General features: G+C 49.8%; 5 protein-coding genes and 1 non-coding gene across 10 annotated transcripts; 3 read left to right on the forward strand and 3 right to left on the reverse strand.

Moving 5' to 3' along the window:
- Positions 1–24,679: 24,679 nt before the first annotated feature.
- Positions 24,680–191,904, reverse strand: OCA2 (OCA2 melanosomal transmembrane protein). Its single transcript, XM_045824982.1, has 24 exons — positions 191,778–191,904; positions 175,048–175,298; positions 164,183–164,281; positions 160,317–160,505; positions 157,937–157,994; positions 157,503–157,575; positions 151,922–152,079; positions 150,957–151,039; positions 149,645–149,798; positions 133,017–133,088; positions 130,868–130,933; positions 128,855–128,911; positions 127,161–127,285; positions 124,762–124,900; positions 119,036–119,168; positions 116,432–116,579; positions 115,058–115,115; positions 111,399–111,507; positions 105,694–105,821; positions 84,922–84,981; positions 84,249–84,353; positions 79,508–79,601; positions 70,020–70,113; positions 24,680–25,227 (listed from the first exon to the last, which is right to left on the reverse strand). The coding sequence occupies exons 2-24, from the start codon at positions 175,275–175,277 to the stop codon at positions 25,143–25,145; spliced, it is 2,517 nt and encodes an 838-aa protein (XP_045680938.1). The 5' UTR covers positions 175,278–175,298; positions 191,778–191,904; the 3' UTR covers positions 24,680–25,142.
- Positions 191,905–198,093: 6,189 nt separating this feature from the next.
- HERC2 (HECT and RLD domain containing E3 ubiquitin protein ligase 2) lies at positions 198,094–396,942 on the reverse strand. Of its 4 annotated transcripts, none has more exons than XM_045824954.1 (93): positions 396,832–396,942; positions 391,040–391,142; positions 374,681–374,795; positions 354,610–354,747; positions 346,554–346,773; positions 344,403–344,503; positions 343,639–343,795; positions 341,586–341,696; positions 338,060–338,231; positions 336,425–336,598; positions 335,209–335,397; positions 334,473–334,624; positions 332,409–332,566; positions 332,212–332,325; positions 329,565–329,816; positions 323,515–323,708; positions 320,712–320,912; positions 316,219–316,447; positions 315,996–316,114; positions 312,231–312,409; positions 308,171–308,355; positions 306,888–307,043; positions 303,844–304,029; positions 300,502–300,672; positions 297,778–297,881; positions 296,368–296,518; positions 294,470–294,684; positions 294,070–294,202; positions 293,845–293,972; positions 293,563–293,758; positions 290,999–291,132; positions 290,272–290,445; positions 290,056–290,192; positions 289,203–289,354; positions 288,336–288,527; positions 285,204–285,391; positions 283,932–284,124; positions 282,364–282,546; positions 280,580–280,761; positions 279,620–279,767; positions 279,339–279,535; positions 278,872–279,102; positions 277,641–277,779; positions 276,298–276,441; positions 273,902–274,044; positions 271,286–271,553; positions 271,009–271,145; positions 269,885–269,983; positions 267,959–268,127; positions 267,733–267,858; positions 266,190–266,298; positions 265,935–266,074; positions 261,602–261,792; positions 260,474–260,579; positions 260,295–260,386; positions 256,799–256,974; positions 253,873–253,984; positions 252,465–252,546; positions 252,218–252,361; positions 250,921–251,011; positions 250,457–250,634; positions 250,207–250,288; positions 249,921–250,092; positions 249,102–249,246; positions 247,025–247,250; positions 245,739–245,910; positions 244,809–244,998; positions 243,628–243,768; positions 240,680–240,871; positions 237,748–237,901; positions 231,220–231,327; positions 229,771–229,902; positions 229,227–229,385; positions 229,026–229,144; positions 228,195–228,320; positions 227,645–227,800; positions 227,157–227,272; positions 226,847–227,045; positions 223,081–223,295; positions 218,155–218,332; positions 217,518–217,679; positions 215,226–215,317; positions 214,914–215,053; positions 209,584–209,771; positions 208,715–208,912; positions 206,602–206,685; positions 202,816–202,957; positions 202,533–202,727; positions 201,899–202,011; positions 201,225–201,415; positions 200,308–200,413; positions 199,767–199,979; positions 198,094–198,643 (listed from the first exon to the last, which is right to left on the reverse strand). In XM_045824954.1, exons 2-93 carry the CDS (start codon positions 391,109–391,111, stop codon positions 198,371–198,373), a joined length of 14,508 nt encoding a protein of 4,835 aa, XP_045680910.1. In that variant the 5' UTR covers positions 391,112–391,142; positions 396,832–396,942; the 3' UTR covers positions 198,094–198,370. The 4 variants fall into 4 exon arrangements, with proteins under 4 accessions (XP_045680910.1, XP_045680911.1, XP_045680908.1 ...); XM_045824955.1 differs by lacking the exon at positions 396,832–396,942 and adding an exon at positions 392,129–392,726; XM_045824952.1 differs by lacking the exon at positions 396,832–396,942 and adding an exon at positions 391,781–391,908.
- Positions 396,943–409,225: 12,283 nt separating this feature from the next.
- On the forward strand, positions 409,226–442,248 carry NIPA1 (NIPA magnesium transporter 1). Its single transcript, XM_045824943.1, has 5 exons — positions 409,226–409,422; positions 428,910–428,957; positions 429,906–429,996; positions 434,646–434,806; positions 436,424–442,248. The coding sequence occupies exons 1-5, from the start codon at positions 409,260–409,262 to the stop codon at positions 436,933–436,935; spliced, it is 975 nt and encodes a 324-aa protein (XP_045680899.1). The 5' UTR covers positions 409,226–409,259; the 3' UTR covers positions 436,936–442,248.
- A 10,029-nt stretch (positions 442,249–452,277) lies between these two features.
- Positions 452,278–472,882, forward strand: NIPA2 (NIPA magnesium transporter 2). Its single transcript, XM_045825079.1, has 6 exons — positions 452,278–452,513; positions 460,673–460,905; positions 462,353–462,409; positions 465,952–466,042; positions 467,806–467,966; positions 471,456–472,882. The coding sequence occupies exons 2-6, from the start codon at positions 460,767–460,769 to the stop codon at positions 472,088–472,090; spliced, it is 1,083 nt and encodes a 360-aa protein (XP_045681035.1). The 5' UTR covers positions 452,278–452,513; positions 460,673–460,766; the 3' UTR covers positions 472,091–472,882.
- A 3,856-nt stretch (positions 472,883–476,738) lies between these two features.
- On the reverse strand, positions 476,739–568,775 carry CYFIP1 (cytoplasmic FMR1 interacting protein 1). 2 transcript variants are annotated; one of them, XM_045824945.1, is made up of 31 exons: positions 567,779–568,775; positions 540,835–540,957; positions 540,668–540,757; positions 539,006–539,083; positions 538,401–538,502; positions 536,856–537,037; positions 533,756–533,852; positions 533,520–533,648; positions 532,015–532,119; positions 530,399–530,490; positions 528,470–528,587; positions 524,024–524,146; positions 521,744–521,869; positions 520,070–520,236; positions 517,887–518,034; positions 516,950–517,097; positions 515,132–515,288; positions 513,927–514,023; positions 512,820–512,896; positions 512,602–512,710; positions 510,901–511,020; positions 501,907–502,106; positions 495,587–495,674; positions 490,034–490,177; positions 486,925–487,015; positions 484,836–484,966; positions 482,573–482,645; positions 481,857–481,951; positions 480,948–481,186; positions 480,301–480,448; positions 476,739–477,528 (listed from the first exon to the last, which is right to left on the reverse strand). In XM_045824945.1, the coding sequence occupies exons 2-31, from the start codon at positions 540,949–540,951 to the stop codon at positions 477,364–477,366; spliced, it is 3,756 nt and encodes a 1,251-aa protein (XP_045680901.1). In that variant the 5' UTR covers positions 540,952–540,957; positions 567,779–568,775; the 3' UTR covers positions 476,739–477,363. The 2 variants fall into 2 exon arrangements, with proteins under 2 accessions (XP_045680901.1, XP_045680900.1); XM_045824944.1 differs by lacking the exon at positions 516,950–517,097 and adding an exon at positions 516,548–516,701 and having other exon boundaries at positions 567,779–568,774.
- On the forward strand, positions 560,247–560,353 carry LOC123809855. Its single transcript, XR_006784141.1, has one exon. It is a non-coding gene; the product is annotated as a U6 spliceosomal RNA (small nuclear RNA).
- Positions 568,776–576,716: the final 7,941 nt, after the last annotated feature.

Below are 576,716 nucleotides of genomic sequence, written 5' to 3' on the forward strand. Positions count from 1 at the left end.
CTCTCTCTTTCTCTTTCCCCCTCCCCCTTCCTCTCTCTCTAAAATCAGTGGACATGTCCTTGAGTGAGGATTATAAAAAAGGGCCTCTGGGAGGGCTTCATTCAGACTATAGACTCCTCTAGATAGTTTACAAAAAAAAGAAATGTGTAAAGAAATGTGTTAGGAGAATCACACACTGGAGACAGCAGCCAATGAGGCCCCAGAGCAGCAGGCACACAGTGACACACGGTAGCTGGGACCTGTCCCTGGCTGACTGCCACCTGCTCCTCTGCCTGGCTCACCTCTACTTGAGAGCTTCCAGTGACACGTTAGAGGGGAACTCACCAATAAAGGACAGAGGCGAACCTGTGTGTGTGGGGGGGGGGCAGGAAGCAGCCACACAAGCCCAGGGGGTTGTGCACCCCCGGGGGTGCACAGACAGGAACCACAGGTGACAGGCCCCGTGACAGGACAGGACAGGGAGGCAGGGCAGCTCCTGGGAATGTCCATGCAGAGTGGCTGGAGAGCCACAGGACCAGCCTGCCTGGCTCCCTCTCAGGGACCTTGGGTTTCAAGAGACGTTTGAAGTTTGAAGGAGGAGATGAGGTGTGTGGGGGAGGGCCATGAGTTGCCCGAACTCTGAGAACAGGGCGTGCAATCCACGCTGTGGGTGGGGGATGGGAGGGCTTGGGGGCACAGTTAGGGGGCAGTATCCGCCGCAAGGCCAGCCTTGAGGGTGGGACCATCCATTCAATTTCTCCATGAGTCCCCAAGGGCCTGCAGGAGTGGCCAGCACATGGCCGACTTTCCCCGACATCTGGGCATGAAGAGCGTCTTTGGAAAGCTTGGTGAGGGCACAGGCTGGGCTGTGGGGTCCCTGGAGGTGACAGTCTGGAAGGGACAGGGTGGTTAGGAAGAGAATGGAGCCAGGGCTTGACTGAGGCTGTATTCTCAGAACTGGGGGACATACACACTGCCTGTCCTCAAGCCCAGATAAAGTGGGATTCAGCTCAGTGAACTCTAAATGTGGGGGTGAAGCCCTCCAACAGTAAACTGTGTCTAGACATGGGCCCTTCCCATAAACATACGTGATCTGTATTGTCACGTATGGATTGTGAGCGTTTGCTTCTGTGCTAGTGAGGCCAAGCATGCAAGCGCCCTCCCATATCTCGCCAGGTGGGGCCCTCCCCCAGATCCACACACCCCACTGTGGACGGCGCTGCCCCCCGGGTGCCCCGCCCAAGCCAATGCTGTTCAGATGGATGGGAGGGGCGTGGCCTGCGTGGGATGCCCGGGAGGTGCACACGTCGGAACCTGTCTCTGAGACTCCTGCGCTGGTGGAGCAAAGAAGGAAGGAAAACCAGATGGTCAGTGGCGGCCGGAGAGCAGAGCGCACGGGATGCGGGTGGGGGTGGGGACCCTCTCCTGGCCTCGCGGGAATATCGCCGGGGCTAGGTGTGTGCCGAGGGGAAGACCGGCAGGTGGGCGGCAAGACGCCTCCCCCACGTCTTCCCAGCTGAACGCCTCCGTGCTGGCTGTCTGCGTTTGGTTTTGTTGGAGGAGAAGGATCCCTGGCTGAACCCTGGGGAAACCCCGCCACCTCCCAGCCCTGTGCCCGCGGCCTAGTCTCTCCCATCTTTGCAACTCACTCACAGCTCACAGATTATTTTGAGAGCGAGAGAGAGAGAGACAGAGAGAAACATCGATGTGAGAGAGAAACATCAACTGGTTGCCTCCTGCACACATCCAGACTGCAAATGGAACTGCAACCTAGTTACGTGCCCTGACCCGGACTCGAACCTGCAACGTTTTCGTGTACAGGGTGACGTTGTAACCAGCTGAGCCTCACCACTTACTGATTCGGAGCCCAAAACCTGAGGCATGGTCTTCCAATCTTGAATGGGAGAGCTGAACAGAAGCCCAGCATCGTCCAGCCCTGGCACTCCCTCAGGGAGTCCAGGGCTCCGATGATGAGTCTGAGGTCCCCCCGCCCCCTGCCTCTCACAGAGCAGCTGCCCCAAGTCCTGGAAATCCATCTGAGACAACACCCTGGCTGTGCTCCTAAATGACTCGTTTGCATTTCACAGTTTGCAGCTGGCTAAGTCCAGCACCTGCAAACACTTTGGATATATATGCATGAGGGCCCGGATGTGCTGAGAGTGGACACCCCGCTGGGTGGCCGTCTCAGGGTCCCTGCAGGAAGGCATGAGACACTCAGAGCCCCGAGGCCCGATTCCAGCTACCTTTCCCCACCAGTGAAGGATTTCTGACAGAGAGCGGGCACACAAGCGCATCTGTCCAATTTGACAGCTGGGTAATTTCACATTGGAATTTCAGATGGGGTCGTGCTTGTTCTTTCCTTTGAAATCCCTGCTGAATTTCCCAGACAGTTATTGAGTCCACTTGTCAGCCTGGGGTAAAAATAGCGCATCAACTTCACTTTCCGAGCCTCTGGCTCCGCCAAGGCTGGATGCTGCAAATGGCAGATTAGCCGACAAGGCCGAGGCGGGAGCAGCTGGCTGGCGGCCAGCGAAGTGAACCCCGGTGTGAATCAGCCCGCCCGAGTCCCACCGTTGTGTACACACTGGCGGGAGACCAGAGCGGGTCAGATGGATGCCTACTCAGCATTTGAATGGCCTTCTATAAATGCTGCTGTCTGTCCCTTCACTCTCTCCGCCAACACCTGTAGCTCCCGTTTCTCTTTCCAGCCTCCAGGATATTGCTTTTCCCCTTTCTGACGAGCAGGGGCCCAAAGGATCGTGTAGTTTGGTGTCGCTAAAGCCTGGGTGTCGCTAATGCCTTTGGAGCAAATGCTAAGCATGACAGGAGCACATGTCAATGCAAAGAATCAAAAACATAGTTGGGCCCTCCCTGGTGTGGCGCAGTGATTGGAGAGCCAGCCCGCAAACTGAAAGGTTGCTGGTTCGATTCCCAGTCAGGGCTCATGCCGTGGGTTGCAGGTTGGGTCCCCAGCTGGGGGGCGTGCGAGGGCCAACTGATGGATGTTTCTCTCTTGCATCAATGTTTCTCTCCCTCTCTTTCCCCTCTCTAAAATAAAATAAATAAGTAAACTCTTAGGAAAGAAAACATATTTAGGAGAAGCGTGCTGTCGAAGCTTAGATAGCATTGACAGGTAGGGACCTAATGTTGCCTGTTGGTAATGAAATGAAGCTTCCCAGATGGGATTTAATAGAGCGTATGTTCAGAAAAATGTGCTCCGACCCCACACTGTTCTTGTGATTGGCCATTATTTGTCACATCTCATTCGACAACATGTTCTTCTGCAGTAAGAGGCTTGGGGCTGGCCTGAATGTGACCAGCAGCAGGCACGGGGTGGGGGGATGGGAGTGGGCGTGGTATGGGAGACCCACTGGGGCAAAGAGCGTGAGAAGTGGGGGACAACAGGATGGAACTAGACACCAATAAAAAGACCAGCAGGGAGCGCTTTGCAAATGAACCTTAAGCCAGGGGGGGCGCTGGTGAGCTTCCTGCTGTGGCATTTCACAGCATCACAGCAGGCAGGTGAGGACGCAGGTGGGCAAGGTGGCTTTTCATCTGAATCTGATTTTCCTGTAAGTTACTTTGTTAACAGATAGGACAAGGGTCTCAAGGTCTGGGCCATTCTTACTAAATGCTATGCTTGCTCAGTGTGAAAATAGAGCACAGCGTTTTGCAGACGCAGCTGTACCCAGGGTGACGTTGACAAGAACCCGATGGGATATGAGTAGCCAACTACAAAGAGAAATCAATGTGTAATTGACCCAATAGTGTGTTACAGGGACTGGCAGAAGTAAGGCTGCTTGAGTGTGGTTGGTAGGGCAATAACATCGGTGTAATAATTTATAGTTTTAACTTGAACATTTAACTTACAATATCATATGGTGTGCTTAAGTGTAGTATTGTTATGTTACAGAATTCCATGCTTATGGTTTTGTAATAAAAGATTTTGGAATAAGATTTTGTGCCAGACCCTGTATAAGCGGAAGCTAAGCCTCCCTTCCCAGAGACAGAGCTTCGCACGTGAATCCGGGTCTCCTTTACTCGTCTGCTTGCCAAGTGCATTAAACTACCTGCGACAACCACAGCTTGGGGAGTCAAGCACCCCAAGATGCGGACCCCTCGAGTTAGATAACAGCTCAGCTCCGTGAATATGCAGCATTCAACTTCGAGTCTAAAATGCGGATACAAAACAGGATCGCATTCTCAGAAAGCTTCCACCGCGAGCGTTTCTTCTCTCTTCTCCCCTGGGTCCCCCTGCTGTCATTTGCCAAAGCACGTTAAAGCATCAAAATGACAGCGCCGCATCGTTTGGAGGTGGTTTTGCACATTTTTAACCTTCTTGGTTTCCAGGCGTCTGCACTTCTCTCTGGGGCCTCCCTGTCACCCAGGCAAACAAGCTGGCTTATTACTTGGAAAGTAACCTCGTGGTTTCTTTGAAATTCAGGAAGCAGCGAGGTCAGGTTACAAAAGAAAGACCACACCCCGGCTGGCTGGCCGCGCCATTGATTCAGATTCTCGTATTCTCCCTGGTAGTTACACGTTCTGTGACGTCACCTGGAACACTGCCTTCGTGGGTCCCAAATCGGCCTCTCTCCAAGAAATAACAGAATAATAAGGTCCCTGCGACCCTCTGGTCACGTGTTCATCAGCCAGGCAGTGCGTAACCTTGTTCGATGTGCGCTCCCGTGTGAAGGCACCTTAGTTCGTGGGTAGGTTGGTTCATTAACATAGGACTTCCAGCCTACAGCACTGTCACTCACGCCTGAGCGCAGCTTAGGCGAGGCGAGTGCGCTCTGCAAGGCGCATGCATCACTGCCTTCCAGCTCTGGGGGTCACCAGACAGCACTGCTCTGCGCGTGGGGGCCGTTCTGACACAGGGAGCTCACCAACAAGCACAAAAACGCGAGGAACATGCCCTGCGTGAGCCGTGAACACCTGTTCACCGTGGGAAGCTGGAGGCCGAGCTCCAGTCTCACTCTCGCTAGCTGGGGACGCACATGCGCGCCAAGGCCACCGGGCGTCTCCGCCCAGGTGTGAAGGACGAGGAGAATGACTTATTGCTTCCAGGGTTACTGAGAAATGTTACCAAGCAGGTGAATTCGCAAGTAAGGGACCGTGAATGGTGAGCATCGACTGTGTCATGTTCATTATTACTGACAACTTGGAACAAAGAATTCCAAGAAAATTAATTCTGTACGTGAACTCAAGGGCATACTTCGCTCCGGGGTGGGGCGGCGGGCGGCGGAGAGGCTATTTTCATCTCTTTTTCAGATAACCAAATTCATTGTAATTATCATAATTGTCACCCAGCCGTCATTAAAAAGATCCTAACCTTTCTCAATATCTAAGCTATGTGACAATCTATGCTTGGAACTTAAAAGGATGCCCTACCGCACAGACCAGGGTGCAAAACCCAAGATAGGGGTGGGACCTAGTGTGCAAAGGGTACCGTGTGCAAAGGGGAGGGGAGGCATGCACAAAGAGGCCCATGCGCAAAGGGAGTCGTGCGCAAAGAGGCCCATGCGCAAAGGGAGTCATGCGCAACAGGGCGGAGTGCAAAAGGTCCAACAAAGGAATAACTACGCAAGCCTAGACGGTCCGTCCATTCACAGCCTATAAATACAGAAGCTCCGCGTAGGCAGCCAGAAGGTGCTCATAGAGCCCCACTTGATCCTTTATCATAAAGTTTCTGCTCTGCTTTACGAACTCAGCCTCAGGGTGAACAGCGCTGGACAGAGGCACCTCTGTCCCGGTCCTTGACCCGGAAGTGTTGATAACAATACTTTGAAAAGCCTCATTTGATTTCTCCTGATGTCTCATGTTTTGGCCTGCACTCCCGTTGCGGGGGAAGCAGCACAGACTGAAACGTTTGCCTCGGACTGATGATGGAAAGGCCGGATGCAACGCGCACACCTGGAGCGCGCAGCTGTTCAGCCCGGGGCTCTGGCGCTGGCTGCGCACCCTGGCGTGGAAGTCGTGGATCTCAACATGCCCTGCGTCTTCCCGGTGCATCAGTTCTTTCACCTTTAAGTGGGAAGCAATATCCCCGTCAGATACCAGAGCCTGGACTGAAGAAAAAAGACATTTTATCCTAAAGGATGATTCCGTTTAGGGAAGGAGGCTATTTGCAATACGGGAGGCACTCTATGAGATCTGCTGGCATCTCAACCTTCCCGCGCTGCCCTACCTACCTTGGAGGGCTCAGGGGAGCCCAGAAAGGAATCCACTGTGTGGCCAGCAGCTTAAATGGTGCTCTAACATGTGGGTTTTGAAGCCCCAAGGACCTGCTCCCAAGTGCAGAGTAGCCTTCCCTAAGCCTCAGCTTCCCTGGGCCATCACTCAGGGCCTGGGGTCTTGCCAGGTGGCGAAGGGCCCAAGGAGTGAGCAGATGGACCAGCCTGGGGCAGTGCTGCAATATGCTGAGAACTCATTCATGGTAATATGAAAAACGATGCCCTAGGGACAGACTGTGCTAGAGAAGCGTTGCCTATTAGAATATCGCCACATCCATTGCAATTTGCAGACTGCCGTCTCCTTATTATTTTTCTCAAACTGCCCGTCCCCTCCTGTTCAGTGGGCCTGCGTAAGACACGTGGGGGAAGCAGGTAACAGGTAGCAGTTTCGTGTGGGTAGCTTCACATCATTTTTATTATTAAAGCTCACTTAAAGGATTTATTGTGTGAGTCAAGAATATATTTCAGGCTCAAATTGGAGGAGAGAGGACTGAAAACCCACTATGCATTTTTCTCGAATGGTTCATTTTGACGGATAATGGACTGAGTGCCTAGAATTTCCAATCAGCCTCCAAGAACAGACCACGAAAATGCTGTGTTCAGAGCAGACGTGATTTTGGTTGGGGTTGGACTAGCCTATTGGAGTTCTTGAGCTCTGAACTGAAAAAAGAAAAAGCTGTTTTATCCGTTTAGTTCTACAAAAGCTTTAGTGTAATCTGTTCAATTCCTAGAGGGTAGACATGTGGAGGCCCAATTGCTATAAATACCCACTTCTTCCACAGTTACTTGTTGAATATCTGGTGGCCAAAGAATCTTCCCTGTTCCCTGTTCCCTGTTCCGCTCCTTCTGGTGCTGTGTTCAAGTGCTGAACTGTCCACACTCTCGACAGCTTCATCCTGACGGAGACCTCCTGGTTCCTTACACAGGCGAAGCTTTGGGCATGCGCACACCCCGCTAACAGTGTTCCTCGGAAAATCATGAGGATACTTCTTAGCATGAAAAAAAAAAATTGGTGTGGTTTTTGCATAGGTAACTGTCTTCCTGAGCCAAAGATCATTTGCAGACATACTGTTAAGGGGAAGTTTTGGGAAACAGACGTAGCTAAAACCCCGCAGCTTCCGAGTCCTTGAATCTTTGGTGACCCAATGACCCGGCGCTTCAGCAATTTGCAGGTCGGGGTTTTGACCGCCGCAGGGCCTGCTGGTCCCGCCCTTGCCCTGATTTTGCAAGGGCGGAGCGGCTGGATGGCCATGGGGTTGGCTCCGTGACATCTGCCCTGTTATTGTGCTTTTAAAAAAGATTTTATTTATTATTTATTTTAGACAGAGGGGAAGGGAGGGAGAAAGAGAGGGAGAGAAACATCAGTGGGTGCTTGCCTCTTGCGCGCCCCCTACCGGGGACCTTCCCCGGCCCGCAACCCAGGCATGTGCTCCGACTGGGAATGTAACCCATGACCCCCTGGCTTGTAGGACGGCGCTCAATCCATGGAGCCACACCAGCCAGGGCTGTTAGTGTGCTTTGATAAATACTTAGCGAATACGATGCCCACCAGGCCCGAGTCTCCACAGTGAGAAAAATCCGGGGGACCCCAGGGGCTGCCTCAACCCCAGGTAGTAGAAGGCAGCTCTGAGGGGGCTTCAGGGCTTGGACCTTTCACCAAGCCATCTGCAGCGGAGGCAAGCAGATGCTTAGAAATGAGGAAGTTCCGAAGGCATCTGTGGCACAGGCAGAATCTGCCAAAGAAAGCTAAGCCTGACATCCTGACTTCCTGAAATAGTTACCTCACTCCCCAGGAGTACCTGGACTTGAGGCAGGAGACTTGGAGACAGTAGAAGAAATAAAAATGAAGTCCCAGAAGGCTGCCATCAAAGGAAGTAACTGACATGACACTAACCAACATCCTGGATTCTGAAAATAGGCTTGTAAGAGCAGAGTGATACTCACAACCACAGCTGTGCCTGGGCACTCTGATACTGATCAACCCAGAGTCCACCTCAGCATTATTATAATCTGATTGTAACAAATTAGCATTGGGGTTTCCACCCCCAAGTGGGCAATCCAGGATTACTATGGGTAATCACATGCATTGTAGCAGAAAAATTATGTAATTCCTGACACCAGCGCAGTAGAAAGTAAATTAAGCATAGGGAAGTAAAAAGTGTTGTAAAGTCATAGCCCCTTAGACAATAGGGGACCTTTCTCCATTCAGGGGGTTGGCCCGCTCTCATAGTCTGTGGAGTGTACTGTCCTTAATAAAAGTGGCTTGCTTCACTTCACCTTGTCCGTGTGATTCGTTCAATTCTGTGTTTGTGATCGCCAAGAACCTGGTTACCCGGTCACCTGTGACACCTTGAGGGTTAGTGCTCACCTCCTTCCAGTGGGGTGCTGGCCACCTTTCCCGTTGGGGACGTCCAAGTACCACCCCAGAAGCACTCATGGTGCCTGTTGCCCACAACCAGCTCCCCTGGGAAGGGGCCTAGCCACAGAGGGACAGTAGAGGCCCCGGACTCTGTTCTGGATGTCCAGGGAATTCCGCTGCAGTCCAGCAGGGGTCCTGTCAACACCGGAGGGCAAAAGGACCGAACTACCTGCAGCGTCTGCTTCCAAAGATGTTGGAGGAGTGGGAGCTGAGAGCTCTGGAGTGGTTTGACTGACTGCCCCACTTCCTGGTTTAGGAGCTTATGCAGAAATCACGTGTGTTCCTTTATTTTGTTCTTGAGAGTCTACATATAAGTGAAATCATAGGCTACTTGTCTTTCTCTGACTGACTTACTTCACTTAGCATAATACCCTCTAGGTCCATCCATGCTGTCACAAATGCTACAATTTCCCTTTTCATGGCTGAGTAATATTCCATTGTGTCTATGTACCGCATCGTTATCCACTGGTCTACTGGTGGGCACTTAGGTGGCTTCCATATTTTGGCCTTTGGAAATAGCACTGCTATGCACACAGCTGAAACCCATACAAAATAATATTGAAAGTAAACCATGATTGAAATATTTTTTAAAATCTAGCCCTGGCTGGTGTAGCTCAGTGGATTGAGCACGGGCTGCGAACCAAAGCATCACAGGTTCGATTCCCAGTCAGGGCATATGCCTGGGTTGCAGGCCACGGCCCCCAGCAACCCCACATTGATGTTTCTCTCTCTCTCTTTCTCCCTCCCTACCCTCTCTAAAAATAAATAAATAAAATATTTTTTAAAAAAGAAATATTTTTTAAAATCATGTTTGGAACAGCTTTCGTCAATGCCTAGGATGTGGGAGAATAATTAAAATGAAGAAATCAGGCTAAAGGAAAATAAAGAAGAAAACCCAAGAAGACTCCAGGGAATGTTGCTGCGCCTGGCCCACGTCAGGGGCGCCCCACCTGGGCTACGGCACATGCGTGCAGGTGCCTCCCAGCTCACTGAGCCCATTAAGCAGAAGCCCATGGGGACATCAGTGGGCATGCGGTTAGGCGATGCTGAGCGGCACAGGCCCAACACAGACCCCACCCCATTTAATTAGAAGGTGGGAGTAGTGGGAGGAGCCGAGTCCCCTCCAGCCCATCAGCAGCTGGCGTCCGCCCAGGCGTAGTTGCTTAACCGGTGTCTTCACGCATCTCTGTGAGCCGCCCCATAAATGCACAGGGCTTCTCAGAGCAGAGCGCCGTCCAGGTCCCGGACATCACAGGGGTGGTGGAACCTGGAGTGAGAGTGGCCCTGGACCACAGTTGCTGGAAGACCCCGCTCAGGGACTTTGGAACACCACAGGAGGGTAACCCAAGTCACAAAGAGCCCACAGGTGTCCTTGAATGTACCGAATTCCAGAAGACAAAAGGGCTATTCTATAATTCTGCGAGGCCATCAAGTCACAGGGATAACCCTATTTAGCTTCCCTGGTCCCTGGGAGCATGGCCGGCTTAGCCACCAGGGCACTGGGAACAGCTGGGCGTCCACACTCGGTCTCTGCCCATCATTACGTCTCACTGCCCTGTGGGAGGGACGAGAGGAGGTGGCTGAGATTGGTGTGAGGTCCCGTGTACTGAGCACTGATAATATAGCCCAGCTCAGGCGTGGAGCACGGCAAGCGAGCACTCCTGGGTGTGTGTGAAGGTCCTTCCGGTTAAGACTGACATTTGAGTCAGAGGACTGAGTAAAGCAGATTGCTCTCCTCAGTGTGGGTGGGCCGTGCCCAATCAGGTGAAGGCCTGCATAGCACTTAAAGACCGCCCTGACTGCGATGAGGTAGGCATCTGTCTTTTCCTGTCTTTGAACTTGAACTCAGACAGTGGCTCTTTGGGAAGCTTCCCGGCTGTCAAGCTAGAACGTACACCCTCAGCACTCTGGGTTCTTGGGTCTTCGGATCAGGGCTGAGACTAAACCGGCAGCTCTCCTGGGTCTCCAGCTCGCTGGCCTACCCTGCAGATCTTGGGAGGTGTTCGGCCTCCATAACCAAATGAGCCAAGTGCTTGCCATAGATCTTTTTTTATCTACGTATGCGTCACATTGGTTCTGACTCTCTGGACAGTGCCAGCTAATATCTTCTGGCCTCACCGACTCTCTAAGGAGGGTGTCCAACCCGTGGCCTGTGGTCGAGGGTTCGATCCCCAGTCAGGGTATCGGGTATCAGTGCAGGTGGCAGCTGATCAATATTTCTCTCTCACATCGATGTTTCTCTTTCTCCCTTCCTCACTCTCTAAAAGCAATTTTTAAATGCTCTTGAATGAGGACTTAAAAAAAATGAAGTATTCTCCCTTTTAGGCTTGGTTGGTAAGGTCCACGCCCTTCCTCTCAAAACTCAGATCACACCTCCGGCTCTGTGAGTGATGCACCGGCACTCCTGGGAACCTTTGCTCAGATGTCTGTGACCAGCTGCAGCCATGCCCTTGGCAAAGACCTGAGGGCTGCCACTGCCTGCCCAGTGGGAATGCACAGACTCAGCAGCCCTGCTCCTCGCGGCTGAGCCAGGAGAGCAGCACTGGCTCTGGGCAAGCCTCCTGACCTGTACTGGAAGGACAGTGACAAAGAATGAAAGGGAAGGTGTCCTTGAACAGATTGAAGAGGAAAGCTGATGGGGTGACAGGTGAGGCAGGGTTCCCCGGGGGCCCCTTCTCAGAGACCCCTGACCCCTTTCTGGCCCACGGAGAACTGAGGACGCAGAAGCCGTCCTTGCGTAGAGCGCATGTACCTGCCCTGCCCCCACGTCCGTCTGTGACAGAGGCGCGCATGCGGGTCTTGCCGATGAGGCCTGTATTTCCAGGGTGACACAGAGGCTGGTTTTCTCCACGGCCATCGAGAGAGGCGGGGCCATGCCACGTGTGACCCCCCAATTACCAACCCAGCAGCATATAGGAGGGAGGCCTCAGATCTAAGGAGCACTGGGGTACCGTGCACAGGGCCGACTCTGAGGCTTCTAAGCAGACCAGCACGTGCAGGCTGTGGGCTCACAGGGTACAGACCTTTGAGGTACCAAGAAAAGTCATGCGGACACTGCAACATCAAAGGAACCAGAAAATCAAAGCTGCTCTCTGTGTTTCTTATGCAATTATGCAAGGAGATTTTCTTGCAAACGGTGCGGTGCAGCTGCTCTCCCCCAGGAAATACCGGCTGCCCACACTGCCTGGTGGCCTGTGGCGTCACCGTGGCAACGAAGATTGCCGCGTCAGGGGAGGAGGGACCTCCAGGGCCTGTCAGGGCTCCCCAAGCTCACCCTAGGGGTGCCCTCACGGAGCTTCTGTTCCCCCGAAGAGCAGTCAAGGAAGCCACCCAAGAGAAACTGTGAAGGAGCCTCTTGGGGTGAAAAAACAGCAGGAACAAAGGGGTTGAAAACAACCACAGTTCCAGTTGTTTACAATTTCCAAAGAACTTGCACTCCTTTTGCTGTGCCTGAAGTTTGAATTTCTTTTCTTTCTTTTTCGTTTTCTTTTTTTTTTTTTTAAAGATTTTATTTACCTACTTTTAGAGAGTGGGGAAGGAAGGGAGAAAGAGAGGGAGAGAAACAACAATGTGTGATTGCCTCTTGCACGCCCCCTCCTGGGGACCTGGCCCACAACTCAGACATGTGCCCTGACTGAGAATCGAACTGGTGACCCTTTGGTTTGCAGCCAGCACTCAATCCACTGAGACACACCAGCCAGGGCAGGGCCCAGAAATGTTTAGTGGGGGGTGGGAAAGCATTATGTTGCCTGCCACATGGCAAATGTAAAAATTCATTAAGCTGTGAGCTAAAGAGTGTGGTGCTTTGCTCTTTGGTGATTCAGCCCCCAATAAAAATGCATTTTAAGCCCTGGCTGGCATAGCTCAGTGGATTGAGAACGGGCTGTGAACCAAAGGGTTGCAGGTTCGATTCCCAGTCAGGGCACATGCCTGCATGGCGAGAGGTAACCACACATTGATGTTTCTCCCTCCCTTCCCCTCTCTAAAAATAACTAAATAAAATCTTCAATAAAATAAAATAAAAATGCATTTTAAGAATAGGCGGCACAGGGGCTTTCCGAACTGAATGGATGGGCAACAAGAGAGACAACCCACACTGAAAATGCACGCAGCAGAGACCAGTGCAGGGGATGGAGCACAGAGTGAGTCCCCTGGTTCAGCCAGCTAAAAAGCCCACCTGGTCCCGCATCTTCCCTAACATGAGTTAAGGAACTCCCTTGTTTTTGTTTTTTTAATTTTATTTTTTAGAGAGGGAAGGGAGGGAGAAAGAGAGAGAGAGAAACATCAATGTGCAGTTGCTGGGAGCCGTGGCCTGCAACCCAGGCATGTGCCCTGACTGGGAATCGAACCTGTGATGCCTTGGTTCACAGCCCACGCTCAGTCCACTGAGCTACACCAGCCAGGGCAGGAACTCCCTTGTTTTTGAAACCAGTTGAAGTCATATTTTCTATTTTTGCCGGCCAAAGTCATTCTAAGTGAATCCACTTACAAAGTAGAACGTCCATCCCGGCTCCAATGATTTGACCCTGAGTCGCAAGACTGAGCTGCTGGTGATAAGGTCATTTTAAACACCTTGAATCTCCGTGAATATTTTTAATTGACTTTGAGAGAGAGAGAGATTCATTGTTCCATTCATTTATGTATTCATTGGTGGATTCTTGCATGTGCTCTGACTGGGGATCGAACTCTCAACCTTGATGTACTGGGACAATGCTATAACCAACTGAGCTACCTGGCCAGGCCTGAAATTTCAACTGACTTGGCATTTGATTATAACATTGACCTGCAAATTCAAAAAGCAAATGATGGCTTTGTATGCAATATCTTCAAAAATAGTCTCATAAAACTCATACACTTTGCCATAAAATTATATTGGGTCTCTAAATTTATAGCACCTATTCGTTCATTGCGATGAGGAAAATACTCATGCAAAATACTATTGAGCAAAAAGAGTTATTTCATCTCTGACATGTATATCACTTTCAATTACATTTCTTTTTTGGGAGAAGAAAATGGTGCTGGTATTTTACCTTGTGGCAGGTGAAGAGATTCCTCCTATGTGGGATTGAGCTTCAGCCTTCACGTAAAAAAGAAAAAGAACTCAAAGGAAATTAATATAGTCGCATTGTTGTATTAACGTTAAGCTCTCTCTGGTCTAGGACTGGGCAACTTTCAGCTCTGCACCCCTGCTTGCCACATACCGCGTGGATGGAGCTTTCTCCTTTTCTAACTATGTCCTCTCTCACACGTTTCAGTAAACCAGAGCTCACTGATGACTTGTAGACATAATAACTTGCAAAAATAGGATATAAGAAAATTGTCAGCCCTGGCTGGCATAGCTCAGTGGATTGAGCGTGGGCTGGGAACCAAAGCATCGCAGGTTTGATTCCCAGTCAGGGCACATGCCTGGGTTGCAGGCCACGGCCCCCAGCAACTGCACATTGACTTTTCTCTCTCTCTCTTTCTCCCCCCCTTCCCTCTCTAAAAATAAATAAATAAAATCTTAAAAAAATAATAAATAAATAAATGAAGATCCTACTTAAAAAAAAAAAAGAAAATTGTCATGTATTGCTTTGGTTTTGTGCAATGGGAAGAAATAAATGCAATTGGCATTTACATATAGTCTCCAATTGACCATACACAGCGTTTTTTCTGTCCATCAGAAAATCGGGGCAAAGGATAATTACAACTATGTATTAAAAAGCAGCAAATGGACAGAAAAGTCACTGTCAGCGGCAGAACCCTGGTCACCCTGGGCTCATTACTGCTTGTCTCTGATGGGTGACCAGTTGCTTCTTGTCTGCTGGTCACGTCCTGAACCTCATCCTGAGGGTCGGGCCTGCAGACTGAGGGTTGGGCCTACATCCCACAATGCACCTGTTCATATAGGAACCTGTTACCTAACGGCCTTTAAATGCCCCCGGGGGCATCTCCCACTTAGCAAATCCTATCAATATACTTTTGAGGAAATCTGATTGGAATAAAGAAATTATGGGTTCAAGTGAACCCACGAAGACAGGGAGCATGCTCCCACCTGCGGTAAGACCCTCCCCGACCCCAGCAAATGTCCTTATCTGGTAAAGACACAGAAATTCACAGCCAGCATCATATTTAACCTTGAAATATTGAAAGCTTCCTCTCTGGATTCCAGAACGAGATAGAGGTGCCTGGTTTGGGCCAATGTGATGGTGCAAGAAACGGAATAAACAAATAAGGATTGGAAAGGAGGAAATGCAAAATGCCATTATTTGTCAGTGGCATAGTTATTGTGTAGGAAATACAAGAGCTCATTGAGATACATTATTGGAAGTATGAAGTGCTGTTAGCAAGGTTGCTGGGTAAAGGCACAACACACAGAAATCAGTTACTTCTCTTTCTATCAGCAATAGTTCATTAGAAAAGGAAATTTTAAATGAATGCTATTTCCAGTGGCCTCAGAGAACACCAAATTAGTTAGAAATAAATGGAGTGAAAGACAGGCAAGACCTCTCTACGAAAATGCTACAGATCGTCCTGGCCAGGTAGTTCAGTTAGATGGAGCATCACCCTGTACACCAAAAAGTTGAGAGTTCAATTCCCAGTCAGTCCACATACCTAGGTTGTGGGTTCAATTCCCAGTCTGGGTGCGTATGGGAGAGAACCGATCAATGTTGCTCTCTCACATTGATGTCTCTCTTTCTCTAAAATCAATTTAAGGTCTGGCTGCTGTAGCTCAGTGGGTTGAGCATGGGCTGCAAACCAAAGGGTTGCTGGTTTGATTCTCTGTCAGGCCACATACCTGGGTTGCAGGCCAGGTCCCCAGTGGGGGCCATGAAAGAGGCAACCACACATTGATGTTTCTTTCCCTCTTTTTCTCCCTCCCTTCCCCTCTCTCTAAAAATAAATAAATAAAATATTTAAAAATAGAAAAATAAAGATCAGATCAATTTTTAAGAAATGTCCTTGGGTGAGGATTAAAAAACAAATACTGCAGGTCACGCCTTAGAGAAACTAAAGAAAGTCCAAATAAATGGAGGGATTTACATAATGCACATGAGTTTGAGTCTTCCCAAATGTATCTCTAGATTTAGGACAATGCCAATCAAAATCACAGCAGGTGTTTTTGTGGAAATTGAAGAGCAACACATAAAATTTATATGAAAATGAAGAAAGTGCCCTGGCTGGTGTGGCTCAGTGGATTGAGTGCAGGCTGCGAACCAAAGGGTCACGGGTTCGATTCCCAGTCAGGGCACATGCCTGCATTGTGGTCCAGGTCCCCAGTAGGGGGTGCACAAGAGACAACCACATATTGATGTTTCTTTCCTTTCTCCGTCCCTTCCCCTCTATCTAAAAATAAAATAAATAGACTCTTTTTTAAAAAAAAATTAATGAAGAAGGCAAATAGTCAAGACAAAATTGAGAAAGGACGAATTGGGGGACTTTGGCTTCAGCATACCTACGCTCATCTAGTTACAGTCCTTACAATAGGAAGTGATGATTCAGGGACAGCAAATTCTATCATCAGAATAGAATATTCCAGAAACAGAGAGACACAAGACAGCCTGCCCATAAAAAGAGCTTTGTCAGCTGAATACCCAGGCCGAAAATAAATGTCTCAACTGGTGCTCACACCATGCATGACAGCTCAACCCCAGATGGATCGGAGAGCTAAATCCCAAAGGGAAAAGACTCACATTTCTAGAAGACACCATGAGAAAACATGTTTTGGGAGTTGGCAAGCATGACTTGGGTCTGTCACGGAAGGCACTAACAATAAGGGCAAAGGCTCATAAATCGGACTGCATTAAAATGAGGAACTTGTGTTGCATTTCAATCCACCATTAAACAAAGGGGCAGGTCCGGCGAGGGAGACAGGGTAACCTCAAGCCGCGTATCCACACGGGCCTCCCATCCAGAAAGCATAAAGAATTCCTACAAATCCACACACGCACACAAGACAACCTCATAGGAAGGAGACAAAAGGAAGGCAAACTCAACATCGTTGAGTCATCAGAAAATGCAAATTAAAACCACAGAGAAGCACCAGCACACACGTACCGGAATGTCAGAAGGTCTGATAACAAAACCCTGACAATAACCCATCCTGCTGAGGAGGGGGAGCAAGCGGAACAGAATATTCTGCTGGTGGGCGTGTAAAGGAACATAACTGTCCTGGCAGGGTGGCTTGATTGGAGCATCCTCTTGTACACCAAAAGGTTGAGGGTTCGATTCCTGGTCAGGGCACATACCTGGGTTGCGGGTTCCATCCCAGGTCAGGGCACATACAGAAGGCAACTGATCAATGGTTCTCTCTCACATCGATGTTTCTGTCCCTCTCTCCCCCCTGCCCACCCCTTTCCCCCTTCCTCTCTCTCTTAAATCAATAATTGTATCCTTGGATGAGGACTTTAAAAAGGAACATAAAAAAGTAATATAATCACTGTAAAGCACTGTCTACTAATGTAATGTTGAATGGACTGAGAAACATCACTCCTAGATGTGTGCAAACCACAAATATGTACATAGATATGCCAGAAACAAAGCAGAACATGATGTACAAGGATGCTCCTGGCGTTGTTACTAATAACAGCTGAAAACAGGAAGCAATCCAAACAGCCACCAGTTGGTGGAACAGGACGTAATCTACGGCCTGAACACAGAACACGGAATCTGCCATTCCTCGAGACTCCGTGGACAGGTGACACAAAATTCAGATAGTGTGTTTCCCCCTAGGAAAAGTTTACAGGCAGACAAACTAAGCTATGGTATTAAAAGTGGCTTCCATGGCCCTGGCCAAGTATCGCTTGTTTAGAGCATCGTCCTGAGGCGCCAAGGTTGCAGGTTCAATCCCCCATCAGGGCATGTCAATAGGTGGAACAACAAATGCATCATAGGTGATGCATTTATGAATGCATCAATAGGTGGAACAACAAATCAATGTTTCTCTTTCTCCCCCTCTCCTCCCTCCCTTCCTCTTTCTCTCTAAAAAACAAATCAGTAGATTTAAAAACAAACAAACAAAAACACCTCACTGGCTTCCAGAGGTCATGGGGTTGGGGTTGGGGGTGGGGGTGGTGTCTTGAAGGTCAGACTTCTGGGTAGAGAAGTTTTTAAAAAATGCATCAGCCTGTGTATTTCTGATTTCCTGCATGTGTGTTACAAGTCTATGCAAATGTTTGTTTAAAGACGTGAGGTAGCCAGGGTTAAATATGTTGTAATATTTAGGGTCTGGAAGAAAAGCCAAGAAGTGTCATACTGAATGGCTCTGCTCTATGGGTCAGATGCTGAGACGCAGTTACCCGCCCTGTCATGTATGGAAATGCCTGGACGAGAATCCTCCCCATTCACTCAGCCCCCACCCACGGCGTGGCCATCTGATGTGTGTTCATCCACCCGAGGGGGCGGGGAAGATGGATGAGTCACTTCTGGTTGAAATAGTTCTCTTTGGAAGCAGTGAGGGTGTGGCCGTCACCAACATAACACTGATCATTTGTAAGTGTTACTGTGGAGAGGCAAGCCAGGGGACTCCCCCTCCTTGGTTCTTGCCTTGCTCACAAGGGATGAATTCAGGCAAGAGACACATACAGTGGGAATGAGATAGTAAGTTATTTGTGAAATACAGCCAAGCCTGAAGCAGCAAGCTGGCACCCAGCTGGTCTGAGTGCCCCAACTATCAAGGTTTTAGGGGTTTTATGCCTCCAGCCACCTTCTAGGTTCCCCCTTCCTCTTCTCCCCAGACTTTGGGATGAATATTCACTCTCACAGGCTTTCTTTCCTGGGTAGTGGGAACTATACACACGGGATTCCAAGGGCTCTCCTCCTGCCCTATCATGGTCTCTCTCATGATCTTCGGAACGCCTGGCAATCCTATCCGACCAGGCTGGGGACTACTGAGTTAGTGGGTGAGACACAGCTCACTCCCTGTCTTGGTTTGCTCTCTATCCTACCCAACAGTTTCCAATTGCTCTTATTCAACACAAACTGAGCAGCATAGTTCTCATTATTGCTACATGATAAGCCTTTCTCTTCACATGTAACAGCTCGGAGTAGCTGAGTTGCATTTTCCCAGCGACTGGACATTTTGACCAAGATGTGGATGTCCCCTTCCTGATGAATTCTTTTGCTAAAAATGATGATTTTTCATAAACTCACATCGAAGCTGCCCTCTCTAGGCTGTTGGAGATACACTTTTTCTTGTAGGCAGCTGATGCTGAATTTCACCTGCGCCGACCGTGCTCAGAGCTCAGCTTGGTGAAGACAGGAGGACAGAACGCATCTCCTGCTGCCCCGTGGAGCTCAGGTGGGTGGAGGTGGGAGCCGGCCCTTGCAGCAGCCGAGAAGGGACAGAGAAGGAAGGGTGTCCTCCTTTCTGGCCGCAGATTGTTACTTCGATGGCATTGTCAGCTGTCCTCTTGCACGATGTGACGAATGTGCAGGGCAGCTGTGATGCCGCAAGACAAAGGACACACCCAGGGAAGGGTCAGCCTTCGAGATGTTTGTCCCAGAGCAGAACCAGGCGACCTGACTGTGCTTGCAGAGGCAGGGCTATGCAGGAGGGGACAGGAGCTGGTCTCTTCTCACCCAGAGGGGTCTGGATGACACTTTCAAAGGCCAGGCCCTGAGAGGAGGAGGGGAGTGTGATGAGGTGGCTGAGAAAACTTCCATGCCGTGGATGTCGCAGAGCTGGGCCAACTTAAGGTTCCCCGCACACGGTCTGCTAAAGAGCTGGGCAGAGACACCCCGCAGGACCGGCTGTAGAACGCAGGGCAGGGAGCATTTTATCACCAAGAATCCTTTCGGGCATCCAGCCTCTCCTCTGTACAATGGCCTCTGCAATGATGGGTGAATCCACAAACGCCGTTACTAAGGTCAGGCCACGCGCAAACCCTCTGAGGAGTCTGTCCTCGTGAATGAGCATGTGGATCGGTGGGTGCGGACCAGGCAGAGATTGTGCGGGGAAGGCAGAGGAGGAAATGTGGAACGTTTTGCGACGGGGCCTGGGGGCAGAGCGGCTGGATCGTGTTCCTGGGGGCTGTGGATTAGATTAATCAAAAAGTGTGTTTTGAATGCATCCGCTGTGTAGTAAACTGTCCTGAAAACGGACATTCCAAAAGAGAGAAGCTGATATTCTGCCCAGCTTCCAGGCAAAGGGCGGGGACAGTTTTGATGGCTCTGCCTGCAGGCCGAAGCGAGGAACGTAGGCTATAATCCCACAAAATAACATGCTTATTAACCATCGTCCCTGCGCCCCGCTCACGGAGCGCAGGGCGGAGCGCCCCCTGGCGGCTGAGCTCGGGGCTTCAGCTCTCGCCCGGTGTTTCCACGAAGCTCATTCCAGCGCAGCAGCAACAGGTCTGGGCTCCCGCACGTGGTCTGCGCCGGTCGGCGCGGGTGGTCCGCACAACGCCCCCCCCACCACCACCACTACCACCACCACCACGGGAGTAGGAATCAGCGAGCTCGGCAGCTCAAACTAGTGTCCGTCCGCGGAGGAGACCCGTCACCGTAGGCAAGTGCCTCCCAGTCACAAACCCTTGATCGTGAGACGCAGGTTGGGTCCCGGCAGCGCCCGGTGAGGAACCGCAGCGACCCCTGCAGGCGAGCAGGCTGCACGCGCGCCCAGCCTCTGCTATATCTTTGACCCGCAGCCTCGCTCTGCACAAACGCTGCCCCGACGTTCATCCTCCTGTGCTGTGGAGCATCGCTTTCCTCCCGCGGCGGGATCCGGGAAAGTGCGAGAAGGGCAGGGAAAGGCCAGTCGCCGGCCCTTGGCTGAGCCGGTCTGTGCTTTTTCCGGAACGGGGACAAGAATGAAACACACGGAGAACCGGGCGTCCTAACCCTGTCCCCACCTCACCCCGAGCATCCGAGGCTGTTGGCAGCTCAGAGAGAGGGGGCGCGGGAGGGACCAGGGGGCGAAGGAAGCAGAGGCGGGGTTGCGGTGAAAACAAAGACGTGGGACGGGCGGGGCTGAGTGCGGGCGGCCTGGCGCGGAGAGCGCGCGGGCCAGGCCGGCGCCCGGAGAAGTACGGAGAGAAAAGCGACCCATTTTCGCACAAGCTCTGCTGTGGGCATGGCGCTGGCTCCTTTTGGTTTTCTCCTAAGATGTCTTTTGGGGAAGCAGCCCTAGCTAGCGCCCAGTCCCCTGGAAGAGCCCGCGCCCCGGCCCCCGCAGGGCCTAGGCCCAGAATGTTCCATCCTACGGAGCAGAGTGGGAAGCTGTCGCCGTCCCCAGTTTCTTGTTCCTCAGTCAGAGAAATCGTTCCCTCTTCTGGGGTGAACTTCATATGGGGGAAATTCGCAGTGAACGCCCTGGTTCTGTTCGAGGCGTGTCCTTGGGACGCTGCCCTGACCGATGGGAACCGGGGTCTTTGCCGGCAGCGGGACAGGGGCGCGTTCAGACGTCGTGGCCACGCGGAGGGACCCACGGGTCCCGGGACAAGCGCACACACGGCAGGCGCGGATCTCGCCTCTGTGCCCGGGAGTAAGGACGGTTCCAGCTGGCGCCTGCTGCGCGCGTTCTGTTCTCCATGGAGACTCCGAACCGCAGGTGATGACGCCAGAGGCGCGGGGAGCGGGGGGGGAGCAGTGACCACCCTCTGCGCACAGCGACCGTCACCAGGGTTTGGTAGCCGGAGCCTCCCGCTCCACGACGCGGCTAAAGGTTCCCATTGCGTCTTCACTTATTCGCAGTCGCAGGGTGAGTTTTGCCCGTTGGAAGCAGGACGTGGGTCCCCAAGGTCACACAGCGGTAGCTGCTGGGGCCAAACAAGACCCTCCAGCCCCTTGTTCTTCGCCTCCCAGTGAATTCGCAAAGGCTCAAACTCCTTCTCCGAGGGACTGGCCGAGATGAGAACCGTCCCTGAAACGAGCTGACGACGGAGGAGAGCCTTCTCTGTTCAGGAAACTGGCTCCCAGGTTCCCTTTCGCAGAACAGCGCGGACTGGAACTCGCCCCGCGCCCCCGCGTGCGCGCCCCTCCGTGAAAAAGCCACGCCCGCTCCCTGAGACGCGGATCTTCGGGCCCTGCGTCTCCTCCCGGTTGCAGTAACATTGCTCTCCTCACCTGGCCAACCTCTGTCCTTGACACGACCGCGGATGGGACCCCTCCTGTCAGCGGTCTCCGTTCATTCATGGAGCGTGTCTCCCAACGAACAAAAATATCTAAGATACCAAAAATAACTGGGTCTGACCCGGTTCCTCTCCGCGCAGCTCACGCTCCGTGAGTCACGAGGACACCCCACAGGCTGCAGCCCGCCTGCCTGCCTGCCAGGCCCGCTTTCTTGTCCGGTCCGTCCATTATTGGTCTCCCGGCCAGGGGCTGGCTCAGACCCTCCCCGCCTCGCCCACCTGAAATTGCCATCCGTGTTTTCTCCCCGAACTCACCGCTGCAGGTCGACAAACTGATTTAATTCGCTGTCTCCTCCACCTGAAGACAGACACTGTCAGGGCAGGTGCCTAGAAAACTGGCACAAAGACCAGATTCAGCTCTGGCAGGGTGGCTCCATGAGCTGGAGGGCCGTCCTGTACACCAAAAGGTTGCAGGTTCGATCCCTGGCCAGGGCACATACCTGGGTTGTGGGTTCAATCCCCACTTGGGGTGTATACTGGAGGCAACCCATGAATGTTTCTCTCTCACATCAATGTCTCTCTTTCTCTCTCCCTCTCCCCTTTTCTCTCTTTAAAATAAACATATACTCGGGGGATCATTTACAAAAGAAACAAGAAAAAAATGACAGATTCAGCAGGCACCCCTCGGGAGGCCCCATGCACCCCCACAAGTAAGGTGACAGTGACACAGGGCCCAGGACCCCAGGACCCCAGGACCCCTGCTGGGGAGCGAGGACATGGGAGACTTTTATGTAGAAAGTAGAACAAAAATTTCAGGTCTACGTTGGTAGTTCCCTCTGGTGGAGGAGGGCGGGAAGGTGTTTGGGGAGGATCTGTATTTTCCCCAAGACCGGCCCGTACCAGTCTTGCATTACAGTTCGTCTTTTTTTCAGGTTGGCTGGGCAGTGCTGTGTGTGTGTGTGTGTGTGTGTGTGTGTGTACGCGCCTGAATTAGTTAGAGTGATAAAAAGACAGTACATTGGGGGAAGAGAAAGTGGAAAGGGTGAAGAAGAAAACTAAAAGTTTTAGAAGTGAGGTGGTAGCTGGAGATAAATGATGATTCTATAGATGGGACTTAATGTATGTTACATGAAATTAGAGGTTTTTATTTACCTTTTTTTTTTTAATGTCCACCACCAGCATCTGGAAAAATTGGAGATGGGCATGCTGGGCCATTCAGGTGGATTCACCTTTTGTTTTCTACCCATCACCCAAGCATGTGTTTGTTATTGATCTTAGAGAGAAAGAAACATCAATGTGCAAGAGAAACATGGATAGGTCACCTTCTGTATGTGCCCCAACCGGGGATCGAACCCACAGCTTTTTGGTGTACGGGATGATGCTCCAACCAATGGGGCCACCCGGCCAGGGCTGGATTTGCCTTTCTGAAGTGGGAACCATGAACCCAAGATCTGCAAGGAGCACCTGGGAAGGACTCATTCAGTGGGCGGGCTGGGAATGAATTCTTACAGCGTTGTTTCCTCCCAGACAAAAAGCTTCCAGGCTGCCTTCCTGAGCTGGGAGATCACTCCCCTGTCACTGTCCCCCCACCTTTCAGGAAGGACACAGGTGGCCATTGGACAAATACCAATTCTAAACTAGAAAGAACACGCCCACCCTGAGGGCGCCAGAGACAGAACTGGGACAAGAAAAGGTCTCCCACTTTCCAGTTGTCGGGGTTCCCTGGGGCTCCTAAACCTTTTGAAATCAGATGCTTTTTATAGCCACCCCTTCCAGCAGAGTTCCTGGGAAATGTCTACCTCTCTGGGGACCTTGCATGTAGACTGAAAACGGAGGAAGAGGCCCAGCGTCCAGGCAGAGCTGTGGTCCTGACTACGCAGGCGCAGGACCTCAGAGGACACTCAGCGCGCCCTCCTGCCCTTGCTGTTTCTGGCCACACCTCAAACGCTCCACAAACAGCAGCATTTTTTACTTGATTAGAGAGAGAGAAACATGGACTTGTTCCACTTCTTGACACATTCATTGGTTAATTTTTGTGTATGCTCTGACTAGGGATCAAACTGACAACCTTGGTGTATCGGGACGATGCTCTGACCAACTGAGCTACCAAGCCAGGGCCAAAAGCAACAGCATTTAATAAATGTTTGCCAAAAAATAAAATTAAAAAAAAGCCCTGGCCGAGTAGTTCAGTTGGTTAGGGCAGTATCCCAATACACCAAGGTTGCAAGTTCAATCCCCGGTCAGGACACATACCTAGGTTTGGGGTTCGATCTCTGGTCAAGGCGCCTTCGAGAGGCAACTGACTGATGGTTCTCTCTCACATCAGTGTCTCTCTCTCTCTTTCTCTCTCTTGTCTCTGTAAAAGCAATAAAAAATATTTCTTTGGGTGAAGGTTAAAAAAATAAATGAGACAACAAATTGATGTCTCTCGCTCTCTCTTTCTAAAATCAATCAATAATATTTTTAATGTCTTAGAGAATGTTTACCAGAGTCTGTGGGCTGCACAGACCTGAGTACTGACCACACATGTGTGTGCCTGACAGACATCGCTGGCACCACCTTCAGAACTGAAGATTATTTCTCTAGGCTGTGAACCATGTAAAATATTTTTTAAGTACTGATGACTTTCTTGAAGTCAAATTTCTATACTTGTAGTTGATGACTTGAAAACTCCCAGGAAAAACCCTCGCTAGTATGGCTCAGTGGATTGAGTGCCAGCCTGTAAACTGAAAGGTTGCCGGTTCGATTCCCAGTCAGGGCACATGCTTGGGTTGTGGGCCAGGTCCCCAGTAGGGGGCGCACGTGAGAGGCAACCTATTCATATATTTATCACACATAGATGTTTCTCTCCCTCTCTTTCTCCCTCCCTTCCTCTCTCTAGAAATAAATAAATAAAACCTTTTTTAAAACTCCAGAGAAAAAATACATGCATAAAATGCAATTTTACATACTGTAAACTACTCAAACAAATGAAGAGGCTAACAAATTCTAAGGCCTTTTGCCAAAGGAAACTTTATTTTTTTTTTATACATAAAATGTTCCCTCACAAACTCTCTGCCTGTCCCAGGCAGAGAATTTCTGCAGAGGGTGCACAATTTGAACGCTGATTATTTTAATATGAAAAGTGATTACAAGAAGCAAAACTAGCTAGCTCAGGAGAAATGCCAACGGAACGAAAAAAGCCATTTGGGTTGGGTTAGAGCGTTCGCGTCTTTTTTTACACAGCCTGACGAGAAGCATCATGAAATATACATACTTCCTGTAGGGGAACCTTGGGTGAGTTACCTTATATTTGCCACGATTGGCCAGCACTTCTCTGAATAAGAATGCGGGTGCCAAAGCTCTGCAGCCCAGGGCACCCTGGGTAAGCACCTTGCGCCCCCCACGAGTGGCCGTGGGGGGTGTTCTCCTGGTGTGGGTGTTGGACCCAGCTTCCCTCGGTCTTCCCGTGCTGCGTGTCCGTCAGTTCCATCCCATCGCCACGTGAACCAGAAGCAGGTAGCACATGCCCACTGTGCAGGAGACGACCATCACGGGGAAGCCCAGCCTGAAACACAGAGCGCAGGGGATTGTGGGATCTGCTGGCCGATGATGAGACCAAATCTGATTATTTAACTGTTGTTGTGAAAGAATACGGCCCCGGGAGCCTTCTCCCCCTACAAGGCCAAGGGCCCTCATTATCAGAAATCAAAATGGTGGTTTTAGCTTCAATGATATGGATTCCTACCTCAACTGACGCTCCCCACCATGTGCCATTTTATTGGGGACGGGCTTAACACTTTTGCAAATTTCTAAGTGGCTTTGCAGAGCCTCAGTCTGTTCCAGCATGAGAGGGTTCGCCTTGAGGATGATGCACTGTCAGTGTGTGTTACTGGGACATTACTTAAATTCTGGGATGTGCCCTGTGACTGCGTCAGCTTCCAATGGTCCTTCCAAGAAAGCTGGTTTTCCAGGAAGGTCAGATTCCCACAGAGCCCTGAAGTCCCTCACACTTCGAGCTGGGGGAGCTGGAGAAGTGGGGCTGGGAATAAGCTCTTGACTGAGGAAGGTAGGGTGGAAGAACAGGATTTTCTTCTGTACTCGGTGATGTGTAAGTTGTACAGACAGGCATGCACTAACACAAAAGACGTCATGAGAACATGAAAGCTTCCTTCACCCTGCGCATCCCACAATGCACTTGTGTTCCCACAAATTCCTCCTGGGTGCTTGGGACCCATGCTTTGAAGTCACTGGTTGATGCTATATTGTCACTGAGGGAAGTCACTGAAAAGGCCATGTTTTTGGTTCCAAGAAGTATTTGATAAAATTCAACATTAATTCGTGGTAAAAACTTTCAACAAAATAGAGATAGAAGGAACATAATAAAGGCCCATCTGTGACAAGTTCACACTACACTCCATTTTGAAACACAGGAAGCTTTTTTTTTAAGATCAGGAGCAATACAAGGATGCCGACACCCCTTTTATCTAACATAGTACTAGAAGTCCTAGCCACAGCAATCAGACAAGAAAAAATAAAATAAAATAAAAGGCACCCAAATTGGAAAGGAAGAGGTAACACTGTCACTATTGGAGGGTGATATGATATTATATAGAGAAAAGACTCCACCAAAAACAATTGTTAGAACTAATCAATAAATTCACTAAACTTACAGGGTTCAAAATCAGTGTGCAAAAGTCAGTTGCATTTCTATACACTAGTGAAAAACAGAAAGAGAAATTAAGAAAATAATCCAGCCCTGACTGGTGTGGCTTAGTTGGTTGGAGTGTCGTCCTGTAAACCAAAAAGTCATGGTTTTAGTTCCCGGTCAGGCCACATGCCTGGGTTGAAAAGGCTTCAATCCCTGGTTGGGGTGCATACAAAAGGCAACCAATGGATGTTTCTCTCTCACATTGATGTTTTCCTCCCTCTCCCTCTCCCTCCCTTCCCCTCTCTCTAATATCGATAAGTATATCCTTGGTGAGAATTTTTAAAAATTGATATACATTGCATCAAAAAGAATAAATACTAAGGAATAAATTTGACTAAGGAGGTGAGAGACTTGTACACTGAAAACTGTAAGACACTGATGAAAAAAATTTAAAAGATACAGACAAATAGAAAGATATTCCATGCTCATGGATGGAAAAATTAATACTGTGAAAACATCCATAATACTCAAAAGCAATCTGCAGATTCCATGTGATCCCTATGAAAATGCCAATGGCATTTTTCACAGAAATAGAACAAACAATCTCTAAAATCTGTGTGGATCCGCAAACGATCCTAAAGAACCCAAGCAATTTTGAGAATGAAGACCCAAGCTGGACAAATCACACTTCCTGATCGAAACAGTTCACAAAGTTATTCAAAGCAGTGTGGCATTGGCATGAAAACACACACCTTGAATAATGAAAGAGAGTAAAGAGCCCAGAAATAAACTCACTCATATGTAGCCAGTTAATGTCTGACGAAGGAGCCAGGAATGCACAATAAGAAACAGACAGTCTTGGATGGTGTAGTTCAGTGGATTGAGTGCAGGCTGTGAACCAAAGCATCGCAGGTTCGATTCCCAGTCAGGGCACATGCCTGGGTTGCAGGCCACGGCCCCCAGCAACCGCACATTGATGTTTCTCTCTCTCTCTTTCTCCCTCCGTCCCTCTCTAAAAATAAATAAATAAAATCTTTAAAAAAAAAAAGTAACGGACAGTGTCCTTGATAAATGATGTTGGGCAAACTGGACAGGTACACGCAAAAGAATGAGGTTAGACCTCCTGGTTTACATCACACACAACAAATAACTTCAAGTGCATCGCCTAGTTGAATGGAACAGCTGACACCATAAAACTCCTAGAAGAAAACATAGGCAATGAGCTCCTTGACATCAGTCTCGATGATGACTTTTTGGATTTGACAACAAAAGCAAAAATGAACAAGTAGGACCATATCAAACTAAAAAGCTTCTGCAAGGCAAAAAAAAAAAAAAACCATCAACAAAATGAAAAGGCAACCTAGCCCTGGCTGGCGTAGCTCAGTGGATTGAGCGTGGGCTGTGAACCAAAGCATCGCAGGTTTGATCCCCAGTCAGGGTACATGCCTGGGTTGCAGGCCATGGCCCCCAGCAACCACACATTGATGTTTCTTTCTCTCTCTCTCTTTCTCCCTTCCCTCTCTAAAAATAAATAAATAAAATCTTATTAAAAAATTAAAAGGCAACCTTGTGAATGGAAAAAATATTTGTAAATCATATATCTGACCAGGGGTTAATATCCAAAATATATAAAGAACTCATACAACGAGCTGATGAAAATTTTGAGCAGATCATCTGAATATTTCCCCTGCGACAACACACAGATGGCCAACAGACACGTGAAAAGATGCTCAGCATCGCTGATCATCCTGGAAATGCAGATCAAAACCACAATGAGATGCCACCTCACACCTGCTACAATGGCTGTTAACAAAAAGGCAGGAGACGACAAGCATGGGCAAGGATGTGAAGAAAGGGGAACCCCTTGGGCACTGTTGGTGGGAATGTAAATTGCTACAGTCACTATGGAAATCAGTCTGGAGGTTTCTCAAAAAATTAAAAATAGAACTATCGTAGGAGCCAGCCATTCTACTTCTGGGAGTTTATCCAAAGGAAATGAAAACAGTAACTCAAACAGATATAGGTGCCCTCAAGTTCACTGCAGGATCATGTACAGCAGCCAACATGCGGAGGCCACCCAGGTGCCCACCGATGGATGCACGGAGAAAGACGGTGTGGTACGAAACAGACAGTGGAATAGTATTCGGCCATAAAAAATTAAATCCTGCTATTTGCAAAAACATTGAGGACCTAGAAGATATTGTGCTAAGTGAAACGAGTCAGACAGAGAGGAATAAATACTATATGATCTCACTTACATGTAGAATCTAAAAAACCTCACAGATGCAGAGGACAGATCAGTGTCACCAGAGGCAGGGGGTTGGGCGGGCAACATCGTGAAGGGGGTGGGAAGGTACTAACCTCTAGCTATGAAGTAAATAAATCATGGGATACAACATGGAACATAATAATTATAGCTACTAATACTGTGTTGTATATTGGAAAGTTGCTAAGAGAATACATTTGGAGTTCTCACAAGAAAAACATTTTGTAACAGTGTGGGGGTCGATATAAACTTTGGTAGACGTGTTGTGTTATCATTCTGCAATGTATACAAATAACGAGTCATTATGTTGTATATCTGAAATTAACATGGTGTGATATGTCCCTTATATCCCAGTCTTAAAAAATTGTTTTTTAAAAAGTGGCCTTTCCAGGGGTTGCCAGGTGGGAGGGGGATTACGGGTAAAAAGGAGGAGGTGACTAAGAAGTACCAATGGGCAGTTATAAAAACAGTCAAGTAAAGTCACGTAAAGTCACAGGGACGTAAAGTACAGCACAGGGAATGCAGTCAGTAATACTGTAATAACTGTACGGCGTCAGGGGTACTAGACTCACTAGGGTGACCACTTCATAAGTTATACAAATGTCTAATCACTGCCTTGTACACCTGAAGCTAACATAAGGTTGTATGTCAACCATGATTGAAAAATACAATCATTTTCCCTGGCTGGTATGGTTCAGTAGATTGAGCACTGGCCCTCCAACCAAAGGGTCGCCAGTTCGAGTCCCAGTCAGGGTACATGCCTGGGTTGCAGGCCAGGTCCCCAGTGCGGGGTGCTCGAGAGGCAACCACACATTGATGTTTCTCCCTCCCTTCCCCTCTCTCTAAAAATAAACAAAATCTTTTTAGAAAAAAAAGGAAAAAAATAATTTTAAAATAAATAAATAAATAAATAGTGACCTTCTGATGTAGAATAGCACAGGTGAGTCAGACTTGAGCATAATTAATCCTTATTAAGCTGACCCCATTTTAGGAATTCAGATCTCTCTTTTTCTGTTTTGTTTTGTTTTGTTTTGTTTTAATTCAAACCTACCCTGGTAATAAGTACATTGGGAATGCAAGATTTCAGCAGCCGACTTTAGTGCTCAGCATCAATCTTTTGCTGCATCTGAAACTGGTCGAGTCTACCGAGAGCTGTAAAACCCAATGGCTTGTCCTTCGGGTTCCAGCGCTGTTCAGAACACATCTCGCCGGGCAGTACATGCTTGTCTGTGTCCCAGGTAACACATCCACACCAGGAGAACCCCCACAGAAAGGACGGGTGGGAAGCTTTGTGTCTGACGGGCACCCCAAGAGGAGGTTGGGCTGATTTGATATTACATCCGTCACCTAAGCCACCCTTCACAAATAGAGAGCCCTAGTGTACCAGTCTTTAATTAAAACATTCTGCCGTGGCCGGGTGGCTCAGTTGGTCAGAGCGATGTCCTCATATGCCAAGGCTGCAGGTTCGATCCCCAGTCAGGACACATACAAAAAGCAACCAACAAATACATAAACACATAAAACAAATTAATGTTTCTCTCTCTCAAAAAAAAATCAATAAATAAAATTTCTAACCCACAACATTGTGCTTAAACACTTTAAAAATTATGTATCATGGAGGAAAGAAATGTGGTCTCATCAGAAATCATGGTGTGGCAGGGGGGGGAGAGAACCTGCTAGAACTTTCCCTGGGCTCTCACGACAGCCTCCGGTGCTCCCGAGAGCATCCATGGGCAGAGGGAAGCCAGGACGAGTCCTGAGGGGAAGCTCCCGCCACCTGGGAAAGGCCAGTTATGAGACCAGCCTCCATGCAAGAAAAGGGATTCGGGAGTTCCTATGTGAGCATAAAGCTGCACATCAGGCTCCTTGCAGGAGAAGAAGGAAAAGATGCAGGAACTTCACTTCATGATTATTACGTCCCAAACAGGGTGCTATGAGCTGCGTATGTGTCTTTCAATGAATTTTTACAGCAGGCTGGACGCGGTTAGCAGCTGCCTTGCCACATTACGGGGGGGCGGGGGGAGACGGGGCTGAAGGGATTGCTCTGGAGACAGAGATCAACTAGAGCTGGTGGGTGCTAACGTTCTGGGGGTTTCTTAAAGCTGTCTGCAAAAGAAACCCTTATGTTAGAATTGGGGAAAGTGTAGCTGAAAGCACAGTCTTACTCTTTTTTAAAAATTCTCACCTGAGAATGTTTATTAATTAGAGAGAGAGAGAAAGGGGGAGAAAGAGACAGAGAAACATCCATTGGCTGCCTCCTGTACGCACCACAACTGGGGATCAAACCTGCAACCTTGGTGTTATGTGCCCTGACCTGGAATTGAACCTGTAGCCTCTAGTGGCGTGGACGACACTCCAACCCAGCGAGCCAGCCAACAGAGTCAGAGCCTTTATCTTCAAGGGGTTTCCTCTAATGTGCCTGGCCACGCCCCCCAGTAGTTTCAAGGAAGCGTCCTATCAAAGCAGCCAGGCCATCTGACCCCTGGAAACCTGGGGAGAAGCTGGACTGTGGGCTCTGCTGTACCCCCGCCCCCCCCCACAGCTTCCTGGTGCCCCAGCCCAGGACCCCAGCTGCGCCCGGAGGCCGACTCTGTTCCCCCCGACACCTGCCCCCAGCCACTCACAGCCACTAAGCGTCCTCCTCCGGCAGGGGGCGCTCTGGCTTCCTCCCACACAGAGCAGTGTCCCCCACCGGGATGCTGCAGGGGGAGGGGACAGACCTGTAAGTGACACCGAACCCAGGTCCAGCTGCCTGCCGCTTTGAAAGCCAGTGCTTGAGAGGCAGGCGCTGGTAAAAGGAAAAATTTTTTTTATTCAATAGCCAGCACCCTGAGAAGACGGGGAACTCGGGTCCCAAAGCCCATCTCCACCTCTGAGTGCACGCAGGGGTTTCTGGGAGGGCGGGAAGGGAAAGCAGAATAAAGGGATCCAGGGAGGGATCAGAAGTTCTCCGAGTGCAGACAAGCACAGTCTATTCCGATAAACACATCAGAACTGGTCCACTGGCGGCCTGGTTGAAGGGCAGAAATCTCCCGGAGGTCGGATGCCTGAGAGTGGGCTTCTTACACAAACAAGCAGTTTATCTACAAGCCACGTGTTAGGGTCAGCACTTCCAGAAACAACCTTAAAGGGATGGCGGAGTGGGTTACACACAGGCTACCTTCTTCCCCTACGTGGGGTCCTTGGTACGTCTCTCAGTGTCCTTCAAAACGAACTTCCAAGGTCAAATACACTGGAGAAACCCTGGCTACAGAACGACACAGGTTACTCTGGAAATCAACCACGGGATCCTCGGAATCTGATAGTTCACGTGCCCTGGGGTCCCCCGAGGGTGGGCTGTACCACGCAGTGTCTCCCAATGGGTCTGTCCTGGGTGCCCTCTCTCCTCGCTCCCGAGTCACGTCAAGAGAGCCATGTCCTGCGGGATACGCTTTAAAGATATGGATGAGGCCCTGGCTGGTGTAGCTCAGTGGATTGAGCTTGGGCTGCGAACCAAAGCATTCCAGGTTCAATTCCTAGTCAGGGCACATGCCTGGGTTGCAGGCCATGACCCCCAGCAACCGCACATTGATGTTTCTTTCTCTCTCTCTCTCTTTCTCCCTCCCTTCCCTCTCTAAAAATAAATAAATGAAATCTTTTAAAAAAAGATATGAATGGGCAGAAATAACGTCGCAGGACCAAGAGTCAGGGACAAAGCAGGAGCCACAGCCTCTTTTAGCTACTTAGGTACAAAGAAAAGGAAGACGGAAAGGTCAGGGCCCATGTTTTTTGTCTCTGTACGAAAGTACAAGGGGGAACTACTCGAGCTCTGATCTAATTCAGAATTACTGTGACCTTATGTAAAATGATCTTCTCCGTCTCCTCCTGAGGCGAGTGTCTCCTTTCATAAATGTCACTCCGCGGTGGCCACCTAATGCGTCACCATCCTCTGTCCACGCTCTCGTCTCAAACTGGACATCTCCAGGATTACAGGGTAAAGAGCATCAACGATATGGAGACAGAAGGTGTGATTTTGGATGGTGGGCATGCAACGTGATACACAGACATGTATGATACATGTATGATGTCATACATGTATGGTAGAATTATATACTTGAAACCTGTGCCACTTTCTTTATCAACCAATGTCACCTCAGTAAATTTAATTTTAAAAAAAAAGTGAAACCAAGTGCAAAAAGAAAAAAGAGTTAGCCGCCTCACAAAGCATCCCATCATGGGTTCTGACCAATAAAGGTCTCCTTTTCAGTGCGTCAAATGTCACCGGTCCTCATTCCTGTTCCCTGCAGCGCCGAGGAAATGCCATCTCGCCCGGCGGTTCCTGGGCCCCACAATCTGCAGTCTTCTCTCTCCCAGGTTCCGCTCCCCCGGTGCCTTCCGCTCTTTGTCGGAACAAAGGGATGTTAAGTCTTTGACCAGCCTTATCTCTGCCTGCGAGCTCACTCCTGTGTCCCTCCTCCTTAGATATGAAAGCAAAATGCCTGGACCCCACGCACTGAGTGACCCCTCAGAGGGTTTGCGCCACTGTCCCTTCGTCATTCAAAGAGGACGATGGTTTTCTGACTTTTACTGTGTCGTCAACTGATACTGACTTCCTGAGATCTTCAAATTGCAGGACATTTAAACAGTGATCCTAAAATCTATTTTTTGTGTGTATGTGATTTATCATCTTTTTTTATCTTCAGCTGAAGCCATGCTTACTGGTTTTAGAGAGAAGGGCAGGGAGGGAGAGAGAGAAACATCAGTCGGCTGCCTCTCATATGTCTCCCGACAGGGGATCGAACCCACAACCTTTCCGTTTACAGGACGACGCTCCAACCGACTGAGCCACACCAGCCAGGGCTGTGTAATGTATCATCTTTCATAACTGCATCATAGACCATATTAGAGAGTAGGACACTTCTAAGAGCCGTAAAAATAACTTCCATATTGGATGTTAACATTACAGAATTATAAAACTAAAAACAGCACGATTGCTTTGGGGGCAACTGCGTCTAAAGCATCATTTGCATGGGAAGAAAGTTAAGCCTGAGCAGTAAAGTGATTTGCTGCAGGTGGTTCCTTCACGACATTTTGCAGCCTCCACCACCTGCCAGACGACATTCCCCGTGCTGGAGACATGCCCACGGGGAAGCACCTCAAACATCCTCTGCACTTTTGTGACTTACATTTTATTTCAAAGAAGAAATTAAAATTGAACCCACTTTTCTTCTTGCTCAGTCTCTCCCACCCTCTCTGTTTCTCTGTCTCTTTCTTCTCTTTTTAATACCATGATAACCCTTTAAATACACACACACACACACACACACACACACACATTCCAAAAATGATAAGAAACCATTTATATTTACATAAAAGCTTGATTAGGCCCTGGCAGGGTAGCTCACTTGTTTAGAGTGTCATCCTGATACGCCCAGGTTGCGGGTTTGATCCCCAGTCAGGGCGCATGCAAGAATTAACCAATGGATGCATCAATATGTAGAACAAGAAATTGATCTCTCTCTCTTCCCCCCTTCCTCTCTCTCTGAAAGTCAATAAGCAAAAAAATAATAATAATAATTAAACTTATGGATAAAAGCTAAATAATCTCCAAGTCCAACTCCTATGTTTACTACTCGGGTCTCCCCAGCCCTCCAAGTCAGCCGTTTCCCACCTGTGACTCTCACTTCCCTGTGCGTCAAGAACTCGGATCTACGCCAGAACGTTAGTGGCAGAATCCACCCAACTGTGAAATGCTATCCCTGCGAAGGAGCAAAGAGAAATATCTGGGCAGAGCAAATAGGTGCCAGAGATACAGAAGAGAATACCACCGTAACCTATGAAAACTTGGAAAATTCCCGAAAACATGGAAAGAGGAAAAAGGATGAACTCGATTGATAGTGAAGACAAAGAAACAATTGACAAGCAACTCTGAAAGTGACATGAGAAGACATCCCTTGAGAATGTGACTACATTCTTGGCGGGAATAAATGACCGTTATATCAGGAGGAAAAAAAGAATTTAGATCCAATCAGGAGCTGTCGCTGGTCTGCAGGGATGCGTTGCCCCACAGACGGCAGGTGAGGCTGCGGCTCGCTAGGGGCCGGCTCAGCACAGGTGAGACCGTTCTGCATGAGAGAGCAAGTTCGAACCCCATTGGCATGTATCCTTCCGCGAGAACCTGGGTCCCCACGGAGCAACCTTGACAAGGTGCAAGAGAGGAAGAAAAGACAGTTTGAGCTTCCAATGTTGTGCTTCCTGACAGAATACAGCTGTCTGAAGAAGAAAAAGGGGAGACTGTCCCATTGAATATCATGGAGAGTAATACAAGTCACATTATCACACATTTCCTTATCAGGGATGTACTAGAAATTTGTATCTTGTTGGCAAACCTGAAAACCACAGCAGAAATATCAATTCCCATAAAAATGACTATGGGGTCCCGGCTGGTGTGGCTCAGTGGACTGAGTGCTGGCCTGCAAACCAAAGGGTCGTTGGTTCAATTCCCAGTCACGGCACAAGCCTGGGTTTCAGGCCAGGTCCCCAGTAGGGGGCGTGCGAGAGGCAACCACACATGGCTGTTTCTCTCCTCTCTTTCTCTCTCCCTAAAGATAAAGTCTTTTTTTTAAAAGTGACCATTGCTAAGAAGAATCCATCCCTTGCACATTTGTTGCTTGTTCTGCTGCGACTCACTTATTCCATGTACTTTACTAAGAAGCCTCTGACACATTGTTTTTGTAGACATAGTGTTGGGTGATTCTAGAAGGCTCATGCCTCAGAGAATGGGGCCTGGAAACAGGTGACCCTGGGCTCCTCCTGGACCCAATTCAGCATCTTCCCCCATTCCCCTGATTCCTCATTTCCTTCTCCCCCTGCTCCCCCTAAAAGTGCTACTGGGGGCCCCATCATTGAAGACCTCTGATTTCTTTGCTCATTTACTGTCATTTACTATCACACTTTTGGGAAGCCCATAAGCCCCAGAGCGACTGTAAACCAAATAAGTTGATTCTTGCCTTTAGTAGCTCATAAGTCTGCAGAGGAGGTAGACCCGTGCACAACTATCATAACACAATGGGATGCATGGGATTGTCCTTAACTGGCTCTGACTGGGCCTTGTCCATCAGCTCATTTGTGTGGCTCTATGGTGCTGGGCTTGGGGCTAGGTCCACGGGATTACAGGAAAACTCAGGAGGTGTTCTCAGTAGGGGGAGGTTATTGAGTCCTACCTGAGACCAGTCAGACTGCCGGCCCACCCACCGTGATCTATAAATATTTCATTAAGAAGGTGTTGCTCCCACTTGCCCTGGCTGGGTGGCTCGCTTGGTTGGAGCATCTTCCCGTACACCAAAAGGTCATGGATTCGATCCCCAGTCCGGGTACTGATTGATGTTTCTCTCTCACATTGATGCCTCTCTCCCTCTCTCTCTCCCCCTTCCTTTCTCTCTAAAATCAATAAGCACATCTTCAGGTGAAGATTTTTTTTAAAACTTCCCCCCTGCAGGGAGGCTGCACAGTTCTTTCTGGGCCCCCTGCCCGCCCCCTAGCCCCGCACAAGCCCCACGTCCCCAGCCCTTCCTCTGTGTGGTCCACACCTTCCCCAGACCTGCAGCCGCAGCCACTGAGTTAGGGGCTTTGGTTTTCACCATGCTGACCCCCTGCTCCCTGGACTGTGTCACATGGTGTCTCGCCATCAGATGGCCAAGAAAAAGGCCGAGTCTATCCCTGAGTCCCCAGTGTCCCTAAAGCCCTGCTCGGGTCCCCCTGGACCCAGACAGCGAGGACCGGAGTCTAGAAAGGAGGGCAGAGAGGAAGAAAGGCGCCCTGCGTGGACCCAGAGGCCTCTGCAAGTCTGACAGCCCGCAGGCGTTTACAAAACTGGAGCTCTCCTTTTCACGGTCACCCACAACGTGGATTCATGTCGTTTATCCCGCCAGCTCCAAAGGAGGCGGAGGGGCAACAGGACTAATGAACTCACTCGGGTAACCTCGGTCCACCAGGGCCCAGCCGCTCAGAGCCTCAGGCATCTTATTTGTGAGACAGCTTCTGACTCGGACCTGAAATTCATCACCTGCGACACTCAGCCAGGCTTTTCCAATACAAGGCTTAGAGCAAATTAGCTCCGTGACATCTTAGGTGTGTCTGGCGAGCCGCAGCCGAGATCTGACAACGATGGCACTATCTTTTCTCTTCAGGGATGTTGCCGACGCACAGCCAGCCTCCGGGCAGCCAAAAACCTTGCGAAAACAGCCGTCCGCCATTTAAAAAATAATTGCAGATGAATCTTAGCAGGAGATTTTCTCCCGTCAAGATGTCCAGGATTCAGTTTAAAAAAAAAAAAAAAAAGCAATTCTTCCTTCAGTTGCTGCATGTATTACTGAAATAAGTTTTATGGGATTTTTTTTTTTTTTTTTTTAGCTATGAAGACTTATCCGGAGCTCTTGTTTTAATCTTGCTGGGTGTAGACTCCTAGGGTTTGAGAGCAGGAAGTCACCTCAATGCCATGGTCACGTCGTTCGTTGGTTCGTTCATTCATTCATTCATTCATTCATTCGCTCAGTGGGCGTCCGCCGTTTACCCCGACCCATAATTCCTCCAGATAACAGCAAAGGAAAACGAGCTACAGATTGCAAGCCCGGGACACGGCCCACTGGCGGGTTGGGCCGGACGCAGGCGGGTCTCCTCCGCAAACATGCTCCTCCCTGCACTCTCAGCACACACACCCCTCGGCCCCTCCCGTGCCGGTGATCTCTGACCCCAGCCCTCCGCAGCAAACGCCTGGGCTCCCCGCACCAACACACGGAGCTTCATGCCCATGAAAGGCAGGTCCGAGGCCACGCCTGAGCACACGGGAGTTTCCCCAAACAAGGCCGCCCGAGGTAAAGGAAGTAGGAGCAGAGATGTCAGAATCTGCCCGCTTCCAGATCTTTCTACAGGGTATCGGGGCTGCCCGCGAGGACACCTAGTGAGGGGCATGCTGGCTCCTCCGTATCCGCTTTCCGTGGACTCTGCTGCTGCTGTTGTGGGGGGCGGGGCTGGCGAGAGGACGTGCCCACCTACGGACCGGAGACCTTCTGCGGCCCTCTGTGCGTAGGATGCATTGCCACACTGAGCGCACACCACACACGGCCCTGCACACAGTAGGGCTACAGAACACCCTCGGTGCACAGAGGGGGCCTGGCAGGGACGCAGCCCCATCACTGAGCTGTGATGTACCCTCTCTCCCGTATCAACAGGGCTTCCAGCGGAAGCCTGGAGGAGGCCGCCAGGAGTGGGGTGCACGAGGCCCCCATTTCTGCCTCCACCCTTGTGGGATCCAGTGCAGATTAGCTTGAACTCTCAGAGCCCAGCTCAGGGAAAGAAATGCACGATTCTTGCATCGCAGCTACCATATGCCAGGCTCGCCTTTGAGAGTTCCTATCATCCTCCACCCTGCTGGGCCAACGTGGTGATGAAAAAAAGGTGTCAAGGGCGGGCCAGGCCAGGGTCAGGGTCCCTCGTGGGGCTGCACCAACGAGCTCAGCCCATTACAGAAAAGGCAACAGAATGTCTCAGCCCAAGCTCCAGGAGTACAGGGCCCGGCACAAATAACGCCCCTCTATATCACAAAATTTTATTACAAAATCCTAAGCATGTAATTCTCTAACCAACCACATCAGATTCATGTGCACCATATGAGATTTTAGGTGAAATGTTCAAATTAAAACCATACATTATCACACCCGCATGATTACCCTACCAACCACGCTCAGGTAGGCATTCTTTCTGCCGGACCCTGTATCTATGACATGTAAACACACCCGTCCCCAGAGTCCTCCTAAGTATGAAGAGGGCACATAAAAGTGTCATCCGGGGTTCGCTTATTATTTGTCCAAGCACAGGGTTTGCCAGGGCAGGTAGCACTGCTTTGGGGAGGTGGCACAGTCCTGGGAAAGAACTCAGAAGCGACCACAGAGGTTGGTCAGTCAGACATGGCTACTGGGTGGAGCTGGCGATGCGGCAGGAGGCAAGTAGAGGGAGGGGACCTAGGGGTTCGGAACCCTCCTGGCCTCCTAGAGAAAAGCCCTGCCCAGGGAAGAAAGGCTTCCACTTAGTAATTGGGATGCTCAAAGATGTTGCATGGAGCTCAGGCCGGGTGGCTCAGTGGGCTGGAGTGTCATCTGTACACCACAAGGTTGCAGGTTCAAATCCCGGTCAGGGTATATGCCTGGGTTGGGGATCTGATCCCCAGTCAGGGTGCATACTAGAGGGAACTGATTGATCTTTCTTTCTTTCTTTCTTTCTTTCTTTCTTTTTTTTGTGTGTCCCCTCCTGGGGACCTGGCCCACAGCCCAGGCATGTGCCCTGACTGGGAATCGAACTGGGGACCCTTTGGTTCGAAGGCCCATGCTCAACCTACTGAGCCAGGGCCTAACTGATGCTTCTCTCCATCTCTCTCTCTCTCTCTCTCTCTCTCTCTCTCTCTCTCTCTCTCTCTCTCTCTCTCTCTCTCCTCCTCCTCCTCCTCCTCCTCCTCCTCCTCCTCTCCCTCCCTCTCTCAAATAAATAAACATGTCCTCAAGTGCGGATTAAAAACAAAGAGGCTGTATCCAGGATGAGGAAGGAAAGCTGTGTGTGCATAAAACACCAGGCCCTGTGCCCCCCGAGACAGCAGCCCTGCATCAGCCCCTCTAGAAAGTGGAGAAACCCGGGGCCGGCAGCCATCCCGGGGCCCAGGGTGAAGTGCAGGCGTTGTGGGTGGGTGGGACCGCCAAGGTGACAGCCCACTGTGCACAGACAGGGTGCTGGGGTCACCAGTGCAGGGGCCTGTCCTCCCTGTTCTACTCCCCACTTACTACTTGAAATCCCCCCAGAAGCCTACGCAGGACCCCCGACAGCACTGGAGGTGCCATGACCCCAGAGACCCGTGGGCGTGAGAGGGGCCACAGGTGGCTGTCAGCTCAGCAGCCCCACAGTGAAGAGCCGTTCGTCATGCTCAGGGCGCACGGACAGCATGTCCCTTGCTGCAGGTTAAGAAAAGACTTCGAATTCCCTACACTTCCTCTGTGTCTGTGTGGCCTCGAGGGGGAGGCTGCGGCTGCTGTGTGAGCGGCCCTTTGTCAGGGGCAGCGACTCGGCAGCTACTGTTCCGAACCCAAGCGGGGTCAGTGTCAACCTCAGCAAACAGCAAGGACACACACTGGGGCCTCTCCTGCCCTCCCCGCGCACTTCTAAACTGTTCTCTGTAAGGTCCCTCCGCTGTCCCCAGAATGTCCCCCTGTGGGAAGTACAGCAGGAATCCTGAGGCCACTACCATTTCCAGTCCCTTCGTCTTGCTGCATCTCAATATACAGATTAGGGGCTAAAACGGAAACAGAGCAAAAAAGTTTTATAAGAAGTAAATGGATAGAAGGATCTTTAATTTGTTATTGATTTTATTTTCTTTTTCTAAGGTTTTTTATTTATTTATTTTTGGAGACAAGGGAAGGAGGGGGAAGAGGAGGAGAGAAGCATCCAGTGTGGTTGCCTCTTGTGCGCCTCCTACTGGGGACCTGGCCCGCAACCCAGGCTTGTGCCCTGACTGGAAATCGAACCGGTGACTCTTTGGTTCACAGGGTGGTACTCAATCCACTGAGCCACACCAGCCAGGGCTAAAATCTTTTTAAAAAATAAATAAGATAAATAAAAATAAGTCGACATGTTATTTACAGTAGCCAAGATCTGGAAGCAGCCCAGTACCTATCAGCAGATGAATGTTTAAAAAAAAAGCTGTGGCAAATTTACACAGTGGAATACTACGCAGCAGAAAGAGAAAAATCTTACCGTTTTCGACAGCATGGATGGACGTGCAGAGCATTATGCTAAGTGCAATAAGCCAGTCAGTGAAAGACAAATACCATATGCTCTCGCTCATGTGTGAAATCTAATGAACAAAACAAACTAACACAATAGAAGCAGACTCGCAGATACAGAGCACAGACTGACAGCTGTCAGAAGGGAGAGGTTTAGGGGAGTTGGGTGAGAAAGGGGAAGGGATTGAGTCAAAAGAAAAAGCCTCACAGACACAGACAACAGGATGGTGGTGACCAGAGGGAGGGGGTGGGGGGAGGAAGAAGAGGGTGAAGGGGGGACAAATGGTGACGGAAGGAGGCGGGACTTGGGGTGGTGAACACACAATACAAAACACAGATGACGTATTGCAGACTTGTGCACCCAAAACCTACACAGTTTCATTTGCCAATGTCACTCCAGTAAGTTCAATAACTATTTTCAAAAAAACAAGGCTGCGGATTTAAGGAATTCCCTCTCCACCACGGTTTCCTGCGGAAGGAGCCAGATGGGCTCTTCGACTGGCACCAGCTGCGCGGGGCGCCAGAACCGCATTCCAGCTGGACGTGAAGACACCCAAGAAGGTTTTCATTAACGGAGAGCGCTCCTAATGAACAGCTTTTAAAAACATGATTATTTCTCCGCGTCGCACCACGTGGAAGCCGCTGCGCCCTCTGCCGTTGTCAGGGAAGCTCTCGGAGAAAAGCGCCCTGGAGGCGGAGGAGCAGGACCAGGCTGATCCGAGTCTGGAGCAGCCCCTGGGGCTCATTCGCTCCATATAAGTTGAAGACCTACTGTGTGCAGACACCGTGCCCGTCCTGGGGACCTGTCCTGTCCTTACGGGACTTTTGCTCCGGTCCGGAGACAGAGAGAGCAGACGGCTGGTGAACGCATGCGCACTCCAGGAGGAGGAGGCACTGAGGGACAAAGACCCCAGGGAAGGGGTGGGGCCGCGAGGGGCGGGGCCGTGAGGAGCTGGGAAAATTCCTTGGCGAGTGGAATAAGGAAACTGAGGCAGGCAGCTGAATGCCATGGCCCAGCAGCTGACAGGTAAGATTCCAAAGGTCACCTCCCGGGAGACGACCTCTAGGCCTCAGTTGTGTTTCAGCCCCAGGCCCAGAAAAGCAGCAAAAACCAGGTGGGCGGGGCCAGGACCAGCTGCAGGGACTGAGGACTCCCTTGCTCTGTCCCTGACCAGCCAGTGGAGACCACGACCCTGAAGGGACACACCTGGGGACTGATGGATATTCCGCTGAACCCTCCCTCCCCTGACACCACCCTTAAGATTCCCACCTGCCCCGACTTGCAACCAGGCCAGCGGTGGACAGCGGCAGCTCATCCCAGGCTGACCCCCTGAACCTGCCCCCAAGGCCCCCTCTTCTCTGGCTCCCCAGGGAGTGAAGGCAGCCCAGCTTCTTCCACGCTAAGCCCCTCCCTGTTTCACTGTCCCCGGCTTTAATAAACAAACCATCACAGTCACCTACACTCACGTTGTAAAATCTTTCCTGCAGGAAGTCAAGAACCCACTCACTAGCATGGGCCCCTGTCCCGTAACAAGGCGCCATGTGCCTGAACGGTGAACAAGAGTCCCATCAAGAGGTAACAGCCAGGATAAAACGCGTGGGACAGCCCAGGGCTCAGAATGTTCAGAAGTCAGTGAAAGGCAGCAGTGGGGCGGGGAGGACGGATGGGGGGAGATGTGGTCAGACAGGAGGGCCAGGGCACAAGGCCTCCAAAATTGGCGCATGGATTCAGTACACAAAGGGTATTACCTGACCACATGGGATTGAATTAAATAGCACTTAAAGGAAAACCTTGGGTGTTGGCTGGTGTGGCTCGGTGAATTGAGCGTTGGCCTGTGAACCAAAGGGTCGCCGGTTCTATTCCCAGTCAGGGCACATGTCTGGGTTGCAGGCCAGGTACCCAGTAGGGGGCGCTTGAGAGACAACCACACATTGATGTTTCTCTCAGTCTCTTTCTCCCTCCCTTCCCCTCTCTAAAAATAAATAAATAAAATCTTTTTTTAAAGAAAGAAAGAAAAATCTTGGAAAATGCCCAAGGAGTTGGAAACTAAACAACAGATTTTGAAATAACCTATGACTCAAAGGAGGAATCCAGAGAGAAATAGAAAGCCCTGTGATTTGCATGAAAATGAAAACACAGATGATCAGAACATGCAGGATGGCAGTAAGCTGCCTGCAGAGAGATCTTTGGCACTAAACACTGTATTCCAGAAGGACCCCATCATTGACCTCACCTTCCCCTTAAGAGCCTAAAAAAAATTAAACAAAGTGAGCAGAAGAAAATAACAAAGATCCAATCCGAAATCAATGAGCTAGAAAACAGAATAGCAATGAAGTCAAAAGTAAGTGCTTGCAGAATATCAATAAAATCGGTAAACTTCTAGCCCAGTTGGTCAGCAGAAAAAGAGAGAGAAGACATTAAGTATCAATGTTGACTGAATGCGAGCGGTAACAGCACAACAGATTCTATGGATATTGAAAGTGTATTAAGAAAATAATATGGGCCCTGGCTGGCGTAGCTCAGTGGACTGAGCGCAGGCTGCGAACCAGGCATCGCAGGTTCGATTCCCAGTCAGGGCACATACCTGGGTTGCAGGCCACAGCCCCCAGCAACCGCACACTGATGTCTCTCTCTCTCTCTCTCTCTCTTTCTCCCTCCCTTCCCTCTCTAAAACTAAATAAATAAAATCTTTAAAAAAAAGAAAAAGAAAATAATATGGACTATTTTATATGATAAGAGCCACTCAAGAAGTGAAAGATAATACAAAGAGCTCTGTATCCATTAAAGACATTGAAATTGTGATAAAAAAAAAAACCATTCTCATAACGACAGTCCACAACCCAGGTGGCTTTACCGGTGAACTGTACCGAACATATGTGGCTGAAATTATCATAATTCCATATAACCTCTTCCAAAAATTAAATAAAGTAGAATACTCCCCAACTTGTTCATTGAGGCCAGAATTACCCTGATACAAAAACAGTAAGAGAAAACTACAGAACATTACCTTTTATAAACAAAGAAGTAACATTTCTTAAAATGTTTATAAATCCAATCCAACAATATATTCGAAGGATAATATGTCACAACTGAGCGGTGTTTATCCAGGAATGAAAGGAGGGTTTAACATCCAAAGATTAAGTGGCACTACATTAATAAACTAAAAAAAAGGCATGACCATCTCAACACAGAAAAAGATCTGAAAAATCTGACATCCGTTCATAATAAAAACTCAGCAAACCGGGAATAGGAGGAAAATTCCTCAAACTGTCAAAAGGCATCTAAAGACACATATATGCACACACTTACATATACGCACGTGTGCAACCATCCACATGCATGCACATACTCACACATGCACACAATCACACATACAGCCAACATCAGAAACATGACAATCTTCTCTTCAGCATTTTACTGGTGATCATAGCCAATGCAATCAGACAAGAACAAGAAAGAAAAGGTTCACAAACTGGAATGAAAGAAGTAAATTGTGTTCACTTGTATAAATATAACATTATCGCTTGTGTAGTAATTTGATGGACTCTACAAAAATCCTATTAGAACTAATCAAAAATGTCTAGCAAGGCTGTAGGATCTAAGGTCAATATGCATAAATCTATTGAATTTCTATGTAATAACCATGAGAACTTCCAATTTTAAAAAACAGCACTTGTAACTGCATCAAGAACATGAAATATTTTGAGATAAATCTGACAAAAGACATGAGAGACCTGTACCCTGGACACTACACAGCACTGCTGAGGAAAAAAGGACTACCTTGTTCATGGCTGGAAGAAACAATAGCGTTAAGAAGTCAAGTCTTTCTAAATTGTTCTATAGAGTCAAAGCAATCCCAGTAGGAATTTTGGAAGACTTTTTGTAGAGTTGACAAATGAATTCTAAAATTTGTATGAAAATGCAAAGAAACTAAATTAGCCAAAACAAGAAGAAAGAAGAAGAACCAAGAGGAAAAAAATAACACTGCCTCCAAAAGAAGGAGGAAGAGGAAGAAGAAAAGAAAGAGGAAGGAAAAGAAGGAGAAGGGGGCAGTAGGAGGAGGAGGGGGAAAGAGGGGGAAGGAGGGGGAGGAGGACAGGGAGGGAGGGGGAGGGGGAGGAAGAAGGAGGGGGAGGAGGAGGTAGGGAGGGGGGAGGAGGAGGGAGAGGAAGGAGGAGGAAGAGGGAGGAGGAGGATGAGGAAGGAGGAGGGGGAAGGAGGAGGGGGAAGGAGGAGGAGGAAGGAGGAGGAGGGGGAGGAAGAGGGAGGGAGAGGGAGAGGAGGAAGAGGGAGGAGGAGGAGGGGAAGGAGGAAGGGGAAGAGGAGGGAGGAGGAGGAAGAGGGAGGAGGAAGAAGAGGGAGGAGGAGGAGGACCGGGAGGGATAAGGAGAAGGACAATGACAAAAACAACAGCTTGGGTCCATACCTCACAGCATAGGCAAAAATTAACTCAAAATGGACCAAAGATCTAAATGTGAAACAAAAAAAGTTAAAACACATAGAAGAAAACATAGGGAAAAAAACCTTTGTGACCCTAAGTTAACCAAAGATGTCTTACACACAGCACCAGAAGCTTAATCTAAAAGAAAATTGATTAATTGGACATCTTTGAAATTTAAAATTTCTCCTTAAAAGACACTTCAAAGAATCCATAGACAAGCCACAGACTGGGAGAAAATATTTGCAAAGCATAGATCTCATAAAGAACCTGTCCCTAGAATATATAAGAGCTCTTAACATTCAACCATAGGGCCCTAAGTCAAGCAATTCCACTTCTGGGGATAGACCCAAAAGAATGAAAGTCAGAACCAGAACAGACATGTGTGCACGCGTGTTCCTGACGGCATAGTTCACGAAGGCGGAAGCAGCCCAAGTGTCCACAGGTGGATGAATGGACGAGCAAAACAGGGTCCGCACATACAGGGCACACCATTCAGTCTTCAAAAAGAGGGAAATTCTCATGTGCACGACAACGTGGGTGCACCTCGAGGGCGTGATGCTGAATGAAGTCAGTCACGAAAGGACACATGCTACGTGACTCCACTCATCAGGGGCCCCTGGTCACAAACTCACAGAGGCAGAGAGCAGCGCTCTGGCCGGTGTGGCTCTGTGGACTGAGTGCCGCCCTGGGAACCAAAGGGTCCCAGTCAGGGCACGTGCCTGGGTTGCAGGCCAGGTCCCCAGTAGGGGGTGCATGAGAGGCAACAACACATTGAGGTCTCTCTGCCTCCCTTTCTCCCTCCCTTCTCCTCTCTCTAAAAATAAATAATATAAAATCTTTAAAAAAGAGAGAGGAAAAGTAAGCAGCATGGTGATCGCCAGGGGCAGGGAGTGGGGAATTGCTTCGTGTTGAATGGAGCTGGAGAGTTTCAGTTTGGGAAGACGAGAAAGTCCTGAAGAGGGTTTGGATGGTGGCGCTGGTTAAACAACCAGCTGAATTGTACTTAATGCCACTGAATTGCACACTTATAAATGGTAAAGACGGCCCTGGCTGGCGTAGCTCAGTGGATTGAGCGTGGGCTGCAAACCTAAGCATTGCAAGTTCGATTCCTAAGCATTGCAGGTTCAATTCCCAGTCAGGGCACATGCCTGTGTTGCAGGCCATGGCCCCCAGCAACCGCACATTGATGTTTCTGTCTCTTTCTCCCTCCCTTCCCTCTCTAAAAATAAATAAATAAAATATTTTAAAAATATATTTTATAAATAAATAAATAAATGGTAAAGACGGTGAATTGTAGATATTTGGGGTATTTTATCACCACCACAACACAAACAATGGTCGAGCACCGCACACTTACCACGGCGACTGCGGTAAGCCCGTGACACCTCTTAGCAAGAGTGCGGAAAAATGCAGATTCGCATGCACTGCTGGCGGAAATGCAATGATTAATTATATGGGAAAATCGTTAGGCGGTTTCTTGGAAATTTAAACACATGCCTACCAAATGCCCCAATCATTCCACTCCTAGGTCCCAACCCCAAAGAACAACTATCCCCACACAAAGACTCTCGCCTGAATATTCACAGCAGCTGTATTTGTAAAAGCCAACTGCTACACGCAGCCCAAACGTTCTCCCAGGGGTGGCAAAATACTACAGTGTATATTACTATATTACTGTAGAATACTACTCGGCAGCAAACTGGGGTGAGCCATTAGTACACGCAGCATATGCGAACTTCAAAATAATTGTGCTTAGTCAGAAACAACACAAAACAAGCAACCGTGCCGCATAAGTCCATTGACATAAAATTCGACAGTGCAACCTAATTTATAGGCACAGGAAGCTGATCTGCAGTAGTTTGGGTGGGGGAGGGGCAGGAGGAAATGCCTGGGGAAAAGGTCCGGAGTGTGTTTACTGCTGATTGTGGGGAGGGTGCACAGGTGTATAGATTTAAAAACGCCAAATTTCACATCGAAACATTTGCAGTTGATTCGATAATGCTCTGTGAATGAGAATACTTGATTACTCAAAAATATCCCATTTCTTGGATAATGGTTCCTATACTATTGAAAGTATAAACCAGAGAATGTTGTGGAACATAGCTATTATAACAAAGTCATATCAACAATTTGGTTTCTGATGAATTGGATAAATCAATGGAAAAAAATCTGCAGTTTATTGCATGTCAACGATACCTCCATAAAGCTGCTTAAAACAAAGAGACTATGGCAGAATATAGCAAAATGTTAAAAACAACTACTGAAATCTGTATTCATGCCATCTTTTTTTAAGGCTTTATTTATTTTATTTTTAGACAGAGGGTAAGAGAAGGAGAAGGAGAGGGAGAGAAACATCGATGTGTGGTTGCCTATCACATGCCCCCTACTGGGGACCTGGACCACAGCCCAGGCAAGTGCCCTGACTGGGAATCAAACTGGCGACCCTTTGGTTCACAGTTCAGCACTCTATCCACTGAGCCACACCAGGCAGGGCTCATTCAGTCTTAAAAAAAGAGGGGGGGGAGAGGGAGGGAGAGAGAGAGAGAGAGAGAAAGAAAAAGGAAAAGAAAGAGAAAGAGAGAGAAAGAAAGAAAGAAAGAAAGAAAGAAGAAAGGAAGGAAGGAAGGAAGGAAGGAAGGAAGGAAGGAAGGAAGGAAGGAAGGAAGGAAAGGGAAAGAAAGAAAGAAAGAAAGAAAGAAAGAAAGAAAGAAAGAAAGAAAGAAAGAAAGAAAGAAAGAAAGAAAGAAAGAAAGAAAGAAAGACCTCATTAACAAACCTACAGGCGCTTCTCATCCAGAAATTTTTCAAAGACAGGTAAATTTGCACCCTTACTTTTGTCTACCATACAGGATTTGGTAAACTCAACATTAATATTTTGCTCCCCGGTTGTGGGTTTTGACCCAAGGCACATAAAACATTTGCACACAGGAAGGAAAAATTAACCTATATTCTTTGTACTTAAATTGTCATCTTGAAACTTAAAGAAAAAAAAGGTGCCCGCAGTGAGTTGGTGAAGCAAGAATGGCCCATTTTCATGTGGATGGAAATAGCATCATTTCTTAGGAGTTGATATTAAAAAGAGAATTGCCCACAGCATTTTCACACAGGATGTTCTTTTTGCTTTCCATAATTCACCCTGTGTTCTTTCCTGAGGGCCTTCGACAAAAATAGAACCATACAATGCGAGCACCACAAAGCACTTCAGTGACCATCTGGTGCAACCTCTTCTTTTTGGGGGGTAAGGAAACCAAAGCCCAGAAAAGGGCAGGTGCCTGGGGAATCAGAGGAGAGGAGGCTGGAGATTGTCCCGGAGTGCTCTGAGAAAGACAACCAAGCTGCCAGAGCCCTTGGGGTGACCGTGGCCCAGAGCTGAACACCCCAGTTATCTGTGCCAGAGTGAAGCCAGTTCCTTGCTTCCTTCCTTCCTTCCTTCCTTCCATCCTTCCTTCCCTTGTTCATTCAATTCATCAATTTTACCTGGGACCCCCGGGAAACACAAAGAGCTTGTTAGGCTCTGTTCTCACCACTACTACGACCTAGACCATCCCTGAGCTTTCATTCTAGCAAGATGTATGGATATTGGGCCTGGTGGGGTAGCTCAGTTGGTTAGAGCATCATCCCCATATGCCAAGGTTGCGGGTTCGATCCCAGATCAGGGCATATACAAAGAGTCAACCAATGAATGCATCGATAAGTGGAACAACTAGGCAATGTTTCCCTCTCTCTCTCTCTCTCTCAAAATCAATTTTAAAAATCACTGTTCAGCCCTGGCTGGCATAGCTCAGTGGATTGAGCATGGGCTGTGAACCAAAGTGTTGCAGGTTCGATTCCCAGTCAGGCCACATACCTGGGATGAAGGCCACGGCCCCCAGCAACTGCACATTGATGATTGATGTTTCTCTCTCTTTCTCCCTCCCTTCCCTCTCTAAAAATAAATTGATAAAATCTAAAAAAAAAATATATATATATTTATATTTATATATATATAATATATAAATATATTTATAATATATTTATATATATATATAAAATCACTGTTCAAAATGCTTCCACTGCAGTGATGGCCCCAACTTTGGAGAGGACTTTACTTCTGGCCGGGGTAGTAAAAACTAACAGGCAGCAAACGCACTGATGAAAAGTGTATGCAATGTGGGGACTCACTACCTGTCCACCCGCCACTTCCCTCTCTGGCTCCACTCTGTGCCCGGACCAGTCGTGGAAACCACCCCTCACACCACACACCGGACACGTCAGCACACCCCTTCACCCCCAGCCCACCCCTCCCCCAGGGCAAACCGCCAGCGTCTCGGCCTGGACAATTGCTGTCACCCTACATGTCCCCAGCTGCCCTGTGCTCATCGACAGAGCAGCTAGCATGACATGGGTGAGCCAGGACCCAGTGACACCGCGGCCCTGCTCACACCTTCCCGGTGGCTCCCCGTAAGCATCCAGGCTCCAGCAGGGTCCCTGAGGCCCTGCCTGGCCTGCCCCACCCCACCCTGCCCCCGCTGCAGGGCCTCCACCTGGGTCGTTTGCCCAGCGCTTCCTCCCAAACACCTGCTGACTTGTCCTCACTCTCTCAGAACCAAGGGCACCTCGGGGGAGTCTGGGCTGCCCCCTGCTCACAAGGAGCCCCACCCGACCCCACCAGGCGTTGGGCGACTTATTTTCCTCAACAGCACTCACACCACCTGGAAATGTGGGTGAGCGTGCACACACAGTCACACGTGTGCGCACAGGCGCACATCTGCGGAGCTCAAGGACCAGCCTGGGGACGGCGGACACCGCCCTCTGCAGGCAGAGCCTGGCTCTGCACCCCCAGCCCCCAGGTGTCGAAAGCAGACCAGTGGGGCCCTTTGAAAATCTCTGCTCAGTCAGTGGGATGACCGAGAGTGGTTTTCTTCCCTGAGAACTACTTCTTTTAAGAGAGAGAAGATTGTTGTTAAAGCCCATTTTCCCCAAGGGAGTGAAAAGGCTGAGCAATGAATCCACAGCCTGGCCAGTTAACGCGGCGTGAGCCGCCCCTCCATAACCTGCCAGCAGCCCTTCGGGGGCGGGAGGAAGGCGCCCCCTGGCACCCCCACGCAGGTGGGAACAAGGCAAGTGTGAACCCGCTTCGGGAGCTGCTTCACACCTGTCTTCACTCTACTCTGAAGTGACCGGGGAAGCAGGGGACACGCAGGGCACAGGGGACGGAAGCCACCCGCTCTCCGGATCATTTGCACCGAGGGACGTGCCACTGTCCCCACTCCACGTGGGGGTGCACGCGGGCGAGGGCGCGTCAGCAGAGGAAGAGAGTGCCCACAGGGGGGCGCTGTTTCCATCCCGCTGCGGCAAATCCGCGCTTCCCTGGAGGAAGTGGCGGGGTTCGTAGTGGCCTAGGCGGGTGAACAAGGAGGCGACTGTCATCCAGGAACTTCCGTGGGAGGGGGAGAGCTCAGAGTGGACAACCATCTGCTGTAGACGGACATCTGTGTCCTCCCAAAACCCACAGGCCGAGGTCTAAGCCGCAACGTGATGGCCTTGAGCGGTGGGGCCTTGGGCGGGCCGCTGGGTCGGGAGGGCAGGACCTCACCGGTGTGACGAGTCCCCTTAGGGAAGGGACCCCCGAGGGCCCCACCGTTTCTCTGCACAGCGTGAGCACATAGAGCCAGCAGCCTGAGGCTCGGAAGGGAAGCTGACCGCGCCGGCACACTGATCTCAGACTTCCCGCCTCCAGAACCGAGAGAAGCGCGGTATTTTTGTTCCAGCGGCCTGGGCTGACCGAGACACTGTCCAGTTGTCACTGTGTCTTTTTGGGCTTAGAGAACTGCTCTGGGACCTGAGGGCTGGGGGGTGGACAGCGCGGAGGAATGGGGGGGGGGGGGGGCCAGGGCACGGGGCATGCAGAATTCAGCTCTTGATGAGGAGAAGCTGTCCAGTCTGCAGAACTGCGCGCACACAAAGTGGGCTTCCTCGGGGGCTGAAGCCGCGTGGAAGACCCTGGGAAACCACGCGTGGGGAGCGATCTGTGCGTTTCAACACAGCGCTGCCCTTCTCTTTTCAGGTTTCGGGCCTGAATGTTTAGGACAAGGTACCAGATTGAGAGAGAAAGGCAGGACATCCTGGAGCTGGGCGAGGTGAGCTGTGTTTTCAGGGCAACCGGGTGTTGGGGAAGGCGTCTTAGAAAACTGGGTGTGGGCACCGGAGGAGCAGAGCAATCGCGGGATTGGCGGGAAACTGGGGCGGAGGCGGCCACAGGAGTGTTATTCCCAACCCAGCGAGGGACATCCAGCTCACGCCCAGTCTCCTCCAGACCTTGTCCCTCCTCTTTTCCATCTGTCATCTCTCCATCCGGCTCCCACTGTCCCCTCTGGGGACCCCCAGGTGTCCTCCATGCCTCCTCCAGGCTGCCCAGCCTCGCAGCCCCTCCCCTCAGCCCTCTTTCGGCCTCAAATGAACCTCCCCACATGGGTCCCTCTTTCTACCTTCCCACCTCCCACTGCAGATAAAGCTGAACCTCACTGTTCTGGGGCATTTCAGCGGCTTTGGGAACAATGGCTTTTCCCCACCCCGTCTTCTGTGGCTTCCCATTCCAGCAGAACTATTCTCATTCAAAAAAATTGTCCACTTTTGAAGTTTAGGAAACTCAGATCTATTGGGTGTTTTTTTTTTTTTTTCAATGTAAAAGTCAATCAAGGAGAAAAAAATGGAGCTGGCCAGGTTCCAACCAGTTGGTTGGAGCGCAGTCTCACACCCAGGGGCGTCCAACCTGCAGCCCGTGGGCCACATGCAGCGCACGGTGGCCGTGAATGCAGCCCAACACAAAATCATAAATTTACTTAAAACATGATGAGACATTTTTGTGACTACGTGTCTCAATGTATTTAATGGGTGGCCCCAGACAGCTCTTCCTCTGGTGTGGCCCAGAGACGCCAAAAGGTTGGACACCCCTGCCATATACCAAAAGGTTGCGGGTTTGATGCCCAGTCTGGGCGTGTGCGAGACGCAATCGGCTGATGTTTCTCTCTCATATTGGTGTTTCTCTCTCCCTTTCTCTAAAATCAATAGACATATCTCAGGTGAGGGATAGATAGATAGATAGATAGATAGATATGGTGTAATGCTGTTTCAGAGTCTTAGCAATACAGTGATGGAGACTCATCTTTCTCCCTCTACAGGGTCGCAGGATGACAGCGTCTGGGGTCAACAGGCCCACGTCACTTGAGTGAGAGGACAGCATTGCTTTGTCATAATGACCCAGTCCTGGAAGTCACGTGGGCCTCAGCTCCCTTGCCCGTAAGTGAAGCCGGCAGGACCTGGCCTCCAGGCGACCTCAGCGTCCCAACACGGCAGGACACCAAACGCCAGGTCCTGGGCCAGGCCGTCGTGAGCCCGCCCCACACTGACCTCCTGGGCGAGACTCTGACGGGGCTTCCGGCCCAGAATCATGCACTTTTATTTCAACCCGCTTCCTAAAAATAATCTCCCGTCGAATTGGGGCATTCTCTGAATAACTCCATAAATAAGCTGAGCATTGTCATCGCATGTTGCATGGACAATGAGGTGGGTGACTCAACCCGGAGACCCGTGTGGGCGTGGACACCCGCCGTCGTGCGCCAGGCACGTTCCTGGAAGAACGTCTTCATTTATCAAAACCCACCACGGCCTTCTGCCCGCTGGAATGCCTCGCAGCGTTTCAGCAGTGCAGAGCACTCCGCATCTTTAAGTATTCAATTATAAAAGGGCAAGTGCTGTCCAAAAGAAAAATGCTCCGGGGGAAATATTTTGTCACGTTGAGTTACTAGCGAAACAAGGAGAATCATACCCATTGTGTAGGCAAAGGGGACGGATGTGCGTGCTTCTCTCATTAATCACACACCGATCGCCACATAACCTAAGAGGATGGTGGCATTTTGCCTGGACACAAAAAATGAATAAAACTTTGTAAGATATACACTTTATTTTCAAAAGATTCATTAAAGCCAATTATATGATAAACAGAATGTTTTCCCTGGCACTGCATTTTAGTGAAATCACTATTTGTTCCAAGTTCTATAGGCTTGCTTTTCTTTATGTAAAGTATCTGAATCTTTCTTTCCCATGGGAACAAAACAATAAATGCTCCTTTGCTGAGAGGAGGAGGCTTGTGATATAAAGGATTCTTGAGGTGCACACCACCCTCAGCACAAGGCATCTGTGTCCCCAATGGCGACCTTCCTGCTGGGACTCCTGGTCACCTAGAGGTAGGACACATGAGGCCACCCCTTCTGTACCTGGTCACTGCCGTAGGAGGTGTGGTCTGGGTGCTCTTTGCAAGGATGGGTGCATGACAAGTAGCCTTGAAATGCAGAGATGTCTCTGGCTGGGGCACAGCGCAGGGAGGCTCAGGGTCCCAGGTCGGAGACTTGACATCCCTAAGCCCAGATGCCTCTCCTGACAGGACTGCTGCACGTGCAGCTGGTGCCTGGCGCTCCCAGTCGCCATGTGGGAACTGAGGCCCCAGATGGTCTCTAGCTCCTCCTCCCACTCCAGCTCCGGCTCCTGATCTTGTTCCTGCCTCTGCTCCTGCGCTGACTCCAGCTCCAGCTCCAGCTCCAGCTCCTGCTCCAGCTCCTGCCTCTGCTCCAGCTCCTGCTCCAGCTCCTGCCTCTGCTCCAGCTCCTGCTCCTGCTCCTGCTTCAGCTCCTGCTCCAGCCCCAGCTCCTGCTCCAGCCCCAGCTCCAGCTCTGGCTCCTGATCCTGCTCCTGCTCCAGCTCCTGCCCTTGCTTCAGCTCCAGCTCCTCCTCCTGCTACAGCTACAGCTCTTGCTCTAGCTCCTGACTCTGTTCCTGCTCTGACTCCTGCTCTAGCTCCTGCTCCAGCTTCTGCTCCATGCTTCTGCTCCTGATCCTGACCCTGCCTCTGCTCCTACTCTGGCTCCTGCTCTACCCCCTGATCCTGCTCCTGCTCCAGCTCCCACTCCACCTCCAGCTCAGGCTGTGCCTCGAGGACCACATCCTTTGTGTGTGACCCCAGAGTCTCGTGTCTTCTGCCTGCACCCATGACTCTGTCCCAGGCTAACATGTTAACTTACAGTTAGAGTAAGTTTCTGACAGAATTGACTGCAATATCCTTACAAGAGGAAATGAGAGTCATTCGGTCCCCTCTGCTGTACAGTATGATTGATGACATGACAGGGCAGAGGAACACACACAAAACATCCCTCCACGAGGGGCCGCCTGACCCTCCATCCCCCAGCCGTCCATTCAGCACCAACTCGAAGTGGTAGGGCCGGAAACAGAGGGAAGGGGGCAGAATGCAGAGACTCCCTGACAGATGTAGCTACCAGCTAGGCACACCCGGGAGAACGGAGGCATAATCTTCAGAGTCACAGAAGACGGGGCAGCTTCTAAGTTCCCCTAATGCCTCCTCCATCTGTAAAATGTGATGGAAGATGTGAAGAAAAGAAGGCACAGGCAATCGTCTCGGATGCAGGGATTTTGAGATTAAGTTGCTAGTGAGACATCCAGAATTATTATTTTTAATTTAGGGAGAAGCAAAAAGGGAGTTCATCTATTTTCAGGGAATATAAATCTCCCTAGAATGTTGTTTAGGAATCTACAAATTATAACCAAAGCCCCCCCCAAAAAAAAACCCTGAAAACATCAAGAAAAAGTAAGTGAAAGTTTAATGAATTAAAAATGAAAAAGAGCCCTGACTAATGTAGCTCAGTGGGTTGGGCATCCTCCCACAAAAGCCAAAGGTCACCGGTTCAATTCCCAGTCAGGGCACGTGCCTGGGTTGCAGGTTTGGTCCCTGGTCAGGGCACCTATGGAAGGCAACAGCTCAATGTTTCTCTCTCACATTGATGTTTCTCTCCCTCCCTTCCCCTGTCTCTTAATAAATACACATTAAAAATATCAAAAAGAGAACCATTTTCCTGAAATGTGAGGAACAAAGGACATTAAAATCTATATTATTAGCACATTGCTTCCCATCTGCTGCGAGTGCTTAAATTATGATACAGTCCATTAATGCTACTGAGTGACTTGTGTCCCCTCAAAATTCCTACGTTGAAGTCCTAACCCCAAGCATGACTGTATTTGGAGAGAGCCTTGAGGAGGTAGTTATGGTTCAATGAGATCCTAAGGGTGGGGCCCTACTCACCTGGGGCTGGTGCCTTGTAAGAGGGAGAGACACCAGAGCACTCGCTCTGCCCCGTGAGGACACAGCAGGAAGGAAGGTGGCTGTCTGCGAGTCAGGGAGACAGCCCTCACCCGGAAGTGAACCAGTCCCCACCTTGGTCTCGACTTCCAGCCCCGAGAACTTGGGGAGGTAAATGTCTGTTTATTTAAGCTACCCAGTCTGTGGTATTGTTGTGGCAGCCCAAGCTGACTAATATAATGAAGAATATGTCTGCCCTGGCTAGTATGGCTCAGTGGATTGAGCACCAGACTGCGAACCAACAGGTCACCAGTTCAATTCCCAGTCAGGGCACATGCCTGGTTTATGGACCTGGTCCCCAGTAGGGGGCGTGAGAAAGGCAACCACACATTGATTTTTCTCTCTCTCTCTCTTTCTTCCTCCCTTCCCCCTCTCTAAAAATAAATAAATAAAATATTTTAAAAATAAGAATATTTCCAACGGCTTTTGGTATTTAGACTATTTAGTCCTGAAATGGTTTAAATATGTAATGGAAAATTTCTAAATCATAGTAACATCACTATTCCTGACCATATATAAAAATTAATAGGTGAAACTGGGATCCTTTAATTTGATTACTCTCCCTAACATCAGGGTCTTAAAAATAACAAAATGTCCCATTTATAACATTAATGTTACTAGCATACCTAAAATTCACAGCCAAGAATGGTAAGCTCATTATTGGATCCTGCTTTTCCTTATTAAATTCTAAAGTCTCAGCATTTTGTCTAAACAAGGTATGCTTTATGCCTTAATCCCACAAAACTGCGATTCCTACTGGATACATTTTTTTTTAAGTTAAACATATTTTTTAATCAACACTTGCAAAACTGGGACAGCCACTGTGGAAGGCACTTTGGCAAGTTTTACAAAGCTAAATTCAGTCTCCTGAGACAGTTCAGCAACCAGGCTTCTAGGTATTTACCCAACGGATTCGAAAACTCTTCAGCCCACGCAAAGAGCTGAGTGCTGTGAACCTGTGTGTTTATCACACCTTTATCATCATTTACACACCACTGCCAGTAGCGGAAGCCAACAAAACCCCTTCGCTGCGTGAACCATTACACAAACCGTAGTGTATCCACACAATGAGATACTGTTCATCGATTGAAAGCGACCAAATTAGCTATCAGACCAAAAAAAGACATTCATAAAAAAAAAAGTCTTTTCTCAATGAAAAGACATTCATTTTAAATGCATACAATTAAGCAGCGGGAGAGAGCGGGGGAGACTGTCTTAAAAGGCCAACACACTATGTTTCCATTCTAAGTAGGCAAAACTGTGAAGATAATAAAAAAGACAGTCACAGACTGGGGCTGGGGGAGGAGGAAAGAAGTTAAACAGGAGCACCACAGGGATTTTTCACATTGCAGACACTATTCTGGTCAGCACTGTCCTTGTGGACATGGGGAACTAGGCATTTGTCAAAAACCACTGCAACTCACAGCACAAAGAGTGAACCTTCTTGTACGCAACTTTTTTAAAAACAATCATTTAGGAGGTCGGGGCCCCTGGGGTGGAACACAGACTGGGCAAAATAACATCCTGCATTATATACTTAAATATATGAAGCGGTGTCTTTCAAGGCCACCAGGGGGTGCTGGTCTGAAGGGCTGGAGTGGAAATGGGAAGACTAGAGAGAGAAGGAACTGTGCAAAAGCCCTGTGGCCTAGCGGAGGGAGCTGGTTCTCCCGGGAGACAGGCTAAGCATTCTGACTTTGCTATAAATGAGCCTGGGGCTGAACAGCTGAGCAATGCATGGTGGGAGGCAGGAGCTATGCTCATGGATGGAGTGGGAGGTTTCAGATCTGCAAGAGGAGGATGCGGGATTTAACCCTACGTTAAAGGACTAGAGTGGGGGACATCCTTTACAGCTTCATACAAAGCCAGGTGACTGCATTAGAAATACCTATTAATCTGTGTATGTAGATACAGGCTAGAACACATGTGTTTCCATGTTCCAGCAGGTGAGAGCACCCAGATGCAATGACACCCCAGTAAGACTGAGCACACCCACAGCCCAGATTGTGGTTTCTAACGCCATTCCCCCTTAAAAGGAGCCAGGGCTCCTTGGAGAAACAGCTGCTTCTAGGGCTGGAGCAGACACAAAGAAGATGACCTGGGGCACACTGCAACACCAGAAAGTAAGGAAGACCTCAGAGAGACCCATGAAAATCCGCAGCACTGGGCTACGTCAATGGGGCGCGGGAGCCAATGGGAAGAGCTCCCCGCGGCTCAACCTGGAATAAATTGAGTAAAAAATAAGTAAAGTAATATGGATTGTCACTCACAGCATAAAACAAACTCCCATGGGTCCATACTGATATAAATAAATGCCTAAGTACATAACAGGGGAATAATAAACAAATCTCCGCAGAAGAACTCCTCTGTGGACACCCCACTCCCACACTTCCTCACAGTCCGAAGGTAGGGCTGGGAGCAACGGTGTAGTGCAGAAACTTGACAAATACTACTGGGGCCCAGGGGTCAAGTTCACCTGGACAGTGACATATCTTGTTGATAGTGTGTGCCTTTGACAGCATGTGATACAATGACTCTTTATTTTTTAAAAGATTTTATTTATTTATTTTTAGAGAGGGAAGGGAGGGAGAAAGAGAGAGAGAGAGAAACATCAATGTGCGGTTACTGGGGGTCATGGCCTGCAACCCAGGCATGTACCCTGACTGGGAATCGAACCTGTGATGCTTTGGTTCACAGCCCGAGCTCAATCCACTGAGCTACACCAGCCAGGGCTAGCATGTGATACAATGACTCTTTAAAGCTCTGACCTTCCTCCCCCACATCCAAAGTTCCCATCTAATCGTGAGAACAGCACCAGACAAATCCCAGCTGAGTGCTGTCCTCCAAAACATCTGCCCAATATGCAAATATCAACTGCCAAGGGCATCAGAAATGAGAAACGGCCCTGGCTGGCGTAGCTCAGTGGATTGAGCTCGGGCTGTGAACCAAAGCATCGCAGGTTCGATTCCCAGTCAGGGCACATGCTTGGGTTGCAGGCCACAGCCCCCAGCAACCGCACATTGATGTTTCTCTCTCTCCCCACACCCTTCCCTCTCTAAAAAATAAAAAGTAAAAATAAAATCCTTTAAAAAAAGAAAGAAAGAAAGAAATGAGAAACATCTCAGAAACTGTCACAGCTAGGAAGAGAGATCTGGGGACTGTCTGCAATGTGTTACCCGGGAGGGATCCTGCAACAGAGTGAGGAATTGGGTAGGTGGAGGGGGATAAGAAAATCTAAATACAGTACGGACTGTAGTTAATCCACACTTTATTTTTATTTCAAAACAACCTCGAGCAAGGTGCACGAACTGAAAAATAAATAAATAGCTTAGCTCTACAAACTGTACACAGAAGAATAATTTTTCAGTCTTCAGGTTATTCTTCTCTGCCACCAACTTTAAGGAGCAACGTGCCTTTGGGATTAACTCGCTGCTAAAATAGTTCCAGAGGCTCAACACAAGTAATAAAGGGTTTGTGTGAGTTTTCTCCTGGGCTCCTGGGCCAGGCGGTACAGAGAGAAATGCGGGCTGCACTGGAGGGAGAAGCAGGCTTCCTCTCTCTGCCAGGCAAGGTCTCAAACGATCTTTGATATTCCATAAATTATTGGTTGGGAAATGCAAAATTCCTTTCAAGTGCCTGCCTTCCAAAGCCCACTGCAATGTGGGGAAAGCACGGGTTTGAACGTATTTGTTTAGGATTTATGTGCATGTTTGAGATGGAGATGTATTTCATCCGAGGTGAGCGAGATTAACTAGCTCATTTTCCGGGACTGCTGCTTCCTTCCCTGAAACATCAATTCAGAGTCACACAGACAAGAGAGAAATTTAACGACGATGTGCAGTCGGAGCCTCTCTCTCTCTTATGTAAACACACAGAGGCACACGGGGGCATGTGTGCATGCATGATCACATGTGTGTGCAAACACACAGGTGCATACACGTGGGGCATGTTGTGTGCAATCACACGCAGGTGTACGTGTGTGCACACCAGATCATCCTATAGTTTGCACATGTGTCTGAGCACTCTCGTGCATGTGCAAACACACATGTGGGCCACTTGTGTGTGTTGGTAGTCACACACGTGTGTGTGCACACACATGTGCAGAGATGTGTGCGAGGCTCCCATGTATGCAGCTGCCCACATGTGTGCGCACATGGCACTCATACAAGCACACGGGTGCACACATGTAAGCTCACGTGCATGCATGCACAAGTACATATGCACGCTCATGCACCCACGTGCACGCACACACACATGCACAGAACCCCAGACACATGCATGCCCAGCACATGCTCCCTTACCACACACCCACACCCCATCTGCAGTTCGATCTCTCCTTGTCTGTATTTTAGTAAAACATGTTTGCTTGTTTTGGAGCACTAGGGATCTGGCAACGCAACTCTGTTACACGGTGTTCCAAAAAAGCTTTAGTCACAAAACCAGCTGAGCACCCCATGGGCAGTCGATCCCTGGAGAGAGTATAAATACAAAGATGGTGTGTGTAGCATACTCCTGCATTACTAAACTACAGTGTAACTTGTCCTAAATCAGAAAACTGTATCAATTTAGGTCTGTTTCTGGGCTCTCCATTCCCTTCCATTGCTAAGTTTTTCTGTCTTCACACAAATACCACCCTGTTCTAATTATTAGAGCTTTGTGATGGTTCTTAGACTCTGCTAGCATTTTCCCTCAAGCATTGTTTTCCTTATGCACTAACAGAAAAAGGAGGGAGGAAGAAAGAAAGGAAGGAAGGAAAGAAGTAGGTTGTGGACTTATTTGATAAATCATATACTGATAATAGTGATTATTTTCTTTGCTATCGTAAAGACAGATTTACTTCACCCCAAAATAATAAATGTATCATAGATAAAAATGTACTTAAGGCCACGCTACCTAATGTTAAAACAACCAGTCAACCCAGGGAAATCTAACAACATTATCCAAGATGAGGAAACACTTTTAAGTGAATTTTTTTCATTTTTTAATTAGTTATCTTTGTATCTGCTAGATAACATCTCTACCATGAGCCCAGTTAATTTTTAATTAACTAATAAGTGGTATTGAAAACTAGCCCTGGCTGGCGTAGCTCAGTGGATTGAGCGCGGGCTGGGAACCAAAGTGTCCCAGGTTCGATTCCCAGCCAGGGTACATTCCTGGGTTGCAGGCCATAACCCCCAGCAACCGCACATTGATGTTTCTCTCTCTCTCTCTCTCTCTCTCCCTCCCTTCCCTCCCTAAAAATAAATAAATAAAATCTTAAAAAAAAAGAAAACTGAAAAACACCTTTATTCGATTACAAAATTAGCAATTTGTCCACACACAAAAATTATTTCTAAATTCTGTATTAATTCAGAGTACTGCCAGTTATGTTTGAAATTTTTAATTCATTAGTTCCATAGCTACAACAATGAAAATAATGTAACGCTGACTTATATCCTAATCAAGATGCTCACTTAAAAAGCAACCTGGCCCTGGCCATGTAGCTCCATTGGTTACAGCATCATCCTGATATGCCAAGGTTCAGGGTTCGATCCCCCATCAGGGCACATACAAGAATCAACCAATGAATGCATCAGTAAGTGGGACAACAAATTGATCTCTCTCTCTCTCTCTCTCTCTCTCTCTCTCTGTCTCAAATCAATAAATTTAAAAAATTTAAAGCATTTGGAAAGAACAAATCAATATACACTGACACATTAGGGAGCCAAAAGTGCCTATGAACTTGAATTAGAAAGAATAATGAAGCTCCTCAATAGCTTTGGACTATAAATAAGAGTCTAGGTGACTTCTTCAACTCCACAAGCTCAAAGCATAATGTGTATCAAAGTACATCTTGAAACCATTTTACATGTGGTTTTATTTTTTTATCTTGAAGGTGTGTGAAGTATTGTGATGTACAAAGGAAGAGCAAATGATCACAGCCTTGAATTTAGGGCAGCAAATGAAGACACGCTGATGTGAAGGAAGGAAATAATTAAAGGAGAATGACATGCACTTATGTGAAATTGAATTGCCGAAACCCAAGTTTTTCTTATTAAATATAAGTTCAATATAAAAAATCAGGTCAAAAGATAAGCAGCCTTTCTAGTGGGCAATTCTCCGTCTAAAAATTGGAACAATGGACTATTGACAATTGAGCCAACCCTCTCCTTCTGAGTTCAAATCATTTCCACTTGAAATGCTGTAATGTTCCAAGCAAAGATGTTAGATTTAATGATCCACATAATTCCTCCTTTATAATTGCCTGTACAACCAAATCTCATTAAAAACACCACTTAGAGCCCTGGCCAGGTGGCTCAGTTGGTTAGAACATCATCCTGTGCACAGAAAAGATTGCGGGTTTGATCCCTGGTCAGGGTACATACCAAGATTGCAGGTTCGAGTCCCAATCAGGACTTATATGGGAGGCAACTAATGCACGCTTCTCTCTCTTTCTCCCTTCCTCTCTCTCTAAAAATCAATGAGCACATCCTCAGGTGAGGATTAAAAAAAACACATAACCACAATGAGATACCACTTCATAACCTTTAGGATGCTGCTATCAAAAACACAGAAAATAACAAGTGTTAGTGAGCATGTGCAGATACTGAAGGATGTAAAACAGTATGGCCACCATGAAGAACAGTATGGCAATTCCTCAAAAATTAAACATATAGAATTATCACATAATACAGCTGTTCTACTTTGGGGTATACACCAAAAAAAAAAAAAGGGAAAGCAGGGATCTGATCAGTTATTTGCACAGCCACATTCACAGAAGCATAATTCACAACAGCCAAAAGGTAGAAAGAACCCAAGAGTTCAGTGATGGATGAATGGATAAGACGAATGTGGTGTATCCATGCACGGGAGTATTTTTTTTTAAGATTTTATTTATTTGTAGAGAGAGGGGAAGTGAGGGAGAAAGACAAGGAGAGAAACATCCATGTGTGGTTGTTTCTCAAGCACCCCCTACTGGAGACCTGGCCCACAACCCAGGCACGTGACCTGACTGGGAATCGATGGGAATCGAACCAGGGACCCTTTGGTTCAGGGGCCAGCACTCAATCCATTGAGCCACACCAACCAGGGCCATACACTGGGTTAGTATCACTCTGTCTGAAAAAGGATGATAACCAAAAGGTTCTAGGTTTGATCCCCGGTCAGACCAGAAACCTAGGTTGCAGGTTTGATCCCCAGTTCCCAGCTGGGGCATGTACAGGAGGCAACCAATTGATGTTTCTGACACACGCTACAACGTGGATGAACTACGAGGACATGACGCTGCGTGAAATAAGGCAGACACAAAGAAAAACGCCTGTACAATTCCATTTACATGAGACGCCTAGAGAAGTTAAATCTACAGAGACAGAGAGCAGGGTGGTGGTTGCCAGACTCACAGGATAGGGGAGAGAGTGGAGTTATTATTTAATGGGGGCAGAGGTTCCAGTTGAGGATGAAAAGGTTTCTAAAGATGACGGCGGTGATGGTTGCACAACAATGAGAATGTACTTAATGCCACGGAACAGCACACTTAAAAATGGTTAAGGCCCTGGCCGGCTGGCTCAGCTGGTTGGAGCATCCTCCCATGCACTGAAAGGTTGCAGGTTCGATCCCCGGTCAGGCCACACACCTAGGTTGCAGGTTTGATCCCCGGTTCCCAGTTGGGGCATGTACAGGAGGGCAACCAACTGATGTTTCTTTCTCACACCAGTGTTTCTCTCTCTCTCTCTGTCTCTCTCTAAAATCAATGGGCTTATGCTTGAGTGAGGATTTTTTTTTAAACAAAAGGATAAGATGATAAATTCGATGTTATGTATATTTTACCACAATAAAAAAGAAAACAACGTCCATTAGAGGTAATCGTCTCTGCATCTCTGAAAATATTATTACTAATTCAAATATTTGAGACTCGATGTGTCTCAAGTCATGTGTGTCAGGGTCCCCAAGGCCACTGCAGGTTCGATGACAGACTAGGAAGGGTCCCAGGACCCCGCATACGGTCACACTCAGAGCCGCGATTCCTTCACCAAGGGGACACGGGGCACACTCAGCCGAGGGAAAGGGCGCTGGGCGGGGTCTGGGGGGCACCAGACGCCAGCCTGTCCCAGTGGGGCCTCGGGGGACACACCAGCTGGGACAGCACGTGCAGGTGCCAGCTGCCCGGAAAGCTCCACAGGGCCTGGCGCCCAGGGCATCCACGGGGCTGGTCACCGGGGCCCCTCTGCCTGGATGGGCCCTGGCTGCAGACACCAAAGCAGGGCAGGTCTTAGCTGAGACCACGTCCTTGGTGCCAACAGTTCAGCACAGCGAGGCTTCCTGTCATTTAGGAGGTGGGGGGCACCCTCCTGAAATCCAGGTCCCCAGAGGCCGGCCAAGGCACGCAGGACTTTCTGTTTTAAAATACTTTTTAAAAAATCCTCACTCAAGGATATACTTATATTTACTGATTTTAGAGAGAGAGGAAGGAAGAGAGAGAAACATCGATCCGTTGCCTCCTGTACACATCCCGACCAGAGATCGAACCCACAACCCAGGTATGTGCCCTGACTGGGGATCGAACCTGCAACCTTCTGGTGTATAGAACAGCGCTCCCACCAAGTGAGCCACCCAGCCAGCTCTGCATTCTTGAGTGGCCCTGTTGGAGTGCAATTAGGAATTTAAGTTTTCGTTAACACCTGCTCCTGGGACTTGAGTAACCTGCAATCATCACACTGTCGTGAGGTGACACAGTCACACATTGGACAAAACTGAAAACCGACTCCAGGTGGTTCCCCGAGAAGTGACCGCTGGGGACTGGGTGGGTGCCCTGAGGAAGGCGGGCGTCCCTGCTGTCTGGCCGGCTGGGAGGCAGCCCCACGCGGGGCTGTGGGCCCCTCCCTCCTCCCGCACCTGCCTCGGCCCAGCACACAGGCACTGCTCGTCACCGTGGTTTCCGTACTGAAGGGCTCATTCCACTCGGTGAGGGAGAGACCACAGGGAGCTGCCCTGCCCAAGCCACCGAGGAGCCACCAGCCACCAGGGCCTCCTGGGGGAAGAGCCTGGGCTCTCAGAGGCTGAGCAGCAGGGAGGGGAGGGGAGGGGCCAGGGCTGGGAGTGCACAGACAGACAGACGGGTGCCTGCAGGCCACAGCCATCCCCACGGGGAGTTCGGGCTGAGTGACAGCACTATGACACAGCCCAGAGGACCCATGGGAGACCGGGCGGAGGAGGGAGGCCACCCGGTCACCCAGGAGCTCCAGAGGGATGCCCGGCCTCCTCAGGGGTCTTCTTGGAGCAGGCCCTGCTGCCTGAGGGACTTCCTGCCACCCTTGACCTCAGCGTGCTGTCCTGGGACGGCTCCCTGCCCCTCCCCCAACCACGACACCTCAGCCAGGCAGCAGGAGGTGACAGGCCGTTTCCACTCGAACCTCACAATGCACCTCGGTGGCGGCGGTGGTCTGTGTGACAGACACACCCTCTGTTCAGTGACACTGAGAGAAATAACATGGTTTTCTGCTTCTCGATTCTGCGCTGCCAACCAGACGTGACGGCCAAGGGGACAGAAGGGAAAGCCAGTCTGGACTGGGCGTCAATACACGGAACCTGCAGAAGCGTCTCCAGGAGGAGGCTTCCTCTGGGACAGCTCCCCAGCTGTGGGATTGTGAGAATCTGGGCCAGTGTCGCCCAGAACTGGCTCCCTCCCTTTACACAGCTGTCCCCAACAGGGAGGTGGCTGCGGACGAGGAAGAAAAAACGATACGTAGATGTTATATGTTTTGAAAGTAGAAATAATTCAATTAGTAAACAGGTGAAGAAATTAGAAGGAAAAGGGAAAGTAAGATAAACTTGTCAACTGTTAGAGAAGCAAGAGGAGAAGGCCAAGGGTACCCTTAAAGAGAGGCAAACCAGCCTGGGTGGTGGCTCAGTTGGCTGGAACATTGTCCTGTACACTGAAAAGTTGCAGGTTCAAGTCCCGGTGAGGTCACTTGGGAGGCAACTGATTGATGTCTCTCTTACTCCCTTCCTCTCCCTCTAAAAATGAATAAATACATCCTCTGGTGAGGATTTTTTTAAAGATTTTATTTATTTATTTTTTATTTTTAGAGAGGGAAGGGAGGGAGAAAGAGAGAGAAATATCAATGTGCGGTTGCTGGGGGCCATGGCCTGCAGCCTAGGGATGTGCCCTGACTGGGAATCGAACCTGCGATGCCTGGTTTGCAGTCAGTGCTCAATCCACTGAGTTATGCCATCCAGGGCTGGTGAGGATTTAAAGAAAAGGGAGAGAACCAGATATTCAGGATTAAATAAGAAAACAGAGGACAAAAGTCATTTGATAAGTATGAGAAGCAAAGGTAGTCACCAGAACAAAAAATAGAACATTTCTAATTACCAAGAGAAATTTTATGAAATAAAAAAGCAAAAACATAATACAGAGAAATTGGCAAGTAAAAACAATGTGTGTAGCAATATGATTAAATCATGACATACATATGTCATATTGATAAATGTAAATGGGCTAAACTCACATATTAAAAGAAAAAAAACATTTTAATTTTGATTCACAAAACACGCCCTGATGGTAAAAGACGCACCTAAAAGGGGCAGACAGTCATTTCCCTGAAAAAGAGCTACAGATGGCAGCGAGGGTGAGAGAAGACACGCAACATCACCAGCCATTTGGAAAATTCAGATTAAAACCACGGTGAGATACCACTACACAGCACTGGGGAAATTCAGATTAAAACCACGGTGAGATACCACTACGCCGCTCCAAAATGGCTGGAAATGCAACTCAGAACCACCCTGCAGGATGGAAAAGGGTGGAGAAATCGGATCTCCCACACACTGCTTGTGGGAATGTAAAATGGTACTGCCACCCTGGAAAATAATGTGATTTGACAATTCTGTAAAAACTAACTATCCAGCCCTGGCCAGGTGGTTCAGTGGGTTGGGGCATCATCCCGTGCACCAAAAAGTTGCAGGTTCAATTCCCAGTCAGGGCACATGCCTGGGTTATGGGTCTGATTTCTGGTTGGGGCATGGACGGGAGGCAACCAATCCATGTTTCTCTCTCTTTCTTTCTCTCTCTCAAATCAATGAGCATATCCTTGGGTAAGGATTAAAAAAATGTAAAAACTAACTTCACGCTACCTTATGACTCAGTAATTTCACCCCTAGGAGAATTGAAAGCTATGTTCAACACTTGTCCGGGAATATCATAGCAACTACTCACAATACCACAACGGCCCCAAACAGCGAATAACCCCAATGTCCGTCAGAGGGCGAGGCACTGAACGGAGGCCGTGTGTCCACAAGTCACGTGGTGCAGACTGTGGAACGCACCCGAAATAACTTGATGGATATAAGTAGGCAGCCCTGGTGAGTGCAGACAGCCGACCCCAAAAAATCACGCCTATCGTATGATTCTGCCGACACGATACTTTCATAATGACGGAGTTTCAGATGGATGAGGATTGGTGGTTGAGGGGTTCAGGATGGAAGGGAGGGGGTGTGAACGGGCATGGACGTGGCATGAATGGGCAGCAAGAGGGACCCCAGTGGGCCTGGGTCCCCAGTGCCATATCCTGGTGGTGATGTGGTGCCACAGGTTTTTCTAGAACTTACTATTGGGAGTATCTGGGTAAAGGATACGGGAGATCCATCTGTATCATTTTGTACGTGAATCTACAATTATCTTGAAGGAAGTTGAATTTAAAACCTGTAAGTGAGCCCTGGCTGGTGTAGCTCAGTGGATTGAGCACGGGCTGTGAACCAAAGTGTCTAAGGTTCGATTCCCAGTCAGGCCACATACCTGGATTGCAGGCCACGGCCCCCAGCAACCGCACACTGATGTTTCTCTCTCTCTCTCTTTCTCCCTCCCTTCCCTCTCTAAAAAATAAATAAAAAATAAATAAATATAAAATCCTTTAAAAAATATTTTTAAAAAAGTTGTAACTGAAAACCAGAAAACTATCTAGAAAAGAACCAAAGTGAAGTTAACCTGCTTGGGAAATAGAAAGGACATTCCTGAAGATTCCTAATTTTGACTATGGAACATCTGAAAGCCCTTTGCCAAATTTAAACTAGTTTAAAAATAAACTAAAAACACAGTCACAGCATATACATCTGAACTGATTCTTTTAAATGTAAAGAGAGTTCCCCAAAATAGGAAAAGTTCACATCTCTCAATAGAATGACATAGGGAAAGGATATGAATAGCAAGTGTACGAAGTAAGAAATTTGAATCTCCGGTACTTACAGAGGAGAGTTTAATCTCCGTGGCATTAGCGGAGCAAACCACACACCTATTGTTAGCCTCACAGAGTGAGCGGTGGTGGGGACAATGTCAGCAGATGTCCTTGAGGTTCAGGGACTTGGGGGGACAGTGTGTCTGGATGCTTGATCCGTATCAAGGTTCTTTTTTTTTAAGATTTTATTTATTTATTTTTAGAGAAAGAGGAAGGGAGGGAGAAAGAGAGAGGGAGGAAAACATCAATGTGTGGTTGCCTCTTGTGCGCCCCCTACTGGGGACCTGGCCTGCCACCCAGGCATGTGCTCTGACTGGGAATTGAACCTGCGACCCTTTGGTTCATAGGGCGGCACTCAATCCACTGAGCCACACCAGCCAGGGCCATGTTGGGGCTCTTACAACATCATTCCCACTGCCAGCAATTCTATGTCAGGAAATGTACCTTCAGTTGTAAAGTGAAACAACCACTTGGCAAGTACATGACTGTCTAACCACTTCTCTGTATATCTGAAACTGATACAAAATAATACTGAATTTCAATTGTAACTGAAAAACTGAAAGAATTTTAAAAAGTGAAAAGACTTTCATCTGTACAGATATTCAACCCAACATTGGTTATGATAACAATGAATACGAAGCAACCTAAATAAATGCTCAACAAAGCTAAAATAGTAATATTTCCACATGTCAGAGTTATAAATGTACTCTATTTTGGAGGCACGTGTAAGACACAACCCATCAATGTTTCTCTCTCCCTCTCTCCCCCCTTCCCCTCTCTCTAAAAATAAATAAGCGAGCCCTGGCTGGTGTGGCTCAGTGGATTGAGCACCAGTCTGTGAACCAAGGGGTTGCCGGTTCAATTCCCAGTCAGGGCACATGCCTGGGTTGCAGGCCAGGTCCCCAGTAAAGGGTGCATGAGAGACAACCACACATGGATGTTTGTCTCCCTCTCTTTCTCCATCCTTCCCCTCTCTAAAACTAAATAAATAAAATATTTTTAAAAATAAAACTAAATAAACGAAATCTTAAAACAAGAACAACTATGTGATTCCTTAGGCCTGATGAAGAAGCCCCCTGGTAGTCCAGCCCCAAGCTTTCTGAGGCCACCAAGTCACTGAGAGCCACCCTGTCTCTGACACCACCTCTGGTCACACTGCCTGGAATGTGGCACAAAAACACCAAGTCTGCCAGAGAAGTTAACAGCGCATGTGCACCACCCGCTGGGCGCACATTCACAGCCCATGCGCACCAAACACTGGCCTTGCACCCTGCACCTGGCGCACGTCCCGCATGGTGAGGACACTGGCCTTTCCCCCCAAGCAGACGTCCTGGCACTTATTCACAGAGACCAGCTACTGCTGCTCAGTGGCCACGAGGGTCTCATGTCTGGAGTCCAGCCCGTGGCTGCCGGCAGTTGGGGGGAGGGGGGCCACTATGTTGTAGAGGACACCAGGGTCACTGGGGTGTCCCAGCTGTGACAGACTCCCAGCTGTGCAGAAAGTGGGCCCCTGGACATGGGGGAGTCTGTAAATTACTGGGCCAAAGGCCGTCTCTGCAGGTCTCCAAACCCCCATTCTCTGCGGTGCTCTGGGACTGGACCCTCCCCGAGTCCGGGGCAGAGACCAGGTGACTGCAGGGTGCGGGCCCATCCTGGTTTCTCGACATTCGCCGCAGGAAGGCTGTGCTTAGGAGAGACTTCTCCTAATGTGACACCATCGTTGCTTTTGTACTCGGCAGAGGCCCAGAGTGTAAACAGGAAGTTGGCTGAGTGTTAAGCTCTGGACCCTGTCCCTTAACATCAGCCCAACAATGAGCCCCAAGTCCCACTGAGAGAGGCACAGTCATTGTCCCCACACCCAAGTCCCCCGGGAGTGTCATTCAAGCCAACATCCCAGCAAAACTACCTCTCGTTGCTCAGGATCAGACAGGGAGGCACAGTAAGTCTGCAGAAGGCAGGGTTCGAGTATAGGCAGGGACTGAACCCGGTCCTCACAGGGCGTGGCAGCCAGGGTTCTGTCCCCAAACCCAGGCCTGGCAAGCAGAGCCCTGCAGAGCCCCTCAGGGGCAGCAGGATGTCCCCCTCAGGCAGCACTGGCGTCACAAATCTTTAGCAGACCCTGGTCCCTGCGAGCCCCCACCGGGGCCACAGCTCCGAGCTGCCCTCCTGACAGGTGCCCGGGCAGACCGTGGGCTCTTACCAGTGGGGGACTTTGCACTGGACAGTCCAGGATGAGGGTGTCAGACTCACATGAGGCACCCTTGTCATCAAAGCACAAGTCCTCACTGGGATTTTCAAGAAAAACAGCAATATGAGATGGCCCAGCACGCCCGGCGCTTTGGACTCACCCTGAGTCCATCAGAATGCCTGAGTCAGCCTCTGTGTTGGGAAGCAAATCCCAGCCATACATTTTTAATGTGTTTTTCTCTGCGCTAACTGCAGCTACACCAAAGACTCTGTAATCGCTGCAAACACTCCCATCCTAGCACTTAGAAGATGCATTGCTCTTTTTTTTGAATTTAGTAAGCTTAGAGACTTTTTAAATAGAAACAGAAATTTAAAATAAGCTTTGAGCCCAGCCTGTTGGCTCAGTTAGTTGGAGAGTCATCCTGTGCACCAAAACGCTGCGCGTTCAGTCGTGGTCAGGGCACATGCCCGGGTTGCGGGTTCGGTCCCCAGTTGGGGCGCGTACAAGAGGCAAACGATCAGTGTTTCTCACATCAGTACTTCTCTCTCAGGGCACCCCACCTCTAAAATCAATATGCATATCCACAGGTGAGAAAAAAAAAGGCTTGAGAATACCTGAAAAACTCCATGAACGAGAAGCCGTAGCCGTGCTGCTCCGCGATTCCTGCACAAACAACGTTGGCCGATGCCCCCATCAGAGTCCCGTTACCTGAAACCGAAATTCAAAAGTAAAGTCAGCCCTGGCTGGTGCGGCTCTGTGGATTGAGCACCGGCCTGTGAACCAGAGTCACCAGTTCGAATCCCAGTCAGGGCACATGCCTGCATTGTGGGCCAGGTCCCCAGTAGGGGGCATGCAAAAGGCAAACCACACATTGACGCTTCTCTCCCTCTCTTTCTCCCTCCCTTCCCCTCTCATAAATAAATAAATAAAGTCTTTTTAAGAAAATAAAAAAATAAAATAAAATCAAGCCCTGGCTTACTGTGGTGGAAAGCTCTCGTTCCCTTTTGTTCTAGAATATTCGGATCACCACGCAAGCTTTTGACTTGATGACTATTTCACAGGCATGATCAAAGTGTTTGCTTTGCAAATACTAAGAAACACTAGTGACCCCCAAAACCTATTCACTGTTTATACACACCGCGGTTCATTCATGCATAGGACTATGGCTATTGTCAAGGTGGTGGAAAAGATCATAGGAGAATGAGCCAGTGGCGGTGGGGTGCGGTGACCTTGACCTTCTAGAAGGAAACGGAATAGAGCTGTGTATGGACGTGGCCAAGAGGGGACATGTATTGGGAACCGGGGACGGGGTCTCAGCTGAGCAGCACGTGCCTCCGACCCCACGGGGGGAAACCCTCTCTGTGGATGGAGGGCGGGGGCCGACAGCCGGGTGAATCACATGACCCCCGGGGGGGCCCATTTTGACAGCACACGTGATCTGCAGCGGGAGACACACGTGCACACACGGGCGTACGCATGGTGTGGGAGGGGAGAGTCGGCAGGGGGGACCGAGGCCGGCCCTAGTCACAGCGGCGGGGGCAGGGAAGGGTGGGTTTGCTTGGTCAAGGTTAGCAGCATCTTCTATCACCCCGTCCCAGAGGCCAAGGTCCAGGGATGGACAGACCACCCAGACTTGACCAGCTTACACAGCTCTGACGTGTGTGTGTGACCGCCGAGTGTGTGAGGACCGGCGACCGTGAGACGCGCGTCTGCAGTTGCACGTAGCCCAGAGAGAGGGGCCTAGCAGAGACTGGACCCCAGTAACGCACAGCAGGCGGGGAGAGCCCTGGACAAGGTCACCGCACCCTCTGTCTCCCAGAGCAAGGACGGCGTGTGGAATCCGCAACCTCAGAGCAGCGCCACCTGCCGGGCTTGTCCATGACGGCGACGCCATGGAAGAAGCCAGGTGCTAGGCAGGGCTGTGAGGACAGGACGCTGGTGACGTCCCTCATTCGCAGCGTCACCAGGCACTAAGCGCAGGCCCTGGGATGGGGGAGGCCCCTGAGTTACCGGGGTTACCTGCATGGGCCCAACCAAATCACACGAACGCGTAGAAGCAGAGAGCTTTCTCTACCTAGAAGCACAAGAGAACCTCAGAGGGAGGGGGCAGACCCCAGGGTGGGGTGGAGCTAGGTGGGAGGCACCCCAGGGAATGGGAGACATCCAGGGAAGGGTCGGACAGTCGAAGGGAGTCCCGAGCAAGTGGCGATGCACGGAGTTTGTGGCCACAGTGGCCCCAAGCAGCCTCCTCCTTTGCTGTCACATAAATGCACCCCCCTGTCACCCGCCCTGGGCACTGAGACCTCACTGTCTGGCCCATCTATAGATGGGAGAACCTTGGGGACAGAACCTTGGGAACCTTGGGCCCAGCCTTCCTGTCACAGATGGTTTTGCAGCCACAGCTAAGGCAGGAAGCGTGGGGGGCAACAGCTACGTCAGGAGGCCCCCGAGCAGGTCTCTCGGGCCATCAGTCATCCAGACAAGCCAGCAGATGAGCCCCTACACACACTGGGAACAGAGCACGTCCCCTGGTGCAGAAGGAAGAACAATGAGCGGCTTCAGGTCCAGGAAACATGGAGCCGTCTCCAATCTGCTGAGCCGTGAGCAAATCACTGAGCACTTCTGTTACATTAAGATGTTCTTTCCTTTTAATCCTCACCCGAGGATATGTTTACTCATTTGAGAGAAAGAAACGTCGATCGGATGCCTCCTGGCCGTGCCCCTGACCAGAAATCAAACTCACAACAGAACGACACTCCAACCACTGACCTACCCGGCCCTGGGCGAGAGGTGTTTGGTTGCAAGAAGATGCAGAATGAGACGCTGTCAGCAGCAGGGAGGGTTCATCTCCTGTGACAGGTGGGCAGTGCTGTTGGCCGAGGCCTGGGTAGGGAGGGTGTCGCCCAGGACCGCTGCCTCCACTGCGCCACGCTCTGCCCCCTGAGTGACACTCAGCGTAAGAACTGGCTCCAGGCACCTGGTTGCCAGGTGACCGTGACCCCTGTGGGGAGACAGCAGCCAGTCCCTGCCCGTCCTGGGCCCCACCCCCAGGAGACACCCACCGAGTCTCCCTCCGAATGGCTGTGACCTGCCCGTCCCCACGTGGGTCCCTGAAAGCGGCAGGTGTCCGCCTGCCTGTCCCTGTGCCGTCGTCAGCAGGGAGATGTCAACCATATCCGTGTGACGTGACAGCAGTCGCCACCCTTCTGCTGGGCGCATGAAAGACAAAGAACGTGAGAGTCCATTCAGAATGTCCACGGTGGTGTCCGCAGTTCAATAAGATGCTAACAGGCTTTGCTGGCATCTTATGAATTAAAGATGCATGGGTTGGCCCTGGCCGGTGTGGCTCAGCTGGTTGGAGCATTGTCCTGTAACCAAAAGCTTACAGGTTCGATCCCCAGTCCAGGCACGTAGAGGAGGCAACCAACGGATGTTTCTCTGTCTTACTTCCTCTCTCTAAAACCAAAGGAAAAATGTCTTTGGGTGAAAGTTAAAAATAAAAAGCGATGCATGAATTTCATCAATCGGCTCCATGTGGTGGGGACAGAGAGATCCTAGGTGGCCACGCTCTGGCTGAAGCCTCCTTTCCACCTTCCGTCCACAGAAAGCACGTGGGGTTGGGGGTGCACGTGGGTGGCTGCTGCCAGCTGGGCGTGCCTGGTGGCCCTTCCTGGAGAGGCAACATGTGTGCCTACAGGCCTGACCTATCATTCTCCCAGACTCCGCCCTGCCTTGCGTTCAGTGGCCCTTTTCTAAGTCTGCGGAGCCTCCCCAATGGAACGCCACGCTTGCACCAGTGAAGACTGTCCACTGGCCAGAAAACAAAAAATTAATTCTCCACGCTGGCATTCCCCTTGGCACGTGGGAGGGCCACCTGCCACACAAGCTGTGAACGTGACCGAAGGGAGACGACAGTGTTCACGAAGCCAGGGGACGCCCCTCGCTCTCCAGGTAACGGGCCAGGACGCCACGCCCACCGAGGCCTCAAGCAGTCTTAATTTTTATTCATTCTCTGTGTCTTGCCGGTAAATATTTAAATTAGTTTTGGCTTGTTTTTAGTCAATTAATACATAGATATGGGAAGAAATAAAATAAAAGTGTTTGATGGTCAAGGGCACCCACAACCACATTGGGTCCTGTGAATCACCGAGGTTCCAGGGTTGGACGTAGGCTCGCCCTCTGGGGGAAGTGGTCAGCACCGGGCGGGATATACCAACGACCCCGGGCCCTGCCAACGCCATGCCTGTGGGGCCAAGACGCGCACCAGGGCCAACGTCCAGTCACGTCCCGTTTCTCACATCCCATCACCTGCTTAAGATCCCGTCACATTTTCATTTCCTTCAGATTTGAACCATGACGAGTTTGTGGCCTGTCTTGCTAAACCTCGGACTTCTAATTCCCCCGTTTTCCAAATAAAGAGAGCTCGGGAGAAGACAGGCTGGGCTGGGCTGCTGGAGTTCGATTCCCAGGTCCGGGGTTCACTAGATCTACAACACGGGGCAAGTTTCTAAGGCTCCTCAAAGCCGACGAGACCCCAGGAGACGTACACCCACCCATTCATTGCTTCTGCTCTGGGAAACTGGCTTCTATCATTTCTTGGATCAATTCCTCCCTTGCATTTCATTCTGTCCTGTCTGAGATGTCTCTAGTAGCTGAATACTGGGTCTCCCATACTGGACTTTTGCGCATATTATTTTTTCCCCTGAATGTTCTTCTCTGACTGTGGCCTTGGGAGTCAGAGACGCTTCCTTGACTTGATTTTCCAGGACGCCTGCTTGTCTGCAGGCATTGACTGAGTTTGGGAATTATGAGTGTACTCAATGGGAAAGAGGTTCCCCCTGATTTTTCCGTTTTTATTACTTTAATTAAGCCCTCATTTTGAGATGACTGACATTCACACACAGTCATAAGGAATAATACAAACAGAGCCAAGGTACCATTTACCCAGCATCCCTTGGTGCAGCATCCCAGCCATGATGCTGACCTGGAGGCAGATAAGATGCACAACAGTCTCCTCCCCCACATCCTCCCAACGCCATCATGCACTGACCCCTGGTAGTTATTACCCTTTTCTACATTTCTATCTCTTTGTCATTTCAAGAATATTATATAAATGGAATTATTCACTGTGTGACCTTTGTATATGCCTTTATTTACTTCACATAATTTTCTGGAGACCCAACAAGCCGGTCACACGGGTCAACAGTTCACCGGTTTCAATGGCTGAGTAGCATTTCCTGGTATGAACGTTCCGTAGTCTCTTTCAACATTTACCGTCAAGGGACATCATGTTTGTTTATAGTTCTTGGCTACTATAAATAAAGCTTCCAGAAACATCGTGTACAGGTTTTGGGGTGTATGGAAGTTTTTTTTTCTCAAGAACAAATGCTGAGGAGCGTAGCCTTAGTTTTTAAGACAGTTCTAAACCGGCTTCCAGCGTGACACCAACTACAACCCCACCAACGACGTCTCGGTGACCCAGTCTCTCCACATTGTCACTGGCATTCGGTGCTGTCACTATTTTTTTTTTAATTTGAGCCATTGTTATAGGTGTGTGATGACATCGTACTGTGGCTTTATTTTTTTTTTAAGATTTTATTTATTCACTTTTAGAGAGGGGGGAAGAGAAGGAGAGAAGTATCAATGTGTGGTTTCCTCTCACACGCCCCCTACTAGGGACTTGGCCCACAACCCAGGCATGTGCCCTGACTGGGAATCGAACTGGCAACCCTTTGATTTGCAGCCCTTGCTCAATCCACTGAGCCACACCAGCCAGGGCAGTACTGTGGCTTTAATGTGCAATGCCTGGATGGTGAAGCATGTTGGACATCTCATTACTTACTTGCCATTTATGTACCATCCTGTGCACATAGGTTTTAGAATACTCGTGTACATATGTACAAAAGACTTGCTGAGGTTTTGGTAGGAATGGCATTAAACCTAAATATTAATTTGGAGACAACTGATACTTTTACTATGGTAAGCCTTTCAACCCATGAACATGGTATGTCTTGCCATTTGTTTGGGGTCTTCATTGATTTCTTTTATCAGCATTTTGTAATTCCAGCTTCAGTTTTTAATTTGTGGAGAAATCATAAATAGCATTGTATAGTTAATTGTAGCATCTGTGTGCTCATCACTAAAACTGACTGTTGTGTATTTACCCTGTAACCATGACCTTTCTGAACTCACATATTAGTTATATGGTTTCCCATTTCTTTGTTTTATTTTTTTTAATAGATTGCTTGGAATCTACAGAAACAATCATGTCATCTGCAGTAGGAACAGTTTTATTTCCTCCTTTCTAAGCTATATACCTTTTATTTCCTTTTCTTGTCTTATTGCACTGGCTAGACCTTCCAGCACTATATTGAATAAGAGAAGTAACAGCAGACATCCTTGCCTTGTTTCTGATCTTAAGGAGCAAACATTCAGTCCTTCAACCAGTAAGTATGATATTTGCAGTAGGTTCTCTTGTAGATGCTCTTTATTAACATATTGGCATTCTGGACGTCTTTTTGTAAACAACTGTAGAGACCAGTGCTAATATTTACACATACACACTCAAACTGAATAGGGCATCCCCCTTCTGGGTGAGTCTGTCTGTTCACAGCATGGACCCAATCTAATCTGTGGCTAACCTAGACCTGGCTTCACTGCATCTTGAGTTTAGTGTAATTTGTCTCTAGCTGCAGATGTTTTGAGAATGGGATCAGGAGTTTCTCCAAATCAGAGACAATAGCAAAGGGGCATGCTGGGGTCCCTGGGTTATATAGCCAAGCCCTGCATATTCTGAACCATGAGAGCCTCCTGTTTTTACAGCCAGTGGATGGCTGAAGATTCTCTGTGTGGGCGGGGCTTTCTGCCCTTCAAGGGGTGCTCTCTGCCCCACCCCCACTGCAGTGCAGTCTGTGAAGACTCAGCCCAGGCTCCCTCTTCATTGCTTCTGCAGCATCCCGAGCTTCGCCACACACTCAGCAAGGGCACTGGGAGGCTACACTCTCGTCTGTCCCACCTCACCTGAGACAGAGAGGACAATGCCCGTGTTCCCCTCTCCCCACGCAGGAGCTTGTCACTTTCTGCGCTTCACGTCACGTGGGTCTCTGTGCATCTTCACAATTCTGATGGTTTTTTAAGCTGTGATTTTTGTAGTTCCTGTTGCTTATTTTGTTTGTTCTCTGTGATGTTGAGAACAACACACTCTTGAAATCTTATCCTTCCCAAATGGGGTAGGAAGCACCTTGCAGCAAACGTGACCAATGAGAGACAGGAGACAGCATGGAATGAATAGAAGACAGATAATTCCCTGTCCTCCTCCGTCTGCTTCCAGACACGGCGCTGTGACAGAACCCACCTAAAAAGGCCCCACCCGATGAACCTGGCACCTTGCACAGTCACGCCTCGGTACTCGTCAGCTTCAGAACTCGTCAAACCCTGCACTCATCACATTTCGATGAGAAAAAAATGTTTCAGCGCTCGGCGCTTGCTCCGGACTCGTCACTCTTGCTAGAATGTGTATGAGTCATGTCGCCACGCCAAAAGAGAGAGGGCTTCGTCACTCATGGCTTGCTTGGTACTGGTCAGTGTTGGCACTGCTTACAAGCTCCAGAACGAATGAACCACGAGTCCCGAGGCAACTCGGCGTCTGTTTCCTCTCTTTCTCCATCTCACCTCACTCCCGCCCTCTGTCTTCCACCCCCACCGCTGTGTCTCCCAAAAAAGCGTCCTCAGGCAAACTTGACTCCACCTCCTTTTTCTAGGAAACCCAGAGGAGGCAGCATTTTCTCAAGACTCATTTGAATTGTTCTTAGCTCTTAGGAAAAAGAACAACCAAAAGGTATTGGCATTGGCTTCAGCTTCGGACAAGGAAAGATTTTTGTGTGCTGTTGCAAACTGTCTGGTGTCTCCCACATAATTTACACAGCAAATGACACTTCTCCAGCCAACTGAAAAGTTTCATTTAAAACAGTCATTAAAATGTCAAACCCTGGGGGGAAGAAGGAGTTATGGTGTGATGAGGAGAGTTTCAGCTTGGGATGATGGAAACTTCTGGAGATGGATGGCGGTGATGGTTGCACAACAGTATGAATGCACTTACGGCCACTGAACTGTACACTTAAAATTGGTTAAAACTGCCTGGCCGGGTGACTCAGTTGGTTGGACCGTTATCTCATGTACCAAAAGGTTGTGGGTTCGATTCCCAGTCAGGGCACATGCCTAGGTTGCTAGTTCCTTCCCCAGATGGAGAGTATATATGAGGCAACCAATCGATGTTTCTCTCTCTCTCTCTCTCTCCCACCTTCCTCTCTCTAAAAGCAATAATAATAATAATAGTAATACCCTTAAGTGAGGATTAAGAAAATCAGTTAAAACCATAAACTCTATGCTATGTATATTTTACCAATTTTTTTTTAAATGTCAAACTCAGAGTCAGTGAGAGAGGCCCCTTGACGGAAGTGTAGAATTAACATCCAGTATGGCTGGGCATCTACCAGGAACAAGCACCATTCAACAACCTGTAGGGTTAAAATATCCCAAGTCTCTTCCCAGCTGGTGTGGCTCAGTGGACTGAGCACCAGTCTGCAAACCAAAGGGTCACCGGTTCGATTCCCAGTTGGGGCTCAGGCCTGGGTTGCAGGCCAGGTCCCCAGTAGGGAGTGCATGAGAGGCAACCACACATGGATGTTTCTCTCCCTCTCTTTCTCCCTCCTTTCCCCCTCTGTCTAAAAATAAAACAAATAAAATCTTTTAAAAAATAAAATATCCCAAGTCTTGAAACCTTCACCGTTGGCTACGGCTGTGTCCCTACTTCCAAAAGGGGCTTCCGGTGAAGGAGTGTTCAGTTATATTTTAGGTTATTGGCTATGTAAATGGACCCTCTTAGCATTTCTCCTTGGTCACCCCTTCGCAGTCACTCTACAAGGTCGGGAAAATCAGGACCAGCCTGGGGGCTCCTCACCCTTCGACGCCCAGCTGCCCCCGCCCCTCACCGGGGTGGCATCTGACTCCCCTCCAGGCTCCTCCTGGTTCCCCTGAGCACTCTGCACGGCCGAGCAAATAACCCTTTGCTGCCATCTTTGCTTCAGTGACTGTCCCCACTCATGAGCCCAGTGTCAGGTCACAGCGGAGGCTCCGTCAGGCTGAAGAAACAAGATCCCACACAGGGGACACATTTCCACATGCCCCTGCATTCCATTCCTCCCGGGGATGTTAGCTGTGGCTCTGAGCCCACCCACCACCTCCCCTGGGCTGGTTCTTAGAGGGGGGTCCCAGGTCTGGCCCCTCACAAGCACTGCGCTGCCTCCAGAAACCACAGTGACTGCCCTGAAGGACAGAGTCCCCCATTACAAACGAGGAGACGAACTCAACAGGAAGCTGTGGATTTCACAGTCAGACATGAACCACAGAACAGAGAAGGCGGGACGACCCCAGCATGCCTGCGTGGGAGAATAAAAACTTCAAATGTACCTGTTGTGTTCATCTGAGATCGTCCGCAGCCCTTTCCCGCTCTCCCTCCCAGGTGACCAGTCCCCAGGTTTGGGAAGGACGCCAGCGCGGGCCTCCAAGGACAATCACAGGCCGACCCCCGTGTCTCCCACCCAAGCCCAGTCCCTCCCGACTCTCTCTAAGTCACTCTCCAGTCCCTCCGAAGGCCAGCACCCTCCCCGGCAAAGAACACCTTTCCTCCCTATTCCTAGGTCCGCATCCCCACCTCGGCCGTCAGCATCACCACGCAGCTGCTTCAGGGGAGGTAAGAGCCTGAGACCCAGATGCCATCTGATTCACGGTCTGTTTCTAAATATCAACTACGTGGGCTCAGAGTTGGCGTGGGAGCCACGTGGGCCCAGGTGCGCGGTGGAAAAACACCAACTTGGAGACATAAGTAAGGACTGTCCTCAGGCCACAGGCTTAGGGTGTCCGGGCAGCCCCGCGAGGGGGCGGGAGGAGACAGGACAGAGCTGCCCCGCTCAGAGCTGGAGATGGGCCTGTGCTCAGGCAGCGGCCCGACACGACCACCCTCGCCACCCTGGCGTGGGCACGCCCTGGGCGTCACTGAGCCTCGCAGCGCAGCGCGCCCCACCCCTGCACCGGCGCCCCTTACCTCCCAGGCAGGTGCCGAAGGCCAACGCGTACATGAGCGGTGGCGTGGGCAGGCTGACTTCGGGGTCCCGACCCAGGTTCAGGAGCACCGGGATCTGCAGAGGGAAAGGACAGTGACGTCACACCCAGGGGAGCGGCCGTGAGGCAACGGAGCGTCAAAATCTTAAGCGCTTTTCCAGCCGTCAAACAGCAAAGAGCACAAGACGCTCGACCGAAAGCCAAATGAGCTCTGGAGCCCACATGGCCTGGGGGCGCAGCCATCGGTGCATCTTTGCTTCTGGCCTCAGGGGACCGACCGGCCCTCCTTCTCCTCCGCGGCCCCCGCTGCTGCTGTGCGATCAGGTCATGGAGAGCCTCGCAGGGCGCGGGGGACTGTAACCACGGAGCCAACTGCCCACGCTAGCTCCACGCACAGCCAGTTCCGAGGCCCCTGCTTCCGCCTGCGCTGCCTCCCCGGTGCTCAAGCGCAAGCTTAATAAAATCTGCCTGGAAATTTTCATGGGATTCCTCCCAATTTCCATGTTGAGGAAGCCAAGAAGCCCAAGACTGGTAACCAAGAGACGCATCCAACCAGTGCCTGAGCCTGTGGATCAGCAGTGACAGCTAGGACCCAGGGAAGGGACAAGGTAGAGGACAGACCAGGTCTCAGGACAGGGAAGGACACCGTGGGAGGGGGCTGGCTGTTCTCAGCAGCAAAGGAGGTCACAGGCAAAGGGCCCTGGCTGGTGTGGCTCAGTGGATCGAGTGTCAGCATGCAAGCCAAAACATCGCTGGTTCGATTCCCAGTCAGGGCACATGCCTGGGCTGTGGGCCAGATCCCCAGCAGGCGGCGTGCTACAGGCAAGCACACGTCGATGTTTCTCTCCCTCTCTGTCTCCCTCCCTTCCACTCTCTCTAAAAATAAATTTAAAAAATATTTTTAAAAAATAAATTAAAAAAAAAGATAGAGCATAGGCAAAGGCCCAAGAGAGACAGATGCCCAGCCCCATGCTAAGGAGGGTCACCCCAAGTCCAACTCACAAAACACCTTCTAGTGCCAGGCCCAGTGCTTGTGAGTACAAGGATGCAGCTGCAGGCAGGCCTTGACAATGACTTTGATGACGCCGCAGTGGGGCTGTGCAGAGTGCGATGGGAACCCATAAGATAAGCAAGGCTGTGGTGGGGGCTTTAGGGGGTACATTGCAAAGGGGCCTTTAAGGAACTCCTGCGTTTGAGGAACTCTAGTCCATGAGCTCTGGTTTCCCGAGGTAGAGCCCGAACCTTACCTTTCCCGCCTCCTTTGCAGCTAGAACAGCCCGTGACATGGGCTCCCGCTGTCAGACACTCCTGAGCGAGGGGCAGCTTGGAGGGTCTGGAGAAGCGTGACCTGGCACCCACAGGGTGGAGTGACAGAGGTCCCAGCACTCAGAGGCCAGCGTCGGGGGGCAGGCCCAAGCACTCACGCAAAGCAGCCGGCATTGGGGCTCCAGGGGGTGAATGCCCACCCAGGGTGTCCTTCAGAAATCCCACGAACCATGCACTGTCTTTACATAAATTCCTGTTCTCTTTTACCTAAAGAGGGCTCTGGGAGGGCAAGCATTGACTGCAATGTGGATGCAGCCACGTGCATTCCACACAGAACGACCCCCGCTAACCTCTTATGAACAAAATCAGCACCAGTCAAACCAGTTGGGGCGTGAGATTTTTTTTTAGCTCTCAGCAAAGGATATGCTTATTGATTTTAGGGAGACAAGAAGGGGGAGAGAGATCGAGAGAGAGAGAGAAAGAAAGAGAAAAACATCGATGTTGGAAACGTAGATGGGTTGCCTCCCGTATGTGCCCCAACCAAGGATCAAACCCACAACCTTGCTATGTGGACCTTCCTTCCTGACCAGGAATCAAATCCACGACCTTTTGGTGCCTGGGACAATGCTCCAACCAACTGAGCTGCCTGGCCAGGGCAGAGGACGGATGAGATTTATCAGACTAGGAAAAGTCAGGAGATGACAGAGAAAAAAATAATCAGCAAAGAAAAGGCATAATTAACGCAAAACCCATTTAAAAAAACAGTAAAAATAAACACTAGTGCATTAGTTAACACAAACTTCAACATATAAAACTATTCTCTTAGAAACGGATTACCTGCTTGGAGTTTGAAAAATTGACTTGCATGCTGCTTAAAAATACATAGAAGGATTCCAGAAGAAAACAATTTTCTCAGAAGGCTAAAAATCAAGCTCTGGAAGAAGATGGACCGGACAGGGGCTCAGGGCAGGGATGGAGAGGGACCCTATGCAATGTGCAAGAGACCAGCCGCCCGCAGAGATGCGAATCATGGGCCTCCGGGCCGAGTGGAAACGCGTCAGTCACTACGGAGATGCATCACATCAGAACGGTCGGTCGGAGAGGCCACGGTGAGTCTGGGCAACATCCAACAACACAAATCGATCCGCTTGCATGTCTAGCCATGGAGAAACTCTGCTCCTTACACATGGAGCTCACTGGCCAGGTCCGAGGACACTTCCGGGGGTGTCTAAGTACACAGTCTGCGGACTGGACCCAACCACCGCAGTTGAAGGGGAAAGAAGCAGCACAAAGACACCCATGTGGAAAGGAGGGGGAGGGATCAGGGAAAGGGGCACAGACCTGGGCACCCGCCCGGGGTCGCCCTGCCACCCACGCCCCAGAGCCCATGCCTGGGCGGTGCCACGTGTCTGCTGCCTGCCCAAGGTCACCCAGTGCCACTTCCAGGCTGTCCCCTGATGCAGCCACACGAGCGCCACATGCCGACCTGGGGAAGCCAGACCACTGACCTGTGGGGGGTTCAGCTGGCAACCCCCTCATATGAGGCTGCAGCTTTGGACTCAGAGTTCAATTTCCATCCATGGCGACACATCAGCCAAGACCCCTCCCTTCCTCCCTCCCCCTGTGTGCCATCAAATGAATGAGTGTGCCCCAAATTTGTGAGGGCAGCTCCCTCAGGACAGGGAGGGACCCTGAGGGTGGGGGAGGAACAGGAAAATGTTATGCACAATACTTTGTCACAAAAATAAAACAGACGAGACAACCTCAGGTAGAGGGGACAGATGTTGCCTCACCCCCATCTGGGGTGGTCAGCATACAGGCATGTTATTGTAGCTGTGATTTCCTAGATTGTTGTTTTAATTTTAAATTTTAAGTTGCTATTCAAATTCAAGGAACGAAAATATCAAAAGGGTCCTTCTCACCCCGGCCGGGTGGGTCAGTGGATTGGAGCATCGTCCATACACCAAAAGGCTGTGGGCTCGATTCCCGGTCAGGGTGCAGGCCTGGGTTGCAGGTTCGATCCCCGGTGGAGGCGCATACGGGAGGCAAGCGATCCACACTTCTCTCTCATATAGATGTGTCTCTCTCTCTCTGTGTCTCTCTCTCCCCCCACCTCCCAACCTCCCTCCCTTCCCCTCTCTCTAAAATCAATAAACATGTCTTCAGGTGAGGATTTTTTTTTAATTTATAAAGGTGCCATTTTTTAAGAAAATGGAGGAATCTAAACTGTCACAATAGCGGCGTGTCTTTCAGGCCCACAGAGGACCTCGCTCCTGAGACCTGGAAGCCCCACGCCCCAGCACATCAGGGGTCCTCTGAGCACCTGGGACCACGAAGAAGAACAGGTAACAACTGGCAACAAAGTCCTCAGGCTGTGACCACCCGTTGGGGCGTCACTGAATTCAGATGCACAGCGGGGCAGGGCAGGTTGGAGGGACCCCGTAGACTCCATTTCAACCGAGACCCAGACCAGCACACAGTCCCCTCAGCAGGAGGCCCCAGCCGCCGCCTGAGAGGAGCCGCTGCCCGCCCCCTAGCCCTGCGGACCACAGTCCCGACGGCCTGCTGAGCCGGGCAGGACACTGGACACCAGCCACACGCCTTCTTCCCTCGCTGGGGACTTTGTGGAAACACACTGACAGCCACGGCAGCTCATAACTGCTGGGCCCAGACCGAGTAGCTAGGTGGCTGGAGGGCCAACCAGGAGACACTCTCATTCCAGGCACCGTGCAGGTGACACAGAGTCCCAGGTGACCCTGAGGTCCTGTGACACAGAGAAGCGCAGCCTCGGAGGCTGGCCCGCCCTTGGCTCAGCGCCAGCGTCTGTGCTCTGTGCCTTTGGGCCCCGTGGTTCTGACTGTGACGTGGGGTGATGGAATGTCGTGGGAGCCCCTGCTAGGTGTCTGTCCTGCAGGGGGCGGGGTGGGGCACACGGGGCCCCCCAGGTTCCTGCTCCCGTCTTTACTTTGTCACATCGGGGCTCACAGTGCTGCTGTGAGCCGAGCGATCGACCACTGAGCCACAGGGCCCAGTGGGGACGGGGCTGTCCACCCGGTGAAGGCCTCTCGTGCGCACCCCACCATCAGCCGGAGCACGCGGACAAGTGGGTCCCGTCCCTGCCCGCACCCGGAGCCGGGCGGGCCGCAGCGCACCGCTGACACATCCGCGAGGAATAAAGGACAAATGCCTCCAGCCAGGCTCTGTCTCGGGGCGTGGTCTTCAAGGACAAAACGAAAAGTTGCCTTTTCTATCCCTGAGCGGTGGCGGCTGTCAGTGGGGTGGACCCACCACGCACGGCCCACCCGGTCACTGCCTGGCCATGTCCTCTGCCCTCTGAGCCTGCGGGCGAGCACAGCCGGCGGCCAGGGCCCCGCCTCTGCCTCCTGGGCGGGAAAGCCGAGCCCGGAGGTTTCCAGGCTGCAAGCTGGGCCCCTGCCCCCATGGGACGTGCGACTCACCATTGTGGCCGTGAACGGGATGTTGTCCATCAGCGAAGACGCGAGCGCGGAGACCCACACCACCAGCACGATGGCGGCTGCGAGACGCCGGTCCTCCGGGACCATCTGGAAGGGGCAGGTGCAGCGTTAATCACACGCACTCGGGACACGTGGTCTTCGTGTCCTGGCATGCACGGCTGTCTGTCCTGCGTCGGGCACACAGGAGGCCCAGGAGGCCCGGGTGTGTGCACAGGAGCAGCCTGCACTGCCCCGACCCTGCCAGGAGCCCAGCCAGGTTCCACAGGTCACACACAGCGAGTCCCAGGCACGCCCAAGTCAGCCAGCCATGCACAAGGAGCCAGTGGCCCTGGACCCGGTGGCGGCACACTGGTCGCACCAGTCACTCCCACCTGCTGTCCCCGCAGGGCGCTGCGGCTGGGACCTCTCACAGTCCCTTACTGAGACTGCTCTCTGCCTGTCTGAGGTGCTAACCAAAGGCTAATAGCAAAATTACAGGATCCGTCATTATATCTATTTTGTAAAAGGCTCCCTTCATCTCCAGGCTACTCAGGATAAAGCAGGGCCCTGACTGTGCTTTTTACGTAATTAATGTGGCCTATCTTGCCAGATTTTTTTTTAAACAAAATCAAAGGCCCAGTGGCCGGAGCACATTGTACCGCTGCACGCAACCTACCTTGATCAGCAGAGTGGTCTGCTCGCCAACATACTCCACTAAGTGCAGGTGGGCCAGCGCCTGGAAGACATGGATGGGAGATGAGAATCGCTTTAAAGCTGGGAACACACGCAAACATTAAAGAGCCCGTCTTTGAGATGGAAATGAGGGAACAGACGGTGAGCCCAGGCTCCCTTGCTTATAAAAGACCATTTCTCTGGTACGAGAAATTGTTCACTATCGCACAGGCTCACTGAGGAATCACCGAGAAGCAAGTACAAGGACGTGATTTGTGCCCTGGCTGGTGTGGCTCAGTGGACTGAGTGCTGGCCTGTGAACCAAAAGGTCACCTGTTCGATTCCCAGTCAGGGCACATGCCTGGGTTGTGGGTCAGGTCCCCCAGTAGGGGGCGTGTGAGAGGCAACTGATCTATGTTTCTCTTGCACATTGATCTTTCTCTCCCTCTATTTCTCCCTCCCTTCCCCTCTCTCAAAAAGTAAATAAATAAAATCTCAGGGAAAAAACACACAGGTTATTTGTGTTCATGGCTACATTCAATTTAACTTCCAGTGGAAGACTGCCTTGCCTCTCACACCTCCACACCAATCTTCCACGGAAAGCGCACTGCACATTTCTTTCAAAGTTAAGCATCGAACAGTTTTAGAAGAATAAAAATAAAAAGAGGACACAGGGTTTATATAAGCGTCAAAGAGAGGAGGGACAGGTCTATTTAACCAAAACACTAGACAGAACCAGGGAACTGTGTCCAGAGAGAGGTGGGGTGCAGGTGCCGTCTGCTCCGGCTGCAGCCTCGTCCCAGCCCTGGGGTGAAGGGGGTGGCTCTGTTGCCCACAACAGGTCCTGGGCAGGGAATAGCACCAGGAGGCCACCAGAAGTGGGTGACAGCTGCCCCACACCCCTCAAACGTGGCCTTTGCACAGTGCTGTCACTATGCTGAATCTGACTATAAAAACTAAAACCATCAGTGTGCCCACATTTAAATATAAATTTGAAACACCCCCATCTTTTGTAGAGTTGCTTGTTAACCTTCATTTAAAAGCTATACAACCCAGGCCTGGCCTGTGTGGCTCAGTGGGTTGGGCGTCATCCTGCAAACCAAAAGGTCACAGGTTCCATTCCCGGTGAGGGTGCGTGGCCTGGCTTGCAGGTTCAGGGGAGAGTAGGAGGGGCAACCAGTTGATGTTTCTCTCTCACTTTCTCCCTCCCTTTTCCCCCTCTCTCTCAAAAAAGAAAGAAAGAAAGGAAAAAGAAAAAGAAAAGCTATGGAGCCCAGCATCAGGAAAACTGTCAACAATATCCCAGTAACTCTGTGTAACAGAGGTCACCAGACTTACATGGTGGTCACACTGTAAGGAATATAAATGTCAAATCACTATGTGTGCACCTGAAACTAAGGTCATCTGGTACGTCAACCTTACTTTAATAAATAGTACTTTTTATTTCTTTTTTTATATGTTTATTGATTTTAATGAAGGAGGAAGGGTGAGGGAGAAAGAGACAGAGAGAAACATTGACTAGTTGCCTCCCGTATGAGCCCCAACCAGGGATCGAACTCACAACCTAGGTACCTGCCCTGACTGGGGATCGAACCCCCAACCTTCCGGTGTAAGGGACAATGCTCCACCCAACTGAGCCACACCAGCCAGGGCAAAACAGTATTTTAAAACAGGGAAATAATTTAAATAAATGAGTAGGTAAAGAAAGCTCAAGTGTGGCTCTTGGATCAGAATTCTGCTATTACAGCAACTAACTCCTCGGAAAAATCTACGCAGAGCAGAGCTCCTCGGTCTCCGCACTGCCGACATGAGGAGCCCGATCATTTAAAAAATTGTTTAATTATTTTCATTTTTCACTGACAGTTAGCATTCAATGTTCTATGAGTTTCAGGCACACAGAAGAGCAGTTAGACATTTATATACCTTACAACTGACGCCCCCAATAAGTACAGCATCCACCAACCTCCTGGGGCCATTCTTTGCTGTGGGTCTGTCCTGCACATTGCCCGGTGTTGAGCAGCATCTAAGGGACATGCCACCAGCAGTGTGATGGCCAAAAATGTCCCCAGATGGTGCTAATGTCACCAGGGGCACAAAATCACCCCCTGTGAAGAATCACTGGTTTAGTGTAACCCAAATTTGACTAAAATGCAATTCTTAATTTGTGAAAACATTAAGTGCAGCCACATCTTTCATGGTGATATATACTACTCACTGAAAACAAAGTCCAGTCTACAGCCATACCACCTTGAACACGCCCTACCTCGTCTGAAAAAAAAGTCCAAGGTGTTGCCCTGACTGGTGTGGCGCAGTGGATTGAGTACAGGTTGAAGAACCAAAGGGTCACCGGTTCGAGTCCCAGTCAGGGCACATGCCTGGGTTGCAGGCCAGGTCCCCAGTAGGGGGTGATTAAGAGTCAACCACACATTGATGTTTCTCTCCCTCCCTTTCTTCCTCCCTTCCCCTCTGTCTAAAAATACATAAATAAAATCATTATAAAGAGAAGTCCAAGGTCTAAACTCGATGAAAATTCTCTGCTAGATATCAAATCGAGTTCTGTCCCGACATGCAGCTTCAGACAACGATGTGACTGCAGGTGTAGGTCCTGTGATTATCCCAAATACCATGGTGCATGGCATGCAGTGTGAGTCAGAATAAAAGGAAATCTTCAAAACACTTGAACATTACATCTAACCACTCAGTTCAAAGTAATTGATCTCTTTATTAGGAGAAAAGCCAAAATAAGAGGAAAACGCAACCTCTATAGGAGACTGTTCTATGTGGCATGGGCCCAGACAGGACCCACACCCACAGATAGGTTCTCCCATGGGGAATCAGGCCTGTAATGTACCTGGGATGCTTTGAGACTTGCTTTTTGCTAAAACCCCCTCACCCTGAATTGAGGCGGCAAACATTCACTGCATAGCTTTAAAGCAACTTCCTAAAATCCATGCTAAACCTTCCAAAGATGAGTGTAACCAGTTCAATCACTTTTCCCCTTCGCATTTGCAAATATCCTTCTTCTGTGATGTGATTAACAGCATCCTCTCCTTTGTTTTCTGCAAAAGGTAACCCCCTAAAGCGAACCTGTGCATAGTAAATGAGGACTCCTCATGTAATGTGCCCAGAAAAGCAATAAAAGCTTGTCGAGGCAAGGGTCGGGGTGCTCTCCCCTTGAGAGAGTGGCCATCGCATCCCTTTTCCTCCACAGGGCTCGGTAGTCCGTGTGAATTTGTCTCGTATCTCATCCATAACGCCGGGGACCCCACGAGCCAGGGTTCTTGTCAGCCTCCACCGAAGTACTCATTTATAAAATGGCAAATGAAATAACCATGAGACACCTCACCCTCCCCGGCCTACAGGTGTCAGTACGCAATGTATATTGTACATGTCGGCAAGCTCAAGTTTAAGTGTGGTTGAAGGTTATGCACATCGCCATCTCCTCCATTGATGTATATAGTGAAAGATGATCGCCTAACCATGTGAAACCTCCTCATTCTTCTGTGGGAGAAACAGGTCGCAAAAGGCTGACGCCGCCACGGTCTGACATCCTGGTTCCATTGAAATGAGGCAAATACATCAACGCTACTACTTTTTTCAAAAAAATATACTAGGAGGACTAAGGGTCCCTTTTACAAACCAAATAAATAGATCCTGGATAAAGCACACTCGGCCACTGGCCAGGTGGCCCAGTTGGTTGGAGCATCGTCCCTGTATACCAAAAAAGATTGTGGGTTCGATTCCCGGTCAGGGCACATACCTACGATTCCAGTTCAGTCCCCGGTTGGGACACGTACGGGAGGCAACCAATCGATGACAGTCTGTCTGTCTCTTTCTCTCCCTTCCTCCCTTCCTCTCTCCCTTCCTCTCTCTCTAAAAATCAATAAACATATCCTCAGTCGAGGGTTTAAAAAAACCACATTTGTAGCATTAGTGAATTAGTAAGACAAAGCAATGTTTCCCAAAGAATCCTCTCCTCATGAATATGTTTCTCTCTGCTGCCTGGGAGCTGCAGGTGTGGGCGGCACAGAACCGCCTTGAACTTGATGCTGAAGCAGAGCCCTGAGGCTGAGCAGCAGTGGGGTTGTAGGCTGAACCGGGGATTCTCACACTCAACCGAGATCCTTGCCACAAGCTGCGTCCCCCAGCGGACTCAGACGCAAGCCCCAAAAGTAGGCACTCAGGAGTCCCGCTGACTAATATCAACTCACAGAATGATCATCTGGGATTGTCAAGGACACAGGAAGACTGACAACAGGAACGAGAAACCGAAACAGGTTTCCACAGAGCCCAAATCTGCATACAGGAGAATTCAGTTACAGAACATGGAAGAAGGATTCTGTTCGAAGAAAGTGGAGGGTGGAGATTGTAAAAGCACCACTCACCACCAGCCCTGGGGGAGCTAAGGGTAAAGGTCGTGACCTCAAAAGAATCCCAGAAAAGGTATAGAACTGCCAAAAACGGGGAACAGAATTTCAAATAATCTCCAGTGAATGCTAAGGCCAACAAGGGGGATTGAAAATAAAAATATGAAAGAGAAGACTAAGAAAGAGATGGCAGGTTTAAACCCCAATGGATACAGAATGAATATATATTACTTAAAAGGTGAAAACTGTCAGAGCAAATTAAAACTTTGAGTTTTATGCCCAACTCCGGGCTATTTGCCTAAGACACTTCTAAACCATAAAGGTGCAGAAAAGTTGAAAGTTGAAGGATAGAAATATATATACATCTTGCAAATTTTAGTAAGTGAAAGTTTTGTAACTGTTTTTTGGTTCACCACGAAGAGTTAACGATTCTAAATTCATACGCCCTCAAAATATATGAAACATAAATAGAACTACAAGGACAAAATAGACAAATCCACAATCGTTTTGGGAATTTGCCCAAGAAAAAAAGAAACACGAGTCGAAAAATCAAAATGGGAATTGAAAATGTTTGAATGAAGAAAAATGTAAACACAATAAAAATACACAGCGCAACTTGGAGGACGCAGCTAAATCTATGCTAACGGGAAATGTGGGGTCTTAAATATCACACTGGAAAATAGGAGGCAGGAAAAGGCAAAACCTAAGCACTATCTTCAAAGGTTAGGGGGGAAAAAAACAGAACTGAAAGGAAGAAAAAAATAAAATAGAAAGAAAATAGAAAATATTCCATTGAGTGTTAAGCCTAAAAATGTATTCACTCAGTCACGGGCAACTGATGAATAGAAAGGCAGAGGAAGGAGGAGGGGGAGGAGAGGGGAAGGTGAGGAGGGGGAGGGGGAAGAAGGAGGAGGAGGAGGGGGACAAGGAAGCAGAGGGGGAGAGAGAACAGGTCACAAGTCATTGATACCAGCAATGAAAAGAGGGGCCTCCTGCCCTGGCTGGCGTAGCTCAGTGGATTGAGCTCGCGCTGCGAACCAAAGCATCACAGGTTTGATTCCCAGTCAGGGCACATGCCTAGGCTGCAGGCCACGGCCCCCAGCAACTGCACATTAAGGTTTCTCTCTCTCTCTTTCTCCATCCTTCCCCTCTCTAAAAAGAAAGAGGGGCCTCACTGAGAACCCCACTAAACAGATAAAGCAGTGAGCAAAACTCCACCCCAGCGCTTCATCCTTCATACCTACATCCACCTGATTCAGCACCGTTTGCCGAAAAGATGTCCCTTTCCCCGTTGACTTGCTTTGGCACTTGCGTTGAAAATCTTTGGACCACATCTGTAGGGTCCATTTCGGGATTCTGTATTCCGTTGCCTTGATCTGCTTCTTACCAGTACCACCACGCTGGCTTCGTTGCTGCGGCGTTCGAGTTGAATTGTGAAATGAGGGAGGGAGCTTCAGCTCCAATGTTGTTCTAAAAATGCTTTGGCTGTGGCCTGGCTGGTGTATCTCAATTGGTTGGAGCATCAGCCCATGGGTGGAAGGGTCAAGTGTTCGATTCCCAATCAAGGCATGACCAAGGTTGCGGGTTTGATCCCTAATTGGGACAAGTACAAGAGGCAACAAATCTATTTCCCCCTCTCTCTCTTCCTCCCTCCCTTCCTCTCTCTCTGAAAGCAATGCTTTACATTTTTCAACAATCTCTCAGTATGTATATTTTTGATGTAGAGATCTTGGGTCTATGTTGTTAGTTTCACTTCCGGTTTTCTTTTTATTGTTTTTGTAAGCACTGTAAATGCCATCGTTTCTTCAATGTTTTCCACTGGTTTGTTGCCAGTAGAGGGGAAAACAATTTACTTTTCTATACTGATCTTGCAGTTGTGATTTGGTTGAATTTATTTATTAATTCTAGTAATACTGGGGGGAATTGTATGTTGTATGGGGTTTTCTACATGAACAATATCATCAACAACTAGAGACAGTTTCAGTTTTTCTATTTGCATTTCTGTGCCCTTTATTTCTTGGGAACTGTGGCCTGTAGGACATGATGGTGGACATGCCATGTTCTCCATCTCCACAAAGAAAAAAAAAAGAACAATTAAGTCTCTCAATATCAACTCTGAAGCAGCCTCCAGGTTTTTCAAAAATACCCTTAATCAATTTGGAGATTCCTAGCTTTCTGACAGGTTTTTTTTTAAAGATTTTATTTATTTGTTTTTAGAGAGAGGGGAAGGGAGGGAAAAAGAGAGGGAGAGAAACATCAATGTGTGGTTGACTCTCGAGCGCCCCCTACTGGGCACCTGGCCCACAACCCAGGCTTGTGGCCTGACTGGGAATCGAACCAGCAACCCTTTGGTTCACAGGCCCATGCTCAATCCACTGAGCTACACCAGCCAGGGCTCTGAGAGTTCTTATGGTGAATCTCAATGCTGTCAAATGCTTTTTTTATGTATCTGTTAGAATGACTGTAGACTTTTTCTCCTGAATTCTGTTAATATGGAACATTGTGTTGATTTTTAAATGTTCAATTCACCTTCTGTCCCTGGGATAAACCCTTCTTGGTTATGAGATGTGATCCTTTTGCATTGGATTAGACATTGTCACATTAGATTAGATATTTTGTTAAAGATTCCAAGTCTCTGTTCATGAGAAATGTTGGTCTGCAGTTTTCCCATAATGCCTTTGTCTTTAGAATGAGAGTAACACTGGCCTTGGAAAATGAGTTGGGGAGTGTTCCCTCCCTGTTATTTTCTGAAAGCATTTGTACAGAACTGATGTTGCTTCTTACTGAATGTTTGAGAGATTCAACATTGAAGTCACCTGACTGGTGTAGCTCAGTGGATTGAGCACGCACTGCGAACCAAAGGGTCTCCGGTTCGATTCCCAGTCGGGGCACATGCCTGGGTTGTGGGCCAGGTCCCCCGTGAGGACCATGTGAGAGGCAACCACACATTGATGTTTCTCTCCCTTTTTCTCCCTCCCTTCCCCTCTCTTAAAAAAACACACACACACACATTGAAGTCACCTGCAGCTTTCCTATGGGAAGAGTTTTTATTAATTCAATTTCTTTACTTGGTATAATTCTGTTCAGATTTTTCTATTTCTCCTTGAGTCAGTTTTGGTAAGTTATGCTTTTCAAGAAAACAGTCCATTTTACACAGGTTATTGAGTAGGTTTGCATGAAGTTATTAAGGGTGTTCTTGCTGTTCCATTCATGCCTGTAGGGTCTGTGCTAATGACCCCTTCTCACTGCTGATTTGGCTGGTCTGTGCTCTTCAGCAGCTAGAGGTTTGTCTATTCTTTTGATCCTTGTAGATCTTTCTTCTTTTCTAAGTATTTAATCAGGAAGTTTCCCCTTTCAGCCTTCAGCTGCATCCAACACTTTTGGCGTTTTATTTTGCCAACATTTCTTTTACAACACTTTTCGCATCTCCACTGCGTGACTTCATTAGAATCCTGCTGCTGAATTTTAAGACATGGACTTTTCCGAGAGACCTGACTGTTCCTGGGTCCTGGTTTAAATTTGCTGTGTTCAGAGTCCCTCATCAGTCCCACAACCCTCATCAGCAATGACATCGCCTTGGAGGGCTCACACGTGCACAGTGAGGGGTCGGGTGGCGCGTTCTGTAAACATCGCCGACGTCTTAATGGTTGACACTGCTGTGCACGTCCTCTGGGGTTTTCATGTCCTTCCGTCCAGATGGTCTAGCAAGTTCTGAGAGAAAACAGAACCTTCTGTGGCTGTGGAGTCGTCCACTCTGTTTTAATTTAGCAAATCAATTGCTTTTCTGAGGCTTTATTAGGCAACTTTATCATCATCCTGTCTTCCCAATAAGCTGCCCCTTTGTCATGATTAAATGGCGCTCATTACCTCTAATAACACGATCTGTCTACTTGATGCCACTTCAGCCTCCGTGCAGGCTGTTGGCAAACTATATTGGTCCATTCGCTCTTGTTCAACCTAACTGTATCTTCATATTAAAATTGTGTCTCCTGTGGGCAACGCATGTTAGTCTGGCACTTACACCCACTCCCTCGGTGTCTTCGAATTGGAAGGTTGCCTTTAGCATAACTGTGGATATTGCTGCACTCAGCAAACGTGGGTATGATTGGCTCATTCCCCCTGTTTTTATTCATCTCTGTGCCCATTTTCCTGGTTGGTTTGGGGTTACTTCAATATTATGTGGCTTTTATTCTTTAGCTTTTTACCCAAATATTTTCATTGTATTTTTAGTACTTACTCCAGGGATTACAAGATACATACCTGGCTTTTCTGCTCAAAGTTAGTATCTTATGGCGTCAAGTCAAATGGAGAAGCCTCGAAAGGACCCAAGTCCCCTCCCTCTCGTATGCATGTCACCTATGGATGTCACAAGAACGCTCACCAGACAATATTGTAACTGATGCTTTCAACAGTTAGTAAAGAACTTAGGGGAGGAAAAGGATTTTTTATACATTTGCCTAACAGTTACCACTTCCATTGCTCTTCCTTTGTTCTTGTTCAATTTTTAATTTATTGATTTTTCAAGAGACGGAGAAAGAAACGTGATGTGAGAGAGGAACATCAGCCAGTCGCCTCTCCCACATGCCCCGACCGGGGATCGAACCCACAGCTTTTTGGTGCACGGGATGACACCCCAACTAATGGGCCACCCGGCCGGGACCTGGCCAGGATTTTTAGAGATATTTGAAGTATTATATTTCTAGTTTCTGACCTTTGCATCTGGTTCTGTTTGGTCATTCTGGTTTCTTTCCTAGGAAGTCCTATGTTTTCATTTATTTCGAATGTGTTCTCTTTGCCTCATTGAGCATAGCTGCAATAGCTACTTTCCACATCTGGGTCATTCCGGGGTTGAGATCTCTTGATTGCCTTTTTCTCTTGAGAATTGACTACGTGTCCCTCACTCTCTGGAGACTGAGTCCTTCAGGACTGTCCCCTAGATATTGTCCATAGTGTGATATGTTGATTCCAGGTCCTGTTAGAATCTTCTGGGGAACATTGATTTTTTTGTTTCTTTCGTTTGTTTGGTTTGGTTTAGAAGTTAGGGTGAGACCACAGCCACTGTTGCTCCGGCTCACACATCCCAGGAGAGTCTGGGGCTGCCTCCCACGGGCCTGGGGCCACCGTCTGAGATTTGTGCAGAGGCTCCGGCTTCTACCGCCTTCGCTAAGCCTTGCTCTGTCTGTGCCTGTCCAGCGCCCACCTCATCCGGGAGGTGGTCAGAGGCCTGTGTGGACAGCTCTCCTCTCAGACAGGCCTGGGGGCCTTGGCTAAGCGGATGCAGGTTTGCCCCACACAAGAGCTGATCAAAATTAGGTTGGTGCTTGTGTAAATTCCTGCCCAGAAATGGGGTGGGACCCCTCTGGCTCTCTTCTGAGGCCCCCCAACTGTCTGGCCCACAGGTGCTGCTTGTCTTGGCTGCTCTGGATGGAAAGGCAGAGACCCTGGGTGTGTATAAGCCACCTCCGTCAGCACACCACAGTGCCGCTGAAGCCAGCCCTGAGGGGAAACCCGGGGGAGAGAACCAGGGACACCACCCCCAAGGGGTCCCTTCCCTGAGTATCAATGCCCCTGCACAATCCACCTGGTTTTGTTTATTTTTTAGAATCTAGGGGTAGTTGATTTTTTTATTTTGTCTGGCATTTTGGTTGTAATCAGAGGGAGGATCGGATTTTCATAGGTTCACAGTTTCCCCACACTGGCAAAATAGAAGCTCAACCTTCTTTCTTATTATGAAAACCAGTAAAATTGCCCTCTTTGGCCCTGGCTGGCGTGGCTCAGTGGATTGAGTGCCAGCCTGCAAACCAAGGGGTCGACGGTTCGATTCCTGGTCCAGGCACATGCCTAAGGTTATGGGTTTGATCCCCCAGTTGGGGATATGTGAGAGGCAACCAGTCGATGTTTCTCTCACACATTGATGTTTCTCTCCCTCTCTTTCTCCCTCCCTTTCCCCCTCTCTAAAGAGATAAATCAACAAAATATTTTTGAGAAAAGAAAATGGTGGATGGCCCAGGAGGATTTGGACGGCTTCCATGAAACCTGTTTGGAATTTGGCATGAATGATTACCCATGAACATGAAGTTATTTCATGCAGCCTACAAATTAGAGCCTTTATCCTGTTATTACCACTGTGATTACCTTCGGTGACAGAGCCCGGGCACAGCTAAAGATGCCCCTCTGGCAGAGACTCGGTGAAATCCCGTCACATGGGAAGCCTTTCCAAACCTCCTGGACCCCCAAGGAGGGAAAGAGCTACAGCATCAGCATGCCTGCCTGGGAAACCCGTTGTTTAGGAAACAAGAAATTACTAAAGCTTTGGGAAACACAATTATTCAATTTTCTTTTCCTTTCTGTTGAAGATTCTGATAACAATAGTCTCGCAAGGAGCCTTCCTCAAGGGGTCCTTCTGAGAGCCACTCTGTACCTGTGATGGTTGTGATGACTGCTGGGCCCCTGGACATGTGCTGTGATTTACAGGCATAAGTATTTAATAAACATGAAGTCCTGGTAAACTGATAGTTTATACAGTTCAGTCTCATTCATTTTTTTAATCCTCACCCAAGGGTAGGGTTACTGATTTTAGAGAGAGAGGAAGGGACAGGGAGAGAGAGAGAGAGAGGGAGGGAGAAGAGAGAGAGAAACATTGATCAGTTGCCTCCACACATACCCCTGAGCAGGGATCAACCCTGTAACCTTTCGGGATATGAGACCATACTCCAACCCACCGAGCCACCTGGCCAGGGCCCATATTTTTTCATTGATCTGACCAATGTCTGTTGAGCACCTACTATGTGCAAGCACTGTTACGCACACTGGGGATCCAACAGTGACCATGAAGGACACATTTGCTGATTCCCAGGGGCTTTATGATCTGGTGACGGGAGACACACAAAAACACAATTTACAGGCATGTGTAACACACATATACACACAGTCACACACAGAATATAGCCACAGCTTTATGGCAACACAAAACAGACACTAATCTGTTGCAAGAGAAGGAAAGCAGAATAAAGAGCGAGCCAAGTGACAGGAGGGCTCTCTGCACTGAGCCACAAGGGGCCTCTGAGGGGGATGCCTGAGCAGACCCGGGCAGGGTTGCGCCAGCCACCAGTATGCTCATTAGGAGCCCCAGGTGGAGGGGACACGTCGAACACACATCCATCAGCCAGGTGGCCCCCGGGGCTGGGCTTGGTGAGCAAAGGTTCATGGTGAAAACCAAGGTGTGAGGCAAGGCAACCGGGCCCTTCATGGCCTGGAAGCCTCGGCTGAAGCTCTGCATTCTGTTCCAGGAGTGGCGTCAATGCCACGCTGCCGTCAAAACCCCCAGAGCCACTGTTCTGGCCAAGGTTCCGAGGGAACGCACAGTGTTTGCAGCACACAGACGTCATCTGCAGTTCAACATTTTCCCAAAAAGATCCAAGGGCGAGCTTTTCAATGTCATAAGGCAAAGTGGACACAGTGTCTCATTCAAGATTCTCAAACCATGAGCCCTCCTGGGAAGTCACTAAATCTACTACTTGCTTCTAGGAACTCTAAACAGCCAACAACACTTGTTCTATTCTTAAGATGATAGATAAAGATGGATTTAAATGTGTGCTTTTTAATATTCAAGCTACTAACAAGGGGGATAGTAATATTACTACTTCCAAACACCGGGTCAACAGATGCAAAGAAAAGTGAACAATATACTACACTAAGGATTTCCGGTAAAGATGGCGGAGTAGGTATACACCACACTCACAGCCTCCCATGATTGCATCGGAATAACAACTAAATGATGGAACAACCCACCTGGAGAACCACCTGAAGTCTGGATGAGCAGAAGTCCTATAGGTAAGGGTAGAAGGAAGAAGCCACGTCGAGACAGGAGGAGGGGCAGAGACTCTAAACAAGCTGGCCCCACACCCACATGTGGGGGCTCAAAATCAGGAGGGATATCTCAGCTGCAGAGGTTCCCCCCAAGAAATAAAGGGTCCCAGTCCCAAAGCAGCTCCCCAGCCCAGGGTTCCAGTGCCAGGAATAGACATTGTATAACTTCTGGCTGTGAAAAGCAGCAGGGGTCATGGCTGAGTGAGACAGAGCCTTCTGGAGTCACAGGTGTTCCTCTTCAAGGGCCAGCACACGGACTTACGTGAACTCACTTGCTCCGAGCTCCAGCGTTGAAAGGCACCAGGGACACACGGGGAGAAACTGTGTTGTCTGGCTTCAGGGTGAGGGTGGAAGGGGCAGCTTTCTCCCAGACAGAAGTGACGGCAGAGGCCATTGTTCCTTGGCTGTCCCTGCCCCCACCTAGCCCCCAGGTGCAGGGGGTCACCAAATCTAAGCCTCCTTCAAACTCATCCTGGTGATTCCCTGAGACCCCACCCCACCCACCTCTCACACAGGCGAGAACCTCTTTCAGTGGCTGAGACAGACAAACAGCCTTCCTTGGCCCATGCTGTGGACTTCTCGAAAATCTCTCAAACCTTCGCAACCCCCCAAGCAAGCAGCATCCAGCCTTGGCACGCTCTGCACCTTTTGCTAAGCAGCCCCAGGCCCAGCACTAGGGGCCGTCTGCCACTGGTCAGGTCACAGCTTGGCCGCTGCCAGACACCTCCGAGCCCAGCACAGGTGACAACCTTATGCAGATTACTTTGTAGCAGCTTACACCGAGTGGCCCGGCACAGGGCACAGGCAGTGGCTGACCTTCACCTCCACTTCCCAAGAGGCCCCAGAACCGACACACCCAGTGGCCACCTTCAGAGCGCACCAGAGCTCCGCCCAACCACCTCCACAAATAGCACACCCACAGGGCAGCCTCAGCAGGCAGTGGAGTCCCGATAAAGCAAATCCTGCTCTGTAGGGTCAGCCCCTACACAGCAGTTTGTCTGCTATAATCAGAGACAGTCCTCCAAGCCAGTTGGCCTGAGTCAGTCTCTCCCACGGTGGTGCCAGCAGCGATCAGGGCTCTGCTACAGCAGGAAGGTGCACACACCCACACCAGGGACACCCCCAGAGCATCCCGCTCAGGAGCCCAGGGAGACTGCCCCGCTGGGCCCCACAGGACACCCGCTATGTAAGGCTACTCTCTACCAAGCCTGCAAGAATGAGCAGCTCTACCTAATACCTAGAAACAAACACAGGGAGGCTGACAACACAGGGAGAGAAAAAAACATGCCCCAGCTGAAAGAACAGAACAAAACTCCAGAAAAAAAAATGAAACGAAATGGAGACAATCTACCAGATGCAAAGTTCAAAACGCTGGTTTGAAAGATGCTCAGTGAAGCCCTGGCTGGTGTGGCTCAGTGGATTGAGCGCCAACCTGCAAACCAAAGGGTCGCCGGTTTAATTCCCAGTCAGGGCACATGCCTGGGTTACGGACCAGGTCCCCAGTAGGAGGCATGCGAGAGGCAACCATACATTGATGTTTCTGTCCTTCTCTCTCCTTCCCTTCCCCTCTCTAACAATAAATAATATCTTTTAAAAAAGAAAGAAAGATGCTCAGTGATCTCAGTGAGAACTTCAACAAAAAGACAGAAAAGCATAAACTAGAACCAGGCATAAACGAAAAATACAGTAACTGAAATGAAGGAAATAGCCACAGCAGAGTAGATGATACAGGACTGAATCAGCGATTCGAAGACGGGGTAGCTGAAGACACCCAATCAGAGCAGAGCGAGGAGAGGATGGTGTGAGAAAAGGAATCAGCTGTGGAAGCCGAGCTCAGAAGCCATGCGTCACACACTTCATTGCATCTTCCCCACCCTGGCCCCCCGGTCTCCATCGCCATGTGCAAAACAGCTAACACCTAGGTTTTAGGGGTAACCAAATCAACACCACCCCATGCTGCACAGTACCTGATGGATACTGTGTGATTCAAGCTGGGGACAAGTGACTTCATTGGGACAAGTGATTTTGTTGGGGACAAGGATAAAAGCAGACCCTAACAGGCGCAAGGGGAGGACCAGGCTGGCAGAGCCCGCGCTGGGCCCCTCGCTGGCCCTCGGGCTCTCCCTGGGAGCTGGGCCTCCTGCCCTCACCCACCCAGCTCTCCCGTCTTCCGGTTTTGTGGGTCCAGCCAGTGAAAGACCCGGGCAGGCCCTGAGAGGCGGGAAGAATAAGGCCCGGGGTGTTAACCCACTGGGCTGGGCTTCTCCACCGCATCTTGGGGACAAGCCAGCCTGGAAATCTAGCCAAGCAGAGCTCAAGTGCTGGGGGGGTAGGGGGTGAGGGGGGAGTGCCCCCGACCCAACAGCACCCTGTGACTCCAAGACCCACATGTCCCTGCAGGCAGTGTCCACCGGACTTTCCACAAATCTCTGCCATTTGTCGCCAGCTGGGTCTCCTTGCAGGGACAATGAGTCACTGCTGCCTCTTCGTGAGACTGTATTTCATCGGGGTCGTTTTCTAACGCCATCAGCAACCCGCCCTGGCTGTTTCATCCCAGCTTCCTTCCTTCCTTCCTCCTTCCTCCCAGAACACAGCAGGAGCGGCTCGAATGGCCACGTGCAAATATGGCAGCGTGTCTCTTCTTCCAGCTGCAGCAAAGACCGCGCAGAATGGATGGGGACAGTCCTGGAGACGCAGTGGCCGGGCACAACACCCCTCCAGCGCCCAGTGGAGCCTGAGGCCCTGAACCCCGGAAAGGGCCGTGCAGTGGCGGACGACCACCATCGGTGGCCGAGGGGAAAGAGAAAGCCCTCCCCGGCCGGGGTCCGGCCTTGATTTGGGAGCTCGTGGCCAGCTCCCCACGTGGGTTCCTGGGCAGGACCTGCCCTCCCTTCTCCCCAGTTGGAATGAACATCCGGTGGCCGGCCCTGGCCCCAGAGCCCACACAGGCACCTGGCCGGGGCACCTGGTCACCCGCTGGTGGCCTGCAGAACTGGCATCCTCCACCCCCAGCAGTAAGTAAGGCCCTGCGACAGGGACAGTGGGGACAGCAAGGAGGGAAGACAAAAGGGGCGCCGGCCCTGAGAGCCTGTGTGAGGGTCTGGCGCCCCCTGGTGGCTGCCGCGGGCGTGGAGCGGGTCGGCGCGGGAAGGCCCGCAGCACCGCCCGCCCGGCTGCGGCTGCGGCTGTCACGTTAACCACAAAGCAGACTTTCCCCGTGAATCCCGGCCTTCAGCAATCGCCCCGCGTGTCACCGCTGCTCCAAAGGACCACAGGGCGGCCGTCCTGGGCGCTGAACACCCAGGGCGATGGCCTGCACCGCCCACGGCTCCCTTCCTGGGCCCTAAACCGGGCTCTCGCTTCTTGGTTAAATCCTGCAGGGCTCAGGGCTTCCCCCGCACACACCTCTGCACAGCCCCGGTAACGCTCAAAACCTGAGTGCAAAAGAGCTCAGAACGTGTCCTCTGGAAGATGGAAGGAGGATTGAAATAGTTTCCAACCCCCACCCACTCGCTAGAATGGCCCGCTATTACGGAAAGAGAACCCCTGGGAAATCCCTGTGCCCCAAGGGCCGCCCCGCCTGTCTCCGCCCCCGCCCCACCCCCACCTGCCCCTGCAGCCCAGCCGGGGCTCAGGGCCCGTCTTAAGTCCTTTGGGAGGGTCCAGAGGCAGGGAAGCCCCGTCCTGATAGACAACTCGGGGGCGGGGGGACACTGTTGGCACGTGCGTTATTACCGTGGCCCACTTTCTGAAGCTAAGCAATTGATTTTGAGTATTCGCAGAACACTATACATAAGAAGGTGTCTTTTCGTTCCAGAGGAAAGTTAACATTTCACCCCCACGGTGTCTGGAAACCACTCTTCCCGTCGTCCCCTCGGAATAACGGGAAGCACGGGTGTCCTCGCCCTAGGAGGGGGCGTTTCCAAAGACAGGTGTCCTCACACTGTGGGCGCCGGCTCCACGGCTGGAGAACGCTCCGTTCAACGTGACGCCCTCGGAGAGGCTTAAACTCTGTCTCGCCCTTTATTCCGCTTCCGCGCGAGTCCAAGCCCCAGCTCCGTCCGATTTCCTGCGGACGTGGAGCCTCCGCGGAGACTCGCTCCTCCCGAGGACCCCAGCTGGTGGACGCCGGGCAGGACCCGGGTCGCCCCTTCCATTCCTCGGATCCTGAGCCGGTGACCAGCCAGGCAAAGACCCTGCGCTCCGTGTAGGGAGGTCTTTTGGGGAACAGCCCGGAGGGGGCCCTCGCCATCGTGGGCGCAACACCTTGGGGAACGAGCCTTTCCGGAGGAGACGCTTCGACTGCCCTTGAAAGACGAGGGACCGCAGGGCGCTGAGCGCGGATTCACCGCGACCCAGACCCCGGGCGACTCAAGGCCCTGCGCTGCGGGGTCCGGTGTGGCAGCGCGCCCGGGTGCCCAAGCTGCGTATCCTGCCCCGCCCGCAGGCCGGCGCGCCGGCTCCAGGTCGAGAGACCTGGAGGGAAAGTGCTCCCTGGTCACCCGAGCACAGGACACACGAGTGTCGAGTCCCTTCTGCTGCCAAGGGCCCGTCCCCAAGCACGAGGGGAACATGGAGTTGCAGAGTCACAGGGAAACGCCGGGCCTCGGGCCTCGGGGCGCCGGCCCGCAGCCACCACCGCCCCGCGCGGGTGGTGGGACACTGCGACCTGGCTCAGGCCTCCGCTCAGCGTTAGGAGATTGAGGGACACTGGTTCGCTTCTAGACACGGGTGACGGGAGTAGCTGGGGACACATGGCACTGATAGAGCTGCCTGACTTCCAAATTCCCTCCCCAACGGGTCAGGGAAGAAACAAGAAGGGAAAACGAGCTACACAAAACCAGGCCGCCCACATACCTGAACACAGAGAGAACACCCAACCAGCAAAGCGTCTGTAAATTGGAAAAGAGCCCGGCGCCAAGGCCAGGCCCGGGATCTCCTCTCGCTTCCCCACAGGCTTTACCGGGACAAACCCGAGTGAGCACAGAGAAGGGCCGGCAGACCGTGAGGTGCAGAGCGAGAGACGCTCTTCTTGTTGGCTACCAAGTGGTCCTAGGGGGGTCAACTCCAAAGCACCCACACTTCGCACAGCGAACAGAAGAGGGTGCCATGCGATAGCAATTGTTAAGAAAAACAAAAACAGACACGAAATAAACAGGCAAACCCAATAGCAGTACATTTACAAGAGAAAAATGAAGTCGTGTATACAGAGCTAGCAAGACGAGGTAAGGATTTGAAAGTGAACACATATCGACCGAGGAAAACCCCCTTCCAAAACTGTCCACGAAGCAGAAGACAACTTCAAGTCCACGCTTCAACGCGAGTGAGACGTGCTCCAGCAGGCGTTTGGAAATACAATCACTCACCGTCAGAAACCACGCATCAACACACAACAGGGAGGAATAAAGAGTCGATCGCACTTTGGAACAACACATTTAAAAGTCCAAAGATTTCTCAGAAATGAGGGGGAAATTACGAGGTGCCCAAGGGAGTGGAGACAGAAATGAAAATGAGGAAAGACATCAAAACAAGCAAGAGAATAAAATGAAGAAAGAAAGATCACAGCAACCGGAACGGAAAAGGAAGACAGGAAGGAAAGGAATAGGATTTGCTTCCTAGAGCCTCCAAATAAGAAAAGCAATCGTACAATCAAGTCAAATCTCTGCTGCTTAGCCAGACCTTCAAGTTTCTCCTAGGGACTGGTACTTTGAACGCAATACTGGATAAAAGAGAAAAAGGAATAAATTTAAAAAGTGGAAAGTGGGGACTCATCAAATTATCTCTTTTTTAAAGATTGTGTTTATTTATTTTTAGAAAGAGAGGAAAGGAGAAAGAGAGGGAGAAAAACATTGATTGGCTGCCATGCACACCCCGACCTGGAACAGAATCTTAACCCTGACTGAGAATTGAACCAGTGACCTTTTGCTCTGCAGGACGACGCTCAACCAGCTGAGCCACGCAAGTCAGGGCTCATCAAATGCTCTTAAAATGTGTATTGGTGGGCACTTCCATGCCTGAGAGAGCCTCCTAGTGGTACCCAAACAGTGGGTAAGAGTCCCACGGCATTTTCAAGAAATAGTCTATAATGGTCTCTCCGTGGAAAAAATATTTTGTAAGAAAACATGACCTCTGGGTGGTGTGGCTCAGTGGCGTGACTCCTGGCCTGCAAAGCAAAGAGTTACCAGTTCAATTCCCAGTCAGGGAACATGCCAGGGTTACAGGCCAGGTTCCCAGTAGGGGGCGCGCGAGAGGCAACCACACCTTGATGTTTCTCTCCCTCTCTTTCTCCCTCCCTTCTCCTCTTTCTAAAAATAAATGAATAAATAAGAAAACATGAGATAGAGGGAAACATGCAACTCTGAAACATAATTATGCAAAAAGAGCTCTGAGAACCTTATGAGAACTAGAGAGAAATACGAAGCAAAGCTAAAAGCAGCTGACACTCCCCGGATCTCGGGTTCCCTGTGCTCACAAAAATCAATGCCCAAATTGATTGCCTCGCAATTCTCCGTTCACTCATCTGCAGTTTAAAAGGCCGGTACATCCGAAAGCAGGTCAACACACTGTTAACTGTGAGTTATTCTAGGAAAGCAAGCTTATGCATGGAAAACCTTTGTTAGAACAGGAAAAACACAAATGGGCCATAAATATTGTGAAAATAATTGCTGGTTGCTTTCTGAAAAAAAAAATCCACTCCCAAGAAATGCTCTAAATGTTAAAAGAAACTAGAAGCATAAACAAAAACATGTGGAGAAAAACACATAAAAACAACAACAAAAAAGAAATGTCAGCACAGGACTGCTGTGATGTGACTAATGTGTAGTGGTTATTGTTTCATTTAAATTTAACATTACTTTTGCCATATAGTACATTTCTACAGTTAAAAAAAAAACTGAATACAGCCCCGACCAGTGTGGCTCAGTGGGTTGGGCATTGTCCTGCAGAGCAAAAAGTCACCGGTTCGGTTCCCTGTCAGGGCACATGCCTGGGTTGTAAGTTCGATCCTTGGTCAAGGTGCGTACAGGAAGCAAACAATTGATGCTTCCTTCTCACATCAATGTTTCTCTCTCTCTCTTTTTCTCTCCCTTCCCCTCTTTCTTAAATAAGTAAATAAACATTCCAGTTTCTACCCAGTCAACACAAGGTATAAAATTGAGAAAAATATGCCAAAACCCCAATGAAATAGCAATGGACACCTGGAGCAAACATGTCATTTCGGCAGAGACTTCCAAAGTCATGAAACCAGTAACCAGGACGCTCCCCTCCACACTCAATGGACCAGGTGTGGACAGGACACTTGGAAGAGAAAAGGTGACATTTCTGAGGAGGGAACAAAGGATGTGGAGTATAACTCGCATCTTTCTGGGAGATGGGGGGGGCCCACAGGAGTCACACGGCTACATCTACACTGTCCGCCATGGGCCAAGTCACAAAGGTCTCACAGTCACAGGACCTGACTCACAAATAGCAAGAAAGGATGAGCGGAAGGTTTTCACCCGGAGAGGATTACAAACGAGTGGGTTTATCATCTGCAAGTTCAGGGGACCAATGTGAGACATTTGGAGAATGTGAGGGAACTTTGACATCACTAAACCTGTGCATCTGAGGAGGGCCCAGGTTTATAAATCAAGTCTCAAGATTGAGACACACCCTGGCTGGCATAGCTCAGTGGATTGAGCGCAGGCTGTGAACCAGGCATCCCAGGTTCAATTCCCAGTCAGGGTACATGCCTGGGCTGCAGGCCATGGCCCTCAGCAACCACACATTGATGTTTCTCTCTCTCTCTCTCTCTCCCTCCCCTGTCTAAAAATAAATAAAATCTTTAAAAAAAAAAAAAGACTGAGACACTTTGGGGATGATTTTGTAACAACTACAACTGGAACAGTACATGTTATTCACTCTTTTCTCTAAGGCAGCCTTTTCCACAATGATATAGAATATGTAATAAATGTTACACAAAATGCAGTAGATGACCAAGCTGTTACCCCATAAACTAGCTGTAAGAAGTCACTTGGCCCCAAACCCCACTTAGAGCAAATTCTACTTTGTGGGAAATGAATGGAGAACAATTTGACAAAACCCAAAGATGATTCAAGGTCACGGGGATCCACTGACAATCAAGCCTTTTTTTTATCAGAAATATTCAGGTGGCTGAGATAAAAAAACAAAACAAAACAGGGTTAACTTAAAATAGTCTAATTAGCCCTGGCTGGTGTGACTCAGTGGATTGGGTGCCAGCCTGCACACCAAAGGGTCGCTGGTTCTATTCCCAGTCAGGGCACATGCCTGGGTCGTGGGCCAGGTCCCCAGTAGGGGGCGTATGAGAGGCAACCACACACTGATGTTTTTCTCCCTCTCTTTCTCCCTTCCTTCCCCTTTCTCTAAAAGTAAATAAATAAAATCTTTTTAAAAAATAGTCTAATTACAACCTTCATCATTTTCCACGTAGTGAAAGATTTCGACTTCCTTCATTCACTGAATGAAATATAAAATATAAAAACTAGGCCAAAGGTCATTCTGCATAAGTCCTGAAGTCTCACCTCCATCAGAACAAAGAGCGCCGCAAAGAACAGAAGCGTTGCCCACTCCACTCGGTGCAGAATGATCTCGAAATCGTGGATATCAGCTAAAATCAGCAACCAGAGGGCACCCAGAATGGCAATCCACCCTGAAAGACAAATAAATGGACATAGAGCTGTAGTGTGTTTAAAAAAAAAAATGCAGGAACACCAAGAGAGAGTGAGCTGATGTGGTGACTGTGACCCGGTCTCACCAGAAGGTGATATTTGGCAGGGACTTTAAGGGTGAATCCAACGTCGCGGGTGAGGAACGAAAGGGTGTTCAAGACAAAGGCACATGAGCAGAGAGCGAGCGCCAAGGCCAAGTCAGAGTGACAGCAGCGAAACAGTGGGCGGCAGGCCCACCCAACACCTGAATCCGGTCATGACACCAAGATCCAAACACTGCCCCCTGCGGAGTGACAACTCTTTTTTTTTTTTTTAAGATTTTAATTATTTCTTTTTTTAGAGAGGGAAGGGAGAAAGTAAGAGAGAGAGAAACATCAATGTATCAATGTGTGGTTGCTGGGGGCCATGGCCTGCAACCCAGGCATGTGCCCTGACTGGGAATCGATCCTGCGATGCTTTGGTTCGCAGCCCGCGCTCAATCCACTGAGCTACGGCCAGCCAGGGCTGGAGTGACAACTCTTGTTGTAGATTACAACACTGTAGTCCCTGCGGCAACTTAACGTTTTCCCGTTACCAGTCTACATTCAAGGTCAGACGACCTGCCATAGGAGACGACAAGGTCAAGGGCTCTGAGTTGTAGACCCATCCTGTGGGCTGCTGAGTATCTGAGCGCAGTGGGACAGCAATGATGCAAGGCTGCTGCTGGCCCACCCCCCAGGGCACCACGGTCCCATCTCAGGCTCGCACTGTGGGCCGCCGTGGGCCTGGGTTGCCGCGTTTTCACAGCAAGTGAGTGCCACAGGCTTCGCTTGCTTCCTTGTAGTGGCTCGACTTGCACCTTGTGGTTGAAGCCTTTCACTCCGGCAGCCACTTCTGAACGACCACGCTTGTGTCCAAGCCACGTCACGTGCTGCCTTCTGTGAGAGGCGTTTCCTCATCCATTCAACTGGACGTAATCTCTTTAGCCTGCTCTTACTCCTCTTCCTCTTCCTCTTCCTCCTCCTTTTCCTTCCCCCTCGTCCACTTCCTCCTCCTCTCTCCTCCCTGCTCCTCCACTTCCTCTCCCTCCTCCTCTTCTTTCTCATCTTCCTCCCCATCTTCCTCCTCTCCTCTCCCCCCTCCTGCACTTCCTCTCCTTCCACCTCCTTTTCCTCCACCCTCCTGCGTTTCCTCCTTCCCCTCCTTCTTCTCCACTTCCTCCTCCTCTTCCTCCCCCTCCTCCTCCCCCTTCTTTTCCTCCTCCTCCACCTCCATTTCCTTCTCCCTCCTAACCTACCTCTCTTTTACCTGAACACCTGTCCCAGTTCATCTCCACCCCGCTTCTGGAAGTCACGCACCAGGCTGTACCACTCGGTACCCTCACCGGCCTGTACGTCAGGCTGTGAGTGCTCTGAAGCTCAGCATCTTACTTAGCTGAACAGTCCTCACTGCATTCGTCATGAGTCCGCACAGACCCAGCCCCCCTCGGAGGGAGGACTGATGAGGGCAGGGGTCTCTGGACCAGCCTGCAAGGGTGGTTCGTAAACGAACAGCTGGATAAATAAATGAATGAGTTAATTGAAGTTATTTACTTACTAGAAGTTAGTAGGTCTAGGAAACACATTAGGGAGTTTGGGGGACGTCTGTCCAGCTTGCAATGACCTCCTTTCTCTAAGCACTACACCTCCAGCCACTCTAAGTCTCGTTGGACCTGGTGGCCTCTGTCCTGCTGGTCACAATTTCTGGTTAGGAAAGGAAGCTAACCCAACTTGGGCCAATCAGACTCCACACCAAGGAATTGGGAATTCAAAATAGCCTTTTCTCACCCTGGCTGGTGTGGCTCAGTGGACTGAGCGCCAGCCTGTGAACCAAAGGGTCGCCAGTTCAATTCCCAGTCAGGACACTTGCCTGAGTTGTGGGCAGGTCCCCAGTTGGGGGCGCAAGAGAGACAACTGATTGATGTTTCTCTCACACACCAATGTTTCCTCTCCCTCTATTTCTCCTTCCCTTCCCCTCTCTCTAAAAATAAACAAAATAACCTCTCCTCTCTGTGTGGCTGAAATTGAGACCCTATAAATCAGGAAAAAAATGAGACTACAAATGAGACTATTATGGTTCTGCCATGAACGACAAAAAAAAAAAAAACAAAAAAAGAACCAAAGCAGGAGGCTAGGAAAAGAGAACAGAGTGTTTGGGGAGGAACCTCTCCCTTAAAGAGACAGCCTTTCGGCTTCTGAGTCTGCCAGCCCAGGGCCCCAGGGCCCCAGGGCCCAACATCTGCCACTTAGCGAGGTATCATCCCGACAATCCGATTTTGATTGAAGCTGATCAGGTAGCTGAAAATACCTTCACAGAGACCACAGGGAAATTACTGGACAGCGGGACACCAAGGGACACCCGCAATTTCGAAACCATAATCAGGGAAATATAATCACAGAAAGACCTCCAGAACCGAAATCTAATCAAACACATTGTGAGAGAAGCTAGGGGGAGGCTCTGAATTAATTATCAAACCAAGGAGGCCCGGGAAATCGCTAATCAAGGGGATAAATTTTAAGGCCAAAGTCCACGTGTTGAAGCCAGCTCACGGATACTTTTTACAGTCTCATAATCAGCTACCTGCGATTCTAGAATCAGGTCAGAAGAGCACCTTTTCTATGAGCTTCTGTCAAAATTCAGTAAAACCTGACTTGAATCGAAATGAGGTCATGTGTGGTCTTCGCTCCCCCACCTCATACACACGGTCAGGTTTCGCTGTGGAAATACGAATGCCGGAATCACGGGGAGTGGGTGCTGGGCCTCTCAGGGCGGGTGCTGTTGCGTTTCCTACCATTCAATATGAGCAGTGAACTGTGTTTGTAGAATACAAACAAAATATCTGAATTTTGAAACATATCTGGCACCAAGAGTTTCAGGGAGGGACTGGGGGCCTGTGTGTAACAACTGACCTTCCTGGGTACCTGGTGAGGTGCAAACCCCTAAGTATCACTCTGGCTAGGTGGCTCCAGTGGGTTGCAGCACGGTGTTTGGTGTATGGGTCGTCCCATACACCAAAAGGTTGCGGGTTCGATCCCCAGTCAGGACGTTTACAGGAGGCAACTGACCTCTGTCTCTCTCTCAATCAATCAATAAAAGTAAAAGATTTTTTAAATATTGCTATTTAGCCCCTGGCTGGCGTCGGTCAGTGGATTGAGCACGAACTGCTACCAAAGTGTCGCAGGTTTGATTTCCAGTCAGGGCACATGCCTGGGTTGCAGGCCACGACCCCCAGCAACCACACATTGATGTTTCTCTCTCTCCCTCTCTTTCTCCCTCCCTTCCCTCTCTAAAAATAAATAAATAAAATCTTTTTTAAAAATATTGCTATTTATATAAAGACCACTGCCAAAAGCTAACAAAATTCATGCAAACTCCCAAACTTCTTTTAGTTTTTCTAATGCAGGCTATTGTTCTTAAAAGTGGAACCTCAAATAAAATTAGAAACAAAATAATCTGCAGACACTGAATGGAAGGATCTGTTCAGAATCCCACTGCCCACCAATGCCAGTTTTATTATATTTGCTTAACTACCACCTAATATTCCTATAGTGACTAAAGGTTTATAATATTAAACTATGTCTGAAGTGAAATTAAAAATAATTAGACCACACACATAATTTATAGATTTCATCCACCCAGTACAAATACAATCCATGACATTTTTAATACTCCAGCTTTGCATTCTTTCTTCTTACCCCAGGATCCTGTGGATCAGCTCCCAGGTGGGGACAGAGAACACCTGTCACCTGACAGCCAAGGGCAGGCCACCTGGCAAACTGGACGTGAGATTCCTTAAGGCGATACATCCTGAGAGGCTGTGGCAGCGAAGTAGAAAGCCGGGCATGCAGGCAAAAGACTGTGCGTCATGGGCTACACACAAGACCAGAAAAGAAGCTTTCTGCGCATGACAGCAAAGGGAAACTGAGTCCCACTCTAACAATTCCAGTGGGAGCCAAGGACCCAAAAGGCCGTGCTGTGCCGTGGATAACTAAGGCCCAGCCACGTTCTCCATCCAGTGGACAAAGGGAAGGGGTTTTGCTTTCTACAGAAGTTATATCCCGTCAAATGTTTCAGCAAAGCAAGTTGTGATAAAAAGATTTTTAACTAGCAGAGCCCACTTTTGAAAGCACGCCATGCGCAAAGCTTTGGTTAAAGCAGAAATGCCCTGCTGCCACCTGAAATTCATCTTCCTCATAAATCTACCCTTCACAGCGGGCGGATTTTGGAAGCAGTTGTGTTTCAAGTTAATTAAACAATGACCTCCCAAGAGCCCTGGCTGGCGTGGCTCTGGGGATTGGAGCATCATCCCATACACCAGAAGGTCAAGGGTTTCATTCCCAGTCAGAGCACGTGCCTGGGTTGTGCGTTTGGTCCCTGGTCGGGGCGTGTGCAAGAGGCAACCAATCGATGTTTCTCTCCCTCCTTCTTCCTCCCTTCCCCTCTCTCTAAAATCAATAAACATGTCCTTGTGTGAGGGTAAAATTTTTTAATTAAAAATATTAATAATGAACGCCCTGGCTGGTGTAGCTCAGTGGATTGAGCTCGGGCTGCAAATCAACACATCACAGGTTCAATTCCCAGCCAGGGCACATGCCTGGGTCGCAGGCCACGGCCCCCAGCAACCGCACATTGATGTTTCTCTCTCTCTCTCTTTCTCCCTCCCTTCCCTCTGTAAATATAAATAAATAAAATCTTTTTAAAAAGTGTATACATCATCTATCCATTGTTTAAAAATATTAATAATGACACTCATGGAGATACCTGTCAAGTCAATCAGAAAAAACTCAGGAAAATGCAACGTGTTCCCACAACCTGAGAGGGTGGCAGGTTCACACGGTATCACAGCACCACCTGCTGGCAACTGCATCTCAGGTGAGGACCGACCCTGGACCCTGACAGAGGGCTCAGACCGTGGGAAGTGACAGCGTCACAGTGAAAGCGAGAGAAGAGAAACCTCTGGGGGCAGGTGGCTCTGAGGACAGGAACAGAGGCACGATCTGAGATGGACAGGGGGCTGGGGAAACTCTGGCCCTGCCACCGTGACTTCCTGTGTTGTGGGGGCAGGAGGGTCCTTCTCTGGGAACAGTATAAAGATGTGTTACCCCCCAGGCTGTGGCTCTGTGGATTGAGCACCTGCCTGAGAACCAAGGGTTCACCAGTTTGATTCCCAGTCAGGGCACATGCCTGGGTTGTGGGCCAGGTCCCCAGTAGGGGGCGTGTGAGAGGCAACCACTCGTTGATGTTCCTCTCCCTCTCTTTCTCCCTCCCTTCCCCTCTCTCTAAAAAAATAAATAAATAAAATATTTCTTTTTTAAAGTTTTTTTTATTTCTAAACAGAGGGCAAGGGAGGGAGAAAGAGAGGAAGAGAAAAACTGTCCCCATCCCCTGGAAGGCCAGCCACCCTCCACACCCTCCACCTCTGCCCTCACTGGCCCTGCCGCATCACCAGGGTCTGAGAACAAGCTGGAAACCTCCCTTTCCGGCTGTGAGATCAAGTGCAAAACATAGCAACAAAACCCACCGACAGCAACGAGACTCACCTAGGTCAAGATGGACCCCGGGGACGAAGGAGTTGAGGAAGAACATGAGGATGACGACGCCCAGCACCGCCAGGCACTTGGCCAGCAGGATCCTGTCCGATATCCTGTGCTGAGAGAGAGGACAAGGCTGCTCCGACTCCTGCCACGTGGCCACCGTCCCACACGGCCGGAGTCGCTGCCAAGTTCTCCTTAGGGTGAGAACGGAAAGGTCTTGAACTTGAAAGCAGAGGGGGAGGAAATGTGTTCTGAGGAGAACTGTGCAGATTTGGGATTAGAGCATTCAAAATCCGTATGGAAAATATTCGATTCCCAGCCAGGGTACATGCCTGGTTTGCAGGCCATGACCCCCAGCAACCGCACATTGATGTTTCTCTCTCTCTCTCTCTCTCTCTCCCTCCCCTTTCTAAAAAAAAATAAATAAATAAAATTTTAAAAAAAAGAAAAGAAACACGGCAACTTTCAAACGCAGCGCGATCCTTTTGTGGACACCTGGCTAAAGGGCTTTTCACTAGGACACCAAGCGCATCACGCTGGTCCCAGCCCCAGTGTGGGAGGCAGGAGAGGCATCAGCAAGGCCACTGAGGAGACACCACGTGAGGCCCAGGGACCCGGCCCCTCGAAACACACGTGCATGTCCACAGGTTCCATGTGCTCATCGCCCTCCAGGGCGAACCTCCCTCCCTCCCTGCATGTCACGGCAGTGCTGAGGGTCGCCTGTTCCTTCAACGGCATGATTCCTGCTGAAGTTCCCTGTCGGGTCCTTTCGTGCAACATCACAGGGGGCCTGGTAGGCATTCAAGTCTCTTCTACTTGGTAGGATGACACCCATGGGAGCCTGCCCCAGTTGTGTGGGGAGGAAAGAGCCAGAAGGCGCTCTCTGCTCTGTGGCAGCTTCACTAACCTAGGAGGGGCAGACCTGTGGCTGGCGGGCCTGGGCCACGGAGTGAAACAGGGCCAGGTCCCCCACGGGGGCTGCGCTGCGAGGCCACAGCTATGTGAGGCTGTGGCAGAGAGTGAGGTCCCCCGAGCCACGTGGGTGAGAATCGTGCTCCACGGCGTCGACTGATGATCGGGCTGTGTCCTTTCTGAGGTTAGTCCCAGGGCACATCCGTCTGCCTGTCTGTCTCAGGCACACACGGACATCTAGCCTGGGCATGGGCACATGGACAAGTACGTAGATACAGGTGTGAGTACAGACATGGAGACGGAGGCAGGTGTTCAGGTTGTCTCTCGGCTTCTCTGCTCACGCAGGTCACGCTGCTGCATAAACATCACAAGCAGGCCTGGCCAGGTGACTCAGATGGTTGGAGCATTGTGCTGTGCACCAGAAGGTTACAGGTTCGACTCCCGGGCAGGGCACATATCTACACTGGAGGTTCAATCTCCAGTTGGGGGGCGTACAGGAGGCCACTGATTGATGTTTCTTCCTCTTTCTATCTGTCTCTCTCTGTGTCTCTGTCTGTCTCTCTCATATCCTCGAGTGAGGATTTAAAACGAAAATAGCCTTGGCTGGCGTGGCTCAGGGGATTGAGCTCTGGCCTGCAAACCAAAGGGTCACAGGTTCGATTCCCAGTCAGGACATATGCCTGGGTTGTGGGCCAGGTCCCCAGTAGGGGGTGTGTAAGAGGCAACCACACATGGATATTTCTCTCCTTCTCTCTCTCCCTCCCTTCCTGTTCTCTCTAAAAATAAATAAATAAAATCTTTTTTAAAAATAAATGAAATTAAAAGAAAACAACACAAGCATATCCAGCCACGTGACAGAGGCTCTGGCTGCGGCCCTGCCCTCTGCTCAAAGGCGGTGGGGTCACCACCTGGGCCTCCGTCCCCCTCCCCTGGCCTCTGACTCCACTCGTGGTCCAGCCACCGCCCCACCCCACCCCCCATCCCACGTCCATCCGAGGAAGACCGGCTTTGCTGTCTGAGTCCTCTGTGGCAGTGACCCAGGAGGCAAGGGGAAGGCCCCTGGCCAGGCGCAAGGGGAGTCGTGGCCTGAGGGAGGGAGGGCCTGAGCCCCGTGCTCTGGGACAGGACTTGAAGGGATGCGGGCGGAGCAGAGACGGCCCGCACAGCCGGAGCTGGGCTGTTATGTCAGAGGTCTGTCCAGTCCTTCCTCGGGTTGTTATCTGGGAGGTCAGGGCCCAGCGCCTCGTTCTCCCTCCCCCCGTCCCTGGCCCTCGGCCCCCAGTCTCCAAGAGGACCCGTCTCCTTCCCAACGCGCGGGCTCAGCCACTCGGGCTGGCGGGGTGGGCAGGGCCTGGGTAAACCTGGAGCCACGAAAAGGGTCCCAGCCGCTCCTTCTTCCCTAACCCTGACCATCTAAACAGGACAGAGCTGGGAGGAGGGACCGCAAGCCTCAAAACCCCCAAGAACGCACCACCCACCAGGACCCCAACACCCGCAACACGTTCGGCCAAGGACAAAACGTTCCCATCATCTTTAACGAGCGGGCGTTCAATCTCTCCCCAGGAAAGAAACTGCATGGATTTAAAATGTCCTAAAACGACCCGTGAGCCCCAGCAGATGCTGAGTGGATCTCGGCCGGCTGGGATGGGGCACCGTGTGTCCTCGGGTGGGCTGGGAAAGTGCACCGAGGCTGGAAGTGGAGCAAAAACGCCCACATGAGCTTTGCCTCCAGCGCCCGGAGCCACAGGATGGAACGCACACACGTCCCTCTTCTCCCTAATGCCTTTCTCAGCCCTCGCCTCCTCACTCACACGCGGGGAGCCCCCCGCCTGTGAGTCCCAGAGAGCCAGACTTCCCCAAAGCCACCTCAGCCACAGGAAGGGCAGCACCACCTCCAAGGGAAGATAAATGGTTTCCCCTTTGGCTTGGGGGGAAAAATACACATGCCGAATTCAGAAAATGTCTTTCCCATTAACCCCTGGAAATAGCTTATGTCTTGTGTACAATTACCAGAGTAAAAAGAGAGATGATTTTCTGTTATAATTTCATGTGCAACAAAGAGAGGACCTGACCCTCTTCACGCGGTGAGTCACATAATGGGAGAGGACTCGGCTGTAACAGATGGAACGCTTACCCTTCATGACAGCGTGGGTGGGCCTGGACAGTATTGTGCTAAGTGAAATAAGCCAGTCAGAGAAACACAAATACCACCTGATCTCACTCACATGGAATGTAATGAACAAAATGAACTGATGAATGAAATAGACACAGAGGCATGGACACAGGAAACAGACTGACAGCTGTCAGAGGGAAGGGGGAGGGGGCTGGATGAAAGAAGGGGAAGGGTTAGCCAAAGAATATATATGCAATAATGTGGTAAGGGCAGGGGGGAAGGGGGAACGGGGGCTGGAAGGAGGGGAGCAAAGGAGAAAAGGGGGACATCTGCAATAGTGTTAATAATGGAAAATAAAGAAAAAAGGAAATAAAAAGAAATAAATTGCCCTGACTGGTATGGCTCAGTGGATTGAGCGCCACCCTGCAAACCAAAGGGTTGGCATTTCGATTCCCAGTCAGAGCACATGTCTGGGTTGGGGGTCAGGTCCCCAGTAGGGGGCGCTCCAGAAGCCACCACACATTGACATTTCTCTTTCTCTCTCTTTCTCCCTCCCTTCCTCTCTGTCTAAAAATAAACAAATAAAATCTTTCTTAAAAAAGGGAAAGAAAAAAATCCCCAAGAAAAGAAACCACGGTACCTTTTTCTGCAGTTCCTGGATATTGGTCTCCCAATTCTTATCTTCCTGTGAGATTTGTCTGAAACAGAACAAGGAAACCCATTATCTTCCTGGTGATATTGATTAGTGACATCAGCAGGGCGTGGCCAGCAGCTCCTGGTGGGCTGGATGCTGCCCACTGGCACGTGGAAAGCGGCCCGTGGAGCTGGGTTTATGGGCTGGGCAAGATGCTCACTCTGTATTTCCAAGGAAAAACAACACACGGAAGTGATGGGACCATTGGATGGAACGTGTGTGAGTACGAGCCCAGGGCACATAGGAACACCAGCCAAAATGTGGAAAAGAAGTGACGGACACTAAGCCGCCCTTGCTTTCCTCGGTTTACTCTCTACTTTTCTGAAGTAAAGGAAATGCCACTTTCACCCCAGCGGGTGTAGCGCAGTTGGCTGGAGCATTTTCCTATATGCCAAGAAGTTGCGGGTTTGATTCCAGGTCAGGGCACATGCCTAGGTTGTGGGTTCGATCCCCGGTCAGTGAGCATGTGAGAAGCAACCAATCAATGTTTCTCTTATATCGCTGCTTCTTTCTCTCTCTTTCTCCTCTCCCCACTTTCCTCTCTCTAAAATCAATAAAAAAATATAACCGCACAGGTGAGGATTTAAAAAATAAACTGAGGTCCTGCCTGGTGTGGCCCAGTCGATTGAGTGCAGGCCTGCAAATCAAAGGGTTGCTGGTTGGATTCCCAGTCAGGGCACATGCTTGGGTTGCAGGCCAAGTCCCCAGTAGGGGGCGTGCAAGAGGCAACTACACACTGATGTTTCTCTCCCTTCCCATCTCTAAAAATAAATAAATAAAATCTTTAAAAAAAATTTTTTTAAAAAATGAACTTCATATGGTCAGACATTCTTTGAGCTCCCTGAAAATCAACTACAGGAATTATATTTTGTTACATTAGTTTGTTACTTTCATTCTTTTCAATTCTTGCTATACAACGAGTGTGACGTGTGGCAGTGAGACAGGCATGGCCGAGAGCGTGGCTTCATCCCCAGTGTGTGCTTTCCTCATTGTGTCGCCCTGGGCAAATCGCTCGACCTCTCTGAGCCTCGATTTTCTTGTCCTTAACCAGAGCTCTGCAGAGCTCAGAGAGGGTTATATGCACTAACACACAACAGGAGGCTAGCACAGCGCATGGCGCCCTAAATTTACTCATTACCACGCAGCTGTGCTACTCGTTGGTGGTTCCACGCAGTCAGCTTGTAACTCACTTGATTTGTATATTGTGTGGCTCTTGGGCATGAGTAGGGTGGTGGCAGACAGGTGACTGATGCCATCCTGTCATTGGGGACAACCAGCATGCGAACCAAGGGCTGCCTGAGCAGAGCCCCAGCCTGGTACCTGTGGAAGTTGTGCAACCTCCGGGCCAGCAGCTGCTCCAGCACCAGCACCTTCCTCAAAAGCAGGCCCTGCACGGCCGTCTCCTCGCGGCTGGCCGGGCTGATGCGCTGTGCGGTCAGGCGCCACACATGGATTTCATGCTTCAGCTCTGCAGCAAACAAAAGCCAGGCTGAGTCTCCTGCAGCCTCAGAGGTCAGCAGACACCCAGCTTCACTCACTGTCCTCCGAGAACAAGAAACACACCCCCTGAGGAGGCACCAATAACTGGCCAACCAAAGCAGTAAATTCTTTGCATGCGAGCTATTGTAATGGAACCAGGAGATGAAGCTGACTTTTAAAACTACAATAGACACAGCCCTGGCTAGTGTGGCTCAGTGGATTGAGCACAAGGTTGCAAACCAAAGGGTTGCTAGTTCAATTCCCAGTCACAGCACATGCCTGGGTTGCGCGCCTGGTCCCCACTAGGGGGCACGTGAGAGGCAACCACACATTGATGCTTGTCTCCTTTTCTTTCTCCCTGCATTCCCTTCGCTCTAAAAATAAACAAATAAAACCTTTAAAAAAATAAAATCTTTTTAAAAAATCCCTATGAAACCACAAAAGAAATAAAACGAAAATTTCTTAAATCTGTATGGAACCACAAAAGACCCCAAATAGCCAAAGCAATCCTGAGAAGAAAAAGCAAAGCAAAAGTATCTCACACCACAACTTCAAACTATAGGACAAAGCTATAGTAATCAAAACAGTATGGTCTTGGAAGCAAACAGACCCATAGATCAATGGAACAGAAGTGAAAGCCCAGAAATAAACCCACTCATCCATGGGCAACTATTTTCAACAAAGGAGCCAAGAATATACAACAGAGAAAGAAAAGTCTCTTCTGTAAAAGGCAGTGGGAAAACTGGACTGCCACATGAAAACAATAGGAAACGACACTATATCTTACACCACACACGAAAATTAACTCAAAATGAATTGAAGTCTTTGGTGTCAAACCTGAAACAACACAATAATAGAAGAAAACATGGACTCTAAGCTTATGGATGTTGGTCTCAGAGGTGTCATGTGAACTTAACTCCAAAGGCAAGGGAAACAAAGCAAAAATAAATGAATGGAACTATGTCAACTAAAAGGCTTCTGCACAGCAAAAGAAACCATCAGCAAAACAATAAGGCAACCAAGCAAATGGGAGAAGATATTTGCAAATGATACTTCCAATAAGGGGTTGATATCCACAATATATAAAGAACTCATACAATTCAACAACAACAAACAAAGAATCCAATTTAAAATGGGTAAAGGACCTGAACACTTTTCCAAGAAAGATGTACAGATAGCCAACAGATATATGAAAAGATGCTCAGCATTGCTAATCAAGGAAATGAAAATGAAAACCACAATGAGAAACCACCTCCCACCTGTTAGAATGGCCATCATCAACAAGACAAGTAATAACAAGTGCTGCTGAGGATGCAGAAAAGGGGGCAGCCTTGTGCACTGTTGGTGGGATTGTAAATTGCCACATCCACTATGGAAAACAGTATATCCTGAAACAATTCAGAATACAGCTACCAGCCCTGGCTGGCGTAGCTCAGTGGATTGAGCACAGGCTGCGAACCAAAGCATCGCAGGTTCGATTCCCAGTCAGGGCACATGCCTGGGTTGCAGGCCACGGCCCCCAGCAACTGCACATTGATGTTTCTCTCTCTCTCTCTCTCTCTCTCTCTCTCTCTCTCTCTCTCTCTCTCTCTCTCTCTCTCTCTCCCTCCCTTCCCTCTCTAAAAATAAATAAATAAAATCTTAAAAAAAAATAGAGCTACCATAAAATATACCAATTCCATCTCTGGGTACTTAAATGAAGAATAAAAATATATGCACCCTTATGCTCACTGCAGCATTATTTACAATAAGCAAGATGTGGAAACAACCTCAGTGTCCACTGCAGAGGACTGAGTAAAGACGATACAACACACACACACATCACAACAGAATCCCACTGAGCCATAAAATAAAGGAACTTCTGCCATTTGTGACAATATGGATGGATCTTGAGAGTATGATGCTATTTGAAGTCTGTCAGTGAGGAAAAAACAAAACCCATATGATTTCACTCACATGTTGGATAGGAAACAAAAAGTAGCAAGTGAGCAACACAAACAAAAACAAGCTCAAGATACAGACGGCAGTATGGTGCTTCCCAGAGGGGCAGGGGGTGAGCAGGGCATAGTGGGAAAAGGGAGTCAAACATACAGTAACAGAAAGAACCTAGATTCAGGTGCTTCATGTGCCACAGAGTACACAACTGTCAAATGATAATGTTGGGCACCTTAAAATTATATAACATTCACCAGTGTTACCTGAGCAAGTTTAATTTTTAAAAAACGAAAGAGGCAGAGCTCCTGGATTGAAAGCCCCTGAGAGCACACTGGGGACCAGGAGGCAGATGCGGACCTACTGAGTGCACAGCACCCCAGCCACCGACACTTCCCTGATGTCCCACACAGGATGAACCTCCTGCCTTTCTCTGGAAATGTCTCCCGGAAAAAAAAAAATAACATTATGGAGGCATCCTCTGGATCTACAGGGCGAGGCACTTCCACTCACCAACGATCTCACTGGGTTCCTTGTTGTACAGCTTTTTCTTCCAGAACAGGAGCCTGAGGAGTGGGAAGGCGAACAAGAGAACAAAGCAGATCCCAACGAACATGTGTGCGGTGAATCCCGCGAAGTCCACACCCTGGAAACAGGAAAGGGGACATTAAATGATGGTCCTCCCACAGGTACAACCCCTGCGCCACCCCCACTACCAACAAAGTTGCGTCAAAGATTAGTCTCGCCTGTGTATAATAATCTGAAACCTTAGTCTCTAGCACATCCCTGCATATCCAGGGGCTTCCCCTGACAAACAGCATTGCAACGACAGGTGGTGCTATATGAGCTCATCTGGTACTGATGGCAGAAGGGCCTACGGAGAGCTGGGATGAGTGGGATATTTTTTAAATATTTTTAAAAGATTTATTTATTTATTTATTTATTTATTTATTTATTTATTTTTAGAGAGGGAAGGGAGGGAGAAAGAGAGAGAAACATCACTGTGTGGTGGCCTCTCATGTGGCCCACACTGGAAATATGGCCTGCAACCCAGGCATGTGCCCTGACTGGGAATCGAACCAGCGACACTTTGGTTCACAGCCCACGTTCAACTCACTGAGCTACGCCAGCCAGGGCTGGGATATTTTTAATGGTCATAAAAGAATTCACCACTTTTCTGGTAGTTCTTTTTTAATCTTTAAAATGTTTATTGATTTTAGAGAGAGGAGAAGGGAGAGATAGAGAAACATCAACATGAGAGAGAGAAACTGATTGCTGGCTTCCCACACACAACCCAACCAGGGACTGAACCCCCAGCCTCATGATGTATAGGACGATGCTCCAACCAACTGAGCCACCTAGCCAGGGCACTGAGGATTAGGATATCACCTCACACTTTGTTTTTCTGTAGAAATCATGCTCCAAATATCTGCTTTTTAAAAAGGCCCATGATACTTTTAGGGGCCACTGAAAATATTTTAATTTATTTTAAAAACAAAAACAAGCCCTGGCTGGCATAGCTCAGTGGATTGAGTGCGGGCTTCGAACTAAAGCATCGTAGGTTCGATTCCCAGTCAGGGCACATGCCTGGTTTGCAGGCCACAGCCCCCAGCAACCATACATTGATGTTTCTCTCTCTCTCTTTCTCCCTCCCTTCCCTCTCTAAAAATAAATAAATAAAATCTTTTTAAAAAATAAAATAAAAACAAAAACAGAAACAACAACAAAAAAAGACCTTCTAAGTCCAAAAGTGGCCTAAAATATACTCTTAATGTATTTGCCTCTATACCAATTTATTCATGAAATCTAATTAATATTTGGGGGAGAAAGGATCCTACCAAGGCAGTGGTGCTTGTATCCTGAGTATTCTGGATATCTTTGGAATGTAAGAACTATAAATTTTGTCCCCTTAGAAATGATGGAACAATTGAAGAAGTGAGGAGTAGATTAAAGAAAGGAAAGGACTGCCCTGGCCAGGTAGCTCAGTTGGTTGAAGCATCATCCTGTGCACCAAAAGGCTGTGGGTTCGATCCCAGTCAGGGGATGTGTGGGAGGCAACTGATCCACGTTTCTCTCTCACACTGATATCTCTCTCTCTCTCCCTCTCTCTCTCTCCCTCTCTCTCTCTCCCCCTTTGTTTCTCTCTAAAATCAATAAGCATATCCTTGGAAGATGAGGGAGGGAGGGAGGGAGGGAGGGAGGGAGGGAGGGAGGGAAGGAGGGAAGGGAGAGGAAAGAAGGAAAAAAATGACTAATGGTGTCCCAGCCTTTAGTAGAAATATTTGGTTGCTACTAGAGTTATAATGGGTGGATTTATCAAGTAAGAACTATGCAGAAAGAAAAATATCCAACCTGAAAAATTTTTTTTAATTTTATTTATTTGTTTATAGAGGGGAAGGGAAGGAAAAAGAGAAGGAAAGAAACATCAATGCATGGTCGCCTCTTGCACGCCCCCTACTGGGGACCTGCCCCACAACCCAGCATGTGCCCTGACTGGGAATCCAAGGAGTGACCCTTTGGCTCAAAGCCTTGGCACTCAATCCACTGAGCTACACCAGCCAGGGCCCAACCTGAAAATTTTAAGAAGTAATTCAGGCAGATGCAAGGTACAATGAAATGCAAAGGCTTTCACTGGACTTAGTAGGTGCATCTCTGCCTCCCTGTTACTTTCATGAGCCTCTGTAATTCCCTAGACTCCCCTCCTTAATGTTCTCAGGGACAAAACCACTCACTATTACACCTACATCAGCATGGTGCTTACACGCAGCCCCCTTCTGCAAGGGGCTGGTTCTATGTTAACCCCCTCTAAGCCTTTGTTTTGTACTGTTTGGGTCTGGGTGCCACTGAGCTGCTTCCTTCTTAATTTTCCAGAATGTCCTCTTTGGTAGTGTACGTGCTCAAATGCTGAGGCAGTAAAACAGCCTAACACAATCCCCAGAATCAGATTAGAACACCCACAGCCTCATTTAAAGACAATTAAATATATAATTTTATATATATATACATATGCCAGCTGGGGAACCCCTGACCCACTGATATCATTTTCTAGGGAGACGGCATTCAGACCAGCTTTATGACAAACCAACCGGGTTGCAGCCGTGTGGTTCCAGCCAAAATTGTCTCCTGAATTCCTCTGACTGAGAAACGCAAAGAAATTCTTAGGAACGTAGTGCTTAGCGGAACCTCCTGCATGTGGATTGCGGTGCAATCAGAGGACAGATTCCTGTCTGGAGACCCAGCAAGGAGAGGACCCCAGCCCTGCAGCAGTGGGTGTGACATCAGCCAGGAGGGAGCCAGTGTGGGACACCCTGGGACCCGCTGAGTATGTGGGGGAGCGATCTGGGTATGTGGGCCTGCGGGCACTACGAGCCTCTGGCAGAGACACAGGTGCATAATCCCAGCAGGCTGGCCATTGCAGCATTCGAGCTCCATTAGAAAATGCTGCCCTGGCTGGCATAGCTCAGTGGATTGAGCGCAGGCTGGGAACCAAAGTGTCCCAGGTTCGATTCCCAGCTAGGGTACATCATGGGTTGCAGGCCATAATCCCCAGCAACTACACATTGATGTTCCTCTCTCTCTCTCTCTCTCTCTCTCTCCCCCCTCCCTTCCCTCCCTAAAAATAAATAAATAAAATCTTTAAAAAAAAAAGAACTTTAAAAAAAAAAGAAAATGCTGACCCAGAGGAAAAAGGTCGAAAAAGCAGAATCCCAAGGCCCAGGGATATTGGGGAGGGGCCTGGAAGAAAAAAAAAAAAACCCACAAAGGAGACTGACAGGACGTGACCAGAGAGACAGAGCAGAAAACAGCAAGAGAGAGACACCGCCAAAATACTGGCAGATACAGCGGAGGAAACTGTAGCCGAGGAGTGGCAGAAGAACGTCCCGGCATGCACAGCGCGCAGGCTGTGGTGGGAAACCCACGTGGAACATCCCATCATCATGCACAGCGCACAGGGCACCATGGGAAAGCCGTGAGAAAATGTCCCATCATGCACAGCACACAGGGTGTGATGGGAAAGCCACAAGAAATTCCCAGGGTGCACAAGACGTGGTGGGGAAGCCGTGATAAACATCCCATCATGCACAGCGCACCAGGCCTGGTGGAGGAGCCACAAGAAATGCCCCAGCATGCCCAACGAATGAGGCCTGAATGGAAAGACCAGAAGAACGTCCCTGGGCACGCACCTCCAGGGCTCTCTGGAGGAAGCCTTCCTCTGATTTGGGAAATGCTTCTCAAAAGCACAGGGGGCACGGCTCCTCTAAAAAAGCCTTTTGGATGTGTTAAATAGTGGTGTGGCCGCTGGGTCACCCTGGAACAGGCACAAAAGAGCAAAGAATAGGATTACAGCCCCAGCAGGCTGTCTCTGGGGGGAACGGGGGTAGGGAGCGGAGCCCTGCGCTGTTGCCTTGTTGCCCTGGGATATGACAGCTCTGCAGATGCAAGGGTGAGGGTGGAGGTGGGGGTTGGGATGGGGTGGGGTGGGGGGTGTGAGGAGGAGTTCAGAATAGGTCACGTGGTGGGCCCCAGAGATCTCCCCCTGCCTACCTGTTCAGTACTGGAAATTCCGCCAACAGAGACCAGGGCAGACTAAGCAGGGTGTGAGTTACAAGAATTCTCCTGACACCATCCTATAACTTCTCTGTGGAGCAGAGAAGCCGCGTGGAGCCCACCAGAGTGAACCACATCGGATCGGAGCAGAGCAGGGCGGACTGGGAAGGGGGCCTGGCCCCAGACTGCCTCACAGCCCTGCTGTGGCCCGTTGGGCTGTTTTGCTCTGCATAAAGGACTGCGCCCCAAATCGGAGCCAGCGACCGTCAGGTGACACTATTAATTTTCTTAGTGAATAGTTTAAACATTAATTTTAAAATTGATTTTATTTTAGAATCCTTTTCCATTTCAGTGCATTGATGAACAAAATAATGAGAGTGAGTGTGCCCATCACGTGGTACACATGTGTGGTGCACTGTCATCATTGACAATGAGATATTACAAATTAATCTCTGCTGAGGACACTACCACGGGAACTACAAGTTCATTTGTGTCCCCGGACCAGTAAGCCCTCCTTGACCTCTGACCTACGATAAAATGAATTAAAACCACTCTTGATTCTCTACAGGAGATACCTTTCCTGTGAGGTATGTTTAATCCGAAACTCCGGGAAACTCATTAACTGGAAGACAAGGAATGCTGTCTTCAGTAAATCAAGGCCACATCCATAGAGGAAGTCACTTTGTCACAAATCTGTTTGAAGAGGCTAAGCTGAGCCTCAGTGTGCCTTCAGTGGGTGAACCCGTCCAGGGCCCTCGGTGTATTTTTTTTTTTTTTTTTCAAAAACCTCACCTTTTTTCCCCCTCACGACCAGATCTAAAGGCTGGGTATTTGCTACAACATGTCGGCATGCCATGGAAGGGTGTGGGAATAGTCGGGCAGGCTGTTCAGCTTCCTAGGTGACTTGGTAGGAACCCAGGACCCAGGACCCATCATGGGTCGCATCCCACTGTTTAGTTCAGAACGCCCAGGCCTACAACTTGAAGGGTGGGCTTTAAATGATGCTGAACTAACTCAACTTTGTCCAAGAAAGACATCACGCCTGGGATTTTTACATGAACACTCATGGGATGCCACCAGGGGCGGGTCACCTGTTGTAGCATTCATTAATATGTTGTCATAAAAAGATTAAAAAAAAAACAGAGACAACAGAAATTGAAAGCTAAGCTCTAGAAACAGTCTAATGAGATTTCACTGGTCACACTCTCACTTGAACTACTTGTATACCTGTTTCACTGCAACTTATGTTTCCTATTAAAAATGTTAAAGTTTTCCTGGCTGGTGTGGCTCACTGGATTGAGCATGGGGCCTGTGAACCAAAGGGTTGCCGGTTGGATTCCCAGTCAGGGCACATGCCTGGGTTGCGGACCAGGTCCCCACTAGGGGGCGCGTGAGAGGCAACCACACATGGATGTTTCTCTCCCTCTCTTTCTCCTTCCCTTCTCCTCTCTCTAAAAATAAATGAATAAAATCTTTTGAAATTTTTATCAGAAAGAGAAGGAAGTTCAGACCACTTTACGTTGGAAAATCAGCCGGCCAACCTCCTCCTCTCGGGATAACCAGCAGCACCTCGTGGGAAGAGGCGACACAGGACAATTTCCAACAAAGCCATCCACGCTGAGGAGGAAGCTAAGCGGGCAGGAAGCTGGGCCTGTAGTCCCTGGAAGTGACCCTGTCACACCAGTACGCACCATCTTCCTCAGCTCCTGGTTAGAAACGATGATGACATTTGGCGGGTCCCCGATGGCGGTGGCAGCTCCTCCAATGTTCGTGAAGATCACCTCTGCAATCAGGACTTGTCTTGGGTCAAGGTTGAGCACCTCACATAATCTGTCACAAACAGAGAAAACCAAAGCAGGCCTACTGTTCACATTGTAAAAGGTCCGTGGGCAACGTAACTTATCGTTACAGCACTTGCTTGCACAAGGGAAGCTTATGCACGTGTGCGTGCACAACTATAAGAAGGGCGGAGCTAGTGTTGAACAATGAGGAGGCTCCAGAACTACGGGCAACAGCAGCTCTCAGAATCACGTTTCTCCGAAAGTAAGCCCATCACCCCTCTGGGCCATCAGTGTGAGAATATATACTGCTCCCTACAGGCCTGGAGGAAACATGGTCCCCTGTGGTAGATCCCAGCGGAAGGCCGGTCCTGGGGCAGCAGAATGAGCGCTGGCCACCAGACCCCTCCGGTCCGGGGTGGGGCAGGGGCAGAAAAGCCCGGTGGCTCAGGCCAATTCTGCCCACCTAGCTCCTTAGCCAGGTGGTTTCCCAAGGAAGCCACAGCGTGTTAAAATGCAGCCAAAACATCTCAAGTTAAACAACGAATCTCTGGAATGTGGTGGGCCCACAAAACGGCCTTTCTCAGATGCCGAGGCCCTACTGTGCCTTTGCTTTCATAAGGACCTGGGACGGCTTCCTCAGAGAAGGGGCTCACGCTCTGCAGCGGTGGGTGTCCACCTCGGCTGCACCCAAGACTTGTCTGGGAACCTCGGAAAGCCCCTAGGCCCCTTGGCCCAGTCCACAACAGGCCTCTCCCTGGGGGTGGGCCTGTGGGGCGGCCCCATACAGCTCCCCACATGGTCCGGGAGCACGCAGCAGAGACACGTGACTCCAAAGAAAGTTGGGGAAACCTGTCATATCACGCTCCATGCCTGCGCCTGTGCATTGCCCAGTTTCACACAGAAGCAGGGTCTCCAGGCTCAGAGCGCAGCCAGCACTATCCGAGGGGGCGGAGCCCTGGAGCTGAGCAGAAGCTGGGCGGGGAGTGGTGTCTTGAGCGGGCCAAGGGGACAAGGGGGAGGGCTCAACTGTGCACCCCACCCCAGCGGGCAGCAGCTCCCGGCTGAGGGAGCTCCCAGGATCTACTTCCAGAAGGAAACAACTAGCGTGCGCTCATCAGCGACACCAGATTCCCGTCCACGGGGGCTGTTTCACGCAACTCGGTCCAGACGAGGTCAGAGGAATGGGGCTAAGCTTATAAAGCCATAAAAACGTGGTGATGTAAACAGTGAACCTGAGCACACTGACTGACGCTTGGATCTTGAAAGTTGCGTTTTTAGAGGAGGTCACTGGAACCGCTACTTTCATATAAAATGACAAGCCCGTTCCGGGAGGAGGGCTTTTAAGACAAACCCTGGCGAGGCGGAGATGTCTCGGGTGTCCCGGCTGCACAGGGACGCCGTGAACACAGTGGCTCCTGGAGCCTGTCTCTGGCCGACATCAGAGAGCGCGACCACAGGCTGGGATGGGGCTCGTGGGGGCGGGGTACCATGGCCGTCAAACCTCTGTCACAGCCGAGTGGGGGTGTGGCCGGGGGACAGGGTGGTGCCTGCCTTTAGAAGCACGCGTTTGCACTTACAGCACCCTCAAAACGTGCTCACTCCATCCATCGTTTGCCCTCAGAAAGGCCCGGGCGCTGGGGGGTGCTGGTCCCCTGCCCAGCAAGGTCAGGGCTGCAAGGCTCCCCACCAGACCTCTGCCTTCCAGCAGGGGGGACAATGCAGCCAAGCCCGCACAACCTCGAGCAAGAAACTGGACGCTACAAACCGTGTCCACGAGGGGGCGCTGCCTGCCCTGGCTCCTCCCCCGCCCTCCCTCCCCCTCTCCCTGCCCCACAGCCCACTCTCTCCTGCTCTCCCCATCACCACACATCAAACGCCAAAGGCATCCTGGCCCAGAATCAGGCCAGAGCCCCAGTAGTATTCCCAGGTGGTGACTTTGAACTTGCTGCCTCATGCCTTGTGTCCAGGAGAGTCCCCTGTCTGGCAGAAGCCTCACACCCCTAGCCTGGGTTAGTGCCTTTGATGGCACAATGCAGACCAGGCAGAATGAAACAACTCGTCCGAAAACCCCTTGCTGCCTGGCTTGTCCCCTGCGTCCTAGGGGGGTACCCGTTTCCCCTGTGTCTCCCCAGGACCAGCCCGGGTGGGATGGGGCTCTGCCAGTGCTCCGCCACACCTGTGACTGGTGCTGGAGATGCGGGGATGACCCCAGGCAGTGTGTCCCCACAGGGGAGCAAGGTGTGGGTCTCCAGACTTTCACAGGTGGCACCTCCAGCCCACCCCACGCCCTCGGGGGCCGCTCCACCTACCTTATGGTCACAGGAGTGAAGAGGAGCATGGTGGTGACGTTGTCCAGGAAGGCGGACAGGATGGCGGCAATGAGGCAGAGCATGAAGATCATGGCCCACACTCGTCCCCGGGACAGTCGGTAGGCCTGGGGCACACGGCACACGTCACACGTGGGAAAGTCAGACAGGACCGTCATTGGGCTTTCTGAGAACGAGGAGCTCAAGGGCACACTGCGAGGTGGGTCAAAACTTAGACTCACAGATTCTCAGATCTGCCTGGGCTGTGATCTCAGGGACCACTGGACTCTTGGAGACCTAAAGATACTGTTCGTATGCCCTGGCTGGTGTAGCTCAGTGGATTGAGTGCAGGCTGCGAACCAAAGCATCACAGGTTCGATTCCCAGTCAGGGCACATGCGTGGGTTGCAGGCCATAGCCCCCAGTAACCGCACATTGATGTTTCTCTCTCTCTCTTTCTCCCTCCCTTCCCTCTCTGAAAATAAATAAAATCTTTAAAAAAAAAAAAGATACTGTTAGTACCAAGGTATTGGGAGGAAGAGGCCAGATATCTCTGCAGAAGGTACGAGATGATGAAAAAAAGCTGTCAAAACTCATAGCACATGCCCTGGCCGGTGTGGGTCAGCGAGTTGGGTGTCATCCTGCAAACCAAAAGGTCGCCAGTTCAATTCCCCATCTGGCCACAGGCCTGGGTTGAGGGCTTGGTCCCTGATCAAGGCACATGCGAGAGGCAACCAATTGATGTTTCTCTCTCACATCGGTATTTATCTCCCTCGCTTTCTCCCTCCCTTCCCCCCCTTTAAAAAATAAACAAAATCTTTTTTAAAAAATCACAGCACGGTCTGTCATTCAGAACTTGCCAAGGGCTTTGTTGAGTAAATTTTTTAAAGACATTTTCAGTTCTAAAGAATACAACCAGGCATTAGCCTTTGTTTCAGCAGGGCTGGGCGAGATTTTCTCCACCCCCGTGAGGGACAGGACCCATACAGATTCTAGGGGCCTGAACTTCGGGCTGGATCCCCTGGGGTTCCAGTTATAAATGGGAATGTGGATATATTCAAGTGTTCAGAAAGTGGTCACTGAAATTATTTTACCCAAAAAACAAAGGAACCAGAAGTGGATGACTTGAACTGGTTAGATGCTTGTAAATGCAAAACAGATTTTGATGGGCAGCTCTCAACCTGCGCCTTTAAATAATTTATACAAACAGCCGACTCAAGTACTCTTCATCTGGGCACGTCCTTCAGCTGTTCAGGGAGAAGCTGCAAGTGTTGCTGGGAGCCACCTAACTCAGCACAGCGGCCACACTCAGCCTGGCAGAAGTGCGTGATTTCTAAAGGAGGGCGGAATTTTAAACTATTTGCTTTAGCCCTGGCTGGTGTGGCTCAGTGGACTGAGTGCCGGGCTGGGAACGGAAAGGTTGCTGGTTCGATTCCTAGTCAGGGCACATGCCTGGGTCGCAGGCCAGGCCCCCAGTGGTAAGAGGCAACTGATATCTCTCACACATTCATGTTTCCTTCCTTTTCTTTCTCCCTCCCTTCCCCTCTCTCTAAAAGTAAACAAATAAAATCTCTTAAAAATATGAAAAGAAAATAGTTGCTCTAAATAGTAGTTTTTCCTCGCTAAATCACGTAGCAGTAGAAAAATAAATGAATGGATTAATTTCTCTAGAACTATGAAATGCCACATCAAACCTACCTTTACAGCACAGTAATCAAAAAAGCCCGTTTCGGAAAACACGGCCACTAGGATCATCTGCGGGGAGAAGAGAGAAAGGAGACAGAAAGAATGCTTCCGCGCCATCCTACAGCGAGGTCAGCGTGGCAGTCACACACCCCTGAGCTCGGCCTCGGTGAGGACGCACAACTCATCCAGCCCTGCTCTGTGCTGGGTGGGCTCCACTCCCGGACCCCTGCAGGGAGCCCCCTGCTGGAGGGCATGCCCCTCGTCTGTCCGAGGTGTGTATTGTTCCGCTAAGCTTCGCAGCAAACCTCACATGTTATTATCTTCTCTGTTCTACAGCCTAGGAACCTGGGGGGCAGAGACGCTAGGCAGGGGGTGACTTCTAGTCACCAAACGAGCAGCTGGGAAGAAAGTGGGCCAGAAGGTGGCCTTCCGCACCTCAATGTCCACATGTGACTATTAAACGTCCTAAGATTTTTAAACTGGGTTAAATTGTGTTTGCTGAAATAATTAATTAAACAGATTTTCTGTCTCCAGTTTTATCAAGATGTACAAGTAAGAGCAGCAGCATTGATGGATTATCCTGCGTTCTGTATGAATCTCCATGCAATGGTGCTTCTTTCTGTGGGTGACACTGAGTTGGTGAGAATGACCATCCTAGATAATGACAGAAAGTACTGTCCCATTTATCCTAAACTGAATCAACTGGACATTTGGACTGAACCTTCTGGAAAATTATTCCACTTCCTCAGTTGGCAATGCTATAACCCTGATTCTAACCTAATTTATCCTAAGTCCTGATTCAAAACTAACTCTAACCCTAATCCTAACCCAAGACCTAACTGTAAACTCAACATTAACTTGAACCTTTACCCTAACACCCAATCTAATCCATCTAGGCCTTACCCTAAACCTAAGTCTAACCCTGACCCTAAACCCAAACCTTGACCTCAAAGCTAACTCTGCCCCAACCCTAACCCTACCTTAATCGTAAACTCAATCCTAACTAACCCTAACCCTAAATCTAATCCTAAAGCTAACCTTAACACTAAACCTAATTTTAACCCTAGCCCTGGCCGGTGTGGCTCAGTTGGTTGGAGCGTCATCCAGTAACCAAAAGGTTGCAGGTTGGATTCCCAGTCAGGGCACATGCCTGGGCTGCAAGTTTGGTCCCCGGTCAGGGCACATGCAGGAATCAAGCAATCGATGTCTCTCTCTCCTTCCCTCCCTCCCTGCTTCCCCTCTCTCTAAAATCAATAATCATGCCATCAGGCGAGGATTAAAAAATCCCATTTAGCCCTGGCTGGTGTAGCTCAGTGGACTGAGCATGGGCTGAAAACTAAAGGGTCGCTGGTTTGATTCCCAGTCAGGGCACATGCCTGGGTTGCAGGCCAGGTCCCCAGTAGGGGGCGCACAAGAGGCAACCACACATTGATGTTTCTTTCCCTCTCTTTCTACCTACTTTCCCCTCTCTCTAAAATAAATAATAAAATCTTTCTTAAAAATCCCATTTATTCTAGTAAATCAGTTTATAAGCCCTGTTCGTGTCCCACACAAGCCCACCTGTGCACCTCAAAGTTCCTTTCCTACCAGTCGACTCGGTGATGCTTTATGGAGCTCACCACACGGTGCCTGATAAACCAGCAAACACACAAATGACTACTGAGGGGCATTTCTCCCTATCACCAAAAAATGACAGGCATTTTTCCAATCATCAGACCTTACATGGTTTATTCATTTGGGATATTCCATTTTTATATCTTAAGGGCAGGAGCTCAAAGAATTTGCTGAATTTGCTAAATGGCAACATTACTTCACTATCAGACTAGTCAGGACACCGAACATTCCAAGCCTCCCCACAAGAAATTAGCTAGACCTGCGCAAACACTCTTCAATCAAGCCCAACTGCCCGGTAGCTTGGTGCCTTTAATATAACGAAGGATTAGCAACAGCAGCAGCAGTGGGAAAAGCAAAGGCTCTGGATCACGGCCACCGTGAAGCCATGCCCGCCAGGAGAGCTGTAATTACCATGCCAAAGAGCAGCGCCAGGGTCTCGAAATCAATCCACTCCACCACGCGGGTCAGGCTGGGTCTCTGCAATCAAAGCAGAAATTCACCGGTCAACCCCGGTGACACGCTCTTGGTGATTATGTGTAAAAATGGGCCGCCCGTTAAAATGGACCCATGCCTGGGCCCGTCCGAAATCACACCACTCGCCTGCCTCTCTGAAGTCGGATTACAGCACCACAGAAAAACACTCGTGACCAAAAGCTCCCCAATGTCAAGCCTGTGCTTTTAGTAATAAGCAAAGCAAAGCTCTTTTAGATATTGACTTGAGAGAGAGATTGATTTGTTGTTCCACGTACTCATGTGTTCATTGGTTGATCCTTGTGTGTGCCGTGACTGGGGATCGAACCCGCAACCTTGGCGTATCAGGATGATGCTCTAACCAATGGAGCTACCCAGCCAGGGCCAGAGGGGTAAACCTCTTAAGCCCCACCCCTGACAACTCTGTGAAGAACTGTAGCCTCCATTGGAGAATCGGCCCTTGAGGTGAGTGGATTCCACGGAGCCCTTCCTACGGGTGGTGGCCTGCAGCCAAGATGCTGATGACTGAAAGATACGCTTCTCCTACCCTGTGTTTCTGCCCATCTCATGTCCTCCTCGAAACAACCCTAGAGTACAGGGAAGGCCAAGGTCACAGCGAAGCGGGAGCAGAGAGTGTGACGTGAGGGCACTTCCAGAGCCCGAGAGTCAGGAAAGGACCCCACGATGGCTCAGAGGGCTGCCCCCAGCATGCGCCTTCCATGGGTCACATTAATGATTTTTAAAACAAAAGAACTGCCCTGGCTGGCGTAGCTCAGTGGTTTGAGCACGGGCTGTGAACCAAAGCATCGCAGGTTCGATTCCCAGTCAGGGCACATGCCTGGGTTGCAGGCCATGGCCCCCAGCAACCGCACATTGATGTTTCTCTCTCTCTCTCTCTCTCTCTCCCTCCCTTCCCTCTCTAAAAATAAATAAATAAAATCTTTAAAAAAAAACTGCCCTGGCCGGGTGCTTCAGTGGGTTGCAGCATCGCCCTGCGCACCAAAAGGTTTCAGGTTCAATCCCGAGTCAGGTTGCATATGGGGGACAACCAATCCATGTTTCTCTCTCGCATCGATGTTTCTCTCTCTCTTTCCCTTTCCCTCTCTGTAAAATCAATAAACATGTCCTCAGGGGAAGATTAAAAAATGATAAAAACTACCACTATCCTCCTCCTTGACAATTAATAAACATAACTGGTTTATGTATGAGTTTTGGGATTCTGGGACCTTTTACCTTTGTTTATACCAACTCTACCCCAGAAAAAGGAGGCACACATAATAACTCCTGGCCCAACATAGTTTTCTAAACCAGTTATTATTCTTTGGTTTACTGAATGGCCTTTAGTAGCAGTTTTCAGGCAAGTTTTTGGAGTCTACAGAGTTGTTTTCAAATCCACTTCTGTGTGGGGCCCCACTGCTGGTTGCCAGCGTTCCCGCTCCCACAGCCTCAGCCCTGCCCCCAACGGGCACTCAGTCCCGCCCGCACCCCCACGTCCCTGCCACATGGGCGGTGCTCAGACCCCAGCAGGGCACCATCACCCCAACATGTGTCTCCAGGGGCTCACTGACACCTGCAGGACAGAACCCACCGCACCTCTCAGGGTCCAGGTCTGACACCCCACAGTACATGACCTGGTGCAAATGCGTGACCCTGTGACCTTTGCTCAGCTAAGACAGACACGACGCTGCTGCAGTGCCTGTGTGTGTGTGTGCATGTTAAAGTCATTGACAAATACCCATCAGTGCCATAAACTGCTATTTCCGGGAGGGACATGTGGAAATAGTGCATGAAAAAGTGAAAACAGCCCTGGCTGGTGTGGCTCAGTGAATTGAGCATGGGCTTGCAAACCAAAGGGTCGCCAGTTTGATTCCCAGTCAGGGCACATGCCTGGGTTTCGGGCAAGGTCCCCAGTAGGGGGCACACGAGAGGCAACCACACATTGATGGTTCCCTCTCTGTCTCCTTCCCTTCCCGTCTCTCTAAAAATAAATAAATACAATCTTTATTAAAAAAAAAAGGTGTTCCTGAACTGTCTTTGATCTGACATTCTGTCTGTGGCTGAGGCCCCAACTAGAAATGTCACTACTTACTTCACCGGTCACGGCCAGGGCCGCCAAGGCAGCCAGGGATCCCAGCATGGCTGCCAGAGTCCTGTGAACAATCTGGAAAGAAACGTAAAAAATTACTGTCTTCCCATCCCCAGGGGATTTAAAACAACAAGAGCCTGTGTCTGTATAAGTACCAGTCAGCACGGCCATGCTACGCCATCTCTATGAAGGGAATGTATAAATTGTGGGTCTTTCCACTTCAGCATTTGGGCACCCCAAAACACACCCAGCCTCCACCCTTCACCCTTCTGAAGAAAGGTGCTTTTATTTCCTGAGTAATTGGATGATCCTCAAGCAGAAGCAGGAGGCTGGGTGAAGCATGTTCTGCAAGGAAGCCTGCAGTAAATTGTCCTTAATTGTTTCCCATGTAATCCCTAGGCAACGGGACCATTAGTTCCACAGCGTAAATCAATGCTGCCCAGCCGCCGAGGCCGTTGTTAAAGCAAAGGTACACAGCCAAACACTTCATCTAGTTGACATTTCAGTGTCACCCCTGAATCACAGCAGCATCTTTTCCCTCTAAGTATAATTTCAAATGGACGTGTAATCGTCAAGACAATATTCGAGGAAAGTCAAGGATGTGGAGAAATTGAAACTCTCGAGCCTTGCTGGTGGGCATGTAAAATGGCGCAGCGATTATGGAAAATCGTTTGGCAGTTTCTTAGAAAGTTAGATAAATGTACCATAGGAGCCAGCAATTTCACTCCTAGAAATCTACCCAAGAGAAATGAAACTATGTGTTCCGTTAAAATTTTTATATTCTCACCCAAGGACATGTTTATTGATTTTAGAGAGAGGGGAAGGAAGGGAGAGAGAAGGGGAGAAAAACATCGATGTGAGAGAGAAACGTTGATCAGCTGCCTCCAGGACACACCCCAACCAGGGATTGAACCCGCAGCCTAGGTAAGTGCCCTGCCTGGGAATCGAACCACAATCTTTTGATTTACGGGACAACACTCTAACCAACCGAGCCACACCCACCAGGGCATGTCCTGTTAAATTAATTAAACAAGAAGGCCATTAAACGAGGTGGCTCTAATGCCTTAGCAGCACATGTAAGCAAGCCAAAATCTAAGCCTCTAATAGCTCATGGTTAAGAAATCAAACTCAGGGGGGTAGGGTCTGGGTGGAGGTGGGCCAAGGTGGGATGAATGGGGGCAGCTATAATAATGTCAACAGTAAAAAAAAAGAGAGAGAGAGAGAAATCAAACCCTGAGGACAGCCAATCACAAACAGCCAACTAGGTTTTCCCAGAGCAGGCAAATGCTAAGCTACAGCCAATCAAATCATATCCCTGCTTTGCTTCCTCCTTTTCCCTAGAAAAGCCTTTCCCTGCGCTCCTGTCCACAGAACACCACTTCCAGTTTGGTGCTGTCAAAGTCAAACCAATTTTTGCTCAAGAAAATTCTTACAACTGTACTATGCCTCAGGGACACCCTGGGTCGCACACACCACTGCCTCACGTGATACCCTGGGAGACTCTCCAGAGATCCCAAGTGGGGAGAAAAGCCAGTTCCAAAATGTCACCTGCGGCATGATTCCCATTTGGATACCATTGTTTTTTTATATATATTTTATTTATTTATTTTTAGAGACGGGAAGAGGGAGAAAGAGAGAGAGAGAAACATCAGTGTGGTTGCCTCTCATGTGGCTCTCAATTGGCCCACAACCCAGGCACACGCCCTGACTGGGAACTGAACCTCCGATGCTTTGGTTCGCAGCCCACGCTCAATCCACTGAGCTGCGCCAGCCAGGGTTGGATACCATTCTTGAAATGACCAAGTGATCGAACAGCTGGGACCAATCAGTGCCTGTCTGTGGGGAGGGGGATTTTGAGGAAGGAAAGGGAGGGGTGTTGTCCTAAAAGCACTGCACGAGGGGCCCTGGGGGTGGGGGCGGGGAGGGACGGGACTGCTCCACCCCGTGGCTGTGGCTCTAAGAGTCGACTGCAGCTTTACCACTGGGTGGGGGGAGCTGGGAAAAGCCTGTGGGGCATGTCTGTGTGTCTCCCAGCTCCGTGTGTGTGGGCTGGTATCTCCAAATAAAAACTTAAATTAAAAAAAGCATTGCTGTTCCCCTCCTGGAAATCACTAAACTTAAATCGGGACAGAACTCAGGATCCCATTCAGCATATCATTCACAGTTTAAAAAAAGAACAATTAAAAAGAAACCAATTTTTTAAAGACAATATGTGAGCCCCAGCCAGGTGGCTCCATTGGTTGAAGTGTCATCCTTGTCAGGGCACACGCTTAGGTTGTGGGTTCGATCCCCGGTCCAGGGGCTTATGGGAGGCAATTGATCAATGTTTCTCACATTGATATCTCTATCTCTCTCCCTTTCTCTCAAAAATCAATAAACATATCCCCAGGGGAGGATTAAAATAATAATAAAATTAAAATTTTAAAATGAAACATAAAAAGAATATGTGGGGGTCGAGTCACATGACCTCAGGGATCCTTCTTGTTTTAAAATCCCAAGCAGGGAGCGTTCTGAGTTTGGAAAGTTGAGATTAACTCCGTTTAAATATAAGGAGCTTTCAGCACAACACCCTTATTTTCATTGAAAAACAGCGCAGCGGCCACTGCGCACTGAGGGGGCTTCAGCGGTGAGCAACTGGCCACAGTACATGGATTCCGTCCATCCCTCCTGGCGTTTCCCAGGCAAACAGCCCTCTGCAGCCAAAGGAGATGGCCAGTCGCAGAGCAGGGAATTCGGGCTTGGAGGAGACGTGGGAACAGTGGCAGGTGCTGGGAATTCCTTCCAGTACGTGAGGCCCCACAGCAGCCCGCACCTCCTGAGGCAGGGCCCAGCTGGCTAAGACACCATGTTCCCTCCAGCTCTGAGGGCCCTGACACAGTGGGGGAGGGGGGCCTCCTGACCCATGGTGCAGCCACACCCATGTGACCAGCGGGCCTCTGCTCACCCACAAGCCACCACTGAGGAGAGGAGGGGGAGTGGCTTGGCCCATGTCCCTGCAGCCAGGGCACAGAACACAGCCACACCTGACTCTCTGGGGGCAAGGGGGTGGGGGCATGGGAAGGGGACCCACCTGGCCGGCAGTGCAACAACTAGTAACATCAGAGCAAACACACAGTCGTGAGCCTGGCCCAACCCCATGGGACACAGCACACCCAGTGAGTACATGGGACACAGTCCAGGAAGGTAGCCACAGGCCCAGGTCCCACACCAGGACATCAGTAGCCAGGTGGCACCTCCAGAAACAGCCGCATCCAGTCTGCCACAGTAAACCAATGCGTTCTCCCCGTTTTGTGGGAGACAGAAACAGAATGCAAAGGGTAATACCACGGACGGACGACGACAGATGCTGTGTCTCCCTGCCATACCAGGGCAGAGACGAAGACCTAGAAAACCAGATTTTCAACTTGAAGTGACACGGGGCGGGGCGGGGTGGTGTGGAGGGCCTGTAACGCGAGCTGGGGATGTGAGTTCAAGACCCAACATTGGCCACGTGTACACTCTCCTGGGGTTTTGGGAACATAGGACCTCAGCGCTGGGGAATGTCTATGACAGGGGTGTCAAACTCACTCTCACCAGGGGCCCCATCAGCCTCTGGGTGCCTTCCAGGGGCCACATGTCATGTTAGGACTGTATACATGTAACTACCCCTTAACAAGGGGCAAGGAGCTCAGTGCTGCCACTGGGTAGAAACCAGGTGCCAGGCCAGATAAAACAAGGTGGAGGGCCAGATTCGGCCTGATAGTCTTGTGTTTGCCGCCTGTGCTCTATGAGACCCACCTCTCAGCCACCCCGTCGGGTGCGGTCAGGTCACCCACCCCAGCATCCTTTTCACCCCACTTCTGTCAGTGCTGACTCTAGTATGCAGCTTGTAGATAAACAGCATGTTTGTATACGAGTCCTTAGGACTAACTTCCAAAGATATGGACTTTGACCTTCAGGCATCCCAGCTCTGGGAGCTTTGCTGACCTTCAACCAGGACGACGCACACCAGACCACAGTCTGACCAGTTTTTCTGTCTTTATCAGAATGGACTGCGTTGGCTTGTGGAGAACTTCTCACCCCCTCCCCCATCCCTTTGTTCTGCTTTCCCTCCCGCCCTCCCAGGAGCCCCTGCATGCCCTGAGAAGGGGAGATGGGCTTTGGGACACGAGTTCCCGTCCCCGCTGGCTGCTGGCTGTTGAATGAACTGCTTCTCCTTATACCAGCTCCTGCCTCTCTAGTTTAGGCTTTCGAAGCAGCAGGAGGTTCAGGCACAGACGCGTGCACAGGGTGGTGCTCTGCCCCATCCGCAGCCTCCCCGTCCTGGCGCCTGGTGCTAGCTGCAAGGGAACGGGCTCAGCAAGCACGGGGCACTGCCCCCGGAGGGCAGCCGTTCCCGCCAGAGGCGTCCCGAAATGACACAGCAAAGGCTCTCGGACATTCTTCCCTCCTTCCACCCCGTCCACAGAGCCCACGGCGCACAGTGGTGGCGCGCTCCTTCTCGGGATGGCATCAGCTGCCACTGCACCACACTGGGCAGGCATGGGAGCCCTGGGGAGCGGAAGCCCGGGCCACAGGAGTCTTGTGGGCCTGTAAATATTCTGTGCTTCCTTCTTTCTCCTCGTGTGTCCCCAGCGCTTCATGGGTCCTCCTGTTAGCCAAGCCGCCTCAGGAGGAACATTCGTCAGGCAGCTCATGTGTCCCTCTTTTTGTCCTTCTTTGTGACAGCTAACGAGGCCCCCTCTGCAGGAGAGGGGCCCAGCACACTGCCCCGTGGCCCAGGAGGGGTCGCACCCACCTGTGCATCAGTAACGAGCACACAGACCTCAGTGCAGGCCACAGAACCAGCGGGAGCGAGCACACCTGCCCCGCTTGCCCCGCCGAGGTCTGGGAAAACCTGGACAGCCCCGACTTCATGGATGACCATAGACCAGAAGGAAATATGGAAGCCCAGCCTTCCCAAGATGAGGTTCCAGCATGCCACTGGCGCAAATATGCATTTGAGTTTGGACACATCAGAGACAGTAAGAGAATCGTTGCCAAGGCTGCCCCACTCCCCAGGGACACTGCCTGGGGCTGAACTGCGCATGACCACGGGCACGCGAGAGTGACAGGGATGAGGGGTCAGCTTCCCCAGCTGTGCAGCAACTGCTGGAGAAAACTGTTCTCTCCCACAGCATCCGGGTACTGAGCGGGGACCTCTGTGACAGGGAGGGAGGCGGTCAGGAAAAAGACACCTAGAACATCAAAGAACATTGAAGGGCTGCCCTGAGCAGTGTGGCTCAGTGGGTTGGAGCATTGTCCCATAACCAAGAGGTCATGGTTCCATTCCTGGTCTGGGTGCATGCCTGGGTTGGAGGTTCGAACCCCATGTCAGGTGCATATGATCCTTGGTACAGATGTGTGGGAGGCAGCCAGTGGAGACATTTCTCTCACATCAATGTTTCTCACCATTCCTCTCTCTAAAAAACAACAACAACAACAACAAAACACCTGGCTAGTGTGACTCAGTGGATTGAGTATCAGCCTGCAAATCAAAGGGTCACCGGTTCAATTCCTAGTCAGGGCACATGCCTGGGTTGCAGGCCAGGTCCCCAGTAGGGGGCGCGCCAGAGGCAATCACACCTTGATGTTTCTGTCCCTCTCTTTCTCCCTCCCTTCCCCTCTCTCTAAAAAAAAACTAATTAAAGTAATTAATTAAAAAGAATAAGATAGCCCTGGCTGGCGTAGCTCAGTGGATTGAGCGCGGGCTGCGAACCAAAGCATCACAGGTTCAATTCCCAGTCAGGGCACATGCCTGGGTTGCAGGCCACAGCCCCCAGCAACCGCACATTGATGTTTCTCTCTCTCTCCTTCTCCCTCCTTTCCTTCTCTAAAAATAAATAAATAAAATATTTTTTAAAAAAGAATAAGATAATGAGAATTGCTGAATTTTTTAAAAGACATCAAAAGATTGTTAGCAAGAGCTCTGACCACGAACCTCTAGCAGAAACCCACCCAAGGATGCCCCCACCAGGCCCGCAGCACCCCCTACACTCCTGGTGCTAAACCCAACCCTCCCTGACTCTGTCTCTAGCTCCTCTCACCTGCCAGCACCAGGAAATGGAGCTATCAGAAAAACAGACCAGGGTTGTGGGCAGTGAGGAAGCTCACCATGTGAGCTGTAGTGCCACCTTCTGGAAAACAAGAGAGGCTCCCAGCAGCCTGCCTGGTGAGTCTCCTGAACCAGAGGAGACACAAAGTTTGAAGATTCTGCCACAAAAGGGAGCAAGAGGTGTAGAGCAGGAGTGTCCACACAGGTGAGGAAGAGCCTCAGGTACAGCGGGACCTTCAAACAGTATATCCCACCTGAATACAACCAGTAAAACTCGGAGGAGGGGTCGGCTGCTTCAAATGCAAAAGCAGCAGCTCAAAATTATGAGGACCATGAAGAATCAAGGGAACATGTCATCACTAAAAGATAGCAAGTCCCCAGTAACCACAGTCACAGAATTTCCAATCTAGCTGATAAAGAATTCAGAATAGCCCTGCCCAGTGGGGTTCAGTGGGTTAGGCGTTGTCCAGCAAAGTAAAAGGTTGCTGGTTGGATTCACAGTCAGGGCACGGGCCTGGGTTGCGGGTTTGGTTCCCAGTCAGGGAATGTACAAGAAGGAACCGATTGATGTGTCTCTCCCTCTCCCTCCCTCCCTCCCCACTCTCCAAAAATAAAGAAATTCTTTTTTAAAAAGAATTCAAAATAGCTCTATGGAGGAAACTCCATGAACTACAAGATAACACAAGAAAGATATTCCCAGGAAAATGGCACGTGAACAAAATAAATAAACAAATGGAGAGAAATCATTAAAAAGAACCAAACGGAAATTCTGGAACTGAAGAGTTTAGTACATGAAGGATGCACCAAAAAGCATCAACAACAGAGTAGACCAGATGGAAGATAAAATATGGGACCCGGAAGACGGAACTTTGAAATGGCCCAATGAGAGAAGAAAGAAGATGAAATCATGAAAAAGAGCGAAAAGTCTAAGTGACTTATGGAATGTCCATCAGACATTCAAATATTAGAATATTGGGATTCCAAAAGAGCAAGAGAAAGGGAAAGACAGTTTATTTCAAGAAATAATAGCAGAGCCCTGGCTGGTGTGACTCAGTGGATTGAGCCCCGGCCTGTGAACCAAAGAGTCTCGGGTTCGATTCCCAGTCAGGGCACATGCCTGGGGTGCAGGCCAGGTCCCCAGTAGGGGGTGCATGAGAGGCAACCACACATTGATGTTTCTCTCCATCTTTTTCTCCCTTTTCCCCCCTCTCTCTAGAAATATATAAATAAATAAAATGGTTTTTTTTAAAATGTCATCCTTGTGCCCTGGCTGGTGTAGCTCAGTGGATTGAGTGTGGGCTATGAATCAAAGGGTCACTGGTTTGGTTCCCAGTCAGGGCACATGCCTGGGTTTGGGGGCAGGTGCCCAGTGGGGGCCATATGAGAGGCAACCACACATTGATGTTTCCCTCTCTTTATCCTTCTCTTCCCTTCTAAAAATAAACAAATATTTTAAGAAAGAAAGAAAGAAAGAAAGAAAGAAAGAAAGGAAGGAAGGAAGGAAGAAAGAAAGAAAGAAAGAAAGAAAGAAAGAAAGAAAGAAAGAAAGAAAGAAAGAAAGAAAGAAAGAAAGAAAGGTCATCCTTGCAAAAGACAATGATGGATCGGGAAGACCAAACTTGGAGGTTTGCAGGGAAAAGCAGCAGAGGGGTGCGGGCATCGTGTCCTGAGATACAGCATCTCCCCTCTTCGCAAACGCACTTCTGGTTCCCGTAAATTAAGGCGAGTTCCCTTGGGAGACTCCAGGTATTTTCCATTATCACTCTTGAATTTCATTTCACAGTTAATTTTGAAACCGAACGCTAGGAGCTCCTCAATTGCATGTGGAAGAACCCGGAGCAAAGGGACCTGGCCTCAGACAAAGCCTGTCTCATTTTTCTTCTGTGAGATAACGTGAACAAAGGAATAAAAATAAAAGCCTTGTGTTTCCGGCTGAAAGGAGTCCACTGTGGCAATCCTTAAACCATAATTCTGGGGGTTCACTGAAGGGCACGTGGTGGGGGATGTATTATTTCCTTTACGTTGTGAAACTTTCTCATTAACACTGGGTCAGAGCGTTTAAATGTAATTTATTACGGCATAAGGGCATAGAAGCTTCCGCTATAATAATGGAATTATGAGAAGGCCGCATTGGGAAATCCCCTGACGCCCCCATTAGACATGGAAAGTTCAAGAATTAGGGAGATCAGCCCCGTCTTGTTCTGTGGGGATTTTAACGAGAGCTACTGAGACAGACCAGTAAGCCAGGACAAGTGGAACAGGGAAACTGGCCGAGCAATTTACAGCCAGATACGGAAGGTCGCCTCCCTGGAGATGACATCGAGGCTTCAGCTGTGTTTCAGCTCCAGGCCCAGAAAAGCAGCAAAACCAAGCGGGCAACCCCAGGACCAGCTTCAGTGATGGAGGACCCCCTGCCCTGGCACCAGCCAACCAGTGGAGACCACCCTGAAGGAACACACCTGAAAACTGATGACTATTTTACTCAAGACACCCCTAAGACTCCCACCTGCAAGACAGAGAGGACAGCCTTAAGACAAAGGACACATCCCCAGAACTCCCCTCTGGGGAGCATGCCCATCCCTTTCTCTCCCCCTCTTCTTGCCCCACAGGAGGGCGCATCTCCTAACCCCTGAAGGTCCCCACGGAACAGCAACCAGGGCAGCGGTGGGCAGTGACAGCTCGTCCCAGGCTGACCCCTGAACCTGTCCCCAAGGCCCCTCTTCTCTGACTTCCCAGTGAGCAAAAGCAGCCCAGCTTCTTCCACGCTGAGCCCCTCCCTGTTTCACTGTCCCCAGCTTCAATAAACAGGCCCTCGCAGTCACCTGGACTCGTGTTGTGAAATCTTTCCCGCATGAAGTCAAGAACCCACACCCTACAGCTGGCCCCAGGCAGCCCCGCTCAGGGCCTGGTCCCATTTTGGTGACACTACTTTACAAGGATGAGAAATCTGACCCAAATCCTCAGGTAAGAAAATGGCAATCAGGATTATCTGTACAACCAGGAATTGAAATAAGCAAGGAATTTCCTGAATGACCTCATTCCATCGAGCTATTATTCACAGGCTGAAGGGAACATTGGCTGCTGCCCGTCCCACTCGGTTGGGTCAGAGGCAGACAGGGTCCCCACTCCCGAGAGCCAGGTCAGACCAGACCCAGCTGTGGACCTCGGCACCTCCTCAGTCTCTGGAGATGCTCTGGAAACGTTTTGGTGGGGTGATATTTCCTGAGCCTTCATTCTGTGCCAGGAGCTGGCTGAGGCACCAGGACTCAACACTGCCCACAGGGGGCAGAAGGGAGAGAATGAGGTGGCGTTCCGGAAGGTGGCCAGTGTGACACGCCTACGGCAGAGCAGGACAAGATGGGCTGGGCTGTCTGTCGCGTCTGGAAGCAGCAGCAGGGAGGGAGGGCAGGTAGAAGTTTCTGCAGGCTGCCCAAGACTCACTCCCCCGAGGGAGGTGAGGTGCCGATGGAGGGTGCAGGCCCGCGGAGTCCAGAGACCGCCGGCTCTGAGAAAATAGCTCTGACACAAAAGGTAGTGTTAGCATAGATAGGGAACTAGTTATTAATAAACAGGAGGAGCAAAGGGAATTAGATATTAGACATTGAGCTTAATAAACGAGGGGGCAGGGAATCAAATATTAAGCCTAATACACTGGCAGCTTAACCAGATATTAGGACAGTATTCTATTAAGCTGAACAGAAAGCTGTAGCGTTTACAGACTCATTCACGCACTGCAGGGGCCCGCCGCAGAGGAGACAAAATCCTCCAAGCAGGCAGGGAAGCCTCCCCCAGGCGCTGCCAGGCCAGGTCGGATCATCAGGAAGGAGGAGGGGGAAATGCCTCTGCTGGGCAGGTGAGCAGCAGAAACCAGACGCGGTGACAGAATTTTTGGACTCGCGCAGTAGGAGACAAGCTAGCCTAGGAAGACGTGCTTCCACTTTTGGACATGCGCAGAGAGCCAGGGTGACGACATAGAGGGGAAGAGCCCGGCCTGGAAAAAGGATCCGATTGGATAGGGGGCGTGGAACCCTGGCAGGTCCAGAAAAGGGATTGGTTAAGGGGAGGGCCCAACTCGGGTTAGACGGCCTGAATGACACCTTGCCGGTTACAAAGACCCAAGAACCCAGAAAATACGTTGAGGATTATCAGGAGTCCCGGGACAGCTGGTGCTAGAGCCTGCCCATCCTCTACGCCCTAAAGGTGTATTCATTCCTTCAAACCCAATAAAATCTTGCCACCACGTTTAAATTCTCCACATGTGTGTCGTTTGAAATTCTTTTTGCTCAACACTGCAAAAGAGCCCACTTTTACCGGCTACAGTAGGACAATTTGCAAGTCTTTCCCTAAGGCAAGTCTGCCCCTGAAATAGATGCTGGCGATGTTGCCATGGTGACCCATCTCTGGAAATCCCACAGGGCTGTCCCTCCGTAACATGGGCCTTCCTGGGTCACGGCATCTGGAGGGAATTCTGGAAGCATCAGAAGTTACAGAAACACAGGCTGAATATACCATCCTCCTCACACCCCTGCAACACCCTCCCCCTCCTGTATCAAATCACAGACACTACAAAGGTGGTCTTGGGTCTCACAGGTGGTTGACTGGTCTAATTACATATGATTTCTATTTGCAAGTTATGCTAGGGTTATAAGCAGAAGGAAAACATGTAATAGTTGGAGTGCTGGAATTTTCACCAAGATAAACCATAAATCTGGGGCATGAACATTTCAACAAATTTAAGGAATTAAAGCCATAAAGAGTAAGTTCTCTGATCATAATTAAATCAAACTACAGATACTCCTCAACTTACAAAGAGCTTATGTCCATTATATTCCAAATATGACCAAATACTGGTTGACAATGCATTTAATCTACTGCACATCACAGTTTCACTTTCACACCATCATAAACTCAAAATATATATAAATCATAAGTTGAACTATCGTAAGCCAGGGACCATCTGTATAATTCGGTAACAGAAAGACAACAGGAAAATCTCTAAACATTTGGAAATTAAAACACACACACACACCCCTAGATAACATGTGAGTCAGAGAGGAAGTCTCAAAGATATTTTAAAAATAGAGAGAACTAAATAAAACTCAACACACAGCATATCAAAACCTGCAGGATGCACCTGAAGAAGTGCCAAGAGAGAAAATTATAGTAATAAACACATCAGAAAAGAGAGGTTTGTCCCAGGTGTGTAAAGGCGGTCCAACATTCTAAAATAAATCGATGTAATCCACCATGTAAAACAGCTCAGGAGGAAAATCAACTGACACAAAAAGTCACTGACAGAATTCAACACCCACTTGAGGTAAAAACTCTCAGTACCCAAGGAAAAGAAAGGAATTTCCTCCATCCCAAAACCTACAGCTGACATCACACCTAGTAGTGCAAGACTGAATGTTTTCCCTTTAAGATCAAGAATAAGCCCTGGCTGGTATAGCTCAGTGGATTGAGTGCAAGCCGTGAACCAAAGAGTCCCTGGTTCAATTTCTGGTCAGGGCACATGCCTGAGTTGGGAGTCAGGTCCCCAGTGGGGCTCACATGAGAGGCAACCACACATTGATGTTTCTCTCCCTCTCTTTCTCCCTCCCTTCACCTCTCTCTAAAAATGAATAAGTAAAGTCTTAAAAAAAAAAAAAGAAGAAGCAAGGATGCCCACTCTCACCACTCTTACATTAGCCATTGCAATAAAGCAGGAAAAGAAAATTAAAGCCATACAAATTTGAAAAGAAGGAACAAAACCTATTGCGAGTGACATGATTATAAACATAGAAAATCCCACAGAATCTACGAAAAAAATAAACTTCAAGAAGTAAAAAGTAAAAATATTATTATTGATAGCATTGTTACTTACAGTAAAGTAATACAATCTTACATGAATTTTACATGCGCATTGACAATGAAAACAGGGAAACCAAAACAAAAACACAACACCAGGTGCAGTTGCTCCAAATTAAAGGAAATACTTAGGCACAAAAACAAAACATGTACATAATCTGTGTGATGAAAAGTAAGAAAAGGAATCAAAGAAGACCTGGATAATGGACAGACATACCATGTCCATGGACTGGAGGGCCATTCGAGAATCTATATGGAAAGAGAAAGGCCACAGACTAGCCAAAACAATGATGAAAACATTTTGGGGAGAAATCACTCTTCCCAATATCAAGACTTCTATATATCTGCAGTAATAAAGAAAGGAGAATGGACACATAGATCAATGGAACAGGACAGAGAACTCAGAAACATATCCACACAAATATGCCCAATTAATTTTTAAGAAAGGAGTGGAAGTGCCCTGGCTGGTGTGGCTCAGTGAATTGAGTGCCAACCTGATAACCAAAGGGTCACGGTTGGATTCCCAATCAGGGCCCATGCCTGGATTGCAGGTCACATCCCCAGTAGGGGGCGCTCCAGAGGCAACCACACATTGATGTTTCTTTCTTCTTTCTCTCTCCCTTCCCATCTCTCTAAAAATAAATAAATTGAATCCTTTTTTATAAAAAGGAGTGAAAGCAATTCAAAAGGGACACACTTTTTGATAAATGGTGCTGGAAGAATTAGACATTCACGGGTTTAAAAAAAATGAATCTATTCCTAAACTCCACACCTTAAACATAAACTAACTCAAAGCGGGTCAGGGACTTAAGTGTAAACAGTAAAACAATAAAAACTTTAGGAAAGAATATAGGAAAAATCTTTAGGCTCTAGGTATAAGAAAAGAGTCTTTAAACTTGACACCAAAAGAAAACCTATAAGGGGCAAGTTTATAAACTGAAGTGAGAGACAATATTTGCAAATTATATATCCAACAAGCCCTTATATCTGGAATATATAAAGAACATTTAAAACAACATTAAATAAATCATTACAAATGTTTAAATGTTCAAAAACAGGTTTTTTTGCAATAGCTGAACACTTAAAAAAAGAAAATATTTGTTAACACTTCAAAGGATGAATGCTGCCCTGGCTGGCATAGCTCAGTGGATTGAGCATGGGCTGTGAACCAAAGTGTCATAGGTTCGATTCCCAGTCAGGGCACATGCTTGGGTTGCAGGCCATGGCCCCCAGCAACCGCACATTGATGTCTCTCTCTCTCTCTTTCTCCCTCCCTTCCCTCTCTAAAAAATAAATAAATAAAATCTTTTAAATAAAAGGATGAATGCCTAAAAAAAATTCCATCTTACCATAGAATGTCATTCAATTGTAAATATATATGTATATGTGTATATTTATTTATATGTAAATATATGAAAATTTATATAAATATAAATATATATATATATTTACATTCAAAAATTTCACAGAACCCTAGCTGTGTGGCTCAGTTGGTTGGAGTGTTGTCCCAAACACCAAAAGGATGTGGGTTCGATTCCTGATCAGGCACATACCTGGCTTGTGGGTTTGGTCCCCATTCTGGGAGTATGTGGGAGGCAACCAATCTGTTTCTTTCTCTCCCTCTCCCTCTCCCTCTCCCTCTCCCTCTCTCTCTCTCTCTCCCTGCCCTTCTCTCTCTCTCTAAAATCAATAAACATATCCTCAGGTGAGAATTAAAAATAATTAAATAAATACTTGCATAGAGCCGTGCCCCCTCACACACAAACTACTGATATAGGCCACGCTTTGGATGAACCTCAAGGAAATCATGCTGAGTGAGAAGGAAAAAAAAGCCAGTTTCAAAGGATACACGCCACATTATTGCCTTACAAAGCTGCGGTGAAACATCACGATCACAGAAAAGGAGAACAGATCAGCAGTTGCCAGGCCTTGGGGGCAGAGGGAGGGGAGGGCATGGCTGCCCCGGGCTGTCACAGGGGTCAGCGAGGACAAGGCAGGTGAGTATCCGCCCCCTGGCGGTGGCGGCGGCTATACGGGCTACATGCACACAATCGCGCAGAGCCACCCCGCCCCACAGAAGATCTCTCCAATGAGCATGTGAATAACCACTCACATCTCACGAAGCCCCGTGCGCGGCAAATTAGTTCCGTGATACCCAACCACGGCTGTGTAACCTTAACCCTGAGGGAGGCTGGCGAAGGTGCAGGGACCTCCCTGTACATTTCTGGGCAACCTCCTGTGAATCTGTGATTATATCAAAACAAACGTTTTTTTAAAAAAATAGCTAATGCAGCCAGTGCGCTATTAAATGGAGCAGCGTTGGGGGTACCCGACCCCCAGGGGCTCTCAATGAGCCAACATCGATGATGACACAATGCTTCTGGGTCCTTCCAACCTTGTCTGCTTGGTTCCTGCCAAAATAGAAGCCACGTTGAACTGACTTCCTTACAGGACTTTTATAACCTCGTGATGGTTATTGGAAGTAATGGAAGGGTTTTGTTTTGTTTTGTTTTGTTTTGTTTTGTTTCTAAATGGCTATTAATAACAACCATGAGTTAATGAAAGACGAATAAATATTTACAAATTATATAATTTTCAAAGGAAATTATAATTATAATTTTGGTAAAATTATACCAAAAAAAAGATGAGCAAATCCTCAAACAGCAGCAAAGTCTTTCAAAATGGGCATTGAAGCATATATTTTTTTAATTACTAGTGACTGTAAGTGATTAAAGCACACTGAATTTATTAAATGCTCCCATTCAAAATGATACTCAGAAAATCAGGAGAGAGACACGGAATAAACTCAATGGACACGCCTGGAAGTTGCTAAGGCACTTGTTCATTACCATAAAATCAATCATTAAAGAACACTAATTTATCTTGTGTTTCCCGCATCCACTGTGCTTCACATAAGCAGAATAAGGCAGGAGAAAGTTCTCTGATACAGAATGACTGATTCGTAGGTGCAGGTGCAATTAGAAATTAGAAAGGTTATGGAAACGTGAATGAAGTAACTGAGTCAGGCCATGATCCCTGGTGGGTAGCGAGACGACGTCGAGCAAAGGTGACGGGAGCTTCGCCCGAGACGCACAAAGGGCTGCGCAGCCTCCCGTCACTGAGAAATCTCAGCATCCCTGACTGGGGACTTCAGACACCACACTCTTCCTCCTGACCCAGCGCGAACTCCCAGCACACTGGTGAAGTAAGTGGACCCCAAAATTGTACCTAAAGGCTTCAGAGCTAAATTGCAGTCTGTAAGAAAAAGAGGGAATAACGGAGTAACAAATCCGTTGCGCGAGGAACATCAGCCCAACCCTGGGTGCAGAATCTCCTAAGAACAATGAAATGGGGTGTCCACCAGGTGGCGCCGTGGCGCTGCCCAGCCCGTGGGACACAGGTGGCCTCAGCAGGTGGCCTAGGCAGGTGGGCCTGGGAAGGGGCCTACTGCAGGGCTGGCCCTTGCCTGGAGGCGGGATGCTCGGATTCTGGAATGTTCTCCATGCTACCAAGCAATAAGCTGGCCTGTGGGCCGGGTGCACAGTTCTCTGCTGTACCGGGGAGCCTGGGCTGCTCTGTGATTCAGAGTGAACTGCTTCCCTTCCGAAAGTCGGGGCTTTGGTGGGGTGAGGGAGTGTGGGTGACGAGTCCCCGGCTAAAATCCCAGGCTGCGCGTCAGGCAGGCGGCCCCTTCCGCAAGAGGAGACCTTTCCAAGTCTGCTCCTGATTCTCCCAGGCTCAGCCTAACGAACCTTTTCCCATCACTGGTACGGGTAATAAAGCACAGTTCCCAGCACTGCTTCTGAGTCAGAGTCCTTCTAGAACGTCACAGAGCACGGGGTGGCCATGGGAACCCCGAAACAAAAATGAAACAGGGCCGACGAGAGCAGACCTCCCCCAGAATAACAGAGACACACAGACGTAACAACTAACCCAGCCAGCGGACCTCCTTGGACACTTGGGGGCTCAACTCTCTGGAGCCCACATTCCTCTCCAGGCAGACTTCTGGAACCTTCCTGCCCACGTTCTAGAACACTCCTCCCACAGGCTGTCTCCCTGGCAGCACCCTTTGTGGTCTGATCCCACGCTCACCTAAGAAACACCTTTCGGAGTCACCGCAATGGACTCTCAGGCCTGACTTTCGGGTGACAACGTGCAGTGTGTCACCGTGAATCTGGTTTCATGATGACGCCAGCGATGTCCCCACCCCCGGCTCAGGCACTGTCCGAGCTTCCCCTGGTGCTGTGGGAGGGAGAGCCACGCGGTTTCCCAGAAACACCAGGTTTACAGGAGATGGCCTCTGCTGAGTGATAGGTTACCCTCAGCAAGCACAGCCACGGGCCTCCGAGTCCCCGTTGGGGGGGAAGCAGTGGATCGCAACGTGCCACCTTACAGATGAAGACCCTGCGCCCCAGAAAGGCTCGGCACGTGTCCCCTCAAGGTCGCACATCGTGTGAGCGGCAGAGCAGAGGTTGAGAAAATTACATGCAAGCGCATGCTCTCGGGTCAGGGTTTGCTGGTTCCTGACAAACGCCTAGCTGAAGCTCATCAGAAATTCCAGTTTTCTACCTAAAAGGCCGGAAATGTCACTTTTTGGGAAGACACTCTCGCCATCTGATGCACCAACAGGATGAGGTCGCCCGGCGCATCTAGCAAGGCAAAGACACCAACTTGCAGGCGCAGACAGGGCTTTGACAGGCACGGAGCTTACCTCGAATATAATGAGCACGTAGACGCCGGCGAGGATGACGGCGGCGATGGTCACTTGGGCCTCCACGCTGGCGCGGAGGTGCTGGTGCGCCACCAGCAGCGGGACCACCGGGGTCCCCTGGAGCTCAGCGCGGATGCTGATGGAAACGCCCCCTCTGCAGAGTGAAGCAAAAACCTTAGCGCTGGTGCAGCAAACAGACCTTCCGGCAACCATTCGAGCTTCCTCCTCGGTGTCCTTCCAACCAGGGCACCCGCGGCCATGGCCAGAGTCCCACCGACCCCAGTCCCAGCAGCGTGGAGCCCTGCACACAGGTGAATGGGTTGACGCACGCGGGACGCAGCCTCCCATGGCCACTGCAGGCGCCACTCCTAGAACTTACAGGGCGCAGGACACGCACATACTGTCTGTCCTCCTCGCCCGCCACCACCTGACTTCTTTACCGGCTCACAAATAGAAAAGGGCCACGTGCAACCTGAGAACGCACACAGGTTGTCACTGGCAGCTGGATAAGCCCCAGAGGACACGAGGCATCACAGCACCAGGCATGCCGGACCTGAAGCCTGCTTCTAAAGGGCAGAACTCCTACGTCCATTTCCAAACCCTCCGCAGGGCAGCATGCAACTGTATTTGGAGATGGGGTCTTTACAGAGGGGAGTAAAATGAGGCCCCTTGGTGGCCCTAATCCAAGATGGCTGGCGTCCTTCTAAGAGATCAGGACACAGACACACAGATGTACATGCAGGGGTCGTGGGCCAGGTCCCCAGTAGGAGGCGCAAGGGAGGCAACTACACATTGATGTTTCTCTCCCTCTCTGTTTCCTTCTTTCCCCTCTCTCTAAAAATAAATAAATAAAATCTTTTTTTTTAATTTCCCTTGAGTAAGTCACCCAGCCTGTGGCATTTGTTGCGGCAGCCCTAGGGAACGCTTACAGCAGCCAAGAGCACAGGTTAATTAATGCAGAGAGGCCCTCATGAGAGAAAAAGAGGAAGAACCCTAACATTTCCCGGACTTCCCCATAGGAGAGCTTTATGATATTAATGAAATTAATGCAGAAGCTGTAAAAGACCATGTGCTTCAACATGGGCCTGGGATGAACACCGCCATTTCCCACCACTGTGGCCCTGGCACCCTGCCGCATGCCTCCTTTGAGTGCACTGTCCCCCCAGAAAGGGCATCTCATTCATAGCACATAACTGATCTGGTGTCATTTGTCCTCAAAATCAGAGCCATGCAGGCCAAACTTCCTAACGTGAGCGTGTCCCAGAGGACAACCCATCCACCCCGGCCCAGACCTCCATCACGGGAGACCTACCTGCTCGGAACCTCAAAGGTCCTGCTGACCACCAGGCGCTCGCTCCGCCGGGGGCTCAAAAATACTGTCCAGTTATGAGTGACCTGTAAAGGTCAAAGAGGAAAACTGCAGTCAGACCTTGAACTTGAACGTCACCAGCGACCCAGGGCTCTGCAATGTAGGTGCTTGTTTGGAATCAAGAGAAAGAGAAGACGGGGTGGGGGGGGTCTCTTCACGACGCCCACCTCCCTGCCAGGCAAAGTCCAGGCCTTGGGGAGCTGGTAATTTCCATGCTGCGGAGGCCTTTGTTTTAGAAAAAGCGTCTTCTGAGCCCTCTGGGGCAGCGCAGAAGAAACGCTGGCTTAACACTGCTACTGGCTTACAAACTTAGAGCAGATGGGGGGGGCCCAAGTGTAGCCACCACCCGCCCTGGTCCCCTCCTGAGCAGGGCAGGAAAGTTGGGGGGAGACGTGAGCAGAGAGGGATGGGGAGGGGCAAGGGAAATTCCCTGGGAGGGCAGCAGTCTTGCTGCCCACCGTCATAAAGGACATTGAAAATAGGAACCAGATTACTCATAGCATGAATGAGAGCCCCAGCCCCATGGCTCAGCTAGTTGGAGCATCGTCCCAATGTGCCAAAGGTTGTGGGTTCGATCCCCAGTCAGGGTATGCACAATCAGTGTTTCTCTCTCACGTCTATGTTGCTCCCTCTCTTTCTCTCTCCACTCCTATCTCTGTAAAATCAATAAGTACACCCTCAGATAAAGATTAAAAAAAAAACAAGTTTGATTGTGCATAAATGGTGAGAATTTTGTCATTGACTTAGAGAAGAAGGGGAAAAAATTTCAAAGACAGAGCAAACGATGAGGGCTTTCCTGAAAATGGGCTCACTGCCTCTTGGCACCCCATCCGTTCCAGAGGAAACTCAGTTTATAAAGAGATGAAATGAGTTTTTACAATTCCATTCCAATAACACAGAAGTATGACCTGCTGTGGCCGCCACCGGGAGCCTGGAGCATCGGCCTGGGTCACCTCCACCACGACATGCTCTTCTCTCCCTGGACGACTCGGGCCACCGGCCACCAGGGCCCCTGCCAGGTCCACCTGGAGCAGCGTGGAGTCAGCTCGGCCACTGAGGTTCACAGCTGGGGACACGTCAAGGAGAACCACAGAGCAAGCAGAGACCTGGAGTCCCCCCACCATCCGCCCCATGCACACCCTCCTTGGAAGATGCATGGAGAAATGCATAGCCAGCCCTTTCCTCCAAGGTCACGGCCAGCAGCCCTGAGCGACCACGCCCCATCTTTCTAGCCCCTCCCTCCAGCATGCACGAGTGGTTTTGCTTCGTTAGACCTTGTGCGTTCGGAATACTCTGCTTTAACATCTAATAAGTGGTGTTTATCTGTCCTGCTATCCCCCCCGCTTCCATGTTCGCAGCCCACCTCCAACTCCTGCCAGGAGCACCGGGGAGGGGTGGGCTGGAGGCTGCGTGAGTGAACAAATGAACCCGATCCACACCCACAACCAATCTTAGGGCGCCAGGTGTCCACTGGGCAGGTGAGGAGTCACAAAGACAATTGGAATTAAGAATTCTGACAGCAGCCCTGGCTGGTGTGGCTCAGTGGATTGGGTGCTGGCCTGTGGACCAGAGGGTCCCTGGTTCGATTCCCAGTCAGGGCATATGCCTGAGTTGCAGGTCAGGTCCCCAGTAGGGGGTGCATGAGAGGCAACCACACAGTGAGGTTTCTCTCCCTTTTCTTTCTCCCTCCCTTCCCCTCTCTCTAGAAATAAATAAAATCTTTTTTGAAAAAAAGAATTCTGACAGCAGCTAAGAGGAGAGAAATTCCATGCTGAAGAGAGGAATTATTGAGAGGCTGCTCCCTCAACCTGTAACTCCCTGCCCACGGCCCTGCTGCAGCCGGGACCCTGAGCTCCTGCATCCCGCACCTGGGTGTGCACCAATGCAGCAGCCTGCACTACCAAGCTCTTCTCTCCCTGCTCCAGGCTGACTCTCACCTCTGCTGCGGGGGCCCGGGGGCACAACGTGGGTCCCACACTGCCACCAGCCCAGCCACTGCGCCTCCAGAACAGAACAACAGTGACAGTGGAAGATGCATCTCAAAAGGATCCATGTTCTATGTGGGGTCTCAGAAGCCCCACCGCAGCCCTCACTGGGGTGGCTCAGTTGGTTGGAGCATCAGCCCAGAAAGTGGAAGGCCACCAGTTCAATTCCCACTCAGAGCACATACCTGGATTGAGGGTTTAGTCCCCGGCTGGGGTGCATTCTAGAGGCAACCAATTGACCAATTTTTCTATTCTTCTTTAAAACCGTCACAGAAACTGGTAGTTTGCAGAGCAGACGGAGGGAGGGGGCAGAACCACTGCCAGGGTGTCTGCAGGGTCTGCATGGAGTTTTGGGAGCAACAGGGAAAGACTGATCTTTTCTCATTGCCTACTTCATGCTGCAAAATGTGCTGTTGTTAGGGGTTTTTTTTTTTAAGATTTATTTATTTATTTTTAGAGAGCGAACGAGGGAGGGAAACAGAGAGGGAGAGAAACATCAATGTGTGGTTGCCTCTCAGGTGCTCCCTACTGGGGACCTGGCCTGCAACCCAGGCATATGTCCTGAGAGGGAATCGAACCTGCAATGCTTTGGTTCACAGGCTGGCACTCAATCCACTGAGCCACACAAGCCAAGGCTGTACTATTTTTTTAATAAATGTTCAAAAACACGCAGGAAAGAAAGCATTGTATCAATACCGGCACCGTTGTCCAGCTGAGTGCCCGGCTGGAGGGCCTCTCCACGCACCCCGGCAGCTACTTGGGGTCCAAAATGGACAAATGGAAACCGGAAGTCACATAGGGGCCAGAACGTAGTGGGAGAAGTCCCGAAAAGACACTGTTGCTTCTGCCACCCCCAAGTTACTCCTGCCCTGGCCTTTCCGCTCGGCAAACGCGGGGTTAACGGGTGGGGAAATGTTCCACCCAGGGAGCTGGAGACCTGGAGGAAACCACGGAGGTGGAACAGCACCACCTGCAGGCTAGCGGTGGGAAGAGCAGCGGCTCCTCCCCGTGATTGAACGAATGTGGAGCGTCTACTGCGGACCAAGAGGGCAGGAGCAGGCACAGGTGAAAGCACCCTAAACGGAGCGTGCACACAATGCACAGCGCACGGGACCGCACGCACGGCAGCCTTCCTTTTCTCTGTCTCTTCAGCCGCCCACCGCGTGCTGAGGATGCAAAGCCCACCGGGTTGGAATGGCGTCAGTAGTGACCTGGAGACCCCAGCAAACAGCAGCTTCAGTCAAGCCCCGCCCCTGCCTTCCAGCCCCGCTGAACCTCTGCCTCGCCACCTAACACGCGGTACCCCCGCCTCCCCAAACCTGGAGAACCCCTATCCTTTCAGAGCTCACTCAAGCTCTCCCCTCCTGAAATCCATCGTTGGCATGCTGAATGCTGCTGCTTAGTGAACTGGGCATCGTCTCGCAAAGCAACAGGTTTCAGGTTCGATTCCCAGTCAGGGCACATGCCTGGATTGCCGGCCACATCCCAGCAGGGGGCGTGCAAAAAGGCAAGCAATTGATGTTTCTCTCTCACATGGATGTTTCTCTCCCTCTCTCCCTCCCTTCCCATGTCTCTAAATAAACAAAAACGTTTAAAAATCCATCCTTGGCACCCACAACTCCTTTCTTCAATGACCCCTAGACCCGGCTGACCCTGATAAAGTGTTCATTCACACCATAGTGCTGTTTGGTTGACATTTTTCTCCCCAGCTGGTTTGCGAAACACCTTAGAAAAAGGCGGACGCGCCGCAGTTGCGCAGTTGAGAACTAAACTATTCTCTCTGGGACCCTTCTTTGCTGTGATCTGATTTCGGCGCCCCGCACTGGCCGGGTTCCCTGGGATTCCCACTGAATAGCGAGGGGCTACCGGCAGGGGGAGGCTTAGACGTTTCAGAGGTTCCGCGCCTCGGGGTTCACTGAGGCCGCTCCAGATCGGGCGCTGAAGGCAGGCTCTTCCGAATACCTCGGCTCCCGGACTGGGCCTCCCTGAAGACCCTCTGAGTCCCCGGTTGGGGGCGGGGTGGAGGGGGCGGGGCCGGTTGGGGGCGTGGCCGAGGTGGGGCCGGGGGGTGCAGGTTGAGACCAGCTGCAGTGAAGTCAGAGGAAGGGCGGGCTGCGCCAGTCCCCAGAAAGGGCCGGGCAGCGGGGCTCCATGCTTGTTTGGGGGGGCCCCGGGGGAGCTTGAGATAGAGGGAAAGCCTCTGGAGTGAGAAACGCAGTTTATTTATCCAAGTCCCAGAGCTCCTCCGTTCTCCCCCAGCACATGCTTCTCCCGCTAACACTGCACGTGATTTTAAAGGGGCGCCTCTGCCCTGGCTGGGAGCTGGGTGGGTTAGAGCAGCATCCCCATGCGCCACGGTCGCGGGTTCGATCCCGGGCCAGGGTGCATACAAGCAGCAACCAATGAGTGCATCAATAAATGGAAGAACAAGTCAATGGTTCTCTTCCTCTCTCTCTAAAATCTACATAACAATTTTTTTTAAGTGGTGAAACTAACATACAGACGTGAGCGAGTGCCCAGGTGAAGAGAACCGCTTTGCTGTGCGCTTAGGGGCGGGGCTTCCTCAGGGAACGCGGTTAGGCCCTGAGCATCGGGTCTGTCTGGGGTGCTGCTGGCACCCCGCGTGTGGACAGTCGCTCATCCGAGGGAGAGGGGCGTCCTGGGAAGACAGGAGGGGCTCCCCAGAAGGACCCGGAAAACAATGCGCAGCCAACTGCTGGCGATGGCAACAAAAACTACCCGACTTCCTAAAATTTCAGGCCACCCAGATTATCCACGAAAGATACTAAAGAAAAGAATGGCTCACTTATGTTCTCTGAATGATTTGATTCCTGTTTAAAAGATAATCGCACGGAAGCAGGCAAGTGGAATCAGAACATTTAAAAATTGCTGGTGGTCAAGTGGAGGCTCTCGCGAGAGTGGAGAGCCCCCGGGGGCGCAGAATGGGGGTGTTCACACCTTCACACGGGCTTTTCCTTGGGGCTCCCAAGGGAGAGGGGGAGGCTGGGGAGACTCCTGAGAAAGCCTTAATTTGAGAGGGAACTCATCAAATCTGGCACCCTGAGGGCGCAGCTAGGGGCGGGTAAGGTGGGCGAGGGGAGACAGCCAGACAGTGGAGAGGGGTTACCGTGGCAACCACAAACAGCAAAGCTGCCAGCGTCTGACCAAATTTACACCAACTCCTCCACAAGTGCTCACCGAATTTAAGATACGCTCACCTCTAGGCTTTACCTCAGGGCTACAGGCTGAGTGTTCGTGTCCCTCCAAAATCCACAGTCAAGGCCTGCGCCCCCCACGTGGCTGTATTTGGAGATGGGACCTCTAAGGAAGCAACTGAGCTTAAATGAGTTCATCAGTGAGACACAGATCTGACAGGTTTAGTGTCCTCAGAACAGCAGGCACTGGCCCTGGCTGGGTAGCTCATTGGGTGAGAGCATCATCCCAACTCACCAAGGTTGCAGGTTCGATCCCGGGTCAGGGCACACAGAAGAAGCAACCAGTGAATGCATCAAAAGTGGTACAACAGGCCCTGGCTGGCGTAGCTCAGTGGATTGAGCACGGGCTGCAAACCAAAGCATCGCAGGTTCGATTCCCAGTCAGGGCACATGCCTGGGTTGCAGACCATGGCCCCCAGCAACCGTCACACATTGATGTTTCTCTCTTTCTCTCTTTCTCCCTCCCTTCCCTCTCTAAAAATAAATAAATAAATAAAATCTGTTCTTAAATCTTTTAAAAATAATTTTATAAATTCCAATTTAAAAAAAAAGTGGGACAACAGATCAATGTTTCTCTCTCTCAAATCCATAAATTATAAAAAGAGAGAGTGAGAGAGACCAGAGAGCTTTCTGTCAGTGTCGCCACACACCAAGGAAAGACCTATGAGGACGCAGCAGACAGGTGGCCGTCTGCAAGCCAGGGAACGAGACCTCACCAAACATGGAACCAGCCACACCTTGATCTTGAGCTACAGGCCTCCAGAACTGAGAAATAAACCCTCTCGTTGAAGCCACACGATCTGCAGTGATTTGCTGTGGCAGCCAGAAGTAACTAACACACTCGGAGTGTCTGTCCCACATAACACATCTGCCTCCTCACAAGGAACTATGAAGCCTGGAAAAGCGACACGAAAAAGCACAACATGAAGAAACCAAGCCATCAGCAGAGCAGCAGACAGAGCCAGGAAAAGAACCAATACACTTGAAAATGGGCCAGCAGAAATCTGCAGAGCAGTGTGTCCCAAAGCCATGGGCACAACAGGCCCTAACAAGGCATGGCGCCCGGCCACCAGCAGCCCTGCGTGGGGAACCTCACAGCCGGCAGGCCCCATATCCAGGGCTCCCTGATGCTCTTTCCACCTGTCCTGAGGCCTCGTCTTTCATCAGCATCCTGCTGGCTGTGCTGTGACCTTGGGCAGCACTTGGGACAGTTCTCGGGTGTCTCTTGGTTTTGTGACTCTCAGCCACCCGCCACCGGACACCTCCAGTCCAGCACGTGGTTCAGATACAGTAGCTTTCCTGCGGTGACACGGCCAGCAGCTGCCAGAACTTCCCTTGATCTGGATACAGGCTAAATGCAACCTGTAACGATCAGAAACATTTCGTGAGGAATGCACGTTGAGAGGGCCGTGGGGTTTGCACCATGTTCACCCCCACACAAATAAAGGGTTCACTGCAGGGGGCTGGAGGAGGATTTGGTAGGCTCCGAGGTGGGAAGACCCAGGGGGGCCAGCTCGATGCCTTCTGCAGAGCAAAGCCAGGTCACCAGGGCTCCGGCCACGTGACTTGGGACAAGCGCAGAGAAGCGCGCCCAAGGCCTCCATCGCTACCCACGGGCTGCCACCCCCACGCCCTCAGCTCCTCCCCCAGGGGAACTGTGGTCCCACCACGCAGGCGCCCAGCCTGGGGCAGGGCCCACTGTCGATCTGGGCATGGTACTCACGGAGCACATCACCACGAAGGCAAACAGGCCCGTGACCTTCAGCCACCGCGCACAGCGCCTGCAGAGAAAGGCAAGCCCGGGTCAGAGCCGCACGGTGCGCTCCTGTGTGCGCATGCGCAGACCTGCCAGACCTCTGCCACCTTTCTGAGGCCCCCAGAAATCTGCCCCTCAGAGCCCGCCTTTGGGATTCTCTCCTTAGCAGGGCAGGAAGAAACATGCCGCAGGCTGTGGACCCGCCTTCTGCCTGGTGGCAAGGGACTCGGTTGGGGAAAACGAGAGGGACAAAGTTAACCCCAAGCGCTTGCACACAGTTTCTTGCAGGAGACGTTAAAGATCAAGATTGGAAGCCCCAGATTCCTGGCAACAAGCCTTATCTGGTCTCTCAGAGTCACACTCGCCAGTCACTTTCCTCTGAGTTTTCTGAAAGGCGGGGCTGTAGATTTGGCCATCAAATATACAAATACGGAGATGCAACTGTTGATTTCAGAAAGAAAGTGCAACGTTGTCATTGGTTGTGCCAGCAGAGTCTTTCAAGAATTGCCTAGGGACCCTGGACGGATTAGAGCGTTGTCCCCAATATGCCAAGGTTGTGGGTTCGATCCCAGGTCAGGGCACACCAATTGCAAGAAGCAACCAATGAATGCATCAATAAGTGAAACACCAAATCTATGTCTCTCTCTCTAATTCTTAGAAGGTAATTTAATAGACAAACAGGCCATGTGCTTGGCCCCTTCTCAGGACTCCTTGTGGTGTCCTGGCCCAGCCACCATTTCACACTTGACCATGGCCCTCAGGCCTGAGATGGACCTAGGCCTGGCCGCCCCTTTATAGCCCCTCCAGCTGCACCTCTGGTCCCATGACCTCCCCAACCCAATGGGGCCCACCTCCCACTGACACATCACCGCCCCGCCCCACGGTGTGCCCCGCCCCCACCAGACCCTCCTCCAGGGCGGGGCCAGACTGTCTTTACTCTCTCCCTGAACTTGGAGGGCCGCTGAACTTGGCCTGTGCTTGACACACGTTTGCAGAATGAATGAAGTGTCTGTTGGGACATCTTTTTCAAAACCACTCTGGTCCTTTCAAAACAGTAACAACTTGCTTTTCATTCTCTTAGACATAATGGGTTTGATGAATATTGGTTCACATCTCCGAAAGATGATTCCACAGCTTCTATTTAAATGGGCACCACAATGACCCTCTTTTGAAAGTACGAAGTATCCATGGACTATTCTAAATACAAATCACTTTCTGACCATCCAAAATATTTTTGACAAGTTTCTTCAACGACCACTCGTGGGACTTTCTAGACCCGTGAGAAAGGATGGCCCTGCGTCTTTCAGTTCAAGGCAATTGTTTCCCGGGTCAGAGAAGACAAACCAACCACTGAAGGTCAAGTCTGAAATGTACTTGATTCTATTTTGCCGCCGTGTGGGACAGAGGAGGAAGCTGTCACCCTCTGCAGCTGTGAGCCAGCCAGCTGGGGACAGGGGTTACCATCCCTGTGACCCCCAGGGCCAGACCCCTGTTCACACAATTTCCCATGATTCACAGAACCTCAAAGCAGATTCACCAGCCAAATATTTGCCACACGCCTGTGAGGGCGGCTGAGGAACCCTTGTGAGGAGGTTACACATGGCTGGGAGGCTGGTGGGCCAAAGCATGTCCATGGTCCTGCACCAGCAGGGGACCTGGCATCACCTCCTGCCCCCAGCTGGGCTCACAGGCTGCAAGACCTCAGGCAAAATCGTCACCCTCCTGAGGTCCCTCTGTCATCTTCCTTGGCTGGGACGATCACAGGACACCAGAGAAAGGGCAGCTTTGGGTGCAGACACGTGCCCTCTGGCATTCAGGGAGCCCATCAAACAGCTTCAGCGAAGGCTGGTCCTCCGATGGTGGGAAACAGTGACATTCATGACTGACAGCAGCGGAGGGTCCCCTCGCCTGTCTGTGGGCCAGACCACCCTCCTGGAAGCCCACGGAAGGCTGTGGAGTGAAGGGGACACCAGGCGATGAGGAGAGAGTCACAGGACATGGCTGGTCCTCTGGTCCCCCAGCTACCACACAGCTGGAATGTGGACCCTGTGGTCCTGGTCCCCAAGCCTCAATCTGTCCCTGCAGATGCTGCCTTCAAAGATGTTGTTCTCGATAGGACCCTTCCTTCAAATAAATGTGTATACGGGAGCCCCGTAGGCACAGCCACGGCCCTGGGCCAGCCCCACCTAGCATGTCTTCCAGGAAACGTGGGCAAACCTGTCCCTCACCTCCACCGCACCTTTCGGAAGGGTGTTGTGATAGCGAGACCCCCAGGCTCACCCCAGGCCGGTGGGCTGCCCTGTGACACCGCCACCCTGGGCCACACGGGCGCTCCCGAGCCTCATACCTCAGCTTTGAAAGGCGGAGCCTGGTGTGAGCGCCCTCCAGAAGGTCCCCCTTGTCCGAGGAGGCAGATCGGGAGGAACCAGCCGCCTCGCTGCCCAGCAGCGACCGTCCCTCCCACTCAGCCGAGCTGTTGTCCCAAGACTCCTCAGCGGTGATGAACTCCGGGTGGTAAATGCGCAGGCTCCGCACCCTGGAAAGCAACATCTGGGGTTATTTTCATGGAAAACAAACAAGGTTGTGTCTCAGCGGTGACATGTGAAACATGGAGTCCCTCCTGGCTTTGGGGAGGACCGCAGACTCCGTGCGGCTGGGCCTGGTCCCTCTGCACGTCACAGAACGCTTGGCTCAAGGGACATCCAGAGTCACCCGAATCTTCAGAATGAGTTGTGGGCCTTCAGGAAACATCAGCTTGGCCCTGGCCGGGTAGCTCAGTTGGTTGGAGCATTGTCCTGATAGGCCGAGGTTACGGGTTTGATACTCAGTCAGGGCACGTACAAGCATCAACCAATGAGTGCATCAATAAGTGGAACAACAAACTGATGTTTCTCTCTCTCTCTCTCCCTCTCCCTCTCTCTGAAAGTCAATTTTAAAAAAAAGAAAGGAAAAAGGAAGCCTCAGCTTGTCCTGAGCTTGGAACTTTCCAATAGAGCCAGCTCAGCCCAGCTGCCGCTCCTATGCTGGGGTCCCACCGTCCTGCTCTATGTAGACACCTTCCTGCAATGGAGCAGCAGGGAGAAGAGTCTCCGGGCTCTCCCACCTCACATCCACACGAGCAGGAGCGGGAGCGGGGGTGTGCCAGTGCTGGACGACACGGGCCCAAGAACCAGAGCCAAATCTAGAGGGATGACTCGGGGGGGAGCCCCACATTGATCAGAATTCCACGTGCACCTGCATGTGCACCATCCACTTCCTGTCGGTGGTATCCCCAGGCTACTGAGCATTTCACTCAGTATGAATGCACTTGACTCTGGGGAGGGATTTGTGCCACATGGAATACTCCTGGGGACACAAGGCTGACAAAGCAACAGCCGTGACTTGTAGGAACACGAGACACCGCTCCAAGGCAGCTAGCTCTACGGGGCTCTGAGATTCTCCTCAACAGTTAGCCTGCTCTGGGGCTCAGTCACAGCAGGACAAGAACTCTCGCCCTGGCTGGTGCGGCTCAGGGGGTTGAGCACCAGTTTGCAAACCAAAGGGTCGCTGGTTCGATTCCCAGTCAGAGCACATGCCTGGGTGGCAGGCCGGGTCCCCAGCAGGGGATGTGGGAGAGGCAACCACACATGGATGTTTCTCTCCCTTTCTGTCTCCCTCCTTTCCTCTCTCTATAATAAATAAAAAAAATATTTTTTTAAAATTTGTTTAAAGCCCTGGCTGGCGTAGCTCAGTGGATTGAGCATGGACTGCGAACCAAAGCATCACAGGTTCGATTCTCAATCAGGGTACATGCCTGGGTTGCAGGCCATGACCCCCAGCAACCACACATTGATGTTTCTCTCTCTCTCTCTCTTTCTCCCTCCCTTTCCTCTCTAGAAATAAATAAATAAAATCTTTTTAAAAATGTGTTTAAACTGCAGCAAGGCACCTCTGTGCATCCTTATGTTCATTATAGTGTTATTTACAATCACCAAAATATGGAAGCAACCCGAGTGCCCGTCAATAGATGAGTAGATCAAGAAGATATGGTACACTTACACAATGGAATATTACTTGGCCAGTAAAAAGGATGGAGTCTTACCATTTGCAACAGCATGGATGGGCCTAGATGGTATTATGCTAAGTGACATAAGTCAGAGAAAGACAAATATGATGTGACTTCACATATATGTGGACTCTCAAGAAAATATAAATGAACAAGCAACACAGAAACAGATTCATAGACGCAGAGAACAGACTGATGGCTGTCGGAGGGGAGAGGGTGGTTGGAAGACTGGGTGGAAAAGGAGAAGGGATTGAGGATAGATTGACAGTTGCAGAATAGTCCCAGGAACATAAAGTACAGCACAGGGAATATAGTCGATAATATTGTAATAAATATGTATGGGGCCAGGTAGGTGCTGGGAATATCTAGAGAATCACTTTGTAAGCGGTCCATAGTGGTCTAACCACTATGCTGTACACCTGAAACGAATACAAAATAATATTGACCTGGCTGGTATAGCTCAGTGGATTGAGCATGAGCTGTGAACCAAAGCATCGCAGGTTCGATTCCCAGTCAGGGCACATGCCTGGGTTGCAGGCCACGGCCCCCAGCAACCGCACATTGATGTTTCTCTCTCTCTCTTTCTCCCTCCCTTCCCTCTCTAAAAATGAGTAAATAAAAATGTTTGAAAAAAGAAAATAGAAATTGCTTAAAAATATATTGAAAGTCAACTGTAGTTGGAAAAAGAAATAAAGCTAAAAAAATGCAACAAAATTAAATTCCCCCAAAAGAAAAGCATTTAAAAATCCTGTCCATAGCCCTAACTGCTGTGGCTCAGTGGGTTGGACGTCTTCTCACAAACCAAAAAGTCGCCAGTTCGATTCCCGGTCCAGGCACATGCCCGGATTGTGGGCCATGACCCTGGGGAGGGATGTGTGAGAGAAATGATTGACATTTCTCTCGTACTTCGATGTTTCCCTCTGTTTCTCCCTTCCTTCTCCTCTCTCTAAGATAAGTCAAAATAAAACCTTCCTTAAAAAAAAAAAATCCTGCCCACCACCCACCCTTCAATCAGCTTCTTGCGATAAAAAGATAAAGGAAAACCTTTGGTAAGCAAGCCTGACCCGCGCTCTCCTGCAGTGGTTTCTGGGAGCGAGGCGAGGCTCCGCCCCCTGGGGCATCAGCACAGCACCTGCTGAGACGCATGCTCACACATCACTGGATCCTCAATGAACCGTGAGTTTCAAAATGCTGGCCTTAACGGTTCACCAAGTGATTCCAAGGAAACCCTTAGGGGGCTGGATGTGTGAGGTGTTTGTTTACAGAGCTATTGATCAGGAGAGATGTCCAGGTGGCAGGGGCCTGCTGGACACTGGGACCGTGCACGGAGAGGACGCAGGCCAGCAGATGACACAATCGTGGGTGACTCAGGGTAAATTCCGAACAAGCGCAGACTGTGGTGTCTTGAGAGCGCAGGAGAAGAGCTGGCTCTTGGGGGAGCTGGGGGCAAATGAAGGCTTCACAGAGGAGGTGACAGGTGAGCCCCCTTGAACTTGAAGGGGCGGCCCTGGAGCGCCAGGGAGGGGAGGAGGTTCCCTGGGTCAAAGGGCTGGGGGGGGAGGGAGCTTTTGCAGAGAGATGCAATTTGTCATCAACAGTCTCCTCACAGCCAGGTGGCCCAGTGGGTTGGAGCATCATCCTGTGCCTTAAAAGGTTCGGAGGTTCAATGCCCAGTCGGAGTTCATACCTGGCTTGTGGGGCTTATGTGTTCATCCCTCGTCAGGGCGCGTACAGGAGCAAATGATCAATGTTTCTCTCTCACATGGATGTTTCTCTCCCTCTCTCTCTCTCCCCCATCCCTTTCTTTCTCTCTCAAATTGATGTACATATCCTTGGATAAGGATTTAAAAAAAAAAAAAAGAATCCCCAGATAGAGCCAGAGTCCCCGCCGGCAGCCCCTGCCCCACCTGTTGAGAAGCCCTGGCCTGGTGAGTCAGCTGGGTGCACCCCCACTGCCTCGTCACTGCAGGGTCATGCCTAAGCTCACTTAGAAATCCAGAAGCCACAGGATCCAGGCGCTAGAGTCATGACCAGCTGTGACCTTGAATGGACAAGGAACTGGCAGGGACTCAACAGGTCGAGGCCAAGTTCACGCCTCACGGAGAAATTCTCTGGCCCAGGACAGTACCCAGAGATTCCTTTACTCTGGCAGAAGGGGACACACTCACCCTTTTTCCTGTGAGGCATTCCTCAGCAGGGGAGTATTTTCCGTCACGCAGGGTTCCTGGCACCTGGAGCTGAAGAGCCGGGGTAAAGGCGCGTGAGACCTGGAAGACACGGGGAGGGAGGACAGTCACTGGTGGCTGAGGCTGCACCCGGCAGCAGGAGCAGGAGCCAATGGCGAGCCTTCTGGGAGACCAGGAGGTGAACCTGCGTTGGGAAAATCTGGAATTTCAGGAGAACCCCCTTCCCAGTACACACCGGGCTGGAAATGCACAGCGGGAACATGCCGCAGACCCGATGCTGGGGGAGGGGGGAGCGGACTGTGCTGCTGGACCCCCATCAGCTCCGCATCGGGTTCCAGCCAGATGTGTTACTCCAGGCAGAGCTTCCCATTAACAAGCCCGTTCATTGTCTGATGGGCTCTGTCCTACTCAGGAAGTTCTATTTCCTAAGATCATCGTATTTTAAATATCACATATCGAAAGTATCTGAATGGCATCCCTCAGGACACCAGGCAGCAGAAGTTGGGTTGATGGAGTCATAATGAAATGAATGAGGGCCCTGGTTGGTTAGAGCATCATCTGGATATACCAAGGTCACAGGTTCGATTCCTAGTCAGGGCACATACAAGAATCAACCAATGAATGCATTGATAAGTGGGTACAACAACAAATCAATGATTCTCTCTTTCTTCTCTTTCTCTCTTTAAAATCAATACATTTTGAAAAAATTTTAAAAATAGAAATGGAAGGGGCTGAGAGGTTCTCCAGGAGACAGATGCCACAGCTTAAGCAAAATGATTAACCACAGCCAGGTTCGGCCCTGGCTGATGTGGCTCAGTGCTACTGAGCACTGAGCCTGCAAACCAAAGGAGCACTGGTTCAATTCCCAGTCAGGGCACATGCCTGGGTTGTGGGCCAGGTCCCCAGTAGGGGGTGCACAAGAGGCAACCACACATTGATGTTTCTCTCCTCTTTCTCCCTCCCTTCCCCATTCTCTAAAAATAAATGACTAAAATATTTTTTAAAGGTTCTGGCCCTTTGGGGTACCCCTCTGAGGTGCTGGCCTGTCCCCGGGAGGAGGGGCCACCACACACCATCCAGAGCATGAGCTATTCCAGAGGGACGTAACTGCCCTCACAGCAGAGCCCACCAGCACGAATGGTCACCCTATCAAAGGACAGCTTTGTTATTGTAGACACTGTCCCGGATGTCCCCTGTCCCCTCCCCCCGCCCCTGCCCCACCCCTCGCCCTTCACCACATTGTTGTCTGAAGGACATATGACATTTAAAAGCAACTGGTTTTTCATGAAAAGAATCATTTCATTTCATGAAAAAATCATTTTCATTCCTAATTATTGGGCATATGTCATTTTACTTTTTTTTTCTTTTATTGATTTAAGAGAAAGAGATTGGTTTGTTGTTACACTTATTGACACATTCACTGGTTGCTTGTTGCACATGCCCTGACTCGGGATTTGAGCCCGAAACGTTGGCGTATCAGGATGACGCTCTAACCAACTGAGGCGCCTGGCCAGGGCTGGGACCCCCCAAAACTGGAACTTATTTATAAAAAATTATGTATTTATTCTTCTATGCTTAAACTTCAGTCACCTTGAAAGTCCTCTCCAGTTGATGCAACACACCTATCGAGACTTTTTTCCACTGCTCAGAACAAGTTTTGAACTCATCAATTCTGATGCCTTTTAGTGCTTCTGCCATTTTTTTTGGTTTCACTTCTTCCACATCAGCAAAATGTTTCCCTTTGAGGACTTTTTCATCCCAGGAAATAAAAATAAATCACTCGGGGTGAGGGCACGGGGGAAATGCTGTTTTGGTAAAAAACTGCTAAACACTCAGTGCGGGGTGGGCAGGTGCACTCATAAATCACCCATCATGAAATTGGCAAATGTGTAGAAAGGCTTAAAAAAAATGCACTGAAGCCGAATACAGCCTCTCACAACAATGCCAGCTGGTGCACTGATACAGATGGGTTCCTGGAACACTCACCTTAGTGAGGGTAGCTTGTACTACAAGGGGCCCAGCCTTCAGAAGATAATTCCAGTTTTTGGGGTTCCCCTTCACAGGTCATTTTATAAGCTAGTACATTGCCTTTTCTGACAGAGCCCAGTCCACACACAGCACTGCAGATGCTGTAAAACACACGCCCGGGGAAACAACAGCGACTCACACCATAAAAGCAAAGCAAAGTGGAAATTTGAAGAAAAAAAAAACTTTTAATTTTTGAGATAAGAGAGAGGAAAAGGGAGGGAGAAAGAAACGCTAATTTCTTGTTCCACTTATTCATCCATTCACTCACTGATTTTTGTATGTGCCCTGACTGGGAATCGAACCGCAACTTTGGTGTATCAGGAGGATGTTCTAGCCAACTGAGCTACCCAGCCAGGGATAAAGAAAAGTATTTCTTTACTTTCTTTTCCACATTGAACTTGTGACACAGACCACAAGACTCTGCTCTCACGGATGAATGACACCAGGGCCTCCTGCTGTGTCCGTCCCAGGCCAGCAAGCGTCCTCTGGCCATAACTTCTGGGCTGCCTGGGGCACTCCCTATGGGAGCACAGATAATAGAGGACCCTGCCTCCTGGGCTTTAACAGAGTGCACCGATGCCCCAACCGGCAGAGATGAGAGCAGAGGGGTTTCATACCAAATGCACTTCTAGCTGGTCAGACCAGCTTAGAGATTTAGCTGGGCTTTTTTTTTTTTAAATCCTGAGGATGTTTTTATTGATTTTATTTTTTTAAGATTTTATTTACATACTTTTTTAGAGAGAAGTAGGGAGGGAGAAAGAGAGGGAGAGAAACATCAATGTGTGATTGCCTCTCGCACGCCCCCTACTGGGGACCTGGCCCACAACCCAAACATGTGCCCTGACTGGGAATTGAACTGGAGACCCATTGGTTTGCAGGCTGGTGCTCAATATGCTGAACCACACCAGCCAGGGTTGATTTTAGAGAGGGAGGTGGGTGAGGAGAGAGAGTGGGAGGGAGAGAAAGAGAAACAGTGATGTGAGAGACAAATATCGATTGGCTGCCACCCGTTTGATTTCCAGACCGGACCGGAAATCAAACCCACAACCTAGGTATATGCCTTGAGCAGGGATCAAACCCACAACTCTCTGGTACATCGGGGCGACACTCCAAGCAACCAACCCACCCGGCCAGGGTTTTAGCTGGGCCTCTTAAAATCTTCATCTCTCATAAATGCAGATTCAAAGGACCTCAGGCACATTTAGAAAAATGTCTCAATGAATCAACTGGTATCCAGGTGTTCCTGGGGTTACACTGCATTTCTGGGAGAGCTGACTATAACCTGACCTCACTCCCATTCTTTAACCACTCTGAGCTTCCATTTTCTCAGCTATATGATGTGTATATATATATATATATATATATATATGATTTTATTTATTTATTTTTAGAGAGGGAAGGGAGGGAAAAAGAGAGAGAGAGAGAAACATCAATGTGTGGTTGCTGGGGGCCATGGCCTGCAACCCAGGTATGCACCCTGACTGGGAATCGAACCTGCAATGCCTGGTTCGCAGCCCAAGCTCAATCCACTGAGCTACACCAGCCAGGGCTATATGATGTATATTAAAGGGGGAACAAAGCCCATTTTGTTGCATTAGCTAAGAAGTACATCTTCTTAGCTAATACATCTTCTTAGCTGTACATCTTCCGTTTACAAATGGAAAAGATACAGATAGAGTTTGGCTACTGAGTCCATGATTTCCATTGGACTGAGCACCCCGCTGAATGGTTGCTGTATTGTTTCCACCGAGTTTCACCTGGTGCCTTCAGTGGTGCCCCGTTCACAGTAGGTTCCTAATGAATATTTCATAATGAACGAGTTACACCCCAGTAGTCACAGCTTATTTGAATGAGATTGGCTTTTTGACTCAAATAAAACAGTTTTCTAAACCGTTAAATTGATGATGGGCATACAAGGACACTCGGCTAACACGCTGGCGATGCAAACAACCCTGAGCAGGTACCACCTGTGGGCTCGCTCTGAGGGGCAGCCCAGTTCTCACGGCTGAGACTTCACCTCGTGGCCATGAAAGAGGAAAACTCTGAATTCGGAAAAGTCAAACGAACCTTTTATTTTCTCAGCGGGGGCCACCACTGGCTGACTTCATTATTTCACACTTCCGCTGCATTGTGTGGACACCAAGTACTTTATAACTATAGCTACGTGCACAGGGAGTGGTTTCTAAGCTTCTGTTATATTCAGTTATGTTTCTAAAGAGCCGAAACTATAAATGAGTCTCTCGAGGAAACTTCCCAAAGAGACTTCAGGACATTCCAAATTTAAACTTAAAGCAGCACTGTCCAGATATTATTTTCCATTGTTTCTTCACTATCCCTGACCTTCGGTCCTACAGGGAAGAGAACTCCAAACTACAGGTAGAGAAGATACGGCATTGCCCAAGACACACTTGGGAATAAGAAGAGCAGTCCTTGGGCCTGGCCAGGTAGCTCAGTTGGTCAGAGTATCATCCCCATATGCCAAGGTTATGAGTTTGATCCCCAGTCAGAGCACATGCAAGACTCAACCAATGAATGCATAAATGAGTGGAATGACAAATCTCTCTCTCCCTCTCTCTCTCTCTCTCCCTCATCAATCAATAAATAAATGGCATGACATTTCCTCCAAAAACTAAAGATAGAACTGTCTTTTGATCCAGTGATCCCACTGCTGGGATTATACCCTAAGAATCCTGAATCACCAGTTCAAAAGAACCTATGCACCTGATTGTTCATAGCAGCACAATTTACAATAGCCAAGTGCTGGAAGCAACCCAAGGGCCCATCAGTCAATGAATGGATCAAAACACTAGGGCACATTTACACAATGGAATTCTATGCAGCAGAAAGAAAGAAGGAGCTCCTACCCTTTGCGACAGCATGGGTGAAACTGGAGAGCATTATGATAAGTGAAATAAGCCAGACAGTGAAAAACAAATACCATATGATCTCACCTTTAAGTGGAACCTAATCAACAAAACAAATGAGCAAAACAGAACCAGAGACATGGAAATAAAGAACAAACTGACAGTGACCAGAGGGGATGGGGGAGGGGGATAACACAGGGGGCAGAGGAGGGGAAGGGGCAAGTCAACAGACATGAATAGAGGACTCATGGGCATGGACAGTGAGGAGAGGAGATTGATGGCTGGAGCGGGGAGGGCAGGACAGGGGAGAGTCATGGGGGAAAAACGGTGGGACAACTGTAACTGAACAACAATTTAAAAAAAAAAAACATGCCCTGGCTGGCATAGCTCAGTGGGTTGTGCACGGGCTGTGAGCCAAAGCATCGCAGGTTCGATTCCCAGTCAGGGAACATGCCTGGATTGCAGGCCACGGCCCCCAGCAACCGCACATTGATGTTTCTCTTTCTCTCTCTTTCTCCCTCCCTTCCCTCTCTGAAAATAAATAAATAAAATCTTTTAAAAAAAAACATAAAGGATCTTCTATAGTCAGAGAGGCCAAAAATAAACTGTAAACATATTAAATAAGTCATTGACCTTAAAAATAAAATAAAATAAACTTGAATAAAATAGAATAATGGCTGGCCTCAGAACTGAAAGCTTACATTTTCCTTTGTGACTTAGTTAAGGTAGAAAATACTGATGAACTCTCTATTTTTCCTGACCTTTTCTTTTTCCAAAAGGAAGAAATTACACTGACATTTCTGACTTCACCTCTAAGCCTGGGTGCTTTCAAAACACACAAAGTTCAATAGTATCTATTTTACCCTGTGAACCTGGTGAGAAATCTATCTGCCAGGAAGGACTCCTTGTGGTCAGCAGGGCCCAAATTCACAGCCAGAGTCCAGTAGTCTTGCTGACGAAGGCCTCTCCCTCTCTCTGTCTCTCTCTCTCTCTGTCTCTCTGTCTCTCTGTCTCTCTCTCTCTCATACACACACACACACACACACACACACGCTGCATTTCAGGGAAAAGCCACAGACTGAGCTTCCACCTCCTGCGTTGGGCTCCTGCCCACTGAGTCAACTCCTATGAGGGAGCTCTTGGTTTCCTCTTCAACCAGTGGACAGAGACACCACCCCCTATCCAATCAGAACTGCAAAGTTCTATCCTCATTTGCCCCTAAACCAACCCATCAGAGCTCAACTAAAGTAACCACTCAGAATGCATGGTACCAACCAATCAGAATGGCATGAGTTGGACCAATCAGAACTGTGTGAATTTGGAAACCCTTTTTGCATAAAATTTGCATAATAAAGTTAAAGGCAGCCTCGTATATCATTTCAAGGGGCCTCATTGTTTATTCCCACTGGAGGCTTCATTTCCCCTTGTGAACTGTTTGCCTGGTAAAGTTCCTCTTTCAGAATTCTTGTAGATGCCCCCAGGCCTCAATAACTCTGTGTACAGATTTGCAAGATTCATATGTGCTTGTAAGTGCATAAGTGAGCAATATTTATTTGTAATAACTTGAAAACTACAAAAGAGGATAACTAATAGAACAATTATGTATACTTCTATAATTTAGAGATACCAGCTGTTAACCTCCTTCCGGTCCTTCTGTCTACATATAAATAAATTTTTTAAGTCAAGTTCAAGGAGGAAATCAAAATATACCTTGAGACAAATTAAAATGAAAACACAGCAAATCTGAATGCATGGAATACAGCCACAGCAGCTCTAACAGGAAAATTCATAGCAGTACAAGCCTACTTCAAGAAATAAAAAATACATAAAACAAATAATCCAACAATACACCTGAAGGAACTAGAAAAAAAAATAAACAAAGCCCCAAGTGAGTAGAGGAAAGGAAATAGTAAAAATGAGAGCAAAACTACACTTCTGGCCAAGATGGAGGTGTAGGTAGACACACTGTGCCTCCTCGCACAACCAAAAGAAGGACAACAACAATTTAAAAACAAAAAATAACCAGAGCTGACAGAAAATTGAACTGTATGGAAGTGAGACAACCAAGGGGTTAAAGAAGACACATTCATCCAGACTTTTAGGAGGGGCACAGTCGGCAGCTGGCTGGGCAGCGGGCAGTGGACCCAGTGAGGCAGCAGATTGTGGAGCGGGCGGTCCCACATTCAAGCGCAGATAAACCAGGCTAAACAAAGGGGGAGCAGGATGGACTGCACAACCCGGGCCTCCAGTGCGGGGAAGTAAAGCCTCAAACCACTGACTGAAAACACTTGTGGGGGTTGATGCAGCAGCGGGAGAGACTCCCAGACTCACAGGAGAGTTCGTTGGAGACACCCACAGGGTCCTAGAATGCACACAAACCCACCCACCCAGGAATCAGCACCAGAAGGGCCCAGTTTGCCTGGGGGAAGTGGGGAAGGGACTGAAATCTGGCAGAGAGTGGAGCAAGTGCCATTGTTCCCTCTCAGACCCTCCCCCATGCACAGTGTCACAATGCAGTGACATAAGTTGCCACACCCTGGTGAACACCTATGACTCCACCCCTCACTACATAACTGGTGCATCAAGACAAAAAAAAATGACCCAAATGAAAGAACAGATCAAAGCTCCAGAAAAAAATACAGCTAAGCAACCAAGAGATAGCCAATCTATCAGACACACAGTTCAAAGCACTGGTGATCAAGATGCTCACAGAATTGGCTGAATTTGGTTGCAAATTAGATGAAAAAATGAAGGCTACTAAGTGAAATAAAGGAAAATGTACAGGGAATCAGTAGTGATGGGAAGGAAACTTGGACTCTCATCAATGGTGTGGACCAGACAGAAGAAAGAAACATCCAATCAGAAAAGAATGAAGAAACAAGAATTCCAAAAAAAATGAGGAGTGGCTTAGGAACCTCCAGGACATCTTTAAATGCCCCAACATCTGGACTATAGGGGTACCAGAAGGAGAAGAGGAAGAGCAACAAGTGGAAAAGTTATCTGAACAAATAATAAAGGAGAACTTCCTCAATCTGGCAAAGGAAACAGACTTCCAAGAAGTCCAGGAAGCTCAGAGAGTCCCAAAGAAGTTGGACCCAAGGAGGAAGGCACATCCAAGGCACACACCAAGGCACATCGTAATTACATTATCCAAGATTAAAATGAAGGAGAGAATCCTAGAAGCAGCAAAAGAAAAGGAGGCAGTTACCTACAAAGGAGTTCCCATCAGACTGTCAGCTGATTTCTTAAAAGAGACCTTATAGGCAAGAAGTGGCTGGAAAGAAGTATTCCAAGTCATGAAAGGCAAGGACCTACATCCAAGACTGCTCTATCCAGCAAAGCTTTCATTTAGAATGGAAGGGCAGATAAAGTACTTCCCAGATAAGGTCAAGTTAGAGGAGTTCATCATCACCAAGCCCTTATTATATGAAATGTTAAAGGGATTCATCTAAGAAAAAGAAGATAAAAAACATGTATAGTAAAATGACAGCAAACTTACAATTATTAAGAACAACACCTAAAACAAAAAGAAACTAAGCAAACAACTAGAACAGGAACAGAACCACAGAAATGGAGATCACATGGAGGGTTAGCAACAGGGGAGTGGAGGGGGAGAGAGAGGGAAAAGGTACGTAGAAAATAGATGGGGGGGTAACAATAGTATGGGAAAAGTAGAAGCCAAGAATTTATGACCCATGGACATGAACTAAAGGGGGGGAATGTGGGTGGGAGAGGGTGTGCAGGGTGGAGGGGAGTGAAGGGGGGGAAATGGGACAATTGTAATAGCATAATCAATAAAATATATTTTAAAAAATGAGATCAAAACTAAATGAAATAGAGCCTTAAAAAAGTTTAAAAGACAAATTAATCCAAAAACTGGTTCTTTGAAAAGATAAACAAAATTAACAAACCTTTAGTCAGACACAAGAAGAAAAAAGATAGAGTGCTGAAATCTATAAAATCAGAAACAAAAAAAGCTAAAGTGACAACCAACACCACAGAGATAAAAAGGATCATTTTAAAAAATACTACAATTACCCCTGGCTGCTGTGTCTCAGTGGACTGAGCACAGGCCTGAGAACCAAAAAGGGTCGCTGGTTCAATTCCCAGTCAGGGCACATGCCTAGGTTGTGGGCCAGGTCTCCAGTAGGGGGTGCTCGAGAGGCAACCACGCATTGATGTTTCCCTTCCTCTCTTCTCCCTCCCTTCCCCTCTGTCTAAAAATAAATAAATAAAATCTTTAAACAAATAAGTAAAAATACTACAATTACATGCCAACAAATTGGACAACATTCTAACCCAAATTGGAACAAAAAATGAATAAATTCTTAGAATAATACAATTCTACAAGACTGAATCAGGAAGAAAGAGAAAATCTGAACAGATAGCTACTAACAAAATCAAATCAGATGACCAGCAGACATATGAAAAGATGCTCAACGTTACTTAGCAGAGAAATTCGAATTACAGCCACAATGAGATCTTATCTCCTCACACCTGTCAGAACCGACAAATCAATAAGCAGCAAGTGTTGATGAGGATGTGGAGAAAAGCAAACCCTTGTACCCTGTGTGTGGGATTACAACTCTGCGCAGCCACCATGGAAAACAATAGCCAAGGTATGAACGCCATGTGTGAGCCCATTGATGGGCGACTAAATAAAGAAGATTCATGCACTTATATCATGGAATACTACTCAGTCAGAAAAAGAATGAAATCTTACATGTGCAACAGCCTGGATGGGCCTGGAGGGTATTGTGCTAAATAAAATAAGGCAGAGAAAGACAAACACCGTATGATTTCAATCACGTGGAATCTAAGAAACAAAATAAACAAACAAAGCAGAAACAGACTCATAGAAACAGGGAACAAATGTGTAGTTTCCAGATTGGGGAGAGCTGGGGGGTGGGTGAGAAAGATGAAGAGACTAGGCGTTACAAGCTAGCAGTCACAGAGTAGTCACGGCGATGTAAAATACAGCACTATTGTTATAGTCAATAATATTGTAACTATGTGGTGCTAGGTGGCACTAGACTTATGGGGTAACACTATATATAAATATAAATATAAATGTAAATTAAAAGATATATAAATGTATAACCACTTTGTTGTTAACCAGAAACTAATATAATATTGAATGCCAACTGTAACTGAAACATTACAATTTAAAGAAAAAAACTAGAGCTATAGGCATCAACATGGCTAAATCTCAAAAACATGTTGAAGAAAAAGAGCAAGTCACAGTTTCACTGTTTGCAAAACAAGAGCATCAGCATTTAGTGATTCATAAACACGCAGTGACAGTGTGAACATGCATACGCATTGTTGAGATGGGACTTAGGTCGAGATCGGCCTAACTCTGGAGAACGGAGTGGATAGGACCAGGGCAGGGGGCGGGGCCAGGACCAAGGCAGAGGGCAGGGCCATGCATGCACTTTGTGCACTTGTGGGAGGCTCTGCGTGTGGCAATGACAGACTGTCGGTCTATGGACCAGGATTCTGGTTCAACAACGAACAGCGCAGAGCAGGGGACAAGGCCACCCAGATCTGCAGGGTAACGAAGACACAGGACGATACTTTTATTTCTCTTTATTGTTTTTGAATGGGTTTATGAAAAGTTTTTCTTATGTAAATCCAGATATTTCTAACATAAAAAAACAATATTCAATTGATTAATTGATATAGTTATAGGAATAAAACATGTTCTAACATATAAAATTCTTTTAAGTTCATGTAATACTTTTAATGCCTTAAATAATATGGTAATGCTAAATCTTTATGCTAAAACTCTTCTATTTTTATTATCTTTTGGATATATATCAGCCATATTTTAGAGATAGCATTCGTTCACGACAGGCCAGGGAATAATATGTGGAAATCTTTCCCACGAAAGATGTGAGGGAATCCAGTACCTGTGGATTCCAATTTTACGAGATCAAACCATTTTAAACTCACCTCCGCTCCGTGAGGAAGGAACCCAAATCCCGGTCCGCAGGCGCCCAGCAGCTCTGCGCAGCTGCCCCACTGGGGCAGGGGCTCGCCGGGTCTGACCCGGGGCCTCCGGGCTGCAGCCCACGGGCGCTGGCGGTGAGTCCCGGGCCGGCGGGCGGGGGCGCGGACGTCTGCAGGAGCTCCACTTCCAGCGCGCGCACGGGCAGCCTGCTGCCTTCTTTCTCTAGATGCATGGTCCAGTGTCCCGCTTCCCTCTAGGGTCCGCCAGAGAGAAGCCACTATTAATTACTGAGCATAATGAGCATATTGTTTGCACCTTGGGAACTGATACTTCTGAATGAAACAAAAAGGCCTGTTTTGTTTTGTTTTGTTTTAGAGAAACATCGATTTGTTTTTCCACTCACTGATTGGTTGATTCTTTTATGTGCCCTGACCAGGAATCGGACCCACAACCTTGTCTTGGCATATCCAGATGACACTCTACAGAAAACTGTGTGTTCCTCAACATTTGAACATTTTTGGACACATAACTTGTAATGATGATGTGATGTGTATATATTGATATTGGGAAACGGGGCGGGGGGAGAGTATTAGAGAGAAAAAAAGGGAAGAAAAAAGAGAGGGAAATATCAATGTGTGGTTGCCTCTCATGCACCCCGAGGGGACCTGGCCCACAACCCAGACTGGGAATCGAACCAACAACCCTTTGAATCACAGGCCAGGCTCAATCCACGGAACCACAGCAGCCAGGGGAATACTGGGGTATTTCTCTTGAAATGTGTAGGTTGTACGCATAGAACAGAAACCAGAAAGACCCGGCCTCCAAGACGCGGCTCCCTCTGGTGGAGCAGATTCAGGTGACTGGGGCCCTCTGGTTTGCTGTCCCGGGGTGCTGAGCGGTCAGGAACCCCCCTGAGCTTTGCCTGAGCGGGCGCTGCAGCCATGAGAAGTAATGCGCATGCGCATGGCTGGACTAAGTACAACTCCATAGTCCACCCCTCCTTGTCTCCCCGTTCCCGCAGGGGCTCTGAATGCCCCGTGGTCACACATTTGGGAGCATCTGGGATGAGGAGACATTCACAGCAGGTACGGGTGGCTCATGTTTGCCAGAGTATGTGGGGGCGCTGCCAGCCGGGGAAGCCACCCTTTCCAGTGGAGCCAGAATTTTCTGAAGACACAGAAAGGCAACAGTGTCTGAAGAAACCCTAAGGATGAGGAAGTCTCACCACTTCCTTGCTCCAAGATCTCCCTGCTTTAAGCCACTGCTCAGGTTAAACAGGACTTAATTCTTCCGTAGGCAGGAGGCAGGAGGTTGGTCGAGCGTGATTGTGTTAAAAGGAGAAATGAAAACATTCGAGTTAGTTCGATGCTGTTTTTCAAACACAACGTGAGCTGCAAAAGCAAAGCATGCAAGTTCTGTGATTCCACACACGAGTCACTACTCGCATTTGCATTTTATTGAACTGACCTTGCACAATATAAAATGAACAGTAAAATTCATGCTAATAATTTTAATTCTTTTCTTTTAATTTTTTTTGAGATTTTTATTTACTTGTTTTTAGAGACAGGGAAGGGAGAGAGAAAGAGAGGGAGAATCATTGATGTGTGAGAGATACATCTATCAGTTGCCTCCCGCACATCCCCAACTGGGGACCCGGGCATGTGCCCTGACCGGGAATCGAACCTGTGACTCTTCAGTTCACAGGCCAGTAATTAGTCCACTGAGCCACAGCAGCCAGAGAATTCAATTCTTTTTAAATGTTCACCTGAGGATATATCCACTGATGAGAACGAGAGAGCAACATCGATTTGAGAAAGATACATTGATTGGTTGCCTCCCTTACACGCCCTGACCGGGGATCAAACCCACAACCTTTTGGCATACGGGATGACACTCCAACCAACTGAGCCTCACCAACCAGGACAATAATTTAAGTGTTTCACTTTTCTTTCCTTAGAATAATGACATGAAATAGCCATTTTAAAACATGATAATAAGTGGACAGAGAGACTGGAAGAAAGAGAACAGCTTCATAGCTTAGTGCCGTTAAGAACCCCTTTTCCTGCTTTCTGAACAAGAGGCCAACCGTGTGCGCTTTGCACTGGGTCCCACAAATCATGGCACCACTCCTACTGGGAGTCTGGGAAGGCGCCTCCTTTCTCCACTGCCCTCTTTAGGAGTCCCCACAGACTCCAGTCGCCTGGGGACAGGCCATCGGAAGGCACCTCCCACCCCGACAATGACAGACAAACAGCCGCATGCTTCCTGGCTTGGTTCCTCCCTTCTTTCAAGCTCTCAGTCCTAGCTCCCCATCTCTGTCTCTGTGTCTCTCCGCTGGTCGTTATTTTTTGGCTGCGACACCTGTAGAGATGACGCCCTCACACCCTGGGTCCCCATGTCACCCAAACGCCCCCGTGTGTCCCCGGCCCCTTTCCCAGCTGGGATTCCCAGGTCCAACAAACGCGCCCCTGTTACCGCCCGTTACGTTCCATCAGGCTCTCCTGGTGTCTAACAACAACTCATCACAGACTTGCAGCTGAAAACAGCGCACTGATGATCTCAGAGTTCCTGTGGGCCAGGGGACACAGGACAGTCCTCCCTGGGTCCTCTGCCCATGAGACCTTGAGGTGGTGCCAGGTTCTGCTCTCACCTGGAGGCTCAGCCAGGGAGGACTCCACTTGGAGGGTCGCTCAGCATCAGCAGAACCACAGCCTTGTGGCTGCGGGACTGGGGACCCAGCTTCTTGGTGGCTGCCGGACTGGGGCCGCACTGAGCTCTCCGAAGCCATCTTCACCTCCGACAGGCCTCCGTGCCAGGGGGTCTCCCCTGCCCACATCCCCAGAGGACAAGGACAGTCTCCAGAGAGTCGACTGGCAGGGTTTTATACCATGTAACATGGTCCTGAACGGACATCTCATCCGCCATGCTTGCCGTATTCTGTTCGATCAAAGGTGGGTCCACCCTCAGGGCTCAAGGGCAGGGGATCACACGGGAGCACGAACACCAGGTGGGGGGATCCTGGGGCCACCCGTGGCAAAACCACAGGCCTGTGGAGCCCGCTCGGTGCCACTGTGGCAGCAGCTAACGCGAGTGGGGGAGCCTGGGGCTGGCCTGGCCTCTGCGTCCTGCGCTGCCCAGCATCCTCGGCACCTCCCAGGACTGCCTCCACTCAGCTCTCCTCCACGTCCCTACTCAGCACCCCATACCCCCTCCCTCCTTTTCACTGCAGACGTCTCCTCCTCCATTTTCCTGATGAAACCAGTCAGGGCCTGAGAAGGTACTAGAAACGGCTCTGAGTGTTTCAGCGCAGAAGCTCCTTCCACAGGAGACGGATGTGCTGGGAATCAACCAGAATGTCAGGGATTAACAGCGGTAGGAAAATTCCAACCCCCGAGGCTGAGGGGCAAAGGGAGAAGGTGAGTGTAGAAACCACAATGGGCCTTTCTGGAAGGTGCTGGAGCCCCAGAAGAGATGCCCTCTAAAGCAGGGTGAGGTGGGTGGAAGGACTGGCCTCTCCCTTCCTCCCTCCCCAAAGTTCCCCAAAGCCCCTCACTGGTCCACCATGGCGAGATCAGGGCTTCCAAGCTGGAGCCAGACATGGAGATTCGAGCAGAGTACAGTGAAGAGCAAAGAGTCCTAGCACTGGCCCTGGCTGGTGTGGCTCAGTGGACTGAGCACAGGCCTGCCAACCAAAGGGCCACAGGTTCGATTCCCAGTCAGGGAACATGCCTGGGTTGCAGGCCACGTCCCCAGCAGGGGGTGCACAAGAGACAACTACACATGGATGTTCCTCCCCCTCTCTTTTTCCCTCCCTTCCCCTTGCTCTAAAAATAAATAAATAAAATCTTTTAAAAAGAAGAAGTTTTCCCAGGACTGGCACAGCGACAAAACTAGAAGCAATGAGGAAAAAAAACAGCCAGCCTCCAAAGACACGCCTGCTTGCAGCCCTACTGGGTGCACTGGAGGCCGCCCACTCTCGCCTGCTCCCACTGCATTGCTGTGATTCCCCCCCCTTTTCTCCTGAATCATCCCGCAAGCTCGTAAACATACTGTGGAATCTGCCAAGACTAAAAGATGCATCTCAGGACTCGTGCTCCCAGGAACAAAGAATAGGCCTCCTTTTCCCACTTCCTCCTGCTAAATACAGTGAAAAACCTGACATTTTATCTAAAACACTTGAAAAAAGACCCTGAAAGGGGAGAGAAGAAGGCCAACCGATTAGGGACCCAAGAAATGACACCACAGCAAGGCCACTGGGTTCTGGCTGTGTCTCATGTGCCCCAGACAGGGTGCTGGAGCAGTCAGCAATCTGGAAACTCCAACAGATGCAGACCAAAACCCCCCAAGAAAAGCCTGCCCTCTAGAGCCAAAACAGCGGGAAAGGGGCAGCCTAGCCAATTGGGAAACTTTTAGACAATCAACCACTCCGCTGCAGACAAGCACTGAAGACCCACATCCACCCAGGACAGCAAAGGCCACATGGAGAATCCAAACCTCACCCCTGCCAGGCTGTGACAGGCAGTGGTGTTGGGGAAGGCAGACAGAGAGCTGAGACGTTCACCTCTGCTGTGTGCTGAGTCCCACCCCTCCCTGTACATACCCTACCCTTTCCCCAACAGGTGCAGACCGCAGGTATGGAGTCTGAACTCCACCTCCAGCCTGCAGTTGCTGAGGTGGCTGGCAGAGGAGGCCAAGTGGAGAGCCTGGGCTTTCCACGGTGAGGCCACCCCCCCCCCACGTGAGTCACTGGAGCAGTGCCGAGTGAGGCCACCCCCCACACAAGGAGCAGTACCGAGGTGCCTCTCTCCCTCCCTCCCTCCCAGTAGGATGGTAGCAGCATAGGCCCCTGGGGAGCCAGAGCTCCCACCCCCATGCAGCAGTAACAGGAAATCCTTCCCCATTGTGATATCGACTGAGGCCCAGTGGAGAACATGGACGTCCAACCTCACTGGTGGCAATGAGGCGATACCAGGCCCTCGTGCTGCAGTGGCATCAGAAGAATCTAGCTAAACAGAAAGTCTAAGTAGGAATTAGAGCCTCCTAATGTTCAAACTGTGCAGGTTTTAATAAAAAATCGCCTGTCATAGTAAAAAAAAAAATGAACATTTCAACTTGAAAGAAAATAGCTGATGATACCAAGATGAGATATGTTAAAATGATCTGAGAAAGATTTTAAGGCAGCCAAAATTAAAATGCTTCAACAAGCAATAACAAACACATAAAGGACAAATGAGAAAATAGAAAACTTCTGCAAAGAGCCAAATGAGACTGGAAAATGCAATAGCAAAATTAGAAACTCAATAGATGAGATGAACAACAAAATGGAGGAAATGGAGAAAAGAATCACTGACCTGGAAGACAGAACAATGAAAATTACCTAATATGAGAAAAAAATCAACAGACCCTCAGAAACTTGTGGCACTATATAACAGAAGATCTAACATTCATGTAATCAGAATCACTTAAGGAGGGGGGGAGGAAGGAAGGAAGGAAGGAAGGAAGGAAGGAAGGAAGGAAGGAAGAAGGGAGGGAGGAAGGGAGAGGATGTAGCTGGGAAAGTATTTGAAGAAATAATGGCTTAAAACTCCCCAAATTTAGCAAAACACATAACATACAGATCTAAGAAACTGATTATCCCAAAGGGGATAAATCCAAAGAAACCTACACCAAGACATGATCTTAGTCAAACTCCTGAAAATGAAAATAAAACAAACAAACCAAAAAATCTTGTAACCAGCAAGAGAGAAATGACAATGCCCCTGTAGGGAGAAAAAAATCCAAGTGACAGAAACCATAGAGGCCCAAGGAAGTGGCTCGATATTTTTCAAGTAAAGAAAGGGAAGAACGGCCAACTGAGAATTCTATACCTGGTGAAAATATCCTTTAGGAAGGAAGGGGAAATCAAGACATTCTTAGATGAAAGAAAGCTAGGAGGATTTGTTGCCAGCAGATCTATCCTCAAAGAACGGCTAGAGGAAGTTCTCTAAACAGAAAAAGACAAAAGAAGGCATTTTGAAGCACAGGGAAATAAAAAGAACAACAGAAACAGGAAAAAATATGGATAAATACATTTTCCCTCTCCTGTTGAATTTTCTAAATTATGTTTGATACTTGAAGCAAAATGTATAGCACTGTCTAATGTGGTTATCAATATATGTACAGGAAATACTTCAGACAATTTTTTTCACCAATGGGGAAGGAAAAAGGTATAGAGGAAGGTAATTTCTAGATTTTACTCAAACTTATAAAATGATGACAACAGAAGTATGATGAGTAATGTATGTATAATTTAATACCTAGAGCAACTACTTTTTAAAAACTATAAAAGAGATACACTCAAAAAATACTATAGATAGCCCCGGCTGGTGTGGCTCAGTGGATTGAGTGCCAGCCTATGAATCAAAGTGTCGCTGGTTTGATTCCCAGTCAGGGCACATGCCTGGGTTGTAGGCCAGGTCCACAGTAGGGGGCATGCAAGAGGCAACCACACATTGATGCTTCTCTCCTTCTCTTTCTCCCTCCCTTCCCCCTCTCTAAAAATAAATAAATAAAGTCATTTTAAAATACTATAGATAAACCAAAATGGAGTTGTAAAATATCTTCACATAATCCATAGCCCTAAAATATAAGTGGTCTGACAATTAAATGCAGACATTGACAGAGTATATTAAAAACATTGATCAAGTACATGCAGTCTGTAAGAAATTTACTATAAAAATATACCATATTTTTCCATGTGTAACGCATACCCACATTTTGTGTGCATTGTACACAGAATTACTATACCCATGGTATGTACTGGTAATCATTATGCCCATTTATAACATACATCCTCATTTTTCCCTCAAATATTTGGGGAAGAAAGTGTGTATTATACACTTTTAGAGGTAGGTAGAGCAAAAGTAAAGGGATAGAAAGTCTGAGTGGCTGTCCTGATAGAAGATACAGTAAACCTCAGAGCAAAGGAAATTACTAGGGACAGAAAGAGACATTATATAAAGACAAAAGAATCAACACACCAAAAAGAAGACATCGATGTCTTAAAAACATGTGCATCACACAACAGAGCTGCAAAATATGTGATGCCAAACTAGTAGAACAGAACCAAGAAGGAGACATGTAGGGTGGTGTAGTTGGAGATTTCATTTCTCTCTTAGCAGCTGACAGGACAGCTAGACAGAGAAACAGCGAGGATACACAAGTGAACACCACCAACCAACAGGATCTAACTGATATTTATTGAACATTCCACCTGGCAAGATCCGAACATTATTTTTAAGTTCTCACAGAAGATAGACCAAGATAGATCACACCTTGGGCCAGAAAACAAACCTCAACAAATTTAAAAGGTCCTGGTGGCTCAGTGGTTGAAGCGTCATCCTGTACATGAAAAAGTTGCAGGTTTGATTCCTGGTCAGGGTACATACCTAGATTGTGGGTTCGATCCCCATTTTCAGTGCATATGGGAGGCAACCAATCAATGTTTCTCTCTTACCTCTCTCTCTCTCTCTCTTCCTCCCTCTCTCACTCTTTAAAATCAATAAAACATATCCTCTGGTGAGGATTTTAAAAGGAATTGAAATAATAGAGTGTTTTCTATAGCCACAGTGTGATTATGTTAGAGAATAGTAGTAACAGAAAGACACACACTTGGAAATTAAACAGCAATATGTGGGGGAACCAAAAAAATGGAATTATCTTCTGGAGGGCAGGCCCCATGTTGTACAGGCTTCCCCCATCCCTAGGTGAGTGTTCTAGGAAGCCATCTGTATCAATGCACCAGCTGGCCTTGCTGTGAGAGGCTGAGTTCGGCTTCAGTGATTTTTTTTTTGAAGACTCTTTCAACACATTTGCCCTTTTCATGATGGCTGATTTATGAGCGCACCTGCCCACACTGCACTGAGTGTTCATCAGTTTTTGATAAAAAAGAGCATGACCCCCATGCCCCACCCTCCCTATTCACCTGATCTCACCACAAACAACTCTTTTCTGTTTCCTTGGATGAAAAAAGTCTTCAAAGGGAAATGTTTTCCCATTGTGGAAGAGGTGAAACAAAAAACAGCAGAAGCATTAAAAGCCATCAAAATCAACGAGTTCAAAACCTGTTCTGAGCAGTGCAAAAACATCTCAATAGGTGTGTTACGTCAAATGGACAGTACTTTGAAGGTGACTTAAGCTTAAACATGTAAGAATAAATACACAGTTTTTATAAATAAATTCCAGGTTTTGGGGGGGTCTCCCCTCATACCCCACTCAATAATCCAGAAGTCAAAAAGGAAATCTCAGTGTAAATCAAAATTATACTTGAACTTGATTAAAATAAAAGTGTATCACAATTTGTGGCGCCCAGCTGAAGCAGTGATCAGAAGGGAAATTATAGTGCTAAATGTTCATGTTAGAAAGGAGAAAAGGACTCAAATCAAAAATCTAAGCTTTCACCTGGCTGGCGTAGCTCAGTGGATTGAGCACGGGCTGGGAACCAAAGTGTCCCAGGTTCGATTCCCAGCCAGGGTACATTCCTGGGTTGCAGGCCATAACCCCCAGCAACCGCACATTGATGTTTCTCTCTCTCTCTCTCTCTCTCTCTCCCTCCCTAAAAATAAATAAATAAAAAATCTTAAAAAAAAACTAAGCTTTCATCTCAATAACCTAGAAAAAAGGACAGCAAAATAAGACCAAAGCAAGCAAAAATAGGAAAATAATACACATAAGGGCAAGTCAATGAACCATAAAAACAACCGAGAAAATCAATGAAGCAAAGATCTCCTTCCTTGGAAACATCAGTGGGACTCTCCAACCTCTAACGCAACTAACAAAGAAAAAAGAGAATAAGAACCAGCAAAACCTAAAATAAAACGTAGTGTCTGCCCTGGCTGGTGTGGCTCAGTGGATTGAGTGCCAGCCTGCAAACCAAAGGGTCACCAGTTTGATTCCCAGTCAGGGCACATGCCTGAGTTGCAGGCCAGGCATGTGCCTGGTCCCCAGTAGGGGGCATGCAAGAGACAACCACACATCGATGTTCTCTCCCTCTCTTCCCCCTCTCTAAAAATAAATAAAATCTTAAAAAAAAACCAGAATGTCACTCAATGTCACCATAGACCCTGCAGACATTGGAAGGATAATAACAGTACACTGCACACAACTCTACTCACACACATCTGACAAGTTAGATAAAAAACAATTCTTCAAAAAGCAAAAATCAGCCCAACTCACTCAATATAACCTAAATGATTTGAATAACCCTAAAACTATTAAGTAAATTGTATTTGAATTTTTTAAAGATTTTATTTTTATTTATTTTTAGAGAGGGGAAGAGAGGGAGAGAAACATCAGTGCGTGGTTGCCTCTCATGTGCCCCCTACTGGGGACCCAGCCCACAACCCAGTCATGTGCCCTGACTGGGAATCGAACAGGTGACTCCTTGGTTTGCAGGCCGGCACTCAATCCACTGAGCCACACCAGCCAGGACTGTATTTGAATTTTTAAGTTCCCAAAAAAGAAATCTCCAGGCCCAGAGGAAAAATTCAACCAAACCATTAAAGAAGAATTAACACCCAATATTTCCCAGGAAAATAAAAGGTGAAGAACACTTCCCAATTATTTTTACGAGGCCAGTATTACCTGGTCCAAAATTAGAAACAATAATAAAAACCCTACAGACCAATATCATACACAAATATGGTACAAAAATCTTTAGCAAAAATCAGCAAAAGAAATTCAGCAATACATAAAAAGAATTATACACTATAACCAAGTAGGGTTGACTCCAGGGATGCATGGCTGGTTTCAAATCCACAAATGGATCATAGTTAAATACTTACAGTACCATATGGAGCAGTAATACCACTCCTAGGGGTACGCCCATGAGAAATAAAAACCTATGTTCACACAGAAACTTGTACATTAATAGTCATAGAAGCATCCATCATTCGTAATACTCAAAGAGTGGAAATAACTCACATGTCCACCACTGATTAATGGATAAATAAAATCTGGGAGAGAATATTATTCTGTAATAGAAAGGAACAGCATACTGATGCATGCCAGAACCTGGATGAACACTGAATACTTAAGGGAAAGAAGCCAGTCACAGAGGAGCACATAATGCCTGATTCTACTTTCATATAAAGTCTGCTGATGAGACAAGTCTGTGTAGACAGAAAGCAGATGTGTGGTTGACCCTACCCTAGGGTCAGGGCAGCGGGGCGGGGTTGGGGGGTAATGAAGAACAGCTAGCAGGGGTGTCCAACCTTTTGGAATCTCTGGGCCACACAGGAAGAAGAGGAGTTTCCTTAGGCCACACATTGAATACGCTGCGACACGTAATCACAAAAACATCTCCTCATGTCTTAAGTAAATTTACAATTTTGTGTCGGGCTGCATCCACAGCCAGCGTGGGCTGCATGTGGCCTGGGGACCACAGGTTGGATGCCCCAGTGGGATTTCATTTTGAGTTGCTGAAAATGTTCTGGAATCGATGGTACTGATGGTCACATAATACAGTGAATATACTAAAAAGCATTGAATTGTACCATTTAAATGAACAGATTGTATGTTAAGTATATCTCAGTAAAGCTCATACAAACATCAATCTCTTGGCTGGTGTGGCTCAGTGGATTGAGTGATGGCCTGTGAACCAAATGGTTGCTAGTTCAATTCCCAGTCAGGGCACATGCTTGGGTTGTGGGCCAGGTCCCCAATTGGGAGTGTGCAAGAAGCAACTGATTGATATTTCTCTCCTTCTCTTTCTCCTCCCCTTCCACTCTCTCTAAAACGTCATAAATAAAATCTTTAAAATATACATATATATTTTAAAACATCAATCAATATATGCTACCATACTAACAGGCTAGGAAGAAAAATCATATGATCATATTAACTGATGCAGAAAAAGCATTTGACAAAATTCAGCACCCATGACAAAAGTTCTAACAAAAATAAGGGAACTTCGTCAGCTTGATAAAGAATGTCTACAAAAATCCTGTAGCTAACATGACAATTAATGGTGAGAAATGTGAAGCTTCCTGCCAAGATCAGGGACAAGACAGGGATGTCTGCTCTTAACACTTATTTATCATAGTACTAGAAATTCTAGCCACTGTGATAGGGCAAGAAAAGGAAATAAAGGCATAGAGAACAGAAAGAAAGGAAGAAAGCTATCCCATTTTGCAGATGGTATGATTGTCTGCATAAAAAAATCCCATGGAAGCCCTGGCTGGTGCAGCTCAGTTGTTGGAGCATCCTCCTATAAACTAAAAGGTCACAGGTCCAATTCTGGGTCAGAGCACACACCTAGGTTGTGGGTTTGGTCCCCAGTCAAGGCATGTTCAGGAGGCAACTGATTGATCGCTCTCTCTCTCTCTCTCGCTCTCTCTCTCTCTCTCCCCCACTGTCTAAAATCAGTGAGCATGTCCTTGGGTGAGGATTAAAAAACAAAATCCCAAGGAATCTATGAAAAAAAAACCCTCATAGTAGGGTTTTTTTACTCACTAGTAAGTGAGTTCAGTAAGGTCATAGAATATAAGACAAATATTTTTAAAGCTACAATATATCCCTATACTCTCAATAAACACTTTGACATCAAAATTAAAAATGTAACATCCTTTACAATTGCTAAAAATAATTAGATATTTAGATATACATTTCCAGCATATGAGACAGTATAAATATATACTGGAAACTACACGATGATAAAAAAAATCAAAGATCTAAACAAATGAAGACATAAATCGTGTTCATGAATTGAAAGACTCGATATAATCAAGATGTTAATTCTCCCCAATATGATATACAGACATAATGCAATGTTTATCAAAAGTCCAGCAAGAATTTTTGTAAATATAAACAGGATTATTCTAAAATGTATATGGAAGAGCAAATGGTTTAGAATAGCTAAAACAACCTGGAAAAAGAAGAGTAAAGTGGGAGTAACCAATCTACACCATTGCCAGATTCACTTCACAGCTGCAATGCCCAGGAGTGAGAGGTGTGGGCAGTGATACACGTGGACACGGTGGGTCACTGCAACAGACAGAGAACCCAGAAATAGGGCCACATAGATACACGCGGTCGATTTTTTCAACTTATTGATTTGAGAGAGAGAGATCAATTTGTTGTTCCACTTATTGATGCATTCACTGGTTGAGTCTTGTATGTGCCCTGAGCAGGAATCGAACCTGCGACCTTGGTGTATCCCTCGAGAAGGGCAGTTTGGCAGCTTCTCTGAAGCTAACCTTACCCAACGCCCAGGCGCGCACAGCAGACCTGGGCAGTTACCGCAGAGAGATGAAACCTACACTCACACAGAAACCCACACGCTCATGTCAGCGTGGCTCTGTCCGTGGCCGTTCCGCACCGGGCGAGGCCCAGCTGCCTGTGTGCGGCTGGGCGCTTGAAGGAACCGCGGCGCCCCGGAGCCACGGAACCCCACGCGGCAGTGAAGAGGCACAAACTGCGGATACACCCAACGACGCACAAGAACCTAGAGTCCAAGTACTTACTGAAAAAGAAAAAAACCTAATCCCCAAAGTTATACCCTATGAATCCGCGTGCGTAGCGTTCTCGAAATGACAAAATCATGGAGATGGGTAGGGATGGGAGGCTGCCAGGGGTTAAGCGGGGCGTGGGGCAGGAGAGCTTGGGGTGGGCGATAAAAGGGCATGGGGTGGGGGGGTCCTTGTGGAGCTGGTGGCCTCGCCGTGGCGCATACCCGGGCGGGAACCCCGTGCCGTAGTTTTACAGACGGCACCACGGGGGAGACTGGGCGAGGCGCGCACAGGCTCCGTCCGTAGCATTTCTCAAGCCTGCGTGTAAATCCACAGCTACCGTGACATGAAAACCGCAACCTCCCCGCCTACCTGGGTCTCCCTGCCGCTGCCTCTCAACCTTCACGGCGCAACCTCTCAGGACTGGCCGTTCACGTGTTCCCCGAGCACACTTCCATCAAGCGTGCGTCCGGTGCTGGGAACCACCTCCTCAGGGTCCCCAGCAATCCGGCTCCGACCCTCCCCGGGCTCCCTGCCCCGTCCCCTTCGCTGCCCGCGCCGCCCCCTGGGACCTCCATCCGGACCCAGCTCGCCCCGAACCCGAGCGGGCCTCCCACCCGCAGCCTCCTCGGCGCGGGGCTCCGCACTGCCCCGCACCCCGGCCGCCGCAGGGCGCGTTCACCCACGGAATCCCCGCTCCTGCTCCTGCCTTCCCCATCCTCTTCTTCAGACACATCCCAGACGCTTCGCCTCACCAGTTCACCACCGCTCCCAGCAGGGACGCTGCACCCCGGGACTGCCGCCTGTCCTCCGGGGGGCGCCAACATCCCGGCCCGCGGCCGGGCCTCTGGAAACGACGCCCCCAACAAGCCGGCCTGCGAGGGTCCTGAGCGGTGACAAACGGGCTGAGCCCCTTCACCCAGCTACGCCCAAGCCGCAGCTGCGCCCAGGCCCCACTTTCTAACCGAAACGACCAAGTTGCCACCAACTAGATGATGGTGGCCGGTGCTTCAGACCCAACTGAACGTTCCAGTCCTCACGCCTGGCCCTAAATGCATCCACGCGGGCGCCGCAGGGTCCGTCCTCGGGCTCGGCTTCCTTCCCCATCGGTCTGCAGCAGCACGGCCCCGCTCCGGGTCCTGCAAGGGCCACCCCACCGGGCTTCTCCGGGGACCCCCCTGCTCTATTCCCAGCCCGGCCCGCCCCCGCGGGGTCTGGGAGAGCCGCTGGCCCGCCCCCACGCCAGCCCGGCGGGGCTCCTCCACCTCGGGCTCCTCCCACACAGGAGCCCAGAGCTCCGTGGGGGGCTCAGGCGGCGACAGCGCTGGGTGCAGGGCTGACCAGAGGCGCTGGGGACAGCGCACAGAGGCTGCCCCTGGCTTTTTCTTTGCGTGTGGGGGGTGGGGGGATTCTGCCTCAGGACCCCTGTCCACTTGGCCCAGCAGCCTTTGCTCCCGGCTTGCGGAATGACCCAACAAGCGAGGTGTCGCAACGCGGACCACGGAGCTGTCCGGACCCCGGCCCTTCCTGACCGCCCTGGGAGCAGAGCGGATCTGGGATTCGGAGGGCTTGAGGGGGTTGTTGCATTTATGCGGCCGAGCCCAGGCTCGGTGCGAATGAGCCGGCGGCGACGGGAGGGCGACAGAGGCCCGGGGAAGCTGCCCGCGGTGCCTTCAGTCCGGCCAGGCGGCCCCTGAGCTAGACCCGGGGACAAGGCGCAGGAAGGTGGCGACCCGCGCACAGCGGGTGGGAAGGTCTCGGGTTCTTTAGTCACTCGACTTGATACAGTCACGAAAAGTACACCGGCCGCTGTGAAGACCTTGTTAAAAACAAATTACTCCACAGTCGATCCTCCTCTCTGTGCACAGTGTCTGAAGTCCTGAGAAAACACTCCGCTCGTGGAATGTTCTTCACAGAAAACTGTTCCCGCCAGAAGTCTCGCTCTCAGCGGGCAACGATCCTGACGGCGTAGTCCCCGGGGGTGGGGCTGCGCGGTCGTGCCTGGGGGTGTGGCTGTGCCCGCGGGGGCGTGGTCACGTCTTCGGAGGCGTGGTCATGGCTGGACCTCGGGGGCGTGGTCGTGCCCGTGGGCGTGGGCGTGCCTGTGCCGGCGGGCGGTCCGCTGTGCGAGCAGGGCGGGGCCATCTGTGCGGGGGCGTGGCCGAGCCCCTGTGAGTGTGGTTGTGTCCTTCGAGTCTGAAGCACACTTTCTAGTTGAGCAGCACAGGGAAGGGGCAGGCGTGGCGCCGAGGGCGGAGGAGGTCAGGCCCGGCGTCAGCTTCCCCCTCTGCCCCCTGCGGGCCAGGACACAGACCGTGGAGTCTCACCGGTTTGCAAAAGTGTCAACTGGTTAACGACTTCTAGAACATTCGACCACATAGCATTGTTTATGATCCCTGATGTTCTAGTGTTAAAGAGGCGTCTCCCTCCGAGCCTGTGACAAGGGCGGTGGTCGCCAGGACTTGCCCCCAGCGCCCTGACCTCACCCTCCCTGGGCACCCACCCAACCCGCGGCCACACACGGCGGCCCCGAGGCCCTCGCCTCAGGCCGTTTCGCTATTTCTGTGCCCGGTGTTGTTGGCTTTTGCCCATCCTTTAACCCACTTTGGAAACTGTGTCCTTTGCTCCGCATGTACTCTGGGACCCGAGTCCTCCCGTCCAACTTCTCCTAGTGGGGCGCAGTGCGCAGAGGGTGGCCTCCCAGAGGCCACAGGTGCGCCGGGGATCACCGGCCTCACCTCTGAGCCCGGCCCACCGCGCCAGGACCGGCCAGAGGAACAGCCTTCCCAAGGGTGCCAGAGATGGCAGCAATGACAAAATCCAGAAGCCAGACCCACCCGTGGGCAGGCGACTTCCAAGTTCCCCTCTGCAGGCCAGGCCACTGTGTCTGGCTAATTTCTTATCCCCTTTGATGTCTCCAAGGTGCCCTAAGTCCTGAGATGGCTCCTGGCCCTGCCCCAGGGCCCCTTGATGGGTTTCATCATCCATCCATATCACCCATCCCAAACAGGGAGCCCCCTGATGACCCACCCTCACCTTGCAGACCCCTCACCTGACAACTGTCCCCTGCCCTGGCTGTACAGACGCAGGACTAGAGAGTAACTTTCTCCCCCCAGCAAGCCGCTTCCTACCACCCAGCTTCAGGAATCTTTCCAAAACTCCCTTTTGAACAGGTTGTTCTCAAGCTTAAAACCCGTCCTGGGAGTCTCAGGTGTGGGCGCCATTGGGTCTCCAGGGACAGCCAGGGCAGCCCTCTCCCCCATAATTCCTGATGTTCTCAGACACCTGCCAGGCCTAGGGGCTTGTGACCTTCTCAAAGAACAGGGTCCGCATGTGTGTTTCCTCAGGATAAATGCAACTTCAGAAACTGCTTTTCCTAATTCACCCCCACCGTACACCCATTGTGAACAACTGCCTTCAAATTTGTAAACTAAATTTGCTATAACAAGCAGATTTTGTGTGTCCTGAGAGTTTACCTAGAGCTCCGGCCTCCGTCATTCCCACTGAGATTTACTCCTCATGAGCAATTATGAGTTGGTATCCCGGATGCATGCAAGCTCCCAGACCCCAGAGCCCCACGCAGGCCTGGACGTCCAGGCCTGGACAGCAGACCCCCTGCCCACCCTAACAGGCAACCCCCAGGGATGGCCTTCTCTAGGTGGTTCAGGTGACGATGGACTACCTTGTATTCAGGACAGAGCTGCTGCCCACAGTACTGACGGCCCCTGTTTTCTCTTCCACGAAATCGCTGCCCTTTTCCTAAGTCAGAGCTCAGACAGTCCCCTGGGGAGCCCTGTGCAGTGGGGGCCCCTGGCCCAGGCCTGGGTCTGGAAGCCCAAGGATGTTAACCCCCATGTCCTTGGGAAAAGCTGGCGACATTAAACCCATGTGATCCCACTGTGTGTGGCCAAGTGAGGAGAAGCAGCGTTAAGGGATTTGAAGGGCGCATTCCGTTCCCCAGAAACGCCTGACCTGCGCTCACGTGCGAGGCCGGCGCTGGGAGCCGAGCCGCGGGGCAGGCCCAGCAGAACGCTGCCTTCGGAGCACTTCACAGCCTCCGCCTCAGCGCCCGCAGCCGGGGGACCCTCCCCAGGGAGCCGCGCCCGCCCATCAGAAGATGCGTGCGGTGCTCACGCGCGCTCCGTCTCCCCCGGCTTTACCCCGACTTCCCCAGCTCCGGAAAGCCACGACCCAACGCAGGTTTGTTAAAACCCCGCCTGCTGCCCTCCTCCTGGCTCCCAGCTAACCTGAGACTTGATCTTTCTCCAAGGGTGAAGTTTAAGGTCTAAACTTCTAGCTCGGAACCGTGAGGGGAGCGCAGTCCTGGAGGAGAGCTCTGGGCTCGCACAGGGCGCGCAGAGTGCGGGGCGCTGCCCGCCTGGCCTGGCCACGCCCACAAGCGGCACCGCGGCCACGCCCCCCGAGCGCCTCAGGACTGGGAGGCGGGGTCCCCTCACCGCCGGGCTGCGGGAGAGCCATCGGGAAATGCAGAGGGGCTCCAGACCCCTCTGTGAAAGGCAATGACAGTGTGCACGCGCCGTGCGCATCTCGGGCTCTGCTTCTAGAAGTCAGCAGAGTCCTGGAACAGTGCTCTCCCGCGGAACAAGAATGGGGAGCTCCGCTGAAAGCACATCCTGCCTCCTTTCTCCTGTTGTGCCTTTTAGGGGTCGCTAGTGCTGGTGAGCCTGACCAGCGTTCCTCTCATTTTCTCATTGCCTGTCCCCGTCCAGCCGAGGGCTGTTGCCAAGGTTACACTTGGGCAGGCTCTCCCTCTGGCTCCCTCCCACAACACACACACACAGACACACAGACACACAAACTACAAACGGATGCACTCATACAGACATTCATGGACACAAACTACACAACCACTCACAGACAAGTACACACTTAGAGACCCGCATGTCACAGACACCACACACACACAGATACACACACACACAAGGAAACACAGGCACATATATAACAAACACGTGCACAGACACGGAAGCTACACACACGAACGTACAGAGAGACACACACACCACACGTGGACACATCAGCGACACTCAGAAATACGGACACAGAGAAATACAAACAGGCACACGGACATGTAGTTACACACATCCAACACACATGCACAGATGCACGAGACACACTGAGACACAGACCCCGGGCGGGCAGTGGGGGACGGCTCACGGGGGCCCTGGCCCGGGCACCGCTCCGGGATGGGCAGGAAGTCACAGACTGGGCTGGTCCACGATGCAACGTGCCGCGCCCGGAAAGGTGCCTCTGAAAACTGCCCCGGAGAGCCGCTTATTCCTGGACCCTGAGCGCGCTAGGTATTGGAGAGGCACAGACTTTATAACAAGCACGTTGCCCAGGACAGGGCAGCAGGGACTAGGACATAGAGAGCCCCCAGGCCTCCCGGAGCACAGCGTGCGCGCACACGGAGACCCTGAGCTGGCCGCAACCACAGCGCGGCCCAGCGCGGAGACAGGTCGGGTGCCGCGCTGGTGGACGCCCCGGCTCAGATCGCGGTACGCGTTCAGTGTGTACGAGGGTGCCGTGGGCCGTGCCGGTGACCGCATGGGGCTGGGGCACCACGGAGCCTGCAACCAGCTGAAATGCTGGTGCAGCCGCACTCATCCCTGAATTTCAAATGCCTCTGTCACCCGTGGAAGGTGAATGTGCAGACACCCTGAGCGGGTGGAAGGTTCTGGGCTGCCACCGCCCGTTTGGAAAGGCATCCGCGCCTCTGCGAGCCTGGAGGTGCAGGCCCGTACATCCAAGGAGAGTCGTGGAGCCCCGGCAGGCTGACCGTGGCCCAGCGCGTGGCCCCCAATGCCTGCCTCACTCATGTCCACAGGCTGACCTCACACCTGCCCAGTGGGGCTGCATCTGTCTTTGCTTCCTCCTCACATGCTCCCGATGACCCTTGTGCAACTGGGAAATATTTGCAGTGGATCAACTCCACCCCTGCTGCAGGGACGGGTGTGAGCCGAGAGCCCACCGCACCAGGGACTGGCATGCCTGGGTCCCACCCACAAAACCCCCACAAAACAGGTGGCTGCTGGTCTGAGCCTCACGGCCCACCGCCCCGGCCCCGAGTCTGGCTCCATAGTCATTGCCCACCCACCCCTGGGTGTTGTTGAGCTGAGGCCTGGCAGGAATGAGGACAATGTCCCAGATCCCACCGCTGTGCAAGGAGGGGTCCCGGTTTCCTTAGTCACAGGCGACTGGGGCCTGGCAGGAACCCTGCAGATTCCTACATGGGGGAGGGCATTTCACCAAGTGTCCCCCAGATGACTCGAGAAATTCCAAATTAGAGGCGCCCAGATGCCGTGAGCTGAGGGCAGCATCGTTGTGGTGGAACATAAAGGCACAAGGTAGCTATTTTGAAGTCCCCAGGACTTGAACGCATCCATTCTGGCCAACCTGCAATAAAACCCCTTTGCTCACATGGTAAGTGGTGGGTTTTGCGTGCATGCATGTGTGCATTTTATGTGTTTGTGGGCTATCCAGCCAAGGTCCTCCAGCCTCTCACCGTCCACACAGAGGTGTGACCCACCCAGCACGACCCTGTCCCCCAGCCCTCCAGCCCCCAGTTCCCATGGAAACCTGTCTGTGTCCCCCCTTTAGGAATGCCACTCTGTCCCAGGGGCCCAAGGTCCCTAGCCTTTGTCTACTCGGACCATGTGACCCACAGTGGCCCGCAGACAGCGCGGCAGCCTTGCACTATCCCTTAGGAGACTCGGGACAGAGGGGACCTGGGCAGACAGCCAGGGCAGCTTCCTCCTGCCTCTCTGCCCAGGTCAGAGAGGGACCTGAAAGAGAAAAACTCAAATGAGGACTCACTCGGGTGCCCTTTATCCCCTGCTGTGACAAACCAGTGACTGTGTTCCCATGCTCCTGGACGCTGGGGGTCTGGGACTAAGAAGGCACAGGGGAGGCAGTGCGTCTGCACTCAAGGACAGTCAAGGTGGCACATGCGGGAGGCGACCTGTGTCCAGGGGCTGGAAGCATCTGGAGGTGCCTGCACTCACCCTGGGGACAGTCCCCCCATGTGGCCTCTGCCCGGCCAAGCCCTGCACACAGGACTGGCAGGTGTCACTTCCGCCACACCCCTGGCTGAGCCGGCACAGAAGCCAGGCTCGAGGTGACGGACGCAGCCCCTGGTGCTCAACCGTGGACACATCGGAGCTGCAGTGGGGATGAGGGATGATAGCTGGGGACCAGCCTGCATCTGGGGTGTCCACCCTGGGGTGTCCTTCTGACCAGTGTCCACCCTGCCCATGGGCCAGGCCAGGTGGCCGCAGGTGCAAGGGTCTCAAAGGGACCACGGTGTGAGTCCCACAGTTGTGGACCCCCTTCCTCACTGGCCAGGAAGGGACATTTGCTGTTGGAAGGACCTAGAGCTAATGAGGGCAGGTGGGGTGACCCCTCTGTGTCCTTTCTGGGGGTCCTGAGCTCCCACCCTGCTGCAAGCCCCCTCACGCCTGGTGCCTGGGATTCCCACCCCAGAATTCCCTACAGACGTACTGGCTCATCAGGCTTGTCAGGACCACAGCGGGCCAAGCAGAAGATGGGCTGGGAAGAAGGATCGAGACCCCTGCTCCCAGGCTGAGGAGACCTAACGGTTCCCACACTCCGCTGCTCCTGCAGGGTGACCTCCTTGAGCACCCAACCCGTGTGCGGTGCCCAGGCCACCCGAGACCAGGGCAGGTGACAGCAGCTGCTGGTTTAATTCAGAGCAACTCAAAGCTGATTTCCTGATGAACTCCAGCATTTCAAGAGGAATGTCAACCTCAGATAGGTCCCTTCTCTTCAGCGGCCCCCAGCTTAAAGACCGTTGCCTGGTTTTGCACGTTAAGATGGCTCCCACGTGCACGCACTTAGCGAGCCTTCTGGCATTCCTAGTTAACCCATTCGTTGCTCTGCCCTGGTCGGTGGGCCACACTGATGGAAATGACAGCCCCCTGGGGTTGTTCTCAGTTGGACCCTGTCAGCCCTCACTGCTAGCGCTCACCCAGCGGCTGGGCCAGGCGCCCCTGTCTGCGTGTGACGCAATGCTGCTGCGAGATGTGAGCCCACCGGACCTGAGCCTGGGGCCAGCGACAACAGAGCCAGAAGAACAAATAAGATACGTCACGCCTCCTCATGGCCTCAGAAGGGATTCATCCACCACTTAAAATTCCACGGGACCTGCTGATAAAATCAGGAGGCCCTTAGTGTAACTGGTGTTTCATTCCTCAGTTTCCCTCCCGTAGGTTCTGCCGCACAAATTTCAGTCTGCCAAAGTGAACGTAATTAGGCTTCATTCATCAGAAAAAGAGTGAAAACTTCAATGAGATGACAAATAACTGTCCTGAAAGCTGTCCTGAAATGAAGAAAGTGTTATTTATTATGAATGTCAAAGTCCTTTTTTTTCTTTTTGGCGAGTGGTAGTGGGAGGAAATAGATAAACCTCCAGTATTCCTGGAGTTTCAAAAAAGAGATGAAGGACCCTGCCCAGGTGGCTCAGTTGGCTAGAGCTTCGTTCTGTACACCAAAAGGTTGAGGGTTCGATCCCTGGTCAGGGCACATATAGGAAGCAACTGATCCGTGTTTCTCTCTCACATGGATGTTCCTCTCTGTGTGTCTCTGAAATCAATCAGCCTATCCTGGCTGAGGGTTAAAAGGGGGTTGGGGGAGAAGAGCCCAGGACCGAGTGTTAGGAAGTCGCTTCCAGCAGTGGAGACAGAGCCAGAGTGGCTGTGGAGAGCGAGGGGGTGCCTGGCTGTCCGGTCCCCGGGGACGGCACCCCCTTGGGGACTTCCAGGTCCTCACGCTGCAGCGGTGCTTTTGGTTTCAAGACCTTTTCCACTCAAAAACTCTTTGGGATCCTCGATTTCTATCTGGGTTACCTCCATCGTATAATACTGGAGTCAAATCAGAAAAACACTTGTTTGAAAATAAAAGCAAACCTACTGTTGATGAACACGAACACTCTTTTGAAAACTTCCTTTCTCAAACAAGAAAATCAGTGCACCCGGCCTTTCCTGCTTCACGGGAAGACGACTGGAGACTCATTTCTGCTTCTTCGGCCCATGTATTGCAACGTGTTGTTTGGGCTGAAAGCTGGGAAGAAAAGGGCTTTACACGGATTTATACAGCTGGAAAAAGGAAGGACCTCATGGCCACCATAAAAGGGATTCAGGAACCCCAGGCCTCGCACGGGCCTCTGAGAACTGCCGTCCTAGAGGCAGAAGATGAGCACCAGCCCCCTGACCTGGGGCTGGCCCAGGACTGGGGGGCAGGGGAAGATGGTGCAGTTTCAGCGTAAGCCGCCTGTCTGCACCTGGTCTCCAGGGTCCAGGGTCATCAGAGAGCTCGGGGGTGACTGCCCCACTCAACCAGGACCAGCTCACCCAGATCCCTGGAGATCAATTCTGCCTCTCATATGCCGCTGACTCCGGGGAGAGTTTGTAATGCAGCAAAGGCAGGCTGGCAACACAATGGTGGGTGATTGAAAGACCCCACAGCCCTGGCAGGTGTGGCTCAGCGGGTCGAACATTGTACCACAAACCAAAAGGTCACCGGCTGATTACTGGGCAGGGCATATGCCTGGGTTGCAGGTTCAGTCCCCAGCCAGGGTGCGTGTGGGAGGCAACTGATCCATGCTTTTCTCGCACATCGATGTTTCTCTTCTCCTGTCTCCCTCCCTTCCCCTCTCTCTAAAAATCAATGAAATCTTGAAGAAAAACAAAATCCAGAAAGCTGCAGAACATTTTGAACTCATTTGGTTGCGCATAAGTTCCCAGAAAAACACTTCCTCCTCTCTTTGGATCTTCTGATGTAAACCATTGGGTCTCTGAATTAATAAATGGCCCCCCAGCACAAAACACCCACTGTGGCCCCATGTGGTACCACTGGCCCCAGGTCTAGCTCTCCAGGCCTATCCGCGCGCAGTCTGCCGCACACGGCTGAGGGGACCCCGGACCGGAGGGACACCCGCACAACTGCTCAGGCAGACGGGGGGGAAGACAGGGTGGGCCCTGAGTGCCCCCACTCCCGACACCAGCTGCCCCCCTGGCCCTCTTCACTCCACGAATGACACTCCTTTGTCACCGAGCAAGTGTGGGTTTTGTGACCAAAACAACCCCGCTGCACTGGAGTGGCTCTGACTGACGCCCCATTGCAGAAGAACTTGTTGTGTGGCGGCGGCACGCCACCTGTGCGAGTCTGACCAGGCAAGACACTGGGCGCGCAGTTTTGTGACGTGTTTTATTTACAGGGAACAAAGACCGAGGCAGACACACGGCACCAGCATCACATACACTGCACTTTGTATGACGGGAGTGTGACGGCGCTCAGGGGCCCGACCGGGTCACGTGCCATGGACACAGAGACCCTGCCGGCCTCTGGGCTGTGGCTGAAATCACCTCTGGGTACATTCAAGTAATGCTGGTCAATTCATGTTCAGAAACGGTCCGTGAATTCGGAGTGAAGTGAATTACTTACAATCAGGCTGAACGGTCACTCGGTATTTCCAGTGCTCGGCTGGGGCGAGGCACCGCACTGGAAGGAAGAGCACGCACTCTATTGCACCCGCAAGTAAAAAGGCTTTTTATTCATTTCTAGGAGGCTGCAGGTCAGTATTTATATAAACATTTACACTCTTCAGTAAACACGAGAGTCCGACACGTGATGCAGCATTGCGGGTGAGGACACCCGTTGCGTCTCTGAGACGCTGGTGTCCACCCAGGGCCGAGAGCCAGGCAGATGTCCAGCGGCGCTCGGCCGGAGCGGCAGGCCCCTGCCCGCCTGTCTGGGAAGGGACGCCGTCCCCACACGCGCCCCTGCGGCCCTCCGCGCCCGCTCAGTGTCCTGTCAGGTAGTCCTGCGTAGAGTCTGAGGCGAACGACTCCGCGTCCTCGTTCTCCGAGTCGTCGCTGCTGTCCTCGGCGGCCGGCTCCCCCGTGAGGGCGATGCGGGCATAGTCGTCAGTGTCTATGGACTTGCAGAAGTGGATGGCGTACTTCAGCTTCTCCTCCAGCACCTGCTTACAGGAGTACCGGGGCAGCTTCAGCAGGAAGAAGCAGGTGTAGGACTCGGGCAGGAAATGGTCAGGAGGGTTGTACTTGTCCAGCACCTGTTGGTGAGAAACGGAAAGTAGCCAGAGATGCAATCAAGAGCAGGCTCCAGCCCTGGCCAGTGTGGCTCAGTGGATTGAGCACCGGCCTGTGAACCAAAGAATCACTGGTTCGATTCCCAGGACATATGCCTGGATTGAGGGCCAGGTCCCCAGTAGGGGGCACGGGAGAGGCAACCACACATTGATGTTGCTTTCCCTTCCCCTAAAAAATAATATCTTAAAAAAAAAAAAAGACTCCACAAAACCCTGCACGTTTCTAAGCAGAACAAGTATCATTAATGATCTAATCCAGCTAATTTTAGAGATAAAAAGGAATGACGCATTAGCTCCTAGACTTGTTGGAAAAAATAGTGATTGGTTGCTACGATGATTACTTTTGCTCCAATCAGCGCTCGAAGAGGGCGGGAGGGGGCGGGGCGGTGGGCATGGCCTGTCACTCATTAATGGCTCTTCTTGCCCCTACAGAGAGAAGAAGGTGCTGGGAAGCCATCAAGAACTGTGAGCAAAACCCAGAACCACCTACGTTTTGAGAGAATACCTAGCTGTGCTCTCTCGGACATCTCCCTCAGAGACGGTCAGGCTGCCTTCAGGAGTACCTATCCCTGAATCCTCGCAAATATACCGGGCGGGTGGACCCTCCATCCCGCCCCGCCCCTCTGAGTAGCCCCCTACCCCCACAGTACTGCTATCGGAAAAGTCTGGGGTCAGGGAGGGGTGGTCACGTCACCCCGGTGATGGGCCGGTAAACACAATCTGTTTCCGACCATTGCACCACGGAGTTAGGACGCAAAGCAGAACTGTTCCGCTGGGCGCTCTGGTTTTGGTAGGAGGCCCCGTCAGGTGGTGATTCACCCCACGCACTCAGAGAACCAGGCAAACGCTCCACGCGGTAATTGCGCGCACACCCAGAACGCGCTGACACGACCGCAGTAGGTTCTGGTGGCGTCCACACAAGTCTTTTAAAATAGGTTGTGCCACGCAACATCTGCATCCACAAAATTCTAAGCTCCTAAATCAAAGGAGGGGGTGTTTTGCCTCCCCCCCCCCCCAAAAAGGCAAGCAGGTCGAGACCGGTTACCGACCTGCTGCGGGGCGGGGGCGTGGCCGCGCAGGAGCGCACCTGGATGACGAAGTCTCGGCCCCGGAAGTCGGCGATGGTCCTGGGCAGCCGGGTGCGGCCCCACACGAAGCGGAGGAACAGGGAGCGCTCGGTGTTGGAGAAGGACTCCATCACCTCCCAGAACCACTGGGTCAAGGACGCAGACGGCTCCACCCCTTTGTACGTGGCCACCGACTTGAGAAGGTGCAGGGGGATATCCGGGCTGCCGCACACCTGCGGAGGGACACACGGTCAGGGTGGCGACACTTCCCATCCTCCGCTTTGGCAGGGAATGGACCGCGCTTGCTTTCTACCCAGGTCCATTGGGGGAGGGGCGGGGACAGGTCGCACGCATCCAAGTGGACATGCATTCCGCTTATGACCCCGTGGCCCGCGGTGGGAAGGGGTGGCAGGGGGCCCTCATTTCCTAGGCACATCTGGGACTTCCGAGTGCGCAATGTAACTGAGACAATCGAGGGGCAAGGATTCGGGGCGGGGGTGGGGGGCGGATCACTACGCAAAAGGCAGTTCCCAGGGTGGCAGTTCCCAGAGGCCGACGTACCATCGTCTCCAACTCGTACCCGGTGAACAGAGAAAGGAGGGGGACAGGCACGACTCGGGCCATCCCCTCCCGGACGGCAGCCACCTGCTCATCAAACTCATGGAGTCTGAAAGAAAGAACTCGCTCTGTTTTTCTACCTTAGGTGACGCATGTCTTCTTGTCCCCCTCGCACCCAGCGTCACCCCACAGAGCACCCGGGTGTGTGCTTTAGAAGCGAGGCCTCGGCGGTCTCTGTCCTGAGGTCGCCCAGGCTGGCACGCGGAGGACGCCCCGGAGACTGCAGTCCAGCCGCACGCCGTCCCTGTCCACCTCCCTCCTCCCTTCCCCTCGGACAGCCGGCCCCGCAGCCTGCACAGGAAGAGCCCTCTGGGAACACGCTGCCTTCGGGGTCCCTCAGGACTGGCGAGTTAGGGCACCAGGCAGAATGGGACACCTACCAGGACCACCGCCCACCACGGCCCAGCAAGCCAAGTCCGCGTCTTCGCGCCCCTGGGGGACAAGGCCTGAGGGCCGTGCGGTGTGGACCTAGGCGTCGGGGGGCAGCGGTGAGCAGGGAAGGGTGGGTGCTGGTGTGGACCAGCCACGTAGCAGCCACGCCTGAACACTGGGGTGAGGGCCACACGCGGGCAGAGACGGCCCCGACTCGGTCCTGCCCCAAATGAGGCTACCGAGGACGGGGGACACACAGGTACTGCGTCCGCACAATGCGGGAGAGCCAGCAGCCTCGGGCGAGCACAGCCAGGAGTCTGACCCTGACCTCAGAGTCAGATCCAGGGCCCGCAGGCCAATAGCACTCGGAGCAGAGTGCGTCAGCGCGTCTGCGCCTCACGCAGGGGACCTTCTGAAGACGCAGCCACGCAACCACGCACGCAGGCCCCGCTCACTGTTTTTGCAGGGGGGGCGGCGAGGCCTCGCACCTGTAGTTGATGGCCAGCCGGACGTACTCCGCGCGGTTGTCCAGGGTGATGTGAGTGTATTTGGAGCTCAGCTGGATGTCCTGGCCACTGGCGCTCGGCACAGTGAAGGGCAGGCTCATGGCCTCGAACTCCTCCGACGTGGCTTCATTGTCACGGATGTACATGAGCCCCGGGATGAAGTCTTTGTCCACCTTTCAGGGGCCAACGGGAGTCTGTGTTGGGCGGGGGCCGTTCTCACACCCCAGGCCTTGGCTAGCAGCCCGGCACTTAGGCCTCTGGGGCCTCAGGCGGCCTGTGGCGCATTGCCAGGCAACCGTGCATTCCACAGGCCAGGAAGTGAGCGGGCAGCAATGAAAAAATTGGAGTTCAAGGACGTCCTTAGATAAACCGCTGAGAGCACTGGCCACTGCAGCTGGTGGCTCCACCCCTGCCCCCCCCACCACTTGTGGCCTCAGCTCCCCCACAGCGGAACTCGGGAGCCACGTCTACCCAGACGGTCTAGCGAGGTCTCCGAGCTGCCCAGCCTGTGTCCACGCCCCTCGGCTGCTCTGCGGGACGGCGGTCTGCGGTCAGCACCCCAACCACCACGACAGGGTCAGGGCCTTGGGACAGACTGCACCTCTTAAGTGACCCCGGGACCCCACTTTTCCCGCGGCCTCCCTCCTGGAGGTTACCTCACTGAGGTCTGCAATGGTGAGGCTCATGCCTGCCAGCTGCTTCCAGACGGGCTCAGCCAGGCTGAGGCTCAGGGGGCTCCCAGTGCGGATGGCGATGCCCAGCAGCACGCCTGTGCGTTCAGGGCACAGAGACAGGAGGGGTTGGAAAGCCAGGCGGGACAACCCAGCCACTCGACCCCACAGGGACCGCCTCTCCCCTGGGGCCATGGCACCTTGAGACCCGCACCACCCCAAGTCAAGAGGCCTGTCGTTAAACAGCTACCCTGTTTCAAATTCCTTGTGGCTTTGTTACCCAAGGGCCAGTTTCTGACCCTCCCCCTCTGTCCAGCATCAGCCATGGGCTGCCCCGAGGCCCACCCCCCTGGTCCTGATGGCAAACCCCTGAGTGGAAGAGGCATGAGGGGTGGAGCAGCCACCCAGAGTCCTCAGCTCCAGACACAGGCAGGACACAGACCCGTGTCGCCCCTCTGCATGCCCAAGGCCCTCTTGGGCCCTGGCAGGTCCCAGCCGCTGCACCCTGGAAAGCTCACAGTGACACTCAGCAAGCTATGGCCCCTCCCAGACACAGGGAACACCAGACTGAGGGAGGGCACAGGGCCGCCCCCCACACTGTAACCATGAGGGAGCGCACCCAGGAAGCGGAACATGTTGGTGTGCACAGGCGCCCTGGCCGCGGGGCTGAACAGGTAGCAGTCGCGGTTGGCCCCCGACTCGTCCCTCCCGTTGGGCGTCACGATGAGCAGGGGGGTGAGCCCGTTCTGCAGCTCCTCACAGATCTCGGCAATGGACTCACTGTAGCCACCGCCACAGTCGTCCACAGACTCACCTGGGGGGGGGACAACAGTCAGCCATGGGGTCCCCCAGCAGAGCCCACCCTGGGGACCACCCACCCTGCCTGCGCACGCAGCTCTCACCCACAAACTTGACTTTCCAGACGCGGTGGGGCAGCAGCAGGCTGTCGGCGCTGAACGAGCTCATCTTGGCGCACATCTGCCCGAAGACGGACTTGGTGCCGTCGGGGCCCGCCAGGCCACCTTTGCTTCGAGAACGCTTGACCTACAGGACAGAAGTGAAAGGGACAGCAGTTGCGGAGGGGGCACACAGTGCACAGGCCTGGGGACACCGGTAGCCAAGACCGAGCCCTGTGGCCACACACCTGTGTCACTACCCTGCACTCCCCGTCCTGGTCACCAGCTGCAGTGGGGACCACAGACAAGTGAGCTGCACTCAGGTGGTGCCCCCCAACAAGTCAAAGTGAGGCCTGCCGAACTCCCGGGCAAGGCAAAGGACTTCCAGACTAGCCGCACCTCACCGCCCCCCGCCTGGGTAGCTCCTGTCCCTCACCGCATGCACCCCAGCGCCCCAGGCCCTCCGAGGGCCTCAAAGACCAACCAGGAACTCCTTTCCCCACTCGATACCACATGCTTCCTCCTTCCCTCGGCCTCACACGCAGGAGGCCCACTGGATGCACGAGGCTCACCCCTCGGGGTGGCACCTAAGCAAACACTCCTGAACGTGCCCAGACCACAGTGCTGTGAGATGAACCCCTGTGCTCGATGACCTGGATTACCCCGTGGCATCAGTGGCCCTCCCAGGCAGAGTCTGGGCACTCAGAGTCACGGTGCACAGCTCTGCCAGGACCTGCCTCGGCTCCTTCCGGTACGGTCCTAATCAGCCTGCGAGGTCACCTGTCTCCAAGTACGATCCCTCTTCCCACCCAAACGTCCCATCCCAGTCTAACACCTCTTGCCAGCTCGAACAACGGCCTGCAGACCTCGCTTGGTGGGGACTCAGTGAGCCTGCAGCCCGCGCCACGGCCGCGCTCAGAACCACCTGGATGCTCCGCCAGAAACAAGGCCATGTGGCAAGTTAGGGACAAAACCACTATCAGAAATGTGTTTCTTGCTGATTGTTCCGGCTAAACACCTACCACCCATAACTTGACAGCAAAGACAGTAAGACACACCCGTGGGATGAGCTCGGGCAGTTGGCTGTGTCCACGGGTGTTACTCAGTAACCCCTCAGCAGCCCTTCGAGCCACCCAACCCCACAGGGATCTGAGCTGCAGACAGGAAGGCAGGGCAGGGGGTGGTGCATGCACACGAGGGATGAGGCCCGGACCCACTTCCTGCCCTGGGCGTCACACGGCCTCAGTGTCCAACGGCCGGTGACAGAGACGACACTCTCAGCTGCTACAAAGGAGCAGGCTCTGTGGTCCCGGCGGCGCCAGGAGGACAGGGGCCAATGAGCTGAAGGGGCGGGGTGGGGGCTGGTGGGGGTGGCTCTGCACAGCAGGACCCCTGAGGGCAGTCACGGGCTCTGGTCACAGCACTCTGAGTCTGCGGAAGGGAGCGTGCACGCGTTCCATACTAACTGTGAAGCCTTATTGATGTGCACTGATTCTCAGCTCCTGTTACATGGCTACATCAAATGCAGATGTAGAAGTCTTCCCAGAACACGGCCTACATGCAGTGCCTCTAGGCCACTTCCCACAGGGTGTCCCCATGGGGAGAGGGCTGGTGCCCTCAAGTCCTGTAGCCACGCTCAGGGCAGGAAGGGGCCGATGGTTTGCTGGGATTCCCCACCCCAGCCCAGGTTCTATTTTTGGTGAGAAGAGTAATTCCATTTCTATCTCTGGGCAGGGCTTCCCAGCTGGGCGCAGCCAAGCAGCCAGTCCAGCCACCCATGCACGTGGCATGGGTGCTGGAGGTTCTCTGCCTCAGAAGGACGCCCAGTGCAAAGCTGGGTGCCCTCCCCTGCCTGCTCCCTCACCACACACTGAACAGCACCCAACCCAGACCCCTGCGCTGGGATGCAAGGACGAGAGGGGAAGAAGCACTCAGCACACCACTGACACATTCAGACAAGACACAGCGACATCTAGGGGTGTGGCCCTGGGTCATCACCACGCACTGATGCCCAGGGCCCCGCCCACAGCCCGTCCCAGGCTGAGGCGGGCGCATGATCCAGGAACGCCGTGATCTGTGCCCATCAGCTCCAACTTCAGTGTCTAAAACCTACTACCGCAGAGCCGACCAAAACGTTCCTCCAAGGTGTGGAAATAAAAGCTTTTTCATGAGCCTCACTCAATAGCCCATTTGTCCGAGGAGCGGGCTGCCTGGCCTCCAGCGCAGCGTTACGCACGCTGACGTCCGTGAAGGGACCACTTCCATCAGCGCGGCCGCACGTGTCCTTCAGCAAACCACGAGAGTTTGCATTTGATTCCAAATGCCCCAGGTCTGGGAAAGCTTCCAGTCAGGAACCCACAGCAGGGCAGCAGTCATGTGTCAACACAAAGGCGCCGGAACAAACTATCTGTTCTTTGTGGCTCTGCTTCCACTCGGAAGGCAGGGCTGGCGCCGTGCGGACTCGAAATGCCAGGGGCTGCCAGGCTCCCTGTCAGGGCTGGTGATGGACTGACGGGCACTCGCCACACAGGCAGCAGCAGGAAGACAGAGCTGGTCCACGCTTCAGTTCTCAGTTAGGGCCGGGAGACACATCAGGGACCGGCATGTGAACTGCAAAGTATGAGGGGGGACCCCCCTCAAAATCCTCCCGGAATTATCTTCTGGAAGACGGGCCCATGCAGTCCAGGCTTCCCCCACTAGTTGAGTGTTTCAGGAACCCATCTGTATCAGTGCACCAGCTGGTGTTGTTGTGAGAGGCTATGTTTGGCTTTAGTGCATTTTTTTTTAACACTATTCAATGTGCTTGCCCATGTCATGATGGGCGATTGACGAGATACCTGCCCACCCCGTGCTGAGTGTTCAGCAGTTTTTGACCAAAGACGGCATGACCCTGTGCCCCACCCTCCCTATTCACCTGATCTCACCCAGGCAACTTTCTGTTTCCCTGCACGGAAAGTCCTCAAAGGGAAACATTTTGCCAACATGGAAGGGTAGAAAAGGTGAAGCACTAAAAGGCATCAACATCACCAAGTTCAAAACCCGTTTTGAGCAGTGGAAAAAAGGTCTTGACAGGTGTATTGTATCAAATGGAGAGAACTTGAAGGTGACTGATGTTTAAACACACCAGGATAAACACACAACTGTTTATAAACAAATGCCAGGGTTTTTACGCCACCCCGCTCCCCGTAAGTCCTGAGAGCCGGGGAGCGTGTGAGGCCGGCGGTGCAGGGACAGGGTCGGCCACCGCCTGCACTCGGGGCCTCTGACCGGCCCTGCTTCTCGGCTTCTCAGAGCTGCACCCCAGGGGCCGAGGGAAGCGGCACCCAGTAGGGGCTGCCGGTGGCCCTGCTGTACCCAGAGCAGGAGCTCAGCCTGCCTGTCCTGGGGAAGGGCTCGGACCAGGAAACCCGGAGACCACAGGCAGCTGTCAGCACAGCCAATGCCACAGCAGGCCATAGGGGACAGAGAGGCTCCGCAAGGACAAAGAGGCCCAGGGGGCACAGCACGGTACAGTGGAGTGACCCCCTGCCCCCGCCTGTCAGTGGCTGTTACCACCCCAGGGTGGACAGCGGCCACAGCTACTTTTCCCTCTTTGCTGATCTGCCCTTGTGCTTCTGGGTTCTGGCTTCTTGCTTCTGTTGTAAGGAAAACACTTCACACCTCCACCCTTGGCCCCGGGGCACAGAACGGCAGCACCTCAGTCTCTAGGATGAGGGCATGGCTGAGGCCTGCCCACCCCCGCTGCCCAGGACACCATCACCTCTGTGGGCACAGAACCCCCACCCTGGTCACCTGGATCCGGTTCAGCTCCACCACGGGGCCATGCTGGCGGTCTCGCACCATCGTGGCCTGAACCACCTTTCGGAACGCCACCTCCTAAAACGTGACAGACGGACGTTAGAATGTGACGCAGAATGTACGACCCACAGACAGACAAATAGTGACACAGTTGTAAAATCTTCTAGTCCCTGAAGTCCTATTTCCTCAGCAACAGGCAATGACAAACACTCTTCTCCGGGTGGTGAGGTGGCTCAGGGAGCAGCTGGCCTCCACGACTACGCAGAGCGCTCAGGCCCCAGCAGGAGGATGCAGGACGGAGGGCAGAGGTGCTGAGGACCCGCTCTGACTCGGGTCTCGGGCCGGCCTCTGAGGAACAACTAGGAAGCCAAGGCTTACCGGGCAAACCTGAAGTGCCCCAGACTGACTCCCCAAAGCCTAACCACGCCTCAGTGTCACTGCGCCAACCACACAGCGGCAGTGGGGCTGGGAGCCCTGGGGAACAGGCAAGCTCGGGGTGGGGACGGGACAGTGATGAGGGAGGGACACGCAGGCACCGGGTGCTGAAGGGAAACCCACGTGACCAGGCTGAGATGGCGAGGAGGGGGGGTGTGGTACAGTGTCACCCAGGGGCCAGGCTGGCTGGCTGTGCAGTGTCGGCCTGGCTGCAGGGACATGAGGCTGCTGCGCACATGTGAGGATGGGAGGGCAGGGGACCCAAGTGACCCTCAGAGGAGGTAGAATCAGAGGGAGTCCCATGTCTCTGCCAAGTAGACAGCACCTTCATCCAGAGACAGGGCAGGAGGGGGGCACAGGGACCCATGGCTGGGCCTGGTCAGGGCCCGAGAACTCTGACCCCTGAAGGCAGGACAGCCAGGGCCCAGGCAGCCCAGGGCGCAGCCTCGGAGGGGAAGGTCAGGAGGGCATCCTGGAGGGACCTGGCCAGCGGGGGCATACCCCTGGCCCTGCACCGTTGTCCACCCCCACGGGCTAATTCTGCCCCCTAAGCTGGACATCTGCTTTCCGCACTCCCGGCCCGCAGCCAGGCAGTCTTTCCGAGCTCTGAGCGCATCCTGGTCATTACACTCCAGTCACCCCTCAACCGCCCTGGCAGAGGGGCCCCCCACAGGGGCCTGGGGCTAAGGGTGCCTCTGTGGCCCCCACACCACCATCCCTCACACACAGCCTCTGTGGACATGACCTGCTGCCCACTGTCCTCCCCCAACAGGGAAAGGCGGCCCCTTGCTGCCCAGTGGCCCCCACTTGGAGGGACAAAAAGTGGTTGAAGTCAGGTTTCCCGTCCCTGTTCCCTGCTCCCCGTCATCGGCCAGGCCCCGCGGTGGCCACGGCCTCACCACTGTGCGCGTGCCTCTAAATCACACACAACGATGACCCGTCCGCGCAGTGGGAACAGAGCCAGTCCTGAACAAAACCTGTCTGCACAGGACTCCCAGCACCTGGACTTCGTTTCAGTAGGAAGAGACCGTCGTGCCGGAGAACCATACACGGTGCAGAGCCCCAGGCTCTCGGGAGCCGGGCTGCCCTCCCAACCACCCCGCCTTCCCTGCACAAGCATCACCCCCCTCACCACACACAGCACCTCAGAGCCTCTGCTAGACGGTCCCGCCCACCTGCCCGCTGGAAACTGAGTGACTTCCTGTCACGGGGAACACCGACTCCTGAGCCGGGCACCCCATTTCTGGAACACTCAGATGACTGCAAGCGTTGACAGGCCAAACTGCATCTAGTGCCTTTCAGATGCTCCCTCTCCATCTACCCACAGGCTGCCCAACCAGCCTCTGACCCCGCCACCCACACAGCAGGGTGTGGGGCTTCTGTGAGAGGCCCCGGGACAACCGCACTCACAAAGCCTGGGGCCAGGGGAGCAGAGAGCAAGGCAAGGATGGAGGCTCAGTCCCACGCACCCACACAACCCGTGTGGGGAGGGGAGAAGCAGAGACCACAAGGGGGAAACGCAGGCTCCAAAGCAGGAGAGCTGTCCGTCTGTCTATCTGTCAGGGGTGCGCTCTGACCCCCAGAGCAGAGCTGGGCAGGCAGCAGGTGCCCGGGCAGCGCCCGCGGAACAAGCTGCGCCCAGGTGTCCCGGTGTGCGTTTCCGCCGGGTTACCTTCCCCTGGGAGATCAGGATTCCCCGCAGGGTGTCGAAGCCCACGCACGGCCCGAGCCCGGCCTCGCCGAGGGCGCCCTCCAGGTCGAACATGGGGATGCAGGGGCAGAAGAGCTCGGACAGGTGGTGCAGCAGCAGCAGCCGGTTGCGCAGGGCAACGATGGGGATCTCCTGCAGGTGGTTGTACTCCATGGGGACCTGCAACATCGGCACCCGTTAGCGTACCTCGGTGTCCAGCATGCAGAAGAGCATTGCTCTCCAGATGGATTTTGTCTTTTAAGGCATTTATTTATTTATTTATTTATTTATTTATTTATTTATAGACAGAAGGGAAGGAAAGGAGAAAGGAAGAGAAACATCAATGTGCTGTTGCCTCATGTATGCTCCTACTGGGAAACTGGTCGAAACCCAGGCATGTGCCCTGACTGGGAATCGAACTGATGACCCTTTGGTTCGCAGACCCGTGCTCAATCCACTGAGCCACACCAGCCAGATGAAACATCGTTTGAAAAGCAGAGATACACTTGACGTCTGCATCTGCTTTGAAAACATTGGTTGCATCCAAGTAACGTAAACCAAGGAGAAGGCTAATAACATTGGTCTGTACACACAGAGTTCACTACAGGACGGGGGTGGCCCGTACTACCAGAATGGTTTTCCGTGGTTCCAAAGATTCTGAACGAAGACGACACATTTCATCGACACATAGCCTGCTGGATGATGTGAATGTGGAAGTTCTCAAAGCGCTCATTTCAACAGAGTGAGCCTGAGTGGTTTCCAGTGGGGCGCCTGGCTGCACCCAGTTCTGCACGTAAACAGGAGCGCTGCCCCACCACGCAAGCCCCGCCCACCCGCCCACCAGCACTGACCTGTGCGGGCAGCTTCCCCGCGCTGGCAGGCTTGCTGGTCGACCAGGCCAGAGTGTGCGCCGAGCCGCAGGCCACACGGTTCACCTTCTTACCCTGAAGAGCAGCGACCAGCCGAGGCCTCTGGATGGCATTTGTTGTTCCGTCCCCCAGCTGCCCCTCATCGTTGTCGCCCCACGTGTACACCTCGCCTGCAGCAGGGAACGCAGGAGGGAAACTGAGTGTGAGGACCGATGTGTGAGCAGCTTCTCCGTGTTCCCGCCACAGAGGCTGTCACTGTCATCATCAGGAGCAACCTCCAGGTGAGACTCTCTGGGGGCTCTGACCATAGTGCCAGAGGGTTACCCCTCTGGGACTCTCAGCAGCCCTGCGGCCAACAAGCCCTGTCTGGTCTTAGACATCCAGTGGGGTCCACAGGGTGAAGGCATGGCGGGCAGCTGCTCTGAATCGGAACAACACAGTAAAACAGACGGTAATAGTGGCTCACTTCCGGTCTAGATGGCGGCACAGGCAGACACGGCTCACCTCTTCACACAAACACATCAAACTTACAACTAAAATAGAGAACAACCATCACGGAGGACTCTCAGAAACCAAGTTGAATGGCAGTCTGACAGCTATGGGACTAAAGAAACCACATCCATCCAGACAGGAAGGGGAGGCACAGATGTGGAACAGGCCAGTCCTACACCCATGTGGGGTGGATAAAAATTCAGGAGGGACATCTCGGGAGCAAGGAGTCCCGGCCCCACACCAGGCCTGCCAGCCCAGGGTTCCAGTGCCAGGAAGATGAGTCCCCACAACTTCTGGCTGCAAAAATCATTAGGGATTGAGTCGGTGGCAGAATATGCTGGAGCCCCAAGCAGTTCCTATTCAAGACCCCACACATGGACTCACCTACTCAGACTCACTCTGTCTGGGCCCCAGCACCGGGGTGGCGGCTGGGAAGGCACCAATGGCATACAGGGAGAAACGGAAGTGTCAGGGGCGAGCAGAGGCTGTTGTTCCCTTTCTAAACCCTCCACCCACAGGTCAGCAAGCTGGTGACATATCTGAGACTCTGCCAACCTGGCTAACTGTTTGACCCAACTTGGAGATCCTGAGACTCTGCCCCAGCCAACTATGGTCCCACCCAAGATGCTTTTCCATACGAATGGCTGATCTTGGCTCCTAAACCCTATCAAACAAGCAGCAGCTGGCCTCAGTGAGCCCCAGGCCCGGCACTAGCAGCAGCCAGCCTAGGTTCACAGCTGGGCTTCCCCTGGGAATCTCCCAGCCCAGCACAAGGAGCAGCCATCTCAGATTGCTTTATAGCTCAGACAGTGGGCCCCAGGTGAAACACAACTGGGGGCTGACCTTGGCCTGCACTACCCAGGAAACCCCAGGGCCAGTGCACCAATTGGACAGCTACAGACCACGTCGGAGGACCACCACCCTGGCCCCACACAGTGACCCTCCACGGAGGGCGGAGGTTGGAGGTCAGTGGTCACAGCCAGTCCTTGCAGCTGACTGGTTCAGTCAACTACTCCCATTGATCTGCCAAGAGCAACCAAGGCTCAACTACAAGAAGAGGGTGTACCCAGCCCTCACGAATGGTTCACCCTGAGTACCCAGCTTGGGTGATAGGGGAGGCTGTGCCACTGGGCCCTACAGGACACCTACTACATGAGGCCACATTACCAAGACACAGAGTCAAAGCAGCTCTACCTAATACACAGAAACAAACACAGAGAGGCTGCCAAAATGAGGAGACAAAGAAACATGGCTCAAATGAAAGAACAGATGAAAACTTCACAAAGAGCTAAACTAAATGGAGATAAGCAATCTGTCTGATGCAGAGTTCAAAACACTGGTTATCAGGATTCCCAAGGAACTTAGTGAGGACCTCAGCAGCACAAAAAAGATCCAGTCAGAAACAAAGAATACACTAACTGAAATAAAGAACAATTTACAGAGAAACAACAGTAGAGTGGATGAAGCCAAGATTCAAATCAATGATTTGGAATGTAAGGAAGTAAAAAACAACTGATCAGAAAAATGAGGAGAAAAAATAATAAAAAAAAAATGAGGATAGTATAAGCTGCTTCTGGGACAACTTCATGAGGTCCAATATTAGCATAATACGGGAGCCAGAAGAAGAAGAGAAAGAGCAAGACACTGGAAATCTAGAATGAAGGAAAACTTCCCCCATTTGGGGAAGAAAACAGACATGCAAGTTCAGGAAGCACAGAGAGTCCCAAACAAGATGGAGGCAGAGGCCCACACCCACACACATCATAAAGAAAGTGCCAAAGGTTAAAATTAAAGAGAGAAATCTTAAAAGCAGCAAGAGAAAAGAAGGTAGTTACCTACAGGGGAATTCTCATAAGATTGTCAGCTGATTTCTCAAAAGCAACTTTGCAAGCTAGAAGGGACTGGCAAGAAATACTGAAAGTCATGAAAAGCAAGGACCTCCAGCCAACATTGCTCTCCCCAGCAAACCTATCATTTACAATCGAAGGGCAGAGAAAGTGCTTCCCAAACAAGAAAAAACTAAAGGAGTTCATCATCACCCCCAAACCATTATCATATGAAATGTTCAAGGGACTTACTCAAGAAAAAGAAAACCCAAACCATGAACAATAAAATGCAATATCAACTACTGAATCTGAAAAACAAACCACACAAACAAGAACAGAGACAGAATCATGGATACAGAGAGCACTGTGATGGCTGCCAGACGGGAGGGGTGAAGAGGTGAAGGGGTTAAGAAGCACAAACAGGTAGTTACAGCGCAGCCTCGGGGATGTAAAGCACAGTACAAGACATGGAGCAGCCAAAGAACTTACACACACGACTCATGGACACAAAGGTGTGGGGACAGCCTGAGTGGGTGGGGGGGTTCTGGGTGGAGGAGGAAAGAGGGAAAAATCAGGACAACTGTAACAGCATAATCAATAAAATAATAATTAAAAAATAAATAAAACCGATGGTAATGGTCTAAGCAGCCCAGACGGGTTCTAGAAGTGAACAGAACACAAAAAGTCATTTTCTAACTAAGTAGGGCCCGTGTGTCCAAAGGAACATGAGCCCACCCCACGGTTCATCAGCGATGAGAGTCCCCGTCCAGTCCCCTGCGCCAGGTCCCCACCGTGAGCCCCCACTGCTCTAACGGGGGGGTCGCTCCTGACTGCATGGGGGGTCAGTTCTCTGCAGATTCCTCGGACCACGCAGCCAGGCACCACCCTGTGCAACTCGGCCTGCAGGCATGCAGGCGCCCTGCACCTTCCAGCTCTCCACAGGTCAGCCCTAAAGCCACGGGGTGGCAGTCAGCGCACAGGCAAGGACAGGACATGCTCTCTGTGGAGACGCAGCTGGAAGCAGGGAGTCAGCATTCACCAGTGACAAGAGCTTCCCCACAGTGGGGCGCTGTGGGCAGAAGCCGCCCGAGGGGGAAGGGTCCACACAGGGTATAGTGCAAAGTTGGTGGCGGCACACTGGCCCCCCAGAGGACCGCCACCAGATCCCTCCATCTGGGAGGAGGGTGTCTGGGTCTGCCATCAAAGAGAGAGAGGAGGTACCCGCATGGACAGAGAAGACACGGCAACGGGCCCCAAGGAACGGAGCTAGAGCCTGGGGGCCTGGTGTGGGCGAGTGCCATGGACACGCACACACGGGTACCAGGCCCCCCCAGTGGCCAGCTTGTACGCCATCCACATACCCCCCGGCTCTGTCCCCAGAGAGGGCCTGGGGGCCGTGGCCCCCAGTGGCACTGAGCACACCCAGCAGAGCCTGTTGCCTGAACGCTGCCCTCCTGTGAAGGCACCAGGCTCCTGGGGGGACAGTCGAGCCCACACTTGGGGCCTGGAGAGTCCGCAGGGCCGAGCGTCTGCTGTGCGGGAGTGCAGGGAAGTACCGGTGAACAAGAGGGACGCTCCGCAGACCCAGCTGCCCAGAGAGAACATAAGAGCATCCGAGAACGGCGCCGAGGGACGGGCGAGGGCCGTCCTGGAGTGGAGACAGGATGTGGCAGCTCGGTGCACCGTGTCGTAACGTGAACAGGCGTGACGACCAGGCAGAGCAGCAACCGGTGCGGCCTCTCTTCCCCGGGCGCAGTGCCAGGGCGTGGGGCAGGGCCGCTCGCAGGACACGAACAGCACCCAGGGGACGGGCACCGGGGCTGCGCCTGGCTCCCCACGGATCAAACCATGTTCTTGGTACCAGCTTCCAGCTGTTCTGTGAATGTGGCTGTCTTTCAGGTTTAAGAATTAAAATAAAGCAAATAAAAGGCACGCCTTCTCCTTCGGCTCCGCAGGTCAGATCCACCTGCAGGCCCTCTGGGCCGGCGCCATGGTGTGGACAGGCCGCCCCTGTCTTGAGGCCATGGGGGAACCCGCTCCTTCGCTCATGCAGCTCTCTCTGGGACCTCGCCCCGCCTCCTGGCTGGCTGGCAGCTGGCGGCTGGTGGCTTCCGGGGGCCACCACATCCCCCACCCCCCCCACCGGAAATGGCAGCACAAGCCCCCCTCACACTTGGTACATCTCCCCTTCCCGGTCTCTAGCCCCATCTGTCCCTGGTCTCCTGTCCCCTTTCCACTCTGAGGGGCCGCTGTGATTTCACCGGGCTCACCCGAAAATCCAGCACAGCCCCTGTACCACAGGGTCAGCTGGGCAGCGATGCCAATTCCACCTGTGAAGTCCCTCTGGTGGGCTGCCCAAGACCACCCCGGGTTCGATGAACGAGGGCTCCCAGGACCCCGCACACAGTCGCACTCACAACCACAGTTCCTTCAGCGAAGGGACCCAGGGCACACTCAGCCGAGGGAAAGGGCGCCGGGCGGGGTCTGGGGTCACCAGACACCGGCCTGTCCCAGCGGAGCCCCACGTGTGAGCTAGGACAGCACATGGGAGGTGCCGACTACCCGGGGCAGTCCTCAGGACCTGGTGCCAAGGGCGTCCACGGGGCTGGTCACCTGGGCACCCCTGCCTGGACGGACCCCAGCTCCAGACCCCAGAGAGGGAGGCAGGTCTTGGCTGAGGCCACGTCCTTGGTGCCAACAGTTCAGCGCAGCGAGGCTTCCTGTCACTCAGGGAGGGGGTGGGGGGGCACCTTCCCAAAGTCCAGGGTCCCAGCGGCTGGCCGAGGGCCCACCAAGCACATGGGACTGTCAGGCTGGCGGTTTCGGCCTGGCCATGTGCACTCTCCTCCGCACAGCCATTCAGTGTAACTTACTCACGGGGGCTGCCCCCAGGGGCTGGACCCACCCTCTCAGGACACAGATGACCACCCCCACCCCGGCCACAGCCGCGTAGGCCCCCACGCAGACCTGGAGAGCCAGGGCCCTCCCACCTACCATCCTCTGTGCAGCACACGCAGTGCAGGGAGCCCGTGGCGATGGCAATGACCTTCTTCCCCTGCAGCCCCTGCACCTGCCGCGGCCTTCTGACGTGGTCGTCGGATCCGTGGCCCAGCCGGTGGTAGTCGCCCTTGCCCCTGCACATGAGGAAACCTGGGGCTCAGCGGGGCGCCCCCTCCTGGCACAGGCCCTGAGCTTCAGGTACCGTCTCTCAGCCCGCCCTGGAGGTCACCGACCACCCACCACGGGCAGCGAACGTGACCTCGAGCGAGCAGCCCGGTCCCGGTGGGGTCACGCAGTCTTGCCTACCAAGTGTACACGGTGCCGGACTTGGTCAGGGCCACGGAGAACTGGGACCCGCACTCCACCTTGACCACTCCGAGGCCCGTGAGGGAGTCGATCTGCAGGGAAGAGGTTCAGTTAGTCAGACTCCAGGAAGTGCCTGCCAGTGGCCGCCCCACTGAGACCGAACCCCATCCAAAGGGGAAGCGTGAAAGCCTTTTCCATGTCTCGTTTTTTAACCCTAATCTGAGGACACGTTCACTGGTTTTAAAAGAGGGGGCGGGGAGAGAACAATCAATGAGAGAGAGAAGCAGCAATTGGTTGCCTGTTGGTACGTGCCCCAACCAGGGATTGAACTCACAACCTTCTGGAGTACAGGACGACGCTCCAATCCGCTGAGCCACCCAGCTGCAGCCCATGTCAAATACTCACCACGACTGAACACCCGCCTCCACCCAGCAAGGCAAGGATCTCAAGAGGAACAGGGGGCCCGGCCCTGCAGACACATGTGCTCACAGGCAGCCGAGAGCCCGGGCCGCCGCAGACACACGAGTCACAGTGGGAACTCTGGGACCCTTCCCCCCAGAACTCACTCTCCCCACTCAGTTTCTCTCTGGAGCGCAGCGGCCCCTCCTCCAGCCAGCCCTGCACCTGTCTGCCCATGGCCAAGAACGCCAGGGCTCTGCCCGCACCTGCACCCTTGCGTCTTCCTGGGCCGACCCCCTCAGAGACAAGCTCGGTCAGATCAGGGCTGCAGCCCACCTCGGCCCCTCACAGCCAGCACCCGGGGACCCACCAGGGCCCGTGACCTGGTCGTCGTCTCTCCTTACTACCTGTGGCCGCTCTCAGACGTCAGTGCCCACGTTTAACTTTTAACTAATGAAAGCCTCACTGTCTTCATTAGTGTTCTCCCGGCCCCACGCCCACTGCCTCCACCCCTCACCCGTCCCACATCCCGGTCCCCGGAGGCGCAGGGCCTTCGTCAAAGCCTTCTCACCTTGAGAAAGCCCACAGCAGTTTTCACAGAAATATGGAAGCCCAAGTGGCTGCCTCGCCCCAGGCTCGTGCAGAAAGAGAGCAAGAGGCGACAGTGACAAGGGGCAGCCCCGAGCCCCTGGGTTCCCAGCAGCGCTTTCCGAGGCCGCTGGAGAGGAGGGTGTCTCCTCGCAGCCCCAGGCGCAGTGCGGCCCGCAGGCTGGGCCTCCCGCACCCTCTGTGTGAGGTGCTGTGTCCACGCCCCTTGGTTGAAGCCACGAGCCGCTCAGCTCCTGAGCCCGCGACGAGGCCAGCGCCACCGATGGAGTGAATTTTCTTTTCAGTCTTCACGTATTTAAGTGGAAACTGGAGCAGCCACACGTGGCCAGCGGCTGCTGCCCTGGGCAGCCCTGCTCCGGGAAGAGCAGCTGCGCAGCTCGGGCGGGGCTCCTGGGGTCACGTGGGGCTCTGGTGTCGGGCGGCCCCCGGGGCTCCGTTCCACCCGCACCAGCCCACAGCCCCAGGGGGAGGCCCCCACGCAGACGGCTCCTCGTGCCCTGGCACCGCTCCCACACCCCCAGACCCACAGCAAATCCCGACACCACGGCAGCCCCGACCATTGCGCACTAAAGGCCGTTCCTCAGTCAGCATGTGACTGGAACACATCAGTGAACGTCACCTCTGCCAACTACCCATTCGCAGGGCAAAGGAGTCCCACAGGTCAGGGAGCAGCCCAGGCACTCAGCCAGGGTGGGGCAAATCCATCTGACCCCGACCTGTCCCCGACCTGACCCGGGCTGCGGCCTCTCGGCTTCTCCGGGGATGTCCGCGTCTCAGCCAAACACAACAGCTCCAGCACCACGACTGTCCACTGTCCACCGCGCAGACGAGCTGGCGGGTGTGAGCAAGTGCTCCCCTTTCTCTTTCCGCAGGTCCACCCTGCGGCCCTGGCCGGGTGGCTCAGCTGGCTGGAGCGTCATCTGCACCCCCAAAGGTGTGGTTCCATCCCCAGTCAGTGCACGTAGGAGACACAACCAATTGACGGTTCTCTCTCTCCCCCCCGCCCATGCTACATGGAAGCACAGGCTCTGTGGCACCCGCTAGATCATAGAAACTTCCCGCCAGAGCATGAGCAGCATTTGGTCCACGGAGCCCTGCACTTCTCTGTGCGCAGGGACCCGTCAGGCTGTCTGCACGAGGGTAAAGGCGGGTGGACTGCGGCCGGGAGGCGCAGAAACTGGGAAGGGGCGGCACGCCCAGCCCCAGGGGCGCCTGTGAGGGGCCGGGGCTCCGGGTCAGCTCGGCGCAGGGGGACCCGGGGGCGCTGGGCACCGTGGTTGGTACCTTCATGGGCACTTTGCAGCCGTCACTGCCCCCTCTGCCGAGCTTGCCGTAGTCGCCGTCGCCCCAGGACCATACGGTGTCGTCGTCCGTGAGGCACAGGGTCTGGGCGTCTCCGCTGCCACAGGCCACGTCCACCACACGGTGGCCCTGCAGGGCCTCCACCTGCAGAGGAAAGCGACATGGAGGACGCCCGCCCACGGCAGGCGAGGGGAGGGGGTGCATCCAGGGGAGGGTTTTTGCGTGGGGGGGCACCCACTGAAGTCCTCACAAGGGCCGGGACATTTTAACAACCCTGTGAGACAATACAGAAGGCTCCTTCTTCCGGCCAAGCTCACAGCATCTCGGCTGCAGGAGGCGGTGTCCCCCCTCCCCCCACAGGGCCGTCCCCACCTCACGGCCTGACCACATGGGTCTTCCAGAGCACATGGCGTCTCCTGAGATGCCGAGTGACACTGACCAGTAGAAATAAAAACACGTTCCGGGCACTATCCTGTTCACATGACCCACGGAACACAGACCAAGACGCTTTTCATTTCCACCAAAGATAAAGCCCGCCCGGACATGCTGAGGCTGTGACCCGCCCCCCAACTCGGAGACAACGGAGCCTGCGTCCCCAGCCCCAGCGCTGCCGCCTCACCAGCTTGGGTTTCAGCTGGTCCTCGCTGTCGCTGTGGCCCAGGCGGCCGTACCGCCCCTTGCCCCACGTGTACAGGTCCCCCGCAGCGGTGACGCAGGCGCTGTGGGCGCCGCCGGCCGCGATGTCCACCACCTCGATGCCTCGCAGGGACTCGATGACGCGCGGGCGGTCGCACGGACTGCAAGACAGGTCAGCAGATGTAACGGAGAGCTTACCTCGCACACGCCCTTGCACATCAGGCTCACGGACGTGTCTGCCGTTCACTTGCTCAAGGCAGACCTCTCACTCAGTCTGCATCCTTCGACTCAGCTTTTTCTGGCTTTTCTATTTTTAGTTTGACTTTTGCTTTTTCGAAATTATTTTTTGTTCTTCAATTACAGACGCCATAGAGTATTAAATTAGTTTCACACGTACACCCTGAAATATTAGACATTATACAACTGACTGAAGATCATCCTGGAAAGTCCAGTGCCCACCCGGCACGGCGCGCAGTTGTCACAGCACCACCGACTGTGTCCCCCGTGTCACATCCACGTCACCGCCCTCTGACCGCCGGTCTGTGCCTCTCAACCCTCCACCCCTCCCACCTGGGACTGTGGAAACCTTCTCTGCGTAAGTGTTCCTGTTCTGCTTGCTCATTCATTTTGCTTAGATTCCATTGTTGATAGATATATATGTATTGCCATTTTATTGTATTTTTATCCGCCTCCTCCCCCTCCCTCCTCCTCGCCTGTCCCTCCTTCTCCTCCTCCTCCTCATCTTCTTCTTCTTCAAGAAAACCCTTTAACATTCTTGTAATACTAGTTTGGTGGTGATGAACTCCTTTAGCTTTTTCCTGTCTGGGAAGCACTTATCTGCCCTTCCATTCTTTTTCTTTTTCCTTAAAGATTTCATTTATTTATTTTTAGAGAGAGGGGAAGGGAGGGAGAAAGACAAGGAGAAAAACATCAGTGTGTGGTTGCCTCTCATACGCCCCCCAGTGGAGACCTGGCCAACAACCCAGGCATGTGCCCTGACTGGGAATCAAACCAGTGACCCTTTGGTTTGCAACCTTCACTCAGTCCACCGAGCTGAACCAGCCAGGGCTGCCCTTCCATTCTAAATGCTAGTTTTGCTGGGTAATCTTGGCTATAGGTCCTTGCTTTCCATCACTTTGAACATTTCTTGCCAGTCCCTTCTAGCCTGCAAAGTTTCTGTTCAGACAGTCTTATGGGAACTGCCAGTTTTTCCCTTGCTGCTTTTAAGAGTCTTTCTCTTTAACCTTTTACATTATTATGATGTGTCTTAGAGTGGGCCTCTTTGGGTTCACTTTGTTTGGGACTCCCTGAGCTTCCTGGGCTTGTATGTCTATTTCCTTCACCAGGTTATGGGAGTTTTCTGTCATTATTTTTTCACATAGGTTTTCAATTCCTTGTGCTCTCTCTTCTCCTCCTGGCACCTCCATGATGCAGATGTTGGTACACTTGAAGTTGTCCCAGAGGTTCCTCACACTATCCTCATTTTGGGGGAATGTTTTCTCTTTGCTGTTCTGATTGTTTTCCGTTTCCTTTTCTTCCAAATCTCTGACTGGATCCTCTGCTTCATCTACTCTGCTGTTGATTCCCTGTAATGTATCTCTTCACTGGCACCCTGGGCTGGGGGTCTGGTGCGGGGCTGGGACCCCTCACTACTCTGGAGCGACCTCCACAGCTGAGAAATCCCTCTTGAATTTTATCCATCACACGTGGGTGTGGGATGAGCTCATTTTGTGTCTCCGACCCTCTGACCAGTCTCGATGTGGCTTCTTCTTCGTGTCCCTAGTTGTTGGACCTCTGTCCTGCTAGGTTTCAAGAGCTTCTGACGACAGCTCCTCTGCGATTCAGCTGTAATTCTGACGTGGATGTTGGAGGATGCGAGCGCTGAGTTTACCTGTGCCGCCATCTTGACCAGAAGCCAAGTCGATTTCTACATCAATCAGGCAGAAGCATTCAGACCCGAACTCTAATTCTCATCATTTGCCACCCGTCTTTTCATCTGAGCTGCCCTAAGGCCAGAGCAAGGGGACTTGCAGACCCAGTCACGAGCTGGATGGCGAACACTCACTTACGGGCCAAGTCTAGCTAGTGGCCTCTTTCTGAAGGCCAGTGAGCCGAAAATGGGTTTTGCTTTTTTAAAAAGTTGTTTAAAGAAAGAACACTTGAGAAAAAGCATATATAACAAAGATTATATGGCTGGCCTGAAATATTTCCTACTATCTGGTCCCTTTGAGACACAGCTTGCTACGAACCCACACTTCATTTAGGGAGTTGTATTGAATGAACACCAACCAGCCCGCAACGTGGCAAGCGTCGATAATGAACTTGTGTTCTTATTAGTAAGTGCTGAAACTCTAATAATTCTAGATACAGAAGATCCTAGATACAGAATCACAAATATGCTTCCCCAGTCCGCGGAATGTCTTTCCAATTGCTTCACGGTGTCTTTCAAAGAGTAGAAGTGAAGAATTGTTATTAGGAAGTCCATGTTATCCTGTTTTTTAAATTGGATTGTGCTTTCTAAGCTCTACCTAAAACCCTTTGCTTGATCTATGGCCACAAGGGTTTTCTCTCATGTTTCCTTCTAGTTTTTAGTTCATTTGTTTGTTTTAAACATTCTACTTATTTATTTTTAGAGGGGGGGAGGGAAGGAGGAAGAGAAAGAAAGAAACAGCAAGGTGCGGTTGCCTCTAAAGTGTCCCCTACTGGGGACCTGGCCTGCAACCCAGGCATGTGCCCTGACTGGGAATCAAACCAGCAACCCTTTGGTTCTCAGGCCAGCACTCAATCCACTGAGCCACACCAGCCAGGGCTCGTTTTCCATTAATGGCTATGAACTGTTTGAGTTCCTTTTGGTTATGGTACAAGATAAGCATTTAAGTTCACTGCTTGCCCTGTGGTTATCCAATCATTCAAAACCATGTAATAAGTTGTCTTTGCACGTTAATGATTTTGTGTTGGAAACCGAGAGGGAGAATCCCAGTTCCACTTTCCCGTGGCGGGGGGGGGGGGTTGTGAGGGCAAACCAACTTCCTGCTCGGAGCAGCTCTGTTGCTCCCGTCAGTGTTTTTTATCTGTGACAACACTCACCCACCCATGGCTATAGTCACCCATTCACGCCCACACCCACGTTCCTGATAACTGTCGCTTTCCAACGAGGCTTAAAGTCGGGAAGGGCCAGTCCTCCAACTTAGCTCCTGATTTTCAAAGTTGTTCGGACTCCACTACTGCTTCCCACGTCCACATGAATCTTACAATCGCTTGTCGGTTTCTGCAGGAATTTTGAGTGTGAAGGGCTGGAACTGCAGGGCAACTCAGAGAAAACCAACCCGTCGACAAGATTGAGTCTTTCCACCCGTGTGACCTCTGGGCACCACGCAGCACCTCAGATCCCCAGAAAATCACTCATCTTCTACCTGGGGGTCTGTACACTTCGACCACCTCCTCCCCAGTTCCCGGCAACCACCCATCTGCTGGTGATGAGTTCAGCTTTTCTAGATTCCACATATTAGTGAGACGCATGCCTGATACTTTGTAATTAGACAAAGAACATCGTGAAGTTTATCTTGCTGGGTATTTGATATGTTTGTTTTCATAAAAATATTCTTGAACTCTGCCTTGGCTGGTGCGGCTCGGCTGGTTGGAGCATCCTCCTGTAGACTGAAAGGTTATGGGTTCGATTCCCAGTTGGGACACATACCCAGGTTGTGGGTTTGATCCCCAGTGAGGGTGCGTATGAGAAGGCAGCCAATTGATGTCTCTTTCTCCCCCCCATTCCCTTCCTCCCTCTCAAAGCAATGAAACAAAATGTCCTCAAATAAGGATAAAAATATAATATATATATTCTTGACCTTTGATTTCTATAATACAGTTAAGTTACTTAGAAACAGTTTAATCCTTCCAGACCTTGCTTTTAAGCTTTGTTCGACATTCAGAGCCATGGTGAGTCCGTGGCGCGTTTTCTGCCCTTCCGCACCAGTGCCCTGTGAGTCACGAGGCGCGGGCAGCAGGCTCTGCCTCCGGGAGCTCCAGGGACTGTTCCTGCAAATCCTTTGGGGGGCTTGCTCCTCGGCCTCAGGAATGCTCCCCCCACACACGTGACTGTCAGCATTCACCTCTGCAGACCAGTGCGCGCACTTTAATGCACTTTACAGCATGTCAGCCAATGTCTTAGAGCTGCTGTTTCATGTGCTTTAGTTATTTGAGATACAAAGGCACCTGTTGCTCCAACTCGGCAAGTAGTTCACGTTAATTTTTTAAAATAATGAGCTTGGGCCCTGGCTGGTGTGGCTCAGTGGATTGAGCACAGGCTGCGAACCAAAGGGTCACCAGTTCAATTCCCAGTCAGGGCACATGCCTGGGTTGCGGGCCAGGTCCCCAGTAGGGGGCGCACGAGAGGCATCCCACATTGATGTTTCTCTCCCTCTCTTTCTCCTTCCCTTCCCCTCTCTCTAAAAATAAATAAATAAAACCTTTAAAAAAACATGAAAATAATGAGTTCGGGTGCTTTTTGGTTTTATTTTTAAACTGGCATGTGTACGTTACTTCACCCTGACTCCTTCCCCTGCATCCACAGTTTTGGCACCACACATGTGACCAAGTTGCCGCTGTGATTCAATGGACAGCTCGAGATCAGGGGGAGGAGGCTTGGGGGAGGAGGACGACAAGAAGCTCATCACACTTAGTACCTAGAAATCGAAGCCGCAGCCCGGACTCGCCCCTGCCGGGGTGTCGAGCAGACGAGACCACACCTACTGTCCCACGAACTTACGTCTGCCCGAGAGTCCTCACCGTGTAAGCAGGTTACCATCAGTGCTGCTCTGAAAAGCAGGCGCCAACACCCCACGCAAGCACACACACACACTAGAGAAGGAACACGCAGTGCCGAGAGAACCCTACTCGCGCGCCGTACCTGCGGTTGCCGTGCCCCAGCTTCCCATCCTCCGCCTCGCCCCAGGAGTACACCTCGCCCTCCGATGACAGGGCCAGGCAGTGCTTCCCCCCGGAGTTCACCGCCACCTTCTTGATGAGCACGTGCTGGATGGACTCGAGCAGCGTCGGCGTGGACACGGACTCCGTCCCTCCCACGCCCAGGCGGCCACCGGCGCCGTACCCGGTGGCGTACAGCTGAGGGAAGAAAGAGCGACAGAGGCGTCAGGCGTGTCCGAAGAGCCCGGCGCCTTAGTGGCTGGAACCCAACCGAGGCACTAGACGTTTCTACCACAGAGAAGTGAGGGTGAAAACGAAAAATCACAGGAATGTTAAGACTTTATTTGGGCTTTCTCAGAGCACTAACAATGAGAAAAAAACATTATGACTATTAGAAATACCAAATTTGCAAATGTATTTTGCAAATGTATTTTGCAAATAAGGTCTTTTTCCTGTAAGCATTTCAATTTTTGTGTAGAATGCGAACTATAATTAATACCAGGAAAAAACAAAAAAAGACTGAGTTATCTATCATATGCAAATCCGTGATAATAGCACCCAGAGAACACCCATAGAAAAATGATAAATAATATTTCAGAGAGGCAGCATATAAATCACAGAACAGAATACACTATTTTTCTTTCACTCTAAGTGGGTAATTGTTTTGAGACACAAAACATCTCTATCACTAATTTTTTAAAAAACCAAACTGCCATTTCCAAATGCAAGCCAAACATCCCTCCTGTAACAATTAAATGCTGCTGCGTATCGTTCCAAATGCCTTGCTGTGCAGAAAGGAAACAAGGAGAAAACGGGAAGTGGAACCAAGAACACAGGTAGATGTAAGAGCTGTGGCCACCCCAGGAATGCAGAAGAGCTGTGGCTGTCCCAGGAATGCAGGGGTAGCAGAGGAGGGGGGCAGTGGGGGAGGAGGGAGTATTCAGAGATTCGTAGAAAGCGGGGGCTCCCGGGGGCTCAGACTGTGAATGAGAATGGAGCCGAGAACAGAGAGAGCTGCCTTCTCAGCATCGGCTCTGAGTGCGTCAGGGAAATCACTCCTGAGAATTCACAACCACAAACCCTGGCCACTAAAAGCTGGTTTTCAGGCTGACTTGTATAGTCTCCATTTCTGAGGCAGAGAACTTAATTTACAGTGTCTTTAAAGTGTGATACTACCCGAGGATTACAAGTTCTCTTTTGATGAGTGATTTTGATGCCTAGACCTCAAAGAAGTTCCACGCAAACTTTTCCAGGGAAAATGGTCAGCTCACAGGTTTAAAAACTCATCACATGAAAGGAAAGGCACCACGAGTGAGTGTCATCAGAACAACAGTTGGCTCTTACGTTTAAAGAAATAAAAGCTTGAGAGTATCCCTAAGGAATAAGAGACTATGAAATACCCCAAAGCAGAACTTCTAGAAGTTAAAAAGATGCTACATGAAATTCCAAACCCAGGTGTACGAAACAGCAGGCGATGAACTGGTGAAGGGAGATTACCGACCCGGAGGACAGAGCATAAGGAGCTACGTCACAGAGAAAAGGGCAGAGTCAGGACAGAAGGGCCGGAGCAGTGAAGCGCAGACCCCCAGGACCCCAGTCAGGACTCGGAGGCGCAGGCAGAGTCGTACAGAGAACAGGGGGGAGAGTGGGGAGCAGTGTTGGAAAAACATCGAGTCTAGTCTACGGCTGTACCACCCTGGATGCACCCAATCTCGTCTGAAGACGTCACGTCTAGGAATTTACCAGAGTGGTCCAAAGACCACTTCTCAGGGCCAGGAAGCCCACCCCCACCCCTTACCACCTGGCAAACACAGAAAAGGGCAACGTAAATTTAAAAAGCTGACGTGTAAACACATCACAGTGAAACTGTAGATCACTAAAGAACCTAACAACAGTCACAGAAGATGTATTATCTTCATCTGGATAAAAATTATTGAGTGCTGACATTCCACTGGCAACAACGAAGGTCAAAACTCAGAATAAAACTCCTAACAGGCAGACTGAAAATAACCATCAACAGAAAACTTTCTGCTCTAGAAACGGGGCTGGCAGGTTACGGCCCGTGGGCCGGACCAGGCCCCCCACCCGCTCCTGGAGCAGTCTCTCATGGGAGCTCAGCTGTGCAGGCTGCACGCGCTGTGGCCCACCTGCGACTTCAACGGTGGCGACAGGGACCCACAAGCGCGTAGCCCGAAAACACCGCTGTGCCCCAGACAGAAAAGGTTTGCAGCCCTTATGCTGGGAAAGAACAAGATAAAGACACTTTCAAAGAAACAAACAAGAACAATCAGGATTCACCAACAAAATACCCCATGGGAGGAAATTGAAAAATCTATGCTTCAAGCAGAAGAAAGACGGTCAGACCCCCGAGGCGAGAAAAGATGGTGAGCAGAGACGTGTGCCACACTCGGGCGAGCCCGGAAGAACCGCGGTCTGTGTGAAGAAACAACCCGCCTCTCACCAGGGGCTCAGGGTCGTGCCAAACCCCAGCACAGCAAGGGGTCAGTGTCGGCGTTACTTGGGTGGAGGACAGAAACACTAATTAACTTTGGATTCTAAACACTAGGATGCCTGTTAAAGTAACCGTGAAACAACTAAAAGACAGAGTTCTCCAGAAAACAGAAAAAAGAGGGTGTACTCGAGCCCTTTTGATGAGGCCTGCATACCCCCGATTCTCTTCGTGGTGGCCTCGGACGTGGGTGCTTAGGGTCCCTGCTTGTGGCCCCCCCCGCCCATGTGGGCGGGACCTACTGCGTGGCTTCCAATGGAGGGAAATGGCAACAGGTCCCCCAAGACTGTGACCTCCGTCTAGCTGTGACTCCCTCTTGCCCCCTCCTCCCCGCTCAGTGTGACAGAGCCAGCTGCCCTGCTGTGAGACGGGCAAGGACAGCGCCCAGGGACCCCTCCTCCTACAGCCTCCCGGCCGCTCCGGGAGCAGGCCCAGCTGAGCCAACGCCCACGCCCTGACCCAGGGGAGGGGGAGACAGTCACCCCAACTCACCACCACGTTTATCCACTGAAGGAGAAAACCTCCAGAACAGTATTTTTAATGCAGAAAGACTGTTTGGGAAAAGTCAACCTCCACTCATGAAGACGAACAGACGGGAACTCCCCTAATCGGACAGAAGCTATCTTCGCAGACCCCACAGGGCGTGTGGGAGGCACCCTCACCTTGAGGCCTGGACCCAGCCAGGGAGGGCCAGCGCGGACACTCCTCCGTGTTCCACCACAGCCCCACCCCCAGCACTGAGAGCCCCCTCCCCCCCCCACAGAGATGGGGGGAACCAGAAAGGAAGGAACAAGATTCATGGGCAGATCACGGCTCTGCATAAAGAAGGTACAGAAAACCTCGAAACACATGAGAAAGAAAGGGGCAGGATAAAGCAACTAGACATGGGGTCAATGCATACACATCAGCTGTTTCTGCACAGCACCGGCAATGTTTTAAAGGACAGCATAACGATATCGAAGAAGAAAAGGAGTGCATCCGACAAATTACTGAATTGGAAACAGCTCTAACCTACTCATATGTATGCTATGTTTCAGGGTAAAAAATCGTGAAGCTCAGAAGACAGGAAAGCTCACGCGGGACTCTCGTGGGCTCACTGCTGCCCGCACACTGAGGCCGCCAACCCCGGCAGAGGGTCTCGGGAGGGACCCTCCCACGCACTGTGGGCCACGCATGCCCCGCGCTGCAGCCACCGCGCTTCTCGGGGCCCGCATCCACGGCGCAGAAAACGCCCCCTCACCTTCCCATCGGCCGTGACCGCGAACAGAGTCTGTTCTCCGCCGATTAGCTGCACGGGTCGGAGGGTCGCCAGGGCTTCACAGGGAGTGGGCACCTTAACCTTGGCCCCTTCGATGCCTCCGAGCTGGCCCCTGTGATTGTGTCCCCAGCCGTAAATGGTGCCACTGCCGCCGGCCGACAGGGTCCAGTCGTCTGGTCGCCTGGAACGGACAGGGAGCGAATCGCTGGCGTGGGCGAGGCCCACACGGCAACGCGCAGTCTCGCGCGCAGTGGGTCTCGCGCGCAACGGGTCTCACGTCCCACGCACTGACCTGTTCATCCACTGCACCAGCTGCTCGTCCTGCTCCCTCCTGAAGACGTCGTGGCTCTCGTGCAGCACGTCCATGCTCTCGCTGTCGGCCATCAGCTCTCGGACTTTCTTCGCCACCTAGACGATGCCACAGGGGACCGTGAGTACAACAGTCGTGTCTGGACTGCAGTCAGGAGACGGGGGAGCCTTACGCGAGAACACGCGGGAACGCCAACACCACCATGAGTTCACGGTTACTGAGCAAAACCAACGACTGTATCAAGTCTGAGATGTGAGAAACATCTATCCGTTTATTTTGATTTACTAAAACCTCCACTGAAAATCACAATGTCAGTTTGTGAACTTTCACCGACGTGCTTTTTTGTCTCTCTAACACTCCTGGTCTGGGCACCAGAAACGCTGCCATGTCTGGTAATGTCAGCACCGCTCTCCCCTCTAGGTGCACGCAAAGCTAGTGTTCTTGCGTTCCACGCGAGACTCTGCACGTACCTCGTCGAGAAACAGCCGGGGCAGCGGCGCCCTCTTGTCCAGGGCCACGGCCACGCGGGAGGCCATGCAGTACCTGCGGAACCACGCCCACTTGTGCGTCTCGGCACAGCAGGGAAGCGTGTCCAGCTCCAGGTCACAAGCCAGCGCCACCAGCACCTGCAGCCGACATGGGGACGCTCAGAACGGCAGCCAGCGCCCCCGTCACCGACACCGCATGCCACGGAGGGCTGCCCTCACGGGGTTCCGTGGGGCCTCCTTCAGGAGCTCCTCCCTCCAGACCTCCTGCCACGTGCCCAGGGAGTGTGTCCCCGTCCCTGCCCGACACACAGGACCTCAGAGCTGACAGCCCCCGCGGCCCTCCCGCCGCAGCGGGTGTGTGGCGGAGCACGCTAACCCCCGAAGTGGAAGGGCTCAGGCTGCAGTCACTTCTGGAGCATTTTCAGGTCATACCCCATCAGCATCTGCCCCTGTGCTCAGGAGGCCCGACAGGCGACTCGCCCCACAGGACAGCTCGCGGGCTCTGCCACCGGTTACACCGAGGCCAGGTTACCTTGAAGAACGGGCTGTGGAGCAGCTGCTTGCCGCCCCTCACGATGGGGTCCTCGTACTCAAACTGCCGCTCCAGGGCTTCCGGGAGGCCTTTCACCAGAGCGGCCAGGGCGCTGCCTGTAAGACTCTAAGCAAACAGCCCGCTTACAGCCTCGCCCGCGCATCCACAATGCAGGGACAGGGAGGGATGGGTACCTAAGAGTCACATGTTTTATCACACTGGTACCATGCACCCTAAAACACGAGCATTGATATTTTCAAATAGGAAAGGAAAAACCTAAAAGGACATGACAAACGCTAAATAAAAGGGGAGTTCAACATTCACCAAAGACTCTGGTGTGGCTCAGTGGATTGAGCGTGGGCTGCGAACCAAAAGGTCACCGGTTCGATCCCCAGTCAGGGCACACACCTGGGTTGCGGGCCAGGTCCCCGGTAGGGGGCCCATGAGAGGCAACCACACATGGGTGTTGTTCTCCCTCTCTTTTTCCTTCCCTTCCCTGCTGTCTAAAAAAATTTTTTTTAATTTACCAAGGGATCCTCGATTTCATTCAGTACAGCAGCTCCCATGAAGCCCGTCCTTCCCTGGCCCACACACCCATCTCCCAGCATGGTTAGGGTCGGGCATCCCCCCAACACGACTACCTAGCCCAGCAAAACAAAGACTCGCTGTGAAGTCCAGCAATCCAGTCATCCAGATGCCGCTGTTTTTAAAACCAAGGCCCTGACAAGGGCCGACTAATTCTCATGTGGGAGTTCCCAGTTTAAGTGACTAAACCAACGTCTTATTCCCAGAGGGTCAAGCGTCTGGGGACCGGGCAGTCCTGCTCCATACCAAAGCTCTCGCCTCGCCGTCACTGTCCCCCAGCAGCCGGTGGATGTTGATGGATTGTCCGAATTCAGTCGTCAGCAGCTTCCGCAGCCTCTGCAGGGCCCACATTCTGTGACTGGCGGCTGCAGAGAGGGGACAGAACGCGTCAGGAGCTCGGCCTCGGCCGCTTTCCCGTGGAGTGCAACAGGCGTGGCAGCCGTTTACCTAAGGCGCTCAGCTGCGCGCACGCCGCTAGCGACGCGGCCAGGCGCGGGACGATGCTTCTGTTGGAGGCCAGATTGAGCCGGAAGTCAAGCAGACACGTCACCAAGTCCATGGACGGGCAGGAGAGCACGCAGCGGTCGGAAAGGAGGTCTTTAGGGCCTGAGCAGTGAACACCACGCAGGTCCCCGTGTCAGACAGGCCGAGGGCACAGGGACCCTTGCGACCTCCGACCGACGGGGAGCGGGCCTCATCCGCCGAAGGCTGTGGTCAGAGGGCCGCCCATGGATGGACCTGCCACCGTCCACGTCGCATAGCTGATCTTTACTCTGACATTTTGTCTGAAAACCAAATGACTAAACAGCCACTCCAGCAACAGCTACTCTCCCGCTGGTGAGGATGGGGTGCCACCAGGGGGCAGCTGGGGGTCCTCCAAGGTTCAGACCCGGCGCAGTGGGGCCTGGGCACAGCGGGGCCCCCCCGAGCGGCAAGAGAAGGCAGACCCCAGGCACTGGGTGACACGGTGGGCGCCGGAAGCCCCCCTTACCTGCCGCCGGCATGATGGGGTAGACGGTGAAGCGCCAGCCCCACCCGTTCACAGACCCGTCGCTGATGAACTTCCACTTCAGCTCGTCTCCCGGGATCCGCAGCTCGCTGGACCAGTCGGACCACTCTCGGCCTGGGGGTGGGGGCACACGCCGGCATAAGGCCCAGCCCACCGTGGGAGCCGCACAGGCTGCCTTACATGCAAAGCAGAGCCCTGCGTGCACTGCCTGAAGAACGTGGTGTGTTCCGACCCAAGGTCCCCCAGTGCGGCGTTCCCACCACTCCAGGGAGTCTCACTTTCACACGTAAAGCGACCCTTCCGCCACGCGGTACCGAGTCCTGGGCCCACTGAGGCAGGTGAGCACGGCGCTGACGGAAATGCGCACATTCAGCTACCGTGTGGTGTGAGAGGCCTGCCCAGCCCACGCCTAGGTCAGGGCCACAGGGGGCCCTGGGGGAGGGTGTGACAGGATGGCTATTGACCAGGGAACGGGAGAAAGAGCCCTGGCTTCCCCACAGAAGTCGCTGGTGGGCCGCCACCCACCAGCTTTCCGCCTGGAAGGGCCCTCTGCGGCGCTGTGGGGTGGCCTGGTGGGGATTCCTGCCGAAAGCAGAGGTGACAGGCACGGCAGTGACACTACCAAAGACCAGTTGGCTTTTGTCACACTACCAGGAAAACATCCGTGCTTGTGCCTGGCTACCCTGCTTTGCCCGATGGTTTAAACCGGGGTTTAGCTAAGGAGCATCGTGTAAGATACAGGAAAGCTCTGCTGGGACTCGGCCAGGCCTGTGACGCACACTCAGGCTGTGGCTGTTCTCACTGGAAGGGCAGAAGGCAGAGGTGATGGCAGGAAAAGGCCACGGACCCGGCTCAAGAGGGAGGACAGAGGGTTCCCGAGAGGCTCGCACGCAGACCCCCCTGCACGGACGGAGAGGCCAGCGAAAGGGCACCGAGCGAGCCGCCCAGACAGAGGGGTCTGGCGCCTGTCTGCTGAGCACATCCACTCCAGCGCTCTGTCCACACGTGCCGGGCACCCACTCTGTGCGCAGCCCTCGACCGCGCTCAGTTAAGAAACCCGTCCCTTAAAGAAGCGTGTGGCCTGTCCACCATTACCTGGCAGGGCCCAGCTCTCCCACAGGCCTTACAGCACTGCCTCTCGCTTACTGGGGGCAGCTGGGCCTCCCAGGCGGCCCGAGTCCCCAGCCCCAACCACTCTCTGGCCTGTCACCCAGGAATCCCGCCCATCCAGGCTGACACGCGCAGCCACTCGGATAACTGGAAGCACTTGGATAAACTCGCTGAAAGCACTGGGAAAAGGCAGATAACATCTACCATCCTCCCAGGCTAAAAAGCTCACAGCCCCTCCCCAACCCTCCATGACCAGAAGGGTGCTGTGCTGTCAGCGACATTACATTAGAGCAGGCCTGCCCGCCCCACCTGCCCCCCCACCTGAGCGCACGGAGACGATCCTGTTGACGCCGTCCATGACGGTGAGCGGGTCGTGGCGCCTCTCCGTGGAGCACTGCCGGTCAAACTCCACCCGGAGTCCTTCTGCGCCTGGAGGGCAGGGGCGCACAGAGCAGAGTGACCACTCCCGCCCGACCCGGCGCAGGACAGGCCACCAGCCACCACGCACCGCGGGGAAACCGTGAGACCAGAGCAGCGGCTAACAGCGTGGGAAAAGCAGGACGTCGGGCAGGACGGAACTCCGAGACAGAGCCCGGGACCGACTGCCCTGCCCCCACAGGAGCCCAGGCCTGCGAGGGGGCCGCCAGAGGGCGCGAGAGCCCGGTCAGCTCTCTCGAAGCTAGCGCCTCTGGGTCGGTTTTCAGGCTAGGGCTACGACCCAGTCACCAGACCAAGCTTTATTATCCCGCCCAGCATTTAAAACCACCTCCGTCGAGCATGTAGGATTAGATCCAGAGTCTTCTGTGGGCCAAATCAGCTCACAGAGTTCACGAGGGGGAAGGACCTGGGGATGGTGACGAAAGGGGGATGACGAACCTTCTCCCAAAACAACTACAAAACCACACAAAACAGTAAAAAATGAGGCTTCCACGTCTCGGCAAATTAGTTAAAGGCAAACTAGAAAGTGAGAAGTGTTTATTCATGAACAAACTGCCGGACTGAGAGTCGTAGCATTCCCGATGGGGGCAGCTCCACCCTGACCTGGGGCGGGGCTCTGCAGGGGCGGGGCCTACCAGGGCGGGGCTCTGCTGGGGTGGGCGGGGCTCTGCTGGGGCAGGGCTCTGCCAGGGCGGGGCGCACCTCCAGGGAGCAGCTGGTTCAGGGCTGGGGCAGGCAGCACTTGGGGAGGATGGGGAGGGCAGTACCAGTCAAGGACCCGCAGAAAAGCCAGCATTGCTGCAGGCCCGGCCCAAGGCCATGGAGTTTCTGCATGAATGTCAGACCCGAGAATGACCCCAGAAATGTAACAGGGAGGCCCTGGGCGTCAGGGAGCACAGAAGGGCTGAGTGGGGTGCTGCGGAGGTCTGGCTGAGCCTGGACGCTTGGGAACAGGGAAGGGATGGGCATGCGCACATGAGGAAACCGCGCGAACACCGAGTTCCTCGGCTCCCCTGCTCCCACCCCACACGCAGGCCCGCCTACAGTAAGGGGAGACCGATGGGCTTGGGCACTCCGCCGGGCAGATACAGAGCCAGCCGTGGAAGGCAGCCTAGGACACGGGAGCAGAGCACAGTGCCGTGCGGGAGCAAGGGTTCAGGGAGTGATGCCAGGCTTGTTACAAACCTACCACAAAACCACCTATCAATCACAGCAAAAATCGTCTTAAAACATCAGAATTCAGATGATACAGTATGTTATCTAAAATGTCCAGTGTCCAATTAAAAGTTCCTGACCAAACGAGCGCATGGGAAGTGTGAGCCACACTCGGGAAGAAACCCAGTCCATGAACAGCGCCTCACTCTGGCCGGCCAGGTGCCGGGCCAGCAGACAGGAGCTGCAAAGCAGCCGTCCATGTGTGCAAGAAGAAAAGGAGGAAATGTGGTAACAAAGAAAAATGCGAGAAGGAACTGATATATACAGAATCTCGATAAAGAGAAAGAAACTATGAAAAAGTACTGAAATAACATTTTTGAGATGGAAAGTACAGTGACTGAAAGGAAAGCTACACCAGCTGGGCAAACAGCAGATCGGAAGGGGCAGGAAAAGGACCCATGAACATGAAGACTGTAAAGTTGCTGACACTCTATCGGAAGGACATGAGAACAAAAGACTGAAAAAAAAAATAGTCTTAGACCCCCCAGGAGACAGCATGAAGCATGTAAGCATATGCATAATGAGAATGTCTCCAAGAAAGAGCAAAAAAGTTCTTGAACAAATATAGTCCAACCCCCTATTTGATTTTAAAAAATTAATCTGTAGTTCCAAACATTAATAAAGCCCGTTAGACAAACACAAAGAGATCTGTACGCAGACACATCCTATGGAAACTGCTGAAAACCAAAGATGGAGAGAAAACCGTGAAAGCAGTGAGAGAAAAAGGCACATTAACTAACACCCAAGAGTACAAAATACGATGGATCCTGATTCCCCGGGAACCCATGGAGGCCAGCAACCAGTAGGAAAACATATTTAAAGCGGGAAGAGGAGAAAAAATCCTATCAACTAAGAATTCTGGATCCAACGACACGATGCTTCCCTACTTGAGGGCACAATAAAAACGACCCTGATATGCACATCCTCACGGAATTCACTGGTAGCAGACACACTCTGGAAAAATCACCTGCAGAAATTCAGGCAGACATAAAATGATATCAGACAGTATCGTGAATCCACAAGAAAAAAAAGGAGAAATGGCAAATTCGTGGGGGTTGAGAGAGGATTAGTATTTTCTTCTTTCCCAATGGTACTGTTTTGAAAAGATAAAATATTACATGAAGCAGAGCTTAGGCAACTGGAGTCCACAGGTCAGATCTGTGCCTCCTGCAGTGTCTGCGTGGCCTGTGAGCTAAGAATGGTTCGTGTGTTTTTAAGTGTTTGGGGGAGAATTCAAAACAATATTTTGGGACATATGAAAGTTTGCCAGTCCCTGCAATAATGCAATACAGTCACTAACATGTTGCACAGATTTGTAACCTACAGCGATGCAATATACACAATGTGAATTTAAAAAAGGAGCAAAGAAACACTAGAATTGTGCTGACACAAAGTTGCAACTTTGAACCACAAGTATTAACCTGAAGTAGACCGTGATAAATCAAAATGCATGTTTTAATCCCTAGAGCAAATATTTTAAAAAGTGTGAAAATCAACAAAATCAGATTTAAAATGGCACACTAAAAAGATGTCATTTAATAGAAAGGAAAGCACTAAAGGAAAACCCAAAAATGTCATGAGGCACGGAGAAAATCCACAGCGAAATGGCAGATGTGGATGCAACCACATCCATGATCACAATAGATGTGAACGGCCTAACCATCCCTATCAAGAGGCAGAGGCTGTCAGGCTAGATTGAGGAGGGGGGGAGATACAACTAAAAGAGAAAAGGTGCAGAGCCAAAGGCAAACTTGAGGTTCAAATAAAAGGATGAAACAGACCTGCACGCCACCATAGCCACAGGAGAGCCGGAGCGGCTATGCTAGTCTTCTCAAAACAGACTTTCAGAAACAGCACTAGAGCCAGAAAAGAACATTTCAGAGTGAAAAGAGGGTCACACATCAGGAACGTGTAGCAATTACACGGGTTTGTATACCTAACAACAAAGCCCCAAAACACAGAAGGAAAAAGTGATAGAAAAGAAAAGTAACAAATTCACACTACAGCTGGGGATTTCGGTACGCAGCTTTCAACAACTAACAGAACACACAGAAAATCAGTTAACAACCCAGAGGATTTCAACAACAGTATGGACCACCTGAACCTCTAAGACATTTACAGAACACTCCCCCCACACCTCCCCCCCACCAACAAAGAAGAGTGTACGTTCTTATTAAGCAGACCCAAAACATTCTCTAGGACCACAGGCTATAAAACAAGTCTCAACAAATTTAAAAGAGCAGAAATCATTCCATGTCTATCCTCTACTTATAATGGGATTATAAATCAACAGCAAAGAAATTTGGAAAATCCCAAAACACTTAACCAGCATTTCTAATTAATCCATGGTTCAAACAAAAGATCTTAAAAAGAAACTAGAAAATATTTCACACTGAACATAACTTCAGGGAATCAGCTAAAGCAGTGCTTGGAAAGAAATTTATCACTTAAACTGTATTAAAAGGAGAAAAGGTCTCAAATCAATAACCCATGCTTCTGTGTTAATAGAAAAAAAAAGCAAATTAAAACAGCAGGAAGAGGAAAGTGATAAAGATCACAGTGAAAATCAATAAAAGATAAAATGGGGAAAACAAGGAAAAATTAATGAAACTGTAAACTGGTTGTTTGAAAAGATCAGCAAAACATTTTTAAAAGATTTTACTTATCTATTCTTAGAGAGAGCGGGAGGGGAAAAGAGAGGGAGAGAAACATCAATATGAGAGAAATAATGATGTGAGAGAAACATCCGTCAGTTGCCTTGTGCACATACCCCAACCACGCCCCAACTGGGGACCCAGCCACAACCCGGGCACGTGCCAGGACCGGAAATCAACCTTCCGGTTTGCAGTCTGCCACACCCCACACCGGTCAGGGCAAGATGCACAAAATCAGCAAACTTTTAACATGACTTCTCAGGAGGAAAAAAATAGAAGGCACAAAGGATCAAATTCGGGAAGGAAAGAAGGGACTGCACTGTTGCAGCATCACAGGAAATGTATTTGACCTCAGTTCTCGCCTCCTGGCTCCTAAAACCTTAGAAATTTCCTGACCTGAGTATCTTTTGTCATTCCCACCTGTGTTTATGCTAACGAGGTAACTTGGGGTGTGGCTGGTCACCAGAAAGACCACGTGGGCAGAGGGATGGACCTTGGTGGGACCTCTGGGAAGGTGAAAGGGGCTGCAGATTAAGCTCCTGAACACTCCTGGTCAGTGGGGTTCCAGGCGACACGCCCCAGCCCCACAGGGACGGAGTTCCTGCCCTGGGGACCCTCCCAGGCCTCGCCCTACCTACCTCTCCATCTGGATGTTCCTCTGCGTCCTGTATAACAAACAAACTCAGGAGCCTAAGTAACTGTTCCTGACTTCTGTGAGCTGCTCCAGCGGTAATGGAGCCCAAGGAGGGGCTGGGGGACCTCTGAGTTACAGCAGAAAATCTAGATTTGACTGGCATCTGAAGTGGGTGGTCTTTATTTTGTTTTAAATACATTTTATTATGCTATTGCGGCTGTCCCATATTCTTTTCTCCCCTTTATTCCTCTCCGCTCTGCACCCCCTCCTCACCAGCATCCCCTCCCCTTAGTTCATGTCAAACAGACAGGGGCGGGTTAAGAACGGTATGGGAAGTGGAGAAGCCAAAGAACTTGCATGAAGCGGGGCAGACCCGAAGCAGGGGACCTGGCCCCACCTCCAGGGTCCGGATTCCGTTACACTGTAGGACACCCCGCTGGTGTCCCAGAACTGTACATGAGCAGGAAACCACACCTCTGGCGCTGGTGTGAATGAGTGTTACAGGACAGGGCTGCGAGGGGCTACAAGGGAGAGTGGCCAAGTAACCAACAGAAACTTACACGGTTTTGAGGGATGCCGGGAACAACTTTGTGCCAACCAACCAGGCAACTTGGATGAAACAAATGAATTCTAGAAAGACTCTGTAGTTTGAATCCTGGCCTTTTTCTTTTTTTGTAATTCGAGTGCCTGAGTTCCTTCAGCCTTGATTACGAAGGCACCCACTTCTGAGATGTCTCTCAGGGCAGGCAGGGCCACCACACGCTAGAGCAGGGGTGCAGACCATCCGACAGACAAGCCCTGGCTGAGACGGCCTCACGGGTGAAGTCCACCACCCACTCAGAGAACAGCACTGACCCCACCTACCCAGACACCTTCCGAGGACAGAGGTGGGGGAGCACTCTGCAATTCAACCTCTAAGGCCAGAGTGGGCCCAGTGGCCCAGCCAGACAAAGGCGGACAAAGGCAGGGAAGGAGAGCCACAGAAACAAACAACTCATGACAAGGAAAAAAAAAAAGGCAGGAAAGCTACAAACCAAACTGTTCAAGAAAAGAGAGGCAAAAATCCTACACAAAATGCTAGTGCTGCTTTCGATCCGCTGAGGGTCCTGGGACCGACCGCCCGTGGACACGCTGGTGAACCAGCCCAAGGGCAAGGGGCAACGTCTCCCCAGGAGGTGTGCAAGCAAGAAAGGCAGGAAGCAAATGGAGGAGCACCGCATGGCAACGCCCACGGGCCAGCTGCCCGGGTGCTGAGTTGTCGACATCATCATCTGCTCAGAGCAGAGCGGGGACCAGCAGAGCCTGGAGCTTCCAGACGCCGGACCACAGTCAGTGGTCTCGCTGAAAAGCCCAACTCCCTGGGCCTCCGAATGCAGCAGATGAGCAGCCGGACAGGCCTGGGGGACCGAAGGGCTGCAGTGCGGGCAGAGGGCGCACTTCCATGCCCGGGAAGCCCGGCAGGTCAAAGGCCCATGTTCCCCACCAGGTGAGTCAGTGAGGAAAGGCAAACAGTTAATAGAGAAACTTAACAGGTAGAAACTATTAATTAAAAGAGACTTAAGAGAATACGCATCTGGGGAACAGAAACTGCCCAGAAATGCTGGTCAGGGACAGCTCTGAGTCGGGGCTCTATGGCTTTGGGGGGACGGGGGACACAGGGCTTCTGGGACAGGCACCAGGCTGGTTGTGGACCTGAGTTCTGGGTGCTGGGCACCCGTCTGGTGGTCATTAAGAGATGTTCACGATGCCTGGTTTTCCACCATGGTTTATTTGGAGAAGAGACGAGCCTTTCTGAGAAGAGTGGGGAGAAGTGACTCTAACGCAACTCTGTGAACTCTGCTCTGGGAGCCGGTGACGGCCGCTCCTCGGAGGCGGCTGCAGCCCCCGCGCCCCCGCGGCCCGCAATACCTGGGATCTTCACGGTGCCGCTGGAGGACGTGTCGTCCGTGTAGGGGTGGCTGCTCTCCACCACCACGGGCTGGGAGGACAGGCGGCCGCTCTGTGAGTCGGTGGCGACGTCTTCCAGCTCAGTGACGCACAGCTCCAGCAGCATGTCTGCCACCTGCAGGAGGAAGGGAGATGCAGATTGGGAGGTCCTCAGGTGCCACCTCTGCTCGCTCGGCTTCCAGAGCCTTCTGCGGGGGCCGAGTGGCAGAGCAGAGCACTGGGGGCTGGGGGAGGGGGGGGGTTGAGAAATCTAGTTCCCATCAGGGCCCAACTTCCTCAAGTATGAAATCACAATGGCCCAGGGCTTGCAGGGCCCAAATGTTTTAGTGTCTTGCATCATTTAAATGGTCAGTACTGGCAGTGACTCACGGGGGTGGCCCAGGTGCTGGGAGCAAGACACAGACCACTGGGCACACGCCAACTGAGGAACACAACACCTGTGATTGCAAGTTTCTGTTCACCCCAGACGAGAGGAGCTGGCTTCGGGAACAGACATATTGAGGGGAGGAGCAGAAAGGTGACCAAAATGGCCAGGACCCTAAAGGCACGGGGTGGTGGTGGTGGTTGGGGCGGGGGGGTGGTCCAGAGCGCAGGACACAAGAGGAGCCCTCTAGCCATGCAGCCAAACAGCACCAGAGTTATGACCCCAGAGCCAGCGGGGGCTCCTGACCCCGGGACAGGAAGGACTAGCCACAGCCGCTCCACAATCCACATGCCCAGATTCCACCCAAATGTCTCAGTGTCTTGCATCATTTAAACAGTCAGTACTGGTGATTATAAACTCCTTGGTTACTATGTTTAAAAACAAGCAAGAACATGTCATTACAGCAATAATGCATCTACCTACATGCAGTTTTTTTAACTTGGAAAGAAATAAAACTATTCTCTATTCTATTCTTTTCAAAAACAAATGTTTCCTTATACCAAGATGACCCACAGGGGAGCTCAGGGAGCAGCAGAAGGACTAACCCTGCTGACATGTAGGCACTATCGCTGCAAACTTCAGTGTATGTGTGTGTCTCTCTCTCGTTTTTAAGAGTCCCCACTATTAGGGCCAGGAAGGACCCAGGAGCAGCATCCTGCCACTGGCCAGGGCGGTTTGAAGACAACCCTACCTCTGTTCCCGCTCCCCTTGAACCTGGCATGTGTCACAGAGACGTGGACACCAGTGTCATGCCAGTGCTGCTGCATAGCCCACCAGGGCCCTCTGGGCTGCAGGACTTTTCTCTGTACTGCCCAGCAGCCTCGCAGGAGGGTGACAGTGGGGTCACAGGCACAGCTTTGCCCCCAGGGCACTCCGGGCCCCACCCCCTTTCTCCCACCCACGCACCCACTGCCTGAGTAGCCCTTAGGAATGACCTCTGGAGACACCCGCTGTCCCATCTGTACCCAGAGGGGACACCTACGCCAGGAAGCGGGTGCAGCAGGTATGTGCGTGACACTGCAGGGCCCGCTGCCTTCCCTGCGTGTTCTCATCCACATCCTTCCCCCTCACAATAACCTCGTGCAAAATCAGTGTTCTGCTTGCGACTACTCCCCTTCATTAACCTCCCAGAACGATGCCAAGTGACTCGCCTTAGAAAACTAGAAAGCAGGAGACTGTAGCGCTAGTTCTTCCTGAATAAGCAACAAGAAACAATAAGTCCCTGAAGGATCTGCAACACCACTGACGGTGTCTTCCAGGCCAAGCCCACAGTCCTCAGCTACTTTGTGGTGTGGGGGGCAGCAACATGGCGCCTGGAGAAGTGGACAGTGCCACATGAGACCCCCTGGCCGGGCAGGGCAAGCCCGCTGATGGACAAGTCCCTACGGAAGTCCAGGAGCCTCAGGGCTGACCGATCCTGTTTCTAGAACATACTCAGGTAACACCGACTTCATACCCTAGACCAGCCATACATGGTCTTGAATTCAAATTCAAGTTCAATTTAAAGAAAAGGAGCCTCCAGTTCCTCAGGTGTGCCCGCCATGTTTCCAGTGCTCAGTGACCATGTGTAGGTAGTGGCCGCCACACTGGAGGCTTGGGCGCAGGACATTTCCACGGCGGGAAGTCCTCCCAGACCCAGAGCCACCAAATACTGGAGCAGTCAAAACACTGTGATACATTACAGCACAAAGAGTTACATTAATGGAACAGAAAAGCCTGTGAAGGAACCCAAATACACATGGAATTAAGAATATGACAAAAATTTGTTTTCGAATTCCTGGAAAAAGATGAACGATTCAATTGTTGATGCTGGGGCAACACGTTTGCTATCTAGGAAAATATAAAGCTGGATCCTAACCTATCCCTTGCATCAAGACAAATCTCAGCTGGCTCAAAAAGGCAGATGTAATAAGTAAAATCACAAAAATGATTAGAAAAAGTGGATGTCAGCCCTGGCTGGCGTAGCTCAGTGGATTGAGCGTGGGCTGCAAACCAAAGTGTCCCAGGTTCCATTCCCAGTCAGGGTACATGCCTGGGTTGCAGGCCATGACCCCCAGCAACCACACATTGATGTTTCTATCTTCTTCCCTTCCCTCTCTAAAAATAAATAAATAAATCTTTTAAAAAAAAGAAAAAAAAAAGAAAAAGTGGTGTCTTTAAACCCCTTTGAGGTGGCAAGCATACTTTCAGCATAACGCAAAATCCAGGAGCTGCAAACAAAAACCTGGCAGACCCGACGTCGTGTCTGCTACAATTAGAAATGTCTAAACAGCTAACCACGTCCAAGTTATGTCAAAGGCGAGCTGGGGGGCAACCCTGTGGCAAGTTTGACAGACAAGGGACTTGTTTTACCCAGAATCCTCCCCAACTGCTGCCTACTAGCATGAAATCAAGCACCAGATAAGATGTGACGTCAACAGCAGCTTTGCCCGCAGAGAGAAGGGCCCACACTGCCCGCCTGGGGCTCACCTGGGGGTAGGCAGTGCCCATGCCGGACAGCACGGCCGAGAGCACCTCCCTGCCCTTGTCCCCGGCCCGGCCGCACACGGACAGCTTCAGCAGGTCCACCAGCACGCGGGTGTCGTCCGAGACCAGCAGACTCGTGAACTCGTCCAAGGACTGAGGTTCCGGGCCTGAGACTTTATTTTGGCTTTCAACATCCTAAAGAGTCCAACAGTGAAACAAGGAATACTTACGTTATGAGACAGTCACCAGCTTACCCAGAAACTCAAAGGGTGGGTGACCACCACAGATAAATAAGGGACTTTGTATGTGACATTGAAGACCATGAAATACCAGATTAAGAAATGAAAGGCCCCTAAAATCTCTGCCTCCACGTACTGTTTCTAAGACCAATTAACTTTACAAATTAATAACAGCATTTGTCCGAAGAGATGCTTAAACTATAAAGAAAGGACAATTCACACTGTGCCAAGTTCGTCTCACAGGTGCTCCCTGCACCGCAGGCTGGTGACGAGGTCATGCGTGTGAAGTCTATCACCACCTGTAAGATCGGCCTGGGCATTTTCTATCAACTATACTTGTACACGGTATTTTTGTATATTTTGTCTAGATCCTCCTCATAATTCTTGCCTAGAATCTTATTTGAAGTGACTCATTGGCATGCAAAAATAAAGTAAGAGTCTTCATTTATCTCTGTGGATCTTGGAAGAAATAATATCTGCCCAAAAGGACTCGTCATCGTCAACCGGGCCCAAAGTCACAAGCAGAGCCCAGAGGTCATTGCTGATGGAGACCTCTCCCACACACGCTGCCTTTCAGGGAAGAGCCATAGACACAGCTGCCAGCTTCCCCTCCGCCACCCCACTGTGTTCCTACCCACCCAGCTGACCTTATAAAGGAGCTCCTGGTGTCATATCTCAATCAATGGGCTGAGACCTGCCTCATCAATTAGTGCTGCACCAATAGATCCTCACTTGCATCACTGCCAACCAATCAGAGCACCTCATAATGACCAATCAGAAGGTGTGTTTCAGAGCAATCAGGAGAGTGCCATGTGGACCAATGAAACTATGTAAATTTGGACTCCTCATTTGCATAAAATGGACCAATCAGGGGCAAGGGCGGGCACATTCTCTATAGAAATGGCCTCCCTTTTGTCTCAGGTTTGGAGACTGCATTTCCTGTTTAAACTTCCTGAATAAAGTTTATCCTTTTACTGTACCCTAGATGGGGTGGTTTCTGTTGGCATTAGATTGAAGGCAGTGACCTTGTGTTGACACCCCCCTCGCCCCTTCAGCAGAGGAAGGGAGGCACGTGCTTGCCTGGGGCAGCATCGCTGCCCTAGTGCACCCCATGAGGGTGTCCCTCCAGGCTGCTGCCCAGGACACGGGAGCCTCCAGGAGGGTGGCAGTAGGGTTCAGCTTACAGAAGTAAATGAGAACTGCCAGCACTGGGCAATCCCACACTTTTGAGCTTAGAGGGAGTGCAAGTCACCAACTAAATGCTGGAGGGCTCAGGCCCTTCCAGGTCGCCACAGACTCTAGTTCCTCAGAGGGAGGACAGATGCCCAAGCGCCTCTGCTCTTCCCGTGGGCTTTCTGGGCCTCAGCAAGAGCAGTGCCAACTCTCTCCAGAAACAGAAAGGAGGAAGAGAACTAGAAAGAATCCTCTGCTGTCATTAGAACGGACTGCGCTGCCATGAACCAGGGGTTCCCAGTACATGCAGATGCACAATGAAACAGACATCAATGTACTGATGCGTTTCAATGTAAGTGAAAAAATCCTCAACAAAACAGCAAACCCGCCCAGCGACAAATAAAAGGGATACACGCCCTGAGTTCAGAAAGGGCGACAGCCTGGCCAAACCCTGGGGCACCAAAATGGTGCTGAAGCATTGTCCCAGCCTTGGCCTTCACTCCCTAGAGAGGACGAGGAGGTTAGAAGCCAATACTCACGTGCCTGGGGAGCTGCCCCAAAGGCCCGGACATCGTGTCCAAAGCTTACAACCCAGCCCATCAGAAGGAGCCGGGGCTCTGGGGAGAAACAGCAGATCCCCGGCAGGGACATGACAGTGAAAGAGGAGTCTGGAACGCACTGTGGCACCACAAGTAAGGAGGGGTTCACACAATCACGGGGACACGTCAGAAGGACAGAGGAATCAGCCGAGCTGGGCTCCCAGTGGCTAAGTCTGGGACGATTTGGTTGCCAAATGATGACAGTCATGTATTAAATAGGATCCCACAACTCTGCACCCAGACAGACAGACAGACAGACAGACACAGCGAGGAGGGAAAGCTCTCCCTTACAGGAGACGGACAACAATTATAGTCCCGAGGGCACAATGGATTTGGAAACACCACCCCGTGACAACGACCCCAGCGACAATGTGTTCAGCTGCACTCGTCAGTGGCTCCTGCAAACCCGTGGGCAAGACGCCATGATGAAGCAGGTGCTCTCACGGGCTCGCAGCGTCTCCCGGGCGTACCTTCTTCCCACGGCAGACTTTTATGTCAATAAAAAGCTTCTCCAGCAGAGAAGCCTGGCCCACACTCCACGGCGAGTGGCAAGCACCAGTGAGGCAGCAAGACAGCAATGCGCAGATCCCAAAGGGGTGCACAGAAAAGCCGTTCCAGTGCGAATACTAGAGATACACACCAGGGCGGGGTGGGGCGGGGCGGGGTGGGCCTAGACCTAGAAAGGTTACAGTTGGGAAGAAGGGCACAGCCTGCGTGGGTGGAAGGGTTAAGCATCCTGACCGGAGGGACACCCACTGCCACGCTGAGGGGGAGGGTTGTGCCTATGGCTCTGCTACCCATGGAGCAGGCCTGCTGGCACCTGGGGACACAGGGGACGGTGACGCCAGTAGATGCCTCGCCCTATTCTATGTGCTACTCCCACCGCCCTCATGCACGTGTGAGGTTATTGCAAGAGAAAATATTCGAGAAGCCCCTTGACCTCTTTGGTTTTGGTCATGGTTTCGGCAATGATGCTGGCAGCTCCTGGGTCATCGGTCACCGGGATAAAGGGCCGGGAAGAAGCTGAGGAAGCAGACGGGGTCACTGCGGAGGGGGTGACAGCGTCCTCAGAGGAGAGAATCTAGTTTAAAAAATACACAGGAAGAGCAGAAACTCAGCAGTGCGGCACAGTCCCCACACGCCTCCTGAAAGCCTTACCTGTCCACCTCCCCACCCCCAACATCTGGAATGTTCCCGGGTTTGCAGCAGTGACTAGGTGCTTGTGCCACCGACACGTTCCCCGCCTAGCAGGGTCGGGGGCAGCCCCTCGAAGTCAGGTGCCTTTGCATGCCCAGGGAAACCCGGGACTATTCACAACAGGTCCCATGAGGAAGACTAACATGACCTCACATCTCTTCATACTGGATTTCCCCCAAAATGAGTTACAATCACTTTTGGTTTTATGAGCTACAAGGTTGCAAGAATTACAAAGGACTGTGGACTTGCATATAGCAACTTTTTTAAAAAAAGATTATATTTACTTATTTTTAGACACAGGGGAAGAAAAGGAGAAAGAGAGAGAAAGAAATATCAGTGTGTGGTTCCCTTTCTCTCGTCCCCTGCTGGGGGCCTGGCCTATAACCCAGGCATGTGCCCTGACTGGGAATCGAACTGGTGACCCTTTGGTTTGCAGGCTGGTGCTCAATCCACTGATCATACCAGTCAGGGCATGCAACTTTTTAAAAGAATAAATCTAGTTCCATTTACATGCTAAAAAGTCTTTTTAAATAAAATATTTTCTTTTCTTTTATCCTCACTAAAGAATATACTCACTGATTTTAGAGAGAAGGGATGAAAGATTGAGAGAGAGAGAGAGAGAGAGAAAGGTGGACGTGAGAGAGAGGCTTCAATCGATCAGATGCCTCCTGTACACGCCCCCACAGGGGACCAAACCCACAACCCAGGCATGGGCCCTGACTCGGAATCGAACCTGCAACCTTTCAATTTCTGGGACAATGCTCCAACCAAGTGAGCCACACCAGCTAGTGTATAGAATATTTTCTAATTCAAGCCCCAAACCACAGCAGCAGGCAGGAAAACACTCTGGATTAAGTGACAGGATGACGAGTCTTCCCTGGCCCTTTCCCTTTCCGCTCTCACACTGCCCGTCTTTATTTTTACCTCCCCTCGCTTTTCTTGCCACGGACTGGGACTCAGCCTCTCTTCCACGTCAGCGGCCAGCACACACTCGTCTCCGTTCATGGGACTGGCCATGGCCGACACGTCGGAAGCGGGTGCCGAGGACGAGAACGAGGGACACTCCACCGGGGCGATCATGCCGGCCGGCATCAGGGCCCCCACCACGGCGTCTCTGTCAGGAGAGAAATCGGGGCCTGGGGCAGCTGCCCTCCCCAGCAGAGGGCAGCGGGCCAGAGACCAGCCAGGCACTACCCGAGGGACTCCATTGTGTGCACAGGATATATGCGTAAAAGTTTTGGAAAAACACGGAACATCTGAATGCCCACAGTCAGAACAGGAGAAACTCTGCCCATCACAGAAGTGAGAGCAGAGCGAGTCTCTAGATTTTTCTGCACAATGTTCCTGGGCTGTTAGAGCCGGAGGGTCATTTGGTGTCTGAGCCGCATCCCAGGGGCGCCTCACAGGAGGCAGCGAGGACCCCCATCCTCTCGCGTGGTCTGTGGCCTGCGACTGCCATTCCTGGGAGTGCTCACGCCTGCTCCTCAGGCCCATGACCATGACCCTCCGAGAGGTGGTAACTCCTGAGGCTGGAGAACATCCAGCTGCTACCCCTCTGCTGTCCTGAGCATTTGAATGAAGGGGATTTCGAATGGCCTTTAACACCATCGAGTACCAGTGTCAACGAATTCTTCCTCTGCCCCCAAAGATTCATGCCTAATGTACTCTAATGTACAAATCTACCTTGACTGGATTTTCTGATTCAAATTTCAAGCGTCAAAGCGCATGTCACCTAAAACTCACATTATTTAAAGCCAGTAAAACCACATTGTCTGAGACACTTGATCCATCAAACAAAGGACAAACCCCCAGCTCATGTGACTGCAGGATCTCTGACGCCGGCGGGCAGCCTACCTGGCGTACATGATCTGCAGCGCCGTCAGGATGTGGGACAGGGCCTGCTGCTTGGCCAGGTTGCCGTCCAGGGACAGGAGGATCTTGGCAAGGGAAGGACGATTTGGCTTGGCATTGCTTGCACCGCTGATCTTGTTACTGGCAGCAGAGGAGTCGGCGTCGGAAGGCACGCCTGCAGAGGGAATGAGGGTTTGAGTCTGGTTTTCAAGGTTCATTTCAAGGTTCATTTCAAGGTTGGTTCATTTCCGTGATTTAAATCTTTCAGTTTAGTTCCAAAATACAATGCAGTCTGCATTTTGGTATTTCACAGGTGAGGTGGTAGGTTCATCAGTGACTTCTCAGAATACAAAGGATGCATTTATTTTATCTTATTTACACTTCCATAACTTCTATGAAGTTATTTTCAGCAGAGGTTCACTGACACTGCAAAACAATGTACGTACTTTGGCAAAATTCCTTCATAACAATCTATGTTACATGTACAAACTACAAAGATGTTACAATAACTACCTATATGTACTTACCATTGAAGTGTAAGGCTACGAATCTAAAACAATGGCAAGAAGACAAGATGCTCCTAGTAGCCCTGGCTGGTGTGGCTCAGAGAATTGAGTGTGGGCTTGCAAACCCAAAGGGTTGCTGGTTCGATTCCCAGTCAGGGCACGTGCTTGCGTTGTGCACCCAGGTCCCCTGTAGGGGGGTGTGCGAGAGGCAACCGTGCATTGATGTTTCTCTCCCTCTCTTTCTACCTCCTTTCCCCTCTCTCTAAAAATAAAATGAATAAAATCTCTTCTAAAAAAAAACAAACAAAAAAACAAATGATCCTAGTAAAGTCTTCCTGGATGCAGTTCTCAGCTCACTGCCGAGGTGGGAGTGGGGGACGGGGGTGGGGGACGGCAGTCTCATGAACACAGGTGGCGGAGCTCTGAGTGAGCAAGGCCCCCATGGCTGCAGTTCACAGGACAGGACCGGAGAGGATAGGGTTGCCCAGGAGCACCCTGGGTTTGTGAAGTGTCCCATGCACCCCAGCTGAGGGTGCAGCAGAAGGTGACGGGTGCCTCTGAGTAGGGAGCTGCCCGCCGCCATCAAATGAGCTGCACGAAAGACAGGCCCAGGCCCAGGCCCAGCACACTGGCTGGGAAGACAGTGAGGGCCCAGCCCAGCACCTGCTCCACAGGTCACGTGACGAGACCTCGTAACTCACAGGGCACCGAGCGGGCACTCTAAACTTGCTTCCACGCTGCCGCACCGCACGGAAGGAGTCAGAACATACAAACCGGCATTACCTAAATAGGAAGCACCTAAGGGGTCCCTTGCAGTCTGGAACAGGACTGGCTCATGGACAGCAGGCGTCGCCACGTCGACTGTCGTCCACGCCACACTGTGTGACGACCCGCAAGCCACCCGCGTGATCTTCTGGCCCTCCAAGCCCTGCACCAGCGTGGGCTTCCTGTTCACGGTGGTCGTGCCGTTGCCCTGCTGGCCGTGGTCATTGTCCCCCCAGGCGTATACCTGTTAGGGGGAGAGAGCCAGAATTTTTCTGTGTTTCAGAATACTCTGTTCCAACTTTAAATATCTTTTTTTTTAATTTAAAGCTTTCTTTTTAAGATTTTATTTATTTGTTTTTAGAGAAGGAAGGGAAGGAGAAAGAGAGAGAGAGAAAAACATCAATGTGCGGTTGTGGGGGGCCATGGCCTGCAACCTAGGCACGTGCCCTGACTGGGAATCGAACTTGCAATGCCTGGTTCGCAGCCCACGCTCAATCCACTGAGCTACGCCAGCCAGAGCTCAACTTTAAAAATCTTGCCAATGACTATAAATGATCATTGACTTAATAACATTTATTGTTTTGTTAGAGGAAGCAAGGGGGGGGGTCTCTTCTTCATAAATGCAGTAACTTATTTTTTCCTATCCTGTTTTATTTTCAATCCTCACCCAATTAAATCACTATTTAATGATTTGAGAGAGAGAGAAAGTGAGGGGGAGGGAGAGAAAGAGAAACATCCATGTAAGGAACACTGATTGGTTGCCTCTCACATGCGCCCGGACTAGGGATCGAACCCACAGTCTAGGTTTGTGCCCCGACTGGGGATCAAACCCACTACCTTTGGGGGTACAAGACAATGCTCCAACCAACTGGGCCACCCGGCCAGAGCTATTTTTTCCTTTATTTGCAAGGAAAAATGATCACAAACAATATGCTCAGTTTTCAAGTACGGCAGTAGTCCCCCTTACACACTTTTCTGCTTTCCACGGTCTCAGTTACCCTGGGCCAACTGCGGGCCAGAGCCATTCCTGGCAGCTCAGGGCACAAGGTGGGGCCCCATCCTGGACAGGATGTCGGCGCATCGCAGGGCCACTTACCAGCTCAGACGGGGATAATTCCGACACGTCAATGAACCTCACATGCCCATCTCCGGGATGTGGGAGCACCCGGTCAGACATGGGGAGCACTGCACGCAAACAGCGGCCCTGGCCAGAAACTGATTTTCTCCCTCATCGATGTTACAGCAAAACCACACTTACTGCAACGTTATCCAAGGACCCGCTGTACATATAGGGCTCAGCATGACCCACGGTCTCCGGTGCCCAGGGGGTCTTAGAGCACACCCTTCACAGATTACAGGAGACTCACGCAATTCCCTTCTTGGCTTTACAGAATCAGAAGTTATAGCTGACTTTTCATTCATTTTGATTAAAAACCAGTGTGCTGCCCTGGCTGGTGTGGCTCAGTGGATTGAGTGTGGTCTGCGAACCAAAGGGTCCCCTGTTCGATTCCCAGTCAGAGCACATGCCTGGGCTGCAGGCCAGGTCCCCAGTAGGGGGTGCATGAGAGGCAACCACACATTGATGTTTATCTTCCTCTTTCTTCTTCCCTTCCCCTCTCTCTAAAAATAAATAAATAAAATCTTTGGAAAAAAACTCCAGTGTACTAATTTGTTGTCACACATGAATCTTAACAATGTAACGCCCGTGACCCTACCATGGCAGAAGGGACTGTCAAAGCAGAAGGGACCCGGAAAACACCTGAGGAGGACCACTCTTTCGAGGATGAAGCATGTCCATTTCCCCACTGGCTATTCATCGATAAAGTAAAAGATGGCTCCTACCTTAGCAGCAGGAGGGCCTTCAGGAGCAATCTCTTCACACTTCCCTAGGGACTTCAGAGTTGGAAAGCCCACTCTGTTACAACACACATCGGTAGGGGACACTTTCCTGGTGTCCCCACTGCTGACAATGGGGCAGATGCACGCAGGAACCAAACGGACTTGGCCCAGCTCCTGGTCTGTCAATCTCAAGACACACCCCACCCCATGGTGAGTTACCCCTTTGACACAAGGACCGGTCCCGACCCTGGCTTACCTGCCCTGCGTCCGTGACCGCCAGGCAGTGCAGGGCCCCAACGGCCACGTGCACGATCTTCTTCCCCCTGAGCCCTTCCACCACCTGCGGCTTCCGCACGTGCACGTCGGAGCCGTGGCCCAGCCGGAAGTAGTCCCCCTTGCCCCTGCGGGGGGTGGACAGTGTGTGTCAGGATGTGGTGGCAGCCTGGCGCCACGCCGGAGCAGACGTTCTCTGCTCTCTGCCAGGGCACTCGAGCCAGCTCCACGCCAATGCCGCCCACCGTGCCCGAGCTCTCTGACGTGACGCTGGAAATCCATGCACCGCTCTTCTCCAACAAGGTCCCGAGTGTTTTCCCAACATTAAAGTTACCCATGCAGGTTTTCAGGTACAGAAATCAAAAACGTGGCAGACGACCTCAAATGCCTCTGACAGGTCCTGTCTCACAGATGTCCTTCTTTCTAAGCTGCCCCCTGGGCATGACACTCCCGATAAGCCCCTCACACTGTCCCTGTCTGTGGGGTGCCGCACTCCCGAACTCTTTCAGCAAAAAATAAATCGGAAGTCCGTCTTCCACCCGTGTGATCCCCGGGATTCTAAGAAAGCCGAGGCCACCTCACACACAGCTCGCCCCACCCGGAGAGACACGCTGGACTAAAACGTGCTCAGTGTTGGTTTGCAAACAACTCGGTTACAGTGGGAATCTCCTCCTTTAACACTGTCAGTGATACCGAGTTGAAATAGGTACAGGACAAGGGTGCCAGCCTCCCCACAGGGTGGGAGCGGAAGACGGTGCACAGCTGCACGGCAGGCAGGCAGGCAGGTGGGCGGCACACATACCACGTCCACACCACGCCCGACTTGGTGAGTGCCAGGGAGAACTGGGCGCCGCACTCGATCTGGCACACGCCCTGCCCGTTCAGCCTCTCAATGTTCTGGGGCACGTTGCAGCCCTCGCTTCCTCCCCGGCCCAGCTTTCCAAAGTCGCCGTCGCCCCAGGAAAAGACCAAACCTAGGTTTAAGGAAGAGATGCTTCAGCCCAGAGTCTGCCCAAGTCGCGCGCAGGGGCGGGCGCGCGGGGGCAGGGCGCGCGGGGGCGGGGCGCGCGGGGGCGGGGCAGGCGCACCTTCATCAGTCAGGGCCAGGGTCTGTGCGTCTCTGCTTCCGCAGGCCACCTGGATCACTCGGTGCCCGAGCAGCACCTTCACCTGCTCGACCACAAACGTGAGAACAGAGTCAGGCCAGGCACTGAGCACGTCTGAAAGGCCATCCATCACACACCCATCTGCACGGACTTTCTCAGACTCGAAGCTTAGGTTCTCTGGAAATCCACCGACGGTAAGCGTTCCTTAGGCCACAGACACGGGCGTACTCACCATCTTGGGCTTCAGCTGCGTCGTGTTATCCCCGTGGCCCAGGCGGCCGTACTCGCCCAGGCCCCAGGTATAGAGCTCCCCACTGGACGTGAGCGCGGCGCTGTGCGAGCTCCCGCAGGCGATGTCCCGGATGCGCTTGCTTTTCAGCGCCTCGATCAGCCGCGGTTTGTCGCAGTTCCTAGAGCAAGTCGGACAACACTCCCTGTGATCCACCAGCTTTGTTTTTAAAGGGGGAAGAAAACGACATCTACAAATCCACTTAAACACTGGCACATCTCCACACAGAACGTGTAAGGCAAAGCCACAGTCCCAGGTCATGTTCCAAATACATTTTAGGTTCACTTCTCATCAGTCACCGCCCCCCTCAACCCCATTTACTTTTCTGAGACAGAACGATCAATAGGCATTGGCTATGACCACCGGTACTGGCCCAGATTAGCAAGCCATGGGGAGCGCGTGCTTACAGCCTGCTGAAGTGTCCCAGCTTGCCGTCGTCGCCTTCCCCCCAGGAGAACACCTTCCCATCGACGGTGAGCGCCGTGGCATGCCGGCCGCCTGCAACGTGCACACGGGTGCAGCCGTCAGAGGCGGGTACGCAGGGGTCCCGGCGTAGCCGCCTATTCTGCCCGGCGTGCAAGAGGCACTCAAAGAACACGTGTTAGATAAGGGAGTGAAAAACAGGACCAACGTTTCAGGGAAACAGATACATAACCTAAGCGAGCTTTTACTAAACTACAACTACAAGGGTGCGATCCTAGAAAGAATTTCACTTGCAAAGCAGCAGCAAAATCATGTCCTTTATTAACAGGACTGCTGCTAGGTGAAATCCATCAAGATCGACTTTCAGAAGGACACGCAGAAGGAAGGACGCCTGTCGTCAGGCAAATGCTCAAGTGCGAGGGCGATCGAGCCTGTGAGGACTGCCCCTCAGCCGGGACCCACGTAGGCCAAATGCCACCGCGTGCAGGAGGGGCACCTCGCTCTTCCCAGACATGTCAGCCCAGGCTACCCCCACCGCAGCAAGAACCCATCTCCATCGCCCCCCCCCACCCCCGCAGGAGGGTCCCCGGTGTCCCTGCCAGCTCCTGGGCCCCCAGGCCTCCCCCATGCGTCACGCCGGGTTCCTTACCACAGAACCCATGTAAGAAAGCAACAAGGTGCTCAGCTAGAAACCACACTTCCCAGACCCCTCGGCCCAGAGAGGATGGAGACAGAGATGAGAGACAAGTGCGGCTTGTGGGAAAGTTTCAGGTGGGGGTCTGTCAGTGAGGGGGGACCAGGGGGACCCGCTCCACCTGGGCATGGAGCTGCCATACAGGCCCCAGACCCACCCTCAGGGGTTCACAGGGAAAGCAAGCATGCACCTTGCTGGGGACCCCACCCACCAGGAAGGTGCGCCCCTCAGCCCAGGCACACGCCAGGCTTTGTATCGGGTTCTGCTCCTGTTCCCAGGGGCCTCGCAGGGCGCTGTGACAGGTCTGCTAAATGGAAGGCGTGTGATCTTTGAAAGGATCGTTCTCATTACTGGGGTGCATGTGCATGCCGGGAACCTAAAGGCAGCTCCAGGCTCCTTCCCGGACAGAGAGTGCACCTCCAGGCACAACCCGGGGCGGTTTCAAAGGTGCTGGCTGTGATGCTGAGCCCAGGGCTCCCAGACTGAAAGCCACCCCCGGGGGCTGTCACTGGCAGAGGGCCCCAGTCCCTGGCGGAGCACGGGTGGCAGGCTCACCCCCCACATGGGCGGCAGCCCCGAGCCGGTACCTGAGTGCACGGCCACCTTCTTGACCATGTAGTTGCTCAGCGCCGTGATCTGGCGTGGGATGGGCACAGTCCCGCTGGACATGCCCAGCCCCAGCCGGCCGTTGGTGGCCTCTCCACAGGCGTACACCTTCCCCTCCAGGGTCACTGCAGGAAGCAGAGCAGGGACAGGTCTCACTTCTCACGCATGGCAACTGTTTCTCAGCACTAAGTACGACTCTCAGAAATGTTAACACTGGAGCAACCGTACCTGCAAACAAGCTTTTAGAGCCGCCGGCCACCTGAACCACGTTCAAAGCAGACAGCGTCTCGGAGAACGAGGGCACCTTTATCTGGAACAGGATGTTCCGTGACAGCAGAGGGAGAAAAAAAGACGTTTCCTTTACACTTTTAAAATTACAAGTAGCCTTACTAGATGATACAAGGAATTACTGTTAGCTTGCATGATGACATTAACCAGAGGTTACTTTCTCTTAGCGATACACACTGAAGTGTTTTAAGGATGAGATGAGGTGCTGAGGTTTACTCTACAATGAACAGGGGCGGGGTTTGTAGAAAACAAAAGCGAAGCCGTGACCATCTGCTGGTGACTACTGAACGCTAGGACCAGGACACGGGGATGCTGGGACAAGGACATGGTCTCTCTACGTGGTACGTTTAAACCCCTCTGTAATTACAGGGGAAAGATGAATGCATGTAATGTAAAGATTCAAACGAACATCTGAGAAAGTACGCTGTATCTCAGGTCATGTCCTGCTTATTCTCACTGACTCTGGCATCTCTCGAAAGTTTAGAGTTCCCATTTCAATGCATCTGAGTGAATTTAAAACTCTCAGAGCCCTCAGGGACCCGCTCCCACAGCAGGAACTGTCTTAACAGTCGCTATGAGGGTGGCAAAGGTTTGCACCACAACCTCTAGGGGGCGCTACACCTCTCCTTCCTGGCCATGTGCCAGCACGGGCGTGTCCTCGGGACCCCCCAACTGCCCCTACCACCACGACCAGCTCTCAGGGATTGCTGCCCCTGCCCACCTCTGAGTGGGTCCAGGACTGTGCAAATAAAGATACAAACGCACTGTGCTTGAAACGACAGACTCAAATAAGTATGTTCTAATGTTCCTGCTCAGCGTCCCCACAAAGCAGGTGATGAGAAACCCTGCGATAGCCAAGTCACAGAGGAACTGCCCCCGGCAGTGGGAATGGCAGGTGCTGGTTTGTGACGCCCCAGGGGAGAGACCCTGAGTAACAGAAGGGACACCGGATCCCAGGCCCGTTCAGACGCACCCTCTGTGGCAGCGAGTCCCTGAATCACGGCGCGCTCACCTCTGCACGTTTACTTGCTCTTATGTTTGTGGTGAGCAAACTGTGCACATTTCGAAGGCAAGATCAACACAGTTACAGACGATAATTATTTTCTATGTGCTCATCAAATCTTTTCAAAAGTGTATCTTCTAGTTTACAACACAGTAATAATGCAACTAGACCTAAAGCGCACTATCCGCCCAGAACGGAGGCTTTCCCGAAACAAACTCTGGCAGAGCCTGTGCATCCAGAGCAGCACTACTACGGAGAGCCGATCTGAAAACCGCCACAGAGGAGGCCGGCCCATCAGCGGGCCTCTGGGACAAGGGCAGGGCAGCCGCAGCCGCAGGGACGTACCTTGGAGCCCTTCAGGCCGCCCAGCTGGTCCTTGTCGTTCAGCCCCCACACGAACACCTTCGTCCTGATGGTGGCCGCTGACTCCAGCCCCGCTGCCTTCTTCCTGACGAGGCTGCCCGAGGGAAGGGACACACGGACAGAGCCCGTCAGCGTTTGGACACATTTAAAACCAAAGGAAAGCGACCACACATGTGCCCAGTTTGCCCATCACCACGAGAACTCTTCTGCGTCTTGTTCTACCACAGTAAACCCTACAGCAAACACAGGCATCAGTGTTCTGCAGGCTCTGCCTGCTGCCTTTTAACACTGAAGCGTCATTTCCGCCTGTTGTCTGGGTGGCAACCTTTCTGTGACACACCATGTTCGACCCAGCGGCTGTGGGCAGGCTGAGAGCGGCCCCTGCCTGTCACCTTGACATTCCCCCCCCCCCCACAGAGACTGCAGAGAACACTGGCTAAGTGGCCCAGGAGTCACAGCTGGGGCTGGCACTGTGTCTGGTCATCTCCCTCCACCCCCAAAAGAAATAATGTAGCAGATGTCGCAGTGTGACCTCTGGGGCACTCTAACACAAAACACCACTTTCTTCCATTTCACCATCCACAGGCACTACAGGCCAGCTGGGCTGAGGCCCCGCCTCCCTGCCCCAAAGACCAGAGGCTCCTCCCACCGCCCGCTCTGTCCCTCTCCCTGCCTGCCCGCAGTGGGCTGCAGGCCTAATCAACAGAGCACTACTGGTCCAGAACTAAGGGGACCACAAAGTGGTCTGGACCACGGTCCAGAACTTGGGGCTGCATTTTCCACGTGGATGGTCTGATGCCAGGTGCTAACCATGTGCTTCCTCCGCATGTCATTCCTGGCTTTTGCTTGCTTTGTTCTACTTTTGTAAGCCAGGATGGAAGCCCAGGGCTTGAGCAGGTTCTCGATGAGTAAGTTTCTTTAATACTGACTTTAAAGGTCAAACTTTTATGGTTTGGAGATTAAAAAAATACAGGAAAACTCTTTCATCGGATATGAGGCACTGGAGAGTGAGCCCATGCACACTGAAATTACCCGAAACATCTCAGAACACATTTTTAGCTGAAAACACGCACAGGACGCCAGGAGTGCTAGCCCAGACATTCGGTGACCGGTGCCACCTGCACATCGACCAGCCGGAACGGGGCCAGTGGTGGTCACCGGGGGCATAGCCCAGGTAGGAACTGCCCCATGGAAGATGGCCTGGACCACACATCCGCCCTCCAGTTATCAGCGAATGGATGATACCCCACAGAAAAGAACTTACATTCAGATATCTGGAAGTTCTTTTGTTACTGTAATCTGTTAGGTCAAAATGTCATCAGTGAGTTTTTGGTTACTTCACATCTGCAGTTCACGTACTGATCACATTTGCCCAGTTCATTCAAATAGCTATTGAGGAAGAAAACGCTAATCTATAATCCTTTCCCTCACGAAAACCCTATGATTTATTTAAATAAACTGGCGTTTTCCTTAATTCATGCACGTAGCTACAACTGGTTTGAAGTATACTGGACAGTGTTACACCGATTCTAGGTACGGTGGTGTCACACACGCTCATTCCTTCCCAACGGCTGTGCAAAGGTTTCGGAATAAAACAACACAGAACCCAGGCCCACGATCACAGGGCCCCTGAGAAATCCCTCGATCACGACCACAGCTCTCGCCTCACGTGACACAGAGCCCCTTTCCTGGCAGAAGACACACGACTGAGGCCGCATGCAGGAGAGCAGCGGCGGGTGGCGGGCCGGCCCGCAGCGCCCTGTGGCAGCGCAGGAGGCAGCCACGTCTGTGAAGTGCAGCGACAGACTCTGCTTGCCTTCTGACCCAGCAATTCCACTTTCGGCAACTTAACTGGGAAAATACAGCTTACCCGAGGATGGTGAAGGTCACTGTTTGCTGCTGGGAGACAAGCGGGGCTCGGACAGCCCTTCCTCCCCCTCAATCCCGCATCCACACCAGGGCACGGGAGCCAACACAGGCAAACCCGGCAGCCCAGCCGGCCTTCCCGGTCCTCAGTGCAGGCTGCTCCTCGGCCAGACACACCCGTCCCACCCGCTCCGCTCTGGTAACCGGCCTTTCCTGGGATCTGCCTGTGGAGCGACTTCTCCATGTTCCGACACATCGAGGCTCCTGGGCAGCCTCAGAGCACCTAGCGCTCCCCCTTCCTGCGCGCCAGCGGCTGCGAGGCCACTTGGCTGTGTGTGAGTCTCTCTGATCCCACTTTGTGCACCCCCACCCCCCCAGCACCCACAGACAGAAAACAGGGCCAGCCCACGGCAGGAGGTCCGCAGACGTGGTGAGCACATGCCCGCACCAGTCACCAACTCGGGGGAGGAAACGGGAGCATAGTGGGGGAGGAGACCCTGGGAGACCCTGCACCCGATGACACTGCACGGCCCACACCAGGGCGCAAGAGGCCACGGCGGCAACAGCATGAGCGTGCGTGATGCCACCGGGCTGCACGCTTCCACATGGTCCGCCTGGGAAACTCTGCCACGTGTGTTTTATCACAACACATGTCCTGAATTCAAAAGTGAGCCATAAAACACTGAGCAAAGAAGGCTCTGAAACGTACCCACACCACACCACGTCCACAGGAAAACACAGCTAGGGACAGATAAAGAAAAAACAAGGATACATGTACTGAAGTATTAGGCGTGATATTTCAAGTAGAATAATTAAACACGTTTAGTTCCCTTTTGTAATGGGATTTTTCTAAACACACCGTGTTTCCTACACTCCACATGTCCCTGATATTAATCGAATGATCATTCGTGCGAGTGCATCCACATGTGTCTACCGTTCCCGCGGGCGTCCGTCCCCTCTGCCTGGGAGACACCCGAGTCGGTACTGGCGTGTGGAAGTGCTGGTTTGGGAATCAGCAACAGCAGAACCCGGCGCCTCTCACCTCCCATTGCTGCCTTTCTCGTCCTCTTCCTCCTCGTTGTCGGACGCCAGGAACGGCACCGCGGCCAGGTCCTCCTCCTCCGGGCGGATGCGCCCCAGCAGGACCAGCCCGTGGATCTTGCAGTCGATGCCGGAGCTCCTGCACTGCTTTATGGCGATTTCGATGTACCTGTGGTACTGGACACAGAGACGGTGAGCTGCAGACTGCTGAGGAGGGCGGGACGCTACACACGTGGAGCACGTGCAACGTCAGAGCTCCCGGACACCTGTCCCGGAGACGTCGAGCCAGCGAGGAAACGTCCGGCTGTGGGAGCAGGATTGCCCTTCAGGAGAAGTCAGCTCCCCAGGGTGCGGGACTCAGGCAGGTTTCCTCACAATAATGAAACACTCTGAGAGCCGCACTGCGTGACTGTGAACCTGTCTTAGAGCTTTCTCAAACCAGGATGTATTAAGAAAGAAAATCAGGAAGTCCACAGAGCCTCCGTAATTTTTAAAATGTAGCGAAAATACGTGAGTATCTATAAATCAGAGCAAACAGTACGAAGAGCCTTGTTACTCTATCACACAGCCGAACAGCCACAAAGGCAGGACTGACCGTGCTCAGGTGTGACTTATCTACAGGAAGTGCAGGCAGCGGCTGTTCGGAAACCGTGGCGAGCAGCACTGAACTAGGGGCACACAGATGATACCTCCACGCTGCGGCCACCGCAGCCGAAACAGGGTCCCCTCGTACCACCCAACACACAGCCAACAATCAGACTGTCTCCTCAGCATCTCTGCATCACTGGTTTGTTCGAACTGGGGTCCCGAGGAGTGACAACCTGTCTGTGACGCCTTTGCCTCCACGGGTGGAAGCTGGCTCCACCCCACCCTCCGTGCCGTGTTGGCGTCACGGCACTCCCCCCTGGGCCCCCGGACTTCCCGAGAGCAGACCCACACAGCGGGACGCACACGCTGGCAGCGCCTTCTCCTCGGCACCTGCTCAGACCGCAGGTCTCTCTGCGATGTCACAGGAGGCAGAGCTCGACCAAACCATCGGGATGTGTAACACAGACTGAGAAATGAGAAATTCCACGGGAGGAAAAGACCCAGTTTCCTTCTCTCCTCGGCAAGGGAGAGGCCAGAGGATTGAGAGATCAGTGAAGTGGGAAGCGCAGGTCCCGTGTGAATCACGCTTCCCACAGACAGACCGCAAGTGGGCAGGAATGCAGAGCCTGGGAAACCGCAACACGGACGGGAAATGTGGGACGTCAGTGACCAGGAGGCGTGCCCACGGCAATGTGGCCACACTGCTTAGTCCTTACGAGACAGGAATCTCAAGCACACGCTACTGAAATAAGGGCACTTTGGGGACCTGCTTCTGAAGAGTCCAGAAGGGAAAAAACCAGGGGAGGGGACAGATGGAGGGAGATGGTGAAACGTGACTTGCAAACATGTTGGTAACTGCTGAAGCTGGCGTTAGGTTCGTGGGGAACGCAGCATTCCTTCCCTTCCTGGTTGTGGTAGAAAACCCCCATGACAAGCCTTTTTTATAGGGAAGGTAATGCTGCAATGTCCAGTAGCTTCACAGAATGGTAATATTCTGGGTGGTTTTTTTTTTCCAGTCCTTCCATGAGGGTATGTTTTTATTGAGTTAAAAGAGAGAGAGGAAGGTAGGGCCAGAGGGGAGAGACTGAGAAAGAGAGAGGAACGAATGCTAATGTGAGAAAGACACATCGATTGGTTGCCTCCTGTACATGCCCCAACCAGGGATCGAACCCACAACCTTGTGGTGTACGGGATAACGAGCCAACCAACTGAGCCCCCTGGCCAGGGCTATTCTGGTTCTCGAGTGGCTCGGAGAGATGAAGAGTGGGTTACGAGTTTTCTGATTATTCAAGATGCTTCCTACATCTCATACACGTGATATACACTATTCTATACTCAGCAAATATTTTATAATAAGTTGCTGTCTGAAAGTTGACTGGATTAAAGTTAATGCATCACTTATGAATAATAATCTCGATCATTGATTTAATTAACTCTATAGCTGGTGATTTGGTTAAAATACAAAAATACTCAGGACTATAATTAATACATTAGACAAGTAGTATTTAGTTACCTAGCATTAATAAACAATAAAATGAACTAAATTAAAAATCAGTATCCTTTTCCAGACAAACTCAGTAGTATCTTTCATTTTAACAATTTGCCAATACACTCATTTATTAACACTACTGGCATTAATTAATCCGACAATATGTCATGACACGGTTCAATGACATTCAGGAATGACTGGAGCCCCCCAACTCTATTTGCTGAAGACTAAAAGAAAATAAAAACAACAAGCTTCCAGGTAACATAAGGCTGGACCATCAACTCTGGGGCCTCGGGAAAGGAGCTGGCGTATCCCAGCGACTCCAGACGCAAGTTACCAACCCTTCACCCTTGAACAAATCAACCTACCACTGTGGATCAGCTCCCTTTATGTTTATGTTAACACACCTTGTCTGCCTTTATTTGCACAGACCAAAAGCAAAAATAATAATGAATGGTAGCCCAGGCTGGTGTGGCTCAGCAGGTGGAGTGCTGGCCTACAAACCAGTTACTGGTTCGATTCCCAGTCATGGCATATGCCTGGGTTATAGGCCAGGTCTCCATTAGGGGGCATGCGAGAGGCAACCACACATTGATGTTTCTCTCCCTCTCTTTCTCCCTCCCTTCCCCTCTCTCTAAAAATAAATTTTTTAAAAAAATCTTAAAAATAAATAATCTTTAAAAAATAATGATTGCTGATCTTTGTTTACTCATTTAAAAATAAACTCACTGAATATTAGATAAATAAAAGTCAATTCTTTGATATCTTTATCCAGTATCATTTTGCCAAGTACTATCCTCACGAGGCAATGATATCAACAGTACAAAAAACCGTCATAATTTGTATTATTTTAAATGTGTTTCTCACCATGATGCTGACACCGTGTGGGAAGATGTGAGAGGCGGTCTCGCCTCTCTGTGATACAGGGCACTGTTTAAAAGGACCTTCATTGAGCGTCTCAGACAGCGTTTTCAAGAGAGACTGCACACTTGGACGTGTTTGGAAAACCCCCTTCTCACCCATCAACACCAATCCACAGCTCAGCGCCTCACGATGAGCCCAGCACTGGCGGCCAGGAGATGTGCAAACAAAACGGCAGCTGCGACGTGGCGTGTGGTCCCAGAAAACCATCACGCACGGACACGGTCAAGGACAACGCTGCCCCTGGCGCGCAGAGTGGCCTGCCTGCCTCCTCGCAACTCAGCCGGACACCCTGCGGCCGCTTCTTACCAGAGGGAGGGTGTAAGGTGTCTGCTTTCCTTTCCAGCTGATCTCATAAACAGCGGTGTACCTGCCCAAGTTTAAAGTGAATACAGTGCAAAGCGGGGGGTGGGCTCAGTATCCGCACGGAAAAGGTCAAAGAGGTCAGCTCGTGGTCATCTGCAAACCATCACCAGGGGGCACCACTGCACCCACTTACCTCGGTGCAGTCGCTCAGGAGGGGCACGGTGGTGTCGGTGGAGTTGATGTTGATTGTCTTCAGTTCGATCAGGTTATTCAGGGAGTTCCCACCTGGAAGGGAAGGGGGCGGAGAGGGGATCAGACCTGCAGGTTTTGTTGTACGACAGACGAGGGCATCTGAACGCACGCACGCACTACCTGACACCACGACCAGGGAGGGCATGTAGCTGCTGTCCGCCGGGTCGACGGTCATTTTCAGTCGGTGAACGAGAACGTCGGGGAAAATCTCCAAACGGATCCAGTGCTTAAAGAAAAGAATTCTCAGTTAGTACATTTCAGCTGCTACAATAGTATCACTGAAGCCCTGGCTGGTGTGGCTCAGTGGACTGAGTGCTGGCCTGGGAACCAAAGGATGGAGGGTTCAATTCCTAGTCGGGGCACATGCCTGGGGCCAGGTCCCCAGTAGGGGGCACACAAGAGGCAACCACACATTGGTGTTTCTCTCCCTCTACCCCCCTCCCTTCTCCTCTAAAAGATTAAAAAAAAATAGAAGCAAATGAAGCTAGAGAATACATCACAGGGTGTGGCAGAGGGAACCCGCCTCTGCACCGGCAGAAGCTACGGCTGCTCTTCCTCCACTTCCTCACTTGCTTATCAGGACCCAGGGCGGACCCTGCACAGCTATCGGACAGGGGGCACAGGGGTCCACATGGTGGAGAGAAAGCCCCTCGCCCCACGTCTGACCTGCATGTCCAGAGTGTGGGACCCACATGTAAGTGCAAACCCAGTATCATCCCCAAGGTCAGCTAGGGCAGACGAGAGACATTTCTAACCAGAGCGGAATCTGAAGCAGATGCTCACGATGGGGAGTGAAGACAGCACCCTACTCATTAACGGGCCGGTGACATAAAACCTGTCACCTGTGCTGTTTAAAATCTCTGACAACAAAAACTGGATAAAAACTGGACGGCACCGTTAAAGCAATTAATGAGCTAAAGTACAAAATGAGTACCGATGGGGCCGTCACAGCATAGCCGAGTAGGTGTCCAGTGTTTACCTGCAGCTCTGAGAGGTGGAGTGCCGACAGGTGAGGGGGAGGGTGGAGTGCCGACAGGTGAGGGGGAGGGTGCAGGGCCAACAGGTGAGGGAAAGGGTGCAGGGCCGACAGGTGAGGGGGAGGGTGCAGGGCCAACAGGTGAGGGGAAGGGTGCAGGGCCAACAGGTGAGGGAAAGGGTGCAGGGCCAACAGGTGAGGGGAAGGGTGCAGGGCCGACAGGTGAGGGGAGGGTGGAGGGCCAACAGCTGAGGGAGGACGGAGGGCCCTACCTTCCCCTGCGAGCCAGATGACTGCCAGCAGGGCTCACTGCCGTCGATGAGCCGGGAGGCCTGGTTCCCGGAGGACGACACGGTGAGGGACTTCACCATGCGGGACCAGCTGTCCAGCAGCGTCCCGGGCGGACCGCTGTGGCACCGCTTCAGCTGCCTGCCGGACCGGCCGCAGAATATGGCCGACTGCCCTGTGTGCGTGGGGACCAGACAGGTTAGTACAGCGGGGTGGAGCCCTCATGACTGAGATGTGAAGAGCTTCACGCCACGATGAGCTCCTTCCTGCACGGTAACGCTGAAGCTCTCACACTGAAAGGAGCTAATAAAACAACTTCCCAAAAACCCAGGCAAGATGCTCTCTAGCCGCTAGGAGGTGAAGTTCACACTCTGCTGTGGTTTGTGCCACATGGCCCTCCCAGCAGCACCCAGAGGCACACGCCCGGGGCAGGCGACACCAAGCTGGGGAGGAGCCCAGCGGCTGTGCACACAGGGGACATTCCTACTGAAGATGCTTTTACAAGGCAAAGCACGAACAAATGTGCAAAGGGCTTCCTCCTCCACTGGGGGTGAATCTGAAGACTCCTCCCACCGAGGAAGGCTGCGAGGGGCGGACAGACACTGAAGGGTGAAGGAATCTCGGAAGCGTCAGTTACTGAGGTGGCGGAAGATAATGGGACCACGATCCGAGGGTCTGAGGGAGGCCAAGGCGGGAGGAGGGACCCAGAGGTGCTGCGCTGGGGATGAGAGGCTGTTTTTCCCCGGGGCGTGTGGTACTCTCTAAAGAGAGCCCGCAGGTACTCTCAACAGGCTTGTTACGGGGGTCTCGGGGATGCCAGGAGCTGGAGTCCAGAGCCTGCCACCAGAGAGGAGGGGGTGACCACACGAAACCCAGACTTCCGGCTGAGATCCCAGCAGGAAGAAGCCCAAGAGGGAGGGCAGACTGCTCAGGGCTGTTTGACGATTTCTGCAAATTCTGGCTCCAATGAAACCACACTGCTGGGTGCCACGGGACCGAGGTGAACCTAGAGAGTTACCTATCCCAGTTATCAGAGAGGCCGACCCTCCCCCCGATCTCTGGAGAGATCTCTTAGACCTCAAACTGATTCAAGAAATAATTTTTGAATATGATGTCCAGCACACAACGGTACATGAGGACTCCGAAGACCATGACTGAAAACCACCAGGAAGGACAGACGACAGAAACAGACCCACAGGAGCTCCAGGTATTAGAGTTACAAGATGCAGATTTTAAAACAACTCCATTTTTAAATGTTCAAAAAAGTAAAACACTGACTAGTTCGGCAGAGAATCAGAAACTGTGTTAAGACATAGTTAAACAGAAAAGACTAGAAGTGCTCCAGTAACCCAATGAAGAACCCACTGAACAGGTTTACTAGCAGACGAGACTGATAAAAAGGCAATGAGTAAAAAACACCCAGAATGAAGACGGGGGAGCAGAAGTTTAGAGAACGTGAACAGGAAGGGGAAAGGCGTACAGGAGAGAGAGCCTGTCCAGCACAGCCGTGGTGACGCTGGTGTTAGCTCACGAGTCCGACCTCGGGGGTCCGTCTGCAGCGCACCCATGCACCCAATCACCACACTGAACCCCTTACCTCGCACGACGTTGTGGGTCAAGTTATACTGCCACAGGGTGGGAAGGAAAATAAATAAAACACAAAATAAATAAATAAAAAGCCCCACTGACCCAAAAATACAATGTTACGGAGCACAGGTCTACGCACACGGAAAACGTGTGTCAGGGAAACATGAAAGACCATCTCAGACGCAGCACCAGGGGCAGTGCCGAGACTGACCGGTGTGGACGGGGCGGCAGTCAGCCCCTGGGACGGCTTCCGCAGAAATGACGTGACCTGAGCGACAGTGGCGCAGTGTGCGCAAAGTGCTGGCAGACAACTCGCTGCACAACAGTTTTCAAAAACAAAGGAGAAACAAAGAAATTTTCAGGAACATAAAAACAGAATTCATAGCCACAGAAAAGTAAAGTATGAAGGGCTATTCCTCAGGTGGCTGGAACATGATAATAGGTGGAAAGTGAAAGATGCAGGAAGGAACAGAAAAATTATGGTGTTAAGTATGTGAAAAAATCCGAACAAATATGCAATAAATACTAATGCCTTGCATGGTTAAAAATGCCTTGTATGCCCTGTATGTGTGTATCCTGACCGGTGTGGCTCAGTGGGCAGGGCAACATCCCACAAAGCAAAAGGTTGCGGGTTTGATTCCCACACAGGGCACATGCCTGGTTGCAGGTTCGGTCCCCGATGGGGGTGCCTATGAGAGGCAACTGATCAATGTTTCTCTCCCTCTTTTTCTCTCTTTCTCTCTCTCTAAAGAACATAAATAAAATCTTTTTAAAAAATGTATTATGTGTAAAATTTTAAAACATGATAATTTAAATCAGAACGAGGGCAAAGTTAAAGGGATCTAAGGTCCTTGCTTAGGAGGAAGATAAAACACTAAATAATAGGTTTTAATAAGACAAAGAAAAGTGTTATAATAAAAACCATTATTGGTCCAAAGACAGAGTGGAGAAAAGGAGCCAGGAAATGAGAGGACACATACAAATACTGAGAAGCTGTTCGATATAAATGAAAAACATCAGCAATTGCCTTAAATATAAATACCTAAATGATCCAAATAATACACAAAAATTATCACATAGAAAAATTTTAAAACTGTTTACAATGTGTAAGAAATATATCTAGCCCTGCCTGGTGTGCCTCAGTGGACTGCCAGCATGGAAACCAAAGGACCACCGGTTCGGTTCTCAGTCAGGGCACTTGCCTGGGGTGTGGGCCAGGTCCCCAGTAGGGGGCATGTGAGAGGCAACCACACATTGATGTTTCTCTCCCTTTCTTTCTCCGTTCCTTCCCCCTCTCTAAAAATAAATAAACACAATATAAAAGAAAAGAAAAGAAAAGCTCAAATCAAAATCATCAATTAGGATGGCTGTAATGGGAAAAAAAGGAAAATAAATGTTGCTGAGGCTGCGGGGGAAGCGGAAGCCCCTCCGCACCGGGGGCAGCAGAAGAAGGTGCAGCACCAGAGAGAGCCTCCAGCAGCTCCTCCCGAGGCCCTGCAGCTCCACCCCGGTACTGAGAGCAGGGACGCCCAGCGGTCGGTAGGGAACGTGCACACGTCACCCCCAACTGCAACAAGGTAGGAATAACCCAGTGGCCATGAAAACATACACGATGAACAAAACGTAGTGTATACACACGATGGAACATTACATAAATATGAGAAAGAAATGGATTTCTGACACGTGCTGCCATGTGCATGAGCCCTGGAAGCAGAACTCAACATGAAATAAGCCGGTCATGCCCTGGCTGTCATAGCTCAGTTGATTGAGCGTGGGCTACGAACCAAAGCATTGCAGGTTCGATTCCTAGTCAGGGCACATGCCTGGGTTGCAGGCCATGGCCCCCAGCAACCGCACATTGATGTTTCTCTCTCTCTCTCTTTCTCCCTCCCTTCCCCTCTAAAAATAAATAAATAAAATCTTAAAAAAAAAAGAAAGAAAGAAGCCGTCACAAAGCGACAAATGTGGGGCAGTTTCATCTAGGACACACATGGCAAACACAAGGCCCACGGGCCGAATGCGGCCCAGCACCCTGTTTTATCCGGCCCGGCACCTCGTTTCTACCCAGTGGCGGCACCGAGCTCTCGCTTAACTGTTCAGGAGTAGTTACATGTATACAGTCCTAAAATTACATTCAGCCTCTGAAGGCAACCGCAAGGGTGATGTGGCCCCCGGTGAGAATGAGTTTGACGCTCAACTTAGGAGACACTTAGAAGCATCGAATTCAGAGGCAGAAAGCAGATTAGAAGTTGCCAAGAGCTGGGGGAGGAGATGAGGGGCCTTTTTGATCAACGAGTACAGAGTTTCTGTCTGGAACGATGAAAACATTTTGGAAATAGTGGAGACGGTGGTGTACCGGTCCCTGAATTGTACCCTGAAAAATTATTAAAATGGCAAAGCCTATGTTGTATGAATTCTGCCACAATAAAAAAAATATAGAAGACATACAAAGAAAAAGACTTGCTCTCCATCTATCTGAGTTCACACCTAGGCAATAAACCACATTATTAGCTACTTGGGGTCTTTTTAACGTTCTTTATGGAGAGACAAGCAAGCAATTTCCGTGGCCCCACAATGTTGAAAGAAAGCCAGTCATCAGGCAGGTAGGACCCTCTTCCAGGCTTCACGGTGTCCTCTGTGTGGGGCCCGCTGCCTGAACGTGACCTTCAGAGAGCAAAGTCACCGCCTTGCTGTCCAATAACGACCTCACCAAGAACACAACCGTCCTACCTGGCTCGTTTATTCTGCCGAACGTGTGCCTGGTGTTGTGCTTTCTGGTCTTGAAACACGTTTCACAGAAATCAAAGTCGTCACAGTTCCTGCACTTGAACCTGGGCCCGTTGATGGGAAACATCTGGCAGCCGTCGCACCTGCGTGGAGAGCAGCCGTGAGTTGCTAAGGAAAGGAGGAGGCGCTCACTGAATTTCATTCCACAGAAAGCCACCCTGCCCAGGCAGACCCAGGCACAGGCAGACGGAGACTCACGTGACGCCGGGGTGGATGCTGGGCACCAGCTCCATCTCGGACAGGAGCCCCGTCCAGTGGGACTGCTGAGGGAAGTCCACGATGACGTCCTTCCCATTGGCACTGAAAGCTGGGGCAGAGCAGAACCGCCTGAGACATCCCCGTCACTAGCAAGAACCTGAAGTACAACTTAAATTATCCCTCACCGTGTGACCTGCATGTCCCAAGGAACATTTCCGTCTCAGAGAGACGCACAGGGACTCGAGCCCCTGACCTCAGGGATCAGCTCCACACTCAGGAGGGAGGGGCCACGGGGGTGGGGGCTGGGGGTTGGGGGGAGACTCGGGCCAGCAGTGACAACTGTGGAGGCCCGGCCATTGGGACATGGGGGCTCACTCGACTCTATTCTGTACTTTCGGATGCTTCAAATTTTCCACCATAAGGTGGGCTGGTCTGTGATCACACCACGTCAGTCACCCATCAGGACCTCCAGGAACGCCAATCACATTAATGACGTGAAGACATCTCTTGCCCTCCGATGAGAGCCAGTGCTGCTCCAAGCAGTTCGTTACCTCTAAGCCAAGTTCTGACTTTTACCATTTACCTTTGGTTTGATTTGTAAAGCTTTTTTTAATAATCTCATAAGAAAAATGTAAACCCCAAGTGAAATGTTCGATACGCCACTTGGTTCTTGTGAAGCTGAGAGACGCCCCCGCCCCGGGCAGCCGCACCACAGCCGTGGGACAGGAGGGACTTTCCCACAAGGCTCGAACAGAATGGAAGAAGGCGGGATCTCTGTGACATTGCGGCGTACGCATGTGTAATTCCTTCCCAGGCAGCTGCTAACATGGACGTACCACCCCTTTGAAAAGCACACTACCTGTCCGTCCTAAACTCTCAGCGTCACGGTAAATGTGAAGTGGGGAGAAGTTGTTTCCAGGTTCCTAAGTCCCCTCATTTGCACGTTTCCGTTAAGTTTAGTCCTAAATTTTTATTAAGCATCAAGGAAAAGAGAAAAATGGTCCCGGACAGAGGACGCTGGCCCGCACGCGGGCCGCTGGGTGGAGCATGTGCACAGCACCGTCGGACCAGGCCCCCGGGACCACGGAGAACACAAAACCCCCCAGGCACGTCTGCTCCAGTTCCGGTCGGCCCACACCCCGAACAGCCAGGCGCCCCGGCTGCCACGCACGACGGCCTCCTCTGCCAACCCTGACTTCTCCCTGGCTCCATTCTTCCAAGATGTTCACTAAGATACCCCCCCTTAGAATAAGCCCGCTTCTTCGAACCTTCCCCAAAATACCCAGCACGCACCCCACGAGCCCTCTGGGACGCCCCTTACAGGGATGCCTAATTTCCAGGGCGCGCATGCCCCCGAGACGCGTGTGAGTGCCCTGCCCTCAGCTGCAGGTGTGCTCCCGTGTGGGCAGCACCGACCAGCACAGAACACTATTTATCTCGAGGCGTTCTGCACACGTGCTTTCCTGCCCTTGAGTGAAAAACAAAACAAAACAGGAGGTCCCGTCAGCTGAGAATTGAGAGTCCTGTCGCGCAGAGACGTTACCTTTCACGACGCCCACGCTCTGGTGCGTCACGGACCCCCACTTGTACTTCGGGGTGGTCACCGAGGCTTTGACATGCACCTTGTCGCCGATCTTGATGTGGGAAGGGAAGCTGGGCGGGGGGTAGCCTGCGGGGGGCCAAGGACGGAGGCGCTGTCGTGAGCACTCCTGCCCTGGTGGTCCGTGATGTGGCGGAGAAGGCGGGGACGTGCACGCGCGGCGGCTCACCTGCCAGCTCCACGTGGATGTAGCGCACCCAGTAGGTGCCGCCCTTGTGCTGCCAGTCGCACTGCACGTTGAGGTCGTGCAGCCCGTCCCGGTCCAGCTTGATCACCTTGCCCACGTCTCCCTCGCACACCTCCTCGTACGTCCGGCAGCACCGCACCATCATCCCCACCTCAGATGGAAAGCGAGGGACAGATGCAGCCCAGCACACAGCCCGGACAAAGGAACTGCTGCTAAGCCACAGTTTTACTCCTGATGGGGGGTTTCCTCCAGTGTGGGGGGGAGGGGGGTTGGCACTCAAGGCCCCCGTGTACAAGTGGCACCAGAGCCCCTTGGAGAGCCTTGGGCTCACTGTCAGAGGCCGAAATGCACTGGTGCCAGAAACAAGGGAGCACCCGCAGACAAACGTGCTCACTCCAGAGAGCGGCCTGATCGAGGGGGGCGATGACTGAGATCCAGCAAACCCAGACGGGCCAAGGAAGGCCGTGCAGAGACGGAGAACCAGCTTCTGGGAACCCTCATCAGGACCAGGGCAGCAATCAGCCATTCAGAAAATCGATGGAGCAAAAAAAAAAAACATGAAACAAAGCATCTATCCTGCCTTTCCTATAGAAACGGTGTTATAAAAAGTAACCAGAGTCGATAGGAAAGTTTTCTTCAAAGAAGAGAAGCCTACAGCTAACAACTCGGAAGGGACAGCAGGTAGAGAATCGCTACCCGGCAACACACCGGGCCAGTCCGGGTGAGGGTGCTGACGGCTGTGGAAGCACCAGGAGGGACAACAAAGGGAGAGAGACAATCTGAACGGACGAGGACAACAGAGCCGGCTGACGCGACCCAGCCCAGCGACACTGCGGGTGGGTCCCTGTGGTGCCTTCGTGCTTAAGAGGCCACCTGGGGCTGGACACCCCGGCCGTCACTCCACGTGCACGACACGCAGAGGGAGGAGGAGGTGGGCTGGCGCAGCTTCCGCCACAGATACACGGTGTGAACAGAGAGAAGGCAGGGAGACTGGTCTGCATTAGGAGACACTTCAGAGACACATCGCCCTAATGTGAGGCGTATGAGCTGGATCGTGTATCTGAATTTTTTTTGAAGTCCCCCCAAAAGGTATTTTTGAGAACACTGGGAATATCTGAGCAAGCACTGGATATGAGATGATATTAAGGAGTTAAGTGTTTATTTTGGTAACAGTAATATCATGTTAAAAATAAAATCTGCTCTGGCTGCTGTAACTCAGTGGATTGAGCATGAGCTGTGACCCAGAGGGTTGCTGGTTCGATTCCCAGTCAGGGCACATGCCTGGGTTGCAGGCCAGGTCCCCAGTAGGGGACACACGAGAGGCAGCCACACATTGATGTTTCTCTCCCTCTCTTTCTCCCTCCCTTCTCCTCTCACTAAAAATAAATAAATAAAATTTAAAAAACATAAAAATAAAAAATAAATGTACAAAAGTAAAAAAAATAAAATAAAAAATCCTTTCTCTATTAGCAATACATACTGACATATCTACTGGAGAAATGAGATGATTTGGGGGTTTTCTCTGGAGTGACCTCACAAAAGAATTAGCACAAGAAAGGGTTTAAGTGAGTCAAGGACTACATGACAAGCACAACTAGATTTTATCAGTTAAAGAAGGCAATGAGAATGACACACGCAAGCAGACACGGGCTTGAAAAAGCATCCGATGGGGGGCCGACCAGGAAGCACACGTCTCTGGGCCACGTCGCTGTGGCCCAGCCACCACTTGCTCTCTGGCTCTGTATCTGCCCCAACCCCCCACCCTCGGCTCCAAGGTCCCCGGCTCCAGACACAGGGACCCCCCTGCCGGGCACTGCACCCCCCTCTCTAGCCGCTGACTTCCCGAGAGGCAGGAACACTGGCTGCCTGAGGGGCTGAGTGAGGCTCCCGCCTCCGGCCACGACTCACCTGAATGTTCTCCCTCACGTACACGGCGTAGTCGTCATTGCTCAGGAAGTCCGCCCGCTTTTTGTAAGTCTGGCTCTCGGTAACCACAGCACCGGTGGACTGCAGAGGGCGAGACAGACACTTTTTTTAGAATGGTGAACCAGATAAACCCACTCAAAAAGAAAGAAGTGTGTGAAATATGTAATCTTAAGATACAAAGCATGAAATATTTACCATATTTTTCCCTACAAATTTTTCTTTTTTTTTTTTTTTCCGAGCAGGGAAAGGTTTATTCATGGATAAGGTCTACCTTGAGAAGATGAAACAACTAATTCTAAACACATTTGAACAGCTAAAATTCTTCATTTAGACAACTTAAAAAAAAAGATTTTAGCCCTGGCTGGCGTAGCTCAGTGGATTGAGCACGGGCTGCGAACCAAAGTGTCGCAGGTTCGATTCCCAGCCAGGGTACATGCTTGGGTTGCAGGCCATAACCCCCAGCAACTGCACATTGATGTTTCTCTCTCTCTCTCTCTCTCTCTCTCTCTCTCTCTCTCTCTCCCTCCCTCCCTCCCTTCCCTCTCTAAAAAAAAGTGAATAAAATAAAAAAAAAAGATTTTATTTATTTCTAGAGAAAGGGGAAGGGAAGGAGAAAAAGAGGGAGAGAAGCATCAATGCGTGGTTGCCTCTTGCACGCCCCCTACTGGGGACCTGGCCCACAACCCAGGTATGTGCCCTGACTGGGAATCGAACTGGTGACCCTTTGGTTCACAGGCCAGCACTCAATCCACTGAGCCACACCAGCCAGGGCTAAAATTCTTCATTTAAATAAGATTAATGGTAATAGCACAGTAAGCAGAAAAAGTCTCAGAAACTGAAAGTACAGAAAATTCCTGAGGCAGTTCCCAATGAATCCCACAAAAGAATTTACTCAGGTCAGAAGTCAAGGTGTCATATAAAGCACAATTTTTTAGTACAGAATTTTCTAACGCCTACCCAACCCCATCAGATGTGGGAGCGAGGGTCTGTTTTAAAGCCAGAGCGCCCCTGCACGCCCAGCAGGACTGTGGAGAACCCCCTGGAGCAGCCCGGAGGTGCCCGGCACAGGACAGGCGGGTGCAGGGGCCACACATGGAACCACTGACCATAGCGTAGGCCATGTCGTCGAACTCCTCCATCACCTCCTCGTCCGAACAGTCCTCCGAGCCCGTGTCCACATCCGAGAGATCCGTGACCTGCGCGTCAGCGTGGTCCAGCAGCCAGCCCACCAGGGCCTCCACGCCTGCGAGCAAGCACACGCAGCACACCCACGGTGGCCCCACGGCACCCACCTGCCCACGGCCCTCACACGCCAGCATCACTGGCCGCACCTGCAGGCACGAGGCAGACGCCGCGTGCGGCACCCACAAGGGGGGCGCATACCTGGCAAACCAGCGGCGTTCCCGGAGGCGCCGGTGAGTGACTTGAGCGCGAACTCGATGTTCCGTCTGGGGAAGCCCATCTCCATGAGCTGGCGCACAGTGGGTGGCGCGGGGGCCGGCGACTGCTTGCGCTTCTTGGCTCGGACCGGGCGTAGGTGCGGTGCAGGCATGGGCGTGGCGGCCTCGCTGGGGCTGCCGTCCTCCGATGCCGGGCTGGACGGGTGTGTGCACTCCACCGCCAGGCACTGGCACACGGCCAGAGCGGCCGCCTGAGCAGAGGACAGCGGCGATGTGAGGACAGGCAACTGCAGCCTGCCACCATGACACGCGGGGAGCCCAGACTCGCGTGTGCATTGAAAAAGGATGGTGCAACCCGACACAGGCGCCTCCCGTAGTTCAGCGCAGAGGGAAAGCACGATGGCCTGTGAACTGCCACCTGGCACACACAGAGCCTGGGAATTTAGCCAGTTCGCAATGTCTTCTAGAGAAAAGGCTGCAGAAGCAGCAGCCCTGAGTGCTGGGCAGGGCGTGAGCTGAGGGCGTGAAGGTAGAGTGAGGGCCCCCCCAGGATGAAGCAGCGCCCACCACATCCCGCTCTTCCCCTCTGGACAACAAGCCAGAGATGACACGGGACCCACGTGTCACCCAATTCGCTCTTGGCCACACAGAGAGCAAAGCACCCCTCTACGAGCGAGGCAGGAAGAACAGTGAGGGAACCACACCGGGAAACGAGGTGCTGGGACTGGGCGGGGCAGCTCCGTCCCCTCCACCAGCACACACAGCGCCCCCTCCCACCCCGCCACCCGCCTGCAGCCTGGCCTCGGTAGCAGGCGCCCTTGAGGCGCTGTTTGATCAAACTGAGTGTGGGAAGGACAGGCTGGGAAGAAACCCTGGGCTGCCAAGTACCGAAGTGTCTGCAAGATAGACTCCCGAGCCCTGCACCCGGTGCTCACGGAACCCAGAACCACTACAATGCAACACTTGACACGCCTGGGATGCCATAAAAACCGTCAGGTATGAGAGGAGGCCGAGCCAGGAACAGTGTAACCGAGAGAAAAGACCAGGGAGTGGACCAACAGGCAGCACAGACGTCAGAATCAGCACCAGAGAAATGCGACCCAACCACCAGAAGCTCAGGGGCAGCTGCTTGTGCCTCGGAGTGTGGAGCACGGGAGATGCACACAACTGGCCACGCCGACATACCACGAGCAACGGCCTCACACAGAACCTCGCCGTGTGTCTGCCAGCCGTGCGGGGACAGACGTGGACCAGAACAGGGCGTGCAGGGCAGGGAGGAACACCACAGTCAGCGGTTCCCAGACTGCAAGGGGCGGGAGCAGAAATCAAGCCAAGAGAGGCAGGGCACGCAAGCACGAGCCCAGGGGCGCGGGGTGAGCACGCACACGCAGGCACGCAGGTCTCAGTGAGGACCATGGGGAAACAGTGCTCAGCCCCGCAGACCGAGGGCACGAGACCCACCACGCGGAACCACCACCACGGGAGACAGACACGGGACGTGCTCTCCAGGACAACAGCCCTTCCCGGTCCCCAGAGGATGGCCCCTCACTCTGCCTTCCTCTCCTCCTCTCTTCCCACCACGGGGGACCCCCAGCGTGACTCGGGGTGCACTCTGCCCAGCACCCTCCTCCTCAATGCCCAGTGTCCTCGTCCATCTCTGCAGCTGCCTGGAGACGCAGCCACGCTGAGGCCACCACTGCCAGCTGGAGCTCTGCAGGCCTAAGCAAAGGCTGGCCAGTCACTGAACATCCCCCCCCTCCCCGGGTGCCACCACGCTCTGGGGACCGCCGCCAGCCTCCCTGTGGGCAGCCAGAGGCAGCGGCCCTTCCCTCTGGCTCCCCGCCCGCAGCGCCCTGGCCACTGAGGACTTCCACCAGGCATGTTCTGCCTGCCAAACTGAGCGCCTGAGCTATTTTGTCTTCGTTATTTTCTCCAGAATTGTTTATATATTAAGCAGGAAGAAGGCTTTTTAAACATATCGAGTTCTCCACATCTCAGGCCCTGACGGCTGCCACCCCCAGACCCGATCACGTGTCATCTCCTCTGGGGACACGCACCCACAGCCCCGGCCCCTAAGCGGCTGGGAGTGCAGAGGTAGGTGGGGTGGGGGGGGGTGAGGGGGGTGAGGGCCCAGAACCCGGCAGTAATGGAGCGTGTCCCTGAAAGGCTTTGGACTGAGGGGACAAGCAAGCCAGTGCCACCCTCACAGGTCAAATGAGCTCCTTCCCGAGCAACATTCCCTGGCAAAAGATCCCTCTGTGAATATTGGAGCATTAACCCATGCTGAGTCTAGTAGCCTTTTTTTAAATAATTCACAATGAGGCTGAACGCCAACCCCTCCACTCTCTAACTAGTATGATGATGTTCTACAACTCAGAACCAATGTGACACGTCAATTAAAATCCACGACATGTCAGGGAGGCCCCCGAGCTCCACAGGGGCAGAGCCCGTCCTCGGGCCACACGAGGCACAGACACCGAAAAGAAAAGAAAAAGAGGGAAAAAAAAGAACCTATGAGCGAGAACATTTACATCAAGGAAGCAGCTAACGTTCACCCAACGCCGTGCAGGGGACCGAGCCGCCGGGGAGGCCATGGTACCTCGAGCTCCTGCTTGTCGAAGATGGCCTTCACTGGGGACGGCTGGGTGGCCGAGGCCAGCAGCTGCTGTAGGAGGATCATCGGGGGCTGCGGCCCCTCGGGAGACATGTCCCCCAGGTCCGGGGACGCAGCTGCACCATCATCTGGACCGGAAAACAGAACGTGCATGGCGTTAATGATAACGCACCAAGCATGCTGAATGGGTAGGACCTCTGTCCCCTCACGAGCTAGACAAGGCAAACCTGCGAGGCCCAGATGTCCACAACTAGCCTCTGAAGAGGTCCCCACCCCCTGCTTTTTCAGCTCAGTCCTTCGTCAGGGCACCTGTGTCCTTGGAGCCAGCTTGAGCACCCCCCCGCCCCCCGCACACTCACCGCTCAGCCGCCGTCTGGGGACCCCTCCCCCCAAGTGCGTGCTCCTAGCCCTGGCTCCCCCTGCCAGCCCTCGTTCATAGCACGGTCAGGTGCCTTCTGTCTGTCTGCTTCCCACTGAGCAGCCCCAAGAGGCGGCCGACGCCTCAGTCTGCCCCAGCCCCCTCAGCTCTGCGCAGCACCTGGGCTGGCTGTGTTGGTTTGGCGACAACTTCCACTAACCCTCTAACTGGAAATCTTTCCCTTCAAGGGCCAGAGAGTAAATGGTTCACAGCTTCCAGCCACATGGTCTGCCACTGAAGAGGGACAGTGGCCAGAGACAACACGTATATGTCCCCATGAAACAGGACCAAACCAGGTGGCCGGGGCGCTTCCTCGGGCTGTGACCCGACTCAGTGCCACCGCATCAGGGACCACATGGCAGCCAGCTGGACGGGCTCCCAGGGCTCTGGGGCCTGACCTCCCACCGTGCTGGGCTACCTTCCAGGTCCCTGCCCCCTGGTCAGCCTCACGTCCCATTCAGCACATTAAAGTGAACTCACAACACCCACGCCCCACACCCCACGGGACTCTCCCACTTTCTTAGAGGTACTCCTCACTGGCCTCCCTGAAACAAGCCTGAAATATCAGCCGCCCTAGACTGCTCACTGCTTTTCCAGAGGTTTCTCATCTAAAAGACCACACCGTCCATGCCTCCTGGAACCTCTTTCCACTTCCCACGCTTCCCGTGGGAGACACCTTCTCACCAAGCAGGGAAGCGATCCTCCTGCCCCCACGATCCCCTTGTTACAAACACCCCTACATCTCACCAGCCAACTGCTCATCCTCGGTGTCGGCCCTCCCCCGTGGGTCCCACCACAGCTTTCCACGTGAGCCTGCATCTCACCCGGGCCCCCATCACAGAACATCTCGGGAGTTTCCAGCTTTTCCCACAATCATCCACAACCCAAGGTCCTCCTAGCCCCTCTACCAACCAGAGATCCCCGGTCTCGTGCCCCAAGGGTCTGCCACACCCTTCAAAGCGCCCCCCCCCCGCCCCACCCTGGGCTGCTGGTGTCCCCAGGACATCCATGGAACTGTGCACACACGTCGGGGAGCACCGGCCTTGGACAGAGCAGGCCGGGTCAGAGTCCCCGCCCACTCTGACCACAGAGAGTAAGGGGCACAAACAAGAACTGTCTTGTTCACATAACACTCAGCACACTGTCTTTCCACAGATGATCAAAAAATATTTCATGGCTTCGGTTTTTTCTGCTCAAAAAGCTCATTATGGAAAATGGAAGTCACTTTGAAAGTTTAAAGTAAGTCAGCTGAAGTTCCCTGGTCAGTGTCTCAGTGAGCAGATAAACCTACAGGCCAACCACAAACAGGGACACCCCTCGATGTGCTTTTCTGTTCGTGTTCCCATGGCAACGGGCCTGTGTGCCTTTCATCACTGAGAGCAGCTGCGCCGAGTACTCCACTGCGAGGACGCACCCCTGGCAACGGGCATGTGGCCGTCTCTGGATTCAAGACAGAACACGGCCACCTGAGCAGCCGCAACGTGTGTCTGCAAACGTGTCTTCAGGCCTCGACATGTGGTGCATTCCCACAGGGGACTTGCGGTCAGTGGACACACAGAGACAGGTCAGTGGACAGAGACACAGGGAGTGCACGCGTTCCCTCTGACGGCCACCAGAGGGCGGCACCGATGCCAGCCCCAGGAGCAAGGAGTCCAGGCCACGCTTCAGGCTTCAGGCCTCAAACCAACGCAGGTCCCTGCTGCGGAGCAGGCTCTTGCCCTGAGGTCAGGGTGCGGCCTGAGAGTCCGAGTTTCCAGCACTCCCCTGCGCTGTCTACACTTCACGTCGAGGCGGAAGCTGCATCTCCCTCCTCCCACCTCAGCCCTCCACCTTCATCCTCGAAGGCAGTGACCTCGTCGGTCACAGTGCGGTGCCTCCTGGCCAGGCGGCCCACCTGTCTCCTACACTGAGGAGCCACCTCTAGCTCCCCACTGTGGAGCACCCGCCCTCCTCGCCAAGGTACCTGTCTGCGCGGCCACGGCCTCCTGCACGGCGGGCTGGGACAGGATCTGCCGCAGCTGGTCCTGGTGGGACAGCAGCGCCCGGCCTGCCTTCAGGATGTACAGCTTCAGCTGCTGGCTCCTCAGCAGGTCCAGGTCCACCTGTCCTGTGGGAGGACAGGGCTCAGCGGGAACTGGCACCCCGTACAGGCGCTGCTCTCTGCGGCGGCGATGCCGTGTAAACAAGGCCCACCCCGTGGGAACCAGCTGACCGGGCCACGGCCATCAGGAACGGAGGCCTCGTCCACCCAGGGCTGAGACTGGGGGTTCGGGAGCGCTCCCCTGCCTCCCTGGTCTTCCCCTTCCCTGCTCCCCACTCGACTACCTCGGTGGGCCGGGCTGAGGATTAAACAAACGGTTTAACACAGAACTGTTAGCTATTCTCAGTATAGTCCAACGTTTCCCAAATGGCTAAAATTTTTACCCAGGGTGCCACCTGAACACCCTGGCTGACACTCCCTGCCCACAGCTGCCTCCTTGTCAGGATGGCCGCCCTCCCCAGACCGGCCTCTGTCTAACTGGAGGACAGAGCAGTGCCCGCAAACCACCAGGGATCGGGCGGAGGAAGTGCCCGGGACGCAGGCGAACCAAGGAGCTGAGCACAGCTGTCACAGTGGTGTTCCCAGGCAGGCCAGGCCAGAGTCCCCGGAGGCAGCACAGGGGGCCAGGGGCAGCAGGGGACGGAAGAAGCACAGGTGGCCCTCGGGTACCCAGCTTGACTCCCGGGCAGATGGGCTTGCTCCCTGTGACCGGCTAAGAGGCAGGGTGAGCTGAACTCCGCACGGGTGCGTGCGCCCTCCAGCCAGCGCGGAGAACTAGAGGTCCAGGATCAAAGGAAGTCACCGCCGCCAACACCACAGCAGCCGTCACAGCGATGGGGGAAACGGGAACTCGAGGAGACAGGGCAAGGGGAGCCGGAGTTGGGGGTGGTGCCACAAGGATTCCCCACAGGCAGAGGACAGCCGGGGAGGAGAGGGCCCAGAGAGCACTCAGGAGCACGGGGAGGAAGATGGAGAGGCCGGGGTCCAGAGAGGAAGCAGGAGTTCGAGCCCAGGCGGTCCACGCCCACCATCCACAGGTGTGAGGCAAGGCGGGTCCCAGAGCAAAGGTCCCCGCGGGTGCACGAGGAGCGGGTGGGACAGACTCGTCCCCAAACACTCGCTCAGAATACACCGGGCCGGCCGCCGCCAGCACCGAGTCACCCTCTGCATCCCTTACACGTGCCTCTCGGCACCCGCCAGGCCCCTCGCCCGCCTTTGCTCAACAGCGTCGGTCTTGTAAGCCCCAACAGTGGCCACGCACTAACCTAAAAACCCCTGCTTGGGTGACTTCTTTATTTTGTGCTTTTCCAGTTTGCTTCCCGCGAGGTTCACCAGCTGCGCCCACACGGAGAGCATGGGCTCTGTGAAGGGCAGGTTGGTGATGCTGAACGCCACGGCGGGCAGCTGCAGAGAGAGCGAAAACCGTCACCGCGTGGCCCGGGACAAGGACGGGCAGAATGTTCCGGAAGCTCACATAACCACAAGCTTAATTCTGAGAGACCTGACACAGCCAGAGTCCGCTGACATCTGAGAATGATCATTTTAAAAGACAATGCTAAAGGGAAGATGTTTACATGTATAATAAATGTAACCTAAATTAAGTTTTTTTTTATCAGCTTGTCAACAGAACTTATATTGGGGTGGTATTATCTACTTTGGCATTTTCTATACATTTTAAGTAAACTATATAACGTATGTGTATTTCTAAAACAATCAAAAAATGTTTATAGAAACACACAGTCAGAATACAACTTAGGTTACATGAGGATAACACAAACCCCTCCCTCTCCCGGGCATCTCTAGTTCAGATTTCAGATGACAGTCACTGCTACAAAAACCATGTCACACAAAACAATCAAAAAGCATTTTCTACATTGGTTATTTTTTTAATTAAAAAAATTTTTTAATGTTGGTTATTTTTTAAAAATATTTCATTTATCTATTTTTAGGGAGAGGAGAAGGGAAACAGAAAGAGAGGGAGCGAAACATCAATGTGTGGTTGCCTCTCACATGCCCCCTGCTGGGGACCTGGCCCACAACCCAGGCATGTGCCCTGACTGGGAATGGAACTGGAAACCCTTTGGTTCACAGGCCAGTGCTCAATCCACTGAGACACACCAGCCAGGGCTCTACATTGTTTTAAATAAACCATTTTTAGGCTTTTTAGAAAGTTGAACTACTCAACAAAAATAAACTTCAATTACCATTTTAAAATAATGTAGAGGCTCATGGCGCCTGCTAAGTTGCCACTGCCCCCACCCGTCTTTTAGGCTGAAACAAGGCGTGAACTACTAATCTTCATAACCCTGGGAGCCAGACCCTACTCATCCCGGTCACACAAGGCAAACCAGGGAGAAAGGCAGGCAGCGTTCCTGTGGTTGGGAAGCCTCCAGAGGGCAGCCGTGACCCACAAGCAGCCCGGCGTTGACGTGAGAGCGCGGTTCCCACAGAAAACCCCTTTGCCTGGCCACCCGGGAGCAGGCGTGAGTCACCTACCGGCCTCAGCTGGCTCAGCGGGCAGACGCGGCACGCCCGCATGTCAGTGAACTGCACGGTGATCCTGCCCTTTGGGGTGATGCGCGTCACGGTGCCTTCCCCGAACTCCTCGTGTGTGACCTGGCCCCCCAGTCGCAGGCGGCCGTCGATGCCCCCGATGACAGCCAGGACGGCCATGAGGCCGCCCACCTCGGGGCTCTCGCAGTCCAGGGGGCAGTCCTCCAGCAGAGCCTGGGGCGGACAGACGGCTTGGGTGAGACGGACGGGAGCCGGGGAGCTCCTGCGTCCTACCACTTACAGGAGGGGCAGATTCACTTTTTATACTCGTGTCTTCAATAATTATCACCAGTAACACGCACTTTAAAATGCATCTCTGGAGAAAACGCACAGCATTTAAAAAGATAATCTCTAAATTACAGTAACGTTCCGCGGAGGCCAGTGCGCAGGCGCGAACGCCGGGCACCCACCCCGTCGGCCGGTTTGGCCCCGCAGCCGCGGCTGACCGACTGCAGCTGGGAGTTGATGTGCTTGTTGATGAGGCTGTTCCACTGGCCCAGCGAGTGCAGCGTGCGCAGCAGGGCCACCGCCTCCTCCGCCAGGGTGCTGCTGTGGGTGGCCGTCAGCGAGGCCTGGGGCCGGGCCCTCCGCCTCCGCAGGGTGGACTCTGCAGGGAACAGAGAGGGCGCTAGGGGGCGCCCGCTCGCCCCGCCGATGCCACCGACCAGGACGTGGGAGGCGGGCGGCCCACCTCTGAGAAAGGGGACGTCGGAGGAACAAGTGGTGAGCAAGCTGCCCAGGAACCCGAAGAGCTTCTCCACCAGGCCCTTCATATCCTTCGCCCGCTCGGTCTTGTCCCACGACGGGAGCACCGCTTGCAGGAGATGCAGGGCTAGGATCTGCAGGGGGCGAGTCAGAACGGTCAGCGTCAAGGACAACCAGCATGTGACACGGGAGGAGACGGGAATTTTATTTTCTCTCTCTTTCCTTTCTGTTCCTATAATGGAATTAACCCTGTGAGAATTCTGACGTTCCTTATTTTACAGCCAAATCACAGCCAAGTCAATTAATGGCATAGATGATTAAAAAACGAGCTACTTTACAGATGCACGTACTTATTCAATTAAAAAATAGCCCTGGCTGGTGTGGCTCAGTAGATTGGATGCGAGCCTGCAAACCAAAGGGTTACTGGTTCGATTCCCAGTCAGGGCACATGCCTGGGTTGCGGGCCAGGTCCCCAGTAGGGGGCGCAAGAGGCAACCACACGTTGATGTTTCACTCCCTTTCTTAACCCTTCCCTTCCTCTCTCTAAAAACAAATAAATATAATCTTTAAAAAAAATTCTTCTTAGTCTGATTTTCAAGACCTTCACTCTACAACCCCTGGGAAGTGGATGAGATTTCACCCCTCACAGAAAAGCCCATTGAGGACCTAGGCTCCTCACTTCTGCAAAACCAACACCGGAGAGTGCCCTCCTAGCTGCCAGGCGGGGTGCTGCCCATTTCTGAATCTCTTAACAAACCCAATTGTACCTCCAAGTTTTTAAAAATCTGCTTCATGTTGGTTCGAATTCTTTTCTGCACTCACCGCTGAACCCAGCCCCCTAATGTCAAGAACCGGCAATGTTGGCACCTTCACGCCACTCCTCCCAGCGGTCCCCGAGGTCCCCGAAGTGGCGCCCAGTGGGACGAGCCGGGAGGCACCGTGTTACCTGGCGCTGCAGTGAGGCGGCCGTGAAGGGCGCGTGTCCCTCGACGACCCGCATGAGCAGGGCGATCCAGGGTGGAGAGCTGAGCGCGGCGCACATGTGCGGCGTGAGCGCGATGCTGCGCACGAAGCCCAGCGAGCACCAGCCGCGGTGCTGCTCCCGGCTCACCAGCCGGCTCGGCGAGGCTGCGGGCGACAGGGCCTGCTGACGCGCGCGCTCCAGAGTCACCTGCCCGACCTCAACCTCCAATAATTCACCCGCTCCTCCTTTCAATAGATAAGCTGCCTGGCAAACGCACGGTAAGTTCACACGTTCAAAGTGAGACAGAGAAGCAGGAGAAGACTTCTGGGCTATTTCAAGGAACATCTGACATTTCTAAAACCTTTAAAGGTCGTGTAATAACTCCCACGAGTTAGGAACTACATGTCCTGTTTCCGGGTCGTGGGAAAATGATTCACAGTTCAATAATGTGATTTGTGGGAGTGCACCTGTTACATCTTTCTTAATACTCAGTGTTTTAAACATCCCCCCTAATGCTGTTTCTACTTCATCTGTACCCGGAATGGCCAACCCAAACATAAGAAGCCTGTGTTAACAGGAGAGCTCGATCCAACTGAGCTCTGCTGAGACCCTACCGGTCTGCTCCACCCTCCATCTGGGCCTGGGCCGCCCCCTCCCCTGCAGGGGCCCTGCCCCCCTGCTCTGCCAGCGTAAAGGGGCACAGGCTCACCATCACACCCACCCACTCCCATGCACACACACGCACATTCACACCAACCTTCACATGTCCACTCACACCCCACAAGCACACACGCTCATAGCATTACACACTCAAGTGTTTACTCAAACACACCCAGTTACAGACACATTCTCACTTCACACGCCCATGCCTGCATGCTGTCTCCCTCACTCACAGTCCCTCATTCACACCCAACTCACACACACTCACAAGCACTCTCACAAGTATACACTCATACATGCACTCAAACACGTACCTGTACATACACACTCACCCCCCACTTCCTAACCGATTCTCCCCAAGCCCTCACACACACTCCAACACTGCAGGGGGCTGAACCGGATCCCCCAAAACCATGTTCATCCAGGACCTCAGCACGCGACCTTATTTGGAAACAAACTCCACGCGGCTGTTACGAAGGTCCTGGAAGCGGGTGACCCTAAACGCACCAGAAGTCCTTCTTCTAAGGGACAGAAAAGGGCACACAGAGGCACCGGGGAGGTGTCTGTGTCCCTCAGAATGTGGCCTCACTCGGAAATAGCCACAGAAACTGTGACCCATTAAGTTACGACGAGGTCACATGGAGGAGAGGACCCTAATTCAAGGGACCTGGTGTCCTTATGCAAAGGGCAGTGTGGAGACAGATGCTCCCCCTGGGGAGAACGCCCCTCGAAGATGAGAGGGAAATGTACATGGGAGGGATGTCCAAGGGGGTGGGCAAACCACTGCAGCGGGTGGAGGGGGCCTGGGACGAAGGCCCTGAAGGCCCCGGAGGGAACCGGCCCTGCTGGCTGACACTGGACCTTGAACTTGAGGCCCCCAGGACGGGAGACAGTAGACCCTTGCACTGTGTCAGCCACTTGTTTGCGGTGCTTTAGCATGGCAGCCCGAGCAGATTGAATCAGCTACTGAGTCTGTGGTGACTGTAACGGTGCCTTAGCATGCTCACACGCACACACACATACACACACACACACACACACACACACACACAAACACAACCGCCACCCAGCCCGGACTCGGTGCACCCACAGACCCCGCCGCGTACAGGTCTTGTCTGCCGTCCCGCTCTCCACCAGCGTCCGCAGCAGCCCACACAGAGTCTTGGTGGCCTCACTCTGCATGACGTCGGCGTGGACGCCCGCGGAGAGACACAGAGTCTGCAGCAAGTTCACGGTGCTGGTCAGCAGCATGGCCGTGGGGTGCATGTTCCCGTCAGTCTGCTCAGCTTCTGGAGAAAAAGAAAAACCCAGAACCCGTACTTCCAAGTCGAACTGGCAGGCATCCCTGAGTGTACTTTAAGGGACTTAACATCAGATTCTTCTTTTTTTACTCTGGAAAGGGAAGGAGCTCTTTATAACAAAGGTGCAATTCCAGGTGTGCTAAATGCCCACCTTCACTCTCTCTGTGCTCACCATCCACAAAGAAAACAAGTTTCTTAAATTTAAAAAAAAAACAATCGCAGCACACAGCTCAGGAGCACCGAGACAACTCCAAGGACCCGCTCCCTGAGGGACAGGACTTAACAAAGCTCAAAGCTCGGCTGCTGACAAGCTGGCCACCCCCGGACGAAGACGAAGTCTGCAAGGACAGGGTATCACAGGCTCGCCTGTCCAGGCCCCTGACTTTCAGACAAGGGGGCACGTGGCAGCCAGGCCCCCTTTCTGTCCCTTAGCCAGGCCCAAGCAGGCTCCCACTTCCCCGAGTGAAGCCCCGGGCGGAGAGCTGGGAGGAGGACGAGGAGCCCAGGCCTGGACACCGTGCAGGCAGATGCAGGGACAGCAAACCCGTGCTGACCCGCCAGGCGGGCCCACACGGCTTCACAGGTGCCATGCTGAGAGCCCACAGAGCTGGCGTCGCCTGTTTACTTCCGAGAGCCTCCTGCCCACAAGTGCACTCGCAGAGACCGGCCCTCCCTACCGGCGCGCCGCCCCTGCTCTGCCGCGCTCAGCCTCTCAGCTCCCCACCCCTCACCAGGGAAGTCGCGTCAGCAGCCTGAACATGCTGCACGTAAGGCCAGCACCTGAGCCCTACAAGTCAGGGCCAGCCGCCTGGACCGTCCTACCAAGACCAGCCATGGGACGCTTCACTCATGCATCCCAGGGTCTTTTGGGCCCGTCTAGAAAAATGCCATGAAGTGCTCCTCTGAAAACCGTGGACTTCCTTAGACAAAACTTAACTCTCTGGGTCACTCCAAATTCTCACCTCTGCATGTCTCAAGGCCATTCGTACTAAACAAGCAGCATTCTGAGTAAAGGACCTTGGAGAACAGGTGAGAGGAAGAGGCAGACCCAGACCAGGTTCTGACTGGGCTCCAAGCAGGGCCAGGACCAGTCTCCACGCCAGGCCCCGCCCCCCACTGCACTCTCTCTGAGGGAGCAGGAGAGGCCTGTCCAGTACAGTTGCCAGTGCCCAGAGCCAGCTGTGCTCCTGCGACACAGCCACATGGGGTTTACGTGACCTGCAGCCTGGAGACAAGCCTGAAGCCACAGAGCACCGTCTGCAGTGGGGTCCTGACTGCATGCCCTCACCCAGATGAACAGGCTGGCCACCTGGCACGCAGACACGGCATGCCGGGCTGGGCCGCCCTGGACCCAGCAGCCCCCGGGCACCCACCTGAATCGTCCTCTGTGTCCGAGTCCTCGGCCGAGGCCTGCGCGGAGGCCGGCAGCTCCGCCAGCTTGAGGTCGTACTTGCCCTCCTTCCCCATCCTGTAGGAGTTGGTGCTGCCCGTGTCCCACTGGACCCTGATCCAGCCGTCCTCCCCCAGCTCACCGATCACACGGCCCAGGCCAGGGGGAGGTCCGTCCTGCAGACGCCAAAACAAAGATCAGCTACATGGGTGCGCCCACCTTTCCCGTCCCGCAGACAGGGCCTAGGAGAGCGGCCAAGTCACTGTGCACGGCCCTCGGTCTGCAACACGCGCCGTGCACTGAACAGACCTGCACCGCACACCTGCCCCCCGCTCCGTTCCCAGATGGGTGCAGGGCAGACGTGTCGTCTCAGAGCGCTCCCTCCCCGGGCCCCTGCAGGGACGAGGCTGCCCGGCCATGCTGGCACCCTCTCCTCAGGCCCCTCAGTCCTTCACAGGGCTTTGCAGCCTGGAAACCCAGAGTGAGCACCTGTGTCTCCTCGCGCTGTTCGGTTCACCCTGCCCCGTCTCTCATTCCTGAGTGAGAGCTGTCTCTAGCAGGGGCTACCTGGATGCTCCAGGATACACGGCTTTCTAGTGCGACTCAGCCAGGCTGCGCTGCCAGCAGGGGCTGAGAAAGCCTGGCTGTGACACGGATGCTCCCACAGAGTAGGAAGGAGAGCACTGCCCTTGGCTGGGACAGAGGTTATGACGCAGCCACCAGCCCCCCGACCTCTACCTGGGAGACCTCGCCGACATCGGGCGCCATGTGCTACAGTGATAAACAGAACAGTGACCACCGCCGAGACTGCTGGGCCGGGGCGCTTGCCCCGGGCATGCAGAGGTGGCAGGAAGGGGGTCCTGCCAAGAGCGCTCAGGACACGCCAACCGAGACAATGGACCCGCTCGCCTGCTCTCCCCCGCCCTGGTTCTGGCTGCACCTCAACCTGAGCCCCCACCTGGAAGCTCCCTGAAAACAGCCTCCACTCCCCACAGGCCTGATCTACGTGGGGTACCCCAACGCAGTACGCTGCGTTGAGCTGGGAAGAGGAGTGAGCTGGGAGGAGCTGGGAGGAGTCTCTCGTTTCAACTCTATATACCTGTCATCAGGAAGCAACAGCTGTGTCACCTGGTAACCACACACATCCCTAGTTCAGGGGTGTGTCTGCTCCAAGCTCCACCCACCGAGAGAGAGCAGGTCAGGCCGGCGGCAGCTGACGGCCGTGCGCTGCTGCGTCGGAGTCAGCCCCGAGTACCTGATCGCCCCACTTCCAGTCCACGCCCCGCATGACGCGGGTGCCGATCTTCATCATGGCGGCCAGCTCCGGCCCTGAGACCGGGAGCTGCGCCGGAGCCGTCTCCTTCCTCGTCTCTTCCAGGACGGTCGCCGAGGCGCCTCGGGCAGACGCACTCGCATCTTCCTCCACGTTGTCGCAGCTCGGGCCTGTCAGCACATCGAAAACAGCAGCCGTGAGGACCCGTGATCTCCTCCTCGCCACACGGTTGTGAAATTAACAAACACTGAAGAAAATGATAATGTCAAAGAACCTACAAAGTACGGTCTATTTTTCATCAATATATCAGGAGATATAAAAGATACAAAGGCAAAGTAATTAAGACAGGAAAATGCTCAGCATGTTTTTATTAGAAGAGACAAAAGATAGCCACCTAAATGTCTAACCATGAGAAATTAAACTTTAATTACGGTGCTGTGCAGAGGAGAGCGCACAGAGCCAGCCCGAGACCGCCATCCTCGGGAAGTCCTGCGTGCTCAGTGGGCCCTTGGCCGGCCTCTGGAAACCTGGACCTCAGGAGGGTGACCCCACCCCACTCCCTGAGTGACAGGAAGCCTTGCTGCGCTGAACTGTTGGCACCAAGGACGTGGCCTCAGCTGAGACCTGCTCCCCCTCTGGGGTCCAGAGCCAGGGTCCCTCCAAGCAGGGTTGCCCAGGTGACCAGCCCCATGGACGCCCTTGGCACTAGGTCCCGAGGAGTGTCCCGGGCAGTCGGCACCTCCCACGTGCTGTCCCAGCTCACACGTCCCGTGGGGTCCCACTGGGACAGGCTGGCATCTGGTGCCCCCCAGACCCCGCCCGGTGCTCTTTCCCTCAGCTGAGTGTGCCCCGTGTCCCCTCGCTGAAGGAATCGCGGTTCTGAGTGTGACTGTGTGCGGGGTCCTGGGAGCCCTCCCAGTCTGTCATCGAACCTGAGGGTGGTCTCGAGGACCCTGATACAAGGATGGCAGTGGTGGAACTCTCTGGAAAGAACAACCCTCACTGTTAAGAGGAAGAAGAAAGGGGGGCGGGCATGAGGATAGGCTGGTCCCTGAGGGTATGGAATCATCCTCAGTACACAACGGGCGCTGAGTGTCAGTGGGAACCGACGCTTATCAGGGCTGAGGACCCAGAGGTCGCTTGCTGGATGCCCGGGCCACTGGTGGCCTTGCTGGCTGAAGTGAGGCGGACACGTGGGCCTGAGACTCCTTTATCTTTATTCTGTCCTCCAGCAGGGGAACAAGGTGCCCAAACATCCCACCTGAAGGCGGCTTGGGTAGGCCAAAAATGTAAAGTTTCTGTTCCTCTCTCCTCAGAGAGGGAAGAGACAGGGCACTCAGTTCCCAGGGCTGGAGAAAACTGACACCAGCTGGGGGAATGGTCTTTTCTTATTCCCACCAGGGTCCCATCTTGGCTGCTGTCACGTTAACCCTGGAGATGCCAGATGCACTGTGGAAGCTGGGAATACATTGCATTTGTAGTTAGAAAAAAGGGGATCTTTTCTTAAGTGGCTTACTATTTTGTGGCTATTATGCCTGGATGTGTACACATAAAATGACTTCAAAATATATGATAGAGAAACCACTTGGTCATGGGAAGCAGCAGATACAGGCATGAATTCCCGGGACACAGCCCCCCGGCCTTTGGCAGCCAGCTGGGAGGATGGACTTTAAACTCTAGAGCACTGGGAAAAAGGGAGATAACATAAGAAGAGGGGCAATTTCACCCTGGCTGGTGTGGCGCAGTGGATTGAGTACCAGCCTGAGAACCAAAGGGTGGCTGGTTTGATTCCTGGTCAGGGCACAAGCCTGCGTTGTGGGCCAGGTCCCCAGTAGGGGGTGCATGAGAGGCAACCACACATGGATGTTTCTCTCCCTCTGTTCCTTCCTCCCTCCCCATCTCTCTAAAAAATAAATAAAACATTTTTAAAAATTAATAAAGTGAACCCTTGCCTCACACCATGTTTTTAGAAATTACCAAAAAATGGACCAAAGACTTAAATATAACAACTAAAAATATTAAGCTTAAAAAAGAAAAGGGAGTGGATAATCCTCATGACTACGAATTTGGCAATGGTTTCTTAGACACGATGTCAAAAGTAGGAACAACCAACAAAAGAGAGAAATTTTTGGATTTTATCAAAATTTGAAACTTCGGTACACCAAGTAAAACACACCACACCAAGTGGAGGAAAATCTTTCCAAATCATGTAACTGATAACAGTGTAGTATCCATTATATTTAAAGGACTCCTACAAGTCAACAATACAGAGACAGACCACTAAATCTAAAAATGGGAAAGGGCTCTGAACAGACATTTATTTCTCCAACAAAGGTAGAAATGGCCTTCAGCCATGGGTAAAGAGGCTCAGCGTCATTTCTCACTAGTGACATGTAAATCCAACCACAATGAGGAACTAGTTCACGCCCACTGTGGCAGCCTCAATCCTGAAACCTGAGAATAACAAGTGTTGGCAAGGATGTGGAGGAACAGAGCCCTGTCAGTGGCTGGTGGGGACATGAACGGGTGCGGTGCCGCAGGAGTCTGGGGGCCCTCAGCAGATAGACACAGGGTTTCCACGTGCCCCTGAGGCCTCCCTCCAGGGTATCCAACAAAAGACCCGAGACAAATGTTCCCGGCATCACTGCTCACAGTGGCCAAACACAGACACCAGCCAAAGGCCCATCGATGGACAAATGGATAAATTAAATTATTTGATGAAATTCTTTTCAGCCTGTAGTACTGATGCCTGCTACATGAAATAAGCCACAAACGAAAAGCTGAAGCTGTATGATTTCATTCATGTGAAACACCCAAACCAGGCAAAGCAGGTCTGTGGCTGCCAACAGCCAAAGGAGTGGGAAACCAGGAGTCGCTGCTAAATGCGAGTGGGCCTTCCTGTGGGGGGATGAAACGTGCCAGAACCAGGCAGTGGGGAAGCTCGTACAACTCTGTGGGTGCGCTTACTGCCCCTGAATTTTATGAACGCAAAGCGGTTAACATGGTCAGTTTTATGTAACGTGTATCTCGCCACAATAAAGTAAATAACAGAGAGAGAGCCGGGCAAAATCGTGACGCCGTCACCGAGGAGGTGGCGTGGCGCGGTGCACCCACCGATGAGCCGCAGCGCGGTCTGCGCCAGCGCGAGCGTGCCGGAGTTGAGCAGCAGGTTGAGGTTGTGCGCGCCGTGCTGCAGCGTCAGCATGCTGAGCATCACCAGGAGGAAGCGGGCCTGCGGGGTGGTGCCCAGGCTCGGTCCCGCGGGGTTCTCGTTGGTGATGGTCTGCAGCGGGACGGGCTGGATCCCTGAAAAGCATTGGCGCCACGTCAATTTCTTGTGTGTGGATACGGGAACGTGCTTGGGATGCAGAAGGCACGAGCGATTTCTTAAAACCGCATGTTTCTCAGAGGGTCCCATGGAGCGTGGGCACCACGGAGCCCCGCGTCGCTCCACCATTATCCCACCACCGTCACGGCACACGTGGCCGTGGGCCCAGTCGTCTGCCTACAAACTCACCCCCGCCCCCTCCACCCCCCTGGGCGGCTGACGCCTGGCACCGCACATCTGACAGGGTCCACTTCTCTTCCGCAGAAGCAGTCCCAGCATTTCTCTGTAGATGCTCGACTTACCGGCCAAGCAAGCACTAATACTGGATACAGGTTTTAAGGTGTACAGTGGTCACCAATACACGTAAAAGGTTGAGACATCAGAGTTTTATATTAGGGTGCCACAAGATGGCGTCGTCTGCCAGATTTTGAAGGTTTGGTTTAGAATCTGAGAAAGCTTGAAGCAGCTTTGAGGACCATTCTCATGGACAAAGTTATTCAACTCTTCCCAAGAGCTGAAATGGGCATCTGCGAGTTTCCACAACACGTAATGAAGGGCCAAACTGTAAAATGACACTACTGTGACCACTGACATAACTTCAACGGCAGCTTTAATACAGCCGTTGTTAACCATGAGATTTTCTTACCACTCACCGAGCTCTTTAAATTTGGCGTTGGCATCCATTAAAATGTTCCGAATGTTCTGCACAGCCCAAGCGTACAACTTGCCAAACGTCACCTCCAGCAGCATCCGGTTAAACGGCGGGATCAAATCAACATCCTTTAAACAGTCCGTGAGGGGCTCCCTTTCAAACAAAGACAGAGAATGCCACGTAGGCTAGTTCAGCCTCAGCAGAACAGTGCACTGTTGCCACCGCTTTCCTTAATCAAGAAATCTAACAGACAGAAGAAACTAACTAACAACAGAAACCGACTCACAGATACAGAGGACAGAATGACAGCTGTCAGAAGGGAGGGGGTTGGGGGCTGGCTGAAAAATCGAAAGGGACTGAGCAGAGAGCAAACCTCACGGACGCGGAGAACAGTGTGGTGATGACCGGGGGGACGGGGGGAGGGGGGAGGCAGGAAAAGGTAAAGTGGGGGGAGTATGAGTGGAAGGGGACCTGACTTGGGGTGCTGAGCACACAGATGGTAAATGATAGAATTGGACACCTGAAACCTATGTAGTTTAGTTTTATTTATTGATTCTTAGAGATAGGGGAACAGAGGGAGAAAGAGAGGGAGAGGAAGACATCAACGTGTGAGAGAAGCACGGACTGGCTGCCTCTGGCACCCCCCATCCCGACCGGGGACCTGGCCCACAACCCCGCAGGGGCCCTGACCCGGAACCAAACCAGTGACCTCTCACTTTTCGGGACAACGCCCAACCAGCCAGTCTGGGCGAAACCTACGTGATTTTATGTACCGATGGCGCCCTGATAAATTCAACAAATACACACGAACCCAAAAACAATAGCGTGACATTCAAAGCGTTAAGAAGCTTTACCCGATGTCGATCCCCTCCGGGATAAGCCGCTGCCACCCACAGAACATGGCGTACTGCACGGACGGCAGCAGGAAGGTCTTGGCCGCCAGCTTGAGGATGGTGTCGATGCCTTCCAGGCGGACCTCCGCTCTCTCCAGCTGGAACACCGACACGCGCAGGTCAGGGCCACGCGCGCTGCGTGAGGCCACGAAGCGTGCTCGCAGCGGGAGCCTTTACCTGTTTCAGGAGGCACTTCCTCATTTTCTCCACGTCCACCGGCTCCTCTTTCAGGGCAAACTCGGCGATCGTGCCGAGCAGCGCGGACTGCGGGTAGAGCCCCTGGACGCTCTGCTTCAGCCACTTGTACCTGTGCACGCCCGTCACCGTGCTCAGCAGCGGCTGCCACTTATCCTGAGAAAGGAACACCGTGTCACCCCGGGTCTGCCCTGCCGAGATCACGCGCTCCCAAACAGTGACTCAAAAACCACAATGGAAATGCCCGTGGGTTTAAGTTGGAAAATGTTTTTAAATGTAGAAACTAACTTAGAGTAAAAATAAGCAGGTCATCAATATGCCCATAAATGAAGTTTAAAGCTCCCTGCTTGTGGGCACGGGAAGGGCTGACTCAGCATACAGAGGTTAAGGATTGAACAGTCTCAGGGACCCGGGCAGTTCCTGAAGCAAAGCGGACAGCCATGAGCGAATGAATGAACCGATGATTAGTGAGCGATGCAGCAGCACACTGCCAACAGTGGGAGGGACCGTCCCCCTTGCAGGGGAGGGGCTGGCCGGGCCCCAGCGGGCAGCCTCCCTGAGTGGGGCACGGTTACCCGACCCAGAATAGGCCTGTGCGGACCCTGGGACCCTGGGGAGCTCTGGAGGACAGGGTGAGGGGCCCGGCGGGTCCCTTTGCTGTGGGCTGCGTTTCCACACACCCAGCCTCAGAATCAGGGAAACTCCTCACCTTGGGGGATTTAATGGCAATGGGCCTTTTGTCCACGTTTATGGGACTGTGAGGAAGAATGCAAGCTTCTTCTAAATCACTCTCCTCGTTTCCGATTTTTTCTTCATCGTCGGTAGACTCTGGCTTCTTAGGAACTATGTTTAGAAACATTATTTGTTATAAAAACCATTTATTTAAACATAATTTCAAATTACAAAATACTTATATTTGCATAAAAGTAAAGGACACAAATACTTCAGTATCTACAAAAGTGTCACAATTACTCTCACACGGCGTCCAAAAACAGTCCTCTGCCACCCTGCCCCCCACGTGAGGGACAGGACAGAGGAAGCGGGGACCACCACGGAGAAGCCCCAGAGCAGGCCCAGGGGTCTGCCAGCTTGTTCTTAAAGGGCCAGGCACTGGCATTTTAGTCTCTGTGGGTCATTGGTCTATCACACAGATTCAGCTCTGCTGTGGTACCATTAAACGCAGCTAACTTTACTTATATGAATACTGTCACCTAAACTTTATGCAGTTTTCATGTGTCAAACATATGATTCTTCAGATTTATTTGTAAAAGCAACTTTAAACTGCAAACTCCAATCCCACTCACGGGCAGTGCATGGCAAGCAGCAGGCATCCCCCCCCCCCATGAGCCCACCCTGGACCAGCGCCGAGGGGGCTGGAGCCTCCTGCTGTGCTCATCTCCGGCAGTAGGGAAACTGCTCCTGAACGTGCCAGGTCACGGGTGCCATCGCTTCTGTATTTTGGCCCCTTCCAAGGCTTTAGTCTCACTCCTCTCAGCACAGAACATAAATAACCAGCAACACAGTCACACCCCTGGGCAGGGAGACACTAACCCAGCAGGCCGGGTTTGCTCCAACCCTGCAGATGCCCAAGAGAGGCCGGTCCCTTCAGCACCAGCCACCGACTAGCTCCCGTGGACTGGGCCCTAAGCCCCGAGCACGTTGTGGCAGAGGAGAGCGTTTCTGTATGCCTGTGGCCTGGACCACGTCCACCAGTCTGACCGCCGAGTCTGTGCCAGCAGCGTGACTGAGAGGGCCGCCTGCCTCTGCCGGTGGGGTGGGGGCTGGGGTGCGAGTAACTGAGACAGCCCCCAGGCCCTGCACGTCGAAGGGGACAACCCCCACCACCACCCTTCACGCTACACGTCACTGCCAAGAGAACTGGGCCCAGGCCATGTGACTCTGCTGGGAGAGGACCCTGGACGCCCGCAGGCCCTGGGTGCTGTGGGACTCCCCCCTCCCTGCGCCTCTCCTTCTACTCACTTTGATCTGCACCCTTTCTCTGTAATCCACAGCACCCTGGAGCGCCACCGCTCTCCTGAGTCCTACGGAGCCCTACCGGTGAAGCCCTGTTTGTGTTACTTGGGTTTTTTTTAGAAAAGAAAAAGGTACCCTGGCGGGTACAGCTCAGTAGACTGAGCACGGGTCTGCAAACCAAATGGTCGCCGGTTCGATTCCCAGTCAGGGCACATGCTTGCGTTGCAGGCCGGGTCCCCAGTAGGGGGTGTGTGAGAGGCCCAGTAGGGGGCATGTGAGAGGAAACCACACACTGATGTTTCTCTCCCACTTTCTCCCTCCCTTCCCCTTTCTCAAAAAAAAAAAAAAAAGAAAGAAAAGAAAGAGCTCTAAACATCAAACAATTAAATACATGAACCTACAATCAGACACCTTGAAAAGGTAACAACATTTGCTCGGAATGGGTGCAGGGGACAACCAGCTGGGGAGGGAGCACTGTCCCCCAAAGCCAAGATGCTGGCTCCCTGCTTGAAGGGACCTCGGGAGCGTCCCAGCCGTGACCCCCGGACCCAGGGCATCTCTAGGGTTCAGGCACGTTGCTGTGGTTTAGGTTTGCTCGAGAACAATCCAAGCAGGATGGTTTCTACAACAAGTGAGTCTTCCACAACATCATTGTTCACAATTCCATCACACACTCGGTCATTAACACTGTTCAGTGAGCCCGTCTGTGAGTAAGTCAGTGTGAGTCCAAAGGACCAAATCAGAAGTTTCTGTGGATTTGTTTATAATTACGAGTGACTGAAGTCTACCGTATTTTCACTCAAATGTTGGTTATTTAATGCAAAAAGTCTTTTCTATATCCCTACACAGTTGCTTCCTGAAAATCCTAGTAATTCTTTTAATTCCTTTTACAACAGTTCTCCATGTATCAGAAAACTCAGTATTTCCCAAGAAAAACATTTCTTTACAGGAATGACAAGCTAAACTGAAAGCTCAAACCTCCTCACACATCTCAATGGCAAGATGAGTGGTAAAAAGCATTGCATTTTCCCCATCAGTATAATCAAGTTCATAGTACTTACTCTTTCAACCTCAATGTCCTAGTGACCAAATCATAACACACTGGACCCCAAAGTTGCACCCGTACCTGGTGCCTGGGGGGAGTCGGCAGGGCTTGCCTATGTGACCGTCACCGCACACAGCACCCGCTCCGGCTGTGGTGGGACCCACGGGTGGCGCACAGCAGCCAGCGACCCGCGGCAATCCAATCCCAGGACCCACCACGCCCCGGAGGGCACTTGCCGCCCATCCCGGCCTCACCTCTCTTTTTCCTTCGCTCTCGAATGATCTTCTGCGCGATCCTCCGCCAGCGGGGCAGGGAGCTCAGCAGTTTGAACTTGGACATGATGGAGAGATCGTTACAGACTGCGGGTCTCAGTTCATTGAAGAGGAACCTCAGACGCTCGATGACCGGCGCGCAGACCTCCTTGTACGAACGGCCCTGCTCCTGGTGCGTCTGCCAAGTCAGACAGGACAGGACAAGACCGTCACGCGACCGACCTTGTGCACGGAGTGGGAGGGAGAGACGCGGGCCCTACCCACCTTAATGAGGGAGCACTTGGCTTGGTAGACGACCCTGCACACGTCCACCACGGACTTGGGCAGCGCTCTGTGCTTCACCTGCTCGATGCCAAGCGTGCCGGCGTGCACTAGAGACAGGGCCACGTGCCCTGGAAAAGACGGTGGAGAGGGGTCAGGGAGGAATGTCTCAGACGTCACGGACGGAGGTCAGAGATCTCAGGACTGTCAGAGCACCGAGCTCCGTACCTAGATCTTCGTGTTTCAGGAGGCAGCAGAGCAGCAGGCGGCCCACCTCCTCCACGGGGTGCTCAGGCGGGAACGTGATGGGCGTGGTCAGGTGGCACTGCCGGCAGCACCTCTCTATCTGGCACAGGAAGTCCTGCGGCGGAGACAGCAGACAGTGGGAGGTGACGCCCCAGCCGCCCTGGCACCTCCTCGAGAGACCTAAACTACCACCCGTCGTGACCTCCTACACACCCGCAAGCAACCACGCTTCCCCGGCCTCGCTGACCCAGGGATGCAGCCGACCTCTCACCTTCCACCCCGCCCCCCCGGAGCGCACAAACCCAATCGCCCAGCTGATGGAAGAGAGAGCGAGCGAGCGTGCGCGCACGTCAGAGTCCCGAGGGACACGGGCCTCGTGCACCTTCACATTGTGATCCTGGATGTTGTTGTCGGCCAGCGCTTGCAGGAAGGCCTGGGACTGGTCGCCCAGCGCCCGCGTGTGGGTGCAGAGGCGGGACTTGCTGGCGGGGGTGCCGCCGGGGGAGCTGCAGTGGTCCTCGTCTTTCTCCTCGTTGTAGCTGTAGTGGATCTGGCTGGTCTGCAGGCCCCCCGAGAAGATGGACGACTGCAGCCACCCTGGAGGACACGCGCGCAAACATTCACAAAGGAACCTTGAGCTCGGTCTCCCAAAATAACTAACGGGAAGAGAGAGCAAGGCCCAAGTGCCCCACTCAGCAGGTTAAATTCAGCGTCATCTGGTCTGTATGCGAGAGTCGCATCTGGCCCAGTTCCATGGACGGTCATGTGACTCTGCACGGGTATCGTGCTCCACAGCATGTGGCTTCGTTGCACTTTGCGGATACCGAGTCTGCACCAGCATCGGAGCAAAGCCGTCCACCTTCTGCCTCCTTCTACTTGGACACGACCCAGCCCTGCCCTCCAGGCTGACGGAGAAGAAGGCTCTCTTCCCACAGACTGACCACTCTTTGAGGGGGACGGGTGAGCTGGCCCCCAAGAGGCTTGGCACACAGCAGGGCGCCCCGAGTGCTCACAGCCCTGCTCCAGACAGCAGGTGGGGTGGGCCTCGCAGCCATCACACCCGGACACCCTCTCGCTCCACTCAACAGTACGGCTCACGGGCCTGCATTTCTGCCCCCAAGGCCGAGATGCCAGTTTGCTCAGTCTCCAATGTCATACCTGGTTTGCCACTATGGACCTTTCTGCCCCCAGAGCCACGTACGAATGTCTCTACTGGTCCACTACCCTGTGTATCTTCACCTGCTTATCATGTCTGGCTTGTTGGCACACAGAAAGCACCTGAAGGCAGGGGTGTGTCTAACTCCACACCTATGACACCCTGAGTGTCTAGCACGGTGACACACACCAGTACAGATGACCCTTGAACAACATGGGTCTCAACTGCATGCATCCACTTACACAGCGGTTTTTCCCACTGACCCGCAAACGGGTGCTTAGGAACCCGCATGCACAGAGGGCTGACTTAAGTTTATATACAGGCTTCTAATTGCGTGAGTGGTCAACACCCCGAAGCCCCGCACTGTTCAAGGGTCAGCTGTAATTACTCGGTAATGCTTATGGGATGGTCGGTGGACACACGGATGGAGAAATGCACAAACACCCAATGAAAACTTAAACCCATCTTATAAGTAATTTCGTTACTGGTCCTGGTTAGTGTAGCTCAGTGGATTGAACACAGGCCTGTGAACCAAAGGGTCACTGGTTCGACTCCCAGTCAAGGCACATGCCTGTGTTGCAGGCCAAGTTACCCAGTAGGGGGCGCACAAGAGGCCACTACACATTGATGTCTATCTCCTTCTTTCTCCCTCCCTTCCCTTCTCTCTAAAAATAAATAAATACTTTTTTTTAAAAGAAAGAAATTTAATTACTGTGGGTGATCACAAAGGCTGGCATCCCAAGCTGTACTTGATTTGAGTGTGGTGAAAAGACAGTGCTCAAGCAGAACACGACTCCCAACAGGAGCAGCCGATGCACAGCACGTGGATTCTGGGGCACGCAGGCCACCGACCATGGGTGGGGCCGATCCGTCAGAGGGTGTGCGCAGGAGCACACACACAGGACCCCCGCTACACTTGTCGGCTCCCTCTGCTGCCACAGACAGCGACAGCACGTGAACATCAACAGGTAATTATTCTGATTACCTGTTGAGTCCCATTACCCTTCTTTTCCTCATCAGCATCTTTGCCAATTGATTCTTCCTCTCCTACTCCAATGGCCCATCAGGCGCAGCTGCAATAACCCGCTAATCTGTCCACGGAAAATAAAACTTTTCTTACTTACTGGCGCACTCGACCTCCACGGGCGACAGCGGCGTGCTTACGGCCAGGTAGGAGGCGTGTAACCCGAGGAGCAGGCCCAGGTTCCGCTCCGTGTCTATCAGTGGTGACGACAGGCTCCCCAGGTCTGGGATGGTGACGACCTCTTGGTCGGGCTGGGGAAGAGAGGTTTCATTACTGGCCTGAGGACACACGGCCAATGCAAAACATAAAACCCAAAACCCAGAGGAGCAGCAGCTTCTATCCCTCAACCAGACGTGTGACCGTGAGGAAGAAGGCGGATGCTCTGCGCCCATCCCCACGTCTGGTCACGGTGAGCTCACACCCCCCGCCGAAGTACCAGGAGCAGAAAACTGTACACGTCCTGCAAGCGGACGGTGGCTGCTCAGGTCTGCGGGGGTGGAGGGGAGCCAAAGCAAGTAAGCAACTTCGCTAGAACAGGCCTTAGGCAGGGGTGTCGGACTCATTTTCACTGGGGACCACATCAGCCTTGCGGTTGCCTTCAAAGAGCCAAATGCAGTTTTAGGATTCTATAAATGTAACTACTCCTTCACTAGGGGCAAGCAGCTCGGTGGTGCTGCCAGGCAGAAGCCAGGTGCTGGGCCAGATAAGACAAGGTGGAGGGCCAGATTCGGCCCACGAGCTTTGTGTTTGCCACCCGTGTCTTAGGGGATCGAGTAGAAGTCTCAGCAGTGACTGTGTCCAACGCTTCTGAAAATACACTGAAGTGTTGTTACATGAAGACCCTGAAGAGAGACCCACACAGGACGAGCACGGCCATGCCCACACGTGGAGGAAACAGATTCATTCAAACAGAAAAGATGGGGTTCACGTGAAAATCACCTTAAACTTGGCCTGTCATACCAGACAAATCACAAATAAAATGCTTCAAGCCCTACCTTTGTGGCAGTTAGTAAACTTTATTGCCTCCAGATCCACACCTGGAAGGCCGATCCCAGTACGTAAACTCCATTGCTCAGGAATATGTACAAAGGCCCTATTTCTGTTCTAACGAATTACACTACTAGATAGTTCTTCCCCCAAAATATGGTACACCATTAACTTCAAGATGGTAAATTATTCCAAACTTCTACATAAGCTTACAATGAAATTGTAAATACCCAACGTTAACTTCTTTATTATGTGTGGGAGTGGCTACATTTCTTACAAGTTAACAATTTTAAAAGTCATGTTTTAAGAGTAGTATATACATCATAAATCTGAACATGCATGAATGTAAATTTACCTATAAAAAGGCCTCGAGTATCTGCATGTTTACCACGTAGTGACATCCCCACCCCCACCCCCACCTCGCAAAAGGCCCAGCCCCCACAGTCCCCGGGGAGAGCCACCCAGCGTCAACACTCAGGGAGGGGCCCCTCAGCCAGGCAGCACTCGCCTCCCGCAGCCTCACCTCCAGGTACTGGCCCACACAGAAGGCGTGCATGGACTCCCGCGTGTCTTCAAACTGGAGGGCAGCTTCCAGAGCTACCACGGGGTCCTCCCCGGCAAACTGAGCTGAAACAAACGACAAGTTGACGTGACTCCACACAATCTGCCCACACCCCCTCCCCCCCGCACAAACACACAAACAGAGAAACGGTCATGGGAAGTAGACGTGGAAGGTGAATGGCCTCTCACCCTCTCCCAGGGCAGCCTGGGCCAATTGAGAACCTGGAACACGCTCCAAGGAGTGTTGGGAAGAAAATATATAAGGAGAAATGCTTCAAATGCACCTGAATTCCCTGCCAGGAGAGGCACCAAAAGCACAGAGAGTGTAAAATGTGAAGGCTCAGGAGAAGCACCAAACTGATCACTGAAAACCCAAAAGCTTTTATGCCATGTTCATGGACAGGAAGAATGAACATCATTACAATATCCTTACTACCCAAAACAATCTACAAATTCAATGCAATTCCTATCAAAAAACCAATGGTGTATTTTGCAGAACTAGAACAAATATTCCAAAAAATTTTATGGAACCACAAAAGACCCCCAATAGCTTCAACGATTTTGAGAAAGAATAACAAAGTGGAAGGTGTCACACCACCTGATACCAAACTATGCTACATGGTCACGGTGATAAAAACAGTGTGGAATGGGCATAAAAACAGACACATGCCCTAGCTGGTGTAGCTCAGTGGACTGAGTGCGGGCTGCAAACCAAAGCATTGCAGGTTCAATTCCCAGTCAGGGCACATGCCTGGGTTGCAGGCCACGACCCCCAGCAACCGCACATTGATGTTTCTCTCTCTCTCTCTCTTTCTCTCTGCCTCTCTTTCTCTCTCCCTTCCCTCTCTAGAAAATAAATAAATAAAATCTTTAAAAAAAAAAAAAGACATGCAGATCAATGGAACAGAGTAGAGAGCCCGGAAATAAACCTGTGCCTTTATGGTCGGTTAACGCATGACAAACGAGGCAAGAACATACAATGGCGTAAAGACACCTTCTTCAATAAATGGTGTTGGGAAAACTGGACAGATACATGCAAAAAAAAAAAAAAAAAGAAATGAGACCACCTCCTTACACCGTACAGAAGAATACACTCAAAACGGATTAAAGCTTTCAATGTAAGGCTTAAACCATAAAATTCCTAGAATAAAGCATAGGCAGAAAAATCTCTGACATTTCTCATAGTGATATTTTTTCTGATACATCTTCTCAGGCAAAGGAAATAAGAGAAAAAATAAACGAATGGACCTACATCAAACTAAAATGTTTTTGCACAGCAAAGAAAACCAGCAGCAAAGTGAAAAAGACAACCCACTGAGTGAGAGAACACATTTGGAAATGATACATCTGGTAAGGGATTAGTATCCAAAGTTTATGAAGAACTTCTACAACTCAAGTCAAAAAAAAAACCCAAAAAACCCAATCCAATGAAAAACTGAGCAAAGGACTTGAATCGACACTTCTCCACAGAAGACGTACAAACGGCCAATAGACGTGTGAAAAGATGCTCAACATCACTGATCATCAGGGAAATGCAAATTAAAACCACAATGAGATACCCTCTCACACCAGTTAGAATGGCCACCATCAATAAATCCACAAACAGCAAGTGCTGGCGGGACTGTGGAGAAAGGAGACCCTCATGCACTGTGGGTGGGAATGCAGGCTGGTGCAGCAAGTGTGGGAACCAGTATGGAGTTTCCTCAAAATATTAAAAATGGAACTGTCTTTGTGACTGAGCCAATCTTTATACTTTTGGGAATATATCCCAAAAAACCCTAATCACTACTCAAAAGTATACATGCACCCCTATCTTTACTGCAGTGTTATTTACAATAACCAAGATTTAGAAGTAACCAAACTGTCCATCAGTAGATGAGTGAATAAAAAAGCTGTGATATATTTACATCATGGAATACTAATTTGTCTGTTAAAAAAAAAAAAAGGAGGAAATCTTAACTTTTGCGACAGCATGGGTGAACCCAGAGAGCATTATGTTGAGTGAAATAAACCAGATAAAGACCGTACAATTTCACTTATATGGGGAATCTAATGAACAAAACAGACAGACTCATAGATACAGAGAAACAGACGGACAGCTGTCAGAGGGGAGGGGGGCTGGGGGCTGGTTGAAAAGGGGAAGGGATTAAACAAAAAATAAAAAACCTCGCCCTGGCTAGCATAGCTCAGTGGATTGAGCGCGGGCTGCGAACCAAAGTATCGCAGGTTCGATTCCCAGCCAGGGCACATTCCTGGGTTGCAGGCCACAGCCCCCAGCAACAGCACATTGATGTTTCTCTCTCTCTCTCTTTATCCATCCCTTCCTTCTCTAAAAAAATTAATTAATTATTTAAAAAATAAAAAAATAAAAAACCTCACAGAGACATCAGTAGGGTGATGACCAGAGGAAAGGGGGGTGGGGCGCAGTTCCCAGGGGATAAACGGGGGACACGTACAGAGCGAAGGAAGGAGACCAGACTGTGGGTGGTTAACACACAACACAATGTACCAATGATGTAGTACAGAATTGCACACTTCAAACATATATAATTTTATAATCCAATGTAACCCCAATAAAGTCCATTGAAAAACATACATGTATGTATGAAAGAAAGGAAAGCCCCACGAGCTGCTCACAATGACGCAGGCGGCAGCAGCCAGCCCCAGAGTCAAGGTGAGCCCTTACCGAGAATGCTGCTGCTGGTCAGGGACTGCGCCTGGAAGTCCTTGATGTCGTACACCTTCCCGTCGATGACGGTCCAGAAGCCCCCATCTTTGTTGTGGTTCTCCAGGTCAGCTTTGCGAATGAGGGTCACCTCCTCGTTATTTCTGCAGTTCTGCCCGGTAAAAAAGGACTCTGCGTATAGAGACACCATCATCAATAAACCAGTCGATCCATAAGCAGAACAACTGGAACACACTCTGTGGAAGAAACACAAAGGCAAACACCCAAACCCACAACCACAAGGGGAGAGTGACACACCACCCAGCGTGCAAATGCTCAGCAAGGACACGGAGTGATTTTTTAAAAAGCAGAAATGCCGCCAAGGCAGCAGCTCGACTAGCAAACATGACCCCAGACCAGGCACACAGTAAATCTCAACAACTTCAAAGAAATGAAGTTACAGAGCATGTGTGGTTAAATTAGAATAGGCAACAAAAAGCAAATAAAAATCCTCTACATACGTGAAAACTGTGAAATGTATTTATACGTCACCCAAAATTCCCAGGAAAAAAGTGACTATGGAAATTAGAAACTGCATGGAAATGAATATGGATGATACTACAGATCAACAACCCTGACATCCAGCTGAATGTATGCTTGAGGGCATTTATACCTGTAAACATACATATTAGGAAAACAGAAAAGCTAAAAAGTAAAAAAGTTAATAAACACCAATCAGTAAAATTCTATGAGTGCATAATAATACTCCAAAAAAGTCACTGGTCACCTTTGGAAGCTCTAGGACACCCACTGAGTGTCATGAAAAATGGTTCAAGGGGCGGGGAAAATTAGAAGCCAGAAGCACATACCAACCAACTGCAACGTGGAGAACTTTTAATTTTTTCGTATTTTTAAAATGATTTTATTTATTTATTTTTAGAAAGAGGGGAAGGAAAGGAAAAAGAGAGGGAGAGAAACATCAATGTGTGGTTGCCTCTCACGCGCCCCCTACTGGGGACCTGGCCTGCAACAGCATGTGCCCTGACTGGGAATCGAACCGGTGACCCTTTGGTTCACAAGCCGGCACTCAATCCGCTGAGCCATACCAGCCAGAGCAGTTTTTTAAAAACATAATAATACCATCCTAATGAGATGAAGTGGTAATTCATTATAGTTTAGATTTGGTTTCCCTAATGATAAGCAGCGATGCCAAAGTTTTTTTAAAAAGGCAACACAAGACCAGCAATATACAATCAATCAATATAACCAAGGTAGTTTTAGTCCAGAAATGGGTGGTTGATTTAACACTTAAAATGTTAATAGAAAAAAGTGAAAACTGTATAAATCATGAGGAGATGCAAAGAAGGTATTAATGAAACTGATATTTAATACTTAAAGGTATCTGCAAAGAAAGGCCTACAAAAAACACTTCATGCGTGACAGGCAAAAAGCTTTTCCCCGGCTGCCTTAACAAGACCGGGGCACGGTCACTGCCCTGCCACAGCAGCACGTGCTGGGGGCCAGCCAGCACAGGCAGCCAGGGGCAGGCACTATGGGACAGGATGGACACCGACTCCGGCAGTCACTAGATTTAGACCCGGGTGCTCCAGAAGAATGGCCCAGGACAACTTGCCCACCCAAAGGTGCTGTGCTGGCACAATGACCCTCTGGACAAAATGCCCACAGCAAAGAGGACACGTGACCTCTTGGCACGTAGGCGGGCCAGTGAGACTTCTCACATGCTGGGGACACAGATCGGCACCATCTCCATGGAAACTCGGTATATTCCACACTAAAGCACACCCTCCAAACCGCCAAGAGAGACAATTAAATGCCGCCAAGAAACTGGCAAAAAAAAAAAAAATGCGTACAGGAGAAAGTTCTTAAAGGGCGCATGCCCCTCTGAGAACACGGTCATCAGCTGGGGGAGGGGCCCCTGCAGGGACATGGAGGAAGTGCCGGGGAGGGTCCAGCCCCCCCCAGGGCCCAGCCTGGTTGGATGTCCGTCTTCTCTTTGAGGAACCACACAGCACTTTCTGCATTTTCATGTACATGTTCTACTGCACGCCAAAAACAGGTTTTTGTTTTCTTTAATCTTTTCTAAAGATTTTGTGTTTAAAAAAAAAAAAGAAAGAAAAAAAAAGATTTTGTGTTTAGAGAAAGGGGAAGGGAAGGAAAAAGACAGGGAGAGAAACTCAAATGTGCGCTTGCCTCTCACGTGCCCCCTACTGGGGACCTGGCCCGCAACCCAGGCATGTGCCCTGACTGGGAATTGAACCAGCGACCCTTTGGTTCTCAGGCCTGCATTCAATCCACTGAGTTATGCCAGCCAGAGCCAAAAAAACAGGTTTTAAAATGAGTAAGTTGGAAGTCCTGATCAAATTCAATGCCCTCAATCATATTTTGTATAAAGACAAAACAATAAATACCTATTTAGTTCACAAAAGTAGATGAATGGTGCTAAAAATATAAAACGGTGCTACATTATAAAACGTAAAAAGTATGCCCAACAGTCTAAGGCCGCCTTCCTTGTGATAACTGCTATTTCTGCACAGTGGGAGAGAAACAGCCCACCTGGCTTGAGCTTCCCTATAAAAGGGCTATTTTTTTAATTTTGAGAGATGATTTACTAATTGAAAAGTGCTATAAAATTATAAGGTAAACCTTGTTTTGGTCACTTTTTCCCATTTAAAAAAATTGTGCAATTGATCAAAATATTTACTTGTGTCATAGTAATTTCAGATCTGATGGCCTAAATTTCCCCTCTTCACTTTGGGGTTTTATGATGCACAGATGTGGCCTCCTGGTAATAAAATGAAAAAAGCTGAACCACAACTTCAATTAATTCCACGAGTCCAGGAAGTCGAAACCATGGAGAGTGTGGTCACTGAGACTCAAACATCCAAGCTCAAGACGTGGAGAAGACAAGTCTCATCCCACTGGTGGGTCCCCAGGCAGCTCGGGGGGCAGGGAGCGCCCGGCCGACCACGGGCCTACACACGCACTGCCGTCAGATGACACTAATGGTGCAAGTCACCCCCAACGCGTGGCTGCACCCAAAGGAGCACGTACTGTGCCACCTCCACAGCACCTTCTGGAGACACCCCGGGAAGGGTTGCCCAGGGCTTTCTAGAACAATCCACTTTCGGATGTCACAACTACTTCTAACAGAAAAGTGTTCCTTAAATACAACCTAAATGTCTCCTGGCTGAAATCATCTCCACTTTCCTCTTATGCTACCATCGGTAAAAATGGCAGGCAAGAGGTCTTCCCAGTCACCGAGTCTTCCCGATGGAGAGGCTGCACCAGGTCAGACTAGGGCGGGGCCTGCTCGGAAAAGCCCCGGGAGAGAGGATGCCGTACCCATGATGCCCGGCCACGCTAGCTCTTCCTGGTCGTCTCTCTCCTTCCCCGGCGCCAGGTGGTTGAAGCGGTCCAGGTGCTCCAACAGGCCGCCCAGCAGGGGGACAGCGCCGGCCTCCTGCATGAGACCAGCGTTTTTACTGAGCAGGAGGACGATGGAAACGACGAGTTCTGGGAGGAGGACACCTATGGATGAAAGGGAAAAGTATGAAAAAGCCTTGAGATTTAAATAAAAGCGTTTATCATAGAGAAAACCAGTTAATCTGCCTGCTGTATGTTTAAATTCTGATAAATCACAAAATACGGAATGTTTGTCCTTAGCATATTTCTATGGGATTATTTTATCTTTCATTTTGAAAGAGACAGATACAGGTGTCAAAAAGAACCATTTGAGTTACAAGAACATGTTGTAAAATCACTGTTTCAACACAAAAGTATTAACTAAAATCTTTTTTTGTTTTTTTAATATATTTTATTAATTATGCTATTACAGTTGTCCCATTCCCCCCTTCACTCCCCTCCACCCTGCACACCCCCTCCCACCCACATTCCTCCCCTTTAGTTCATGTCCATGTGTCATAAGTTCTTTGGCTTCTACATTTCCCATACTATTCTTACCCTCCTCCTGTCTATTTTCTACCTACCATCTATGCTACTTATTCTCTGTACCTTTCCCCCCCTCTCCTCCTCCCACTCCCCTGTTGCTAACCCTCCATGTGATCTCCATTTCTGTGGTTCTGTTCCTGATCTAGTTGTTTGCTTAGCTTCTTTTTGTTTTTGTTTTAGGTGTGGTTGTTAATAATTGTGAGTTTGCTATCATTTTATTGTACTTGTTTTTTATCTTCTTTTTCTTAGATAAGTCCCTTTAACATTTCAATAAGAGCTTGGTGATGATGAACTTCTTTAACTTGACCTTATCTGAGAAGCACTTTATCTGCCCTTCCATTCTAAATGAAAGCTTTGCTGGATAGAGCAATCTTGGATGGAGGTCTTTGACTTTCATGACTTGGAATACTTCTTTCCAGCCCCTTCTTGCCTGCAAGGTCTCGTTTGAGAAATCAGCTGACAGTTTGATGTAAACTCCTTTGTAGGTAACTGTCTCCTTATCTCCTGCTGCTTCTAGGACTCTCTCCTTCATTTTTACCTTGGCTAATGTTATTATGATGTGTCTTGGTGTGTTCCTCCTTGGGTCCAACTTCTTTGGGACTCTCTGAGTTTCCTGAACTTCCTGGAAGTCTATTTCTTTAGCCAGATTGGGGAAGTTCTCCTTTATTATTTGTTCAAATAACTTTTCCACTTGTTGCTCTTCCCCTTCTGGTATCCCTATAATTCGGATGTTGGAATGTTTAAAGATGTCCTGCAGGTTCCTAAGCCTCTCCTCATTTTTTTGAATTCTTGTTTCTTCATTTTTTTCTGTTTGGATGTTTCTTTCTTCTTTCTGGTCCACACTGTTGATTTCAGTCCCAGTTTCCTTTCCATCACTATTGGTTCCCTGTACATTTTCCTTTATTTCACTTAGTGTATGTAGCCTTCATTTGTTCATCTAATTTGCGACCAAATTCAACCAATTCTGTAAGCATCCTGATCACCAGTGCTTTGAACTGTGCATCTAATAGGTTGGCTATCTCTTGGTCACTTCGTTTTATTTGCCGTAGAGCTTTGATCTGTTCTTCCATTTGGGTTGGTTTTTTTTTTTGGCTCATTGCACCTGTTGCGTATGAGGGGTGGAACCTTAGGTGTTCACCAGGGGTTGCATCCCAGTCGCAGAGTTGTGACGCTGTATGTGGGGGCGGGGTCCGAGGGGGAACAATGGTGCTTGCTCCGCTCTCTGTCAGATTTCGGTCCCTTCCGCCACTTCCCCCAAGCAAACGGGGCCTTTCTGGTGCTGATTCCTGGGTGGGTGGGTTTGTGTACGTTCTAGGACCCTGTGGGTCTCCCCAACGAACTCTCCCGTGAGGCTGGGAGTCTCTCCCGGCACCTCAACCCCCACAGGTGTCCCCAGTCGGTGCCTTGAGGCTCTATTTCCTGGCACTGGGACCCTGGGTTGCGCAGTCTCGCTTTCCAGCTTTGCTGGGTTTATCTGCTCTCAAATGTGGGACCACCCAGTCAGCTGCCTTGCGTGCAGCGCCCCGCTCCACAATCACCACTTTGCTGGGTGCTGCCACCCCACACCTGGGGTCTGCCAACCACCGCTTTTTTTGCTGCCACCCCTTTCCGCCTGGCCAACCGACTCTGCCCCTCCTACCGGTCTGGATGAACGTGTCTATTTTAATTCCTTGGTTATTGGACTTCCATAGAGTTCAATTTTCTATCAGTTTTGGTTGTTACTTTGGTTCTAAATTGTTGTTGTCCTTATTTTGGTTGTGCGAGGAGGCACAGTGTGTCTACCTACACCTCCATCTTGGCCGTTCAGCAAAAGAAGTGTCTACGACTAATTTAGTACCAGAAAAAAAAGCACTCAATAATCACCATTGACAATCACAGAATTAAGTTGAAAGATGTTAAGCAATATCGGAATATACAAAGGTCCTGAAAGGAGGAACTAATTTTTTTAAAGATTATTTATTTGTTTTTAGAGAGAGGAGAAGGGAGGGAGAAAGAGAGGGAAACATCAGTGTGTGGTTGCCTCTTGTGTGCTCCCTACTGGAGACCTGGCCCACATGTGCCATGACTGGGAATCAAACCAGTGACCCTTTAGTTCACAGTCTGGCACTCAGTCCACTGACCCACACCAGCAAGGGCTGGGGCAACTAGTTTTTATGCTTCTGAAATCAAATTAAACAATTACCATGGAACTCGTTACTGGAGTGTCAATAATGGGGTATGACTCTAAGTCACTGATCATATTTACAGCGATCCGACTCCGGTACCAGGCTGCTTAACAAGAGAATTGGCAGTGATGTACCCACAGAAACAAAGGACAAAGGGCAGTGGGACCAGCAAATGCCGTAAGCAAAGGCAAGCAGGTTACCAGGCAATGGCAAATTGTAACTCATCTCTCTGCAAAGAAACACGTGTGCGCGGGCAGTAGACAGGAACCGTACCTGTGAAGTCCCCTTCCACGATGCTGGCCACCTCGGCAAAGTGGCGCCAGCTGGCGGACGCGATGCTGGCGGCCACTGGCAGAATGTCCCCAATGTGGGTGCACAGCAGGGCCGTGTACTTCTTCAGCAGGGATCCCACGCCCATGAGCTCGGGACCTGGGAGGAGGGGTGAGAAAACATCACGTTCGCTATTCGAAGTCGCTTTGTAAATAGAGTGGCTCGCTCTGCTCCTTCGCTCTCATCTATGGATCTCCACCTACCACGACTTCGGCTCTTTTTACAACGCATGATTTGAAACACAGTGGGTGGGATTATGACGATTTTCAGATGCTGTCCTACCCACTACCTGGAAACCCTGGCTACATACTCACGTCATAACTTAAGAGTTTTAAAACCTTATATTCCATACACAACTCCTTCTACGTCCAACTGCTTCTAACACTTGTAAATTATTCCCAATGAACTAAAGCGGCCTTTGAGCTCATAAAGCTTCAGCTTTTCTCCGTCCACGGCTCCTGCTAGCTTTTCGGTCCCTGTGACTCCATGTCTTTGCGACGGTCACCTCTTTCGGGCCTGAAGCCTCCCTTATTTCAATCTGAAATTCTCCAGCATCTACAAGAGCCTTGTTCTTTGCAGGAGGTCACTCAGCTAGTTGAGAATAAGCTACCTCTGACTAGACTACCAAGAGCAGCAAAGCTCTCTATCCCCGACATAAAGCTAGGGTAGGGAGAGCCACCAGGGGCCCCTCTCTTTGTGTCCCTCGCAGAACGGGGCACTCAACATACCGTCCTATTTCAGTCCTCGCTGGCGCCCTCGGGGGTCACCCCAATTCTGGAGGGGAGCAATCGATCAGCAGCCCCCAGGAGACTGAGTCCCCGGGCCACGAGCCAATAACCAGAGCTACAGCTGAGACCCAGGTGGCCCCGGAGGTGACTCACCCCTCCCACTCCCTCTACCCAGCTGGCTTCCCAGGGTGACACGCGTGCGTGGTGGCACCATTCTGTTCCCACACTGCGTCAGTCCCCACCAGTTCATCATGGACACGTGCAGTAAGTCTGGCAAATCGCCCGTCAGACTAACCTGGGTGTAAAGGATGCTACTCCTAATGTCTGAGGATTATAACGTTAAGATGAGATAAATGACATTGGTGAGTCTAAGACAGAAAGAAGTATTCACCAGACAGAGTGGACTTCAGCAGCACAAGAAACACACATCCGCACGAGCAGAACAGGCGTGTCAGAAAGCCTGGGGCACGCAAGACACTAACATTCTAGGCAACTTACTGGGGACGTCTGCGGTCTGACCGATACTTTCTCCCGGGTACAGTTTGCTGATAAGCAGGCGCTGAAACCGCAGCAGCAAGTCCAAGGACGCTGACCTGTCCCGGCTGTGCTGCTCGAAGTCCATGCACGATGAAATGCGGCGGGCCACATCTTTCAGTCTGGCGACCGTCTGGGACGCAATGTTTCTGTGCGGGGGGGGGAGAGAAGTGCGAAACGAAGTGAGTTATGGATGTTCCAGCCAGTAAAGGTGTCTCTGAAAACCACGACACACTCAAGTCAGAAACACAGGCTGTGACCTGCAGCCGGTCCATTCCCCCAAAGTGTCAGGTGGGCCTGCAATAGCTCAGCCTCTGCCCAAAGTGAGCAGGGAGCAGAGAGGACACTGGAGACAGAGCGACGCCCTCTGCTCTGCCAACGGGCTCCTGTGGGCTGCATGGAAGGGTGTGGCGTGTAAAGCCCTTGGGAAGGAACAACTGTGTCGTCTGTTTTTGACCAAAGCTGCATTCCTGAAGACAAGAATCACTTGCATTTCTGTGTCTGCGTCTTACATTTGACTTCAGGCTTTTGAGGAGCACCCAAGGGTGCCACATAGGGATCCTCTGGGCTCAGAGAATACAGAGGAAAGAGGACGAAAGTGGGTAAATGAACCAGCTCAGGGTCACAGGTGCTTCGAGAACATGACAACAAGGAAAGAAGCAGAGGCTCAAACTTCCACATGAGCCAAGGACCATCAGCTTCAGATGGGGGCAGAAAGAAGAAGAAACACTCATCCTGGAAGCCCCCCCACCCCCCGCCATGAGAGAGAGCCGTCAGCATTCTGGCTCCCTGAGCAGAATTCAAACAACAGGGCAGGGACAGAGTGCCAGGCCGTGGGGACTATGCCTGCAATGCTGAGCAACCGGTGTCCTGAGAGGAGAGTGGCCTACTGTTTGTGTTGGGGGAAGTAACTCTGATGTCACTGTGAAGGCGAATTAGAGGGGACGGGATCGTCAAATGAGAACTGCCGCCCAGGGCCGGTCCAGTGCCAGGTGGACAAGCCAGACGCCCGGTGTGAGAACAGAAGGGTGGAGTGGGTGTGCCTCAGAGGCTATCATCAGAGAAGCCCCACCACCCAGCCCCCACCCCAAACAGGGGGGCAAGGGCCAGAGGCCCGACGGGGCGGGCGAGTCGGCACGTGTGGGATCCCCAACAGGACAGCGGGTTTGCGGACGGCCTATCCATCGCACCTGGCACTAACAGCAGTGCAGTGGAGATAGAAGCAGGGGACACGAGGTCTTCCCCCCCACCCCCCGCATAGCTCTCCAGCTCTTACCCAGAGCCACTCAGAGCCTGAGGCTCCGCCTGTGCCCCAGCCTTCCCAGACAAAGGTGAGCGCTCCCAGGCCACCAGTCCACGCGGCTTTCTGCCCCACTGCGTGGCCGCCACCCTGATAGCCTGCTCACAGTAAAAGAAACCAGCCTACAGGGGCCTGGGCCAGTGCAAAAGGGGAGGGGATCAGGAAGTATAAACTGGCAGTCACAGAAGCACCACGGGATGTCAGGTCCAGCGCAGGGAACACGGTCAATGGTACGGCAGTAACTACACACGGGGCCAGGCAGGCGCTGGACACACTGCAGGGAAACACTTTGTCAAGTACATGACTGTCTGAGCACCATGCTGGATGCTTGAAGGGAACACAGCATAACACTGAATGTCAACTGTAATTGAAAAAAAATTTCAAAAGGAAAGTGGTCTAGAACCTAAGGTTTGTGCTATATGCAAAGGAGAAAAAGACAGTAATAAAATAAAATAATAATTTTAACTTATTTCCCTAATATAAAATTCCAAAACATAATCAAAATGTGTAATTCTGCCCTGGCTAGTGTAGGTCAGTGGGTTGAGTGCTGTCCTGCAAACCAAAGGGTCGCCAGTTCGATTCCCAGTCAGGGCACATGCCTGGGTTGCAGGCCAGGTCCTCAGTTGGGGGCGCATGAGAGGTGACCACACACTGATGTTTGTCTCCTTTTCTTTCTCCCTCCCTTCCCCTTTCTCTAAAAATCAATAAATAAAACCTTTTTAAAAATGTGTAATTCTGACAGTGTCCGCTAACTAAAAACCCTCAGTGGCCCCCTGTTCGGAGAGAAACGGATTCCTGCGTGCGGCTCCTCGCCGGCGTCAGGCTGAGGCGTCAATCCGAAGCCTGTTCTGTGGCTCATGTATGGCGGCCGGAATTTCTTCCACCTACGTTTCCAAGCAGTCAAGTGCATGAAATGTCCAGTTTCTACATCTTTAGACCATTCTTCAACTACTTAGCATCAGCTAAAACGTACTGTGTCTCCTTCCGTCACGAACGCTAAGGTAAGAACACCCAATGCTGCAGGAAGGCATCACTGGCCCCCGCACCCCCGGCCGCCAAGAAGCCCAGATGCAGGGGTCCCACTCATCAGTGAGAAAGCTGCAGGTGCGGTTATCTTGCTCTGTTTTCTAAAGCGGTTGGGAAGTGCCGATTCCTCCCACGCTTCAGTTTCTCTTTTGTTTTCAAACAGGTGCATCCTTACTACAAACCTGCAGGGCGCCGACCCCTCCCCACACGCGGAGGGCTGTCCCACAGAGGCCGCCAGCCAGCGAGCCACATGTGTAATTTAAATGTCCTCCCGGCCACATTCACAAAGAAGCGCATAAAATCAGTACGACAGAGTAGTTATCCCAGCATACTGACATATTATCATTTCAACGTACAACCAGGAAGAAAAAGTACTGAGATATTTTATATTCGTTTTCTCACCCTGAGTCTTCAAAGAGCACTGTATGTTTTGTTACATACAGCACATCTTGATTACATAACTACGTTTTCACTGAAAATACCTGATTTGCCCTTAGAGTCACAAAATGCGCAGTTACAAAAGTGAATTCATATGGCCAAGTTACTTCCAGCATACTTAATAGTTTTCTAAGAGCTAAATCAGGTTTAAGGTTTTACATTTGAATTTAGTAAAAAGTGACTCAGTTAAAGTAATTAAACTTTAGTAAAACAAGAAAATGTCTCAACTACACTGGTTACATTGGATTGTACACAGCTCAGTGTGAACAACCCAAAGTTCAAAGCTCAGTGGATTGAGTGCAGGCCTGTAAACCAAAGGGTCGCCAGTTCGATTCCCAGTCAGGGCACATGCCTGCGTTGTGGGCCAGGTCCCCAGTAGAGGGCACATGAGCGGCAACCATACACTGATGTTTCTTTCCCTGTCTTTCTCCCTCCCGTCTCCTCTCTATAAATAAATAAAATCTTTAAAAATAAATAAAATTAAAGTTCACTGAGTGCCCAGGCACACCAGCCACTACTGCTCTGGACGCACACGCAGAGGCTCCTGCTCCCGGGACCTGGCTGCCTGCGCCCACCCGCCCAGGCCTCTCCTTTCTCTGTGCGTGGACGACAAACCAGGAGCTGAGCTCCTGCAGGGCAGACAGAGCAGAGCAGGGAAGTAACTGAGGCCCGTCAGCAGCCGCCTTCCTCCTCCCTTTCTGAATGGTGCGGGAAGGCCAGTGGACATCTGTCGGCAATCGACAGACCGCTTCCGCCCTTGTCAATGTCAGCCTCTGTGTGTGTCCCAAGTCTGATCGAGTCTCACCTCCTCCTGATGAAGCTGTCAAAAACCCAAGCTCGCCATTCTTTTACTTACTTCAACACTCAAATTTGTCTCACAAAGCAACCCACGTGCAGGAGACGATGTGCAGAGCGAGGCAATGGCGCAGCGAGCTTTTTAAAGAGCGACCTCACCTCCACGGTTTCCATATGCGCCTGCCTGCTCAGTAATAAGGGCAAGAATCTCCTAGGTTCATCTCACAACCCAGTTTTCTCCGAGTGAAACCTGTCAGCGTCTCCAACTCTCCTCCTACAGTGCTCCGACCTGCTGCCATCTCACCGGTACTCAAGACTCTGCTTTTTATTGCCCTGAAACCTACCCGAGGTGCTTTTCACAGTATTTCCTAGCAGCCAAACACATTTTTGAGACCCTAGTTCCCAACTCACTGTCTCAATATGAAACCAACAATCCTGTTAAAAAAAATATCTAATACTATTTACCTAAGAAGCTGCTGAATGAGCTGAACCAGAGGCAAACACTGCTTTCCAGAAGATTCATAGATCCCTGTGTTAATAAGGTCTTTATCCAATGGAGTCCTGCTTCTGTGAAATGTTGAGGCGTTTGCTTCCTGTTCATCAATTTCTTTTTCCTTCTGGGCCTCTTTTTTGGCTTCAATATCCTGTAATTCATAAAACAGAGCAGTTACCAGCTGCCTTAGAAACAGGTGTGGAGGTACCGTGGGCTGAGTCCCGATGCCACCGCCCAGGTGGCCCCTCGCCAGCTCACACACCAGGCGACACAGGCCCACACCCACCCACTGAAACCCTGTCACTCTGCTGCTCAGTTTCTAAACATACTGCTGGACCTGCAAACCCGATATCCAGGCTGCCGGCGCTGGTGGTCCCCAGCCCTCTCCTGTGAAGTCCCTAAAATCCTGACCCCTGCTGCTGGAGCTCAGACACCCTACATGATCCGCCCAAGCACAGAGCCTGTCTGCCTGACAGACGTCAACAATGCGCAGAATGAAAAGGTACATCCCAAGTCGTACATCAGAAAAGACACACATGTCGAGAACACAGAGTAAATCCTTACAGCTCAACAGTTCTAGGTCAATGTAACCTGATTTAAAAACAGGCAAAGGACTGCAAGATGTTTCTACAAACAAGATAAATAAGTGGCTGATAAGCATGGGAAAGGATGCCTGACATCGGCCACCATCCGCACCACCTGGATGACTCCACTGAATGCAGTGGAGAGAGGCAAGCACTGGCAAGGGTGTGGAGACACAGGGACCCCCACATGCTGCAACTGGAAGGTAACATGGTGTGGCCGCGTACAGAAGCCGTCGGGCTGTCCTTCAGAACACTAAACTAACACCCCACTCCGAGGCTCGAGTGTAATGGAAACAACCCAAACGGCCGTCAGCTGATGAACGGATAAACACAACATTCTGTATCCGTGCAAAGGGATGTTGTTTAACGAGTTAAAAAATGAAGTACAACAGAGATGCTGCAGCCTGGGTGAACTTGGAAAACACTCTGTGGGGTGAAAGAAGCCAGACACGAAAGGCCACAGATTGCAGGAATCTGCTTCTGTGAACGGTGCAAAACAGGAAGCACACGGAGACAGGAAGTGGATTGGTAGTGGTCAACGGCTGGGGGGGGCGGGTAGGGCGTGTTTGGTAAGGGGCACAGAGCTGCCCTGTGGGCTGATGGGAACGTTCTGAAATCACAGAGTGGCAGTGGTATGGTTACTGTATGGATACACAAGACAAATCACTGAGTTACACATGAAGAAGAGTGGATCTCATAGTATGTATATGTGAAGTATATCTCAGTAAAAGCTATTACTAGAGGGGAGGGGTACCTTTTGCCGATCAAATGAAAGCAATATTCCTGAGGACCTACTATGTACCAAGCATTGTTCTAGTAACCAAATTTACTGTGAAAAAGCACCGCTCTTTCTTTCTGGGCTTTCTGTTCTAATGTTAAAAGCCAGAACCACCCAAACGCAAAAAGTCCCCCTTAGTCCTGGGAGGTCCGGGGCAAAGACCCCGCCTCAGTGGCAAGGAGGAACGGGACCACCCAGTCCTACAGGAAGGAAGGCAACATGGGGAGCTTTAAAATGAGCGTGATTTTGACCCAGCAAGTTCAATTCTAGAACTTTTTCCTAATCATCATTCTCGCCCTCAGTAGCCGATAATCTACAAAAACTAAAAATTAACTTACAGTAGTCAAGTCTAAAACCTCAATGGTCAGCAATGGGAAGTTGTTAGTTTCTAAAAAAACGAAGTGATCCCCTTTCCAGATGACAGACTGCTCCAACGCAACTGGACAAATGGACACAGCAGTAGAATGGACACTGAACACCGATAATGAGTGAGGAAGATGCAAGGTCATACAGCAGTGGGACCGATTCCGGCACCACTGTCAAGTTCAGCAGTAAACACATGCATTTTTGAAACTCTGGAAGACTATGCCCCCCAAATATTAACAACGATGATTCCTAAATGACAGGGGTTTTCATTTGCTTTTACCTTTCTGTAGCTTCGAAACAGTTTTGTTTTACATTAAATGGCCTTCTGGCTATTTTTTTGCACCTTAATTACTGTGGTAGACGTCACAATCCGTATGTCTCTGTAGCTGCCCCACCAAGGTCTGTCTGTCTGTTAGTCTGTCTCTCTCTCTCTCCCCAGCAGGAAGCCCACAATAAACATCTGTGACCTGAATGAACAGGCTCCACAAACACTGCTGAGGTCACGTCACAGTGCCTGTCTGGCTCCCATGTGGCCACCCACTGCCTGTGTGCTCCCAGTGCCCCCATCGGGCCAGCTGTCGCACAAGGCCTCATCCGGCCCAGGACGAGATGGCAGAGGCTTGGAGGCAGCAAACCTGCCACTCAATAGCCACGACACCTCAGCAAATCACTGCACGTCTGTGGCACTAATGTCCGTGTCTAAAAAGTGGAATTTTAAAACAGCTTCTTCCAGTGGACATGGCTGACAAGGTCAAAAGACTGAAAAAAAAAGCCATGGTGTGGCTCAGCAGATTGAGCGCCAGCCTGTGAACCAAAGGGTCGCTGGTTTGATTCCCAGTCAGGACACATGCCTGGGTTTCGGGCCAGGTCCCCAGTAGGGGGCGGGTGAGAGGCAACCACACATTGATGTTTCACTCCCTCTCTCCCTCCCTTCCCCTCTCTCTAAAAATAAATTAATTAAATCTTTAAAAAATAAAGCACACAGCATAGCGCCTGGAAAAGAACAGGGAGATGAAGAATAGAGGTCGCTGCAACGTGATCACTTGAGATTTCTTCTCCCTTTCCTTAATGTAATCCAGGTATTTGAGTATACTTTCAAAGACACCTCATCTGACTTTATCAATATGTTTTCAAATAAAAACCTGATACAACAATGAAAGCAACAAAAGAAGCTAACGATGGCCAATAAGCACATGCAGATGCAAAATTACAACCACACCACTGGAGAAAAGGTCAAGTTAAAAAGGCTGACACGCCTCATGTCCCACAGTGAGGTCAAGACAGAGCACAAGCTCTGTCCGGGCTGGGCCGGGTGTAAAGGGCACAGCCACTTAGGGCACACGCGCAGCCCAGGACCCAGCGGATTCTCACTCAGAGTACTTGCTGATGAGAAAAGGCGTGTGTCCACCGGAGGCCTCGTGCACAGGTGGTTAGAGCAGCTTTACAAAGCCAGAAGCCCTCCGACGTCTCTGAACGTGAGAGCGGACAGACAGAGGGCTGCACGCACACAGTGGAGCGCTAACAGTAAGGGCGAAGCAGCTACACGTGCAGCAGAGATGAGCTGGACGACGAAGCCAAGGCTCGGTACCGCAGAGACAACAGAGCGCATGCGCTGCGACTCCGCTCCCATCTTCGAGAGCTCGGGGCAGGCAGAGGGACCTCGCAAGGGAGAGGGGCGTGTCCTCACCGCGCACGCGCACAAGGGCGCTGCCTGGGGCACCGCGATGACTTACACCATCACCGGGGTGTCAGTCCAAATCGTTTCAATGGGCACTTCAAGTGGGTGCATTTAATCATACTTCATATCCCAATAAAAACATTTACACTAGTAAAAACCCTTTAATCACTGAAAATATTGCGATGCTACTGTAAGTTATGAGTTTTTCAATAATTATGGCAAAAGGCTGGTTGTTACTCCTTCACAAGCAGCAGCTGGGGGATTCCACCCTCGTCTCCCCCCGCAAGTAGGATCACCTCTGCGGCTCGCACACGCACCCCTGGGGCCGTACCTGGATTTCCGCGGTGATGGCCGCGTTCAAGGCCGACTCTAAGCCCCCGTCAGCCATCAAGCTGCCCACCAGGAGATCAATCATGAAGCGGCGGCCTGGACTCACGTTAACTTCGTTGCCTGAAATTGGAAAAGGAAAGAGTTTTCAGCCATGTGAGCTAATGCCCTGCCCTCCCCACACCCTTTCCTGCTCCCTCCAGCCCCCGGCTCCCCGCCCAACCCACCTGCGCAGGGCAGCAGCGCGGAGAGCGCCCGGGCCCGCTCCTCAGCCGTGGGCAGCAGCACGGACCACCCGCTCTGCAGCACGGCCTGGGCGGCCGCCTGCACAGTGCCCAGCACGCCCGCACTGCTGGCCAGGGCCACCACGGTCTGCTTCAGGCTGCCGAGCAGGACGCTGCCCAGACCTAAACCAAGCACCTCCGGGTCAACCTGGTGGCTGATGGCAGCATGCAACTGAAATGACAAAAACAATTCTCGCTTAGAAACCCTAAAAACGAGTGGATTTCCAATCTTATTGAATACATTATTCCGTAAGTTGAGTTTCATTCAAATAATAAAGGGAAAACTTCCAGTATCTATATTGTTAAAACTAGACTGGATATTTTTACCCATAGTGGTTGAGATTCCATAGTAAGGTATTTTGTAAGAAAAATGTTTAAAACCCAACTATAAACACTTGTATGGAATACCTGTGTACTCAAAATGAACAGAGGTTAAACCACGTGGAAACAACAACCTCCACCCCACCCCAACCATCTGCACCAGACACAGAGAAACAGTGGAAATAATATAATCATAAAATTGATAAAAAGATGTATGCTCAGGCTTGAGACCCAGACTGCCTGTGACAGCCCTCGGAACCTGAGCTTCCCACAGAAGGCTGGGAGCCACTCTGCTCAAGATCACCTGCCTGTCGGCCAGAGCCTGAGGGCAGTGCTCTGCCCACACAAGGCTCTGGGCAAAAAGCCCACAAGAGAATCAGAGAACTGGCTGCCCTGTGACCATATGTGAAATCAAATGTACACCAACCATCTAGGTATAGATATCCTGAGTCAAAAAACAAGAGCCTGAGAAACTCCTGGAAGCCAGGAGGTGCTAATTACAAAACCGCCCTCTGAGGACGTCTCCACAGCCAAGGGCAAAGGGATCCACCCAGCACACCCCCTTGAAATCAGCATCACACCAGTGGGTCACCAGGAGGGAAAGTACAAACAGAGTGAGAGGCAAAGCATGCGCCCCAAGAAATGGCAGCAATAAAAAACTGGAATGAAGCCATAAAATAAGGAAATGTTCTCAGAGACCAAGGAAAGGGCAGAGTCCAGAAGATGAGGATATCATAAGCAAAATGAAAGCCTTGGAAAAGCCTCAAATAAAAATTCTAAAAATGAGGAAAACAGCCATTGGAATAAAAGCCTCAAGGATGTAAAGAGGATCCCTCCAAGATACATCATAATTAAAATGCCAAAGGCTAAGGATAAAGAGAGAATCTTAAAAGCAGCAAGAGAAAAGCAGTTAAGTTACCTAAAGGAGCTCCTGTAAGATTGTCAGCTGATTTCTCAACAGAAACTATGCAAGCTAAAAGGGACTGGCAAGAAGCACTCAAAATCACAAAAACTGAGGACTTAAACCAAGATTGCTCTACCTAGCAAAGCTATCACTTAGAATCATGGGACAAATAAAAAGCTTCCCAGACAAGAAAAAGCTAAAGGAGTTTTATCACCATCTAACCATTATTATATGGAATGTTAATGGGACTTCCTTAAGAAGAAAAACATAAAAAAATATGAACATAATAGCAATAAATACATATCTATCAAAATTGAATCAAAATAACAAAATAAATGAACAAGCAGAACAGATATAAACTCATTAAAAAAATGTATGGCTAAAAAAATGCCAATCATCAACTGAGACTTTGCTGGTGGAGGGTCTTACCTTCAATTTGTAAAAAACACAACAGGTGTGAAGTGCAATAAAGTGCAATAAAAAATGAAAAAGGGAAATAAACCTGACAAAAAAAAAATAAAAATATGATGTCTAACCTGTCATAAAATGTATGGTGCAATTATCTTCTGAGGCAGCAGTAGTTAAAGGACATTCTATCCTAAGACTATTGTTAAATGACCTTAAACTAGCAACAAGAATAAGAGATAGAAAATGCAAATGCAGAGGTACTGGCAATGAAGACCCAGAGGTATGGGACCCAGTTTTCATTTAATCTGTGTGTATTATCTGAAGGAGAGATACAGTGCATTGCAAACAACTTTTTATCTGATGGACAGTTTTGGAGGGCTTTTTTTTTTCCAAGTCAATTTTTTTTTAGATTTTATTTATTTATTTTTAGAGAGGGAAGGGAGAGAGAGAGAGAGAGAGAGAGAGAGAGAGAGAGAAACATCAATGTGCAGTTGCTGGGAGCCATGGCCTGCAACCCAGGCATGAGCCCTGACTGGGAATCGAACCTGCAATACTTTGGTTTGCAGCTCACGCTCAATCTACTGAGCTACACCAGCCAGGGCTAGAGGGCTTTAAAAAAAAAAAATAAATAAAGAGCACTAGATTAAGAAAAGCTCACAAGGATATATAACCTCAGAGTAAATTAAAATCATAACCTCGTTATATATACAAAAATAAAACCTCACCTAAATACAATGTATTAAAATTACAAAATAAGACAGAAAAATCTGAAAAGCTCCCAGAGAAAGACCAATCAACTACAGAGTTGCACTAGGTAAGATTTCTCATTGGCAACAATAAAGGTCTGAAGAGAGCTGGTGTGGCTGAGTGTACTGAGCGCAGGCCTGCAAAACAAAGGGTCACCGATTCAATTCCCAGTCAGGGCACTGTGAGGGGCATGCAAGAGGCAACCACCCGCTGATGTTTCTCTCCCTTTCTTTCTCCCTACTCCTTTCTAAAAATAAATAAATAAAACCTTTAAAAAAATAAAAAAGAAGAGACCTGATAAAGTAACAGGAAATCTAAAAAACTAAGCCCAGTCCAATTAAATTAAAGAGGGACTGAAGTGAACAGTTTTCAGACTTTACAACTGACAGGCCTTGATGAAGAAACTTACTGGAGGAGGCTTCTAGGATGGAGGGAGTGTAACAAAATGACAGAACTAATTAATTAAAAAAACTAAGACGATATAGATGAGTGAGTATAGACTCTTCAAAAATTATGATTATGATAATAATTAATTGGGAGAAAGTTAAAAAAATTGGTTTTTTGCCAATCTGAAAAGGCAATTTTTTCCATGTCTTAACACTTCTAAAATCAGAATATATCATACACACTGCAATTGGGAACATTTTTCTTTTTAGCAGTACACAAACACAAAAAACAACAGCATGCGTTGATGCAATGTCATAATAATGGGTTACCTGATAATTAAAACACTGAAGGTGCAAAGGTGAGTTTAGGCTAATGCATCCCATAACCCCTTACTTTTAGGAAAGGAAGTACAGATTAACTAACCACGTTATGGATTTAACAAATATTTAAATTTTTTTGTGACATGATTAACATCCAGAAATCTAATGTTAAAACTTAGTAACAATGCAAGGGATTTGAGGAGGAAAAAAAATTAGAAACTTGATCAACAGAGAATGAATAAAATGAAGGATAAACTTATAGAAAACCTAAACTTACAGAAGACCTAAATTCAAATATATCAGTAATCACAATCATGAAAGAATTAAATTCATCTACTGAATAAAGAGTCAAGTTGGGCTCTTTTTAAGAATCAAGCTGTAGCCCTGGCTGGTGTGACTCAGTGGATTGAGTGACAGCCTGTGAAACCAATGGTTAAGGGTTCAATTCCCAGTCAGGGCACATGCCTGGGTTACAGGCCAGGTCCCCAGTAGGGGGCGCGTGAGAGGCAACCACACATTGATGTTTCCCTCCCTCTCTTTCTCCCTCCTTTCCCCCTCTCTAAAAATAAATAAAAAATTGTTTTTTAAAAAAATCAAGCTTTATAATCTCATCTAAAAAAGACAACTAAAGCCCAAGGACCCAGAAAGAGAATAAAGCATGGCAGAACATACAGCACACTGCAAACATGGAACAAAAGGCATGCAGCCTGAGACATGTATGCGGTTTTCCTCCAGCACTGACCACCACAGTGTCATCACCACCAAACACGGGAGGTGACACACGACTGGGCAGATCCAGGGAAGGGACACGACACCACAGGTGCCCCGGTCGGTGAGCTCCTGCAGAAGACTTCTGGAGAAGGGAAGCACCCTCCCAACGTCTGCTAGTTTGATTAATGCAACTACACATGCAGTTCTTTCCTCCTTAGGAGCCAATGGAAAAACCAGCAGAGAGGAAGGGGGTCATGATGGGTCAGTTCCACAGAAATCCATATATTATAAAGGGCAACTTTGTCGAGAAAAATTGTTCTCTTGACATTGCCATAGGATTTTATTAGGAAGAAAAAGCAGTTCACCAAAAAATGCAGACGTTTTCATTAGCAGTCCTACAGGCTAAAACCCACACCCTGCAAAATTGTGAACATCATGACGAATACCCGAGACACTCAGAGAGGGGGAGAGGAGAGGGTGAGAGGAGAGGGTGAGAGGAGAGGGTGAGAGGAGAGGGTGAGGGGGAGAAGGGGTGAGGGGAGGAGAGGGGAGAGGGGGTGAGGGGAGGAGAGAAGAGACGAGACGGCGGGGGTGGGGGGGGTGGCGGGGGTGGGGGGAGGAGAGGAAACGGCTCTCACCTGCAGCCGCAGGAGGTTCAGCGTGGCCACGGCCATGCACTCTTTCTCCTGGGGGGGCGGCCAGTCTGCCGTACCATCCATCCCCTCGCTCACCTGCCGCAGCAGGAGGTCCAGCTGCTCGAAAGTCACCGAGCAGATGTCCACCACGAAAGGGACGCGGAGGCCAATGGACCACTCCGAGCAAGACGACCAGGCAAAGCTCTGTGGGAGAAACACAGGAACCGGGAGTGAGTGGATGCATTCAGCCACAGGGCTGCTCCGCCCCTGTGAGGAGACTCACCATCGTGAGAGATGACAGTGCTTTAGATGGTGACTTCCTCATCCCTCTGACTGTCCCAGACACACGTGTACCTCCACGGTCGTCTAGCTCACATACTATCGGCTCCCCATGTTCCCTCCCATCTCACTACCCCACTTCATTGTGCCACAAACAAAAAGGCAAAATGTCTTTAAAAAATCGCTCTCAAACTTATCACTGAGCAGTAAGGAATGGGAGCGAGCTAAAACTACATGGAGACATACAACTCAGTAAGTGTAGATGGAATACTAAAAATTATTCCAATAACCCAAAGGGGTCTGGAAAAAATGAAAAAAAGAGAGCACAAATGATGGTAGATACAAACCCAAGTTACACATTTAAATGGTCTAAATATCAAACAAAAAGAGGTTGTCAGTATGTATGAAAAATGAAACCTAATTATATATCTGTAAGAAAACTACCTTAAATGTAAAGGTGAAAAGTGGCTAAAGGGAAAGAAAACAGCTATATTACGTAGCAGACAAAGCGGACTTCAGGGAAAGGAAAGCGCCAGGACTAACTTCACCACACAGACAAAACAACGTTGAATGTATATGTACCTAACAAAAGAACTATAAAACTAACAGAAGTAAAAACCGATACAAGTAAAAGGACAGACATTCACAAAGACAGCTGAAGATATCAAAACCACACTCCTAATGCCATACAAAACAAGCAGACAGAAAATCCGGAGGGATTTCTTTAAATGAACAAAACTGTCGCCCGTCCATCCACACTGACACTTGAGCGCTGCCCTCCTAGTCAAAGACAGAACATGTAGAAAACCAGCCAGGACCTACAACTGGGTGACACCGTCATGGACAGGGTCTCACTGACGTCACAGATGCTCCAACAACAGCAAAACACTATGTCTGTCCAGAAGGTGTCCAGCCATGCAATGTGAAAACTAGAAACATTTGCGGAAGAAGATACAAGATACAAGAAGAAACACTGTACACAGGACGCCGCCACCTCAGTCCCCCTCAAAGGAGGCACCTTGGGACCTCACACAGTTCTCCCAGTTGCCATCAGCTGCCCCATTGTATTTTCCTGAATCTCACTGATGAAATTTCTTCCCTTTCATAAGTGACTTTAGTTTTGGGAAAAGCCAGAAGTGGCAGGGCACCAAATCTGGGCTGTAGCAGGGCTGAGTCACCTGGGTGATGTGATGTTTTGCCAAAAAACTCTGCCCAAGGTATGATGCATGAGTGGGCACACTGTCGTGATGAAGCTGCCAATCACCAGTTGCCCATCGCCACAGCCTTAAAAATCATCTGAATGTTCCCTAGGAGGAATGTTGAAGCTTAATGCAAAATCTGATGAAGATTCACTGCTCTACTTGCTGAGTCATTTTGAATGTGATGGCCGCACAGTACGCATGCTCACGCAACAGCATCTACCGCCCCCACTGACTAGTACAGTGAAGTCGTCATTGTTCACACATGTGCATTCCAGTCCTTGCTCCTTGGCTGCCAGGTTACATCCATGTAGTGCAAACCACTCTCATTATATTAACAATGATGGCTGGACTTCTTCTGGAGAGACCTCATATACACTCTTTTTAAGCATACACACGGAACGTAAAGAACACATCCTGAGACATAAAACAAATCTAGAAGAACTGAAATCATAAAGTTTGGTATCAAACCACACTGCAATTAAAGTAGAAATCAGTAACAGAAGGATAATAGAACGATCTCCAAATACTTAAAATTTAACACACTTAACAATCCATAGGTCAAAGAGCAATTAAAAATATTTCAACTAGACAAAAGTGTAAATATACCAAAATCTATGGGTGCAATTAAAGCACCACTTAGAGCCCTGGCTGGTGTGGCTCATGGACTGAGCACCAGCCTGCAAACCAAAGGGTCGCTGGTTCAATTCTCAGTCAGGGCACATGCCTGGGTTGCAGGCCAGGTCCCCAGTAGGGGGTGCGTAAGAGGCAACCACACACTAATGTTTCTCTCCCTCTCTTTCTCCCTTCTCCTCTAAAATAAATAAAATCTTTTTTAAAAAAAGAAAAAGAATGATACCCCCCCACAATCAGAAACTAGGCAAGGACATGCCCCCTCCCCAGTATTCAACATCATACTGGAAGTCCTGGCCAGTGCAATAAGGCAAGAGAAAAAAATAAAAAGCATAGACTGAAAAAGAGGAAATAAAGCTGTCTCCATCCTGAGGAATCAACAATGAAGCTCCTTAGTCCCCACTCCTATTCAATGTCATACTGGAAGTCCTAGCCAATGCAATAAGGCAAGGGAAAGAAATAAAAGGTGTAATACTGTAGAAGAAATAATACTGTAAAGGAAGAAATAAAGCTGTCTCCATCCTGAGGAATCAACCGTGAAGCTCCTAGAACTAAGGAGTGAGCCTAGGACAACTTTAGTACAACTACAGAAATAACGACAACACACAAAGTCCGTGGTATTTCCACAAACCAGCAATGAATGATGCAAAATCCACATTCTATCCAAATTCCCAACAAAGTTGTACAGCCAGTACCTGGGCAGGCCCACAGGCAATCCCAACTATGTGCTTGGTATCCAGCCCAGGCAGTGCAGACGGTTCCGGCTTGGTCTTATGCAAGGTGTCGAAGTGCTGGCACTGGTCGTTGTTCCCCCAGCTGTGGACCTCACTGTCCTCAGTCAGAGCCAGGCAGTGGGTGGAGCCTGCAGCCACGTCAATCACCTTCTTCCCTAGGAGGAAAGCAATGCAGTTACAGCCTCATGCCTGTGACTCTGTTGCAATGGAGATACTTATCCGGGCCACTCAAGGAAGAAGACATTGTGTCAACTTCTAAAGGATAATTCACTGCTTTAATACTACACACAATTCATCTGCTTTGTGTTATGTTATTAAAACCCCTGTTATGTTTTACTAGCTACAATTTTATTAAGACCTGCAGCCTGTAAATAAAATAATACTAGGGCTTAGAAAGAATCTGTTATTTTTCTCCTCCTTATTCAAATTTTTATCTTCAGAAAAAGACAAGTATATTTTAAATTAACTATTAGGGCATTTTCTCCTGCCCTAAGGTATAACCATGCAAAGTATTCTTTTCTAAAACAAAAAAAACAGGACTTGCCCTGGCCAGGTAGCTCAGTTAGTTAGAGTGTCATCCTAACATACCAAGGTTGTGGGTTCGATCCCCGGTCAGGGCACATACAAGAATCAAACAATGAATGAAGAAAGGAGTGGAACAACAATTTGATGTTTATCTCTCTCGCAACCCCCCCTTGCTCTCTCTAAAATCAGTAAATAAAAATATATAATTTTTTAAAATATGACTTTATTTTTAGAATAGAGTTAGGTTCACAGCAAAACTGAGAAGCCACAGGGTTCCCATAGACTCTCTCCCTCATCAATTACTCACTTTTTTGCATGGGGCTGTCCCCTTGTTCCCACACCATTTGTTGTAAAAACTATCTCTGCTCCCTTATAGTGCCTCTATTTCTCTGTACAGATCCTTTCACTACATTTACGTGGTTCTGTCTCCAAGCTCTCTGCTCTGTTCCAATGACCATCTGTCCATACTCCAGCCAACACCACACTGTCTGATTACTGTGGCTTTATAGGAAGTCTTCATGCAAGTCCTCCAACTTGTCTTCCTTCAATATCCTTACTCTTTAATATCACTTTGTCTGGCCCTGGCTGGTGTGGCTCAGTGGACTGAGCGCTGGTCTGCGAACTAAAGGGTCACCAGTTCAATTCCCAGTCAGGGCACAATGCGTGGGTTGCAAGCCAGGACCCCAGTGGGGGGCACTCAAGAGGGAACCACTTGAGCGGGTTTCTTTCCCGCTCCTTCTCTCTCCTTTCCTCTCTCTAAACATAAATAAGTAAAATCTTTTAAAAAATAAAAAATAAAATCAGTTTGTCCATATCCATAAAATAACTGGCTGGCTTCTGACCAGGACTGTATTAAATCTACAAATCACATTGGAAAGAACTGACTTCTTGACAATATTCCGTCTTCCTGCCCATAAACATAGACCTCCTCTCCATTATTGTGTCCTTCTTGGATGTAGTTCATCTCTTTTACAGTTTTCCTCATACACTTCTTCTACATATTTTGTTAGATTTACACCTATGTATTTTATTTTTTGGATGCTAATGTACATGACATTGTGTATTTAATTTTAAATTCCACTTTGTTGTTTGTATACAGTAAAGCAGTTGGCTTTGCTATATTAACCATGCATCCTGCAACCTTGCAATAATCACTTCTTAGTTCCCCAGGATTTTTTGTCAATTCTTTCAGATTTCCTACACAGACAACCACATCATCTAAGAACTAAACCAGTTGTATTTCTTCTTTTTCTGGTCTTATTGCATTAGCTAGAACTTCCCAGTATAATTCTGAAATGGTGACATGGGACACCTTTCCTCGTACTTGATATTAATGACAAGGCTTCATGTTTCCTCACATTAAGTACGTTGGTTGTAGGTTTGGGGTAGATATTCTTTTTTTTTTAAGATTTTATTTATTTATTTTTAGAGAGGGAAGGGGGGGCGGGGAGAGAGAGAGAGAGAGAGAGAGAGAGAGGGAGAGAAACATCAATGTGAGGTTGCTGGGGGCTGTGGCCTGCAACCCAGGCATGTGCCCTGACTGAGAACTGAACCTGCGACACTTTGGTTCGCAGCCCGTGCTCAATCCACTGAGCTACACCAGCCAGGGCTGGGGTAGATATTCTTTATCAAGTTGAGGAAGTTCCCTCTATGCCTAGCTTACTGAGAGTTTTATCATAAATGGCTGTTTGATTTTCTCAAATGCCTTTCCTGCATTTATTGAGCTAATCATGTGACTTTTCTTTTGTCTATTAATTTGGTGGATTTGATTAACTGATTTTTGAATGTTGAACCAGACTTGCATATTGGGAATACATTCACCTTGGTTATGACGTGTGGAATTCTTTCTGTACGTGGTTGGATCTGATTTGGTAATATTTTGTTAAGGATCTTTGCATGTATGTTTAAGAGAAGTGTTGGTCTGTAGTTTTCCTTTCTGTAATGTCTTTGTCTGACTTTGTTATTACGGCAATGTTGGCCTGATTGAATGAGTCAGGAAACACTCCCTTTGCTTTTATCATCTAAAAGAAATTGTAGAGAATTAGCAAAATTTCTTCCTTAAATATTTGGTAGAATTCACAAGTGAATCCATCTGAGCCAAGCTTTCTGTTTTGGAAGGTTACTAATTATTCATTCAACTTCTTTTACTGGGCACAGGCTTATTTGGTTTGTGTATTTCTTGTGTGAGTTTGGCAAATTGTGTCTTTCAAAGAACTGATTTACTTCAGCTAAATAATCAGATTTGGAGGTTTAGTTGCTCATAACAGTGCTTTATTAACCTTTTAATGTCCATGAGATCTGTAGTGATGTCTCCTCTTTCATTTTTGATATTTTCAATTTGCGTCCCTCTTCTCTTTCTTTCATATTGATTTTATTGCTCTTTTTTTAAAGAACCAGCTTTTAATTTCATTGACCTTCTCTATTGATTTCTGGTTTTCAATTGCATTTTCTTCTGCCCTAATTTCTATTATTTCTTCCCTTCTTCTTACTGGGAAGTCATTTGCTGTTTTCTGATTTTCAAAGGTGGAACTGTAGCAATAGAGTCCATTATTTTTTTTATATCCATCACCACACATAGTTACAGATTTCTACTTGTGGTGAGAACTTTTAAGACTTATTCTCTTAACAACTTTCAAATGTACAATACAGTCCTATTAACTACAGTCAGCAGGCTGTGTGGCGCATCCCCAGGGCCGATTTAATTTACAACTGGACAGGTGTGCCTTCTGACCCCCTCCACCCGTTTTGCCCACCCTCCAACCCCTGCCACTCGCAATCACCAATCTGTTCTCTGTATCTGTAAGTTCAATTTGGATGTGGGTGTGTGCGCGTGTGTGTGCGTGTTAGATTTCAGAGAGAAGTGAGGTCTTTGAGTGTTTGTCTTTCTTTGTTCGATATACATACCCAGCAGTGGGACTGTTAGACCCTATGGTAAATTCTATTTTTAATTTTTTGAGAAACCAATTTATATTCCTACCAGCAATGCACTGGGGTTCTCATTTCTCTCTCTCTCTTTTAAGATTTTATTTATTTATTTTTAGAGATAGGGGAAGGGAGGGAGAAAGAGAGGGAGAGAAACACCCATGTGTGGTTGCCTCACGTGGCTCCCACTGGGGACCTGGCCCACAACCCAGGCATGTGCCCTGACCAGGAATCGAACCAGCGACCCTTTGGTTCACAGCCCATGCTCAATCCACTGAGCTACACCAGCCAGGGCTCATTGTGCTTTTTGATAAGTATTTCTCTGATGATTAATGATGTTGAGCACCTTTGCATATACCAATAAGCCATGTGTAATCTTCTTTGAAAAAATGTCTATTCAGATCCTCTGCCCATTTTTTAATTGGATTGTTTGGCATTTTACTATCAAATTGTATGAATTGTTTATATATTTAGACATTAACCCCTTGTCAGATACATGATTTAATATTTTCTCCCATTCAATAGGTTGCCCTTTCAATTTGTTGACTGTATCTTCTTTATGTATAACATATTTATTAAAGAAATTCAAGCCACGCACAGTATAAACAGGAAATGGCTCTAATTTTCTTATCGAATCACTGCTTTTCACTGTATTTCATCAACTACCCCACTTCCCCATTGGTCCTCAAACATTAAGACCACATTTTAGATTTCACAATCTCATCTTTAAAATGGTCTCACCAAAAAAAAGTCTCATGCTCTGTGTCTAAGACCACTGCTGGTGGTCTCCTTTGCTGCAGAGAAAGATTATTGACTCTAGATCTTTCTTCTTTTCTAACACACGCATCCAACATCACATACTTCCTCCTAGACACTGTTTTCGCTGCATCCCACAAATTATAAATTGTGGCTTCATTTTCATGTAGCTCGAAATATTTTAAAATTTCCCTTGACAATTCTTCTTTGACCCATGCATTATTTGGAAGTTTGCTGTTGAATTTCTATATATTGGGGAATTTTCTGGCTATCTTTTTGTTACTGATTTCTAGTTTTAATTCCATTGTAGACCTAGAGCAGACACTGTTTGACTTTCCTATAAATTTGTTAAGGTGTGTTTTATGGCCCAAACTGTGGTCCCTACCGGTGAATGTGAGACGCTCTTCATCAATGAGGTTTTCTGAAACAAAATCAATTTCTCTCCAAAGCCAAATGATATGAATGTAAAATGCATTTTTCTACTTAAGTAGCATAGCAAGATACTGTATTTTTGCTTTTTAGTAAATCTAACATAACCGAAAATCAATCAATCAATCAACCGATTGATCAATCCATCAATCTAACATGACCAACACAAGGGGTGTTTTCAGAAATGCCAACATATAAAAAACACTTCAGCTGAAAAACCCTGCTACAGCCAGGGCACCAGTTCTGTCCTAAGAGCCTGTTGCAAGTTAACAACCAAAGTGACTGCACCAACAGTCACTTGAAACTCTCCTAGTAAACCCTCTCTGTATCTAATAAATGTAGCTGAGGAAGATTTTTTTTTTTTACTAAATGAAGGGAACATAAAGGAAAATGCAAATGACATGCAAATACAGCCCCACAGCATATACCACCTGCATCACTCTACAACTTACCTAGGACTCTTAGAAAATAATAAACATCACATGAGCCCACAAAACTTCTAGTCAATAAGGTGTGCCCAGGTTTTAAAATACAAATGGCGGGGAAAGGAACTGGCAAGTTCCACTTAAAAGTCTCATTTCTACACTCCCAAGACAAAAAAAAGCAAAATGTAAACAAAAATCCAGCTCAGGCAGCCAACCAGCTTCACCCCTCGTGCCAACCGCAGCCCCAGGCCCGGTTCTGTGCATCAACCAGGCCTGCTAGTCTGCACCTCCTCTGTGAGCTCTCGGGAGCTACGTCAGCAACACTGAGGACTTGGGACAGAAAGCCCATGACCCTCAAACCTAAAATACTTGCAGTCTGGCCCTTAAAGGACAGCCTGCCCCCTCCTGACCTCACCAACCTCTCCCACACTTTGGAAGGCACCTGCAAAGAACTTACACGCCTCGGCTTGTGTTCATTCCCCTCTACCTAGATGCATGCTGGGCACTTTCAAACCAAACCAGCACGACTCACCCATCAAGGGTGAGTCCAAATGAGACCCTTCCAGGCACCGTGCTGTGGGGTGCCCCCACAGCACCATGCGTGTCCACAGTCTTAGCACTGTCTTCAATGGGACTGCAGGTGACCTCACCAAACAGAAGCTAACCCCACCGTGACCAGCTTAGTAAGTAATCAGTGGGCACCTGCCACAAGAAGTCCTCTGCAATCCTGGTGAACGGAATGAGTTTCCAATTAAATTTGGTGATAATAACTCTAGGCCATATTTTTAAATATAACAAATCACTTTCCATGTATTCCCTACACCTACCAAAAGGTGGGTAAAAGCTTCTAATGACGGATCATTGGTGGAATTTCAGGCGAAGAAAAAAATAAGCTTCAAGCATCCCCAAAGACACCACCTCAAAAAGCACTGGAAGTTCACAGGTCACACTCACCTTGCAAGCCCTCCAGGAGTTTGGGGTAACGGACGTGTTCCTCTGTCCCATGCCCAAGTCTCTGGCTGTCACCTTTGCCCCAGGAGTACACTTGGCCGTCTTTTGTCAAAGCAATGGAGAACTGACTCCCACACCGCACTTTGACGACATCCAAGTCTTGAAGCTTTTCGATCAGCTTGGGCGTTTTGCAGCCGTCACTACCGCCTCTGCCCAGTTTCCCATAGTCGCCATCTCCCCAGGACCACACCTGACCTGGAAATACAAATATGTTTAAGTAACAATGCCTGTGTATCTTTTTTTTTGAATATTTTATTTATTTTTAGAGAGAGGATAAAGTATGGAGAAAGAAAGGGAGAGAAACATCAATGTATGGCTGACTCTCAAGCGCCCCCTACTGGGGACCTAGCCAGCAACGCAGGCATATGCCCTGACTGGGAATCGAACCAGTGACCCTTATGGTTTTGCAGGCTAACACACAATCCACTGAGCCATACCAGCTGGGGCAACAACTGCAGATCTTAACAGAACTTTTAAATGACTGAAAACAATGCATATAACCAGTTAACACAGGACTCTAGATCACCAATGTATATTGTTAACATCACCCAGGTGGTTCTGACCAAATGAAATCTAGTTCACAGGGAAGCAATGAACAAAGGGAAGCTCGGCTTTTCTCCTCGTTTAACTAGAAGAGTAATAAAACCCCAACTTTTCCTGGCTTGAGCTCAATAACAGCGCTTCCACCATGGAGCACCACCCTGGCCCGCAGCTCCCATGCAGCACACCGACCTCCCTCAGGTCCCGTCTGACCACAAGTCAACCACGCGACTATACTGATGGTTAACATTTGTTAAGAGTTTGGTGGTTTTTGTTTGTTTGTCTGTTTAATCGTCACTCAAGGATGTGTTTATTGATTTAGGGGAGAAAGAGAGAGAGGCATCGACGTGAGAGAAAAACATCAGTCGGCCACCTCCCACGCGCGCCCTGACGGGGACTGCATCTGCAAACCTGTGCTGGGCGGGGCAGCACTCCAACCAACAGACTCGCCCTTCAGTGCCGTTAAGAGTTTTATGAGGTGTGTCAATCCCTCTATAACGAACACTTAAAAACAGTAAGAAATCAAATTGCAAGCCTCACCCCACAAGAGACCTTTCAGACGACAAGAGACTGTCTTTGCTCTGATACACATGGAAGCAGATGCCAGACGGCTCCGACTAGGCCTGTTCCCCTCAGGGGTGGGGGACCCAGTGGACGTGAAGGGTCTGAAGTGACCTTCAGTCGCTCACCAGAGAAACTCCCAGAAGTCAGGCAGCTCTAATCTGCCACTCAGCCTCCGTGGGTGACTCTGCGGGATGGGCCCCCAGGTGACTCTGACAGACCAAACCACAAATCTCAGGGCAGAGCCGAGACACTGACAAACACAGCTGGGGAAACTAACATGACTCTACCCACCAAACCTGCTAAATCCGCGCTCAAAAAAAGTAAAAGGAGTACAAAAAGTCTGGCTAATGAACACAATCACGAAACTAAAATTAAAAACAAGCAAACCACGTGGTATCCTACTATAGAATACACAAGGACTACACAGGGTTTACCACCGAATTCAAGGGTGGCTGCACATTAGAACATGTACCCATAACCAGAAATGTCTTAGACCATACCCCATCTTAACTCTCTCTCTCTTTTTGTTTTGGTTTGTTTAAACATAAAATGCCCAGCTCCTGGCTGGTGTGGCTCAGTGGACTGAGTGCTGGTCTGTGAACCAAAGGGTCACCAGTTCAATTCCCAGTCAGGGCACATGCCAGGGTTGAAGACCAGGTAGGTCCCCAGTAGGGGGCGCACGAGAGGCAACCACACATTGATGTTTCTCTCCCTCTCTTTCTCCCTCCCTCTCCCCCCTAAAAATGAATAAAAGTAAATTTAATTTTAAACATACACACACACAGATAAAAAATGTCCAAATAGAAAGGATGGGAGCTGCTTGCTAGGACCCTGGCTCTGGGAAACAAAAATTACAAGTCATGTGGGGTTGGGTGGCTGGGTGAAAAATGTGGACGGAATAAGAAGTACTAAGTAGTAGTTATAAAATAGTCCCAGGGATGTGAAGCACCACATGGGGAATACAGTCTGTAATACGTATTGTAATCATTATATAATGCCAGGTGGGTACCTGAAATGCCAAGGGGACAAGTTTGTACCGTCTATGACTGTCTCACTGCTATGCTGCACCCCTGAAACTAATACAAAATACTGACTATAACAAAAAATAAGTAAATATCCTGGCTGGTGTAGCTCACTGGATTGAGCTCGGGCTGCGAAGCAAAGAATCGCTGGTTCGATTCCCAGTCAGGGCACATGCCTGGGTTGCAGGCCAGGTCCCTAATGGGGGACATGTGAGAGGCAATCGCACATTGATATTTCTCTCCCTCTCTTTCTCCTTCCCTTCTCCTCTCTCTAAAAAAATAAGTAAAATCTTTAAAAAATATAAGTAAACAAATAAAAATAAGTTTTAAGTCCTGTAACTTCAGGACCTCTCCCGAGGACGCCCAGGTGCAAACCCACTTAGAAGACAACACCAGGGCAACCTCGAGAGGTTCACTCCACTCCAAGCTCCTGTCCCCAGGGGGGTGGCCAGAGCTGCACATACCGTTCTCCGTCACGGCCAGCGTCTGCGCGTCCCCACTCCCACACGCCACGTCAATGACCTTCAGTCCTTTGAGCCCAGCCACCAGCATCGGGATGGCCTCATCTTCGCTGGAGCCTTCGAACACAAGGACTGTTGTTACTGCAAGCCCCTCAAAAGGGGTCACCTCCCAGCGTACCTTGCACGAGCTCAGTACGCACCGTGGCCCAGGCGGCCGTAGTTCCCTCGGCCCCAGGTGTACAGCTCGCCCTCCGCGGTGATGGCCGCGCTATAGGTGCTCCCGCACGCGATGTGCACCACGTGCTTCCCGCCCTGCTTGCCGGAGAAGGTAGAGATCATCTTGGGCTCGTCCAGGGGCCTGTGGGGGGAGAGGGAAGACGAGTGAGGAAACACATGCGTTTATTCCGAGAGTGAGTTTTCCCCACTAGTGGAGCCTTGAGGCATGGTCTCCCTCTGGCTGTCACGCAAACTCAGATTTCATTCGGCCAGGACTGTCTCTTACATTACACTCTGCATGTGCGTGTTGGTCACGTGGATTGTTCTCCATCATTTAAGAGCCATTAAGATGAACAGTTGGTGTTACTTAAAGGTATGTGTGTTTACATAGGTGTGGCTCGAGGACCCAAGGCCAGGCCTGGCCTCCAGCGGGAATCGTGCAGATTACAGATCCACACAGTCAAGTCCACAGCCACTGTGTTCACAGTGCCCCCGGTGGCCCACCCACAGAGAGACCACTCGGCCACCGGGAGGACCTGCTGCCACGCAGCAGAGCCAGAAACCAACCACTGCAGGGGATGAGGACGGGACAGCCAGAGGTAGGGGGTCGGGACCAACAGCCAAGAGTCCAAAGAAAGTAGTGGAGGCAACGGAAATGGTCTGCCTCGGTCCCCAGCTGCACACCTGCGCCAAAACTCATCAGTCTGTACACCTGAACCTGACGGGTTGGCACGCCTCCCACAGACGGGGGGAGTGAACACCTGAGGTTAAATGAACGCGGAAGGAATGCAGGAGCCAGCGCATAAGCAACACTGCACTCTGGACTTCACAACGCACAGCAGGAGGCAGGAAGGGTAGTGACAAAAGTCTCATTAAGCTGGCTCTTCCCTTTCAAAACAGGCGAAAAGTTTGCACTCCGGAACGCGTTTACTATGCTTGGAGACCCCCACGACAGCCCCTCCTGAGACAGGGCTTACTCACTCCGGGACCCCGATTCCAAGAAATGCACGCAGGCACAGGGGCCAGCGGTGCACGGGGACGGCCCAGTGTCTGACCCTGACACCACATCTCCTCCTCTGCTCCGCTCCAGTCTCACCCCCCCACCCCGCCTGCCAGTCTGTCTGCAACCCCCGCCCTCGACATGATCTCATCTCCACCCGACACCTGGAGTGAGGGACACATGCACCAAACGCTACGTCTCGGCGGAGGGTTACTTCAGGACAAGATGTTCCCACGTGCTCGATGATAAATGACCAAAGTGGAAAGTCAAGGCCTACACCCTGCACCTCGATCCCCTCATGCCCCGGGCTCCCCGTGCCAACGCAGCGCCTCCAGTCGGACAGGAGCTACCGTTCCTTCACTCCCGCGCTTTCCGCTACCACGGGACCACATGTGCCAGGGCCCCTCACGACGCGGTCGGGTCCGGAGTAGTTCCGCTGAGTGCAGCACACAGGAGTCAGTCAGCTCTCTTCAGTCTGGGGGTCTTCCCAGCGGATGCCTGTCACCACCCCCATCACCCATAACAGGGGTAACAGCTGTGTCTCCTCCTGACTCTGCAGCTGCCCCATCCTCACTCGTAGCTCGGACCCCCGTGAAGTGCAGCTGCAACACGGTTCAAACCTCAGGCCCACGCATGACACTGTACAGAGGGTCCCCGTCCTCCATCCGGCTCCATGTTTAGGCATTTGTGCTCAGAGCCACCACAGAATCCACAGCTTCCACAAAAGGGAAGAGGAAACTACTGGTATTTGTACCACAGAAAACTGTACTATGGCTCAATTCAGGAGAGGGGCCCTTATGACACTGAAGCGACAGGAGTGAGGGACCTGCTTCAAAACACCCCATGGGGGGCAGTGTGTGCGGCCAAAGCGGGGCACAGAGCTGGAAGGGCTGAAGCTGGGGAGATGCCACCCTCTGTGCTGCATGTCACCCAGGAGCTGACTCTCCTGGTAGCCGACCCCTCCCATCCCCACCACACCATTCCACCCGAGTTTCAACACAGCAACACAGGAGGAGAGCACGTGGGTACAGAGGCGGGCCACACATACACGGTGTCCCCGTGGCCCAGCCGTCCGCCGTCCCCGCAGCCCCAGGAGTACACCTCTCCGGTGGCGGCCAAGGCCAGGTAGTGGTGACCGTCGGAGTGGGCGGCGATTTTCACGATGTTTCTGGAGGCCAGACCCTGAACCAGCTGCGGGGCCTGCAAGGGCGAGCAGAGAGAATGGCGTCAGTAAGCAGCCCACAGACTGCAAAAACCACACACCGCCCTTCCACTGTGTGTCTCCCTTGAACGAACTCTTGGCAAACCGAAAGGACAAGGGCTTCTAGCGGTGGCCAGGCCAGCGCTGGCCCATGCCCACCCAGCACCAACAGAAAGGGTTCCACGCGCTGCACGCGTGACCAAGCTGCCCCTGAGCGACGGGAGCTCCCCGCTCCGGGTGAGGAGCAGCCTCTTCTGATAGGGACCATCCCCGAGAGGCCCGGTCCCCTCCTTCATCCTTGCCTAGCCCCCACGGGCACGTGGGCTCGCACCCACGGAGGCAGTTCACTCATGGGAGCCACGTCTGGCCGTAGGCATCACCACGCAGAACCCTCGATCCTGGCAACTAAGAGACTCTGCCTCCGAGTCTTGACAAATTAAGGTTTGAAATATAACTAACAATGAATGAACAGACGCTTATAAATCTTCAGATGTCCAACAATCTAAAGATCAGCCCTCTGTAGCTTCCGCAGGAGAGAAGCTGCCCACCCCAGAAGCTGGGGGCCAGGGCCCGGGACACCCACCAGTGTGTCGCTGTTGTAGGCCTGCGAGTACACGCGGCCGTTCCGAGACAGGATCAGGAAGCGCTTCTCCGCACAGGCGATCTGCGTGACCCCCAGGGCAGCCAGGCCCTCGCTCTGGATGGGGCCGATCACATTGGCATAGCACTTCCATCCTATCAGCCCCCAGCCTATGACCTCCTGCAAGGATCCCTAGGAGGTGACAAAGAAGTACATGTCTACAGCAGCAAGAAAACTGGTTTCTTAGTCCAAAGAAAGAATGCATTAGGATGGCGCAACACGGAGACACTGGCAGGTAAACTGAGATACTATAAGATAAAAACAAAGCATGCAGAGAAAGAAGCTGACTCAAAACACATGAATAACGGGTAACATTTTGCCTCAGGTAACAGATGAGATCAAGTGACTAAGTTATTTTCCACAACCTGTCATTTACACATTAAAAGTAGTGCAAGTATCAGAAAACTGGACTTGAACAACAATTAAAATTTTTTTTAAATATTCTGGAAAAAAAAAAACAAAAGTAGTGCAAGTAGCCCTGGCTGGTGTGGCTCAGTGGACTGAGCATCGGTCTGTGAACCAAAGGTCACCGGTTCGATTCCCAGTCAGGGCACAGGCCTGGGTAGTGGGTTCTGCCCATGGTTTGGGTGTGGACAAGAGGCACCCGATGGATGCTTCTCTCTCACACTGATGTTCCTCCCCCTCTTTTTCTCCCTCCCTCTCTCTCTCAAAAAAAAAAAATGAACTAAAAAAACAATAGAAAAACCTGGATTCAAAAGGAGGATGAATCCATGTGACCCTGGCAAGACTCCCCGCCACTGCACATGGCGGTTTCCTCCCGGTGCCAAGGACCACATGGTGAGGACCAGGCGCGACTGTGGGTGCAAGGTCACCGGTGGACCATCACGGCTCTGAGCAGCGGCACAATCACACACAGCTACGTTCGGCGTGCCCCATGTATAAAAAGGCTCCAGAATCTCCCCAAAGAGGGCAGAGTGGCATGTGGCTGTGTAAGAAAAGGGGAGACCTCGGGGGTGGCACCTCCTGAACCTGCGCTGGGACCGAGGCCCCGTCGGCCTCGGCACCCTCAACACTCTGACTACAGACGGTGCCTTAAACTGTGCATGCGTTTACAAGCTGGAAGCCAGCTCCACCCCAGCCTATCAGGGCGCAAGGAGACACGGGAGGGTCCTGAAACAAACAGCCCCACCGCACACACCTTGTGGGACGTAGGGGAGCTGCACAGTGGGGGCGTGCAGGGCGCCGCCAAGCGGTCTAAGTGCGCCAGGACGACAACGGCGGTTTGCCGCAAATCGATGGCGAGCTCGCTGTCTTGCGGGAGAACAAGGTACCTCAGGAAACTCTCGTTGGGGCTCAGAGGGCCACACAGGAGCTAGAAGAAAGGTACACAGGCATCGTCAGACACAGAGGAACAAGGACCACCATTAGCCTGCCACGACTCTGGATTTGGGTATTCACGGTGACCCGTGATCTCTAGCCATCGGATGAGAAGTGTCACCAATGCACCCACACTGCTGGGCACTCCTCACCCACCCGCTCAGGTCGGTGCCACAGTCCAGCACCCAGGCACCCTTGGGAGAATGCACAGCTAGCTGTGCGGGAACACAGCACTGCACCTCCATCTGGCTTTTAAAACTAGAAAAAAAAGGCTCTTTTATTCTAAATACTGAGCCCACTGGAAAAAAAACTAATTTTATTTGCACATTATTAATCCTAAGAATGTAAAGGCAGAGTGGCCTTATTACCATTAAAGACTGCCTCGTGCCAGAAAAATTAGGCTGAAGCCTAACCGTGGATGGCTACGTGTTTCCAGAAGAAACCTGCGAGATCAAACCTGGGCCTCTAGAAAGCAGCAGGGTTGCAGTGGGGTCACAGCGGGGTCAGGGGTCAGATGCAAGGTACGAGCAGGACATGCTAGGCCCCCAGCCTGCGGAGGGGATGTGCTTCCCGTGGAGCCCGCACACCGAAGCGCCAACAGAGTGAGCGAGCCTCTACTCCCAGAGCTCTCTTTCTAAGTTTTCAGAAGCCTGCATTTCAGACTCGGCGCTGTGCTCACTGACGCAGCTCGTGCTCACCCACCTGAGGTCTTCTGGTAAAGGGCGGGTGGGGGACAGCACAGAGGAGGGAGACCTACCGGCGCCTCTGCACAGGGTCAGATATGTGCCCGCCCCGGGGGACAGAGTGCGAACTCATCATGTAGCACCTCCCCTGCACCAAGCACGGGCTCCTGCCCAGGGCAGCCCGGCCCCAGCCCCGCGCCACCTCCCCACTACCACCACAAGTGCCCGTCTTCATGCTCCCACTAATGCACACCCGCGTGGAGTGAGCACGCCTTCACATCCTCCAGAGCATCCTAACCTCGCTCCCCCACCGCAGCCAGAGCACAGCGTGCGTGGCGGCTGGGAATGGCAAGCACTAACCCCACACGCGCAGAGGGCCGAGTGCCTCCCACTCAGCAGAGAGAGCAGGACCCGGTCACCAAGGCGACAGATGTCCGTATCTGAAAGCGTAGGCTCATCTACACCCAGAAAGAGATTCCCTGACTACACACCCAGCGCAGGATGATGCAGGCACAGAGCGCCACGTCCACCCACTCCGGCCACTCCTCAATTGCTCGGAAGAGCCCTGATGTGCTCATGGGATGTTCCTCCACACTACCTGCAGGCCAGCACATGACCTGCCACGCCTGCCTCATGGCTGGCATCACCAAATCCAGGCTCCCCACGACGACAACCACCCCCACGGACACTGCTCTTGTCTGTCCAAGTCTAACTCCTAGGATAACCGCAAACAGGAGAGCTAGTCAAATGCAAAGCCCCGTTACCGCCCTTACGTGCGTGTCTCCCTCCGCGTGAGGGGCGTCCTTGCCGCAGAGCATGCCCTGGAATCGCTGCAGCAGGGGGAGGAGGGGCGCGCTGGTGCCCTGGGCGGAGCGCTCGTTGTCTGTCTCCTGCGTCCCGCTGTCCCACAGCTGCAGCAACAGCAGGACTGCCGAGAGCATTTGGCTGAAAGAGAAGATAGCTTTATTCTCAAGGGGAAAAAAGAAGAGATTAATTTTTTTTTTTGCCATCACCCATCAAAAGCAAAAGAAGACAACAAAATAAAATTGAAGAAATACTTTAGATTTAGCAGGAAACTAAAAAATGTCATCCGAACCATTCTCGGTGGAAAATGGCTAAATCTATACCACAATTTTAGCAGAAGAGGCCCGCCTTGTGTTAGAAGACATGGGCAGAAGCTCGACCGGCACTTTCTAAAGGGAATTTCTAGGCCTTAAATGAATGGCATAAAAGTAACCGCACCGTTCTGAGAATACTAGAGAGTGGAACACAATAAAGGAAGGAAGAGCACCGCAGGGCGAGGCGGTGGTGTCAGGGACGGTGCTACCTGCCCCTCCACAGCCACATCCCAGTCGCAGCCGAGCCACAAAACAAACGTCCTTCAGAGCCGCCTGGCCCCTGGTGGGATGGAAGCAACACTGAGAATGAAAGGGCAGAGGTGTGGAGCCAGCAGGTCGCACACACATGGGTGGGGGTTACAAACAGAGAGGGACATCTTGGCTGCCAAGGTCCCCCTGAGGAACAAGGGGTCCCAACACCCCAGCCCAGAGCTCCAGTCCCGGAAAGAGAAGTCCCCGTAACTCTGGGCTGTGAAAACCAGCAGGGATGGAAGATGAGTGAGGCCGGGCTCCTGGAGTCCCAGGCACTCCTCTTAAAGGGCCAGCACACAGACTTGCTCTGACTCTGTCCCTCAGAGCTGCGGCCCTAGAGCGCCAGAGACACACTGGCGAAACGGAACTGTCCAGCAACGGGGCAAGAGCAGGGGGCAACTTCACGCAGACAGAAGTGCTGGCAGAGGCCACAGCTCTTCGGAGGAGCCCTCCCCTCATGGCACCACAGGAGGCACCATATCTGAGTCTCCAGCAACCTGGCCCCCAGTTAGCCCCACCCCGGGGGGGCCTGCAGCTCCCAGAAGGCCCCACAGCCACTGCCCCCACAGAATGCTGCAGACAGACCGCATGGAAGCACCCCACCCGACCACCTCCACAAGCAACACGCTCAAGGGGCGGCCTCAGCGGGCACCAGAGCCCTGCTGAAAGAAACACGGCTCTGTGGGGTGGACCCTGCATGGCTGATTCTCCACCGTGATCAGAGGTCAGGGGTCAAAGCCAGTCTTTGCAGCTGACTGGCCTGGGGGTAAATCCCGCCCAATGACACACCAACAGCAATCAAGGCTCAACTGCAAGAACAGGGTATACAAAGCTCACAGGGGTGCACCTGGAGGGCCCAGCCCAGGTAAGCAGGAAGGCTGTGCCACTGGGCCCTACAAGACACCTACTATATTAGGCCACTCTCTACCAGGACAGGGAGTCAAAGCAGCTCTACCTAATGCATAGAAACAAACACAGGGAGGCTGCCAAAATGAGGACACAAAGAAACCTGGCCCAGATGAAAGAACAGATCAAGACTCAAAAATAAGAGCTAAACAAAAAGGAGACAAGCAATCCAGTAGATGCAGAGTTCAAAACACTGGTTATAAGGATGCTTGAGGAATTTAGGGGAAGAGTAGATGAACTTGGAACAGCATAAAAAAGAACCAGTCAGAAACAAAGAATACACTAACTGAAAGGAAGAATAATTTACAGGAATCAACATTAGAAGAAACCAAGAATCAAATCAGAGATTTGGAATGTAAAGAGGCAGAAAACACCCCATCAGAACAGAAAAAAAAAAAAAATGAGGATTGCCTCTGGGACAACTTCAAGTGTACCAATATTAGCATCATGGAGGTACAGGAAGAAGGAGAGACCAAGGAATTGAAAGCCTATTTTAAAAAATAATGACTGGCCCTGGTCAGTGCAGCTCAGTGGATGGAGCACTGGCCTTCGAACCAAAGGGTCACTGGTTCAATTCCCAGTCAGGGCACATGCCTGGGTTTGTGGGCCAGGTCCCCAGTTGGGGGCCACGTGAGAGGCAACCACACATTAATGTTTCTCTCTCTCTCTCTCTCTCTCTCTCTGTCCCTCCCTTCCCGTCTCTCTACAAATAAATAAATAAAATCTTAAAAAAAATAAAATAATAATAATAATAATAATAATTGAAAGTTTTCCTGACCTGGGGAAGAAAATAGACATACAAGTCCCAGAAGCTCAGATAATCCCAAACAAGATGAACCCAAAGAGGCCCACACCAAGACAATTCATAATTAAAATGCTGAAGGTTAAAGACAAAAAGAGAATCTTAAAAGCAGCAAGAGAAAGACCATTATTACCTACAAGGGAGCTCCCAAAAGACGATCAGCTGATTTCTCAACAGAAACTACACAGTCAAGAAGGGATAGGCAAGAAGTATTCAAAGTGATAACAAGCAACGCCCTACAGCCAAGATTCCTCTACCCAGTGAAGATATCATTTAGAATCGAAGGGCAGACATAGAGCTTCCCACACAAGAAGAAGCTAAAGGAGTTCATCACTACCAAACCAGTATTCTATGAAATGCTAAAGTCTTCTTTAAGAAGAAGAAAAAAGATAAAAATGTGAACAATAAAATGGCAATATATACATATCTATCAATTGAATATAAAGAAGCAAAATAAATGGGCCAGTAGAACCGAAACAGACTCATATATATAGAGAACATTTTGGCAGCTGCCAGATGGAAGGGGTGCAGGGGGACTGGGTGAAAAAGATGAGGGATTAAGAAGTACAGTTTGCTGGTTACAGAGCAGTCACAGGGCTGTAAAGTACAGCACAGGGAATACAGTCAATAACAACCTAATAACTATGTGTTGGTGCCAGACGGGTGTGAGATTTATCAGGATGATCACTTAGGAAGTTATATAATGTCTAATCACTGGGGCATACACCTGAAGCTAATATAATAATGTATGTCAACTGTAATCAAAAAATAAAAATGATTTTTAAAATGAAGGGGGAGCCCTGGCTGGTGTGGCTCAGTGGATTGAGCACCGGCCTGTGAACCAAAGCATCGCCAATTTGATTCCCAGTCAGGGCACATGCCTGGGTTGCAGGCTGGTCCCCAGTGAGGGGCATGCAGGAGGCACCCACACATTGATGTTTCTCTCCCTCTCTTTCTCCTTCCCTTCCCCTCTCTCTAAAAATAAATAAATAAATTCTTTTTTTTTTATTTAAAATGAAGGGGGGAAAAAGAAAGTGAAGACAAGCTAACTGCACCCAGGTCTGAAAGAAGAGAATGTCCGAGGGGACAGTCCTGTGATTACAGAACACCACACACTTGCTACAGTAACAGACGCTTCCGTGAAACGCCAGAAAACACAACAGCCGTCCGGATCCAGAGGCATTACCCCGACGTGCCCCAGCCCACGCACAGCACCCTTACCTCAGCGTGCCTCTCTGCACTGCCAGCTCCAGCAGGATGGCCAGGGCCAGGTGCTGATCCTGCAGGGGGACGCTGCCCGGCCCTTTGGGGGCTGGCGTCCCATGAACGTCCCTGAAATGACAGCAGTGGGTCAGGAACAAAGGCAGAGCTTAGGGACAGCGTGCTCACATTAACACTAGGATGTTAATATACGTTCTCTCTCAGGGAGAAGTATATTTCTAATATCCAGAATCTAGTTTCTGAGACTTGCTACTAAAATGGTATCAGAGATTTTAAAGTGTGTGATGAACCTGTAGGCATGTGATTTAAATAAAAGTGTTAATTCAGGTACTCTAAAATGATTACATTAGAAGGCATATTCCAAGTTCTGGTAGCGTAAAATTATTGATGTTTTAGATCCGTTCCCAGTTTCACTGACACGTAGAACTATTAGACTGTCAGCCCTGGCTGGCGTAGCTCAGTGGATTGAGCACGGGCTGGGAACCAAAGTGTCCCAGGTTCGATTCCCAGCCAGGGTACATTCCTGGGTTGCAGGCCATAACCCCCAGCAACCGCACATTGATGTTTCTCTCTCTCTCTCTCTCTCTCCCCCTCCCTCCCTTCTCTCTCTAAAAATAAATAAATGAAATCTTTTTTTTTTAAAAAAGGAAGTTACTTTCTATTCTAAAAAAAAGAACTATTAGACTGTCAACATTCCTCTACAGAACTGGAGAAGGATCAATTTCTAAAACCACCTGAAAAATCTATAGGCAATGTGTCTATGCTTATTTTTATCTGTGATCAAAGAAGTAATTTTAACTTTTCCTTGTGCTCCAATAATAAATAACAAGGCTTCTTAACTCGAGACGGGAGAGGATCGCCCAACATCACCATCACAGTGGGATTTTTTAAATGAATCCGAAGCCTATTTTCAGGGACCCCTCGCCACAGCACTGTATGGAGCCAAATTCCTACTGAGACCACAGGTGGCCCTGCTTGCTGGAAGGGACACAGCAGTGACCTCTGGTGAAGGGGATGAGAAGAGACTCACTAAGTATGTCTTTGTTGAATTCTGTACTGAGTGCATGCATGTTCTTTAAATTTAAAAGCCATTAGCAATCCCTGGCTGGTGTGGCTTAGTGGATTGAGCATAGGCCTGCGAACCAAAGGGTCACTGGTTCGATTCCCAGTCAGGGCACATGCCTGTGTTGCGGGCCAGGTCCCCAGTAGGGGGCGCATGAGAGGGAACCGCACATTGATGTTTCTGTCTCTCTCTTTCTCCCCCCATTCCCTTCTCTCTAAAACACATATAAATAAAATCTTTTAAAAAATTAACAAAACTACATAGCACCCAATACCAGAGTTCATATTCAATGATTCACAAATTTTTCATACCAAAAAGACTTCATGTAGATTTGAACATTTTCATCTTGAGTAGTTATCTACTCGTGCATTGTCTATTCAGACAACACCCATCATTCAAATGGTGGCACACACAGTCTCACTGAGGGGCTTTTGATGGGTGCTCACACGCCTGAGGAACCAAGAAGTACAGATTGGGCCCTGATGGTGTGGTTCCGTGGACTAAGTGCCAGCCTGCGAATAAAAGGGTCACCAGTTCGATTCCCATCAGGGAACATGCCTGGGTTGTGGACCAGGTCCCCAGTAGGTGGCGTGAGAGAGGCAACCCCACATCCATGTTTCTCTCCCTCTCTTCTCTCTCCCTTCCCCTCTCTTAACAAATAAATAAATAAAAATCTTACAAAAAAAAATAAATAAGTGCAGACTGGCAGTTACAGAACAGTCACGGGGATGCAAAGCACAGCCCAGGGAATACACTCAGAAAGACTGTAAGAACCACGAGTGGTACCAGGTGGGTGCTAGACCTATTGGGGTGCTCAATTGCTAAGCTACAGAAATGTCTAACCACGCAGCTGTACACCTGAAACTGATATAATATTCTATGTCAGCTGTAACGGAAGAATAAAATAAAAAAACAGCAAGAGGGGCCGGGATGCTGGAGCGCCCCACAGCAGGCTCACAGCGCAGGGAGTTGGGCAGAGAGGGCACTCACCCCGTCACCACAGCCCTGAGGAAGCGGGTGGCTCTCTCCACCACCTCCAGCCACACGGAGGACACGGCGCTCTCGTCGAAGAGGGAGGCCTCGGGCAGCGCTCTCAAGGCGTCCAGGGATTCCTGCAACAGCTCGCTGCAGAGGTCCGCGTCCTCGCCTGGACACACACACGCATCAGCGGAGGCCACCCGCACCTCGGCACCACCGGCAAGCCACACCGTCCCCACTGGCCCGGGGGCGGGGGTGGCCCTCCCAGCCCTGGGCCCAAAAGGTCACCCATGTTCCCATTGTCCCGTTTTCCACCCTCAACTTCCTCTCACTGAGCCCCTGCAAGAGCTCAAAAGACTGAAATGGAGGGAAATTGTCCCCCATGTCAATTCTGCAAGACTCTGGCGTCAGCACGTCTAAGTTTTGCTCTCCTAGAACACACATCAGCCCCGAGGCCCTGCAGCAGTTTTTATAGTTTTTTCCCTTTTGATTGAGCAGACTGGGACGACACCGGGGAACAAATTTATACAGGTCCTCATGCACAATTCCACAACATGTCATCTGAACACTGTGCTGTGTGTTCGCCACCCCGGCAAGTCTCCTTGCACTTTTTCTTGAGAAGCACAAACCCGACAAGTCGGACTCTGAGGCCTGTCATGTTCCATCAAGGCAAAGGGGGAGCCCAGGGCACATGCGGTGGGCCCAAGGGCCCATGGTGGCAGCAGTGAGGGGGTGGAGCCTCCTGGGAAGTGGACCCGCCCACTGGGCGCACCTACCTGACCGCCAGGCCCTCCTCAGGAATGCAAAGGCGAAGGACAGGGCTGCTCGGGATCCGACTCGCGCCAGGCCCTCCACGCCCTTGCCAGGGGGCCGGGAACTGAGGGGACACACGGGGGGGGTAATGATAGGGGGTCAGTCAGAGGAAGGCGCCACAGCAGATCAAAGGCATCATCAATGCGGGGACTCCCACCAAGATGGGGTGGGCAGGGGTTTCTTTACATGGCAGAGTCACACGGGATTTTTAGCTTTCTTTTTAAAAAACTTTTACCTAATATACTTTGTAAAGGAAAAATATCCTCTTTAAGGAAAAAAATTCAAAAAGGATTTTAAACGACTTGAAAACTGCTCACGAAAAAAGACCTCAGGGAGCTGAGGTTATTTGATGCAGGGGAGGGGCGAATGATAAACATACACACTGAAATGGGGCATTAAACCCACTGCACTAGCCATGGCCAGGAGAGCCCAGTGGATTGAGCACAGGCCTGCAAACTAAAGGTTTGCTGAGTTTGATTCCCAGTCAAGGCACTTGCCTGGGTTGTGGGGCAAGTCCCCAGGAGGGGAGCATACAAGAAGCAACCACACATTGATTTTTTTTTTTCCTCTCCCTCTCTCCTTCCCCTCCCCCCCCCCCACTTTGGGACCATCCCGTGTTGGCTGGGTGAGAGAGGCCCAGGCTGGTGACCCGCTCCCGAACTCAGTGCTTATCATTCTCATGTATCTCTGCAGGCTTTTTCCTACTTACTTACGTGAACTTATTTAACAAGACTGGCTTCATTTCACATATTTTCAATAATTATACAAACGGCTTCCTGCATTTTTTTCTACAGCTTTGCAGGTGGCTTCCACTAGGGAGGTGAAGGGCATAAGGAATCTCTGTACTATTTCTAACAACTGCCTATGAATCCACAATGATCTCAAATACATTCTTTTTCATTTTTGAAATTTCCTCTGTTCAGTAAAAAATAGATTTCAATTGACCCATCAACCCTCACGTGGCAAAGGAGAGCAGAGAAACGTCAGTCAGGTGCTCAGCCACCTCTGCTCCCTTGGGAACTCGGTCTGACTCACACGCAGAGCACTTAGATACCTTCAGAGTCTGCCACCCACATGCGCCCACCCTCTGGGGTCCACAGCCACCTCAGACAGCGGTCCCTGTGCAGTCGAGTAGGAAGGGACAAGGACAGAGCCTGCTGCTGTCACGTGGGTGGGAATCTGCCCGGTCACGTGGTTTAATTTATCCTAAAAGTACTACTCAAATACATGATATGGAACGGGATTTCAACTGAAAACCAAGGAAATACGCTACGTTTAACACGTCTTATTTCCCTGGGAGGCAACATAATAAGGTTCTTTCCCAGCATTTTTCTGCCTCCTGTACTTCCCACGTGCTCTTCAGGGAGTAAAAGCCGATATTACAATCAAATAAAAGCAACTTGACTAACTATAGAAAATATGAATTCTATCCTGAAATCTTTTTGTCTAGCTTTCTGGGGACAGCTGTATTTTGGAAAAATACACTTTTACACAATTCTTAAGGTTCTAACAGCTGTTAGTGCCTTGGAGAAAAGCTGCTGGTGTGTGCACCAATACAGTAAAAATCGTATGCCTGAAGGCAGCTCCTACAAAAAAGTGTCAGATGAGGAAAAAGAAAATGAAGCATCTAAATGAGTTAAGCAGTAAATATTGCAATCTGACTGTTCCCTATCCAGTAGCAAAATAAAACGAATATAGCGTTCAGATCCCATTGTCAAATCTGCACATGCCCCCAAGCACCTGTGCTGCAGAACAGCCACTGACAGAAGAGGGTGTTCAAAAAATGGCACAGGTTGTTTTTACACAACCTGTAGCTCAGGGGATTGAGCACCAGACTGCAAACCAAAGGGTCAGGGGTTCGATTCCCACTCAGGGCACATGCCTGGGTTGCAGGCCAGGTCCCCAGGGGGGAGTGTGCAAGAGGCAACCACGCATTGATGTTTCTCTCCCTCTCTTTCTACATCCCTTCCCCTCTTTCTAAAAATAAAATCTTTAAAAATAAAAAAACTTCACAAAGATGGAAAGGGAACTCTACCAAAAGCCTTGATTGACTTTCCTGCACTGGGACTTTCCATGTAGCTGGTACCAGGATTCCTTCTTCATTCTCTAGTTACCTTTTCTTGTCCACAGGAGGCAGAGAAACGCTGCTGCTTTTCCACTTCACTTTGACATTCTCCTGGAAAACGGTCCTATTCAAGGCAATGAAATACCGCTCCAGGATGACCAGCCGCTGCTTGAGCCTCAGGGCTGAGAGGGTGGTGGTGGCCGACCGGATGGCCAGGGCCTGCTGTTCCTTGACCAGCACGGAAAGGCATTCCTTCAGTTCATTCACATCTGGAAAACAAGCCAACGTCCAGCCTCTCATTATCTGGGGCCTCATTTGTTGTATTGTCAGTAAGATGGGTAATAGTAACAGGTGACGCCCGAGTGCCCGTATGTGGCAAGACAGGTTTTAAGCACTTGACACATGCTAGCTCATCCTCCTGGCCACCGTCAGGGGGCAGAGCTGTGTGTGCAATTTTATGGGGGAGGAAAATGAGGCACAGAGAATTTGCCAAGGTCTCCCAGATGAGGACACATGGGAGAGACCACGCTCAGCCACTGAGGTATGCTGGCTCTCAGCAAACGCTGTATGAAAGCTTTTACCACAAAATTATGAAGTTACTAGTTATCAGCAGCACACTCCCTAGACAGAAAAACTCTATCCATTATTCTCATGTTATAAAATCAAATTCAAAATAAAACGCGGTCTCAATAGAATTGCCCAGCATAAAGACGCGTGGGCGGTGACACACTGGAATATTTCAGAGGAAGATAAAGTAACTACTTAGAATACGTGATGCGTAAGTGCTCTCTACTGCGCATGTCTGAAATGCCCACAATGAAGGAATTTTTAAGAACCGGGAAGACAACTGCATAAATGGAAATGACTCAAGGCCCCTGATCTTCCAAGTAAGCATTATCCGGCCTCACGTCCAACAGTAAACGGGGGCCCGCCAGCCACCGACTCCGCAGCGGTGCGGCCGCTGGGCGGGGCCATCGGGGTTGGCCTGCGCGTGCGCCTGCGCATGCGCAGTCTCTCCGGGAGTGCAGGAGCTCCTAGAAGCAGGAATGGGACACACCTCACCCCGACCCTACCCGGGGTGCACCAGGGGTGGAGCCTCCCTCCCCACCCACAAGCACAGTCACGGAGGGGCTGGTCCAGGACCGGGGCTGGATGCTCGGCTGGGAAAGCTCCCGGGGCTAAGAGGGCTACCAGTTCCAGAAAACTAGATGCAGGCACAATCAATTCCACTCTGGGCTCAAGATGAAGAAGGACAAGGGTTTACACACGAAGCACCAGCCCTGCCCGCTCACAGGCGTCCTCCGAGAGTCACCATCGGGCCAGCACGGAGAGGTGCCCGAGCCCCCACGGACACACGGGACCCTTCACGGAGACAGCCCAGTCAATGGTGGGAAACCAACATGCCTCCCAGGTGGAATTTCTACTAGAAGCCAGGTGTAGGAAAAGCTCTGCCTTCCTGAAGAGGCACGATGTTTTCTCCTTTTAAGTAATCATATGTCTCTCCCCTGCCCAGCTGAAAAGTCCTGAGGCTCACAGACAGCACCCATGCTTGGGGCATGTGGATGCTCTTCTTCCCCACATCCTACCTCTGCTTCCTTGTCCCAACCCTCACCGCCTAGTCCACCAGACTTTGGGATACTTTGAAACACATGTATGAGTAAAGAAAGAAACAAAGTGTGAGTTCCTGAAGACCATCTGCGGAGAGAGCAGCACTCCCACCCACCCCCGCAGTAACAAGTACAGTGCACTTGTGCCGGCGGAGCAGGGCACAGAAAGCCAGGTGCATTCAGCAGCATCTCGGGACACAGCATGAAAATGTCCGCATTTTGTGGGAAAATAGTTCTCATCATGCCAAGAACCAGGAAGATCTCAAGCTGAATTTTAAAAAGATAATTAACAGATGAAAATACTAAAATAACAAGCAGATTATAATAATCTGACCAAGGCTTTAAAGCGGCCATGATAAAAATGCTCCCACAAGCAACTACAAAAACACATGAAACACACAAAAACAGAAAACCTAAAATGAAGTTTATTTTAAAAATCAAAAGGAAATTTTAGAACTGAAAAATGTAGTAACTAAAAATAAAACTGAATGGGGTGAACAGTAGCACTAAAAAAAAAGAAAGAAAAAGAAAAAGAACAGCCCTGGCTGGTATTGCTCAGTAGCTCAGTGGATTGAGCGCGGGCCTGTGAACCAAAGGGGTGTTGGTTCAATTCCCAGTGAGGACACATGCCTGAGTTGCAGGCCAGGTCGCCAGTAGGGGGTGCTTGAGAGGCAACCGCACATTGATGTTTCTCTCCCTGTCTTTCTCCTTTCCTCCCCCTCTCTCTAAAAATAAATAAATAAAAGCTTAAAAAAAATGAGGATCAGTGAACTAGAAGATCTAAGCTGCCCAATCTGAGTAACAGCGAGAAAGTATGCTGGGGAAAGTGGGTAGAAAACAAGTGAAAAACAGGCCACAGGGGCTCAACAGTAGACTCAATAAGGCAGAAGAAAGGACCAGTGAACTTGAAGACAGAGCAGCAGACCTCATGCAATCAGAGCACCAAAATGAAAAAAAAAAAGTGAAAACAGATTAAGGGACTTATGAGACATCAAGCATACTAACATCATATTATAGGGGCCCCAGACAGAGAAGGGGGGAAGAGAGAGAGAGAGAGAGTGAGAGAGAGAGAAAAGCCAGAAAATTTATTTGAAGTAAAAAGGGAAGAAAATATACATCAGGATCCATGAAGCCCAGAGACTGGTTTCCAAATAAGAAGACCCCACAGGCTTTCGAAAGAAGAAGATTCCCAAAGAAGAAGAGACTTAGACCAAAACACATTATAATTAAAATGTCAAAAGTTAACAACAAGCCCTGCCTGTTGTGGCTCAGTGGACTGAGAGCCAGACTGCAAAGCAGAGGGTCGCCAGTTCAATTCCCAGTCCGGATACATGCCTGGGTTGTGGGCCAGGTCCCCAGTGTTGGGCAAGCAGGAGGCAACCACATATTGCTGTTTCTCTCCCTCTCTTTCTCCCTCCCTTCCCTTCTCTCTAAAAATAAATATTTTTAAAAGAAATCTCATATTTAAAAAAACAAAGTCAACAACAGGAACAGAATCTTAAAAGCAGCAAGAGAAAAGCAACTTCTTACATACAAGAGAGTACCCATAAAACTATCAGCAGATTCTTCAGCAGAAACTGTGCAGGCCAGAGGGGAATAGGACAATACATTCAAAGTGTTGAGGAAAAAAAACAATCAAAAATACCCTACCCAACAAAGTTACCACATAGAACTGGAAGAAATGGTTTTTTTTTTTTAAATATTTTATTTATTTTTTAGAGAGAGGGGAAGGGAGGGAGAAAGGAAGTGAGAGAAATATCAATATGTGGTTGCCTCCTGCTTGCCCAACACTGGGGACCTGGCCCACAACCCAGGCATGTGCCCTGACTGGGAGTTGAATTGGCGACCCTTTGGTTCACAGACTGGCACTCAAATCCACTGAGCCACACCAGCCAGGGCAGACAGATGGTTTTCTAGACAAACAAAAACTAAAGGAATTCATCACAACTTCACAGGACTTACAAGAAATGTTAAAGGGACTTCGTTAAGCTAAAAAGAAAGGAAACTAACTAGTAACAAGAAAACATACAGGGTCCAGCAGAAGTAACACCCGCTTGAGTGTGGTTGTTGGGGTAATAATATGCATATAATAATTTATAGTTTTACTTTGAACATTTCACCTAAAATGTCCTATGGTGTGCTTGAGTGTGATATTGTTAAGTTACAGAATGACATGCTTACGTGTGGGAACTCCGTCCAGCAAAATTCTCCTGTCCACCGCGGATGAGAAATAAGTTGTCCCAAACACAATCTTGCTGTTCCGGCAAGAAAGGGGTGGTGATTCCCTCCAGTGGGGAGTGCCCAAGCCCTTCTCCCAAACGGCTTTAATTGGGAATGGTGTGTGTATGTGATTATATGCAATGCTCATCAATCAATGTCAAAAGGCTATAGTCATACAAAAACAGGTATTATCCACAGATGACAATTGAAGGAACACAGAGTTTTGTCGTAGGTCAGGGTCTGTTAGTCATGCTGACGCCAGAAGGTCTTTAAGAGGAGTTTCATGAGGTAAGGGGTTTACTACTTATGTTTTGAACTTAAACATCCGGTTTATATCAACAGAGCCATATGAAGCAAAGCAGAGCAAGCTTCAAAGGATACAATGTATTTATCAGGCCTGATTCCCATAGGAACCCTCAGTGAGTGCGGCTATCAACTGTATCAACTGCGTTACCTGCTTTTCCAGGGAGACTTACTAGCCCCTTTCAGAGCCTGCTCTCGGGGGGCTACAATCTCCAAAACCACACAGAGTGGTCCCCAACACTTAGGATTTTGTAATACAAGATTTTGTAATAAAAAAGGGGCAGTATTTGCACTGGACTTGATATAAAAGTAAAAATAAAAGTCTCACTGGTCAAAGGTAAACATATAAAAAGGCAGTGGGTTAATCACAAACAAAGCTAATATAAAATTTAAAAAACAAAGGTAGTAAAAATAACGATAATAATGAACAGATAGACAACATATAAAAAATACGAATTATGACATCAAAAACATAAAATACATGGGAAGAGTAAAAATATACAGCTTTAAAATGTAGTCAAACTTATGTAGTTATCAACTTCAAATAGACTTTGATACACATGATACTTATGGCAACCACAAAGCAAAAGCATACAGTAGATACAAAGACACTGAGAGAGGAATGTAAACACACTACTAGAGAAAGCCATCAAACCTCAAAGGAAGAGAGAGCAGGAGAAGAAAAGGACAGAGAACGACAGAGAACCCAACAAAAAAAATGGCAATAAGTGCATGCCTATAAATAACTACTTTAAATATAAACGAACTGAATTCTCCAATCAAAAGACATACAGCTGAATGGATAAAAAAATAAGACCCATGTATATGCCACCTAAAAGAGACTCACCTCTGACTAAGGGAACACACAGATAGAAAGTGAAATAATGGAAAAAGATACCCCACACACAGCAGATACCGAAAGAAAGCGGGTAGCTATACTTAAATGAAATAGGTCTTAAAACAAAGAGTGCAATCAAGGCAGAGAAGGGCATTACACAATGACAAAGAGCTCAACTCAACAAGAGAATGTAACATTTATGAACATTTATGCATGCAACACAGGGAGCGACTAAATGGATAAAGCAAATATTAACAGCTGTAAAGAAAGAGATGGCAACAACTTTTAAAAATACTATAGACCGCCCAGCTGGTGTGGCTCAGTGGATTGAGTGCTAGCCTGAGAACCAAAGGGTTGCTGGTTCAATTCCCAGTCAGGGCACATGCCTGGGTTGTGGGCGAGGTCCCCAGTAGGGGGCACATGACAGGCAACCACACAGTGATGTCTCTCTACCTCTCTCTCCCTCTCCTCCCCTCTAAAACTAAATAAATAAAATCTTTTAAAAAAAAGTAAAAAAAAATAAAAGTCAGAAGTGGGCAAGAGTATAATAAGAATAGGGGATGTTAATAACCTCACCTACATCACCCAGATATAAAAGGAAACATCAACTTTAAATGTCTTTATAGGCAATATGCACTTAAGCTACACTAAATTCTTTTAAACTTATTTTTCTTTCTTCAATAATAAATTAACCTTAGCTTACTACATTTTTACTTTATAAACTTAATTTTTTCACTTTTTTTAAAGATTTTATTTATTTATTTTTAGAAAGAAGAAGGGAGGGAGAAAGAGAGGGAGAGAAACATCAATGTGTGGTTGCCTCTCGCACGCCCCCTACTGGGAGCTTGGCCCACAACCCAGGCATGTGCCCTGACTGGGAATTGAACCAGCAACCCTTTGGTTTGCAGGCTGGCACTCAATCTGCTGAGCCACACCAGCCAGGGCAGGTAAATATGTATGGAAAATACATCAACCAGTAACACAGTCAATCATCATCATCAAATGTCAGGTACATATAATTGTACATGCTATGCTCTTACTCGAATGGCAGTACAGTACATGTGTCACACCAGCAGCACCACAAGCACATGAGTAGCGGGCTGTACCACGACGAGACTGCACCTACATCAACAGGTGATGGAAAATTTGCAGCTCCATTATAATCTTACGGGATCTCTGTTATACATGTGGTCCATTACTGACCAAAACATTGTTATGCCATGCATGACTGTGTAAGATAAAGGACTAGTATCCAAAATATGTAAAGAATTCACAACACTCGCCCTGACTTGTGTGGCTGAGTTGGTTGAGCCTCATCCAGCAAAGTGGGAGGTCACCGGTTCAATTCCCAGGCAGGGCACATTCCTGGGTTGCTGATTCAGTCCCCAGTCTGGGCCGATAACAGAACAATGTAACAATCTCTCTCTCCTTCTTTCTCCCTCCCTTCCCCTCTCTCAAAAATAAATTATTAATATCTTAAAAAAAAGGAAATTGCAAAACACAACAGTAAAAAATATATATGTATATATCTATCTCGATGATAAATAAGCACAGGAAAAGGGGCACACCATCATGAGCCACAGGGCACTGCAAATTAAAACTACAGTGAGAGCCCTGGCTGGGGTAGATCAGTGGATTGAGTGGGGGCTGCAGACCAAAGGGTCACCAGTTCGATTCCCAGTCAGGGCACATGCCTGCATTGTGGTCCAGGTCCCCAGTGGAGGCTATGTGAATGGCAACCACATTGATATTTCTCTCCTTCTTTCTCCCTCCCTTCCCATCTCTATTAAAAATAAAATAAATAAAGTCTTTAATAAAATAAAATTAAAAAGCCACAATGAGAGATCACCACGCACCTGTGAGAATAGCTAAAATTTAAAAAAAATTGTCGACACCACCAAATGCTGGTGAGGATGCAGATGGGCTGGGTCACTCAGACATTGCTGGTGGGGATTAAAACAGTACAGCCACTGTGGAAAAGTTTGCCTGGTCCTCAAAAAGGTAGCACAGAATCACCGCACCATCCAGCAATTCCACTCCCAGGTATATACACACAGATCGAAAGCAGAGACTGGAACTTGGCCCAGTCACGTTCGAAGCATTATTCACAATGGCCAAAAGGGGGCAGCAACCCAAATACCCACCCACGGATGAACAGGTAAGTAAAATGCAGTCTGTACATAGAGTGGAATATTATTCAGCCTTACAAAGGAAGGAAATTCTGACAACATGGCTGAACCTTGAAGACACTGTGCTAAATAACAAAACAAGCCAATCACAAAAGTACAAATATTATACCATTCTGCCACTTATATAGGGAACTAGACTAGTCGAAATCCTAAAGATGCAAGTAGAATTGTGGTTTCCAGGGGTCAGGGGCAGAGAACAAAGTGGAGTTAGGGTTCAATGAGAATGGTGTTTCTGTTTTGCAAGATGAAAAGACTCTGGAGATGGACGGTGTAACGCTTGCGTAACGGTGTGAATTTACTTACTGACGCTGAACTACACACTAAAGACGGCTGAAAGTGTGCCCTGGCTGCTGTGGCTCAGTGGGTTGGGCATCTTCCCGCAAACTGAAAGGGCACCAGAGCGATTCCTGGTCAGGGCACATGCTGTGGTGGGCCAGCTCCCCAATGAGCGGCAGGCAATCGATTGATGTTTCTCTCACCTGTTCTTTCTCCCTCTCTTCCCCTCTTTCTAAAAATACATTTTAAAAATCCTTTTTTAAAAGATTTTATATATTTATTTAAAGAGGGGAAGGGAGGGATAGGGGGAGAGAAACATCAATGTGTGGTTGTCTTTCATGCGCCCCCTATTGGGGACCTGGCCCACAACCCAGGCATGTGCCCTGACTGGGGATCAAACCAGCCACCCACTGATTCACAAGCTGGCACTCAACCACTGAGCCATACCAGCTGGGGTTTAAAAATCTTTACCAATTAAAAAAAAATGTTTAAATGGCTGAAACCGTGAGTTGTATATCATGTATAGTTTACCACAATGTAAACAAATTTGAACTTGAATTCTTTAAAACCCCATGATGAAATAAAAAGAAAAAAACGCCATCTCTGGTGTATATCTAGAGAGGGAGAGCCAGACCCGGCTCTCCAAAGCAGCAGACGCTCGGGCCGCCGCACCTGGCTGCTTGCCCCACACCCAGCTCTCGAGGATGGACTTGGACCGGTACACAGGCGGGGGTGCTTCGTCTTCATCCTTCTTTTCTTTGTCATTCAGGTCCTCTTTCTTAGTCCCACTCTGAGTATCAACGCCATCATCTGAAACATTAAAAATATTTTCTTAAATTTGTAACTTGTTTTGCAAAATGTAACATCACATGTCAGTCTCTTGGCAAATGTCTCTCCCAGAAATGCAAAGGTTAAGTAAGTTACAGCATGGATCATTTGCTGAAGGTCTGATGATCTTTTTTTAATTACATGATTTACCACCGCAACAGGTACACTGCAATTAACAAGAAATGAATAGCCGGGTAACCCTTTTAATGAAGAAATCAATATAGCACTCAAGTTCTTCTTTGAAGCATATCTTCCAAAATATTCATCAATTTCCAGCTCCATTTCACAGCTCAGCATCTTAGTCTTTGGTGATTACAAACTTGAATTGCACATTAACTGCTTTTATCCAAGGACTCCCAAAGTCTTACATGTCCGGGGGAAATCGTTTTAACTCTGAACCCTGCCCTGCTCCACTACCAACAGAACACCACTGCTCACAGCGCCCCACCGTGGACAGAGCGTGTTCCAGAGCCCCCAGCACAAAAGAAAAGCGGAGAATCCTGACTTAGGACACTGGCAATCGAAAGTTTCAGTGAAGAATAAATGTCATGAAACCATTTGCATGACAAGTGAAGAACTAACCTTAACCTTGAAGTGTAACCTTGTCCCATCCTACAGAAGGCTCTTACTATATCAATTATTTTCTGAATGACACAATTAGAAATATACATCTAAGTCTGTGGAAGAAATTGTATCATACTACAAACAGTAAGGAGTATCTAAAAATACATGAAACCAACAACGGACAAATGTTAGGAAACTCCTGAAAACATAGGAGAAAATCCGCCACCAAGCACTAGGCAAAAACACACAGTAAGACCAAAAGCACAACCCGTGGAAGAAAAAAATGGTAGAAGGCACTGCTGAGAGAACAAAAAACCGAGATACAAATCACATGTCTGACAAAAGACCTGTAATGAGAATATAAAGTATAAGGAATTATCAAGGCTGTACAAAAAGAAAACAAACGACCTAATTAACCAATGAATAAAAGGATCTAAACAGAAACTTCATCCTAGAGGCTACAAGAGTGGCGTATAACCACATGAAAACGTATTCAACACCGTTAGCCATTAAGGAAACGCAAGTTAAAACCATGGTGACATCCCTCTACACACTTATCACATTGTTTGCAGGTAGTTTTTATCTCGCACTCTACTACCGGTCACCATAAAACGTATAAATACGTTTCCTGCATACAATGTGTTATAAGATTGGCTAAAATAAGAAACAGTGGGAACGCCAAGTGCCAGACAGGATAGGGGCCAGCGGGTCCGGACGCACTGCTGGTGGGAGCTAACATCATAAAGCCGCCTCGGAAACAGCTGGGCAGTTTTGTATAAAGTGAGACATACACCATGTGACCCTGCAATCACACCAATAGATAGTTTTCCCAGAAAAATTATAATTATAGCCATGCAAAATTTGTTTGTTATTTTAAAACATTTTTAAAGATTTTATTTATTTATTTTTAGAAAGAGGGTAAGGGAGGAGAAAGAGAGGGAGAGAAAGCAATGTATGGTTGCCTCTTGCGCACCCCCCTACTGGGCACCTGGCCTGCAATCCAGGCATGTGCCCTGACTGGGAATTGAACCTGCGACCCTTTGGTTTGCAGGCCAGCACTCAACTGCAAACCAAATTTTGTCTAAAAATAAAATAAATAAAATCTTAAAAAAAAAAACAAGAACTGGGGCTTATATAATCTTATAACACGGAACTCCAAAATCCACAGAAAAGAAACTTCTAAGACTTTAAATAACAGCCAGCCCTTCTGGGGGCAGGGGGTCGCCTCTCATAAAGGGAACCCTCGTGCACTGTTGGCGTGACTGAGCATTGGTGCAGCCACTGTGGCAAACAGTGTGGCGCCTCCTCTCACAATCAAACACAGAACAACCGGCTGACCCAGCGCTCCCACTGCTGGGTCAACATCCGAACAAAATGAAACACTAACTCGGAACTATACCTGCACCCCAGTATCCACTGCGGCATTATTCACAATAGCCAAGCCACGGAAACAGGGTGGGTGTCCGCGAACAGATGACTAAATGCAGTGTGAGCTGTATTTATGAAACATTCCATTGTACGTGTGCGGCACACGCACACACTGGGGATTCAGTCATAAAAAAGAAGGAAATCCTGCCGTTCACTGTAGCATGGGTGATGAGGAAATTATAAAATGAAATAGGTCGGACAGAGAAAATTACCATGGGACCCATGCGTATGTGTGATCTAAAAAACCCAGACTTAGAGAGAGTAGACTGGTGACGCCAGGGGCTGGAGGCAGTGGCGGGGGATGGGGAAACGGGAGGGCGGGGCCACAGCGCACGACTTCCAGCTACAGGAGGATGAGAAGTGGGGACCTAACGCACAGCTCGGTGGCTACAGGTGACAACACTGCACTCTACCCTGGAAAGGGGCTAAGAGAAATCTCAGATGTTCTCACCCCACACACAGAAATAACCGTATGACGTCAAGGATGGTAGTTAACTAACCCTGTTGTGGTCGTTCCACAGCACGTGCACGTATGCGATCCTGCTGTAGCCGCTAGACCTGCATAAGGCTGTGTGTCAGCTGCATCTTCAGTAAAGTTAGCAGAAAGAAAAGTCTCTCAGAAACTGCTAGCCTAGAAGCACTGTTACAGGTAGAATCTGAATCCACACAATCCAGGCGAACCCTCGGAGAACTCAGGAACGGCAGGCTGGCTCGGCAACTCTGCTCAGAGCGGCTCTGGGTCCTGAAGCGCTAGCCGTGCGGCCTCCCGCACAGCACACACGTTTGCCTTCTCAAGAAGAGTCTAGTTAATCTGGATTTGCTAAACTTTCCACTTCATAAGTAACCTGGCTTTCACATGGGTCAGACTGTGAAGATGTAAGGTTATAGTCAGTCTCGTTGAATTATAAAATTCTGACAAACTTTTTTACATGGAGTTGTTCTAAAGTGCAGCTTGAAAACGGGGCACCAATCTTTGTTCACTTGAAGACACTGGCCCAGTATTAACTGATTGAATCGACCGCTGATCTGTGAAATCCTCAGCAAATGCTGAGGGAGAACCCCAGCTCCAACGTCAAGGTCAGGTTCTCCCAAGATGCAAACACAACTCTCCACCCCTTTTACAGAGCACATTCTTGCTCCTTAAATATGCAACACAGGGCGCCAATAAAAAAAATGTGGGCTCCAGATGTCCGCTAAAATGCCCCAACACCTACTTCCCACTTTTTGTTTTCGTCCTCACCCCAGAAACAGAGAGACAGAGGAACAGCGATCTGAGAGAGACGCATCGATCGGGCCTCCTGTGCCCACCACAACTGGGGAACAAACCCGCGCCTAGGACGACACTCCAGCAAACCGGCCCATCTGGCTAGGAGGGCTACTTCCCCCTTTGATCCCTGTGGTGTAATAAAAAGATATATTTACTGCTGTCCCAGGTTCCAGGCAGAGCTCCTAAGCCCTTGGGGTTTACTGAGACCAGGAGTGTCTTTGGTTGCGCAGAGGGACCCCCACTCTACCCGTTCTGTGTTTATGTGATGCGCTGACTCAGAGTGGGGCCTCTACCTGGCTTCAAGGTGTGGGCTGATCCCCAGGAAGACCACGCAGTGACAAGTGGGTGAGACCTATGAGCCCCATCCCTGACCTCCAGAGAGGGGAATGAGGCTGGATATTAAGTTATAAAAACTCTTGAGCCCTGGCTGGTGTGGCTTAGTGGACTGAGCTCGGACCTGAGAACCAAGAGGTCATTGGTTCAATTCCTAGTCAGGTCACATACCTTGGTTACGGGCCAGGTCCCCAGTAGAGGGCGCACGAGAGGTGCCCACACACTGATGTTTCTCTCCCTCTTTCCCTCTCCCTTCCCCTCTCTAAAAATAAATAAATAACTTAAAAAAAAAAAAGAAAAGGTCTAGTTATGTCAAAACAGGAAAGTAGATGGTAAGAGACAAGTGAACACAGTTATATTACAATAAATCCTAGAAGTCTGGAGGGAAAGTGACCTTTATCTGCCTTGGATTACAAAACCTGCCAAAATGTGTCAGAATTGACAAAGTTGATCAATACACAAAAGTGTGAGCATTTACCACCAGGCTGAGCTTCCTGTGTGTGACATGGAACCCTGGACAAGCCTCGGGACGGCCACCCTCCTCAGCCTCCTCTGGAAGCTGTCTGAAGCCTTCTTCCCAAGATTGGGCCCGAAATTCTGAACTACAAAACTGGCAAGGAGGTTTTTTTTTTTAATCCCCACCCAAGGATATATATTTATTGATTTTAGAAAGAGAGGAAGGGAAAAAGAGGGAGAGGGGAAAAAAATGATGTGAGAGAGAAGCAGGGACCAGTTGCCTCCCGTATGTGCCCTGACCGGGGATCGAACCCATGACCTTTTGGTGTGCGGGACGACGCTCCAACCAAGCCACCCAGCCAGGGCAAAAGCTGTCACAGTGTTTTTACACCCAGTGGGTCTCTGGTCCTTCCAGGATGACGGAAACAACAGACGCTGGCTCCCACACCGTGGGACTCACAATGCAACGCCACAGACAGGAGGGCTGGAAATAAAATGCGGTCGAGTTAGGTGCCCCTGTTTCTTCATCGGCTCACCGCCTTCATTAGCGCTTCCCTGTGCTTCGGGCCCACAAGGGGGGGAGGAGCCAGCGAATTGTCAGGACAAAATTAACGCTCCCCAGATTCACTTCACACAAGAAGGATGTTATTTACGCAAACACACTGCAGGTCCCAGTGTAACAGGGTGCAGCCCAGAGGCGGGACCCCAAATAGAGATTTGGAATGGGGTCCAGAACTCAAGGTGTCCAGGAAATACTAAAAAGATATATAGGATGTCCTCACCCCTTCCCCCCATCACAGGTGTGAGTTGGGGGAAGGGACACATGGAGCAGGAACATGCAGAGCTGTTTTGTCCAGCCACAGCTTTGCAGCTAACCTCTGGCATGGTCATTTAACATATCTGTAACCTTTAACTGGTTGCATAGATATGTTAAATAGTGTGGCCATGCTTTGAGCCTGGGGGATGGAAGTGACTTCCATCCAAGATGTAACTGGGGGGCAGGTCCCCCTGGTTACAGAGCCTATGTGAGAGCTTGGAGAAGACTGGCTCCATGACATGGGGCCACCCCTGCCCAGACTCACGATGGCAGCCCAGTAAACTTGGAATAACATAGAAATGCTGGCAGGTGTAACTGATTGTGGGAGGAGTCGGAAATGGGGGTACAGAGGAAGGTTGGCTCGGGGATTTAAACCCAGACTCGGCAGCCATGCGAAGAGAGGACCACGTGGCTGTGGCAGTGGAGAGGATAACCACTCGGTTTTGGCAAAGTGGGGACCCCCGCAGCTTTGCTAGGAGAGAACCACACAGCTTTGGGGTGCTCCCTTTTGCCACGTGACTTAGGAAGCAGGAGAGACTGTGCCTGGAAAAAAAGGGGCAAAAGGACTCTTGCTGGTGGGCCATGAGAATGAGGCAGGAGGTAGTCAGGAAGGAGAAAACTCCAAAAGTGCCCCAGGGCTAGGATAAAGGACATCCCCACAAGACAAAGACCCTCTAACACTGGCTGTTCTGGCTTTCTGGAAAAACACTGAATCATGGTGACTCATGAACGCACCTGCGCAGAAGACCCACACGACCCCTACTTCATTATAATATCGTTATAATAATAAATTAACATTTGGGATCTCCTTCTCCAGTAGCCAATCAAGAAAATCATGGGAGACCACACATGCGCAGTAGCTTTGAAATGCAACTAGTTGTACATGCGCAACAGAGGCCCGCCAAAGACTAGCCAGGAAGCTTCCGCCCTATAAGAACAGAAGCCCTCCAGACCACGGGATCCATTTCTGCTCAGAGTTGGCCCGTTCCCATGCTCTGTGGAGTGTACCATCGCTTAATAAGTCTTCTCTCTTTCTTTATGCTATAAAGTCTGGGTGTTCAGTTCAACTCTTTGTCCTCGATCAGCAAGAACCTGGCGCCCTGTGCCCACCAGTGACAGTTTTTTGGCGACCCAGCCAGGAGAAGACGCCAGAGTGGTAAGTCCCCTTTGCTGCTCTGACACCCAGAATGCCCCTTTCCGTTGCCATCTGTTTCGGGGAGTCTGATGTTCCCTGATGGAAGGTCGGCCGCTCAATTGCGGACACGGGTCGGGCAGTTAAAAGCCACAAGGGTGACTGCCGCTTCAAGACGCCTGTGATAGGGTAACTTGGGTGCGGAATGGGGTCAGCCTTAGCCCTGGCCAGGTACAGGAAAATGTCCGCACACCGATCAGGCACACTGTGAAAGCCACGAGACACCGTCCCACCCCAAGGCCGCTCCCTTCCATGCAGGATATCGGTCACCACCTCGCCTGCGCTATGACTTCCTTTTGTAGTCTCCTCGTCAGGCCCACAGATAGTCTTCTATGCTCGAACTCCCCGGCTGACTTTTGGCCTTTATACCTGCGCTTGTATCCCACTTGCCTTTTGTGTACGAAGGGTTCCTGCTGTCTTTGTACCCACAATATCTACCTCGGGGTCACTGATAATCCCATCACTAAGTATAGCTGCAGGAATGAGCCACTCCCATCTCTGGAATGTATATACCAGCACTGTCAGCAGCAACATCGCTCAGAACCGCACAAAGGCGCCTGCTGGTCATTTGTTACCAAAATGGCCTTGTGGAGCCACTCTGACCCAATTGGTTGAATTTGGAATTCTAAGGTGGTTTACTTGCCCCTATCGGGGTATTTTAATTTCCCCTCTAGGTCCATCATCCCTCTAGGAGATCTGCCTCCAGTATGAAGGGGAGGTAGATTTAAACCCAGACTCTTGAGATAGCTCTAGATAACTCTTGAGGTCCTTTCTGGGGAAATTTCAGATTCAGGTACAATTTCTTAAAGCTCTGGAAAATCAGACAGAATACTTGAAGGTCTTCTTTGTGATTTGGAAAAGAGTCATTTTATAATAAGACCATCTTGGTGCCCCTCTTGATGGTTTACAGGGCCAGAAACTACTTTTCTAATAAGATACTTCCTTTGCCCCAGACCTGAAAGCTTACAGGACAATGAGGGTCTCCGGAGATGGAGAATACAGAAATGGCAATGTACTCGGGCCACAAGGGTAGAGTCTGGGGTTGTCAGGATTACAGGCAGTTGCTCAAGAATGCTGGACGGGTTCCTTCCCAACAGTTCTTTGCAGCCCGGACACTCAGTAGAACCATGAATTCTGCAAATGGTGTCCAGGGAACATAAAACCTCTGAATTAAACACAGAAAAAGAAACAAGTAGACTGTGGTGATCCTCTCAAGTCTTTTAGATTTCTGTCGACCAACCCTCACTAGGATTTCTTTCTCCAGAGACGTCTGGTAGGTCGGTGGGATCCCAGAGGATGCCCATGGCCCACTAGGAAACCTCCTGAGGTAAGCAAGAGGGACGCCTCTAGATTGCAAAGGAGTATCCTTGTGTGTTTTTTTCCCTTCCCTTTAGGATCACTGCAGTCGAGATGGGAACCACAGCTTCCTTCCCTTCCAAATCACCGTTGGGTTGCATTCTTAGCAACTGGGATAAATTTGACCCAAAATATTTAAAAAGGAAGACATTAGTTTTCTTTTGTAACATGGTGTGGCCCCAATATAAATTAGGGGGTGGAGAGATATGGCCTGAGAATGGGAGCAGGAATTATAATACTATCCTACAGTTAGATCTGTTCTGCCGCAGGGAAGGTGAATGGTCTGAAATTCCTTACGTGCAGGCATTGATGGCTCTGTACTGAGATCCCTTGTTTTGCTCCAGCTCCACCCAGACAGAACCTACAGGCCCCAGTCTTGATCAAGCAGAAGATACCCTCCTTAGCTCCCCACCTGTCTCTCGAGGGAGATTAAGGGAACCCCAGGGTTCTGGTACCTCTGCCCCTACCTTAGAGGGAGTGACCTCTCCACCATCTTAGACTATGGACAACCTAAAGCCACCAGCTGAGGAAAAACCCAGCCCCGCAGGACATACTAGGAGTGGCCCTTTTTATCTCCCTACCACTCCTACATTCCTCCCCTTGATGGGAGGTAGCAGGCGCCGAAGGCCCCATAAGGGTACAAGTGCCCTTCTCTGTAACTGGTTTACAACAATGCAAAGACAGGCTAGGGAGTTTTTCAGAGGACGCTTCACATTTCACCAGTGATTTCCAGACCTTACTTTAGCCTTTAGTATGTCATGGAGGGATTTGTACATAATTCTGACTGCCTGCTGTTCCCCAGATGAGAAACAGTGGATCTGGGAGGAGGCCCGTGAACCTGCAGACCAGCTGCATACCCAGGACCCTGGCACCAACCAGCCTGCTACCCAAGCCGTCTCAGACCAGGAACCTGACTGGGGATACAATACTCAGGTGGGGATCCGGAGTAGGGATGCAATGATAGATTGCCTACTGGCAAGAATGAGAAACTGCATCAAGAAACCTGTAAATTATAAAAGGATTAGGGAAATCACCCAGGGCAAGGAAAGTAACCCACCTCTTTTCAGAAACAGACTAGTAGAAGCCTTCGGAAAATATACAAACTTGGACCGATCATCCCCGGAGGGTTGAATCTTGATAGGACAGCATTTTATAAGGCACTCTGCCCCTGATATTCGAGGGAAGCTTCAGAAATTACATATGGGCCCACAGATGCCCCTAGTGATACGCCTTTTTGGTCTTTAACAACAGGGATTTGGAGCAAAGAAAACAGGGAAAGAAGGAAAGGGAGAAGCAAGCAGAGCTCCTTGCACTAGCCTTGTGCTGTTGGCAGAAACCAGCCCCATCAGGGGAGCTCGGGGAGGCCTCTGAAGGCTCAGACCTGTTTTAGGTGCAAGTGCCCGGGCACTGGGCAAAGAACTGCACTCGGCCACCTCTGGGACCCTGTCCTCCATGCGAGAACTTCAGTGCTGATCCCTGGCACTGGGAGGTAGACTGTCCCCGTTCCCAGAGTGGAAAGGGGCCATCACCCAAGGCCATGGCTACTCTTGAGGACTCAGGGTGCCCAGGGAACAGGCCAGCCCCAAGGAATACTCGTATTCCCATCTCTACCGAGGAGCCCCAGGTAACTCTGGATGTGGTGGGTAAGGAAATCAACTTTCTTGTTGATACAGGGGCCACTTACTCTGTCCTTAACTCTTACACTGAACCTCTTTCCTCCAAATCAGCTAAGGTAATGGGGGTCGAAGGAAATCTTAAGGCATATTTCTGTACATTCCCTGTCACTTGCCAATTTGAGAGTCAAATATTCAAACACTCCCTTTTGATTGTTCTTCAGTGCCCTATTCCTCTGTTAGGCCGGGACCTTTTAGCTCGAATGGGAACCATCTTGTTGTTCCCCGAAGCGCCACTTGAGTTAAGTAAGGTCATGATCATCGGTAGTCACCGAAATCAAGAGGAAATCCCAAGTTCGTTTCTGGATGCAGTCAACCCACTAGTTTGGGAGTCAGGGATTCCGGGAAGGGCAAAGACTGTGTTATTGGTTAAAATCCGGTTAAAATCCAATTAAAACCCTGGCCAGATTATCCTCACAGGAAGCAGTTCCTATTAAACGAGAGGGTCTGGAAGGGTTGCAGCCCATCATCACTAAATTTATACAACGTGGGCTCATAGTCCCTTGTCAGTCTCCTTGCAACACTCCCATCTTCCCAGTGATGAAGCCTACAGGAGAATACAGGCTAGTCTGGGATCTAAGGTTAGTCAATGAGGCAGTAGTCCCTTTAAATCCAATAGCAGCTAACCCTTACACCTTGCTCTCACGGGTACCCGATGATGCTCAGTGGTGTTTAGTGTTAGATTTGAAAGATGCCTCCTTCTGCATCCCTTTGCATCCTGACTCTCAGGATTTGTTTGCTTTTGGGTGAAGGGATCCAAAGACGATGATACATCAGCAATCTACTTGGGCTGTATTGCCACAAGGGTTTTGTGACAGTCCCCACCTCTTTGCTAGGGTATTAGAAAAGGATCTTAGAGATTCACAGTTACAAGGAGGAGCATTTTACACTCTGCAGATGACACACTAATCTGCAGCCCCTCTAAGGAGGCTTCTGATCAAAACCATCCAGACTCTGAATTTCCTGGCTGAAAGAGGGTATCGGGTATCAAAGAAGAAGGCTCAGATTACCAAACAAAAAGTAAATTATTCAGGGTATATTTTGACTCCTGGGTGTGGACAATAATCACAGGAGAGAATTAAAGCCATTACTGAGTTAACTCCGCCTGCTACTAAACAGCAGCTTCGCTCCTTTCTAGGAACGGCAGGATCCTGTAGGATTTGGGTCCCCAACTTTGGGCTAATCGCCAAACCTTTGTACGAAGCTACTAAGGTTCCACACACTGAACCCATTATATGGGAAAAGGAATTTGATCAGACTTTTGATAAAATCAAGCAGACCCTAGTCGAAGCCCCAGCCTTGGGCACCCCTAACCTAAACGAGCCTTTCTCTCTATACATAGCAGACAAGCAGGGAAGAGCTTTAGGGGTCGTAGTCCAACGACTAGGGAATGAACCTCAACCGGCTGCATATTTCTCAAAAAAACTGGACACTGTAGCAACCGGGCGGCCTCCGTGTCTAAGAGCAGTTGCAGCCACAGCCATGCTAACCAAGGAAGCTGCTGAACCAACTCTCGGGTGGAAGGTCTAGAGGTCTTGACTCCACATCGGGTACAAGGGGTATTAGAAATGAAAGGGTGCCTCTGGCTAACAGGAAGTAGACTGACCAAATATCAGGCTCTTCTTCTGGACAATCCTGGAGTAACTGTAAAGACCTGTAACGCCCTAAATCCAGCCCCCCTAATGTCTACAGAGTCATCCCCACACTTGACCCATTCCTGCTCAGACATTACTAATCTTACTCAGGCAGGACTGACTTGCCAGACCAGCCCTTAAAAAACTCTGACAGTGAACAGTTCACTGATGGGAGCAGCTTTGTACAGAATGGGCAGCGAAAGGCAGGATATGCAGTAGTTAGTTTATGCAACACCATCGAGGCACGACCCCTTCCACCCTCGGCCTCGGCCCAAAAGGCTGCAATTGTAGTCCTCACCCGAGCTCTCATCCTAGGACAGGGAAGGAGGGTCAATATCTAAACAAACTCCGAATATGCCTTCTTCGTTCTGCGTGCTCACGCTGCCAGATGGAAAGAAAGAGGGCTCTTCACCGCTAAGGATTCCCCCATTAAACGTGGACCAGGAATCTCAAATCTGCTGGAAGCCGTTAGGCTCCCTGAGCAGGTGGCAGTCCCGCATCGCAAAGGCCACAAAAAGGGTATGTCCCCTATCTCTCAGGGAAAGAGGAGAGCAGGCCGAGAAGCAAAGAGAGCAGCACCAGGGACAGACAGACAAACGGCCTCATTCCCCTCTGTAAATGGCTCAGATATCAAGCCCAACTATGCATCTGAGGAAATATCTTGGGCTTTGGAGCAAGGAGGTATCCATGAAGGACCCTGGATATATATCCGCCAGAGGCTCTTCCTTCCTCAGGCCACCCATGGAAGTCCTTAAAGGCTTTGCATGACTCCTTCCACATTGAAAGGGATGCTACGACAATGGTTAATAAACTATTCATAGGTAGGGGAATAGCTACCACCATAGAGTATTTGCTGGGCTTGTACTCCTTGTGCCTACAACAACCCTGGGCAAAAGCCATCCCTGCCCCCACTGATGGAACCTATTCAGTGAAGAGGGACCTGTCCTGGAGAGGACTGGGAGATTGATTTTACCAAAATGCCTCCTTGTAAAAGATACAAATACTTACTAGATCCCTTTACTGGATAGATTAAGGCCTTTCCAACAAGGACAGAGAAGGCCACAGAAGTAGCAAAGCTCTCCTAAAGGAAATAATACCCAGGTTTGGTCTTCCACGAGCCCTACAGAGCGATAATGGGCCATCCTTCACTTCTAGGATCACTCAAGCAGTTTCTGAAGCTCTAGGCATAAAATATCATCTTCACCCTGCTTGGAGACCACAGTCCTCTGGAAAGGTACAACGGGCAAATCAAACTTTAAAGAGGACGTTAGCAAAACCTTGTCAGGAGACTTCTGAAAACTGGGCTAAGTTACTACCTGTAGCCCTCATGAGAATTAGGGGCTCCCCTGAGGCCAATACTAAGCTCAGTCCATTTGAAATGTTGTATGTCTGGCCCTTTTTGACTCTAGATGTATATTTGATGCAGAGACCCATCAAGCAATTAAGTGTATAATAAACTTAGGGCAAGTGGAGAAAGCTTTACAGGAATATGGAAATAAATTTTACCAGGCCCAAAAGGGAATTTTCAAAGTACCATATCTCCGGGGGACTGGGTACTCCTTAAAACCTGGAAGGAGGGATCACCAGCAGACCAACTCAACCCTAAACGGAAAGGGCCCGACCAGGTAGCCCTGAGTATCCCTGTGGCTGTGAAACTTTTGGGGTCGATAGTTGGGTTCGTATTTCCAGGATAAAACTGGCTCTCACTGATCCCAACCTGACTCAGGACCAGCTGGAGACCCAAAGCCCAGACTACACCTGCGAGCCACTGGAGGACCTCAGGTTCCTGTTCGAAAGGAGGAAGCCCTAAAAGATAAGTAATGGTGGATGACAATGTACTAAAATCGCCTTTGTTCTGGACAGTTGCGCTTCTTGGAAACTTACTATTAGTGCTGGTCCTCTCCATAAAGGCTTATTTATTTCCTTCTGAGTGGAATCATATCTATGATTGTCCAAAATGAAAATGTCTGTGTTGTTTCCATTAACCATTCTCTACTCGCCTGTACCCTGTATAACGGAATGGGATGAACATGTTCTGGTGAATACTTCTCAAACCTTAACAGCAGGAGAAAACCTGGCCCGATGTTGGATATGTCATCCTAACCCGGAAACTCCTTCCAGATATGATACTCCTATAAAAGCCTGCCCAATAGCTAATGAATCCTTAATCAGTGCTTTGAATTCCTCCACCAATTACACGCGTTCCTCTTTTTCTGTAAGAATCAGATGGGAGCGGAAACCTCCTCTGTGTTTCCGTGTGACCCCACTAGCATTAAAGCCATTTAATTACTTTGGCACCTCTCTTAAATGCGACAGCACGATGGGATGCACCCCATGTTATAATAACACTCATCAGGGGCCATGAACTCATCTAAAGTCCTGGCCTCTCTTTCAAGTTCCAGCTTTCTAGAGAATCTTTCTGAGGGAGAAATTTTCAAATCTTTGAATTGGCCATATATAGCATGCTACCTGAATTATGATCCTAAGTGTATTCCTCATAGTACCCATTGCTGCTTTGACAAAACTCACAATGCAGATACAAATGACACTTCTTAAATGTGTTACTTGGAAAGTGAACCAATCCCTTCAAGGAGTATTAGCAAAATGTCTACCACCTCCTGCAGGAGGGGAAGATGAGGGAAATAACTTAGGCCCATTTAAGGACTGCCCTTCCCCCTTGCCATATGCCCTCCTTAACAAATACAATTCCACTGATGCCACAGTCATTGCACAACCCGCCCCCCCGGGCCTCGTCTGGCTGTATGGGACTCCCAATAACTGGCTAACGGATCATTCAGAACTTCAAGGAGCTATTGCTTATATACATCTCAGCACCTCTAAACATGGGGGTGACTGTACCTTAGGGACCTTGGCACCCCAAGACCTTACCATTATAAACATAACACTGGGTCCTGAGAGTCCATCTCTCAGCAGAAAAAAACGAGCTTTTGGTCTAGTAGTGGCTGGAGCTCCTGCCACTATAGCCGCTGCAGCCCCCTGGGGAGGTTTCACCTATCATGAGGCCACTCTAAGGGAACTCACTAAGATTATATAAGTCTCCAAAGACACTGCCGATACTCTAGCTAGACTCCTAAGATCAGTAGACTCACTGGCAAATGTAGTCATGGATAACCACCTTGCCCTTGACTACCTTCTAGCAGAACAAGGTGGGGTATGTGCTGTTATCAGTGAAACCTGCTGCACCTATGTAAGCAACTCTGGGATGGCTGAAACTAACATAAGGAGAACTTACAAACAGGCAGAGTGGCTACATAAATATAATCAACAGGGCCAAGGAATAAGGGATACCCTGACCTCCTGGTTCACTAGCTTAACATGGCTATTACCCCTCTTAGGGCCCTTAATAACACTGCTGCTTTCACTACTTTTAGGACCTTGTTTATTTAATTTACTTGATAAATTTGTATCCTCTAGACTTAGGCAGTTCCACATCAAATTGATGATGCTCCAAGGTTTCCAACCAATTCCTGAGAATGATGTTGAAGCTGGCCAATACACAGCACCTACAGCGGCCTCAGGAGTTCCTCTTCAGCCTCTAGATAGAACAGGGCGAGAGTTCCGTGGTTCTCGGTAGGCAGGGACGACTGCCCAATCTAAGCCGGAAAAAGTTACAGAAGAACGATCTTCACCCTTCAACAACCCCAGAAAGATTTTTGAGAACCGTGTCTCTCGGGGGGAAGTTGAGGCAAGAGATAGTCAGGAAGGAGGAAATTCCAGAGGTGCCCCAGGGCTAAGATAAAGGACATCCTTACAAGACAAAGACCCTCTAAGACTAACTGTTCCTGCTTTCTGGAAAAACTCTGAATCATGGTGACTCAAGAATGCACCTGCGCAAAAGACCTACAAGAGGCCTGCTTCATTATAATATTGTTATAATAAATTAGCATTGTGGGACCTCCTCCTCCAGTAGCCAATCAAGAAAATCATGGAAGGCTACACATGCGCAGTAGCTTTGAAATGCAACTCCTTGGACATGCGCGATAGAAGCCCACCAAAGACTAGCCAGGAAGCTTCCACCCTGTAAGAACAGAAGCCCTCCGGCCCACGGGATCCATCTCTGCTCAGAGTTGGCCCACTCCCACGTTCTGGGGAGTGTACTGTCACTTAATTAAATCTTCTCTCTTTATGCTAAAAGTCTGGGTGTTCAGTTCAACTCTTTGTCCTTTCCTCAATCACCAAGAACCTGGTTACCTGTGCCGGCAAAAAGGTGCCACATGACTTTGGATTAACTGGAGATCGTGGCGGTGACACAGCTGATGGTGCCAGGAGCCTGCATCACGGACTTCTGCTTCTTCTCCTGAGACACGGTACCCCAGGTTAGGGCAGAGGGAGAAGGAAGGACTGTGGGCGTCTGTGGGTATCCTAAAGGACTTTAATATTTTAATTAAGACATTGGGTCACTACTCTAAGTCTGTACAGCTTCAAATAAACATTTCCTTTCCTTTCCACAAATCTCTGACATGAAGAGACGACTTTCCTCTGGCAGCGGGCATAGCTTAGCTAGTGGGGGGTCCCTTTGGTAATAGTATATCGTACCAGTCTGGCCCTGTTCTGTAACATCAGGACCGGAACAGGGCCCAAGGATGCGTGCAGACCCCGTTGCCTGCGCTGCATTTTAACCCCCAGGTGGGCCAGGACCAAACCCTCACAGGGCAACCGCAATGCCCCCCACCGGCAGAGGGGTGTACTCCTTTTAGTCCCGATGCCGTGGCTAAGTATAGCCACTTCACCAGGGCCTGGAGTCTTATCACCTGCTTCCTCTTAACGCTGAAGGCCAGAAATCGGGCTTCAGCAAACACACACAATGGCCGGGGCCCACGGGCCCTTCCGTCCTGCAGGAAGGGGCTCCTGCGGAAGCTGAGGTCACCCCTCAAGCTGCCGGCAGGCTGACTCCCAGGGGACGTTAAGCGTTCCATAAAGGACTCAAGACCCAGTGCAATGAAAATTACAGAGGCCAGAACAAACGCATGAGGGAATTCTAACCGCGACCACTTGCGTGGAATATGTTGGTGTGTTGAATGTTCTGTGTTCTGAGGAGCACAGGAAACAGCGCTCCTTCCCTCTGGGTCTCTAACTCCGCTGCACAAGTGTACATGATGCACTCTCTGAAAAGCAGGCCTGGGCGCAGGGTTAGACATGCGAATTCCCAGGCCCCGCCCCACTCTACAGAATCCCACTTGGGGTGGGGCTGGCCCTGGGGGTCTGCCCACGTGCCCCAGGGGACCCTGGTGAGCAGCACAGTGTGAGGGCTAAGGGGTCAGATTTTGGTTCTCTGAGCTCCCATGGTCTGCTCATCCTACCTCCTATGGCCTCCACCCAGTGCTTCCCGACTCTAGTGTATACAGGTGGCATGTGGGGCGTGTCCTGCAGGATCTAGAAGCAGCGGGGCAGTGGGGAACTCACAGGGACACACCTCCCTCCAGTCTGGCCCAACGTCCTCTACGGCTCCCCCTCAACCCCCACGGCTCCCTGTCACCCTGCATACCAAGTGTCCGACTGCCTTTCCCAGTCGTGTCCCTGAGTGGCTGTGCCCATCTCTCCCTTGTGACCCCACACGCCAGCTTCACAAAAGCCCAGGCCAGCACTCACTGAATTCAGCGCCACCACAGGAAACACCCCACCCCCAACCTCCTCCAGCGGTGGCTGCTGGTAACAGCCCGGTTCTCTACCTTGGTAAGGGGCTGCCTTTTATGCCCAAACAATCACGAGCTACTTGGGGGACAGGCCGCATTTAATGCTTGTTTTACACGCTCCAAAGAAAACTGTGAAACCAGCAGGAAACTGCCCATGAGAGACCTGGGATATGATGGAAACATCCACAATCCAAAAACAAATCCAAAATTCATCTGAGTTCTTAAAATTCATACACGTAACTCAAGAGTGCTGACTAGCACTCTCCCCACCCCACCCCCCCAAAAAAAAGAAAAAAAAAGTTCCATCACCACACTTATATGAAGTCAGATAAAACCAAAAATAAGCTCCATGGAACCTCATGAAGTCAGTCCCTACACCAATAAACTGCACTTGTAGTATAATAGGACTAGACATAAAACTGACTCTAACAGAAACAGCAACAAAACTTCAAGAGGCCTGACTTCAGGTTCTAGCTGTTCTCCCTGTTCTTTTGCAAGCTGTGGCCTCTATTTCTTGAGAGGGTTGAAGCTTAAAGGAAAAATTAGAAAAATACTTTCAAGACAACATACAGCAGCTAAGCCAGGTATTGACTAGTATTGTTTCCACACACACGGAGAAGGTTTACAATAAACGCAGCAGCTCGTGATCATTCCATTCTTCACGCAAGGCCAGGCCCAGACAAAAATAACAGTGAGCTGAGCCTATCTTCCACAGCCTCCTCACTGCCTTTCATCCTAGTCCCTCCTCTGCTTTCCCTCCAAATAACAAACACAACCCCCCCTCCAGAGGGTGTGAATAAGAACCGCTCCCCTGCGAAGGGTGTGAGACTGCAAGCCCGCCCCCCTGCCTGTCTGTGTGCAGCAGAGCAGAGACGAAGGCTTACTGCTGGGAGGGAGCGTCATTCCTCCGGAGTAGGAATGAAAAATTCTACATGTGATTGCAAAGAGAAAGGGAAGTTGATCCCACAGGAAGTGCAAATGGTTGCAAGCCACTCTCCCAGAAGTAGACTGTGAACGGGTGGAGCTGGACACCACCCAGCAGGAACCCACGCCGGGGTGGCCGTCACAGAAGACAGCACAGGCCCCCTCGGAGACACGCAGGGCGGGGGTCAGGATACCAGAATAAAGCGAATGCCACATTGACATGAGTCACGATTTATTATTTTTTTGGTTTCGTCAGTTTTTTTCTCTGTATCTGAGTCTTACTTCTGTTTTGTGTGTTCATTTATTTTGTTCCATAAATAGTGGTTATTATAGGATTGAGTACAAATAATTGTTTCTGAAATTTTTCCTGCATGACTCTCCTTTTCGGAAGCCTTTGGGCCATGGGCGGGACTTGGTCCCCTATTTTACTGTGTCTTGTCCTCCCTGAAGGGAAGTAGCAGTGAATACTCTTGCTTACGTTTGCAGTTAGGAGAATTCTATGAGACACTCTTTCAGTTGGTCTAGACTTTGGCCATGAATTAGAATCACTGTTGAGGCTTGAAGATAAAGGGGTGCCTGCCCCCACAACCTGCAGACTCTGAAAAGCCTCCCTTGAGACCCACCGCTGAAGTGTGTTAGTTAGTCCCACTTTTTGGAAGTCGTCAAGATGGATACAAATACTATCTTACGAAGTAGTTCTTTTTCTCTTTGTAGAATGAATTGAGATAGTGTCCACTTGAAAATACATCAGGAAAACAGTAGTGTAGCTTCTCATTTACAATGTCTATCAGAGTTACCCCTTTTTTCCCTGGTGCTTCATTGTGAAAACTCCCACACACCCAGAACACAGAGAGGCGCGCGCACAGTGAAAAGCCACGCCCCTCCCCAGCCACACCCCCTCCCCAGACCCCACCCCTTCGAGTTCCTCTGTGCTTAGGTGAGTCTCAGGGTGCCCTGGCTCTGTAACTGTCTGTCCATCCCCGCCGCTTACCCCGGCTCCCCTAGACACTGCATGCATGTAATTAACCCGATCCAGTTCAGTTTAGTTTTTTGTCTTCAAGGTGAAATTTAGGCATCATGAAATGCATGTATTGTAAGTTTACTATTCCACAGGTTTTGACAAATGTACCATATTTTGCCATGTATAATGTGTACTTTTTTGCTCAAATTTTTGAGGGAAAAATAAGGATGGGCATAATACATGGGCAGCCCCAGGTACTTAAAAAACCAGCTTATCTTGTTTTTGATCACTTCAAGGCCCATATTACACAAAGTGCAAAAGTAGTTGGAGCAGACTTGAAAATTCCTTTATTTATTTATCTTTTAAAAGGGAGAACAGGAGGGAGTTTGGGGGGATGGGTGAAAATGGGAAGGGACTGAGATGCACGATTTGCCCATCAACAGTCCCAGGGACGTAAAGAACTACATAGGGAACGTAGTCGATGATACTGGAATAACCATGCTGTTGGTTAAACATGGAGTCAGATGGGGACTGGACATATCAGAGTGACCACTTTATAAGTTATATAAATGTCTAATCACTACCTTGTACACCTGAAGCTAATAGATTATTGTATGTCAACTGTAACTGAAAAGATTTTTTAATTTTTTAAATAGTAAAAATAATTTTTAACAATTACTATTTGCCTTGGACAGGTGGCCCGGTTGCTTGGAGCATCGTCCCATATGCCAAAAGTCTGTGGGTTCGATTCCTAGTCAGGGCACATGCCTAGGTTGCTAGTTTGATCCACGGTTAAGGTGCATACGGGAGGCAACGGATCAGTTTCTGTTTTTTCCTCTCTCTCTCCCCCCACCCATCTCTCCCTCTCCTTTTCTCTCTAAGCATATCCTCAGGTGATGATTTTTTAAAAATCACTATTTATGGCTAGCCAAGGCAAGACATACTTTCAAAACTTAAAAGAGAAGCCCTGACTGGTGTATCTCAGTTGGGTTGGGTGTCATCCCACAAACTGAAAGGTCAATGGTTCAATTCCCAGTCAGGGCACAGACCTGGGTTGCAGGCCAGGTCCCCAGCTGGGAGCTTGTGTGAGGCAACCACACATTGATGTTTTTCGCCCTCCCTTCCCCACTCTCTAAATAAATAAAATCTTTAAAAGAAAACTTAAGCCCTGGCTGGTGTGGCTCAGTGAACTGAGTGCCGGCCTGCAAACCAAAGGGTCACCAGTTCAATTCCCAGTCAGGGCACATACCTAGGTTGCAGGCCACGTGGGGACACATGAGAGGCAACCACACATTGATGTTTCTCTCCCTCTCTTTCTCCCTTCCCCTCTCTCTAAATATAAATAAATCCTCTTTAAAAAAGAAAACTTAAAAGAAGAAATATTAATTGATGTTCCCAGAAGTTGCAGAGGAGACATCAGAGGAAGGACACCACAGTGAGAAGGTTTTGCACAAAAAGGCCTTCCATACACACAGCACGATAAAACCCCAGCAGCTGTAACACGAACTATGTTTAGATAACCACCAGCAAAGCGAAACAAAACTCCGAAGAGTTATTTTCAGACACCCCTGTTTCTATAGCACATTCCAAAAAAATCTATAAAACATAACTTGTGCATGTCTTCACCAATGAACAGGACCAGTGAAAGAACCTTACCTTTTCTAGCGGGCAGGTCTCCAGTCGGGGGTGACTCTGCCCCGGTGTAGACGATTTCTCCATCTTTAACCATCTCATTCCACAGTCCACAGAGCCCATCTCTCGTGAAGGCGAGCTGGCAATGACAAGGAAGACACGCTTACAGAGTGTGACCATACTCACAATGACATGCTCACATAGCGACATAGAGAAAATCTCCTTTTCCCTTCAACATCCAATAAAAAAGTATCCCAAGAGAAGCAGTTACATGAAAAAGGCACAGAGTACGTAACCATGCTTACACTATGCTAATGTTTGTGTGAGGCACAAGGGAAAAACGCACGGGAAGCCTGTGCCGTGGGAGGACCAATCAGAAACAAATAGCAGTGATTGCCTGCGGGGCACAAGAAGGACACGCGAGTGGAAGGCAATAGAGAAGAAGGAAAACAAGATTGTGAATGTAACTCCTTCGTTTTTTACTTCGAACACAGTAAATGATTACCGTTTTCAAAAGTTCAAATTAAATCATAAAAAAAAGCAAAACCTACAACTGGTAACAAGCAAAGAAACCTGCGTTTACTAAAAAGAACAGTATTTCAGCCCGACCAGCGTAGCTCTGTGGGCTGAGCACCATCCCACAAATCGAAAGGTCACGGGTTCAATTCCCGGTCAGGGCACATGCCTGGTGGTGCAGGTTTGGTCTCCTGTCGGGACATGTGCAAGAGGCAACCGGTGAAAGTTTGTCTGCCAAGTTCATGTTTCTCTGCCTCTCTTTCTCCCTCCCTTCCCCCTCTCTAAAAATAAATAAATAAAATCTCAAAAAAAAAAAGTATTTCAAGAGATATTTGAACTATACATCTTTAGTCAGATAAAATACAAGGGAAAAAACTTAAACTGTACACATTGGTCTTATTGATAATCACAGTGTTGCCATTAAAACTTTTTCATATTTCGTGTATACTGATACAGCAATGTTAAACTAACAAAACCTATGTTTATGATCAAGTATGTTGATGTTACTAGAAACTGAGGTTTTAAGTGAAAAAGAGATCAAATCGAGGACCTTTTTAAGAACAACCTGAACTGGAAATCTTGGTATGATTGGTATTTGACTCTATCTGCCCGCCCTGTCTTTGGGAGGGACCCAGCCCACAGGTGGCAAACACAAGGCCCATGGGCCAAATCTAGCCCCCCGCCTTGTTTTATCCGGCCCGGCGCCTTGTTTCTACCCGGCAGCGCTGAGCTCCCGCTTAACTGCTAAGGAGTAGTTACATGTGCACAGTCCTAAAGTTACATGCAGCCCTTTGAAGGCAACGACGAGGCTGATGTGGCTCCTGGTGACAATGTGTCTGACACCCTTGCCCTGGAACCAGCAGCACTAACTGGGATGAGTGTACCCTACACCCAGAGACTGGTTCCCAAGGACCACTTCCTCTGTGTAAAACCCGGGCCCTTGGAAAACAGGCTGATCCGAGGACCAGACCAGACAAAACGAGCCTGTACGATCTCGTTTTTGCACCAAAAAAGTTAGTCAAAGCCTGTTGGAGAGTCTACTGGCCAAATTTAGAACAATTATGGGTATCAGATACAAAACGACTGTGGTGGACAGCAAATGTAAATAAAAACATTTAAGTCCACACTGATATTCAAAGAAGAAAAAAAAAAAGCCCCAGCTGGTGTGGCTCGGTTGGTTGGGCATCGCCCTGCTAACCGGAAGGTCACAGTTTGATTCCCAGTCAGGGCACATGCCTGGGTTGCAGGTTTGGGTCCCAGTAGGGCGTGTGCAAGGGGTAACCAATCACTGTTATCTCTCTGACATCGATGTTTCTCCCCCTCTCTTTCTTCCTCCCTTCCCCCTCTCTAAAATCAACCAAAGCAAAACCATTTTTAAGAAACACAATAAACAAAACTGCCCTTGCCTGTCACCATCTGAAAGGCAGGAGAGGATTCTGAGAGCAAGCAACCAGCAGGGGCAGGGGAATGGCAGACGCCCAGAGGAGGCAGGCGCCCATCCCAAAAACTGCAGGTGCAGCTCTCCCCCGACTCACGCAACACATCACACTGAAAGAGATACATCTATCTGCCCACCTTTTAGTGAAATGTGGGGCCTGTTTTTGGTTCAGGAGACCCCTAACTAGTCCCCTGTCACCACTCCAGCATATGCCACCTTCGTGACACATTCCCTGTTTCCAGTCTCAGTTCCTTTAAAGAAGTGAGTCCTGACCAGGTGGTTCGATGGGTTGCAGCATCATCCACACCACCAAAAAGGTACAGGTTCAATTCCTGGTCCGGGCATGGACAGGAGGTAAGCAGTCAATGTTTCTCTCTCATATCAATGTTCCTCTCTCTTCCCCCCTCCCTTCCTCTCTCCCTAGAATCAATAAACATATCTCACCTGTGAGACCTCAGGTGAGGATTAAAAAAAAAAAGAACTGAAGGGCACTCTATGAGCGATCACAGCACAAAATTCTTCTGGACTTTCAAGACTTTCCCCCAATCCTTTACAGTTGTCTTGTCCCTAACCTGCATAAGGAATTTTTATAGCATCTCATTTTCATCCAAAGAATGCAGAGTAGTCCCTGGCTGGTGTGGCTCAGTGGATTGAGTGCTGGCCTGCAAACCAAAGGGTTGCCAGTTCAACTCCCGGTTGGGACACATGCCTGGGTTGCAGGTCAGGTCCCCAGTAGGGAGCGTGCAAGAGACAACCACACATTAATGTTTCTCTCCCTCTCTTTCTCCCTCCCTTCCCCTCTCTCTAAAAATAAATAAATAAATAAAATATTTTTTAAAGGAATGCAGAGTAGGCAAAACTCTAAGACAACCCTGGCACGCTGGTGCCCACGAATGCTACACAATCCCAAGTGTGGGTGGGACAGGTGGACACAATGACATTTCGCCCTGTGACTCAGTTATTTCCCTCTAGGGCAAAGGTAAAGCATTTCAATTAGGAACAATCTGACAGTAACCAGGTGGGAGGGGATAGTGGGGGGCAGGGGGCAGGGTTTTCAGGAACAACTATAAAGGACACATGGACAAAACCAAGAAGGTGTGGAAGCAACGGAGGGACGTGGGGATGTCTGGGGTGGGGGGGAGTGGTGGGGGGTAACTGCAGACAACTATAATTGAACAAAAATAAAGTAATAGAAATAAAATAAAAGAAGGCAATAAAAAATAATTTATATATATAGTTAAGATCCTATATAATTGAGGTCCCACACCCTAGTTGATCAGGAGAAAGATTGTCCCTGGGGGCCTCACTGGGCGAGGCCATCCAGAAGAGCCACTCTCCGCAGCTGTGACCTGCCATGGGCTGCCCGTGGAGATGGGTGGCCTCTAGGAGCCCAAGACAGTCCCAACCACACAAACTGGACTCTGCCAACCAGGACACCAGGGAGACCCTGGGTATAAGCGCAGCGCGACCTGCACTCTGTGAGACCCGAAGCCAAGGACCAGCCAAGCCACAGCCAGACTCCTGACCCATACAAACTAGGACAGAGCGCATACGTGAGTTGTTTTAAGCAGTTAAATTTGTGACCCGTGACAAGACCAAACCAATTCAGTATCCAACTCAGTTTTCATAGTAGCCACAGATCTGTTCACACCACCAACAGGGGAACTGCCGTGTACACACTTGGCACAAAAGCATCTTGGCGAAACTATCAACTGTCAGGGGGAGAAGTGAGCTCCTTCGCAAAAAATGAGCTATGCCCTGGCCAGGCAGCTGCATTGGCTAGAGCCTCAGCCCCGTAGGCCAAGGCTGCTGATTTGATCTCTGTTCGGGGCACATACAAGAAGCAACTGGTAAATGCATAGCTGGGTGGAGGCACAAATCAGTGTTTCTGTCTTTCTCCCTTGCTCTCTCTCTTAAAAAAATCAATCAATAAAAAACCTTTTAATTTTATTATTTTATTTATTTATTTTCTAGAGAGAGGGAAAGGGAAAGAGAGGGAGAGAAACAGCAATGTGTGGTTGCCTCTCACGTGGCCCCTACTAGAGACCTGGCCCGCAACCCAGGCATGAGCCCTGACTGGGAATTGAACCCACGACCCTTTGGTTCACAGCCCATGCTCAGTCCTTTGAGCCACACCAGCCAGGGCAACCTTTTCATTTCTTAAAAAGTGGGCTACAAACGTTCAGGGCCCCTGAGGTTTCAACAAGGAAATGGAAAGGTCTGGCTCCTCTGCTCATTCGGGTAAGAGGAGGCCGGCCGAGACCTGGTACTGGGGTTCAGTCTGGTCCCCACACGGCCACGCCAGGCTGGAAGCAACGGCAGGCACACTGCACAGCCTGTGGGCACTGGGCTCTAACAGTTCACGCAGTCTCGAGGTGCTCCAGAGAACAAATGATCACGTCCTACGTCAAATGTTACCATTGATAGTTAGCTATTTATTAAAAGGAAAAAGGACCAATGGAAATTAGCCATTGAGCTTAATACACTGGGGAGCAGGAGCCTCTTTGCCCCCCCAGGAAGCTACAGTTTCACACCCCGGGGGGTCACAGCATTGCTCTGACAAGGGGATTAACCTCCCCGCTCTGGTACCAGAGTGTGGAAGGAGGGGTGCCCGGCCTGTCGGTCTAACCAGGGGGTGGACCGATCAAAAGCCCACAGAAACGTGGGCAGTTGACTGGTTCCTTAGAAAAAGCACCTGGTCCTTCCCAAACCCACACTAGTATGATCCCAGAAGAATAGAGAAGTGCTGGCACACACGCATGAGCTCTCTCCCCCTCTCTCCCACCCGGGAACACACTTGCCCCATGTGCTTGCATGTTCTCTCTTGCCCGGACCACCAGACCGTGCAGGTCCAGCAGCTACCAGGGCCCACAGCAGACTATGTGGGCTCCACAAGACTGAGCTTTAATATGAAGCAGAAACTCTGGACACTGGATTTTGTTCCAGCCTTGGTAAAGACACGGTTGGACTTATCCCACAGCAGGACGGAGGGAGATGGCACATTGGGAACCCAGGGGACAGTGTCTACTTCCATTTTGTCACACCACCATCTCCCGTGCATGAGTCCTTGGAATGCTTTCCTCGTGACCCCACGGAAGTGCCTAATTTCTCCCCAAGACACAAACTTGGTGTTCATGCAATGGATGGAGGCAGAGGGAGAAACCAGAAAGAGAGAAAATAACTTAGGAGGCCTTTGCCAAGAGCACCCCCACCAATAAAGGATGAGAACCCTACCCCAAGACTCGGGCCGCAGAGTACTTAACACATTTTAGACCAAACTGGAAGCAATGGAAATGAGAGAGAAGTGGCTCAGTTTTAACCGTTGAAATCTGCACTAACTACGGGGCATAAATAAGGCACTCTTCTCTACACACGTAATAAGTAAACGCAAATCCAGGCTGCAGTAGAGCGCTCAGGGTTCTGAGTGTATTCACAGCCATGACTACAGGAGATGCCCACCGCAGAGAGGCAGTGGACCAGCATTCTGAGCCCCACGGCACGGGGATAACCCCCGGGTGGCTGGGCTCCGGGCACCACTGTTTTTGAGGAGCAGCCCAGATTAAAAAGCATTGCTATTCAGTGCTATGAAAAAGAAGGAAAAAGCCAAAAGATGAAACGTTTAAGGAATAAGCTCAGGAAAACATTCACGTGGAAATGAGAGCTATCACCACGGTCCAATCTTTATCACTTGGGCAGCGTCAGGAGGGCAGAGGGCGGGGCGGTGATGTGGAAGGAGGGGACCGGGCATCTGCAGGGACACGTGCTGGAGGAGCTTCCCGGGAACTGAGGACCGGAAGATGGGAATGAGCCACGGGCTCCAGCGACCACCACTCAAAGTACAAGGTTCGGTCACTGGACAGGACTGGACGAAGGAGGAATGTTACGGAGACAATAAAGCAAGCATCCCGGGGGAGGGCTGGAAAGAGCCAGACTGTGGAAGGCAGAGATGAAGCCCCTGGGGGAACATCCCGGGGTGCTGGGAAGGGAGCTAGGATGCCCAGGAAAACGGGAAAACAACTACGGCATTGTAAGAACAGCCTGCACAGGGAATGAAAATCACTTCAACTTGTCAATTTCAGAGACTCTGTGCATCCCTGACCAGTGTGGCTCAATGGGTTGGGCATCCTCCAGCAGAGTGAGGGGTCGGTCGCGTGTTCAATTCCCGGTCAGGGCACAGGCTTGGTCCCTGGTCAGCAGCATATAAGAAGCAACCGATCAGTGTTGCTCTCTCACACCAATGTTTTCCTCCCTCTTTCTCCGCTTCCCCTCTCTAAAAATAAATAAATATTTCTTTTAAAAAAAAGTGTTTATACAATAGTCTGTACTTACTCTTCATTTGTAGTTAATTTACACAAAACTTCCCAATAGGTGGTAACAGAAGTTTTACATTTTCTTTATCATTTTTTTGTACAAAATCCAGATACTTATCATTGGTGCTATTCCATCCTAGGAGCCTCTTCCATGTTGCTCATTCCTACCTCACATCTGCCTCTAAAAGAATAAGGGTGAATTGAGCGCAGGCTGCGAACCAAAGCATCGCAGGTTCGATTCCCAGTCAGGGCACATGCCAGGGTTGCAGACCATGGCCCCCAGCAACCGCACATTGATGTTTCTCTCTCTCTCTCTTCCCCCCTCCCTTCCCTCTCTAAAAATAAATAAATAAAATCTTTAAAAAAAAAGAATCTGGTTTATTTAAAAAAAAAAAAAAAGAATAAAGGCAAAGTCCTGAAAAGAAGCCAGTGGGCTGGTGGGGGAGTCCCAACAGGCCCAGGTTTGAGGCAGAGAGAACAGAGGTTCAAGGACACGTCCCAGACCACCCGACACCAACGCAGTCGGGGCAGGACCTGGGGAGAGGCCTACCTCCTAAGCTCATTCTTTCTCACCAACGCCATTGTGCACACCCATGGGTACAGGGAGGAGGCCTGGGGGGCCACCAGGTCCCCCGCCTGGGCGCTGCCAACACCTGAACACCAGAAAGGATCAAGCAAGGCAACCCTTAAGATCTGCATTAAAATGACCTCTAAAAACAAACTAGTAAAATGACTGCTTCACAACTGTGTAGTTACGCAGTACCACTGACAATAGAATGGGCCAGGTCAGTACATGAAATCTGATCAACATACGGGCTAGAAAATGTTTATCCTTCCTATCTTTCAAATATGCCTGAAATGTTGTCTGTTCAAATATTTTCGGATGACTAAAACAAAGGTTATCTGCCCTTTTGTTTTTTTTACCCTTGCAGAAAAATACCGAGCAGCAATTCCCAGAAATCTGAAGGATGACTTCAAGAGCAACCGGGAAGGTCAGGCAGAAACGTGAAGTGCATCTGTCCGCAGACAGGGAGCTGGTGAGGAAGAGCAAGTCCGGAACTCTAGAGAGGAGGAGACTGAAGCCCAGAGAGCCCAAGACTGTGTCCCAGACAGGGGCCCAGTGCCCATCAACGCAACCATCGTCACAGCTGCTGAGACAGGCTTCCCCAGGCCACGGTGAGGACTGGGACTGGTAAGGTGCTCTGAGAGGCACCTCAGAGGGCGGCACATACAGGTGAGGGGGAAGCAAGCAGACCCCATCCCCCCAAGGGAAGGCGCTCAGTTTTGCATCATTTCAGTTCCTGGCAGCTTTGCAGTAACCTGGCATTGCTGGTCCTGCTAATTTGGTAATCCTCTCCAGAGGAGCCTGCTGCTACCCGGAGCCTCGAATGATCACAGGTTTTTACGTACAATGTGAAATTCCAAAATAGTAACAGGTAAGGCAAGACCAGGGGATTGAAAAAAATGGAAAAAAAAAAAAAGAGCAGACAATAGAAACAGATCAAGAGTGAATCCAGAAACCAGAAATGTAGACACAGACTTGGCCCTGAAAAGGAGAACCCCAGCAATGGATTAAAGTGCTGACAGCCCTGGGCAGACGCCAGCCCAGAGCACAGCCGGGAAGAGGAAAGGAGAACACAGCATAGGGAGCCCAGGCCCTGGCCCCGGAGTTCAGCCAGTTGGAGCATCATCCCAATACACCAACATTGTGGGTTCGATTCCCGGTTAGGGCGCAAAGAAGAATCAACCAAGGAATGCATCAATAAGTGGAACAACAAGTTGATGTCTGTCTGTCTCATATCAATAAAAGTAATAAAAATAAAATAAACTAATTTTTTCCCAAAATAAAATAAAACAAGACAGGAAGCCCATGAACCCCATGAAACAGCCTGTTACTACAGGGGTTGGCAAACGACAGCCCAGCCCTGATTTTACATGACCCCCACACAGGCTGAGAATGCCCACCACATTTCTCAGTGGTTGAAAAGCAATCAAGAGAAGGAAAATATTGCGTGGCATCTGAAAACGACGACGTGCAAACTTCAACACCCACAAAGTTTTATTGTTTAGCTTTTGTCTGTGGCTGCTTTCATGTGCCTACCGCAGAGGTGGGCGGTTGTCACCGAGAACACACAGCTCCCAGAAACATTCACTACCCGGCCCTTTCCAGAAAACGTTTGCTGACTCCGTGATACTGCGCCGACCCCCACTCAGCCACCAGTACAGCAGGTGCTCAGCGGGCACAGGCATCAGGCACCAGGCACCAGGCACGGGAGGGGCTCTTCTACCAGGTTGGCGAGAAGAAACCACAGTACGGTCCGTGGAAGGAAGCAAAAGGCGGGAATTAAAATAGCCAGTTCCTTTATCTCTGCCTGACACATGGTGAGTGTTCAGCCCCAGGGGGAGCTAGCTCCTGCTGTCCCGCCCCCTTCCAGGCAGTGTCATTCGCTCCGGGGTAGGCAGCTGGGAAGCCATACCCCATGTCCTGTTGTGTGACATACAACCGAGACTGAACACAGAGGGCAGGCCACAGGCTCACTGGGGAATCAAGCCAGAGGGAGGAGGAGACGCAGTCAAGCATAGATGCTGTGCAAGGTTTGATATGCGCAAGCAACCAAAAGATCAAATTGAAATTTCGACAGAGAAGTGGAAACCATAAAACAGTACACAATGTGGCAGTTAAACTGCCAAAACGCTTGATACATTTAAAATAGATGCATTTTTCACCCTGGCTGGTGTGGCTCAGTGGACTGAGTGCTGGTCTGCAAACCAAAGGGCAGCCGGTTCAATTCCCAGTCAGGGCACATGCCTGGGTTGTGGGCCAGGTCCCCAGTGCGGGGGCACACCCGAAGCAACCACACATTGATGCTTCTCTCCCTTTCTCCCACCCTTCCCCTATGTCTAAAAACAGACAAATAAAATATCTCTAAAATTTTTTAAAATACATGCATTTTCCTAAATACATCTCAATTAAATTCTCTTAACAAAAACATGGAAAATCTAGACCCCCAAAATACCTAAAATTTCAGAATCCAATGAATGAGATTGAAAGTGGATTAGTAAAACCTGTGCTTCTACCTCTGAAAGATGACCTTCCTTAGGAGAAAACCAGACAAAATATATCAAAACAGCTGTTTTCAAACCCTGAACAGCAGGCAGCCCAGAACTGTGATCAGGGCAACAAATGAAGTAAGGCCTACAACCACCCGAGCTTTCTGCCTACAAGCAGCCTCCCAAGCTGCTGCACGGGAAAGGGGAGCCAATCGGACCCCAGAGGTCTTGCCAAGTTGCGGACCCAGATCAGGTATAAGAAGGTCAAAATAACAAGAACACAGGAGAGGAGGGAGCTGCAGAGAGAAGCTGATCCCCAGAGGTGGGCAGAGGGGACCCGAGTCTCTGGCTGATCAGAGCCCAAGGCTGGCGCCAGAAGCATCAGGAAGGAGGAGGCGCAATCCCTAGTATCCCTGTCTGGGAAAACCTGGTGTTTCCACCAACCAGCACGGAAAGACCTCCCCATACAACAGCCTAGGGATATGGCCTTCACAGGGCAGACACATTAGCCCAAGACTAATACAACCCGTGCTAGATCAGCCCAGACAAGCGTGATACTCAAGCTTTGAAGAGGTCAGAAGGATCAGCACTTTCCAACACAGGTGGCAAACACCAGGCCCGGGAGCCAAATGCGGCCCTCAACCTGGTTTTCTCCAGCCCTCCACCTTGTTTTATCCGGCCTGGCACCTTGTGTCTACCCGGCGGCAGCGCCAAGCTCTAGCTTAACTGTTAAGGAGTAGTTACATGTATACAGTCCTAACATTATATTTGGCCCTTTGAAGGCAACCGCAAGGCTGGTGAAAATGAGTTTGACATCCCTGCTTTACATGCACACCAGACAAAACTAAGGCTCTTTAAAGAAATAAAACAAAATCCAGCACAGAAGGCACCCAAGAAAAAAAAAAAACTTGAGCCCATCATTTTATGTTCTAGCGAAACTGACTTCCCAGGTAAAAAGGACACACACAATTCCATAAAAAATGACCAGGCATGCACACGTGCCCCAAACCACAGCCATCCATCAACAGCAATGACAGAAGCAGTCAGTAGAAATAAGCGCAGCAACGACCGAGATGATGGGACTGGCGGGTAAGAACATTCCAAGCACTGTGACAGAGGGGATCCGCATGCGCACAAAGGGGAGAGAACGTGAAAACGATGGCAAGTGAAATGAAATACTTAAAAATGGCCTCTCTCGAGATAACAAGTACATCTCAAGGGAAAACTTCAATGCGAAGACCGGATTAGACACTGCAAACTATCTGGCTGGGACATGCTTCGCTCTCTCCCGTTTAAAACTCGTTCTAGTCACCCTGGCTGGCGTAGCTCAGTGGATTGAGCACGGGCTGCAAACCAAAGCATCGCAGGTTCGATTCCCAGCCAGGGCACATGTCTGGGTTGCAGGCCACGGCCCCCAGCAACCGCACATTGATGTTTCTTTCTCCCTTCCTTCCCTCTCTGAAAATAAATAAATAAAATCTTAAAAAAAAATCTCATTCAGTCTAGTTCTACCCATGACTACAGGCGCACTGCACACCGCCAGCCTTCTTGTCCATCTGCAGTCAGTCAGAAATCAGCAGGCCTTTGTGCACTTAAAGGGCCCATGGAAAGAAACAGTATCTCCCGAGTTCTCACCCATTGATAAGTGTGTGTCCCTTTTACCTGGAAAGTCAGTTTTGCTAGAACATAAAATCATGGGCTCACGTTTTTTTTTTCCTTGGGTCCCTGAAATATGTTACTCGATTTTCTTCTCTATAAAGCCTACTTATTGAAATTTAACGGTAAACTCATTATCTTTCCCTTGAAACTATTAGTCTTTTCCAAGAAGCAGGGCTAAAAGCTAGTTGTTTAAAACAGAAAAGAAGGAAGGAAGAATAGCAGTGGCTGGTGTAGCTCAGTAGATTGAGTGCCAAACTTCGAACCAAAGGGTCGCCAGTTCGATTCCCAGTCAGGGCACATGCCTGGGTTGTGAGCCAGGCCCCCATGAGGGGCACGTGAGAGGCAACCACACATTCATATTTACCTCCCTCTTTCTCCCTCCCTTCCTCTCTCTCCAAAATAAATAAATAAAATCTTAAAAAATAAAATAATAAAAAACTTTTAAAGACTAACAAAATGTGTAAACCTCCAACAAGGGTGACCCAAATATAAAGATATAACCAAAACGTGAAAACACATGGAAGAAATCATAAGTCATCATGAACCCGTATTAAGCTACTTGTATTTATAAAATCTTCTATTTCCACATTTCATCTATGAACTGTAAAACCTGAAAACAGAATGCACCAAAATGTTCACATTTGCTGATCTTTAATCTACCAATGTTTCTACACATAAAGTGGCAAGGTATAAACTTAATTCTAAGTTTAACTTAATTTTTTTTTAAGATTTGTTTACTTCTAGAAAGAAGGGAAGAGGGAGAGAAACAGCAATGTGTGATTGCCTCTCACTCACCGAGTACTGGGGACCCGGCCTGCAACCCAGGCATGTGCCCTGACTGGGAATCGAACTGGCAACTCTTTGCTTTGCAGGCCCGTGCTCAATCCACTGAGCTATACCAGCCAGGGCCTAAGTAAAATTTTAAAAGCTAACATTTATGCTTAATCATTTCAAACTGATGGTTATAAGAACAGTCAAATAAAGGGTCCAAGTTGAACTATTGATATACACAACATTCTGATGGACCTCAAGGGCATTTTGCCGAGTAAACAAAGCCAGTGTCAAAAGGTCACATACCGTATGACATTCTCGAAATAACAAGATTATAGAGATGGGGAACAGACCCGCGGCTGCCAGGGATGGAAGGTGGTGGGGGAAGGAGAGCGTACCAGGAGGGCAGGGAGATCCCTGTGGGGAAGGAGCAGCCAGGCTCTCCGCTGGGGGGGGTGGCTTCGGTGAAGAAATGGCACACAGGCGCGCAACTGTACCCACGTCCATTTCCCAGCATGCACGCGGTGGCCAGTGTTACCTAAGTGGGGAAGTCTGGCTGAACAGTATGCTGTGACCTGTACTTTCTCTGCAACTTCCCATGAGTCTATTATTATTTCAAAATAAAAAGTTTTGAAAAATTGCTTCATACGTATCTAATTTCATGTTCCACTTCAAAGGAGCCCAAAATAGACACTGTAGGAAATTCATCTGAGCACAGCTTATCCAAGAAAGAACAGGATAAGGCCATTCTTGGGCCCTGAGCCTTACATCAAGACCAGTAAATAAATATGCGTGTATGTTTTAAGACAAAAAAGCTTTTAAGGTTTCCTGTGCTATTTTTTATAATAGTTCCTTTGCTTCATTGACTATTTGGTTCACTGAAAAACCTACCAACCGCAACAGACAGGACTTCTACTATAAATGTGCAAACAGTGATGGGAGTGAAGATAGCTAACACCTCTTCACTCTGTCTTTTATGGCCTCTTCAAGAGTAACACGGGAAAACATCACAATTCCAGGGCATCCCCACAACAATCAGAACACAGAGTTGAAAGAATAAAGAATAGTCCTGACTGGTGTAGCTCAGTGGATAGAGTGCGGGCTGCGAACCAAAGCGTCACCAGTTCGATTCCCAGTCAGGGCACATGCCTGGGTTGGAGGCCAGGTCCCCGGTGGGGGGCGCTTGAGAGGCAACCTCACATTGATGTTTCTCTCCCTCTCTTTTTCCTCCTCTTCCCCTCTGTCTAAAAATGTATAAATAAAATCTTTTTTTAAAAAAATATTAAAAAGAATAAAGAACACACATGTAAAAAACTGAAATAACCCTGCCAGCAAATGGGCACTTTAATAGAGGTAGCTGGCAGCAAGGTGCAGAGCCTGACTCAAGAAAGTCTAAAACCGCCCTGGCAGGTGTGGTTTAGTGGATTGAGCACAGTTCTGCAAACAAAAGGGTCGCCGGTTCAATTCTCAGTCAGGGTACATGCCTGGGTTGCAGGCCAAGTCCCCATTGGGGGGGTGGGGGTGGGGTACATGAGAAGCAACCACACATTGGTCTTTCTCTCCCTCTCTTTCTCCTTCCCTTCTTTCTAAAAATAAATAAATAAAATCTTAACAAAAATTAAAAAGAAAGTCTAGAATACGTATCTGTGTTCTTAACAATACACAAGCATTAGAAGTTTTCACAGTCTCCATAAACTTTTACTTTCCAAAGCCCCTAAAAACTTCTAGGGCATTTCAAAAAGAAATGACTGTAAAAAACAGATTTGCTAAATCCTACCGCTAAGAAACAGGTTTCTAAGCCCTGGCTAGCGTAGCTCAGTGGATTGAGCGCAGGCTGCAAACCAAAGTGTCGCAGGTTCGATTCCCAGTCAGTGTACATGCCTGGGTTGCAGGCCATGACCCCCAGCAACCGCACATTGATGTTTCTCTCTCTCTTTCTCCCTCCCTTCCCTCTCTAAAAAAATAAATAAATAAAATCTTAAAAAAAAAAAGAAAAAGAAACAGGTTTCTGCCCCACATATGAGTCATTAACCGAGTGTCAAGTCTATTGCCAATACAAAGCCCTGCCTAAGAGATGGGACACCCCACTGCAGGTGGGAGAGACACCAGGGTAACACCCGTCAGTACCCGGCTGGCATCCTCAGTATGCATCTGCCGGAAGGACTCCAGAGAGTGCAGCTATGTCTATGTGATTCCTTGGGGTAAAACAATGATATTCATTCCTCACATTTAATCGACAAAGCTGGAGGAACTGTATACAACCAGCAATCACCTTTTTCAATATATTAAATAGCTTCAATACCCATAACATAGATTTCGCCCTAGCTGGCGTAGCTCAGTGGATTGAGCGTGGACTGCGAACCAGGCATTGCAGGTTCGATTCCCAGTCAGGGCACATGCCTGGGTTGCAGGCCACGGCCCCCAGCAACCGCACATTGATGTTTCTCTCTCTCTTTCTCCCTCCCTTCCCTCTCTAAAAAAATAAATAAATAAAATCTTAAAAAAGGAGAGCACTCTGAAAGTCTAAGTGATACTCCTTATGTGTATCTGCCTGACTCATCGCGGGCACTCAACTCAGCATTGAATGAGTTTTCGGTCAAGATGCTAAAACTCATATTTAGCAGTTATTTCATTATGATTACTAGAAAAAAAAACTTCATTAGGTAAAGTTGTCTACTTCAGAAACTTTCCCACAATACAGAAACACTAATATAAAAACAATTCTGAAAATCAGTTTGCCTGAATCTCAAGATTTCAGAAGTAAGAAATTATCTCTCACCTCCCCCACCCTGGTTAAAAATAACATGACAAAGAAACAGACAGGAACTGCTAAATAAAAGACAGTAACCAAGAGTCACTACTATGCCAATTCTCGACTCAATTCTTTCTGCTTATTTCATTTTTTAAAATATTTTATTTATTTATTTTTAGACAGAAGGGAAGAGAGGGAGAAAGAGAGAAAGAGAAACATCAACGTGAGGTTGCCTCTCTCTTGACCCCTACTGGGAACCTGGCCTGCAACCCTGGCATGTGCTCTGACTGGTAATCGAACTGGTGACCCTCTGGTTCGCAAGCCCACGTTCAATCCACTGAGCTATACCAGCCAGGGCCTTTGTGCTTTTTTAATCTAACATTAGACCACTAATAACAATCCCATTGTCCACAACATAGTTCTAACACTTGGCTCTCATATGTGTCAGGACTCAAAACTCTGAAAAAATAAAAGAGGGGCAATTTTCCTTCACTACAAGTATCTGTGGTTTTTGATAAACCATCATGCAGTACATAAGATTGTATTTTAAGAAGTGGATTACTTGAGCCCTGGCTGGTGTTGCTCAGCGGACCGAGCACAGGCCTGTGAACCAAAGGGTTGCTGGTTCGATTCCCAGTCAGGGCACATGCTTGAGTTGTGAGCTGGGTCCCCAGTAAGGGGCACACGAGAGGCAACCACACACTGAGTTTCTCTCCCTCTGTCTATAAGCAAATAAATAAATAATCTTTTAAATTTTTAAAAAATAAAAAGTAGATTACTTGAGAAAAACTGTAAATGTTTAATCTCAAGGAAGAGAAAAAAATACATATACTACAAAGTATTCCAGACATTTCTTTTTCTGGTATTATGGAATTACAAAAGTAGTTTTTCCCAATCATTCACAAGACAAAAACAACCCTGGGTGAAGAATAGTCCATAGAAATATTAACGCCATTGTTTATTCCATGATTTCTACACAAGCTTGCAATTACCTTATTAAATCAAAACATGAGCAAGTCTAAGGGCAACATTTGTTTCCACATGTTCTTTTTTAATTAAATTTATTAGGGTGACCTAGGTTAAAAGGATTTATGTGGGTTTCAAGTGCACAACTCTATGACATGTCATATGTCTATTGTGTCGTGTGCTGTTTCCGCATTTTCCATGCTAAAATGCAAACACTGCTCTAAATAAGAAATCTCAACGATAAAGCAAACAGCTGAACTCTACTAGTGTCCCTCCAGAAGCACAACAAGCACAGGACACCATAAAATGAGTAACTCTCTTCAGAAAATCATAAATTGTGGCATGTCAGTTCTCTGCCACATAATTAACTGAACTTCTCAAACGTTATCACCATACAGTTACCAAGATATAGTTAAGAATGATAGACTTCTTAAAAATAACAGAAAATTTTGTACAACTAAACCTCAAGCCTCTTGCACTTATAAATAACTGTAATAAAATGTAGCCACACATTCTTTAAAAACAGCAATTAAAACCAACACAATAGCCCTGCCTGGTGTGGCTCAGTGGACTGAGTGCAGGCCTGCGAACCAGAGTGTTGCCAGTTTGATTCCCAATCAGGGCACAGGCCTGGGTTGCCAGCCTGGCCCCAGTAGGGGGTGTGCAAAAGGCAACAACACATCGATGTTTCACTCCCCCTCTTTCTTCCTCCTTTCCCCTCTCTCTAAAACCAAATTTTAAAAAATCTTTTTTAAAAATCTGACACAATAAATATTATGTTCTAAGTTACAGAAAATAAATCTGTTTCTCCAATATTGCAAGATCCGATCTGCATCACCCTTCATACCTTAGACAACCTTCCCCAGAATCTAAATATGGAGGCAGAAACACACCAAGAAAAAGGCTGATCAAAGCCCCACCTGTATATCTGTTTTCAACCATTTGGAGTCCAGTCGAGCCTGGGCCACCAAACAGAAAGACTCGGAGGGCATCTTTCCTCCAGCTTCCTCCCAGCTGTCAGACCTGCAGGTAAAACAAAAATGCCGAAGACTAAGGCTTGTCAGAATGTTACAAAGACCCTCCCGCCAGGTGTAATGCGGCAGAGAGAAAGAGAGAGAGCCAGAGAGTAGACAGGAGGGAGAAGAGTTGCGGGAGGAAAGTGAGAGGAGGCAAAAAGGAAGGAAAGATGGAGAGACGGGAGGGAGAGAGTGAAAGCCTACTTCCCACCAGGTGAGAGCCACACACGGGGTTCGCCCGGCTCCTGGACTCCGTCAGCGAGACCTTGAGGATAATGGTCGGTCACAGAAGACCGGACCACAATGTCATCCCCTTCCCTTAAACCAGAGAGAGAAACACAAACCCACGACAGGAATCCCACATTTCAACGACAAATGACAGCACCGTGCATCTGCCGCTTCACCCCAGACCAGTCGATGGAGTGTGAAACATATTAATCAAAATTCACACATGCAGGAAAAACCCAAAACAATAATCACTGAAACAGGAAAGACAACCCGAGACCTTCGCTGCGGACAGTCCGCGCAGGCCCAGGTCCGGCGGCCGCACCCACACCCGCAGAGCCCCAGCTGGGCCCAGCACCAAGACCCAGCCCGCGCTGCCAGGGCCGGCGGCCGCCCTCGCTATCCCCCTGAGACTAGGACCTGAAGCGCAGAGGGCCTGCCGCCCAGCTCCAGCGGCGGCGTGCGGACACTGCCTCCCAGCCGCCTCTGGCTCCGCCTGCGCCCGCGATCCCGGCTCCTCTCGCGGCTGGAGAGGTGTGCCCACGCAGGAATACCGCCCCCGCTTTCCAGCCAATCGAAGCAAAGCTCCTCCTGTGACTCAGCCAATGGAGGAAAGGATCCCGTTCGCCCCTCCCCCCAATTCTCCGGCTTCCTTCAATCCTGCTTATTTTCCTCTTTGGAGTGCAAACCTTGCGGTCACGGCCAATGGTTGGCGCAGGGAGGCGGGATTTCCGCCGCACGCACGCACGCACGTAGGCACACACTTACTACGATTCCGGGCTTCGCCCAACCCTGCGGAAATCTTTCCTCAACTGTGGGACTTGCGGAGCTTGAGGTACTGAACGGGTACGCGGCTGGGGGCACCCCCCCGGAACCTGTAGAAATGTGGACCCTGCGCGTGCAGTTGTCTCGAGTCTTCAAGAGTCTTGTTCTGTCTGTCCCAGTGAATGCAACCAAAATCCTGGACAGGAAACGTGGACCATCTGGTAGCACCGAACCCGTGGTCATAAAACAAGACTTAAGAAATATATAACATCACAGAAGTTGTTCACTAAATGGTAGCCATGCAAAAAAGAAAAGAAAGAAAAAAAGAAGAGAAATATATAGCAGAATTATGTTCTCTGATTATGAAAAAATTAAATTACAAATCAGTAAAAAGTACCAGGACGACCTCCAAACATTGAAAATTAATGAACGTACTTTTACATGGAACAAAGAAATCTCAAGGGAAAATGGAACTATTTTGAATTGAACAAAAATTAAAATATAACATCAAAGTGTATGGGGTTTAACCAAACCAGTGCTTAAAATGAAGTGTATGCATTAACTATTTATCCTTTTTCTTTTTTAAAATATATTTTATTGAATATGCTATTACAGTTGTCCCATTCCTCTCTTCATTCCCGTCCTCCCTACACACCCTCTCCCACCCACATCCCCCCCTTTAGTTCTTGTCCATGTGTCATAAGTTCTTTAGCTTCTACATTTCCCATACTATTCTTGCCCTCTCCCTATTTTTCACCTACCATCTATGCTGCTTATTCTCTGTACCTTTTCCCCTTCTCTCTTCCTCCCACTCCCCTGTTGCTAACCCTCCATGTGATCTCCATTTCTGTGGTTCTGTTCCTGTTCTAGTCGTTTGCTTAGTTTACTTTTGTTTTAGGTGTGGTGGTTAATAATTGTGAGTTTGTTACCTTTAGTAAAAAGGTTCATATTTTTTATCTTCTATTTCTTAGTTAAGTCTCTTTAACATTTCATGTAATAAGGGCTTGGTGATGATGAACTCCTTTAACTTGACCTTATCTGGGAAGCACTTTGTCTGCCCTTCCATTCTAAATGCCAGCTTTACTGGATAGAGCAATCCTGGAGGTAGGTTCTTGCCTTTCATGACTTGGAATACTTCTTTCCAGCCCCTTTTTGCCTGCAAGGTCTCTTTTGAGAAATCAGCTGACAGTCTGATGGGAACTCCTTTGTAGGTGATTGTCTCCTTATCTCTTGCTGTTTCTAGGATTCTCTCCTTCATTTTAATCTTGGCTAATGTAATTATGATGTGCCTTGGTGTGTGCTTCCTTGGATCCAACTACTCTGGGACTCTGAGCTTCTTGGACTTCCTGGAAATCTATTTCCTTTGCCAGATTGGGGAAGTTCTCCTTTATTATTTGTTCAAATAACTTTTCCACTTGTTGCTCTTCCTCTTCCCCTTCTGGTACTCCTATAATTTGGTTGTTGGAACATTTCAAGATGTTCTGGAGGTTTCTAAGCTTCTCCTCATTTTTTTTGAATTCTTAGTTCTTCATTATTTTCTGACTGTATGTTGTTTTCTTCCTTCTGGTCCACACCGTTGATGTGAGACCCAGTTTTCTTTCCATCACTATTGGTTCCCTGTTCATTTTCCTTCATTTCACTTAGTAGCCTTCATTTGTTCATCTATTTTGCAACTAAAATCATCCAACTCTGTGAGCATCGTGATCGCCAGTGCTTTGAACTGTGCATCTGATAGGTTGCCTATCTCTTCATTGCTTAGTTGTATTTGCTGTGGCATTTTGATCTGTTCTTCCATGTGGGCCACTTTTTTTTATGGTCTTGTTGCGCCTGTTACATATGAGGGGTGGAGCCTTAGGTGTTGACCAGGGCGGAGCACCACAGTCTTTGGGTTGTGATGCTGTCTGTGGGAGCGGGGTCCAAGAGGGAATAATGGCACTTGCTCCATTCTCTGTCAGATTTCAGTCCCTTCTGCCATTTCCTCCAACCAAACGTGGCCTTTCTGGTGCTGATTTCCATGTGGGTGGGCTTGTGTAGGTTCTAGGACCCTGTGGGTCTCTCCAACGAACTCTCCTGTGAGACTGGGAGTCTCTGCCAGCACCTCACCCCAACAGATGTTTTCAGTTGGTGTTTTGAGGCTTTATTTCCTGGTGCTGGGACCTGGGTTGCAAGCTCTGTCTCACTCCCCAGTTTTGCCTGGTTTATCTGCACACAAATGTGGGACCGCCCGGTCAGCTGCCTTGTACACTGGTACACCGAGTCCCACTCCATAATCACCACCTCACTGGGTGTGCCCGATGCCACCCTGTGCTCGGGGTCTGCCAGATGCCGCCAGCACACCCAGGGTCCACCCTCTACTGTCTTGCCCGCCCGGGGTCCGCCAGCCACCACTTTTTATGTCACAACCCCTCCCCACCCAACCCCTCAACTCTGCCCCTCCTACTGGTGTGGATGAATGTGTCTATTTTAACTCCTTGATTGTCAGACTTCCATACAATTCAATTTTCTGTCAGTTCTGGTTGTTATTTCATTTCTAAATTGTTGTTGTCTTTATTTTGGTTGTGCGAGGAGGCACAGTATGTCTGCCTACACTTCCATCTTGACCAGAAATCTCTTTTGACAAAATCTTATTACAGAAACTCTCAGCACACTAGGGCATCTATGAAAACCTATACACAAGCCAAAACAATCTTGAAAAAGAACAAAGAGCACCCATGCTTTGTAATATGAAAACTCTCTACAAAACTACAGCATGCAAAATAATGTGATACTTTCATGAGGATGAACATAGCCCTGGTAGGTGGCGCAGTTGGTTGGAACATCGTCCAATATACCCAAAGGTTTCGGGTTTGATTCCTGTTCAGGGCACATACCTGGGTTGTGAGTTCAGTCTGTGTGTGTGTGTGTGTGTGTGTGTGTGTGTGTGTGTCCCCTCACTCCCTCCTCTCTTCTCTCTCTAAAATTCAATAAACATATCAGGTGAGGATTTTTTTAAAGAAGGGTGAACATACAGATCAAAGACTAGAACACAGAAATACATGTCCAATTGATTTTGGGAAAGGCTGTCAAGACCATTACATGGTAAAAGAACAATATTTTCAGTAAATGGTACTGGAAAACTGGATATTCACATGCAAAAGAATGAAGTTGGACCATTACTTTACACAATGTATAAAAATTCATTCAAGACCTGGCTCAGTAACTCAGTGGGTTAGAGCACTGTCCTGATACACCAAGTTTATGGGTTTGATCCCTGGTCAGGGTATGAACAAGAATCAACCAATGAATGTTTCAGTAAGTATAACAACAAATCAATATCTCTTCCACTCTCTCAAAAATCAGTAAGTGGAAAAAAAATTTAAGATCTTATTTATTTACTTTTAAAGGGAGGGGAAGGGAGTGTGAAAGAGAAAGAAACATCAGTGCATGAGAGATACATCAATTGGTTGCCTCTCACATGCCCCCAACTGGGGACCTGGCCCACAACCCAGGCATGTGCCCTGACTGGGAATTGAACCAGCTACCCTTTCGCAGGACAGCACTCAATCCACTGAGCCACACCAGCCAGGGTAGTAAAGGAAAAAAAATTTTAATGAATTCAAAATGGATCAAACCTAAATGTAAGGTCCAAAGGTACAAAACTCTTAGAAAAACACAGCAGGGAAACATTAAAACACGGTTCTCCAACCTCTGGGTGGAGGACCAGTACCAGTCTGGTCCTGTTAGGAACCAGGCTACGCACCAGGAGGTGAAGTTGAATGTAATGCACTTGAATCATCCCAAAACTACCCCCGACCCTGATCTGTGGAAAAATTATCTTCCACGCAACTGGTCCCTGGTGCCAAAAAGGATGAGGACCACTGCTTTATAACAATGGATTTAGCAATGATTTCTTAGATACAACAACAAAAGCAGAGGCAACCACCCAAAAATAGATAAGTTGAATGCCATAAATTTAAAGCTTTGAATGGACCCAATCTTATTTAGGTCCCTACTTTTCATCTATTTCCCCCACCTCCACCCCAAAACCTATGGAATTTACAGACTGTCACCAGCAACATCTTCAATTTATTGTGTAATGTTCTCATCATGTTACTCTTCTAATGAAAAACCCGCCATGGCTGTTGTGGCTCAGTGGATTGAGCCCTGGCCTGGGAACCAGAGGGTTGCTGGTTCAGTCCCAGCCAGGGCACATGTCTGGGTTGCAGGCCAGGTCCCCAGTAGGGGGTGTGCAAGAGACAACCACATATGGATGTTTCTGTCCCTCTCTTGCTCCCTCCCTTCCCCTCTCTAAAAATGAATATATAAAATCTTTTAAAAAAGGAAAAAAATCTGTTGTCCCCTAGAAACTGCAGCATTTTACTCTCCCACATCCATCCGTCTTAGGGCATGAAGTGGGTCCCTGCCACTTTTAGACCATTATTTCTTCTGCCTTTAAAAGAACAACTTCTTTGTAACATTTGCAATCAGATTATACCACCCCCTGCTCCCGATGGCAACAATCCTCAATCCTTCCCATTACTTCCCAGGTTCACTGAAGATTGAAGTTCTCGGCTAGGACCTCCCCACCCCCCATCCTCCGCAGCTACCACGGGCCCCATTCTCAGGGTCCTTCCCAGCACAGGAGTCCCTCGCCTGGTGCCTTACCTCTCAGTTCCTCATGGTCTTTTTTTTAACCATCCTGCTTCCTGCTCCACTGAGCCACTTACCACAATCGGTTCCGTTCACCCAGTCACCTTGGAGGTTACAATTGGGAGCCTCTGGCTCACTGATCATCAAATCCTATTTTTCTAGTTCACTTCCTGGAGTAACTATGCCGATGGTCTTCAACCCCTTCAGCAATCTTGACTTAATTCTCACTTCCCTTTTTTGTCAAGTTAGGTCCAATCACGTGATATAAAACACCTTCATTTCTCTTTTTTTTATTTATTTATTTTTACAGAGGGAAAATAGGGAGAAAGAGAGAGAGAGAAACATCAATGTGCGGTTGCTGGGGGCCATGGCCTGCAACCCTGGCATGTGCCCTGGCTGGGAATTGAACCTGCGATACTTTGGTTTGCAGCCCCTGCTCAATCCACTGAGCTACGCCAGCCAGGGCTAAAACACCTTCATTTCTGAGCTGGACCTATGCAAGAGCCTCTTGATTGCTCCCCCTGCTTCCACTTTTGTGCCCCTAGCAACCAATACGATGCTTTTCAAATACACTTCACACTGGCTCTCTCTCTGAAGAAAATCTTATCATCGCTTCTCATCATACTTTGGATAAAATACAAGGTCAGCCCAGGCTGGTGTGCTCAGTGGATTGAGCACCACCCTGCAAACCGAAAGGTTGCTGACTCGATTCCCGGTCAGGGTACACACCTGGGTTGCAGGCCAGGTCCCAGGTTGGGGGTGTGAAAGAAGCAACTGATCGATCTATCTCTCGCACATTGATGTTCCTCTCCCTTTCCCCTTCCCTCCCCATCTCTCTATAAATAAATAAATGGAATCTTTAAAAACAAAATACAAGGTCATGACCATGCTAATAAGCCCTGCCTGATCTATTCCTGCCTTCTCTATCCTCACTTCCTTCCACTTTCGTCTTGACTCATTTTGCTCCAAGCACACAAGTTCTTGCTACTTTTCTGACAAGGCAAACGTGTTTCTGTCTCAGGGCCTTTGCACTTACTATACTCTCTACTTGGAATGATCTTTCCTCAGAAACTTGTCTGGTTTTCATCTGTTTGTAAATGACTCAAAAACCCACCATCATCTGCATGAATTCACACCGAAACTCCAAATTCCCAAGAGGATAAATCTCTTTGGCTAATCCCAGCCCTGGGGTGTTCCTCTTTCTTGAGGCGTAGGTCCACCCTTGGGTCAATCACCAGGTCCAGCAGGAGAGTCACGTGGTTCAAAACACATTCTTTGACCCAGTCCTTAACAGCAAACTGTCAGTTCAATGCATGTTCAATGCATTTCCAAATACGATGCATGAGTTGGGTAGGTGTTTGTAACATGCCTGTTCTAATTTCTTTTTTCTTTTTTAAAGATTCTATTTATTTATTTATTTTTAGAGGGAGGGGAAGAGAGGGAGAAAGGAGAGAAAAATCAGTGTGTGATTGCCTCTCACATGCCCCCTACTGGGGACTTGGCCTGCAGCCCAGGCATGTGCCCTGACTGGGAATCAAACTGGCAATGCTTTGCTTCACTGGCCGATGCTCAAGCCACTGAGCCCCACCAGCCAGGTGTTCTAATTTCTTTACCAAAGTCTAGAGTGCATACATGTATGAGCATAGAAAAAGGTCTGGAAATGTATATTCTAAGGGATGTCAGTAGGAAATGATGTTATTATTTTCTTAGATATGCTTCTCTGTATTTTCTGGTTTTCTAAACACATAAAGATTAAATTGTGTTCTCAGATATAAATAAGACTTCAGAAAAAAATGGACTGTAATATTTATCTTAGTTAACTAGCAAAGTTTCATTTCTGGAAATATGATGGAATAAATTCTGTGAGAAAAAAATCCTTCCACTTAAAAACACCTAGACATATTGGAAATGGTGTTTCAGTCTAAATATAGCCAAATTTTAAAACCTCTAGAACATCTCTGGGTTCAAAGGTAAATAGAAACTGAGGATTAAAGCGAAGGTAGAGTCCGAAAGATTTTCTTGTTTCAAAAAAAAAATGTTTTAAAGTGTAGAAGGGAGAGAAAGAAAGAGAGAAGCATTGATTTGTTATTCCACTTATTAAGGCATTCATTGGTTCATTCTTATACATGACCTGACTGGGGATCAAATTCACAACCCTGGTTTTTTTCAGACAACACTCTAACCACCTGAGCTAACCTAGCCAGGGCCAAGTCAGAGGGCTTCTGTGACTCAGAATTAGTTGCCTACACTCAGAACCTAGGTGCTCGGGATCTATCAAGGACATGCAATGTGGCCTCGTTGCTCAGGGAGTAGAGGCTCATTCCCAAAACCTAGGGACCTGGGATGCAATGATCAGAGGAGGCAGGACCTTGATCCTATTTGGAACCTGGAAACGTGGAACCCTCATAATCCGAACCCGGGAAACTAGATTCAGACAAGCAACAGAACAGGGACCTGAGATCTGACCAATAGAGAGAAGACATGAACTCCGTGCCGTGGGGCGGGGGGGGGGGTGAGCAGACCACGTTGGACGATAGCAAGTCTCAGGTTCAAGACTTGTCATCCAGCAAGCAGAGGAGATAGGTCTTGATGTCCTGAAATTAGATTCCCCTACTTGGAACCTTGGCTCACGAGTTTAAACAAGCAACAGAGACAAGATTTGGTGCCCTAAGAGTAGAGGTCAACACCCTGAATCTATGCTAGGATTCCAAAAGGCAGAGGAGCCTATTCCTCAGTGCCGGGATACACTCCCATAATTAGAAACAGAGATCCAGCCCCAGCTGGTGTGGTTCAGTGAATTGGAACGTGGATGTTTCATTGTTTCATTGAGAAGCATTGATGTTTCTCTCCCTAGACTCTCTCTTCCCTTCTCTCTAAGAAGTGCTTCCTACCAGGGAGACTTCATGGTTGGTACAGCCTGGCTCTTTAATCAACTGTGTAGTTGTCAATATGTTTATTGAAAATAGTGCCTTTCTAATTAATGTCTCAGCGACATATGAAAAGATGCTCAGTATCGCTAGCCATCAGAGATGTAAATTAAATCCACATCATGAGATACCATTTCACACTGGTGAGAATGGCCATCATAAACAAATCAACAAACAACAAGTGCTGGTGAGGTTGTGGAAAGAAGGGAACCCTAGTGTTCTGTTGGTGGGATTGCAGACTGGTGCAGCCACTGTAGAAAACAGTAAGGAATTTTCTCAGAAAACTAAAAATGGAACTGCCTTTTGACCTGCCAATTCCACTGCTAGGATTATATGCTAAGAAACCCTGAAACACCAACCAAAAGAACCTATGCACCCCAATGTTCATAGTAGCACAATTTACAATAGCCAAGTGCTGGAAGCAAACTAAGTGCCCATCAGTAAATGAATGGATCAAAAAATTATGGCACATGTACACAATGGAATACTATGTAGCAGAGAGAAAGAAGGAGCTCCTACCCTTTGCAACAACATGGATGGAACTGGAGAGCATTATGCTAAGTGCAATAAGCCAGGCTGTGAAGTCAAATACCATATGATCTCACCATGAATAGGAACCTAATCAACAAAACGAACAAGCAAGCAAAGTATAGCCAAAGACATTGAAATTGAGAACAGGCTGACAGTGGCCAGAGGGGAGGGGGAAATGGAGGAAAAGGGAGAAAGGTTTACAGGAACAAGTATAAAGGACACATGGACAACAACAAGGTGGGGTGGAAACAGGGGAGGGAGGGAGGAAACGCTGGGGTGGTGGAGAGGGGTGGGGGGGAAGCAGAAAACTGTACTTGAACAATAAAAAAAGTTTAAAATAAAGAAAAAAAAACAAATTTATGTCCCAGCAACTGAAATCAATGCCTGCACAATCAAAAGCTTAACATCAGGCGCTAATATGAAAATCAAAACGCTAGCTGTCCAGCACTTACCCTACACTTCTGGGATCTAACGAGCAGTGGAAACAGCTGGAAAGCCCTGGAAGTAGGTGTACTCACTGGGAACCTAGAGGTGTTATTTGCAACAAGCAGTGGCCTCCGTGACCTGGAAGTGCTTTCCAATACTCAGGCCAAAGACCTGGAATCCAAAAAGCAGAGGGGAGAAAGAGAAGTTGGTCATTCTTGGAACACAAAGAAGTGTAATTCAACAAGCAGGGGACACCTGGTGATGTGAAGATTAATAAGCAGAAACCTTATTTAAATTGGAGCTACACCCTGGCTGGTGTGGCTCAGTGGATTGAGAGCCAGCCTGCAAACCAGAAGGCCGCTGGTTCGATTCTCAGTCAGGCCACATGCGTAGGTTGTGGGCCAGGTCCCCAGTAGGGGGCATGAGAGAGGCAACCAATTTATCTCTCTCACATTGATGTTTTCTCCCTCTTTCTCCTCCCTTCCCTTCTCTTTAAAAAGTAAAATAAATAAAACCTTCTTAAAAATTGGAATTGGGGGAGGTCTACAGGAGGAGCTCTCACCCCCTACCAGTCGGAACAGAAAGAGAAGTAGGTTCCACATTCCAAAGAAAGATATTTTTCTATTGTATCACTCCAGCAGGAAGAAGGTGGAACTTCTTCTTGCTGGGCAACCACTCAGCCAATGAAAGACTGTAACAGCTCAGCCAATGAAAAGCCAGTACACTTTGAACACCTAGTTTCCTCCAATGAACTCTTGGTTTACAACAGCATCTCTGAACTTACCCTTTCCTCTGTAAAAGAACCTTCTTCTTCCCTATTCTCTAAACTAGTGTATGGTTTGCCACTCAGCTGCAATATCCAGAGTTGCAATTTCTTATTGTTTCCAAGTAATATCTTATTTCCAAGGAATATCTTATTCGGAAACAATTTTGCTGGAGACATACCTGGATATTTGTTAAAGGTCAACGTTATCCTAAAAGTAGTTAGCCTCCTTTGAATTTAACAGTTACAGGAAATGAGGTCTTACTGAATAGGAACTGTGTTTGAGGCAGCCCAGACGTTGGAGTTATTTAGACATAGAATTTAAAAAAAGGTATTTTAGTCTTGGCTGGTGTGGCTCAGTAGATTGAGTGCTGGTCTGCAAACCAAAGGGTCGCTGGTTCGATTCCCAGTCAGGACACATGCCTGGGTTGCAGGCCAGGTCCCCAGTAGGAGGTGCACGAGAGGCAACCACACACTGATGTTTCTCTCCATCTCTTTCTCCCTCCCTTCCCTTCTGTCTAAAAATAAAAAAGAAAATCTCAAAAAAAAAAAAACGACAGAAAAGGATTCCTGCTCTTGCTCTCCCTATTCAATGAATTCAACATGAAGTTCCTGCTAGAGCAACTATGCATGAAAAGGAACCTGAGTGGAAAAGAAGTAAAACTCTGTGTTTGCAGATAACATGAACTTTATATGGACAATCTTAAGAATCTATTTAAAATGCATTAAATCTTGACTCCATTGATTGGAGCGTCATCATGTAACCAGAGGTTGCAGATTCGATTCCTGGTCGGGGCACATGAGTAAGTTGTGAGTTTGAACCCTGATCCACATGTATATAATGGACAACCAATCAATTCTTCTCTTGAGCATGGATGTTTCCCTCTCTCCCTTCTTCTCTTAAAAGCAATAAAAAAATGTCCTCAGGTGAGGATAAAATATAACATTTAAAAAATTATTAGAGCTAATTAATCAGTTCACCAAAGTTAGAGGGTACAAGATCAATATTTTTAAATAAATGGTATTTCTCTCTGACCAGTGTAGCTTAGCTGGTTGGAGTGTCATCCTGTAACCAAAGGGTTGTGGGTTCAATTCCTGGTAAGAGCACATACCTGGGTCGCAGGTTTAGCCCCTGATTGGAGCGTGTCCCGAAAGCAACTGATTGATGTTACTTTCTCACGTATATATTTCTCCCCCTTCCTCTCTAAAAAGCAATGAAAAACAAAAAGTAAAATGAAATGTATTTCTATACACTAGCTATCAATAATTCAAAGATAAAATTAAAAGACATTTCGGTTTATAATAGCTTCAATGGACTGAGCGTTGCACCATGGGACTCTTTGGCTAGATTCCTCCCTTAAAGCTGAAGGAGATTGCCAGAGAAGTGGGCGGTGCGAGTCCACAGCAGGGAATCCTGCCAGCAGCAGCCTGGGGAGCTCGGTAGAACTTGCAGCAGAAGATAGCAAACTACCAGCTTGGTAGATCATATGCAAAACTGGGGGGATAGCAAGTTTTTTCTGGCAAGAACCAGATATAAAATATTTTAGGCTTCGCCGGCCACCTGGTGTCTGTTGCAACTATTCAACTGTGCTCTCAAAGCATGAAAGTGGTCATAATGGAATCAGTATGCTTATATACAATTAAAAGTTTATTTAAAAAAAGAGTCTGAGCCCTGGCTGGCATAGCTCAGTGGATTGAGCGTGGGCTGTGAACCAAAGCATCGCAGGTTCCATTCCCAGTCAGGGCACATGCCTGAGTTGTGGGAGAGTTCCAGTGGGGGTAGTGCGAGAGCCACACATTGATGTTTCCCTCCCTCTCTTTCTCCCTCCTTTTCCCTCTAAAAATAAATAAATGAAATCTTAAAAAAAATAAGCAGTCTGAAGTCAGATTTGGTCCACAGGCCATAGTTTTCTTACCATTAGGATATGAAGCCAAGAGAAATGGGTGAGAAGTTTTCTCCAGTGTGGGAGGAGGTGGATGGGCCGCAGAAAGAGCAGGCAGGTGCTTGGGGTGGCTGCCAACAACCTAGGTCTTGGCCTGGGAGGTGGTCACCTAAGAATTAATCTTAAAATGCCACTTTGTTCCATTGTGCATTTTTTCAATTTAAATATTGTTTATGCTACCACAGTTGTCCCAATTTTTCCCTTTGCCCCCCGTCCACCTAGCTGGTCCCCACTCCCATGTCCATCGGTCATTCCATTCTGCATTTGGTTTATGTAATATTTTTTCTCTATTTCACAATAAACAAAGTATAAAAACAACAAAGGCATTTAAATTTCATTCCCCACAAAGAATTCCTTCTTCTGGTTACCTAGATAGTTACAGCTGCAGAGTTGCAGCGAGGGTTTAAGGAGTGGGAAATTTAAAATGTCTTTAAAGATTTTACTTATTTATTTTTAGACAGAAGGGAAGGGAAGGAGAAAGAGAGGGAGAGAAACATTAATGTGTGGTTGCCTCTCTTACGCCCCCTACTGGGGACCTGGCCCACAACTCAGGCACATGCCCTGACTGGGAATTGGACCAGTGACCCTTTGGTTCACAGAGTGGCATTCATTCTGCTGAGCCACATCAGCCAGGGCTAAAAACAGCAAGCTTTATGCTATATACATGTATGTTGCCACAACAAAAAAGAATAGTCAATGGTCTAGATTTATTCAGCATTAAAGTTTTCATACAGAAACAATACTAGTATATTGTATCTTTCCACAAACTAATAATGCTGCAGATAGGTATAGGTTTATATTCTTTAACCTATATTTTAATAGAGAGTAAGTTTGCTATTTTAAATTTATGAACATGTTCTTTATGGCATCATTTATAATAGAAAAAAACAGGTAGCAATCTAACAACCAACAGTGTTAAATGGTTATACAAATTATAGTAATTAACTTTATGGGAAGTTATATTGTCACTAAAATGATCACAATTATGTAACAACATGGAAACTGATTATGATATATCAAATAACAAAGATATATTTTATATATTCTGATTGGAAACAAATGCAATTAAGTTTATTTTAAATGGAAGAACATCTAAAATAATAGTTAGGCTAGGGTTGTGGTATTTAGTAATTTTTAAATTAATAGTTCTTAGTTTTCATGCTTTCTGTAATTTTGATATATTTCAATAAAAATAAATTAGGTAATTAGCCAAGATAGGGAAGCAACCTAAATGCCCGTGGATAGATGGGTAAACAAAGAAGAGGTGGTAACTATATACAACAGATTACTACTTGGTCATTAAGAAGAATGAAATTTTGCCATTTTTGACAATAGGGATGGACCTAGAGGGTATTATGGTAAGTGAAATAAGTCAGGCAGAGGAAGACAAATGCCATATGGTTTCACTTAAATGTGCAATCTAAAAATATACAATAGCCCTCGCTGGTGTGGCTCAGTGGATTGAGTGCCAGCCTGCAAACCAAAGGGTCACCGGTTTAATTCCCTGTCGCGGCACGTGTCTGGGTTGTAGACCAGGTCCCCAGAAGTGGGTGTGTGAGGCGCAACCACACATTAATGATTCTCTCCCTCTCTTTCTCTCTCCCTTCCCCTCTCTCTAAAAAATAAATAAATAAAATACTTTAAAAATAAAATAAATACAGTAAATGAACAAATAAAACAGAAATAAACTCACATACAGAGAACATTTTGATGGTTACCCAAGAGAAAGGAATTGAGGGAAGGGATTCAGATGTGCAATTTGCCAGTTATGAAAACAGTCACAAGGATGTAAAGTACAGCACAGGGAATACAGTCAATGATATTGTAATAACTGTATATGGGGCCAGGTGGGTACTAGACTGGGGCGTGGGTGGGGATCACATCGAAAGTTACATACCGTATTTTGCAGTGTATAATGCTCACTTTTTTGTGCAAATGTTTGAGGGAAAAATAAGGATGTGCATTATACATGGGGAGTACTAATTCTGTATCTATGTAAATGTGCTTAATTCTTTTATTTATGCTTATGCATGAAAAGTACAACTGTAGAAAGCAATGACGATATCCATTTGCAAAATAATACCCTGTACTACAATCATCAGTTTTGTTTCTAAATATAAAAAAATAAATAATTGGGTTAAACAATTAAAATGAGAGATTTTTTCCCCTGAAAGTTTGGGCCAAAAATGTGGATGTACATTATGTATGGGAAAATACAGTAAATGTCTAATCACTATCTTTTATATCTAAAACCAATATAAAATTGTATGTCAACTGTCACTGATCACGTTGAAAAAAATAGTTTTAGATATAATAAAATTCCAACATTTGCAAAATGATTTTTTTCAAAAGTTGATTGTTCAGAGGACGTTTTGCTTTCTTTTTATCAATTATAAAGAATTCAATTATTGTTATGAGTAAAGGTTAGTGAAGGAAAAATAATACATGCTTATGATAAAAAAGAATAAAGTAAATATTATCCAAATTTTCACTATCCAGATTATTTATTTTAATGCTAATACTACAAGAAATCTGTTTAGTGTATGCATATAATTATTTTTAAGGTTTTATTCATTTACTTTTTAGAGAGAAGGGAAGAGAAGGAGAAAGGGAGAGCAACATCAATATGTGGTTGCCTCTTGTGCACCCCCCATTGGGGACCTGGCCTGCAACCCAGGCATGTGCCCTGACTGGGAATCGAACCAACAACCTTTACGTTCACAGGCCCGTGCTCAATCCACTGAGCCACACCAGCCAGGGCACATGTAATTATTAATCAATGGGTTCATACTATTAAAATATTATAATAACTATGTATGGAGTCAGGTGAGTACTAGACTTACCTGGGTGAACACTTTGTGTGTTATATAAATGTCTGATCACTATGCTGTACATCAGAAACTAATATAACGTCAACTGTTGAAGAATAAAAAGTAAAAATAAAAACATAAATTAAGAGATTAGATGTTATGATCACAAGCTCCAGTGTGTGGATGGCTGACTCCACACCCCATTGGGTGGTGCCATCTGAGTTTCTACAGCAGATGGCTCTGGTTTCTGACACCGGGGGTGGCTTGCTCCCAGTTGGCCTCTGAGTGGAGGTTGCTTATGGACAGTGGTACTGGAAGGGCTGTGTCCTGTTGTAGCTCTTCCACCCCAAATAGTGTGTGGGACACACACAATTATTATTTTTTAAAGAATTCTAGCTCTGGTTAGTGTGGTTCAGTGGATTGAGCATCAGCCTGCAAACCGAAGGGTCATTGTGTCAATTCTTGATCAGACCACATGCCTGGGTTGTGGGCTGGGTCTCCAGTAGGGGGCGCGCAAGAGACAACTAATCTATGTTTCTCCTCTTCCCTTCTCCCTCCCCCTCTCTCTAAAAATAAATAAATAAAATCTTAAATGGAAAAAAGGAATTTTATTTTTATGGTGTCATGACTTATATTTAAGTCTTTTATTTATCGTGAGTTTATTTGGGTGTATGGTGTAAGTTGGTGATCCACTTTTTTTTTTTTTTTGCATGTACCTGTCCAGATATCCCAACACCATTTATTGAAGAGGCTATTTTTACTCCATTTATTTACTACTGCCCCCTTTCTCAAATATTAATTGACTGGGTTTATTTGTGGGCTTTCTATTCTTTTCTATTGATCCATGTGTCTGTTCTTATGCTGGTACCAGACTTTGATTACAGTGGCTTTGTAATATAATTTGATATCACTTATTGTGATCCCTCCTACTTTGTTCTTCTTTTTCAAAATTGTTGATGCCTTTGGGATCATTTGTGGTTCCACATAAATTTTTGAAATATTTATTCTATATCTGTGAAATATGTCATTGGTATTTTGATAAGGATTACATTAAATTTATAGATTGCTTTGGGTAGTATGGACATTTTAATGATGTTAATTCTTCCTATCCATGAACACGGTATATTCTTCCATTTGTTTGTGTCTTCCTTAATTTCTTTCTTTAGTGATCTGTGGTTTTCTAAGTACAGGTCTTTTACCTCCTTTGTTCAGTTTATTCCTAGGTACTTTAGTTTTCTTGTTGCTATGGCAAATGGGATTTTTTTTCCTATTTCTGCTATTTCCTTGTCAGTGTACAAAAATGCCTTTGCTTTCTGAATATTGACTTTGCATCCCGCTGTTTTGCCAAATTCATCTACTCAGTCAAATAGTTTTTTGGTGGAGCCTCTGGGGTTTTCTATGTACACTATGATGTCATCTAATAACAATGACAGTTTTGCTTCCTCCTTTCCAATTTGGATGTCTTCTATTTCTTTTTCTGAAAAACATAGGCAGTAAAATGTCAGCTGTCCCACCAAGCAATATCTCAGTCAATATATCACATAGGGAAAGGAATATAAAGGAAAGAATAAACAAATGTGACTACATCAAATTAAAATGCTTCTGCATGGCTAAAGAAAACAGCAAAATGAAAAGGGAACCAACTCTATGGGAAAACATATTTGCCAATGATACCTTGGACAAGGGTTTGATCTCCAAAATATATGAAGAACTCATATGACTCAACATCAGGAAGAGAAAAAATCCAATTAAAAAAATGGGCAAAGGACTTGAACAGACACTTCTCCAAGGAGGACATACAGAGGGCCCATAAATATGTGAAAGGATGCTCAGCATCACTAGCCATCAGAAAGATGCACATTAAAACCACAATGAGATACTTTACATGGGTCAGAATGGCTACCATTAATAAATCAACAAACAACAATTACTGGAGAGGTTGTGGGAAAAAGGGAACCCTCATGCACTGTTGGTGGGAATGCAGACTGGTGCAGCCACTGTGGAAAATGGAATTTCCTCAAAAAACTAAAGATGGGACTGCCCTTTGATCCAGTGATCCCACCGCTGGGGTTATACCCTAAGAATCCTGAATCACCAATTGAAAAGAACCTATGCACCCCGATATTCATAGCAGCACAATTTACAATAGCCAAGTGCTGGAAGCAACCTAGGTGCCCATCAGTAAATGAATGGATCAAAAAACTAGGGCACATTTACACAATGGAATTCGATGCAGCAGAGAGAAAGAAGGAGCTCCTACCCTTTGAGACAGCATGGATGGAGCTGGAAAGCTGAGTGAGATAAGCCAGGTGGTGAAAGACAAATACCGTATGATCTTACCTATAAGTGGAACCTAATCAACAAAACAAACAAATAAACAAACTAGAACCAAAGACATGAAAATAAAGAACAAACTGACAGTGACCAGAGGGGAGGAAGGAGAGAGATAAGAGGGGAAAGAAGAAGAAGGATCTAATTAAGGAACATGTATAAAGGACCCATGGTAACGGACAACAGGGTGGGTATTCACTGAGGGGGGTGAGGCAGGAGAGAGCAATGGGGGCAACAATTGGGACAACTGTAATTGAACAATAATAAAACAAGAATTTTATTTTTATTGATTGATTAGTAGAGAGAGAGAAACAGAAACATCGTTTCTTGTTCGACTTATGGATGCACCCACTGCTTGATTCTCTCGTGTGCCCTCTCCTGGGATCAAACCCCCAACCTTGGTGTTTGGGGACCACGTTCTAGCCAACTGAGCTACCCAGCCAGGACCACACTCGCAATTATTCACCTGATGTGGACACTGAACTGCGTGCCCTGCAAGTTTTGGTTTGCCAAACGTGGGAACCCCGTCTGCCCACAAACCCACCTACAGCCTTAACCCGTTCCTCGCCACTCTTAGAGCCCCCTGCCCCGAAGGACCCCGGTCCTCTCCACTCTCACTTCTGGGGCCCGGCCGGCAGACCAAGGAGCCCGCCCCGCCCCTGCGGCTCCCCGGAGCCCCTCCCACCCCGCCCCCGGAGCCCGCCCTGCGACTCCCGACCCCGCCCCCAGGCCGGTGGCGCCCGTGCGCAGGCGCGGAGGGCGGGCGCGGGCGGAATGGGGACTGCAGCGGCGGCAGCGGCGGCGGCCGGGGAGGGGGCGCGCAGCCCGAGCCCCGCCGCCGTGTCGCTCGGCCTGGGCGTGGCTGTCGTGTCGAGCCTGGTGAACGGGTCCACGTTCGTGCTGCAGAAGAAGGGCATCGTGCGTGCCAAGCGGCGAGGTAGGGCGGGCCGCGGGCTGCACTGGGGTCGGCGGGGGTGGAGGACGGCCGCCGGTGCACCCTCAGGGTCCCGCCTGAGCCCGGGACGGGGACGGGAACGCGGCCCTGCGCACCGCCCGTGTCTCCACCGGGGCCGCTCCCGAGGCCGCCCGGAATCGCCCGGCGCCCCGAGCGATGGTAGTTGGGTCGCCGCCACCGCTTCTCTCCCTTCCCAGTGGCCGGCGGGGCCTGGTTCAGGTCACAGCGTTTCTCCAGCCCGCTTCTTCCTCCTGCCCGGGCCGTGCGTGTCCCCTCACCCGCCGCCGGGTAACCCTCCTGTGCACAGCGGCCCCGAAGTGGGCGCAGTCCGCGGCCCGGCCTGCTTTCGCGCTGCCGGCGGGCGCCCACGTGAGAACTGCGCGCTGCGCTGGCCGGCGGGCGAGGGGGCTGTGCCCTCCCGGGCTGCCGCGCGTGGGTCCGGGCTGGACCCTTCTCGGGTTTAGACGTGAACCGTCCGACTGCAAGGGCTGTGCAGTGACGAAAAGGCAAGGCAGCGTCCTAAAACCCCCAAAGGGCCGGCTGAGCCTTGCGCGGGGGCCGCAGCGGGTTGAACCTGGCCTTCGGCGCTGGAGAAGGTGACAGCGTCGCGGTCCTGCTCCGCCCGTTCCCCTCGGTGCTGAGGCCGAGGCGCTTGACCGAACGCGACACGCGCTTTGAAAGTGAAAGGAGACCTTTTGGCCGTGAGGACTGAGTGGGTGTTAGCCGGGAGTCGCGAGTTGGAGAGCCAACTCCTTTCATAGTTCGCATTCCAAAACGCTGGTGACCCGTTCCCTGAGCGGCCTCGGGTCCCGGAGCGCCTTCAGGAAAGCGATAAAGGGACCCAGAATAGGGAGTGAAAAGTCATGGGTATTTGTGATAACATGGCTGACTGTACATAGAATCTAACTAAAACCAAGTAGCGTTTCTTTAGCGTGCAGATGTGATGTGTCTCTCAGGTGACAAACAGACGGCGGGGGGGCGGGACGGCGGGGCGGGTTGGTTCTTAGAGGAGTGCCTGGCAGTCTGCAGGGGGTCAGGGGTGGCTGAAGTGTTTGCTGTGACTCAGAAATAAAGAACCCACATGCCCCAGGCAGGGTGGGTGAGACGGGCACCTCACCTCCTCGGGTGACCCCCCACAAGCCCACCGCCCCAGCCTAACCATGAGAAAAACATCTAACAGACTTACTGGATTGGCTAAAAAGTCCGTGTAGTTTTTTTCCATAAAATAAAAGACACATTTTTCATTTTCCCTGATAACTTTATTGATTTGGATATTTTGAGTGTGTTGGCTCTCTCCCGCTATTGACTTCTAATGGGTAGAGGCCAGGGGCGCTGCTGAACATCTTCCAATGCATCAGACAGACAGGAAAGAATCATTTGGCCAAAATGTCAGTAGAACCAAGAAACTTCACAAACCAATTTTGACACATTCAATCAGTCACAGCCCCTTCTCCATACACTGCACAAATTATTTCTTGTGTTTCAGTCGCGTTTTTACCTTTCTTGAAACCATAGAGCATAATATGCCGAAAATATTGCATATTGTCTTCCATCTTCAATGTTAAAATGGCCACACAGAAATTCACCAGTTTTGGTAAGTTTTTTTTTTAAATGCATGCTGATAGGACAGCTGTCACAAAGCAGTCCTACACAGTTGTTTCGGATGAAGTTAAAGACAACAAAATACTAGAGTCATTAAAGCGAAAAAACTAAACGGACTTTTTGGCCAACCCAGTAAACTGAGGGACAGCCTGTCGAGGTTGTACAGTCTGAGAGACTCTCCTAGACGAGATAAGACACAAGATAATCTCTACAGAAACCTAAACATAGATGTCAGTTAATGAAAACCAGACAATCATGGGGTCAAACTAAATGTGTCACTTCAGCTCAGCTTATGTGTTCACAGGAGTTAGTGAATCCGAGAAAAAAAAAGCCAACCTGAGCCCTGGCTGGTGAGGCTCAGTGGGTTGAGCGCTGGCCTGTGAACCAAAGGGTCACTAGTTCAATTCCCAGTCAGGGAACATGCCTGGGTTGTAGGCCAGGTCCCCAGTAGGGAGCCCTCCAGAGGCAAACACACATTGATGTTTCTTTCCCTATCCCTGCCTTCCCCTCTCTCTAAAAATAAACAAATAAAAAAATAGAGTTTTAAAAAATCAACCTAAAAAAAAAAAAGAAAGAAAACCCATGTCCAACGCTGCTTTTGTACCTGCCTGCTATGCCTTTAAACTTAAAAAAGTGAAAATGCGACATTCGCTCATTTTATATTTCCCCAGTTGCCACACACCACTTCTGGCACACGCTAGCTGGGCTGGTTGTGGTGGGGGAGACAGACAGAGTCTTGTTTTGATGGCTTCGTGTTGATTTGTTCAGCGGACCTTTGCGAGGCCCTTATTGTGTGCGAGGCACTGCTGTGGATATTGAGGTTACCCAGTTTTAGAATCTGCTCCTTCTAGGACCTGTCATCACCTCTGTTAACCAGCCGCAGAGCTGACCGCTGTGAGACGCCTGCAGCTGAGGAGATAAGAGGAAAGAGGGGGTAGCTAGGGGCTGGGGAGGGCTGGTGGTTTTTAACGTGGTAAAACCCTCTGTCTCACTGGAAATTTCAACTTTAGATGAACTGTCCGGTGGTAGTATTTCTTTGGAGTTTCAGTTTCAGGCGAGCCAAGGGCGTGGCTTTTTTCTGGGTGTGGCTTTTTCTGGTAAGGGGCTTTCAGTCTTTTTTTTTTTTTTAAGATTTTATTTATTTATTTATTTTTAGAGAGAGGGGAGCAGGGAGAGAGAAAGAGAGGGAGAGAGACATCGATGTGAGAAAGAAACATTGATCTCTTGCCTCTTGTATGCTCCCAAACCAGGACCAAACTCACAGCCCAGGCGTGTGTCCTGACCAGGTTTCAAACTGGCGGCCGTTTGCTTTGCAGGATGACGCCCAACCCACCGAGCCACACTGGTCAGGGCTCACTGACTCTTGAGAGGACCTTCCCAGTGAATGGGGTGGGCCAGGAGGTCTGGCCACAGCGTAGGCTTGGATGGACTGCCTGGCTGCTGGGGAGTCTTTGAGGGACCCTGCTGATGGGGAGAAGGCAGCAGGTGGCACTTGGGGCAACAGGTCATTTACAGTATGTCTAGGGTGAGAGCCCAGTGGAGGTAGAGTTTCGATGAGGGAAGCAAGGTAACCACAGGGCATGAAGGCATCTGTGGAAAGGCAGCTACAACATTAGAATTTCTGTGCCCTGGCTGGCGTAGCTCAGTGGATTGAGCGAGGACTGGGAACCAAAGTGTCCCAGGTTCGATTCCCAGCCAGGGTACATGCCTGGGTTGCAGGCTATAACCCCCAGCAACCGCACATTGATGTTTCTCTCTCTCACCCTCTCTATCTCCCTCCCTTCCCTCTCTAAAAATAAATAAATAAAATCTTAAAAAAAAAAAGAATTTCTGTGCGTGGAGTATGGGTGAGGAGGGCCAGGGGGTCTGTCAGTGTGGGGCGGTGTCCTGCCCCCAGGACAGGCTATGCGGAGAGTCTCACAAAAGCCAGGTCTTTTAATTTGTGTGAGGTTTTGGAGAATTGAATAGACAAGTAACTCTGTGTTGATGCCTAGGCCAGGATGAACCTGAGGATCTTTTAAAATCCCCTTTCATCAAAACCAAGAGACAGCAACTAACAGCCATTAGGCTGCTATTGTGGAGGAACGGGCACTCTTGTGCACTGTTGGTGAAAATGTAAAATTGGTGCAGCTGCTATGAAAAAGACTATGGTGATTCCTCAAAAACATAAACGTAAAATTACCACATGGTCCAGCAATGCCACTTCTGTATGTACACCCAAAAGAAAGCAGGGACTTGAACAGACGTTGGTGCCCCTGTGTTTATAGCAGCATTGTTTGCAATAGACAAAAGGCGGAAACAATCAGCTTTGGCTGGGTGGCTCAGTTGTTTGGAGTGTCGTCCTGTACACCACAAGGTTGCTGGTTTGATCCCTGGTCAGGGCACACGCTTGGGTTGCATGTTCGGTCCCTGGTCATGGTGTGGTTGGAAGGCAACTGATCGATGTTTCTCTAAAGTCAATAAACCTACCCTTGGGTGAGGTTTTTTTTTTTTTAAAGGTGGAAACAACCAAATAGCCATCGACAGATAAATGGATGAACAGTCTGTGGTATATGCATTCAATGGAATATTATTTAGCTGTAAAAAGGAAGGGAATTCTTCTACCTGCTACAACCTGCGTGAACCTTGAGGACATGATTATAGCAAGTGAAATCAGCCAGTCACAAAAGGACACATTCTGTTACAATTTCACTCATACGAGATATACAGAATGGGCAAAGTCACACGGACAGAGAGTGGGATGGTGGTCTCCAGGGGAAGGGAAATAGGGAGTTTGTATTTAATGGGGACAGACTTTCAGTTTGGACTGTGCATGTTATACTATGTATATTTTACCATAGTTCTTTTTAAAAAGCCATTCAGATCTTGTCATCTCCTCCCCGAGGGGAGCACACCCAGAGGTGCAGTCACACAAAGATGCTCAGAAAAGTGAGGGAGTTGTCCCGCAAGAGTAGAAACTGACCTGGGTGTCCCGTCCGCCTGTCTGCACACCCTTCCACAGGGCAGCTTCCTGAAGGGCATGTGCTTGCTCCCGGGCCGCGGGACATGCCCGAGCTTCCACCTGGCCTCTCCTACCATCTCGGGGCACGCAGCTGGGAGCCCATGGCCCCATACCGGAGCCCACGTGGACATGCATTGTCATCACTCCTGCAGCCCTTTGGGTCTGTGGTTATACTGTATCTTTGCCATGTATTATGCACTCCCGTGTATGATGTGCACCCATGTTTTTCCGCACATTATACATAGGATTGTTATACCTATGTATAATGCACATCCTTATTTTTCCCTCAGAAATTTGGTCAAAAAAGTGCACATTATACACGGCAAAAAGATGGCAATTCCTCTGCTTCTGTGAACCTTCCACGCATGTCATTTGGTGTCACTGGCCCTTCTCCAGGGGTTTTCTTGGCATCTGTCCTCAGCCTCTTCTTGCCTGCGACACCTAAGGGATTGGTGACCCGTCCACTTGCCTACACTCCCCTTAGATCTCGGGCTCTTGCAGAGCACATGTCCAGTCTACTGGGAGGCCTGTGGTGGCCCCTGAGTAATGTAATGCTGCCCAACTTGCTATGAGTAACCGTGGAGTGAAGAGGGTAAAACCTGATCTTAATTTTTTTTAATTTTTAAAGGTTTTATTTATTTATTTTTAGAGAGAGAAGGGAGGGAGAAAGAGAGAGCGAAACATTAGTGTGTGGTTGCCTCTGGCGCACCCCCTACTGGGGACCTGGCCTGCATCTCAGGCATGCGCGCTGACTGGGAATGGAACTGGTGACCCTATGGTTCGCAGGCTAGCGTTCAATCCACTGAGCCACACCAGCCAGGGCTGGAGCTTAAATTTTATGAAGAGATTTCAGAGCTTCCTTCAAGGTACTCCAAGCCGAGTAACCTACCTGTGGCCTCTACTAAGTAACAGAATCCAGACTCCTCTCCGTGGCTGAAACGCTGTAGCCCTGCCTGATCTCTATCTAGCCTGAGGGGAGATTGTCAGTAAGGACCGAGGTGAGAATAGTGAGCGTTGGAAGCTGGACCTGGTTTACCTGATACCGTTTCCATAAGAAGAGAAGATAAAGGAAGCCCTGCTTACAGAAGGCCCACGGTGTCCCCAACTCATTTATCTGTCACTGTTCTGTGGGTTGACTGGACTCTGATGGGTGACTCTCCCTGGGGTCACATCGTGGACGGGCCGGAGTCACCTGCAGGTTTGACCAGACTGGCCGTCCACGGTGACTTCTTCACTCACTGGCCTGGGGCAGCGGGCACAGCTGGGGGCTTGCTGAGCCCCTTTCTCTCTTTCTCGCCCTCCCTCCATCTCTCTGCTTAGTCTCTTCACACCTGGGCTTCCTCATACTGTGGTGGTCTCCGGGAAGTCAGACCGCTTACATGGAGGGTAGCTTCCCCTAGACCAAACCTTCCACGGAGCACAGTGGAAGCCACGTGGATCCTTGGGACCTGGCCTGGGGGGGTCTTGCAGTGTTGCTTCTGCCACATCCAGTGCAAGAGGGGACTGTGCCCAGGTCCCATGAGGCTAATCCAGAAGAGGAGGTTGAGGCATGCCCTGATACAGGAATGGTGGGGCTGGGATTTGAACTCAGCTCCAGCTGGTTTTGAAGAGGATCTGCGTCATCCTGCTGCCTGTAGGGAAGGGGAGGAGGAAGAAAGACAAATTCACTTATAAATAAGGCTTTTCTGATGAGGGGGAAAGCTTTTATTTGGAAATGCTGGTACTCTGATACTGGGTTATTAGTATAATTAATACTTAATACCCAAGTGCTTATTAACACAAATAAGAATTCTTATTTTCACGTGAGGAGGAACAAACAGGTCACTAGCTTAATTAAATTCCTGCCTGAAATAAATACCTACTGTTCTTAATGAACTGCAGCTAGACAGAGTATATGTTTTCCTCAGAAATATTTCTAGAGTATAAAATATAATGTAATTTGTATTTTTGGTCCCTTAAGTAAGTCCTTAATGAGTAAATGATTTTTAAAAATTAAAAAAAAATTAATATTGAGACAGAGAGGTCAATTTGTTTTTCTACTTATTTATGCACTTATTGATTGATTCTTGTATGTGCCCTGACCGGGGATCGAACCCACAACTTTGGCACAGTGAGATAACGCTCTACCAATTGAGCTACCCAACCACTGCCTAAGCAGTCTTTTTAAAACAATATTTTGCCCTGGCCAGGTAGCTCAGTGGGTTAGAGGGATCCCAACACATCAAGATTGTGGGTTCAATCCCTGGTCAGGGCACATACAAGAATCACCCAATGAATGCATCAATAAGTGGAACAACAAATCAGTGTTTCTCTCTCCCTTCCTATCTCTCTCTCTTTCAATACATTTTTTTAATTTACAAAAATTTTTAACCATGAGGGACTAGAAAAGACTACTTTTCAAATATTGAGTTGGCCAAAAAGTTTATTTAGTTTTTATCTGTACACTGGTTCTGCTTAGGTTGTTTTGCTTTTTAAGATTTTATGTATTTATTTTTGGGCAGAGGGAAAGGGAGGGAGAAAGAGAGGGAGAGAAACATCAGTGTGTGGTTGCCTCTCGCACACCCCCTACTGGGGACCTGGCTGGCAACCCAGGCATGTGCCCTCACCGGGAATCGAACCGGCGACCCTTTAGTGTGCAGGCCTGTGCTCAATCCACTGAGCCACACCAGCCTAGGCTTAGTTTGTTTGTTTGTTTTTTAGCTTCATCCTAAAAAAATTTTTAGATTATATTGTGACAGCTGTCATATCAGCATGCTTTTTTAAAAAAACTTATCAAAACTGATGAATTTTTATGTAGCCCTTTTAATATTGGAGATGAAAGAAAATATGCAACACTGTCAGCATATCATGCTCTATTATTTCAAGAAAGGCAAAAATGCAACTGAAATGCAAAAAAGGATTTGTGCAGTGTATGGAGAAGGTGCCATGACTGATCGAACGTGTCAAAAGTGGTTTGTGAGTTTCGTGCTGGAGATTTCTCTCTGGATGATGCTCCACGATCAGGCAGACCAGTTGAAGTTGATAGCGATCAAATCGAGACATTAATTGAGAACAATCAGCGTTATGCTGCCGGGGAGATAGCCAACATACTCAAAATATCCAAATCAGTCAAGTTATTGGTGAAAATGAAAAATGCACCCTTTATTTTATGGAAAAAAGTAAACAAACTTTTCGGCCAATCCAATACAATATGCTCAATTCAACTCTCCCTAAACCTACAGGCCCTGATACTTCTGCGCCAGAAGCCTGTAACTGCAAGCGAACCCCTTTTAGACATTGGGGGCGTCAGTGTGTGGGATGCGGGAGGCAGTGCCCTCGGCCCAGGGAGGCCAGGCAGAGCGGTTGCCTTGTGTGTTCATGCCCAGGCGGAGCCTGTTGGTATTATGCATGTACTCAGCACACAGAACCTGACATAGTTATGTGTTTAAAAAGCATCTTCCTGCTGATAGAATATCTGGTCACCTGAGAAGTGCCCTGGCTGGTGTGGCTCAGTGGACTGAGTACTGGCCCGTGAACTAGACGGTCGTCAGTTTGAATCCCTGGCAGGGCACATGCCTGGCTTGTGGGCTAAGGCCCCCAGTTAGGGGCGTGCATGTTTCTTTCCCGCTCTTGCTGCCCCCCTTCCTCTCTCTCTGAAAATAAATAAATAAAATCTTTTTAAAAAAATCTGAGAAGTACCTAATACTATGAACAGAAAACTACAAGGTGTTTATGTCCTCACCTTCATATAACTACTGTTACAGTTAGGATGTTTTCATTTCTAGTCACATTCAATACTTATATTTCCAAATTGAATTGAAATGAAAAAAATCTTATGGATTAAACTACTAACACATGTAGGTTAGAGAGAATAATGAAATAAACACCACACATCAGACATTCCAAAAATACGTATATTCTTAAAACATTTTTAAAACCTTTTTAGTTTGGAAAGTGTCAAATAAATCCCACCTGTCTGGTGTGGCTCAGTGGATTGAGTGCTGGTCTGCTAACCAAAGGGTTGTGGGGTCAATTCCCAGTCAGGGCACAAGCCTGGGTGGCGGGCCAGGTCCCCAGTAGGGGATGCACGAGAGGCAACCACACGTGGCTGCTTCTCTCCCTCTCGTTCTCCTTCCCTTCCGCTCTCTAAAAGTAAATAAATAAAATCTTTTTAAAAAACTATTGTAATAATTCTTTAGTATTCTAACATGTCTGGTCAGTGTTCAGATGTCTGTGACTATCTGCTGAGTTTGCTCCCATTTTCCTTGAGAATCAGGATCCAGCTTTGACGCATGCATTGCCGTGAGGTGGCTGCCTCCTTGTTGTGCTTGTTAAAACCACATTAGAGCCCTGGCTGGCGTAGCTCAGTGAATTGAGCATGGGCTGCGAACCAAAGGGTCACTGGTTCGATTCCCAGTCAGGGCACATGCCTGGGTTTCAGGCCAGGTCTCCAGTGGGAGCCATGTGAGAGGCAACCACACATTGATGTTTCTCTCCCTCTCTTTCTCCCTCCCTTCCCTTCTCTCTAAAAATAAATAAATAAAATATTTTAAAAATAAATAAATAAAAATAAACTAAAGTAAAATAAAATCGCAGTCGCCCCTGGAGCCTGTACTGTGTGCATCTGTGTGTGCCCTGTGGGCGCTCTCACTCTGCCCCGAGCCCATCACCATGTTTCATATAAAGTGTTCTGGTGACCCTCCTTGCATGTAAATCTTTGAATGTCGAGTATTCCTTTGGATCGCTCCCTCAAAATTGAGTTTTAAGGCGAGGATGCTTATGGAAACTATGTATGAACTACATACACAGCGGGGCAAAAGTAGGTTTACAATTGTTCGTTTGGAAAATAACACAGTAATTAATAAATTAATAACACAATTATAAACTCTGCGTGTCACGCCCTCACAACTGCAAACCTACTTTTGCCCCACCCTGGATGTTTTCATTAAATATGTATATAGTGAAATTGATTTCCAGGAACATCACACTGTTTCCATTCCCACCCGCAATGGTTGAAAGAGGTGTGCTCAGCCGTGGCCGGGTGGCTCAGTTGGTTGGAGCATCGCCTCATACACCGAAAGGTGCGGCTTCGATTTCCTGGTTAGGGCACATTGCCTGGGTTGTGGTTCAGTCCTCAGTAGGAACACATACAGGAGACAGCAATCAATATTTCTCTGTCTTTCCCTCCTTCTTCTCCCTCCTTCCCTTCCTCCCTTCACTCTCTAAAAAAATCAATAAAAACATCCTCAAGTGAGGATTTAAAAAATAATTTTTAAAAAGAAAAAAGAAGCATGCTCGTATTTAAGTATAGTGGAAATATAAATATGTATTCCAAATTTTTTTTGCCCTGCCTCAGTTCCTTTCTTTTTCTTTTTTTAAGATTTTATTTATTTATTTTTAGAGAAGGGAAGGGAGGGATAAAGAAAGGGAGAGAAACATCAAGGTGTGGTTGCCTCTTGCAACCCTACTGAGGACTTGGCCCAGAAGCCGGGCATGTGCCCTGATTGGGAATCGAACCTGCAAGCCTTTGGTGTGCAGGCCAGCACTCAATCCACTGAGCCACACCAGCTAGGGACTCAGTTCCTTTCTTGCAGTCATGGTTGAAGGCACATTATTGCAGGATAAAGAGAGAGAATGTGTCCACCTGTGCTGGATTCTTACTTACCCTTTGGAATACAGAATGGAATTTCCCATAGAAACTGGGAGAAACTCGATCACACCCGTCATTGCATTATGCTCAGCATTGTGTGGGCCGCTAGAAGTTTAGCTATTGTTTAGGAACTATTTCTTTAAAAAAATATATTGGAGTATAATTCCATAGAGTAAGCTGCACAGATCTTAAGGATATAGTTTAATGAGTTTTGAGAACTAGGACGCAGTCTGTCCAGAAGGTATCTAGCCATGTGATATGAAAAATAGAAGCATTTATTAAAGGAGATACAAGATATAAGAAGAAACATTGTACATAAGACAATGACACCTCAGTCCCCTTCAAAGTAGGCACCTTGGGACCTCATACAGTTCTCCCAGTTGCCATGAGCTATCCCTTTGTATTTTTCTGAATCTCATTGACTGCCTGAAATCTCTTCCCTTTCAAAGGTGATTTTAGTTTTGGGAAAAGCCAGAAGTTGCAGGGCACCAAATCTGGGGTCTAGGGGGGCTGAGTCACCTGGGTGATTTGACATTTCATAAAAAAACTCTGCACGAGACATGATGCGTAAGCAGGCGTATTGTCATGATGAAGCTGCCAATCACCAGTTGCCCATCGCTGTGGCCTTCTGAATCACCCGAATAGATTCCGCTGAGGAATGTTCAAGCTTAAGGCAGAATTTGACGCAAATTCATTGCTCTACTCACCCAGTCATTTTGAATTCGATGGTCACACAGTACACATGCTCACCCAACTGTGTCTGCCGCCCCCACTGACGAGTACAGTGAAGTCTCGTTGGTCACGCCTGCGCATAACAGTCCACGCTCCTTGGCTTCCAGGGTACATCCCTGTCAGGCAAAGCACTCTCACTGTATTAACGATGATGGCTGCACTTTTTGCGGACAGACTTTGTATACTTCTGTAACCAACACCCCAGTCAGGAAATGGACTCCTGCCTGCACCCTAAACAGCGCCCCGTGCAGTTCCTCCTGCCGCCCCCCCCAACACACCAGAGCTCCTGTTCCCCTTCCCCGTCTGCAGAGTGAATCATTACCTGCTCTTGAACTCCACACAAATGGAATATTACAGTGTGTATTTCTCGTGTCTGCTTTTTTTTTTTTGGCTGAGCATACTTTGAAGACTCATCATCATTAATTATCAGTAGTACGTTCCTTATATTGCTCAGTAGTGTTCCGTTGTCTGAATCAACCACAGTTTGCTCATTTATTCTCCTAGTGACAGCCATATTTGGTTGTTTCCAAATTTTGTTCTTGAATAAAGGTATAAGGACAGTTCTTTTTTTTTATTTATTTTAGAGAGAGAAATATTGATTTGTTGTTCCACTTATTTATGCATTCATTGGTTGATTCTTGTATGTGCCCTGACCAGAAATTGAATCCACAACTTTAGCATATGGGGATGATGCTTTGAGTTCCTCGGACAGGCATTGGCTTTTTTAGCCTTTTCTTTGAATAATTTTAAAGATTTTATTTATTTTTAGAGAGAGGGGAAGGGAGGGAGAAAGAAAGGGAAACATCAGTATGTCATTGCCTCTTGCGTGCCCCCTACTGGGGACCTGGCCCGTAACCCAGGCATGTGCCCTGACTGGGAATCGAACCAGTGACCCTTGGCTACACATGGCCTGTGCTTAACCTACTAAGCCACACCAGCCAGGGCTCTTTGACAATTCTTATATAATTCTTTTTAAGGCCTAATGTTATTTCTTTTGGGTAAATGCCTTGGAGTAACAGTGCTGGATCACGAGCAGGCATATAATTAAGTTTTAAGAAGCTTCTCAACATTTCCCACTGTAATTGCACCACTTGACACTCTCATTAGCAATGCAGTTTCAGCGCTTCACACTGCCCTCCACATGCACTGTTGTCATCCCTTTAATTTTAGCCTCTCTGGCGAGTGTCTATCTCACTGCGATTTCATTGTGCATTTCCCTGATACCTAATGCTATTGAGCATCTTTTAATGAGTTTATCAACCATTTGTATGCTTTTTTTGTGAGGTGTATTTTAAAGACTTTTGCCTACACTTTATTGGGTTGTGTCTGTTCATTACTGATTGGCTGGGTGTGTGTGTGTCCTGACACAAAAGTCCTTTGTCAGTTACGGGGATTGCAACTGTTTGTGGTTTGTCTTTTTATTTTCCTCCTGGTGCCTTTTGCAGAGCGGAAATTGTATTGATGAAGTCTAACTTTTTTTTTCTCTGTGGGTGTTCCTTTTTGATTTCTGCTGAAGAAATCTTTGTCTCCTCGGGTCGAATGGCCTGCTGTGTTTTCCTCGAGGAGATTGGTAGCTTAAGCTTTAACCTTTAGGTCCATCAGCTGTCTTGAACTAATTGTTGTGTATGGCTGAGCATGAATCAAGGTTCGGTGTCTGCCCTACTGATACCCGCCTGGTTCAGCACATTCAAAAGGACTGATGCTTCTCCCTGTGCTCTGTGATATGTTGGTCTGTTTCTGATCTGATTGTGTCATTGTGTGTCTTTCCCATGCCCATATCATACTGTCTTGATTATGTAATTATTTTAAAAAACATTTTATTTATTTATTTTTAGAGAGGAGAAGGGAGGGAGAAAGAGAAGGAAAGAAACATCAATGTGTGGTTGCCTCATGAGTACCCCCTACTGGAGACCTGGCCCACAACCCAGGCATGGTGCCCTGACTGGGAATCGAACCTGCGACCATTCTACTCACAGTCCAGAGCTCAATCCACTGAGCCACACCAGCCAGGGCTATGTAGTTTTATAGTAAATCTTAAAATCAGCCAGTGTAAGTCCTACAACTTTGTTCATCTTTTTCAAAATTCAAAACCACGTCTTTTTTCCCCTTTGAGAACTAATTGGCTTTATTGAACAACACATAAATCGGGTAGCTTCTCGGTCTAGCAACTAAAAGGGAGCTCCCCAAACTACGTATTTCTTTAGGAAAATAACTTCTCCATATCTAATAACCAACATGCAAAAGGACTTCAGGTACTACATCCATTCCTGGGTTGATGAATACCGCTGCTCACGTTGATTCGGATTCATGCCCTCACGTCACTGTGGTGGTGTCAGGAGAATTTCTTGATTTGTAGTCATTTTGTAAGAACTTTGGACAAATTATGTAGCATCTTTTTTACACATTTTTTCAAGAAAAGCCACAGCACTCCTTGATTAGGAAAGGACCTAGTGCCCCATTCCTGCTTTGCTGTTCAAAGGGACTTCTGTTATCAGGAACACACAGGCATGAGGACACTTTCTCTGTACTCAGAAGGCAAATAAACTAGGTGACAGTCTGTATTTTTGTGCTAGAAAGTCACATTCTAAGGACATTTCCGATGCCCATGTGTCACTCAGCTGAAGGTTCACCGCACCGTGGACGGAGAGCCTCGCCGCCAGCTGACACCCCCATCTGACAAGTCTCTCTTGTGCTTGCACAGCGCTTCTTTGTCTTACAGTTCAGCTGTCATCAACAGCTCTCAGCTGGCACCCAAAGTTTGCAGCAGGAGCATTTAGCCAGAATTTTGCTCTTGCTTCCTCTGCAGCCCACCCCCAGGCATGGAGCGGGGGAGGTGGGGGAAGCACGAGAGTAGACGCACACACGGAAACCCCTCCATGCCCACGATTCTTTGGCTCCCTGCTCTTCCTGAGGCCAGAGAGCTCCAGTCCCAGATGTCCACTGGGAAAAGTGGGCACAGGGGCATAAGCTTGAACAGGTGCCTCCTGGGGGTGTCAGGGCAGTGATGCTCGAAGGTGACATTGTGAATAAACCAAGTGGTTTCAGGGCGTAAGAGAAAAATACCTATGTATGATGGGCTGAGGGCCGATGTGGAATGCAGGCAGCCAGGTGTGTCTGAAGGAGCGTGGGCAGCCAGCTCAGGGAGGGGCTGGACACGGGTGGGTGGGCCAGCCGAGCCGTGGACTGCCTTCAGGACAGAGCACGGGGGGCACTTCTGGACCGAGGCCCTTCGGGGCCACCTGGAGGAGCTTCACTTTGATCTACAGCTAGGGGTGTGTGTCAGGCATCCAGACAGAAAATCTGACGGACTTCATGCCCACAGAAGGCGAAGAATTTTGCTTCATGCTGGCCGAAAAGGGGAGGGTGAGCTATACACCTTTTGCTGGATTTCAGCAGCTCCTGGGGGCTGTGAATGCATTTCCTGAAACCTGGACACTTTGAACTGACCTGGAGCCTTTAACAAAAGGGAGACCAAAAGCTTGTCCTTTGCTCAACCCTGAGTTCTTTGTAGCCCAGCCTACCACTCATTTTAAAGATTTTTATTTATTTATTTATTTATTTATTTATTTATTTATTTATTTATTTTTAGGGAAATGGGAAGGGAGATAGAAAAGGAGAAACATCAGTGTGTGATTTCCTCTCGAGTGCCCCCTACCTGGGACCTGGCCCGCAACCCAGGCATTCGCTCGGACTGGGAATCGAACCAGTGACTTTTGGGTTTCCAGGCCGGCGCTCAATCCACTGAGCCACACCAGCCAGGGCTGAACACATTTTGAATTAGTGGTTTGAAATTTTTGTTAATCTGACATCCAGGCCCTCTCTCAGACAGTTGACTACTGCTTGCACGTGTCCTCTTTGTCTCGTACGTGTAATATATGTTACTTCTTTCTGTGTCTTTGTGTGTCTTGTAATACATTTTCAGTTCCAGTTTTTATTAGTACCCGACTATGCCGTCCCTTAGTACTGCTTTTCCCTGGGCTCTTACACCTAGTACAACACAGAAAACAATACCGCTCAAGCACCTGCTTATAGTCCATCTTGCATTGTTTGCTTCTCTTTCATGCACATCAAAAAAGGACAAGAAAATTGTATCTGTATTCATAACATCAGTAAACAATATCAATAGCTTATTGATGGACATAAAATGTTTCTTATTCCAAATGTGCAGAAGGAGCAGAAGAACTTGGCCTGCTGCTTCCTGGTCCCCCGTAACTCCTTGGAGACCTAGGAGGAAAAAAAGTGAAGACAAACCATCAGGAACATGAAGATACAGAAATCTCTGCAGAATGGTCCTGAGGCCCGTCTTCTTGGCACCTGGGAATAGCAAAGAGATGACATTTTGAAAGACAAGTCTTTCACAGCAAAAGCACTGTCTGTGGGTGGCCTGGTCCGAGGCAGGGGCCTCAGCCAGCACCTGCTTCTCCTGAAGTTGAGTGGCACCCAGGTTGCAGGAAATATACCAGGGGTCTGCGTTCAAAGCAATGGCATCAGTGCAGGGCGGGCCACAGACGCTGAAAGCTCCAGGTGCCCCGGCCTCGCGCCTTTGGTTTGTGACTCAGGTGCTATAGGCTTAGGAGTGAGTCAACCCATATCTCACAATGACAGGAGAGCTGTGGGGCTTAACATTATCAGGCCTCTGCTTTTCTTTTCTTTACTTTTATTTTCTTTTCTTTTAAATATTTTATTTTTGTTTATTTTTGAGAGAAGATGGAGGGAGACAGAGAGGTAGAGAAACATCAGTGTGTGGTTGCCTCTAGCATGCCCCCTACTGGGGACCTGGCCCACAACCCAGGCATGTGCCCTGACTGGGAATCAAACCCAAGACCCTTTGGTTCACAGGCCAGCACTCAGTCCACTGAACCACACCAGCCAGGGAAGGCCTCTATTTCTTAAGCTATTTTTTGTGTGTGTATGGTGAAATATACATGACATAAAACTTACCACTTTAAGTATTTCTTATTAATTGTACCATTCAGTAGCATTAAGCACATTCATGTAGTGGTGTAAACACGATCACTATTCGTTTTCAGGACTTTTTATAATTCCATTCTGAAATACGGCCCATTGAACAGTAACTCCCACTCCCAGCCCTTGCCCCTGGTGACAGCCTGTCCCTGTGAGTGCAGCTCCTGCCGGGACCTCATAAAAGCGCGCTCGTGAAAGAGTTGTCCCTTTTTTACTGGCTTATGTCACTTAGCATTTGGCCTCTAACGTTCACCTATGTTGTTGCATGTGTCAGAATTTCATGCTTTTTCAAGGCTGATGAATAGCCCGTCTTACACCCTTCACTGCCGTTTCTCCTAAACTAAAAAAGAGCAAGTCCATTGTATTTTGTCCAGTTGTTCGCCCATTCATTCATCAATGGACCCTTGGGTCGTTTCCCTCTTTTGCCTTTCGTGAATCATGCTGCCGCGAGCATGGGTGTGGGAATGCAGGTGTTCAGGTCACTACTTTTACTTCTTTGGGGTGTGTATTGTCCCAGAAGTGGAATTGCCGGGTTACATGGCGATTCTATACCTGCGTAACTATGGTGCAGTTTTCCACAGCGGCTGCGCCGGCTTCTGTTCGCACTGACGCACGCTGAGGGTGCAGTGGCTCCGCGGCCTCCCCCGCGCCTGTTTTCTGTGCACGAGTGGTCGTCCTGGTGGACGTGACCTGCTCTCTCCTCAGAGCCCTGAGTTGCATTTCCCTAATGATCAGTGAGGTTCAGCATCTCTTCATGCACTTTATTTATTTTTTTTTAGACAAAGGGGAAGGGAGGGAAGAAGAGAGGGAGAGAAACATCAGTGTGTGGTTGCCTCTCCTGCACCCCCTACTGGGGGCCTGGCCCGCAACCCAGGCACATGCTCTGACTGGGAATTGAACCTGCGACCCTTTGGTTCACAGTTGAACGCTCAATCTACTGAGCCACACCGGCCAGGGCTGTTTGTTTATGTGTTTAGTGAGGAGGCCTCTGTAGGGGCGAGATGAGCCCATCTAAGCTTCTGTGCTAGAGATTCTCACTGTTCTTACTGAGATTTAGTAGGTTTTCTTGAGAAAATGTGTCTTGGTAGACTGTATACTCTTAGGACAATTTCTAAAGCCTTAAAAAATGTGTTTTCATACTGGATTCACTGGTTAGGGTTGTTTTGCCAAAGACCTGGCCCACGAGCTTCCTCACACCCAGGTTCTGGACGTGGACTCACGGTCTTTCATTCTTAAAGGCCCAGCACGCATGGGCGTGGGTGCACCCTCTTCAACAGACACGGTATGATTAGCACACGCGGGGATTCACGTGAACTCTGTGCTCCGCTCCACAGGGCGAACGGGGTGGATTTTAGGCGCAGCCGTAGTCTGTCACTCACAGGGCGGCATGGGCCACTTTTGCGTCAGACACACTGAAGAGGACGGGAGCGACTGCCAGGGCCGTGCCTTCTCCAGCTGGAGGCTGTCAGCGGAGGCAGAGCTCCAGGCCGAGGGACAGGTGCCTGTCCCCAGGGCCACTGCCCCGAGTCGGGGCGACCGCGGATGGTTCTCCACCAGGTTGGATGCCGCTGCCCAGCAGAGGTCGCTGTTGGCTGAGTGTTGTCCCCCAGCCGCCAGCTCAAACTAGGCCCATTGCCAGTACTGTCGTGTCTCCCACTAGGCACCGTGCATCGTGTTTAGTCACCAGTGCCCTTAGTCCCCTGCTCTCTGCCACAGGTGTTAGCCTTCCTGTGTCTTTCATGACCTCGCCGCTTCGGAAGGGTACAGGCCAGCTAATTCCTAGACTGTCTCAGCTTCCTCCTGATTAGATACAAGTGATGCACTTTGGCAGGGACACCGATGAGGTGACACTGTGCCCTCCCCAGTGACCTCTGAGGACGCACAGGATGCTGATTTCTCCCATTGCTGACGCTGTTTGCTTTGACCGCTGCTGGGCTAGGGTGGTGTCTGTCAGAGTATGCAAGAACGGTAAAGATAACTTTTTCTGCCCTGGTGGGTGTGGCTGAGTGGACTGAGTGATGGCCTGTGAGCTGAAAGGTCGCTGGTTCGGTTCCCAGTCAGGGCACGTGCGTGGGTTGCGGGCTGGGTCCCCCATTGCGGGAGTGAGAAATACAACCACACATTGATGTCTCTCTCCCTCCCTTCCCCTCTTTCTAAAAATAAATAAAATCTTCAAAGTAAAAAAAAAAGATAACTTTTTCTTTGTATAATTATTGACGAACCAGGGGAGCTGCCTCAGGGAGACCACGTGACCAGGCCGCTCCTCAGCCCCTGGTCACCGACTCGTGTCACTATTCATTGATGCTTCCTGTCTAAGACGCTTGTTCGTGTGAGGTTGCCAAACGGTGACATTGTGACTCAGCCATTCCTCCCACTTGGTCACTTTGGTTTTTTTAAGTACTTCCTGTGAGGGCTAGAGCTCTGCTCCTCCGTGTGGTGGGCTGGCTTCCTGTGTTAATTATAACAAATCACCGAGAATTAAAATGACCAATCAGAAGTAGGTACTTTACCCTGAGTGGAAAGAAACCTCTCTGACAGGGAGCATTTTGACATACCTGAAGGACCAAGGTGTGTCTTGGAGGCAGGGAGTCCCTCTTGCTGAAGGTGCTGTCGCCCAGCAGGAAGAGGGGACAGCTATGGTGGGCTGAGGGGAGTACAGGGGACTCAGCAAACGTCCCAGCACCAAGGGAGAGTTCACAGGTGGGCTGCGCTGGTGGTTGGCAAAGAGCCACCCCAGAAAGGTTCTAAATTATGCTGAGTAGCCTGTAAAGCAATTTTGTATGAATTGGTTATAGTAAATGCATGAGAAAATTGGACTTTGAAGAACAAACCTCATTTGAAAGGAACATAAAACTTTACTCCAGCCCTGGACCAGGTGGCTGTCTGTTGGTGGGAGGATCGTCCCTTAAACCCATAGGTCACAGGTTCAGTTCCCAGTCAGAGCACATGCAAGAGGCAACTGACTGATGGCTCTCTCTCCCCCTCTGTCCCTTCCCCTCCCTCTAAAATCTATAAGCATGTCCTGAGGTGAGGATTATATTTAAAAATACTTTATTCCAATGAATATCTGTGTCTCTGGGGGGGTGCGTGTTGCACCCCTGCACCCTAAATCATAAAGGTTCAGCTTGTTGTTTGTGTCAGTTTGACTTGGTTGCAAAAAGCATCTGCCACTTTTAGTGGCTTGTCATTCTGCAATTTGTAGACTAACTTAAAAGATTCCTGAGTTTACAGTATGACATTCATTATTCTTTCAAAGAATTTTAATATATATTCAGTGTTAGAGAGAGAGTGTGTGTGTGTGTGTGGGGGGGATTTGTTGTTCCACTTACGCATTCACTGGTTGATTCTTCTATGTGCCTGGAGCAGGTAGCGAACCTGCAACTCCGGTGCATCCACACAACACTCTAACCAACTGAGCTATCCGGCCAGGGCGTTCTGGTCCCTTCAGTTTTAGTTTTCATGTAATTCCTCTCTTAAGTATGCAGCTTTTAACCCTCTTGCTTCTTGCCTCTCTGACATTTCCATCTTGCTCTTTCATAGGTACCTCCTATTTAACGGACATTGTGTGGTGGGCAGGCACCATTGCAAGTAAGTACCCTGTGTGGTGAGCTTGTTTTCTTTCTTTGTTAAAATCAGTCATTCCCCTGGTGGGACTGGGGTGGGGTCGGGGGAGGATGAGATGGGGGCGTGGGGGCGGGGGTGGAGGTAGGCCCCATGCAGTTAGCCCTGAATTTAACCCAGGCCACACTCTGCTGGACCCAGAGAAACTAAAATAGCTCCTGCTTACTCACGCGTAGTCGGGCTGTTGGCCTTTGGTGAAATTACATGTTTTTGCTGAACATAATTGGTTTTACAAAGGCGGCTTTCTTCCTTCAGCCGTAAGGACCAGTTCATGTGCTATGACCAAAAACGCACTTTATAGATTTCGAACTTTTAAATATATAAAGGAAAATAATATGCGAAATTTCAGAAATATCACAAGGTTCATTTGTCTCACATTGTCTTTTCGTTGAGAAATGACCTAGCAGACGTGATGGCTTTCACAGGAGAGCTGTTATTTAAGCTCTCGCTCCCTGCCACCCAGGTGGTCCTTTGTCAGTGCGGCCCAGCAGCCACACCGGAGCAGGTCCCAGGCCATTTCAGGGACACGGGGAGCCCAACACGATCCGTCTTAGAACAAGGGTGTTTCAGGGAGAGAGTGGAAATATACAGTGTTGCACCCACTGTCAGTCACTGGTTTAGCCGGGGAATTTCCGGAGACCTCTGAAGCTGCTCCCCAACCTATCGGGACAGTGACTGGGGAGGGGGCCTTGCTCCCCAACCAATCAGAACAGTGATGCGGGGAGAGGGGGCGGGTGCTGCTCTCCGTTGCTGTCTCGGCCCTTAAACGTGCAAATAATGCTTCTTCCCCAACAAGTGGTTTCTCATAAGCTGGAAAGTGGCTGGTTCAAGGCTTAGCCTACCCAAATGCAACTCGGATCCTTGCCAGGAGAGGGCGCTGTCATTGCAAGTGACATCCTGTGATTCTCTCCACAGTGGCTGTTGGCCAGATTGGAAACTTCCTGGCTTACACGGCGGTCCCCACGGTCCTGGTGACACCCCTGGGTGCCCTTGGAGTGCCATTTGGGTGAGCGCTGGTGTTCTGTGTTTTGGGTTTTAATGTGCCATATATGTAAAATGGAAACTTTTTATTTTTAATGTTTCTGTTCAAATAGTTAAAGGAAAATCGTAACTGAAGACAGTTCTTCAGTGTTCTCCTCTATATGGTTTAGTTTCATTCCTTCAAATGTATTATTTTTAAAGATTTTAGAGTGAGGGAGAGAAACATCAATATAGGGTTGACTCTCGCTCACCTGCTACTGGGGACCTTTCCAGGTACCTGGGCATGCACCCTGACTGGGAATCGAACCGGCGACCCTTTGGTTTTCAGGCTGGCACTCAGTCCACTAAGCCATACCAGCCAGGGCTATTCCTTTAAATTTAGTTGTGTGAATTGTTGACCCTTGTCTTAGAAATGTGCTTTAGTTATATTTCAAATCCTAACTTACTCCTGGGGATCAACAAGTGTTGTGCTATCATTCTCTGAGTTGGCTCTGGAGGACGTCTGAGAGACTAGAGTTTTCCCGGCGCCTTGGCAAGTGATTCAGAGAAATCCTTAAGCAGAACTAGTCAGGTGGTATTTTATTTGGGCGCCTACCATTCCCTGCTGGACACTGAGCAGCCCCCCTCCCCCCCACCCTGGGAGACTGTGGAGGCTGGGACAAGTCACACCTGGGCGCCACTGGGTGTGTGACAAAATTCACATCTCACCAGAGTCAACAGCAACTGGATCCCCCAGGAGTGGGCTCTGGTTTGGTCTGGAGCAGGGCTGCCTCATCTTTTGGCATCTCGGGGCCACACTGGGAGAAGAGGAGTTATCTCGGGCCACACATTCAATACACAAATGCTAATGAAAACTGATGAGCAAAAGAAAGGTCTTAAGTAAATTTCTGATTTTGTGTTGGGCCACATTCACAGTTATCCTGGGCCTCATGTGTCCTGGGGACCACAGCTTGGACACCCCTGGTCTGGGGCGAACCTGAAGGGAGGCAGGGCTTTGGGTTTTTACTGGAGTTAGGAGGTGAGCTGGGCGGGGGTGCCCACCCTCAGCTCGGGCTGGGGCTTGCCAAGGGACTGGGGACAGCGGGACCCAAGCACACTCGCAGGCCTTCTTACCAGGTTGCCCAGGTGTGGGGCAAACAGGATAAGGGAGGAGAGGGGACATGAAGGCTCCCAGCCACCACCGGACGTCACAGATGGAATCTTTTTATTATATGTTATTATACAGAAAGGACTAAATAACACAGCTCTTCCCGTGAACTTAGTTGTATTCTGCTTTGCTGTTGAAGAAATCATGAAGATGTGATAGAAGAGAAAGAAAACCCAAGGTTCTCATTCATTGAATGTCTCATTCAGAAGACATTGGTCTTCTGCTGTGTTCCAGACAGACCCCGAATCTTTGGGCAGATGTGTGTCTGTGGTGGATGTATTAATTAATTAACTAATTAATTAATTAGTTTATTTATCCACCCTCACCCAAGGGCATGATTACTGATTTTTAGAGAGGGGGGAGGGAAGGAGAGGAATATCAATGTCAGAGGGAAACATCGATCGGTTGCCTCTCGCTCACACCCCAACCAGGGACCAAACCTGTAACCTACGTGCGCACCCTAACTGGGAATCGAACCCACGACCTTTCAGTTCATGGGACGATGCTCCAACCTGCCAGGACTATGATGGACGAATCTAATTTTGTGTTTTTAAGCTTTAAGTTTCTCTGATCTAAAAAGCACAAATACATTTTACACAGGCGAACCTTTGAAAATGTGTCTGTACAATAACACGCTGCCCTTATCCAGACATGAGGCTCATATCATACACGGCTTGACGTCATTTTGCACGTTGGTTGGCCCCCCAAATCTCCCGTTGCCTGAGTGGTGCTCACGTCGGGAAATCATTACTCCAGCTTCCCAGACCTTAGCATCAGTGTCTGACTCGTTCCCTTGAAAAATAACCAGGTAAACAAGCAACCCGAGGCTGCGATCTTTGCACATTGCATGTTTAAGTGTAGGTATGGAAATGCCTTGCCTGGTTAATTTCCAAAGAGCTGTTCTGATGGACTTCAATAATTAAGTCACCTCACCGGGAATGCACATTGCTCCAAGTCTTCGGAAGACGTCACTCATTCAAAAAAAAAAATGTGAGATGGTATTATGGATAAAAGGCTGCCTTTAACTGAGGATCCCAATAAAAGTTATTTTTTAAAGATTTTATTCATTTAGCCCTAGCTGGCATAGCTCAGTGGATTGAGCGCAGGCTGCGAACCAAAGTGTTGCAGGTTCGATTCCCAGTCAGGGCACATGCCTGGGTCCTGCAGGCCATGATCCCCAGCAACCACACATTGATGTTTCTCTCTCTCTCTTTCTCCCTCCCTTCCCTCTCTAAAAAATAAATAAATTAAAAAAAAAGATTTTATTTATTTTTAAACAGAGGGGAAGGAAGGGGGAAAGAGAGAGAGAGAGAAACATCATTGTGTGGTTGCCTCTCATGCACCCCCTACTGGGGACCTGGCCCAGAACCCAGGCATGTGCTATGACTGGGTGTCGACCTGACGACTCTCTGGTTCACAGGCTGGCATTCAGTCCACTGAGCCACAACAGCCAGATCTAGTTCTCCCCTCTTCTCGAAGTAGGCCTTCCCTACCAATTAGCCTTTCCCTACTCCAAACCTCTGATCTTTTCAATACTGGCCTTTCTCTTAACGCTTAGGGTACAGGAACCTTGGGACTGTAACACAAATATGTGTCACCTTTGTCCCCTGATTTGGACGCTATTTGGGCTTCTGCCTGAGTCATTGCTTCCCAAATAGCTGTTCTTACTGATCTCAGTACCTGCTTGTTGCCACTCAGCTTGAAAGGCCTTTTTATTTAAGTTAACAGCCTCATGGGCCAGGCTTGTTTCTGCCTATGTCTTCCTGCACGCCAGCCCCTCCCCACTGTGGCAGAGCCCACCTCCCAGGCTGGTTCCAGGCCCACCTCCTCCTGCTCCTGAGAGTCCCCTTCTCCGCTCTCCCCTCCCCCCCCCCACTCTGCCCTCTGGTTCCCTCCTGTGCAGAGTTACTCAGAGCCCCTGCGTTCTGATGTCACTCGCTGGCCCTTTCAGTGACATTTCTGATGCCCTGTGCCACTGCTGGGCTCCCTTGAGGGACAGACACAAAGGGTATGAGGAAGAAGATGGCAGCCTGGGCTACTACACGGGAGTGTTGCCACCATGATGTCACCTCCTGTTGGCTTGGTGGCCTTGGGTTCAAAGTAATCCTTCCTGAGGCTCAGTTTATCTATCAGTAAAATGAGAATTAAAATGGAAACAATCCTGTTTGATATGGCCTGGCCGCCTCCTCCTCGAAGATCTTCCTGGCCCCTGATTGCCTTCGGTGTGACACTAGGAATGTGGCAGTGGCCAGTCGCAGGATTTCCTAAAGGCCCAGGTTTTCTGCCCTGGCCCATGGGGCTCAGTGGGTTGGATATCCTCCCGCAGAGTGAAAGGTCTCCAGTTTGATTTGCAGTCAGGGCACATGCCTGGGCTGCAGACCAGATCCCCCACTAGGGTGCGCACAACAGGCAACCACACATTGATGTTTCTCTCTTTCTCCCCCCTCCCCTCTCTCTAAAAATAAATAAATAAAATCTCTTAAAAAATGGTAAGGCCAGAACAGGCCCCTCTTTAAAAAAAAAAAGGAAAACTTACTTTCCTACTCTGGTATATTTCATACCCACGGAGCAACACCACAGCGAGCTGTGTATACATTAACTGTGCACTGGCTGTGCATAGAGTTCATGTGAAAATCCTGTTTATGGTGAATAGGGTTCAATAAATTTTTGATCTTTCCACTCTTACAAACTCAAAAGTAAAATACAGCTATATAGAAAATGCAGCCCCCTCTCTCTGTCTCTGGGGCTCTCTTCTTCCTCGAGGATGCCGGGAAGACCATGCTGTGGCTGCCTGCATTTCTGAGCGGATGCTATTTTGGATGGGAAGGAACTCTGAGCACAGCCCGCATCGGGCTGGCCTGGCAGAGGGTGGCAGGCTTATTTTTCTTTGGTGTAGAGGGAACAGGCTCTGAGGCAGAAGCCTGCCCTCCTTCTGACATTGTGTAGCTTTTGTATCTCATGTTGATTTAGTTTGTAAACTAACCCTACAGAAATAAGGTAATTAAAAAGTAACGGGGAATGGTAGGAGAACCCAGGTGTTAGAGTTGAGCCTTAATTGATAGGCCTAAGTGACTAATTCTTGTGGAAAGGTGTTATTCCAAAATTGTGCAGCTCTTGAATACTCCTTTTATCACAAATATATATATATTTTTTATATATGAAAGAAAAGAAAATGTAGCCTCATAGTGTTAGCAATAAAAATTTTTCTTGAAAGAAAATGTGGGTTTTCTACTCTGGCTGGTGTGGTTCAGTGGATTGAGCACCAGCCTGCAGACTGAAAGGTCACTGGTTCAATTCCCAGTCAGGGCACATGCCTGGGTTGTGGGCCAGGTCCCCAGTAGGGGGCGCGTTAGAGGCAACCACACACTGATGTTTCTCTCCCTCTCTTTCTCCCTCCCTTCCCCTCCCTAAAACGAAATAAATAAAATATTTTTTTTTTAAATGTGGCTTTTCTAAAGTAACTGCAATGGGTAGACACAGGTCTGATAGTGTGATTTCAGCTCTGATTTCTCTTCTTTTAATCCAAGGTCCATTTTAGCCTCTTATCTTCTGAAGGAGAAGCTCAACATCCTGGGCAAGTTGGGGTGTCTGCTCAGCTGTGCAGGCTCTGTCGTGCTGATCATCCACTCCCCGAAATCTGAGAGTGTGACCACGCAGGCCGAGCTGGAGGAGAAGCTGACTAATCCAGGTGACCCCTTCTAGCCTTCGGGTGTCCTGTGTGAGCCTCTGGGGGACACCGTGCCATGTCCCCAGACCCTCTGCTGTCCTGTGCAGAGTGCCCCTGCCTCTAGCACCTGTGCCATCTTGTTGGGTTAGCTCTAGGCCCCCACGTTGGGGACCACCTGTGTCCCGGCCCCACCTCCCCTGGTGTGTCGCTGTCTGAGAGCCATAGCCCAGTTTGATTTATCTTAATGCTCCCCACAGAGGTCTCCCTTTTTCCTGTGTATTTTTGATGTACGATAAGTTATTTTTTTGACAAGTGCAGTACAAAACCAATAATTGGGATAATTATACTGGTCTAAGAGTAGAGATTCTCTGACATTCCTTCCAGTAGACCATCTGTGTTCCTGACTGACACCTTGAGACAGGGGCCAACCCCAAACTGCAGCCCCCATGTCCTGACACAGGTGTGTCCGGCCACGGAGAGTCTCCCGCTCCTCTGAAGCTTTCCGTGGCCACGGGGACACTGCCACGAGATGTCTGTGAGATACGAAAAGGGAATTCATTGTGAAGCTCTCCGAGGCTGTAACTTCCCACGCCTGGACACTCAGCATGGTGGTCTTCATTTCCTCCTGTAAAAGACAAAACAGTTACATTACAGAGACTGGACAGGTCAGAAAGCTAGAGCTGAGCGTCCCAAGGGACTTACCGTATTTTGCCATGTATAATGCTCACTTTTCTCAAAAAATTTTTTGAGGGAATATAAGGATGCTCATTATACATGAGTATAATAATCCCATGTATAATGCACACACAGTCATAGGTGTGCATTATACATGGCGAAATATAGCCCTTTATCGACCATTCAGAGCACTGTGTGTGAAGGCTTTTGCTTTTTTTTTTTTTAGATTTTATTTATTTATTTTTAGAGAGGGAAGGGAGGGAGAAAGAGAGAGAGAAACATCAATGTGCGGTTGCGGGGGGCCATGGCCTGCAACCCAGGCATGTGCCCTGACTGGGAATCAAACCTACAATGCTTTCGTTCACAGCCTGCGCTCAGTCCACTGAGCTATGCCAGCCAGGGCTAAGGCTTTTGCTTTTTGATGATTGTGGGTGTTGCCACTACAGGCAGGTCCTGACTTGTACAAAAAACATTTTGTCTGATTTGAATAGTTTGGTATAAAGACACAATGGCAGCCAGAGCTTTTTCTCTTTAACATGAATACTTTAAAAAAAAAGATTTTATTTATTTATCTTTAGAGAGGGGAAGAGAGGGAAAGAAATATCAATGCGTGGTTGCCTCTCGAGTGCCCCCTACTGGGGACCTGGCCTGCAGCCCAGACATGTGCCCTGACTGGGAATCCAACAGGAGACCCTTTGGTTCACGCACAGGCCAGTGCTCAGTCTACTGGACCACACCAGTAGCTGGGTTGGGTTGCCAGGGCTGGGTTGCATTTTGATCCGGTAGAACCGTCTACACATGCCTGGGCCCCTGGCCTCTGCCCATGGGGTGCAGTCTTCCTCTCTGTCCCTGAGTCATCCTGCTTTCCCAGTGCCCCCCCCCCCAAGACGTGAACACAGGGGCACCCACCCCCTGCCTAGTTTGCCCGGCTGCCTCTAACGCCAGACACCCCGTGTTTTGCAGTGTTCGTGGGCTACCTGTGCATCGTGCTCCTCATGCTGCTGCTGCTCATCTTCTGGATCGCACCGGCGCACGGGCCCACCAACATCATGGTCTACATCAGCATCTGCTCCCTGCTGGGGAGCTTCACCGTGCCTTCCACCAAGGGCATCGGGCTGGCGGCCCAAGACATCTTCCACAACAACCCGTCCAGCCAGCGGGCCCTCTGCCTGTGCCTGGTGCTCCTGGCCGTGCTCGGCTGCAGCATCATCATCCAGTTCAGGTACATCAACAAGGCGCTCGAGTGCTTCGACTCGTCCGTGTTCGGGGCCATCTACTACGTGGTCTTCACCACGCTGGTCCTGCTGGCCTCCGCCATCCTCTTCCGGGAGTGGAGCAACGTGGGCCTGGTGGACTTCCTGGGGATGGCCTGCGGCTTCACCACCGTCTCCGTGGGGATCGTCCTCATCCAGGTGTTCAAGGAGTTCAACTTCAACCTGGGCGAGATGAACAAGTCCAACGTGAAAACGGACTAGCGGGCGGCAGGGGCTGGGCTGGCGCGAGGAACGGGGAAGTGGGCATGGTTTCTGGTCCCAACAGGGTGGGAGGGACAAGAGACCCCAAGTCACTGGGACTAGAGTTGCTCGTCTGTCAGGGAGCGGTCTAGTGGACGGGGCGGGGGGGCCTGGCCCTCTGTGGGCCCGAAGTTGCCGCGTGGTCGCCTGGGCGTCATCTCTCTGAGCGGAATCTCACGTGCATCATAACGAACCTGGAAGCTTTCATGACTACCCTTTCTTTTCAAATGTTTTACCATTCTTTAAGTAGAAAACAGAGGCGGGCTCCGTGTGGTTAGTCCTGGCAGGCCAGATGTCCCTCCTGGGACCATCACTTTGGACGTGGAGTGTGTCGAACCTGACTCTGTACAGTAAATGCATCCGTAGTTGTGTTATTTTGCATTGAGCCTGTATCCCCTCGCCCCGATGAAGAGGCGTATACATTTCATTGTTTCTAGCCCCCTGAGGAGCTGACTCTCCCTCCCCCACCCACCACACGCTGACTGCGGATGCAGACAGGAGAGTGGCCGGGCCCACCACGCTCCGTTGCCAGGAGGACTCTCCGCAGCTTCGATCAATTTCAGTGCCTTTACCACTTGAACTGCTCACTTAATTTGACTCGGACTGTGTGTATGTTCTCTTAGCTTAGAGTAACGCCACCTCCTTGAGTATTACTTCACTGTTTCACTATTTAACATGGAAAGGTGTCGAGTGGTTATAAGTGACTGGATATTCGTTTGTTGGAAGACAGACTGAAGACACGTTAGAGCGATCGACCCTATGAGCATGCAGTTCTTGCCCAACTAAAGACGGTTGACTTAGTAGCATGAGGTCTTTTGTTTGCATTCAGTCTGTGTAACTGGGATCCAGTATCAAGCATACCCACGTTCTCTTTCAGCGACCACTGGGGCCACGCAGGAGAACTGAATTATTTAACTTGATCATCAGGCTGTGAGAGCAGAGGGTGACTGCCCAGCCCCGCACATATCAGGTTCCCTGTGGAGCGGGAACAAGCTAAGGGACACGGACAAGCTGCGGCCAGTCAACCGGGAGCGCCCAGCGGGAGATGCAAACGATTCTCCAGCGGAAATGAGAACCATTTCATTTAGCCGGCTCCCTGTTGCGAGAGGTGGCGGAACCCCCTACAGTTACTCACCCGACTCTTCTTAAATTTCTGAAATACTGAAGAGCCATTAATTATGCTGATCTGTGGGTCAAAGAGACCATTCATCTGTTTAGAGTAACCTCCCCCGTGTATCAAAGGGAACAAAGCGCAGAGTGAAGTGTTATTTCATCCAGATACCGTGTGCTTCGCCTGCGGTGTTTTGTCTAAATAGGCAGCTGTGCCGCCTTGGAGGGCGGGGCAGGGCGACGGAGATGAGCCGAGGCAGAACATGGAATCTGATAATACCCAACTACAGTCATTCACTAGAGAAAAAGTATGCTTTTCCGGCCGAAAGAGAACATTTCTAAAGGCCCAAGGAATAGTATCCTCAGGTGTTGGCCAAAGAGGCTGAGCAGAACGTGATGCTCGCACAGAGTGAAGAACACATTTGTGAATTCAACGTCCATGGGACGATCGTGGGTTGTCAGTGACTCATGAAGTAAGAGCAGCAACAACATTATTTAAACAGTTAAAAAATATCTATTTACTGATAGTTAATAAATGTTCAAAAAGTTCCTCACTCTTTCGATCAGCTCGCAGAGGTTTGTTTTTTAATCTCAGTATTTTAAGGAATGCAGGCCTTAATTTATGGAACTGAACTTTCCGAAAAATCTAATGTAGCCGTGTTAGTTTACTTTTAGGTATACAAATAGTTCCCCAGGTCAGGATTCCTCTTTGAGAAATTGAAAGAATACGCATGGCAATACGCTTATACTGAGAAAGGTACAAGTTGTGCCAAAGTTATTGGTTTTGCTTTTTGTTACAACTTACCTAGGAAGCTTAGCTGAAACTCCTTTGTTGGTGTTCCTTATTATATTTTCATTCGCAATTATACCACAGGTACTCAGAGGAGATGTTTTCAGGAAAATCGTCTCCATGATTTTTTTAGAGTAAAACAAAACCCTCAAAGTGTTCATGACGCACCTTCCTTTGAAGGCAGCTGGTCCCAGGCCAGGTGGGTCTCCCAAGTTCATGTCTAGTCAGCAGATGATCTTGGTCGGAGATGCAGCTTTCCTTCTAGTGGAACCAAGGTCACATTGTCCATGGCATTTCACGTGTGGCACTCCACCCTCAGAGCAATGGACGTGACCGGAGCTCTAACAGCCTAATTGTCAACCTTGACTTCTGACTTGACCACATTTCTCTTACAAGTCTGTGTGTCCATAATTCATTTGGAATGGCAAAGAAAAAAAGTTTGGAAGTGAGAGTTTCATCAAGGGCCTGCAGGGGTCATGGGTGTCTGCAGAAGTAAACACACATAAAACATTTTCATTGTCAGCCTATCCTTTGGGTTTTATCTCTGATAAAACGAAGAAAAATACCTACTGTGTGCTTGTTTTCAAGCTGCCTTGGAAATGTTTTTGATCACAATATGCAGATTTGCTATGGAGAGATACTTATATAGGCATTTCTCTCCTCTCCTAACTTGGATGATGCCTTATTTTCTCATCAGAATCTGGGCATTTAAAAAGGTTGCTCACGGATCAAGTGTAGACTGTATTAAGGGTTCCTACCCAAACCAAGTCCCATACCCTCCCCGGGCGTTGAGCTGTTCTGCAGGGTGGCTCTGTCTCTGCAGAGAAGGTTCTGGGGACAGGGGTGGTCAGCTCCTGGCAATGTGTGGGGTGAGATCTGCCCACAGTGGGAACTTCAGGGAGGACCCTCCTGGTTCAGCAATAAGAAATACTCCAATTCCTACCTTTCCAGTCTGTTTGTCACACTGAGTTTCATTTGCAAAAGTCCATTCCGGCAGTAGCAGGTTGGTCTTTGTCTTTTCTCTGGGACTCACGTCTGCTAGAAATGAGTGCTATTACAGGATACGGTCGCCTCTCCTTATCCTTCCCCACAGCTCAGCTCTTGGTAGCTACGGGGCTCGCTTCCGGAGGACAGTTCCTAGACAGGTGTGAAGCACCCGAGGGGCAGCGTCTCCCAGGTGTGGGCGACCACTTCCGGCCCCGGGGCCCTGAGGCGTTAAAGAGCACAGGCCCCTGGCGTTGGGAGAGATCCCTCTTTTCCAAGTTGCTGGACTCATCTCCAAGAGCTGAGCAAACGCTGCTCCGGTAGGTGGCTGATCCACACCTGCGGCTCTTTGCTGATGTGACCTTAATCTTGGCTTGGGCTTCCGTTGAATGAGTAGACAACGGGGGAAGTGTACTTCTGTTCAGTGCTGTTCCCAACTGTCTGCTGGGCCCCAGGGGTCTGCAGGAGTCGTGCTCACTGTGTGGGACATAGGTCACGCATGGAGCAGGCTTGGATGGAGTCTTGGTGTTCTGCTTTCTCAGGGACCACACATGCAACATTCACTCATTATCACGGGCCTTGCTTCCAAGAGTATGTCTGTGAGTTTTTCACATGTGTCACATTCATAGCTAGAGGTCCGTGAACGTGAGTGCAAAGGGGAAAGGTCATGCGCACACACCAGTCACTCCACAAAATGGTTTGTCATATCAAATACCTCAATATTCTCACTTCCACCTCACATTTGTACTGCTGATGAACTTTAACAGTCAGCCCTTTAGCTTTCAGTGATTTAATTTTTTTAAAGATTTTATTTATTTATTTTCAGAGAAGGGAAGCCAGGGAGAAAGAGAGGGAGAGAAACATCAGTGTGTGGTTGCCTCTCACACGCCCCCTGCTGGGGACCTGGCCGGCAACCCAGGCATGTGCCCTGACTGGGAATTAAACCAGCGATCCTTCAGTTTGCAGGCCAGCACTCAGTCCACCGAGCCATGCCAGCCAGGGGTTTTTGGTGACTTTTTACATCTAACCGGATTCTTATACCTCCATTGTGTACCTGCAAAGATTAAGAATAATAGTGATGGGAAGAAGGATTTGACCCAATATCACGCCTCATTTATTTTCATATAAGTTTCTCACATGCTGATAAATGCAACAAAAGAATTCTATTTTAAGAAAATGTAACCTTGTTACATAAAAAAAATAATCATCTAGTAAAAAGGACATACTCAGTAGAACAAGGATCGTGTAAATAACATCTATTTCTAATGTAGCCAGTGGGATAGGAACATAGGCTAGAGCCCAGAGCATGACCAGGGAGAAGGATTTATTAGTTCTTTTCTCTATTTGTTCTTGAATCGTGCAACTCTAGGTGAGTCACTTTACCTTTCTGTGCCTCAGTTTCTCTACCTCTAAAGGGTTGGGTTGGTTCTCCAAATCGACTGTCCGAGGGTGCTTGTACTTGAGCCGGTGCCAGCAGCCTCGGGTGACAGTGTCATGTGCAGGATGGCCTGGGGGTGACCAGGAACACTCGTCTCATCCGGGCCTCCTGTCTGCTCAGGACGAGGCTGTGGACGTGCAGCTTCAAGCACTGAATAATAAGCAAGGGAAGCGCTGGCTGTGAAGTTTGCGTCATTTCATGAAGCTTTAGTTTTCTTCTTTGTTTATTTTAAGAGGAAGAATGTTCTATGTTCCACTGTAAAATAGGGAGGTTAAATGGGGACTTGGAAAGCAGTGCTGAATGGTCACACTCTGATGGGGTGATGCGCTTCTTCGGCATCCTCCGTAGGTTTCTGTTCTGCAGGAGATTCCACGGCTTGCAAACCAGATCGACTCTGTTGTGTGAAACGTGCTGTGAATGATGCTGAACTTCGTGCTTTCCAGCCACTCCGCCCCGACAGCGGACTGCCTGACACCAGGTGACGGTCTGGCGCTGCTGGACCACTAGTGCCAAAGGATCTCTTTGAAAAGTTTGGCATTTCTTTTACTTATCAGCCTAGAATACTTTGCTCCCCCCCCCCCACCTTCTGTTGGTGTTTTTGCACTTTGAAAAAATTTAAGGTTGCTAGTTTTTGAGAACCATTCCTGAGTCTTTTTCATTCACTGTTACTTCCTTATAAAAGGGAACATAATCATGAAAGAGAAGAAGACGACGAAATTTAAACAATGTAAAATGTGGACGGGTTGCATTCAAAGGTTTCTCATGTAAACGTCCCGGGAGCTTCCGATGACCACGCTCACACATTTGTCAATGGCTGACTTGCTTACATTTTGCTGTATAGAACTAGTCATAGCATGTAATTGCCTTATGTAAATAAAAAGGCTATTTGTTAAGTTTTCCAATATTTATTAATCTGGATGTGTTTTAAAATAAAATGACATTTCTAGCCGAACATTCGTTTGTCTTCCCCTTTGTCGGAAATGTTTGTGTTGTCTCCAGTTTCATCTCGAGGTATTTTCTCAGTCATGTGTCTCCCGTTTGCTTTGTAGAAATGAGTAGCCCTGGCCTCCATCCCGATGTAGAAAATGTCCACCAGTGCTCATCTTAGGGAGGAAACCCACGATGCATAAAGGCATTCACCAGTCCTGCCCGTGTGGCTCGGTTGGAACGTTGTCCCACAAACCACAAGGTTGTAGGTTCGATCCCCAGTTGGGGCCCAGGGCAGAGGCAACTGGTCAATATTTCCTCTCTCACATTGATGTTTCTCTCTCTCTATAAAATCAAAAAGCATATCCTTGGTGAGGATAAAAAACTGTGCTCCCTTTTTTTTTTTTTTAAAAAAAGGAATTTACCACATAGTTATTACTTTCTGATACAACAAAATGATGGTATTAAAGAAAAGCACCTGCATTTTAATCTTAATACCTTTTACATACTTTTGAAATGTATAGCAACATTTTATTATTTTTTAAGCACATAGAAAATTAGAGAATTAGAACACATTGAATATTCTGTCATCAGGAATATTGTCATTAATCTTTTTTAATTTTAAATCATTTCTTTTCATGATAGTTGACATAAAATATTGTATTAGTGTCAGGTGTAAACCCCAGTTATTAGACATTATATAACTAAGTGATCATCCCAATAAATCTTATTTCCATCTGACACCATACATACTTATTAGAATATTATTAACTACATTCCCCAGGCTGTGCTTTACATCCCCATGTCTATTCTGTTACTATCAATTTGTACTTCCTAATCCCTTCACCTCTTTCACCCAGCCCCCAACCCCCTCCCATCTGGCAACTGTCAAAATGTTCTCTGTATTTATGAGTCTGTTTCTGTTCTGTTTCTTCATTTATATTGTTTTTTAGATTCAGTTATTGATAGATATGTATTTGTTGCCATTTTATTGTTGTATTTTTTCCCTCTTCTTAAAAGAGAAGAAGAAAGAAAAAGAGAAGAGAAGAAGAAAGATCCTTTAGCATTTCATTTAATACTGGCTTGGTGGTGATGAACTCTTTTAGCTTTTTCTTGTCTGGGAAGCTCTGTATCTGCCCTTTGATTCTGAATGCTAGCTTTGCTGGGTAGAGCAGTCTTGGCTGTAGGTCCCTGCTTTTCATTACTTTGAATGTTTCTGGCCAGTCCCAACTGGCCTGCAAAGTTCTGTTGAGAAATCAGCTGACAGTCTTATGGGAGCTCCCCTGTAGGTAACAAACTGCTTTTTTGCTCGCTGCCTTTAAGATTCTCTCTTTATGTTTAACTTTTGGCATTTTAATTGTGATGTGTCTTGGTGTGGGCCTCTTTGCATTCATCTTGTTTGGGACTCTGCACTTTCACCAGGTTAGGGAAGTATTCTGTCATCCTTTTTTCTTTGTATAAGCAAATGAAGACATTGTTTTTAAAGATTTTATTTATTTATTTTTTAGAGAAAGGAGAAAGGAAGGAGAAAGAGAGGGAGAGAAACATCAATGTGTGGTTGCCTCCCATGAGTCCCCCATTGGGGACCTGGCCTACAACCCAGGTATGTGCCCTGACTGGGAATCGAACCAGTGATCCTTTGGTTCACAGCCCATGCTCAATCCACTGAGCCACACCAGCCAGGCTTTTGTCATTGTTTTTTAAAATAGGTTTTCAAATTCTCACTCTCTCTGTTCTCCTTTTGGCACCCTCATGATGTGAATGTTGTTGGTACACTTGAAGTTGTCCCAGAGGCTCCTTACACGACCCTCATTTTTTTTCGATTCTTTTTTCTTTTTGCTGTTCTGATTGTGTCTTTTGCTTCCTTACATTCCAAATCGCTGATTTGATTCTTGGCTTCATCTACTCCGCTATTGATTCCTTTTTGATTATTCTTCATTTCAGTTAGTGAATCCTTCCTTTCTGACGGCTTTATCTGTGGTCTCCATGTCCTTTCTTATATTGTTGAAGGTCTCACTAAGTTTATCTGTCCTTCCCCTAACTTCCTTGAGCATCCTTATAACCAGTGGTTTGAACTCTTCATCTAATGGATCACTTGTCTCCATTTTGTTTAGTTCTTCTTCTGGAGTTTTGTTGTGTTCTTTCATTTGGTCCCATGTTCCTTTGTCTCCTCATTTTGGCAGCCACCCTGTGTTTGTTTCTATGTATTAGGCAGAGCTGCTATGACTCCCAGGTTTGATAGAGAGTGGCGTAGTGTAGTAAGTGTCCTGTGGGGTCCAGGGGCATAGCCTACCTGATTATCCAGGCTGGGCCCTCCGGGTGCACCAATCCATGTGGGGCTGTGTGCACCCTCCTGCTATAGTTGAGCCTTAATTGCTGTTGACACATCAGTGGCAGAGATTTACCACCAGGCTAATTGTAGACAAAGCGTGGCTACAACCATTGTGGAGGAGCCCACCCCACGGTGCAGAACCCATTTCAGCAGGGCTCTGGTGCCTGCTGGGTAAACCCCTTGAGCGTGTCCCTTGTGGAGGAGATTGGGTGGTGCTTCTACGTGGTCTGAAGCTGTCCACCATGTGCACTGGCTCTGGGAAAGGTTCAGGCCAAAGTCAACACTGCCTGTGTCCTGACAGGGGACACCTGGCATGAACTGCAAAGTGACCTGCAGATGGCGACTGCTTGTGCTGGGCTTGGAGGTGTCCGGAAGCCACGCTGGGAACCAAGGATGGCTGCTGCTAGTGCTGCACCTGGGGCCCCTTAGCCAGAGGCATGGGGCAAACAGGCCAGACGCTGCTTGTTTGAGAGAATTTAGGAAAATCTGAAGCGTGAGCCAAGACAGGCTGTTCATAGGGAAAACCCACTGGATACAGCTTGTGTGGGCCTGAAAGTTGGGTGGGGGAACTCGGGGACTCACCAGAGTGGGGCGAACAGTAATAGCCAGGTTGACGGACACTTGGATACGGTGCCTGCCTGCCAGCTTTGTGGCTGGAGGGCTCAGAAAAGGAATAATGGCCTCTGCCAGCATTTCCAGCTGGGAGAACGCTGCCTCTGTAGTTCTCACCCTGATGCCAGACACTTCAGAACCCCCATATGTCCCTGGTGCCTTTTTAAAAAATGTTTATTTTAGAGAGAAACATCGATTTGTTGCTCCACGTACTTATGCACTCATTGGCTGATTCTTGTATGTGCCCTGACCAGGCATCAAACCTACAACTTTGGCGTATCGGAATGATGCTTTAAGCAACTGAGCTACCCAGTCAGGGCTGTCCCTGGTGCCTTTCAACAGCTGCCCCAGGGCTGCAGCTCAGAGTGAGTACAAGTACATTTGTGTGCTGACCCTTTAAGAGGAACTGCCTGGGACTCCGGAAGCCTCCGTCTCACTCACCCAACATCCTTGCTTATTTGTTTGTTTAAGATTTTATTTATTTATTTTTAGGGGAAGGAAATGAGAAAGAGGGAGTGAGAAAGAGAGGGAGAGAAACATCAATGTGTGGTTGCCACTTGAGTGACCCCTATTGGAGATCTGGCCCATGACCCAGACATGTGCCCTGACTGGGAATTGAACTGGTGACCCTTTTGTTCGCAGTCTGGTGCTCAATCCACTGAGCCACACCAGCCAAGGCCCTCACTTGTTTTTATAGCCAGAAGTCATGGGGACTTTTCTTCCTGACACTGGAACCGGCCTGGGCTGGGGGGCCTGATGTGGGGCTGGGACCCCTCATGAGCTATCCTTCCCAATTTTTATCAGCCACACGGGTGTGGGACCAGCCCTTCTGTGTCTCTGACCCTCCTAACAGTCTCGGTGTGGCTTCTATACATCCTTAGTTGTACTACTTCCTTTGGGCTAGATTTCAGGCAGCTCTGAAGGGTGGCTGTTCTTTAGTATAGCTGTATTTTGATGTCATCATTAATCTTTATTAACCCTGTAAGTCATTTCACTAAGTAAAAATAGTTTAATCTATCAAAGTTGATTTCCCAGTTATTTTATTTTCACAGTAATTAGAAACATATATTTTAATTTTATATTTCAATTACAGTTTACATTCAATATTATTTGTATTAGTTTCAGGTGTACATTATTGCTAGTTTCAGCAATAATGCAATAACATACATTAGTATGTTATTGTCTATTTAGTGGTTACACAATAATAGACTTTACTGATGTGGACCCCGGCTGATGGGGTCCAAGGCATTATAGATGAGACAAGACAAATTCACATGGAATACCAAGTCCTGTGGAGGAAAAGGGACGGTGCAGCTTCTCTCTCAAGAGGAAAAAAGCTTCAGCCCTTGCCTTGACAAGCTTTTATTGCTTTTCTGGGCACATTACATGATGAATCCTCATTTATTATGAGCAGGTTCACTTTAGGTGGTTACCTTTTACAGAAAACAAAGGAGAGGATGCCACTAATCACATCACAGAAGAAGGATATTTGTAAATGCAAAGGGAAAAGTGGTCGAACTGGTTACACTCATCTTTGGAAGGTTTAGCATGGATTTTAGGAAGTTGCTTTAAAGCTATGCAGTGAATGTTTGCTGCCTCAACTCAGGGTGAGGGAGTTTTAGCAAAAAGCAAGTCTCAAAGCATCCCAGGTACAATGCAGGCCTGATTCCCCACAGGAGAACCTATCCGTAGGCGTGGGTCCTGTGCATCTCTGGGTGGCAGCTGGGCCCATGCCACGCAGAACAATCTATACTTTTCAAAGTGTTTCCCTTTATATTTCAAGTGCCCTCTGCCACCATACGTAGTTGTTACCATGTTATCGAGTATATTCCCTATTCTGTCCTTGACTTCCCTGTTATAGGGAACTGATATGCATGGCAGTGGCGAATGTAGCCCAGCCCGATTTGGAAAGCTAGCAGGAGCGAGGTGGCACACAGGAACCACGCCCATGGATAGGTTCTCCCATGGGGAACCATGCGTCCTTGTACCTAAGCTGCTTTAGCTAAAACTCCCTCACCCTGAATTGAGGCAGCAAATGTTTACTGCATCTCTCTCAAGCAACTTCCTTAAGTCTCTGCTAAACCCCCCAAGGATGGAGTGTAACCAGCTCAACCACTTTTCCCCTTGATCTGCAACAGCCTTTCCTTTGTTACCTATCAAACATAATCACCTAAAGCCAACCTGTGCATAGTAAATGAGGACCATCCTCGATGTAATGAGCTCAGAAAAGCAACAAAAGCTTATCTAGGCAAAGGTTGAGTGGCTCTCTCACTCAGAGAGTGGCCATGCCGTCCCTTTTTCTCCACAGGACTTCTGCAGTCCATGTGAATTTGTTCATTGCATCCACAACACACGGGCCCTGCTGGTTGGAGTCCGTATCACCCTGTGACTGTTTTCTAACTACCAACCTGTGCTTCTTAGTTTCTTCACCTTTTCACCCAGGCCCCCCTCCCCTCTGGCAACCATCAGTCTGTTCTCTTTGTGTTTGTTTCTGTTTTATCATTTTATGTTTTAGATTGCACATATAAAGGAAATTATATAGTATTTGTCTTTTGCTATCTTACTTCCTGACTCACTGCACTCAGCACATTTGATGGCGAATGGTAAGATCTCATTAAACTATATATCAGGGATAATATATATGTATTTTCTTTTCACTGTGTATCATGTGCCCCCATGTTTCTGGCCCAAAGTTGCAAGAAGAGTCTTTTGTTTTAATTGGTAATTCAATTATTTATTTATTTCTATTCAAATACTCATTTTTCGTATTACAAAGGAATGTTAGCATTTATTTTTGGACATATGGTATAAGAAGTTTCATGTAACCAATCATGACAAAACACAAGAAGAGACACAAGGTATTTTGGGTACTACCCATGATAATACACATCCTTATTTTCCCCTCAAAAATGTGGGCGAAAGTGTGCATCATACATGGCAAAATACGGTGTATGTATATCACTTCTCTTTTCATAGGCATTTAGGCTGCTTCCGTAACTTGGCTATTGTAGATAACGCTGCAGTGAACATAGACAGGCGTATATTCTTTTGAATTCATGTTTTGGGTTTCTTCGGATAAATACCCCGAAGTGGAATCACTTGGTCATGAAGCAGTCCCTTTTTTAATCTGTTGAAGACCCTCCATACTGTGTTCCACACTGGCTGCCCCAGTCTGCAATCCCACCCAGTGTGCATGAGATTTCCACATCCTCACCAGCACTTGTTTTTTGGAAAAAAAAAATTTATTTGAGCAAAAATATGTGTTCTCAGGCTCTATCCAAAAAGATTGAATTATACTTTGGTCAAAGTATTATAATGAAATCAGGAACGAACATTTTTATTAGATTTTATTTACAGATTTTATTTATTTTTAGAGAGAGGGGAAGGGAGAGAGAGAGGGAGAGAAACATGGATGTGAGAGAGAAACATTGACCAGTTGCCTCTTATATGCTCCCAGCTGGGGACTGGGACACAACACAGGCGTGTGCTCTGGTCAGGAATCGAACCAGTGAGCTTTCACTTCATGGGATGATGCCCAACCTACTGAGCCATACCAGTCAGGGCAGAAACAAACATTTTTAAAAATCACCAAATATTTCTCTTTTTTAATTTAAGATTTTATTTATTTATTTGTTTGTTTGTTTGTTTATTTGTTTATTTTATTTATTCATTTATAGAGAATGGGGAAGAGAGGGAGGGAAACATCAATGTGTGGTTGCCTCTCACACACCCCCTACTGGGGACCTGGCCTGCAACCCAGGCCTGTGCCCTGACTAGGAATCAAACTGGCAACTCTTTGGTTCACAGGCCCATGCTCAATCTACTGAGCTACACCAGCCAGGGCCCAAATATTTCTATGACTAACCCTCTACACTTAGGTTTTGGGGGTTATGATGTGCGTGACAAATTCTACAAAAATTTGCCCTGGTTGCTTCCTACCAGAGAACTTTCTAGTTCCAGCTGGGAGTGCTGCAGCTCATTTTGAGGAGCATAAAAAACCAGGCCTGCTCCCCACCCTTCAGAGAGTCCGTGCTCCAGGTCCTCCATTGCTGAGTCACATCCCTGTGTGATGATGTAGGCGTGACATTGCCCTCATCTTTGTAGCAATGTTAATCACACTCTGACCCCCATCTGGTATTTTTTTTATTTGAAATATACATTTATTAATTTTAGAGAGCGGGAGGGAGAGAGGAGCATTGATATAAGAAGGAAATATCAACCAGTTGCTTTCTGTACACACTCCAGGGATTGAACCTGTTACCTAGGTATGTGCTGCGACCAGGAATCGAACCCAAAACCTTTTGGTGTATGAGATGATGCTCCAGCCAACTGAGCTACACCAGCCAGGTTAAGTATTGATATATGTCATGATGGTATATGAGTAAGTGAGATGGTGACCATATCCACCACCCCTAAAGTTTTTTTTTTCCCCATTGTCATCCTTCTGCACCCCTCCCAACCATGTATCTGCTTTCTGTTGTTATGTGGGTCCTGCAGAAGCAACGCCATTGTGTGGTCGGTAGGGTATGTGAACATCACACACGGGATGGAAAAGTGATTTGAATTCGAACATTTCACGTAAACTGTTATAGGGTGGGTTTGAGTGTGACATTATTAAGTGGCAGAATGACATGCTTATGATTTTGTAATGAAAGATTTTTATGTAATAAAAGGGGGTGTTATTTGTGCCAGACCCTGTATATTACCTTCCTGGAATTCTATTTATTTATTCCTAGAATTTTATATAAATGTAATCATTTAGTACCACTTTTTTGGTCTGTCCTCTTTCACCTATCACAATTATTTTGAGATTTAGCCATGTTATAGCATGTGTGAACGGGTCATTTTCTCTTATTGACTAGTAGTATTCCATTATATGGATATACCACAGTTTATCCATTCATCTGTTGATGGACATTTGGGTTATTTCCATTTTTCTTTTTTGGCTATTACAAATAAAGCTGCTGTTGAATATTTACTTATATGTATTTTAAAGGATACGTGCTTTCATTTCTCTTGGGTAAATACCGAGGGTTAAAACAGCTGGGTCACATGGTTGGTATATGTTTAACACGTTATTTTTCAAAAAGATTTTATTTATTTTCAGAGAGAGGGGAAGGAAGGAAGAAAGAGGGAGAGAAACATCAATGTGTGGTTGCCTGTCACGCACCCCCTCCTAGGGCCCTGGCATGAAACCTAGGTATGTGCTCTGACTGGGATTTGAACTGGTGATCCTTTAGGTTCTCAGGACAATACTCAGTCCACTGAGCCACACCAGCCAGGGCAAGTTCTAAGATATTTCTTCAGACAAACCAAGCACAGCATTCATTACAATCATCTGCCTCCTAGAGGCATCTGATGGGATTTGAGTTACTTATGGCTACATGCCAACCCATGTCAAAATGAGTGGTTTAAAACAACAATCATTTATTCTTTCTCAAATATCAGTGTGTCAGCAGTGCAGTTGGGTGGACCTCAACCAAATTGGCTCATTCTCAGGGCTCATCAGTTTCTCCTCTCTGAACACAGTATCGTTCAGCTGGGTGGCTTGGCCAGGTGCTCTGCTCCACGTGATCTCCTCCTGCAGCAGACTAGTCCAGGCTTCTTGGCATCACGATTTCGGTGGGAAACCACCATATTTTCCTGGCCAGAGAGTCTCAAGACTAAGGCGGATAGAGTGGAGCTGAAAGTCACTCTACTAAATATGTGTGTCGTAGTACCTCCAGGCTGGGCACGTTAACGCGGGATTCCAACAGCAAGAGGAAAACGTGTGTGGAGCGGTGGGGATGTCTGATTTGCCTTTATTCCGGGTGGGGTGATACGCGTGTGCGCGCCAGCGGGAACTCCAGCTAGGTGTGTCCACATTGGGAGGCATCGCTTATAGGACAGAGCTTGATTCTGCGCATGCGGGCCCTTACTCAAGATTATATGAACCCCACTGAGTCATTTTTGCCCGGACATCCGGGTGAGGGAGCCTGACTGTCTCCATTATCCCTACTGTGTGGATGGGTAGCTACTCAGAGCCGTTTTTCGTCAATGAGACCCACTTACCCTTTCCAGATATTCATTATAATTCCTTATTTGACGTGTCATCCACCTAGAATTTGGCTGAGACCAAAGACGTAGGCAGAAAAGGTCCTCTGAGCCAGTTGTAAAATGAAGTTGTCTGGTTGTCAAGCTCACAGGGCAAAAGCTTTCAAATCAAAAGCTACGTAGCTACCTGTACTAAAACCAGAGTGGGAGGGGCTGTGCCGTCTATAATAAAATAGTCCAGTGGAGTTACAGTCTGAAAAGAGCAAATTAGATTTGGCATTTTTTGGTTAAATACATAATTCATTCTAGGAAGATTCCCACCCAAAATGGAATGATTTAAATTTCGAATAGCAGCGTTTTTGTATCTAGTCAAAAACCAGAACATCCCCAAAGGGTCTTTGCACCAGTAACCCAGGTAATTACTGATTCGGATGAGCCAAGGCAGGATGGCCGAACAGTGGGTTTCCTATGTACTTCATGAAAAATTAATCTCTGCTCCAAGGGTCTCGAAAGGCGTTTTTACCACACTACGAACTCCTACAGAACGTAATTCCAGGACTCGATTAAAATTAAAGGGCCCTGCCTTGAGCCGGGCCCCGCCCCGCCCCGCCCCACCCCGCCCCACCCCGCCCCGCCCCTAGCACCTGGTCCCCTCCCTCGGCATTCCCCCAGGCACCCCAGCTTCCGGGTCCCGCTCCAGTCCCGCCCCCAGCACCTGGCCCCGCCCCCAGCGCTGTCCGAAAGGCCTCGGCTTCCGGGTCCCGCTCTGGCCACGCCCCTTGCTCTCTCGGAGACCGCTACCCTAGGGGACCGCTAGAACATCGCTTAAAGTGGCTCTTCACACACTGACCGCGGGTTGGAGTTCGCATTTTAAGCGGCACACTGTACTTTGATTTTGATCCCTTGGTAGGCGAACGCTACCTTGTAACACGTTGCCTCCAACACATCTCCCCTCGGGCTCCCAAGCCGTCTGCTGTGCCCGCGCTAACCAGGGCCCGGTAAAGAAACCGGAACTGTCCCAGACAGCGCGCCGGGGTCGGGACTTCTGCTGCTCCGCTAGGCGCCTGCGCACGCCGCCTCTTGCGTCACTCGACCGCGCCCACGTTCTCCTCGCGGCAGTGCCTGCTACCGGTAGCCGCCTGGGCTGGAGGTTGTTCAGGGCAAGTTGCCCTCGAGGCTCCCCCATGGAGGAGACGGCGCGTGCGGCTCCAGCCCCGGATGCTTGCACCTCCCACTGGACGGCGACGGAGGCGCTGGCCGCGCGAGCGCAGGAGAAATCGGCCTGCACGGCCTGTGGGAAGGTGTGAGTGGAGGTGAGCAGAGCCGGGTAACGGAGGGGAAGTCTCGAGGTCGCCTTCCCGCTGGGGTGAGGTAGCCACTCCATTCCCTTTTCGGACAGCGCCGAGGGGCTAACCGTGGGGGATCCTTTTCCTCTGGGACTGGGGAGGGCGCTTCGTGTGCGTCCTCCTTTGCCCCGGGACACTGAGCCAGGCGTGTTCTGAGATGGAGGCGGTTTTCTTCGTAACCTGCATCGAGGAATCCCACCATGGATCGGGTGCCGTGAACCGCCTCGGGAACCTGGCTCACCCCTTTAGGGCGCGTGTTATTAAGTCCATTAAAACAGTTTCCTTTTGTCGTGGTGAGTTTTTGGCGATTGTTTTAGCTCCTGCGGAAATGCTGACAGTTGGGCAAGCTTTGGAAGTCTGTGGAGACCTTCTGAGCAAGAGTGTTTTAATCTCCCAACTTTTATTACGACACCGAATCCTCTCCCTTTCCGTACAACTGTGCAAAACTCTGTACGTTTATAGTTTTGTGTCTCTTCAATCTCTTAGCTAGGTTTTTCAATTCGCTTGATACAAGACTACGACGCTTTAGTTTTGTTTCTAGAAATTCTCTATACCATGTGCTTAATTATATATATATAATATATATATATATTTGGGACATATATATTTTAGTAGTAAAAGGAAATATGTGAGAATATAGGTCTTTATTTCATGGAGGCATGGAGGCTAGTAACCAAGTTTTAAAAGGTGGTAACTAGTTAGTCTTGTCTACTTCTGTATTTCCTTCTTTCCATGCCGGAGCTACTCTGGCAGGGCTTATAAGTTTAAATGACAATAACAAATATTATTTATAAGGAAATGAATCATCTCCACTTCCTCCACCCATTTTTTTCCCCATAAGAGAGAACATATTAAACTTACATGTATGTGAAAATTTTAATTTATGACTTAATGTTGCTAAATCAGGGTTGGAGGTTCAGGTTAGATTCTGTAGCATTTACAAGGATGGCTTTTAAAAATAATTAGCCAAGTGAGAGGTTGGAAAAAATTAAGGCTGTGGAAACCAAGCAGAATTAGTACAGATGAAGACCTCTGAAGTTTTACTATCGTATGGGCAGGAATAGAGTCCCGTGGACACTGAGGTCCCACTTCAGGCTGCGTCACTTTCTTTGGAGTCCTCTGCATGAGACTTAACCTCTGGGAGGTGGGGGTAAAGCTGTTTTCTTATTGAATGGGTTAGAAATAATTTATAGCAATCATGTGGAACAGCGACCCTGCAGGTGTTTGCTAAGTGGTAGCTATTTCTGTTAGGGAGACAGAATAATAAAAAAGAATTACACGGATTTTTAGGCTGCCTGTATTGTATAAAAGTACCCTGCCGTGGTACACTCCCTCCCCGCATGCACTCTGTGTCAGCCTCAGTGGCCTTTCTATACTGAGAAACTGTGTATTGCTCATACCTCAGTGCCTTTGCACGTGCTTCTTCCTCTGCTTTGCTCTCCTCCCATCCCTTCCAAGCCTTCTTTCCATGTTATCTTCTCCTTTAGCCCTCCTAACCAACCCCACTCCCCAGTGCTGTTAAGGTTGACTTTTCACCCTAGCATTTACCACCTGATATAATGTTCTTTTTTAATTTTAGAGGGGAAGGGAGGAAGAAAGGGGGGGAGAGAAACATCAATATGTGGTTGCCCTACCGAGGGCTTGGCCCATAACCCAGGCATGTGCCCTGACTGGGAATCGAACCAGCGACCCTTTGGTTCCCAGGCCGGCCAGTGCTCAATCCACTGAGCTATACCAATCAGGGCATATATAATGTTCTGCTTATTGTCTTGCCCTACCTCTAACAAAGTAAACTCCATGAGGGCCTGGTTTGGGCCTCTGTTATTTACTGCTGTATTCCTGTTTCTGGAAGGTAATGTGTATTCACATAAACATTTGTTGGTTGAGTAAGTGACCTGAGTGTGCCCAGCCTGTCCGCAGGGAGCCACTATGAAGTGCATGTGAGTCTTGTACATAAGTAGCTGGAATGTAGTCTAGGAAAAGTGTCCAAAGGCAGGTTAGGTTCAAGGCTTGGGAGTTCAGGAAAGGCTGATTGCTCTGGCGGATGGAATGCAAGCAGGGCTTCCTTGCAGAAGTGCTTTCTGTAGTAGGTTCTGGAATGAGCGGGAGGATGTGTCCACCGTGTGGAGCAGGGGGAGGGGCCGGTCGGACTGGCAGCGGCGTGCGGACCTCGGGCAGAACACGGGGTATCTGAACCACAGTGTTGGGAAAGCAGTTTGAAAAGGCAGGTTTGGACCAAATGGTGAAAGACTGAGTTACTGGATTACAACATCCGCGCTTCCTTCTGCAGAGAGAGGGGCCGTTCCAGGTTTCGAGCAGGAGATGGAGGTGGCAGGCGTGTGTTCTCTCGGGCAGTATGGGAGCGCCTGTGTTTATGCTGCGTTAGCTGGGTTAGGGTCGGGGCGACATGCAGGGGCCAGGCCGAGTTTCAGGAAGGTGGAGCTGGTCTGGCACCCTGACTTCTGTGTCCAGTTTGGGTGACGAGGACAGAGGTGGTGACCTGCGCTGGAGCTGGTTCGAGCGCCATGTGCTCGCCTTCCACCTGACTGAACGGACCCTGTGGGGAGGGCATCCCGCTCCGAATGAGACCTGGGGCCCTGGCCTGGTTCTGCTGCCCGCTGCCCTGCCCACCGGAGAAGCTGCCTCATTAGCATCTCTGTGCGTGTTTTCTTATCAGAGGCCCTGACCTCAGTCAGATCTTCTCTAGCTTTTGTGGAAGTGAAATGTCGCTGTAAACGCACTGAAGTTGCCACCACTTCTGAAATTCACTGACTTTGGTGATGTTGTTGCCTACTGTTATTCTTTTTTTAAAAAAAGATTTAATTTATTTTTAGAGAGAGGGGAAGGAAGGGAGAGAGGGAGAGAATAGTCAGTGTGTGGTTGCCTCTTGTGTGCCCCCCCACTGGGGATCCAACCCACAACCCAGGCGTGTGCCCTGACTGGGAATCCAACCAGTGATCTTCCACTTTCCAAGGCGACGTCAACCCCCCTGAGCCTCCCGGGTCAAGGCTGTTAGTTATTTTGTAAAGTGAATTTATTTGAGGCTTTTCTCTTGGGTGTTGGAAAGGTAGCCAGTCCATTTGTCCCTATTTCTTAAATTATCAGTTTCACACCCTTATTTTCTTTGAGATGTGTTTATTTCATTTTCAGCACTTGCATTCAATAAAAGTTAATAACATATTTGTAAATATTAGTGAACACAGTTGTGAAACTTGTGTTAAAATTTAGAAAGAACAAGCTGGAAACTCTGAGTCCTTTGAAAGCGTGTTTAAAATTTGAATAGGTTATTTTCAGAATTTTCAGTTCTCGCAACTGTGGCATCCTTGACGTCAGGGACTTTTGATCCCTTTTATAACTCCAGTGCCTGTGACATAGTAGCTGCCCAGGTGACCACGTATAACTAATGAGAGCAGCCCAGGGTGGGTGTGCTGGGGAGGGCGGCCGTCTACCCAGTACCTCTGGGAGGTCGGGTGGCCAGGCACCCACCTGGGGCTCCTCTTCTCTGGTTTAGGAACCTTGTTGAAAGTTCCTAAACTGAGCAAGTTTTCTTGTTTAGCTGTTTGAAACCCCGGCCCTGCTTGGGAGCTAACCCTTAAGAATAAAAAACAAAACAAAACAAAAAAAACCCCTCCTACCTCTGTCAGATGTGGCTTGGTGCCTTGAGCCCCGGCCTGTAAACCAAAGGGTTGCTGGTTCAATTCCCAGTCAGGGCACATGCCTGGGTTGCAAGCCAGGTCCCCAGTAGGGCGCGTGTGAGAGGCAACCACACATTGCTGTTTCTCTCCCTCTCTTTCTGCCTCCCTTCCTCTCTCTCTAAAAATAAGTAAATAGAATCTTTAAAAAGAAATAAATAAAATTTTTAAAAGATTTTATTTATTTTATTTTAGAGAGGGAAGGGAGGGAGAAAGAGAAACATCAATGTGCGGTTGCTGGTGGCCGTGGCCTGCAACCCAGGCATGTGCCCTGACTGGGAATCGAACCTGCGATGCTTTGGTTCGCAGCCCGTGCTCAATCCACTGAGCTACGCCAGCCAGGGCAGAAATTTCTTAAAAATCCTGTTTCAAGGCCTCCCAGCTATGACTGACTTGCAGTTAGAGAGAGGGGAGCAGAGCTTTACCAGGTCTGAGAACAGCCAAGCAGCTCACTCCTCTCTGGACGATCAAAGTTGGCAGCTTGGCATTTTTATGTTGCTTGCTGTCTCGCCCCCTCCCTCACCTTGCTTCATACACACAGGCAGTTGCAGGAGTGAGGACACAAAACCTGAATTCCAGAAAGACTGATAAATCCAATTTGCCCGCGTAAATGAGTACCTTTTGTGGGAAACCAGCACAAAGAACCAAAAAGTCGTTGTCTTGAAGGAACTTACTGAGTTTATCTTAAAAGGTGGAACATTAACAGAATATTAAATTTTATGGGGCTGACTACAGACAGAAGTGCCAAGGAGGGGTCAGTGTCTGTGGGTTGGAGCCATTGACGTCTCTGTAGCTCAGCTTGAAGTAGGACCCGGCCTGGTGTGGAGACCAGGCCGCTGGCAGTGGCAGGAGGGTGGGTCCTGGCGGGGTGGGGCAGGTGTCCAGACCCTGGGGCCTCACGGGAGCCACACCCTGTGCTGGGGACAAAGTGGGCAGCCAGGACAACGCCACTCTCCAAAGCCACACGAATAAGAGTACCCACCCCGTCAGAGACGCCTCCTCTGTACGTCAGTGCGTTTGGCATTTTCCGTGATAAATACGTTTTAAACAGCCTCCTGAAACTTTATACACATAAGTGGAGGAAATTCCTAGTAAAGTTAGGAATGCTGACCTTTCAGTGACCTTAGGATAAAATGAGTAAGATTCTGTTATAATGTATTGTGTTAACGGCCTCTTCCTCAGCTCGTTAGCAGGGGTGGGGTTTCCTCCCTGTGGCCCCTGACAGTGGGCTGAGGAGAGGGACCACATTTGTCAGTCACTTACGCTCTTCCTTGGTGGAGGGGGACACTGGCCACACACAGGGCCACGTGGGGCTGCCGAGTGAAGAACCAGGGGCTCTGGGAGGCAGGCTTTGCAGGGAGGGTGTGTCCCACCAGCGCCCTGTGGGAGGGTGGGACCGGCCTCCTTTCACAACTCTACCTCCGGGCAGGGTAGCAGCTGAGCAGGAACCTCGGGGGTAGGGGGGCTATTGACTGTCTTTGGGCAGCAGAGAGGTGAAGGAAGCGTGTGGTTAGGTGGTTTTACCACGTGCCAAGGCAGCACACAGTGCCGGGTCTTAGTTTTAGACCTTACACCGCCCATAGGGGGCTTTACTGACAGTTAGTAGGAAGCGTTAGTAAGTGCTAGTAAATTAACACTGGGTGTTCGAGAAAGTCAGGTTTGCTTATGGAGAGTGTGAATTTGGATGTGGGAGGCTGTCCTTTGGGATTGGACTTGTAGATAAAGCTGTTGATCGCAGATAAGCTTGTTCCTGGGTCTTGTCTCACAGATAACGAAGTGCCGTTTCATTGATTCCACAGCGTTCAGACCTTCAACATGGAGATTTATGAACCAGGAACTCGAGTCACTTCCTCACTGGTGCTCGCATGATGATTGAGAACAGAGTTCAGGACGGGCAGTGTTGGGGGTGGGGAAGGGTGCCCTTATCACAGCGGGGCAACCCTTGCTCGTTGGGAGGGCGCACCTGCCCGCTGCGCTGCTCTGGGATGCTGATCCAGCTGATGCGGTGGTTTCGTGTCTGCTAACGACCTCTCAAGGGCGGGCGACTTTATTTTTTAGGCTCATTTCTATGTGATCCCATCCATCCGTACTTATCCCCAAAATACATGTATTAAGATGTGTTCTGAGACTTCCAGATACCTGGGTGCCCAGGATAGAAAAGCTGCTGGCAGGCCAGTGAGGGAGAGCGGGGTGTCAGCACGGACAGACCGGGCGTGCAGTGCACCGGCAACGCTGCAGGCGAGAGTCTCACAAACAGTAGTTCACTAGAGCGTGCAGAGGGAATGCTCTCCCCTCGCTATTTCCTTCCCAGGCCTCCACCTCCCCGCCCTGGTGGCACGTGCTTGTGTCTCCGTGCAAACCGACCATCCGGGTCATCCGGGCTCCCTGATTCACGGGGATCCTACAGGCAGGCTGAAGTGGAGGCTGGGTGTTAGCATAGTTTGGCACGTAAAATGGTCGCTAAAATCCTCAGTGACCTTATAGACAGTTTAACTTCTTTCTTGCGTGTGTCTTCAGGTTATGATGCATTCACAGTGATGTCCCCAGCTAGAGGCAGACCTGAGTGTCCACATCCCAGCTGAGGACTTTTTCCCCACCGCGTTATCTTGCCTTCGGAGTGGCATTGGGAGGGCTGGGGGGATTTCATATAGATGCATAATCTCATCCATAGTGCCTGTGGTCGACACTTACAAAAACTCTGCCCTGGCTGGTGGGCAATGGATTGAGTGCCAGCCTGAGAATCAAAGGGTTACCAGTTTGATTCCCAGTCGGGGCACATGCCTGGGTTGTGAGCTGTGTCCCCTGTAAGGGGCATGTGAGAGGCCACCACATGGTGATGTTTCTCTCCCTGTCTCTCTCTTTCTCCCTCTCTCCCACTCACTCTAGAAGTGAATAAGTAAAATCATAAACAAAAAAAATCAAGAAGTACCAGAAAATTGGGTGGTAGTTATAACCAATCATAAACCTTGTTGCTGAGTAATGTTTCTCCCTCCACTTTTTACGCTTTGTTTTCGTTCCTTTGTCAACAGTTCACAAGTTGGCCATTGGGTCTTGCGGCTTGAGCCGTCTGGTGCCTGTGGCCTTTGTGCTTGCTGGCAAAGCCACCAGCAGCACACCTGCAGCCTGGTGCACCTGTGTCTGCCAGGGCCACCACACTCTGCTGACGAAATTATGTGCAATCCACCTTGTCCCCACACCCCCCCAGATAGGCTCAATGAGCAGTGAATCACCATGTGCTTATATCCACACAGCTAAGAAGAAAATGTGTGGGTGAGACACTTGGAGTTTCTTTATATAGATTATAAGGACATGTTTGCGAAATTAGGTGTGTTTATAAGCTAGATGTGTATATTTATGTCTCATGTTCATCGTGTAGAGTGTTTTCTCTTTTCCTTTTTTAATAACTATTTATTCCTGGCTGGCGTAGCTCAGTGGATTGAGCGCGGGCTGGGAACCAAAGTGTCCCAGGTTCGATTCCCAGCCAGGGTACATTCCTGGGTTGCAGGCCATAACCCCCAGCAACCGCACATTGATGTTTCCCCCCCCCCCCGCTTCTCTCTCTAAAAATAAATAAATAAATAAAAATCCCAACTCTTCTATTTAAAAAAAAACTATTTATTTATATTTAGACAAAGGAGAGGAGAGGAAGAGAGGAAAACATCAATGTGTGGTTGCCTCTCAGGCGCCCCCTAATGGGGGCCTGGCCTGCAACCCAGGCATGCATCCCAGCTGGGAATCGAACTGGCCACTCTTTGGTTTGCAGGCCGGGCACTCAGTCCACTGAGCCATATCTGCCAGGGCTGTTTTTTCTTATAAGTAAAGCTTTGTCACTGTGGACTGTCAGTTAAAACTGGAAACGTTTTTAAAGTATGAAACCAGCGTTTATAAACTCAGTGTCAATGGGGTTCTGAGTTAGCCTTGACCTGTAATACTGTATCTGTTTACTCAGTGCCTAGCATGATAATTATGTATGTGTATATTGTGAAATGATTACCATAGTAATTGACATCACCGCAATACACATTTTTTCTTGTGATGAGAACTTTGGAGATCTACGCTTAGCCACTGTCAAATATCCAGTACAGTATTCACTGTGGTACCATCTGTACACGACGTCCCTAGGACTGCCTTATCTTGTAACTGGGAATTTGCACCTTCTGTCCCCCCTCCTCCCAACCCCCTCCACTGGTAACCACCACTCTGTCCTTTGGTCCTGTGAGTTTGGATTATAAGGACAGTTTTATGTCGCGATACCATCTTTTGCTGCAATCAGATTAGCACTACATATAACTACTAAATACATTGCTTTTCAATAGCAGTAACAAGGAAAGCACTATTGCTGTGTATGTGAAGAAAAATGAAGCCCAATTTTGGATCGCACGTGCGCTGTTTTGATCGCTCCCTGAAGATCTTTTGTTTTTTTGCCTCACGTAGGTCTGCAGCCCGCCTCGTCTTGCCTCCTGCACGGCACGTCCCCGTCTCACTGTGACCGATGTGAGTCGCAGGGACCTCTTGAGTCACGAACGAAATGAGCCAGGGGCGTGGAAAATATGACTTCTATATCGGTCTGGGCTTGGCTATGAGCTCCAGCGTTTTCATTGGAGGGAGTTTCATTTTGAAAAAAAAAGGTCTTCTGCGACTTGCCAGGAAAGGCTCCATGCGAGCAGGTAGGTGGTGCCGTGGCGACGGTGTGACGTCAGTGCGTGCGTGCTGACGTTGTTGAGGGCTTGGACTGTGGACACGGCCCCTTTTTGGTTCCTAGTGAATGTATTCAGAGCCTCAAACCTCGAGGGTTGTAAACGTGGGTGGAGGATGCAACATCAGTTTTGTAATGAGAAAAACGGGAAACGAGACGATGCCCGATAAACTACCCACTCGGCCCTGGAGTCATCAACTGGGACCTGGGTCCGGTGCCGATTAGCGCCCAGCTGTTCGCATTCTGATGATTCTGCTGAGAAAGGAGGTCTGGGATTGCAGAGAATCAGAACCTCATTCAGGACGAGGCTCTTATGTCCGGGATAGTGGAAGTTGCATTTTTACCTTAGGCATATTTTCCTTGGAAGATAGGGCTTCCCCGGGGTGAAGAGTCCCGAGTCCAGTAAACTTCTGCACGGGGGTGTGGGTTGTTTCCCCAGAGACTACTCAGGTCAGGGGGTCCCCCGGGGGATGCCTGACGTGATGGGCCCCAACTCTGACTTTGTGGCATTCATGACTGTGCCCAGCATTGCGCTGCATCCCACTCACGTTCTGCAGTTCAGCCTCTGCGTCAGTTCTAGACCTGGTTCCCACCTCCTAGGAAGACCTGCTCTGACAGTAAAAAATGCCACCTCCCTATTGGCTGTGCCATCTGTGTGGCTGAACCTCATCATGCAGACTGCGAAGCTTAGCCTCTGTTGGGGTTTCATGGGCGGAGGGGAGCCCCTGGAACAAGTATATTCCTGTTCCTCGGCCATTCCTGCGGCGGGTACTCTCCTTGCCCATGACGGACATGCTTGCCAGAGACTCTCCTTGCCCATGACGAACGTGCTTGCCAGAGGCTCTCCTTGCTTCACTTTCTGTTTTGCACACTGCTTAAGGACTGACTTCTTGACTTGATTACTTTGGTTGGGGTGAAGGTCAAGTGAAAAAGCAGGAGGAGCTTCCGGGCAGCTCCAGACCGTGAGCCCGTCTCCATCTATTTATGCCTGGTCAGTGTGGGCCGCTCTGTCCAAGGTCACGGCCTCGTAGGGGCTGACCCACCACTGTGGGGCTTGTCAGCTCTCAGGCTAATTCCTTGGAGGTTGGACCACTTTTGATTGGTTCATTGTCTTTACTTTACTTTTTATAAAAGCTGACTTCACAAAAGACTGAAGTATAAGGGTTGGTTTCATTCCTTCACTCAGTATGATGGTAAAACCTAAACGTTTTTAGAATTCTGTGACCCTCGCATCCCCTTTTGTTATGTGATCATAAAAATATTATCTAAGAAATCCCTTTATGCAGGAGAGAACCTGTAGTCAAAGCAGCAGTGAGCAGCAAATGAGATCTGTTAAAATCTGTCATTACTAATAGCCGCCCTAAATTTGTAGGTGCCTGGTGACCTTTCCAAGAAGTGAACTGTGTTTTCATCCACAGGTCAAGGCGGCCACGCATACCTTAAGGAATGGCTGTGGTGGGCTGGACTGCTCTCGAGTACGTACAGAGTATTTTCAGAAAATGGTATAGTTGTATACTGAGATATTTGCAGGTGCTATTAACAGCTTCACGTTACCAGCAACTTTTAAAAGTTTAAATAAGTCCTTTTACTAATGAACAAAACTCAAAATATTTAACATTGGCCCTGGCTGCTGTGGCTCAGTGGATTGAGCGCTGGCCTGCGAAGCAAAGGGTCACCCACCAGTTCAATTCCCAGTCAGGGCACATGCCTGGGTTGCGGGCCAGGTCCCCAGCAGGGGGCGCTCGAGAGTCAACCACACACTGATGTTTCTCTCCCTCTTTTTCTCCCTCCCTTCCCCTCTCTCTAAAAATAAATAATAAAATATTAAAAAATACAATTAAAAATGGAAGCCTGTACAAGTCATTTAGCAGTTTAATTGCTTCCTTAATTTGAATGGGAGGACTCTTTCACCTGTCCAGTGAAAACTTGTCTGATGTGTGTCTGTGTCCTTCACCTCTGCTCCATCTGACTCGGTGCTTTTGAAGGTGAAAGGGCACAGGAAGCACCCTTTTTTAACCCCCCACCTGCTGGGGGTTCCCAGCTGGGAAGCAGTGCCGTTGATAGGACTTTCCATAGAAAGGGACAGAGAAAAAGCCCCCTAAAACCCTGAGCCTTCCAAGTCTTCAGGGTTAAATCACGTAAATGTTCTTTCTAAGCCCGAGGGCAGCTGAAATAACAAAGCGACTGATTTGACTATTCACTCATCAAATACACTTTTTTGTATACCTGGTGGTGAGATGCACTAGTCAGAGAAACAGATCCTTACCCATGGAGAGGGAGCATTCCAGAGGGAAGACAAATAATAAGCAAGAGAATAAGTTACAGTGTGTTTGGGATAAATGCTAACAGTGGTTAGGACTGAAGAGGGAAGGGAGGTTAAAGGAAGGATTGACAACTTTACATTTTAGAGGTGGGGTTGGGGCAGGTCTCATATAGGAAGTGAGGGAGCTGCCTATACGGATATTCGGGGGATGAGCATTTTATTTATTTATTTATTTTTAGAGAGAGAGGGAAACAGAAACATCAATGTGTGGTTGCTGTGGGCCGTGGCCTGCAACCCAGGCATGTACCCTGACTGGGAATTGAACCTGCGATGCTTTGGTTTGCAGCCCGCGCTCAATCCACTGAGCTATGCCAGCCAGGGTGTTTTATTTATTTTTAAAAAAGATTTTATCCATTTTTAGAGAGGGGGGAAAGGAAGGAGAAAGAGGGAGAGGAAAACATCAACGTGATCAATGTGTGGTTACCTCCCGTACGCCCCCTACTGGGGACCTGGCCCGCAACCCAGGCATGTGCCCTGACTGGGAATCGAACTGGCAACCCCTTGGTTGGTGGGCTGATGCTGAGTCCACTGAGCCACACCAACCGAGCAGAAAGAGCATTTTAAATGGGAGGAAATAGTAAATGTGAAGGCTGGGGAGGTGGGATGTGCCTGGGCTGTGCAGGGGTGTGGGGCAGCCTCCAGGGTGGCCCCCAGAGCCTCACCCCTGGTTTTCACACCCTTGTGTGACGCCGTCTGGCGCCCATGAGTGCTGGCCCGGGTGACCAGAGTGTAGCAGGAATGATGCTTTGTGACTTCGGAAGCTGTAGCCAGAGGCATTGCAGTTTGGCCCTTCCCGCACCGGCTGCTAACTTGGAGTTGCCTGGCGAGGTACTCAGGCAGCCCGAGGGGCAACTGTAAACCTGGTTTTTCCCCAGCCTGTATATATACAAATCCTAAACAAACTAAGGAGCAAATGAGATTTATTCTAGGGATGCAAAATTGGTCTAAATTTGGAAAACCAGTCACTGTGATTTACCATGTTAACAAATAGAAGAGAAAAATTCTCTAAAAGAAAGGGAGGGAGAAAGACATGGAAAGAAACAGCAATGTGTGGTTGCCTCTTGTGCGCCCCCTATTGGGGACCTGGCCCACAACCCCCAGGGACATGTGCCCTGACTGGGAATTGAACCAGTAGCCCTTTGGTTAGCAGTCCAGCACACAATCCACTGAGCCACACCAGCCAAGGCTGGAACATATTTTTAAATTTCACAATAAAATTAAAAACTTCTTTTGATCAGGAGTTTAAGAGAATGGAAAGACAAGTCACAGTATGTAAAAATAATAATTACAAGGTTTTTAACCCGCAGCAAATTCATGTTCAAAATAAAATCACCTCACTAAGAGAAAACAAGTAGTCTAATAAACAAATAGGGGAAACTTGAGCAGCTGCTTCACGAAAAGATTTCACTTGGCCAGTAAACAACGGAAAAGGGGCAACGTGAGTTGAAAGCACAGTGAAATAGTCTCACTCCCCAAGAATAATGGCAGACTTAACCCTGCGCACGGCACGCATTGCGGAGAGTGTGTGGCAGGTACTCACACACCGCTGAGTGAATTTCAACATGACCATTCTAGAAAACACAGCAGCCAGTGGTGATCTTTCTAAGAGACCACATCTGTTTCCTGTGTAAGGTTCCCCGGTGGCTTTTCCACTCAGAGGACCCCCTTCACGGGGCTCACAGAGGCGTCCAGACCTCTGACCCCCTTGCCACACTCCATGTCCTAAGCTCCGCCGCAGCTCCCTGGCTCGCTCGCTGTTCAGACACACCACTGGGGCCCTGAGTTAAGGCTTGGTGCATGCTGATCTCCCCGTTTGGGACGCTCCCCGCCGCTAGGAAGATGCAAGGTCACCCCCCGAGTTCATGTCAGAGCTGCGAAGCTTCCCCTCGTTGCCCTATGTGGGCGCCACAACCCTGCTTGCTAGTGTGCCATTCCTCGCCTTCATGTTTTTCTGCGTAACACATAGGACCCCTTGCCAGGGGTTTTGTCTGTTCCTCTCACTAAAATGTAGGTTTGTTTTATCACTAAAACAGTCATATCTTTGTTTTGTTCCCTACTGTGTTTATTCATCCTAGAATAGCATTTGGCACTTAGTAGGTACCCAAGGATGTATAAGAGTTGGGCTTCTTTTATTAAAAAAGATCTCTGGCTGGTGTGGCTCCATGGATTGAACACTGGCCTTCGAACCAGAGGGTTGCCAGTTCAATTCCTGGTCAGGGCACATGCCTGGTTTGTGGCCAGGTCCCCAGCAGGGGGCACACGAGAAGCAACCACACATTGATGCTTCTCTCCCTCTCTTTCTCCTTCCCCTCCCCTCTCTAAAAATAAATAAGTAAAGTCTTTCAAAACAGAAAAAGTCAGTGAAAAAGACATGACAAATATTTTCACACCAGTTTTAGCGGCTTTTAATTGATTTGTGTTTTTTGTCATAGGGTATAAATATCTGTTAAAATGGTTTACTTCAAACACTAAGTATAAATTACAGCTGTTCAGTTCAGACAGATTTGTATTGTGTCTGATTGGTTTGGACTCTGTTCTGATGTTGAGAATTTATGAACAGATGGGAGAAAATAGGGAAATTACCAGACACAGCTGAAGGAGTATATAGAAATACCGCTGTAAGTAGAATGCAGGTGTTTCCATTTTAAGTGAATATGTTTCTCTCTGAGACTTTTCTCTTGTCGTCCCTCCCAGTGGGAGCCGGTGAGGTGGCCAACTTCGCTGCGTACGCCTTCGCGCCCGCCACCCTGGTGACTCCACTGGGTGCCCTCAGCGTCCTCGTAAGGTAAGGGCACGTGGCTCCGTGCTCTTGACATCGGACGGCGTTTCAGACCGGGAGTGGGCGGGGCCAGCTAATGACACGTGCTCAGCAGAATTCACATTTAAACAGCCTGGAGACTGTTTTTAATGCCATGTTGTAATTTGCTTTTGAAAGCTTATCTTCTGCACACAGACCAACTGGCAGTTTATGAGAGAAAACGCTTTTGTGCTTTGACTTGTTTGTGTTCACAGCCAGTACTAGTTTTACTTCCACTTCAGTTTTTTAAAACTCCAAGTGGCACTTGGTCACAGTATTTATCCTATGACACGTGCACCTGGTGGGGGTGGTTGGTGATGGATAGGTTTCTGCCCATTCTACCACCATTCCACCTGGGCTGCCTATTCTGCTACCTATTATACCTATTTCTACCACTGAAAATCGCTGACCGGGGCAGGTCAGGTGCCTCTCAAAACCAGCCTGGGTGCTTGTTGGCAGGGAGCCATCCAGGACTTGTCGGGTTTCTGTTCCTTGAATGATTCGCTAAGATGCTAAGTCCATACTGAAGGCTGGATTTTGGTTTCTGTCCCCAGAGTAGTTAATTGATAGATATTTTTATCTTTTTTTAAAGTGATGTGTGTATGACCCCCAAATACTCAGAATTTATTTATAAAAAACTGTGTATTTATTCTCACATGTTTCAACTTCAGTTACCTTCAAAGGATGTAATACACCTATCGAGAAGTTTTTTCCACTGGTCAAAACAGTTTTTGAACTCACCAATTCTGATGCCTTTAAATGCTTCTGCCATTTTTTTGTTTCTCCTCTTCCACATCCGCAGAACATTTTTCTTGAGGACTTTTTTCACCTGGAGAAACAAAAAAGGTTGCTCGGGCTGAGACGGGGTAAATAGGGAGGATGAAGCCCAGGGTCGTGCCGTTTTTGGTCAAAAACTGCTGAACACAGCACAGTGTGGGCAGGTGTGCTCATAAATCACCCATCATGAAATGGGCAAATGCACAGAAAGAGTCTTCGGAAAAAAAACTCACTGGAGCCGAATGCAACCTCTCACACCACCACCAGCTGGTGCACTGATACAGATGGGTTCCTGGAACACTCACCTAGTGGGGGAACCCTGGACTACAGATTATCTTCTGCCCTCCAGAAGATAATACCAGGGTTTTTTTGGGGGGGTCCCCCCTTGTATATATAAATATTACATGTAAATAACATTATTTTTCAAGATAGTATGTATTATATATAAAGATATCTTATGGTATATATCTTTTATCCCAATCTTTCTGTATATTATACTAGTACATTTATAGATTTATACTGTATTTTGTAATATTTGGATAAAACTAGCTATAAAGCATTGAAACTTGATCGTTAGTAGGCCAACTATATAGAATTAAATGAACACATAAGAGGGGTGTGTCAACCAATGAGGATAAATTGAAGTGAAGCAAATTTGAAACATCGGTTTGCATAGATGCTTAATTAGCAGATTTGTCTGTAGCTCCATTTCTTATAAATTTCATGCTGATTTCCCACAGCAGAAGGATGGTAAACTCTGCCGGTTTAGTGTGCGACGAAGCAGGTGATTCCCAGAAGCTTTCATTTTGTGATCAAAGGCATTTTCTGTCCCTAGGCTGAAAGCTGGAATCTTTATAAGCCCCCATTGTTTTACTTCGAGTTCAACTATGTAATGTCTGAATTGTGTTGATATTTAAAAATGAGAAAAGTAGCTGAATAGTTGAATCTTACCCACCTCCTCCCTCCCGGTTTAGTGCCATTCTCTCTTCATACTTTCTGAACGAGAGGCTTAACCTTCATGGGAAAATCGGATGTCTGCTGAGTATCCTGGGATCCACGGTTATGGTCATCCATGCTCCGAAGGAAGAGGAGATCGAGACGCTCGATGAAATGTCTCACAAGCTCGGGGACCCAGGTGAGGGAAAGAAAGGCTGTATTAAGCTCACTGTAGTGTAGTGTTTCAGTTTGTGGGTTTTTTAGTTTGTCTGAATGGTTTTCTAAAGATTTTATTTATTTATTTTTAGAGAGGGGAAGGGAGGGAGAAGGAGAGGGAGAGAAACGTCAATGTGTGGTTGCCTCTCACGCGCCCCCTACTGGGGACCTGTCCCAAAACCCAGCCATTTGCTTTGACTGGGAATCGAACCAGTGACCCTTTGGTTTGCTGGCCGGTGCTCAACCCACTGAGCCACACCAGCCAGGGCTCTTTATCGTGTGTGTGTGTGTGTGTGTGTGTGTGTGTGTGTGTAAATTTGTCATTTGACTTTGGGAGCTTTTAGGATGTTCTCTTTGCCCTCACTGTCTGAAATTCCTCACTCACTGCCTGCATGTGGGTCAGTTTTATTCAGTGTGCTGGGTTCTGATTTGTTTTTTAACTTATTTTTTTAGAGAGAGAGGAAGGGAGGGAGAAAGGGAGATAAACGTTGATTGGTTGCCTCCGAATGCGCCCCACCAGGGACGGACCCTGCAAAGTGCACATGTGCCCAACCGGGAATCAGACCCACAGGCGCTCGGTGTGTAGGATGTGCTGGGTTCTGGATGGATTTTTTTTATTTTCATTTTTTCGTAGCACACAAAACAATACTTATTTTGCAACAACCATGCCAACGGAAAGATAAACATTGCTTATTAGGGAAAAGGGAGCAGGCTCTGGTGCTAAAAAGGAATACATAACTAGGTTACTCTGTATTAAAGGGAAAATTTAAATGAGACCTTGATAAAACAGTAGGAAGAGGGGCACAGGAAGCGTTCCGCCAGGCCAGGGGGCGGGCGTGTGTGTGCGAGCACGTGGGGTAGAGGGAGGTCCGGGTGGAGCGAAGTGGGAAGTCAGGCTGGTGAGAGGACTGGGTAAGAGTTTGAGGGCTGGGGAGCCCGGCCAGGAACTGAACGAGGCTGCAGGAGGTCAGAGCGCCCTGAGAGGGCTGAGTGGGGAGGAAGGGAGGGAAGTGCGGGCGGGAGGCGGATGGAGCCTGGGGCCAGTGCCTGGGGTGGGCGGCCGGGCGGAGGTGGATGCTGTGGGGAAGTTTGCGTGCAGGATGCCGGCCATCTGGCGGTCTGGACAAGGCTGGTGCTGGAGGTGGAGGCTGGAAGAGATGTTGGATAGGATCCTGGCTGCCTGTGGACACTGGCAAGTCAAGTCCAAGTTCTCTGTCTGAGACGAGGAAGTTAGGGCAGAAAGTCAAATGGAGGAGTAACTGATTTCTCACGCTGGCAGCTCAGTTTCCCAGTAAATGAGTCACCAGTCTTGATCAGGCACCATAAGCATCTCCTAGGCACACCCACGGCAGAGGTGGCAGAAATCTTTGTTTTCCCGTTGACAGGTGAGGGGACCAGAGAGTTTCGGGTAATTGTCCCGAGTCACCGAAGTAACTGGAGAAGGGCCGGGCTGGGCCCGGGCCTCTTCACTTGCAGCCTGGTGAACTTGCCCGAACCGGGTTGGGTGTGTGGGGCCTGAAAATCAAGGCCACTCGCTTTGGCTCTCAGGTGGCGTGGCCATCAACTGTTGGCTTTCACAGCAGGATTTACCTGTCCCACGCCCGCCCCTGCCGGCGCAGTGTCCTGTGCACATGACGGGCTGGCTGGCTGGGCTTCCACCCAGAAACTCCTGTGCGTGCATTACTGACCCTTCTCTGACCTTTCCGCGCCTGCCTGACAGGCGAAGACTCGCTGGCTGCCGGCCTCGGGGCCTGTTTCTGTGATGTTTCTCCTTTGTCTTTAGTCGTTGAGTTTGACTTCCGGCTGCTCGGGTTGACGTGGTATGTTGACGGGCAGGCAGGTCGGAGTGCAGCCGGTCACCTTCCCCACCACGTGCTGCATCCGCTGTGCTGGGGCAGCTTCTTCCCGGTTCCCCGTACTCTTGCTCCCAGACCCTCTGGCTGTGAACCCACGGCCTGCGGGGTGGACTTGGACCCCCGCCACCCACGCTGCGGTGTCTCTGCAACCTCCTCCCTAGGCGCTCTGCCTCCCCCTCTGGCACCATGCGCGCGCAGCAGCTGGGCCTGCAGCGCCTTCGGAGAACTGCGCACAGACACCGCACAGACCTCCCCTCGCTGCCCTCCCTTCTGGGGTCCTGGCCCATTATGTCTCACGATTTCAATTTCCTTTGTTGACCTAGTCCACTGAACTCCCACCAGCCCCGCTGGCCCCCTCCTGCTGGCTTTCCGGCCCTGGAACTGGCAGTTGCTTGTGGGAACAGTCCCATGGGGCTGGCCTTGCCCCCTGTGCTCCGTTTCTGCAGGTGGGGCTCCCGGCTGCTCTGACTGCTGAGGAGACTGTGGAGGTTTTCATTGTTTCTGTGCGATGGAGGGTCCTCTGTTTTGAGACAGTCCTCTGTTACTGTGGATCAGAGGTGTCGATTTTTTTCTGGATGTGTTGGCGCCACTCCTGGGACAATCCTTGGCCGCTTTCCGGGGTCAGGCTGGCCCTTAGATCCCCAGCAGCGCCTCTTGTGATCTGTTCTTGGTGTTGTGTTTGCTCCTCTGAGTGCCCTGTGACTGCTTGTGTTATTAGCAGCGTCTGAGGCGCGAACAGTGGCTGCTGTGCCTGTTCCTCGCACTGCTGCCGCAGCCGCCCCCCAGGGCCGCTGTGCGGAGCATGCACACTCGGCACGCAGGGCCCTTGGGAGCCCGGGGCAATAGCGGGCTGCCGCGGCTCTGCATCTGCTGCTCCGCCGGAATTGGCGGCCGTTTCCATGTTTTCTCATTGATTTGCTCTCTACCCCAGTGGTTGTCCCTAAATGTGTAAAAAATGTACTCCATTTAGAGCAAATGTGACTTGAAATTCCTGTTCTTGTTGAACTTGAGTTCAACAAGAGAATCACCTTGTGATTCTCTCCACTGGGCTCCGTGGCACTCTGTCCTGGGTGAGAACCCTCCCGTGGGGGACAGGCGATGCTATTTGCAGAACAGATGGCTGTACGTCAGCCTGATGCCATTTTCTTTGCTGTAATTTTCGGGGTGCCTGAGGTGCTGCCATAAAAATGTTAGTGGTGAGCCCTGGCTGGTGTGGCTCAGTGGATTGAGCGCCAGACTACAAACCACAGGGTCACTGGTTCGATTCCCAGTCAGGGCACATGCCTGGGTTGCGGGATGGGTCCCTGGTAGGGGGTGCATGAGAGGCAACCACACATTGATGTTTCTCTTCCTTTCTCTAAAAATAAATAAAATCTTCTTAAGAAAAATGTTGGTGATGTGAGTTTATGAATAGAAGCCTAGTTTACTCTTCCAGCGTGTGTGTCTGACCGAAGTTTGGTGAGTGCGCCGTGGCTGGAGCAGCAGAAGCAGCTGATACTTATTTTAGGGCTGCACCGTCCCTCCTCCCTATCAAGTTAACATCTTATTTCAGATTCCCGGTTTTCTTTAAGTGTGTAAACATTTGACTAACGAGAGCCCGTCCTTACCTCCTGCAGGTTTCATGGTCTTCGCGACACTCGTGGTCATCGTGTCCTTGATCCTGATCTTCGTGGTGGGACCCCGCCACGGGCAGACGAACATCCTGGTGTACATCACCATCTGCTCCGTGATCGGGGCGTTCTCGGTGTCCTGCGTGAAGGGCCTGGGCATCGCCATCAAGGAGCTGGTGGCGGGCAGGCCCGTGCTGCGGCACCCGCTGGCCTGGGCCCTGCTGCTCAGCCTCATCGTGTGCGTGAGCACGCAGATCAACTACCTGAACCGGGCGCTGGACATCTTCAACACGTCCCTCGTGACGCCCATCTACTACGTCTTCTTCACCACGTCGGTCCTGACGTGCTCGGCCATCCTGTTCAAGGAGTGGCAGGACATGCCCGCGGACGACATCATCGGCACGCTCAGCGGCTTCTGCACCATCATCGTGGGCATCTTCCTGCTGCACGCCTTCAAGGACGTCAGCTTCAGCCTGGCCAGTCTGCCTGTGTCTTTTCGAAGAGACGAGAAAGCCGTGAACGGCGGGCTCGGGACTATGTACGAGGTCCTGAACAACGCCGAGGAGGGTGTGACCTGCGGGCTGGAACAGCACTCGGGGGACAACGTGTCCCGGAGAAACGGCAGCCTGACAGCTTTCTGACAGCAATGTGATTGGAAGGTCCACCCGTCACTGTTATAAAATGAACTGGAGTATCAGGACGTGTCTGGGAAAGGGTTCTCCTCAAATAATGTTCTCTAGAGACAATCTTTTTTAAGGTTTCACTAATTTGGACCAAGGAATTACTTTTCTTATATTTAAATGATGGGTAGCTCACTAAAATGACCTCAGTCCCCGGCTGATTCTTGTAAACGTTGTGTTATTGTAGCAGTATTTAAAATCTTTTTTTCACCCAACTCTGAATGCACTAATGACAGTTTCGAGTCTATGAAAACGCTTCTTCAGTGGTGATGAGAGTCTGCAGCGTACACTTGTGGCCTCCATTCGCACCCCTACTTTAAGGCTTTTTGATTGAAAAAAAAAGAACAAATTATTTCCATGTATTCTGTGATTTAGCTTACCTACAAACATGACTCCCGTCTGATGAATTATTTTCACATGTGAGAGGAAAGACTAAGTAGGGCGGCTCGTTGACAAAAGAGGGCGGGAAACCACCGCACAGAATGCTTCTGGGGTGACTGGGCCGCGCATGTCGCACGCCCTTCCCGGGTGGCCTTACTCCAGCGCATCCTGTGGCTGGTGGGCTGGTTGGACCTTCAGTGACTCACCCCTGGAGCCCCGAACCTCGGTTCCCATTTTTACAGCAGGTCTCGTACTGGGCAATGTATTTTCATAACGAGTTACGCTGTCATTTAGGTCTTCTAACAACTCTGGGAAAAGAAGGTAATTTTAAAAATTTAGCTTATGTTACAAATAAAGAGACATGGAAACAAAGCTTTTTCTGAGTCTGAATGCTTAGAACTTGTCTGTAAAATTGGGTTTCTTTCCAGGTATTTTAAGAGTTCGTTTAGAAATATCAATGAAAAATGTTTGTTTCTGGAACATTTCAACTGTGTGCAGAAAAGGTAGAACGGAATAAGGAACTCTGTCCAGCTCCAGGCCTGCGATCATAGCGATTCGCTGGCTGTAAAAGAGCCGACAGTTAATGTCCTTGGTGGGGGGGCGGGGGGTGGTAGGAAGCTCTCGGGCAGTTTCCATTCTGCTGGTCCCGCACAGGGTCACACAGCCGGGCTTCCCCGTGTGACCACCCACACGTCACTCATGCCCACACAGCTCCCCGCCAGCGTTACCAGGGAGGAGCTGAGAGGCTCCGAGTTTCAAGAAAGAAATCCCTTCGCCCACCCAGTTTTATTAGACACACTTTAGGGAGCCTTTTTAGACCTCTTCTCCTGACGGCCTCCCCATGGGATTCTGTATCGCAGATGTGTTGTATGCTTCTTGATGAATTGTACCGGCAGCTGAGCTGAATACCTAATTCTTTTTTTAGAGAAGGATGGGAGGGGGAAAGAGAGAGAAACATCAATGTGTGGTTGCTGGGGGCTGTAGCCTGCAACCCAGGCATGTGCCCTGACTGGGAATAGAACCTGCGATGTTTTGGTTTGCAGCCTGAGCTCAATCCACTGAGCTATGCCAGCCAGGGCTTAGCTTCGTACCTAATTTAAGGGCAACGGCCAGTATCACCCCACCCCTCAGGTACGGTATTGCCCTCTAGAATGCAGAGCTTAAGAATAATAAATTCTTCATTATTTAACACTTAAAGCACTTGTCTTTTATATGAGTGCTTAGAACATTTCATTTATTTTTTTTTTTTTTGCTTTTTCATTGTATTTTTTCCATTACCATTTGCCCCCCTCACCCCCGGGGTTTAGAATTTTTATAAAACTCAGTAATATGAATAGTTTAAATGTAGGCATTACAGTAATTTTTCATCATATTCTATACTTTCAGTGTGGGGAAGAACAGATACTACCTGACTCAGAATGCTGGTCCCAGGATTATTCACGTTAAGAAAACAGGGAATTCCGGCCAAGATGGAGGCGTAGGTAGACACTGTGCCTCCTCGCACAACCAAAATAAGGTCAGCAACAATTTAGAAATGATAACAACCTGATCTGACAGAAGATTGAATTGTATGGAAGTTGGACAACCAAGGAGTTAAAATAGACACATTCATCCAGACCCAGAGGAGAGAAGGAGTAGGGCAGCCAGGCAGACAGGGGTCAAGGCACAAAAAGCGGTGGGACCGGGAGCATAAGGTACCCCAGGCGTGCAAGACCACAGCGGCCAGACCCCTGGCACGGGGTGGCAATGGGCAGACCCAGCAAAGTGGCCAATTGTGAAGCGAGGCACTGTGCACAAGGCAGTTGTCGGGGTGATCCCACATTCCTGCGCAGATAAACCAGGTGAAACTGGGGAGTGAGACAGACCTCGCAACCCAGGGTCCCAGCACCAGGAAATAAAGCCTCAAACACTGATTAAAAACACCTTTGGAGGTTGAGGTGCCGGGAGAAACTCCCAGCCTCACAGAAGAGTTTGTTGGAGATACCCACAGGGTCCTAGAACGTGCACAAACCCACCCACCCACCCAGGAATCAGCACCAGAAGGGCCCAGTTTGCTTGGGGGGAATGGAGGAAGCGACTGAAATCTGACAGAGCGTAGCAAGCGCCATTGTTCCCTTTCTGACCCTGCCCCCACATACAGCATCACAACCCAGCAACTGGGTTGCCCCACCCTGGTGAACACCTAAGGCTCCACCCCTCATATGTAACAGGCTCGACAAGACAGAAAAAAAAAGGTCCAAACGGAAGAACAGATCAAAGCTCCACAGCAAATACAACTAAGCAATGAAGAGACAGCCAACCTATCAAATGCACAGTTCAAAGCACTGGTGATCAGGATGCTCACAGAATTGGTTGAATTTGGTCGCAAATTAGATGAAAAAAATGCAGGCTACGGTAAGTGAAATGAAAGAAAATGCATAGGGAACCAATAGTGATGGGAAGGAAACTGGGATTCAAATCAATGGAGTGGACCAGGAGGAAGAAAGAAACAACTAAACAAAAGAATGGAAAAATAACAATTCCAAAAAATGAGGAGACACTTACGAACCTCCAGGACATCTTTAAACATTCCAACATCCAAATTATAAGAGTACCAGAAGGGGAAGAGGAAGAGCAACAAGTATAAAACTTATTTGAACAAATAATAAAGGAGAACTTCCCCAATTTGGCAAAGGAAATAAACTTCCAGGAAGTCCAGGAAACTCCAAAGAAGTTGGACCCAAGGAGGAACACACCAAGGCACATCGTGATTACATTACCCAAGGTAAAAATGAAAGAGAGAATCCTAGAAGCAGCAAGAGATAAGGGGACAGTCACCTACAGAGGAGTTCCCATCAGACTGTCAGCTGATTTCTCAAAAGAGACCTTCCAGGCAAGAAGGGGCTGGAAAGAAGTATTCCAAGTCATGAAAGGCAAGGACCTCCATCCAAGATTGCTCTATCCAGCAAAGCTTTCATTTAGAATGGAAGGGAAGATAAAGTGCTTCTCAGATGAGGTCAAGTTAAAGGAATTCATCATCACCAAGCCCTTATTTTATGAAATGTTAAAGGGACTTATCTAAGAAAAAGAAGATCAAAAACAAGTATAGTAAAATGACAGCAAACTCACAATTATTAACAACCACACCTAAAGCAAAACCAAAAGAAACTAAGCAAACAACTAGAACAGGAACAGAACCACAGAAATGGAGATCACATGGAGGGTTAGCAACAGGGGAGTGGGAGGAGGAGAAAGGGGGAAAAGGTACAGAGAATAAGTAGCATAGACGGTAGGGAGAAAATAGACAGTGGGAGGGCAAGAATAGTATGGGAAATGTAGAAACTAAAGAACTTACGATACATGGACATGAACTAAAGGGGGGGAATGTGGGTAAGAGGGGCTGTGCAGGGTGAAGGGGGGAAATGGGACAACTGTAGTAGCATAATCAATAAAATATATTAAAAAAAGAAAAAGGCAGAATGTTAACAATGAACACTTTCACCATATTTCACTCATTTTTTATATGTGCATTAGCATATCATTTAACATGTCTAGTCTAAAAATGTTTCCAATAAAATTTTTTAAAGAAAAAAAAAAAATAGCTTGCCCTAGCTGATGTGGCTCAGTGGATTGAGTGCCAGCCTGCAAACCGAAAGGTCACGGGTTCGATTCCCAGTCAGGGTACACGCCTGGGTTGTGCACCAGATCCCCAGTTGTGGCCGTGTGCAAGACGACTGGATTCTCCCTCCCTCCCCCTTGCTCTAAAAATGAATAAATAAAATTAAAAAAAAAACAGTTTTAGGTAACTTGGTGAAAACTAGTTTTATTTCCCTTCATCTAAGGTCAACCAGCACAGTGGAAGAGTAAACACCATTTTTTTAAAGATTTTACTTATTTCTAGAGAAAGGGGAAGGGAGAGAGAAAAAGGGAAAGAAATATCCATGTGTGGTTGCCTCTTGCATGCCCCCTACTGGGGACCTGGCCTGCAACCCAAGCACGTGCCCTGACTGGGAATCAAACTGGTGACCCTTTGGTTCGCAGGCCTAGGGTACATCCACTGAGCTACACCAGCCAGGGCTCCACACCATTTTCAGTAGTACGTATGATGCTCCTGGACATCAGTGCTTCTCCAGGGCTGCAGGGGCAGAGACCCAGACCTGTGCCCAGTCTGCAGCAGCAACAAAGGGGCGACAGTCAGTACCTGCCCGAGCCAGGGCACACGGGGGCACCGTCCATGAATGACCACAAATAGGTTTCATTAGTTTTATTTCTGTGAGCTTTCAATTGTCCCTCACAAATTAGATTTTGTTACAACCGGATTTAGTAGAAACAGGAATATCAAGGTCACTATTTTCTGAAACATTTGACAAAAAAGGGAAGGGTACAATGACTGAGAATGCATAAAAGACCGTTAGAAAAATCCCTAAACAAAAGCTAAATCATCATTCACTTTCATTCTAAGTGGTAACGGGTTTTATTACAATTCGCTGGTATTAAGTTTCTTGCTTCAGGTTATAAATCTCTCCCTAAATATCACTGATCCTTGGCAACGGGGTAAAGGGATGAACTCAGCAGCACTGTATGACATTCCATAGAAAAACGGAGAATAACTTTGTGTGAGGGTGATGATGGCGACAATCGGCAGCCGAAAGTCGCCGACTTCCTAATTACCAAAAGCATATACAATTTTAGTCTAGAAAAATAAGTCGATTTTATAAAATTCAGCTTTCAGGTCGAAAAGCACCCCCTTGAACAGGTACAAAGATACTGACAAACAGTCCCTAAAAATCTCACTTTTTGATGAAAAACATGCCCTATAGTTACTGAGTGTGGTCAGGACTGGGACTCTTCAAAAGCAGGAGACACGCGTGCCCTCAGCTGCTGGCCAGGGACTGGTGGATGGGCGGCTGGAAGCAGCGCACGTGCTCCACGGGCGTGCTCTCCCCGTCGCCCGACTTCAGGTACTTGTCCAAGATGGCGATGATCTCGTCGTTCAGAATCTGGAATTTGCGAATTCTCTCCACCATCTTCTTCAAAGGCTGCAACAGATAAAAGGAGGTGTTTTTCTCTTGAAACATACATTGACTCTCACCCTGACCGTTGTGGCTCAGTGGGTTGTGCATCATCCCACAAACCAAAAGGTCACCGGTTCGATTCCCAGGCAGGGCACATGCCTGCGTTGAGGGTTTGGTCTCTGGTTAGGAGCATGCAGGAGGCAACCACACACAGATTTCTCTCCCTCTCTTTCTCCCTCCCTACTCTGTCTCTCTAAAAAGAAATTAACAATCTTTAAAAAACCCACAAAACTTCATAAGTAAAGGTGCTCATTATCACCAAGCCCTTATTATGTGAAATGTTAAAGGGATTTATCTAAGAAAAAGATAAAAAATATGGACAGTAAAATGACAACTCACAATTATTAACCACCACACCTGAACCAAAACCAAAAACAAACTAAGCAAACAACTAGAACAGGAACAGAATCACACAAATGGAGATCACATGGGGGAGTACCAGTGGGGGAGGGGAGGAGAAGGGGAAAAGGTACAGAGAATAAGTAGCACAGATGGTAGGTAGAAAATAGACAGGGGCAGTTAGGAATAGTATAGGAACTGTAGAAACCAGGGAACTTATATGTATGACCCATGGACATGAACTAAAGAGGGGGGAATGCCAGTGGGAGGGCGTGTGCAGGACAGAGGGGAATAAAGGGGAATAAATGGGACAACTGTAATAGCATAATCAATAAAATATACACATATATTTTAAAGATTTATTTATTTATTTTTAGAGAAGGAAGGGAGGGGGGAGAGAGACATCAATGTGCGGTTGCTGGGGGTCATGGCCGGCAACTCAGGCATGCACCCTGACTGGGAATCGAACCTGTGACACTTTGGTTTGCAGCCCGCACTCAATCCACTGAGCTACGCCAGCCAGGGCAATAAAATATATTTTTAAAAAAGAAAAAATTCAGTGGAAAACAGTTTCCACCAAGATTTGAAGAACAAAATTGAAGGTTTTTTTACCCTTCAGTTTTATTCATTTATTCATTAAGACTTTATTCATTTATTTGTAGAGAAAGGGGAAGGGAGAGAGGAAGAGAGGAAGAGAAAGAGAAACATCAGTGTGTGGTTGTCTCTTGTGCACCCCCTATTGGGGGGAGGGGACCTGGACTACAACCTAAGCATGTGCCTTGAGTGGGAATCAAAACGCCGACCCTTTGGTTCACAGGCGGGCACTCAACCCACTGAGCCACACCAGCCAGGGAACCACAATGAACTTTCAAACGTAAACGAATGATTTCCAATAGTCAAAACAGCAGATTAGATGGTGCTGAAGCAAATTAGTTAAGCAAGTGGGAAGCAGGATGGCCCCTCAAAGATGTACTCGTCCCAAATCCCTGGAACCTGAACATGTTACCTCCCAAGGCAAAGGGACTTTGTCAACACAGCTGAAGCTACACTTTCAAATAGGGAGCTCGCCCAGGAGTGTGTGGTGGGCGCGCTCTCATCCTGACCACAGAGCCCACCCCAGCTGGGGGCGGGGCCTTGGAAGACCTGACAGACACAACAGGGCCTTGCCCGCGGTGGCCAGAGCGGCCACGTGCAAAGCATGAGAAGGGGTCTGGGCCAAATAGCCAGCAAGGAAGCGGGGACCCCAGTCCTCCAGCCTGGAGAATGAGTCCAGCCAACCACCTGCAAAAGCCTGGAGCAGATCCATCCCCGGGGCTGCAGAAGGGAGCACAAGCCCCGGGACTCACTGATTTGGTCCCCGTGACACTGAGCAGAGGCCCCAGCTTAGCCCTGCTGTGCCGGGACTTCTGGGAGATAGTAGATGGGTGTTGTTTTAAACCACTAAGTCCGTGGCAATGCGTTCACGGCAGCCACAGAAACTAATAGGGGAAAGAAAGGTCAGGAGGTCAGAATACCAGGGTGCCACGTACATCCAGGAGAAGTCCCAAAAGGACAGAATAGAGAGAATGGAAGAAAGGCTGAAATGTTTGAACAGATACTGGCTGAGTGTCTTCTAGAATTACAAAGAATCCATAAAACGCCCCAGCTGGGTGCCTCAGTTGGTTAGAGTGTTGTCCCAACACACCAAGGTTGTGGGTTCAATCTCCACTCAGGGCACATAGAAGAATCAACTAATAAGTGCATGAATAAATGGAACAAAAAATCAATGTTTTTTTCTCTCTCTCAAATCAATTTAGAAAAGTAATTCATAAGATGACAAAGACAAAAATATCTAAAGAGCAGTCAGAAATCACCCTTGGACTACCACAAAGGCCTGGACACTGGAAGAGAAGGCCAATGACCTGAAAATGTGGATTCTATGAAGCTCCAAAGTAGAACTAGAGAATCAAGTACCTTGAACTAGACCTCAGTAACTTGAAAGGAAAATAAAACAGAACACTTAGTATTTTAACTGCCCGGACTGCTTTACTTACCAATATTTATATTCATTTTGGGAATGAAAAGAAAGCTTCACATTATGCACTAAACACATTCTCTGAGCCCTGGCTGGCATGGCTCAGTGGATTGAGTGCTGGCCTGTGAACCACAGGGTCGCCGGTTCGATTCCCAATCAGGGCCCACGCCTGGGTTTCGGGCCAGGCCCCCAGTAAGGGGGTGCACCAGAGGAACACACACAGTGATGTTCCTCTCCTTTCTTTCTCCCTCCTTACCTACCCCCTCTCTAAAAATAAATAAAACCTTAAAAAAAAAATTCCCTGAGAAATAAGCTGTAATACGTATGCTGCAAAGCATGCTTTTCTGTGACACATCCGTCTAGGACACAGCTCTTCCACGTACCACATTTTTGATAATCTCGTCTTTGCCGTCGTGTTTCTGCACCTTGAGTAGGTGGTAGCAGAAATCCAGCACCGCGAAGCGCCGCTGCTGCCCGAGCAGGACGATGATCATGCAGCCAGCCCAGTGCAGCCCGTCTCCGAAGCACTGCCTGCGGGCGAGAACCCGGGGCGGAGGGGGCGCTCAGCGGGCGTCCCTTCGCCAGTCCGCCTCCCAACACGTCCGGGTCCACGCTGGCTGCTGGGAACGGGCCACAGGGGACCACGGGGCAGCTGGAATGTGTCCCTGTTTTTGGTGAGTCCCCCTTTTGGGTTCCTGTTGCAGCCCCACTTCCTATTTTTAGATCACGGACCCTCCACAGAGGAGTTCCTGAGGCTGTGGACCCAGTTGGAGAAACGCACACCGACGGTCCGTTTGTGGGGGTGACGCTCGGAAGCCGAGCCTGGCATCGCGTCCCACGCATCTAGTAAGAACCTCCACGTTCCAGGAAGTAGCTTTAGTTCTATTTCTAGTAAGTTCTATCAAGATCCTGCACACGAAGTAGCTGGAAAGCAGCTCAGCCAACGTCCAGGCAGTTTTCAGCGGAGCTCAGCCTCGTGTGTTAAGCCCACGCCAGCGCCCTCTTCCCCGCCCCTTGGGCATGCACTTACTCGACCGTGAATTCGTGGGTCCCCACGGGGATGCAGTACACGAACTGCATGGCGCTCCACAGCCGGTGGAACTCGACGCACTCGTCCACGTGCATGACGCCGTTGCTGGGCAGAGGCCCGCGCCAGATGGGGTCGTCCAGGAAGGTCCGGATCCGCGTCAGGATGACCTCGAACATGGACAGGCCGCAGCAGAGGCGCTCCTTGGTCAGCAGGTCGCCCTCTCTTGCGATGGCGATTTGCTGCAGGGAGGTCGGCTCGTGTCACAGGGCCACGGCCCCGGGGGCTGGGGACTGAAACCTAATGTCCCAAGATTTGCTTCTGACTGGGAAAGGATCTGAGCTTGCAGAGGAGGATTTTCAGAAGCATCAACAAAATAAGTATGTTGGCTATTGCCTGTATGTCTTTCAAGCTTAAATATAATGCACGGTCAAGGACAACTATCAAGGACGGCTGCTATTAGCTGAAGTGGTTTCCACTCCAGGGGACATTTGGCAATGTGTGAGGGTGTGGCTGGTTGTCACAGCTTGGGGTGGGTCTGGTGGCATCCAACAGGCAGAGGCTAGCCCACAATTCATAGGAGAGCCCCCACAGCAAAAAATTATCTGCTGAGATTCAGAATGGTGGAGCTTCCCTGCCCTCAGCACCTGCCTCCTGGGCCTCCCACACTCTGTTCTTAAAAACCCACAAAAAAGCCTCCTCCGTGAGGGACGGGCCACAGAAAACACAAGTGGCATTACTGCATCCATCTCACAGGGCACTTTCCACGGGGCAGCTCATTTGGAATGCCCAGCCATGCTCTGACCAGGTGTAGACACGGGTCTGAGCAGGGCGCCCGCCTGCCTCCCCGATGCCCCCGGTCTGGGCCGCTGCCCCACCCGTGGCCTGACGCGGACCCTGAGCGCGTGTTACCTGAGGGGTCCCCAGTCTCTCAATCAGAGGGACAAGGTGCAGGGGGGCGTACTTGGATTCCAGCCTTTTCATTTTGGCATCGAGTCTCTCTCCCTCTGTGGTGGAAAAAGGCATTTTACACTCTGTCTTTTGTATGGAAAACAGTAATAAAAGTTACGTTTTCTATATAAAAAAAGAGACTATTAGTGTAACATGTTATTTATAGATTCTCTCTGAAAATTCATTTATAGGACTGGCTCATTGTATATTTTAATTCAAAGCGACAGAACTGATTTTCTGGCCCACACTCACTTCTGAAAACTCACTCACTTTGGGGCACACACACAGGACGCCACACACAGATCACACACCATAGACTTGTACCCCTGAAACCTGTATGACCACATTAACACAGGTCACCTCAATAAATGTAATTAAAAAAGCAAAAAGACATTTACTGAAAATTCTGAACCTAACAGAAAGACAAGAGCCGTACCGCGAATCCTCTGCATTTTCTAACTCCGGCCTCTCTGGGTTCCTGCCCAGCACCCCCTACCCATCTGTTCTGAAGCATATCAGACACACCCCACCACTGCAGCCCTGAATGTTTTGGTTTCCCACTGTTATTTAGATCCATTGTATTACCAATCACCCCCGCTTATGGCTGAACAGGCGCAGGCTCAAAGAAATTGGCTTTATTCACATCGACACATGCCCGGCACAGAGAGCAGGCTCACCTTTCACATGCACCCTCGGCAGAATGTTCTGGAAGGGGGCCGCGTGCAGCAGGTCACACACTTCTTCCAAAGACTGGGACGAAGGACGAGAAAGCCATGTTAGGAAGTTACCTCATGACATGGATGGACAGAGCCACCTGGGGCTGGCGGCCAGGCCCCGCTGACCCCGGCACAAGAGTAGAGTGACCTGTGCGGTCAGTCCACTGACACACGGGGTTTTCCGCTGACATGCGCAGATCAGACTTGAGTTAAGGCCACTGCCGTGGATGGGGACCCGTGTGTGAGGAGGGACAATGGTTGTTATCTGTGGATTTCCTACCGAGTGGGAGGTCAGCACCAAAAACCACCCGCTGTGCCAGTTAGGGGGAAATAAAGCATCACGGTGCACAGAACGCTCTGAGGTGATGGAAACGGTCTTTATTCTGCCTGCTGGGGCTACTGCCAGCCACAGGGACTTGGAATGTGGCCAGTGCCCCTAAGAAACTGAATGTGTTTGTTTAATCCTCACCCAAGGATATATTTATCGATTTTAGAGAGAGAGGAAGAAAGAGGGAAAGAGAAACACTGATGTGAGAGAGAAACATCCATCAGCTGCCTCTCCACACACCCTGAGCAGGAATCGAACCCACAACCTTTCAGTGTGTGGGATGATGCTCCAACATACTGAGCCACACTGTTTAGGGCGGATCACCAACTCTTTTAAAAAGGCCTAAAAACCCTACACAACACCCACTCTCCAGGATAATGTAATGTAGAGAAAGTTTACCTCCAATGTCACAGGGGATACGGAACTCCTAAACACCTGCCGTGAACCCCAAGAGAAGCAACAGCAGGGCATCCAGTTGGATTCCCAGTCAGGGCACACACCTGGGTTGTGGGCCAGGCCCCCAGTAGGGGGCGTGCGAGAGGCAACCATACAATATTTTTCTCCCTCTTTTTCTCCTTCCCTTCCCCTCTCTAAAAATAAATAAATAAGCCCTGGCTGGTGTAGCTCAGTGGACTGAGTGCGGGCTGCGAACCAAAGGGTCGCCAGTTCGATTCCCAGTCTAGGGCACATGCCTGGGTTGTAGGCCAGGTCCCCAGTGAGGCCATGTGAGAGGCAACCACACATTGATGTTTCTCTCCCTCTCTTTCTCCCTCCCTTCCTCTCTCTCTAAAAAAATAAAATCTTTAACAAAAAAATAAAATCTTTTTAAAAAAGTAGTGAGCAGGGTATAGCTCCAGAGCCTGAGGCTCCTCAAGCTCAAGGAAGGGCCCCTAGGACTGCGGGGCATGGAGTATGGGGAGGGCGCAAGATGTGAACGAGCTCAGTGCCTCTGGCAGTCTCAGAATTGCACAGTAATCAAATCACTACACAGAAACCGCTGACAAGCAGTCAGATGCATACTGACGGGCAGGCAGTCCCTCTGATCTCCCCAGAGATGATGCAGAGCTAAGACGTCCTGTGCCCATCACACGCGTGCCCCGCCGTCACCGAACGTGAGCCTAGGACGCTACAGGAGACGGGCAGGTGCGCTGGTGAATCACTCATCGTGAAATGGGGAAACACCTTGAAAGAGTCTTAAAAAAAAAAAACTCACTGAAGCCGAACGCAGCCTCTAACCATAACACCAGCTGGTGCACTGACACAGATGGGTTCCTAGAACACTCACCTAGTGGGGGAGGCATGTACTGCAAGGGGCCTGTCCTGAGAACATAAGTCTGGGTTTTTTGGGTCCCTCTTCATATGTCACACATGTGAGTGTGGCTGTAGCCAATACTACTTATTAAAAAAGTTTTTATAATGCTCACACAGTAACTCATTCTTAAAGGAATTACACTGCATTTTTGTTTTTTAGATTTAAGAAACAAATTCGAATGAAAGTCTCAGAGGTCATGAAGAGAAATGGTGCTTTCCTGCCCTCCCCCGCCATTAAATAGCCCCAATGGATCAAGCCTCTCAAAAGGGCTTTCTGGCCCTGGCTGGTGAGGCTCAGAGCACTGAGTGCCGGCCTGCAAACCAAAAAGTCACTGGTTCAATTCCCAGTGAGGGCACATGCCTGGGTTGCAGGCCAGGTCCCCAGTAGGGGGCGTGCAAGAGGCAACCACACATTAATGTTTCTCTCCTTCTCTTTCTCCCTCCCTTCTCCTCTTTAAAAATAAATAAATCTTAAAAAAAAAACCCTTACAAAAAGGGGAGTCTTCTGTTTCCACCCACGGGGCTGACAAGTTCGGGGCAGGGCTGGATGGGTTGGGGCTGGGGCAGGGCTGGGCTGGCACTCACCAGACTCTGCTCGATGAGCAGGCAGAACAGCACGGCGTTGCCCACTTCCCGCAGGTTCTGGAAGCACACCGTCTTCAGCTCCGCGTACTCAACGATGTCCTTCAGCTGGTGGTGGAAGAACTCCAGGATGCCTGTGGTGGCGGAGAGTAAGCGGCAGGGGCGGCCACCTCATCTGCCACGGAAATGGCCATAGGTCCCCAGACACCAGCACCCTCCCTGCGATGGCGGTCTGTGCAGCCCCCGGGCCTGGCCCTTGGCTCCAGAGCCTCTTTCTCCATCAACCTGCATCTTCTGAGGAGGCAGCAATCAGGAGAATAAATGAGAAAGCCCACACCGTCATCTCCCGCAGAGACAGAAAAGGTATTCGGTCAAATTCCGCACCTCTCACAGACACAGACAGGAATGCACTTAATCTGGTAAAGGACACTGGCAAAAAAGAGCCTGCAGGTGGCGCCAGACTCAGGGATGAGACCTGCATACTTCCCCCCTGAGCTCCAAGGCAAGACATTGCATGTGCATCACAGTCCTGGAGTCCTGGACTTTGCAATAAGGCACGAAAAGACAAAAGGCATGGAAACTGGAAAGAAAATCGCTATTCCCTAAACTGACCACGAATCCCGTCAATGCTGTTGAAAACCCCTAAGCTGAGACCAGAATTTTTAAGGTCACAAAGAAGACCTGCAACAGTCAAAAGAGCCCTGAGAACAGCAAAGGTAAAGATTTAAGAGGTTTCAAACCCTTCATCCCAACAGGTCAGGCCCGAGTGCCATTCTGCAATGACCTGGAGCCCCACCGGCCTGAGGATCCCCCACCAAATGCAGCCCTCATTTCGTGCTCCACCCACCTCACACGCCCCCAGCTGTCAGCATCCTCCCGGCGAGTACAGACTCTCAGCGGAGGGCACGCCCCCTGATGATGTCATCCCCTGACGAGCACCTGTGAGCGGTGCAGTGACGTGGCTTTCCCCCACGGCAGTGCTCAGGGGCCAGGGCGCACCAGCCCTCACCGGGATGGCAGCTGGGTGACAGATGTGATGAGCAACCCCCGCCCACAGCTCTGAATGTGCCCTAAATGATTTCATTTTCAACATTTAACATTTACGCTTTTACTTTTCCTGTCTAGTCGGGCCAGGTGTACTGGCTTTAGTATACCAACGTGACTCAGCTCCTTTCCCACAGTGAGCTGAAGTCAGACACCCCTAAGCAAGGCCCCTCCGGGGTCACTTCCCTTCCCACATGGTTGCCTCGCCACCTCCTCCCACACCCAGGACAGCCGCCCTGGCTGGCTGCCCGTCAGAATAGGTCTCATGGGTGACCAAGTGTGGGCCCAAGTCCAGCTCCCAAGAAAGTATTATCCAATAAGAGACAAGGGCACGTTTGTCTAGAGAAAAGTCTGCTGCGGTATCACGACAGCCCCAAACTGGCTTGTCAGCGAACAGGGGCCTGGCTCCCCAAGGGCACACCCGCCCGAGGGCCTCCAGTGCACAGGCTGTGGCCAGGGGGGCCATCTGAGGAGCAGTGTCCCTCCTGGGCGCCCGTTCTGGTCCCATTAAGCCCAGCAGGGCAAGTGGACCCAGCACTCAAACTCGCTGCCCCTCCTTAGTTGGAGATCTTTTTTTTAAGTCCTCACCTGAGGATTTATTGATTTGAAGAACAGAGGAAGGAAAAGAGAAACACTGGTAGGTTGCTTCCCACATGTGCTCTAACTGGGGATTAAACCTGCAGCCTTCTGGTGCACTGGAAGACATTCCCCCCAACTGAGCCACCCGGCAGGGGCCCCCTGGGGGCTGATCTTTAAGGTCCTGGTGTTGTAGGGGACCTGAGGGATTTCAGGGTTCAGAGCCCTGTCACCCAGCAAGACTAACGGATACTTCTCCGCCTGGCTTCCTCCCCCCTAAACGGCAACTCCAACACCCCTCCGGCACACGCAGTTTGTTCTCCTGGAGACAATGAGCTCTGGGTGTGCCCCTCCCCCCACCCGGGAAAAGCAGGTGGATTCCGATCTGAAATTGCCCAGGATTTCCCTCCCTGTGGTCTGCGGGGTGCCGCTGCGCCGCCCCGGGCTCCCGCAGCGGGGCGCCCGCACTCACCCGGGGAGCCGTACTCGTGCCGGGGCAGGCGGCAGATCTTGGGCATCACCTCCATCAGCGTCTTCACGTACTGCAGGATCGTGCCTTGCAGCTGCGGGGACACGGGCTGCGTCAGCCACCCACCGGTGCCCCTGTCGTGGAGGCGCTGGCCGACCACAGGGCTTTGTGGAAAGGGGTCTGTCTGTCCATAAAGCGCAGGGTATAGGGCAGGACCGAGACTCCTCTGGGCTGGGAAAGGAAACCCCAAACCACACCAGGGTGACCCTGGCTGGCACCGCCAAGTGCACATTGAGACACACCCCCTTTAGGGAGGGGCGTGGCCAGGGTGCTGGCGGGGGGCGGGGCTCTGCCGAAGGAACGTCTTGGCAGCGCTGGTTCTGGGTTCCGCTGGGTGGGGAGCCGCTCCAACACCAGGCCGATCACCTTGTGCACCCGCCACCTTCCACGGGGCCACAGGTTTGGGGCAGAGGCCCCCGCCGGGGTCCCAGCAAGGCCCCGGTCGGTTAGGGGGTCACGGCTGTATCAAAGGACCCAACTCCTCTGTATTCTAATGGACGTTTGGTCCTGACCGATGTGGTTGAAGATTTTGTCATCTTTGTCTAGAATTCTGTCAGCTTCTGCGTTACCGATCCCATCACCTCCCTGCTGGGTCGCTAGTTTAATGATATGGCCAGAAATTCAGCTTCAAGCTTTCTCTCGACTGGCTTGTGAATTATAGAAAGACATAAAACTCTCTATTTGGCAAAAAGAAAAAACTCTAAGGAAAAGGAGGGCTAAGGCAAAAAGAAAGACGATTAAAATAATGAAAAAGATTCAAGATTGAGATTTTATATACTTCTCTCAGTTAAACAGAAATAACTTATGTAAACTAAATCCACGATGGCCAATAAATATCTTCCTTCCGTTCTTCCCCTATTTAAAAAAGACTTAAGGAAAAGGCTTGTACACAGAACTCCTGACCTCAGTTTGACGTTGGACAGGTGAGTGTCTGTCTGTCCTTCACTCCCAACTGAACCCCTGCACCCACGACAGGGGCGAGCCCCTCAGCCACCTCTTGGGGACAGTGGCGTCCAGAGTCCTCTGGCCCGGCTGTGACCCCGCCACCCTCACAGCTCCCCACTCCTCGTGGCCCACTCGCCCCAGCTTCAGAGCTTCTTTGAAATCTGTGCTTTCAGAAGGATCGCATTGCAAGAACGGCAACAAAACCTTCGCAGAACAGTCCCCTCGCGGCCATGCACCAGCTGACCCTCGAAGTCCTTCCTCAGGTTTCCCTTTCGGCTTCCATCCTGAGACCACACCTTTGTTTATTATTCCAGAGCACAGTTGCTCCAACGCAATGGTCCTTTACAAATGGGTGCAAGGGACAGTACTTCTGCATATAAAGAGCAACATTCTCTCTTTTTTAGATCTTATTGATTTATTGATAGAGAGAGGAGGAGGGAGAGAGGGAGCAAAATGTTGATGTTAGAAACATCCATCGGTTGCCTCTTGCACACACCCCAAACCCAGGACCTGGTCCGCAACCCACACATGTGCCCTGACCGGGAATCGAACCAGCAACCTTTCACTTTGCAAAAGGCCCGACTGAGCCACACCCACTCAGGGCTAAAGGGCAATTATTCTCTCACAAGAAAGCTATGTTTAGGTATATAACTTTTTCTATGAAAGAGTTGAAATAATGTGGGCCTATTCCTTTCAATTCAGAAAGATGGGGGAGAAATCAAACTACAGATGGTCAGAAGTATTTAGAGTCCAAAGGAACAGTTCAGACATTCTGGCTTGTTCCACCCTGGTGAATTCAAGGCCATGTGAGACACTGTGGTTTATGAGAAGAAAACAGAGTCCTGGCTGGGTATCTTAGCTGGTTAAAACAGTCTTCCAGTCCCCAAGGTTGTGGGTTCAATTCCCAGTCAGGACACATATAAGAATCAACCATGAATGCATGGAACAACAAATTGATGTTTCTTTCTCCCTTCCTTTCTCTATCTAAAATCAATAAATGAAAAAAAACGTGGCTAAAAAAATATATATTTGATTCTTTTTCTCAAGATTTTATTTATGCACTCTTTGCCTCTCACACACCCCCAACTGGAGACCTGGCGCGCAACCCAGGCATGTGCCCTGACTGGGAATCGAACCAGTGACCCTTTGGTTCCCAGGCTAGCACTCAATCCACTAAGGCACACCATCCAGGATGAAGTTTGATTTTTATCCAATTTCTGGCACAGAGCTCAAAACCCCCACATTTCCTATGTTAAGAGAGTCTCTGAGGGGGCTTGTTACATTCTGAGGCAGCTTTGGGAGGCACCCAGGTCGTGCTGAGGTTGCCAGGACTGAGGTCAGAGGGTTCTAGAACCCTCAGTCTTGCCCCAGACTTCAGGGGAGGATGAGTCAGTCACCAGCAGCCAATGATGTAAACAGCCATAAAACTATGCAATGCAGCCAAGAGCTTTCGGCTGGGGGACAAGATCCTTCCCTGTGCCACCGTGCGAGGCCCCAAACCGCGCGGGGAGAGGAACTCCTCATTGAGGACTGTGCCCTGGGCACCTCTTTAAAAAAAAATTGTAGAGTGAGGGGAAGGGAAGGAGAAAGAGAGGGAGAGAAACATCAATGTGTGGTTGCCTCTCACGCACCCCCTACTGGGGACCTGGCCCACAACTCAGGCATGTGCCGTGACCGGGAATCAAACCAGCAACCTTTCTGTTTGCAAGCTGATGCTCAATCCACTGAGCCACACCAGTCAGGGCCTTTAATGTCCTTTAATGCGCTGGTCATCTAGGGAGGGACCTAGTCTCTTGAATTCTGTTAGCCGCTCTAGCAAATTAATCCAACCTGAGGAGGGGATTGTAGAGCCTCTGATGTATAGCCAGTCGGCCAGGGGCACAGGGGACAGCCCCGACTTATAGCTGGCGTCCAGGGGGGCCCAGGAGGAGAGCAGACACTTGTGGGATCTGATGCCATCAGGCAGACAGTGTCAGAACCGAGCTGAACACAGGATGCCCAGCTGGCCTCCAAGAGCTGCTCAGAAGAGGGGGACACCCCTCCCCACACCGGAACTGGGTGCAGAACCCCTCGCCGAGTGAAGGAAATACACCCGCGGGAGACATACCAGGCTCTTGACGACCTTCAGCAGCTCCTCCATGACCACGGCGATGCCCTGGTAGCCGAGCAGCCGGCAGATGACCTGGAAATGCGGAGGCCCCACGAAGTTCCGGTAGCTGCCATAAATGCTCGAGTAGGCCAGGTTCAGCGCCTAGGGGACAGAGAACACATGTACCTCATGGACTCTTGAGTTTACAAGGCGGCCCTACACAAGGTGCATTCAACACACAGCACCCTTAGGTGGGGGAAGAGATGTCGCCCACAGAATCTGCTAGGCTGCCCTTATTAGCACCGACATGTTCAAGCTGAAGACAGGAAAACCAATCTCGCTAAGACAGAAAAAATAAAATTGGTTTTCCAATGGTTACTGAACTGCCCCTTCTACAGATGCCACTTGGAGGTCCTGGAATGACAAATGAATACATCTTAGTGCCCTGCTGCTGGGGACACACACGAGCACACACCCCTAATAAGATTTCCTTATTGGGGTCACCAGGGAGCTAAGAATGCAGCCCTGCAGATGGGCAGGTGGGAGAGGTGGTCAGGGTGGCTTTCTGTAGGAGGGGACCGCTGAATCATCTAAGGACGTGGGCGCGTACACAGCAGTAAGCATCTGTGCTATGCATTGTCCTCTGAGCACAGCTTTAGCCGCATCCCCCAGATTTTGATATAGTTGCATTTCATCAGCTCAGTGGCTTAAAATTTTCCTTGGAGACTGCCTCTTGACCCCAAGATCATTCAGATTTCTGTTAATTTTCAAGTTTCTGGAGTTTTTTGGGTCCTCTTTTTGTTACAGATTTCAAATTTGGGTTCACTCAGTGGTCAAGGAAAACACTCTGTGTGATAACTAGTCTTTTTTTTTGTTGAGGTTTGTCTGATGGCCAAGAATACAGTTTATCTTGGGAAACGCTCATGGAGGCTTAAACGTGACGTGTGGTCTGTTGCTGCTGGGTGGAGGGTTCCGTATGCGTCAGTGGTTGACGGTTTTCAGGTCTTCTTTATTGTTGCTGATTTTCTATCTAGTTATTCTGCTGGTTACTAAGGGAGGAGAATGCTGAGTTCCCCAATTTTAACTGTGGAGTTTGTTCATTTCTTTCTTCACTTATGTCAGTTTTCACTTCAGGTGTTTTGAAACTCATTGTTTGGTGCATAAACATTTCAGATTGCTATATTTGCTTCGTGCCTTCAGCAATTTTATAATTAGGTAATGTCCCTGATAATATTCTTTACTCTGAAGTCTACTTTATTTTATATTAATACAATCACTCCTGCTTTCTTCTGATCGATGTCTGCATGATATCCTTTTACTTTCAACCTACCTCTTATCATTAATTTGAAGTGAGCTTCTTGCATGATCTTTTTCAATTCTCTATGCCAATCTCTGTCCTTTAAGTGTATTTATACCACTTATACTTAATACATTTACACATAATATAATGACATTTATTTTTTTCAAGATTTTGTTTATTTATTTTTAGAGAGAGGGGAAAGGAGGGAGAAAGAGAGGAAAACATCGATGTGTGAGCTACATCGACCAGTCGCCTCTCGCGCGCCCCCAACTGGGGACCTGGCTAGCAACCATACATGTGCTCTGACTGGGAATCGAACCAGCAACCTTTCGACACTCAATCCACTGAGCCACAACAGCCAGGGCTAATGACTGATATCTAAATGGGCTCTTAAGTAGGCTTTGTTTCCTTCTTCCTGTCTTTCTGTGAGTCACTTAAACATATTTTAGAATTCCATTGTGACTTACTGATAGTATTTTTGAGAATACCTCTTCATACAGATCTTTCGATGGTTGCTTTTGGTTTTCCCTCATATATTACATGATTATATGAGTTATCACAATCTACTGTTACCAGCATTTCCCCACTGCAAGCCAAGTATACTGTGCTCACCCCCATCTGGGTCTGTGACTCCAGGGCAGGCAGCCCAGGGACAGGCTGGGGACACCGGCCCCTTTCCTTTAGCCTATTTCTACCCTCTTACTTCGCAACACGGCCCATCCGTTCACCAACTGCCAGAAACACAAGAAGTATCACTGGTGTTCCCTCTGCCTCACCCTCCACGTCCAGGTAACCAGCAAGTCCTAAGCAAGCCACCTCCAAAATACAACTGAAATCATCTGCTTCTCTCTGTCTGTCAGTGTCCTCGGGTCCAGGCCACCACCGTCTGCCTGGACTCTGAGAACATCCTTCCACTGGCCATCATTCTCTGTTCACTCCCTGACCCCCGCAGCCCTCGGCTCTGGCCCAGGGGGTCTCGACGCCCCACCCTGACTGCCACCCTCCCCCCGCCGCCCCCAGGCTCCTCCCCTGGGGCCCTCTGCAGGGCTGGCTCCGTCTCAGCATCCAGATCTTCCCAGAGTCGGGCTCCCCCCAAAAGCAGCTCAAGGCTCCACGACAACGGTGTCCGCAGAGTGTTCCTAGCAGTGTGCTTCTCACAGGGACACCCTGCCCCAGGCACCGCGCAGATCACACCCGCCAGCCCCAAAGGGCGGCAAACATGGCATCCCTTGCAGCTTGAAATGCTACACAGCCTAAAACACACAGGCTGCTTCGGTTCCCACCAATGCTGGTTTCCCATCTGCCTCAAACGTTTTCTCCTCCTCCTAATACCCTGGCTGGTCCCACTGGCACCCGTCGTTTCTTCCACGGCGGACCAGGTGAAGACCCGAAGTGGCCACAACCACCTCACAGTGCTGTGACGCTAGAGCACGTCCAGTGGGTGGCTGAGGGGCCTGGGTGCGAGCACACGGTGACGACGGCGCGAGGCAGGCAGGGAGAGAGGAAGGGTGCTGTGATAAGTCATGGGGTGCAAGTGGCCCTTTCACGCCATTATGTGACCTGCCCCTTGGAGCAGACGCCCTGCCCCAATCTCAGCCCAAGCTTCGGATCACCAAGCTGAGGGTGAGGCCACGGGATGCTGTGGGTGGAGGGCCCCGTCCCCTTCCCTGCACAGTGGGCAGGCGACACCCACATCAAAGGGACAGTTCACACCCAGCAAGAACAGTACAGACACACCATGCCTCGGGCTCAGAAGAGGAAGCCTTCTCTCCGAAGGAGCCACTCGCTGTTTATCTTCCCCGGGCTCTTTGCTATGGGTATGTCTTTCTGGAGTCTGATTTTTTTTAACTCAATAAAATACAGCCAAAAATAAAGATAAATATTGCTACACCATGTTGCCCTGGCTGGTATGGCTCAATAGATTGAGTGCTGGCCTACAAACCAAAGGGTTGCTGGTTCAATTCCTGGTCAGGGCACATGCCTGGGTTGTGGGCCAGGTCCCCAGTAGGGGGCATGCGAGAGGCAGCCACACATTGATGTTTCTCTCCCTCTGTCTCTTCCATCTCCCCCGCTTCCCCTTTCTCTAAAAATAACGAAATAAAATCATCTGAAAGATTTTTAATAAAATAAATAAAATAAAATAATAGAATAATAAAAATAAAACAATAATAAAATTAAATTAAATTAAAAATAAAATAAAATTAAAATAAAAATAATAAAGTAAAATAAAATAAAATAAAGTAAAGTAAAATAAAATAAAATAAAATAAAATAAAGTAAAATAAAATAAAATAAAATAAAATAAAATAAAATAAAATAAACAGGTCCCCTGGCCTGTCACTAGATCTACGTGACTGATGGTAACGACTCCATGAACAAGACACTCCCATGTTCCCACAGCCAGGGAGGCTGCTTCCAGGACTTACTTCCTTAGGGTACCACTTCCTACAAGGGAGAGCATTTAAATATCTTAAACCCGGGCTGGTTCCCCAGAATCCCACGGCACCACCATTCAGGGGGTCTCGCTCCCAAGAGGTTTCTCCAATCCGGTGGGCAAAGCCTTCCTTGCTGCTGCCGCCTCTTCTGCCCAGGAGGTGCTGAGGCTGTACAGCTGCTTTTATTTTTTTACCACATTTGGGGGAAATGGCTGTTCATTGTATGCATTTCCTTTTTATCACTGAGTGTCTGTATTTTTATTATTAAACTGTATGAGGGTGTTAAATACAGAGTAGGGGAGAAGTAGGTTTACAGCTGTGAGTATATAAAACAGAATTTTTTCTTCTTTTTTTAACCTTCCACCTGAGATATGTTTTTCACTGATTTTAGACAGGGAGGGAGAGAGAGAAGGAGGAGAGAGAAACACCAATCAGTTACCTCCCGCATGTGCCCTGACCAGGAATTGAACCTGCAACCTCTTCTGGTGCACAGGACGATGCTCCCACCAACCGAGCCACACAGCCAGGGCGATAGTGTATTCTTGTGTTATTATTTAGTAATTATTGTATTGTTTCCCAAACAAATGCAAACCTACTTTCGCACCACCCTGTATAACAACACTAACCCTTAATAATCCAGCCGCCCTCGGCCTGGACTCACGTCTTATCTTACAAGACACTGGTGCTGTGTGGTCTCTCGGGGGTGCTGTGTGGTTTCTTGGGGGTTCCTGTATGGTTTCCCAGGGGTGCTGTGTGGTTTCCCAGGGATGCCGTGTGGTCTCCTGGGGGTGGCATGTAGTTTCCTGGGGGTCCTGTGTGGTTTCCCGGGGGGTGTTGTGTGGTTTGCCGGGGGTGTCATGTGGTCTCTCAGGGGTGTTGTGTAGTTTCCTGGGGGTGCTGTGTGGTTTCCCGGAGGGTGTCGTGTGGTTTCCTGGGGGTGTGTTGTGTGGTCTCCTGGGGATGCTGTGTGTTTTCCCAGGGGTGTAGTATAGTCTCTAAAGGGTGTCATGTGGTCTCCCGGGTGTGTCGTGTAGTTTCCTGGGGGTGCTGTGTGGTTTCCTGGGGATGTCGTGTGGTCTCTCGAGGGTGTCGTGTGGTCTCTCGGGGGGTGTCGTGTGGTCTCCCGGGTGTGTCGTGTAGTTTCCTGGGGGTGCTGTGTGGTCTCCCGGGGGTGTCGTGTGGTCTCCCGGGGGTGTCGTGTGGTCTCTCGAGGGTGTCGTGTGGTCTCTCGGGGGGTGTCGTGTGGTCTCCCGGGGATGTCGTGTGGTTTCTCGAGGGTGTCGTGTGGTCTCTCAGGGGGTGTCGTGTGGTTTCTTGAGGGTGCCGTGTGGTTTCTCGGGGGTGTCGTGTGGTTTCTCGGGGGTGCTGTGTGGTCTCTCGGGGGTGCTGTGCGATTTCTCCATGGTACCATGAGGTTTCTCCACGGTGCCGTGCCATTTCTCCCGGCTTGCCTGTGGTTTCTGCACGTCACTCTTGTCTGCGCGCTGCCCCCTTCAAGGGTCACCCGGGGCAGACAGGCCGCCCCGGCCCTCCCTCACACACGTGCCCCCGAGCCTCTCTGCGTGCAGTTTCCTGGCTCCACACTTTTCAGCCTCTAAACCGGCCAGCGATCTGCCTCACTTCGGTGCCGGGAGGGAGGCCAGGCCCAGCCAGACCCCGTCCCGCCATCCCTCGGCCAGAGCGCTGTCTCGCCGGTGCCTTGCTTCTTAGAAAACAGTGACATTTTATACATGGCATGAGACACCCACATCATCCTAACTAAAATGAATTAAGCTAAACTTCGAAATAAGCTTCATTGTGAACGCAGATATCGTAGCAGAAACACGAAGACACCTACCTTGGATCCGTGCAAATACTGGGGCTGCGCATTAGGCTGCTTGTCTCTCTGAAACTCTTGAGAAAATGGTAACACTGTCCGAACAAACCTAAACAAGAAAGAAAGAAAGGAAACCAAAAATGTAATGGTTCTTTACAATTCAGAACTTCTCCATTACCCATCAATTAAATCTTCCGGTGAGCTGAAATAACCATCACACAGAAAAACTCAAGGAAATCCAAAATCAGTCTGAGAAATGTAGTCGAAGTTCAGGAAGGAAGAGCATCGGGGAACCCCGAAACACAGTCTGCAAACCCAGGGAGGGGGTTCGGTCCATCGGCAGCAGGACGGTCTCCAACCTAATTCAAGCCTTTGTAAGTGGGCGTGACCGAGCACTTGGCCTGGCAGGGCCTCTGGACGGGGCAGGGAGGTGGGGACTGGGGCGGGCAGCCAGCTGTGGGTGCCTGTCAGTCACTCAGGTCCCTAGTTAGTAGCAAACGGGAAGAACCACCACAAACATTTACCCGAGAGAATGCTGTTTGATAATGGATGAAGAGCCACTGAAAATCAAATGCCTGGATTTTATTTTATTTTTTTATTTTTAAAGATTTACTTATATTTAGAAAGAGAGGAAGAGAGGGACAAAGAGAGGGAGAGAAACATCAATGTGTGGTTGCCTTTCACACGCCCCCTACTCCCCAGTAGGGGAGGCCCGCAACCCAGGCATGTGCGCTGACTGGGAATTGAACCGGCAACCCCTTGGTTGAGCAGCCCATGCTCAATCCACTGAGCTACACCAGCCAGGGCCAAATGCCTGGATTTTAAAGCAGAAATGTCAAACTCGACCAACCCTTTCAAGTTGGAAGTGTTGTCGTAAACATACAACTTTTGCAAAGGAGCATAATAAAGAAAAAGGAGCATAATAAAGAAAAAGAAAAAGAATACACAAAAACTGACTTGCTAATTATTAAATTCCAAGAACTTGGTTAATGCATGTACTTTAAAAAAAATTTTTAGTCTTCACCCCAGGATATAGTTATTGCTTTTAATTTTTAAAAATGATTTTATTTATTTTTGGAGAAAGGGGAAGGGACAGAGAAAGAGAGGAAGAGAAACATCAATGTGTGGTTGCCTTTCACACGCCCCCTACTGGGGACCTGGCCTGCAACCAGGCATGTGCCCTGACCGGGAATCGAACCTGCAATCTTTTGGTGTACAGGACCATGCTCCAAACAGCTGAGCCACCTGGCCAGGACAACACATACATACTGCATTTTAATAAATAAACAAAGAGTGCAGCTGTCAAAATACCGCCAGTACATTAAACAAATGTGAATGTTGAGGGGAGGACAGTGGCCTTCAGTGCTGAGGGCCTCTAATATAAGTATGTTATTGAGCATCAGAGTTTTATTGTTCTCCCTTAAAGAGTGATGAGTTTTGCCCTGGCCAGTATGGCTCAGCTGGTTGCAGCACCGTCCCATAACCAAAGGGTTGCGAGTTCGATTCCCCGTCAGAATACACACCCAGGTTGCAGGTTCAATCCCTGGTGTGGGCACCAATGGTCCCCGGTCCGGGCGTGTTCAGGAGGCAACTAATGGATGCTTCTCTCTTGGATCGATGTTTCTCTTTCGCCCTCTCTCTTGTAAAAGCAATGAACCAATGTCCTGGGGTGATGATAAATAATAATAATAATAATAATAATAATAATAATAATAATAATAATAATAAAAATAAAGACTGCTGACTTTTGGGGGACAGCCCCTTAAACTATTTGCAAGTCCATTGGACCCTTTCCTGAGTCATTCCGGTGGCAGAAGTCACTACCCCACGGCTGGTACCAAGGTAGGCCCCTGTGGCGACTCCATTGAATGCCTGGGTATGCTAGGTTTCCGCAAACCTGTGGGCGGGGCCTAAAAGGGCCCCCAGCTCCAGGGGTCGGCCTCCAGCTCGCTGGCAGGGAGCTCCCTCTGCCTGGAGCCCCACCCAACAAGAGCAGCTCAATACTCAAGCAAAGACAAGGGGCCCAGGTTGGATGGTGGGCCGCTTTGCTTCTCTGCGCGGCCCTCTGTGCTTTGGCGCTCCGCCCTGAAGACTCCAGCTGCCTCAGTTTCCAGTCTTGGCTCCTGTGCCAAGTGAGACTCCCAAGCTGTCCGTAGGGTGCGCCCCCCACAGGCCTCCCCGTCTCTGTTTCCTTCCCCTCAAGTGGTGGCCCACGACTGAAAACAGTGGTTTCATGAATTTTGTCCATTTTCCACTTGTTTAATCTGAGAAGCGAAACCCCAACCCTGGGATGGCCACCATCCCTACTAACTTTGAAAAACCCTATTTCCATTCTATATTCTGAATTTAAAGACAAAAAAAATAAGCATTGGAAAAAATACTGAATTCAAGTTAGCAGGCTGGTTTCACAGTGGGAAGGATTAGTAATGCTGAAACAACTTGCAGTTTCTAGAACCGAGCAAATGAGTAAATACACTAACAATGAAACAGGACTCTCGGTGTAAAAGGAAGTTACAAAAATGGGAAGGAGGACGAGTGGAATGAACCCAGCGCGGCTGCACAGGAACCGAAGACAGCGGCGAGTTCCCGGCTGTAATACAGAAACGGCTATGGCGAGGAAGTTGCGGGCACGCACACGTTGCGAGTCTGTGTCCCCTGAAGAGACCATCTGCCCCGAACAGACACCTCTCCCAAGAAGGCATAAGAGTGGCCAACGGGTACACGAGAAGATGCTCAACTTCGCCCTGGCTGGTGTAGCTCAGTGGATTGAGTGCTGCCCTATGAACCAAGGGGTTTCGGGTTTGATTCCCAGTCAGGGCACATGCCTGGGGTGCTGGCTAGGTCCCTAGTGGGGGGCCATGTGAGAGGCAACCACACACTTATGTACCTCTCCCTCTCTTTCTCCTTCCCTCTCTCTAGAAATAAATAAAATCTTAAAAAAAAAAAAAAGATGCTCAACTTCAGTAGCTATTAGGGACACGCAAAGCAAAACCGCAATGAGATGCCACCTCCCACCTGTCAGCACGGCTGGTACTAACAAGGGTTGTGGCGAGAGGTCGTGGAGAGAAAGAACCCTCGTCACTGCTGGTGGGAATGTAAATGGGGGGCAGCCACCATAGAAAACGGTCTGCAGTTCCTCAAATAAAGAACTGAAGCACCAAATGACCCAGCGATCTCTCTCCTGGGAATCTACCCAAAAAACTCGCAAACGTGTCATGTGCGAAGATACATGCACCCTTATGTTCACTGCAGCGTTTTTCACGGTGGCCAGGACATGGGGACAACCGAAGTGTCCTTCGGTAGAGGACTGGATGAGGCAGACGTGGTCCACACTGTATACAATGGGACACCACTCAGCCACCAGAAAAGATGAAACACTGCCATTTGCAACATCGTGGATGGATCCTGAGAATATCACCCTAGGTGAAACAAATCAGAGAAAGCTAATAAACATAGGATTTCACTCGCATGTGGGATGCAGAACTGAAACTCATGGACACAGACAGCTGTGTGGTGGTTACCACAGGGAAGGGGGTGGGGCTGGGGTGTAGTGGGGGGTGGAGGGGCCTATATATGGTGACTGAAGATGGCTGGACTTTGGGTGGTGGGGGCACAGTGCAATATACAGATCTAGTGTCCCAGAAATGTACACTTGAAATCCATATGATCCTATTAACCAATGTCACCCAATAGTTTATGGGGGAAAAAACAAACAAACAGAAAACCCTGGGAGAGCTCTGGCTGGTTTGGCTGCATGGATTGAGCGCCGGACTGCAAAGTAAAGGGTCGCTGGTTCAAACCCCAGTCAAGAGGTAACCAACCAATATGCCCCATCAGGGCCCCACAGGTGACTCCACCTGAGGTTTTCATCTTCACCAGGTCACACCGCTTACCCAGCGCCAACATCCCCATCTGGCAACTCAGTCTTTGAAAACAAGACCCCTGCTAGCAGGGCAGGCGGCAGGCGGCCTCGGACAGCGGGATGTGCTCCATCCTCAGCGAGTCCAGGTGACAGCATCCTCCAGGCCGCTTCGGTGGGCGGGGCCTCAGACCTGGACCCACATCCCTAACTGCCCACTGCTGCCCAGCTTTCCTTCAGGTGCCTGGTGCGCCTTTCAGGACACAGCACCGCAACAGAAGGGCGGAGCTTGCATCATCCAACACGAACCCTGTACTTCCGACCTTCATCGGGGGTCCTCCAGCACCCGCGGAGGCCCCGCCCCTGCACTGTCATGGACCCTGGGGCCCCCACAGGATCGCGTGCAGCTCAGGGGACAGCTTCCATCCTTCCCTTTGCAAGAACTCTGGGAAATGCCGTAAAGGACAATGAAAAGCTCGAAAATTAAAACTATTATCTTAATACAAAATCAGGCCCTGGCTAGGCAGCGCAGTTGGTTAGAGCTTCGTCCAGATACATCAAGGTTGCAGGTTCGATCCCCGGTCAGGGCACATACAAGAAGCAACCAATGAATGAATCAATAAGTGGAACGACAAATCAATGTTTTAAAAAAATAAAGATAATTAAAAAATAATTATAAAAAACTTAAAAAATACAAAATCACAATTTCCTTCGTGGCACCAGCCGGACCCCAGCCCTTTCCTCAGTCCGCTGACCTGGGGTTCTGTTGCAGCCTAGCTTTGTAGATGCCCGTTCCAAACACAAGGCAAGACAATTTAAGGAAAAGGAACAAATTCATTTCAAACGTTCCAAATGGACCAAACCAAACAAACCAAACCGAGACCGCTGTGCATGTCGGCGGGGACTTGGCCAGGTTTTCAGTGGAACGGGCAAGCGCCCCGCATGGGAAAAGCATGTGTGTGAGAGTCAGCCTCCAACCACGCATTTCTGCAAAACAGAGAATGCTCGCGTATATCCGACAGCCCGGCAAACACTCTAGCGGACACCTTTTTTACAAGAAAAGCATCTGGGGATTTAGTTATTTTTCCCTTCATATATATATATATATATATATATATATATATATGCGCATAAATACACAAATATACACACATAGGGTGTCTAGCTTTTCTACAGTCACAATGCATTACTTGGGTAATAAACATGTATTTTCAGTTAATTCAGACTCCATGACTGCCTGGAAAACACCTCCTGGCGCCTTAAAAGGGAGAAAAACAGAGAACAGTGGCCTCAAGAGCCAGGCCCGGGTGTCCTGACCAAAGGGGCTGTGGGGGCACCTCCAGCACCCAGAGGCCATGGCTACACCCCCACCACTACTGCTGGGCCGGGGAGGGGCTGCGCCAGCCCCTGGGGCCATAGTTCCGACAGAACAGCCCCACACACTGCGGCAGGCCTGGAGCCCCCAAGGACAAGCACCCTGAACAGCAGGGGCACCAGTGGGAACTCCCCTCTCCCCACAACCTTGCCCCCATGCTCAGCACCCCACCCCGCTGCTCAGCATCCCACTCCAGGCCTGAGCGTCAGTAACACGTCAGCCAACACGTGATGGAACATTCAGAACCACTGGCAGAGCAGAGCGAAAGCCCCTTACACTCTCACACTTACACACACTCAAATCTCTCACTCAACTCCCTCTCCCACACTCTTACTCACTCCCACCCATGTTTTCTCTCACACTTGTAGTCTCAGTCTCACACACGTGCACATACACACTCGTAAACTCACTTTCATGTAAACACTCACATGCATGTGCACAAGCTCACATATGTATGTGTGCGTGCATGTAAGCAATCATGAGAGCCTGTGCACTCTCGTGTGTGCGTGCACTCACACACACATGCATGCACTCTCACTCTTATCTGCACGCATACTCACACTCAAACCCCCTGGCGTGTGCTCACAGAGACAGGAGCCGAGCTTGGTGCATGGGGAACACACCTCAGACAGGCAGAGGCCAAGGCAGGAGGTGGGACCCCAGCAAGCAGCAGTCACGTCCGCGCAGCCCACCCAGTGGGCCACGCAGTCTGGCTCAGTGCCGCTGTAACCTGGCAGGTAGGTAGGTGGGAGGGTAGCTCACTGACGGGGCCTCACCTGCCCGACACCCCAGAACAGAGCCAGGAAAAGCCGCCACCCTCCACATGCCAACCCTCGGTGGACGTGGAGCCATGGCTGGGCCACAGACCCTGCGGCCGCTGCCCACAGCATCCCCCTCCCCCCGAGCAACTGCCCAGAAAGGGACCCCTGCCCGCCACACTGTCCGCATGCGACGCCGCGACCACCGCCCAAAGGCTGGCCTGGACTGGGAAATGACGGGGAACAGAGCGTGGGGTGGTGACCTGGGGGACGCGGTGGCAGAGCCCAGGCCACCCCGTCAGACACCCTGGGGCCGGGCACCTGGAACCGCGGCGCGGGCTGCGCTCACCGGTTGGTGGAGCCGTTGTAGCAGTAGTTGGGCAGGAAGTCGTAGTTGAGCTCCCAGAAGACGTGCAGGGTGATCCTCCCGTAGGGCGCCGACACGTTGTGGTTGGCCTCCCGGAACATGGCGTCGAAGCTGTCCAGCGTCAGGTACCGGCTCAGCAGCTTGTGGGTCATGCGGTTGATTTCCAAGAGGCCGTCCAGCTCCTGTGGGGCCGCGGGGACGGGAGTGAGGGCGGAATGGGGCCCGGGCAGCGCCGCCATTCCCCACAGGTGCAGTGACACTCGGGGGGCTGGAGAGTGCCGGACACACGGAGGAGGGGTCAGCGCGCCAGGCCAAGAACGCACGCAGCGCGAGTCCCGTGGGGGACAAGAGCATTCCTCCCACTCCTGAACCTCTCACGCCCTGTCTGCTGCCTCTCAGATGCCCCTCCACACCATGGTTGCCCCCTTAGGGTCATCGCCTTTCTGCACTGGGGTCACTTTTGCACAGCCACTACTGGCCTGTGAACGCCCACAGTGCACAGGCCACTTGGCCATGTCCCCCCAACTCCAGGCCAGCACAGCGCGTACCTGCGGGCATCACCCTGAGCTGGCTTCTCTTAACGCACCCGGAGCTGCTCAAAGGCACGGTGTGCGGCGGAGCCAGCAGGGACAGTCAGACGGCTCCTGAAACCTGCCGAGCTCTGCTCTGTCCCCTGCACCAGCCACTGGGCCACATGCCAATGAGAACGTGGCTGGTCCGAACTCAGGTGTGCTGGGTGTATGACACACACCGGGGTTTGAAAACTGGGTGTGAGACAAAGGATGGGAGACATCCATCCAAGTCAAGATTTTTATGATAGTTACATGGTGGATTGTGAATTTTGGTTACATTGGGTTGAATAAAAGAGATGATTAACTTCATCTGTTTCTTTTTCTTTTTCTAACGTAACTACAGGTAAATGTAAAATGACCTACGGGGCTTGTATTATATACATATTTTTAATGGCTTTTAATTTTTAAGATTTCATTTATTTATTTTTAGAGAGGAAGGTAAGGAGAAAGAGAAACATCAATGTGTGAGAGGGACAAGGAGTGGTCATCTCTCCCACGCTCTTCCCTGGGGACCTGGCCGGCAACCCAGGCATGTGCCCTGACTGGGAATCGAACCCGCGATGCTTTGGGTTTGCCGGCCTAGCACTCAGTCCACTGAGCCACACCAGCCAAAGCCAATTTCCCTTTTTTAAAGTCATACCCACTAAAACACCTCTGAGACCAGTGCCCAAAAGCTTAGTACCTATGTTCTCTGCTATGTATTTTACTCTTTCAGATCTTACATTCATGTCCTACCCCATCTTGAGCTAACTTTTGTGTGAGCTGTAAGACAGTGGTCTTGCTTCATATGTGGTCCAGTTTGTCCAGCACCATTTACTGAAGAGACTTTCCTTTCTCCACTCTATATTCCTGATTCCTTTGTCATAGATTAATTGCCCACACTTGTACAGGTGCATTATGTGGAGTTATGTCGTCTGTTTTGCTGGGATAACCACACTGTTTTAATTCCTATAACTTTTAATACAGTTTGAAACCAGAAATGCGATACCTCTGCCCTTGTTATTTTTTCTCAGAATTGCTTTGGCAATTGAGGGTCTTTTGTGGTCCCATATAAATTGGAGAATTTTTAAAGCAATTCTTTGGAAAAATGTCATTGGCTTTTGGATAGTGATTGAATTGAATCTGTAGAGTTCTTCAGATAATGTGGGCATTTTAACAGTGTTAATTCCCCCAATCCATGCACTTGGAATATAATTCCATTTCTTGTGTCTTCAAGTTCCTTCTACAATGTCTTACAGTTTTCAGTGTACAGGTCTCTCACCACCTTTGTTCAGTCTTGTTGTGATTGTAAATGGAATTGTTCCCTTCATTTCTACTTCCGATAGTTGTTAGCATATAAAAATGCAACAAATTTTGGTGTATTAATTTTGTCTACTGCAACTTTACTCTAATCTGTTTATTTCTAACAGCTTTGTAATGAAGTCTTTAGGATTATCTATGTGTAAAAATCATGTCAACTCCAAATAGTGAGTTTAACTACTTTCTTTCCAACATGAATGCCGCTTATTTCTTTTTCTTGCCTAATTGCTATGGCTAGGACTTCTAGTACTATATTAAATAACAAAGGTGGGACTAGGCTTTCTTGTCTTGTTCCTAATCTTAGAGGAAAAACTTTCAGTTTTTTGCCATGGAGAATATTGCTAGCTGTGGGTTTGTCATATGTGGCAAAGGTACTTTCCTTTGATACCCATTTTATTAAGTGTTTTTTTCTATCATAAATGAACTTTGTATCTTGTCAAAGGTTTTCACTGACCTCGATAGATACAGTATCTTTGATTGTGTTAACATGGTGCATTGCACAGACTGGTGGATGCTGACTCTTCGCCGCATGCCTAAAATGAAGCCCTCTCAGTCATGGTGGATGATTGTTTTAATGTGTCATCCCATTCAATTGAATGCTAGAATTTTGTTGCGGATTTTTGCATCAATGTTCATCAGAGAAACTGGCCTGTAATTTTCTTGTGTTGCCCCTGCTCGGTTTTGATACCAGGGCAATGTTGGCCTCAAAACAAGTTACACAGCACACCCTCATCACAAGTTTTTCAAAGAGATCGAGAAGGATGGGTGTTAAATCTTCTCTAAATGTTTCACAGAACTCAACAGTGAAGTCACGTGGTCTTGGTTTTGTTTTTTTAGGAGGTTTTGGGTGGTTGTTTCAATTTCCTTGCTAGCGATTGGTCTATTCAGGTTTGCTAATGCTTCATGGTTCTGACTAGGAAGGTTGCACACTTCTAAGGATTTCTCCTCTTCCTTTAGGTTGTCCGATTTGGTGTTGTATAGCTTTTCCTAGTATTCTTTCATGATCATGTTTCTGTGGTATCCGCTTTAACTTGTCTTTCATTTCTAATTTTATTTATTTGAGTCTTTTTATCCGAGTAGCTAAAGTTTTGTCAATTTTATCTTCTCAAAGAACTGGTTCTTTGTTTCATTGATTTTTTTCTATTTTTAATTACAATTTCATTTACTTTCATTTCCTCCCTCCTGCTAACTTTAGGCTTGGCTTGTTCTTCTTTTTCTAGTTCCTTCAAGTGTAATGTTGGATTATGTGAGATTTGTCTTGTTTCTTGAGGTAGGATTGTACTGATAGAAACTTTTCTCAGTATCATTTCTGCTGCATCCCACAGATTTGAGTATGTCCTAGTTTCATTTTCATTTGTCTCTGTGCATCTTTTGATGTCTTCTTTACTCGCCCCATTCACCCACTAGTCATTCAGTGGCATCTTACTTAATCTCTATGTATTTGTGACTTTTCCAGCTCTCCTCTTGGGGTTGAGTGCCAGTTTCATACTGCTATGGTCAGAAAAGATGCTTGATATGATTTTAATCTTTTTCAATGTAATTGACTTGTTTTGTGTATGAACATGTGGTCTATCCTAGAGAATGTTCCTGGTCTCCTGTGTCACTTACAGCTGCCATTTCCATGTTGACTTTCTGTCTGGATGATCTACCCATTGATGACAGTGGGGTGTTCAAGTTCGCCACTATCATGGCATTATGGTCAATTCCTCTCTTTGATCTGTTAATAATGGTTTTGTATATTTTGGTGCTCTTAGGTGGAGTACATATATATTAATAAATGTTATGTCCTCTTGGTGGACTGTCCCCTTTATCATTTTTAAATGTCCACCTTTGTCTCATTACTTATTTTGTCTTGAAATCTATTTTGTCGGATGTAGGCGTGGCTATACTATTATCTCTAGATACCATTTCCTTGAAGTGTCATATTTAACCCCTCACTTTGAGTTTCTGTTCGTCTTGAGAGCTGAGATCAGCCTCCTGGAGGGGGAATATACTTGGGTATATTAAAAAAAAAGATTTTACCTATTTATTTTTAGAGAGAGGGGAAGGGAGGGAGGGAGAGAGGGAGAGAAACATCAATGTGCGGTCACCTCTCACACACCCCCTACCTCAGTAGGGCCTGGTCTGCAACCCAGAAATGTGCCCTGACATGGAATCGAACCAGCGACCCTTCAGTTCACAGACCGGCACTCAATCCACTGAGCCACGCCAGTCAGGGCTCTGCTTCACATCTTAAACACAGTGTTGCTGGATAAAGTATTCTTGGCTGGTGATTTTGTTCTTTCAATATTTTGAATGTATTTTTCCTCTTTCCCATCCTGTAGGGTTTCTCCTAATGATAATCTGGTGTTTCCTTTGTAAGTGACTATCTTTTTTTCCTGGATACCTTGAGAATTCTTTCTTTTTTTTTTTTTTTGTAGGTTATGATTAAAAGGTCACCAGAAAAGCTCTCTCTCTCTCTCTTTTTTTAAAGATTTTATTTATTTATTTTTAGAGAGGGAAGGAAGGGAGAAAGAGAGAGAGAGAGAGAGAGAGAGAAAAACATCAATGTGTGGTTGCTGGGGGCTGTGGCCTGCAACCCAGGCATGTGCCCTGACTGGGAATCGAACCTGCGATGCTTTGGTTCGCAGCCCGCACTCAATCCACTGAGTTACGCCAGCCAGGGCGAGAATTCTTTCTTTATTATTAACTTTTGATAGTTTTAATATGTGTCTTGGAGAAAGTCTTTTTGGGTTGAGATAATTAACTTATTGTACTGGGTTGGCTAAAAGTTTGGCTAGTTGTTTCTGTACGATGGCTCTAGTAGCACGTAGTGCTCTTTAACTTAATTTGAAACATTTTTTTTTAGATTGTATTGTGACAGCTGTCCAATCACCATGCATTTTTTTAAAATGCTCATCAAAATTGGTGAATTTCTGTGCAGTCATTTGAACATTGAAGATGGAAAAAGATATGCAGCGTTTTTGGCATATTATGTTTTAGTACTTCAAGAAAGGTAAAAATGCCACCGAAATGCAAAGATACATGCAGTGGATGGAGAAGGTGCTGTGACTGGCCAAATGTGTCGAAAGTAGTCTGCAAAGTTTCTTGGTAACACTGACATTTTGGCCAAATAATTCTTTGCTTTGGGTGGGGCTGTCTCATGCATTGGAAGATGTTCAGCAGCACCGCTGGCCTCTCCCCACCAGAAGCCAATGGCAGGAGAGAGCCAACATACTCAAAATATCCCAATCAACAAGTCTTGGCTCTGGTTGGCATAGCTCAGGGGATTGAGCGCGGGCTGCAAACCAAAGCATCGCAGGTTCGATTCCCAGTCAGGGCACATGCCTGGGTTGCAGGCCACAGCCCCCAGCAACTGCACATTGATGTTTCTCTCTCTCTCTCTCTTTCTCCCTCCCTTCCCTCTCTAAAAGTAAATAAATAAAATCTTAAGAAAAAAAAAGAAAAACGTGACTTGTATTTTGTGGAAAAAAACTAAACCACCATCCTGGCCAGCCCAATACTTGCATGTCCTCTTCCTACCCCAGGTTTGGAAAATTCTCGTCAATCCTTTCTTCAAACAGGCTCTCTGTTCCCTTCGGTTTCTCTTCTCCTGAGACACCCGTTTGTCCCCAGGCCGCTCCTCTCAATGAAAGCAGATAGTTCTTGCAGTGTTCTCAGTTTTCTCTTCTCCAACCTGAATCTTTTATAGATTTCTCTCTTTGAGCTGGCTAGTTTTCTTTTCCATCTGGTCCACTATTTCCAATACTTTCTATTATTCTTCATCACATTTACTGAGTTCTTCAGCTCCAGAATTTGTTTCATTCTTTTTTTTTCCCCCTCAGACAGAGAAGAAGGGAGAGAGGAAGACAGAGAAACATCGATGTGAGAGAGAAGCATCGGCTGGTTGCCTCCCTTACATGCCTGGACCAGGGATCGAACCAGCAACCTTTTGGTTATGGGACAACGCTCCAACTGAGCCATACCATCCAGGGCTCATTCTTTTTTATACTTTCAATCTTTTTGGTAAGGTACTCCTTTTCTTCATTAATTCTATTCCTGGGCTCATTCAGAAGCCTGAGTTTTCCTGATGATTGCCATCTTGAACTCTCTGTCATTCAAATTACAGACTTCCCTGACTTTGGGCCTGGTTTCTGGAGACTCATCACCTTCTGTTACCACACTGCCTTGGTTGTTCACAGCACTCGAGACACTGTCCATCTGCCTATGTGTTTGAGGTAGTAAACTCTTGTTTAGTTTTTCACCTTTTTATTTTTATTTTAAATTTTTGCTTGTTTTTAAAACATATTTTGTAGATTATGCTATTACAGTTGTCCCATTTCCCCCCTTCACTCCCTTCCACCCTGTACTCCCTCTCCCACCCACTTCTCCCGCCCCTTTAGTTCATGTCCATGTGTCATACTTATAACTTCTTCAGTTTCTACATTTCTCATACTCTCCCTCTATTTTCTACCTACAATCTATGCTACTTATTCTCTTTACCTTTTCCCCCTCTCTCCTCCTCCCACTCCCCTGTTGCTAACCCTCCATGTGATCTCCATTTCTATGGTTCTGTTCCTGTTCTAGTTGTTTGCTTAGCTTTCTTTTTGGTTTTTGTTTTAGGTGTGGTTGTTAATAATTGTGAGTTTGCTGTCACTTTTACTGTACTTGTTTTTTTATCTTCTTTTTTCTTAGATAAGTCCCTCTAACATTTCATAAAATAAGAGCTTGGTGATGATGAATTCCTTTAACTTGACCTTATCTGAGAAGCACTTTATCTGCCCTCCCATTCTAAATGAAAGCTTTGCTGGATAGGGTAATCTCGGATATACGGTAACCTTGTCTTTCATGACTTGGAATACTTCTTTCCAGCCCCTTCTTGCCTGTAAGGTCTCTTTTGAGAAATCAGCTGACAGTCTGATGGGAACTCCTTTGTAGGTGACTGTCCCCTTATCTCTTGCTGCTTCTAGGATTCTCTCCTTCATTTGTACCTTGGCTAATGTAATTATGATGTACCTTGGTGTGTTTCTTCTTGGGTCCAACTTCTTTGGGGCTCTCTGAGCTTCCTGGATTTCCTGAAAGTCTATTTCCTTTGCCACAATGGGGAAGTTCTTTATTATTTGCCTAATTACTTGTTCAATATGTTGCTTTTCCTCTTCCCCTTCTGGTACCCCTATAATTTGGATGTTGGAACGTTTAAAGATGTCCTGGAGATTCCTAAGCTTCTCCTAGTTTTTTGAATTCTTATTTCTCCATTCTTTCCTGTTTGGTTGTTTCTTTCTTCCTTCTGGTCCACTCTATTGTTTTGAGTCCCAGTTTCCTTCCCATCACTGTTGGTTCCCTGTGAATTTTCCTTCATATCTTTTATGGTAACCTGCCTTTTTTCATCTAATTTGTGACCAAAATCAGCCAATTCTGTGAGTTTCCTGATCACCAGTGTTTTGAACTGTGTATCTGATAGGTTAGTTATCTCTTGGTCGCTCAAAAGGATGAGTTCTGGGGCACTGATTTGTGCTTCTGTTTGAGCCATCGCTCTCTTTGGTCTGGTTGCTCCTTTTACGGTGAGGGGTGGAGCCTTAGGTGTTCACCAGGGCTGGGCACCCCAGTCGCTAGATTGTGATGTTGAATGTGGGGGTGGGGGCGAGAGGGAACAATGGCAGTAGCTCCGTTCTCCGTGGGATCTCGGTCCCTTCTCTGGGATCCTGGGCTGCGTGCTCTGCCCTGGTCCACAATCGCCGCCTAACTGGGTCCACCAGCTGCTGCTTGCATGCTCAGGGTCCACCCGCTGTGATCTTGCATGCCCCAGATGCCTTATGCGTCCCCAGTTGCCTTATGCGCCCAACTCTCCCTGCTCTCTACGGGTGACCCAGGCCCGACTGCTTATCTCCGCCCCTCCTACCAGTCTGGATGAACGGGTCTATTTCAACTTCTTGGCTGTCCGACTTCCATTCAGATAAATTTTCTGTCAGTTCTGGGTGTTATTCTGCCTCTAAATTGTTGTTCCAATCTTGGTTGTGCGTGGAGGTACGGTGGGTCCACCTATGCCTCCATCTTGCCGGAAGTCTAGTTTTTCATCTTGACAATACTGCAGGTTGATAAATAGGTCTTTCTTCGGTTTACCAGTAGATGGCGCTGTAGTGCAAGTTTTTATGTGTATTTTATCTGTTCTACCTGCAGCCCAAGGGTTGTGTGGGGTGGGTGGTGGGTGGGGCACTGCTGTGGCTGTGGGAATCAGTGCCTGGAGGACTCGGTGGAGGTGTCCCTCTGTGTCCTGGTTGCCTTGGCGTCAGGACACAGCCACTGTGGGGGGTGGCGGGGGCAGGGGGTTGAGGTGTGGCAGGTAGTAGGGAGTCGGGTTCATGAGCCAACAGCGCTGCTTCTTTATTCCTCACGGCCACAGGGCTGTGGACAGATTTCCTCTGCTGCTACTGGCTTCTGCCACCACGGTGGGAAAGGAGGCTGGATTCTCAGGCATTGACACCACCCTCCACCACAGAGCAGTGTGTGGGCCACACTCTCCGCTGTGTTAACTGCGGCTGACACTTCCCCTACCCGACCTCCCCTAGCATTCCAATTCCCCACCTTCAGACCCACCCACGTGTGCGCCCCTCGTGTGTCTGTTTGCTGAGCAGAGAAACCTCGGCCGGATTGGAGTTGTCCAATCTGTTGCAAATTCAAGGGCAATACAAGGGACAGCACGTAGCCACGATCCTGACGTCCTTCTCCAATGCACAGCTTTTAACATCCATTCCATCTCGTGCCCTGGTTTTCTTCTCCGGGGACCCTATGATATGTATGTTGGACCTTCGCTGTCCGTGTACGATACAATATTCTCCCAAATCCTCTTTCTCTGTCTTCATTTGTTTTTGATTTTCAAAACTGTTTTCCTTTCATGCTTTTGCCGCAATGAGGTGAAATTTATTCAAGTCAGGGATTACTCATTCTTCGCAGCCAACTTAGAATTGTGAACATCGAGAGCAGATGCTAAAAAGAAGATACTCAGGATAGGCCAACCTGAATGAATCTCTATGCAAAAACTGAGCATATCATTGGCTTAAAAGTCACATCAGCCAGCATCCCTGTGACCTGTCTCCAGCAAATCTGCCAGGGAGGAAAGAGCACTTACAACTATTGAGGTGAGGTCTTCACTTTCGAACCGTCCAATTGCCAGTTCCAGAGATTTGTACATGGCCACCGAGACGCGCTGGGTAATCAGGCGATTGAGGTCGATGGACCTGCCCAGGAGCTGGGGACACAGGGGGAGAAAAGCGTCAACAGCAAAAACAAGCATGGATATGTACATATCTCTACCCTAGTGGCTGCTTCTAAAAGAGAAGACAAATAACATGCACAATTTAAACACATTAGCCCTGGCTGGTATGGCTCAGTGGATTGAGAGCTGGCCCGGGAGTCAAAGGGTTGCAGGTTCAATTCCCAGTCAGGGCACATGCGTGGGTTGCAGGTCATATCCCCAGTAGGGGGCGTGTGAGAGGCATTTGCTATTTCTCTCCCTCACTTTCTCCTTCCCTTCTCACTCTACAAAATAAATAAAATCTTTTAAAATTAAAAAAAAAACACGTTAGATTACATTTTATGTATATATACCTATACATACATAGGCACCCTCCCTTCCTGTAGCTGAAATTCTGCAAGTCAAAGCTGAAAAGGATTTTCATAGAGTTGTTTGCACTGACTTTACCATTACTTCCCAGACAGGAACCACAAGGCTCAGCAGACAGCCTTCAGGATCGGGGGTTATCGGTCAGCACACCCCTTACAACACTGTCCAGGGACATCCCCCTAGCGGAGCCCACACATGAGTGACCTCCACAAAGTCACAAGGTCAAGGAAGAGAAAATTACTGCATCTTGATTGCAGAGTTCTAACCACATACGTGCACCTCAAAATCACTTCATAACATAAACATATAAACCAAACCCTGGTGAAACATGCTCCCAAATGTGCATGGTGGTTGGCTGTAGTTAATAGCATGGTAGCGATTTTCCTCCACAGTTCTATTTTCCTAAATTTTTTTTTAAAGATTTTATTTATTTTTAGAGAGGGAAGGGAGGGAGAAAGAGAGAGAGAGAGAGAAACATCAATGTGCGGTTACTGGGGGTCATGGCCTGCAACCCAGGCATGTACCCTGGCTGGGAATCAAACCTGCGACACTTTGGTTCGAAGCCCGAGCTCAATCCACTGAGCTATGCCAGCCAGGGCAATTTTCCTAAATTTTTATGATGTATACATATTGTTTTTAAAGAAATCCACTGGTGTGGCTCAGTGGATTGAGCATTGGCCTGAGAACCAAAGGGTTGGCAGTTTGATTCCCAGTGTAGGGCACATGCCTGGGTTGCGGGCCAGATCCTCAGTAGGGGGCGCATGAGAGGCAACCACACATTGGTGTTTCTCTCCCTCTCCTTCTCTCTCCCTTTCTCCCTGGGGCTATCTTTAAAATCTTAACACTTCATAAAGATGTTTCCACAGTCATATAACATACTGCCATCTATTAAAAACCAGTGAACTCTAGGAGAATCCCATTACTTCAAAAGTCACCTGCAGCCCTGGCTGGCATAGCTCAGTGTATTGAGCGCAGGCTGCGAACCAAAGCATCACAGGTTCGATTCCCAGGCAGGGCACATGCCTGGGTTGCAGGCCACAGCCCCTAGCAACCGCATTTTGATGTTTCTCTCTCTCTTTCTCCCTCCCTTCCCTCTCTAAAAATAAATAAAATCTAAAAACATTTTTTAAAAAAGTATAAAATCTCAAAACTTAAAAAAAAAAAAAGTCACCTGCAGATCACCATGCCAGGAAGGGCCTTGCTCACCTGCACATGCCTCTGTTTGAGGAGCGTCTCGTAGCGGTTGGATGGTGGGAGGTGGATTGCTGCCCCCTGATTCTTGCACTCAGATCGTAACCGTTTATCCAGCAGCAAACTAGAAGGGAAGGGGGAGAGGACGGTTCTCACCCGCTCTAAGTTTCAATGCAAATAATCAGATCAGGTTACCCAAGGTTTCCTAGGCAAACCACAAACCCCACACTCACCTTCCGGCCATGACCTTATAATAGGCAAATATCTGGTCTGCCAACTTGTAAACAAACTGGTCGAAGCACAGATTTACCTGAAAAACAAAATAAGCAGACATTCCACTTCCATTCTCTGAATCAGGATCAAATAACACACTTTTAAAAAATCTTTTGACTCAGCAATTCCAGTTCTGAGTATACATTTGAAGGAAACAAAAATACTAGATTGAAAAAATATCTGGCCCTGGCCCGTGCAGCAGTCAGTGGATTGAGCGCTGGCCTGCAAACCGAAGGGTCGCCGGTTCGATTCCCAGTCAGGGCACATGCCTGGGTTGTGGGCTGGGTCCCTGGTGCAGGGCATGCAAGAGGCAACCACACACTGATGTTTCTCTCCTCTTTCCCCCTCCCCTCCCCTATGTCTAAAAGTAAATCAAATCTTTAAAGAAAAGAAATCTGTACCCCCATCTCCACTGCAGCACTATTCCCAACAGCCAAGACCCGGAAGCAGCTTGTCTGTTCACAGTGTCATCACACATGGGTGGGCTGTCCAGTGTAAAAGCTCATCACCCAGCAGCTTATATTGTTTGTTTAATCTTGACAACAGTTTATTGATTTTAGAGACAGAAGACAGAGAGACACACATACACATCGATGTGAGAAAGAAACATTAATTGGTGGCCTCCATATGCAGTGACCAGGGATCGAACCTGCCACCTTTTGGTGTATGGGCCGATGCTGCAACCTACTGACCCACCTGGCCAGAGCTCAGATTACTGTACGTTGCTGAGCATGCCACCCACATTGTTGTGCACATTATACACTGGATTATACCCATGATTATACCCGCAGTATATAATCATTATAATATGCATCCTTATTTTTCCCTCAAAAGTTTGGGCAAAAAGGTGCACATTATACACGGCAAAATACAGTATATTTTATTGTAAGACCAATTTTCACGTGAGTAGATACACAGAGAAAAGCGCAGACAGAAGGATTCACCCCAGTTATCAATTTCAAAAGCTCCTTCTACTGTTCAAACCTCACTGTGTTGGAAAGTTTGCTTCCTCGATGCTCAGAACAAGAAAATTAAAGAAAGCTTGTTTAAGGCGCCTGGGCTCTCACCTCCGCCTCGATTTCGTCGTAAAGAAACTGCTTGTTGAACTTGGTGAGGGCGTAGTGGGCGCTGTCGTTGTACAGGTCCAGCGAGTACAGCACGTACCTGCGGAGGGCTCCTGGTCAGAGATTCCCTGTCACCCCCGCCCAGAACCACCACTGCTCCACTCTCACAGGTCGTGGGAGGAGGGGCAGTCACGACGCACCGGCTCCTGCGGGGCCCCGCCCACCGCGCAGGCCAGCTGCCCTGAGCTAGACGGCGGGAGCTGTTGCACCTCCCGCCTTAACCTGTTCCCAAGTGTTTTACCACAAGCTGCAGTATTTTTTTAATAACCACAAAACCTAGTAATTTTCTTAGTTTTAAGAGTGAACTATTCCTAACAGATATTGTGTACAATGTTTCAAACATCAGCGTTGGCATCAAACGCTGCCAGCTTATTTTCTGCATGCTCTACATTAAGCAGAAATGCTGTAACAAAAAGAAATGAAAGAAATAATAATAGTAATAACAATAGTAATAGTAATGATAAAAAGAGTGAACTGCCCGCCTTGAAAAGAAAAACGCAGGCCCTGGCTCCCATGGGTGACCACGAGCATGCGCAGTGTGGCAGGAAGCCTCATGTCTGGACAAAGGGCAGCGGCCAGGGGTTTGCAGAAGTAAGGTCCCTTGGAAGGTGAGAGGCTGCCCATTTAGCGCGGGAGTGGGGGTGGGGGGTGCGTGTGAGCAGCAGAGCTGAGCCCAACCCCAAAGGTGCGACCCCAAGGCACACCACAGGCCAAGGTGCCTGGGTCAGCCCACCCGGGTCCCTACCAGACAAGACAGCCCCATTTTCTATTCACAGATTTCCTAGTTTGAATGTCTCTGCCCCCTGCCCTGGCCCTGAGCCCTGACCTCAAAACAAAGCTGTTCCATCAACCCTTCCTCTCCCTGACTCACCTGGCTGGAGGCTGTGCCTGCTGAGAGGCCGGGGCCCATCTCCTGTCCCTGTCTCCGGCTGAGTCCCCAGCCTCACCGGCCTGGACTCGGTGGTCAGCACTCCTGACTGCGATTCCTGACTTGACTCAAAACCCACGACACCCATGACCTGTATTAACCTCTGAAGCCTCAACCAAGAATGACGACATCCAATGAGGTGCTGAGCACAGTGAGGCCCCCCCCTCTGCCTTCTAGTTCCCAAAGGCCACCAAAGACCCGGGCCCCCGCGGACACGCACTCCATCATGGACGCCTCCTTGGTCTCCAGGATGTGGTCCGTCAGGATCCAGGGCATGGACATCTCGATGGGGAACTGCATCCTCCGGCCCATGGTCAGCTCCAGGAAGAACTCGCGGAACCACAGCTGGGACAGGTCGCAGCACTGCTGCAGCGTTTCTTGGGGGACACAAGACAGCGGCGTGTCGGTCTTCGCCACACGCAATACACCCGGCAGACGAGAGACAGGCAGGATGTGGGCCGTGCCGGGCCCCGGCGCCTGCGCAGTCAGCCCCGAGCCATGCAGGGGAGGGCGTGCGCGATGGGGTCCCGGGGCGCCTCACACTACGGACGGGCCACCCTGGGTGAAGCCACCCTGGACTGTGCTCACTCTCACCCGGACATAGGCAAAGTCAGCGTCCGGCCACCGAGGGCCCAGCACGGACACCTGTGCCCACAAATGGACCTTGTCACCCCTGAGAGCCCGCCGGGGGACTGGGAGAAAAAAATCAGTCCTTTTGAAAAGGAAAAATAAACCAGATTTAGTTTATTTCACTTGGGATTAAGATGCAGCATTACATGCACACTCAATGCAGGTTTATCTTATGCAACATAGAGACGTTTATTCTTTTCAGTTTCTGTCCTGTGCCCTGGCTAGGAGACTCAACTGGTTGGAGCATTGTCCTTATGACTGAAAGGTCATGGGTTCGATTCCCAGTCAGGGCATATACATGGGTTGTGGGTTCAGTCGCCAGTTGGGGCATGTGAGAGGCAACCAATCGATGTTTGTCTTTCTCTCTCCCTCCCTCTCAAATTAATACTCATATTAGGATGAGGATTAAAAAACAAACCTCTGTCCTGTGATGAAGTGAAAAACAAAAAGCTACTATGAACTGCAAACCTGCAGCGCCCCAGCCGAGACAGGGGCCTCCCTCTCTGAGCATTCGGCCATGACACAGGGCTCAACGTGGACAACTCCACGGTGACAAAGGGCACCCGCCTGGCACCCTGGTCAAGGTGCCAAGCATCACCCTGAGCCAGCGGCCGGAGTTGGGTAACCCGCCACATCGCATGCCTCACTGCACGAAGAGTCTGTGTCTGTGATTTGTCACTGTCTTGGTCCTGAACCAGGTGACAGATCATTTTTGCCCGTTTTTGCACCCTGGGCAGTTGGTTCCTAGGACTTTGTGGTCAGGGGGCAGGGCCAGTGATGGCCCCACGGCCCGCACGCTCCTGCAGCCACGCCGCTCAGAGGGAGCCCCTGGCTGGCCATGAGTTCACAGCGACAGGTGAGGGGACGCCACGAGGGTCAGGGCACACGTCACCACGGGGATGTGAGGGGACCACAGCGGGGACGGTCAGGCAGGCGGAAGCGTTCTCGACGGTGTTAGCGGTGTTAGAACATGCCGGGCCGGGCGCGGGGCCGCAGCGTCTCTTACCACTGAAATTTATCAAGTGAGTGTAGAAGAAGGACTCGCGATGAAATTTTTCTATGTCCAAAATCGTGGGCCCCTCAAGGCTACTTCTCAAAGTTTTCTTGGAACCACTTTTGTCCGCAATGAGGGACTCTAGCATGGTTCTCACCATGTAAAGCTGCGTTATCCAAGGAAACATTCGAGGGGGAGAAAATACACATGGTACATTAGTCGCGCCGACCTGCCATCGCCCACAGCAGAGCTGTTCCTGATCTGGGCCGGGCCGGGCCGCCCCGCCGGCTCCTCTAAGGGGGTCTGGGCGCCCACCTATGTGGCCACGTGGCTGCTGCCTGGGAGGAAGGACCTGCGGCGGAGCCGTCCGCCTCCGTGCATGGAGATCGACAAGATAAACAAACAATGTCTTACCACCGAAGGTTAAAAGAGGCGGATAGGTGTAGGACTGCCTCAGAAACTCGTTAACCACATGCAACAGCCTTTCCATGCCCAGAGACTTGAGCTGCCGCAGCAGCTCAGCAGAGCTCAAGGACTCCGCCATGGTGCGCACCAGGTACAGCTAGACACGGACAGACACGGGGGAGAGGCGGGAGAGAGGCGTTAGTCACACGACACGCGGAGCGGGGACACGCACACGGGACGCAGGGCGCACCACGGCCGGGCACGGACCGGCCTTCCTCCCGGAGCCTGCGCGTTTCACAGCTGCCAGCGCCATGCTTCGCTGGTGATTCTCGGAGTGACTGGCAGGAGAGACCATGACAGCCCCAACAGAGAGGTGACAAGAAGGGCCAAGGCCCCAGACAGGAGGAGTAAAGCAGAAGGGCGTACAGTCAGGTGTGAGTCAGAAAAAGCTGCCGAGGTTGTGGGGGGTGGGGGTGCAGGGCCCTGAGCAGGAGGAACAGAGAACAGCAGCACTGACTACGTCTGGGGACACACGGAAGCGACAATTCAGAATTCTGACAAGTTTGATATTGAAGAAGGGTCTTTCCTGCCTCAGTGTAACATTGTAACCATGCACGGAAACACCCCCCCCCCCCGCCCCAGAAACACAGTGTCAATGCAGACAGGCCGTCATCCACACTCTGGACATGGGAGTTAAGACAGCCAAATAAGTTCAGCGTGCAAATGACTGAACCCGACAGCCCCGGGGCGCCCCAGCCGATGTCCCAGGCTCATGTGGGTCGGGAACAGAGGGGCAGACAGGACACGGGCAGTACTCAATCTGCCTGGGGTAGGTGCAGGTGACAGCATTTCACTCCCAGCCTCGCTGCCCGACCGCCCAGCTCAGGGTTGGCCCACTTAGAGGGAGGAGGGGAAGGGACAGGCACGGGCACAGGGGGACAAGAACCTGTGTGCTGGAGGGTCCCACGGCGCGCCGGGGCACTTTAATGTCGAAGCCACTTTTGGGGTCCTTCTCGCCCCGGAGGGCCGGGTCGTTGAAGGGCTCATGGCCTGTCTCCCAGTCACACACGGTCTTCCTGATGGCCTGCAGGACACTAGAGAGCAGGGCGTACGGCGCTGACATCATTGGGACACTGATGGTCTCAGCCTCTCCCCACCTGACACGGCTGTCACACAGAAACTCCCGCGGGAGCAGGGAGAGCAGGGCGGGGAGGGGAGACAAAGTGCTGGACCAGTTCACCAGGAAATTTAAAAAATAAGTTGTTCCACCCTGGCTGGTGTAGCTCACTGAGCTGTGTGCCAGCTTGCGAACCAAAAGGTCCCAGATTCCATTCTTAGTCAGGGCACAGGCCTGGGTTTTTGGGCCAGGTCCCCAGTAGGGGGCGCGAGAGAGGCAACCACACATTGATGCTTCTCTCCCTCTCTTTCTCTCTCCCTTTCTCTCTCTGTAAAAATAAATAAAACCTTGAAAAAAAAACCAGGTTGTCCTCTTGGGGACACCACTAGCCCCAGAAGATCTGACAGGGTTGCAATTTGCATCCGTTAGCTCAGAAGTGAAGTTTTATTTTCTGAACACTGAGTCATGCCTAGGGTGGCAGGACCACAGCTCACACACACCCACTCCAGGAGCTGACTCACGACCTCCCAGCAGCTGAATGCCGTTTCCTAACAGGAACTCATGTGGCGCATGTGTCCTGCCCCCGCCAGGGCTCCACAGCAGATATGCCACGGGCGCCTCACTCACAGCAGACGCACCAACACACCCCCCCGATCACCTCACAGGGAGGGTGCCAGGTGACAAGAGAGTTATTCCAGTTACCCGGACCACCCTGCACATTGCCATGTCATGAGCGTCCCATTTTGGAATGCAGGAGCACTTTATTAACGTTAAACCCCACACCACACCAGGGGACTAATACGCCAACTATGAAGCAACGCAATGAAATCAATACACTTGAGAACCCTGTGAGCCACCTCTGACAAAGGTATCTCTAAAAGACAACTTTAGTCCAGAGCAGAGGCGTGGTGTGGTGTGGTGTGGCTCAGTGGAGTGAGCACCAGGCTGCAAACCAAAGGGTTGCAGGTTCGATTCCCAGTTGGGGACACATGCCTGGGTTGCCAGCCAGGTCCCCACTATGGGGCGTATGAGAGGCAACCACACATTGATGTTTCTCTCCCTCTCCTCTCTTTCTCCCTCCCTTCCTCTTTCTCTAAAAATAAATAAATATGGCCATGGCAAAACTAGCTCAGGACTACCATAGGCTCTCAGCAATGTTCTGTAGTTTCTGACCAGTTTGTAGGACAGGCCAAAGGGGATAGAAGCAAAAATATTGAAAGTGTCACACCGAGATGGCAGATGGGATGTTGGGCTGCGTGTCCCCACAGGCCCAGCCAGCAGAGTCCTCAGACAGATTCTGAGACACCCATCCCCGGCCCTGAGATGCACACACCATGGTCCCTGGGTCTGCAGACTGTGTGGACATTGCGTGGACACGGTGCCATTGATTTACTGTAGGTTGTTCAGAGTAATAATTGGACCCCTGCCTTACACTTAGATGGAATTTACCAAATGGTGCCTGGAGGATGGAATTAAACATGCTGAACATATTGTGTTGGCCAAAAAGTTCGTTTGTTTTTTTCTGGAATATAGTGATACTGAAGATGGAAGAAAATATACAACATATTCAGCATTATGCCTTATTATTTCAAGATAGGTAAAAATGCAACTGAAAGGCAAAAAAAATATTTTGCAGTATTTGGAGAAGGTGCTGTGATTGATCAAACATGTCGAAAGTGGTCTGTGAAGTTTTGTGCTGGAGATGTCTCACTGGACGATGCTCCGCAGGTCAGATATACCAGTTGAAGGTGATAGCAATTAAATCAAGAATAGTCAATGTTCTACCACGCAGCATGAGATAGCCAGCATACTCAAAATATCCAAATCAATCAAGTTATTGGTAAACATGAAAAATGTGTCTTTTATTTTATGGAAAACACTAACCGGGCTTTTAAGCCAAGCCCACGGTTATGAAAATGCCGATACCTAGCGGTTGAAACCCACACGGATACTCCCGTCTGAGACTCGGAGCGCGGGGGGGTGTTGGGGGGCCGGGGGGGGGCGGTGCTGACCTCTGAATGACGTTCTTCTTCTTCTTGATGGCCTGCCGGAGCGGCTCACGGAGCGTGACCTGGGCGAAGTCCTGCAAGGCGGCGTAGACGGTGTGCCGGATGGCGTGGTTGAACACGCTCTCCATCCTGCCCATCAGCACCTGCAGGCCCTTGATCATGGCGATCACCTGTGGGAGACACACCGCTCGTGGGGGCGTGACGGAAGGTGGCCCCGCCCCCTGCCCCCAGCCCAAACGGCTGCCTCAAACGCAGCTGCCTGCGCGCCTGCTCAGATTTGTCTGGTGAATCGGTATTGTTTTCTTAAATAGAAGAGAAATTTCTAAAGAAAGCAAATTCTCCAACTCAAATCCAGGTTGAATTCAAATTTCACCCCAATCTGAAGGAAAGTGCAATGCATAAGAACTTATGGGGTTCAGAGAAAGGTCGCTGAAAGGTCAATTTTGAGATTTAGAGGCATACATTAGAAAACGAAAAAAAGCCTGAAAATAGCAATAATCTAATATTCACTAAATTTTCTTTAATCCTCTGCTGAGGATATGTTTACTGATTTTAGACAAAGAAGAAAGGAAGGGAAGGGGAAGAGAGAGAGAGAAGCATTGACATGAAAAACACTGGTGGGCTGCCTCCTGTATATCCCCCAACCGGGCATCGAACCTGCAAACTTTTGGTGTACAGGATGATGCTCCAACCAACTGAACCACCCAGCTAGGGCTAATATTAATACAAATTTATAAAAAGAAAAATTAAATAAACCTCCCAAAAGTAGAGGGAAATAGCCCTGGCTGATGTGGCTCAGTGGATTGAGTGCTGGCCTGCAAACCAAAGGGTCGCCAGTTCAATTCCCAGTCAGGGCACATGCCTGGGTTGCAGGCAAGGTCCCCAGTAGGGGCATGGGAGAGGCAACCACATATGGATGTTTCTCTCCCTCTTTCTCTCCCTTTCCCTCTCTAAAAATAAATAAATAAAATCTTTTTAAAAAATCTATGAAGAGATTCTAATATTTACATGGAAATACAAAGGACAAGAATATCTGAGGAGCTCTTACAGACAGAAAGATTTGCTTTTGTTAAAGGTTTTATTTATTTTTCCTTTATTTTATTTCCTTATTTTATTTATTTATTCATTTATTTATTTTTAGAGAGAGGGGATAAACAGAGGGGAAAAAAAGCATTGAATAGGTTGTCTCTCATGTTCCCCCAACTGGGGACCTGGCCTGCAACTCAGGCATGTGCCCTGACTGGGAATCGAACCTGCAGCCTTTAAGTTCCCAAGCCAGCATTCAGTCCACTGAGCCATACCAACCAGGGTGGAAGAGTTCTTAAAAAGGGCAGGAAAAGTACAACCACCAATAAAAGGAAGCTGGCAGTGAAATGAAGGGCCTGCTGCCCAGCATTAGAGCAGAGCAAGGGACTCGGCTCAGATGCCCGGGCTGCTTCTGTCCCCAGTGTCACAGCTCCCAGGCGCCTGATCCGCCCCAGAGGAGTTATCAGCAGAGACCAGGAACCCGCAGCCTGTTTTATTGTTTGGACAACTGTGACAGATGCCAAGGGCCGCCCCGCACAGAAGCGGTGACAAGAAATACGCAGTTTTATTCGAGTCTTTGCTTCTGCCTTGGAAAGGGGAGACGGCGTTCAGCCAGAGTCCCAGGAGGGAGAGAGAGCAGACCGAGCTCACCTCCACCAGGGCGAACTTCTCCTCGCTGGTGTAGTTGTAGCGCGTGGCGCGCTCGTACTCCTCGGCGTTGTCGGGACAGTCCTTGTTGGAGTACTTGTCCGTGGGGTGCACGAGCTTCCAGGAATACTGGGGTGGGCGGGAAGAGGGGAGACACACGGCTGACTGCAAAACGCTGAACAGTTTGGCTGCGTGGGAGGCAGCCAGACAGACGGGAGCCGAGGAACATCGACAGGCCAGGTACGGCAGGTCGCCAGGGCAGAGAGCCCCGGGGCCGAAGACAACTGTAAGGTGGGACCTCACCCCCAGGGTCATCTTTCCTCCCCTAGGACGTCGCTGGTCATGTAGCTTTAGACCCCCTGTCGCTAGGCACGGGGAGACCCGCTGAGAGGGGAGCGAGGGGGCTGGAGAGCAGCCTCATCCGACTCCCACACAAGCCCGTGCGCGACCACTCCCTGCGGCATTCGGCCCTCGGGACCACGAGGTTCTGACCTGCGTCCAACAATCTCAGGAACAAAGCCTCGTGTCTGCTGCACACAGAGAGAGTTCTGGTCAACCTGGAGGTGCCATTTAGGCCTCACCGAGTTTCAGCCTCAGGCCCAGAAAAGCCACGAGGCGAGGCCAGGCCAGGCGGGGGACGCCACGGCTGATGTCAAGACCAGCTGAGATGACTGACGACCCCCTGCCCTGGCACCGACCAATCAGTGGGGACCCAACCCTGAGGAAATACACCTGGAATGCTGATGAAGGTTCTAGAGGGATCCTCCCCTGAGGCTTCCCCTACAATCCCTGCAGTTGGAAAACAGAGAAAACCCCTTAAAACAATGGTTCCAGGGCGCGCATGCGCTCTGCACCCCCCATGCCACGCCTTCCCTATTCCTTCCCTGACACGTTTTCTGGACATTTCTTTCTCCCAAGCCCCAAGGGCCTTTCTTTCTTCACCTCTACCACTTTTCTTCTAGCTCTGTGAGTTTCTAAATAATCTTTTTCTTGTATCTGAGTTCCTTGGCTCTGAATTCTCTCCCATTCAAACTCAAGAACCCAGGTTGCCCAGCTGAGGTCTAACATCTGGTGCTGTTGGCTGTTAAAGGTTCTGACGGGCTGGCCACAGTCAAAGCCACTAAAACACGGGTGGCAAACACAAGGCCCTCGGGCCAAAGCCAGCCCTCTGTCTTATTTTATCCAGCCCAGCTCCTCGTTTCTACCAGCAGCGGCACCAAGCTCCTTGCCCCTAGTTAAGGAGCAGTTACATGTATATGGTCCTAACATTACATTGGGCCCTTTGAAGGCAATCATAAGGCTGTGGTGCTCAGTGAAAATGGTTTCACACCCCTGTGCTAAAAGGTCTGCCTTCTCCTACTTGCTGTAGCTGACAATCACACGTGCGTACACACACACACACACACACACACACACAGAAACTATCTCCATAAAACCAGTCTGGCCATGGGAGTGCAGGTTTAAGAAATATATCAGAGATATGAGAAAGACATCAGGGAAAATGGCCTGGGTATTTTGTATGCAATATCTAAAACTCTAAGCATCTCATCACCATTTAGAAAAAGGATTTGCCTTTCAAATGATCATGTCCTCATTCAATATAAAATTTGTCTAAGGAAAATAAACAAAAAAAATCACCCATGACTTACAGGAATGCAAATCTTTATGTGGCACCAGAAACTATTAGACAAAGGCCACACAAAAGAAACTGATGGCTGCAATTCCAGAGAAAATACTCTTTAAAGAAATGCAAATTTTCCCTGGCTGGTGTGGCTCAGTGGATTGAGTGCCGGCCTGTGAACCCAAGGGTTGCTGGTTCGATTCCCAGTCATGACACATGCCTGGGTTGCTGGCTAGGTCCCCAGTAGGGGGCGCATGAGATGAAACCACACATCGATGTTTCCCTCTCTCTCCCTTTCCCTTTCTCTAAAAATAAATAAACAAAATCTTTTAAAAAAATGTGAATTCAAAATCATAACGGTACAAATTTAATTCTATTACTGTTTTAACAGATGCAGCCGTTTAGTTGTTAACACACATAAATGAAATGGAAGTCGAGTCATCTTCCATTTAAACTGATACCTAACCTTATTTCTAGAGCCCAAAATAAAAAGCCAATTTGTTCGTGATCCGAAGGCCGAAGTTAATGCAGCAAAAATATCATTTAATCAATTTCTTGAGGAGTTTGGGTAGAAAAACACTTGTAACCAACTGAGGGTGGTGGAGGGGAGCTGTTTCTCTGCGCCCTGCAGTCAGTGTCCCCTCTCCCGAGCCGGTGCCTACCACTTCCATCACGTGTGCGCTCCACTGCGACAGCAGCTGCAGGCCCTGCAGAGCCAGGTCGAAGAGCTTCCGGTACTCAGCATCCGTCTTTTGAGCCTCCTGGCGGCCCGAACCCGTGACAACCTGGAGTACCACAGGAGCGTCAGGAAGTCAGCCCATATCCGGAAAAAACAGCCCTGTGTTTCTCTCGGAGAAACTGTCCCCAAAACGTGCAATGACGGGGCACACAAGCCTTCCCCACAGCAGAAGGCGGTGGCCATGTCCGTGCGCAGATGGCACAGATTGAAACGCTTCCTCTCTGAAGGCCTCCGGCCAACAGCTCCTGCCACACTAATTACCACGCTAATTACCTCGTGATTCTGCCAGAACCCTGAGCAGCCCCCGAGTCAGGGAAGATGTGGGGAAATAGGCAGGAAGTAATGACTCAGAGCAGCAGCGGATTGAGAAACATTCTGCTTTTCCTGGGAGCCTTTCTGGGGCCGGGATGGCTGTAGTTCCAGCCCCCTCTGCCTCACCCAGCCTCCCTTCCCGTTATAGAAGATGCCTGACTTGGAGCTCTCAAAACGGAGTTGAGAAGCGGTTCCCCCACCTTCTCAAGCTGGGCCTTCTCGACCAATGAAGCTTCCTCCCCTGCTGCAAAATTTGATCTAGTGAATACTGGCCTTTCTCTGGAAGCGTCAAGCACAAGATGTGGCAGGCCATGCTGTCAGTGTAGGTAGCTGGATATTAATGAAGGAAGGGAGCAAAGGGAATTGGACATTACATATTGGGCTGGCCAAAAAGTTCGTGTAGTTTTCTTCTGTCTGATGGCTCTAGTAGTGCTTGGGTGTCTCTAAGGTCATTTGGAACAATTTTGTCAGCTTGGATTGTGACAGCTGTCCTATCGGCGTGCATTAAAAAAAAAAAACATCAAAATTGGTGAATTTTTGTGCAGCCATTTTAGTATTGAAGAGGGAAGAAAACCCATTTTCAGTGTACTATGCTTTACTATCTCAAGAAAGGTAGAAACACAATTGAAACGCATAAAAGGATTTTTGTAGTGTGTGGAGAAGGTGCTGTGACGGATTGAACGTGTCAAAAGTGGTTACAAAGTTTCTTGGTAACGTTGACATTTCGGCCAAACAATTCTTTGCCCTGGGGCTGTCTCAGGCATTGGGAGATGCTTAGCGGCACCCCTGCAGTGCCGCTACTTACGAGCAGCCAATAGCGGGAGAGAGCCAACATACTCCAAATGTCCAAATCAAGAAAGTTATTGGTGACAATGAAAACTGTGTCTTTTATTTTATGGAAAAAACTAAGCGGACTTTTTGGCCAACTCGATATAATAAACTGGGAGCTGAGCCAGACAAGAAGCCCATTTGCTAGGGCGCTGCAGCACCCACAGACTCCCCAAGGGCCGCCCGCATCCTGTGCCGGCAGCACCTACTCCTCTAAGAAGGATCATCCCCAGTCAATACCCTGAGTTAATGAGGGACGGTTAAAACAATAAATAGGAAATTCCTCTCCCAGGCAGAGGCCCTGGAGAAGTCGAGATGGTGCAGAGGGACGGCCTTTTACTATGAGGCATGTGCAGCAGGAGCAAGGTGGCGTGTATAAGGGGCGGAGCCTAGCCTGGGAGAAGGATCGGATTGGATAAAGAACACCGAACCCCAGAAAATCTAAGAAAACGGATTGGTTAAGGGGAGGATCCCAGGCAAGCTTGCGCCAAGGGTTGGGAAGTTGCATCGTTAGTTTGAAAGAGCTCCTGGTCCTTCCCAAGCCTGAGACAATAGAACCAGAGCTTAAAAAAGGCAAGCCCCCCACGTTTCTCTCTCTCGCCCTCCCCCTCTCTCTAAGAAACACTCCGCCCTCGTTCACACCTTCGCCCTGGATAGCAGACATGCAGACCTAGCAGCCAGCAGGGCAGCAGCCACGTGGGCTCCCAGCGCGGACCCCCAGTGTGAGCCAGGGTACAGTGACGCGGCGCCCCCAAATCACAGCCGGGAATAGAGGCTTCGGTAGCAGGACGGGGACGAGGGCTGAACTGGACTACGCTTTGACATGGACAGAACCAACGGCACAGAATTCCTGGGCCCTGGCCTTTCTTCTGTGCTTGATGTACACAAGGCCGGGCTTCTTCCGCACTGGACAGAGACCAACCACGTGTGGACAGCCCTCCGTGTTTGCTCCTGCCTCAGTAAACCTTCCCACTATACTTCAGCCCCCCATGCGTGGTCTCCAAAATGCTTTTCTCGCGACGTCACAAGGGCCCCGTGTCTACTGGCTCAGGGTTGAGACAGGCACGTGCACAGCTCGCTTCCGCTCAGTGAATCACAGAAAACGCACACATCACGTGTTCTTGCTTATATCAAATAAGGAAAACTTAGATTTAAGAATGGTGAGCGGCAGGGAGGGGACGGGCAGGCACACTTCCCTGAATATCTCTCCTTCCACATATCTGACTGTGGAGCCGCACACGCAGTTTATATATCACAACATAAAACAAGGCCGGGGGGAAAACCCAAGCCCTAAAACTCAAGAGCACAAGAACACCGGGAACAGGGCTCGGTAGCAAATGGGCATCGCGGCTGCACAGAGGATGCAGGTGTGAGCGCCTGACACCAAGCTGCCAGCGCGCCAGTGCAAAGGCTCCCAGCCTGAATAAGCACACGGGGGCCATACAGCCAGAGAACCAGGTCGCCCCGCGCTCTGTTTCCTGTGAGAACAGACTGCTTGATCTACGTAACATACGTAAGGGACCTCCTCCGCGGCCCTGCTTTTCCGGCACATGCTGCTCCGCACTCTTTTTCTTGATAAATGTTTTATTTATTTATTTTTAGGGAGAGGGTAAAGGAGAGAGAAAGAGAGGGAGAGAAACATCAGTGTGTGGCTGCCTCTCGAGCACCCCCTACCAAAGACCTGGCCAGCAACCCAGGCATGTGCCCTGACTGGGAATCGAACTGACAATCCTTCAGTCAGCAGGCTGGTGCTCAACCCACTGAGCCACACAGGCCAGGGCAACGAACGTATTTTGCCGCGTATAATGCACTCCTGTGTATTAATGCACACCCACGTTTGTGCACATTAAACACAACATTTTTATCCTTGGTGTGTAACCATTATACTCGTGTATAATGTGCATCCTTATTTTTCCCTCAAAAATTTGGACAAAAAGTGTGCATTATACATGGCAAAATAGGGTGATCCCCGCTCTTAGGTTGGAAATTCACTGATAAACAACGAACCTGCAAAACCCTATGCCACCACTGCCCCCTCCTGGCCCTCCCTCTGCCTGTGGCCTTGCTAGGTGGCCACAGGTGTGCCAGGCGCACTAAAGACTATGAGTAATCAACCTTGTTGGTTCAAAGCTCCCTGGTGGTTGCATCCAAGGTACACCCTGCAGGTGTAACTGGAACCGTGAAGACTGGGCCCCATCCGACACAGGCCCCCACTGAGAAGTGACCAGCCAGGGCCTCGGGCCAGGTGAGTGTCCCACAGGCCCCACTTAATGCACACAAAGCAAAGCACTGCAGGCGACTTTGCCAGACAATGAAGTCTCATCCCCAGAGGGAGAAACGTAGGGACCAAATGAACTGCAAGACAAACCTTAAACACTCTCCAGGAAGAGATGGCCAAGCACAGTTTCCACATTTTGGTGACTAAGTTCAGCCTGTCTGGTCAGCTTGGCCAGACTGAATGTACTTTGGCCGATGCAGCTGGAGGAGCCCCTTCAGCGGGAATTAAAGCTGCCAATGGTGCCCTGGACGGGTGGCTCCATTGGTTGGAGCGTCGTCTTGTACACTAAAAGGTTGCAGGTTCAATTCTTGGTCAGGGCACAGACCTAGGTTGTGGGTTTGATCCCCATTTGGGGTATATTCATGGAGGCAGCCAACTGATGTTTCTCCCTCATGCTGATGTCTCTCTCTCTCTGTATATCTCAAATCAGTAAACATATTGTTAACATAGCCTTTGGTGAGGATTGAAAAGAAAGTCAGACCTGTGTGTGGCCCCCAAGTCTCTAGGTCCCTCCTGAGGATTCACAGCACCCACACCACTGACCTCACCGCACCCCCTCGGCTTCTCCATGCCATACCCGCCCCCTGCACCCCCCACAGGCTCGGAGCCACACGGGGCAGGTGGGGATACCCAGGATGAGCCTCCACCGACCCAGAGGCTCCTGCACACCCCCTGCCTCCAGACATCTTCCCTCTCCGCCCCATCAAGCAGGGGGCTAGACCAGGAAATGCTGCTTCACTCATGATCTCTCTTTGGTCCTTTTTCTGGGGCCCTATTATGCTTTTCTGAAAGAAACGATGCAGATAAAGCTCACTGCACTACCCTGTCCAGTGTAATGTGTGCCGTAGAAGATCTGGCACTAATCTCTGTTTCTCGAAGCAACCAAAGTCAGCGTTTGGGGACAGAGAGCAGAGGGGACTGCAGGGCCCTGTGCAGGGGGCAGGCTCCGACCTCACTGTTGCTGTAGCGCGCCAGCTCGGAGATGAAGCGCATGTGGTCGTCCCGGATCTGGATCATCTGCTCGCAGATGTTGTACTGAGGGCTGCTGCCGGAAGACGTGCACGTCCACCTGCGGGGAGGAGAACGTGTCACCGGGAGGGACGCCTGCGCTGGGTCACGCTGGTCGAGGACGCACTCAGGATGGCCCACTACTGTTCCCAGGTCCTTGCAGGCTGGCGAGGCAGCAGAACCTCAGGGAGGAAGGAGCTGGCCTGGCCCCATAGCCCCCAATCGGGGTCTCTGTCCAACCTTCTAATTCTGTGTTTGAAAAGTCCTCGCAATTTCTCCTTAATCACCAGCCTACTTCCTACTGGGATGTAAGTTACAGCACAGGTGGCAGAGTCAGTGATATTGTAATAAGGGCACTGGGGGAAACACCTCGTAAAGTTCATGACTGTCTAACCACTGTGGTGCACACCCGAAACTGATACAAAGTCAGATGGAATGTCAACTGTAATTGAAAAAGAATGATCAACAACAACAAAAATAACTGTAACAAATGTTCTAAAAGGCTGAGAGCTGCTGCTGGATTTAGGACTTTGAGCCACCCTAGCAGGGACGCATGGCCACATCACTGTGGGGCTGGTGGGGACAGATACTCCTTTATCACTCACACCGGAAAACAAGAAGCCACAGCAGACAGCAAGTCAGCCAGAGACTCGGAAACGAACCTATCCTTGGTGGGAGAGTTGATACTGACATTACTGGAAGTTAGAGGGTGTCAGTGTAACTCTGCAACTATCAGCAGCAAACAGACACAAGTTAGTGGGGAAGGAGTTCATTAAGAATTAAAACTGCCGGAGGTATTGGGAGGAAAGCTTGGCTTTGGGGCTCAGAGGGCTGGTCCCTAATGCTGCGCTTGCTGTTTTTACCCAGCTGGTCCCCTCTGCCCAAAGCAGACAAATGCAGTGACCACTTTTTGAGATACTGTATTTTGACATGTATAACATGCACTTTTTTGCCAAAATTTTTTAGAAAAAAATAAGGGTGCACATTATACATGGGCATAATAATCCTGTGTATAATGCACACAAAAGTATGAGGGTAAATATACACAGTAAAATACGGTAATCTATCCAAGCTGCATCCCTTTCCCTCACTTTTTTTTTAATTTTTAAAGATTTTATTTATTTTGCTTTGGCTGGTTTGGTTCAGTGGATTGAGTACCAACTTGCAAACCAAAGGGTCACCTGTTCCATTCCCAGTCAGGACACAGGCCTGGGTTGCAGGCCAGGTCCCCAGTAGAGGGCGCTCAAGAGGCAACCACACATTGATGTTTCTCTCCCTTTCTCCCTCCCTTCCTTTCTCTCTAAAAATAAATAAAATCTTTTAAAAAAATAAAAAATTAGCCACTAACTACTAAACACTGGAAATGTGGCTGTTCTAAAGGAAATACCATATTTTGTCATGTATAATGCTCACTTTTTTGCCCAAATCTTTGCAGGAAAAATAAGGATGTGAGTTATACATGGGCAGTGCCTGAAATAGTTTGTATCTCTTCTCCTGTCTTGTAATTATTTGTCACATAAAATTTCTCATATCATAATATGTTCAAAAACAAATGCTACAATTCTCTTATAACACATAAAACAAGTATCTCAATATAAATAAATAAAGAGTTGATTGAAAATTTTAAAACAAAAGATTTTTTCCCTGAAAGTCTGGGCAAAGTACATGGGCGGGCATTATACACGGCAAAATGTGGTAAATTCTGAAGGAATTTAAACACAAATGGCTACACTCGGCAAGGGCTACTGTGTCCGGCATTCCATTCCGGATGGCTGAGAATGTCCAGGTGACATCACAAGATTCACATGAAGTGTCACAAAACCACAGTGAGAACAATGCAGAATGTTCTAACTGGGTGGCTTGCTCTCCTACCGAGATTTGTTTTCCTCATAGTGGGCGCTGGTCTTGATGTATCTTGCCAGTTCTATTTGCATGTCCCCAAACAGCGGGACCACCTGGAGTTGCTGTATTCAACAAAGAAAAAAAATGCGTCATCACGAATGTTTAGTCACCAAATGATTCATCGCAAGACAAGTGAATAATGCTCATCATTACCATGCATTCAATGCTATTTCTGCAAGTCATTTAGTGCAAAAATGTTCTAAACAGCCCTGGGTGGTGTTGCTCAGTGGATTGAGCACCAGCCTGAGAACCAAAAAGTTCCCAATTCAATTCCCTGTCAAGGCACATGTCTGGGTTGCAGGCCCATCCCCAGTAGGGGGTGCACGTGAGGCAACCACACATTGATGTTTCCCTCTCTCCCTTCCCCACTCCTAAAAAATAAGTCAATAAAACCTTTAAAAAAAAGTTGTAAACAGCTTCTATATTCACTTCAAGATCAAAATACAAGAACCAACATTCATAAAACTATTTCAAATATTAAAATTAAACTAACTCTGGGTAGATCCATGGTCATTCCTATATACTGGGAACAATTAGAAAATGAAAATTGAGAGCCCTGGCTGGTGTGTCTCAGTGGACTGAGCACTGGCTGCGAACCAAAGAGTCATGGGTTCGATTCCCAGTCAGGGCACCTGCCTGGGTTGTGAGCCAGGTCCCAGTGAGAGGCAAGCACACGCTGATGTTTCTCTCCCTCTCTTTCTCCTTCCCTTCCCCTCCCTCTAAAACTAAATAAATAAATCTTAAAAAAAAAAAAGACACTGAAAAGGAGAGGCGCATAGGGGAATGCCTGTGTTTAAAAACAACGCGCCCAACCATGCCCATGTAGCACAGGGAAAAAAAAAAATCACCAAGAACTTTGAAGAGATGTTTCATAAAAGACAACAACACAAAGTGCTGAAGTATGAAAAGTCATCAGGAAAGCATCAGCTGAACCACAAGGAGACGCTAGTCTGTAAAATCGTAATGACACACCCACCCTTCAGGACGCCCCACAAACAGAGACAGAGTCGAGCGACAGCAAGGATGTGGAGCAACGGGAGCGCTCGCTCCCGGCCAGCAGGAACGCGCATTGGTGCAGCCACGTGGGAGAACGCTTAGGCTGTGCCTACTACCCCTGAAACTCTTCATGCCCGAGCCCTGACAACCACCCCGGGGGAAATGTCCAATAGAAAAGCGCGCAGATGCGCGATACGTCAGCGCGGGACTATTCACACCAGCCATGAAACGACCTCATGCCCACGGCGACAGATGAGGACAAATATTAACACACTGCGGCAGGGGCACATGATGGCCCGCAGCACCGCAGTGAACACCTACGGACCACGGCTGCGGACTCCCAGGGGGACGTCTGTGACACAGGGAGGGAGCAGCCAGACACACACGGCAGGATCCCCTTTACTTGGGATTCAATTGGTGTTGCTGGGATTCCCACCCAGGCAGTACAGTGTTGGAGGCGGGGTGGCAGGGGGGGCAGCGACTCCACAAACAGGAGCAAGAGCCCCGCCCTGCCTTGCATCCCAGGACAGGTCGGGGTCACAGCCCCCGAACTCAAACAGGGCACACAAGTCAATCAAAACGTCGCTCACCTTGAAGAACTTATCGATTTTGGACAAGTTGATCCTTTTCTTGGCGTCCAGTTTATAGATGTTGCTGACGCTCCCGTCCATCAGGTACAGGCCGAACCCCATGACCTGTGAAAGAGCCAGATGGCCCGGAAGAGTCAGTCCCGCCAGGTTCATTACCCATGAGCACATACAGGCTACAGTTCAGAACTCTGAAATGACAATTAACTCTTTTTTTCAAAAAGCAATTTTAAAATCTCCTCAGGAATAGATGCTATTCCTTCATAGGAAGCTATTTTTTTTTTCTATCCTCACCTGAGGACATGCTTATTGAGTTCTAGAGAGAGGGGAAGGGAAGGGGGGGAGAGAGAGAGAGAGAGCAAAAAACATCAATGCCAGTGAGAAACATGGATTTGGTTGCCTCTCCTATGTGACCTTGGACTTAAGACCCCCTGGGTATGTGCCCTGACCGGGAATCGAACCTACAACCTTTCCGTTTATAGGATGATACTCCAACCAACTGTGTCACACTGGCCAGGGCTGAAGCTATTCTTTTATATGTGTCATTTCTTCTGGCTGTTTCAATGTCCTCCCAGGCGCACTGACCTCCTTACCTCTGGTTGATCACAGTGTAATAGTGAGTGTGGATTTCCACACGCACCCACGGGCGGGGTTCTTGCACCCACCATCCCAGACTGCTGCGCTGGACAGCGCCCTGCAGCCTGACCTTCCGTGGGGCTGTCCAGTGGGGAAAGATCTCAGCTCTCCCAGGCAGGGCATTCGGCGGGAGGGACGCCCAGCCAGAGTCGTCCAGGGTGCCCTCTGCATAGGGGAGACCAGAAGGCAGGGAACACAGGAACCCCCTTCTTCTTCTCCCAGTGAGAAATGCCACTGACAACCTTCCCAACTTGAACAGAGTAATAATGAAGAACAAGGTGTTCCCCATTGGTGTTGCTCAGTGGATTGAGCACTGGCCTGTGGACTGAAAGGTCACCGGTTTGATTCCCAGTCAGGGCACAGGCCTGGTTTGCAGGCTGGGTCCCCAGTAGGGGGCGCATGAGAGGCAACCACACATTGATGTGTCTCTCCTTCTTTGTCTCCCTCCCTTTCCCCTCTCTAAAATAAATGAATAAAATCTTTAAAAATTTTTTCAAAGTCAAAGATGGTTCTTACTGAACATGTATCACTGTCACACCGAAGTTGAAAAACCCTAAGTTGGACAACCTGTAACTCCTTCCTAGGAATTCTAGGCATCAGAAGTCCACTCTGGTACGAGCTCTGCTATAAAAGGCTGAACGAGCAAAGTCCTTGACCCTGAACTTGTCGCCCACGAACACCTGCTCGGGGGACTGGGGCTGGGGCCCTCGGCACGGGGTGAAGTGCAGGACACACTCAGGGAACGTGTGGGGAGCCTGCAGTCGAGGCTGCTGTACACACACACACACACACACACACACACGTGTGCATGCACACGCACACGCCAGCATCAGAATAATATAAGGCTGACAGAAGGAGGGCAGCCCACATACTTTGAGAAGCATGTGTTTCTCGCTGGGCGTCAGGTACATCCTGTTCTCGTAGTAATCCACACACAGGTTCACGATGTCGGCCAGGAGCTCTTCGTAGCCAGAAATCACTTCAAGCTGTTGCTGCAGAGACTGAAAGAGGGGGAGACCCATGCCAGCGGCTGCTCTATGTCATCCCGCCCCGCCCCCCAGCCCCGTGCAGGGCGCCCAGCAGCTAGGCAGGGACAGCCAAGCCTTACTTGGGTGATCTTGTTGTGGTTGGCCAGGAACATGGACAGATTCTGCGACTCCTGGATGGACTGAGGGTCTGCCATTTTCCGTAAAAACTGAGCGGCCCTTTGAAAGCAAAAAAAAGAAAAGGAAAAGGAATTGATCAACCAATGGGCTTCATGATTTTTTTAAAAAATGGGAAAATTGAGATGGAGTTTCTGTGGCTGCGGCCATCTGCAGAAATGTGGTCTCAGCAGCTGGCTTATGGCTTCAGCCTCCATGAACTTCTCCACCTGGGGCCCCAGGCTGGCCAGATCACAACTCCACGGCCCAGACATGGCAGTAGTGACACCGGCAGGCCTCTCAGCAGGGCCCCTGCATGCCGGCCTCTCCCCAGAGGTACCTGTCCCCAAGTCTGAGGACAGCCACCTCCCCAGAGCGTGGTGATGAAGACAGCCAGCACCGTTGAGGTTCTGTGATGAGAACCCTCTGGGCCGCCTCACCTCCTACAGGCCAGGGACCGGGTACAGTTCTGATATCAAAGGTCTGGGACAGTATCCAGGTTCTGCTACCAACACGCAGTTCCATTGTGGACCAACTTCCGGAACCTTCACTAGCCTCACTTACAACGTCTCTGGCAGACAACCCACCCTCAGGGCTCACAGGAGGACAGGAACACGCAGAACAGCCTGTCCTCTGTGGTCCCACACCACTGCGGGGCCTGGGCGGCGCCTCTGAGGTCTTGCAACAAAGTGTGAGGTGGTGTGAGGATCCTGCACATCTAAGGCTGGTCCCCAAACATCTAGTGGAAGCTGCCACATAAGGTCGTGTCTGTGCAACTTCAAACCTTGGGGGTTTTATAGAAGAAAAATTCTCATAGCAAAGATTGATAACCTCCCTTGTGCCTCCTCAGGAATAAACCCCAACGTCCACGCAGCAGCGATACCCATGCGTGATCGACAGCTGCGCCATGAGATATAATGCAAAGTGTTGCAAGGCACTTGAAAGTTTACTTATGGGGGATAGTGCGGGCCCTTCTATTCTTCTTCCTCCCTGGTGACTGGAATGCAGAAATGACAGCCAGAGTTTAAGCAACCACTTTGTGCCATGAGGCAACACATGGAGACAGAAGGAGTCCTGGGCCCTGAACACTGTGGAACCCCCACATCCACTGCAGGCCACCTACCTCAGAACTGTTTAGGTCCAAGAATCTGAAATCTTATTTAAGCCAGTTATTTCTGAGGGTTTTTTAAAAAATATGCATGGTTAAACTTCCAATTAATGGCTATGGTAACATCCCTTTTTAAAGTGCTCACTTGATTGATTTGAGTGCTTGCTGAGACAAAGGAAGGGATCAAAGATGCTGTTTTCTGTTTGCCTCAGGCCTTGCCATCACCATATGGGGGGATCTTGGCATTGACCAGCAGGATGCAAATTAAACATGTGTGGGAGTGTCGGTGTGGGTGGGCTGGGGGGGAGGGGTGTTACTATTTGGGAAGAAGAACCAAGAGGGGGTCCCAAAGAGAGGTCACAAGAAAAGGCTGCTGCTGAAAGGGGTGAGGGGTGCCTGAGGGGTGGCGAAGACCCCAGACAGCTCCTAGAAGGGTGCCCAGGCACCCCCCAGACAGCCTTCCACAGAGTAGCCTCATCATTAAATTATCTTACAACCTAGACTGCGGAATAGAAATGCTGTTTGCTAAGAGAAAAGAAAGCATTTGCTAAAATAGTTAAAAAAAAAAACCTTTTGAACTTAAAAACCACTGATGCTGTGCACCTCTGACAAAGTCACAAGGGCTGAGAAAGCTGCCTAAAATTGTGCAGCAAGCCCTGGCCAGCTAGCTCAGTTGTTAGAGCATCCTTACACCAAGGTTGTTGTTACACCTGCTACACCAATGTTGTGGGTTCGATCCCCGGACAGAGCACATAGAAGAATCAACCAATGAATGCATCAATAAGTGGAATAACAAATCAGTGTTTTTTTCCCCCTCTCTCCCTCTTCCTCTCTCTCTAAAATCAATAAATTTTTAAAAAAACTTGTTTTAAATCATGCAGCAAGTGATCTGTGCATCCAGGAGCCGAAGTTGCTCTCCTGGTCGGATGATGCTCTGCCCACACTGTCATCAGATGGGACACCTCCACGCTTTCTTCCCCAAGCAGGGTAAACCGGTCAACTGCAAAGACTTGGCAGTTCTCCCAGTCAGAGAGAGCTGGGTGATGCCAGGTGAATGGAATGGAATGCCTGTACTTACTCACACGAGTAAGGCTTTACACATGGGTGATCTAGCTCCACGCCCACCCCATCCTGAAATCTCAGTTTCGTGCCCCACCCCGTGTCCATTTCATTTTAAAAACACAGCAACAACTGTCTGATTTCCAATGTAACATTTTGCAGCCTACTGAGACGTGAAGTAAAATCTCTTCCAATTTAATTTTATAGCTCCGATTCCTTGCCTGGCAAGAAGAGACATTAGTCAGCATCTCCTTCTAGCCAGTCACGCCTTCCAGTTACCTGGTACAAACCTTCTAAGGAAAGTCAGTCAGAAGACAGCAGGCTGCCCGTCTGTCCTTTCCTGCCACCAACCACCCCACATGGAGTTCCAGAAACACACAGCCACCACACCTCGCCTGCCTTTCCCAACTCTCCTCTCCACATTGGAAAAGAAAACCGCCCTGCAGGACAGCGGGTCTGGGAAACCCAGAAGCTCAACGTGACCCTGGGACGGTCCACAGGGCCACCTCTGCCTACTGCTGTGGTGGTGTGCGCCTGCCAGGGACATCTGATCAGAGAGTGACGAGCAGAGGCGACACTCTCAGGCTACACAACCCGCCTGCCCCTCACTGACAGCCAAACGTCCACGCAGTGACCACAGGGCTCAGCGAGCTGGGAATGGTCAGTCTTACGCGCTTCCATTTTCCCAAAGGTGCTGAGCGCTCAGCAAATACTGGAATGCAACACATACCTCTAAGAATGCATCACGGCACATGTCGCCTGCCGGCCACCCCGAGAACACGAATCAAACAGATCTACACTGCCAACCAGTCATAATGACGTCAGCACACCTGGGCTGCACACCCACTGTGCGCAGGTACCACCGCACACTCTGCATCTCGGCGCAGGGCCAGGCTCACCTCTTGTAGGCGGAGTGGTCGTTCTTCACGCTGCACTTCATGTTCTTCAGCTCGTCCAGCACCGCGAACATGTTGATGAACTTGCCCAGCGTGATCAGGTAGGCTTCGGACACGAAGTCCTTCCTCCGCTCCGCATGGCACAGGCGCCTCACCTCCCCGCAGAAACGCTCGATGGCGTTTCTCTGAGAAGAGAAAGGGGGCAGAAGAGCCGCTGTGAGTGAAGGGCCAGCTCCCTGCCCAGCTTCGAGCACTGTATCCAGACTCACTCAGAGAGCACCCACCCCGGTGAGCGCGTGCGTAGTGAAGGCGCAGGGAGAGAGACGCCACACACCTTTGCTCTCTGACAAGCATTGTGAATTTTGTACTTCACCAACTACGCCCCTGAAGTAAATGAATGTTGTGATTATTCCAGTCAAGTTACAGGACAAAATGCTGCAATGGAATGCCTTTAAATCAGATGTTTCAGCTTTCAGAGGTGAAGTGGGGGTCCTCTTTTTGTAATCCCCGCCAGAGGATATGTTTATTGATTTTATTTTTTTAATCAATTATTTATTTATTTTTTAAAGATTTTATTTATTTATTTTTAGAGAGGGAAGGGAGGGAGAGAGAGAGAGAGAGAAACATCAATGTGAGGTTGCTGGGGGCCGTGGCCTGCAACCCAGGCATGTGCCCTGACTGGGAACCGAACCTGCGATGCTTTGGCTCGCAGCCTGTGCTCAATCCACTGAGCTACACCAGCCAGGGCTATTTATTGATTTTAAAGAGAGAGGAAGTGGGGGGCGGGGGCGGGGGGGGGAGAGAAGGAGGGAGGGAGAGAGGGAGAGAGAGGAACATCGATTGGTTGCCTCCCCTCTGTGCCCTGACCTCAGATCGAACCCGCAACCTAGGTATATGTCCTGACTGCATCAGAACCTGTGAACTTCGGGTGTACGGAACAATGCTCCAACCAACTGAGCCACCCAGCCAGGGCTTGACAACTTTTAAGATAAAACAAAAAGTCATCTCCTAAGTTTTATCTTCTGCCGTTGCTAAGGGAATCTATAATATAAAAAAAGTCACACATTTCCAAAGCACACCTTTTAAAGCCAGCAAGCCCGCTCCCTGCAGCCCCTGTACCTAACCCAGGGGCAGAGGGAGCCAAGGCCAGGGTAAGGACCACCCGAGCAAGTGGTCAGGGTGTGGTTGAGAAAAAAAAAAAGCACCTGAAACAGCCAATGGATCGAAAGTGCAAACTGGCAGAAAGACAAACATACGCGGAACTGAAAAGGCGGAGTTCATGCAGGAAACACAAACTCGCTCTGAAGCAGGGAAGTGAAGCACAACATAAGTATTTCTTCTCAGAGGGCCCACAAGACTTCAAACTGTTGAAGGCTCAGTTCCCTTTGTCTCAGAAGCTGCTGTGTTTGCTTTAATTTACATGCGCTTGACGCAATGAGTTCACCTCACCGCACTGAGTTCACCTCACCGTGCCAGGGACACAGTGGCAGCATCCTCCCCCTCTGCATTAACCCCCTAGGACCCTAGGATGATTTCGCTGTCATTTACCTGGAAGTACATGAAATTCATCAGTTTCGTGACCTCTGGCTCCAGGACTTCCACGGTTTTCTCATAAATTTCCACTCTATTAGGCTGCTCGTTACATTTCACCTAGGAATACAGAAGCACGTAAAGAGGCTTCAACCCAGCTGGAAGTGGGGGGCGGGGGTGGGGGGGCGTGGAGGGAAACGCCATTAGAACTGGGCTCCGTGACTGCTGAGGGGTAGATGATTCAGGGGATGGTGTGGGGCGTGGTCTGGCTGGGTGGAACTGCTGGTGGGATATAGGTGTGGTCTGGCTGGGCTGGGCGGGGGGCTGGTGAGGCAGGGGCGTGGCCTGGCTGTAGATATAGGGGCGTGGTTTGACTGGTGAGAGAAGGACTGGGTCTGGCTGGGCTAGTGGTATGGGAGGTGGTCTGGCTGGGCTGGGCGGGGCTGGTGAAATAGTGGCATGGTCTGGTTGGGTGGGCTGGTGAGATAGGGGTGTGGTCTGATTGGTGAGAAAAGAACTGGGTCTGGCTGGGCTAGCGGCATGGGAGGTGGTCTGGCCGAGCAGAGCGGGCTGGCGAGATAGGGGCGTGGTCTGGCTGGTCGTGGGGACGGAACCGCCTGTACCTGTGGGATGGCCCGAGAGCAGCTCCTCCAGGTGTACAGCATGACAGCATACTCTTGGCCCTCCTCCAGCATCTCATTCTGCAAGGGGGTACACAGGGCAAATTTAAGGCAAGCAGAGGAACAATCCTAACAGAGGAGGTGACAAATTGCTAGAATCTAAAGGCATGAACTATCCTGCCTCTCCCTTTCAGGGACAAACACCAGTACTGAGTAAGAGACCGCTGTTCAGCAGCTGGTGACGCCGTGATGCAAGCCTGTGGCCTGGATGACGGCCAGAAACACCCCCAAGCCTAACTGTGGGCTGGAGCGCGGTGTCAGCGACATGCAGGCACCACTGCACAGGGCCCACACAGACACTGGCCACAGCTGCCACATCTGAGCTCCACTTGGCCCCAAACAACCCCAGGGCAAGGCAGGCCCGAAGTTGGGGACACGGGGCAGGGGCGGAGCAGCGCAGCTCAGATGCATGCGGTCACCACACACCCCACCAGGCTACAGAGATCAGTCCGCTCGGGAGGAAGCCCGGCACAGCTCAGCGGTCCCCAGCGCGGGGAGGAAAAGCTAAGCAGTGTCCCCGCAGCACTGGGTGTCCAGGAAGGGCATCCATAAGAGAGCCACCATCCTTAAAAAACCACCTTGGTGTCTACTGCTTTTGCATTGTCCCCTTGGCTAAAAAATGGTGAAAAGTGCACAGATATTCTTGAGAACGTCAACTACAACTTGATAACGCTTTTGAGATACTTCGCACTGTTCACAACCTTTGACCCAGTCCTAACTTCACTCCTATAAATTTAGCCAAAGGCAATAAACTATGTTCTTAGAAATTTGTTGAGCACGGACTGGGAGCCACAGTGTCCCAGGTTCGATTCCCAGCCAGGGTACATGCCTGGGTTGCAGGCCATAACCCCCAGCAACCGCACATTGATGTCTCTCTCTCCCTCTCTCTCTCTCTCTCCCCGTTCCCGCCCTAAAAAATAAATAAATAAATAAATATCCTAAAAAAAAAGTACTTATTCCACAATTATATATATAAAAAAAGAAATTTCCTGGCTGGCGTAGCTCAGTGGATTGAGCACGGGCTGGGAACCAAAGTGTCCCAGGTTTGATTCCCAGCCAGGGTATATGCCTGGGTTGCAGGCCATAACCCCCAGCAACCGCACATTGATGTTTCTCTCTCTCTCTATCTCCCTCCCTTCCCGCTCTAAAAAAATAAATAAATAAATAAATAAAATTAAGAAAAAAAAAAAAGAAATTTGTTCATGACAGCATTTTTCATTGTAAGAAACAAGGGAAACTACGGAAACATGCAAAAACTTAAAACTGAGGACATTTGCAAACTATTCATGAAATCATGAAAATACATAATTATAACAACGCACTTCTTTTACCCAAGTGGCGCGCATGCGTACACATATGAGACGGGGGAGAAAACAGGCTTCCTAAAAATGCAGACAAAGGTGTTCTCTGGGACACAGATGTGAAATTTGCAGAAACAGCATGTACTGTTTTATCATAAGAAAACCAAAAGCTTTTTTAAAAAGGGCATTTCATTTACTCTTCTTTCCCGGGCGGGGTGGTGGGGGGTACCCTATGAGGACGACGCCAGGAGACGCTTGGATGCGCCGTTCCCAGACAAAAACAACGACACGCGAACGGAATTACCATGCTAGAATGGACGGTCGCCTGTTCGATGTATCTTGCGATCCCGGTGACAAACGCATTTCTGTCTTCAAAGTTAGTGTTGAAATTGGGCTGGAAGCAAAAGAGAAAGACCATCAGCTGGAGGTCAGTGCGGCGGCTGGCCTGCCCCAAGGGCGCCCAGCACCCACCTGGTAGAGCAGCGACGACGGCGGAGGCTCGATGCAGGGCTGCTGGTCGGGCAGAGGCAGCTCCTCCAGCAGATCCACGTTGGACAGCGCATCCTCCAGTGTCACCTGGGCCGCCATCCTGGCCTAGAACCAAATACAAAGCCTCCTGTGCTGCGCGGAAGGGCAGGGGCGCCCTGACAATCCTTCCAGGATGGGGGGAGCGGGGCCACCACTAGCCCAACCTCTTCTGAGAGCGCGGGGGACGGCAAGGGGGTCGTGGCCAGTCCCCAGGTTCTAATGCGTCTCCCACGGCTCGCTGGCAAGGGAGTCGCCGTGCAGCTCTGCTGGCCTCAAGTCGTCACAGGGGCAGGCACAGGGGCCGCCTCGCAGGGTTTCACTTCCTGCCACCCTTCCCACCTTGGGGCCACTGTCCCTAGAGAGCTCTCTGGGAGGGCCCGACACCCCTCCCAGGGCCAGAAGAGGGAACACCCTTCGGCACCACAGCTGCCCCGCGGAGGCCAGCACAGCCCTGGAGGCGGGAACGGGGTTTCCCGCGTGCAGACGCCCCCTGGTCCCCTGGTCATTCCTGCGCGTAGGGTTATACCCTAGAGACTCCAGAAGCCCGCGGGGACCACAAAGGTGAAGGTCGGGGCTGAGGTGACACAGGGAGGGGCTGTTTGCAGAGCGCCACTACGAGGCTGAGTGGAGAAGCGCAGACACGTTGGCCAATGTCACCTAAACACGCGAGCCAGCTCCGGGGGGACGCCCGGCAAACTCCAGCCTGCCTCCTGCTGAACGCTGCTCAGACCGGGGATAGGATGCAGGGAGTGGTGCTAACCCCAGACTCCACTCGCCAAACAGCTGACTCCCCACGGGACATGTGTGTTGGGGACCGCCCTGTCTGGTCTTAGAAAGCCATAATTCCCCGTGACTAAGGCTGAGTAAGAGACCTCCGGCCCAGGAGCCACTAAGGAGGCAAAACTTATTTCCCTGGCATGAACGCTGCCTGTTCTGTGCCTGGCCCCCAATGCTTGATCAGTTAGCCAATGACAGGTAAGATTTCCCAAGGGAGAAATCGCCTAAGACAGGCATGATCACGTGGAGGCCTCAGGGAAGAGACTCCGGGGGCTGTGGAAATGAAGGGGTGATTGACATCAACCCTGTCCCCTCGGCTTTGTCAAAGCCTGAGTCCTTGTTCTTAGTTGTGAGAAATCCAAGTCTCCTGGCTGCCTTTGTCTCCTCTGCCCGACTCAGGCCTGCCGAAATAACAGGGGTGGTGTAGCCCAGACCAGAGTCGGTGGACCCCTGGGGTAATCAGGCCTGGCACATAGAATATGCAAGATCCTCTGAGATCTGCTTGCTGGAGAATGCTATTGAATTAGAATATGAAGGCACAGGCAGGAAACGAAACTAGGTCCTGCAGTCTTTTAAATGATAAAACCCCAAAATCTCAGCCCAGAATCTCAGCGGGAGTTCTGTCAGCCTCTTTGAAAGCTGCCTATTCGTTTGATCTTCGCTTGGGACTGTAATCCACACACTGTATCTGTATTCTTAATAAAAGCCTGCTTGGGCGGGAAAACAGGGCGCTCTCCACTAGAGAGAGTGGCCGGTTTCGTCCCTATTTCCTCACAGGACTTGGTTGTCCCTGTGTATGTTTTTCTTGTGTTTCAAGGAGCATCTGCAGCGATGGATACTGCTGGCCAGTATCCTCCACACATGTGGGACAGTCCCCACACCCCGTGGGCCACTGGGGGCCATGACCTGTGTTCTGAGAAGGAAAGAGCAGCCCCGGCCAGGGGTGAACACTGAGTAGAAGAGGCACCTGCCCCTTCTCCCAGCGCGGGGCCCCAGAGAAGCAGCAGATGCGGAGGTTCACCTCCACTTGGGCTCCCCAAGCCCCCAGGGTGCTGGCCAGAGAAGCGAATAGGGAACCCCAGACACCAGAAAGCCCTGGTGCAGTGGGGAGAGGAAGAAGCTCAGAAGAGCCAGCCCACAAATGTGGGGCCCACCCCCACACTGCACACGTGTGGACCAGGTCTTCTCAGTCCCCCAGTCCCTGTGGCCACAGCCAGGTCCCAGAGGGCAGTGGGCGGTACGCACAGGACACCCCAATGGCACTGCAGAGGCTCCAAGAACAGAACCCACACCGTCGCAGCCCACAGGGGCAGGCAAGAACCATAGTGTAAACAAGACCAGGTAGTTTGCCGCTAAAATTAAAAACCAGCATTCTCCAAGATTTAAACAACACACAGGGGCTCATATCATAATATCTCAGGTGGCCAGCCACCAGCCAGACTCATCAGAGTACAAACAGCCAGGATGTCGCAACTCCGGTGGGCAAAGAACAGCAGGTGGGACGAGTGTAGCTCCTATGTTACAATTACCCACCAAACTTTAAAGCAACTCGGTAAGAACATTCAGACAACGATAAAACCCTCAAGCTGAAAGGAAAAATTGAAAGTGAGCCAAAGAAGATATCTATATAAGCCCTGGCTGGCGTAGCTCAGTGGATTGAGCGCAGGCTGCGAACCAAAGCATCGCAGGTTCGATTCCCAGTCAGGGCACATGCCTGGGCTGCAGGCCATGGCCCCCAGCAACCACACACTGATGTTTCTCTCTCTCTCTCTCTCTTTCTCCTTCCCTTTCCTCTCTAAAAATAAATAAATCTTTTTTTTAAAAAAGAAGGTATCTATATAAAAACCTGAGTGGAAATTTTAGAAACCTTGAAAAGCGCCTTGGCAAGTGGAAGGGGGAAACAGAGAAAGAGTGAATAAACAAGGCTGAGTCATTCACAGCCAGCTAATAAACTGCCAGGTCTTATCCTCCCTCACCAAGGTCAGAGGAGCAAATAGTTCCCCGTTCCAGACCACACTGGAGGAGACGGGGCTCGGTCCCTGTCCCTCTGCGGTGACATTCTTTAAGGTGACGCTGACCCAAGAATAGCCCAGACCCCACTATGGGCTCATTTGGATGAATCAGCAGAATAAAGGCTGCAGCTGCGAAGCGGATGGAAATTCTCTTGAGCTCCTCCCTGGAGACCGCCCCTAAAATTCCAGCCTTTAGAAAACAGATACAAACCCTGAAGACAAAGGGTCCAGTGTCCCCTGAGCACACCCGTGCCTCTCTCCCGACGTCGTTCCGCAGGTGTGTATCTTAGCTTTCTTTCTCCTGAACTCGAAGAGTCTCCAGGAGACTTGCGACCAGGGGAGCAGCGGGCAGTGGCAGCTCATCCTGGGCTCACCCTCTGAGCCTGTCTCCAAGGGCCCACCTTTTGCGTAACTTTTCGGTTACCCAAAAATTATTGCGCCCAAATAATTTTAGGACTGCATAAATGTAACTACTCCTTAGCAGTTAAGGAGTTGAAATTGCATTCCGCCCTTTGAAGGCAACTGTGAGGCTGATGCGGCCCCTGGTGAAAATGAGTTTGACACCCTTGCCCTAGAGCAACCACAAAAGAAAAAAAAAAAAAAAAGAAACCTATAAAAGCCATAAGAGCACCGGTCCACAAACCATAGAGTCACCGGTTCGATTCCCACTCAGGGCACATGCCTGGGTTGGAGGCCAGGTCCCCAATAGGAGGCGTGCAAGAGGCAACCACACATTCATATTTCTCTCCATCTTTCTCCTTCCCCTCCCTCTCTCTAAAAATAAATAAATAAATAAATCTTTTTTTAAACAAGCAATGTAACTTATAAGATCATGCAGAAAAAAATTAAAATGAAATACTAAAAGTGTTCCGATAACCTACAAGAAGGTAGGAAAAGGAAACCGCAATGAGGAAATGAGGCTCCTCTTGCCACCATGTGAGGACACACTCAGAAGGTGGTGTCCGCAACTCAGAAAAAGGGCTGTGATTGTGTCACCGATTCCAAAGCGGGGTTTCCCCCTCACCGCCAAGCAATTCTAAGACTATCTTAGAATTCTAAGATTAATTCTCAATTCTAAGACTATCTGCCTGAAAATAGTGTCAGATCTCACACGTTCAGGGTGCAGTCCCACAAGACTCACTCCAGCCCCATTTCAGGGACCAGATGCAAGCGACAGGTTGTTACCTGTCCTTCTGACAGATGGGCAATAGATCAGAGGTTCCCATGTCCCCCTCCTGGGGTTCAATGAATCTGCTAGAGAGGCTGGTAGAACTCAGAAACATTTTACTTATTTAACGATAGAGGACTCCAAGAGTTGGAAAACTGTAGCTTTGGTAATAGCTAATAAGCTTAGGAATCAATGCATATAAAAGGGTTTGTTCCAAGAACTGAGGCGTGACCCGCCCTGACTCCAGGAGACCCTAAGCAGTCCCACCTTTGTGCCTTGGGGGGACTGCAAGCAGTTCAAGACGGCTTCTGAGCCTTGTGCTCCAGGATGGGATGACCACCGCCCTGGACAAGAATCCTGCAGCTTTCTTAATCCAATGAACTTTTCCCAGATCCCTCACCTACGCTTCGTTCTCCTTAGGAAAGGGGCCATTTTAAAATGGAATTTAAGACAGTCTGTTAGGGTATGAACCCACCATCTTCAGATCACAGTCTATCTGAATAAAGCGCCCATGGTGATTCAATACCCGTCTCTGCTTATTGGGTTGGGTATGTGACAGGCAGCACAAATGCCGGTCTTTTCCGGTTTCACTGACAGATTATCAGGTTATTGTGCAGGATGTAACTCAGGAACAGCCCGCTGGGACCGGTGCACAGCGGGTCTGGGGGAAGGATGCAGTCTCCGTGGCCAGCGGGTGCTGCTCGCTTTCCAATGCCCACATGCTCATCATCCATCGCGGCAACATGGAAGAGAGCCTGCCCTTCGGGTTTGCAGAGGCTTTTTGCTTAAGCAGCGCTGAGTAAATCACTGGCCACTGGCAAAGGATTCACCTCCAGCCCCCTCCCCCCTCAATGTCAGGGGGTGGGACTGAAAGTTGAAAACATCTTATCACAGGGTTGGGTCTCCGGGCAACCAGCCTCTAGTCACTTCATGAACATAACCTCCAGCGTGCTTTAAGAATATTAAGACTCCTTTATTGCTCTTATCACTTAGGAAATTCCAAAGGTTATAGGAGCTCTCTAACAGAAACAATGAAGACCAAATATATACTTCTTTATATTGACTGATTTTAGAGACAGAGAAACATTGATTTGTTGTTCCACTAGTTGATGTATTCACTAGTTGCTTCTTGTATGTGCCCTGACTGGGGATCAAACTCGCAACCTTGGCGTGTCCAGGCCGATGCTCTAACCAACTGAGCTACCCAGCCAGGGCCAAATACATATGTCTTAATACAAAATCACAGTATCACTGGCCCTCACCAGAACCTGACCATGCTGGCGCCCTGGCACACTCCAATCTCAAACTTTTAAGCTTCTGGAACTGAAAAATAAAATTCTATTGTGTATAAGCCAAGGGGACGGGGCACCGAATGGGAATCGAATAATAAAATGATTTGTAGAAGTAAATGCAAACGCACCATCGTCTAAACACCTACTGAAAAGACAGATTGTCAGCAAGGTTAAAAAAAAAAAACAAAAACCCTGAGCCAACTACAGTCCTGCACTGCTTGTCAATACACTGAGAAGTGTCACGACGCAAATTTGTCATTGTGTGAACATCACAGAGGGCACATACACAAACCTAGATGGCACAGCCCACGACATACCTCGACCATGTGGCAGGCAGGACAGCTGGTCTGTCGACACCAGTGTCCCCAGAAACACCTGCATAATGCATTGTGCTACTACATTCCAATGTCACTGTGGTGACCGGAACTTTTCGGCTCTGTTCCAATTTTATGGGACCACTGTCATATATGGGGTCTGTCATTGACAGAAACACTGCTATGCGGCGTGTGACTGTGTATGACGGTGACAAGCCACACACTTCCAATATAATGATGCAGGTAGGTTGGAAGTAAAAGGGTACAAGAGGCACCACGCAAGTCAAAGGGAAGCTGCAGTGGCTGTGTGAGCATGAGCCGCAGAGCAAGGAAGTTATGGCACACAGCTCGGTAACAGCGGGTCACTCACCAGGGAGGCAGAACAACGCTAAACGTGGCTGCATCTAACCAGAGAGGTTCACGCAGCGCCAAGCAGACACAGAGAACAGAAAGAAGGAAACCGCAGAAGCAGCCCTGGCTGCTGTGGCTCAGTGGACTGAGTGTCAGTCTTTCTGAACCAAAGGGTCACTGGTTGGATTCCCAGTCAGGGCACCAGGTCAGGGCACCAGGTCAGGTCCCCAGTAGGGGGCGCGCGGGAGGCAACCACACATGGATGTTTCTCTCTTTCTCCCTCCCTTTCCCTCTGTCTAAAATATACAAATAGTCTACGGCCATACCACCCTGAATGCGCCCAATCTCGGAAGCTAAAATAAATACATAAAATGAAGAAATCACAGGCGCAGGAGCAGACTGCAGCAATTCCCTGGGGTGACCCCACAGGAACCCAGGAACTGAGCCCAACAGGACTGAACTCCTCCTGACAACAGCAGAACTGGTGGGCACCATTTCTAATTTAAAATGTAGCAGATAGTTTCAAAGGACCCGGCACTTCTGAAAACAAGGAAGGCAGCCTTTTTTCTTTCATCCCCGACTTCCCTCTGTCAGCACAACTTCCTGTTCCACCAGCTCAACAAAGGGGAGGCCAGGGCAGTCAGAGCACTGGGCCCCCGCTGAGCCAGCACAGGGAGCCCCAGTAGCGCTCATTCAGGGCACCTCAAGGCTGGCGGCCTCCCCGGGGGGCAGGCAGCAGGGGACGCACCTGCTGCAGGTGAGGGGCCTCCTGCAGCTCCAGCCTTGAATCCGGCATTCATTTAGCCTTTTCCACGGCCCAAGCCCAGGCTCTGTCTGACTCAGGGCTGGCCTGGCCTGGGGGTTCACCTGGGGGTTCATGCACTGCCTCTGTCCCCGCCAGTCCCCACTGATCAATGAGAAAACAGGTAGGACCAAGCACCTGGGCCCACATGACCCTGGCCTCACACCCAGAGCCTCCTCCCTCTCCCTTCTCAGCCCAGGAGAGGCGGAAAGCGGAAGCTGCTGTAAGGCTCCGTGAGACCCTGATGTGTGATGTCACATCCAAGGAAAGATGTCATTTATTTTTAGAGAGAGGGGAAGGGAAGGAGAAAGAGGAGAGGTCTCATCTGCATCTGCCCCCGCGCTAGGGACCTGGCCTGCAACCCAGGCATGTGCCCTGACTGGGAACTGAACCGGCAACCCTTTGGTTTGCAGGCCCGTGCTCAGTCCACTGAGCTATACCAGCCAGGGCCACTCAACTTATTTTAAATCAGTGCTTAAGGACATTTTTCTTTGTATAAAAATAGAGATAGTTATGCGGTATATACATACAATTAAATAGTATTCAGCCTTAAAAAGGGCGGGAATTCTGGCGCGAGCTACAACATGGAGGAACTCGGAGCACATGACGCGGAGTGATACAAGCCAGTCACAAAAGGGCACATACAGCTGACCCTTGGAGAACGCAGGTTTGGACTGCACAGGTCCACTGACACGCGGAAGGCCGATTTAAGTTATACTCAGGTTTGCAACTGTGGGGGGGTCATTTGCAAACTGACCCATGGACCCGTGAACCCTGCTTTGTTCAAGTGCCGACTATACCATGTGACTCTGCTTATAAGGCACCCAGAGTAGTTCATTCACAGAGAGAAAGTAGTATAATGGCTGCCAGGATTGGGAGGCGGGAATGGGAAGTTAGTCTTTACTTTTCTTTAAAGATTGGATTTATCTATTTTTAGAGAGAGGTGAAGGGAAGGGAGGGAGACAAGGAGAGAAGCAGCAATGTGGAAGAGAAACATCTATTGGTTGCCTCTCACGCGCTCCCTACCATGGACTGGGAATCAAACCAGCAGCCGTTCAGTTCTCTGGATGACGCCCAAACCACGGGTCAGGCCGCGGGAGTTCGTGTTTAATTGGCACAGAGTTCCCGCCTGGGAAGACGGGAAACGATCTGGAGGCAACGGTGGCACAGGGGTTCTCTCCTTTTTTCTTTTAAAGATTTTACTTATTTATTTTTAGATAGAGGGGAATGGAAGGAGAGAGGAAGAGACACATCAATGTGTGGTTGTCTCTAGTGCGCCCCCTACTGGGGACCTGGACTGCTGCCCTGACTGGGAATCGAACTGGCGACTCTGGTTTGCAGTCTGGCACTCAATCCACTGAGCCACACCAGCCAGGGCAGGGGGCCTCTTCTGACTCTGCCCGGAGCAGACACACCTGTCCTGCATCCAGGACCCAGGCTCAACTCTCTTCAGGTGAGGTCTTAGAAATCTGGCTGGCATGCCACCCTAGGCAGAGTCCCCTCTCCCTCTGTGACACGCTCCGTGGCACCAAGTGCATGAACCTCACTCTCCATGGGGCCAGCAGCCCAGACAATGCTGGTGCGGCTCCCAAGCAGAGCCAGCTGGGGCGGCCCTTCCTTCACCCCACGCCTGCACCTGACATCTAAGTGATCACAGCTGGCGCACAAACATGGCGCTCCACACACCTCAGGTGGCTAACACAGGTGAGCATCGGGAGACTGCAGGGGACAAGCGAGGCGTCAAACAGCCACAAGAACACAGGAGGCGGGGCTCCCAGCACAGACCAGAAGCCTCCTAGCTGCCCACCAGAGGGGCAGTGCCCACCTGGCATGCTGGCCCCCTGTCCCCCGCTGTGACCTCCTCTCTCCCTCATGTGGCCCCGCCTTCCCTCAGCCCCAGACCCCTGCTGACACCTCACCAGGTCATCCTCACGCCGCCCTCAGGGTGCAGCTGTCACTGACGGATGAGCAGAGCGAGGCTCAGAGGCCCCATAGCCACAGAGCAGGACAAAGCCACAGATACCAGGGCCGGGCACTTCGTCCATGCCGGTACAGGGCAGAGGTGAACGGAGCCGTCAGCAAAGTGACTTTCTGGAGGCAGGAAAGCCAGCCTTGGCCCGAGGGGCAGGGGACAGGCAGCGGGAGCCCAAACCCCTGACAGAGCCACCCAGGATGGGGGGGGGGGGGGCAGTGGCTACCGTAAGGGTCCTAGGGAAAAGGAAGGGTGATTTCTGTAAAACGTAAAGGTCATCACACACATCTACACAAAGAAACGTTAATAACAGGACTTTCTTATTTTTAATAACATGACTTGATTGTTTTCCGTTTCTGGGCAGCATGAGGTAGGTGGGAGGGAAGAAAGGCAAGTCTCCCCTTTGCCACAAGTTCAGTTTAAAGGACAGTTAGTTCCTTATGACTCAACAGTCTCGAAAAAGACAAAAGACGAAAAGACATCCCACTGAATGGGAGAAGATATTTGCAAAAGACACCTCGGAGGATAAGGGGTTAACACCCAAAAGGTATAAGGAATTCAAGCAACTTAATACAGAAAAAACAAACAATTCTTATTTAAAAATCAGCAGAGTACTGGAGATACTTCTCCAAAGAGGACATACCATGGCCAATAGACGTGTAAAAGGATGTTCAATGTCACTCATTGTCAGAGATACAAATTAAAACCACACTGAGATATGACCTCATGCCAGTCTGAATGGCCAGCACCAATAAATCCACAAACAGCAAGTGCTGGCGAGACTGTGGAGAAAGGGGAACCCTTGTGCACTGTTGGTGGAAATGCAGACTGGTGCAGCCACTGTGGGAACCAGAATGGAAGGTCCTCAAAAAAATTAAAAATGCAGCTGCCTTAGGGCAAAGCAATTCCACTTCTGGGTATTTTACCCCCCAAAAAACCAAAACACTAATTTGAAATGATGCACGCACACCTATGTTCACTGCAGCATTATTTACAATCGCCAAAATGCAGAAGCAATGCAAGTGCCCATGAACAGACGAGTGGATAAAAAGTGGAGATACATTTAAACAATGGAATATTACTCTGCCATAAAAAAATAAAAGAGAAGAGAAGAGAAGAGAAGAGAAGAGAAGAGAAGAGAAGGCCCTGGCTGGAGTGGCTCAGTGAATTAGTGCCAGACTGTGAACCAAAGGGTCGCTGGTTCGATTCCCAGTCAGGGCACATGTCTGGGTTCTGGACCAGGTGCCCAGTAGGGGCCGCATGAGAAGTGACCACACATTGATGTTTCTCTCCCTCTCTCTCCCTCCCTTCCCCTCTGTCTAAAATAAATAAAATCTTTTTTTAAAAAAACACAATAATATAGACAGACCCAGAGGGTATTGTGCTAAGTGAAATAAGTCAGACAGAGAAAGACAAATACCCTATGATTTCAGTTATATGTGGAATTGTTAAAAATCAAAGTGAACAAATGAAGTGAAACAAAAACAGACTCATAGTGACAGAGAATAAACTCCTGGTCGTCAGAGAGGAGGGGGAAAAAGGGGAGGGGAGGGAAGGGGAGGGGATTATAGTCAATAATGGTGTGGCAACTTTGCATGGTCACAGATGGGACCAGACTTAGTGTGGCGATCACATGAGAAGAGATATTAATGTTGAATCACTATGTTGTACACCTGAAACTAATATAATACTGTACATCAATTATAAAGTTTGTTAAAAGAAAGAAAAAAGGAACACTTAGCTGCAAAGAACTTTTAGACATTAAAGCAGCAGATTGCCCTGGCTGGCAAAGCTCAGTGGATTGAGCTCGGGCTACAAACCAAAGTGTCGCAGGTTCGATTCCCAGTCAGGGCACATGCCTGGGTTGCAGGCCACGACTGCCAGCAACCGCACATTGATGTTTCTGTCTCTATCTCCCTCCCTTCCTTCTCTAAAAAAAAAAAAAAAAAAAAAAAGGAAAGCAGCAGTCTGATTTTCTACCCAGAATACGGGTTGTGCCAAGAAATTAAAAGCATAAGAAAACAGCCCTGGCTGGTGTGGCTCAGTGGACTGAGTGCCAGCCTGAGAACCAAAGAGTCTCCAGTTCGATTCCCAGTCAGGGCACATGCCTGGGTTTCAGGCCAGGCCCCCAGTAGTGGGCGCACTAGAGGCAATCACACATTGATGTTTCCCTCCCTCTCTTTCTCTCCCCCTTCCCTTCTCTCTAAAAATAAATAAAAATCCTAAATCCAATAGATCTCACATACCCACAAAGGAACTCAGCACATAGTTTCACAAGATCTATAACTTTTATGAAGGAAAACTCCTAATAGAGAAATTGCTGTCCATGAAAACAGAAATGAAATTAGAACTGTGTTAAGTACACCCACATTAATAAATATTAAGCTTCCCAGGGCTGGGAACCAGATGGGGAATTGAGATGGGCGATGTGTGTGAATTGGGGGTGGAAGCTAACCCAGCCTATAAACAGATTAAAAGCTGACCCCCAAGGCCTGGCTGTATAGCTCAGTTGGTTAAAGCACTGTCCTAATACACCAAGGTTGTGAGTTCAATCCCGAGGGTCAGGGCACACACAAGAATCAACCAGTGAATGCGTCAATAAGTGGAACGAATTGATGTTTCTCTTTCCCTCTTTCCTTCTCTCTCTCTCTCCCCCCCTTTTCCTATAAAAACTGACCCAAGTCCCTCCCTCAGTGTCTACAGTAGCATCTGGATGCCCAGGGGAAGGACCGAAGGGCCCAGGCCCAGAGACACCAACCCAGAGACCAGGAGCTAGCCCAGCTCAGGCAGACAGGGCAGGGCAGAGGGAGGCAGCCCGGGGCACAGAGTCCAGCACAGACCCGGCCTAGAGCCCCTCTCTGGGGGCATGAGCCAGGAGCGGAACCGGTGTCAGACACAAGGCAGGGGAGGGAGCCCCACCCAGGCACCTTGTTTTAAATAGAAACTGCCAGGGCAGCTCCACACCAAGGTTACAAAACGCGATGAAACCAAGTTTCTGCAGGAAAATGCAGAACTGACGCTTTGATGTGCACCCACACACACGTCCAGCCAGCCTGTGGCGGAGCCCTGCGCGTGTGTCGCTGTCCCTCTGCCCCAAACCACCGTGTCCTGCTCCTTTTGCTGGAAACAGGGTCTTCGCAGCAATCCCAAACTTGTATTTTTTTGTTTTATAACTCCACTGCATAACCAAAACAACAGCAAACTACGGAGTGCTTCTAACACCCTCAAGACATCTGCCAATTTTCTTCCTCTTCTTTATGCAAATAACGGTGCTTCTCAGAAAAGCAGAAACATCCGCTATTTTTGTGCAATCTATTTACATGTACAATAAATCCTCTCTGGAAGAAATGCATACTTTACCAAACTGTGTCTTTCTCCCCCACATTTTAACACACTGCGTTTTTCTGTGTCACCAGCCAGCAGGGACTACAGCTTGTCACCCAGATTAAGTGTGGCGGGCAGGGCAACCAGGGCTGCTAGAAACTAGGGAAAAAGTTCCTAATTAAAAAAACAAATATCGCCCTGGCCAGGTAGTTCAGTCAGTTAGAGCATCCTCCAGATACGCCAAGGTTGTGGGTTCAATCCCCAGTCATGGCACATACAAGCAAGCAAGCAATAAATGCATCAATAAGTGGGACAACACCTCAATTTTCCTCCTCTCTCTCCCCCGTCTTCCTGTCTCTCTCTCAAAAAAAAGTCAATTAAAAAAGAAAGATGAATACACACGGTCACATGTTGCTCCAAGTGCTGTTTGGACAGGTGCACACTAGTCCTTTGAACAAAGAGACCACAGGATTTGCGCCCCATCTCCTGAGGCTGTTTACAGGGTCTCTTATTGTGAACTGGGAGGAAAGTTCTCGCACAATGAATTCTCAAGGGCAGGGTCAGCACACTTTTCCTGTGAAGGGCCGGAAGTTGGACATGTAAGAAGGCACTCTGTTCTTAGAAAACACACACCGAGGTGTTTAAGTGACCTCGAGCGAGCCTCAAAGTGATGGGAAAAAAGTGCTGTCTCTGTGCTCTTTGTACTATTTTTACTTCTGCATGGTTTGTGTGTTCGAAATCATTTAAAAATAGCCACCATGGAATATCCCCCTAAAAGAAAGGAAGTGAAAAGGCTCGAGCCAGACTTGTCACGAGGCCCTGAATGGGGGTGTGCTCCAGGGATTCCTCACTGATATGCGGGTTATTACACCTGCACCCGCTCCACAGGTGAAACACATCTCCTCGACCAGAGCGCTCTCCCTGGAAATCCCTGTGTTTGCCTGGAGAAAGGTGTTGCTTCCCACAGGCCCCATTCGGAGCTGAGCCCTTCCTAGACCCTGAGAGAGTCCTGACCTCTATCCTGCTCTGGCTGCTGGGTGCCCCACGCACTGAGTTTCTAGAGAGCAGCCCAGCTGCCGCCCATCCCAGGCCACGCCCTGAGCGCTAGGCCACACCCCCAGTGCTCCAAGCCACGCCCCCAGTGCTCCGGGCCACAGATCCACAGGCATTGATTGCTACAGTCTGGTTTAAAAAATACACACTGCAAATTTTTAGCTTCGATTACCAAAGAATTTTACACTTCCCAGATATCGAATCTAAAAGAAAGTAGTTTATGGCAAATAGGGACAGATCTTAAAAAGTATCACATCATTTCCACTCTGGCCCAGGAAAAAGCAGTCGCACATCTTGTGCGCGCGCACACATTTGGATCTGTGCTACAGCGTTTATGAATGAGACAAAGGGCGGCATTTGGAGCTTGCTCCATATGGACCCAGATCCCTACGGAGGGTCCGACCCACACCGTTTTTGGTGCCTGTGCACATCTTGGCATTGCCCACAACGAGCAGTTTTTTAATATATTCATATACATGTATATACACACACACATACATATGTGAACATATAAACATACAAGGTGGGGCAAAAGTAGGTTTACAGTTGTTTGCATGGAAAATAATACAATAATTAATAATAATACAAGAATAAACTGTGTTGCGTACTCACAGCTGTAAACCTATGCTGCCCCAACCCTGTAAGATTCTGGCTGAGCTCCGCTGTGCAGCCTCACTCCCCCGACTCTGCCTACAGACCTGAGGGGCCCGGGACCAGGCAGGTGGCCTGGCCTGGTGTAGATGGCAGCCACTCCCACCTACTTAAAACTCTTAAGTTCCTCCCTGCCTAGTTTTTTTTCCTTCCTTTTTATTGATTGATTTGATGATTTGAGAGAGACAGAGAGAAATATCGATCTGGTGCTCCACTTATTCATGCACTCACTGGTTGTTTCTTGTATGTGCCCTGACTGGGGATCGAACCCACAACCTTGGGTATTGGAACAGTGTTCTAACCTGGCCAAGGCTCCCTACTTAGTTTTAATTGACTATATTTTCTCCCCAGTGGTAATTAAAAAGCACCGTATTTTGCTGTGCATAATGCACACTTTTTTGCCCAAATTTTTAAGGGAAAAATAAGGTTGCGCATTATACATGGGTAGTACTAATTCTGTACCTATATAAAGTTTTAATTCCTTTATTAATGCTTAAGTATTAAAAGTGTAACTCGAGAACAATAATGATACCCATATGCAAAATAACACCCTGGAAGACAATGATCGGTTTTGTTTTCTAAATATAAATGAATGAATGAATGAATGAATGAATAATTGGGTTTAAAAATTAACAGGAAAGATTTTTTTTCCTGAAAGTCTGGGCCAAAAACCCTGGGTGCACAGCAAAATATGGCATTCCACAAGTGAGAGTTGTTTTGCAAACAGGCAGTTTTCCAGGCTGCTACAAAGCCGACAAAATGAGGTCTTTATTCAGAGAAACATAAATTCCTGAGAGTGGGCTCCTTCCGCCAGCACCCCCAGGGTCCCCGCAGAGCTGGGGTGCCAGCTGGCCGCAGCCAAACAGTTTACTGCAGAAAAGCACCCTAGGGGGCTGAGCATAGATGCCGACACTCAGCCCTCACCCCGACTCTTGGGGGGCTGGGATGCTCTGGGCGCCCACTCAACACACACACTCGATTCTGAGGTAGGCGTCTGCGGCCCACACTGGGGAAAACTCAACAGTAGTCTCCAACCGTAGGGGAAGGCACCCTCAAATCCTTTGAAAGGATGGAAGGAAACACCCACCAACAGTATTTTCCCCTAAAAAGGACGAGGAATGAAGCCTCGCTGACAGCTAACACCTGGCCGGTGGCTGAAGTCCTCAAGCAGCAGGAGCCCACAGCTCCGAGGGCCAGCGGAGCGGGCTGAGGAACCCTAACGACCACACGGAGTCTGAACTAAGTGAACTGGAGGGCTGAACTGTCCCCCGCACCAAATCCATGCACAGAAGCCCTAACGTCCAGGACCCCAGACTTCGACTGTATGAGATGTGCTTCTACAGACGTGATGAAAGTAACATGAAGTGGTTGGGTGGCCCAAATACAGTACAGCAGGTGGCCTTCTAAGAAGATGCGTTAGAGCTCTGGCTGGCGTAGCTCAGTGGATTGAGCACAGGCTGCGAACCCAAGTGTAGCAGGTTCAATTCCCAGTCAGGGCACATGCCTGGGTTGCAGGCCACAGCCCCCAGCAACCGCACATTGATGTTTCTCTCTCTCTCTCTCTCTCCCTCCCTTCCCTCTCTAAAAATAAATAAATAAAAATCTTTAAAAAAAAAGAATATTAAAAAAAAAGTCCTGTATATCATGAACCCATTTTTAACAAAGGACAAACACAATTAAGTGGAAGAAAGATTATTCAGCTAACAATACTGGAACATTAGGGTATCCTAGACAAAAATAAACAAAAAAAATAAAATAATAAAATAAAAATAAAAAAGAAGACACGATAGGACAGAGACAGGCATGCAGAGAGCAACAGCCACGTGTTGCCACAGCAGGCAGGCGGCCGTCTCAAGCCAAGCAGAGCTGCCTGAGGTGGAGACACTCCTGTGACCACCTTGACCTTGGACTTCCAGCCTCCACAGCTGAGAGAAGACCAAATCCCAGCTCGTGGTACCTTGACACAAAAGCCAGAGAAGACTAATACGCAAACCCTCTGGGAAGGTGTGGTCCTGGGAGGGAGGAACCAGGAGAGCCGGCAGCCCCAGGCCCAGCAACACTTTACTGCCGGCTCCTCCAGGGTGCGGCTCCTCCAGGGTGCGGGCGGGGAGCTCTCAGAGCCGCCGCGACCACCAGGCAGACGCGCTGCCCCCTCCACCTCCGTTACATCCTTCCAAATACTAGTAATATCTGCTATTGACGGCACAGGCTTTACAATCGCCCAACGTGCTCAGACAGACACTGTCTATATTCATAAACAATTCACCGCTGGGGCTCGAGCTCAGAACGGCATGAGGGATGGAGTGACCAGCTGAAAACGACTGTGCTCACAAAATTTAAAACAACAACAACAACAACAACAACAACAGCAACAAAAAAAAATGGATAAAAGACGAAAGGAGAGATGATGAAAAATAGGTATAATGCATTTAAACTTTCCAAGCAGCCGGAGCTACCTGGAAGCATTAACTTGGGCATAAGGATGGGGACAAGGGGCAAGGGGCCACTGCCCCCCTGGCACCCCTTCCTGGGAGCCTCTGGGGCAAAAGGCCTGCCATCTGCAGGAAGCCCACCAGCTCCAAAGCTGGAAGAGCCTGCAGGGGCGGGAAGATGGGCTGGACAGGTCGGAGCTGTACCTGGCCAGCTGAGCGACCGGGGCCAGGTGAGGGATGAACCGTCCCCCACCCCAAATCCATGCACTGAAGCCCTAATGCCCAGGACCCCAGACTGCAACTTGGCCTTCAGGTGTGCGTGACCCCTCCCATGGCTAAGGGGTGATGATAACGGGACCTCCTGGAGAGCCCGTTGGCTCCCGGCCACTACGTGAAAGCACCACAATCCTGAAGCACTGGGTCTGAGGCCCCTGAAATGCCCCATCGAGGCTCACTTTGCAGGCCGGCCCTGACGTGCGCCTGCGTACAAAGGAGGGATTCACAGGGCGCCTGGGCCTCTCACACCACATCTGCAGAACAGGCGGGCATGCGACTGCGTCTTCACGACACACCTCCAGAGGCCCCCAGAGCCTGGAGGGCGGGCCACCTGCACCGGGTCTGTGGCTGAGTCACACACACGGGAGCCTGACATCTTCCAGCCCGCAGAGGCCCTGAGACAGAAGCTGGACAGCTAAGAGCTCCAGAAGCTTCCTCAGAGTCCGCCCAGAGTCATCACCTCTGCGCTAAGTCCAACAGTGAGCCACTGAAAACGTGGCATATGGTCACACAGGAAAGGCAGTCATGTCTCCCGTGGCGGTCACCCGGGACTCCGGCCATCCGAGGTGTCCCAGTGTGCCCACCCCACTCCCCGCTGGCATACGTGTGGCCGTTTGCAGATGCTAAGGGGCTTGCAGCCTCTCACATGCAGGTCTGACAGTGACTCGTGGGGCACTGTGGGGTCCCCATTCCTGGTGGGGGCAGGGGGCACTGTGCAGACCCGCCCTGAGCTGAGCTGAGCTGGTAGCTCCGAAGGGCAGGGCTTACCCTGCAGTGCACACTCCCAGTCTTCATTGGAGGAGGCAGTTACCAAAAATGCAAATTATTAAAAACAAAATGAAGCCCTGGCTCAGTGGCTCAGTTACTGGAGCGTCATCCTGTGAGCCAGAAAGTTGCAGGTTTGATCCCCGCTTGGGGCACATATGTGAGGCAGCGATCAATGTCTCTCCCTTCCTTCCTCTCTCTCTAAAAATAGGTGAACATGCCCTCAGGTGTTTTGTTTTGTTTTGTTTTTTCAAAAGCACAAAATAAAAATTCCCCCCAATGGTGGTTAATTTTATGTATCAATTTGGCTGTATTATGGCATGTCCAGGCTCTGGTCAAAGACCAGCCTAGATATTGCTGTGAAGGTATTTTTTGGATGTGATTAACATTTATATCAGCAGACTTTAAGAAAAACAGATCAACCTTCATAATGTGGGTGGGCCTCGTTTAATCAGTTGAAGGCCTTAGCGAAAACATACTGAGGGCCTTACAAAGAGGAAGGAATTCTGCCTCCAGATGCCTTTGGGCCCAAGCTGCATATTCAGGTCTTCCTTGGACCCTGGCTGAGTGGCTCAGTTGGTTGGAGCCCAGCCCTATACACCAAAAGGCTACAGGTTCGATTCCTGGTCAGGGCACATACTAAGGTTGCGAGTTCAATCCCTAGTGGGGGAATACCAATGAATGTTTCTCTCTCACATCAATGTTTTTTTTTTTTTCTTTTCCTCTCTCTCTCGTTTCCGGTCTCTCAAAAATTAGTAAATGTATTTTCTTAATTAAGAAAAAAAAACCTCTTTGGATATTCTAAATTCAAACTCACCAGACTTCAGAGTCACATAAACCAAGTCCCTAAAATAAATCTATCTACCTATACATATAGACACGCACACATATATGTGTAAGTGTCTATATGTATCTATATATACACACACACACATCCCATTGGTTCTGTTTCTCTGCAGACTCCTGACTAACACACACCCAACCCGCAACCTAGCAAAAACAAAAACACAATCTGTGAGTGTAAAACCTACCGGTGTGGTCTCCAGAGTCTGTGGGGTCACGGTGTATGGGCACCAAGTCTGCTTGATTGAACCCACTTGGTTACAGGTGTGCCTCCTTTTACGGCACCTCGCCTGATTGCACATCACAGAATCACATTTTTTTTTTTTTTACAAATTAAAAGTGTGTGGTAATGCTGCATCTGGCAATCATTTTTCCAACAGCATTTGTTCATTTCATGTCTGTGTCACATTGTGGTAATTCTCACAATATTTCAAATTTCTTTTTAAAAATTTTTTTAAATTTATTAATTTTTTTGGAGAAAGACAGAGAGAGAGGAAGACAGAGAAACATCGACTTGGTGTTACACTTATTGATGCATTCATTGGTTCTTATACGTGCCCTGACCAGGGATTGAACCCATAACCCTGGCATACCGGGACAATACTGCAACCACCTGAGCCACCCAGCCGGGGTTCACTTTTAAATTATTGTGTTTGTTATGGTGACCTGTGATCAGTAATTTTGATGTTACTGCTCTGTTTGGGATTGACACAAAGCGTGCCCATGTAAGACAACAAACTTAACTGATAAATAATGTGTTTCACTAGGCCAATGACTGGCCTTTCCCTCCCTCTTCCCTAGGACACAACAATAATGAGATTAGGACAATTAATAACCCTGCACTGAGCCTAGCTGCTGTGGCTCAGTGGACTGAATGTCAGCTTGCCTATCAAAAGGTTACTGGTTCAATTCCCAGTCAGGACACATGCCTGGGTTGTGGGCCAGGTCTCCAGCAGGGGGCATGGGAGAGGCAACCACACATTGATGTTTCCCTCTCTCTCTCCCTCCTTAACCTCTCCAACAATAAGTCAAATCTTTAAAGATGAATGAATGGCCCTGCCTGGTGTAGCTCAGTGGATTGAGCGAGGGCTGTGAACCAAAGGGTCACTGGTTCAATTCCCAGTCAGGCCACATGACTAGGTTGCAGGCTAGGTCCCCAGTAGGGGACTCGAAAGAAGCAACCACACATTGATGTTTCTCTCCCTCTCTTTCTCCCTCCATTCCCCTCTCTCTAAAAAATAAATAATAAAATAAAATCTTTAAAAAGCCAGCGCTCACTTACCATTCCAAAAATCCTCAAGCCCTTAAGAATTATGCTAAATGGTGCTAACTTCAGCAGCATATGTACTAAAATTGGAACCACCCAGAGAAGATTAGCGTGGACCCTGAGCAAGGATAACATGCAAATTCATGAAGCGTATTTTTTTTGTTGTTTATTTGTAGAGAGGGGGGAGGGAGGGAGAAAGACAGGGAGAGAAACATCAGTGTGTGGTTGCCTCTTGCATGCCCCCTACTGGGAACCTGGCCTGCGACCCAGGCATATGTCCTGACTGGGAATCGAACCGGCAACCATTTGGTTCGCAGGCCGGTGCTCAATCTACTAAGCCACACCAGCCAGGACTTGAAGCATTCTTTTTTTTTCTTTTTTAACTATCTAACTCTACTCCACCTACGCTCTGTAAATGAACAACAAAGCCAGATGGCAGCTCATGTTTGCAATGTGGTTTAATAAATATTTTAAGCCCACTTCTGAGACCTACCACTCAGGAAAATGTTCTTTTCAAAATATTACTTTTCACTGATAAAGCACCTCGTCCTGGCAAGAACTCCGATGGAGACGTGTTAACACAATGAGGTTAATAATGTTTTCATGCTGCTCCCACAGCATCTACTCTGCAGCCCAGGGATCAAGGGGTAGTTTTGACTTTCAAGTCTTGCTATGGAAGAAATACATTTTGTAAGGCTGTAGCTGCATATCTGGGCAAAGTGAATTGAGAACCTTCTGGAAAGAAGTCACCAGTCTAGATGCCATTATAAACGTGCATATGCCCTCGCTGCCGTGGCTCAGTGGGTTGGGCACATCATCCTGCAAAGTGAAAAGTCACCAGCTCAATTTCCAGTCAGGGCACGTGCCTGGGTTACAGGTTCAGTCCCCAGTCGGGGCTCGAGCAAGAGGCAACCAGTCAATGTTTCTCTCTCACGTCGATGTTTCTGTCCCTCTCTTTATCCCTCCCTTCCCCTTTCTCTAAAAATAATAAAAATTTTTAAAAAACAAAACCATGAGGCCTGGCTGCTGTAGCTCAGTGGATTGAGCAGGGGCTGCAAACCAGGCATCACAGGTTCGATTCCCAGTCAAGGCCTGGGTTGCAGGCCAAGGCCCCCAGCAACCACACATTAATGTTTCTCTCTCTCTCTCTCTCTCTCTCTAAAATAAAAAATAAATAAATGAATGAATGAACAAAATCTTAAAAAAAAAAAAAGGCCCCTAAAAAAAAACCATGCATAATTCATGGGAAGTGGCCAAAATATCAACACCAACAGGCATTTGGAAGAGTGGATTCCAGCCCTCCTGAAGGACTTTGAGGGTGGAAGACTTCCAGGGAGGAAGTAGCTGCGGCTGTGGCAGAAACAGCTTTCCAGCTAGAAGTGGAGTGTGCCTTGCTGCAACCTCATGGTAATTAACGCATGAGGAGCAGCTTCTTCTGGGTGAGCAAAGAGACCCATTGGTTGAGATGGAATCTATGGCAATGGCTAAGCTGTGAAAATGAGTGAAATATCAACAGATTTAGAACATTACCTAAACTTACTTGAAAAAGCAGTGGCAGGGGGTGAAGGGATTCACTCCTATTTTGACAGTTCTACTGTGGGTAAAATGCTACCAGATAGCATAACGTGCTACAAAGAAATCACCTGTGGGCCCTGGCGGGGTTGCTCAGCTGGTTAGAGCATCGTCGCCATGCACCAAGGTTGCGGGTTCGACCCCAGTCAGGGCACATACAAAAATCAACCAATGAATGCATCAAGTGGAATGACAAATCAATATTTCTCTCTCTCTCTCAAATCAGTAAAAATTTAAGGAAGTAAATAAAATCATTTGTGAAAGGAAGACTCAATCAATATAGTAAAATTCACGGTTGTCTTACTTTAAGAAATTGCCACCGCCACCCTGATAAAGTCAGCAACCATCAACACCGAGACAAGACCCTCCACCAGCAAAAAGATTACAACGCACTTTTTAGCCAAAGTTTATCTTTTTAAAAAATATTTTATTTATTTACTTGTTTAGAGAGAAGGGAAAGGAGGGAGAAAGGGGGAAACATCAACGTGCAGTTGTCTCTCATGCACCCACTACTGGGGACCTGGCCTGCAACCCAGGGATGTGCCCTGACTGGGAATCGAACTGGCAACCCTTCGGTTTGCAGGCTGGCGCTCAATCCACCAGGCCACACCAGCCAGGGCAAAAAAAAAATGTATCTTTCAATTAAGGTTTGTACATTTTCTAAGATACAATGTTGTTGCATACTTAATACACTACAGCACAGGTGGCAAACACAAGGCCCACGGGCCGAATCCAGCCCTCCACCCTGTTTTATCCAGCCTGGCACCTTGTTTCCAGCCGGTGGCAGCACCAAGCTCTCACTTAACTGTTAAGGAGTAGTTACATTTATACAGTCCTAAAATTACATTTGACCCTCTGAAGGCAACCATGAGGCTGATGTGGCCCCCAGTGAAAATGAGTTTGACACCCCTGGACGGCAGTATAAACCTAACTGTATATGAACTAAGAAGCCCAAAACTCTTGTGGCTCCCTTTCTTTTCAGCATTGCAATGGACTGGAACTAAATACAGTATCTCTGAGCTGTAGCTACATTCAATGATCTCTGAGGACAGCTGATTCCAACACGTCAAGAGTCCATGCCAGCACCAGAGATCATACGTGCCCGGCTGGGGATAGAACCCGCAACCAAGTGTCCTAACCGAGGATCCAACCTTCAGCCTGTTGGTTACCAAGTGATGCTTCAACCAACTGAGCCACGCCAGCCAGGGCAGTCTAAGTGGTTATAAGGCTCATTGGTTTTGTGGACACGGGTCCTGCCAGGCAGGATTTTTGGGGAGGAGAGCAAGGGGTTGGAATTCTTTAAAAACTTGAGTAGGTCAAGCTTTACACAGGGATTGAAATATAATCTGAATCCCAATCACTGCTTCTGACTCAGGGCTGTAAGGTTCTTCAGAGCGGTGTACCTTCTTCTGTCGGTATCTCCAAGAATCAATACCCACCCTGAGTTCTGGCCAGGACAACTGTGCACCAGGAATGGCCACGCTGGCTCTGGGCAGTGGCTATGGACTCACATTCCAAGGTGGAACTCACCACTCTCTAGCGTTGGTTTTTCTCCCCTGTGGAGCACAATCCACCCAGGGGAGAGCAAAGAACGGGGCCTAACAAGCTTGGCTAGTAGAGTATCTGAGCGATAATTATAAATCACAAAGACGCTGGTCTTCCCTGGGCTGGTGTGGCTCAGTGGACTGAGCGTCGGCCTGTGAACCAAAAGGTCACTGGTTTGATTCCCAGTCAGGGCACATGCCGGGGTTTCCAACCAGGTCCCCAGTAGGGGGCACACAAGAGTTAACTAATGAATGTTTCTCTTTCTCCCTTCCCCCTGCACATTCCATGAGCTTCATTTCAACACATGCCAGGTTCAAACCAACACAAAGGTAAAAACACACCCCTATTTTCTTGAGGCCATGTTCTGAGACCACAAAAAATTAAACACAAATCTCAAATCTCATCCCTGGAATGCTGAAACCTTCCCATATTGGATAACCTGAGATCCACTGGTGTTGGGTGCTGGTGCTGCGTGTGTCAGCCCACCACCCCCTCCTGGCCCTAGGCTCTCCACTGGCTCCCGCAGTGCTGTGCTCAGGTCCCCACTGGCAGCCAAAGGCTCACAGGATAAAGATAGGAGACCGGTCTGGGCTGGTGTGGCTCGCTGGGAGGATCATCTGGTAAACCGAAAGACTGCAGATTCCATTCCCAATCAGGGCACACACAAGAATCAACCAATGCATAAATGAGTGGGACAATAAAAAATCATCCTCTCAAATCAACAAATAAAAAAAACTTTAATTTGAACAATAATAAAAAATTTTTTTTAAATGTTAAAGAGACTTTAAGTAAATTAGTAATGACCTGTAATAGGAGTTAAGAATGGGGATGATCTATGTGTAGTTGCCTCTCACGTGCCCCCTACTGGGGACCTGGCCCGTAACCCTGCATGTGCCCTGACTGGGAATCGAACTGGCGACCCTTTGGTTCACACGCTGACACTCAATCCACTGAGCCACACCAGCCAAGGCAACGAGCTAATAGGTACTTTTTCCATGTCATGGAAAAAGGAAACAGGCCACAGCAGGCCAAGCCACGTGCCCCCCTGGGCTCAGGTGGTCACGTCAGGAGCAGATTTACTGACAGTCACCTGCTGAAGTCTCTTTCCTCCCATGGGCTAGCTGGGTGGCACCAGGCAGGGATTAAGCTGACCTCCCTTGAAGCTGGTGCCCGTGAAAAAGGATCAACAGCCAGGACACAGACAGTGGCACAGTGAGAGGGGCAGAGGGGACAGTATGGCACAGCTGGGGAGCCAGTAGTCGGGTGTTTCTGGTGTGATACCCGAGCAACACGGTGCCTTTGAAGAATCACAGGCGGGTGAACAGAGAACATGAGAGAGGCAGGCCCCAGGGTCTCCCACTCTGGGTCTAACAGCTTCTTTCTCATTTTTAACCTGGAGCGTGCGAGTCACATGGTTGGATCCAAAGTCTGGCTCTGCTGCGTACTGGGCATGTAAACTCGGGCCCATATTTCATCTCTCTCTGTCAGTCTCCTCTTCCTCAGAGTGGGAATGATCCTTGTACCTGCCGCTGAGGGCTGTGAGAAGAATTCGTACGTAAAGTACTTAGGGCAGGAGTTAGCAAGCTGCAGCCCCACAGCCTGTATTTGTCAATAAAGTTTTTTAAAAGATCGCTCTGGCTGGTGTGGCTCAGTGGATTGAGTGCTGAACCCAAGGGTCTCAGGTTCAATTCCCTGTCAGGGCACAAGCCTGGGTTGTGGGCCAGGTCCCCAGTAGGGGGCACACAAGAGGCAATCACATATTGATGTTTCTCTCCCTCTCCCCTTCCCCTCCCCTCTGTCTAAAAGTAAATGAATAAAATATTTTTTTAAAAAAAAGTAAAAGAACTACTCAAGAAATGTTTGCTATTATTTAAACCCAAATTCACTTCCAGAATGATAAACCTGAGTGTTGCACAAAGACATCTAGACATAAGTACTGAAACAACGTCAATTAATAGGAGGCTGATTCATAAATTATGGCACATCTATTCTATGGAATATTATACTCATACAGCCATTAAAAAGAATGGAAAAAGACTACGGGGAGGCTGAGTGTATATACTATATATGCCAACATATAGAAATCTCCAAGATCTTGCCCTAGCCAGTGTGGCTCATTTGGTTAGAGCATCATCCCATAACCAAAAGGTTGCAAGTTTGATTCCTGGTCAGGGCACTTACGGGAAACAACCAATTGATGCTTCTGTTTCTGGCATAGATGTTTCTTTTTCCCTCCCCCTCTCTCTAAAAACAAGGAAAAAATTTCCTCAGGTGAGGATTAAAAAAATAGAAAATAAAACAATCTCTAAGATATTTAAGTGAGCCAAGATGATCAAATGAAAGGTATGATGATATATACAATATAATCTCATTATGGTAACAAAATAACACACAAAAATGAAACTATGTGTTTGCCCAGAAAAGGCATGACCAAAGTACCATCAAAGTACTGGCAGAATTTTGCTTTTGGTGTAAGTAGTTCTGTACTGTTTAAATTTTTTTTCATCAATGAACCAGAGAAACATGAGTTGGTTGCTTCTCCTGCACCCCCTGCTGGGAACCTGGCCCGCAACCCATGAATGTGCCCTGACCAGGAATCAAACTAGTGACCTTTGGGTTCACAAGCTGGCGGTCAATCCACTGAGCCACACCAGCCAGGAACGCAGTATTTAAATTTTTAAATGAGTTGCAGTTCTGTAATTTTTTTCATGACTTAAAAATATTACTTGAGCCCCAGCTGGTGTGGCTCAGTGGATTGGGCACTGGCCTGTGAATCAAAGGGTTGCCAATTCAATTCCCAGTTGGGGCACATGCCTGGGTGGTGCTAAGTGAACTAAGCCAGACTCCAGACTACATAGAACATTCCTGGGAGGAAAAAGCAGTACTATAGGAATGGGGGCCACCTCCATGGTTGCCAAGCGGGAGGGCTGGCTGGTGTGGCTCAGTGCATTGAGCGCTGGCCTGTGAACCAAAGGTTAGCAGGTTCAATTCACAGTCAGGGCACACACCTGGGTTGTGGTCCAGGTCCCCAGTAGGGGGCGCCCCGCCGAGGGGGGCAACCACACATTGATGCTTCTCTCCCTCTCTTTCTCCCTCCCTTCCTCTCCCTCCAAAAATAAAATAAACGCTTTTTAAAAACGGGGAAGGAGATGCCCCCCAAAGGGGGAGCAGGAGGGAATTTTAGGGGTGATTGTTAAGCCAAAGGCAGACTATGCATTTGTCAAAACTCACTGAACTGTACGGCAAGAAGTGACTTTTACTACATGTAAATTTAAAAATAAGTTCAGGTAAACACACATACAAAACAAAACAAAAAAAAAACTTTTGAGGGGTTAATTGTCTTTGAGCGGCCTATCAGCACACAAACAGACGTATGAACTCGGGAAATGTTTTCCACCGCAACTCCCTGTTCGTCTCAGGCCCGGAGCTGAAGCCCCGGGGGCGGGAGGGCGGCGTGGAAACCGACAGCACCCGCTTCCCACTCAACTCCTGGCGAAGGCAGACCTGCGGGGGCCACGTTGATGTGAAGGCCATTCTTCCCTTCCGCTCTGCACGCGGACGGCCACTGACCGCTTGCAGGCACGGGGACCGCCGCCTGGGCCCCTCGCCAGGCCCAGCACGGACCCCGCCGCGTCGCCGGAGCCTAGACACGACCGTCTGGCGTCGCCGACCAGTGGCCAAGACCAGCGATCGGAGCTCCGGTCCCGGGAATCGCGGCGGCTCCAATCACGGATCAGTTTAAGGAGTCGCGGTAGAAAAGGGGCAAGACACACCACCGGGCTCGCGAAGCTGCGGCGAGACGCTGTCCGGGGCCCTGGGACCCTGTCCGCCCCGACAGGAAACCCTGCTGAGGCTCCATCGCTCCGGAACCCGCGGACCTTGCGCTTCGGGCTGAAGCAGCCACCGCGGTGCGTGCCGTTTGGACAACGAGGGAGAAGAGGCCACGGACCGGGCGGCGCTCTGTGTGCGACACGCTCCCAAAGCCCGTGTCCCCGTCGCTCTTCCACCCTTTCGCTCTCATTCTGCCCTGCCAGCCCGGCGCTCGCACCCGGGCTCACCCCGAATCCCGCAGGGCTGTGGGGGCGGCGCGCGCGCCCCAACCACCGCGCTCAACAAAGCCCAGGTCACCCCGGAACCCGCAGCAGTTTCGCTCGGCCGGACCGTCCCGCTTCCACCCCGGAGCGGCTCGTCGCGCGAGCTCAGTGCAAGCTTTCTGCTCCTCACTTTCCAACAATAACTGCGACACGAGGGTGACCCCCGCCCCGCTGGAGCTGCGCCGCGTGTGGGCCGCGGGATCCAGGGCGGGCGTGCGGGTGCCCGCCCGGTCCCCAAGGCCGTGGGAGGCCGCGCCGCCGAAGGCCAAGTCCTGGCCGCTCGCGGGGGCCCGAGCCCGGTTCCGAGGGCGGCCCGGAGTTCGCGGGACCGCGCGGAGCCGCGGGGGACCGCGGGGCGGGGCGGCAGCGGTCCTCACCTGGGTCCGCGGCAGCGGCGGCGGCTCGGGGGTCCTGCGCGGGTCCTGGGAGTTTCCTGCCGGAGTGAGTCACTCGGGCGGGCCGGGAATGCGCCAGGAAACACCCGGCCTCCGCCCCTTCCTCCCGGGGCGGGGGCTCTCCCGGCTCGGCCCCTTCCTCCCCGCGCTCCTCCCTCCCGGCTCCGCCGCGCCCTCCGCCGCCTCCTGGAAGGGACGCGGGAGTGGCGCCGGCCGCGCTGCACTCCGACTGTCCGGGCCGCTCGCGGGGAAGAAGTGCGCGAGGGCCTCCTGCAGGCCAGGGCCACCCAGGCTCTGCGCGGGACCTCGGGGCTCCGCACCCCGTCCCGGGGCTCCATGCGGTCAGGGCGGTGCGTAGGTGGCACGAGCTGCTTGCAGAAGAGTCATGGCTGGGGGCGGTCGGGAACCCCCAGGGCGAGCACACCTGCGCTCCTCCGCCGGAGCGCCGCCGGCGGCGGGAACCTGGGCGACGCGCCCCAGCCGGGGAGAAAGTGACTCCAACGGGTCCCTGCAGTGATCACATGTGTACGACCCATCCCCCCCACCCCGCCTCGCCGAGCCGGAGCCAACGCCTGCCCGAGCTTGTGGAAGCGGCTGAGAGAAGAAAGCCTGACTGGAACTAGACCCAGAAAACTCTGGGTTCAGGGAAGCAGCACGTCACACGGAAACGCCGAGCAGCGGGGACCGTGTCACAGTCCCACTCAGGGGAGAAACTGCGCCACACTGGCCTCTCTCCGCCTGCACCCCCGGCCCCGGGCGCTACTAGAGATGGTGATGTAGGCGGTCGGTGGGAATTCTAACCACGAGCGGTTTGATTGCCCCTGGAAGTCCCCTGGATTTTACAGAATTACAGCAGTTGGGTGCTGATTAGTTAGTAGTCTCAATTCGGAGAACACTTTTTCCCTCCCACTCCCACACGGCGTGGGCTTCGAGTAACTTTCTAGTCCCTAGCTCACACGTTTTCAATCAGCAAATTACTGCTTGTTTCTGCCCGGAGATGAGTGTCCAAATTACATTCGAAAGGTCTCCTTTGTCAGTCTGTCTGTTCGTTTGCTTGCTTTACGTTGTAAGTGAAATGATAGAATGCACAGTCAAGGTATATTGGGATAATTTAAAAACACTGGAATCCCTAGAGTCATTAATATGAAAAAAGGCATAACTAAAAATCCAAGAGAGGAAAGAAAATGAAATGTTAAAATATACTCAATCTGACCTGTCTGGTGTGGCTCAGTGGATTGAGCACCGGCCTGGGAACCAAAGAATCACAAATTCCATTCCCAGTCAGGGCACATGCCGGGGTTGTGGGCTAGGTCCCCAGTAGGGGGCGCATAAGAGGCAACTGCACATTGACGTTTCTCTCCCTCTTTCTCCCTCCCCCCTATAAATAAATAAATAATCTTTAAGAAAAACATATACTCAATCGAGGAAAGGCACAGAATGAGCAAAAAGCTCACAGGGCAAACAGTAACACAGAACAAGCCAGTGGCTTAAATGCACCCACCAGTAATTACATTAAGTGTAAATGAACGAAAACTCTCCACTTAAACATAGAATATCACCCTGAATAGCAACAAAACCCAAATATGCTGTTTAAAAGAGACATGCTTTAAATATAAGGACACAAAGAGGTTGAAATTAAAAAGATGGAAAATAGCCTTGGCGGATGTGGCTCAGTGGATTGAGTGTCACTGGCCTGCAAACCAAAGGGTCTCTGGTTTGATTCCCAGGCAGGGCACATGCCCAGTTAGGTCCCCAGGAGGTAGAATTTGAGAGGGAACTAACTACACATTGATGTTTCTCTCTCTTTATCCCCCCCTTCTCCTCCCTCTAAAAATAAAATATTAAAAAAAAAAAAAAAGACTCCTGACTGGTGTAGCTGGTGTAGCTCAGTGGATTGAGTTCAGGCTGTGAAGCAAAGCGTAGTCAAGGATACTCAGTTCGATTCCCAGTCAGGGCACATGCTTGGGTTGTGGGGCAGGTCCCCAGTAGGAGATGCACAAGAGGCATCCACACGTTGATGTTTCCCTGTTTCTCCTTCCCTTCCCCTCTCTCTAAAAAGAAATTAAATCTTTTTTAAAAAATAAAAGAAAATAGATTTTATTCTTTAAAAAAGTTAGAAAAGCAAAAACTGAATCCAAGGAAAGCAGAAGTGAAGGAACAAACTGGGAAACAAATGACCAAACAAGAAAACCCCAAAAAGCTGGCTTAAAAAAAAAAGAAATGGAAATATGAATAGTTCCCTAGTTCCATACTGGCAGAGGAAAAACAAATTAATTTGTAATTTACAATGTTCTCACAAAGGAAATTTCAACTTACACAGCTTCCCTGGTGGATTCTATAATGTATTTGGAAGAAACAATACCAATTTCACAAAGCCACAGTAACTAAAATAGTATAAAATAGTATAGTGTCGGCATAAGGATGTACAAATAGGTCAATGGAACAAAATAGTGAGGAAAAAAAAGGCCTGATAGAGGCTAAATGTTTGTGTCCCTTAAAAATTCATATGTTCAAACCTAATACCCAAAGAACGTGTTGGTGTTTACGGGTGGGGCCTTTGGAAATGATTATTAGGTCGTCCAGGTGGACTCCTCAGGAATGCGGGGGAATGTTTTTAGAAAACAGGCCTCGGAGAGATCCTTCATCCTCTCTGCTACGTGAGGACGCAGTACTGTGAGCCAGGAAGTGGGCTCTGACCAGACACTAATCTGTCAGCATCTTGATCTTGGGCTTAGCAGTCCACGGAGAAGGGAAACTCTTTCAAAGGGGAAGGGAAAGTTGTTGTGTGTTTTTTTTTAAGATTTTATTTATTCCCAGAGAGAGGGGAAGGAAGGGAAAAAGAGAGGGAGAGAATGATGGATGTGTGAGAGAAACAGCAATCCGTTGACTCTCACATGCCCCTTACTGGGGATCTGGCCCACAACCCAGGCATGTGCCCTGACTGGGAATCGAACCCATGACCCTTTGGCTTGCAGGCCGGCACTCAATCCACTGCACCACACCAGCCAGGGCCATAAATGTTCTTATGAGCTTTCTTCATAATAGTCAAAAATGAGAAACAACTCCAAGTATGTAACTAGGAAACTGGATAAACAAATTGTAGCACATTCATACAATGAAATATTAGTAATACAAAGGAAAGAATGATTGAACCAAATATGGTCACAAAGTGGATGAATCTCAAAATTACTATGTAATGTTCCCAAAGACGAAAGAGAACATATTGCCTGGTGTGAGCAAGATGGCAGAGTAGGAAACTCTGGGCCCTCGTCTCCCCCACCATCCAAAACACCCAGTAAACACTGCATTGATCAAAAGGAGTTTCACGAGAACTCCAGATTCTGGGATCTGTAGCCACCTAAGGGATGCACAACCAGAACTATGCATTCAATATGCTCCAAACAGCCCTGGCTGATATGGCTCAGTGGATTGACCACCAGCCTGCTAAACTGAAGTGTCACTGGTTCAATTCCCAGTCAGGGCACATGCCTGGGCTGCAGGCCAGGTCCCCAGAAGGGACCTGCAAAATGCAAGAGGCAACCACACATTCATGTTTCTCTCCCTCCCTTTCTCCCTCCTCCTCTTTCTAAAAATTAAATATATATATATATATTCCAAACAAAATTTTCAAAGCACTTTATTTAAAGATTTTCTTTTATTTATTTTTAGAGAGAGAGGGGAAGGGAGGGAGAAAGAAAGGGAGAGAAACATGAATGTGTGGTTGCCTCTCAAGCACCCCCTAACTGGGTACCTGGCCTGCCATCCAGACACGTGCCTCCACTGGGAATCCAACCCGCGACCCTTTGGTTCGCAGGCCCCTCAATCCACTGAGACACCCCAGCCAGGGGTGTTCCGCTTATTGATGCACTCACTGGGTGATTCTCGTACGTGTCCTGACTCGGGATGGAATTCGCAACTTTAGCGTTTGAGGATGGCGCTCTAACCAACACAGCTAGTCAGCCAGGGCCCTAGGTTTATTTTTGATCATCCTCGTCCACTGCCTCCCCGATGTGGAACAGTGAGGAGGAAGCCACTGGACTCCTGGTTCCTCCCTCCGGGTGGAAGGAAAAAGTGGAAGTTGTTTGCAGCGCTCTGACTGGTCTGCGGGCTGGGCTGGGGGAGGGACTGTTTCCCCTGGGCTAGGAGACTTGAGCGCTGACCGGAAGCTGGGGATCCGTTTGGACAGCAGGCTGGAGGCGGGTGAGAGCAGTAGTGGGCGCCGGAGCATGGTGAAAGGCTGCAGGGGTATTCCAGACCTCTGGGCGCCCGGGTTGTGGGGAGAGAGTACAGAACATTTAAGGCCCTGAGAAATAAGACTTCTTATAAAGTAGCTCAGCTGTACATATTGGGGAGGGGCTCATATACTCAGGCCTAGTAAACGTGTTGGACTCCTAAGTCTCATCCACACCCCATCTCACCTGTCCATCCCCCTTCCATGGGGACAGTTTCTTCATCTCTTTAAAAGCTTTTATTTATTTATTTTTAGAGAGGGGAGGGGAGGGAGAAAGAGGAAGAGAACCAACATCAGTGTGTGGTTGCCTCTCACGCGCCCCCTACTGGGGACCTGGCCCACAACCCAGGCATGTGCCCTGACTGGGGATTGAACTGGTGACCCTTTGATTCTCAGGCAGGTGCTCAATCCACTGAGCCAAACCAGTGAAGGCTGTTTTTTTTTCTCTTTTTAAGTTTTATGTGTTTATTTTTAGAGAGAGGGGAAGGGAGGGCAAAAGACAGGGAAGGAGCCCTGGCTGGTGTGGCTCAGTGGACTGAGTGCCTGCCTGAGAATCAAAGGGTCACCAGTTCAATCCCCAGTCAGGACACATGCCTGGGTTGTGAGCCAGGTCCCCAGCAACCGCACATTGATGTTTCTCTCTCTCTCTCTTTCTCCCTCCTTTCCCCTGTCTAAAAATAAATAAACAAAATCTTTTAGAAAAAAAGACAGGGAAGGAAAGATTGATGTGACAGAAACATCGATGGGTTGTCTCTCAGAGGCCCCCGGCCCAGGAACTGGACCCGCAGTCTGGGCGTGTGCCCTGACGTGGAATTGAACGTGGGATTGACGTGGAATTTTTTACTTTGTGGGGCAACGCTGCCACCAACTGAGCAACACCAGTCAGGGCTGTACGTGTTTTCTCAAGTGCCCAATTTTGAACAGATGCTCATAAGATATATCTATATATATATCAGAGAAATGTGACTCATTCAGAGGAACAAAATAAATCTCCCAAAACTCACCCTAAAGTAACAGAGGCTTCAGACTTACTCAACAAACACTTTGAAACAACAGTCTTAAACATAATCGGTGAGTTTCAGAAGATTTGGGTGAGGACTAAAGGAAATCACAAAACAAAATATGAGCAAATTTTGACAGGTTGATACACAAACAAAATGAGAATATCAACAAAGAAATAGAAATTATAGAGATTCACTTCCAGGTCTGGAGCTCGAAATTTGTCACTCTGTCCTAACAAATAAAATGTCAAAGGAGCCCTGACCAGTATCACTCAACTGATTGGTTGTCCGTCGCCCTGCAAACTGGAAAGGTCACGGGTTCAATTCCCAGTCAGGCCACATGCCTGGGTTGTGGGCCAGGTCTCTGATTAGGGGCACTCGATGTTTCTCTCTCACATGCATGTTTCTTTCCCTCTCTTTCTCCCTCCCTTCTCCTTTCTCTAAAAATAAAATCTAAATTCTTTAACAAGTGGAATAGGGAAACTGAGGCAGGTAGCTGTGAGCAAACTGGCTGAGCATTTTACAGCCAGATACCAAAGGTCACCTCCCGGGAGACAACATCTAGGCCCCAGTTGTGTTTCAGCTCCAGGCCCAGAAAAGCAGCAAAAACCAGGTGGGCGGGGCCAGGACCAGCTGCAGGGACTGAGGACCCCCTGCCCTGTCCCTGACCAATCAGTGGAGACCACGACCCTAAAGGGACACACCTGGGGACTGATGAATATTCTGCTGAAACCCTCCCGTAAGATTCCCGCCTGCAAGACAGAGAGAAAGGCCTCAAGTCAAAGGGTCCAGGGCCCGTTCCCCCTTCCAGAAGCATGCCTGTGCCTTTCTCTCCCCCTCTTCTTCCCCCACAGGAGGGCACACCTCCTAAACTCTGAAGGTAACCATGGGACTTGCAACCAGGGCCCCCTGAACCTGTCCCCAAGTCCCCCTCTTCTCTGACTTCCCAGGAAGGGAAGGCAGCCCCACCTGGGCTCTCCGGATGCTTCTTGAACGCTAAGCCCCTCCCTGTTTCACTGTCCCCAGCTTTAATAAACGGTCCCTCGCAGTCACCTGGACTCATGTTGTGCAATCTTTCCCGCACGAAGTCAAAAACCAACTCACTGCAGCTGGCCCTGGGCAGCCCCGCTCAGGGCCAGGCCCCTGTCTGGTAACATAACCAACCTCAGTGAAGGGAAATACTCAATGCCAGCTCCCTCTAGCTATCTGGTCCCACCGAAAGGAGAGGAAACACTAAGACACACCGGTGACATTCACAGCCAGGGACAGAGGCTCACTGAAAGACTGAGAGAACTGTTTTTGGTGACGGAGACTAGGAAATGCTTCCCCTCCCCTGTCACCTTACTGCCACATCAAGGAAGGCCTGTTTACCACAAATCCTTTTACCCAGCACATCAAATGTCTCTTTGAAGAAAAATCACAAGGTATACCAAAGGGCGAACATCACGGTTTGAAGAGACAGCAAGCACAGAGCCTGGCTCAGACATGGCAGCCATGTTGGAATTACCAGATCAGGAATTTTTAATTTTAATTTTTATTTTTATTTTAGCCTCACTTGAGAATATATTTCTTGATTTGAGAGAGAGAGGAAGGGGAAGAGAGAGAGAGATTGAGAGAGAGAGATCTGTTGCCCCCTGTACTCACCCCAAGCGGAGAACGAACTTGCAACCTATGTTTGTGCTCTGACTGGGGATTGAACCTGTGATCTTTTTGTTGTGTGGGACGATGTTTCTGACTGAGCCACCTGGCCAGGGCAGGAATGTTTTTTAAAACCATGATTAATATGCTAAGGGTACATCGTTCATGTTCTCTTATTTCCTTATTTGGTTAGAAGTCATATGACCATGTATGTGAGGGATTATTTATAGTCTTTCTATTCTATTTCATTAGTCTGTAGTTCTGCCTTCATGCCAGTACCACACTGTTATGATTCCTGTAGCTTTGCAATAAGTTTTTAAAAGCTCAGTTGTGCCCTGGCTGGTGTAGCTCAGAGGATCAAGTACAGGCCTGCCAACCAGGGTGTTGCTGGTTCAGTTCCCAGTCAGGGCACATGCTTGGGTTGTGGGTCAGGTCCCTAGTAGGGGGCGCACAAGAGGCAACCACATATGATGTTTCTCTCCCTTTCTTTCTCCCTCCCTTCCCCTCTCTCTACAAATAAATAAATAAAATCTTAAAAAACAAAACTCAGTTGGACCTCACAGAACACTCTAATCAACAACAGCAAAAACAAAAAACAAAAAACCCCCAGCAATATATACATTTTTCTCAAGTGCACAGAAAACATTCTCTAGGACGGACCATGTGTTAGGCTACACAAAAGTCTTAAGAAAATTAAAAAGACTGAAATCATGCAAGGCATCCTTTTTTATTACAGGGACATAGAGTTAGAAATCAATAGCGGGAGGAAAATGGAAAAGTGCACAAACATGTGGAAACAAAAATCATGCTCTTAAACAACCAGTGAGTCAAAAGAAAAAAAATGAAAAGGGGAAATTAGAAAATACCTTGAAACAAGTGAAAATGAAAATACAGTACACCCAAGATTATAAGATGCCGTGAAAGTGGGGCTAGGAGAAATGTCAGCTGTAAAAGCTTACACTACAGAAAGAGAAAAGATCTCCAATCAACAACCTAAATTTACACCTTTTTAAAAGTTTTTATTTTTTAAAAGATTTTATTAATTTATTTTTAGAGAGAGGTGGGGAGAGAGGGAGGGAAACACCAGTGTGTGGTTGCCTCTCTTGCGCGCCCCCTGCTGGGGAATCTGGTGAGCAACACAGGCATGTGCCCCGACTGGGAATGGAAGCAGCAACCCCTCTGGTTTGCAGACCTGGGTTCGATCCACTGAGCCACACCAGCCAGGGCTAAATTCACACCTTAAATAACTAGGAAAAGGACGACACGTCAGCAAAGCCACAGTGGTAACAGCTGCTCTTTGAGTTCTCTGTGACTCCCAAGGACAAGAAAGATGCCGGGGAGTCAGCCAAGAAAGATGGGGACCCAGTGAGCAAATCAGGGGGCAAGGCCAGAAAGAAGACATCCAAAGGCAAGGTTTGGGGTCCTAGCCAGTTAGCTCAGTTGGTTAAAGCATCACCCCAGTTGTGGGTGGGATCCCCAGTCAGGGCACATTCAACCAATGGATGCATAAATAAGTGGAACAACAAATCGATGTTTCCCTCATTTTTTCTCACCCTCTAAAAAGAAATACATTAAAACAAACAAACATGCCCTGGTGTGGTGGCTTGGGTGGAGTGTCACCCCATATAGCAGAGGTTCAAGCCCTGGTTGGATGCTTCTCTCTCACCTTGACATTTCCCTCTCTCTCTCTCTCTCTCTCCCCCACCCCCACCTTGCCTCTCTCTGTAAGGGTCAATGAACGTATCCTTTGATGAGGATTTTAAAAAATATATAAATAAACAAATAAAAAATAAATAAAAAAAAAACAGCCCTGGCTGGTGTAGCACTGTTGTTTGAGCACCGGCCTGAGAACCAAAGGGTCACCGGTTCAATTCCCATTCAGGGCACATGCCCGGGTTGTGGGTCAGGTCCCCAGTAGGGGGCGCTCAAGAGGCAACCAATCAATGTATCTCTCGCACACCCACATTTCTCTCCCTCCCTTCCTTCCTTCCTTCCCCTATCTCTAAAAATAAATAAATAAAATATGCAAAACAAAACAAAAGGAAAGTTT

This window comes from Phyllostomus hastatus, unplaced genomic scaffold (assembly GCF_019186645.2).
Source record: "Phyllostomus hastatus isolate PE091 unplaced genomic scaffold, TTU_PhHast_1.1 phas_scaffold_555, whole genome shotgun sequence".
Lineage (NCBI taxonomy): Eukaryota > Metazoa > Chordata > Mammalia > Chiroptera > Phyllostomidae > Phyllostomus > Phyllostomus hastatus.

Bases quoted from the DNA above. Each gene is read 5' to 3' on its own strand.
- OCA2 (XM_045824982.1), bottom strand. From the start codon at position 175,277: ATGCATCTAGAGAAAGAAGGCAGCAGGCTGCCCGTGCGCGCGCTGGAA. The intron at 157,995-160,316 runs GTATGAGGCTCG...CTTTCTCTGCAG, and splicing joins CTCCGCCTTTCAAAGCTGAG to GCGCTGTGCGCGGTGGCTGA. The intron at 105,822-111,398 runs GTGAGTCTCGTT...TTTGTCTTTCAG, and splicing joins CGGGGTCCATCTTGACCTAG to GGTGGATTGCCATTCTGGGT.
- HERC2 (XM_045824954.1), bottom strand. From the start codon at position 391,111: ATGCCCTCCGAGTCTTTCTGTTTGGTGGCCCAGGCTCGACTGGACTCC. The intron at 332,326-332,408 runs GTGCGTACTGAG...TTGTGTTCGAAG, and splicing joins CTACGGCCGCCTGGGCCACG to GCTCCAGCGAAGATGAGGCC. The intron at 244,999-245,738 runs GTAGGCTGCCCG...CTCTCCTGACAG, and splicing joins CTGCAGATCATGTACGCCAG to AGACGCCGTGGTGGGGGCCC.
- NIPA1 (XM_045824943.1), top strand. From the start codon at position 409,260: ATGGGGACTGCAGCGGCGGCAGCGGCGGCGGCCGGGGAGGGGGCGCGC. The intron at 409,423-428,909 runs GTAGGGCGGGCC...GCTCTTTCATAG, and splicing joins CGTGCGTGCCAAGCGGCGAG to GTACCTCCTATTTAACGGAC. The intron at 429,997-434,645 runs GTGAGCGCTGGT...TTTTAATCCAAG, and splicing joins GCCCTTGGAGTGCCATTTGG to GTCCATTTTAGCCTCTTATC.
- NIPA2 (XM_045825079.1), top strand. From the start codon at position 460,767: ATGAGCCAGGGGCGTGGAAAATATGACTTCTATATCGGTCTGGGCTTG. The intron at 460,906-462,352 runs GTAGGTGGTGCC...TTTCATCCACAG, and splicing joins GAAAGGCTCCATGCGAGCAG to GTCAAGGCGGCCACGCATAC. The intron at 462,410-465,951 runs GTACGTACAGAG...CGTCCCTCCCAG, and splicing joins GTGGGCTGGACTGCTCTCGA to TGGGAGCCGGTGAGGTGGCC.
- CYFIP1 (XM_045824944.1), bottom strand. From the start codon at position 540,951: ATGGCGGCCCAGGTGACACTGGAGGATGCGCTGTCCAACGTGGATCTG. The intron at 524,147-528,469 runs GTCGGAGCCTGC...GTGGTACTCCAG, and splicing joins CGCGCTACAGCAACAGTGAG to GTTGTCACGGGTTCGGGCCG. The intron at 511,021-512,601 runs GTGAGCAAGGCC...CTGTGTCCCCAG, and splicing joins TCAAACAGAGGCATGTGCAG to CTCCTGGGCAGGTCCATCGA.